The following is a 498,948-nucleotide window of genomic DNA, read 5'->3' on the forward strand; positions in this document are numbered from 1 at the left end:
CACACACACACACACACACACAGCAGGTGTCAGACTGGGGTTAAAGGAGCAGCGTAACCCGGGGTCACTGAGCCACACTGTCCCACCAAATGAGGTGGAAAATGAGGGGCGGAGAGACACACCCCTCTGTCCGTCCTCTCTCTCTCAAACACACACACACACACAAACACACACGCTTTGAATACAGCTGCTGCCACTCATGAATTTAGGATGGCACTTAAACAACCCAACGATCTGTCACACACACACACACACACACACACACACACACTTTCCCCCACTTGACCTGACTTTGTATTAGTCTTCCATTGAAGTCCAGTTTGCACAGACTCACTGAGTGTGTTGATGCTCTTAAGCTGCTTTAAACCCCTTAATCTCGTCTCGGTTAAGATTTAAATCGGGTTTTATAAACTCCTTCTTTCTTCTGTTGTTTTTTTTTCTTTCTGTCCTCAGGTTTTAAGGGTTTTGGTGGCAAAGAAACGCAAGTGAGGTTTAGAGAACAGATTTTACACTTTATATCAGAATCATCTGGCTGAACATAAAGTAACGAGACTTCAGAAACATCAGGACGCTTTTTGTTTTCCAACAGTGGACCCTCGAGGATCATCTGAGACCTCGTGCTGAGTACTTACCTTCTGTTTAAAAAGAAGTGTGCATTTTTAGAACTGAGGTTTTACAGTAAAACTTTGTCACACAAATCCTTCACGGAGTAAATATATAATATAATATAATATAATATAATATAATATAATATAATATAATATAATATAATATAATATAATATAATATAATATAATGTGATATAATATAATATAATATAATATAATGTGATATAATATAGTATAGTACAATAATACTGTAATATAATATGATATAATAAATATAATATAATATGATAAATATAATATATGATAAATATAATATAATATGATATCATTAATATAATATAATATAATACAATATACAGTAATATAATAAAATATAATAAATATATATATATATTAAATACCACAGGTGCTTGCTCGAATGTTTCTGTTGCCATAGTAACAGCTATGTACAGGTGCCCGAGGTGAAGCTGTAAGTCTCCCGGAATCTGTTGCATCTCAGAAACGGGAAATCAATTTGGGATGATGTCATTTCCTCCACATCTACAAAGATGGAAAAGACATTGTGGGGGAAAAAACACGCACACCTACTGTATATGTTTTTCTTGTCTAGACTGTCAGGAGTCAACAACAATGTTTATTACTTTAAAAAGCAAAGAAGGAATTCCTCAGAAATCCAGAGACATAATAACGAACATAATAAGCGCTTCTGAGCTCCTACTGTACTGTCCAGCTGTTAGGACGTTTTCCCAGCTGTTTCATGTTAAACATCGTAAAAGAGCTACATAAACATTATTTTTTTTTACTGATTTCATGAATTATTAGAAGTTTTTAGTTTTCCTGTAACAGCGCCTCTGGAAGGGGTTACGAATCATACGAATACAGAGTTGAAAAATAATCCGCCTTCTGGTTATATTATGGCTTCTGTTGTCCGCTCTGTCTCATCCGTGCTGTCCGTTCGGGGCTCCAGTCGCTGCTGTGCAGGTGTGGACGTGTTACATCAGTTCATTTGTTACAAGAGAGCTAAATGGACGCCGCGCTTTTGATTTGCACAAAAGCAGCAGCGATTCATGTATTTGTTTGTGGTCCGAGGGTGGACCTGGTGCCGAAACAACGCACAGAAGAGCAAAAACGAGAGCGTTTGGATATCTGCTAACAAACCGTGGTGCGATCCTCTAATGAGCGTGAACGTTTCTTAAAGAGAATCATTCCTGGTGACCAGACACGGATTCATCACTACGAGCCTGAGAGGAAACGGCAGAGTGTGGGACAGAAACATCCTCAATCACAGACCGAGAAAAAGTCCAAAAGTCGACCATCAGCTGGAAAATTCATCAACGCTTACAGTTTTCTGGGCCAGAAGTATTAGAACAGCATCAGGAAAAAGGTTTAACAGTCAACAGCGCTCGTTACAGGGAGACGCTTATCGAAGAGCTGAAGACTAAACTCGGATTAAACTCAGAGGACGGATACCCGAGGACGTCGTGATCTCATGTCGTGATGCACGTCCGCACACTTCTGCAGAAACTAGTGTTAAAGCGTCCTCACTATAGTCCTGATCTCGCGCCATCGTACCTTCACCTGTTTGGTCCCCTGAACGAACATCGCCTTCTTGATCAGTGGAATCTAGAATTCAGCAGCAAGTAAACAGGGCGAGTGATTACATACAGACGTGTAAAGTTGTGATTATTTATATTTTATTACATTTATAATGAATTATTGCGGTGAAAGCACTTCTCAGACTTCCCCTTTAGAGAGAGAGGCTACCTGTAAGAGTGTGTGTGTGTGTGTGTGTGTGTGTAGCAGAAGGCCAGGCAGTGGTGTCTGACATTGATTTGTAAAAGGAGACAATGCGGTTCATTGAGACTCGGAGCTCCACTGTCTGTTACACACACCTCGGCTGTCCCTCTCCAAGGCAGCCATGGGTCTTTAAACGGGACACCAGATTGCCCTGGGGCCACTGGGAGGGGCAGAGTGTGTGTGTATGTGTGTGTGGTAATGGGATACTTGTTGTTTGACAATGAGATTCCACCGTAAAAGGGGGCGAGACACAAGGTGGCACGTGAGCGACTTTTTTTCAGGAGTGAAAACAAAAGTCACAACACACACACACACACACACACACTATGGCCAACAATACTGTCATTCCCCGATCTGCCGCATTGTTCGCTCACATTACCCAAATCCCCTTCCATCTGTTGCTTTGCTGTGTTAAAGCTGTAAACTTTCTGTAATGATAAATTATTTACAGCCTCGCTCCAGTCCTCAGTCCAGTCCTCACACCAATCCTCAGTCCAGTCCTCAGTCCAGTCCTCACACCAATCCTCAGTCCAGTCCTCAGTCCAGTCCTCAGTCCAGTCCTCACACCAATCCTCAGTCCAGTCCTCACACCAATCCTCAGTCCAGTCCTCAGTCCAGTCCTCACACCAATCCTCAGTCCAGTCCTCAGTCCAGTCCTCACACCAATCCTCAGTCCAGTCCTCAGTCCAGTCCTCAGTCCAGTCCTCACACCAATCCTCAGTCCAGTCCTCAGTCCAGTCCTCAGTCCAGTCCTCACACCAATCCTCAGTCCAGTCCTCAGTCCAGTCCTCACACCAATCCTCAGTCCAGTCCTCAGTCCAGTCCTCAGTCCAGTCCTCACACCAATCGTCAGTCCAAATCTCAGTCCAGTCCTCAGTTCAGTCCTCAGTCCAGTCCTCACTCCGAACCTCACTCCAGTCCTCACACCAATCTTCAGTCCAGTCCTCACTCCAATCCTCAGTCCAGTCCTCAGTCCAACCCTCACTACAATCCTCACTTCAGGCATCACACCAATCCTCACACCAATCCTCAGTCCAAATCTCACTCCAGTCCTCACTCCAATCAGTCCAGTCCTCAGTCCAATCCTCACACCAATCCTCAGTCCAAATCTCACTCCAGTCCTCACTCCAGTCCTCGCTCATCCACGACTGATCCCTCAACATCTATGGTTCTCTTAGAAGCCTCAGCATCTTTCAAAGGTTCTGCACAGCATCCACACGAAATGGCTTTCAACAAGAACCCCTTCTGCAACTTCCACCATAAAGAAGCTTAGCCTTTCCAAGTACTCTTTAAGTAATCCTCAAGTAAGGTTCTTCGAGCAACCTTAAACTCAGTAGAAGAAGGAGAACCCTTTTAGAGATGGAGAACCCTTAATAAAATCCAATAATTCTGATAGAGAACCCATTCCACAAAGAAAAGTCAACCCATTCCCTCAAGAAAGCCAACTGAAGAACCCTTGAAAGTTCCATTTTTGATAAGAGTTTAGTTTTGTTTACGCACTCAGCTTAAAATGCAAATACAGTAGATTCTTGGTGAAAGTTTGTCCTTCAAGGTTTCTGTATTGATTGATCGTTTAGTTATCAGGTCCAGGTTAGAAGGTGGAGAGCCCGTGATTATCCAAACCTGTCCTAATGCCTGGAATGCACATGGCAAAGCATGTTGCTAACAGCCGAGGTTCTCAAACATCGTCTATACCACTTTATCCTGTGTTTAGGGGGTCCTGGAGCCTATCCCAGGAGACCCAGGGCCCGGGCGGGGTACACCCTGGACAGGGTGCCAATCCCTCGCAGGGCACACACTCACACCATCATTCACACGCTACAGGCAATTTGGGAACGCCAATTAGCCTAATCTGCATATCTCTGGGCAGTGGGAGGAAAGCCACCAAGCATGGGGAGAACAGAAGCTAAGAACTCTTCCAGTGAATGCTTTTGGAACCATTCAAGAACCCATTCCCATATTAAATTCCCCTTCTGGAGGGCAGCGGTAGCTCCGTGGTTAAGGCATTGGACTATGGTCTGGAAGGTCCCAGGTTTAAACCCCACCACCAGCACCACGTTCCGTTGTTGGGCCCTTGAGCAAGGCTTTCAACCCTCAACTGCTTAGATGTGTAATGAGATCTGTCACTCTGGATAAGGGCCTTTGCCAAATCTATGTAAATGGTGGAACACTAGAATTATTTTTTGTTAAGAAAACTTAACACACAACAGGAAAAGTTTATTATCTATTAGATAATTATATATTACAGTATATCCTTTGTGTAAAGTAAAACCTTTAATTAATCAACTAATCAAGCCTTGGAATCCAATTCAATAACTTTTTTTGAATTATTTTTGTTTATAAATATGTGCACTTTATTAGAAGTGTGTACTCACTTAGAATTGGTTCTCCATACAGTAATAACACCTTAGAACCATACCTTTTTCACGCCTTCCTTTTTAAGAATATACAGTATGTAATGCTTCTATTTAATCAAAGGGAGTATAGAAAAAAAAAATTTGATCTATGTAGATCTGTCTCAAATTTTTAAGGATCTATGTAGAAGGCTACAATTGAGTGTTCTCCTAAAAGAAAAGGGTTCTTAATCATTAAGGAGCTAAGAAACCTTAATTATGAAAACCCCCCTAAAGAACCCGTGTTTAGTGAGTTTTACTGCATTGTAGCTCTCATTTATCTTTCTTAGGGAACCCTTTAAGTTCAGATTCAGAGCTCGGTCCTAAAGAGACGAACTTCTGCCGAGTTCTAGATTTAAAATGTAAACCAGTGAAACAATGTTTCTCTTCAAGTTCTGAAAAAGGAACCCTCATGAACAAACTATTACTAAAGAAACAATAAAGTAACTTATTAGAATGAGTGCCTTTATCTCCGTCTACAAACCTTGAGGATTTTTCTAAAACTATTGGCACCCCACTGACATTTCCGTGCCTGTCCTCGGGTTCAACGTTCTCACCTTCCGCATCCATGGAACATTTACAGATTTACTGATACAGATTTATCTAAAAGGCAAAGATTTTCGATCGGCCCAGTGCTCTGTTCCAGATGAATAAAAGTTTCCCTGTGATGAAATATTCATGTGTAACCCGCAGCCGTCTTGTTCTCCGTGTCAACAAACATTGTCTCGCTTCATTACTCATTCCCATTGTCAGAGTTTGGAGATGACCTCCCTATTTTTTCTTGCTTTTCTTCTCTCAGTGTCAGAGACAAGCTGTTGCCTGGTCCCTCAGCGCCACTCCCTCCCTCTCTCTCTCTCTTTCTCTCTCCCTCCCTCCTTCTCTCTCTCTCTTCTCTCCACCTGTTGATGCCATTGTTATCTCAATGGCATTGTGCCGTCTCTCTCCTCACCGAGGGTATAAAAAGACAGCTTCACACACACACTTCACTTCACTTCACTTTACTTCACGCTGCAGACACAGCAGGGATGTCCATCTCTCTCTGGTGTGAGGAGGAATCGAACACATCCGGGATGTCAGTCCGAGCGTCCTTCGACCCCAATGCGTCAGGGCTCAGGGTCATCGAGAGGCTGCTGCACTCGGAGGAGAGATACGTCCCGTCTTCGCTCTACGTCTCCCTCGTCCAGAGAGAACCCAAACGCAGGGAGGAGCTCGCCAAGTGGACACTCGAGGTAGATGTCTTGAACTAGACTTATCCATAATAATAATAATAATAATAATAATATTAATAATATTAATAAGAGTGCATTCAAAGCTTTCTCAGTTTTTTCCTCTGTATTTGTTTGTTTGTTTATTCACACAGTAGCAAGAAAATGATTCAGAACTGAGCAAGTGTTTAGAAGTTAAAAGAAATAAATGTTAAAAAATATGTATTAAAATTGAGTTGAAAGCAACAGACAAACAAAAAAACACTCAAATTTTAAATAAAAATCAATGTTTAAATATAAAAATGTAATAGAAAGGCACACACACACATACTATGGGCAATTTGGAAAAAACCTAATCTGCATGTCTTTGGGAGGAAACCGGAGTACCCAGAGGAAACCCACCAAGCACAGGGAGAACATGCAAACTCCACGCACATAGAGATGGGAATCGAACCCGGACCCTGGAGGTGCAAGGCGACAGTGCTAACCACTACACCACCGTGCTGCCGGATGTTGTCTTAGACTAGCTTTATTATTTTCTCTATTGACTATTTAATTAATAAAAAGAATTAAAAGAACATACTATAACAGACATTGTACCTGGACATTGAGTACATGTAATAAACCATTTTAACTGATTAAAACATATATTAGTATTATTACTGCTAGATTGGCGAATAATGTACTAATTACAAAAAAGAGAGAAAAAAAAATATATATATATATATATATATATATAAATATATAATATAATATATATAAACACATTACTTCCTTTTCCTAATCTTTATGTTTAAAGTATTTGAAGCAATAAATCTTATCGCTGATCATCACATGACATCATTGAGATGTAAACTGCGGAAGAACTCAGCAGTGTGGCTTCTAGTTTTCCTGCTTTGTTAAATATTATTCACAATGAGTTTAAACTTTCTCTCTGTAGTGATTTATTTATAAAGAACCCTTTCCTCCCCTCGGCTCCGCAGGTCTGCTGTGATTGCGGCTGTGACGAGGCCGTGTTTCCTCTCGCCGTCTCTCTGCTCGATCGTTACTTGGCGTCCACACTGTCCCTGCCGGTGTCCCCGACGTGTCTCGCTGCCGCCTGCATCCTCGTGGCGTCCAAACTAACGGAGAGCGAGACGGTCGCGGCGGACGCCCTGTGTGCTTCAGCCGAGTACGAGTTCCTCTCGTCCAACCTGCGTGTGAGTCTCAGGAACATAACACGGAATCAAATAAAGTGAAGATGTAGACTCAGTGTACATACATACACACATTGTACACACATTGTACACTCACGTACACACCCTCCTACAAACTGTACAAACACACCAACACACACACCGACATAAACACACACATACTCACTGTACTACAGTTCTTTAAGGGCTCAACGAAAGGTTCTTAGGTTGTTATGTACGTGTGCATGTGTGTGTATCTGTGTGTGAGACGCTCTTGTCTTGTCTTGGACAGGAAATGGAGCGGGTCGTGTTGGGAACCCTGCGCTGGGACGTGGCCGGTGTCACCCCTCAGGACTTCATCCCTCACTTCCTGTGCTGTTTGGAGGAGCTGATGGGGGACAGCGAGGACGCCGCCGACTTCATCTCCACGCTCAGACGCCACGGGGACACGCTGGCCGCCATGTGTGTGTGTGACTCTCGCTTCCTGGGGACCCGGCCGTCCCTGGTGGCCGCCGCCGCCCTCAACTCCGCTCTCCGGGGCCTGGAGGCCAAGCGGAGGCTGGAGATGAGTCACATGACCTGGACGCTGGCTACGCTGTGTCGCAGTGACCCGGTGAGTGGGCGGGGTTTATTCTGTGTTTGTAGATGTAATTAAGATGAAGGACAGGTACCATGTCAGATTCTTGGCAAAAATCTGCTGAAGTGAAAGTAAAAAATAATCAACATTTAAAAAACCTGAAGTTCCTTTCAGAAGGAAACATTCCGTTAATCACAAACTTAGAATTCGACCCACTGCTTCTCTTAAGCATAAATAAATGTTAATAAATAAGTGCCAAGGCGCATTGGTGACACAATTAACATGCAACGAGCACATTAAATTAACAAGTTATTTTTTATCAACCGCTTTCTTATTTAACAAGCTAATTTAAAAAATATAAGAACTTAGGTCATTTAACAACATGATTTGTAAATCTTAAGTTACACAACTTTACATAACTTTTCAGGCTAGCCAACTTAATAAAGTCATTTACGTAAGTCTTTTTTTCAAAGCCATTTTTTTTATTTAACGAGCATTTTTACAAAACCTATCCAACTATACAATTTATGAAAAAACCTACCTAGCTAGCTAGCTGGCCTAACAAGCTTATTTTCAAAACTTCTATTTAAGTTACAGTAATTTAAAAAAGTCTATTTAAGCTAATTTAAGAAACTAAATAACCACGTTAAAGCATCCCGCTGTAACTGGAGTCTCCTTCCTCAGGCCGTGCTGCAGTGCTACAGCGAGCTGATCGACGACGCGCTCAGGGAACGACTGAGGAACAGCCGAGAGCAGGACGAGGCGGACGAGAAGAACGGAGGGATGGAGGACGAGAGATCGAGCACGCCGACTGACCTGAGAGAGATAGACTTTTAAAACTAAACAGAATCACAAAGCGCACGTCTGCAGTCTTCCTCATCTTCTTCCTCATCATCAGTAAAACTGATGTAAACTTCTGAATGCTGCATGAAAACATTTCTTATGATTTTAATTATTTATTTATTTATTTTATTAATTAATTATTTCTTAGTTCATTCCAGGTGTTCGCTTTCTGTTAAATGTATTTTTGCTGATTTGCTCCTTTTTGGTCTAACCTGATGTATTTTTTATTTATTGTTGTGTGCAATTTATCTCGCATGAGTTTATCTACCTAATATTATGTACCGTTAATTTATTAATTATCTTTATTGTTTAAGAGACTTTATTGTTTTATTTATTCTGTGTGGTATGTTTATTTTATTTATTATTTATTGGTATCTGTTTGTTTTTTTACTGTGTAGCACAATGTTGGGTAAAATATGTAAAAGGTATATTTTTAAAAAAAATAATTCTGCTGTATTTTATTAATGACAGTTTTAGGTTTGTTTTTAAAACAAAGTTAAATAGAAATGTTAATTATTGTGCATGGATTGTTGTGTTAACTTTTTGTGAAGCCTAAACCTATAAAATCTTATTTTTATAAAATTAAATAAACTTGTAATAAATCACAGAATTAGGATTTTTATTTTTAATCTAACAGTTCCTATATAACTACTATACAGTGCTTGGTGCAGTAAGTGGACCAATCAGATCCCGCCGCCTCATCCGGGTACTCCGTGTATAAACCCGTTAGCTTGATACCCCGGAAATGTTTTGAATTAATTAATTAATATATAATAGTTTTTTTAGTTAAATAATTTTACTAATATTTTCTATGACGCCATTTTAAATTATATATTGTTGAATTATATAAGTGCAAAATATTATTAAAATTCTTTTTTGCAGTGATTAGCGACATGCTAACGCTTGCTATGCTAAGTCGTAACAGGAACCTCGGATTATTCTAGATAATCAAACTTTAACCACGATCTTCCACACAATATACTGATGACCAAATTTAATTTTAAACATTTAAATCATTACAATTGGGTGAAAATATGGTTGTTATATTTATAATAATAGACGAAAAACGACGCGTCGCGTGATGATGACGCAATCAGTGTGGGCCCGTTATTTGTTTTTCAAGCACAATAAGTGCAGAGAGACGCGTGTGTTTGTTTCTGGAGGACAGGAGGATGTGTTAAAACGTGTTAAACACACCCATACACACACAGACAGAGGGTAAGTTAAACCAGGAAACGTGTTTAGACGATATTAAAGCTGTGGACTGTGACATTAGATCCCAGTGACGGTGATGTTTGTGGTTATTTTGGGAAGAGGATGAGGTTACAGATGTCTGGAGCTGTGTTTTAACAGCCTGATGTGTTTAGTGTTTAATATCTGCTCTGACTGATAGGTTTGTCTCAACAAATCCTTCCAGGAGATTCTATAGAAGAGGAGGAATCAGAGCTGACAGCGTTTTGATCAGGTTCACCTGCAGCACAGGTGAGTTCACCTCAGGGTTCAGTGTTTATTAAGATCCTGGTCGAGCTGGTGTTTGTCAGGAATTCTCACATGGATTAATATAAATAAATAAATAAAAGAGAGGAAAATCTTTGCAAATGCTTCAGTGTTGTTGTTGTTATTGTTCAACATGGAAAACCATCAGGGCCCATGTTTACTTAAGTGTCTTAAGTGTCTCCTACATGGCTAAGAATTCTCAGAGTGACGCAGCTTTGATCCTAATTTCAGGAGTAAGAGCAATGTATCAACATTCTGAAAATAATAAACCACTCCGATCTCCATCAAAACGTAGGAGAGACCTGCAGGTGTCCTAACTGATCAGGAGTAGTGATGGAAATCACCAGTCACCTCTGATACGATACCATCACCTCTGTGCTGATCCGATTAAAATTATGATTCTATAAATGTCATGATTTTATCAATTTTCCAATTTAATCGTTTTTCCACAGTTTTTTATAATTAGTAATTAAACGTAGCTCGCTCCTTATAGCATTGGTTTCGTTAGGTCACTTCTAAAGAATGTAATTTAAAACTTTTTTTTAAGCTGAATCTGAGCATGTGGTTCTAGTAGCGGTTCTGAGATTAATAATTTATTTCTTTGTTCATTCCAAGTGTTAACTTTTTTTTTTTTTTTTTTTGTTAAATTTATTTATGATTATTTGCTCTTTTTTGGTCTAACCTGATGCATTTTTTTTATTTTGTGTTGTGTAATTATGGGCCCGGGTGACTTTTTCATTTGTTTGATGTCTTTAATTTCATCACAAAAAAAATCTGCAGTTTTTCAAACAGTGGTGTGTAAACTTTTTCTATTCACTGTATATAAATATGGATAGTTATTAGGGACAGAACTCACCAGTCACCTCCCGATGTAATATAATACCTCGTGCTGATTTGAATTATAAAGTCGCACGGGCCTGGAGCCTATCCCAGGAGACTTATGCCACGAGGCGTATTCTGTTACACTTTTAAACCCTTAAACCTTAAAAAAAAAAAAAAAAAGTTTAATCATAACAGAAAAGTTGTAGACCTTAATTTTATTCAACACCTTTCAAACCTAAATTAAACAAGTAATTAAACGTAGCTTGTTCCTTATAACATTAGTTTTCTCACTTAAAAATCCAAACGCTGCATTTAAACTACAAACTGACTTCAAATACAAGAGTTTAACATTTAACTTTAAATTAAATTAAACACAAAGCTACACTGTTACTATGCACCATTTGTTTTTTCTCTATATCATTGTAGCCAGTGACACACACATTCTCATATTAATAATAATAATAATAATTATTATAATAATAATAGAGAAAAATCTATTGAGTGCTGAATAGACGTTTACACAAACATGCGAGTGTAAACCAGCGATATGTTTTCTTAAAACCTGACTGTCCTGGGTTGAGTTCTCCACTCGGCAGCTCTTCCTGAAGATGAATTAATAACCTCGTTGTTACAGGAGTATGGTGGGCGTCGGCGTCTGGCTGCTGCTCCTGTCCGTCTGTCCGCGGGCGTGGTCGGTGCCCATAGAGCGCGGCGGTCCTCCTGCACAGGACCCGAAAGCCGAGGAAAACCTGGTAGGAACGTTTCACACACAGATCTGCACTCGCTTTAGCACAGTGTGTTGTTTTTCCTGGAACTGACTAGGTGTTTGTGTGTGTGTGTGTGTGTGTGTGTGTGTGTGTGTGTGTGTGTGTTGTAGGACACAGGGCTGTATTATGATCGTTACCTGCGGGAGGTGATTGAGGTTCTGGAGACGGATCCTCACTTCAGAGAGAAACTGCAGAGCGCAAACTCCGAGGATATCAAAGTAACACACACACACACACACACACACACGCACACACACACACACACACGCACACAGTCTTTCTCTTACTTGTATCTTTCTGTTTCCTTATGTCTTGTTCCTTTATTACTTTTTCTCCTTCATTCTGTTTCTCTCTCTCTCTCTCTCTCTCTCTCTCTCTCTTTCTTTCTCCCTCTACGCCCCACCCACTTTGATTTGACCTAGTTGTGTCTTCACAAACCCGACGTCTGAAACACTGATCGCCTGGTCTGATGGATCGTGTGCTTAATCTTCACGCTGGGTTTTAATTGAAATTCTAATAAAGACTGAGAGAAAAAATTTATAAATAACACAACCTTAATCAACTAATCAGCATTTATCAAACATTTAAAGAAGCTGTTGTTCATGTTTATGGTAATGGTGATGTATGTGACGTGTGTGTGTGTGTGTGTGTGTGTGTGTGTGTCATGCCAGAACGGACGCCTCAGTAAGGAGCTGGATCTGGTGGGTCACCATGTCCGTACTCGGCTGGACGAGCTGAAGAGACAGGAAGTGTCTCGCCTCAGGATGCTGCTCAAGGCCAAACTGGACAGTACCAACATGCAGAGTAAGAGGCGTGTGTGTGTGTGTGTTACAGTATGTGTTTCTAATATTTTGTCCACACACCATGATGTTTGTTTCTGTTTCAGGTGTTCAGATGGATCACGCGTCATTACTGAAGCAGTTCGAGCATCTGGACCCCCACAATCAGAACACGTTCGAGGCCCGAGACCTGGAGCTGCTCATCGCTACGGTGAGCTCCGTCACGCCACCATGCGCTATTAAGCCCGGGTCGCTAAACCTTCACGATGCAAAACAGGGTTTTATTTCTACATATAATAAAACTGTAAAGTGGGCGTTTCTGTACATTAAAGATATTTGCCGAAAAAATTATTTGTAGTCAAATGTCCCGAACCCGAATTCCATTTATTTATAATTCCTCAGTTCTCATCCTTGATGAAGCTCGCTTATCCATTAATGTTCTGCTCAGGAACTTGAGTTAAACCCTCCTGTAGCGCCCAGGCTCAAACCACTGGTGTATCTTCTGAACTGGAGTGTCAGCTCTCTTTGATTGTCTTCTTGGTGTTCTACAGATTCTTCAGCCTCCCTTATCCTCTTCAACGCTCTGTTACATCCTGTTATCTCTCTATCTCTCTTGTCTTCTCATTCTCCATGCCTTCCATCACTGTCTCTCCTGGATCTTTTCCTGTTTCAGCCTCTGTTAAGTTTCTTTGAGCTTCTCAATGGTCTTGTGCTTTACCCTTAAGCTCCTTAACGGTTCTTTTCAGGTTCTCCATCTCTTCTGCCTTCTTGTCCAGCGACATTGACCTCGCCTCTGCAATTCATTTTGTTTCAACCGTCTCCTTTCTTGCCTTCATCACCAACCTCTCGTTATCATTCTGAAAATCTCTTCTCCTTCCTAGGAATTCTGACAGAGCCTTTTTATTTCTCTTCTTGAGCTTGTTTATCTCCTCCATGTTCTTCCTCTGTTCAACAAGCTCATCATCCTGTGCTCTTCAGCCTGAAAACTTCTCTCCAGTTCGTTCCTTTCCTCCTCCATATTCACAGCCTCGTTAAGATAGCGGTAGACCACCTGCTGCCGTCAGAGCGAGTGTAACGTTAGTTGCTGCCTTCACGCGCATCTCGGATGGTCTGTCATTTCCTGATGATTTGTGCTTTTAATTTTTTAATCTAATCTAATAAACTTTTAATCTACAAAAATAAAATGGACAGTAACATTACTGCAACAATGTTTTGGATTTGTAATATCAAAGCTTCTCAAGATTTTTCAAAATTTTCCAAAGGAAAAAATTAATTTTTCCGATCATTTCTGACACCCCATGAATGCAGTATTTAAATTTTACTAGTGATCATGTGTGTTGATGAATCTGATGCTTATTACAACTGAGTCATCATAGCCCCAGAGAACAAACATTTCAATCGACAGTTTAGGCACCGAAATGAGGCCCCGAAATTCGCGTTCTGTTTCGGTCTGGTACATACCGGTAAATAGGTACCGGTGGCGTATTGGCACCGGTTTTTCGTTACCCAACCCTAATTGTCTCTGCCCCTTTGAATCGCGAGGGAAATCTCTCACAAATATTTGTATCTGGTGCACTATAGTGTATTGTTTGTACAATACACGTGAGCTACTTCTGTGATCTGTTCGCATCTGTGGTAATTTATAACTCGAATGTTTATAAGTCGGGGACTACCTGTACTCTTACTTGAATGTGTGTGTTTGTGACAGGCTACTAAAGACCTGGAGAATTACGACGTGGAGCGCCACGAGGAGTTCAAGCGTTACGAGATGCTGAAGGAGCACGAGAGGAGGGAGTACCTGAAGAGCCTGGACCAGGAGAAGAGGGAGAGGGAGGAGAAGCGGCTGGAGGAGATGAAGGAGAAACACCGCCAGCATCCCAAAGTCAACGCTCCGGTCAGACCAGAGACGACACGCGTCTCCATTTATATTCTGCTCTTAGAAACGAGACCTTAAGAACCATATCTAATTTTAGACGTCAGCCTTAATGTAACTAACACGGCTAGGGTTCAGAGTCTCAGAAGATTATTGGCATCTTGGACAAGAAATCTTTACGGTGTTCAATATAAAACATGTGAGAGTGCAGATGTGAAACACAGTGAGGAATGTTTTAGACCTTCAGCTGTAGATGATCTGTGATGACGAGTGCCGTTATGTTCCTCCGTGTAGGGGAGCGTGGACCAGCTGAGAGAGGTGTGGGAGGAGACGGACGGCCTGGATCCTCAGGAGTTCAACCCCAAGACCTTCTTCAAACTCCACGGTAAACATCATTATATCATCGCTGGCGATTAGGGCGCGTAAACCCTCCAGTGAGTCATTGGTAACATTCTGAGGTCAATGATTTTTTATTTTTCCTCTTCAGACACGAACGGAGATGGCTTGCTGGACGAGCAGGAGCTGGAAGCGCTCTTCACAAAGGAGGTAAATAAATGAAAGACAGCCGTCAGCACGCGGATGCTAATTTCACCCAGATTATTTAGCATCGCTGTAAGTTAGCCGTGGTGAAAAAAAATACTACTCTTATCTAAAGAACTAGCTTTCTTCTACTACTTTTTCTTGAAGTGCATAAGTTCAGGTAGTGATGTCGCCACCTTTCAGCCAATCACGTTAGAGATGACACATGAGGGCACATGGTTAATGAGTCTCTTCATGGATGAACCTCCTTTAAGAACTTTTGCACATATTTGTTACTTTACATAGAGGTTTTTTTTTTAGTTGAAAAAAAAACAAGTAAAAATGGGCAGTTTTTGTTATGTTATGGTGAATTTATTTTCTTTTTTGTTGTTCCTGACACCAGCTGGAGAAGGTGTACGACCCGAAGAACGAGGAGGACGACATGATGGAGATGGAGGAGGAGAGGCTGCGGATGAGGGAACACGTCATGCAGAACGTCAGAAACGTTTCTCTTTTTGTCCCTTTTTTGTGTAAATGTGAGAGAGAGACAGGCCACTAAACCGGCATATTGTTATATTTGACCCCATGACCCCGGTGTATAGGAACAGCATTCGCCAGGTTTCACCCGATACGATATCACGACACCTCGATGCCAAATGATCCATACTGCAAAATTTCCTGATTCCGTATTAATTTGTACAAATATAAAAATGTTTGAATGTTTTTAATAATCTCCCTGCCAAGTGTGAACAGTTTAGAGCACCACCTGTAGGATCATAGAGGAACTGCAACATTTTAACACCATCGGCCAAAACACAGTATTGGTGCTGATTTTATTAATTTTTTATGTTATACATATAATACAGAAAATGTGTGTGCCACAGAAGCTACTTCTGAATTTTATGCAACATGAAAGTGACCGATCTTGCTTCACTTTTTTTTTTATTTCAAGCAAAATTTGCTAACTTTTTGGAGGATTGATTTTATAAGTTGCCCCAAAAACGGCCATTTTTTTTGTGTTTTACTGTCTCACTTCAAACAATGATCATTTAAAATGCTACTTCTTCATATTTATTTTAGTATTATATAAATTTGTATACTTAAATGGTGGTGTAAGTTTTTAGAAGCATGTGACTTGTAAAAATTGTTGCTTAAATTGATTAGAAGTAAAAGATCTGTAGTGTCCGTAACCATGTAAAAATTTATGTTGCGATATTGTGACAATTTTGCATTGTAGAATAATACACTTTTTCAGATTTATGCCTTTTCATGTTAAAGGTGAATCAGCCAAGTTTCATCTGAATGACATTTAAGATCATGTAAAGATTTAAATTGTAAAAAGTTACGGACACTAACGCCTGAAAGGGTGTGAAACATTTTTCTTTTTATCTAATTTAAAATATAAATGTGTATGTATATACACAACAAATGAAGCGTGGATTGGGAGATGAGAAGCATTAGGTGTTATGAGAAATGGGGTTTGTATGATCTTACCCGAAAATTCACTTGGATTTTTTTGGCCGTGTGATTGAGGCGATACAGAAAAGAATCATGATGCATCACTGAATCAAATTTTTTAAATTAATTTATTATACATTTTTTTAATTCCCCCTTCCCTTCCCCTTTTCCCTGATCTCTGTTATATCTACTTTTCTCAACCACACTCATTTATCTGCTCCTTCACTCTCTGTCTGTCTGTAGATGTTTCTCTATCTATTTAAATGTCTATCTGTATACTGTATGTATTTTATCTCAATAATTCTCTGTCTGTCTCTTTATTCTGTCCATCCAATTCATCTGCTTATTTATGTCTTTCTATTTCTGTCCCTTTTTTCATTTATCAGTCTCAGACTCTGCCATTATGTATTCAAGTCTGTCTACCTTCTTCCATCTGTCAATGCATTTATTTCTATCTCTTTAATTTAATTTTGTCTCTGTCTATCTTTCCACTTTCTTTAATCTTAAATCTTTGCATCTGTTTATCTTTTCTATACCTTTGTTTGTCTGTCTGTCTCATCTTTTTGTCTGTCATGTCTCTCTCTGTCTATTTTTAGTTGTCTAGTTCAGTGAATCTACCCATCTCTGTCTATTTGTCTGTCTCAGTCTTTATTGATCTATCTCACTATTTAATTTGATCAATTTTATTTAACTGTTTATTCATAAATAATCTGATAAAAGAATGAAATATTGTGTGTTGTTTATATAAACACACACCGAGTGATTTTTGTTTCTGCTTCCTCTCCGCAGGTCGACCTGAATCACGACCGGATGGTCAGCCTGGACGAGTTCCTCAAATCCACGGAGAAGAAAGAGTTCAACAGCCCGAAGGAGTGGGAGGTACGAGACCACCCCTAGATAGGGTTTTGACTCCTTATAGCACAGGCACAGGTTACTGCCAGGGGGTGGTCATGTGACCTGCTAACAATTACTCAAGGCCACGCCCCCTATTTCAAGCCCTTTGATTTTTCGAATAAAGGACACGTAATGTTAATTCATCTTTCAAGGCGTTAAGCCCGCAGGAATAACCATTTCGAACGTGTTTTAAATAGACGCTGGATGACCAGAAGCCCGTGTACACGGAGGAGGAGCTTCAGCGCTTTGAGGCGGAGCTTTGGGATAAACAGGTGGAGCTCAGCCGGAGGGCGGAGACCCTGAGACAAGAGCAGGAGCTTCTGAAAGAGAGAGGCAAAGCGCTAGAGGCCCAAAAGAAAGAGTACCAGCAGGTGAGGAGGGGGGGGCGCCTCGGCGTGGGGATTGTGGTCGCCATGGTAACGGTAGGACCACGGAACATCAGGTGCAAGGCGCTTACTTTATTATGACTTTTTAAAATCATGATTATTTTTATTTTAGCTTTGGTTGCCATGGTGACACTAAGTGTTCTTTAAGCTTGGTTAATAGTTAAGCCCTTCCCTGATCACATGACCAGAGCACATGACCTGATTTTTTTTTTTTTTCTTTTTTTGGTGTTTCTGTGTGTTTGTGTGTGTGTGTGTGTATATAAAAGGCGGTGATGGAGATGTCGCAGAGGCAGAAATCCCAGCAGGCAGCGCGCCAGCCGCCCCCATCAGGCCCGAACGGAGAACTGCGGTTCCAGCCGGACGTTCAGAACCTGGCTCAAGAACATGATCAAGGTGAGAAGGTCCGAGGGATCACTCCTCATCCAGCACCTAGTGCCCTAGATAGAGCATTAAAGCTTGATGTGAGGCGCTTGAGCTGTTTTGTATTTCACACACATTACATGTACACCGCACTTATTACAAAATTTAAGTCATTTATGCAGTTTTTAGATTAAATGTTGGTATAGTAAAGGAGGCGTGGCCTGTGCCTGTCTGCTCAGTTTCAGGAGGCGTGGCCTGTGCCTGTCTGCTATAGTCAGGAGGCGTGGCCATGTTGATGGGGATCGTAAAAGATCAATGCAATAAATGCTACTTAGTCTAATTAATTGTGTGTGTGTGTGTGTGTGTGTGTGTGTGTGTGTGTGTGTGTGTGTTCCAGTTGAAAAGGTGCCTGTTGATCAGAACGGAGACGTCCAGAGAGGCCCGCCTGGTGAACCGCCACAGAACTTTCCTCAACACACACCATAAACACATCTAACACACACACACACACACACACACACACACACACACAGTGCTGCTAAACACTCTCCTCATCGAAACCTCTAATTACAATCACCTTTTTTTTTTTTTTTTTGCAGTTTGTCTGTTAGCCGTTTTATTTCTCGCTCGATCTAAAGTGAACTCCTCCTCTCCCTCCTCCCTCCTCCCTCCTCCCCCTCCTGACCCGACGCCGATCTCTCACGCTAACGACGCTCGCCGCGCTCCGACTAGCCGAGTCGGTCCTCCCGTCGCCGTACGGTTGCAGTGCATTCTGGGTGCACTCTGGTTATCTTTTAATGTAAGTGTGTTAGAAGTGTTTTAGTGTGGAGGTGATGAGTTTACTGTGTTGGAATTTGCTTTTTTTTGGCAAATGTGCTAGATTTGGGTAAAAACCTTTCATTTCAAATATATATTAGCTTAGCTGAGTGTGTGTGTGTGTGTGTGTGTGTGTGTGTGTGTGCGCTACAAGTTGAATGTTGCTATCACCTGAAGTGATCTTTAGTGATGTCACACTCGTGGCATCGGCCATCTTGGACGTTCACAATCGCGTGGTGCAGGTTCCCCCGAGCGCCCGGTTCACTATGATGTCACTTCCTGCGCACGTGTTTTTGCTTGTTATTTTTTCCTTGTCGTAAACCGGAAATTCTGAGTTCTGACTTTTTTTCAAACGCAGCGTCAATCTTCAGTGCAATTTAGTGTGATGTATGACTCCGCCCCTATATTATTAAGCCACACCCCCTAAAGGTGAATTGTGAAAACGTTTATACAGTTGAAAGTGATGATGATGATAATCAAAAATCGACTTTAAACACCCCAAACACAGATGTTTTACAAATTAATTAAATAAATAAGAGTAAATAAACTAAGGTAACTTTATATTATTTAGGTTATTTGTGTTATTTATGGATTTTTAGCTGTTTCACCCTGTTATGCTGAAGAAATACGATTTGTAAAGACGTGCCAGCAATCATATACATCACACTCCCTCACACACACACACACACACACACACACACACACACACAGACACACACACTGATCAGGCAGTGTGATTCCTGTGGATGCTGTTTATTATTTTAACTTGTAATAAAGCTGAAATCAGATTCTACACTGAGATGTCGTTGGTGTGGTTTTACTCATCAGGTGTCGCCTTACGGACGCAAATTCTTTTCTTTCTCCTTCTTTTCAGAAACTCCACCCACCTGTCAATCAAAAAAAAAAAAAAAAACCAGCCAGTGAGAATTCACACAGAGCTCGCTTTACTGAATATACTCACCTCTAACGTGTAGAGTTAATTAGAGAAATAATTCATAAATAAAGTGCATTATTGCACACGCAGTACTACTGGAGAGAAAGTACTGTGTGTGTGTGTGTGGGGGGGGGGGTGGATTGTCTTTATTTAAAAATGACTGACTGTGTGTGATTCAATACCTCCCTCAGGTAACGATCATAATACAGCCATGTCCTACAACACACACACACACTGTTCTATTGCAGTAATACCAATTATTACACAATAACTGATTCTTAATAATAAAAAAAAAGAGGGGGTGTAAATTTTCGCACTAAAAGACACAACTTTTCCTTACGACAAACTTTCTTCTTTTTAACAACAAAACTTTTTTTATTTGTTATTTTATTACTTCCATCATATTTAATTTCATCATGGTGTTTTAAATGCAGTGCTGTGAAAAGTGTGTGTGTGTGTGTGTGTGTGTGTGTGTGTGTGTGAGTGTGTGATGTGAAACTCATCAGCATTTATTGTAAACTCTCGATAGCAGTTATTTGGTTCTAGTTCATAGGTTTAAGGGGGCAATTACTTTTTCACCCAGGGCCCGGTTGGTCTGGACAGTTTTTTCTTTTCATTAATAAATAAAATAAAATAAATAATAAATATGGAAATAAATGGAAATAAATGGAAATAATGGAAATAAATACGTAGCGAATGAAGACATTCGATGTGACGTGTTGCTTAATAACGATGATGTCGTTAATTCTGTTTAAATAAACACGACACATCACGTCCTGAGTGATCTGACAGCGGGATGTCCGGACCCGTTTCTGTGTGTGTGTGTGTGTGTGTGTGTGTGTGTGAGCGGTGGTAAATCTGCACTCAGGTGTCACAGGGGTGTGATGTTTAATGAGCGGGAGCTGAAAGCTGGTTGACCTTTGACCCTTAAGCCTAAGGGTTGGGATGTTTGTGATGTTTGTGTGACGGGTGCAGACGCGCTCACATCTGTAGCTCGGATTCTCTCATCTCTAGACTTTTATACATTTTATAGACTTTTATTGGATAAATTGTAAACTTTTATTAATGTTTTTACCCTTTATTGCATATTTTTGTAATAACTAATTAGGAAACAATTCTCTCTCTAACACACACACACACACACACACACACACGTATACACACACCAGTGAAGGCTGTGTGAGTGCTCTGTGTGTGTTTGTGCACGTGCGCGTGTCTCATGCTTCATTTAATTCCACATTCCAGCCTTAAATTCTTTCCCCCATTTCCTCAACCCTCATGACCCCTGAAGCCCCGCCCACCTGTCACCTGTCAATCAAACCCCTCCCCTTAACTCCAGTGAGATTTCCCAGGAAGCTTTTAACCTTCAACAACTGCCGAGGAACAGCCCGAGTGAAAATAATAAAAATAAATAAATAAATAAATAAATTATATTATTTCAGGGTTTTTTGTGGTTCAATTATTTTCAATGATTTTTTATACCAAAAGAAAATAGAAAAAGAAAATGTTGGAATGACAATAAAGTGTAAAATTCTAAATGTAAAATCACAAGAAGTAAAAAAGAACAAAGTGAGAGAGTTACATAATAATTCACACACACACACACACACACACACACACACACACACACACACACACACACACACAGAAATATGTCTATTTAAAAACACAAGTAAATACATAAATAAATGCATGAATCCAATGACATCATCGTTTGTTTGAACTCCTCAGGCTGAACTGATCCAAACTAAATTAGTTGTGTGATTCGGTTTCAATTCAATTTTAATTTAATTTTATTTAATTTTATTTTTTAACAGTGATCATTGTTGCAAACCAGCTTTTTTGTCCATTATTTGCTATCAATTAATTAACTATGATGTTTTCCTTGTTACAAAATTTACATAAATTTTTTTTTTCGTTTTTTATTTCTTTTTCTTATTTAATATAAATTGTGAAACATTTTAAAGCAACATAAAAACAAAAGAAAAAATGCAAAAGAAAAGAAGGAAAACAACATCCTTGGTGATATACATATATACAATATACATATATATTTTGTTTTATTAAAAAAGAAAAAAAAATTGATATTGTCACCCTTAGACAATTGTTGCTATGGTAACGGGGGGGGGGGGGGGGGGGGGGTGATGAGGTGTTGATCAGATGACGGGTAAGAAATGGGGCAACCTGGGGCAGGACTGCTGTTGGGTGGGTGTGTCCATCATCTGGATCCTCTCCTCCTCTATCATCCTTCTTTCCCATCCTCCTCCTCCTCCTCCTCCTCCTCCTCTCTCTCATCTTATTTCCCTGTACAGTCTCTCAATCCATCCTATCTCTTTCTATTCATCTCTTTCTCTCTCTCTCTCTCTCTCTCTCTCTCTCTTTCCTTGTCATCCTTCTTGTTCATCCTGCTGTCTCTCTCTCTCTTTCTCTCTTCCTCCACCATTCTTCGTCTCTCCCTCCATCATCATTTCATTCCATTCTATTCACTCTGTCCTTCCCTTCTTCCTTCTTCCATCCTTCTCTCTCTCTCTGTCCCTCCATCATCCCTCTTTTCCATCCCGCTCACTCTTTATCACCCTTTTATAAATCCCCATGCTCACTCGCTCCACATCATCTACACCAGTCTGATTCTTATCTTTCCCCTCTCCTCGTTTATCTCTCCGTCCTGTTTTTCAGTCTCTCACACTGGAACAACATTATACACATCTAACAAGGTATAAATATGAATATTCATGAGGAACTATATATAACGATGGTGTTGGTCATATGACATCACGCTGATTATTAAGAGAGAGAGAGAGAGAGAGAGAGGTCTTCATGTGGGACACGTCGCAGTAACGTGGATCACCAGGAAGAGGGCGCTGTCTACTTTCTCTCTCTCTCTCTCTCTCTCTCTCTCTCTCTCTCTCTCTCACACACACACACACAGCACATTCTGAGCTCTATACCGCAGCAGCATCACCATCCCCTCTTCTGTACACATCACATCCTGACGCTAAGGAGAATTAGTTTGTCCATCTAAACCTCTCGACCAGTTCACTCTCCGTCCCTCTATCTGTTTATCTGTCCATCCTTCTTCTGTCCTCTGTAGGTTTCTCCATCCACCTAAATCCATTCATTCATGGTTATTACTCTTCTATATTTGTCTGCTCATCCTCCATCCATCCATTATTCTACCTTTTATTTCTACTTTCTATCTCCCTCTCTCTCTTTCCATCATCCTTCCTTTTTTATCCAGTTTACTCTCTTTTTCTCTTCATTAAGTAAGTATGGACTCTTGTAAATGAAAAAGACATTTCTTACCTTTTTTTATTTTTAAAAAGCACATTTGTAAACATTATTATACAAAGGTTAGTCCTGAGCGAGAAATCTGATTGGACGAGAGGCGTTATTCCCTGAGTGCTGATAATAGACAGTAACAGCACTGAGACGTGTGGCTATACGTACGTATACGTTATGTCGTCTTAAACAACACGCCGTCTCTGCACTAATCACTTATAAGTCCTTCTGAATCGCTCCTAACCCGTCCGTGTCGTTCTGTTCACGGCTAACGCTTAGCTACAAAGCTAACTAGCGTCTAACACAAGGCTGAATCCCAAATCCCTCTCTAACCCCTCAATCAAGGGCACTACTCGGAGTGTGGAACAAGGGGGATTGTACACCCTACATAGTGCACTAGGTTTGCCTTTATTGCTATTCGGGATTCGACCCCAGAATCTGGAAGTTAATGTAAAGTGTAAATATAAAGTAAATCCTCATCTGTGCATGCAGCGTACCGCTAAGAGTTTAACCCCACTCTCACCTCCTGTTCATTACACTAACTGTCACTCAAGGATATGTGTGGGTGGAGCAAAATGCCTTTTTAAATAAAGAAACGGATCCTGAACTGTTGATAATAAAAGGTGTTTGTGGTGTTTATGGCTGCACTCTCCTGAAAGCCGTGCTGATATCCAGCACAACAGCACGCATACTTGTGTGATATTGCATGCTCACTGTCTTCTTTGTTTTTATTTAATATATTATTTTATAGTTTCAAAATGGAGTCCGGAGCCTTTTACTATATAATTTTCTTTTTAATTTAAATAATAATTATATAAAATTTTGTAAAAATTTTATCGATTAATTAATCACATTATCATTATTAAATAATGAGACACGACAGAGAGGCGCTGTAATTAAAAAAACATTGATCTCTGTTTTATTTCCTTACGATCCGCGAGACGTGTAACAGCCGCTGGCCGTGACCTCTGACCCCTGTCCTTTCCCTGACCCGTATAACGGGAGTAGGACGTTGCCGAGCGTGGACGTTCTCTCGGAGGGCTTCCCCCGTCATCTGCTGCTTCAGCTGCTGCCGGACGCCGGCGATGCCGCAAGCTCCAGACGAACGTGCCGGCTGTGCTGCCTCTGTTGCCATGGCAACCGAAAGCCGGCGCTGCTGGGTGGACGGTGAGTGGTTTATCTTCAGGGTTTACGATGCATGTGTGTGTGTGTGTACACTTTAGCAGTTTTCACTTATGAAATGTCCAGGGTTTCGGATCGATATCGCCGCGGCGACGCTCGGTATCGTAAAGTATCGTATCGGTGCGACCTTATTGAACGCACACAGAAAATAAAGGCGTGTGCATGTGGACGCAACCTGAATTTCCCAGAACATCATGAGATTCATCTGCAGAACTGATAGTAAACATGAGGAGAAGGAAAAAAAAAGCATAATGCACGAGAGCATCGATGCGGCGTCTTGATATTGTTTTATGTGTGTGTGTGTGTGTGTGTGTGTGTGTGTGTGTTGGGGGGGTTATGTGCCAATGTGACACCTGACACCTTTACATCTACTGGAATAAAGATGACTATGAAAAATCCTTTTTACTGCTAATTATAAACACTCCGCGAGAGTGAGGAGACGGAGGACGAGAGCGAGTGAGACGATCTCTGTGGCTTTAAATCCTTCCCCTGTGCACTAGGGATGACATCATCCTCTAAAAAACCCATTACGTCATCCCTTCAGGGAGCCTCCTCCCCTACCCCACCCTGCTCCCTCTCACCCCATTCCTTTTCCTCCTCCTCCTCATCCACCTCCTCCTCCTCCTCCCCCCTGATGCCTGATTGGATCGCATCAGTGTGAGGACCCGCCTCGCCTGGCCTCTGATTGGCGGAGAGAATCCGCTGGTGTCTTTGTGTTATTGGTCTGGTGCTCTCTGGGATGCTTAAACACACACACACACACACACATCATGCTCACAGCACCATTTTCATCTTCATGCACAAAGACAAACACACACATGCACACACATACAGACACAGTATCAGAGATACAGCATCACATTTAATGCAAGAATAGAGGTGTGTGTGTGTGTGTGTGTATAAAATAGTATAAGTAGGGGGAAAAAAATGCTTTAACACTAAACAAGTGTGTGTGTGTGTGTGAGAGAGAGAGAGAGAGAGAGAGAGAAAATGTAGTGTAAGGAATTGTAATACCACTGAGCATCGCTAGGGGGAGACAGGAATGAGGGTTGCCAGAGTGAGGATTTTACCTCCCAAATGGAACTCTCAATTAAAGTTCAGGGTTCAGTTTAACCAGGAATCAGGAAGTTTGACTTGAAGTTCGTCCTTTTAAAGACACAAATAGTAAATATTAATGTGTGTTGATTGATCTAAAGGCGGCACGGTGAGTTCTGTTCTGTGTAGTGGTTAGCACCGTCGCCTTGCACCTCCAGGGTCCTGGTTTGATTTTCACCCTGGAGTTTGTGTGTGTGTGTGTGTGTGTGTGTGGAGTTTGCATGTTCTCCCCATGCTTGGTGGGTTTCCTTCAGGTCCCCCCCCACAGTCTAAAGACATGCAGATCAGTCTAATTGGCGTTCCCAAATTGCCCGTAGTGACGACGGTCAGAAATATGGGAACAAATACAAAGGTCACTACTGGCCACCACGGTCCCTAGTGGGACATTTTCTTTAAAAAAATTTTTTTTACTTGTGAACTTAAGTCAAAAACTTAAAAAAACTAGCAACAACAGAGTAGTTGAAAAAAAGCAACAACAACAAAAAAACACTCTTTCTAGGATATAAATCTTGTTTTTAAGTGGTTTTAATTCCTCACGGTTGCCTAAACCTTCAACAATCCAGTGGTGTCAGCTCAACATGGCCACTCTCGGCATCAGCAGTAAAACAGCATCACGTCTTTATGATAGGAATCTCTTTATATTTGTCAGATTTAGCGTTTATTATAAATAATAAATGAAACTTTATTTCATATAGCAATAACTGCTTCCATAGAACAATGCTTTATGTGTTGTTATCATTTCTTTTTAGAGAAAATGAAAGTGCGGTTGTGAGGAGTTGGGAAACAGACATAGAGAAAATGGATAAATCTCACTTATCTGACTGTAAATAAGCACAAACAGGAATAACATGGCAAACTGTGATAGCTCATTGTGAAGAATGGAAAATGTTAAGTAGTGTTAAGATTTTGCGAACAATCAGTGAGTGATCCATCAGGAACGATAGTGATCATTGGTTCGTCATCAGAAACACCGGTTATAGGTGATAATTAACTGGCAGGAATGGTCCCAGTTATGGTTTTATTTGTATTGTTCATCTGGAAATGGGCAATAATCATATACTGTATATGTGTGTCCATATATGGGCATCTACGTTGAAATGTAAAGACTTGCTTTTATTTTCTTATGTAATAAAATGCATGTAGAATTAGTTTCAATACATTTAAATTTATATTAGAAATATGGACTTTATTACAAAATTCAATGCCTAATCACATTTCACCCACCCTGTGTATATATACACACTACCAGTCAAAACTTTGTACACCCCTTCTAACTTCACGGTCGTTTTTAATGTTTATTTCTCTCTACACTGTAAAACAATCCTGAAGGCGTTTATTATCCAAAACACACAATAATCTCCTCTGAACAGTTGATATTGAGATGTATATCTGCTCCTTCTGCTCTGTAAAGCTTCATAACGGCTCTAATCTGAGGTGCTGGTTGTTAATCTGTGATTTCTGAGGCTGGTGACTCTAAATGAACTTCTCCTCTGCAGCAGAGCTCAGTTTTGGTCTTCATGAGAGACAGTTTCATCATGATGGGTTTTACAAACGCACTCGACACGATACTGTTCCCGCGAGGACTTTCCCGAAACCTTCTGACCTTCATGCAGTAAAATACCAACTGACTGATGATGCCGTGTTGTTTCAGAGTTTTGAAATCCCAGTATTGTGGAAATTTACAACTGATCCCCCACTTTGTCTCGAATGTGTCTCTAACTGGAGAGAGTGTGATTAGATTATTTCTAAGGTTTGGATAATCCGGGCACTCGGGTGGGGATTTAAACCAGGGTTGAGAGGAGGCCCAATCTGGCAACCACAGATAGAGCGAGTGTGTGTGTATATGTGTGTGTGTGTGTGTGTGTGTGCGCGCGCGCGCTCTCGACTGATAGAGAGAGGGAGAGAGAGAAAGAGAGAGACTGGGATTGTCTGTGGTCGCTGTGTCCTTACATGTGTAAGGCTGGAGGGAATAAACCCTGGGATTTAAACCTCTCGGATGGATTCGGAGCGGATGATCCTGAGCCTGAGCCCGAGACTAAGCCCGAGCCTGAGCCTGAGCCTGAGCGCGCGCCGGTCATGACCAGGGTGAGAACCGACCGGCGGGTGACGGAGCGCGCGCAACCGTCTGTGTGTGTGTGTGTGAAGGAGTGTGTGTTATTTTCCTCCACTCCATATCTCTATGTGTGTGTGTGTGTGTGTGTGATGGGCCAGCTGTGAGGATGATGATGAGGTGGGGGAGGGGGAAGGATGCTGAGGGGGGGAATAACAGGGAGGACGGAGGAGTGATGCAATGGCTGCGACGTCGTCGGTGTAACGCGGGTTCCGTCTCCTCGGTCCAGTCGGTCCGGTGCCGAGTGTCTTCTCGCCTGTTTCCCGCCCCGGACGTGTGCGCGTGCTGCACTGCTGGACGAGACGCCGCCTGCCTCCGGAGCTCCTCCCTGGTGATGCTGGGATGGAGAGAAGGGACGCGCGCGTGATTTGCGTTTCCACGCCATTTTGGAGTGTGAGCTTTAAAAACTGTAGAGAATATAATAATAATAATAATAACACTGATAATACTCATCATTTATATAATAATTAAAATAAAACCCACGCATGCGTGTGAACATCTCCTCCCTGTCTGTCTGTCTGTATTCCTGTGTTTGTGCGCCTGTCTGTCCGTCTGTCTGCGCTCGCGCGCACACGCGGGCGCACGCTCACGCGCGCATCCTCGCATCTCGCCTCCATTACGCGTCTGATGTGCGTCTCCACGCGCGCTGCCGCTGGTGCACAGTGTCCACATTATTATTATTATTATTATTATAACCACAAAACAAAGCGCGCTGATTGAAACAGGGGGAAATATTTTGGAATCTTCGGAAATGATTTGACATTAGAGCAGAGGTGTGTGTGTGTGTGTGTGTTAGAGAGAGAGACTAAAATAGACAGGGGTTCGGGTTCTGGGTGATGAGGATGTTTTATCGCCTCCGCCTCGACTCGACTGCGGCCTGCTCACAGATCAGTGAGAGAGAGAGAGAGAGGGAGAGAGAGAGAGACAGAGAGAGAGAGAGAGAGAGAGAGAGAGGCCTAAATCTCCCTCAAGCATCCTGATCCACTGTAAGTGTGGGCTTTATCTCTCACACAATATTCTCTCTCTCTAATGTGTGCTGTTTTCATTTTATGCTCCCATGCATGTAGGTTTCACACATTTTTTTTACATGTATTTCATCATTTTTTAAATAATAATAATAATAGTCATAATAATCATGATTATTATTGTCATGGATTTTTCTTTTTCTGATATGATTCATTTACATCATTCCTTTATTCTTGATTGTTTCTTCATTGCTGATTTTTCACGATTCCACACATCGTTCTTTTCCTGCAAAATCATTTTCAAACGTGACTGATTTTCATCATTACATGATTCTGTGTTAACACGAGTTTATTTATTTAAATTCATGATTATTTTCATGATTCGTTAATTAATTCCTGATTCTTCTACTGTAAAATCTTTTTTTAATTTTTATTATTTTGTATTTTTTTAATAATTTATTATTGTATTTTTTACTATTATTTATTTTTATTTGACTATTTTTAGTTTATAATTCATGATTATTTTCAAAATTCATGATTGTTCTGCTGCAAAATCAACACTTGATTTTTTCATATAATGTTTTACACAATTCTATTTTAACATAAGTTTTCACAATATAATTTTTTTTTATTTTATATGATTTTTACTTTTCACACAGCTTCTCAAATGGTTTCTTATATGATTCATGCTTTTTCCACATGATTCTTTATTTTAAACATGATTCCTCACATGATTGATGTAAAGTGTTATTTTTTTTACAATTCTATTTCAACATGGGAGTTTCCCCCAAGACTTGAATCTTTTTACTTTTAAGTGAATCATTTTTTTCCATATCTCTCACCTTTTGTTACATGATCCAGTATCCTCCTGATCTTTTGATTTCCACATTATTTTTTACATTAGTTTTATACAAATACATTTTTTACATGATTCTGTTTTAGCATGCTTTCTCTTACAAAGCTTCTTTTTTTTACACAATTCTTGTTTTTTCACATATAATTTCTCACATAATTAATCATTTTTAATGATCACTTTTTTAAAACATGATTTTATTTTATAATAGTCTTAATATAAGCTTTTTTCTTTGATAAATACATTTATTTGTACGTCATCTCTCGCAATTGGTTTCTCATTATTTTTTTACACAATTCTTTTATTTTTACATTTGATTCATAACATGAATCAATTTCTGCCACATGATTTTTCTATTCCAACATGTGATTTCTTACATTATTAGTTATCCCTGAGATCTTTTCATTTCCACATGATTTTACACATAAATTTTCATAAAAGTCTATCTGAACTATCATGTGACTTTCACATGATTCTTTTTTCCCCTGTGATTTCACATGTGATCTCTCATCTGGTGATTTTTTTTACTCTATTCTTTCATTTCGCATGTAATTTCACAAAAACATTTTTACGAGTCATTGCACATGGTGACCTTTTTTATTGTGTGATTTCTCATTTGATTGATTTTCATTTTCTTTTTACATTTTTTACATAATTTTATTTCAATGAGTTCTTCATTTTGAGAATACATTTTTTCAAGATTCTTTTAATTTTTGTATGATTTCGTACATGCTTTATTTTCATACAATTTTATGTGATTCTTTTTTAACATAAACGTTTTCCCAAGATTCATTCTGTCACAAAATTCTTTCTTCATTTGGTTTTGTCATTGATATTATTTATTTTCACATGTGAGTCGTAACATGATTTACTTTCATGATTCATTTGTTTTTTAATGTAATTCTATTTTTACAATGTGGCTTTTCCCAGGATACATTTTTTCCCTCATGATTCTTTTATTTTCACGATTCCTTACATGAATCCTATTTTTTTACACAATTCTTCTTTGGCATGGAGTCATTTCTTACACGCCTCATCATTTGTGATCCTGTGTATCTCAGCCGTTTGATGTTTAAGCCTGCTCAAAACCCATTTTACACACCGATCATTTATTTTTTTGGTTTGATTTCATTCATGATTCATTAATGTTTCATGTGAAGTTTTCTGTCTTTTATTTCTAATATGTGTGGGGGTTTCGGGGCGTTTTATTGGGCACTTTTGATTTTTGACATTTTTGACTGACTTTTTCACGACATATGCGTTCTGAACATTTTGCACGTACACGTGATTTGTTCACATATTTTTACATGATTAATTCTTTACATTATTTCATCTCCCCACGGGTTTTGTTCAAAAGTAATTAATTTCACATTTACATTTATGCATTTGGCAGACGCTCTTATCCAGAGCGACTTACATTTTTTTTATCTCATTACACATCTGAGCAGTTGAGGGTTAAGGGCCTTGCTCAAGGGCCCAACAGTGGCAACTTGGTGGTTGTGGGGTTTGAACCTGGGATCTTCCAAACCGTAGTCCAATGCCTTAACCACTGAGCTACCCCTGACCCTGTTTTTCACTGACCCTGACCCTGAATTTCACCCTACTTACACTTGATTCATTTCTTTTCACACATGCTTTTACTTTTACATGTGATCTCCTTGTGTGTTCCTTCGCGGTTACTCACTGTTTCTGTGATATCGTGTGTGTTTTCCCGACTGATTTAGTGAACGTTTAGCACATAGCATGTATAAGAGTGCTATGTGATTGATTAATGATCAGATAACCATGTGACACAAACAGTGATGGCACACGTATGAACCCTCTGCACCCTCGTGAACAGTTTTACTTGTCTTTGGTCCTGGGCGGACTGGTGATCCGACTCGTCCACTCTGCACACCTCTTCAGTTCAGCGAGTGTGTTTATCGCCGGATCGTGCCGGACCACAGATGGTCAGATGCTCTAATGGCTGCGTCCGGCTCGTCAATACGCCCATAAACTGGACTCAGTGCTGCTTATCATGACGCGTAAATCAGGACGCGAGTGTTCGGCAGTAACACAGAGTTCTGCCCGATGTCATGATATGCAGTTTCTCGAATCTGAAGGTGTGGAATCATTTTCCCTCACAGCAGCTCGAGGAGTAGTCCTGGCTGTAAATGAAATCAAAGGTGTTTATTAATGTGCTCGTTTTAATATACTGTACATTAATAACCGACTGTTTAGTAGCATTCTTGGAAGGAGTCTCCGATTTCAAATTATGGGTGGGGTCAGGTCTTCATTATTATTATTAATATTTTTATTATTATTATTATTATTATCGGGTGTTTTTTGTAATTGAAAATTGTTCTTTTTTTGTCTCTTTTGTTTTTTAAGCTACATAGATTTTATTTTCTTTCCCAAATTACCATCAATAAACGTTAATGCTTTTTAACTTTTCAGATTGTGAAGATGGAAGGATTAAAACAAGATCAAAATGACAAAGTTAAAAGCATAAACAGTTAATTGAAAAAGGACTTAATTTGCTCGTTTCTGCGTTTTTTTTTTTGTTTGTTTGTTTGTATGTTTGTTTTAAATAACAGTTAACATGAGAGGACGAGAGGAACGTCCGAGGCGTTGATGCACGTCTGGGTCCCTTTTGGTGTCGGGTCGTGTTTATTGATCAGCTGCAGATGTTGAATCGCTTTAAAACACATTAAATCTGTTTATGTTGAGACCTGAAGTGTTTAGCGATTCTGATGCTAATTTGATGGCTAGTGCTGTATTTTTTCATTAACGATTACGTATCGCTCTGATCTCACATGGCTTTTATGAAGGACGTTTGTGGTACATATGAGGAGGTGAGAGAGGTGGACAGACTGAAGGGCTAAAGCGCCGCCGCGTCGCTCTCTTCAGATGGAAACATGAATATAGGGCAAAACCTTTGCACAGCTATTAGCAGGAAGTCGAACAGCATTATGGGTAATATACTAATAAGTAATATACAGTAAGACAACAAGTTTGAATTGTTTCAGAGTTTTCTTTTAAGTGTTTTGCGATATAAATGGAAATCATCCATAATACTTTTGACCTCCAGTTCAAAACTGAGGTTTCAAGGACGTGCCCATCGTTTTTTTCCCAGTTTATAGCCTGAGATGACTGTAAATGTTATAATAAATGGTGTAATTTCCCATCCAGTTAAGTCAAGCAGTATTATGAAAGAATTGGACAACGCACACTTTGACTTTGGTGTTTCACTGGCTTAGGATAGACGTTACACCCTGAGCTAACAGCGAAAATAACTCGCTCACTAGCTGTTTGTCATTGTGTGATGAAGTGAGGAATGTGATGAAGGTTATAGGTTTATTATATACTCGTGCACAGACAAATACTGATGATTAAACCGTTGATGATTTTTGTGAAGCTGAATCTGGGTTTCATGCCACATAGTTTGAGTTTAAGATTTAGATCGAGCGTGCTGCGGGATGATGCCAGCATTATCAAGTGCACGTCAATACACGTTTTTGCCGTGTAATAATGTAATGAGCTCTGGTGATGATACTAACGTATATCCACAGTTGATTTAAAAAAGTATTTACACCCCAGCAGGTTCATCTTGCTAGAATGTTTCAATGTGACGCAGCAACCACGACCATTTAAGTGAAAAATATTAATGGAATGGTTTTAGGGGACCAAACAATTATAAGATTAATCTGGTTGAGTACGTCTGTACTACACCCCTTTTTTATAACAGGCCATGTGACTGCTCAGAATTAACCAATCACATTCAAATCTCATGTTCAATAGTAATTATCACACAGCACGTCAAATGTCATCAATGAAGCCATTCCAATGAACCCCAAATAAAGAATCTGTGATTTTCTTGGTGAAGCATGGTGGTGGCAGGATTGTGCCAATGTCATGCTAATCTTCTGCTGGGACTGAGGCTCTAGTCAAGATGAATGATCATTGACCACTCAAATAACATTTTATGAAGGGAGTTCGAGTCAAACTGGGACTTTTGGTACAGAATAACAGACCACAGTCCTGAGAGTAAAAACTCTCTTTATTTCTCTATATAATCTCCTGATGACACTAATGCACTTATACCAGTGTGTCACTAGTGCTTGGACACTATTAAGATAGAAAGTTTTCTCAGTATGCCGGACTGTCTGTCTGATTCATGTCTGAAACTCTGGCCTCCCAGGAATTCCTTTAATGGCCCAAACATGTAGAAATGGCTTGGAGCGAGATCAGAACTGTGTGGCAACAACTCCCAGCCGAGTTCCTATAATGTGCAAGTGGTGTTGGTGAATGAGTGTGTGTAGATTTCTCATAGTCAGATGTGTCTCTTCTACCAGTTATCCACCGATTTTCAAGGATCAGGTGTTCCACTCACTAAATGTTCTCAGGAACGACTGCATTCAGCTCCGAGTCTCCTCGGCCTGAATCGACTTGATCGAATTTAAAGACGTACGGCCTACTTTAAAACGTTTGCACCATTCAAATGTTTTACTGCGGCTAAGAGTCCCATCTCTGTTCTGTGCTTGAAGTCTTTTTTAAGGTTCAATTATCTGTTTTACGCCTTTATTTACCAGAAATGTCATCATGAGTCCCACTTTAAACCCTGAAACCCTGTTAGACTGTGAAAAAATTAATCCGGCATGATAACAACCATCCGGTGTGATAACAATCCAAATCCAAGTCTACAAAGGAACATCTTTGATCTTCTTAGATTTCTTGGAATTAGAAACCAGGTATTACAAACAAACAGATGCTTTAAATAAGGCCTAATTGGGGGGGTGTGCATACTTTTTCTCCAGTTTAGTTTTGTAGACGGTATCAGGATATTTTGTGTCTCAGCGCACTAGCTAGATGCTAACAGCTAACAAGAAACTCATACCTTGTTTATATTGACGCTTTCTTTACGCTGTGAGGTGTTAATTGTTATTGAGGCATGAGAAGCCACGCCCACTTCCCTGTATCTGGCCCACAGTGACCACGCCTCTTTCTAAATGACTATCTATTATTTAGCTTCATTCTCTAACCCATTCTCTTTCTTTCTCTTCTCCACAGCTCTCTTGTAGCTGATCATTCCTAGAGGGTTTGACGGCCTTGGTTTATGCCCCGCCCACCTATCCTGCCCCTCCCCCTCAGCCCAACCGTCCTCTTACTGGTTTATCTGGAACACGCCAGCTTTCTCCGCCCCAAAACTTCACCCAAGCCGACGAGCTCAGGGGCGTTCGGGAAGCCGACCAATTAACCAGAAACGGCTACGAAACAAAATGGATGATCTGAAGAAAACAGGAGGACGCAAGCTACTCGTGAGCGTCTGTATTTAGAGGAGAAGAAAAAAATTGTGGACTGAAGGAGGACATTTTTTTTCGGTCGGAGAAGAGTGGACGTTCGCTGATATAAATATAAACATATTTATATATACTTCCTGTTTATGTAAAGCATCTTTTAAAAAGTACACAGCTCTACACTTTACACTGCACTCCAAAGGTTACACACACACACACACACACACACACAATCACATAACGCACTCCCACACGTCCCGGCCTCAGGATGATGTGCGAAGTGATGCCCACTATATCGGAGGACGGTCGTGGTGGAGGAGGGGGCGGGCCGTCCTCGCCCGCCGGGGGCGGGAGTGGCATGGGAGGGGGCATGGGGGGCATCGGGGGTGGCTATGAGGGCGGCAGCACGGGCAACTTGGAGTCTCTGATGGTGAACATGCTGACGGAGCGAGAACGGCTGCTGGAGAGCCTGAGAGAGACGCAGGAGAGTCTGGGCACGGCACAGCTCCGCCTCCGGGAACTGGGACACGAGAAAGACTCGCTCCAGAGACAGCTGTCCATCGCCCTGCCTCAGGTACACCAGTGGATCAGTGTGTGTACATGGTGTGTGTACATGGTGTGTGTGTGTGTGTGTGTGTGTGTGTGTGTGATACCAGTGAAATCTATCAATATGCTGGCTGGAGTTTCTCCACTTGGGGTGTATGGGTATGATGGACCAGGGGTGCACATACTTTTGGTCATATAGTGTATCTACAAGAAGGTTAAGAATGAAGAATAGAGCTGGCTGCCATTTCAGCTAGTCTGTTTATTATCCTAACCTTCCGATCGATCTCTCATCGAGAGAAATGAATGAATGAAGCTCGAGATTAAACTGCAGAAGATGAAAAAATTCGATGATGTAGAAAAAGAGGCTGAAGGATGACTAAACATCTTCAGAGGAGAGAGAGAGAGAGAGGAAGAGAGGGAGGAAGAGAAGACGATGACCTGCTTTCGCTCGTCTGGGCCTGTCCTCCTTCGACTCACACACACACACACACACACACACACACACTCACTGCACTGAGCAGCGTTGTTTTGGTTCAGGCTTTATTTCCCACAAAGCTCGCCTCCTTCGCAGTCTGTCCCAGATCCTGTGTGTGTTTTCTTCCTCTGGTCTCAATGAGAAAATAAAAATGGGACAGAAAAAGAAAAGAAGAGAGGCGATTTGCTCCTAACCTGATTGTACAGCGTCGTACTTAGCGGGAAATAAAATTAGAAATTATAAACTGTACAGAGATACAATATTGATATAGGTAGTAAGCGTGACCCTGGAGCTCGTCTGTCGTCGACAGACACGTGATCGGGTTTACTCCGGGAATTTAATATCACTTACACGCTGTGAGCTGCTTTGATTCGCTGTTTAAGCTAAATCTCGCGCACGTCGTGTCGGAGCGCTCGGAGTGAAACCTGTAAGATCCTGAAGCTCTGCGCCAGAGTGTGTACGGCAGGGACACCCGCGGCTACCATTAGTCTTTTCATCCGTTCAAGCTAATCGCTAGGCTCATTAGCTAAACACACAATCTAGCTAGCTGGGGTTGGAACAGCCGATACAAACAAACAACAAACAAACAAACAACAAACAGCACTACTGCACTAATGCAATACTGATTGTTAATAATTAAATAAATTTAATATTGAAAATTATTAAATACAAAATTCTTGAAGAAGGAAATTTAAAAACAATCTAGTATTAATCTAACAGTTAGATCTGATGGGAAGAAACACAAAAAAAAATTGTACAAAAAACAAGTATAAAAGAATTAATTCTGGTGGTTAGAGGTTAAAGAGGTTACAAAACAGGAATAGACAAATGAAAGGATGAAAGAATCAGTGTGATAATGATGAAAAGAAAGAAAGAATGAAAAAAAAGATTGAGAAAAAACTTAATCCAACTAGAATATTACAGAAGGATGGATAGAAACAAACACACAAGAAAAGAAGGAACAAAACTGCTGACGAACAAAAAGGAAACAGGAAAGAATTCATTTAGCAAATAGATGTGAAAGAAAAAGAAAGAAAGAAAGAAAGAAAGAAAGAACTGATGGCATTAATATATGGAAAGAAAGAAACATTGATGGGACCAGGATGTTATAGAACGTTAGTGAGTAAGTGAAGACAAATTAATGAAAGATGGAAGAAATAAAGAATGGGATTTAGATATAAAAAGAAAAGATAGAAAAGAGAGAAAGATTGATGGGATCAACTTGTTACAAGTGAACAAGTGAGTGAGAAAGAAAGATCAAAAGGATTAAGATATAAAAAAAAAGGAAATAAATGATGGTACAAAAATGTTAGATTAGAAAATATAGCACTAATAATTGACCTATTTATTCTGTTATGATAGAAAGACAGGAAGAAAACACACAAGATTAAAATAAGTAAAAAAAGAAGGGATTCAAAATTCAAAAGAATTATGTTACAGAAGAGAAGAAAGAAAAAAGCAAACGAACAAACACACACGTGATTAAATGGACGGGATTCATCAAGTCGGACTTAAACCTACTTGTGTATAAGTACATTATTTCAGGTCTCGGTTGTTATAAATGTTCCTGCTGTGCAACACCGAGTGTGAAGTTCATCTCCGGAGCGCGAGTACAGTGTAAGGCATCAGGGACGAATTCCACAACCCTCGACCCGCGCAGAAACTTATTCCAGAGTTCCGCTGAGACTTATATGAATTTTCTGAGCTAAACCGAGTGTGTATCTTTCACAGTTGCAGCGGTATTTTCTGTCCCAGGGAATTAGCTACGTGGCTAACTGGAATTAGCATCGGTGTTGTGAAATGCTGTCCGTTCACTTCATAATGATTAGTTTCAGAATTGTTCTGTTCATGGAAATGAAATCCGTCCTCGTTATTGCTGATCCCAGTGGAACGTCTCAGAGCAGCGCAAGTGTCGACCGGTTAGCTTTAAACGTCCGCGTCCACAACTTAATGCGTGAAATGTATAAAACTTATTATCGAATGATGTTTATTTGATTATATTCTATTCCTCCTAACTTTTCCTGGAGTGTGGAGGTTTTTTTGTAAGGAATAAGACAGTGTTGTGAAGTTATGGTAAATATTACAGCACAGAAGATACAGCACAGCTTACGGCACTACTGTTTTCATCACTACCATCCGGAGTGTTGGGGAGGAAAAAGTATTCGAATAAAAGAAAATAAAGTATAAACAGGAAATTCAGATAGATTTCAGTTTCCTCTACTGACTTAAAAAAACAAGACAAGGCAAACTGAGTACATGTTTCAGGTTTAAATAATGTACAGTGCTTCAGGGAAGTGTACTCAGACTTCAACCCCTGTGTGTGTGAGTGTGTGTGAGTTTGAGTGTGTGTAATGCATAGCTGTGCACTTCTTCACTTCCTGTCTGTGGTCAGATCTGGATGCTGTTAGATTCCATTAGCACTTTACATCAGCAGCGGATGAAAAGGTAATGAGTGATGGTAATAGGAACATTGTTGCGAGATGTATTGGGCGAGGTGTTTATGGATGGGTGATGGGAGACGTGTTGGGGAGGTGCTGGGATATGTTTGGGGGGGATTAGGAGATGTGTTGAGAGTTTGTTGAGAGTTGCGTTCTCAGATGTGTTGGGGATGAGACAGGGGTGGTGTTGGAAATATGTTAAGGAGACCTGTTGGGGACGGTGTTGGAAGATGTGTTGAGAGACGTATGATATGAGTGGAAAAAAAATTTTTTTTGGAATGAGTTGAGAAATGTGATTGGATTGTGTTGGGAGATGTGTTGGAGAAATGCGTTAAGAAATTGTTAAGCGAGGGAGATGTTCTCTTGAGGGATGTGTTTGGGGGTATTGGGAGTTTTGTTGGCAGAGTTGTTCTGGATATGTTTGAAGAAGTATTGGAGATATGTCTGAGGGTATTAAGAGATCTTTTGGGGATATGTTAGGAGTTGAGTTGGGAGAGGGATTTGGGATATGTTTTGGGTATTGAGAGATGTGTTGAATATTCTAGGAGAGGTGTTGGGGATATTTTGGGAGAGGTGAAAGAGATGTGCTGGGAAAGGTGTTGAAGATATGTTAACGCATTTCTCCAACACATCTCCCAAAAAGAGATTAAGAGATGTTATTGGGATATGTTAGGGGTAGTTGGGCAAGGTGTTGGGGATATGTTGGGGGGGTATTAAGAGATGTTATTGGGATATGTTAGGGGTCATTGGGAAAGGTGTTTAAGATATGTTGGGGGGGGTATTAAGAGTTGTTACTGGGATATGTTAGGGGTAGTTGGGCAAGGTGTTGGGGATATGTTGGGGGGGTATTAAGAGATGTTGTTGGGATATGTTAGGGGTCGTTGGGAAAGGTGTTTAAGATATGTTGGGGGGGGTATTAAGAGTTGTTACTGGGATATGTTAGGGGTAGTTGGGAAAGGTGTTGGGGATATGTTGGGGGGTATTAAGAGATGTTGTTGGGATATGTTAGGGGTCGTTGGGAAAGGTGTTTAAGATATGTTGGGGGGGGTATTAAGAGTTGTTACTGGGATATGTTAGGGGTAGTTGGGCAAGGTGTTGGGGATATGTTGGGGGGTATTAAGAGATGTTGTTGGGATATGTTAGGGGTAGTTGGGAAAGGTGTTGGGGATATGTTGGGGGCTATTAAGAGATGTTATTGGGATATGTTAGGGGTAGTTGGGAAAGGTGTTGGGGATATGTTGGGGGGGTATTAAGAAATGTTATTGGGATATGTTAGGGGTAGTTGGGAAAGGTGTTGGGGATATGTTGGGGTGGTATTAAGAGATGTTGTTGGGATATGTTAGGGGTAGTTGGGAAAGGTGTTGGGGATATGTTGGGGGGTATTAAGAGATGTTGTTGGGATATGTTAGGGGTAGTTGGGAAAGGTGTTGGGGATATGTTGGGGGGTATTAAGAGATGTTATTGGGATATGTTAGAGGAATAATTGGGAAAAGTGTTGGGGATATGTTGGGGGGGTATTAAGAGATGTTATTGGGATATGTTAGGGGTAGTTGGGCAAGGTGTTGGGGATATGTTGGGGGGTATTAAGAGATGTTATTGGGATATTTTAGGGGTAGTTGGGAAAGGTATTGGGGATATGTTGGGGTGGTATTAAGAGATGTTGTTGGGATATGTTAGGGGTAGTTGGGAAAGGTGTTGGGGATATGTTGGGGGGTATTAAGAGATGTTATTGGGATATGTTAGAGGAATAATTGGGAAAAGTGTTGGGGATATGTTGGGGGGGTATTAAGAGATGTTATTGGGATATGTTAGGGGTAGTTGGGCAAGGTGTTGGGGATATGTTGGGGGGTATTAAGAGATGTTATTGGGATATTTTAGGGGTAGTTGGGAAAGGTGTTGGGGATATGTTGGGGAAACATTTGGTAGACTTTTTGGGGCAATGTTGGGGAAGTATTGGGGATATGTTCAAGTAAGATTTGTCGCAAGGATGTGTTGGGAGACATGTCGGGGATGTGAGTTAGAGATGTATAGGATTTGGGGAGATGTATAAAGGATGTGTTGCGATCCGTGTTCGGGGTGTTGGGGCATGTTTTGGAATGAGTTGGGGAACGTTTTGGGGGATATAAATAAGTTGTTGAGTGTGTGTGGTTGCGGCGTTCTATGGAGGGATGTGTTTGGGGATTTGCTGTCTGACCTGTTAGTCCATCCTTAAGACCTGTGTTGCTCTATAGAGCTGTACATCACTGGCATTGCTGTCCAGGGCCTGACATGAGGGAGCAGGGGATTGTGGGAAATCGGTGCCAGGCAGAACTGCAGCCTGGTCTCAGTGAGGTCCACTTCCATAACATGAAGGTGCCATGAGCCTACTGAGAAGCCATCTGTATGTGTGTGTGTGTGTGTGTGTATGCCGTTCGCTCCTTTTTCTCACTGCAGTGTGTGTGTATCGGTCAAACTGGAATGTAAATCCAGTAGGAGAGGACGGAGAGTAAGAAATAATATGATCAGAGCCAGGGTGGTGTGAAGAGTGACTGTCATCATGTGGAGGTTGATTATTTCCCTTTAACAGCACAACTCCAAGTGTTTTTTTTTTTTGTTCCCTCAAGCCAATTCTCAATTATTATAATTTTCTATTGATTAAATAAACAATACATCAGACTGTTTATTCATTTACAATTAGATGTTATGAAACAAGTCGGTTCCTGATCACAGCAAAAAACAATTGTTTATATAAACAGCAAAATGATGAGCACCGAGGCCACGCCTCCTTCCCAGAGTCCCCAGACCAGGATCGAAACAGGTTCTTAAGATGAATGAATGAATGAATGAATGAATAAACACATAGCACACAGAGTGAATCGTGAGTGTGAGTGTGTGTGTGTGTGTGTGTGTGTGTGTGTTCGGATGGGCGGGGCGGAGATGGCGCGGCGTGAGCAGTACAGTAAGTGGCATATGGAGCCATATGCTGGTTTGCACAACCTGCCAGTGACAATGTGGCTGCTTGTAAATGGCTAATATCACCACACACACACACACACACACACACACACACACACACACACACACAAACACACCATGTATCAGAATAATGTGATAATTAGGACGTCAGGTATCAGATGAAGAGAGCGAAGCTGCTACATTCACAGTTGTAGCTTTAATAATGACGTATACGGTTATAAAGTCTTACGTCATGAGTTCTTCTGCTTTCTGGATTTGCTGGAAAAAGGGGCGTGTCTCAATGACGCGAGATTCTGCTCCTAGATTTAAGCATGTGATGTCCACTGGAGCGAGCCGCGCGATGTAACCGCTTCAGTGTGTCACGCGCTTCACTTTAATTACAGTCAGAATCACCGCGGGGGCAGAACACCAAACACACTGTTGAGTAATTAATCAGAGCGTTTCTGCATTTCACCCAGTCTTCCCATTCTGTCCTTCTGTCCTTTCTCTATTTCCTTTCCTTTTTTCTGTTTTCTTTCTTTTCTTTTTCTTTCTTTCTTTCCTGTTTCATTTCCCTCCTCCCATTTTTATCCGCTTCCTTTTTCTTTTTCCTTTCGGTCAGTTCATCCTTCAAACCTTCCGCACATTTTCAAGCTTCAGATGTGAACATAAGAGACTGAAGTTATTTTTTATTAATGTAAGGAATCAGACTCGTTCATTAACCTGTGATCAGATCCACTCCGTCCTGAGGACATGACCTCATCTCGCTGAGCTGGATTTAGCCTCTCGCCTTTATATGATGATTAGCTTTTAAATAGTTTTTAAATTAATGTGTGTGTGTGTGTGTGTGCAGGAGTTCGCCGTGTTGACCAAAGAGCTGAATGTGTGTCGGGAGCAGCTGCTGGAGAGAGAGGAGGAGATCGCAGAGCTCAAAGCTGAGAGGAACAACACAAGGGTCAGTACAGTGTGTGTGTTTATGTGTGTATATATGTGTGTGTTTGTGTGTGTGACGTTTACATACTGTAGACCCACCAGACTTCATGTTAACAAGCTATAATTTTGGTGAGTTTGGTAGAACATCTACAATACCTTCATGTAATTTTTCTGATGTAAACATTCAGATGCCTTTAAACAGCTTGGAAATGTTCATAAAATGACATCATTGCTTTAGAAGCTCCTGATAGCGTGTATGTTGGGACAAAAAGTACAAATCAAGCCAAAAGACTGTGTGAAGACACTGGAGGAAATAGGTACAAAAGTATCTGTATCCACAGTAAAGCGAGACCAACATCAACGTAACCTGAACGGCTGCACAGTGAGGAATAAGCCACTCCTCCAAAACTGGCAAAAAAAGGCCAGACTATGGTCTGATAAAGATCTGAAGACTTTTTATCCTCTGATCTGATGAAAGAAAAAAATGAACTGTTTGGCCATAATGATCATCAGGATGTCTGGAGATGAAAGGGTGCGGCTTTAACTGAAGAGCATCATCACAACCCTGAAGCATGGGGGTGGCGGCATCATGCTGTGCCATTGTGTATTTGCCACAGGAGGGACAGGTGCATCTCACAAAACAGAAGTCATCATGAAGAAGCAGGATTATGTGGATATTTGTTTAGCAACATCTCCAGAACAACATGTTTCATCAGCCAGGAAGGTAAAGCTTGGTTGTCAATGGGTCTCCTGGATAGACAACGACTCCAAGCGTACTCCTGTGGAATATTTATGGACAGAACTGAAAAGCTGTGTGTGTGTGTGTGTGTGTGTGTGTGTGTGTGTGTGTGTGAGGTCCCCCAATCCTGTCTCAGTTACAGGAAACTCCAGCAACTTATTGTAAGAAGCTTGTGGAAGCCGACCCGAAACATTAGTCCCAAGTTACACAATTTAAAGACTTATTCTTTACTTCACTAGGATTACTGATTCAGGAATTATGAAAAACTGAGATCGGATATATTTGGCTAAAGTGTACAGTATGTTGAAGCTTTCGTTCTTCTCTTCACTTAAATTTTCTTCCCTTATTCTCTTCTATTCCTTCCTGTCTCCCCTCCTTCTTTTGCTGTTTATCTTTCTCTTCTTCCTTAATTTGTTGTCCTCCCCTTCCTTCCTTCTTCCTCGTCTTTTCTTTCCCTTAACCTTCCTTTCCTTCGCTTTCATTTTCTCCCTTTTCTCCCTTCTGTCTCTCATTTCATTGTATTTTCTTTCCTTTTTTGTTTTACTTTTCTTTTCATTTCTTTTTTTGCTATCATGTCCCCCCTTATCTTTCCTTTCATACTTCCTCCTTTACTTCTGACTTCCTTCCATCACTTCTTCTCCCTGGATCTCCTTTTTTTTTCTTCTTTCCCTTTTTTCATTCCTGTCCCTTAATTTACATGGTCCTCATGTTTTTTCTACATTTCCATTTTTTCCTTCCTTCCTACCATTTGTTCTCCATATTTCCTTTCCTCTACTTTCCATTTCTTCTTGTCCTCCCTTCATTCCTTCTTCTTTCCCCCTTGTGTGTGTGTGCGTGTGTGTGTAGTTGTTGCTGGAGCATTTGGAGTGTCTGGTGTCTCGTCACGAGCGCTCTCTGAGGATGACGGTGGTGAAGAGACAGGCTCAGTCTCCGGCCGGCGTCTCCAGCGAGGTCGAGGTGCTCAAGGCTCTCAAGTCTCTGTTCGAGCACCACAAGGCTCTGGACGAGAAGGTGATTCACACAAACACACATACACATCCATCATGCTCGTTATTTCACTCACACACACACACACACAATGCTACAGCTGTCTCCCTGTCTGTGTGCAGGTGCGCGAGCGACTGCGCGTGGCTCTGGAGCGAGTCTCCGTCCTGGAGGAAGAGCTCGAGTCGTCTACCAACGAGGTCACACATCCTCACACATCCTCCTCCATCTCTCCATCTCATCTTCTTCACTTCTTCCTCACACACACGTCTTTCTGTTCTTCCTCGCAGGTCTTGACTCTGCGTGATCAGATCAAACGGCGTGAGCGTGGTCAGGACAACGGTAAAGAGGTGAGGCCCGACTCCTCCTACACCTCCTGCTCTTATCTTTCACTTTTCTCTGTTTCACTATTTTTTTTTTTTGTTCATTCGGTCCTCAGCGCCTCCCGAATGGCCCGTCCTCCATCTTGGACGACGGAGAGATCGACAGACAGAGGGAGGGAGAGATTGAGCGCCAAAGGGCGGAGCTTTCACAGCTCAAAGAGCGACTGGCTCTCATGTGCAGACAGGTGTGTGTGTGTGTGTGTGTGTGTGTGTCAGAGAGAAAGAGAGACCTTTTGCATTAGAAGCCTTCATAGGCTAAACTACATGGTTGCCATGGAGACGTGTTCAATAGTTTTCCCTGCCCTCTAGTGGCCGACTGCAGCGCTGCAATCCATCATTTATTCCAGTTACATCATACCTCTCTCCCTCTCTCTCTTTATCTCTCTCTCTCCCTCTCTCTCTCTCGATCTGATCAAGAGAACTTCACTGTCATGACAAAAAAAATCATGAAAAGGTTTCCATGGAGTGAACTTCCATCCCTTAAACTGGTCCTGCTTTTACAGACTCAGTTATGTGGCAAGAAAAAGTCACATCGACTCAACCAGGGAGCTAATAATTAATATTAATATTGGTGTGTGTGTGTGTGTGTGTGTGTGTGTGTAGGTTGGAGAGATTGAAGAGCAGCTCACAGCAGCCAGGAGGGAGGTGACTAAGACCGAGGAGGCCAATCAGAAGCTTCAGAGGGAGATTAAAGAGGTTTGAACGCACACACACACACACACACACACACACACCCTCATTCTTTCACCACAATGGCTGCTCTTGTCATGCTGTAGTGATTAATTGTGCAACAGCACACACTAAACACACACAACACACACCAAACACACACTGCCTGTCATTCATCTCTGATGTTCTGGATGATGTTGAGTCACTTTGTTTTGTGCTTCGGCTTGAACGTCTGCGATCTTGGCAGCCGTGAGCTTTCATGTCACGGCACCGACGTGTCTCGCTCCGGAATTTTCCTTTTGTGATGAAGATCTTTGTGATGCGGCGCGCGTTCAGCTCACTCTCACTTTCCAAACTGCTGATTCTAAGCAGGTGATTCAAAACAAGTAACTCAAAGCCTGTGATTAAAAGCAATTCAAAGGTGGCGCGGTGGCGTAGTGGTTAGAACTGTCACCTCACGCCTCCAGGGTCCGGGTTCGATTCCCGCCTCGGGTCTGTGTGTGTGGAGTTTTCGTGTTCTCCCAGTGCTTAGTGGGTTTCCTCTGGGTCCTCCGGTTTCCTCCCACAGTCCAAAGACATGCAGATTAGGCTAATTGCCGTTCCCAGATTGCCTGTAGTGTGTGAATGTTAATCACCATTGGACTACAGAGGGTCCTGGATGGATAGAGAGACGGAGAAGTGAGTCAAAGCGAGATATTTAAAATTAGCTGAATCAAAAAGCTGTCGGTTACAACCGATTTAAAACAAGCAATTCAAAGCAGTTGATTTAAATGAAAAATAATCATTCAAACCAAATGATTACATACTAGATAATTCATAATTCATTACTTCATGAACAAGATAGTTCGGTACACACTGATTCAGAGGAAGTGATTCTAAAATAAGAAATTTAACACAACTGCAAAACAAGACATATAATGACTTTAAACAAGATATAAAAAAACTGAAAAAAACAAAACAGAATTTAAACGACTCAGTGATTCATTTCAGTGATTTAACCCCAAAATAAATGTTTAAAAAAAATCAGACTTGAAAAAAATCTAGTGAATAATACAAAGGACGTAAAACTACTCGGTTTATTTAACGAATCAAATTAAAACCAGGTGTTTAAAAACAAACGCGAGAGTCAAACGCACTGATTCAAAACAAGTGATTCAATTCAAAGCAATTTGACACAATTTGATATTTAAAAACAACAGAATAAAAATCAACACTAATGCATAAAAAAGAATTCAGTTCAGCTTCGAAATCAACAATTAATTCACAGAACAAGCATTTTAATACATGAAATAATTAAAAGCAAAAAATCTACAAGGCGACACGATGACTCAGTGGTTAGCATGTTCGCCTCGCACCTCCAGGGGCTGGTTTCGATCCCCAGCCATGGTCGATTCCCGTCTCTGAGTTTGCATGTTCTCCCCGTGCTCGGTGGGTTTCCTCAGGGTACTCCGGTTTCCTCCCACAGTCCAAAGACATGCAGATTAGGCTAACTGCCGTCCCCAAATTGCCCGTAGTGTGTGAACGAGTGTGTCCAGGGTGTCCCCCGCCTCCTGCCCTAATCCTCCTGGGATAGGCTCCAGGCCCCCTGCGACCCTGAATACAGTATAGACGATGAGTGGGTGAGTGATCAAATCCACAAAGAACCAAATAATAAAAAAAAAAACCTGATAATTCAGAACAAAAATTTAATTGAGATCCAAAATAACTGATTAAAAACGAGCGAATGAAAGAAAATTTATAAAACACATTTAGACAGAAAGCACTCTATTTTTCGCTGCTCTCTCTCTCTCTCTCTCTCTCTCTCTCTATTGTGTAATTGTTGATCCCCCCAGCATGCAGGTAGCATTCCACGCTACTGTCTATTGATAATAACTAGAGCATGTTAGCGCTAGCCTGCTTTAGCCGTTGCGTGCGTGTTTCGCCTCCAGCTGCACTACACATCACCTGACCAACAGTTTGTTGTGATGAGAAAGTTTGTGATAATAATTTTTTAACAAAAAGCTACCAAACACCCATGTTTACACAATGTTTAATAACGTGTTAATAATTTCACTGAAAGCTTAGTAGGAATCTAAAAATAAAATATTCATATTTACACCTAAAACCCAACACAATAAATGTAAAGATATTTAAAGCTAGTCAGAACTGAATTAAATTGTGATTAGCGCTTGATGCTAACAGTAGGTCCTGTGTAGTTTTAATAATTTAAAGCCTTTTCCTAATATTTTTTTTAACACATCTGAGGTAAATGTGAACATTTTAAAGCATTTCCTCTCAGTTCCTGATGAGCCTTCTGCCTCCAAGTTGTTAAAATGTGCTAGCTAGTTACATCCTTATCCTCAGAAAACAGCCCGCTGCATCCATGTTTCTCAGTTGCCTAGCAACAGTTTTTGCTGTATTTTGAGTATTGTTTTGTGATATTTCTGCGAGACAGAATTAAAGCCTAATCTTCTGCAAAAACAATTTTAATTTAAACATTTTAAAAATATTTATATGCTGAACTGAAGAGTACTTTTTGTTTATTGGCATGATACTTGGCATTTTGTTACTCTGGACAATGTTTTGCTAACGTCTGAACACTTTTTCACAATTATTTGTTTTTATATAGCATGATTTTGATTTATTTCGTAATAAAGGTTAAATTGACAGGAAGCGTCAACATTGACGGCTACTGAGAGGTTGAGGGAGTAAATAGTTAGCATGCTAAGTTTTTAGCTTTATCTAGCGTTTGGTGCAAAATAACTTCTCTCTCTCTCTCTCTCTCTCTCTCTCTCTCTCTATTATAGGCTCTGTGTCAGAGAGAGGATATGGAGGAGAGAATAACCACCCTAGAACGCAGGTAAAGTTCTGTGTGTGTGTGTGTGTGTGTGTTTTAATCCCCTAGATATTAAACACATATTTTAAATGCAGAATATTATTTATTCAACTTGAAAACAAATTTATTATTAACAGTCATGAAGCAATGTACAAAATAATAGCAGCTGCTTCTTATTAAATATTGTTTTTAAAAAACAGAGGTAATTTTAACATGTACTGTTTATCTGCTTCATGTACGTAATGTTGTGGAACATTTAGAACTTAGTGGATGTTTCACTGTATTTCTGCACTTTCTGACTGATGCGGTCTCCAGATGGATGGAAATCACAGTCAGATTCAATCATTTCATTATCGAGTTCAGGATGAACTGCAGCCTTGAGAAAAAAAAAGTTAATAAAAATTTTGAAAGGTGGATTGTATCGCTTCTCCACGACTCTGTAGGTGGTTCGTGCCTCTTCGTTATGGATTCAAAAATATAAAATTCTTACTATTTATTGCTGTGTCGCCCTTAAAACTTGTTTTTCAGTTTTATTAATAAACATATACAGTGGTGTCCCGGCACACGAATCTTAAGAATTTTTGCCTTAAGAACAAGAAATCTGCCCCGTCACGTGAAGCATTTTCGAATGCCCGCTTGCTTCCAGTAAGAAGCAAGGACAAGAAGATTGCGCCTTAGGAACTCACCTCCAGAACAGATGAAATTCATATGCCACGGTTCTTTTTTAGCACAACCTAGGCAGTATGATGAACTGAATTTTTATTTTAACCAACTATACAAACATGACTGACCAAAAAAGTTTTAAATGGGTCACATAAGCAAAGAAATAGCACAATTACACACGATCACATGTTTTATGGTTGTTTTCAGTTATTTATATATTATTTATGTTGAGAGTTTTACATTTTTGTGACATCATTTCCATATTCGGTAGTGGTAAAAGTTACACATTATGAAAGTAATAATAACTTTGGTTCTACCTGACATATCCAAAAACCCCAAAACATAGTAAGATGTCTGAAGCCTTCTTGTTAAAACACAAGCGCAAGACTTCCACATAAGCACATATATTTTTTTTAGTCGTCATGGACCTATGCTGTGGCACGGATCTGTCCCGCTTGGGTTTTGGCTTGACCTCTCGTCAAACTGTCATGATTTCCACTCATCACTGAATAATGTTGTTTGGTTTTAGTGGGTAAGGGTTAGGGCGATTACATCATCATGGCGGTCGTAGTGTTAAATTTGGAGGATGAAGCGGCTCGATGCTCGGTCCTAGATTGTTTGCTAACTGCTTATTTTTTTGCTAGCTATGCTGAGATAGATGACCTGACATTTTGCACCGTCTGGGTTCAAACATTTATAAGATGTTTATAAGGTTTATAAGATTTATAATATGGTCGTAAGACAAACTACAAGGATCCGGGTCAGTGTTAGCAGGTTGAGTTGACAGGACAGAAAGGAAGACCTCTAAAAGACCTCTGATCTCCTTTATACGATAAAAATAAAAAGACACAGAAAGCCTTGACAAACCGCAGGTGGTCCGAGAGACATCGCAGCAGTTCTTGACGGTTGTGACGAGTCATAGTAGATTGTGAGGTGTCGTAGGTATATCGTGGGTAAATCTCCGAAAATGAGAAAGCAGCCCTGTAGGTGTCAGAAAATGTACAGCTTTACTTCTCTTCCCTCCTGCCTTATATATTATATAAACTGCTTGTGTCAAGAAAGTCATCAGTTTAACAAGCTTTCCACGACTGTTAATTAATAAATTATTGTTCGATTAGGTGGAGTATCTATATGAGTTACTGTGTATGAGCTGTTGCTATGGAAACTATATTCTGTCTAATTAAAGCAGATGAATATAAACCTAAATAACACACACTTTCTGACCAATCAGATTCAAGCATTCGGTTGCACTGCACTGTTAATGAAACTAATTATAAAATTCCTTGTAACGCTGCTGCTTTTCCCAAAAACTTCATTATTTAGGAGCGTGTTCTTTTCCTGCAGGTACCTGAGCGCCCAGCGGGAGGCGACGTCTCTTCATGACATCAAAGACAAGCTGGAGAACGAACTGGCCAGTAAAGAGTCTCTGTACAGACAGGTACGCACTCGGCCTTCTGCTTCCTTTTGGTCTAGCATCTGTTGGGGATATGGGCTATAAATATTGCCGTGTGTGTCTGTGAGTCTGTGTGTGTGTGTGTGTGTGTGTGTGTGTGTGTGTGTGTGAGAAAGAGAGAGAGTTTCTGTTTCACAACTTAGGTGTCATCTTTAAACACTGCAGTGCATTGTGGGTATTCTGACAGAGCTCTGTGTGAAGTAAATGCTTTGCTATGGTTGGATTTAGCAGTGCATTCTGGGAGGCTTTTATCACCATTTATAATTATATAAATAATAATATCAGTAATATTTTATTAATAAATAATAGAGAGATGGGGAAAATTGTTTCAGTTAGGTATCACGATTCTTTTGCATGACAATTCATGTATCGTATTGTATTATATACATTTTAATATAATAAATGATATTATTATTATTATTATTATTATTTTTACATTTGGTGTTGTAAATTGCTGCCATCCCTCTATAATTCTAGTCTAAACTATTCACACATTGGCAGGAAGCTCAGCCTCCCGCTGGGTAGCAGCAAATTATTTGCTAAGTTTGTTTAAAAAAAAATCTCAGTTCTATGAAAATATCTTTATCATACTAATAAAGTTAAAATTATCGAATGTTTCTTATTATAAGACGACAATAAAGCAGTGATATTCAAAAAAACTTTTTTTTACTAATTTCATCCTTGAAAGATAATACATTGTTCAAATTAAAAAGATGAAATAAACAAATACAATAAGAAAAATGAAGAGAAATTATTTAGGTTTCGGATTAGTGAAGTTACTTTTGTGGTAATCTTCTAACGGAAAATAATAAAAAGAGCTGTAGTTATTTAATTCCATTTTTATGTGATATACTGTAATATTCTGAATTATTTATTTATTTATTTATTTATTTATTTATAAATACTTATAATTAGTCAAATTAAATCTGCCAGAAGTCTTTTCCATGCTAAACGTCTGGCTTATATATTGTTTAAGTGTAATCTGGTCTAATGTTTTGAATATTTTCTAAAACCTTGAGGACTAATGAGACGGGACTCGTACGGTTCGGGACATGGACGATCCACAGGATGATAACATCTGACAGTTATTCGATGTTGTGCTCTGAGTGTCAGTGATCACCGCATTCAGACGTGGATTGTATTAGTTTCATGTTGTCGAGGCGAACTTTCTCAAGATTATATAATAATAATAATAATAATAATAATAACACGTTTCATTTACTGTATATGGTGCAAAAAACTGCATCTTAGTAAGTACAAATATTTTAAATCTAGTCAAATCTATCTGCTAATTCTTAATATAAGATGAGAAAATAAATATAGGATTTTCAGCCTATTTAGATTTTTTACATTTTTAGAAATAAGCAAAATTATCTGCCAACATTTTTAGCTTGAAGATATCTTAAAATAGGATATTTTTTATTGATTTTTTTTAAAGGATTTGTTATAATAAGAAATCTAGCTGTAATTTAGTCAGTACAGGGGTGTAGTGGTTCACACTCGCACCTCCAGGGTTGAGGGTTCGAGTTCCAGTTATAATATTCTATAATAATAAATACGAGATTCATGTAAATCGATTTAAGATACTTTTATTTGATGTCATTTAGATGTCGGGTTTTGCATCGTGCAACCAGAAAACACACAAAATGCAAAGTGAATCAAAATATAATCCAGTGATTTTGTATATCGAAAAAAAAGAGAGAGAGTTAAGGTTAATTTAAAAAAGACATTTCCTCTTTCTCCCATAAGTATGTTGACGTTAAACACCAACTTGTCAGAGATTACCGAGCATGCTCACGGGACATTTAGATTTAATCACACATAGAAAAGGGAAAAAAAAGAAACCTCTATATCAGGCAAAAAGAGCTGAAAAACACATAACGGGGGCGGAGGGATTATGAATTCATTTCCCGACGTTGAAGGCTTTCGCTAATATTATGCTGTAAGACGTAGAGTGTTCAGTCGAGCGTGTCGTTCTCATCTGCTCGCCTGTTCTCCTCATTCTCATCATTCTTTCCCCATCTCTGTGCAGAGCGAGGAGAAGAACAGGCAGCTGCAGGAACGTCTGGATGACGCAAAGCAGAAGCTCCAGCAGACGCTGCAGAGAGCCGAGACGCTGCCCGAGATCGAGGCTCAGCTCGCTCAGAGAGTGGCCGCTCTCAATAAGGTATCTCTCTCTCACACACACACACACACACACACACACACACACACACACACGGTGTAAAATCCCTACAGTGTTAATTATCACTATTTCCCCCCCTTGTCCCAGAAGGATTCGATCCGCTAAGACGTGTTCGGTGTCGTCGCTTTGCCTCCATTTTGCTCAGGAACTTCAGTACTTTGAGTACGGGGTGGATGTAATGTCAGTCTGTTTCACCCAAATATTTACCTTCCTGCAGAAATTCTGCCTCTGTCACCTTCCACAGACTCGCTAATGTGATTCAGGACTCAATCATGTCATAACCGACACAATTAGCAATTTGACAGGTCGCGCGAATAAAATTCAAAGGGAGGCAAAATAAAATAAAAAAGGAAAAAAGCGTGGAATTTATTTTTTACTTGTCAACACATTTGAAATGAAATACCAAGTGTCAAATCTTTCAGTTAATACACAAGAGTGTACGGGTTTGCACTGAAAAATACGTCAAATGTTTAATTATACGCTAATCAGCCATAACATTACCCAAAGCCAGCATCCCCACCAGCCCGTCCCCCCTCGCCCCCCTCCCCGCGGAGCCACGCCCCGAGGGGCCAGAGCCTCCCTGGTGACACACAGCGAACCCCAAACCACGCTGGTTTCACTGTTATGACTGATGGATGTATCACGTATAATGTAGTTTATGGAGTGTTTAAGGTTTTGTGACACAAAGTGTTCAGTGTGACATCCTGATCGTTTAATAATCGTAAATTTGCTTAGTTACAATTTTAAATTAAGTAATTGTAGGTACATTTGTGGGACTAAATTCAAAAGAGTTACATTTTTTACAGTGTAGTTTTTATATGTTAACGCGGTTTCTCATTAAAAACAAAAGGCCACGCCCACAACAATCAAACTACGTAACGTGTTTGTAAAGTTTTACAAGTTTACGAGCGACTTGTCACCTGCTTGTCAGTTAAAAATTGCGTAAAGGTCTCTCTTCTTTTGCTGAGTTTTAAAATCCAACACTATATATATATAGGCAGGTCTCACTGTCTTGTTTTTTCCTCTTTCTCTTGTCCGTCACGCTTGGTCTGGTTCCCTCCGTCCTTCTGTCGCAGGCGGAGGAACGCCATGGCAACTTCGAGGAGCGACTGCGACAGATGGAGGCACAACTGGAGGAGAAGAACCAGGAGCTGCAGAGAGTGAGTCACGATTTCTTCCCCCTTTTACATCTCTCTCTCTCTCTCTCTCTTGATTTCTCACTCTGTCGTTTTTCCCCTTGATGCTGGAGTTTAACCCTCAGAGCTCTAATAACGAAAAATCAGAACACTGTCTGTTTTAGACAAAGACACCGTAAAGTGTGTGTGTGTGTGTAATAATTGGAGCTCTGGGTGTCAGGAAGGCAAAGTAAAAAAAACAAAAAGTAGAAGTTATTATTAAAAAAAGTGAAAAGAAGTGGGAAGCAGGGAACTGCGGGGAACGCGCTGTCATCGTTTCTGGGACAGAATCATTTTTAGACTTTCCTTTCCACACGAGCGAAGAAAAGCGGAACGCACCTCGGACCAGACGGATACGGTGTCACATGATGCATAAACTCACAGGCAGGGTTTATTAATAGCTGAGAGATAAGTGAGAGGATCACATGGTGTAAAACGTTTTTTTTGTGTTTACGTGACTACCTGCTTTGAATCACGTCCCCGACTCGGCCGGAGCTCTAAGGTGGTCCAGTAAAGAGGTTGCGGAGGTGGCGAGTGCAGCTCCTCCGGTAGCGTACTAAAGTAGGTTTTCATGTATCTAAACTTTACTTGGGTATTTTTTGATAAGTATCTGAGATACTTTTTTCTTCTACTGACTTTTGCTCCGTCCAATCTAAACAGAGTCTCGTTACTTTTCAGATGATGATCACACAAAAGTGAATCGATTTTTAATCCTTAATATAAGCATCTACGCTGTCACTCACACCGTACCATGACTGAGCTCCACCCCATGTGGGAAGGACAACCTACTGGATTCCATCCGGAAAAAAAAGAAAAAGAAAATTCTAATGAAGAATAAAAAGTGACCTGGGGAGGCAGAAATCCACACCGAACTAACCGTTCTGTTATTTGTAACCACATTAGCATAGAAATTAAAGAAGCAAACCTTACAGGTTACTTTAATTTTGGTTAAAGTACTCTTTTAACTTAACTCCATCACCATGGAAACGTCTGTTAATTGACTTTTACAGTTGAGAAAATATGACAGGCTTTAGGACCTTGTGATGTTGTGCTTTGTAAAGTTACAGCTTTACATGTTTACAAAGCACTGGCACTGGAGGCTCCTTCCATCAATGCTGGGTAAACATCCGAGCATTGTCTATGACGTTTTTACATTTATTCCCATCGTTATGTGGAGCGTTTGCGTCCTGCTGTTACTATAGCAACGGTAAGGCATTGGAGCGATAATTTGGGGCATCTAAAAATTTACGGGAACTTATATAATAAACATATTTATTATTTTTAGTATTTCCCTTTTTTTTTACAGACACATCCCCGCAGTTCTCTTTTCGTCTTTCTCTTTTTTTGGATGTGTGTGTGTGTGGAATTTGTTGTACCATGTACATGTTCTTGCCACTGTGTGTGGGGGGGGCTTTGTTTTACATTTGCTCTCCTCTGCCCTGCTCTTCTCTCACTTTGCCAGACAAGCATTTTTTTTATCAGAGGACAACACGCTTCTTTTCCTCTCACTCACTTCCACCCTGTCTCTCACTGTCTCTCTCTGTCTCTTTCTGTATCTCTCTCTCCTCCTCTCAGGCGAGACAGAGGGAGAGGATGAACGACGAACATAACAAGCGTCTGTCCGACACGGTGGACAAGCTGCTGTCCGAGTCGAACGAGCGCCTGCAGCTCCACCTGAAGGAGCGCATGGCGGCTCTCGAGGAGAAGGTGAGCGCTCACACGGAATAAGACGCCATTCCTTTCTTAAACTGTTTCTCTAAACGTGAGCCGAGTAAGAGCGAGACTCGTTGTTGCCCCACAGAACGCACTGTCTGAGGAGCTCGCCAATATGAAGAAGATCCAAGACGATCTGCTGGCAAACAAGGTAGATTTACCTCTACACACACCTGCACAGAAAAAACACAACATGCAGAACATCAGAGGATCCTGACAGTATACAGTACTGCACTCATCATCACACTGATACATCACACACCTGAATGCGCCCATTAATACACACCTGCATACACATGTCCACAGATCAATACACACCTCCAGAGATCAATACACTCCTCCATAGATCAATACACACACCCAAGGATCAATACACACCTTCACAAATCAATACACATCTCCACAAATCAATACACACCTTTATAGATCAATACACACCTCTACAAATCAATACACACCCCCACAGATCAATACACACACCCAAGGATCAATACACACCTTCACAGATCAATACACACCTTCATAAATCAATATACACCTTCATAGATCAATACACACCTCCACAGATCAATACACACCTCCACACATCCATACACACGTCCACAGATCAATACACACCTCCACAGATTAATACACACCTCCACACATCAATACAATTCAATTCAATTTAGTTTGTATAGCGCTTTTAACAATTGTCATTCTCTCAAAGCAACTTTACACACTCAAAAGAATTATTTAAGTTTGTATGGAATTTAAATGTGTATGAATCAAAATGATCAGATTGTCCCTGGGGAATAAACCGAGGGCGACAGTGGCAAGGAAAAACTCCCTAAAAAATAGGAAGAACCCTTGAGAGGAACCAAACTCAACAGGGAACCCATCCTCATCTGGGTGATAACGGAGAGCAGGAACTGATCTGCATTTATACTTCATGTTAGTTGGCAGGCAGTTCAGCATAACAGTTGATGTTAATTGATGTTATTATGGAGTCCAGGTAGTTATTGGAGACTCAGGTAGACTCAGGAGACTCAGCTGCCAACACCAGTCGAGGCCAGAACCGTCTTCATGGTAGAGTGAAACCATCCCCAGACACCAGACACATCCCAAAGAGACACAGGGGACATCCATGTGACGAGATCTCCAACCAGAAGCGGGGCACCAGGATGGGTCAGACAGGTCCGGAGGGCAGAGGGAGTCTGGATCACTGGCAGCTCAGGAACGACATGTGTAGCTCGACAGAGAGAGAGAAGGAGAGAAAGGGGGGAGAGAGGTAAGAGAGAGCAGAAGAGGAGAGATAACAGTTAGGTATGGTCACAGTCAAATAATGTATAATGTGAATGTATATTAACTGTAGAGTGCAAGCAGAGACTCCGGCAGGACTAACTATGACATCATACCTAAAAGGGAGAGCCAGAAGGAAACACAAACATGAGGGCTTCCTGACATGTAAAGCAAACAATCACCTCACCGTCAGCAAACCTGAGTGATCAATGAGAGTGAGGAAGACAGCATCCAAACATACCAGTTCACCATAATACTCTACGTCCATGAGTCCCCCAGATCTGCTCCTTTACCTAAGGCTAATCTATTTATAAAAATGCTTGGCTAAATAAATAGGTTTTTAGCCTGGACTTAAACACTGAGACTGTGTCTGAGTCCCGAACACTATTTGGAAGACTATTCCATAACTTTGGGGCTTTGTAAGAAAAAGCTCCGCCCCCAGCTGTAGTTTTAATAATACGCGGTACTGACAAGCAGCCTGCATCCTTTGATCGAAGTAGTCGTGGCGGATCGTAAGACACTAGCAGTTCGCTCAGGTACTGCGGCGCGAGACCATTTAATGCTTTATATGTCAAGAGTAGTATTTCAAAATCAATGCGAAATTTTACAGGGAGTGAAGATAGGGTAGGGGTGATGTGCTCATATCTTCTGGTTCTAGTGAGGACTCTCGCTGCTGCATTCTGGACTAGCTGAAGCTTATTTATGCATCTAGCTGAACAACCAGACAGTAAGGCATTACAATAGTCCAACCTAGAGGTGATAAAAGCATGAACTAGTTTTTCTGCATTGTTTAGCGACAATAAATTTCTTATCCTGGCAATATTTCTGAGGTGAAAGAATGCTATCCTGGTAATATTATCTACATAAGCTTCAAATGAAAGGCTGGAATCTATAATCACACCAAGGTGTTTTACTGTTGCACTTGATGAAACAGAAAGGCCATCTAAAGTTACGGTGTGATCTAAAATCTTACTTTTAGCTGTATACGGTCCTGTGACTAGAACTTCTGTCTTATCTGGATTAAGCAGAAGGAAGTTAATAGGCATCCAATTTCTTATGTCCTGCACACATTGCTCAACTTTAGTAACCTGGTTCATCTCATCAGGTTTTGCTGAGACATATAACTGTGTATTATCAGCATAACAATGAAAACTAATACCATGCTTACGGATTATGTTGCCCAGAGGAAGCATGTAAAGGGAAAAAAGCAGTGGACCTAAAACTGAACCCTGTGGAACACCAAACTCCACTAGAGGACATACAGAATAATCACCATTTAAGTCTACATACTGAAAACGATGGGTCAGATAGGATCTGAGCCAGGAGAGGGCTGTAACCTTAATTCCTACTACATTTTCTAATCTGTGAAGAAGAATAGTATGATCAATGGTGTCAAAAGCTGCTCTGAGGTCGAGTAATACAAGTATAGTGACACAACCCTGATCAGAGGCCAATAGGAGGTCATTTACTACTTTAACGAGTGCTGTCTCTGTACTGTGATGAGGCCTAAATCCTGACTGATACAGTTCATGTATGCTATTTCTATGTAGATATGAGCATAGCTCATACACACCTTCACATATCCATACACAACTTTATAGATCAATAATTACATCCACAGATCAGTACACACCATCACACATCAATACACAACTCCACAGATCAGTATACACCTCCACAGATTATTACACACCTCCACAGATTAATACACACCTCCACAGATCAATACACACCTTCACAGATCAATACACACCATCACACATCAATGCACACCTCCACAGATCAATACACACCTGCGCTTGTCATTGTACACATGCATAATTCAATACACACCTGCCCAGTCTAAACACACCTACACAAATCAACGTACACCTACATATATCAATACACACCTGCATACATGAATAAACAACTGCAGACATAAATACACACTTAAATAGGACAGCACACATTTTCCCAAATCAATACACACCTGCACACAGCGATATACACATGCACAGATCAATACAAAATACAGACATGAATACACACCTGCACAAACCAGTACACACCTATCCAGATCAATACACACTACAACAGATCAATACACACGTACATACTTTAAATCACACACCTACATTACACTTATGTTTAGGACCATGGGTATTTATATATCAGGACAGATAAGAACACAGCTGTACACGGCAAATCCACATCTGCATATGTTAATTGACACCATCACAGGTCTTCACAACACAACCTACACACACCAGTACACACATACACGTGTTAACTCCCTGTCTATATGTATCAGCACTTACCTGCACACATCAATACACAGATGTACACACAAGTGAACTACTGTACATATGAGCGTACACCTGCATATACATTGTATTAATACACACCTGTACACTTCAGTACACATCTGCACGCATCAGAACTCACCCACGCACTTTAAAACACACTAGTACACGTCAGGAGACATTTGCACACACCTCTATATTTCCCTTTGGCTTCCCCACTCGTCTCATCTTTTATTTTCTCTTCTTTAAAATTTTTCATTCCCTATCCCTCCAATCCCTTTCCTTTCTTTCTTGTCTTTCCTTGCTTTTATTGCTTTTCCATCCCCTTTAATTAATTCTCTCTCTCTCTCTCAGGATCAGCTGATTGCAGAGTTGGAGAGGCTGCAGCTGGAACTGGATCAGTTGAGGGGCAGGTCTGGCTCCTCCTACTCCCGGTAAGCTACCGCCCCCCCCCCCCCCATCGGTCTTCCTCATTGGTGTTTTATATGAGCTAGGCCTAACATGACGTCTTGTGGACATGATAAGGATTTCACCACTACTCGCCTTTACAATGGAATGTTCTGGCTTATAGTTCTACTCAGCAAGTATAAATAAATATGATTATTAATTATGTGAAATAGGAAGCGTTTAAAATAGGAGAGTTACATTTACGCATGATGACTTGCCTGTGGAATGACACCTGTCAGGAACCTGTGAAGAAAATGTACTTTCGTGAGCTGTCGTTTAGTTCCTGAGTGCTGACGGTTCTCGGTTCCCCACGACAGCTCTCTTCCTGGCAGTGCTCTGGAGCTCAGGTACTCCCAGGGAGGCGGTTCTCTACCTGCTGGCTCCACCACTCACCTGGATCACTATGGAAGTACAGGCTCAGGGGGCGTGGTCAGGAGGACCCACCGTGGACGTTGGGGCGGAGCCAGAGAGGACGCCAGCAAGGTGAGAAGCTTCAGTTCGCTTTCATTACCTTGTGGCATTGTTTATCTGAGATCAGATCACTAAACCTCTCCTGTCTTTTGCAGTACGGCGAATGGGAGAGCGGCGCGTTGCTCGGGCCGGGTTTCGAGGGCGGAGTCGAGGGCGGATGCTCTGATGATGAAGAGGATCGTGAGACGCTCTTCGGCTCTGAGCTGCTTTCTCCCAGCGGACAGACGGACGTCCAGACGCTGGCCATCATGCTTCAGGAACAGCTGGAAGCCATCAACAAGGAGATCAAGTGAGCTTCAGATTCACTTACGCAAAACATGTTAAGCTTTATGGATTAGGGAAGGAGCTCAAACTGATTGAAACCAGGAACAGCTTTATAAACAGCTGGAAGAGCAACAACAACAGATCCATGAAGGTTCATCCTGGAGTTTTCACTAACTTGGTTTTGCATTGTTGAGATTTGATTTAAAACTGTTTAATTCAAAAAGGTAGCACATCATTACCCACTGTGTCTAAAGGATCAAATCAGAGTCCCTGTGGCTATTCTTCACCGACTCTGGGGTTCCTAAGTTCTATTCCTTACATGCTTTGCATATCTGAGATTTGCCAATGTACAATTAATCCCTTTTCTGTGTCTCAGGTTGATTCAGGAGGAGAAGGAGAACACGGAGCTGAGGGCTGAGGAGATCGAGAGCCGCGTGAGCAGCGTGGCTCTAGACGGACCACCGGTTCCGCCATCCTCTTTGGGAAGAGACGCCAGTGGCAGGACCTTTATTACCCCGTCTCTCACCTCCTCCACATTGGCGTCGCCCTCTCCACCCAGCTCGGGTCACTCCACCCCACGCCTGCCCCACTCTCCGGCACGCGAGACTGACAGACAGGTAGCAATGAAATTGTCAGTGAGAATAAGAGGTTAGCTTTGTACTCGAGAAATGAGTTGTAAGTTCTGGCTCAGGTCTGTGTTACAAATATATTTTTATTACAAATTAGGCAACAAAAATTTTAGGCTCAATATCAAGAGACTTACAGCGGCTTAGTATTTTAGATCTTAACGTATAATTACGGTGAAGCTAACAATCAGAAATTAGGCTACAGCACAAAGGGGCGCTGTAGTAACAAGTTACCTGATACTGTACATTACACAATGGCGTGAAAATCCTTAATTTGTTTTTATTTATTTATCCAACAGAATTGCCAAACTTAGCTATTAATTTGTGGTTTTATTTATAATTTATAGAAAATATGTTAAATGCTTGATCACTAATAAGGTGCTAGCTATATTGTAGATAACGTTCTGCTTAAATTATTAGAGATTAATTTTGTTTCTCAGAACAACAAGGAAGACGATAGGTCCCTGGCTCTGTTGGACTCCACCCCTCCACCAACCCCACGTGCTCTCCGATTGGACAGAATGAGCCACACCCACCCCGGAGCCATGCTGGACGACAGCCGCGAGTTCCGCAGGTCAGGGAGAGAAACGCTTTGATTAAAAACGTTATCTGTATTACATAGTCGTAGCTCCACTTGTATTCAAACACTAGTTAGTTTAGCATTAGCAAACATGTCTAGTTGAACTTGAGACTCATCCCCAATCCGCATATTATTTAAAAGAAGTCTCCTGTCTCTTGTCCCTGCAGTCTCTCGGCAGACGGAAGCAGCTCTAACAGCAGTCAGGATTCCCTCCACAAGGCCAGCAAAAAGAAAAGCATCAAGTCTTCCATCGGCCGCCTCTTTGGAAAGAAGGAGAAGGGACGCATGGGACAGCCTGGCCGCGAGTCCGCCTCTTTGGGTGAGTCAGGGACAGGACAGAGACAAGGGATATGAGATCAGGCTAAGATCAGGGTTGGGCAAAGTATACAAATCCTGCACTTAAGTAAAAGTAGACATTCAATAGTGCAAATTTCACTCAAGTAAAAGTAGAAGTCCTCCATTTACATGTGTACTTGCGTAAAAGTAAAAAAAGTACTCACCTTCAAATGAACTTATGTTTGAAAAAAACAGGGCTTATATTATCTTACAGTAGCCTTTTTCATAGTAAAAAATCTCTCTCTCTCCTTCCTGATTGTAAATGTGTTAGTTTCATCAGCATCTGCAACCAACTCTGCTTCTGATTATAAACACCTGTTAAGTCATTAGGCGTTTCTCAAAGGAATGGCGAGTCACGCAATTATGTATAATAGTCATTCATAATAGTCATCAGTTGGCAAAATTCCCGCTTCAAATACAAAGTAAAAGTACTGATGTTTGTTGTACTTTTGAGCGGAGTACAAGTAAAAAGTATCCCCTAATAAAACTACCCATGTAAAGTAGAGATACGTGAAATATGTACCAAAGTACAGTAACAAAGTAAATGTGCTCATTTACGTTTCACCTCTGGCTGAGATATAGGAGACACAAAGGACAGGGACACGATGGGCAGAGACCTAAGACAAGGGCATGGGGGACCAAACTATAAAGGGGTACATGGTACATAAAGGGTAGAGAATGAAAAACCATGAAAAGACAAATAGTGAGACATGAAAGACAGGGACATGGAGTACCTGTACATCAAGGGTAGAGACAGATATAGGGCAAAGACCTGACAGGCACTAAAAACAAGATAGTGCCTTAGGCAGAGATAAAAGGGATTGCTTTATGAAGTATGGAAACATTGGTGGACAAATATGAAAGCAGGACATCCATAACTGTTAAGTTATTCTATAGTCCAAATAACCCGAGTCCACTACTAACCACTTTTAACACCAAGTTAAATTTCACCTTGGTTTCTGTTCCAGCTTCCACTCCCTCTGATGATCTGGGCTCCGTTGATCCGCTCGGTCTCACCAAGATGGCCGGACCTGTGGACAAGGACCGCCGCAGCAAGAAGAAGTACACTTCCCTGTCTTCTCCTCCACAATGTTCTGTGTCTCAAATTACTCTGCATTCATACTTTATTATACACTTATAATACTCATAGTGGAGGTTTCTAGGGAAGTGATGTCGGAGCTGCAAAATGGTGACATTTTTTAATCCAAAAAAGACAGGAAAATGGGACACTCCAGCTAATTAGGGCTAGCTAGGCAGTAAAGAGAACTGTTGATTAGTTTTTTTCCTCTCTGTAGCGTATCTTTTTCTTGGTGTGGTTCATGCTCATGTCTCATTTCATTAAGCTCATTGTGTCTCCTTCATTCTTACAGACATGAGCTGTTGGAGGAGGCGTGTCGCCAGGGCCTTCCCTTCGCCTCCTGGGACGGCCCCACCGTGGTGTCCTGGCTGGAGGTTCGGTCTATTTTTATTTACATATAATTATACTTCACAACCTGTCTGTATAGGCTGCAGCGTCTGTACAACACCAGGGGGCGATGTGTAGCCATTCCGACATGGCCGAGCCACTAGGTGTCATTATAGAGAGCTAAGAACTCAACGTGCACCTCAACATAACCTGCGTCCTGAGTGTCCGAAGCTTTAAATGAATCGCTCTCAAATGCCACTTTGCAGAAGTGGATTTTTCTGGACCGGAAATGACATAGAAATTGAACTTGAGTTTGGACATTATTAAGCATTTCCTGTCCATTTTTCAACATGCAGCTCTTTCAACATGAAATTCTGATGAAGCAAAACAAGCAGAAAAATAGCAACTGATTATTGTGTCCATACAGTATTTAAGAGAGACCATTTAAAAAATGTATATCACTAACACAGGTGAATTAGAGGACGTCATGGTAATACAACACTCGTATATATCTACAGACGAACAATGGATCTGTTGCTACTAAAATGTAATACAAGCTACAGTTAGCAACGTTAGCCTCAGCTTCAGGATCCGCAATTGAGGATTCAAATCATTTTTAAAGAAATTAGCTGGCCATTGAGCCTTAGTGACAACCACAGTTCTACCATTCTCAGGAACATTGTGCACATCATGAGAGAAAAGCAAGATAATTTAAGTTTAAAGAAGAAACCAGGTGCCAACAAGGTGTAAAATTGATCAAAAAGTGAATTTTGTGTAATTGGTGCCAGGTATTATTTGTTACCATATTGTTCTGATGTTTCTTAACTTCCTTGCTGTCTTTTTCATCATCTTTCTCTCCCTCTTTGTCTCTGTCTCAGTTGTGGGTGGGCATGCCGGCATGGTACGTGGCAGCGTGTCGTGCCAACGTAAAGAGCGGCGCGATCATGGCTAATCTATCCGACACAGAGATCCAGCGTGAGATCGGCATCAGTAACCCGCTGCACCGCCTCAAACTGCGCCTCGCCATCCAGGAGATGGTGTCGCTCACCAGCCCCTCTGCCCCGGCCAGCACCCGCTCTGTAAGAAACACACACACACACATACATACACTATCACAACACAAACCTGCATATGTTTTAGTTTGGGTGTCGAATCCTAATTGGAGTGAAATTGATTCTTTTTATTAATCTGCTGTTTGTTTTTCTAAAGCACATAATTAAATAAACCAGAAAGCTAAATTCATCCAGAGTTGTCTGTTGGGCTCAAAATGTCATGTCTTTTTTTTTGTGTCTTTTCAGTCAACCAGTAACGTGTGGATGACACACGCTGAAATGGAGTCACTTACGGCCGCCACCAAACCAGTACGTACCTTTCAGAGACACAATCTACATGCAGGTGCAGCCTTATTATTATCTGTCTATCAGAGAGCGCCTTTAAAATATTATCAATTTAAGCTAAGATATGGTGGCACGGTGGCTAAGTGGATAGCACTGTCGTCTTGCACCTCCAGGGTACGGGTTCGATTCCCTGCCTGGGGGTCTGTGTGCATAAACTCCCCGTGCTTGATGGGTTTCCTCCAAATAGTCTGGTTTCCTTCCACAGTCCAAAGACATGAAGGTTAGGCTAATTAGCATTTCCAAATTGTCCGTAGAGTGTGAATGTTGACCGGAGGTCCTACCACGGTCAGAAAAATGGTAATAAATACAATGGTCCCCATTGGCCTCCATGTAGTCCTAGTTGGACTATGGAGGCTCCTAGATGGATGGATGGAAGCTAACATATACTGACTATTACTGAGCTAATATTTGTTCTTGAACATCCATCAGTTTTATACAAAATATATATATAATAAAACACATTACACTATCAGATCATGCCAGTGAATCATCGCTGTTCTCAACTCTCAGGATTTGGGGTCTCACAAAAGCTAACTAACTATCATTAATCAAAACACCAAATTAACCTCTGGCTTATTAGTTAAATATAATTATTTAAATACTAACTTGCAACACTGTTTTGCCCACAAAATACTTTAAAATGTTTTATAATCCCTGGCATGTTTGCTTATATCTCCTACTGTAGCTAGACCTAGCAGTAAAGCTTTATCTCAGTCAAGAGTTAGATTGTGCTAGCTAGCTACTTTGCTCCCAAAAATGTTTCCTCCTTCAAACCTGTTAAGTTTGGGGCCCTGTTAAGTGCTCACCCTGTCAACCGGAGATTTGAATCCCGGGTGATGCTGTAGCCTCTCGCAGCCGGGGGCCTAGAGAGAGCCGATTGGCCGAGGTCTCTCAGAGGGGTGGGAGGGGAAGCACTTAGCGCTTTCATGTCAGTCGCGGCTCTACACATGATAGTCTTCGGCCCTCCATGTCTTGTAGTAGTAGACTTGATGGGGGAGTGCCCTAATGGGAACTGGCTATGACTAAATTAAAAAATAAATATGAAAACTAAAACGAAAATCAAAGAAATGTAAAAAAAAAAATCATTACAAGTTTTAAAATCTTTTTTAAATCCTGTTAAATTAGCTTTTTTGCTCACTAAAGTACCTATGTTTTTTCAATCCGGTCAGATGCTAGTTGGCTTGAGTTAGCAGTGAAGACTATAGACATGAATTAGTGTAACCTTTTAAAATCTCCTCAGAAGTAATTTTGAGCTAGCTAGCTCATGCTAGTTTTTCTCAGTTGTTTTTCAGTCCAGTTTCTTTATGTTAGCTAGTTTAAGTCTATAATAACAAGATTTAAAATGATACCAGAAACCATTTTAAATTAGCATAGGCTTATTAATGACAGTTAGCGGTGATGATGATGAGCAGAGATCGTGGCCTTTTAGCTGCTAGTTAGATATCATGAATGTGTACCTGATGGGATTTAATGTGTTTCTTGTAGAATCTAATGATGTCATATTTTTTATGGTTCCTAAAAACATTTTGACTGGTGTCTATTTGTAACAGAAGGCCTACTTTTGTTTAATAATATTTAATTTTAATCAGAAATATCAGAAATATCTAATAGAATCCAACGGAAACCGTTAGTCTGAGTAAGGGACAGTATCCTGTATAATGGAAACCATTAGAGATATTAATACCTAACAGATTTTAATGCTTTTTTGGTGGATCCTAATGGTGTTTTGCTTCCGTAATGGACAATTTCACAAAACCATTAAGAAACTGTATTGTTACAGTGCATTACATCACAGAAAACACTGGTTACTCCTAGTGGTCCATAATGGATTTTAATGCATTTCTGGTGGTCTCTAGTGGTAGTTTAATAATATTTTGCATTCCTAGTGGTTTTTGTTGCCATTTTTAATTATATTCTAATAACACCAGGACAAAACTGTACGATAAGAGTGAGGTGGAATGTCATGTAGTCCATAAAGTCACTGATGGAAACCATTAAGATGAGCCTCATTGAAGTTCTGTTACAGAATACATTTAAATTAAAGTATTTAGTAATGTAAAATAAATACTTTAAAGTGTTTGAGACACCGTTAATGGATTTATTTAGTGCACTTTTCTTTGTTTGCTCTTAGAGAAATAGAGACCACCCTTAGTGAAGACATTAAAGCGAAATTGTTGGATTTGTGTTGATCTCTCTCTCTCTCTCTCTCTCTCTCTCTCTATGTATATATATTTCTCTCTATCTCTCTCTCTGTCCCTCTTTGTGTGTCCTCACTAGGCTTTAGTGTTAAGCATCTTCTGCTTTTCCCTCAGAGTTCTGTCGTAGCATACACACTGCTTCCACCTAATGACCCGGTCACTAACAAACTGTTCCTCCCTTTGTTCCCTTTCTTCCTGTCCTCCCTCGACATCCCTCCTTCTTCTTCTTCCCTTTCATCGGCGTGTCTCTCCCGCTGCTCCTGCCGCTTTCCCTCCTCTCCTCTCCCCGTGTCTCTCTTTAACTCCTCGACCTGTGCAGGAGCTGAAGGAGTTCAGCTGGGATCAGGTACGTCAGCGTTCACACAAACCTCACCTCATAAATGCTGTTTATGGGGCTTTAGACGAGTGTATAGAAAGGATAGACTCGAGCTCGTTTGGTTTGTATTGAGGAAAAAAACAATCCAGCCTTAGTGTGTGGTCCTTAAGTACCCTCTCTCGACCATTGTGTAGTTTTTTTTTTTTTTTTTTTTTTTTTAACGAATTCAACTTAATTTAAGAAATAAACCAGTGCATATTCCAAATAAAAAACTGTTCTTCCTTATAGTATAAAATAACACCCACAATGCATCACGTCATCTCGTCTGTTTATAATAAATTTTGATAATTAAGAAAATGTCCAAAATGTTAAAACCTGCTGTAATGTGCGGTGCATGGTCTCAGAAATCATTTGATTGAGGCTGTGCTACTCACTGTGCTTACGGCGATTTTCCCACTTCTGCGTTATAGCTATGTTAAAATGCTAAAGTGTGATATACACTGCCTGGCCAAACAATCAAAATATGAAGAAGTTGCACACTTTAAGATTTCTTTCAATGACCTTTAGATTTGATTGCAATGTGATGTCCAGTTCATGTGTGATGAGGTTCCTCATCCTCCCAGAACCCAGTGAGAATACTCTTCCACACAAAGAGTCCTGGAATATGGTGCGTGCCATCAGGGTAGAAACCCCTCCATAGATGTGATCCTCTGGTGATTCAGTACATTCAGGTGGTCAGCTGACTTCATTTTATTGCCCCATAACGTTACTGAGTCTAGACCTGAGTAACTAATCAACCCCAGATCATAACACTGTCTCCAGAGGCTTGTACAGTGGACACTATGCATGATGGGAGCATCGCTTCATGTCCTTCCCCTCTCACCCTGACACGCCCATCACTCTGGAATAGGCTCAGTCTGGATTCATCAGGTCACATGACCCTTTTCTATTTTTTTTGACCACATTTATTCCACAAGGTTGAGAGTTCAGCACTATCCCTCCAGGGTTTAATAATGTGTTGGACAGTTCTTAACCAAATCTGAGACATTTATCAATTTTCTTAGTTTTTTTTTTTTTAATAATTTAACCCTTTTGAAATAATGACCTTTTTGGCCAGGCAGGGTATCTATGATAGATTAGCATTGAACAAGCAGACATCATATTTTGGATGGCCCTTATTTACAAGGAGACCCATAATACTACTACTACTACTAATAATAATAATAATTATTATTATTATCAGAGAACATTTTTTGGAATTAGCGAATAAGATTCCATCTATGTAGAAAACTCTTTGTAACATGTGTGTGTGTGTGTGTGTGTGTTAGATTCTGGCCTATGGTGATATGAACCATGAGTGGGTGGGTAATGACTGGCTGCCCAGTCTGGGTCTGCCGCAGTACAGGAGCTACTTTATGGAGTCTCTGGTGGACGCCCGCATGCTGGACCACCTCACCAAGAAAGAGCTGCGTGGCCAACTTAAAATGGTGGACAGCTTTCACAGGTACCGTTAACACCATCAACCATCAAGTATAGAGACTTAAGTGGGACAAAATCCATTCTTGTAGATGTAAAGAAAAATCTTCCCTATTTGAAGAGTGTCCAAGAGGAACCAGTGGCGCTTCACCCTTAAAAAAGCTTTAGGAAAACATCAGAGGTCAGATGTGGCCATTAAGAATGATGCGTCTCGAGATAAGGCATCTGACAAGCTGCCGCGGCAGTGCGCGGGCAGCTGTGAAGTTCTCAGGCTCATGACGTACATTACCTGTAGAGGGCAGTCGTGTTTCAATCGCAGGTCCTGTAAGTTTAATAAGCTACTGATTACGTACCAACACGTCTGAGTTAAATGTTACTCCTGATTATTTTAGCGTTTTCACTTGGTCTGGTTTTATCATCTGCAAAAGTCATTCTGTATGGTTTCACACAAGCAATAAAGTATTTCAGAAGTGATTTTGTTACAGCGCTGCTGCTTCTCAGTATGATAAAATTGATGAATTCCGATTAGCAGATGATGTTAAGTAAATTCACGCGGCTGTTTAAGTCATAAAAACACACATTTTATTACACATCTGAGGGATGCATTTAATTTATGCTAGCTTAATTATTAGCTTTCATTATTAGCTACAAAATACACTCATTACACAGAGTCTAATCTTAATGTTTTTACTCTACAACTCAACATAAAGCAGCTTTACACACATTAATATTTTAATTCTACGGTGATTATTATCATGTGTTGCTTTTTTATGAGCATCAGTAACATATTCTCAGTACAGCAGAAACCTTGAAAATCTGAATGGAGATTCATGCTGAATACATACAGTATAAAGATATGGTAAAGATATCTCAGTAATTAACCAACACGTCCAAAAGTAAGTATTGATATTGTATAGTTTTCAATGGAATGAGTATAGCTGAACGAGATAAATTAACAGACTAGACGTACACAGTCTGGCGAAAAAAGATCACATGACCTTTTTCCATCGCTCCTTTATGCTCACTAACAAACTGAAATCTTTTTCCTGATGAGTCTCAATAACAAGTGGACACACAGCTGTTGAAGGGATCTAAACCAAGTTCCAACCATTTCAACTCTCCTTAGTTGTTTCCTTTGGTTCGTTCAGACCAATCATTTGCCGTCTTCTGTAATGGTGACTTTTTTCTTGCCAGGCAATGTAATAAGCAGTTTGTGTGTGTTCTGGTAGTGGTGCTGTACTTAACAATTCCTTCAGTCTTTCTCAGACTTTGATCGACCTTGTGTGACCTTTTGACCTCAGGGTGAGCCTGCACTACGGCATCATGTGCCTGAAGCGGCTGAACTACGACCGGAAGGAGTTGGAGAGGAAGAGAGACGAGAGCCAGCACCAGAATAAAGGTTATTTATCTATTTATCATATATAGACCAGACTGTGACCAGGCCAAAGATGAAATTTTGAGAATCGCTTTGACCGAAACCACAAAGAGCACTCGACAAGAGTGTGGAGGAGATGAAAGGTCATGACGTCTCCTCTAAAATGTCTTACGAGTATTTTAATTCCATTCATTTATTAATACAAGAATTGCCATGTACAAAACTCAAACATTCAAGAAGAAAATAGCCTTAATTTTTCTCTCCATGCTTTCGAACATAAAAGCATAACATTTAAAATTATTTTTTGTTCTGATTATCACATTAATCACGTCAAGTCATGACATTTTAATTGTGTATGTTTGAATATTTAATTTGCTTAATTAATTATTTTAATTTGTTGACATTTCGAAAATATTGAAACATATAAGTATTTATATAAGTAAATCCTGCATGCTCAAACACATTTCTGCGGTTTGCTAAATGCACATAATTTTGTCCCATTTTTTCACACTAATGGCCAATGTCTAATGATTATGAAGCCGTAAGTCATGGAAATCGGTTTAGAAACTTTTCCTGCAGCCTGATTAAGTCGGGAAATGTACAGTGGTTTCCGTTACACCCAAACGTAAACGTGATTTTTCATATGTACTATTGTCTAAAGGGTCTAATATAGAGCCGTTATCCGCCCGAGTCTCTGCATCGCTCAGGAAACTCTACAAAAGGACCACTTGAGAGACACAATTTAAAATCAAGTGTGTAGAGAGCGGAAGGGAGGTTACCCAGCATGCATTTAGTCATAATAACAAATAACATGCCATTAGCGGCAAAGAGTGTTGAAGCGGCTTAAGAGCGCCAGGTCAATCGCTGCTCACAAGCTTTATTAACATCATGGAGGTGATCCAAAATGTCATCATGGTACCGGAGCTCAGCTTAAAAAAATAATAATATAAAAATAAATCTGCCCAGAGCAAACAAGATGCGCAATTAGGAACTGGTTTTGATTAGCAGGAAAGGAATCAGGATGTCGAGCAAAACTAAACACATGCACAAATACACATAGAAATAGCTCTGGTTTATTGGGCTAATAAATACGGCTAATTTGGGGGTTGATCACAGGGACAGCACTTCATCGTGTTCTTGTACAGCTGTTACATCAGAGTGTGTAATGCTGCATAAGACAACATTATAGTTTGCATGTGATGGGACAGTAATAGATCAGTGTGTTAAGGCTCTGAGTTTTGCCTTCGATTTACAGTTATGAATAAGCAAAAAAAAATAAATACTGAAGTTTAACTTAACTAAAAAGATTTTAATTTTTTTTTCGATGCACAGATGTGATGGTGTGGTCAAATGAGCGTGTAATGTGCTGGGTCCAGTCCATCGGTTTGAAGGAATTTGCAGATAACCTGGCTGAAAGCGGAGTGCATGGAGCTCTACTCGCCCTGGACGACACCTTCGATTACACTGACCTGGCCCTGCTACTGCAGATACCCAACCAGAACACACAGGTCCGAGAGCACGGGATGAATTTCCAGGCTAATGCACGTCACTGAGCCTTGTTTTCCTCTTTCTTAGTCAATGTTATTTGCTCTTTTACTTTTATGAAGCCGCCTGTCTGGATACATGAACACCTCATTAGATGTGATTATTATGATTGTTTAAATTAGTCAGTCCAAAAAAAAAAAAAGTGCATACATACAATGAAGTTCAACAGTTCGTATCCAAGGATTTTCAGATCTGGTTAGTTACAGTAGCCTCATGGTTTCCTAACTGTTGTTTTTATGCAGCCTGTCTAATGCACTTCACATTTTGTTTTCTTTCTTCATGATCCAGTTAATCGGCTTAAAAAAAAAATTAGACAGACAAATGAAAGTAGAACATCTGGGTGAAAGCTGCTTATGATGTTTCTCTACATTCTCAGGCACGCCAACTCCTGGAGAAGGAGTACAACTCCCTGATTGCCATGGGAACTGAGAGGAGGCCAGATGAGGTGGGTGTCTGGATATTAATGACTAATAGATTATACTTTATGTATGACTGAGAGAAAAATCTGTAACAATGAAATCACAAAAATATTTCCTTTTCTTCAGGACAAGGTGAGAAAAAGAAGTTATAAATCTGTAAATAATTACACCAGTTACAGTGTGAGTTTGTGTGCAACGTACTCGCCGTTTTGAGCAGTTAAACGGTTAAAGATACTGGGGTTTATCAGAGACACTAGTGAATAACACTAAGTATGGACTGATTTTTCTGGCACTAAAATGGGTTGTTCATGTGGATATGGTGTGGACGAAAACAAGTTCTACAAAATAACAACATGGAAGACATGAAATTTTCATTGTTCTTTAGTTTTTAGGTGGATGTTTTCCTTGAATACATAAAAAAACTTAAAACAGTAACAAAAATAGCTACATTAAAACATACATCAAAGAGTGCAAAGCTAAGAAAACTTTACAACACAGAACAAATTGTTTAAAGCTGCATAACACAATAGACTTGAAACTGTATAATTCACATCAAACTGTGTAAAGCAACATAATAAAACTTATGAAAAAAATGATGATTTGAACAGTAGCTACAGAAGAAAACTTTACAAGTTACACAAAATTGTGTAAAACCACATAATTAAACTTTACAATGGACATAAAATTGTTTAAAGCTAAATAAGAACACTTTACAACACACACCATTTTATAAATGTACACAAGGAAACTACATCAGATTGTTTAAAGTCATATACAGTTAAAAAAAACTTTACAACAGTCATCAAATTGTATACAGCAACATAAAAAAACTTTAAATCTGCTCGAGTAAACTTGATAATATACATTACATTGTGTAAAGCTAAATTAAACAAATAAAACATACATCAAATTGTGCATAGCTAACCAAGAAAACTTTACAATAAACATAATACTTTGTAAAGCAACATAAGAAAACTTATGAAAAGAAACGATGAAAAAAAAACAGACTTGTATAAAGCAACATAAGAAAACTTTACAAGTTACACAGAACTGTGTAAAGCTACATGCGTAAACCTTACATATACATTAAGTTGTTAAAGCTGAATAAGAACACTTTACAATACACATGACATTTTATAAAGGTACATAAGGAAACTTTACATCAGATTGTATAAAGCTATATACAGTTAGAAAACTTTACAACAGTCATCAATTCGTATAAAGCAACATAACATATTACAATTTACACAAAATTGTTTGAATCTGCTTAAGTAAACTTGATAATATCCATTACATTGTGTAAAGCTAAATAAAAAATAACTTTACAAATATACATCAGTTTGGGTAAAGCTACATGTGGAAACTTTACAACACAAAGAGGTTATGGAATTATGGTTCTTTCTCAGGATGGCACCAAAACCTTCACTCGCTCCCCGTCCTGGAGGAAGATGTTCCGTGAGAAGGATCTTAGAGGAGTGACCTCAGACTCATCAGAGACGCTGCCTGCTAACTTCCGCGCCTCGGCCATCTCCACTCCATCCGTGACCCTGCGGAAGGTTCAGAGTGAAGGTACAAGACTCTGTTTCACCTCTTTTCACCTAAACAAAAATAAACCAGATTTGAAAAGAAGTACTATCAAGATAGCTTTGTTAGTGATAACGCTTTTAACCCAGTGTTAAACTGTGTGGGTTTCAAGGAGCTTCGATATGAAATAACTTTTTGGCATCATGACTTTGACATACTAAGCTTCTGCTTTCGACTGTGACTGATCGACATGTGAATTGTCTTTAACGGTGTATTTGTCTGCATTAAGACTAGGGACTTGGGAACAGATAGCAGTACAGTTGATCCCAAAATCCACTATGTTACCGTAATGTAGGAGTTTTCTCCAACATTTCTGTAATACAGTAGTAGTCATAATACAAAGGGTCAATGCAGTTTTACTCTTCTTCTTTGTGTTCAATGCTGGGTCACAAAAAAAAAACCCTAGGTGCATACTGCCACCTGCTGTTTTGGAGAGTGTAGATACGCTAGGGTACAGAAAGGTATTACTAGAGTGAACATGTGGCTAATTATATTTAAAACAAAAATGGCCTTTTTGAATATGAATGATGTCACAAATTGGATTTTTTTTACGTATAGACCCACTTAAAAGTACGTCCTGTGTATGTTCCAGTATGTTCCTTCATGAGTAAAGTTATCATGTACTTAATAAGCATGGCATTTACCTCTTTCTCTTTTGGCAGTGTCACCAAGGGGCGAGTCGGCATCAGTGAGGACCTACTCTTGCTGAAGGCCTCAAAAGGTGTGCAGTTAAAGCAACCACACATGCATACACACACACACACAGACACAGACACACACACAGAGATTTGAGCTCTGCATTTACAAGCGCAAGAGGAATGCTTTGATTGTATGCTTGGATTTTGTTTACGAGTGTTTAATAATGTAATGACCTAGGCTACAGTTTCCACATGTCTAAAGGGCGTCGCGTTCTAGAGCGGCTTCGCTGCATTCTCTATTCAGTGTTGTTAAATTATGCTCAAAGCTTTAGTGGCTTGTAAGAATTCTTGGTTCCAGGCGACACACTCGTGAATCGAATCCAGGTCACGCGAGTGCTGACGTTTGTCATTCTGTGTTTGTCCACAGGGGGCGCTGTGAGCACACGACTGGGAAACGTATGAAGAGAGGGGAAAAAAGCAATGATTATATACATTTTGAAAATATGAAAAAAAAATCCCACTGGTCTGAACCATTCTGCAATAACAGAAGACGGAGCTGTGGTAATCGGAAGAAGATATATAAAAAAAATGAACTTAAGGACTAAAGACGTGACGAATGTATGACATAGAGAGGACAATGAGGACACTCAGACTGGCGTGTGGGACTGGAGGAATCTTTTTATCTTTCGCTCTGTTGTTCTCTCGTCCCTTTATTTTGTCTGTGCCATGATGTCGCTCAGTCGTCGGTTTAATCAAAACTCCCGCATTCTCCACCTGCTCCTCCTTTCATTCGGACCAACCCTGTGCACTGGTGAGAGTTTCACAGGATTGTACCATGACAGATAAAAAAGGGGCCACTTTTCTCTTCTTCTTTTTTTTTTTTAAATCTCGCCTAGGGTTTCTTTAATGTTTTTCCACCCAGACAGGATGGAAGGTAGCACAGATAAAAGGCTTCATTAAAGCAGAGAGGGCGAGCCAGCGTTTAAGCGTGACGAAAGGTGGTGTCTCCGCTCCCACCGAGAGAGGAACCTCATGCTGAAAAGCATTATGGGATTTCCCTCAAGGCGAGGCTTTTATCTGCGCTTTTTAAAGGGAGAAAGGGTGTAAAAGAGCAGCATGGACGTCAAGTCGTAACTCGGTCGTGCATCTTTCAAGCAAAACTTTAGACTTTGGGAGGCAAGACAGATGCAGATAGTTAGGAGGAAAGAAAAAAAAGAAAAAAGGAGTGATTGAAAAGATAGAAAGAGAAAAAGAGAGGTAAGAAAATCCACAGCGTCCTCTTAGACCTGATCACGCAAGCCATATCAGAGGATGAAGAGCGAAGCGCTGAGGAATAAAAGAGAACAAAAACTATTATAAGAACCGAAAGTAAATCGTTTCTTCTGTGTTGCGATGCATGTCGAACCTCGAACAATGACTCAAACCTTTGGGGAATAAGACAACGTGACAATGTGAACTCAAAACCTAAAATAAGTGTACATTAACATACGACGACATCGAGAGCCTGGGGAACAATTTGTAAAATGTGTGTATTTTCATTTTTATTTTTTTTATTTTGTATGATAACTATATTTATTTTCTTTATGTACGTATCGAAACAACTGTATGTACATGTTCATTTATTACCTAATTCTGACTGTAAGTTTGATTTTATCTAGTTCAAAGCGTAAATATATAAAAAGGAAAAAAAACGTATGAAAAAAAAAAACATGGTCATATGAAATTATGCTACTTGTAACGTGTAAAATTTTGAGGACAAACTTGTGTTATGATTTCAAACGAATCGTCGCCGACCCCGAGGATGACGGCGACTCGGTTTCGAACACGCCACCTGTGAAATACAAAGTCATAAAGCCACTGACGATATATATATAACGGAGGATGTGAAAATAAAAATAAAGCGGTCCTGAACGGTACCTCAGGTCATCTCGGTGTGTTTGTGATCCGCTCAGAGGGACTCTAGAGCATGTATCGGGTTTCGTGTGTCGTGTGTGCGTACGTGAGTATGTGTTCCGCTGTGTAAATGACCGTTGTTGATTCGCTGCAACCCTAAGACTGAGGACATGTATGTATGTTTGCAAAAAAAAAAAAAGAAAAAAAGGTATTTGTACATGTGCAAATATATTCATTGAGAATTCATGCGGTGTCTTTGCATGCTTGTGTGTGGGAGAGAGAGAGAGAGAGAGAGAGAGAGTACACTGATGCTTTGCACCTAGCAGGTATGTACACAGCGTCTGGTTGCTAATATGATTTAGCTAGCTAGCACAGATCTTTTAAATCTGTGTAAAACGAGACCAAAGTTTCAGGAACGTTAATATTTCTCACAGATATGCTGGTAGATGCCTAAGAGGAAGTCTTTTTTTTAATGCTAAAATGTTTGCTATAAGCATGACTTACTGCCGTAGCTACATTAGCCTCATACCTCCAGGACAAAAACATCATTATTCTCCAGACAAAAAAGGCAAAATAGCTAACAGTTGGAAATGCATAGAAGTGTCAGGAATGTCGACATTTCTCTCAGATCTGTTGCAAAATAACTTGGCTACAATTAAACTTAGCATCAATAGCTAACACAAATGGCATGGGTTCTTTATCATTGTTAACAACTTTCCTTCAATTAAAGCAAACAAACAAAATATGGACTTGAATTTATTTTTAATTATCACACACTTGCTTAATGCTAAACTGGATGCTATAAGCGTATTTTATTTTTTAGCTGCATTAGCCTCAAAGCTCCGGCCCTAACTAAAGTCGTCTTCATACTCCAAGACTAAACACAAAAACGCTTATGTAAACTATACAGAAGTGTAAGAAACATCAACATTTCTCTCAGATATGTTGCTAAGAAAAGCCTCTATGTAGCTAGATTTGCATTGGAATCACACTTTTAAGCATGAAGAGCTAACCCAACTGTCATGAGTTCCTTCTTACTATATTAGTCACAGGTTACTTTCACTAAAAGTAGAAGATTTTGTATTTTCAGTTTATTTTAATCTCACACTTGCTTAATGCTAATCTGGATAAGATGAGCATATTTGACGTATTAGCTATGTTAGCCACACAGTTCTAGCACAAAACTAAAGAATCAATCTTTAGACTCCAAGCCAAAGTAAACGCACAGTTCTTGTGTAAAGTATACAGAAGTGTCAGGAACATCAACATTTCTTTTGGCTCTGTTGCATAATAACCTAGAAAAGACTTTGTATGGCTGTAATTAAACTTAGCATCACTAGCTAACATGGCTGTCATGTGTTTCTTATCATTATTAGCAACTTTCTTTTAATGAAAGCATAAATAAATAAATAAATAGTTTTTGGAGCATATTTAGAGAAAATATTTAGTAAACTTTACAGAAGTGTCTGGAACGTCAACATTTCTCTCAGATCTATTGCTAAATGACTAAAAAAGAAAAGAAGAAATTATAGCATTAAAAGCTAACAGTTTCTATTTAATTTGAGTTTATTTAATCACTTAAATCAAAATATTTTGTTTTCTCAATTTATTTTTAAATAATCTTAATTAACAATCCTAATCTAAATCTTAACTTAAATCTTAATAATCAGAACTAAAGTGAATCAAAACAGCAGTGTAAACTCTACTATACTTATCAAACACTCTGTATGGCTAAACCCCACACTAATAATTACACTTACCATCATGCTCTAATGCAGATTTTTTGGGTTCCAACATTTGGCCATAAGGCCCATGTACTGTAGATATAAAAACTTTAGTTTACTAAAGAACAAAACTTCAGACTTCACTGTACGGTAAAAGCAAAATGTCAGATTAATTGAGTGTCAGGAACGTCAACATTGCTCTCAGATGTGTTTCTGAATTAGTAAGAAAAGACTCTTTTTGGCTAAAAATTACACCCTAACTACATTTAGCATCAAGTGCTAATCCACATTCTGCTACATGGTGCCACCATATTAGGAAGAATCAGATTTCATAGGTTAAGAGAGAATTAAGAGTTTTTCTTTATCTAGTACTATTATATAAGCTAATTATCACAAATGAGCTTCATTAGAAGGTGATTAGCATCATTATGAATAGGAATAGATCCCAAATAAAATGGACAACTTAATCAGCTTAAATAGATTATTATGGTCTATGTCCACAATGAATTAAAAATAACTTTATAACAAATTTAACTTACCTAAAAAAAACAAAAACAAACCCACAGTAAATCTTTAAAAGAAGGATCACACATTCTTTTCAATTTTCACTTCATTGTTTATTAATGCCTTTATATATATTTTTACTTACATGATCTTTATTTTTGTCATAGTGACAAGATCTAAGACAGCTCTTTAAATCTCAGTAAACAAAGATTTTTTTCCTGTTACTCTGGAGGCACAAAGTGAAATTCTTCCTCACATATGCGTGCACACACGTGCACACACACACACACACTGGACTCCTGAGCACCAGACGCAAGTCGGTGCCTCTTGGAGGCCACAAGCGAGTGTTTTGTAATCCTATAAATATGTACATAGTTACATACTTACACAGATGCATGTGTTTCTCATACTGATCATTTACAAGGAAATATATTAATATCACAGGTACTCATGCTTATATACTAATAAAAAGTAATAACTTATATAACAGATACATAACAAATATATAGAATAAAAAAAACAGCATTTATGGATCTGGTATTGCAACAGGTACTGTACGTTTGTACGGGAAAAAGAGTCAGAAATTGAGGTTGTTGTTGTGTTTTATTGTGGTTTTGTGCTAAACAGACTGGCCTCAAGAGCAACAGCTGCTGTGGACGAGAGAGATGGAGGGAGACCGTGGGGCAAAAGCAAAAAGAGAGAACTCACCCACACTTTTTCTACACATAGAAGCAAGAGATGGCAAATACCCAAAACTTAGTTATCGAACACAGACGGATCACTGGCGCCGCAGCTTTAAAACCAAAAAAAAAAAAAACTATTAAGATGTAGTGTTCAATATCAAAATTTTTAAGTTCCAGGAAAAGCATAAACAAAATGCCAAATGATAATCGGCGAAGCAGAGCGAAGAGATGAGCGATGTTTAACTTCATGTAAGTGGGAGTGTGAAGCAATTTTCTAACTGCCAGTAGGAATGAAGGGTGGTGTCTTTAATAGAGAATCGATTCTTTTACAAATCATGATTCTTTTATGTGGCGTACATGTATCACTGCACTGACTCCAAAATCAATTTGTTTTTACATTTTAATTTTTTTTTTTTCCATTTTAAATGGTAAAATTCTGCCTCCTCTATAATCCTAAAGGTGCTGCGCTAAACTAATCACACATTAGCAGGCAGCGCAGCTTCCTGTGCGATAGAAGTGAATTATTTGCAAGTTTGGTTAGAATAAAAAAAAAAAAGACAGTAGCTCTGTTCTACAGAGCTGTGAATCATAGGAAGAATGTTGATTTTATTCAATTTGATTTTGGGCATTGCAATTTTTATTAAATTTGATTTAACAGCACTAATGTTTTATTTGTCTCAAGAAGCTATATTTCTTTTAAATTTGAAGGATTACAGACTAGTAACTAGTGATCTTTTTATCCTGCCTCCTTTTATCTTCTGTTTCACACTCCTGTCCAGTAGCTGGCAGTATAACACCTTTCTACCATGCGTAAGAAAAAAAAACTAAAGCAAGAGGAAGAGATATTCTTAAAAAAATTCAGAAGATGCAAGCGGTTTAAGTTTTCTGCAAAAGTTGTGATACACAGTAATTCCCCTACATACAAACGAGTTTCTTTCTGAGAGCTCATTCATAAGTCAAATTTGTGTGTAAGACCAACAAACATTGTCTAGGTACTAGGATACTAACACAATGGGCTAAACTCAGTATATTTACGCTTTTAAGTGTGGTTCCAGACATTCTGGGCTTGTACTAGACTCGCTGGGAATGCATGTTGGACGCATGTGACAATGTTTGCCGGACATGTGATCTAACTTCTGCAACTAAACATGTGCAAACTTCAAAAGTTCGTATGTAGGGGACTAAGTTTAATTTTAAGGCATTTGGCAATTTAAGCATACTTACCATTTTATATTATATAATTTAACTAAATAATTTATGTGTGTTCTTTAAGGAAAACTGACTCATCGATTTAATCATTGATTTTGTACTCTTGGTAGTAGACCCAATTCCTGGACCCTAGTGTTAAAATTCGGTACACTCCCAGTCAGTCAATAAGATTCTGATTTATCAAAAAAACTAAACATTGCTGGGGATGTCTCCATTCTAGTATTTTGATACATCAAACCCTTTCTGCTTTTAATATAACCAAACAAAGAATTTGACCAAAAGATTTTAGATTAATTCTTATATTATAGACTGATGTGGTGCATTTTACGCACAAGTTAATTGCTTTCTGATTTTCATTTTTAGCAGAACCCTTGTTTTATGTTTCCTCCAGCTAACATGTGTCAGTATTACACTACCTCAGGGCTGCAACTGAAACCATGACAGAAAAACCAAAAGACAGAAAACTAAAGATCAGCGTAGAGCAACAGATTTCAGCAAAGAGTCAAATGTCTGCCATGGTGTGAACGCTGCTTTAGGTACACATGCAAAACAAAGCTGCACTGTGGAGGTAAGTCTATTGGTAATCATGTACAGTGGCATAGTGGGGACCGTAAACGCAACAATGCGCAGGAGCATGTGACAATCATGTGGCGTATTAGGAGATAAAGAAATTTATGAAAACAGCCTTGTTAAAACACAAAAGTTGAAGCTGAATTCAATTAAATATTATAGCTTTTAATTCCTTCCTGATGTGGATGAACGACAGTGAGCAGTGAGCAGCATGGTCATTGAGAGAAACTGCTGCGTTTTTAAAGTCTTTTCAGTCTTTACGATAAAATGGCAAATATTATTGAAACAACATTCTGTTTTCATGATAATTTTCTCACCTGATTCACATTAAAGTACAGTATACAGCGAGAGTTTTGTACTTGACGTCTGCAAAATACCAACAAGAACAAAGATTGAAAAACTTAAAACAAAAACACAAATAACGTGCTCTTGTGCAAGATTGCGTATAAGGTTCCCACTGTGGTAGTGTGTCTGTATATGTGTTAATACATAATTACACACCACTAGTTTGTTGGTCATTATGATTAAGACCAAATCCCACTGTAGAGTGTGTGTTTATTGTCCTCCATCTTATACTGTGTTTAATAAATCAGCACTTAAGGGGGGTTTGATTCCTTAAAGTTAATTTAACCCCCCTAAAAATAATAACGACCCTGCTACAACTTATGCACTTGTACGTGTACCACACACTAGCATGTCAGTGCGACTGCTGTTCTGAGAATGAACCCAAATATCTCCCAAAAATCTGCTCTTTTGGTGATATCTATGCAGTGATGAGTGCGATGAGCTACAGTCAGTGTGACGGGCTATAAGGCACTTGACCCTGATAACAAGACCATAACCAGGCAATTATTTTTTCACCCATCTCACACTCATCTCATCCCCTGACGTGTGGTTAATCCCTTCTTTTGTGCCCTCGAGTACAACACGCAGACGCAGGACGTGTCGATGCGGATCCACCTCCATCCTGTTCCCCTGGCGTTGTCCGATGTGAACGCTCTCACGTATGACTGCTTGGTCTGACACTCGCTCACCCAGTGGCGCTTATCCACGCCAAGGCAGCCAGCTCCGGCCAGTCCATGCTCACCAGCTGGCACTCCGCGGTGATCCGGTCCACGACATCGTGTCTCATAAAAGTACTGCCTCATCATGCCCTTCCTGGTGGGAAATTTGTCCAGTACTGTGACATTCTGCATGTACGCATCAAATGCTGTTCGCCGATCCATCACCCATCCACTTGTGGCCTCACAAACTGACCGCTCGAAGCCTGTGTGTGGGATTTGGCGCTTTATACGCCGCAGCGATTGTGTTTCTTGCTCTGAAGAGTCTGATAAATCCAACAGGAGGTTCTTGTAGGGTTCCCCATCTTCGCTCTTATCCAACTTTGATTCCTTGTCGTCCATTTCATGTTCTTCTAGTTGCTCGGGCATGAGCCCCAATTCCAGCATTATCTGCAAAGGTGGATGTTTGGGAGGTGAAGGGGAAGTGGAAAACAGCACTCGAGGGTGTGTATCCAGCAGCAAAAGTTCATCATCCACCTGCAAGTGTCCCTCTAGACTTAATCCCAGGCGCTCAGGGGGCAATGCGGGCATTGTGGGCAATGAGGTTCCCTTCATTCCCTCTCTGCCCATGTCTTTCAGATCCTCCTTCTTTGTAGGTCCATCTGCAATGTGCAGGTTCCTTGGGTTCTGTGTAAAAGTCAATCGTTTCACAGACACCTGCTCAGTTTTCCTTTTTAGACCATTGTCACTAGTCTCGTCTCCATCAATATGAGGTCCTACCTTGTGATTTTTCTGAAAATGATCATCATTTGAGTTCCTATGTATGTGCTTCTCCTGGAATTTGTGGCGTTCTTGAACTTTGCTTGAACTTTGCAGCATGTGGTCCATACTGCCTGGCTTTGCCTTTTCATATTGTCTCGTCTTTTCAGGTGAAAAGTCCTCCTTCGTTAACGAAGGTGTGCCTTTAATCGTTGTGTCGCTCCGAACACGAACATCTGCTGTCTGGTGAGGTAATTTTTCCGCTGATTTTTTAGCACTTGACATGTATTCCGCATGAGATGAGTCGTTGGATTTGGGGATTGGATTTACCAGTGATCTGGTGCTGGAGTTGTTGCCAGGCTCCATTGTCGCTGCAACGAGCCTGGGCAGACCGGGACAGTAAGGGAAGATCAGGGCCGAGGCAATCACCATGGCAACCAGGGGAAGCCAGTGCATCACTCCCAGGACGTATCAACTGGAAGAGAAAGACATAACTTGTGAGTGACCTGGAAATTACAAATTCCAGGCATATCCTTAAAATTAACTGCAATGATAATAAAGTTAAAATGGCCTTAGCCCTACTGCTCTGCTACTAATGAAAGAAACCATCACAGAATCTGAAGATGTTTACCATTCTTTAGGTTTGAACTCAGATGCAGCTAGTCACTAGATAGTGATTTATGTCACTATGTCACAAGTGTACCTGAATTTGTAGTAATTTCTTGGTGATTTATGCAACAAGTTAACTTCAAACCATAAACAGCACGATACAACCAACAGTTTTTAGAAAATATTCACAGGGTCTTTTATGTTTCATTAACAGCTTTGTAGTTTGGCTCAAGATCAGCATGAGTGAGTGAATTTGTTAACTTGATTAAGCTGTGTCATGAAAAGCAAATGTCTTTATATAGATCAGACCCACTGTTTACCTTTTTGTTCATGGAATTGAGTCAGATCACAATCAGATTTGCATCCGTGCTGACTTGCCTCTCCAAAGAGTCAACTAATAAACGTCAACTGTGCCAACAATGGAGGAACCCTCAAGATGGCCATGAGAATCTCTCCAAGCCGAAACGATGAGATAAAATTGACAAAGTGTTGTTGAAAAAAAAATCATGAAATGAAACCAATTCCTCTGCCTTTGAAAGACGTTAATCCAACCACTACATCTTGTCATGCTAACGTGACAACCTGCCGGATTTGGTCTTGTGCAAATCTCATCGACACCACACAAAAACCAGCCGTCCTTCTGAACTGCCTTGACCTACGAGAGCCATCAAGTCACGTAGAGTCTTGATGGGACACTAACTAAGCTAGTCGCAAGCAAAGCAAAAGCAATGTCAAGCCTTGCACCTCCCTCGAATAAACTGAAACGATGTATGCCTCATTAGCTGTCATTCAGGTAAAGAATTCTATAACTATACTTCATCTTGGGTTGGACAAAAGAAGGAAACCAAAGAATGTGGAGAACGTAAGTAACTCAATATAGGTTCTGACAGTCAGTAGCTCGAGTAACTCACTGGCTATAAATCTACATTAGGGTTCGACTACACGCAATGTGTGTGTTCTGTAGGAATTGTGGGTTTCAAGAACAATAAAAAAATTCCTTAATTATAAATAGAATAAGTGATTGTACAGGTTAACTGCATTTTCTGGCATCAGTGAAACTGCTTTTTGGCAAATGCACACTGTTCCCATGCCAAAAAACATTTTTTTCTGCTCTAAACATTCCCTGTGATTAAGTAAAGGTTAAATAAATTAAAGGAAAAGACGCAAAAAATGTTATTAGATTTTTAATAGCCGTAACCCCCCTCTTTGGTTTGCACACAGAATGCATTCCGTATGTTTTCCCTAGAGCCTGTAATGAACAGCAGACTTAAAAGTGCTGAGTGAAATCCTGGGAGTTGGCACCATCCCTCCGACTGCCAGTTTTTCAGACGATGGTTTAACGGAGCCAGTGAATGAAGCAATAATTAGCGTGTGGGGGATTTTGCTTTCGGCACACTAGCACACGTCTGGCTCGACCACCAGGGGGCAAACAAAGCCACATCTTCGCACGTTTGCCGTGTACGTGTTTGTGGTCTTGCTCATGGCGAGGTTTGAGCAGTTGGCCTTTAATTTCTTGTGAATGCCAGGCGTCAATCATAAAGGCTGCTGCTGTTTGTGTTGCGTCAAATGGGACAGGAGTGAACGGCGGAGAAAGAGAGTGGAGGAATGCTCAGAATGTGAAGGATGTGGCTCCTCCTGGGTAACCCCAGGCACGACTGACTAGAGGCACATTCTGAGAAAGAGCGAGAGAGAGAACGAGAAAAAAAAGGGAGAAATGAAACACAGTCTGTTTTAATGCATTACAACCTGCACACTATAAAAATATGTAATAATAAAATTAACCGCTCCACCCTTGGCTAGTCCTCTCTTTCATAAATATATGTGCAGACAAATGGAAAAAAAAAAAATGAAGAAATAATGGTCACTAAGAACACCTGGCTTGACATGAAAGACCTTTAAATGATTGACAGGCCCTAATTTCCTGTTTACCACCTTAGCTTTCTGTTGCTGTCCTCCCACTTATAAATAACGTTATTATCGCTGTCCTGCCATCATCATAAATCCATCACTGCTAAGTGATCTCTATAAAGGGATGGGCATGACGCTTTGTTTCGCCTTAAAGGAGATGATAATGGCTGATGTCAGAGTTCTGAAAGGTACAGAACTTTTTGTTTTTCTTTTTTCCATCCTGTATGTTGAAGGTCTGCAAACGGGCGTAGAATTTCTTTTTTCCTTTCCTTTTAAACAACTTATTTCATAAAATACATACATTACGTCCCATTTCATGTACATATTAATATTTGTCTAACTTGACATAAGATTAGATTTCTGTATTGTAATATCCCCATGGAGACATCCAGATTCAGTAGCTGCTACCTGATTATGTTTACACACAGTGGAGAACTGAGAATTGAGAACCGAGCTGAGGCATGTCTGTTTTTTTTTGTTTTTTTTTCAGATTCTGTCCTTACTTCTGTGCTTAACTTGATTTCTCTTTGCTCGAATGCAAGGTGCATCGTTAAAGCCAGAGGCACCGAATGCCATTTGAGGCCAATATTGACTACATAATGACAAATGACATTATTAATTAGCAAATAGCATCAAGTATATCACTAGAGATAACATCTTACTGACACCGAGGGCAGAAAATAAATTGGAGAGAATGATGAGAAGCATAAAGCCAGATTTAAACCTTCTGACTTTCTTACATTCTACAAACGCTTGTGCAAAAAAGAGCATGTCTAAGTATTTATAGTACTGTATAAGCTGTCAGAGGATCAGACAATGAAGATGAAAACTATATTGTTTAATTAGGAGGATGAAAAACATTAGGTTCGGATCACATCATGGATTTGTCACAGATTGATCGTAAAAAAAAAAAAAAAAGGAAAATATGATGAAGTTTTTCTTTCTTTACTGATAAACCAAAAAAAAAACATTGCTCCAAAAAAAAGTTCAAGATGTTTGAATAATGCTTAAATTTAATATAAAAAAATGTTTAGTTGTCAAGTTTAAGTACAATAAGAGGAATAATTTATAATTTTTTCGTACTTTTACACATGTTTTATGTACAAGAAGTGTGCTAAATAAACCCGAGATTTCTGATTAATTTCCTGGTGAATGAAGGGATAAGAGTATTGAACAACATTTACAGAAGACTTAGCCATAGTAAAACATTTGAACGGTGCAAAAGTTTTAAAGAACGCTGTACGTCTGTATGGCCGAGGTGGCTCGGAGCCCACTGTAGTCGTTTCAGTGAACATTCAGCGAGTGGAACACTCGATACTTAAAAATCAACAGATAACTTGTTGCCAGCTTGCGTTCTGTGTGAACTGTACACACACTCATTCACCAACATCACTTGCATGTTACAGGAACTCGGCTGAGGGTTAGTGCCACATCCCCCATACAGTCCTGACCTCGCTCCCATTTCCACATGTTTGGGCCGAATAAGGAGTTCCTGGTAGGCCAGCGTTTCAGGCATAAACCAGGGTGTGTGATCATGGCGTGTGATCTTTCCACCTTGATGGTGTCCAAGCACTAGTGAGACGCTGGGATCAGTGCATTACTTTCAGAGGTTTTACTCTCAGAAATGTGTACTTTTATTCTTCACAATTAATAGTTCCACTTTAACTTGATCTCACTTGGTACTATTATAAATAAAAATAATAATATTAAGGATATTTTTAGTCATCTTGATCTGGTAAAATTTGTCTTCAGCAAGTAATAAAAAATTTGGTGAAACATATAGTTGATTATCAGTATGGGTTACTAGAATGAGTACTAATGTTACCTAGGTTTAAAAAAAAAGTTATCAGAGTGGGTGGGGTTACAGGCTTATTCAGGTGGGATTTTGTTAGTATGATCTGGCAACCCTGGCAAGACAGATGGCAAAAGAGAGAGTTTGGGTTTTGAGTTGTGAAAATATTATCTGTGCACATGCGAGAAGGAATGAGGCTCAAATATGTCCCAATAAGTGTCATTAAACCTGTATTTTACACTATTATGGTGAACTTCAACAACATACCTTATGTTTTATTTATTTCAAGGCTTGCTCATAACATTGTTACATCATTTAGAGATTGGAAGCAAAGAAAACAAATTCTATTCCCAGATTTTTGGGGGGGGTTAAAGAAAAGTTTTTAGTCTGATTTGTTGAGACCGATAGCCAATTAACCTCAGACACATCTGATTCAGTGGCAGTAAAGTTTCTACATGGGAACTCCAGAGTGGTGCAACAGAAAGGCTTTCACAATATCATCCAATCCCGGCTGGGTCCAGGGAGTCCATACTTTAAGAAGGGGAAAGGGTCAGGGCGCCAGCGAGATTATATTTCATAGTACACACAAAAAAACTGCCCGCCCACTTATGCTACCTTAAATGTCTAGGTCCAACACATGCACATACGACTACACGCCGAGTGAGTGAGCGAGTAAAAGCAAGAGTGACAGACTTCATATTTCAGGTGATACAGGCCACAATGGCACACAATCTCACATCAACCAAAGCAACAATATTTAATCTCGGCCAATCGCGGGCATCTGTGTCAATCGCATTTCCTTAATGGAAGAGAGATGGGATCGACTGGTGTCTGGTGTCATGTGTCAGTTTTTAATTACATGTTTTGTTATGAACATAAAGTTTTATCTATGAATTATCTATGAAAAAATTCAAGTTACAATAATATTTGTGCATTCTCTCCTTAGAAAGAAGGAAAATTAGCATTGACAGCTCAGACTTCAGAAAGCAGAATCGTCCAAGAACACTGCAATTGCGGCGTCTCTAAACCTTTTGGTTTAAAGGTAGGGGCTTGAGTTGAAAGCTGGAGGTCTAGAAAGCTAATGAAAGGTCACCTTTTGGATGCGTTTACTCAACTACATATCTGGCAGTTTCAGTAGTGTGATCAATGTGCACAGATGGTTATAATAATCTGTACAGGTTCAGGCCAGAAACTCAGCTTAAGCAGCTGCAAAAAAAAAACCAAATCTAGTCAGGCATAACTTTCCCCACTTAAATACGGTCTCAAACTACAAGCTCTGTGTTATTGCTGAAGAGCAGAACTCCAAAAACAATATCAATACCACGATCTGCTATTAATCCATTGGCTCTTCTATGAACTTTGATTAGGTGACTGATTTAGTCAGAATATGGCAAAATATATACTGTGTCCACACTGCCTGGCCCAAAAAAGTCACCACCTCGATGTAATTAACTAAATAACTAATAGTTAAGACTCTTCTTCGCCTTGCACCTCCAGGGTCCGGGTTCGATTCCCGGCCAGCTTCGATTCCCGTCTCTGTGTGCATGGAGTTTGCATGTTCTCCCCGTGCTTGGTGGGTTTCCTCTGGGTACTCCGGTTTCCTCCCACAGTCCAAAGACATGTAGGTCAGGCTTATTGGCGTTCCCAAACTGCCTGTAGAGTGTGAATGAGCGTGTGAGTGTATGTATGTATGTATGTGTGCGTGCCCTGCGATGGATTGGCACCCTGTCCAGGGTGTACCCCGCCTCGTGCCCTAAGCCTCCTGAGATAGGCTCCAGGTCCCCGCGTCCCTGAATACAGGATAAAGCGGTATAGAAGATGAGTGAGTGAGTGAGTGAGTGAGTGAGTGAGCTTTTTATTTCTTAAACAACCATATCAGAAGACAAAGCTTATAGTTGTGGCAAAGATGTTACTCTCTTTTAGAAGGGTCAAATTACTGACCTGCATGAAGCAAAGAAAACAACTAAGGAGATTGTTGAGACCTACTAAAATTGGTTTAAGGAAGTTAAGCATGAAAAATTTAAAGTAGGTGATAAAATCTTATTCTGTGCTTTAGATTTAGATTTAAGTTGACGATGATACATATCGCAAGACCAATTAATTCTTTGTTTTTGTATCATGATATAGTTAATTTACAGTAGATACATTTCCCATCCTTAATATTTAGACCTAACCTCAGTAGAAATACCTGCAACTAGGGCACAATCAAATCTGACATTCAGAACCTCTAATCTATGTTATCTTGCCTGTGTCATATATTTCTTATTTTAAAAATAGTAATAATACTTTCCTCGCTTTGTATTCTCATGTGCGGTACCTTTAAACAGACTATCGCATGTGTAGTCAAATTACTCTGCCTCATCCAGTCTTTTTTAATAGTTGAGCATATTTACAGTTCAGGCATTGTCAGTGAATTATGGACACTGGACAAACAAAAATAGACTGTGTCTGTAAATGGCTGAACTCAGGTCTTTCCCCAGTGAAGGAGAATCTTAATGCTTCGGGATGCCGAGACATCTTGGACAAGGCTACGCTTTCAACTTTGTGGCAACAGTTTGGGGAAGACCCTTTTCTGTTCCAGCATGACTGAGCCCCAATGCACAAAGCAAGGACTATAAAGACATGATTTGATGAGTTTGGTGTGGAAGAACTTGATCAACCCGAAAAACAGAGCCCTGACCTCAACCCCGTCAAGCACCTTTGGGATAAACTGGAACGCTCTACAGAATGAATGGGGACGAATTCCCACGGAAACACTCCAATATATTGTTGAGCCTTCCAAGAAGAGTGGAAGCTGTGATTACAATTTCATTTCAGGTTTGGCCAAATACTCAGAATATAGTAAATAAATAGATCAAATTAAACAAAAATACAGTTCAGTAATATTAATTTCGTTTAATTTCCTTAAAGCCAAAAAATAAATAAATAAACATCAGCACATAGACTCTGTGTCATTAATCTACTGGCAATGTAGTGTAAATACTTAAAAACAGGTTACAATTGAATTACTCTTACAGTACATTCTGTAATGCTGTATCCTACACATGATCAATACAACACAATGTGCGGTATATACTGGGGATACAAATACAAAGTCAAATATTCAAAAGGTTTTATAATTAATACACTTCTGTTCACTTTTCAAACAGCTCTTTAAATTTTTTTTATTTTTTTTTACTGCTCATCAAATTTTAGCGTCGCTCCATCATTCCTGAATACCCTTCCTGGAGTTGCAAGGAGTCCTGTTTGTTACAGGTCGACAATTAATAGAGTCGTGTTTACTTTTTGCAAATGTCATGCTCGCTCACTGATCAAACAAGACGAGGATCACGCTCAAATGATTCTCTTGCACGAAATTCCGTTTGTGTTATAAACAGTTATGGTAGAGTCTAGAGGCTGAGAGCTGGGCGCTTGTTTAATCTCACGTGGAGGACTTTGTGGATCTGTGCTAGACCTTGTGTTTGTAACGTGGGGCATTCATCTGTAAACTTGTGGATGTTATGGTGACAGTATTAGCTGGCTCAGATAGATAGATGGGGGGGGGAGAGCGAGAGAGAGAGAGAGAGCAAGATAAAAAGATTCTGAGTGTCGATTTCACATTCGTGTTAAAGGCTAGTGGTGAGATAGGACACAAAGAGCTTGTTTATATGTGCATGCATGCGGGTGTGCAGGGTTTAAGAGTAATGGACTCTGTGTGTGTCTGTGTTTGAGTATAAAGCACACAGAGTCAAGCTGTTTTGTTGTGCCTGGCTAGCAGACCCAGTCAAGCACAATATCGCAGCAAATGGAGCGTTATGGAGATAAAGTGCTACTGTTTGTCACTGACCTCCTCCCAATCCTTCACCTACATGTGTGGCCACGAAGTGCGCACACACACAGAGATACACATGTTTACACACAGTCATCAATTTTACTTTTAAAGATAACACTTTCTCTGCGGTTAACAACAAACATAAATCAGGTATGTCAGCCACAGCGACGACTCATTTTCCAATTACACAAATCACACTCGACTCGCTGCCACCTGTTAGGCATGCGGCTCATCTGACCTTCTACAAGAAATAGAACACTCCAGTCTGTATTTAACACTCCCAACAAAAAAGGAATTAAATCTTAGTTTAAATAACAAGGTGCGCTTTTAGTACGGGTAGAGAACACAAAGTTTTTAACCCAAAGTTGTGATGTGGAGCCTCCATGAATCTAACTTCCAGGACATCCCACAGACACTCGATTAGATTGAAATCAGGAGAATTTGGAGGCCCAGGTATCGCTAATTGCTTTTTGTCATGTTCCTCAAACTGTTCCTAAACAATACACAGTGCATCCGGAAAGTATTCACAGCACTTCACTTTTGACACATTTTGCTATGGTACAGCCTTATATCAAAATGGTTTAAATTCATTATTTTTCTCAAAACTCTACGAACAATATCCCATAATGACAACATGAAAGAATTTTTTTTTACAATTTTCGCAAATAAAAAAAATAATAAATCACATGTACATAAGTATTCACAGCCTTTGCATTGACACTCAAAATGGTGCTTCCTGTTTCCACTGTTCATCCTTGTGATATTTCCACTACTCGATTGGAATCCACTTGTGTTTCAGTTATACTCAGTTGATTGGACATGATTTGGAAAGACACACACCTGCCTATATAGAACGTTCCACAGTTAACAGTACATGTCAGGGCACAAACCAAGCCATGAAATCCAAGGAATTAGACCTCTCAGACAGGATTGTATTGGGGCATTCTTTGCATGATGCAGCCCAAAATTTGACTCTTCTGAAATGGTGATTTTTTTTTTTTGTCCAGGCAGTCTGGGGAAAGGTACAGAAAACCTTCTGCAGCATTGGAAGTCCAGATGATCACAGTGGCCTCCATCATCCATAAATGGAAGAAGTGTGGAACCACTACTGTAGGACTCTCCCTAGAGCGGGCCGTCTGGCCAAAGTGAGCGTTCGGGGAGAAGGGCCTTAGTCAGGGAGGTGACCAAGAACCCTATGGTTAGTCTGAAAGAACTCCAGTGTTTCTTTGTGGGGAGAGAAGGACCTTCCAGAAGAAAAACCATCTTGTAGCATCATACTCAAAAAGACCTGAGGGTGTAATTGGTGCCAAAGAAAAAAAATTGTTTCTCATGGTCTGAGAGTCGTTTAGGCGCTTGTCATGTGCTTTTTACTGAGGAGTGGCTTCCGTCTGGCCAGTCTACCATGCAGGCCTGATTGGTGGAGTGATAAACTACCTAAACCGCTTTCTTTCCATCCTGGTGCCATATCTTCCCCAGGTAATTGACGCACACAAACCCAGGGCTCTACAGGATGTAAAAAAAACCTGATCCATTAGACCAGGCCACCTTCTTGCATTGCTCTATGGTCCAGTTCTGATGCTCACATGCCTGCTGTACACCACAGGCTCTTTGGTGTAGGACGTAGGTCATCAAGTACAATCGCTACATGTCCATTCACATGTTCGAGGCCTGTTCTGTATAATAAATGTGGCAGAGTGTTTGAAGTAACTTCAACTCTGCTGACGTTCTGGATAAAAAAATCAAGATGGAATATCCTGAAATCGCCACAAAAGCACTAAAAATCTTGCCTCCATTTCCAACAACCTATCTATGTGAGACAAAGTAGTAATAACAACGAAAATGAAATTACAACAAACTGTGATACACTCCTTTCTATCAGATGTGGACACAAGGAATACACTTTAGCTGTCACTGTCCCCCATCACTTCTAAATGGGAATGTCTCATCACAGGGAAACAGGCTTAGTGCTCACACTGTTTTCTGTGATACAAAAAAGGTTGGAGACTACTGGTTTAGAGATCACAATCTGGTCCTTGTCAAAGTCACTTATATCCATATTCTAAGTTAACACATTAACTTTAGGGACAAAATGTTCAATGTTCACACTTATTTACTGCCTCGTCAAAAAAAAATAATTGCTAATTTACACACTTTTTAGCTTTGATCACAGCACACAATGTGGTATCCAGTTCATGTTGGAAAATGATGCTCTATACTAACAGAACCGATCTGTCAGCACCACCCTTCCAGGTATTAATAATGTGTTGAAGGGTTCCTAACCCAGTTTTAGTCATTCAAAATCTCCTTGTTTTCTTTGTATGATGCCTTTTTGATGTTTGGTACAGTGTATCCAGGTGGCTGTTACCAGGTGAGAAATTGTTAGGTGTCGTAGGTTCCTGTTACTTAGTGGTAACTGCGGTTTTGGGAAATTCCTAGACGACTAAAGACTAAAGACGGCTTTTTGGCAAATCATTTATACAAAACATCTGAGCGTCACAAACTTGGTGTGTAAAATTAAATAAAGTTAACTTGGTGTGTAATTCAAATAAAAGAGCTATTAAAACTTCATACAGCTTGGCGTGTATATAAATTCACAGTAACTTGTTGCCAATGAAACTATTTGAAGCAGATTAAACGATTAGCAAGTATCCTTTTTCTGAACTCAGTCGTGAAGCATGGGCCACAAATGTTTTTCCAACTAATCTTCATGAGCTCCTCATTTCTCATGGAAAAAGCTCCTGTGATCGTTTTGTGAATAAATTTCTTAATATCCGGCTCGATCTAGTAGGCCCAGTGTTTGTTGTCTCTCTTCTACAACACATCTGATAATTAGCATAAATTTAGCTTGAAGTTGCAAGATACAAAGTTGCAAACACAACCTGGGAAATACAATGTAACAACGTCATGATTAAACAAAGCCCTGATTAAACACTGACCCCTTGTTTAGTATCAGTTACAGCATCCCAGTCATCAACACACCCCGTGGAAAAAGACCAAATTCAACATTTTGAGCAAGATGGGGAAATTAAACAGCAAAGAAAAAAGAAAATTGGTTGCAGCAGCTTATCGATTCACAATCAGGGCAGGAATGTTGTTGCAACTCAGCGCACGTGTTTCTAATAGTCGGGATTTTCAGATCAAGTGCCAGAGCCACCTTGTAAAGCACTATAAGGAGTCGTCATGTAGCTTTTACAGGTTTAGGTGGCCCTGCTCTCTCTCTCTCTCTCTCTCTCTTTCTCTCCACCTCTCTTTTGACTTCTCCTGTCGAAAGGCAGAGAATGTCCAGACCCAGTGATGAGACCTGCTCTGGATAAAACTGACAGTGAGGTGAAGGAGTACACTTCCCATTAATGGCCTTCTTTCTCAAGCCTTCATTCTCATCTACTTTTACAACCTTTTTAACACCTGATATGTGATATAAGGTTAGGAAATGGCACACATGTAACATTAGATTTTTATTCCTTTCTGCAGCAGCTGCACAGGTTAGGACAGATCAAACAGTTGCCTGTGTATGTGTGTGTATGTGTGTGTCTGTTTTACGTTATGTGCTCCTTCAGTAGCCGATCCTCAGCTTTGGCAGCTACGCCCTGGAGATACATTTGTCCGGTGCCACCTCCCTGTATATCTGTTTTTTCCATAACATGTGCACTGTTATCCATAAATTTTAAATACAACTGCTCCGTCCACGATGGCGATTTTTACATCTGTACTTTCACTAAATGCAACGAGTGTTTAAATGGTAAACTTGAGAGGGAAAAAAGAAAGATTTATCATTGAGGGCTACTCCCTATATTCGCTGAAATTAGAAGGATAAAATAAGTTCATAGCCTAGCACGTCCTGACAATCTGTAGTGCCTGACAGACTGAGAGACTCTCATTGATTTGCTTAGTCATTTACAGGAATGCAGCTGCATTTTTACAGAATGTAGGCTACTTATAACTCAGTGTTTAAAACTCTGTCTTAGTCACTTTCAGGGTATGAGGTCACATCCTAGTATATCTATCCTGGGCCTTTGACTAAATACATTAACACTTCAGACTGGACTTAGTTGAACTTATATTATAAACCTGTTATATTTTACTGAAGTTAAATACATCCTACGTCTTCGCAAATATGACCAAAAGGTTGTAAGGTCAAATCCTTGCAAAACATCTGTGCAGCTCTAAAAACAATCTCCCATTATCTTTTACTATTTATGATAAAAGCATCTCACAATCTTAAACAAACTTTTATAATACTCTTGTATTTCCTGATCATTATATTGGGTTGATGTATAAATGTCCAAATATTATAATTCTAATTACATTTGAGGTCACTCTCTTTATCCTTTCAACAAACCCTTAGGACTTTATATAACCATGCTTAAATGTCACCTTTGCCATTAAATTAGTTAGTATATTTGTTGTCGTTGGTCTTTCGGTTGCTCCCACTGAGAGGTCACCACAGCAGACCAATCCAATCTTGGCACACAACTTGGCATGGGTTTTACGTCGGATGCCTTTCACGGTGCAACCCTCCCATTGGCAACTGCAGCATGGCAGTCGAGAAACCTACCACTGAACAACCAATGCCCAATGACCTTAGATGTATACAGTATATATTTTTACATTTTGTATGGTCTGGCACTAGTGACCAGAAGGTTGTGAGGTCAAATCCCAACATGCCTATTTGACCCCTGAACAAACTCTGTAATCCCTAGAGCAGTATTTGATCCTTTTATATTGTAAATTTGTGAATGCTAATTATATACATCTACAGGGACCTCCATTAACTTTAGGATTGTATATTGCTTTATGTGTCTCATCCCAGTGTGCCTCTGTTTTGCCCCTGAACAGATCCAATTACAGTAAATTGTAAACTTTTGTATGTTTCTATATGTACAGTAGGAATGTGTGTGTTAATGTAATTAATGCCCTGTAAACTAATGTGTTGTGATCGGACTGATGGTAAATAAACACTTGCTCACTGTGGCGAAAGAATGTAAATAATAGAAAATTTAGACGTTTGCGCCAACAGGTTTGTCATCATGTTCAGGCCTTTGACCCAAAGCCTTTCTCTCTTTTTCTTTCTCAATCTCTACTTTTTCTCGCTTTCTCTCCCTCACTCTTTCTCTTACTTTTCTGGAATCTACAAGCAGCTGGAAAATAAGTGCAAAACAAAAAGACTTTCCTCATTCTGCAGAGAAACAAAAAATCCATCCAGCAAAGAATTTAGAAAAATCAACAACACACAAGGGCTTAGACTTAGGGCATGATTTGTAAAAAGAGACACCCGCCTGAAGCTAAAACTCTCATTCAGTCGAGGCCAAATAGGACACTACATCCGGAGAAAGTAAATAACACATTTGAGAAAGTAATACACGTGAACGTTTTATTATTATTTTTGCACGTACAGTAGATGGCTGAATTTGCTAACAGGAAGCTATGGCATAAATCTGGCCAGCAGACTCGGGACTTGTTTTAGCCTGCAACTGAAATTTAGAATAAAGCAAAGCTAACCAAATATTAACACGGGAAAATTTCCAAAGCTGAACCAAAATGTTCAAATAAGCCTTACAGCCTCTTTAATTACAACCTACAGTGTTCGGACTGCATTCAACACTCCACTTGATCTTTCAGCACTTAGATGGTTTAGCCCTAGGTGCTAATTCAGCACAGTGTGTGTGTGTGTGTGTGTGTGTGATTATTCAGTATTGAGGACTTGGGCTATGTCGAAGAAATACAAACTTCAGATATTCTCAGGTGTCCTATGGACTTCACCTGAAGGACTTCTACAACCCAGCACAGGAGCTGAGTAAAAACACCAAACGGGTTCTGCTACTTAGAGTCAAATTATATAATTAGGCTGCAATGTTTGGAAGCCTGTCAAGCTTGGTGTACCTGGGAAAAAAAAAATATATATATATAACAAAACAAAAAAACAATAACAACAATCACAACAATCCCAAATGAAAACGTGGCGTTAGGACTTTTGAGGACTTGTATCTTTTTATCCAAGCAAGCAGATCATGTGGAAACCTTTAATTTTCGTTCAGCTCCAGTCATAAAACTAAAAGACTTATCCTGCTTACTGCATTACCTCATTAGCTTACCGTTGAGGTGAGTTTCGGACCGCACGTCCTTCCGACTGAAACCGCATTGATTCCCACGAGCAAGTTTCCACTTCTGAGAAAGCGTCAAAGTTGAAGAACACCTCAAAATGGTGAGGTTTCTTTGTTATTTTTAATTAATTGTTAAATATCCACGCTTCATCTTCGCGTCCCTTTCTGGAAAATTCCACACAGATTCCGTTAGATTCCGTTAATAATCCTGAGGCTTTTTTTTTTTTTAATATTTAAATTCCTCAGCTCGTGTGAGAGACAGAGACATCACGCGCCGCTCGCCTCGCACGAGACGTCTGTGCGCGCGCGACGTTTACAAGTCTCGCCCGAGCGATAGCTTCACCGCTACCGCTTTATTTTTAGCAGCTTAACGCTTTCTGTTCAAGTATAAAACCTGTCCAGATGTTACGTGCGAACGAAAATCTGACTGAAAACAACCGATTTCCGAACGAACTACGGACAAGACATTTCTCTCAACACGCGCCAAAGAGTCTCCCAGGAGTGTCCGTACGGAAAGGTGAGGGATTTCTGAAGCTTTCATATAGGACAAGACCCAGAAGGGGGCTGGTTTCAAGAGAAGGGGGGCATGAAGAAGAAGACAAGAAATACATGAGAGGGAAAACAGAGGAACAACATCTGCTGCCTGTGGGTGTAACGTTAATCAGCCAACATTTCAACTCATTGAAGAAAAAAACGACTTGAATCGTGACGAGGTTTCCTAGTTTCTGTTTGTCTGATTGCCCTGTGAACACCAAAGCATGCTTCTTCTGTGGAGAACACACGCATTCAACCCACTTATCCAAGACACATTCAAAATTACCATGTTTAAAGTGACATATCCTGAAATTATCTTGTGGAAATTTGCAACATTTCAGTACTGATAATAAGTACAAAATCAAGTGTTACTCTATATTCCCAAGAAGCTTCTTGATGAATGATAATCAATCACTTGTTGAAGTCCTGATTCATTTTGCTTATAGTAGGTACTGAAGTGAAATATTCATAGCTATACATTTACTATTTAACTGATTCCTAAATTGTGAAACTTGTTTGGATCATTTATGGGACATTATATGTGCCTATGTACACAGACACGCAAACCTCAAATATTTTAGATTCCCATAATTTTATGAGATAAAATTTTGAACCAAAATGTATTGCGTTTTTTTTTTTTTTTTTTTTAGATTGAAATAGAGCTATCTTTAAGCTCAAGCAGCACAGATCCGCGCCAGCACAGCATAGGTCAATGACAATAAAAAAATATATATATGCTTATAAGAAAGCTTTATCGGTGTGTGTTAACGGGAAGACTTCAGACGTCAAACTGTGCAGGTAGAATCAAAGTTATCATTATTTTGAATAATATATAAATTTTACCACTACAGGAATTTGGGAATGGCACAAAAAAAGTACAGTAGAACACTCAAAATTAGCATATTATTATTTTTGGTCATACAAACAACCAAAAACAGCCATAAAACCATGTGACCATCATGTGTATCTGTGCTATTTCTATGCCTATATGATTTTTTTTTTGTCTAGTCAAGTTTGTATAGTTGAATAGGTTAAAATGAAATAAAATTCAGTTCATCATATTGCTTAGGTTGTGCTGGGAAAAAGAATATGTCACTCTATAACGCACATTCCTAAGCCATATGTTTATTATTTTTTAAAAACAGCAAAACAGAAAAAATGGCTAAAATGCTCTGAGCTTTGAGGGCTATGTGTACCTAAAAGTGAAAAGGTAAAACAAAGAGTCACAAAAAATCAGTCTGACTGAGCATGTTCTGTCCTGGAAAAGAATAGCTTGAAATGAATTTTTCTACAATTTTTACAACAAACAAACAAACAAACAAACAAACAAACAGAATTAGAGTTTTAAACAAATTAAGGACAAGGGTCTGTTGCACCTGAGAACATAATAACAGTCACAAAGTATCACAAATCTGTAGCTTTTTCAATCAAATAATGCCACAAACCTAATAAATTTAGTTTTTACAATTAAAAAAGTTATTTCAATTGTAAAAACTATAGATTTCCAACTTCCCAAAGAACTTAAAAGTAAAACAAACCTGTAAATATAACAGAAACTGCTATTATATTTGTGGGAAATGTATAAAGTTTGTAGGATTATTACATTAAAATCTGTAGCTTTGTATTACATTTCTGGTTTATTATGTGTTACAGGGTAAGCATCAGGGACAACAGTGTCACGACCTGGTCAAACTGGACCTTCTAAAAGATGTCTTTGTCCTTTTCGAAGATCTGTTGAGAAGAGCAACGCTCTAATTTTATACCTGGGCCAGTTAAAGAAAGATGTTAAAGTCAACCAAGTGTTTATGATGTGTATATTAACTAATAAGCTAAACCTTACTTAACACATTCTGTCTTACACAGTATGTTAAATCATAAAACTATCAAGGTCTGTTTACTTTGCTAACCCATGTGTGTTGGCAGAGAAGCAAACCAAGTAAATGTTACAATGAAGATGAACGCTTAAACATGAATGGTGAATCTGTCGCTTTTGTAACCTAAGGTAAGTATTCCAGAAAAAAGAATCTTCATTGACAGAGAGTATGCGTGCACCAAGCTTTATCTCAGTCTCATGAATCATACAATACGAAAGTTAATGTTAACATTAATTCCTACGTTTATAATCTTAAGTGATTTAGGGATTTCCCCAGGCTATAATCTGTACAAACTTCAGATGTTTGCAGAAAGGCAGGTAAGGAATTATGTGTCAGCAGTTTGTAGATAAAATAAAACTGTGAATTCATCAATTCTGCAAAATCCACATTGTATAAAAGCATGTTATGATAAGATGTACCTTTATTCGTTCCACAGTGGGGAAATTCTAAAAATATTAATAATTATAATCAGCTATGTGCATGCTGAGAATTAGAATAAAAAAATATTTTTCAGTATTTAAAATAATCCTACAACACAAGCATACCTACTATATGTTGTAGCACCATCTTAACATACAGCCCTGATACTGTGCCTTGCACTGCGCACTGTGATCCATTAAAATAAGAGATTTTCATTCCATAGCTAGCAACTGTATTGGTAATCCTTTTCAATATGGCTTTACTCACTTTTATAAATATATTTAACACTTTTAATAGAGCCATATTCAGTTTTATGATACTGTTTATGATATTACAAACTATGTCGTTAGAGCCAAGCGTGTAATGTTTTTGGCATGCAGCTGCATGATACTAATTGCTGGTTAACTTCTTAGCTCCAGTGCAGATACAAAGACGTGAAATTTGGCATACCAGACATGTCTTGGCTGATCAGTGAGATCAGAGGTAGCCAAATAATGTAGATCAGATTTTGTTTTTAGTAAATCATTAGTATAGGTGTTGTGACCTAGTGGTAAATAAAGTATTGAATATATATATATATATATATATATATATATATATATATATATATTCAAAAGCATTTTTATTTTTATGTAAAATCAAACTGATTTGGGTTAAACTAACAATGCAAACAAAAAAAATCAGGATTTAAATGCAGAAAGTATTGCCTCGTTAACTTCTGTTCATGTAAACCAAATATTGTCAGCTGGCTATCTACAGTATAACTTCATGCTACTCCATTCCAGGGATAGACAAGCACTCCTGCAAGACCATTGTGTTGCCTTTGACAGATATCCATCTCTTCGACTCCTGTAACAACCAAAGACCTGTTGTCTTTGAAATTATCCTCATCAATGAGGTCATTGGGCACTGCTGGAAGTGAAATTTTTTTTCATTCAAAAACCTTTAAAAATCTGTTCAGCTAACCTACTGTCAGACTGCCATTACGTTTGTTTAGATTTAACCAGCACAGATCATGAATGCTATCAGCTCTTGTCAAAATACGTAAAGCCATTCTACATAATCCTGTTTTAAATCTCGCCCCAGAAGCCTTTTGGAAAAAGCTTGCAAATGGATCAGTATGCCTAAAGTAAACAGAAACTGTTCTCAAGCCAGTTGCACTAACAGGTCATAACTGAGGCGGTCTTTATGGCTAAACAGGTACCTAAAGCTGATTTATAGAAAGGAAATAACATCCATTGTACAAGTGAAGTTACACCCAGGCTTAAATAAGACTTAGCTGTGTGCATACTCATGACCTATCACAAACAGTGTTACTAAGCAATGAAGCCAGTAGCTCCAAATGACCACCAGCTACTGTAGCCCATACCCTACTTCACATACAGTATCTCACTTTCTTTAGTCAAAGAAAAATTAAGAAATGTTGTCTGATTTTGTGGAAATAATATTATTTAAATAACATTTAATTTAACATAATTTAACATTTAATATTTTTAACACTATACCCATTAGTTGACATGAAAAAAGTATTAAGATAATGTGTTGGTGCAGCTGGAACCATGGGAATTCTGTGAAATAATAAACAATAGTTACAATTATGCTAGACTTACAATGATGGATCAGTTCCTTAGTCTTGTCTTCAAGCGGAATTTGAAGTTAGTACATACATGCATAAGGTTTTTATTTAGCAGCAGTTGGTCAGAGGTTTGTCTTAGTACTCTATGTGCACGTAAAACACTTAAGAAACACTAAAACATGTCTTTAACACAACTTTGAGTAAATAATAATAATAATGATAATAATAATAATAATAACTTTTCCAATGACAGATGGTGTTTGAACTTTTTTCATTCTTGTTATTATTTTTCTTTTCATTGCTGGATCACCCGCACTCGCTTCTAATTTTACAATTTAGAGATGTGGTTACAGGGGTAACCAGAGAACCTTTTAAGCCAAATATTACATTACGCACTAAACACAGTGTTAACTGCAATGTGATCCAGCTAAAAGTGGCGGATGGCATGCCTTTGACATTATTAACCAGTGAATTTAACTCAATTTTCAAAATACTTTAGGTTTATGGCAGGCTGTTCATAAGTACGAATTGTCCATCAGTTGGAGGTACTTAACCCATTTTTTTTTTAAACTTCCTACATCTGCCTCAACTACAAACTACTTTTCCCCAAGCCCCATTTGCAAAAGATTATCTAATTTTCTTGCAAGTCACTGTTTCAAACCCAACCCTGGAATACTGCAGTAAAAGCTGTTTAATTCAGCGCCAATATCTATAATCTAAAACTTCTTTTGTCGTAAACAACCTGAAGCTAAGTGACCACAGTTTCGCCAACCAAAATACAGACTTCAGGAAGGTGATGGATCAATGAGACAAGAATGAGAATCTTTTTTTTTTTTCTCTTTTTTTCTTTCTTTTGCATGTCCCAACATAGGAGAGCAAATTCCTCTGGACAAGACTAATCTGGATTTCAAAGGTGGTGGTGGTAGTGAGATTTTTCTGCTTAAAAGTGAAGGACCCCTGGCTTGTCACAGTTCGTTGATTTTTGATAAAGAAGGTGGACTCGAATGACAAATTGCACTTTGTGGAAAGAGACAACAATTACTTGGAAAGAGGAGGAAGGGAGGACAAATATGTCGAGCTGGAGCAACCATCCCTGAATAGAAGGGGAGGACCAGAACTACCACTTATCTGTTTACGAGGATGTCCTAACATATATTTACTCTGGCTTTTTTTATCAAACCTGCAGACAATCATGTGACATTAACAAGTTTAATGACAACCTTAGTCGTTGAAGAAGGATTAAACGCCAGCGAATTTTCCCAGCATTCAGTACAATGTATTTATAATAGCCATTATTTTTGGCTTTTTGTACGTTTAATCTTTACTCCAGACAGCTCAGATTTTACATATTAAGCTACACCCCATTGCCTCAGTCTTTCACAAACTTTGACTGAGAAGTTTCTGTCCCATCAAAGAACCCCATTTCTCCAGAATGTTGAAAAAGATGAAAGGATAAGAACAAGAAAAGGGGACAAAAGAGAAAGAGGTGTTGAGTTACAAGCCTGCCCCACTGAGAGTGTCCATGAAAGAGTTTGGGCATGGGAGAGATGGATGAGACAGAGAGTGACAGAAAGACTTGCACAGATAGGCTAAACAGAATGAAAGGAAGAGTCAGATTGGTATCAACTCCAACACACATACATACAGAAACTTTCATCAGCTCTCATGGCTATAGCCTGAAAATACATTCTCCTAACACACCCACTGCAGAAAGTGGTCCTCCTCATGAGCTTTCTCTTCCTCCTCGTCCTCCCCGCAGTATTCCTCCCTTGTCGTTCCTTCGTAATCTCCGTCTCCCTCCCACCATTCTGCATCTCCAGCTGTGTCTCAACTTGCCTTGTGTGCACTTAAATATTTCAGCCCCAGGGTCTATCACTCAGATAAAGGGAGAGTACGAGAAGAGCGAGAGAAGAGAATTCAGAAAGGCGCTGCGGGATATACTCGAGTAGGGCGATGAAAGTTCATTTCACATATTCGTTCTCACATACTTTATGTTCTTATGCAAACACACTCATCCCATTTGCTCCATTGCTCACAAGGTTTCACAAACGTTCCTGCTCTTGGCCATTCACAGAAAGCCAAGGGCTTTGTCACGTCTCTGAACCAGCAATTCCCGTTTACGCAAGGAGATTTTTTACACCCTAAACCTCAGATGCATATGGAGGGCACTCCTCTTGCACATTTACACACATACAGTACACACACCTGAAACTGACAAAAGAACAAATATTTACAACCAGAGCTGGTTATTCTATTTCATCATCCAGATAAAGTGAAAGAGAACAATGAAAACCATTTCTAAAGGACATACTTTAATGTCAACAGGCTAAAGAAAATTATAAGTGTATAAAATTCAGAGGTGAGGAAATGACTCTGACCTACTTAAAGCTTTACTTCCTCCAGTGTTTTTTTTTTTTTTTCTTCTTTTTTTTCATAGTGACACTTTATGAATGTGACCAAGTCAGGTTGATTTCCCCAGACATGGAAATCCCAACCCTGTGCAATTACAATCTGTAACATAGCTATTATGGCAATTATTGAAAATAGAGCTGTCAGGGAAACTAACGCTCTGTTCACATGCCACTCACACTCTCACAAATCTCAGGCTTAGTTATGCCTGAGGTTAACCCTAAGGTCGATTACAAGCCTCTTTGCAATGCAGGGTCCTAGCCTTGTTAAATCCAATCCTTTTTTTTTCTTCTCAACTCTCTGTGTCATCCCATTTTCTCTCTTTTTTGCCAATCCTCAAAACCTCTCTTTTTTCCTCCACCCACATTCACCTCACCCTTTATCCTCCCCAGCCAACCCACTGCCACCTTCAAACCATTAAATCACCCCATGTGCACTCTTTCCTTCCCCATGTGTTTCCAATTTGAGCCACGCTGCTTGGCTCAACCTAATTGTCTTGGACCTGTACCACCAACAGCAATCCACCATGAAAGGCAACGTAGAGGTCAGTGGTCAAGGGATGCCAGCAGGTACAACCGAGTCCCTGATAAATGGACTGTTCATGCCTCTGGCTAGCAGCACATTAGGAACGTTTCTTTTTCACAACAAATCATTTAACACTGCAGCCAAACACCCAAACTCAATAAAGTTGCCAGAGCCTGAAATTGGATTTCAGAGGTCAGAGGTGACAAAGTGAGGTTACTTAGATTCCCATGCAACAGACAGACTACATGCTAATCTCTCAGAGAACACTTAAGTGAGCAAACAGATGTACAGATAACGTGGTGGACACATGCTATTATTTCAGCAATGCTTGGAAAGTTCAGTAAATAAGGTTGGCAGTGAGAGATTTATGAGGTGCAGGAGGAGGTTCTGAGGTTTGAGGAAGGCCTCCATTATGGGAACAGCAGGTTTTTCTTCGTTTTGTCTAGTGACGGATTAGAAGCAGGTTTAACTTTAAGGAAAAGTTAAAGGGGGTCAGGGTAATAGGGTGCAATGTTTTTGAGACAAGAGCAATTTAGAACTCTGTCACCATTACAGATTGGTGGCGAAATCTGGCTGATTTTTACAAGGCCAAGCCATAGCAGTATTTTGTCTGCTCAGCAGAAGTATCCAAAACCAACTATATAGTCAGTTGTGCTTGTATGTGTCATGATCTTCCAGAAGGACGGCTTGGTCTGACCACTGTTTATGTTTCTAATGAACATTTACCAGGAATTGGATAAAATGTGTGCTATGATTTCTTTTTTTAAGAGCGTTGTTTTTTTACTCAGCTTTGCTCAATTACTGCAAATAAAATGCAATAAAAGTGTTTAATTAAGCAGTATTAGAAATAGATTTTCCACTTAATTCAGTAAAATATTTGGAATGGATTTTCATGGGTCGTATGAAGGCTTTTGCGGGGGTGTTTTTTTTTTTTTTTTGCTTGTTTTTTTTTTTTTTTGGCTCCACCATTGCGTTACATCAGTTGTATGCACAATCCTTTAAATACGCTTGCCGTCCGTTTACAAGTTGTATCACGTTTAAAACCGTTTTATTTTCTTGTGGAAACGTCCCGTTCCAGACTTGAATACGTTGTTTAGTTTCGGTCGAGTGATTGGCAACAGCCAGAGCACATGGTCAAGATTCTTGCACGTCATGAAGACCATGCTCCAAAGCTTTTCTGTGAAAGATTGACTCATCTCACACAAGATTTTCCAGTCAGATCTCATTGTCCAAAGCAGGTAATGTTCAGTAAACACTCCCCAATCCACCCCCTTAGGAAACACTTAAAGCTTTGATGAGTCGGCTCAGTTCTCTTCACGTGAGCCCACACTACATTCGCTAAGTTCCTATATAAAACTTGAATTTTAAATGCTTAGAAGCTTACAGTGGTAAATTAAAGTTTTTAACATTTAAAACATTTTAAAATTTTAAATTAGATTTTTTATTCATTCTTCTAACAAAATAACACCAACTGATCAAGCTTTTCATTTTTTAACATTGTAATTATTAAAAGATGACTGTTAGTAACTGTTATTTAACTCAATTTTAAAATAAATTCCCAATTCACTGGACAGCTAATGATGCTAATAAACTAAATGTTATCTTTGTATTACCTCAAGCTAACATTGAAAAATATTTTCATTCATTCCACCCTGTTTTGTGCATGTTTGTTATGATTACTGTATATTATGTTTTTTGTTGGGTTTGGCTGCAGTTCTGACCTGCACATCCAACTGTGTTCATACAAGTGCTGGAGTGATTCGTGTTGCGATTTTGTAAGTATCATGATATTTCATAAACATCCAGATTCTATTTTTTTGAACAAACTTAGCAAATAATTTGATCCTGATGCACAGGACACTGTGCTGCCTGGTAATGTGTAAATAGTTTAGAGTGCACTTCCTGTATGATTATAAAGGAACTGCAACATTTTACCACCTCAAATATAAACATAAATATATTAAAATGTAATTTAAGAAAAAAGTGAAGAATCAAATATTAAAATTTAATAAATTATTTTTTATTATAATATAATTATTTAAAAATAATTTCTTCATCTCTTTTATGCAGTAAGAATGGTAAAAACACTTTAAATTAGATTTAAACTGTATGAAATAAATGAAAGTTCTCCGTGAAGCTGTTCAGGGAGATGTTTCTGGGCGTGTCCCCATCTGAGATGTACAGTATCTAAGATCTTATTGCCTCATTGTTCTCATTCTACAATGGCATGATGAACTTTCCCCTCCACTCAGCAAAGTGCATTGTAGGGTTAAAATCTGTAAAGTGCTGAAACATTTGTCTTCAGACAGTTTATAATCTTCTCTAAATTTACATTTAATTTTTACTAGATTTTTAAGGACTATGTAAATGCAACTATTGCCTCTGATTAGTTTTCTGCTATTGCCTCTGATTAATTACACTAGGAATGAGACAGGGTACACCCTTGACAAAGTGCCAATCCATCACAGGGCACATGTGCACATACATTACAGGCAATTTTGGAATGAAAATTAGCTTAATGTGAATGTCTTTAAACTGTGGGAGGAAGCACCAAGCATGGGAAGAACATGCATGAGGGGGAAATCGAACCTTCAAGCCTGGATGTGCAAGGCCACAGTGCCACCCAGAACTATATTATTTGACACAATTTAAAAAGTAAATGTGTAAAGTTACTCAGGCGTTAAAAAACAATTTATCATTTAAAACTAAGAACATTTGAAATGTTTGGAGACTTCAACCAAATCTAGTGTAAATCCATGCCTTTTTTCAAGACAGGGAACTTTTAGCCCAGGCGTGATAACAATCTTCTTCTCCTAAAGCACTTCAATCCTGCCGTATTTACTCAGAGAGAATGCTAGATCACAGATCTTTGTGGATATTCCCAAAATAGCAAGTGCTTGATGTATTATCTGGACCGTGTTTTAAAACATGCAGATCTGATTAATTCTATGGACATACAACCCTTCCTACACACACATTTTCTGTGTAACACATTGTAAACCTTTCCGACCGGCCGTATGGAGTTTCAGCGGGCGGCTTTGTGCTTAAACCACTCCGGCAATTAGTGACGGATAGACTTACAGCACATCCGTTGCACAAAAGAGAGAGAAAAAGAGAAAGAGAGTGAGGGCCTTCTTCAGCCTTTTCCATCTGGCCATCCTGTGGGACAGGGTGTGTGTGTGTGTGTGTGTGTGAGAGAGAGAGAGCGAGAGATGTGTGTACATGTTCTCTTGTTTTTGCATGTGTAGGATCACTTGTGAGTGACTGTTGAATGCACAAGTGTATACCACGTCACTGCACTCTTTGTTCATGCATATAATCGTAGTATTGCTTTTCATTCATGCGAGTTTGTGGTATGAGGAAGAAGTGAAGGTAAAGGGAAAGAGAGAGATCAGAAGATAGAGCGAGAGAGAGAGTGGGATAATTAAGGGATCTTCATGAACTCTACCTAAGCTTTGCGTCTTTAGGTGTAAGCTGACTGTACATTCACTGTAACTGCAACTAATCCTGTTTGCCATAATGATTTGACATTACAGGTCACTCTGATGGCAGACAAGCGATTTCTATAGGAACTGAGACACTAATTAAAGAAACAGTCCTTTAAAGCTTCTCTATATTCACTTTTTAATTTTTTTTAATTTTTGAGAAAAGAAAATGAAATATGGACCTCTGAAATCACTTACAATGGACGTTTGAGGGCAGTCGTTAACTTTCATCCATAAAACTTTAATGGCACAAGCCATTACGCTGGAACAAATAAAATCATACTAGGATGAGACAGATGTGTGTGAAAGTTCTTACTGATTTCCAGCACTGGACAAGCCCCAGGTACTCTAAACTTTCCTAAAGATTTTGCAGTACTCTTCTTAAAGTTAATATGGTTCATGATCTTTCAGACTCTGTGTTTACGTTTACTTAGTTTAATTAGTTACTGAATATTTTGTTAAAACACATTTATGACAGATTTACTATTTATCAATATATGTTTTTCCACAGTTTATTGTTTGCGTTCAAGCCCTGTCAGTACAGCTGGAGTATCTCTGCCTTTCTTGCAGTGGACCAGGGTTGGATTCCTCGACCAGGAGCCCTAGTCATAGGGTTGTAAAAGTCAGTGCATACCCAGTGCTGGTCCCAAACCCAGATAAAATAGGGAGGGTTCCGTCATGAAGGGTATCCGGATAAAACCTGTGCTAAATCAGATATCCAGATGGGATAATTCAATGTGGCAACCCCTATGGGGATCATCTAAAAAAGAACAAAAACATTACTGATGAGGTTATATGTATTTTCCCATTGATGGCCATTATAAGCGATTCAGTTATGGAATGCTTAATGATGCGAGGCAGAAGCACAGACATGAAAACTAAAAACTAAAATTGTTGGTGCATTGATGGCTCTTTATAGCTTACCTGCGTCTCCTGCATGGCAGGCAATTATTCTGGTTTGCTTTGCTAGGGTGAGTTTATTGCTCACATACAGGACTAGATGGGCTTTTTACTCAGATTATTGGTAAAGCACAGCCACCAGACTGGTCTCTGAGGCTTCTGTATGCACCAGAAAAGGGGTTCTGAAGGACCAGGAGCTCATGAGGACACCTGCTCTATGTCGAGCGTCCAATGCACCTGCTCTGGCTTTTGGCAGGTTGGAGCAACTATGGAAGAGAAGCTGGAAATGAACCACATGAAGTACCCTGCCAGCCCCAGGATGGCACACACCTGTTTCTTTGTTGTGGAATGAGGATAGTTTTGCAAAAAACTTTTCTTCTCCTGAAGCTTGTGGATGTCTTGGGCTTGCCAATACTACAGGTATTGTGTCCGGTTCAGCTCCAGGTGACAATTTTTGGGGTCTGTGAGCCCCACCTATTTCAGATTGGACAGCTCCCTCTTAACATGATGAAGATGATTGGCCTAGGAATACAATTGGATGACAGCATCTTCCAGGTAGTCGATGGCAAAGACATGGTGCCAGCACAGGACAATGTCCATCAAAAATTTATCTTCAATGATACCTATCCCAGGAAACTTCGGGCACAAACTTCGTGGGGGACACCCTAAACAAGGTGCTAATAGAATTTTAAAAAACATTGACTTTTGTTTTGCAGAATTTTTCTATGACCTAAGAGGTGCAAGAGGGCTGTGGCAGAATGTAATGCCATAAATTCTGGAGATTTGGAACATAAAAGGGAGATATACACTGGTGTGATGAATGTTTTAATCTAGGTATTTGTGTAAATGTGTATTCATTTATTTAGAGCTGGCTCTGTGATGTCTGTGCTCGAGTGACTTATGTCAAATAATTTTTATGTATTATAATTGTTATGGGTTTTCATGGTAAGGACTTGTATATCTATTTCCCTTGCATTTCTGATTAGTATCCTGTGGAAAACTACTGTATACCACACCAAACTGCAAAGGAAACAAAATAATCAATTTCACTTTGATTAGAGCTCATAGATGTAAATGTCATGATCATGAAGATTTCAGACTTTGATTTGCTTTAAAAATGTTGTTTTTTTGTCCCAGACTGTTCCAGAGTTTTCTTCAGCTAGTAGAACACCAGACGTCCCGGTGAGGAAGAATGATGAAAGAATATAGAAAAGAGAAAACCAGAGTAAGAGTGATTACAGACTGATGATTCAGCCTTTCTTTGCATATGTGAAAACGTCTTACAAACTAAGATTAACAGCAACCCACAAATGAACCATATGCAGACCACCTTCAAAGTCAGTCTGAGTTAGATTGCAGTTGGATTTTGTGGTCTGCTTGATTTGCGTGTTGAGAAAACAAAACAGCCTTGGTCCACTTCATGGTTCGCCTTTCCGCTTAATGAACCCTGAGGTTCACCATACATACTTATGTAATTACAACTGGTCTTCTTCTCATGAGCAAATATAAGAGAACCAGAAGGTCTGCACATGGATTTTTGTGTTATTACAAAGAGATAGCTGAATTTTTCAGTATCAAGGAAGATGAGGACCAGATTAAACACCAGCTGTTCTCAAAACACAAAGATATGAAATCTTTTACTTCAGCCTGTATTTTTTTTTAAAAGGGGGGAAAACAAAGGCTGGAGAAGAGCAGCACTGCAATAACACGTCAGAGTCAGCAAAAATACATGTTCTCTATACGATAAACCTCTGAAGCTTTTGTTGGAAATGAAACACATGTCTGGGATCCTGCCAGTGATAAAAGGACGAAAAAATAATATAAAAATAATATAAGTTCCACACCTTAAACACAGCACCATCAGTAACACAGCTTAAAAATGCACTATGAAAAAACACAAACATTCCAGAAGAGAGGAGTGTGCATACGAAGAACTGGAGTAAAAACTTCTCGAGCAAGTCTAGTCAACAGCTTGTTGACTTTGTTAAACATGACACCAGTGCTGAGAGGATAACCTGACCAGAATCAAAGCAATGAGACTAAGTGTACAGCCTGGGGCTCAAGCTACTTTCCAGCCATCCAACCTGTCAGTCAGGGCTACCGAATTGGCGTCAATAAATATTATTAACATTAAAACTTACAGATAGGTTTGTTAAGCTGATTAGTCAAGATGAATGCTTGTCTATATTCAATTAATTTTTATTTATATGGTGATTTCAACAATAGTCCATGTTGCAAAGCAACTTTACAGAATAAAAAAAAATATAGAAATTAGTTTGAAAGTTTGAGGAAAAATGTAAAAAATATAGTCATCAGATTTCCGCTGGTCAGCAAGCTGAGGGCGAAAGTGGCAAGGAAAAACCTGTGAGAAATCAGGGAACTATTAAATCAGAGCCATCAAAGAAAAGCTGTCTGCATTGGCCAAGTTTAAGATCATCTTCTTCGTCTATTGTTGAACTCAGAGTTAATGAGACTCACAAGTTTTAGAGCAAGAATTAATTAATTAAAGGCAGCACAGTGGCTTAGTGGTTAGCACTGTTGTCCTGCACCTCCAGGGTTGGGGGATCAATTTGATTGGTGTTTCCAAATTGCTCATAGTGTATGACTGGAGGAGCATTCTAGTGACTTGGTGGTTGGCACGGTATATGGAGTTTGGATGTTCTACCTTTGTTGGTAGTTTCCACCAGGTAAAACAGTTTCCTCGAACAGTTCAAAGACATGTGGTGTAGGTTGAATGGCATTTACAGTACAATCCCTTTGAATGGCAATTAACTATGCATGATTGAGTGTGTGTGTGTGTGTGTGTGTGTGTGTGTGTGTGTGTGTGTGCAAATGCCCTCCAATGGGTTGGCATCCCATCCTTGTTGTACCCTGCCTTGTGCCCTGAGTTCCCTGTGATGGGCCCCCTGTGAACCTACACATGATAGGAGGTGGAGACAATGGATGAAGGATCCTTACAGCTTCTTAAATATATATATTTTCTGAATGTTTTTGCAGTAATCATACACACTGTCCTGTGGGTTTATTGCACTTCTTATGCCGTGTGTGGAGGTTGTGTGTCATCCTGCATGCTGACTGATTCCTTCAGCATGCTATTTCATTTCATTTCCTGCATACATACGGATTCCAGTACAATAAATGTTTAATTGTCATAACAGTAAGATGAAACACCAACCATAAAATAACCCACAGGAACAACTCGTTCCACAAAATGGCCCAAAAGAAATCTGAAACATTTCGAGCAAACTATGCCAGACCCCGCTACATATGTTAGCATTTAGCATTTTTACAATTATTCTTCAGCCTCATTCTGTGTTAATAAAATATATCCCTCATTTGTACACATGAGATTATGGCCTTATTGAAAGATCAGAATAAAACATGCATGATGCAATCGGGCCACCGAGTTCAGCATCATTTATAATTTGTATTCTCTATTTTTATTTTTCTTCTCCACACAGAACATATGGATTTAATGGAAGGTGCGGAAATGTCTTTTTCAGAATAGGGACACCAACAATATGGTCCCATACTGTACATTCCGCTGTTAAAACAAATATCTAAACAATAATTGTGTTGATTAAAAATACCACAACGATGCTGCATCATGGACGCAATGAAACTGTCTGGAAAAGCCTTTAACATCATGATATTCTAAAATTTTGTAATAGTATGGTTCATATAGCAGGAAACACTGGTGCTTGTCCTCAACTGAATTAGACAAAATTGTGAAACAAAGATACAGAAACATATTGTAGCGTTTTTATGCCGGAAAGAATGCTGGAGAGACGAGTGAGCTTATTTGCTGCCCAATGCAATGGCTGGGAGTACTTTATTAGGCACACAGCATGTAAGGCATGAGCAGCACCTTCACTCAGGAACCTACATCCAATTCAGCTTCAGCCTGAACCAGAGCACATTTCACACGTCACACCACACACACAAACAGGGCCGAAGCCACTAACCCAAACACCTTTCCCCGACATGGTGAACACACCGACATCCCCGCAAGGCATGCTGGTCGTCAGCCGCCGCCCCGCCCACGCCACAATATATACAATTAATTTAAATTATGATGAAAAAAAATTGAAATGATTAATGAATTAAAAACAACAATGTTGTCACTATGGAAACCAAAAAAAAAAAAGATAGGTAGAAAATTTATGACCAGACTACCACCCAAATGTGGATGCGTTTCCTGTTCAGTCTGGTTCCTCACAAGGTTTCTTCTCAAGGAGTTTTGTTCTTGGCATCGTCACCACTCAGCTCGCTCATCAGGGACAATCTGATCATTCTGATTTATACACATTTCCTCATACTTTTCATACACATTTCTCTAATTTTCTTTTGACAATACCATCGTTAAAAGCGATATATAAATAAAATTCAATTAAATGGAATTAAAGTAGATGTTCTGGCATCAGTAATCATGACATAGTCATTTGAATTTTTGTTGTTCCCGGCTGGGTATAGCATGCCAAAAAAAATTCTAAGATAAGCTGTTGTCGCAGAAGTCGTCACACAACAAGATTCAATTCTGGTAATTATAGACCTGCTTGAAAATAACAGCTTATAGACTGGAAAAAAAAAGGAAAGGAAAACAGTCGATGTGGTTACCACATGGACGGTGAGTAATTTATTGCCATAAATTAGTCTATGAGAAGATTGCACATATATAAAGTAATTAAATAATTTTCATGTCATTTTGATGAAGTATTTACACATTTGCGTAAAAACTAAAGATGTCACACATTTTTTTTCATAATTTCATTTGTAATGTCTGGCTGTTTGCCAGAATTCAGCTACAGCTATTTATAATGAGTTGTTCAAGAATATTTTGCATCATCATAGACCTCGTCAGAGATAGAGCCAGAATCTGAAACTGAATATAAATATAAATATAAATATAAATAAGGATCCATCAGTAACCAGCTCAAGATGCTCCATGTGTATTAGCGTGCGTACCTTGTTAATGTTGATGCCAAAAACGACGTATAATAATTGGAGCGTGCTCATCTAGGGTTCCCTGGTGAGGTAGTTTCCAGCATTTTACCGCTGAGGCCTGGATTTGATTCCAGCAATTTGGGTTTGCGGTCTTAGTGCCGGATAAAACTTACAGAGGGTTGCATCAGAAAGGGCAAGCCAAAGGAAAAGAAAAGTAAGCTTTACATGTAACAAGTGTGTAACGCAATATATGAATACAACTGTTTTATGTCATAATTTACAAGACTAGTTCATGCATCAGTTACGGTCATGCTATGCAATTTTAGTCACTTTATATATATATATATCTTTAATATTTAACTCAATCATGTTCGCGAGCTGATGGAGTGGAGGCTGATAATTCCCACATTACTCTGCATTACCCACATGGAGACTAGTATGAAATGCGAGCCACCTGCCTAAAGAGGATCCGAGCTAAAAAATAACAAATGTTTTAGATGTATTAGATGATGCAAGGAATATTTAAATTCTGAGTGGATTTAAAATTAAAGTATTGGAAAAACTTATTTTACACCTCCTGACCAATCAGCGGGCACAATTTAGAAGCGCTGTCATATACGTACATTACATACATGAATATAAATTTTCGTTCTGTGTGCAGTCAGTCTGTTTAATGTTAACACCATAACACTGATTCGAGCTACAGTAATAAATCCCAGCTGCTCCCGATGACAATATTTGTCCTTTGTAATTATATTAAATAAGCAGGAAAAACAAATCAGTGTCAAATTTACTGTAACACACACTTTCAAAGCAAAATCGTGTTCTTTCATGACATGACAAGTTACATCCCTCTTACTCCTCTTGGCCCTTTATCATGAACCACTTTGTAGACTTCACACTTTCTACCGGACGGAACAGAGAGTCATCGCCCTCCAGTGGATCAAGAACAGAAGCACATCCATCCATCAGTCTATCCAACTATCCATCCATCCATCCATGTTGTGGATAAACCGTCGATCAGGATGAGAAGATGGAGCAGGTGGCCAGGGGCGTGTTTCCATGCACAGAAGGATCCTCGCACCTCGTTGTGTTTAATCTCCATGGGAATCTGAGTCCATGTTGCAGCTCATTTTGCTCTTGCTCTGCTTTTGGGTGAGTGACAGTTTCAGCATGTGTTCAGCACCTTAGCTGGAGAAAAGAGGAGAAGATAGAAACCAGATGGAGTGAAAATAGAGGGAAAGAATTGATTCGTTGCCCTCACTCACTAAATCTTATGCATGCTCTTTTATTCTTTATTTACTTCACATTTCATTCCACTTTTATTATACTCTATCTCATGTCCTAGTGTTTTTCCCCCCTATTGGTATCAATATTTTTTCTCTCAACTAACTTAACACAAGTATTATAGCCATCCATGCTTAATGAGGGAATATAAATAGTATTGATAACCTGTAAAAGATTTGTTATGTTACAGTCCATCCGTCCGTTCTCTCTATATCGCTTTTCTGTGAAGAGTCCCAGAGAACTCAGGGTACACACACACACACACACACACTAATACACACACACACTACTGCATGTCTCTGGACTGTGGGAGGAAACTGGAGTTGTATTTGGACATACACAACGCTTAGAAATCCGTATAATTCTTTTTTTTTTTTTTGCAGAGACTTGTGGACTGATGCTGCATGAGCGCCACTCAACCTTCAGGAATGCATGATGCGTGAAATGCAGAAATATTTATTACTTACTGTATGACTCACTACTTCCTAATGCTCCAGTGATAAAATACTCTCTCACATCGTATAGTTTCCACCTCTAGTGTTAGATCCGTGTGATTTAAAACAGGAAGAAATCACAGGAATAAAAGACTGTTTTATGCTTTAATAAGAAAGTCATCAGTAGCTACATTTAATCCTGATTCCTGTGTGACTGTTTACATGCATGTTGCTCTGATAGTATGTGTGTTTACAAGCTCAAAGCATTTTATAAGAGTAGAACATCTTTTTTTTTTCATATGCACTGTGAAGCGTTTAATTTGTGAGACTAGAAGTATGGAAGAAGAGTGAGACGAAGAAGATGATAAGATGAGATAAGATCATGCCAGGTAAGATAAATCTCAGCTTCTGCGTCTTTTTCTGATGATTGGTTAGATGCTTTACTTCACATTAAACGTGAGACAATCAGAGTTCCTTCCTCTGCCAGAATCCTTACTGTTTACTTTTTAGGAATGGAAGTAAAATTTCCAGCACAGAAACATGTCACGCTGCATAATGGTTCCCCAACATGGGACAAACGTGCTCAGAAAGTCTAACAGGGGGGTCAATGAAAAAATAATAATAAATTTTAACTAAACATACAAAATGATTGCAAAATATGTCAAATTTTTAAGAACAGGTTTATGAACAAATAAGATTTATTAAATCAAAACAAACACATGCACTTAAACATGCAATTGTCAAAACTATTATTTGATCCTTTCCATGTCTTTCATAAAAGTTTTACATAAAAATTTGTAATGAAATAATTTAATTTAATGGTACTGTAGTTTTGTATGACCACGCTTCAGTCTCTCTCTCTCTCTCTCTCTCTCACACACACACACACACACACACATATACGCGCACACAGATGCACACACCCATGCACAAAAATCATCAAATTACTATTATGGCATTTAAAATCTATTTTTGGCCCTTTTGCACCCAAGCCACAAAGTCTAATGAAAGAACAAAACCTCTTCTTTAAACCAAGTCCTTCATTTTTATTCTCTAGACCTCGTGTAGTTAAAAATAAAACATACTTTATCATGTTTCTAAAAAATTGCAAAATAAAAAAAAAAAGCGTATACATCCTCATTTAAAGAAATGTACGTAGGGATCACTTGACTGCTTAACTCATAACTTTTTAAAGTTGTAAGCACTTGTGTAAGCACAAGTGTATGTGTGTGTGTTTAATTTAATTTAAGAGAAAAAAAAAACTTTTTTATTTTTATAATTTTGTCATATATATGCTTGAACACATTAATGAAATTTCTCACCAGATATGACATCATTCCAGGCGAGATGAAAGGGGGGGGGGGTAGATTTCTAGATCTGATTGGCTAGAAATAACGCACTTGCACAAATGACTGCTGTGTGCTATTTCAGCAAACACATTAATAGACAACTTTTCTAAACTTGAGTATACAACTTTAAGAAACTTCCACCCAGAACAAACCTGTGATTTGCAGCTGCATTATTGTCAGAGCTGCGGTTATAGAACATGAATCAACACCTTCTGATCAATCAGAGAAAAAAAAAAAATCTACAGCGCTGTGGAATAACAGAACAAAACATCTGCCCAATCTTTATTCCACTCCTCTCAGTATTTAATACAAGTTCCACATTTCAGTTACACTTTCCAGTAATCATTAGCACGTAATCGTCTTTCTTCCTGCCGCCAGTCAAACGTTTAGCACGTACATGTCTCCAACATGTTCAGATTCTGGAACGTGTCCAAAGACAAGAACAAGACTTGAGCTGCCTGTGTTTGTTTCCATAATTGTAGACACTCCCAGGAAAAATGGAAGTCAGTGGGGCTTTGTAGTCTCACCGACAATGGACTCGCTTTACGTGATTTAGAATTTCCAGAAAAGAATTTCACAATTCTCTCCGGAGACTGTAGAATTCCAGGTCCTAGTGGTTATTAAGACTTCTAAGTCATGGTCAGTAAAGTTCATGTCGTGTTTCCAGACTTCACCTGAATGTAATCATTTACAAACGTAATTTGTAGTATGTGCACTTATTTTGATCATGGAGGGAATAAACATGTTCTTATTATATAGTTTATGTTTAAATCATTTATTTATTAAAGAGCTTCAAATTATTGCCATCCTTATATTATTTTTTAACATACAGCCCTGGAAATTTGGGTTATTTTGTTGTCTTGTGATGATGTCATTTCCTTTAAATATACGCTCTAAATAACAGTGGTTATATTTGAAATTTTGCTAATATTGTCAGCAGTTTCATCTTACCATTGCATGCATCTGTAAGAAAAAAAACATAAGAAACTAATAATTTTACAGTGGTCTCTTTTTTTCTTTCCAGAGCTGTAAATGTGCTAATTGTGATTAACTATAAGAAACAGAATTTGTTGGAAAAATATACAGTAGTAAACAATAATCATTATTATTGGAATTAACAATTGGTCTGTTTATATATATATATATATATATATATATTTGAAGGTGGACAATTTTTTTTATGTGTGTAATATCTTTTCTAATATTTTTTTAACCACAGTTTTGCAGTTTTACGAGTGAAACAGCTGTTAGTTTTTACTGAGCATGCTGGAGAATATGAGTTCTTCTGGTAACTTTATTACACTTGCTCCTTTCTATTATTTTGGAAATAGTGAATGGTTTTGTACATAATAATGCAAACATGATAAACATGTACAGTATACCAACATTTGCACTACAGATAATATGGTGCCTAAGACTTTTGCACAATACTATATATTCACTTTTTGGAGAAAAATATCTTACCCTAGACCCTATTAACTGGTGAGAAAGTCCTTGGTAAATTCAATTACTTTGATTTACAACATAAAAATTACAACAATTTAGCTTTAAAATTCTGAGAAAAAAAATACAAAAGTATTTTTGTAATTTTTATTTTCTAAGTATTTCATTATGGTTTCTCTTCAGTATAATATATAATTTATAAATTTATAAAAATATTTTAAAAACACAAATAAAGTTAATGGCAGAAACATAAAAATATTTTAAAATAATGCAGAAAATATGAAATAATACCCAATGTGTTTTTTTTTTTTTTTGCCTGAATAAGGGTTAAACGTTAAATGCTAAAGGGATTTTGGTACTGAGGTTGATGAAAAGCATTCTCAAAGATAAACCAAGTAATTTAGGCAGCGATAGAGAGAGAGAGAGAGAGAGAGAGAGAGAGAGATTTAGTGAGCGAGGCAGAGAATCAAGCTGTCTTTATTAATCTGTGAATTTCCCCAGATGACGCAAAGAATGTGACTCCATCCTCTCTCTCTCTCTCTGTCTCTCTCTCTCTCTCTCTATCTGTCTCATCTTTTCTCAGTGTGTCTTTCCTGATGCTGCTGTCCCTGTGGGTGAAAGACAACAACAGAACACAGGTAAGCCTCATTCCAAGCTCCTGCTCTTTCGAACCCTTTGCCTAATCTTTCTTATCTCTTCTTTTCCTCCTCCTGTGTGCTCTGATTCAGCCTTTACTCACAGTAACTCAAACAACTCAAGCGATTATGTCAGAAGTTTCGCCTGCATGTCGTCAGTGTTATAATGCATCTCCTGGCACGATTTAGCTCGCACAGGAGTGTGTGTAGTGTAATGATCCGTGCGCTTCCTGTGACTGATATCCCTGTGCTCTCGCGAAGGCCAAAGCCACTGTGAGTCAGCGTTGAGTTCATCAAGTGTACATTGACTGATAATGGATAACTTAAAGAGCCCAGATTAGGGCGTTATTAGATGGATGACTCAAAGAACAGCTATTCACACACACATTACTACATTACTACATCACTACATTACGACGAGTGTGTGATCTTGTGGACTGGTGGTATGTAGGAGTCAGAGTTTACCCAAGGTGCTTAAACTACATTATTTCATAAGTTTTTGGAAACCCAAGAAATTAATCCTCTTAATACTAATAATACTGTAGTTCTGTTAAAACCTGCTCGCCATACATTAAGTGAATAATTTTCTATAACTGAAGTTACTACAAATCACAGGTTTGTATTAATACACTCATTCTGACCTCAACCTCAAATAGCGGATTTAACTTTCCAAAATATTTATAATAATTAAAGGATTAAAATGGTGCCATTATTTAGCAAAAAAAAAAAAAAAAAAAACATCTACATTATACCAGTGAAGTTTTACGTTAGGAAATGTATATTTACGTTTATGGAAGAGTCTCTAGTGTCAGAGACTTGTAAAGTTGTACGTTTAACTTCTCTGAGACAGAAACATTTTTAAGACAAAGTGCTCTGAACTTAGCAAGGCATTGTGTTGTTGTTTTTTTTACTTTAAAAGAAAGAAAAAAAGAGAGGTTGGTAAGGAAGCGACTGTTTATAGCTGCTCTAACGGAAGTGAGAACAGGAACTTGTCTCAAGAATTCCCATTCCCAACATTAAATGTAACTATGAATAAATAAAAAGATGTGCTGTTCTTCAATAAATATTATGACTAATGATTGGTACGTTGCTGTGGTATAAGAGGAATAAAACACTTCGGTGTGTGTTGTTGGATTGGTCACACTACAAAATCACCTAATATTTTCATTATATTAATGAATTATTATATTCACATCTTGACACTTGGTTATTAAAAAGTTAACTGTATTAAAAGTTACCTCTATTGACCAGAGATTACAAGTTCTTCCCTGGTTGGTCGTTATCGTACGAGAGTGGGTCGGTGGGTGGAAATTGGACCAGGACTAATAGAATGGGGGGGGGGGGGTATCCCTATATCTGTAAGAACATCTTAAACTTTTCATATTTACTTAGAGCCCATTAGCCATTTAACATTTAACTAAACTCTTGTGTGCTTGCAACTACATATTTCTTAAGGATTTAATGAATAACTGAGCCCAGAACAATGCAGTAACCTTTAAGGGTTCTAAACTTTGATGTCTACATTTTCAGTATATACTGTACCAAGTTAAACACTTTCCTTTAATAGTTTAATGATCCAGGAAATAGCTGTATGTTTAGTTCCCGTTAGTCAAACAGTCTAGGAATATGGCTATTTCTGCAGAAAGAAAAAATTCAATTTGTACTCCAGTAAAACCTTCAAAGATACCCCAACTCAGTGGGACAGCCGAAGCTTCATATGAGTCTTAGCTTATCTGTAGAAACATTTTTTCTATGAGGGTTGTGGAATTTGATCGCGATTACTTACATTGAGCTCACACTCCAGGTGGACATAGCATATTGTATTGTAGTTATATGCACCACAATTTTGATTTAAGACAGACTTAAAAAAAAAAAAAAAATTAACTATCCCTAGATTACTTCTAGATTACTTACATTCATACCTTGATGGCCTAACAATATGCCATAACAGTCCGGTTTTCAGGCAGTGTATGTGGGAAGAAGAAAAAGGTGCACTATAAATAAAACCTAAATATGTTATAAAAGGAGAGAGCGATATTAGGTGAAAGAGAAAGAGAGAGAAAACCAGAGGGAATAGAGGATTATGGATAAATAAATAACCGAGATTTAGCAGGGTGCAGAGGGCAGATGTGATAAACAGTCTGTTCTTAAGAAGTTCAAACAACAGATGAATGGATTCCAGATTAAGTCAGATTATACAGAGAAAGATGACTAAACCAGAGAGGGTAGGGTGACACAAAGAGAGAGAGAAAGAGGAATAACATACTTTCAATAGTTACTCATTCAGACAGGAACACCTCGTAAAGGCCTTACTAAGGATAGCAATAATTATATTGATAATGGGAAAGAATTTAATTATTTGTTGTACCAACATAACTACATTATCTGCAAATAACAGGGATGTTACCTGGATGTTACTGTACCTGGTCAGCAAGATGGTTATTCCATTTATTAAAACCACAGTGTGAAGGCAAGACACAACCTAAACAAAGTATGACATTATCATTATGTGTCACCCTAAACTCAGATTGCTTGAAGTAGTCATCCTGATACCCTATAGTCCTTTAGGATCTCTTATGTGGAGGTCTATGATCATATGTGGTCTGTGGATTAGCATACTGTACTTCCATGACCACTAACGGAAATTGACAGCTCTGTGTCGTAGGTAAAATCTGCATTGTTCCTTCTGAATCCAAAGTTTAACTATTTCTGCTCCAAACACTGACAAATAGGAGCATGAGGAGTACCATTACACTATGCTTGTGATAAACATATGTCTCCTTTTTCAAAACCTACCGCAAAACTAATATGTTTGCCACCATCTCAGGTTGTTGGTCCAATGATCTCTGATATCCTACTGTATATCTCCATGCAAACAACAACACAGATTACCTCTAACCTTGTCTAGTTGGTTATAGTCCTGAAAGGTTTAAACCACTATAGTGATTTCGGCTTTAGAGACTCAAAACACCATAGATTTATGGCATGGCATATTAAGAGAGAGTATGTCCACTCAAGTGCTCCTCACACTTACCACTTAACAGTATACCTAGTGTAGACTAACACTTTTCCACACCTAAACAGGAGTGATTTCAAAGGAGCATTGGTTCCTGCGGTTTGCTTGAACATCCTTAAGGCTGTCCAGATGACTTTTTTATGCTGAATGACTTCTACAATTATCTTTCATGCCTAAGATTTTGCTTTGGCAACTGCATTCATTGGAGCCCATCTTGCTGTCCTAAACATCTCAGTTAAATCAGGAAAGCTCTAATGAGAATTACTCTGAAGTCTTCCTTCTCTTGAAGGTTTCTTCTTTTTGATTACTGCTCAGTCTTCACTGAACTTCTGCAAGACATTCTCAAGCATCTTGGAAGGCTTTATGCAAGCCTGTCTGGCAATGACATAGTCAGGTCTAAGAAACTGTACCCTCAATAAGGCAACTACATCATTCCCAACATAAGCTGCAAAGAACTATAGTGTTAGAATTCCACTTGAGAACCTGCTGACTTTCTTCAAGATGGTGATTGTGCTTCCAAACTACTTTTTGCTGCATATGCACAAACAAAGTTCTGATTTTTCCTTCGTTTTTGGAGGCATCACTCTTGTTAACTGATACAGTAAATATTCCAAAGGCAACATTCTCGGCTTGAGCCTGGTGAGTTTTTATCAACCTAAGGCTTATGTCCTGTCCCTAGAGAAATTGGGAAACCTCCCCTTAATGAGAAGCTGTACAGTGTAAACGCAAATACTGCACAAGGTCATCTTTATAAAGTCTATTCTTCCAATCTCATACTTTCCCTTCAAGCAAACACCCAATATATTCCCAATACAGGTTTTAATGGTAAGGTCTAGTCTATGTAAGAATGTACATCACAGATGGACTGGTCTTGCATCTGACACTTTTCCTTTACCTTAAAAGTGATACTGTAGGTCTACAAATTGGCTCCACATTTAAAGGAGTGGTAAAAGGGAGCTCATGGGTGGGGTTCACATCTGGACGATATCTTGGCCCTGCTACAGGGGTGAGTCTTTCTACCATGGTCAGTGTAGCCATTGTCTTGGAAAAGCATTTTGACCCTACCCTTCCCCTTACCCCTTACCAAAGGTGGACCTACTGAGAAAATCTTAGGCTCCCTGGGATATTGCCCTGAGATTTTTTTTTTTTTTTTTTTACCATAACAAAGAGATTAAAGTGAACTGAGTTGGTTTATGTCCCAGTTCCACAAAACAAGATAACTATATACAGTAGTTAACACTAGCTGTACAAAATCATTTCAAACCAGGACCAGCAGATTTTTATCCCACCCTCAGATGGAAAAATCATGTCCCAGTCATTCAGACAGGGTGTTCTCTGCTCGTGGTTAAAGGGAGGGGTTTTAATGGATTATAACTCTATCCTGTCACAAAGCTCACACAAAACAATCAACAGCAGAAAACAATAATCCTACTGCACACACATACACACACTGTTATTATAAGATATACACTTCAACATTAAAATCACTCACAGGTGACAAGAATAACTTTGATTATTTCGTTACACTGAATAGTACATTTTTTTAGTTGATGTGTTGGAAGCAAGAAAAACAGGGCAAGTGGAAGGATTTAAAGTGACGTTGTCTTGCGCCAAATTGTGACGCTAGACAAATGCTTCAAAATAGGTCCATTACAGCAGGTCTTGTGTGATGTTCCTAGTTTGCACAGGTCAGTACCTAAAAAGTGCTCAAGCAGACATGTGACCACAACAAAATAGTCCTACAATGGGCACGTGTGCATCTGAACTGGACCATGGAGAAGTAGAAGACGTTGGTCTGGTCTAATTAATCATGTTTTTATTTACATCATATTAATGGCTGATGTGTGTGTTGGGAAAAGATTGCACCAGGATAATATATTTATAAAATTAAATAAAATTGTATATAATGGTAAATCCTTGGATAAGCGGTTAAAGATGGATGGATGGATGGATGGATGGATGGTAAATCCATCTGGGAACCAACTAGTGGCGACCATGTACAGTAGTCCAACTAGGGACCATGAAGACCAATGAGGACCACTGTATTTACTCCAATTTTCCTCCAGTCAACATTCACACATGCATTCATGTAATGAGGACATCAATTAGCCTAATTTGCATGTCTTTGGACGGTGGGAGGAAACTGGAGTACCTGAAGAGAACCCACCAAGCACGAAGAAAACATGCAAACTCCACACACAGACCCCGAGGCGGAACACAAACCTAGACCCTGAAGGTGAAAGGTGACAGTTCTAATCACTACACCACCGTGCCGCCATAATGGGAAATACAGCACCATATTATACTAAAGAAGAATTTTGGGGGAGCATTAATTGTAAAACCTTTCGCATTAAAACGCACTGTAAAAGCTTTATGTTTAACCACGTTTGCTTTGTGTTTAAATAGGAGGTAAATTTTGTTAGTAATGTAAAACATTAGAAACACAGAAACACATGCACAGGCCTGATTGGTCATATCACACTCTGGTGTGCCATTAGTTTATAAACCTGTTCACGTTGACAGAACCAGAACAGCCAACGTGCACGTTTAAAACACTCATGCTTTTGGCAGCCTTGCTGTAACTAAATTCAACTGATGTGACATCTTTAAAAGATGCTGTGGTGCATTGTACAACATCAGAAAAACGAATAAAAGGACTTTGGACGTGGGTGTGCAAAACATTCCAGTGGATTCTACATTCCCTTTTAAACTGACTCCTCAGATTTTCCCCTACTATAAATCCCTCTTAGATCTTTTACAGCTTGTTTTAGCATGATGACAGGGTGCTTTTTTGTCATCTTGTTTTCCCCCCTAGGCTATTCCCAGCTCTCTCTCTCTCTCCCTTCTTTGGGATTTGGGTTTGACCACAGTGTTTTCTGCCAGAACATCTTCACTCCTGCTGGCATCAACATTAACACTCTGAGTTCTCAGGATAAACATCAGCAGGAGGTCTGCGTTAGCCAATTATTGGCACTTTTCTGCATTAGCCAGCTCTTAAACTGCTCATCTCTGCACACTGTCTGGACTCAAACGGTTGTTTGCGCTCAGCTTTGGTTTGCGATCTTGTATTTAGAACCATTGGCCTTTTTGTTTGGTTTACCCTCCATACAGGTCACGTTGTCCTCCGTTATTAGGTAAACCAATAGCCATTTATTGGCGCTAGTGGTCCTTTTGTTCAGATCCAGTTTGATAAATGAGGCCCGTTGAGGTTCACTGTTCACAAACCCCATGTTTATTCACCAACCATGTGCATGCTTCTTATCCCATTACAAGCTCTTCTAATGAAGAGGCTTGTTTTTGCTGACCGAACCTTACGTAAACTGTTGATCCACAGCTATAAGAGCATGTTCTCATGTGCCCGCTTGCCGTCTGTGATGTGCATCTCCACTTCAGGCCTATGCTCGGGATTCCACGTTGGCTTCTGCTTAAAGAGAGTTGGAGATAATTTCTCCTCTCAGTGTGGAGGGATTACGTATCTCAGCTATTCCTTAAGGCCCTCAGCACTCACACATGTGCATGCGTGCAATAATGGATATGCATAGCACAAGTCAAGAAAAAAGATTTGATCCTCCGATGCCCTCAAAAGTCTCTTTCTTGCCGTCTTTGTTCTATTTATTTTTGTGTCAAGCGGAGCAGATGACGAATGCTCGTTTGTTTCACGATCTGATCTCGCATGTTGTTGCTTGCAGAAATCTTGACAATAAGTCTCAGGCTTTTACTGCAATGAAGAGGTATTTACACATAAATTTGCCCAGCTCAAACTTGCAAAGCCTTTTCCTATAGATAATTATAGCTGACAAAATGAAAATATGCTTGTGTATTTACAAATGGCTGATTTATTTTCTTTAGCAATTAGTTTTGATGTATGAAACAATAGTCAAAATCTAAGCTCCACCCAGGCCTAGTTGGAATTATGGGAAACCAACATGTTTCTACTTATTTGGGTTTGACCACAGTGTTTTCTGCCAGAACATCTTCACCCCTGCTGGCATCAACATTAACACTCTGAGTTCTCAGGATAAACATCAGCAGGAGGTCTGCGTTAGCCAATTATTGGCACTTTTCTGCATTATCCAGCCAAGCCAAGCTTTACCCAGTTGTAGTACAGTATGAACACCAATAAAGCAAAATAATAATAATGATAATAATGATAATAATAATCATAGACAATTATTTTTATAATTTCCTTTAGATTTTATGAAGCTGCATTGGGACAATAACCATTGTTAAAAGTGCTATACAATACATTTAGATTGAATCGAATTTACAGTTAATCCACAAGATAACATAAATATAGTATAAAATGAAATAAAATTTAATAAAATAAAAGGAATCAGTGAATGATATATATGGAGTCAGTCCACTAACACAATAAATAAATGAATTAATGTTGCCCCTGTTGGTCCCTTTGAGCCAGGTCCTTAGCCCACGATTGCTTAGATGTCTACAGTATGAGTTTAAAAGAATTAATTCGCTTTGGATAAGGATGTCTGCCAAAGGCTGTAATGTACATATAGATGATATAATCATTATTCTTTTCAAAAACTTTTCCAGCTATCATCCTGAGGAATTCTTTGATTTGTCCATCTAAGTGGTACTTTATACAACACTAAATAACAAGCAGACTAAGGATTTAGAAATGGTTCCTCTTTAGCTCCTCAAAGATGTTTTAATAACTTCAGGAGAAGGTGATGAAAAGGATGAGATAACTTGTTTTGAAGCCATTCTGTTAGTAAACTGCTGTGGTGTAAGAGGAATAAAACACTTTCACAAGGTGGTGTTACAAAAAAATAATCAACTTGCTTGTAGTAACTGTAACTCTTTTTATGTCGAAGTAGCGTCCCAGTTTCAGATCTGAGATAAGCAGCACAGCAAGACAGAGCAGGACTGACTGAGATCCCTGGCCAAGCCAAGAGAAACAACAAATTACTCATTCTGCAATGCTGCTGCAATACTCTGCCGCTCATGCATATGGTTTATCACAGCAGAGACAGCTGTGTTATGAAGATGATGTCACTCTTGTTTGTGAGCTACAATGGACGGCGCAGCTCTCAAGCCTCGTGTGTGTGTTTGTGAGTGTGTGTTGTCTTACTGATTTTCATGCAGATGTTTGTAATTAATCTGTGGTAATTAGAAATGGTGTCTGTGTTTTACTGTAATTAACTGCGCCTTCTGATTTCGGAGTGGGTTCAGGACCAGGCATTGACACAGGATGCCACCTAGAGATCCATAACTTTACCATCATACCTCCTTGGTCTGGAGTCGAACTTGTTATAAGTTGAGATGTGTAAGCATGGTTAAAGATGGGCATGAGGTGGGATGGCTATGAAACAAAGCATGGATTAATGGATGAGTGTAGAGTTCATGGATTCGAAAGAGCACAGGATTAGACAGGCATGATCCGAATGAGTATGGAATAGGATGGAAATACAATTGGATGGGCATGGATCAATATTTACAGGAGGAGTGTGAAATAGGATGAGCATGAATTAGGATGAGAGTGGAATAAGATGGGCACAGATTGGGAGGGGCATGAATGTGCTTTGCAATAGGAATTAATTAGAATGGCATGATATACACCATGACAGCTAATTAGGATGTGTGTGGACTGGTTCGCGTGGTGGCTGCATTATGAACATACTGGTTTGAACCTGCTTTCAGTTAAAAAAAAGTCTTTATGGCGAAGACATGAAGACATGAACAACATTTCTTTTAACAGTTTGTTATAATGGATTTCATTACAAAGCAGCTTTACAGGAATCCAGATGTAACCAATCCAATAGTGAGGAAAACCTTTGTGAAGAAACCCTGTAAGGAAGCAGACATTTATCTCCTTCTGGATTAGATAGATAGATAGATTATAAATCATGGACCAAAAAATACATTATATAATTATATAGTCATAATTCTAAAGAGTGATGTGGAATGTGGTGTCTTCAGGCTGTAAATATGGATGCACTGGGGTGGGAAAGATCTCATAGTGGTTGGGATAGAGTGATTGGCATGTTGGGAGGGTAAAAGGCTTTTCTGTAGCCCTCCACATCTATACCCTTAAGGACCCCAATCCAATTTATTATGTTGAGCAATCTTTTGTGGAGCAGCTCAAGTTCCATGAAGACATGGTTGGAATGGAAGAACTCGAGTGTCCCACACAGAGCCCTGAGTGAACTCAGCCCTACTGAACCATCACTTTTGGGATGAACTGGGACTGGAGCCAGAACTCCACGACATCCAAACATCAGCGCTTGAGCTTGATAATGCCCTTGTAGAGTGTGTGAATTAACACAGATCCCCACAGCAGCGCTCCAAGATCAAGTGGAAAGCTTTCGCAAGAACTAAGAACATTATATGAGCATATTATATCAGGAACGGGGAATAAATCTGGAATGGGATCTTCAGCAAGGACATGTGGGTGTGATGATCACACATGCATAAACTTTTGGAAACACAAACTAATACAAAGATGAATTGCTGATTTAATTGGGCATAGAATCAAAACATTCTGGTGGAAAAAAACATGCAGTGTAGTAGATAGCACAGGATGGATAAATCTAAAAGATGCCAAAAGTCATCTTGTTTAGTTTTTAGTTCTTCCTGGGGATTTGACCTGCTTTTCTGCTGTGCTGGCAGCCGTTCACTTCTAAGCATCAGTTTATCCATCTCTAATCAAAACAGTGTCTGGGAAGATGGAGGTTCCTGCCTCACAAACAGCTGGAAGCCGTCCGGTATGCTTGTACTGTAAGCGTGTTTGTGCGACTTTAAGCCCTGGAACATGTTGGCTTTCTGATAGAGATCTCGCCGAGAATAAAGTGTGCCTCTTCTGTCCGACTCCGCCCAAGCTCCGAGCAGAACAAGAGCTATAAAATTACCTGCAGGAATGACAGCAACGCACTTAAACACCAGCATGTGTGCTCCAGGTATTCGTAATTGGGTGAGCTATTACGCAAAAATAATCTTTTTCTTTTAGAGTAAGAGCTGAGGCAAAGTGTGAGCAGAACCTAAGCAACCAAATCCAAACAAAAACAAAACAAACCTTTAGCTCCATCAGTTACAGTTAGTCATTACTTACCCTAAGTTGTGTGTCAAAACACCTGTGTGTTCACTTCCTGTCTCTTGGTTAAATGTAAAGGCTTATCTTTGTCACGCTTGATTTAGTTGATTAGAAGATCTCACGTAATTGTTTTAAAAGTTTCATATAGTTTTAATTGTGTTTTTCCAGAATTCAGCAGGTGTACATAATATGATGAAATTACCCCGTCTTGGTCTTGAGATGGGCTCAACAACAGCAGATTTATTTCATCATTCCAGCCATTTGTGGTTAAATAATTATTCAATGCTGGCCCCAAGTGTATACTGAGACACCTTAAGGTCTTGGACTTGTCTCTGCCTCAGGATACTCTGGTCTCAGATTAGTTGGTCTTGGGTACAAGTACATTTAAAATATTGGTAATGTAGGCTCATACTTCTGACGATCATGTTATTTATTTCTTTTAAATGCTTTCTAATATACAGTAAGTCCCAAATGTTCAGTACACTTCCAAAAGTTATACACACCGTATATTGCAGTGCATGAGCTTGAACTTGACCCACGTTCGAGTCCAACTCACCTCAACCCATGGACTCGCAACATTCACCGAGGTGGCCCATGAGCAATGATACTTATACAGAGTGTAACTCCCATTGAGATCCAAATCTCTTCTACCAAAATGGCAGCACATTTAATTTCACATAAAACACTTTTGCGAAGATACATATAGCCCTAAACACACACATCCACTAAAACTATACAAAACATGTACATATTTCCCTTATATAAAACTCAAAGAAATTTCAAAGAATATTTACAGAGGGAAGTACTTCTAACATCAAAGTGTTGTGCATTTCATTCCATAACCTAAGCGCATAAAAAGAGAAAGAGATTTTTCCAAACTCGGTAAATACTCTAGGTACATCTAAAAGTAATTTAGAAGAAAGACTTACTTGCTCGAAAGTGCTTATTAAAAAAGCTTGTTTTTGTAAATGTAACATCTGGTTCCCATGTGTTCTTTCTGTGTATCAGACCCATTACACTGGTGGCAATGCTGGCAAAAGAACCGAACCAGGCCCACAACAGTCCCCTGAGGAATACTTCAGATACCTGCTCGAAATGAGCATCCAGCAACAAGCGCTTCTCGAGCAGCTCTCGCAAATACTGCAGGCTACAGCTGCTGAGATTTCCCACCTCCAACACTACTCAGCAGATGAGGTTCCCCTCTCCACCCCCTGCCATGATACACAGCACCTGCTCACTAAGCTCACACCACATAATGACATTGAAGCATACTTGCACACCTTTAAAAAAATACCGAGCAGGAGGGGTTTGGCCATGAGTGGAGTGGTATTCTCATACCGCTGTTGTCAGGTGATGCTAAACATGCCTACTATATACTATCAGACGAGGATTCGCATGGACGAGCTACTTAAAGCTGAGATCCTGGCCCACTGTGGGCTTTCCAGCACACAAGCTGCTATGAAGTTTCATAAGTGATCCTATGATGCTCACAGGGAGCAACTGGACTGACTGAGTCAAATTGCGATCAGGTCAGAGTCTCTCATGCCATACAAGGTGGCAGAATGTGTGGTAATGGATTGTGCTCCAGTCCCTCTCAAAAGAGGAGCACATGCATGAGACACCCAGAGAACATGCGAGAGATGGTGAGTGTGATGGAATGTCTATTAATGGGACAAGACAAAAAAAATACAGTTGCTGAAACAGATGCTGAAACAGTTGTTATTTTGATAATCCTGCAGGCTAAGGTAGACAGTGTCATGCATCTGGCCATCTCAACTCCCTTTAAATGCCACCTTGCGATAAACATTTCAGATAACTTTCACTGGCTGGGAGTCAATGCAGAGGTGTGCAACTTTTGCCAGAGCTATCCTGTGTGTCAGGAACCTTCTGATTCCACTGCCCATCATCAGTGTGCTGTTGAAAGGATTGGAATGAACCTGATGGAACCAAGCGATCAAGCTACTCCATTTATGTCCAAATGAATGTGTTATGTGTGCCAGCTGTTGCAGATTAAGCAGATCCACACCTCTGTGTACCATCCCCAAACTGACAGACTCATAAAGTGGTTTAGTCTAACCCTCTGCTGAGGAGACTTGTGGATAAAAGCAGTCGCAACTGGGACCAGATGATCCTACATGTCCGCAAGACACTGCATGCTTTCACTGGCTGGGGCTGACCGAGAGTTAGTACCTTGGGTATCAGGTCGGACATGGCATGCTGAAGCCGCAAAAGCAGAGTGGAATCATCACTTCCGTCCAATATGAAAAAAGCAGGTACATGCCTTTTTGGGGCTAGCTAAGTACTGCCTAAAGTTTGTGCCCTTTATCTCCTCATTGGCAGCATTCTTCCACCACTCCTGAAAAAGGGGCTTCCGAGAAAATATGCTGGACTCAACAAGAAGAAAAGGTGTTCAATGATCTCAAAGCCCTCACCAAGTCACCCATCCTCCAGAACATTGATCTCGACCACCCATTCCTCGTCCAGACAGTCAGGCAGTTCCGTCTCAGGGGTCCGATGAAGAACACCCGATCCTGTATGTGAGTAGAAAGCTATCGTCTGCTGAACATAATTATACAACTATAGAACAGGAGGCTCTTACCATTAAGTGCCAGTAGAGGAGTTCAGATTCTATCCAGGAGGGCGGCACTTTACCCTGATCACAGATCATGCTCCTCTACAGTGGTTGGCAAGAGGTAAAAATACCAATTTCCATATAACTCGCTGGTTTCTCTCCATATACTGTGGGACTTCTCATTCACAGATCTGGCGAGCAACGCAGGAACGCAAATGCCCTATCACAACAACACACTATGGCTATGGAACTGTTTTTTCAGTCTGAGGGCCAGTGCTTTGCCTGTCTGAAAACAAAGAACTGAAATCAAGCACTGTCTCCGATCTAGCTTTGGAACTGCCTTGGTGGGAAAAGGGTATCTGTTTTGGTTACCAGGCCCTGTTCCTGTCTCTGGTTTCCTTGTCTTGCCCTTCCTGTCTTGTTTATTTTGTTGGTTGATCACTTGACCGTTGCTTGTTCTCTGGCTATGATGCTAAATTTCATTTTGTTTTATTTCCCAATATTAATAAAGTCCTGTTGACAATAACACTTTTAAGGCCACAAGAAGATCACAGTGTACTTGGGAGTGAGCTCAATGTGAAAAACAAATTATAATGAAAAACAGGACAACAGTTCTACAGTATATGTAATCATCTTAGCCATAAAAAGGTTCTTCCCTTAAAAACAAGCTATCAGGGAATTACTGACCTTGAACAATTACGAACTATTGAAAAAAAATTCAGTCTGGGCCTTACAGGGTCAGGAGCATCGGAACTTAGCATCCGACTATACTGTGTCACCCAGAAGAGGTTTTATTTGGAGCAGCATGAGGAAACACAAGGAAACGATATTCTCTGCATTTCCTCATGCAGCAGTGCCATCATGGATCGAAATCTACATCCATATTTGTGTCAAATAAATAAACATATAGTATGCAACTGAACTTAAGTGTACTCTTGAAGAAATATTATGGATGCATGACGATTAATAAAAAAAGGTGTTGATTCATTTTTTATAATGTTAGCTTTGGACCATTGCGTTGGTGTAAGAGGAATAAAACACTAGGGAATAATCAGCTTCACATAACTTTGATTCATCTTCCCTACAGCTCTGATTTTACAAATCAAGATGAGTCCTACAGTAAAAATGTGGCTTACTGTACCAGTGTGTGTCCAAGCTATGGATTTTTATAACCTTTTGGCCTGCAGTACATTTGTAGTATGATCAGAATCTCTGTCCTCGTAGGGCTGCTTTCAGGGGACCAAACAGGTCCAATGAAGCGAGATCAGGACTATATGGAGGATGCTTTAACACTTTCAAACCAAGCTTTTAGCTTCTAGGACATGCATTATCATGTGAGATCCTGATGCCCTTGGATATCAGTCATCAGTGTTTAATCTAATCAGTCTTCAGCTCTTCAATAAGTGTCTCACTGTAATGAACACTACTGATTGTTGAACCCTTTTTCTGATAATGTTTCGAACCGGCCCTTAGGAATCCCAGGAAACTGTAAGCGTTGATGAATTTTCCAACTGATGGTTGACTTTTGAACTTTTCCTTGGTAGGCGATTGAGGACGTTTCCATTCCATACTCTGATGTTTACTCTCAGACTTGGGGTTATGAATCCGTGTCTCATCACCAGTAATGATTCTCTTTAAGAAAATTTCCCTTCCCTTAAAGTAAGGAATGTTTATGCTCTTTTGTTTGTTCTTGCAGTACCTGGTACACCCTCAGACCAGAAAAAATCCAACCACTGCACGCTTCTCTTCTTTTCCTGGTGGACCATGATACAGTAGATGTTTGCGTTTGTGCAAGTGTGTGTGTAACTTGCATGCCTGTAGGCTGTGTGTGGAGTGGAGAGGTGTGTTTACAGCTGTGTGGGACGAATGACCTTTAGAGCAACACATGACTAAACCACACTCTGATCACTGAGGCACTGAGTCTCTAAACACACTGTGATTAGTGTGACAGTACGTGTGTTAATTCTCCATCTCTCTCCCGCTCTCTCTGTCTTTATGTCTCCCCCTCTCTCTTTTTTGGTTATCTGTCTCTATCTCTCACACTTTCTGTCTCTCAGCTCTCTCGCCCAAACTCTCTCTGTCTAGTCTTGTATCTTGTTCTGTCTCTCTTCCAGTCTTTCCTGCTCTGTTTTACTCTCCTTTTCACGTTCTTTTTTCTTGTCTTTCTTTTTCCGCATGTCTTTCTGTCTATCCGCCTGGATGTTTTCAGATTTTCTCACTGTATCTCACTTTTTGTATTTCAGTCTTTATTTTGTTCTGTTGTTCAACCTACCTATCTCTCTCTCTCTCTCTCTCTCTCTCTCTCTCTGTTTATCTGTTATTTTTTTCTCTTTGTCAATGTCTGTCTCTCTCACTCTGTCTTTCTTGCTCTCTCTCTTTCTCTTTCTCAGGCAGGATGACGAATCATCAGTTGGAGAAACAGATGGGCGGAGCCAGCTTGGTGGAAGAGGAAGGGAGGGCGGAGCCTAAAGCTGGCTATTTGCAACAACACTGTGGCTGGTTCACACGCAACCTCTTGCTTGCCCTCACCATTCTGGGTTTGTGTGTGTGTGTGTGTGTGTGTGTGTATGTGTGTGTGTATGTGTGTGTATGTATTTATTTAGATATACATCCAATTTGCACAAAAAGTAACACTAGAACTAAAGGTGACCCCTTGGTGGGTTTCGTTGTTGTCCTGTTAGTCTTGCCGTAGATGAAGCATTATATCTCAGATACCCGAGGTACCTCAGTCCAGGTTCTCAGTACAACCTTGCAAAGATGAAAACTGATATTCGTTTTATTTAAGGAAGAAATTGGTTCTGTGAGAGTGCATCAAGGAAAGAAAACATTAAAATAACTGGAAGTGGGTCACGTACTGTCCAAAACATCATTAAACCCTGGAAGGACAGTTCAGCTCTTAACTCTTAACTTTACATCAAAAACACATCTGAGATCAAACATCACAGAAACTCTTGGTGAAGTTGCATGGTAAAAAAAATAAAGGACAGTATGTCATGTGACCTGATGAGTCCAGACTGAGCCTAGTCCAGAGTGATGGGCGTGTCAGGGTGAGAAGGGAAGGACATGAAGCGATGCTCCCATCATGCATAGTGTCCACTGTACAAGCCTCTGGAGACAGTGTTATGATCTGGGGTTGATCAGTTACTCAGGTCGAGACTCAGTAACGTTATGGGGCAATAAAATGAAGTCAGCTGACCACCTGAATGTACTGAATCACCAGAGGATCACATCTATGGAGGTTTTCTTTTCTTCTGCAATATTCCCAAAGTGGTTCTGGGGAAATAATTTTCACATCTGAACTGAACAACACAGTTTGTGTGCAATCAAAGCCAAAGGCACTCAAATAAAATATTAGTACAACTTTATATATATGTCAGGTGATTATTTTTCCCATTGTGAAATAAGGGATGAATGAAGATAACATACACCAGTGACTGTATATAACGCTGATTAATCCAGCATCTCACGTTAGTGATGTTAGTGTTAGGTTCAGTGGTTACAGAAGCACTGGCATCTTTTTCCTTCTCACATCCTTATGATTCAGTAGCTATAAACCACTGTATTTCATTCTATGGTTTAAAGATCTCACTTATTCTCTCTCTCTCTCTCTCACACACACACACACACACACACACACAGGTGTGATTGGAGGCTCAGTCCTGGGCCTGCTCCTGCGTTATGTTTCCAGTCTGGACTCAGACACGCTGATGCTGGTCTCCTTCCCTGGAGACATCCTTATGAGGATGCTGAAGATGCTCATCCTCCCCCTCATCATCTCTAGTCTCATCTCAGGTGCCCCTCCGCCTCCAAGCACACGCAAACACAGAATGAAAAATATCCAGTTATCTATTTTAACTTTACCGTTAGATAGTAAGGAATGATGTGTTTGTGTGATCTGTGTTTTAGGTCTGGCAGGTCTGGACGCTCGCTCCAGTGGGAGGATGGGTACCAGAGCCATGGTGTACTACATGTCCACCACCATCATCGCGGCCGTCCTGGGTGTCATCCTGGTGCTCGGGATTCACCCAGGAAACCCCAAACTCAGGACGATTCAGTCCAGCACCGGACTGAGCAACCAGGAGGTCAGCAGCATGGACGCGTTTCTGGACCTGATCCGAAACCTGTTCCCTGAGAACCTGGTCCAGGCCTGCTTTCAACAGGTAGGTCCACCTCACACTGAGTGATATGACACAGCTGGGATACAGATGCTGTTACAGAATTAAACTTTAATAAAAATGTGTCAGTGCTTTGAGGGTTGCTGAGGTCACATGGTGTAAGATGTTTTTAAGGACATAAATTAATATATTGATGCCACGAGGTAATTGATGAAATTTGTTATCCCAATGCCAGGGAGTAAATATTCAGAAATTCACAGTATTACAGTATTTATTTTTTTTAAATGATTCGTTTTCCATTTGTTATATTTTTCCTTTTTTAATTTTCGACTAAACACATTAGTTTCAATAAAAGCTCGACAACAGGTCTTTAAACCAAACCTTCAACGATGCTCTAAATTTATACTTTGCAAAACTTTAATAAAAATGAAATGAACAATATGAATAAACAATTCTGACTAATCAGAATCCAGAACTGAAACGTGCTGGAGTCTTGGTTGGGTTCAAAGACCTGTTGTCTGGCTTTTATAAAAACAAATGTATTAAGGTTGGGGGTTCAAGCCCTACCACCACCAGAGTTGCCCATGTTGGGCTCTTGAGTAAGTGAACCCTATCTGCTCCAGGGGGGCTGTAACCTTGCTGACCCTGCACTCTGACCCCAGCTTCCGAACCTGGATATGCAAAAAATCTAGGACCGAGCATCGAGCCGCTTCATCCTCCGAATTTAACACTACGACCGTCATGATGATGTAATCGGCCTAACCCTTACCCACTAAAACCAAACAACATTATTCAGTGATGAGTGGAAATCATGACAGTTTTTTATGCTGTAAGGTACATGTGACATGTAATGGAATATTTTTACTTCTACTAATCCATGAGTGGCGGTGGTGGTAATTCATGATGTGAAGGTTCTGAGTTACTGATCGGAAGGTTGTCAGTTCAAGTCCCAGCTCCGCTATGTTGCAGCTGTTGGACCTTTAAGCAAGGCCTTGAAACCCTGCCTGCTCCAGAGGTTCTCCTGTGCTTCTACTAACCAGTAGCTAGGATTTCATGATGCAGTAATGTATGTGATAAATAAAGGGTTTGGGCTTAACTTAAGCGATTTTAAGTTGCACTGTGACCTTGCACCTTCAGGTTCGAGGGTTCATTTCCCGCCTCAGACATTATTCCGGTTTTCTCCCACAGTCCAAAGACATGGAGATTAGGCTAATTGGCGTTCCCAAATTGTCCGTAGTGAGTAAGGGGTGTTGGATTGGCACCCTGTCCAGGGTGTACCCCGCGTTGTGCCCAAAGCCTCCTGGGAGAGGCACCAGGCCCCCCGCGACCCTGAATACAGGATAAGCACTATTAAAGATAAATGCATTCATTTTTCTTCACAGGGTTCTTAGTCATGTGATCAGAGCTCATTATAATGCTTAAAACAGAAACACAGCCAGTGCAGAGCTGAAAAGAAATAAACACAAGCACACATGCACATATACACACACCTGTAATAAATAAGAGACGTAAAGCGGCTGTAAAGACTTTTAATCAGAGTGGAGTTCACACCGGGCAGCTGTTTTACCCACGCTGCGTAAATTTGTGTAAACAGCGCTAATGCCGCAGCTAATTCAAGTTTTTAAAAGAAACAAATTGTAAATTTTATTTGTATTGTATTTATTTAGTAGCTGTACAATCCCAAAAACATTTGACAGGTGAACACATAGACAGCGAGACAGGATACAATAAACACACCACATGAAATCAGTTGATGTAACGATATATGCAACATCTGAGAAAAGTATATTTTTGCGTAATTTATCATCCTGGCACAGTTACAGGAAGGAGAGAAAGAGAGAGAGAGAGAGAGAGAGACTGTTGGCCAGATGGTATACCCAGTTGAGTATAAAGAGATTACAGATAATCTGCCCAACTATTTAAACACACATACACACACATGCACATATACACACACCTATTCTCATACAACATCCCCCCTCCACACCCCCACACATACACATGCACATAAACCATAATGTCAGGACTCTAATCCCTGTGCCGCACTGACAGGTAGAGAACGGCATGAAGTTGTAATTCCGATCCTGCACGACCTCCTTCAATTCGGGCGAGCTCTAACCCAGATCTACAGCTGGAAACCATTCTCTCAAACATATCCTGTTTAAAGTGAAGGTTTTTTTTAGCATCTTAGCCATGACGAGACATATGTATCCGCTGGGACCCTGTTAAAAATTAAACAAGAGAAGCTTAACGTGAAATACACTCGGCCATCGTGTATACAGAGTTCTACCTTGACATATTCTCATAAAAAATATATACGGTACAATAAATTACGATGTGTAGTTTAATATAACAGCAGTGCGACTGTAGTGTAGCTGCAGGTTACAGGTTTACAGTGAAACCTCGGATTACGAGTAACGCAGTTTGCAAGTGTTCCGCAAGACGAGCGAAGATTTTTATAAAATTTTGACTTGGAAAACAAACAAGTCTTGGTTTACGAGCACCGCAGGCACTTCTTGTTTTGACGCCGAGCGTCACGTGATCACAACTGGTTTTTCTCTCTCTTGCGCTGCAGAATTGTGGGTAATCGTCTCCCCTGCTGGGTCTTAGTGCTCGTCTCTCACTGGTATAATCAACATCCGTGCACACGTGTACTGTTTACAATAACACTGTGACCACGTGTGTGTGTGTAAAACATATTTTATTTTGTGTTTGTATGCGTGTGTGTAGAGTGCCCATGTAAAGTCCATGTAAAGTCTCATTAGAGAGGTTAAATAACCATTTTCTCTCTCTGTATCAGCCTGCACTTTGTATCTGTGTGCGTGTCATTGGACACCGTCCTACACCTCCTACTTTCGCCTTCACACACACACACACACACACACACACGCACTCTTTCTCTCTGCTCTACACAGAAACACTGCTTTGTCGTGATTCTTTTCAAAGGTAAAGTGCAGGTTTATTTGTTTTATTTTTACTTTACAGCAGGGATGTCTTCTCTAGTGTTGATCAATTACGTGTCATTAGAGAGATTTCTTGTTTATTTGTCTGATAAAACAGTGTTTCTGTTGTGTGCGCGCGTGTGTGTGAAAAGAGTGGAAGAAGGGTAACAGTGTAAAACAAGAAGGGGGAGAGAGAAGCTTACTTTAGATTCACACACACACACACACACACACACACACACGCCCCTGTGCGCACAAACAGAAACACTTATCTGTCGGGATTTATTTTTACTTTCTTTAAAGGTAAAGTTCAGGTTAATTTGTTTTATTTTTAGTTTATATTTTGTATAAATCATTTTTATGTTTTTATTTTTTTGGGCTGTGGAACGAATAATTAGAATTTTTATTATTTCTTATGGGAAGATTTGATTTGGTTTATGAGTGTTTTGGAATACGAGCCTGCTTCTGAAACAAATTATGCTCGTAATCCAAGGTTTCACTGTATATTAATTAATTAGTTCTGATTGAAACGTTATCATTTCTACAGTAACAATGAGTGTAAATTATTCATATGTTGAAATTTTCTCCTAAGGAGATGCCTCGGCATCTAAGTTGCACGTTCGTCTGGGAGCCATTCAAAACTTGTCAGTGGAAAGCCAAGTGAGGCGAGATTAGTTTTTTTTTTTTATTTGGTGAAGACATAGCACCATGGCATCCCAAGGACGCTAGCAAAAAAAAAAGGGAGCCGCTTGCAGTTTGGATTTTAAAGCAGCCGGTTCAAAAAGGAATCATAAATTAAGGTTAAATAAGGTTTAATGTCTATTTATTTCATATTTTACTTAATTTACATGTTTTTTTTAATGTTCAAGTTTTTTTATATGAAAAATATGATTAGTGTTGAAAATTGGTGATATTGGTCATATTTTGGGTGGCTTGAACGGAATATCTGTATTTATATTATTCCCTATGGGACAAGGCAAAACTAATTTTAAACTAAAGAACTCGCCTCTGGAATGGATTAAATTCGTACAATAATTCGAATTAAATAAATAAAAGATTGTAATCGGTGACAATTATTTGTTGCTGTATAAGAGAAATAAAACATGTCAAGATGTGCAGTTACAGAAAAATAATCAGTGTCAGGGTTTTAATTGTAACTCCACCATTTATTCCACCAAATTCTTGTTGATTATGTTCCAGTACGAGCAGGACACAGAGTGGGTTATTCCTTACTTTTACTGCAACATGTTATATTACCTACATTCATAAAAAGAAATGAAAATACCTAAATTAAAAAGCCCTCTAGATAAACCGTGTTGCTTGTATTTACACACTGCACATGTAATAACGCTCAGCTATCAGACATTCAGCATTAATTTAGTCTTTTACAGGAACTATGCGCCAGCACCCAACATTCTGCTGTGTGTTCTCGATCCAGGTTCAGACGGTGGTGAAGAAAGTGTCCGTGCCCATCAGCAACCGGAGCGAGCCGGTTATGGTCAACACCAAGAAGCTGGAGTTCAAGTGGGGGATGAACGTTCTGGGTAGGAAACCTCACTTCTGCCTAAACATCACTAGCTGTGGACATTTAATCAGCCGGTGACGTGATCATGCTGATTTCTGTTTATGATTTTACCTGATGAATGGACACGCTTTGCTCCAGGTTCACGGATATTTTGGTAAGGGCATTTAAAGGGGACTGGTGTATTATTTATCTGTTCTGCATACCACTGAGCTGCAACTCTCAGGAACCTCTGGCACTGTAAAGATGATGTAATCCTTCATTTTTTGTTTTGACATGGCTGTTTATGTTGTGTCTAAAATTATGCACACCAGGTCAACAACATGCTCTCAAAGCATGCCAAACCAGCACGTGGTGATGTAACCCTTATCGTTAAGCAGCGCTGGCCAATCAGATGCCTTAAAGAAAGTTGTCAATGAGTTTGACACCGAGTGGGTTGTTCCTTACTCACCAAACGCTGGTGCAAGCTGTTACACTGAAAGTAAAAAAAGGGTTTGGGTTGTTTTCAGTGACTTAAAACAAAGGATGTAGAAATAAAAGGCACAGAAAAACCTCCTTGAGGTTAAAAAATGTCCTTGAGGACAAGGCCAGAATTCTGCGAATGCTACACACACATCAGTCTAACACAAAACGACTTGTTTAGACTTTGGACCTGTCCACACGTAGCTGGGTTTGGACTTTTATCCACATGCAAATGTAGTTTTGGTCGTTGAAAACTGAGATTATGGAAAACTCCATCCAAACTGACGATTTTGATGTGACGGATGTCCCCTTGATTTGACGTGTCTCCTAGCGTGAATAGGGTTTATGAGTCTTTTGTGTACAGACTTCATATAGATTTATTGAAACAACTCTGTAGTGGTTTGCATTTCAGTATGGTCCGACTGCGGCACAGTGATGAAAGCGATTCATATGCAGTTACGGATTACGGATTTTGTTTCTTTGCCATGTGAAATAATAATTTAACATGTTTTTATTTGTTTGTGTTCTTTAGATTATTAACAAATTAATCGATTCATTTAAACCATCTGGACTTTGATCAGGCGGTTAGTAAGGATGAATAAGTACATGGTGTGAGCGCGTGTTACACGCTGACTCATGCTCGTGTTAATCAGTCTGGTCTTGGCGTCAAATGGGACCATTTGTTTCCTATAGTGTAGTTTACTTCTTTCAGATAGACACTAAACTCATGGCTGGTGAAAAATCTTGTCCCCTTTTTCTCCTGTAGGTTTGATCGGATTCTTCATCACGTTCGGGATCTGCATGGGCAAAATGGGCGAGAGGGGCAAGCTCATGTCCGAGTTCTTCAACATCCTCAACGAGATCATTATGAAAATGGTGTCCATGATCATGTGGTCAGTGTGTGTGTGTGTGTGTGTGTGCGTGCCAGTACCAGACGCTTTATCTCTAAACTGTAGCAGATGGACAGATAACAATGTAGCAGCCGAGTTTCAAACACGACTCGGTGGTTTTCTTTCCCCGAATCCACTAAATCCTGGACAGCTGGTTTTAACAAATCTCATGTGGTCTTACCCCAGGTCATGAGTTTTATTCCTTTTGAAGAAAACTGTATGAAATTTTGGAAATTTTCAAGCATTCTTAAGCGTTGTGTGTGTATGCATAAACCCTCAACACATCAGACTTGGACTTTTATTTATGATTCATATAATGACAGGATTACACCGATTCCCTCGAGTGTTTTATTGTCATGAAAATCATCATAGGCAATCATCTGTGTGCGATCATCTAGCGTGCGTGGTTTTATAACGAAAAACAGGGGGAAAAAATGTTGTTTAATAAACTGGTATTATGTATGGGAGAGGGTTTGGTGTTGAATCCTGTCATTTTTAAATCGCAAATAAAGTGGAACTTTATAATGAAGAGTGTCATGAGGAATCCAGAAAGTGAGAAACAGAAGGTTAGTAGCAGTGAGAAAGAAAGAAAGAAAGAAAGAAAGAAAGAAAGAAAGAAAGAAAGGAGAGAAGGGATACGCTTAACAATGATATCCATGGTGAGAGTCAGGAGGTCAGGAGCCAGACAGCGCAGAGTGAAAAGTATGAAGGTGTTCCAGGACATAATCCACACGGCCTCGCTCGAACCTGGCCCTGACACACGGCCAAGCCGATCTGTGCCGACCCGAGACCTGGAACGGATAAACAACTGATAGCGATAAAGCCCGGAGAGCTGAACTCATGGGAACGTGGCGCTGCGGGGAGAGGAAACACACAACACACACTCCGAGCTCCAGAATCTCAAGCTCTAGAACCGAGAAAACCCAGATCGACCAGTTCCACTCCAGGTCCTTCTTGGAGAGTATACAGTACACTGTACAGCACGTGATACATCAGGAACATAAGACATAATACCCAGACGTGACCTTTGACCCGCGTGTTGGAAACGTCATGCGATGCAGATTCTGTTGATTGAATGCAGGCCTGCGCTGGGAATAATCCCACAGATACAAACAAGACTTCCTCATGCCATTTAAGGTTTCTGCACTTCAGTCCGCGTCCTTACGGGACGAGACGAGCTGCCGTATTGTGAATCGATGACTTTATCCCGTCTGATTCTCTACACGCCAACATCATACTTAGAAAGCAGACAATCTTTTAATTTCAAGGCCAAAATGTTTGTTTGAAAAATTTTAACATAATAAAAAAAACGGTGATTTTTGTCACAGCTTCAGTTTAGCTAAAGAGTAATTATCACAATTAACATGATGATGCCTCTAGTGGACAGAAAGAGGATTGCGACTTGAGAACCTTACAAGGATGCAAAAGTAACTGAATTAATAATTACCTCGTCATATATTTTTCCAAAACTAGACAAAGTTTATGACATTTTTATAATATGATCATATGATAAAAAAGTTTATGAAAGTTTATGATATAATCCAGTTAACAATAGCAGTGAAGTTATATCTAAAGTTTCATGAAAATGTATTTTGCACACCATATAGTATGTACAGTATAAACAGTAATAGTACAGCAACATCTTATGCTTTATCAGTGACGTTGTTGTAACCATGGAAACAGTATCTGATTAATTTTTTCCATTTAAACTGTTTACTAAGAAATGTAAAAAAAAAAAAAATAAAAAATTTCTAATTATGATTTAAAAGTAATAACGGGAATGAAGGTTAAAACCTAGTGTCACTTCCTGATGTCTCCGTGATGGATTTAGGTACTCTCCGGTCGGCATAGCCTCCCTGATCTGTGGAAAGATCGCCGCCATCGGTGACCTGGAGGCCGTGGCGCAGCAGCTGGGCATGTACATGGTGACGGTGATTGTTGGCCTGATCATCCACGGCGGAATCATCCTGCCCATCATATTCTTCTCCGTGACACGGAAAAATCCCTTCACCTTTTATTCCGGGATCTTCCAGGCCTGGATCACGGCACTCGGAACAGCCAGCAGGTGAACATCTCACACATTTTACCTGCATAACTCATGTTTAGGACATAATGGAAGGAATTCTGTATCTATACGAGGTATGAGCAGTCGCTAAGGGGCCTCCAGGCCAGCAGGGGGCCCTGTACAAATTTACAAACTAATACTTATAAATTCATTCATTTATCTTTTTTTCAAATGCTTCATCCAGATTCGGGTGTTGGTGGATCTGGAGTGGATTCAAGTTTAAGTGTGTTCAACTATTTTGTCACGTTTAATGCAAAAATATGGCAATTTGGCAAAGGCGATTTTGTCAAAACTTGTAAAGATAAAGTCTCTAGCGGTCATGACTTTCACTTTCAAGTACAAACAACTATTCATGTGATTGAAAGCTACAAGTTTCAACACTATAAACACGTTATTACAATCAGGGACAATCTGATAATTATGATTTATACATATTACTTCACACTTTTCAAAAAGTCGTTTGCGACAATGACCATTGACCAAAGTGCTCTGTAAATAAAACTAAATCGAATTGAATGTTAAAATGGTCATGAGTGGTTTTGCCGGTTTATTTTTCTTTGGAACGACAAAACATCCACACTTGATTTGTTAAGTAATGTTTGGTACGGAACGCTCTATAGAGATTCGTGTTTACTCTGGTTTTATCACAGAAGAATTATCTGGTTGCCCTGGGCGCTTGACAATTTCAGACATTTTTCTCTTTCTGAACAGACTCACACGGGGAGTGTATATAAAACACAGGCTCATATAAACACAAACGAGTGTCTGGACCATGACACAGATTCCCAAAAAAGATTTCCTCAGCCAAGTGATACACTCATGCTGAGACCATGTCTTTCATTTAAAAACATTCCGCATATTTTCCAGGTTATTTACGAGTAGTATGAAATTATATATATAAATATCAAATATATATAAAATATATAAAAGAAAAATAAACTTATGGCACCTTTAACCTGTTTCAGACCAATCCCAATTTATGATCAGGGATTGAGGCTGACCTTCGACTGGAGTCTAGAACCGAGTCCAACATGGACGAGCAGCAAAGGAAATAATGGGCTCTTAAATCTACCTCTTATAAATAACGTTGTTCTTTTTTTTTTCTTTTCTTTTTTTGCATTGGCTGGGAAATTACACTCAGACACAGATGTGACGCTGCTCTGCTCTTTCCATCAACTGAGTAGTTTGATGTAGCTTCCAGAGCTGAGAAGAAATTTAGAACATCTGGCTGTGTATATCTGGGACCTCTGATTATAAACTCTCTCTCTCTCTCTCTCTCTCTCTCTCTCTCTCTCTATGTTCTTCTCTGAATTTCCTACCAAGGTTCACCAATCATTGGATTTTATTTTTAACACTCCTAATGTACAAACCCTTAGCCCATGCTCCCTTTATACACTGCCTGGCCAAAACAAACTGGCTGTTTGGGTTTAAATCAGCAAATCATTAAGGAGCCTTAATTGGATAATTACTGCATTGATTAATGTGTTTCAGCTGCAACAAAACTTTTAAGCCTATGGGATCCAGTGAGGAGTTTCTCATTTCTTAAACAACCACATCAGAAGAAGGTATATTCCATGATCATGGAAAAGATGGTGCAGTTTTTAGAAGGTTCACATTATTGGCCCGCGTCAAGCACAGAAAACAACTAAGGAAATGTCTGAAATGGCTGAACCCCTGTAAGGATAGTCCTGAACCCTCAACGTTTATGGAAGAAACCACATGTTAGTGAGATCAGAAAAAAGGTTTCAGTTTGCTAGGGAGCGAAAAAGACTGGACTTTGGAGTGATGGATTAAGGTCATGTGACCTGAGGAGTCCAGACTGAGCCTATTCCAGAGTGATGGGCGTGTCAGAGTGAGAAGGGAAGGACATGAAGCGATGCTCCCATCATGCATAGTGTCCACTGTACAAGCCTCTGGAGACAGTGTTATGATCTGGGGTTGATCAGTTACTCAGGTCGAGACTCAGTAACGTTATGGGGCAATAAAATGAAGTCAGCTGACCACCTGAATGAACTGAATCACCGGGTTATCACATCTATGGAGGGTTTCATATTTCCTGATGGCCCTTTTTCCAGAATCAACACCAAAGCGTCCTGACCTGAACCCCACTGAAAGTCTTTCATACAGTATCTACTGGTGAGGTCATCAATACAAGTAATACAATAAACAAATGTTTTGACATGGCATAAGTGCGGGCCAAGTCAAAGCTAAAGGCGAACACTGATTGATCTGCTTCGAAGCGTACGATTGTTGATGGATTAAAGCAAATGTTATGGAACTTTAAACCAGAAGAAAGAGTTAGTGTGTGTTTGAGGTCTCGATGCTGCAAGACTTAGCACATGCTACATATAAGAGCAGCTTTTTACTGTTTATTCATCACCATCAAAGTTAGAGATGACTTTACACATGGGATCGCATGCTTATTTCTGACTCATCGAGATTTTAAAGAACGCGAATCTTTTGTAATTCTGGCACGAATCCTCATAAAAATGTTATAAATATTCATGATAACTTTATCACACCTGATTTGTTATTCAGCGGTTCTATTGGAAAAAAAAAATTGAACTCAAACGCTTTAACAGACAATTAATTCTTAAAAGGCTTTATATTATGTAAGTGTTGTGATTTCTGTGTGTGTGTGTGTGTGTTGCATCAGAATAAATCTGCAGCTCATCAACTGACAGGACCTCATCCAGCCAAATTCTTCCATCTGTTTTATATTTGATTGTTCTCATTTGGATAAGTGACACTTAATTTCCTCTCTTTCCCACTCTCACCTGTCTGTCCCGCTCGGGTCTTTCTCTCCCAGCGCCGGCACGTTGCCCGTTACCTTCCGCTGTCTGGAGGAGAACCTGAACATCGACAAGCGCGTCACCCGGTTTGTGTTGCCCATCGGCGCCACAATAAACATGGACGGCACGGCGCTTTACGAGGCCGTGGCTGCTATTTTCATTGCCCAGATGAACGGCATCGAGCTGGACGGAGGACAGATCGCCACCGTGAGGTTTGTATCAGCGAGAAGAAAACAAGATCACGCTGTTGTCTGGTTTGAGGAAAAAAACAGGCCTGCTACATAAAGTTTATATTCAGTTTATAGTCTATAAACACGTAGTAAAGCCCCTGAAGAGGATATTTTATGTTAAATTTAACGACGGCTGTTAAAACCTCTCGAGTGAAACACCTCATGAGCTTCTCTCATCCTTGAAGCATTTTAAGAGACTTCCAGAGTCTGGTTGAAACGCTATAACTCTCGGCTTTTATACAGTATTTATTTATTTAATCAGATATTTATTAGGATTTATCCATCACCTCGGTATCTACCAGGATTATGGAGCATCTTGTTCCTTATTTATTCCACAGTTCTGTTGTATTCTCAGTTCTGATTGGTCAGAAGGTGTTGATTTATTTTCTATAACCACATCTCTGACAGTAGCACTTTACATTCCTGCACTCGTTCTAAAACATAATCATTTCTATAGTAACAGCTCATTCTTATAAAGTCAGTCAAAACATGGTATCTGTGCTTTAAAGTGACAGAAAAAGTCAATCTTCAGATAACACCATTTTTCAAAATACTTTTTATGTACAGTATCTCCCGATCCACGCTTTGTTCCTTGTAAATACGCATACACATTTATATTTTTGTCAGGTAAAAAGAAACACATTTGCTAAATAAAATTTTATGCCCTGTAGTGTCTGTAACTTTTTTTCAATCCAAATTCAATGATCTTAACTGTCATTTAGATGAAACTTGGCCAATTTAGATTTTACATGAAAAGACATAAACCTAAAAAAGTGTATTTTTCTAAAACTCTTAATTGTGAAGATATTGCAACATGAGTTTGACATGGTTACGGACACTACATTTTCTTTTGTTGCTTTTTTAAGCTTTTACCAAAAAACAATTCAAGCAAAAAATTTTACAGGTCATACGCTTCTAGAATATATGAATAATTTTCATTTTAAATGATGATTGTTTGAAGTGAGACAGTATAACAGAAATATTGCCATTTTGGGGCCACATCTCTAAAATCATCTCTCCAAGACGACTGACGTTAGTAACTTGCGGCTAACCGGCGGCTCGGCGGTGTAGTGGTTAGCATTGTCGCCTTGCACCTCCAGGGTCCGGGTTTGATTCTCGGCCAGGCTTGATTCCCGTCTCTGTGTGCATGGAGTTTATCATGTTCTCCCTGTGGTTGGTTGGATTCCTCTCACAGTCCAAAGACCTGCAGATTTGGCTAATTGGCGTTCATAGATTGCCCGTAGTGTGTGAATGTGTGTGCCCTGTGTTGGGTTGGTACCCTGTCCAGTGTGTACCCCACCTTGTGCCCTAAGCCTCCTGGGAAAGGTTCCAGATAGGTTCCAGGCTCCCCATGAGTGAGATTGGTAACTTCTATGAATTTTTAGAAGTATCTTCTTTGGCCTCACACATTTTCTGTATTAAATGTATAAAATGAATCATTTATTCAATCAGCACCAACACTGTGGTTTGGCTGAGATTAAAGGGTTTCTCGTAAGGAGCTGTTTATGTAATATGTAGTCTCCAGTCTTCAGTGTCTTGATGCTACTCTCAATATTTGCCAATAAATAAATTACAACACAGCGAAGGCCTGGAGAAAGCTCGTTTAGTCATTATCGGTTAGCCACTAACTTTTAGCATCCTAACTATCCCTTTTTAAGACGTTAAGGTTGCTAGGTTAACTTTTAGTTAGTAGCCCCCCCCACCAGGTAACCCTAAAGCTAACCCTTAGTAGGAGCTAAAGAATATTGCCTGTATAATATTAGCTGTTAGCTGCTACTTGCAGGCCTTATAAAAGAGCTAGACAGTGTTGAGCACTGAACCAGGGTGTGTGTTCTCAGTAAATTAGGTCACATTGGGGGAGGGGGGGGGGGGGGTGTATGTTGTTAAAACCCCAGCCAGTACAAAACTGCAAGATTTTTTTTTTTTATGTAAAAAAACATTTAACAGTTTGCTCTCTGCACCATCTCTCTACCTCCCGTGACACAATGATGACATGGCGGCTCGGCGCAGCATGACGGCCACTCTGGCGAGCGTCGGTGCAGCCAGTATTCCCAGTGCTGGTCTGGTCACCATGCTCCTCATCCTCACCGCAGTGGGTCTCCCGACACAGGACATCAGCCTGCTGGTGGCCGTCGACTGGCTGCTGTGAGTTCTCATGCTTCCGTGTGTGTGCGTGCATGCGTGTGTTTCCTGAAGTAATCAGACATGCTTGTTTGCTGTTTTATTCTCTGTACTCAAGCACGCTGGAGCTGAAAGGGAACACTTAAGCACTCGAGTAAAGAGCGGGGTGTCAGCTCTAATTTGTGAGGATTTACACCAGACTTTATTACATGGCACAGGCCTGACCGCCACCCATTACGACATTTAAACAGATCTACAGTGTAATAAATCTCTCCGTGTTGTGCTGTTATTGGAAAACAATCAGTGAGGCGTTACAGAGATGAATACTTTCCCATAACGGCACGTCCTGGAAAGCGTCGCTCATCCCGCAGCATTGCAACGAACAGGCGCGGGACACTGTTTTTATTTATTTATTTGTATAGAAATGCACATCATGTTTTTCTTCTCCATTTATAATTCCGTAAACAAATTCCTTTTGTACCATAAACACTCGTTCCGTCACCAGCCTCCCGTGAAGGTAAAGAGAAAAAAAAACGCAGCTTATCATGATACGGAGAAAATGCAAAGAAAGTGTAAACTCCTCTCTTAAATCTTTTTACGCTATTCGTACTCAAGTGTGCTGTACGTAAATAACAATAACTCTTAATATCATAACCTCAGCTTTGTCGTTGCCCCATGGTGTGTGAAGTGTGTGTGCCTTTGTGTGTGTTTGCTTCAGTGACCGGATGCGAACCTCCATCAACGTCGTGGGCGATTCCTTCGGAGCAGGCATCGTCGATTTCCTGTCTCGGGCGGAGCTTACCGAGATCGATGCCAACATCCCCCTATCAGACGAGGAGTTTGTACCCCCTCCCCCCCTCCTGACTGATGTAGACCTGACTGATCCTCCAGAACTCCCCCCTCGCTTCCCTCGGGCCCAGAAACTCAACCACCACCACCTCCAGCAGCAGCAGCAGCTCCACTATCCTCCTCCTCCGGCGTCTCTGAGCCACTCTCGCTCTCAATCCACTCGCTCTGCTCGCTCTCACTCCCCTCGCTCCGTCCAATCGCCCTCACCTCTCTCTGTGTGTTCACACTCTCCACATCCTCCGCACCGCCCGCACTCGCCCCGCCTCCTGAACCGCCTCTCAGACCACGCCTACTGCCCTCTGCCCTCGCATGACCACCAGGTGAGGATGAAAAGGATCATCCAAAATCCCTCACTGATCACTTAACAGTATTAGTAGAAGTAAAAGTAAAAGTAGTAGAAGTAGTAGAGTAGTAGTCTTAATTACTGCCTTTATTAATTAAGTTCTACACAGTTATTGTACACTTTCGCTGTGTTATGAAAAGAGGAATAAGACACTTCAGAATAAGCCGTCCGAGGAAAATTTCTGACTCTGTTTCATCGATTAAAACATTATCAAAGCACAAATCCACGAGTTTAATTTCAATGCATTAAAAGCAAAATAGCTTTTAGCCTAGAATTGTGTTGAATATCTCGCTATTGCGATTGCATCATTAAAAACAAAATAAACAAAAATCTATTTATTTATACGATACGATCTATTAACTTTTTTTTTTTTACCATGCCCACCTTTGTCATTTCCTCAGGCGGCGACGCTGCCGCGGGACTTCAGGGAGAGACGGCGGGAGCGAGAGAGGGGCAGCGAGAGACTGCATAGACGAGAGAGAGGCCGAGAGAGCGAGACGGAGGAAGATGAAGAGAGAGAGAGGATGATGGACGAGGGCAGCGAGGGAGAAGAAAGCGACGACACCGCTTACGACAGAAGTCACGCCATCCCGCCGTGTGAGATCCCCTGAGGGCATCGCTCCATCACCTCCGCCATCCGCCACCCACTTTACCACACTTTTACTACAGTTCCTCACGCTTTACAGCACCTGGACACTTCATCGATCAAACTGTATACAAAAGAATATACTGTATATCTGTGAATAGTTCACAAGAGCATTAACACAAGAAATGTTGTGTCCTTTAGTTCCGAAAAACAATTTTAAAGTTTGTATGTATGAGAAGAGACACACAAAGAGTAACAAAAGTAATGGCACCCCATAACAGGATTTAGAACACAGTAAACTTAATAGGCAGTCTTTCATGTTTTAATTTACATTTTGTCCCTTTTTTTCATTTTCCTGGAAATTTTTATGGAGATTTGTGGGTGTGGCTAAAGTACCATGAGCATGGCTGATTTATTTACATTTACAAAGTTACCAAGCTGCATGGTAAAGTACAGACAGTAAAAATCTGAGCTATGTTTAATAGTGAAAGTTAGAGAATAAAATATTAAAATGACTTTATTTAATTAATATATATGTATAGGCCTATATATAATTTTTGAGTTTGATATTTTATTAATTCGACTATACAGTACTAACAAATAATTAGACCTATAGAAAAGGTACGAAGAGTCCAATCCATGTAATCCAAAGCTGTTTATTTAGATTTTTTTTTTTATATTATCTTTTAATTTTGCTTCCATTAATCATGACTTAGATTGCTTTATTTCTGTCTCAATTTATTTATTTATTTATTTATTTATTTATTTTTATTTATATCAGTACTGAATTGTGTGTGGTGTATGCAAAGATTTCTGCTTATTATCACTACTATATTTTCTCTCTTTTCCGTGTCAGTATGAGTGTTTGTCGTGGTACAGTAGCCCGTGTCTCTCGGCCAGGCTAAAATAATTTTTTTTTCCCTCGTCCCTTTTCAGATCAAGTGTGAAGTAATAAAATCTCAGAATCCCATCATTTCGTTGTTTTAAGGCTGAGGTGTTGTTAGGACCTTTACTGCTTTAATAATAATTCCTGGATAAAGGACTGGCTGAATCCTGAGACATCATTACACTTAATCTGCTTTAAGACAGAAAGGCAGCTGATGAAAGAGAAGAAGAAGAGAGAGAGAGAGAGAGAGAGAGAGAGAGAGTGAATTAAGGAGGAAAGTGACAGATGGCTGTAAAGACGCCGGTCTCCACGAGCCTTCTCTCCCAGCCGTCGGAGATGACGTTAGCGATCAGAGGACGTCAGAGAGGACAGAAGGGGACAGAAGCTTAAGTAAGTGGTGCATGAGGACAGACCTGTCTAATATAGTGTCGTTAACATGATGGAATGAAGGTTCTCAGAAATCAGACTGATATTAGCTAAGATGCTGTATGTAGTATTTTGCATGGATAGCCCACGGCGTGCAACAAGCCAAGCTAACACATTGAAATGGCGAAACACTGGAGTACCCTAATGGCTTGGCGTCCTGTCCGTGGCTACAAGATGCTAATCAATGGTTAAGCCTGCAATAAGCAGAAACTTTCTATATACACATCCCATATAAACTCTTGAGAGGAATTGGTGATGAGCGTGAGCAAAGTTAGCTCGCTAAGTGTGTTCATTATACGAAGCTTCTCAGCTGAAATGTGAACTGAAATGTGTACAATGTTTCTTTACATAGAATTATGTAATTATAGAATTACATTTACATTTGGTATGTTTAGTAACTTGCAAGAGAACTTGTTACATTTTTTGTTAGAACTTTACATACACGATAGTTGTAATTAGATAAGTGATAAGTTGTTGTAATCAATAATAAATGTTGAGGTATTTATTTTAAAGTAAATCGTAAATCGTAAAAAGTATTTAAAGAAAAGTATTGATAAAAAAAATTGTACATTCACTCATGTGTTACATTCATTTTAATCCTAATAATAATCCTTTTACTCGTGGGTAATGAATAACGATTTAAAATTTACCAATTTTACACTTGATTGTTTAAAAACAAATTTAGATTTAGATTTAGAAATACTTTTTATTTTAATTTTAGATAAATTTAACACCACCAGAATAATAAAACACCACAATAAATAAGTAAATAGTTGTTCATTGATCATTTTTATGTACTTTCTGGTCACTAGCAGTAAATTTATTATTAAATTAATTTTTTTTATTATGACCCCAGTGCCTCCTGTAGGTAGCTTTAGGACATTGCGTGCTGCTGAGCTTCTAACAAGCAAAAGTAAGCTTAAACTTATATACAGTGTGTTTTTTTTGGTTAATTTGTGAAGAGATTTTTCAGCCGTGGCAGTTTTTCCAGCATCCAGGATTGTGTGTAGAATTCTGGATTCTGATTAGTCAGACTGTTTTATAATTTTCTATAACAGCAGCTCTGTTACAGGTTTATATTAATGCACTGGTCGCTACAACTCATTTACAGGGACTTTTGTGCTTCAGATGAACAAAATAAACCAGATAAAAGATTCATATTCATAGCTCTGTAAGAAGATGTTTGGAAGGAGTCTCCAGTGTCAGTGCTTTTCATAACAATTAAAGGTTTTCTGACACTTTCCCACCTTCCTGAACTGTTCACGAGCACGCACTGTATTCTGCTTTAATTAAATTTAATTCTTGACAGTTGATTCTTGATGGCTCAACCCCCAACTTAATCAGTTACGACTTGTTACGCATTAGGCATGAAATTGTATCCTCATGATGTACTTAGCATTATGATGTAATCATACTCTCATGCTGAACCATCGCAGGCTGTCTATGAACTTACAGTACCGTCTATGATTTACTTACAGAAAGCATGATGTAGTAGTTTAGTGTCAGACTCAGGAGTGTGGCGAAAGACTTTCAACATGTTCAGTAAAACAGCTAAATAAAATTAATTTAGAAAGTTGAAGAAAGAGAAAAGTATCAAATTTCACTGATGAAAATACTCTTTATTAATTATTAAATACATTGTAAATAAGATTCACACTGGTTCTTAGGATAAATACAAGTTTTAAAAAGAATAAGCACACACACACACACACACACACTCATTCAGTCCCTCTCATACATACAGTACATGGACAAATAAATCACATTAGCCTAATTTTCCTTGATATAATGTTATATTACTGTATATGACATGTCCATCTTACTGCTCTCTCTACTGAGCTTCTTTCCTTTCTGCCACAACAATTAATTTAAGTGCAATTTCCACACAGAGCCAAGCATTACAACAACTTCATGAATAATAATAATAATAATAATAATAATAATAAAGAAATAGAAACATTGACACTAATATAGATAAATAGTTTAGAAGCGAATGAATATACTGGTCTTGGTTGTGATGTCATAGTTTTGTATGTGTGTAATGGTGGTGTTTAAAGGAAATGTTTGGAGGGGGAAAAGCAAATTTGTATAAGTATAAGAAATGATAGTCGATTAGTTTATTGTGAATGAAGTCTGTGTTTTATTCCTCTTACACCACAGCATTGTGTGTTTATTCGTTAAAGAATGACACACTCTTATTTATGGAAATGGAATCTGTTGGAAAAGTTACAGCTTTTGAGCACTAACACTGGAGACTCCTTCCATGAGCGTTTATAAATGAAGTAGATAGGATTACGTACCAGAACGAGCACATTAACAAACCCGTTGGAGCTGCTTTTACAGAAAATGAATCAACTCCTCCTCAGAAGAATTTGACAGTGCTGTGATGTAATGGGAAATAGTCAGGGTGAAATAGACACATGTTAGATACAGTACAAATAATCAAATGAAATCAAATTAAATGAAATTAAATAACGAAGAAACCATCTGGCTGATTAACTTTATTAAAAATAAAACAGTACATCTTTTTTTGACTTTTCCCCACACTGTTCCTTTAACGTGGCTTTGTGATGATGGTGTGAGTCCTGTAACGTCGTCTGGTTCCTGTTTCAGTTCAGGTTGTTTCTTGTCATTTTTTTAGTTTATCTCTTATAACTCCATCCAGGTTCCTCACATACAGCTGGACGAAGGAGTTTCTCTTCACTTTACACCCCCCCCTCCCTCTTTCTCTCTCTCTCTCTTCTACACCAGGTCTGTTTCCATCCAAATAATGTATTTAGCGACAAAAACTACTTAGGACTTGGGACTGTACCTACACAGAGGTAACCTATGCTCAAGTTATCCAAAGCGTTTAAATATTTAGTTTAGGGATGAATTATATATATTTTTTTATAAAATGTTTATATTTATAAATAGTTTATATTATGTTTCGGACAAGGATTGTTTTTTATTTATTACGTTGCCTCATCATCATTTCGATTTTCTTTTGCAAAGATACAGCAGCAAAATTAAACAGCAAAATGCTTCCTTTTGAGACATTCCCCTCCACATCATCTTGTATAAACCATGTAGATTTCAGCCACTCATACAGTAAATACTGTTACTGCTCCAAATAAAAAAATTGGTCTCTTTGGGCCGTTAAACCACCAGGGGGTGCCATAAGTTATTTAATAGATTAATACTAAAGCATACCTTCTCTCTTTTGGCAAATACAGCGGTACCTCAGCGTACAAATTTAACCTGTTCTGGAGGCGAGTTCTTGAAGTTAAATTTCATATTGTGAAACACATTGTCCCATAGGAAACAATGTGAATGCAGATAATCCGTTCCAGCCACTCGAAAATATTACTAACATTACCAATTTCCAACACTATAATTATATTTTTCGCATTTGAAAACAATCAAAACATTTTATAAAAACATGTAAATTAAGTAAACCTCACTTAACTTTAATTTATGATTCCTCTCGGCACCGGCTGCGTTAAAATCCAAACTGAAAGCGGCTCCCTTTTCTTCTTGCTTGCGGACTTGATAATATTCTTGGGACCCATGGTGCTTCACTATCTTGCTCAAAATGCAAAAAAACAAACATAAACTCGCTTTGCTTGGCTTTCCACTGGCGCTAACAAGTTTTGAACAGCTCTCGAACATTTGTGCAAATTAGCTGGCATTCGGTTCGGCTTGGTTTGTTCACTCGTGTGCTGAAAATGCTTTGTTTGCTGCAACAAAATGGGGCGTTTGTATGCCGAGGTACCACTATAAATGTTACATATATATAGACACTACTAGAAATAGTATGATTGGTGCACATGGAGGCACCTGAGCGAGATGTTGCTTAGGGGAACTTATTTCAAACCAGTCCGAATTTATCACTGGTATTTCGTTGCTCGTGGACGTGGCCTGTTTGGCATTTTGTCAAAATATATTACCTAAGGAATAAATTTAATGTACTGAAGTTGGATTTTAATTCGGTCCTGCTTGACAACTTGAAGTTGCTTTTACAAGTTTAAGTTGTGCATCAAACAGTAAGTCAGGACTGATTACAGGTAGGAATTAAAGCTGTTAGTGAGGAACAGAAGACGAGTTTGTTTGGATTGGATACTTAATGCATCAGGACTAGATTTAATAATGACTACAAAACTGAGAAAATCTCAAAACAATCATGCTAATGAAAATGTAGGATTAGAATTTGAACGAGTGGATGGAAACCCTGGTCTCTCTCTCTCTCTCTCTCTCTCTCACACTTGCGTGACGAGCGGTTCTCCTCGGTACACATTGCCCGTTCTCTGTTCCCCAGCACACAATCCGGCGAGTAGAGTCCCATTGAGTGGCGCACAGATCCCTCTACAGTCCACGCCTCCTTCCAAGGGTGCATAGTCGGGCTCTTCATCCCCATCCCCGTCCTCATCCTCGCTGTCCCCTTTCTCTTTCTCCCACAGCAACGTGTTGACATGTGTGTACTCCTGGCTGTCCTCACACTCCATCTCACGATGGTAGAAGTAGCTGAAGTTGGACACAATGACAGGGACAGGAAGTGAGATGGTCAGGACACCAGCGATGGCACACATGGAGCCCACTAACTTGCCCCCCACTGTCACCGGGTACATGTCGCCGTAGCCGACCGTTGTCATGGACACGACGGCCCACCAGAAGGCCTCGGGGATGCTGGTGAAGGAAGTGTCGGGGCTGTCGACCTCGGCAAAGTAGACGGCGCTGGAGAAGATCACCACACCGATGAAGAGGAAGAAGATCAGCAGCGCCAGTTCCCTCAGGCTGGCCTTCAGCGTCTGGCCCAGGATCTGCAGGCCTTTAGAGTGGCGTGACAGCTTGAAGATCCGGAAGACACGCACCAGACGGATGACACGGATGATGGCCAAGGACATGGCGGGCGTGCCACCTTTGGACCGAGCTAGCTCCGTGCCCAGTGTGACGAAATACGGGATGATGGCGAAGAAGTCAATGACGTTCATCAATTCCTTGAAAAAGGACATTTTGCTCGGCGAGGAGGCGAAGCGCATCAGCAGCTCGAAGGAGAACCAGCAGATGCACATGGTTTCCACGATGAAGAAGGGATCCTGGAACGGAGAGAAGTGGGGCACCGGGGCCGTGCTGTTCGCAGAGGAGTGGTGCGAGTGGAACGACGCTTGCTAAAATGGAAAAAAGAGGGGGAAAAATATTAGGTTTAGTAAAGTGTTTATAAAGGGCAGGGTCATGTGAAGGCAAACAGAAAAGGAGGCGTAGCAGAAAATCAGGACCCTAGAAGAACTGTAAGAGGAAGGAATGAAGGAGGAAAGGAAAGGTATTACGGATGGTGGTGAGTACAGATCAAGTAAGGAACGAATAAAGAAAGACATGAAGAAGGAAGAAAGGAAGGAAATGCCAGAGAGCAGAAGAACGGAACAAAAGAAGAAAGGATGGGTGGTATAGTGGTAAGAAAAGGAGAAGAAAAGGAAAAGAAAAAAGGGAAATTGTAGAAGTTAGTAACGAAGAAAGTAAGAAGAAACGATGGGAAACAACAAAAAAGCAAATGAAGAAGAAAAAAATTTCACAGTGAGTTAATTATTTTCCTCTAATTACACGTCCTGACATGGTGTATCGTTCTTATCAACGCCCTTCTCCCAAAAAATTTATATCTTAACGAATCTCCCACGTTACTGTTTATGCATTTATATTTACATTTAGCATCATGGAACGTCTGTGAGACGAGTGAGTTCCTTAGGAAAAGGGGCAGGACACAGAAGCCAGTAACGTCTGAGATTATTTTGGACTTGCCGTTAAACTCGATCCATGGAATTGTGATAAACTGGAAGAGGGAAGAGATGGGAACAGGGCGGGAAAACAGACTGAGTGTGAGAGATAGAGGGAGCGAGAGAGAGAGAGCAGAGTAGTGTACTGTATCAGTTTAGTTTCCGAACTGCTCTGCCAAATATCGATAAAGAGAGAGAGAGAGAGAGAGAGAGAGAGAGCATGGCCGAGCGAGCACAGTCTCTGGTTACATCTTAGGGATCTAAGGTTGCTAAATATAGAGCAAGGAAAACCCTCAAAGCACATCAACATAGAAATGAGAACTCTCTCTCTCTCTCTCTCTCTCTCTCTCTCTCTCTCTCTCTCTTTCTCTCTGTGTGTGAGCTTTATACACACTTTTAGATGCAAGATTAGTGTGAAGATTACGTCCATGAACTAATTAATTTTCGGGTGCAAATGGGGTTTTCTCTCCACAAAACATACAGCATGGATGCCAACACATGCATGCACACACACACACACACACACACACACACTCCTAGCCTGAAAACAGGGTATCATGTGAGCCGCCAAACTGTTTGAGATATGAGAAAGCAGTGATGTGAGATGTACAGAATGTGAACACACACACACACACACACAAACTTCATACTAAACTAAGTACTAACGTCTGTGTATGGAATATACGTTGACACGTACAGTTAGACATGTAAACTTTATACACTAGAGATGGAGAAGAAAAATGATCCAGTTATGTTTTTTGTGCAGCAGGTGAAGTATCGCTGCACTTTCAAAACCATTTTTTTAAATCATTATTCATTTTAAATTTATATACAGTATTTTGGCATTTGAGGGGATAGAACGTTGCAGTTTCTCTGTAATCCTCCAGGTGGCGTGTTCTAAACTTTCACACATTGATATGCAGGTATCTGATTGGTCGGAAGGTGTTGATTAATTCTAATTAACATTAGAAGAGATGTTTCTGTAACATGCATGGAAGGAGTCTCCAGTGTCAGCTGGAGCTTTAATATCATTTTCCAGATGAGTTCTTCGAGCTTCTTTGTTTCTCATAACATGAGCTGTTTTTGTCTTATTAACTTCTAGATAAAGTCTAATTCAATTCAATTTTATTTATTTATATAGCGAATTATAGATAACGATGACCATTGTCTCAAAGCAGCTTCACAAAGTGAAAAGTGATTTAAAAGAGGGAATGATGAGGCTGATGAGGGAATGAGTGTTTACAGCTGCTATACGAGAACTAATACACTTGGTAGTGTGCCTATAAAGGGATAAACAGGTTAGTGTATCTGTGTTTAATGAATGAAATCATTTCAATAATCAGTCTTGTGATATAAGAGGAGTAGTAGATGTAGACCGTGCTGTTTTAGGTAAGGAATTCTTTTTAGGGAGGTGACAGTCTCTCCGATTCATTAAATTCCCGTGTTGTTAATTCATTTACTACAGCAGAGAAACATGAGGACTTTTATTCTATATAAAAACTATATTAAGTCTTATTCTTTAAAATTAGTGCTAAGATTACATCTGTGAACTTATAATGAGAGCTGAAGTCACTAAAATTAAAACTTAATAAAAAAAAATCTAACCCAATAAATAACAATAATTAATTATAATAACTGCCAATATTACTTTGACAAAATGTGGGAGGACTGCAAAGGGGCATCATTTACCCAACATCAGCCTAAGTCAGAAATATTCATTAGCATAAGCTTTAAATTAAACGTTCCAACTTCTAAACAAAAAGGGATAAGTAAATGTGATAGCGGTTTTTATGACACGAATGCAATGGGAAAAACTTAAAACTAACTGGAACCAAGTGAAAAGAAATTCCTCACATCTTTCTCACAAGGAATTAATGAGGGACCTGTACAGACTAGACTTACACTGCATAAGTAGAAATGCAGAGTTTAAGAATCATTAATGTTTCTTAGAGGAATTTATGAAAGAGGCATTCTGTACTTATTTATGTAACATTAGCAAACGTTTATGATTACACTGGTGTTATGTTTATGGTGAAATGTTTACCCGGCACCCGGCTAAAAAAAATTTCTTGTGTTGAATTTATCTGAAATTTCTTGATATATGATTTCAACATACCAAATATAAGATAGTTAAGCTTATTTCTAGAAGAATTAAACTTTTTTGCATGTATACTGTATATAATTTTTTAGTTTCAGTTTTATTTTTTTTCTGAAAGTAGCACAAATTATCGTAGTGAATATTAGCATGGCACGGGGGTACAGTCCTAGTACAGAACATGTAACAGCCGTGCTAATATTCAGTACAACAGCACAACCTCGAGTGTGATATCGCTTTTATACAACAGTCCCACAAACACCATTTATTGTCAACAAATTATGATTTGTTTCTTTATTTTAACCAGTTATTTTGCTCCACCCAGACATCTTCTTCTGTGCCTGGCAGGACTAACTTACCAACTGGTGTAGGCTGACGACCGATAGTTATCGGAAGTTAGCATGATCAACAGTGTAATCATGTAGCCAAAAGGTGAGGGAGATAAACCAATGAGGTGGTGGACACTGAAAAACGTACGAGATTTACTTTATATTTCTACTTATTTTACTGTAGAATATCAGGTCAGGTAACTTTCAGGTTCTGGGGTCGAATCCCAAATAGTGTTAAATAGAAAGCTATTCTGCTATGTAGGGTGTACAATCACTTGTTCCACACACCAAGTAGTGCCTTTGATCAGGGGTTAGAGAGAAATTAGTTATTTAGCCTTGTGTTAGACGCGAGTTAGCTTTGTAGCTAAGTGTTAACCGTGAATAGAACGTCGCGGACGGTTTAGAGGCGATTCAGAGGGACTTAGAAGTGATTAGTGCAGAGACGGCGTGTTGTTTAAGACGCCATAACGTTATCAGATGTGTGTTCTTACTGAAAGTGCTTCTGTGACTGGGTGTGAATGTGGGTTTAGTCAGACAGCTGCTCTCTCCTCAGTACTGCGGACCGTACAGACCTACTCTCACCCACGCTGAGACACACAGTTAGTGTCATTAACCACTGGACAACACCTGGGACACGCCCACTCATACATAGAGTTACACATCACAGTGCTGTTACTGTCTGTTATCAGCCTCTCGTCTATTTAGATTACTCGATCAGAACTAACTGTTGTATAATTTAATTTTAAGAAACAGCCCATTAGCCTTTATGTTTGGAAAAACCAATAGCAGTGTTGCGAAACTGCAGAGTTCTGCAGTAAGTCTTTTGAGCCTTATTTATGGCTACATCAATTAATGTCTTGTTTACAAGCTCCTCCCTTTTCATGGTACATGATGGGATCTGACTGGTTCAGGAAATACAGTTCATCACATACACTTCTCTCTCCTCACCTCTCTCAATTCTTTCTCCAGCCTGAAGTCGGGCAGTGTCTCGAGACAGAAGATGACGATGGACACCACAATGACCATGACGCTAATGATGGCGATGATGCGGGCACCACCTGATGACTCGGGGTGCTCGAAGAGCATCCACAGCTTTCTCTGGACCTCATTCTGTGGCAGCGGCCTTGGCTCCTCTTTAGGGAAACCCTCATCTTCCCTGAAACGCATCATGACCTCTTCACCGAGCTCGTAGAAGCGCAGCTCGTCCATGAAGATGTCCAGAGGCACATTGGCAGGCCGGCGTAGACGGCCGCCTGACTGGTAGAAGTACAGGATGGCATCAAAGCAGAAGCGGTTGCGGTCCAGGAAGAGCTCGTTGCGGAGGGGGTCAAAATAGCGCAGGCGGCGCTGCGGATCACCGAGCAGTGAGTTGGGAAACTGTGCTAATGTGCGTAGTTGCGTCTCATACCTCATCCCTGAGACATTGATGGCCAGACGCTCGCTCAGCGCCCAGCCTCCTGACCTCCGACTCTCTCTCTTTACTTTGTCCTTCTTTCCTCCTTCACTTTCCTTTTCATCCTTTTCAGCCTTGTTGCGCTGTTCTTTGCTCCTCTTGTCGCTCTCGTTCTCTGCTGTCCTGCTGGCATCTCCTCCCCCACGCCTGTCCATCTTAACTCCTTTACCAGCGCCTCACAGTGTTGGTCCAGGCTGGATGTTTCTCACTGCAAGAGCAGAAATGTAATCATGTCACTTGAGCATGATACTCACAGGCCTCATGCCAAACAAGACAACCCCAGAGTGTGTGATCAGAGCATGCGGCAAACTCAAACACACACTGCAGATATTAAATCTAGCTTCACTTACTCTTACTCCTAAGTGCTTACTTTGGCTATTTCTGACTAGAACATACCTATGTACCTGCCTGCATTAGAGTTTGCTTTGACTTTACATTTGAAGTGAACATTTTCTTGAGTCCCTTGGACAGCCCTGGACACTACATGACACAGCCTCAGAAGCTGTGCTATGGTATCTGGCACCAAGACATTAGCAACAGATACTTTAAGTCTTTGGATCTGACCAGGCCTTGTGTGTCCAACACATCCCAGTCAGAATACCTATGATCTGAGAAATTTGGAGGTCAAGTCAACACCTTGAACTCTTTGTCGTCAAGAATCTTGGTCTGCAACCGTGTTTAGGTAGGCGGTACGTGTCAAAGTAAAACCCACATGAATGGCAGGACATTGTAGAACATTGTCCAGAGAATCACACTGCCTTTAAAGTAGTTTGTTCTTCAGTAGCTTTTTCAGGAGACGAGTAGCCTGCACTCCCCAAGCTCATTAATAAGCATTGGCCACCCATGACCCTGTCGCGGGTTCACCAGGAGCATTATTGGTAGAAAGTAACCAGTGCAGACCAGGAATCTCCCACAAGCCCTGCTGCTTTGGAGACACTCTGCACAACCGTCTAGACGTCACAATCTAACGTTTTTTAATGTCGCTCAGATCCTTACGCTTGCTAATATTTCCACGTTAACTTTGAGAACTGACTCTTTATTTGCTGCATAATATATCACACCCCTTTACAGTTGACAGTGTAAACAGATAATTAATATTATTCTTTACTTTTAACAGCTGATATACAGTATGAGAAAACTGATTATAATGGCTATAAAGTCTCTAAATTTCCTAATTAAGTAAAATGGCTTAGATGGAGGCAGATGATTTGCGGTGGCGACCCCTAAAAGGGAACAGCCGAAAGACGAAGAAGAAGAAGAAGTAAAATGGCTTAAAAAGTTCTTTTTGTCAAAATAAATTTCTTTTTGAATTCATGCATTTTATTTTATGCTTTAAATATAAAGATAAGATAATTTTATTAACTCACAGCTACTATGAGTTAGTGCAACTCTAATGCCACGGTTGTTGAGCAGCACAAGAAAACACACGGTGATATTGTGTAACTGCTGATAGTTAAAATTGTTAAATTGTTAAATTAAACAATTTTAAACAATTAAACAATAATAAAAAAAAACACTTATACACTTTGCCTGTAATATTAATTAGATGTCTGACCTTTAGATTTAAAAAGAATCTTAAAACTTATAGGCAACTTATTCCCAAAATGTGTAATAAATATAATATAAAATAAATGTAAAATATAACACTGAAAGACATTTTGGTCAAAAGTTAGTAGTAAAAGGCAGTAAAAGTAAAAGGTCTTTTGAAGGGCAAAGTTTTAAATTTGCATAAAATGAAAATATGCATTAAAAAAGGGACCATTAAACATTCACTAACATAATGCCTAGGAATGAAAAAAATGATTAAGGATATGCACAATATTTCAATAAAGTGTGTTATGACATACGTTATTTTATCATCTATCGTGATAAAATCATATTTTATCATGGTAGCAATTTAGCACCAATTGCTGCTTCTCTGTACGTTATTACTCTACACAAAAAATATAAACAACTGTAATTGTTAACATTTAAACATATCTTGTCATTTGCAAAAACTCACACACACACACTCACACACACACACACTGTCAGCTGTGTGAACTGTAAACACTATAATCCTCTGAAGCATGTCGACAGAACAGTGTCAAATGTTAAATGTTAGTGCACAGGTTACACACACACACACACACACGTTTCCATTTATGGAGTTTTAAAAGTATATATTTTTTAACAGAGACTGCTGTTGAAATCTTTTCCCATGATCAGGTGTTTGGTTAGAATGAGTTTTCGTAGCTGTACTCACAATGAGCTGATTAAAAAAGTGAAAGAGAAAAAAAAGCTTGAGGAAGCAATGTCTAGAGGCCGAGTGCCGGCACTGTACCAGTCTAGCGCCTGTATTAGATGTAGACTAAATCACGCGCTCTGTTTTCTTGACTACGTCCACAACAGCGCGAGCCGCGTGTCCCTGCACCTCCGTGTCCATCGGTCTGTCACCGTCCTACAGAGGGCGTCCTGTTTCCCTGCCTCAGCCCGGTGGCACACTCAGAGCCTGTTTAGTGGACACCACCTCTCATGTCTCTCGGGTCTCTCGTCTCTCGCTGCTCCTACGACTCGGGAATGCTGTCATGTCGAAATTCAATCCAGGTTCCATCACCGCGAGCTCCCCGTATACGCTAGGCCCAATTTAGAAGGTCACACTAGTTTTCTCTTCCTGCTGTGTCTTCCTTCTGCTGTTACTATTTCATAATCTTGATTCTTATTCTATTTGCACTGATCCAAAACCGGGGACAAATGATGGATCTGATATCTAAGAAAACTTAATAGACATACCAACATGAGATTGCAACTGTTGTTGGAAAAGAAACGTGCTTTTGGATGTGGAAACATTTTTTTTTTTACGTACATTTCAGTGTCATTGTCGTATCGATATCAGGAAAGAATCATGCCATCTCCAGTATTTATTATTCACTGTTATTCAGTGTATTATTTGATTCAGTTCTGTTTGATATGATACAAAACAAGGTGATACGATACGATACAATTCAATACAATATGAGGTAATACAAGGTAATATAGTAGAATATGATACAATATGATATTATACAATATGTTATAATACAATTTGATAAAATAGAATATAATGTGATATGATTACGATTCTATACGATACGATACAATACAATATGACATAATATAATATGACATGTTAAAAAAAAGAATTTGGTATGATACAATGACAAAATACAATACGATATGTTGTGATGTGACAAAATATATAATACAATATAATATAAAGTAACAATACAATACAATATGATGCAGTATGACACAATACAATGTAATACAATATAACAGAAAACAATATGATATGACAACATATAATACATATAATACGAGATTCTCTTAAGATAGGATAGAATACAATACAAATCAATGCAGGTCTAAGCTCCTCCCACTCAGGAACCACCATTGCTATGGTAACAGTCATTACTTGCGCCCGTGGTATAAGGTAGTTGAGGTGGTGTATCAGTATATGATATATATTTCACTTTGTCCAATCCTACAGCAGACACACTGTGCGACCTCAAAGGAGCTCGTTGTAGGTAACTTGAAGTTTGACGTGAACGTTTGTACTTCAATTAGCTTACGTGGGAGGAAACCAGAGTACCTGGAGGAAACCCAACAAAAACAAGGAGGACATGCAAACTTCACGCACACAGACCCGAGATGAGAATCGACCCCTGACCCTGGAGATGCGAGGTCACAATGTTAACCGCTACATCACCATGCCACTTATTTTAAATTAGACCAATTAGACGGAAATGTGTGAGACATGCTATCCATCATGTTGGACTTAAAAGATCAACAACTCCATTCCCCAAGACCCTCAATGCAGACAACCTACACAGCCAGTCACCTGACAGACTTGTCACGGGATCCAATGTGCCCCTTTCTTTCTTAGCCCCTCCCCATAACTTACCTGTTCATCTGTTAAAACTTCAAACCTCCAGGACAAACCTCGGTACACTGCGAGGTCTTGCCTCATCTTGTCTCATGCGTCTTCCAGTGCTGATTCCTTTAGCCCGAGTCATTAGATCCGATTGATATTTTTATTTCACAAGTTTAATCCTTGACTGTTTGACGATCGTCTGACTCTGAACTTGCCGTGTCCTTTTGGCTTGTCCCTACATTTGCATCCAAACCCTGTGCGATCCTGTGACGACCACAACATTTGAGTAATATCGCACAACATTGACACTGAATTGTATAAGATGTCAATTAAAGAGATACATTCGCTAATATACCTTCAGGAACCACTTTATACAACTCAGAGACGCGGTGTATCCAGAGCCAGAACCTGGAAGACTTATGGCAGGATATTACTTTAATTCTAATTATTAATTTTACTATAATTATAAATATTATATGATACTTTTATTTTCATTGCTAAGAAGTTATTACTTCAGATATCAGTCATTAGTTACGTTCTGTATTTATCAATCGAGCTAAGCTATATCGTCAGTTGTCATTACGCTAGCTGTCAGAATTAGCTGTAGTTCCTGTTCGTACAGTGCCTTGCAAAAGTATTCATACCCCTTAAACTTTCCCACATTTTGTCATGTTACAACCACCAATGTAAATGTATTTTATTGGGATTTTATGAGATGGACCTACACAAAGTGGCACATATTTGTGAAGTGGAAGGAAAATAATAAACGGTATCCAGGTTTTCTTTTATAAATAAATATCTGAAAAGTTTTTCGTGCATTTGTATTCCTCCCCCTTTACTCTGATACACCTAACTAAAATCCAGTGGAACCAGTTAGATTTAAAGTGACAAATGTAGAAAAGGTCAAGGGGTATGAATACTTTTGCAAGGCACTGTATTTATTTGGAGAAAGTCAACTTATTTGTTACCAACACAAGTGTGATTTGAAGCACAGATGACTTTTACACTTGTTATTTGTTGTATTTTTCTACTTAGAAATTGGTATAGATGGTACTTTCAACATGAGTAAAAAAAATTTGCTCTCAACGGACTAGCCTAATATAATAGTTAGCCTAGTGTTAGCTAACATTTGTTGTTGTTTTTTTTAACTTTGGTTTAGTCATTAGCACTGTCGCCTTGCACCTCCAGGGTCCTGGTTCGATTCCTGCCTTGGGGTCTGTGTGTGTTCTCCCCGTGCTTGGTGGGTTTCCTCCGGGTATTTCGGTTTCCTCTCACAGTCCAAAGACATGCAGATTAGGTTAATTGGCGTTCCCAAATTGCCCCTAGTGTGTGAGTGTGTGTGAGTCACTTTGAGTGAGTGTTTTGTAAGTTACTCTAGATAAAAGCATCAGCCAAATGCCTAAATGTAAATGTATGCGTGTGGATTGGCACCGTGATGGATTGGCATTTCATCCAGGGTGTACCCCGCCTCGTGCCCCAAGTCTCCTGGGATAGGCTCGAGCCCCCCCGTGACCCTGAATACAGGTTAAAGTCGATATAAGATGATGAGTAAATTATTTACACGATATGATGTGGTGGGAAGGTGGCATGGTAGTTAGCACTGTCACTTTGCACCTCCAGGGTTGGGGTTCAGATCTCACTTACAGTCCATGTTTGGGTATGATTGGGTATGTTGCATCTTCTCCATAAGCTTGTTGGGTGTACTGTGAGTTCCAAAAGGTTGCGGCCCTCAATAGACTTTGACGTGAAGTCATAGATCACCAGTAACATCTCTTTTATTGTTTCATTAATTTTTCAGTCTGTGACTCTGAAATTCATTGTGATGTATTAAGGCTTAAGTACCAAGTCTAAATTCCACAGTAATTTATAAATAATGACTGTTTTATTTAAAGTATCCATTTACAACCTTTAGATTTACTCGATCCCACTATATGAGTTGATGTTGTAAGAGGATCCAAAGTGCCTAAATGTCACTGAGGCCCTCTAGTGTTTGGCTGCAGTACAACTTTTACCGTGCCTGTATTCATGTTTGTGACTGGATAAGCCAACCTCACTCACTCACTCACTCATCGCCATTACCGCTTAATCCTGTATTCAGGGACCTGGAGCCTATCCCAGGAGACTTAGGGCACGAGGCAGGGTACACCCTGGACAGGGTGCCAATCCATCGCAGGGCACACACACACGCTCATTCACACACTATGGGCAATTTAAGAACACCAATTAACCTAACCAACATGTCTTTGGACTGTGGGAGGAAACCGGAGTGGATAAGCCAACCTGAAAATTTTATTTATATTCACATTTTTATGCGATTATTATCTTTTTTTTATTTTATATAAATTTAGTCCTGTCCATTTCTTTTTTCCCCCCGATTTTTTCCCCAATCTAGTCATGTCCAATTCCTTTCCCGTCACTAGGGGGGGCTCCAACATTAGGGCTACTTACCTCCATCCAGCCAGGAGGGGCCGGGGGCTGTCACGCGTTTCCTCCGAACCATGTGACACCAGCCGACCTCTTTTTTCGACCTGCTTGCTCACGCAACGTTGGGGGCGGCGTCACACGCTCGGAGGCCAGCGCTATCCGCTCCCTCCGCGTGCAAGACGCCCCGAATGGCTTAAAGCCGTGCAATCAATGTGGGAGCACTAATACCTCTCATCCCTCCCCGCTGACAGAGCTTTATACCCTCCCCGCTCTCTCGAGGCCTCCGGCTGTGAGAGGTTACAGCATCACCCGGGAACCGAACCAGCGATCCCCGGATGATAGGACGAGCACTTTACCACTGCGCCACTCGGAGGCCAGCATTGTATCTTTATTTAAATTTTCCTTTCCTATAAACTGTATATATAATCTCTGTTGAAGAACGTGTACAGCCAGGGCCACCTTGTGGAAAAAATATTTATACTGTATATGATGAGACGTAATCTGGAACATAACGGCATCACTTTTTACTGAGAATTTTGCTTTTCTTTATGGTTATGGAGACAGGTTTCAGGTCCTCCAATGTTTTAAATTGTTGTAAACGCTGTAAATGTGAAGATATCATTGAAAGAACAACCTTAAAAATCTTTAATCTATACAGATAAATCATTAATTATAATCAATAATTGTTTTGTTTTTTAGAGTTTTAGTGTCTATAAAAGTGTTTATTTTATAAGATATTGTGGTTAATGTGAATCAGATTTATTTCATGAAAGTAAGATTTAGATGGATAGACTCTGCTCCCAGCACTTTCCAGAATGTTCTGGAGAAGGATCGATTTATTGCTTTTGTCTCCCTCTGGCGGCGGCTCTGTGTAACTGCACAGTGTGTGTCTTTTGCGGAAGAGACTTTAGTAAATCACCTGACTGTTCTGCGCGCGCGTGCGTGTGTGTGTGTGTGTGTGTGTGTGTGTGTGTATTTCGGTTTCTGGTTGTGCGGAAACACAGCTGCAGAGACATGGCGAGTGGACAGAGATACCGAGACAAGGTGGTGATTGTGACCGGGGGGTCGAAAGGCATCGGCAGGGGCGTCGTTAAAGTGTTCGGTAAGTGTGTGTGTGTGTGTGTGTGTGTGTCCAGACGGAGAGGAAACGAGTTCATAATCAACTCTTAATAAACAAGAACTCTGCTGCTTTGTTTTCTCAGTGCAGAACGGAGCTAAAGTGGTTTTCTGTGCCAGAGGAGGTGAGAAATCCTTCTGTATCTCTTTATTTACTTGTGTTTGTTTATTATTACTTTGTTTCATTATTGACTCTTGTTTATTTAAGGGGTTGTCATTGTTGAGCCTGATTTTATACCCGACTGCACCAGATTCATACGATGGCCATTTTTGTACGAGGTGAAATTTCGTCTTGTGGAACACGTGTTCCCATAGGAAGTAATGTAAATGTGGATAATCCGTTCCGGCCACCCAAATATATTACTAAGATTACCAATTTACAACACTTTAATCATATTTCTGTATATGAAAACACTCGAAACATCTAGAAAAGACGTGTGAATGAAGTACAATATGAAATAAATACACATTAATCCTCACTTTTTTTTCTCGATTTTCTCCCTAATTTAGTCGTGGCCAATTCCTCCCCGTCACTAGGGGGCTCCCACATTAAGGCTACTACTACCACTCAGTCAGGAGGGTCGAAGACTATCACGTGTTTCCTCCGCACCGCGTGACGCCAGCCGCCCGCCCGCATCTTTTTCCGAACTGCTCACTCACGCACCGCTGTGGGCGGCGTAACACACTCGGAGGACAGCGCTATCCGCTCCTTCCGCTTGCCTGTGCTCGCAGACGCCCCTGATTGCCTGTAGAGCCGTGATTGATGTGTGAGCACCAAGTACCTCTCAATCCTCCCCTCTGAGAGAGCTCGGCCAATCAGCTCCCTCTAGACCTCCGGCTGCGAGAGGTTGCAGCGTGATGCAAAAAAAAAACAAAATAAATCAGTAAACTAGCTTCACTCGGCTTTCCACTGGGGTGACCAAGTTTTGAACGGCTTCCGGACGTACGCGCAACTTCACGTTTGGTTCGACTCAGTTCAGTTGCTTGTATGCCTGAAATGCTTTGTTTGCCGTGGCCAAATTTTCAGTTCTTCAGGTTTTCACATGCCATGATTATAGTGCGGGTTCTTTTTCCACCCATCGCTTAAATCCTAAACACTGGATGCTGTGTTGTATCAGCAAAGGCATACAGCGTGAGTTGTGTGTATAGATTGTATGGTCGAAAGACTAACAACAATAACCGTGCACTATGTAGGTGAACTATGTAGGATGTATACTCTTATGGAGGAAAAAAGCTTTTTTTTAAAACACTGTGCAGTGTGTAAGCATAGAAGTCTAGAATAGTGTAGTGCACTATGTAGGGTACAGTTATAGCTAATATGAGGCTGTAGTGCACTTGTGCGTAGGGAAAACAGATCTGTTTATTGCATGGGACAAAGTTCCCTAAAGTCACACATTGTGGTTATTTACACAGGAACACTCGAACTTCACACGCGCAAAATCACATGATGATATGAAAGTGTTTTTTTTTTTTTTTTTTTTCATTTTATACGCAATTCATTTTTCACATTTAATCCACATTTTACATTTATTTAAATTCTATTTATATTTTTCTATCTGTAGGACGTTGTTTGATTAAATTAACTCTATGGGGTCTTTTTATATTTATGTAAATTTGTCCTTAATTGACTTTGCCAATGTAGTAGCTAAGACATTTTGTATTATTTCTATAGAGCACAAACTGAACTTTCATAATACGCCTGATGTAAATATATCACAATCACGTGCAGCTCTTACACTTATGCCAAAATACACAAATACACTGTCCAGCGGAGAAGACGTCCTTGTTATTACAAACGGTGCACTAATGTACTGGGTTGAAATCATAATGTTCGCTATCTAGTGAGAGATCGGAGATGAATTTAAGATCATGCATCAAAACTCACACTTGTTTTTATGTGTAGACGTCATGGTTTTCTACACACGCTGCTTTAGGATGTTAAGAATAATTGTGTAGGATGTAGAAATCATTACAATAACTTCAATAACTTCAATAACTACCTGGACTCCATATTAACATCAATTAACATCAGCTATTATAGCTGAACTGCCTCCCACCCTACACACTGTATAAATGCAGATCATTTACTGCTTTTTGTTTCACCCAAATGAGGATGGGTTCCCTGTTGAGTCTGGTTCCTCTCAAGGTTTCTTCCTCTTACCATCTCAGGGAGTTTTTCCTTGCCACTGTCACCCTCGGCTTGCTCACCAGGGACAAACTGACCATTTTGATTCATACAAATTCACATTTCATACAAACCTAAATAATTCTTTTGACTATGTAAAGCTGCTTTGCGGCAATGAAAATTGCTAAAAGCGCTATACAAATAAAATTGAATTGAATTGAATTACTACCCTTCTGTAGTGCCCTTGTAGTGAGTGAATGGAGATGAATTTGAGACGTATGTCATAATACATGTACAATGTAAGAAGATGCATTTTTATAACTCAAGCAGAAAAAACATGAAAATGTAGGAAAAAAAGTTTTTATTTGGGGTGAAGTGACTGATGTGTCTAACGTTTTTATAGCACAGAATCCATTTCACTGACTTCCCGGGACTCCCACTGATGTTTCACCTGTTAACACCTACACACTCAGGTTCCCAACACAAAAACAAGATTCACTGCGGCCAGGGAGAGAAACTATAAAACCCAGCATGCTTTCCTTGCCTCCATGCATAGTTTGTGCACAAATAATAATAATATTAATAATACAGCAAAAAATATTTGTTTAATGTATTTCAATGTATGTCACGTTCACCGACATCTCGTTTAAGTCACATGTCTCACACAAATATCACACACATATTAACACACATCACAAAAGATGCAAACACATTTACTTGTCACACACAGACTGACACACACACACACACACTAACGCACTTAACAAATATTTAGGGCCCAAACATTGAGCCCTGTATAGTGTGTGACGTGTGCAGGTTGTGTGTTGCACCCGGAAGGTGATGGGACAGGGTGCTTGGTCCCGCTCATCGTTGCTCGCTACTATATATTTTTCTTCTTCTTCTTGTACATCAGCTCAAGCTGGTAAACAGCTGGAGGAAGAGCTTAATAAAGCGGGGCCAGGGTCGTGTCTCTTCCTGTCCTGTGACATCTCTAAAGAAGAGGACATTAAGGTGCGTCTCACACGCCGAAAGTGTAACAAAGTCTTGAGTTTTGTTCTAGAGTTTTATTACAGTTGAGTGTTTGTGTTTATTCCTCAGACGCTGATCTCCACAACCGTCGAGCGCTTCGGACAGATCGACTGTCTGGTGAATAACGCAGGCTGGCGTAAGCGTCCTTTCTGAGCTCATTGGGGTTAATTAGGGTTAATAATTAACAATGATGAACAAGAAAAGATTTCTCAGTTAAAGTTTTATCTAAAAAAACAGGACAATTAGTGACGTGAGACAAACTAATGAAGCACGAGTAGGCTATGATCACTTTATAAGCCATATTGCTCGATTCAGATTTTTTCGGTTCGATCGTATTTACAGGTCATGATGGTTCCAATTCATAATTACAAGTGACTTTTTTCTGACTCGAATGTGGACACGTCTGTCCTCTGATGCGGCATGTCGAGCGCTCATTCACTTCAAACAGTGGGTAAGATTTTAGCAGAAACATGCTTGTGGTTTTGCTCAGAAGACGGCGAGCGGTTAGTCAGCTGTATTTACTGAGCTTCAGATGAAGACAGAAAGCCAGACGCCCCGCTTTAGCTGTTTTAGCAGCTGTTGCTGGCACTGCAATGAAATTCCAGAGCTGCCAGTGCTGACTGATGACGTCAGCGAGTGCCCCAACCACATAACATATCAGTATCATGTACGTATCCGATCCGATCACCACATCTGCACGTGATCTCATTCTGCAAGACTTGAGATTTGTGCATTCAGACAGCTCTGGATAAAAGGAGATCTGTGTCACATTAGGGTGAACAGCCAGAATTCAGTCACTTCAGGCTGGTAACTTGAACATTGTTGTAGTTGAAACAGAATAATAAAAATAAATAAAAAACATTAAAGCTGTCATTTCTCTGCCCTGATATGAAGGTTGCTAAAAATACACTATCAAACATTGCGCACCTGCTGAACTGCCAGTGCGCCCTCTTGTGGTGTACAATTTAATAGGCATGTGAACTACAGAAAAATATGATGCAAAACAAACATTATCGATTAATGCCGTAAATTCTTAGCAACAATTAATCTATTAATGATTAATTATCGCTAATGTTTATTCAAATATTTCATCTTTTTATATATATATTAATATAATAACAGTCTGTTTACAGGGATACGTATAGCTAAAGGATCTTGGGAGAGTCAGCAGTAAAGCAAAAACATTTTCTTTACAGTTTCTTAGGAACATGACAACCTGATGGTTATCTTTTTTCTTTGCATTAACTTTAAGACAGAGAGTGAGGTTTAGAGCTGCTATAACGTAAGTAAGAACAGGAACTCACTTGTTTTTAACTAAACGAAATGTACAACATTTTGGTCTTAACTCAGGAATTGTAATTGTTGGCAAATCGCTGCGGTGTAAGAGCAATAGAACACTCCCGCGAGTGTTGTTACAGGAAGATAATAACTTTTAAAGTGGTAACAGTAATAACCTTACTTCATGACACCGCCCTGTAGACGGTCATTGCACCCTAACAACATGATGCCGGGTGTTTTCTTTTTTTAATTCTGAGCTCGGGAAATGCTTTTCAATGTTTAAGCAGAATGCTGTGCTTTGTGTGAGTAATAACGTGGGCGTGTTCTGTGCTCAGATCCTCCTCACAAACCCACAGATGAGACCAGCGCCGAGGAGTTTCGAGATTTACTCAACCTGAATCTAATCAACTATTTCCTTGCGTCCAAGGTGAGAGGTCAGACTGATCCGGTTTCTCGACCTTCTAAACCGGTTTTTATTATCTAGCGCTCACATCTAAACTGGGTGAGTGTTAAATTGTACTTACTGTGTAAGTTAAAATTGCATGGGGCGTTCAGATCATACCAGGAGTTGTGATGAAATTTCTAGTTAATAAAGGCGTTTAAGTGATTTACTCATTTACAGCCCAATGCAGTTGTTCCCGTGAACATTCAGCGAGTAGAACGCCAGATCCTTGAAAATTGACAAATAACTCAAAAAATCACCAACCAGTTGGGAGTTATTGCCACGTCCCCCATATGTACAGTCCTGGCCTCACTCCAAGACATTTCCACATGTTTGGGGCATCAATGGAGTTCCTGGGAGGCCGGCGTTTCAGACGCGAAGCAGGCAGTCTGATCATGGCTCCGGCATACTAAAAAAACTAGGCAAACACAAGAATAAGTACGTTAGTGTAGCAGAGGATTATATGGAGAAATAAAGGGATTTTTTACTCTGTACAATCAAAAGTCCTGGTTTGACTCAAACACCCTTCGGTGTTCAGCTCAGTTTGTGCAAAGATAAAGCACAGTTTTCTAAAATAAGCATAAGTAATATAGAATCCAACTATAGTTTGAATGAATTAAATGATAAATTTGATAAATCACTCGTAATCACATGAGCTGCGATCATACAGTGCTGTGAAGAAGAATTCTTTTTTTATTTTAATTGTCATGCTTAATTGTTTAAAAAAAAAAAAACCTGATTGAGGATCGTGGAGTTCATGAAAAGCATCACTAACCAGAAGGAATACAAAACCTATTCTCACATTTGGAAAACACCTTGAGGAACACCAGGCATGTTGGGCCAATGGAATATGATGCCTCTGGAAAACGCGAGCTCTGTTATGGGCTCTAAACCCGAAAATCCTGAAGGAGAGCATGTCCAGAAGAAACATGATGTGAATGAATTGAATCGTTCTGTAAAGAACCGTGGGATATGATTCATCCACAGGGATGTGAACGATCGATCTTCGGTTAATAGAAGCGTTTGGTTCAGCCAGTTAAGTTTAGGAGTTTTTATTATTAGATGATTACGAATCATAAAGAGAATCAAATGAAAATAAATGAATAATAAAAGGAATCACATGATAATAAATGAATCATAAACAGAATCAAATGATAATGAATGAATCATAAAAGGAATCACATGATAATAAATAAATCATGAATTAAAGAGTCATGATGTAGAGTTCTGTATCTAAAAACCATGTGTATAAGTTATGTGAATCTTATTATTATTAACATTTAACGTTTGTATTTTAAAGTCCCTGGGCTAATAGTAGTCAGTTTTCATTTCTTATTTCTTCTTTCCCGGTCAGTATGCGCTTCCACACCTGCGGAAAACACAAGGCAACATCATCAACGTCTCCAGCCTGGTGGCGACTATCGGACAGAAACACGCCGCTCCATACGTAGCCACCAAGGTAGGAATTTTACTACGGAAATAAATTCAAGTAAATGTCTCCTTACAGAAGACTTCCCCAAAAAAATGTATTAACACCATTTGACCAATCAGAATCCAGGATTGAACAGCCCTGTATCACACTGTGTGTTATAAACAACTCCGTCATCAGGGCGTGGATACGAGAGGAAATGTAGTCCGATTGAAAAACTCTGGGAAGGAGAATGAATTTACAATTCTAATGAGAGTTTTATCATGATTGACACATGGAGCTTCTTGCTGAATATGTTGGATGTTGCTTGCGTTTGTCCATTAGGGGGCGATCATCTCCATGACCAAAGCTATGGCTGTAGATGAAAGTCGCTACAATGTGAGAGTTAACTGGTGAGTTCTGATTCTGATAATATTTTGGTCTTTCATTTAATTTAAATCTTTTTTTCATTTCTTTAATTAGAACGTGTGTCGCGTGTCACACACACCGCTTGGTGTCAAATTAAAATTCTAAGCTCTAGACTATCATGTGATAGATGTGGAGAATCGCGTCCTGAACGTTCTGTCATCTCACATCAAGTCTGAAGTCCTTTTGTGTTTATTATCGATTGTTTTATTTATTTCTCATCATTAATATGTTGTAGCATTTCTCCGGGTAACGTGATGACGCCTCTGTGGGAGGAGCTCGCAGACCAAACACCTGACGCAGCCGCCGCCATTAAAGAGGGAGAGAACGCACAGGTAATAGAGAGAGAGAGATGAATGGGAGAAGGAAAATAAAGAACATTCAGAACATTCTCCAACACACAGTCTCTGTACTTTAACACTCCTTTACGTGATCAGGTTTCTTTCCAAACAACTGAATAATGTTTGTTTACAGAGAACATAGTGTGTGTGTGTTTTGGTGGTAACTGTCAGGTCAGGTTACTGTTAGCACCCTATTTTTTATAAAGAACACTAGGTGTTTTACTTCTCGTACACCTCAGCTACTTGCCACATATTTCACGAGGGTGTTACATCATTGTGTTACATCATTTTATTAGTAACTGTGATGCAAAAATGGATTCCTTGCTTCTAATTTGCACAAAAAATAGCAGCGTGCAGTCATTCATGTAATTGTCTGTGGTCTGAGGGTGTATCAGGTGCCGAAACAACTCGTACAAAAGCATAAACGGGAGCGTTGGATTTCTGCAAACAACAGTTGTAGTGATAATCTAAGGAAGGTGAAAGTTTCTTAAAGAGAATTATTACTGGTGAAGAGACACAGATTCGTCACTACGAGCCTGAGAGTAAACGGCAGAGTGCGGAACGTTGATTAAAATAAATTCTACAATGCAGCTAATTTGTGACCTCTTTTTTTTTTTTATATCCATGTATAGTTCCATTTATTATTGTGAAGCACCTACAGTAAGTAACAGATCAGGTCCTAGTAACAGTTATGTATTCACAGCCCTTCACCAGCCTCTCTTTATCCCATAGAAGACCAAAAAGATCAAGAAACCATAAATGGAAACTGCCATGAAGTCATCAGAAAACGTCTAATACAGCTTCACCTCCGACTGTTAGAAAGCACTGGTGCTGGTTATATTGTAATGACTCCTACCATAAATGTTTAATAAATCATCAGAAATTGACTATAATGCCATAATGTGGAGCCGTTACCATGGCAATGAAAATGAATGCAGAGCTTCTGATCAATCAGCGAAAGGTGCTTTAGTGTTTCTGAACGTCTCGGGCCTCTCACTCGTAAAATATAAATCTGTGTGAGTGTGTGTGTGTGTTGTAGTTGCTAGGGCGTATGGGCACCGAGGAGGAAAGTGGACTGATGGCTCTCTTCCTGGCGGCTGACGCCACTTTCTGCACCGGAATAGACCTGCTGCTGAGCGGAGGAGCCGAGCTCAACTACGGCTTCAAAAGTCAGATTCCTTAAAAAATAAAACATTTACCTCGTGTGAGCCGATACGTCTGTCTCTGTCACACATCAAGGCTGATGATTAAAAGAGATGATTGTTTACTTTTTTTACTAACGATTCTATAATTATTTCCCTCTTCAGACAGAACGGCACATAATACCACATGTGACACAATACCACTGATTTGTAGCTGTTTTTCTAATGAATTTTTAAATACACTTGATTTTACAGTAAAGTTATTTACTAATGCAGAAACACATTCTTGCACATTCCTGATTTTTTACTAATTTTCCTCATATCAGAAATTAAAAGTTTTATTAAAAAGGTGAAATTTTAATACGAACCTGGTGTGATCTGACTCTGGTTTGTTTTTTTCTTCCAGCAAATCATCTCATAATCATATGACATTAAAAAAAGCAAGATCTTTAATTATTTAAACTCTATTTGCTTAAATGTTTCCTGAACAATATTTATTACAACAATTATATGAACAAATCTCTCACAGTAATGTCAATAATTTAAAAAGAAAACATTTGTATAGCAGCAATTTTACAGCCTGTTGTTTTAGCCGTGTGAGATAAACGACATAAGAAAATGATACAAATAAAATAAATAATAGTTTTAATAATAGTTTATTATAATTTCAAATTAAATTTTATTTGTCCCATACACAGCAGTGAAATGCTTTTGTGACTGTTCGTGACCTGAAAAGAGAGAACGATAGGACAGAACAGAAAGAGAGAAAGAAAGAAGGATTTTACTGCAATCAGAAAAATGAGAAAAGCTAAATTAAATAAAATTTACATTTCAAATATAAAATTTTGTTAAAATGTACAAATATACAATTTACAGTTATAATTTTATTATAATTTTTTTATTATTTAGAATAATATTTTAACATTAGACAATTGTACATGAGTGAAAAAACAGGTTTATAATATTATACATAAATACATAAAAAATCTTTTGAAAGTAATTATTAAAAATAATATTAACTATTTTACCAGAAAACAGTGAGTTTTATTTTCTGCATTAAAATTAAACTCAAACTGATTTTTATTTATGTATTTTTTTTTTATAATTTTTAATTAGCTCATGATAAGAAACCATTAAAATTAAATTTATATAAATTAAACGTAATATTAGCTAAACAATTGTATTTATTTATTAGATGTTTTTATGAAGGATTGTAGTTTTCCTCAAGCATTATTTTGCCACTCAATCTTAAACAAACCCTTAAAAACACTTTAGCAGCACACAGGCTCTATTTCTGGGTTTTTGTTTGTTTGTTTTCACGAGATTAATTTTAGCGCACCAAATGCGCAAACTCTGCGTAAATCAAGCGCAGCCTGACGCAACCTGTTTCGTCCAATCAGCGAGGCGCAAAGGTCCGCCGCCCCCTGCTCTCGACCAATCGGAAGACGCGGTGATGAACTCATTTGAACCAACTTTCCCTCGCGCCAACCGTCGCTCGTTTTATCCAATCAGAGCTCGGGAAATCTCCACACCTCCCAGATATTAATAAGGAGATCACACTTACAACTTTATCATTTATTAATTATTAATTTATATCTTTATGTAAACACAAATATATTCACCAAACATACATTTAAAACTATGAACACTGCTGTGCGTCAGGCGTTTAAGATATTTTTATTTTATTTTATTTTTTTATTAACACACACACACACACACACACACACACACACACACACACACATCGGGTGTGTCTCAAATCGACTCCTTGTTCTGTGCTCTCCAGCTTAGAGCGGGAAACTTTTTTATGTTTATTTTACATTTTTTGGAGTCTATTAATTAATCAATTATCCAATCAGATTAGTTCGTGTGCGCATCGTCTTGGCCACAGACTTGAACAAAGCAGCCTAGAATAGAAAAATGTATAAAATTAGTCTCATTGTATGATTTATGTAAGAAAAACCAAGCTAAAATCTTTCCTCAAGTTTACCAGTTCCTGATCCAGCCCACTGGCATGTAGCCACACCCACAAAACTCCATAAAAGGTAACGTTCACAGACACAAACTAACATGAATGTTTTGGAGTAAAGAATGAACAGGAAAAGTTTTCCTGGTGGTGTAGTGGTTAGGGCTGTGACGTCACACCTCCAGGGTTCTGGTTCTATTCCAGCCTCCTGTGTGCATGGAGTTTGCATGTTCACCACGTGCTTGGTGGGTTTTCTCCGGGTACTCCGGATTTCTCCCCCAGACATGCAGGAATTGGCATTCCCAAATTGCCTGTAGTGCGAAGGATTGATGCCCTGCCCAGGGTGTACCCCGCCGATGCACGATGCACAGGTATAGACGGTGATGAGACGATGAGCCTTTATATCTTAATCATGATCTTAAAAAAAAACAAGTTTATTGATGAGTAAAACACAAAAATTTATTTCAAAGTAGGAAACGTATACATGATTACAAGGCATTATCACATTCCTAATCTGAGGCCTGAGTGAGTAAAGGGAGCACTAGTGATGGGTCGTTCATGAACTATTCACTGTTTTTTAATGAATCTTTAACATGACTCAGATGAACGAGTATCTCGGAGAGAGTGATTCGTTCATTTTCTATTGAACTGTTCTCAGTTCCCATCTCAAAGCTTTAGTTCCTCCCCAGTCACTCAGATTTACTCGTCCAGACATGGAGGAAAAATTAGCTTTATTTCATCTATTAAACGTTCAGAATAAAGTCTGTGATGTTGGAGTTTTCTGACTTGAGAGTATTTAATAAAGACTGAAAGGATGTGTGAAGTAGCGTGTTCCTGATTTGTTTAAACATCACCTCTCCGGTCCAGTAGGTGGCGGTGTTGCACAAACTGCACAGAAATCCAAAAGAAGAAAAGTTATAATTACGTTACGAAACAAGAGTATTCCCGAATCGTTCGTTCTTTTGTCACGTGACTCCCAAATGCGGTGCAATAGATTCAAAAGGATGAATGACTCGGACTAGAAGATATGTGATTGTGAGCTACTCATTCTGTTTATTATTATATGATCCTTAGTTGCATTGTAATATTTTTGTAACTGGAACTATAGCCAGAATTTGTGTATGTAGACGTATTGGGGGTCTTTTTTATTAAAAAATGTATTAGAAATGAACTAAATGACAAAAAAAAAACATCCTTTCATTTTGATGAACGAGTTTGAAAGAACCGATTCACTAAAATGATTCACTAGTGAGCACTGAGAGACCCCTCCCTCTGTCGCGATTTGAGACGCACCCCTTTTCCCGACCACGTCTACACAGGTCCGGAACGCTCAGCGCAGTTGTTTGTTTCCAGCCGGTCAGAGTCCGGGTCTGTGTGTTTGTGTGTGTGTGCGCGCGTGCTGCGGTGTTGTGATGGCGGCGCTGCGGACGGTGAGTTCATTCAGTCCCGCTCTATCTGTGTCGCGCGCCTCCTCGGCTCGTGCGCGTCAATAATTAACCTTTCTGCGTTAAAGCGCGCTCGAGACCTCGAGATCAGGGTTTAAACCCGCGAGTTTTAAAACCAAACGCTGAAACTTGAGAGACTCCTGCATGCAAAATCTAATAAATTAATTAAATTAACGAGTAAACAGATAAAAAAAATATTACAGTCGAACTAAGGAGTGTGCATTTTTACATTTATGAACTGCATGAATGAGTTGCACGTGGCAAAGTGAGCTTTGTGTGTGTGTGTGTGTGTGTGTGTTTATTTGTGCTTAAAACAAAGTGTGTGTGTGTTTATGTGCGTCACCTTGTGACGTTAATGTAAGCTTGGAAAAACCTGCTATTCGAGACCTGAGTCAGCCTGGTCTGATACAATCTGATCCTAAAGTCGTTTTTATAATAAATTTTAATTATATTTTTGTTAAACTCCCAGAATTATGAGGCTTGTGAACTCACATGACCTTCTCAAGGAGAAAATGAGGACATGAAAACATGTCCCAGGTTGTTTGCATTAATTAGGGCTGGATGATCAGATAGGGGAAATAAAATCTCACAAATTGTAATTTAATCTGCGATAATAAATAAACACCATTATTATATTGCATTGATGCAAACACAGAATAAAGGCACAAACAATCTCGTTAAGTGAGCATGCTCGCCAATATTTATTTATTTATTTATCTATAAACTCAAAAGTATTTAAAAAAAATTATACCTGAATTTTTGACAAACTACAAACACACACACACACACACACACGCACTCTCCCGAATACATGGGTCATGTAATAAATCACAGCCTTTTGTGATTGAATAATTGCTCGGGTTTGTGATTCGATCTTTGTCAGGATTAATATTAACACACATTTTTAAATATGATTGTTTTATTATTATTCAATGTTTTTTCTTTAAAATCTGGTTTTTGCTGTTTTACTGCTTTAAGTTTTGTTGATTATTTAGTTTTTGTGTAAAAGCTGCTAATGCTGCTCAAAAATAAAAATAAAAACAAATAAAATAAACTTTGTAATGTTCTATATAAACCACACACTGATTTTGATTGCAAAGTTCAAGCACAATACTCTCATTTTACATGATTATGATTATCACACCGAATGAAGGCTAGAGTGATCTCATTAAGAGCATGTTTACTGATATTTATTTGTTTATAAACAAAAAGCAACAAATACTTAAATGTCTAAAAAAACTACAAATATAAAAAAATTCCTGATTATGTGTCTATATTTATTTATAATCTTTGTCTTTTGTGAATAAATAATCGTGCTGGTCCGCATTGCAACTTCGATTTTTATTTACTTTTCAGGGGAAAAGCTGCAAATTTGTGCTCAGAAATAAAGTAAATTAATAAATTAAAAGTTTAATACACTATATAAACCACTCGCATCTTTTGCAGGATAATTATATCTCCTCTTCTTTTGAATTTCTGTCCAGTTCACAAAGTGTCAGTTACTTTGTTAAAGAAAACACTCGCTTGTTTTTAAAGATACCACAAACGTTACATTTTAATTCCTTTGAAAGGCTTTTGTTCTAAAGGAATGTTACATTTAACCCGCTCAGATCTTCACAGTTCTTAGCGAGAAGTGAGTCTCTTGTGGGCGTGGCCGAAGTGTACGCACGACAGTTAATTATAGGTTTTTTACACATCGCATGAGCAAAGCAAACTCGATTCTATGTTTTAGTAAAAATTTCTTTAAAGAATGCAGAAGAAAGTGTTAAGTAAAATGCATGTGGAATTCTAGGAAGTGCCATGTGAGCACTAATGCCCGACCCTTGTGCCATGTCTTTAACACCAGCCGCGCGTCACTCACTCATGCCTCCTACTGTACATGAATGATCTGAATGATGTTGTATCTAACACTCTCTCTCTCTCTCTCTCTCTCTCAGGTATTATGTGGGCGTGTCCTGAGGCCCCTCCCCGTCTGCTCGGGGTCACTGCGCTTCGCCAGCTCGTCTTTCAAGGTAACTCTCTCAGTGAACGTGAAGAACGGAGGTGTAACTCGATCCCTGAGCTCGGGTGTTAGTCACCGGTGGAATGTGCGCTCCGGCGCCCTCGGCAGGGTTTACGATCCGAGCCGGCGCTGTTAAACTGTCCTCACTGTGGGGTTTAGACTGGGTGGGGTTTCTGTTTTATTGGTGGCGTGTTCTCACTTTTATTGTTCTCTGTGTTTTTTTTTTGTTTTTTTTTTCTTGTTGTGTTTCCTCTGTCCTTTCGTGTTCCTCTCTTCCCTTTCTCCTCACTCAGTGCACGTAATCTGATTAAGAAAAATAATAAAAAATAAATCAATGAGTGTGTTTTTGTGTCTAATGCATGCATGATCAATTAGACACTGTGAATTAAAAAACAAAAATCTGTCTGTCCTTCCACATATCTGCTTTCACTCCCACCTCCCCGCCTTGTCGTCTCTCTCTCTCTCTCTCTCTCTCTCTCTCTCTCTCTCTCTCTCTCTCAGGCTGCAGATCTCACCATCGAGAAAGCGAAGGCGCCGAACCCGAAGCCCGACCCGTCCAGCCTGGGTTTCGGGAAGTTTTTCTCCGATCACATGCTGACCGTGGGCTGGACGGAGAGAGGAGGATGGGAAGCTCCTCAGATTAAACCCTTCCAAAACCTGTCGCTCCACCCGGCGTCCTCCGCCCTGCACTACTCCGTCGAGGTGCCGTTACTTATTCACGACCCTCTTTCACTGGTTTTTAAAGTCGCAAAAGGCCGATGGTTGAAAGTTTATACGAGACGTGATGTTTACACAAATCAGGAACACGCTACTTCACACATCCTTTCAGTCTTTATTAAATACTCTCAAGTCCGAAACATCACAGACTTTATTCTGAACGTTTAATAGATGAAATAAAGTTAATTTTCCCTTCATGTCTGGACGAGTAAATCTGAGTGAAGCTGTGAGGAGGGAGCTGGCACTCGACAGATCACATGTACAGGAAATGAAAGACGGCCCGGTTTTATTCCCGTCAGATTCTGTAACGAGACGCGACGAGACTTCTGATTAATAATTACAGTGTAGACTGGGTTTAATCAAATGAATTACATGACATCATCTTACATCTCGTGTGTGTGTGTGTGTGTGTGTGTGTGTGTGTGTACTGTACATGTCCACTGTTTTCAGCTGTTCGAGGGGATGAAGGCGTTCCGCGGAGTGGATAATCAGATCCGTTTGTTTCGGCCCATGCTGAACATGGAGCGCATGTATCGCAGCGCACACCGCTGCTGCCTGCCTGTGAGTCACACACACACTCGCACGCACACACTCACTCACACACTCACGCACACACTCACGCACTCGCACACACACACTCACTCACACACTCACTCACACACTCGCGCACACACTCACGCACTCACTCACACACACACACTTAATTGTAAAATAGATGAAATTTAATAGATTTAAGAGTGAAAGTGAATAATTAACACATTTATAAATAAATTAATAAATAAATAGCTGAAAAAGCGAAAAGGTAATACGATTAAATAAAGAAATTAATTTTAAAAATCTAAAAACTTACACAAAAATAACAATTGGATGAAATGTTTTTAAAATAGATTAATGTAGATCAGATCTACTTTAAAATAGAAATGCATTGAGAACTTTAATGAAATTGAAAAGTACAATAAATACAATATAATATAAAATAGTACAAAATAGAATAAAAATAGTTGTGTGTTTGTTTCTTTATTTTGTTTAAGTTTTTTGGTAATTCTTGTGGAATAAGATTATCAAATGATCCAGTATCCACCCCAGCTGGTGTAGATTTTGGTGTGTTGTGTGTCGATCAGGTGTCGGGTTCGACCCAGAGAGTTCAGTAGTTAATTCAAATCTCTGTAGCTAGTTTATAATTAGGACCTCTGGCGGCCCCTGCTGGGTACACGTGGTTACGCGAGGCTGTAAGTGAAGCATCATATCCACTACACTGGAGCTCGGCCGGTGCTGGACTGGGAACCACCGAGAACCGGCCCACATTTCCACTAGACACTGCATGATATGTCACAGGCCACGCCCACTAAACAGAAACGACCATGACCAAAGTCAGTTTACTGGTTATTCTCTATAAAAATTTCTTTCTTCAGTTTTTTTAGCTTATACACTATTTGGTCGGTTGTTCGTGTGAAGCCTGCGACTATTAGTTCTTCTCTTATTCCCTCATACACTTTTTTTTTTTCTTAAAAGCACTTTCCAATTTCTGCTGAATCTCGGCGGATGTTCAAATTGCTAAAAGCGCTTTCGTTTCGTCCGCGCTCCACATTAATGGAAAAGTTGAAAAAGGGGTCTTTGTTCTCCAGCTACAAGTTCTCCATTACAGCTCGTTTTGTGTGTGTGTGTGTTTTCACTTTTTAATGGTTCTCTTGCTCTCTCTCTCTCTCTCTCTCTCTCTCTCTGTAGTTGTTTGATAAGCACGAGCTGCTGGAGTGCATTAAGAAGCTGATCCAGCTGGACCACGAGTGGGTTCCGTACTCCACCGACGCCAGCCTTTACATCAGACCCACCCTGATCGGGGTCGAGGTGAGGGATCCAACGTCGCAGCTAAGCTTTTAGCAGGATTACAAACGCGTCGTCATCGGAGAAGATAAACACATCACGATATTGTCCAGTGATGTGATATCGTGATATAATCATGTTCTGACAGTATCATCCCAAACCATACATAACAATGTTATATCATCACTAAATCGTCCCAAAAACATCATGATATCATATTATATATATTATGATATACATCACATCACCATGATATTGTCCAGTAGTATCAATATATCATGATCTAACAATAAAATCTTGATATTTAGTTGAAGTTTAAGCCTTTATTTGTCGTGTATTTAGTTTCAATTCTCTCGTCTCTGATTGGCTCAGCCTTCTTTGGGCGTGTCCAAAGCAGGCCACGCCCTCCTGTTTGTCATCGTGGGTCCGGTGGGGCCGTACTTCGCCACAGGAGCCTTCAACCCCGTGTCCCTGCTGGCGGATCCTCGCTACGTGCGGGCCTGCAGGGGCGGAGTCGGCGCCTACAAGATGGGCAGGTCAGAATTGCGGTCACGTTCTCTTTCCACTGCATGAGAATAATGATAAAGCTCTCGCGGGAACACGGCAGGACACGTAGAAGTGTTTATAGTTCACATCAGAGTAAACGCAGGGTCAAACTTTCCTCTTTGTGCGTGTGCGTGTGTGTGTATATATAGTCCTAGCGGACTGCTGTGGGTAAACGTGTCATGTGTTCAGCAAGGGCAACGCGATCAAACTCCGGTCAGCGTTCCACACACTGCGTGCTCTGAGTGGCGCGGCGGGATTTAAACCCCACATCATGTTTATGTAAACAGATCGCGCAGCGGCGCTTCATGCTTTCGGTCCAGAGCCTCTCGTTATTCAGGACTTCTGTGATCGTGTGTGAGGAGCGGCGTCGCTGTCTGAGCGTTTCGTGTACACAAAGTACATCACGCTGACGTTTATGTGTCAACTCTAAACACACTGTAGAATGTTATTCAGGAGTGATATTAACCTGTCGAATATGAACACACACACACACACACACACACACACACACTGTCCCTCCCTCACTCACTCACTCAGTCTCTACAAAATGCTTTGTACAGGGGCGTGGGGGGGCTGGAGCCTATCCCAGGAGAATTGGGGCATGAGGGGGGGTACACCATGGGCAGGGTGGCAATCTATCGCATGCACACGCGCACACACGTTCATTCACACACTACGGCCAATTTGGAAACATCATGTAGCCTAACCTGCATGTCTTTGGACTGTGATGAGCGAGGTTACGGTTTTAGGCCACATGATGGCAGTGTGGGGGGAGGGGACAGATTTAGTCGAGTGGATTCTTATACTTTACGTTGTATATTCGTGTCAAAGGCGTACAAGACTCACTTTGTCTGACTTTAGAACAAATCCGACTTACGAACATGCTCCCGGAACAGAACTGGTTTGTAAATCTGGGACTGTCTGTGTTAGGGATCTTTATTTAAGCAAGCGTTATAGTGTCTCGGATTAATGTTTATTTTTATGAATGTCTGTTTATTTTTTGCATTAGAGCAAATTAAATTAACAAGTAAACATTAAACACATCAGAAGCCTGATTAAATGTGACTTTTTTCTTAAACTTTTATGGTTTCATCATATGAACTTAAGAAATGCAGTTTAAATGTAATATCACTTTTGCTTGTGTGTGTGTGTGTGTGTGTGTGTGTGTGTTGCAGTAACTACGGGCCCACTATAGCCATCCAGATGGAGGCGGTGAAGCAGGGCTGTCAGCAGGTGCTGTGGCTGTACGGAGACCAGGAGGAGATCACCGAGGTCGGCACCATGAACCTCTTCATCTACTGGACCAACGAGAAAGGAGGTGAGCTCTCGGGAGGACTGTAGAACTCGTGCACAGGAGAGACGGCTCTGCATTCTTCAGGGGTCTGGAACACAGTCTGTGTGGTCACATGATCCATCATCAGTTACTCTCTGTCTCTGTGTGAGATTCAGCAGATCACCTCGATCAGCCAGTGACCTTTAAAGGGCAAAAGATTTACATTAGTTTCTTCTTCTTCTTCTTTCTCGTCCTTGTTGCTTAGCGACGGAGAGACGCACGGATGTCTATAACGTGAACTTTGTACACAAGTTGTCATTTAAAGCTCACTGGATCATTAGAAAGGAAGAGACGAGGCTGAATCTCATACTTTTATTGACTGGCACTTAAACAAGCTGATTAGATTCCCCCCCCCCCAATTGTGACCTCATATAAGAGAGGCCCCTCCCCCCGCCTTGTTTTTCCACTCTGCTGTTCTCTGGAGGGGGCGTGGCCCAGCAGTAGCTCATTTACATAGACATTGAAATGGTGCGTTTGGAAGAGGAGTGAAACTGAGAGAGGTTATTATTAGGGATGCACCGAAATTTTGGCCGCCGAAAATTTTTGGCCGAAATAGCATTATCGGTTTCGGCCGAAACGTAAGAAAGCGGCGAAAATAAAAGCCGAAATTGTCGCCACGCCTCTCCCATCCTTCCGTCTCGTTCGCGCTGTCATTACGCATCAAACACGGAGTATGTCGGCGGTTTGGAAGCACTTCAAAGTTTCAGATGAGGACAGCAAAGTTGCAATATGCAACATTTTTTTAATACAAACAAAAAGAAAATATTTTAAACATGTTTTTTAATGAAGCCATTTTCGGTTTCGGTATCGGTTTTCGGCCAAGTGCATCCAAAAATTTCGGTTTCGTTTTCGGCCCAGAATTTTCATTTCGGTGCATCCCTAGTTATTATAACACACATTGTTTTTTTTATATATATATATATATATATATATATATATATATATATATATATATCTATATCACACACACACACACACACACACACCCTTTATCACTGGAATGAACAAAGCACAAGGTGACTCGTGTGTAAGATAAAATAGGAGATAAGATTACACTATTGAACTCCGGGTGGAAAGTTTTAGTGTGTGTATGTATTTGTATATATAGCAATTAGTTTGCTGTTGATGACACACACACACACACACACACACTAATGGACTTAATGGATCACAAATAACACTAACGATCTGAGATCACACACTAATAGCAGGAAATCACTCGCTAAAAGCCAGAGCACGGCGCATCACCGCCCGCGCGACTTAATCAAACCCAGACGTTTACGCAGACGCGTGCTGAGGTCGCTCCCGTTACCAGGAGACGCAACAAAAACACAAGAGCTTTTAACCCACCTGTCTCGCGTCTCTTTGCCTCAACACCCTGCTGTTAGGTTCTGCTCTTTGATTGGTCGGCTGGTGTTGATTAAACACTTGGAAATTAATTTCTTTACATACTGTACCTTGTTCTTTATTTTATTCTTAATCCTTAATTTATTAACAGTAATAGAAACGTGTCTCTCATAAGTAGAATAAAAGGCACAGTTTAGTTCATGTGCAAAAATAAGTACACCTGTGAAATGTCTACAAGTTCTCCTTAAATACAGATTGTGAAAGGAGTTTGTTTGTGTTTTGTTCGCCTGTAGAGCGAGAGCTGGTCACTCCTCCACTAGATGGCATCATTCTCCCCGGGGTCACCAGGCAGTCACTACTGGATCTGGCCAGGGAGTGGGTGAGTGTGTGTGTGTGTGTGAGTGTGTGTGTCATACTCATGTTATCATTCATTTCTTTTGCTATCTGGATGTATCTATTAGAGATAAATGTTGTTTGGTAACCCTGGTAACCACTACACCACCGTGCCGCCAAAATAATAAACTGATCTTTTAATAATTTAGTGTAAGTATGTAATTATGACCTTAGTCTTAAAATGTGCGAATCTGACTCCAGCGATCTCACCGCTCAGAGCAGACTAGTCCTCCTCTACACCCGGTTGATCTTTGGCGCCCCCTTGAGGGAGAGTGGACCTGAGGTTGGGAAGCGTGGGTTTATTATACTGTACGGACATTTTAGATCAAACGTAGAGTTCACTAGTGAATAATCTTCATGATTGTCAGTTTCAAATCTAAATCTGTCTGTATAGCGTATATATTATTATTATTTTTATTATTATTATAAAAAATCTCACACAAACACAATAAAAAATTATATATAAAATTCTATATTTCCTCAATTTATTTATTTATATTTTTACATTAGATAATTTTTAATTTTATTGTTACAAAGTTCTTTAATCTTTTTCTTTTAATTTATTTTATTTTATTAAATTTTTTTTATTCCCATTACAGCCCATCTGTGTATCCTATATTTTACACCATCTTTTATTTTATTATTATTATTAATAATAATTTTAAACATTGTGCGCCTTAAACACTCATGTTTGAAAGAAAGTCATGTTTGTTTCTTAGTTTATCTCACGTTCTTGATGAGTTTATGTGAATGTGCTCGCTGGTGATTCTCCAGATTAATTAATATAAATTAACGATTGTGATTGTAGTGGTTAATTAAACTAGTAAAAAAAAGATTAATACATCTTTTTAAAAGTAATTTATTAATTTAATAGTTAATTATTATAATTTATTTTTGAATACTTTCTTGGTGTGTGTGTGTGTGTGTGTGTGTGTGTGTGTGTGTGGTGTTTCAGGGTGAGTTTAAGGTGACGGAGCGGACGCTGCCGATGAAGGAGCTGATGGAGGCTCTGAAGGCCGGCCGGGTGTTGGAGGTGTTTGGCTCGGGGACGGCGTGTGTGGTGTGTCCCGTCGGCAGCCTGCTGTATAAAGGACAGGTAACTGCTCACGGCTTTAACGTTAACACTCAACACACACGCGTCAGAAATCAGGACGGGTGTTACAGTACGTGATTAACTTTTTTGTAAAATTATTTATTTATTTTCTCTCTCTTTTTTTGGGGGGGGTTTATTAATTCTTGACGCTTCTTTTTATATAGGAAAAGTTTTATTTTTAAAATAAATGTTTTTACAAGAAAATATTCGAATAAAAATTAAACGGTTAAAGATCAGTTATGGTTATGATTTACCGCCAGGTTAATAAAATAAATAATCATCCGACCAGAAAATTCACTAAATCATCCATAAAATCAACCCATAATCATTAGACTAATTGAAAAATAACCAACATCTTAAAATAAAATAGTTTTTTTTGTCCTTGGGTCTTTTTTAAAATCCTTTTTTAAACCAGCCTTCACTTTGCCTCTCTTCTATAAAGCTCAGTTTTGTGGAGGTTCAGACCGCCTAAGTTTATCTTAGCTGATGATCCGTCCTAAAGAATTGATATTAATGAATGATTGTAATTTTGGTGTTAATTAGTTAATTACTAATATTTATTAAGTTATTTAATAATTACCATGATTACTTCATTATATATCTGTCTATATGGTATTTAGTTCTAATCTTATCTCGAGCTCTTTGAGTCAGCCCCGCCCTCCTGCGTGTCCTCAGACTCCTCCCCCTCTCTGTATTTATGTAACACGTATCCATTCATCTTTTGATCAGCACTTTGAAATCCCGACCATGAAGAACGGTCCTGAGCTCGCCACCAGGTTCTACAAGGAGCTCACCGACATCCAGGTAGGTCACCACACACACACACACACACACACACACACACACACACACACACTCCTGCTCCTGATACGAGGATTAGCTTTTGTTTTTCAGTCTGTGTTTCCGTCCTGCAATGTTTGTTTGATCTTTATTTTTCCCCCTTTTCTTCTCCCTCCCAGTACGGACGCAAGAGGAGAGACTGGGCGCCGCTCATCACCGTCTGATCGCGTGCCTTTCCTCCGCTCAGCTCTGGCGGGAAACGCAGTTCCTCCACACTCCGTTGCTTTGTTTCGTCTTGTCTTATTTGTAGGGACTAAAGCTTTATTGCTCTAAAGTAACCGCATGAGGGAACAGTCCATCGTTACTGTTCAGCTCGTAAGAAAAGCAGCAACCGCCATCATCATCACTACCGTGACACCTCTAACACACTCGCACGTGTATAGAAATGTATTTGTGTTTTTAATAATGCACGCGTCCAGCCTGGCTAGTGCACGGTGCGCGATGTGCAGCAACAGAGCAAACAATGCAAATAACGTCTGTAGGGATATCGTACGGTGCAATAACGTTCAGATCGTCTCGGTGTAGAGTTACTGATTTTAACTATCGATTTTTATTTTCACATTAGATAACCGGTGAGCTAACTTTAGCCTCTAGCTTAACCAGTACTGTGTGTTCTTCCAGAAAATTAGTTTTTAGAGTCTTTTAATCTAAAGACGTTCCAGAAATTCTTCTTCTTTTATTACTGTTATTAATATTAACATAGGTTTAAAATCAGGTTGTGATATTTTGTGAAAGAGTAAGTACGTGTTCAGGTATTTAACATAGTAGTTGCAGCATGCTGTGTGCTCCAGAAATATTGGCACCCTTTACCAGACTGTGTGTACTCTACTTTACTGTATCTATAGAAATGATGGTACATAATGAAGTAAGTCATGTTCAAGTCCAAACATGACGCGACTTTACGTCTGGGTGGGGAACATGTTAATAGGAATCAGGGAAGAAAGAGAGTTCTTAAGGTGAAATTTCATATTGCGAAGCGCATTCTCCCATAGGAAATAATGTAAATGCAGATAATCCGTTCCAGTCGCCCAAAAACATTACCAATATTACCAATTTCCAATTTGCTTTGTATGCTGAGGAATGTTTCTTGCAAAATTTCAGTTGGCCAATCATAAAAGGTGCCAATAGTTATTCTGGAGTTCACTTCATTAATAATGTAGCCAATAAAACAAATGTTCATGTTTCACAATCGTATATCAGCGGAACAGTTTCCTGAACAAAGAGGCGGAGTCGAGTGTTTTGCATTTTAAAAAGTGTTGTGTGTGTGTCTAGATCATCACTATTGCTTTAATGTTACCTATACCATTTATTTAAAGACGCACAATATGGATTATAAAGTTACATGAAATGTACATGAGGTCAATGTTGCTGTAATGATATTTATGTAACAAATTGATGGACTGATTGTGCAGACTTGAAGCTTTGAAAACACTCCCTGCACTAAAACTTGATGATGATGAATGTCACTGCACTAGCTTACTGTACGTGTTACAACTTGATTTGACCTTTTTTTCTGTCTGTTTTCGTTTTATCAGTTCAAGGTACAAAGACTTTTTTTTCTTTTTCTTTTCCTAAGCCATCTTATCTTTCTTTCTCCCAAGTGCCTGATGGACGGTTTTGTTCATGTCACATGTGGTCATGCATTAAGAGCTTTTTAATTTTATCAGTGTGTGTGTGTGTGTGTGTGTGTTTACTGAGCGATACGGGGTGGTCAGCTGTTATACTTTATCTCGCTATTAATGTGTTTTAACAATAAAAGAACATAAAAAGGATGAAGTTGTTTATTGTACTGTAAATATTTCAGCTTTTTTTTTTTTTTTTTTTTTAAATACGTTACAAGTGGAACTTATTCATAATGGGTATGTTGGATCAAGAAGAAATCCAGTATAAGAAACCCAGTCGTCTAGCTAATGATGGAAAAAAAATCTCACTAATGGTAAAACCTCGGATTAATTTAAATTCTTTCCCCGGAATAATCTTCCTAAAATTATATATCTGTAAATATATGATTGTGTGCAGAATAAAATGCTGTATTGTGCTGTTTAGGTTAAATAATCAACAGCGGGGTTGGCTTCCTGTCAGCGTGTCATCTGTTTCCTCTCCACCGTCAACTAAACTAAATATGTATTTAACTCCATTCATTTATACTCAAATTGTATTTTTGTAAAGCAGCTTATGTAGCGATGTCTACTATTAAAAGCACTATACTGCTAAAATGTAACCTAATTGAATTAGCATTATTAAAATGTGTTAATATCAGGAGGTAATATTTAATCTAATCCCATTAAATTGAGCAAAACTTTCGGTGGAATGTTTTAAAGCTATGAAAGACGTTGTCATTATGATTCGAGTAATCGGCTCGCTAAACTTAGTCTGCTAGCTAGTTACTTCAGATCTGTTAGCTTGCTCTGGTTCGAAGCTATCCCTTGTTAAAATGTTCTAATCGATTAATAACTCAACCAGAAACATTAACAACACAGTGATGTCCATGTTGGAACAAGCTAACATGGCTAGGAACATACCTAGCAAACTAGCAAGTTGTGCCAGCTGTCGGGAGCGTAGCTGTTAACACACACTTATTCTCACCATTACAAGATAAAATATTTACTGAATATTGTCTAGTTTATTTTATTGGAACAATGCTGCAAAATGGTTTTTAAACTATTGGTTATTTAGTCTCCAGAAAGAATTTCATGAAACTAGAGAGCTAGGGAACGTCTTCATCTTTTTCAGGTTTCCTTTATGTTCTTATAGACCAGGGGAACATATGGCATGTGATGAGGACCACAGGACCCTGGGAACATTGAGATTCACATTTGGGAGATTTTATTATTTAAGTTTGAAGCCCACGTCCATGTCTGTGTGTCTCTCTGTACAGCAGAACTCTCTGTCTAACTTATTAATACAAAGAAATCCCATTCTGTAAGGTTGAGTATCTTACGCCTTGTTTACACTAAGTTGTCCTTCTTTGGTGCTCAGACAAATACACTCCCTGTTCGGTAATCGGAGAGTGAATCACAGATGAGAAATGGAAAAAGTAGATCAAAGGATAAAGATGAAGTTTTGTCTTAAAACCACTCCAGCGTGTTAAAATTCACTTATACCACTTCAGCGCTGTTATTTCAGCCAAAGTGAAAATATGAACTAATCCCAGTAAAAATATTCACTTTATCTTTTCTAATTAATATCTATTGGTGCAGGTGTTTGTTTACATTAAGACAGTTGCGCATTAGTAGATTATTTTAAATGAGATATCCAATGATATCTAAGTACTGCAAAAGTTTCATTAAATTCTGTCCAGCGGTCGGTTTAAGACGCGTCTACAGTTTGACGCATGTGCAGTACGCTGTCAAAGCTTGCAGTTTATAATCTGACACATAACTGCTCATAACTCTTCATAGCTTTTGATTTTGTTTATGGTGCAGGTTAAAGTTCTGGCAAAGTTTCATTAAATTTATTTTTAGACAGTTTTGCGTGATGCTGTGACAAATCTGGCAGGACAGCACTGGTTTCTGGTCCTCCAGTGTATAAAATGTAAAGACATCATTAAAACAGTGAGTTCTGACCAATGTACGGATACAACTTTATTCATATAGATATACATTTTCATTTCTTTCAACATTCTTCTTACCCGACTATATTCATCCCCCAAAATGAAGTCACATTATCTTGAGCTGAATTTTCTGAAAATCACAACAAGCAGAAGATACCTCTCATGAAGTCCTCCCTTTCCCCTTCATTATCAGGGACGTATTGACTGATGAGGTTTTCAAAGCACTTATCCAATGCATAGATTGACAATAAATGAATAATCCATTGCGCCATTATTTAGATGTCCTTAATGTCTTCGTTCTACTAGCATGGATGCTATACGAGTCATACGTACTTCAAACATTATTCAATCCTGTTACTTTAAACCTTAAGCAATAAACACAGCCTGTAAACACTAAACTTTTAAGTAAATTATTTACAATTTAAATTTACTCCAACCCAGGATCATTTCTTTATGAAGCTAATACGGTTAACTCATCCAGCGTGCTTCAGATGATATCATCCTGAGTGCAGCGTTAACAAGGTCTGATCAAGATGCTGTCGGCTATAGATACGGCTATAGAAAAATATACTGTAATTTAACATCATTAAATATTACTATCATAGCTCTAATCATAAACCAGGTAAGTATCATAAATGGCACGAGTTATAGATGCAAGACCTCGAGGAAAGTCCTTTACGATAATCAGCATTAAATTTGGCAGCTCAGTCCACTTTACCACTCCTACTCAGGTTTGGAAACGTCCTCTTCGAACACAGCGATGGTCCTCTCGCCCATTGGGTTGTAGACGATGGCGTCCACTTCTCCTCCGCTGTTGGCAGATTTCTGGAAGTGGATCTCCAGCAGGTCCTGCAGGTTGTCCTTCTCCATGACGGCGGGGATTCCTGTCAGCAGCACGGTCTTAGAGCAGGTCGTTTTACACGTCTGGGGACGGAATTACAGGAAACGTGAGACTTTTTTTATTTTTTAAATGGGTCCGGTGATGCAAAAATCACTTTTTAGTCATGTTTAGATATGCATATGGGTCTGCAGTGTTTAGAGATGGTAATGGAGGTCTATCTGCTTAAAAAAAAATCACCTCGATGAGGTTTATGGTGCCATTTAATTCCGTACCATCCTTCAGGCCACAATCTCACAAATCTTACAAAGCTGAAGGTGAGTATAGAGCTGTAAATCATAAGTAGATTGTAGATTCGAATTCAATTGATTTTTGGCCATTGCGAATGTGTATAAATGTTAAATCTACTCTAATCTACTGTAACAGCGATAATCTTTTTTCTTCAAATCGTCTGCTTCACACTCCCATCCAGTAAGTGGCAGTATTGCCAGTAGTCCTGGAAAAAGCTTTTTAAGTTAATACATTTTAGAGTATTTAATGTTTTTAAGTTTACCATTTTTTTAAGTGAATCAGTTCTAAATCAAAAACTGACTTATCAGTCAAATTGATACATTGTACATTGCCAATTGTCCACACCCCACTTCCCAGCATGCACTTCACCACTCACATGGTGCTGATTACATTCAGCTTCACCTTGTTTCTCTCTATAGTTTGTCTAACTAATGTCCGTGTTTTAGTTTGGGGGAGGTGGCACATTGACTTAGTGGTTAGTACTATCGCCTTGCACATCCAGGGTCTGGGTTCTCCTGGGATAGGCTCCAGGCCCCCACCACCCAGTATACAGGAAAAAGCGGTATAGATTACGACGACGACAGTGAGTGAGTTTTAGTTTTAGTTTGGTCTTGTCATGCATCTTGTTATTCCGTTTAGTTTACTGTTATCTCTGCTCTCTTATTTGTGTTGTTGTTAGCATTAGGTTAAGCATTAGCATTAGTCTATAGTTCCTAGCCATAGTCATAGATTTATCGTTGATTGGGAAAGGTTTGTTGCAGATCCCCTAAATTAATCATGTAGCATGCATTTAGTATAGAGTTTCTCTCACCCTTAGCAGTGTGATCTCGCCGTTGAGAAAGGGCGTGACCTTCACCTTGCATCTCTTTCCTCGGTCCAGGTCAACCTCATGAATCTGTTTATCTGTAAGACCTTTGGCAACTATGGGGAAGAGAAACGTCCACCAAATCCAAAGTTAATGTTAGCATATTTTACTTCAAAGCAAAATTTATAACAAAGTAAACGTTAGAAGGTAAACTTTACAGCACAGTGAAAGTCTGTTGTTAGCATATCCCAGCTTGTATTATTCTTCCATATAATATCATATAGTTTGCATGTAACTCTGTGTATGAGTGGGCGTGTCCCAGGTGTTGTCCAGTGGTTAATGACACTAACTGTGTGTCTCAGCGTGGGTGAGAGTAGGTCTGTACGGTCCGCAGTACTGAGGAGAGAGCAGCTGTCTGACTAAACCCACATTCACACCCAGTCACAGAAGCACTTTCAGTAAGAACACACATCTGATAACGTTATGGCGTCTTAAACGACACGCCGTCTCTGCACTCATCACTTTTAAGTCCTTCTGAATCACGTCTGTGTTGTTCTATTTACGACTACCACAAGCTACAAAGCTAACTAGCTTCTAACACAAGGCTGAATCCCAAATCCATCTCTATCTCCTGATCAAGGGCACTACTCACTAATGCTCTAACTTTCCATTTAACTCTATTTAGGATTTAACCCCAGAACCCAGAAATTCTATTCAATTCAATTTTATTTGTATAGCACTTTTAACAATTGTCATTGTCGCAAAGCAGCTTTACAGAATCAAAATAATTATTTAAGTTTGTATGAAATGTGAATGTGTATGAATCGAATTAAATAAACGGGGCTAATGTTCTAAGGTGCTGTTGTTGGTCTTTCAGTTGCTCCCGGCAAGAGGTCACCACAGCGGAATACCCGGTCCGCACTACAACTTGGCACAGGTTTTACGCCGGATGCCTTTCCTGGTGCAATTCTCTTATTTTTTCCTGGTCTTGGGACCGGCACTGCATCCAGTGGCTGGAGTTTGGGCACTGGCTGGGAATCGAACCCGGGCCTTCCGCATGGCAGGCAAAACTCCTACCACTGAGCCACCGGTGCCCTAGCTGATGTTCTAAGGTGTAATAAGTGAAAATGTAAAGTAAATCCTTTAAGTTTCTCAGGACTTTCTCAGGAGTTTCTCCCCACCTCCATGGTTTATTCTCCTCACCTTTTGGCTACAGAGTACCGCTAGGAATGTAAAACTACTTTCACCTCCTGTTAATTACACTAATGGTGTGGAAGGATATTTGTGGGTGGAGCAAAATAACTGATTAAATAAAAAAAACAAATAATAATCTGTTGATAATAAATGGTATAATATAAAATAAAAAAAAATAATCTACACACTTCTGTTGTCGTAGAAGGTGATGACCACGTTGCCAGAATCTTCCAGCATGACTACCTCCTCCACCTCGCCTCCTCCATTTCTTGTCTTGGAGAAATGAATCTCCAGCTTGTCCAGGATGCGATCCACGCTCTCTTTCTTGGGGATGTTAGAGACAAGGATGCGGCGAGGACAAACCTGAGTGTCCATCTAAAGCATAAAAAGTTTAATGAGCATTTGAAACAAATCTGATTTCTACCTTGACCTCAAAGGTAGTCGATCAAGCAAGATGTTCTGTGCTGGAGCTATAACTCTAATGTAGCTAGCAAAACCAGTAATGGAAGTCACCTAAAATGTCACCAACAATCTTTTCTATAAATGTGTGTCCTAGTCTGTGGTGTACTTGCTTCAAAATAACGGCACACAAATCCATTTTGGAATTATTATTTTTTTACTTGTGAAATAGCCGCTGTAGTCGCCAACAATTCAAATTTGCACCACAATTCGAGCAGGAAATATTGGGAGGCGGAGCCTATGTGGTTCAGGGTGATAAATTGCAGCATTGATCTCTAATTCGGTTCACATGTTCTTTGCTTTATTCTGGATTTAAACCTGAAGTAGGCGTGAAGTCATTTTGTTTTTTTATCTACCTGGAATACCTTCTAAATTTAAGTTAATATAAGTTTTATGCGGATTTTAACAAACTAAAGCCTAATTTCAAGCACCATGACCCTGACCGAAGTAGGTACATGAATGTTTTAAATGCATCATGCTGTGCTGTTAATGTTAACAACGTTCATCAACACGTGTCTTCGCTTGGCCTTCATGCTTCATACGTGACCGCTTGAAACCTCACGCTTATGTGACTTTAGCTGCTTTCTACTGGATCCTAGGCGTAACCACCAGTGTGTCTGAATGCCGCTTGTTCTAGTCCAGTGTGTTTTTGTATGAGTTAAATCTGAATTTTTGGTTACATCTTTAACGACGATAGATGACAATAAATCAATATCAGCATGGTGTCAGTGCAGATCTCTATGAAGAACAGAAGAAGTTCATTTGAAGTTCATTTAAAGTTCATTTGCAGTGCCCAAATTTTATGTTATAACCACAAACGTAAAAGTAACATATAATAAATAATGTATATTAGTGGGATTTTATGTAAAAGACCAACACAAAGTGGCACATAATTTTGAAGTAGAAGGAAAAAGATAAAAAATTTTATGAATAAAAATCTGGAAAGTGTCCCAAGCATTTGTAGTCACCCTTTTTAATCTGATCCGCCTAACCAAAATCTAGTGGAACTAATCCCCTTCAGAAGTCTCTAATTAGAAAATAGGTCCATCTCTGTGTAATTTAATCTCAGTATAAATACAGCTGTTCCGTGAGGCCCTCAGTTGTTTGTTAGAGAACATTAGTGAACAAACAGCATCATGAAACCCAAGAAACACACCAGACTACAGAGTTCTGTAGATAAACTTTCATTAACCGGAAAAGTTAAGAAGGAAGCAAACCTTAGACAGCAGAGATCGACAATTTGTGAGTTTGAAACTTGTGATGTACCTCGACACTGTCCGGAACGAGGAACTTCACCGGCTCGGCCTGCACGGTGATGCTGCATTCCCCGAGCTTCACCTCGTGCTCCTTCAGAGCCAAGATCTTTTCAGTAACTGAGGAAGAAACCGAACAAGACAAAATAATACAACAGTTATTAAGTTTTATTTTAATATCCTGTTACAGTTATTGACGTGACCTCTACATACGATACCTTCTTCTTCCTCAAAGGTAATGAATGCCATGCCTCCCTCCATAGGGTACGCAATGTGCGGTTTCACGTCAAAGCTCAGAGCATCGCCTCCTTCAGTCGTCTCGCCGTTAAACACTACCTTCTTCTCCGGCACTGCGGTGGACACCTAAACAGCGAGCGTTCCTCATGAACTGACTTACGGCAAAAGAAATATACATTCTCTTATTATCATTAGCTCAGAAGCATTCCCAAACCTCAGTCTGCTGTTTCAGGCTCTGGTGGGTTTCATCCATTTTTTCCAAATCCTGCTGGATTTTCTGAATCTTTATGCTGAGTTTGTCCTTCTCCTTTTTTAGCTCATATAGTTTTTCCTACATAAAGAGCGGAACAAAGGAACAAAAGGAACGTTAGAAGGTGTTAAAGGTCAATACACATCATTACATCAGTTCATAATGTTTTAAAATTAAAAGCTATTCTCTTTTTAGAAATTCCACATTTGATTCACTTGAGAAAAAGTGACAAAGAATCAAATCACTGATCCTGATTCTCCTCACTGTTGTAAAATAAAATTCACATAATCCTGAAAGGATGATATTTTCTGCGAGTTCAGTGGAGGTTTTTCTGACCTGCTCCTTCCTTATTTGTTGGTCCTGGCGCATCTTCTCCTCCTCCAGACGCTTTCTCGCACCATCAGCTCGCTGCAGGAACTCCTGAGTATACTTGATGTTATTGGTTCTGGTGTCAATATACATCTGATGGTCCTGCTTCAGGGCACTGTGTTCTGCCTGTAGAGATTTAAGGACAGATTCACGTGAGCTCGTGTTTAAGATGATGGAACTACACTGTGTATAAAGATGATTTCTGAAAGAGCTGCACCTTCAGCTTTTCGATTTCTTTATGAAGTGTTTTAAGTTTCGCTGCAGGGTCGTCATCAGCGATCAGAGAGAAATCCTGAAATGACACGTTCAACTTAAGCATAAAAATTTACAGACACAATGTTCAATCTTATTGTTCTTTAATAATCTTACCTCTGCTTCTAAAGACATCCTGGACAAATGACTCTGTAAGGAAACAGCAGGAGTTCAGGAACATGCTTAATCATACACAGCAAGCTTTTCTAAATAACATCCAACAAGGAAGTCTGAAAATCCAGTTTGCTCCATCTGCTTAAAAGTGTTTTTGTAAACAGCTTGCATGCAAAACTCTCAAACAACTAACAAAGTTATGATGTCCTGTTACCCTCACAAACGTTCTTATTTATATTTGACAACTTTTTTTTGCTTAAAAACCACAATCTAATTAATAAATTATCTATTGAGCTTATTCTGGGCCTGGAGTGTATCCCATGAGACTTCAGGTACTAAGAAGGGTACACCAATCACACACACTCTCATTCACACACTACAGGCATTTTGAGCTTTGCATTTCTTTGGACTGTGGGAGGAAACCAGAGAACCTGGGGGAAACCCACCAATGACGGGGAGAACACGCAAACTGCATGCACCCCGACCCTGGGGCGAGAATTAAACCCAGACCATGGAGGTGCAAGGCGACGATGCTAACAAATACATCACTGTGCCACAATCTATGTAATTGTATATTGGTAATTATATATTGTATTTAATTTTAGTATAATATACTAAAAGAGTTCAAGCTGTTTAAAAATTAAACAAAAAATATTGGTGTGTTTATATGCAAATAATTCAATCACATTCTATAATATTTTCTTTAAAAAAATAAAATGCATAATCAATATAAATATATTGCTACTATTATTATTATTATTATTATTATTATTATTGTTGTTGTTGTAATTAAGCGTATGATTACACTGGAAACACAGCATCACAAATTCTGTGATAGTTTTTTTTTTAAAGATGCTCAAGTCACCTAAATTCATAAAAACAAACAGAAAGTAAGTATGTGTGGAGAGAAATCTGGGTAATTTTATCAGGAAAAAACTCTTTAAATTATTTTTTGTATTGTACATTTAAATTTTTGGACATAAGTATATATTTTAGTTATCCCAAGTTATTTCATTTGGATGTTTTTATTGATAATTGTTATAATTTACTGTCCTTAACTTAACATTTAATAGAAAAATGAAAAGTTTATGAAAAGCCTTAATTGTATTGTGTCTTTTATTACACATAATATTAGATAAGAATATGATGGAAATTAAAAAAATTCTAATACTAGTACACTATTAATTAATAAAAGCTCTGAAGCTGTAGAATTTTATTCTATTTATTTCATTATATTTAACAATGATCATTGTTGCAAAGCAGCTTAACAGAAAGAAATTAAGAGAGAAGGTACAGTATGTATACATAAAAATGATCAGATTGATTATGATCAGAATGTGTAATCAGGAAAAATTCTATTTACTTTACTTACATTAACATAAATCATAAATGGTGGTTTCTTTTCTTGTATCATTATATATCATTTATTTTTTAGAATGTTTTTAATATTATGTAATTTCATTTGATGTTATAGCTACTAAGAACAGTAATTAACCTGTAATTATTATTATTATTATTATTATTCCAGTATTATATAGTGAACATTATACTGTGGAGGAAGCTCGTGCCAGATAATCAGGATGTAAACAGGAAATGGCAGGAATCTGGGCCTAGGGTTAATCTATTTACATAAAGAAAAAAAACTTAACACACATTAAAGTCGAGTATAATAACTTATTAGACAATAATTGTAAGTAAGTTTTTAAGTAAACGTGTTTTCTTCCTTTTTTCCCCTTTACATTTACACTTTCACTTCTGAGAGTTTCTTCTTTCCCAGGTCTCAGGTGTTATTAGTCAGATAATTATCTACAGTCATTTACATCCTGGTTAAATACTTCATTATTCTGTTTGTCATGTAGATATATTACTTTATATATTCCTTTATAAATATAAGTAGAGATATAAGATACCTGCAGTCTCGCGCTGTAACTCCGCAGTCAAACCGCTTTCACTTTCGTTTCTTCAGCGCGCGTGGCGGTGGGGGTGAGGGGGAGGGCGGGGTTTGTGGTGACGTCACTGCGCTGTTATTTTTTTATTGAAAAATTACTGTGATTTATATCTTTAGAGAATTTTAAATGAAAAAATATCGTATTATGTTACTCCAATAAAGAATTATTCCGTTACACACGGAACAAAAAACGCATGAAATAAATTAAAATTAATAACAATACGAAAGTGCCTTGTAAGTTCGTACTTCCGGTCTCAAATAAATACATTGTTTACTGTTTGTACTGTTACAAGACCCGGGTTTCATGATTAACTACGGGGAAAAAATGTATAAACTTTTAGTTTTTCCTTGCATTTATTTCTAAAGACTGATTCGAGGTGAAACAGCCTCAGGCTCATAAACACATTATTATGGGGCGGAAAGGAGTCACGTGACTTAACAACTAACTTGTTTTAAATTTTAGTTTCATTCAGTTAAATTAACATTTTGGGTCTTTAAAAATATATCTTATGGTTAAGTCGGTTTTTTTTTTTGCATCATTCATGTACCAAATCCATTTTTTGTAACAGCTTATATTTTTAGAAACATTTCCTTGTATTTTTCCTTGATATTTTATTTCTTTATTTAAATCACTATTTGTACCTTAGATGGTCTATTTCTATAAACTGAAATGGACTGATGCAAAATTATATTACATACCAATATAGAAAATTAATTTTATCTTTTTTCCCTCAAAATTCTAAGTTTCTTAAGTTTTATAAGTTAGATAACTGTTTTTTTTTTTTTTTTTAGAAACAATAGTTTAAAATGTTGGAGAAAGGAAAAGTAGACTGCAGTGTTAAATAAATATATATATATATTTTTTTTTTTCTTAATATTTTTATACATACATTTACAAATTACAAATACATTTTTTCATCTGATTGATTAAAAAGGAATTAGAAATATTATTGATTAAAAAATCTATATATATATATATATATATATATATATATATATATATATATATATATTTAAGATAATACACCATTTATAGATCATTTTTATATTTTCTTATTTATATTTATCTTTAATCTCCAAGGGATCTTTTTTTCTTGAGTTTTGCCCCTTTATCCATAGGGGGCGCCACATCAAAAGATTTGATCCACAGGACCTGGTACAGTTTTTAATCCCTAATGCCCTTTCTGCTGCAACACTCCTATTTCCATCTGAGCTTGTATCCAGTGTAAGAACATTTACCTGACAAAAACTTAAGAGCACTTTTGTAACTCGTTCTGCCAAATGCATACGGTTAAGAGTCTTGACCAAAACCCAACAGTGGTGACCCAGTGCTGGAATGGTTTAAATCCATGACTCTCTGATTAGCAACCCAGAGCCTCAAGCACCTGAGCCATCATTGCCTCTTTCTTTCTGGAAACAGACTTTGTTATATAATAAATAAATAAAGCGAATTTGTGCCCAGTGGTGTAGTGGTTAGCTTTGCAGCTCCAGGGTCCGGGGTTGATTCACGCCCCGGGTCTGAGATAGGCTCCAGGCCCCCCACGACTCTGTATACAGGATAAAACGGATGTAAGTGAGTGAGCAAATCTGACTCTCGTGCAATAGCCACTTAATAGCAATGCGTGTGTTCATGGCTCATGGCTTTAAACCAATATGTAGTATGTAGTATATACCGTATACACTAGGTGAAAAATTTATATTTAAATAGATAATAACAAAGTAACATATTTAAATTAAAAGGCACAACAGTTGTATAACTAATAATAATGATGATAAACTTGAGCTTGTTTATTTGATCTAGTTATTTATCAAGCTGTTTATCACGTGTTGACAATAAACAATAAAAACAATAAACACACACATATATGCTGTATATTCATATGTCTGTGTGTAAGTGTCAGTGTCTTATGCTTTACTTTAAAATTAATAAAATCAATATTGGATACATTAAAATAATATATAAAAAAAAAATATATATATATATATATATATATATATATATATATATATATCCACAATTTTTTTTTTATAACAAGAATAACAATTATAAAAATGAAAGCAAGCTTGAAAATCTAATTAAACATGTAAATAAACTAACTAAATACAAAAAATCACAATGTTTCATTGATAAATACATATAGCCACATATGTGTCGATACTTTGTGTCATTTTGCGACGTCACCACGCTCTTCTCTCTGATTGGTCGAGCTTGTTTGTATGGATTGTGGGTAATGTAGTTCAAAAGCTAAAAGTCAGAAATAAAAGTGTAATCAGTGAAATAGGAATGAGCTGTTTTTATTTTTATTAAAAACTATTTTTTTTAGATGAGTGTTTAACTAAGTTAAAAGATAATAAATGAGTGAAACTCAAGTGCGTATTAAGAATGACATGTTATTTTGTAGTCCACTTCCGGGTTCAGCTCCGGCTTGAGGAAGATGTGTAAAAGTGGGCGGAGTTTGGGGAGAAAGCGAAATAATAAAGCCTGTGTGTGAATGAGAGCAGAGTGTGTGTGCAGGACTGTCAGGTGAGTGGAACTTGCTCAACTTAAACACACACACACACACATACACACACACACACACCTTTTTTTTATTAATTCTTTTGTCCTTTAATCGGGTTTATATCGAGTGTAATAGATTATTTAATTGAGTATTAAATAATAAAGAAAGAGCTGTGCATCATTTGTTACTATGCAGATTAGGATCTGTCTCACACCAGAGACACAGCTTCAGGTCTAATGAAGGGGAAAGTGATACATGTCACGTGACCTTGAAATGGCTAAGAAATAGCCATAGAGATTAAAGAGTTTATACACAATGTTTAATATACAGCATTGATCTGAAACAGAAAGTCAAAAACAAAGTTCAAATTCATGATATAATAAATATTAATGTTTATACACAAACACAAAGCAACAGCGGGAAAACAGTTTCTTGGGATTTTTAAGTTCATCTTTACTTGTTATAAAAAATTATGTTTTATTATAAAGTAATATTTAGCTTTTACAACCAGAGAGACAGACATACAAGTGACAAGAGATTTCTTCCCCTCAATAATAAATTATATAATATATTTGTTATTTTAATGTGAAAATTATTGTTTATATATATTTTTTTTCCTGCTTCAGATATTTTATTAATGAATGTGTCTTATTTTATTGATTATTATATTATATTATATTATATTATATTATATTATATTATATTATATTATATTATATTATATTATTGTTTAAATTTTCCTTCATATGCTAATGTTATATCTGTAGAAATATTCAAATTAGTTTTTTTTCTGCATCGAACCGGCCGCACATCATCTCACACTCACACATTGAACTGGATGTAACTTATTTATTATTTATTTATGTATTTTTAAAATAATATTGCTTGTTTTTTTATGACAGATGTGTTTAGCTGATCGAATGACAAATCTTTTAAAAAATTGTACAGTGTAACGTTACTTTCTCTCATTGAATGAGTTCATAACCGAGGGTATTTTAACATTCAGGTTTGCTATTTGAAGCATTTCTGGTTTTGGTTTAAGTATATGCTCCCCTAACCATCGCACCAACATGACCCTGTTGAACGCCCTGTTCCAGGTTTATTCCCCCCGTGTTTAGGGTTTTAACGCACTTCGCTCTTATCGTCTCTGCTGTTAAGGCTGCACACTAGATGCTGAAGCGTGTTAAGTTCATCCACACACTCTACAAAAGCATTACGCTCAAGCGCTGATGTCTGGATGTCGAGGAGTTCCTGCTCCAGTCCCAGTTCTTGCCAAAGCTGCTAGTTCAGTAGGGTTTAATTAAATAATCTTTTAATAAAAAAGAGTCAGACCTCTGTACAGGACACTCGAGGTCAACCTTAACCTAACGCTCTTCATGTTCCTGCACTGTTAGCTTCAGTGAAGGGGAACTACAGTATGTGATAAGAGACATTCTGTTTAACTCTGCATAACCCCTTGTCTGGGTGTGATGGTCAGGTGTTCACATAGTTTTGGTCCCGCCCACTTCTTGATGAAAAAAAAGGACATTATTTCCTGGATTCCAGTTAAACCACAGGTCCACAACAACTCACTGCACATGAAACTAAACAGCGGAGCAGAAGCTATCAGGTGCTACAGTAGGTTAGTCTTTTATCTGTGTGACTGAAGCAGCAGGAAATCCTGTAGGTCCTCACGTGATCATCAGGTGATTATTCGGTTGTTTTTTGGCCTCTGAAATACACCACGAAAACACATACAGTAGAAGCCTGGTGTCAGTTAACCGTACTTTACTTCACGACTGATGTCATGCTGGTCACGTGACTGCAGAAGATCAGTGGTGGATGTTTTTATAATATTAGTTGGTGTAAGTACATCATGTGGGGATGTAATCGATTGGCTGTGAGCTTCTTTAACAGAGATTTAATCACAAATTGATGGTAACGGTAAAAATTTTGCAATTTCAATGGTAGCGTCAATGACCTTTTCATGCACATATATATAGAGAGAATACATCTAGTGTAAACGTATTAATACTTTTATCAGTCCGGTAACAAAATCAGTGTAAAACCAGTTTTGTTTTTCTTTTTGTTTTGTTTTTTATTGATGAACTTTAAGATTTCCCACAAACTTTGACTTTAGTTAAATTTGTTTTACATCTTTTGGTTTTTGCTTCGACTTCGACAAAATTGTTAAAAATTCAAAACATTGATTCTAAATCTAAATTTAATACCTATTTTTATTTTTGATTTCCCAATTTTTTTCTTCACTTTTTCACTTCTACCTGCAAGATTTGCCTGCGAGGCGCATCAACGGTCGCAACCGCGTGTGTTTTGTGTTGACAATCGAGGTCAAAACATTCACAGGAAGCTAAAATCAAAACAAAGTCAGGAAGTGAAAGCAGTGAAAATGCATTTTCCAAAAGCAAGCATCCTGTAATATTTTTTTTGCAGCACGTAATAACGTGCACTTTTATCCAGGACAGGATGAAGGACAATGAATATATAGAGGAGTAAAACACGTAAAGTTGTGCTTTTATGGAAAATGAATCAATAACATGAAGGTGAAGAAGCAGAGTTACTGTTGCCACCGTGAGCGATGAATAGTTTCCTATAACAGCACGCGCTCATGTTTTTTATTCATGTTATACTACTGAGGTATACCAACAATTACATTCATTTTTTGAATGAAAAAAATGTTGAATAAATAGATGTCTCCTTACAGAGAGCTTCAATATTTTAAGATTCAATTATTTGTCACATGTACCGTACAGCAAAGTGAAAAGATTTTTTCGCACATCCCAGTTAGAAAGCTGGGGTCAGAGGGGATAGAGCGCCCCCTGGAGCACATAGGGTTAAGAACCTTGCTCAAGGGCTCAACAGTGGCACCTTGGTGGTCCTGGGGCTCAAACCCCCGATCTTCTGATCAGTAACCCAGAGCTTTAACTGTTCGAGTCACCCCTGCCCCGTATAAATGATCGTATATTAACATAAACCTGAGGTTTGGTTTGCAGCTGGTAAATAAACAGCAGTGTTGTTTGAGGACCACTTAGGATTTGCAACTCTTACTGCAGATGTTTATACAGGCTATATAACACACAAGGCTCATCCATGCCCACGGGCCCGAAGGCCAACCTGTCTGGCCCAATCCAAAGTCCACTAAAGAAAGGCACCAAAACATTCAGTGCACCACAGTCTCAAGCAACGAGCCCCAGACCACTGACCCGGTCTCCAAACCCCCCAGGTCTCAATCCGATTACGTCTCATGTGTGCCAGACACCACAGCACCCCTCCCCCAGAGGTCTTGTGAAGCCACGACCCAATGGGACAGAGCTGCCCAGAGCTGCCCAGGTGGCACAATGAGAACCTACACAATACTGAGCTCAATATGTTTGTGTTATATTCTCTATGACTTATCCAAAATGTTTAAATAACAGACCTGACACACACACACACACACACACACACAGGTGCTGACCTGTCCTCTCTTGTAGACGGAGACCAGGAGCTCAGGGAAGAGACGGTGCTGTTCCAGAGCTCTCGGGGTTCGAGAATGACTCGTTTAAAGGTGAGCGGCATCACGGTGTGTGTTACTGCAGGTTTAAAAGCCGGCAAGTTAATTACGTACCACGGCTGTCCTCACTGTAATGTAAGTTTGATTTGCCGTCACTTTGCTGTTCCTCTCTGTGCTTATATCATCAGTCATTTTTAAACTTATTTGTCTCTACTTCTTCTTTTTAATTTGTTTCACAGTTCTTTATCAGTTTCATGTTGAGCTGTTGTGACCAGGTGTAGAAGAAATACGTCATATAAAATATTATTATTAGTTTTAGTAGTGGTGGTCAAAGTGTAGTAGTAGCAGTAGTGTAGTAGTATTCTGATATCATTTGATTTTCAGTTTTTTTCCCAAAAGTTTCATAAATGCTGTGTATCAGTCGTGAGCACTTCCTCATGCCATATTGCTCTTCAACTGTCCTACTTCTTTACCTTCACACTCAAACCTCACAGAGCTCAGTTAGGGAATTTCCTGGTTGTTTCAGTAATGAAGCAATAAAACATCACAGCGTTTTATCTCCTCATGTTCCACTCAAACCGCTCCCGTCATACCTACTGTACCTGCCATATCGTCCTTTATTGCACATTCTGCACACCATGTTTAATTTGTACATTTTATATTTTTCTAAATCTTTCCAGCTTTCTGTCCCTCTGTTCTACCCCACCTTTTTTGTTTAGGCCTTTCGTGTAAGCCTTTCACTGCGTATCATACTGTGTACGGTTGTGAATGTGACAAATAAAGTTTGAGTTTGAATTTTTAATAAAGCTGCTTTAATTTAGAAGGTAAAGGTCTCAAAGCAGAAGTGTTGAAGTGCGGTAGAAAGATAATGTGCAGTTCATCTGTGTGTGTGTGTGCTGTCCCCATGACTGTCTATTTTATGATAAAAAAGAGGAAGTGGAACTGTCCTATAAATAAAAGTCAAGGCAGTTATGACAGCGGCTGGGTTTCTTTTCATAAATGTCATGTCATTAACTCTGCGCGTTTTCTTGTTATTGAAACAAGGGCTTGATTTGTCTGAAATTTACCTATACCTGTATTAAACTATAATAATTAAGGCATTGTCCGTGTACATCGGAGCTGTGCGACTGGTGCTATTCTGACCACTGGAGCCATTCTGCACGTTGGAACAGAGAGCAGACGTGACATTCTGCCACAGAGCCGTTTGACTTGATTCAGCAGTTTTACAGTAATGAGGCAACGAGTTGTCATTCGAGGTGTTTTGAGTGGCATGCTCGCTTGGAGCAGGAGGAATATCACTGGAAAATGACAAGAGATCAAAAAGACCTTCAACGAGCTCAACCCCATGAAAATGACAAAAGCATTTGGAACTTGTGCATGATGATCAGCGGAGAACAATCCACAACATTGCTGCTATTGTCTGTGAGGCGTACGGTGCAGTGCAGACGATCCTCACGTGTGATTTCAACATGCACCACTTTGCTACCAATGATTAAAGCTTTCCTTAAGTAACGCATGAAAGCAGACGGCGGTTTGTGCTGTAATCCCAGGGTGATTACCTCGGGAGTGTGTGGGACATGGTGCAATTCTCATGCAGCTTTCTAAAGCTCACATTCCCACTCAGTCAGATCTGACCACTCGCTTTCCTGCCCAGCCCAACTTTAGCGGTTTTTATGAACCCTCCCTATAAAAAAAAAGAAGAGAATCCAATAAATGCAGAAGCTGGTGTCAGTTTCGACGTTCCCTGCATGTGGAATTCACTTCCACCTAAACTCAGTCAGCCGCAGCAGAGTCAATCAGACTAGGGTTTGACTTTTTCCCCTGGTTTTAAATAATGTCTTATTATTTAAAGCTTTTGTCATTTTTTTAAAAAAAATTTATTTTGGGGAATTGATTTCTCTCTCTTTTTTTTTCTTGGTTTTATGCAGATGTTAAGGCTGACAGCTGGCGTGCTCTTGTTGAGCCTGGTGGCCGGTTCGAGGTGTCCTGATCAGCAGCGCTGTGGGGATGAGCAGACATGTTGCCAGATTCAGTCTGGAGAATTCAACTGCTGTCCTTTCCATCAGGTGAGCAGATGAGAACACAGGCCACGCCTCCTTTACTGACGGACAAATAAGCTCCGGCTTCTTTAGCAGAACTGACAGATTGTGTACAGTATATGATTGTGAATGTGATTGTGTATGTAATGGTTTGTGTGCAGGCTGAGTGCTGTGAAGACCACTTACACTGCTGCCCCGAGGGCATGTTGTGCGAGGTGAAAGAATCCCGGTGCACAAACGCTACACACTCGCTCCCATGGGCCGAGAGATTTCCTTCAGGAAACTCCAACCTCGACAAAGTGAGAAACCAACCTGCGGCCAATACCACAACTTAACCACTTGCGCACATACACCATCACGCCTTCTACTTCCTCATGAGAGGGGTTTCACTTCACAATGTATCACCTGATTCATTCCAAAAAGCAGAATTTGCAGTTTGTACTTGACCAGCTGAAACAATGCCTGAGAAGTAGCTCGATCCTTCAAAAAGTACAGCCATGTGACTTGCCACATGACACACACCCAAAAAAAAATTATGTGGTTTTGTAATTAAAGCTTTGATATGAAATTAAAGTTCACTAACATACACGTGACCTTAACACTAGCGCTTTTACAAACACTTTAGCCAATAAGCTATTCTGATTAACAACTGCTAATTCGTAGATCTTTTGGAGAGCTTATTGTGATAATTATGAGCTTTAGATTTGTTAGACTAACTTTAGATTTGTTGCAAAATTTTTATTTTAGCTAGGTTAGCAGTAGCACTAACTCAGTTGCACAACATAATGGCTGTTTTGGTAATAATAACGTTAAATAATTAACTGTATTGTGAAAACAAATAGACACACATATGAGAAATACAGGCTAGATTGCTAGCAGGTGACTGAGCTAGCAAAGTTAGCTAATGTTAATGTCTTAGCAGAAGGGTGCGGAGGCAGTTTGAAATCGTATAATATTGCGATTTATAAAAGTACTGTGCTATAAACATATTTAAAAATGTATAGTAGATTATTTAAAATTAGCACATTTAAGTGTAAAATTTAAATTTAATAAACTGTATGTTTAATAATGAACGAATGCGAAAAGTATGCTTTTAAAAACATATATATATATATATATATATATATATATATATATATATATATAATGTAATATAATAGATTAGTATTAACATTAGCTACCTTATAAACTCTTTAGCCAGCTAAGTAACTAGCCCAGATGTCAATTTCTTACACTAAATATTATGTAATTATGTGATTAGATTAGATAGATAGATAGATAGATAGATAGATAGATAGATAGATAGATAGATTATCGAAGAAGGAAATTACAGACCTTATTTGATATTTATCTCAACAACAAAACTCGTATGAAAGCTGACATTAAGTTCTTGCTCATGCTAATGCTAAAGCTGAGGACTTTTCTGATCTGAGTTCAGTCTTTGTCCAGGACAGGGTTTGATTTGTGAACCTGCAGTTACATATTACTTGTGTAAATTCACAGTAGTACATGTCACAAGTGTGTCTTGTCACTTTTCCAGTCATTCAGAATGATCAGCTCCTCTGATGCTAACAATATGTACGACACCATCTGCCCGGATAACTCGTTCTGCCCGGCGGACTTCTCCTGCCTGAAGGTGTCGAACACGTACGGCTGTTGTCCTCTAGCGCAGGTACGTTGCCACGGAGACTCAGAGGGAAGGAGATGATAATGAGTATTGAGAATGAGTGTTTGTAACGTAATAGCTCACGGTCATTGTAAACGGAGAAAAATACATAATGTTATGGTAATAAAACAGCAGGGCATAAAAGTTGGTTTGTGTTTCTCAGGGAATCGTGTGCTCGGACGGGAAACACTGCTGTCCAAATGACCGAGAGTGCACCGCCGACAGCACTTCCTGTGTGAAGAAGACGGGTACGGGATACAGTTTTGACAAATCCTAACCTGAAAAAATACTGAAGAAATGATCTTGTAGATTATTATCAGAGACAACTTTGACTTGCGTGCTTCATCGCCCTTGTAATCTCTCACTATCTCACTCTCTCAATGTACATATGCTCTTGCATGCCAAAGTTCTGAACTTCTCTTCTTTTTTTACTGACAGAACCGGTCCTGGCGGTTGTGTGTGCTGATGGCATGTCTGAGTGCCCTGTGGAGACATCATGCTGTGAGACTGCAGATGGCGGATGGGGTTGTTGCCCAATGCCCAGGGTATGATATGATTTAATGCTACCTGAAAGTTAAGACCGGTTTTCTGAAACAGGTTCTGTACTGTCACAGACATCACAAAGGAATTCCTCAGTCAAACGTTGCTAATTTGCTTAAAATTGTGTGAAACCCAGGGAAGCGCTAGCTCCTACCTCACTGATCCGATTTAACTTGTTACTGTAACAGTGTCTGGTATAAATTAATACCTTCTTTATTTCAGAGCATGAAAACGACACCCTGCATTATTACTGTTACTCTGATACTGATCAGAGCTCCGATCATGCTTACTGAATACTAGCGTCTAAACTGCCGACTCTATTGTCTATAGTGTTATGTGGTACAAAGAGACATGTTAAAACATGGCTAGCTAAACCTGCTTCTAGACATCACACACACTTACCTGGTTAATCATAGCCTCTTAAATATTAGCCTCATCCCAAAACAAATCAAGTCCATCTTTAAGGAACCTCGTGATCCATGTTTTCATATACTTGTAGAAAATTAAATGACATAACTGTGTAAAATCCTACAGGACTAATTGATTGGTTTCCTTCGCAGGCTGTGTGCTGTGATGATAAAGTGCACTGCTGTCCCGAGGACAGCGTTTGTGATGTAAAAAGTGCCAAGTGTCTTTCTTCTACCAATCAGGAATTTCCAATGTGGGCCAAGTTTCCTGCTCGACAGAGGGCTGCCTGGGAGGACCACACATGTAAGGCCCTGGCACACAATGCACCGTCACTCCTAAGTTGCACAACAAAAACAATTTACCTCATTATCAAAAACGGAACTTAACAATGTTACGGCTTATGAGAATAAGAGATCATGTGCTGTCGATGTCCTTCCAGTCATAGCGAGAGAACCGGCTGCTGGAAGGGAATTATCCCTTATTATAATATATTTGAGGTGAAAATGTGGAAAAGCTCATTCCTTATATACTTTTCTGTCTTTTCTAAATGAATTGTCCTAAATTTTTTCCCAGCTGGAGTCCTAGCTGTTACTCTAAGAATGATCTCCAATGTTGATATCTTGGAAACTTTATTTAGCAATGGCAGTGTTGCTCAACTACATTCCTTTGAAACTAATGTTACAAATTGAAAGTATCATAAATTTAAAAAAAAACTTCCTCTTGTTGTGGGTTTGGATTTTGTCGGTCCCTGTATAACCAATCTGGCCTGTTCAATTTTTACTACCATAGTGCTCGGACCCCTAAATTGGTGTTTGCTGTTTTATTTGCAGCCTAATAAATAATCAGGTATCTTCAACCTAATAGAATGGACGTAGAGATTCTCGAGATGAAGTTATAAATATTAAGCCGCAAGCATCTTTATGTTCCATCTCACTCACTCACTCACTCACTCATCGTCTATACCGCTCAACCTGTATACAGGGGGGGGCTGGAGGGTATGAGTATGGCGTCAGATTTATGTCAAAAGTCACGAGCGCGTAAGACATGCTCACGAGCACATTATGTTATTTCACACGCGCAAAAATGAACCTTCAGGTGGCATGATAAAAGTACTCGCGCACAAATTCAACAACCGGGAGGTGTACAGGCAGCTGCGCGCGAGCGCCTGGCATATTCTCATAGGTTAACTCTGCTCGCGCAGTGGAATCCTGCTCGCGCGCAGCGGCCTTCTGCTCGCGGAGCCCTGTTTTGCTCGCGCAGTGGATTTCTCCTCGCTCAGCTGATTTCTGCTCGCTCGAGTCTAGATGACTTTTGACAATTTGGGGGCGGAAACCAAGGAGGGCACTGACTCTCTTATGAATGGTCACTTTCATCGTAATCACACCCACAGGGACATCCTTGTACCTTGATTGACAGCTCTCATTACAGGAAGGCACGGAGTTGGGTTAAGTTACCACCGAAGAAGAGTGGGAATTAATTTTCTAATATACATAAACTGTCTATCCACGTATAAAATGCTGCGCAGATCATAGTTAAATCAATTACCATATTTTTGAGCAATAAGTAACGTAACTAGCTAGCCTATTCGTTCTGTAGCTAACGCCTTAGCCAACACTTGTGATGCTGATCGCCCGACACTCATTTTAAAACTTGTAATCTTTAAAAACTGCATCTTAGACAACTAACATTAGGCTAACTGAATCATAACACAATTGTTTTCACATGTACAAGTGCTATTCTTACTGACGCTGATTTAATGCATTTGATTTTGCAGGCTAACACCTTGTCCCTTATTGTATTTTTGTGTGGCTCCAGCTCATCTTGCCGTTTATAGATGTAAGAGAAAATATGGTAATTGATTTAACTATGATCTGCGCAGCATTTTATACGTGGATAGACAGTTTATGTATATTAGAAAATTAATTCCCACTCTTCTTCGGTGGTAACTTAACCCAACTCCGTGCCTTCCTGTAATGAGAGCTGTCAATCAAGGTACAAGGATGTCCCTGTGGGTGTGATTACGATGAAAGTGACCATTCATAAGAGAGTCAGTGCCCTCCTTGGTTTCCGCCCCCAAATTGTCAAAAGTCATCTAGACTCGAGCGAGCAGAAATCAGCTGAGCGAGGAGAAATCCACTGCGCGAGCAAAACAGCGCTCTGCGAGCAGAAGCCCGCTGCGCGCGAGCAGGATTCCACTGCGCGAGCAGAGTTAACCTATGAGAGTATGCCAGGCGCTCGCGCGCAGGTGCCTGTACACCTCCCGGTTGTTGAATTTGTGCGCGAGTACTTTTATCATGCCACCTGAAGGTTCATTTTTGCGCGTGTGAAATAACATAATGTGCTCGTGAGCATGTCTTACGCGCTCGTGACTTTTGACATAAATCTGACGCCATACACTGGAGCCTATCCCTGGATGGGGTGCCAATCCATCGTATGGCACACACACATACATACACTCACACCTTCATTCACACACTATGGGCAATTTATGGGGCCAGGGGTAGCTCAGTGGTTAAGGCATTGGACTACGGTTCGGAAGATCCCAGGTTCAAACCCCACAACCACCAAGTTGCCACTGATGGGCCATTGAGCAAGGCCCTCAACCCTCAACTGCTCAGATGTGTAATAAGATAAATAAAAAAAAATAAAAAGGGTGGAAGTCGCTCTGGATAAGAGCATCTGCTAAATGTAAATGTTTTGAATGAATAAATCTGCATGTCTTTGAACTGTGGGAGGAAACCGGAGTACCTGGAGGAAACCCACAAAGCACAGAAAGAACATGCAAATTGCCACATCCCTTGTATAGTCCTGACCTCGCGCCGAGCCATTTATACATGTTTGAGCCCTTAAGGGAGTTCCTGGGAGGCCGGCGTTTCAGACGTGAAGAAGGAAGTGCGATCATGGTTCGGGCGTACTGAGAAACCTTTCTACCTTGATAGGGTCCAAGCACTAGTGAAATACTGGGATAAGTGCATTAGTGTAGCAGGAGACTATACAGAGAAATAAAGGGAGGTTTTACGCCTAGAACTGTGTCTGGTTGCAATTAAAAGTCCCACCTCGCATTATTTGCTTTGTTTAAAAGGTACAGAAACATATCATGTCTCCCATGTTACATGTTGTGTGTTTAGACTCTGAAGTTCCCTGTGACGACACTATGACTTGTCCGGAGGGAAACACATGCTGTAAGGATGGAAAGGGAGGATGGGGCTGCTGCCCTCTGCTTCAGGTAAAATTCCTTTTAGTACACTGTGTTGGAGTAGAAGCAAATACATATTATTTGGCTCAGACAGTGTAGAGTGGCTTACAAAAGTATTCAAAATCCCCTGAAATGTATGAGATTTGTCTGAATAACAAGTGATAATTAAAACTTTGACTTTGATTTTTGCTATAAACTTTGCTTAAAATTAAGTTGTAGTCCTTGAATTTTTCAGGGAAAATTAAAAACTGTAAAAAAAAAACAAATTTGTATAAATAATCAACACATACTCCCAGTAAAAAAAAATAGATAGATAGATACCTTATTGATAAGAGACATAATAGAGAAAAAAAACATATAAGAAAAAAAAACTTGTGTTATGTAACTGAATGAATTCACCCTCAACCATGATTGGTTAGAAACGTAGAGGATGAAGGGAGGCTTAAATTGTTGTATTTTTAGCACCATTTAGCTCTATATTTGTTTATTATTAAATCTCAGCAACAGTCTAAACCATATTTACAATTAATTTATAACTCATAAGAGGATAAAAAGAATGAAAAAAGAATGATTGCGAAATTGTTAACCAGTTTTTTTTGTTTTGTTTTGTTGTTTTTTTTTAGCAAATTTGTGCCGGGTTAAATCTCACCTACCGTAGATGTTATGATTGGCTAAAAGATTTTGGTCTCATTTATTATTGGATAGATGAAACAATGAAGGTGATACTTAAATCATGTTTTTTTACTTTTTTGCTCAGTTAAAACGTGCTCAGGTGAACTGTCAGAGAAGAGAATGTAAGTCTGAGGGAAAGGAGTTCAAATGAAGCCTAAGTATGGAAGTATATTAGTGCCAAAATTCCTCAAAGCAAAATAACAGGTTTAACTAAAAAAAAAAAAAAACCTGTTGCAATAAAAATCTTTGAATTTTTCTGCATTGCAATTTGATCTGAATTGAAAAAAAATCCATAGAGCATTTACAATGTTTGAAATTTTTGCCACTGCAATTTATTGTGGTTGTATATTTCAAGTAAAAATGTAATCCAAGCATTTAAAATTCAATGAAAAAAAATTTAAGTTACTAAATTGCAGTCCAAAAATATTTTCTAGTGTTAAAAATACAATCTTCATTATTTTTCAATCTTACAAATTCAGGTAATAAAATTCAAGTCGCTAAAATTCAGGTCTTCACATCCGGGATATCACAGGAAGAGCAGTGGAGAGCCGATTGCTGCTGTCCGTGCCGCAGTGTACTTTAAAGTGTGCTTCCTGCTCCCTGTGCAGTCTACTTCTCAGAAACTGCTTACAGATCGGAACGCAGCCCTCTTAACTAACATTATTAACTTATATTGCCAGTTGCACAATAAACTGGCCATATAAGTTATTATACACAGTTTGTTCCATTGTCCAGCCTCATAGGTGTGTTGTTTATATTGCTAATCAATGTAAGTTTAAAGTTATATGCTGTTGTCTGGTTACATTTTTCTGATTGTACCTGTACATAGAAAAGGGTTTATACGGTAAACAGTGTGTGTGATCAAGAAGACTCATCTGAGTACTGATTCTGAACAAGTCAAATATATGTTAAACATCTATGGGGACTGAGCCCCCCTTAACTAAAAATCCTAGAAACGCTTCTGTTTATAAGCAATATAAATTTAACAAAGTGTAAACAGCATGCATGTTGTTGCTGCTGCTGAGAAACCCATCGCTCTCGCGTGTAAATGAAAGAGTGCCGGCTTTGCTTTTAATATAGCGTTTACGGCAGAGGGGTAATTTAAAAATATTTTTGAACTGCAATTTAGTAACTTGAATATTTTTGCATTGAATTTTAAATGCTTAAATTACATTTTCACTTGAAATATACAAGCACAATAAATTGCAGTGGCAAAAATTTCAAACATTGTAAATGCTCTAAGGATTTTTTTCAATTTAGATCAAATTGCAATGCAGAAAAATTCAAACATTTTTATTGCAACACGTTTTTGTCAGTTCATGTAATTCAACCTGTTATTTTGCCTTGAGAAATTTTGCCACTATTATACTTCCATACCTAAGGAACATTCAAAGGAAGTCAAAGATCAAGTAATACAAGAAGCAAATCTGTCACAAAGAATTGTGAAACTCGCAAACAATGGTGTGTACGGAAATATACACCAACATGTAGTTTTGAGTATTTTTTATTGATTAATATAATAATAAATTCATTATCCAATATCGGGCATACATATCGGGATGTGTCATTTGTAATCCAGACGAATCTGGTGACTTTTAAGGGGGGTTGAATACTTTTGCTAGGTGCTGAAGAGTCTGAATTCAGTTCAGTACAAAACAAGACAGACCTAGGTGATTTTTGGTTAGGTCAGATGAGTGTGAGTTGATATTTTAGAAAACAATATTGGTCCTAAAAAGTTCTAAAAGTCCGAAATCATATGCAGTATTAGTTAATATTAATAGGTATAGTAGATTTCAAGGTTTATTAAAGGGTTCCAATTCAAACCATCCAAAGGGATCAGATACGACAAGACAACATAACCCCAGATTAAATACAATAAAGATAAACTACTACAAAGCAAGTAAGGCAGGATGACACAAGACAAAATAATACATTGCATGGTGGTGTAGTGGTTAGCACTGTGGCCTTGCACTTTTCATGGGCTGAGGGTTTGACTCTCGCCACTCATGTTCTTGGGTTTGGTGGCTTTCCTGTAGGTACTCTGGTTTCCTGCCACAGTTGAAATACATGCATATTAGATTAAATAGTATTTCCATATTGCCCATAGTAAGAGTGTGTGTGCCCTGCAAAGGATTGGCACCTTGACCAGGGTGTGCTTGCCTTGTGCCCCAAATACCCTGGTATGGGTACCAGGCCACCCATGACTTGGTACAGGATAAGAGGTATAGAGAATGTGTAAATGATACAAGACAGTGCATGAAAATAAAAATAAGATAAAATCATTGAAAATAAGAAAGCACCAATACTGGCTGGTTGTTTCTTTACAGGCGGTGTGTTGTGAGGACCATGTCCACTGCTGTCCTAATGGTAAAAAGTGTAACCTCGCCGCTCAAACATGTGAAGACCCGTCAGGTTCAGTGCCCTGGCTGAAGAAGGAGCCGAGCCGACCGATCAGAGGACAGGGTTCCCAAAAGGTTCCAGAAACTGAAGGTACTTCATCAAATATCATTATAATTAAATCAGTTTTTAAAACTAAAATATAACCCTCTTGCTGTGTGTGTTCAGGTTCTGATGTTCCCTGTGACGACACTGTGGCTTGTCCTGATGAAACCACATGCTGTAAGAATGAAGAGGGAGGGTGGGGCTGCTGTCCGATGCCTAAGGTAAAAACCCTTTCCGTGGAACATAAGATATTATCAAATGGAATACCATTTAGTAAAAGACAGACACTGATTTTGGGTCATTTTAGATGGGTCTTATGGATATAGGTTGCCAGCCTGATATACTTGAGGCTGACTGGGAAAGGAAGCATATTGTCCTCAAAGTTGCCAGGTGGTGGAAACAGGATTTTTTTAAAGCTGTTTTTGAGCTTCCCTTTTGACCTTAAATCTCTGTATGGTTAGCCTTTTCCTGGACTTCGACCTAAAAAATTGTGGGGAGGATATAAATATCACAGACTGGGGTGTCACTGGGGAAAAAGGAGCTTTGCCCATACCCAGGGAACAGGAAAAGCATAAATCCACTCCTGCTTATTAGGTTTAGGATCTGCCAAGCACCTCATACAACCTGAACTGTAGGAAAAATCTTTCGCATAGAAACTCCATGCCATTATATGGTACTGGCATCAGCCACTTTTTTATGGTGAGTAGTAATAGGTATGCAGACCGTATAAAAGTTGTTTCTTTACAGGCGGTGTGTTGTGAGGACCATGTCCACTGCTGTCCTAATGGTAAAAAGTGTAACCTCGCCGCTCAAACATGTGAAGACCCGTCAGGTTCAGTTCCCTGGCTAAAGAAGGAGCCGAGCCGACCGATCAGAGGACAGAAAGTTCCAGAAACTAAGGGTACTTCATCAAATATCATTAACAATTTTCTGTAAAACTGACAGAATAAATATCCATATTTACAAATGATAAAAATCTATTTACTTGCTGCGTATGTTCAGGTTCTGATGTTCCCTGTGACGACACTGTGGCTTGTCCTGATGAAACTACATGCTGTAAGAATGAAGAGGGAGGGTGGGGCTGCTGTCCGATGCCTAAGGTAAAAACCCTTTCAGTGGAACATAACAAGCTATTAACAAACGGCTTACGTCTTAGTAAAAGACGGACACTGATTTTAGTTGGGTCATATGGAGATGGGTTTCCAGCCTGATATCCTTGAAGCTGACTGGCAAACTAGCATGTTGTCATCAAAGTTGGCAGGTGGTCCTAACAGGATGTTTTTGAAGCTAGGGGGAGTTGTAGAGCATGACTTTGGCAGAACAGGGCATATCTCATGAAGAGAATAGCATTATTGAAGCAAAGCTCAGCTTGATTCAGGCATAGTATGACATAATTCAGATTAAACAGGGATTGATATTACCTGGCATGGGAGGCAGTCTCATCAACCTGTGCCACAAAAGGTCTCGGTTTAACTGATGGGGCTTTAGGTGAAGTGGTGGATATCACCATGTTGACCTCCAGAGTGTGCCTGGCAGGGAGCGTGGTTTGACACAGAGCTGTGCTGTCAGTCTTTTGTTGAAGCTCTTTACTATTGGCCTCCTCTTGGAGATCCGTGAAGAGAACTGCCCTTTTGACCCTGGAGCTCTGTATGGTTAGCCTTTTCCCAGACTCTGAACTAAAAAAATGTGTGGAGGAAGTAAAAATCACAGGAAACTCATACTCCACTAGTCAAATAAACTCCCTTAGATTTTCCAGAGTGAGGTGTCACTGGGCAACAAAGAGCTTTGCCCATAGATCTCTTGACTCAGGGAACAGGAAAAGCATAAATCCTTTCCTGCTTATTTGGCTTTGGATCTGCGAAGCACCCAATACAACCTAAACTGAATCTTCTTGCCATTATATGGCACTGGTATTACTTATTTTATGGTAAAAGTTTACAGTGTGAAACACATTCTCTCTCTGTATAGGTCTTGTGTTCTGTCTGGGATAGATAGAAGGAGGGATTTAAATGTAGATGTGCATTTATTTAAGAAGTTAATGACAATACACAAGAGTTAAAACCTGACATAAAAACATGAATTAGGACTTAAACTCAGCATTGGCATAAGCACAAGGTTGTAATGATACTCTAAATAGAACTGGAAAACTTATCAGACTAAACACTGACTATAAAGAGACTGACTAATTAGACATCAAAATGTGCAGGTGTTACAGACGTGAACGTTAGACTGTATATGTGGCAGGAGGTATGTGAGTCTGGAAAAATGTCAACATGAGTCCCACAATACAAAAGTCCAAAAACACTGGGAAAAACATGAGAATGTGAATGTAAAGTCCATGTGCAGATCATATAAAAGTTGTTTCCTACAGGCGGTGTGTTGTGAGGACCATGTTCACTGCTGTCCTAATGGTAAAAAGTGTAACCTCGCTGCTCAAACATGTGAAGACCCGTCAGGTTCAGTGCCCTGGCTGAAGAAGGAGCCGAGCCGACCGATCAGAGGACGGAAGGTTCTAGAAACTAAGGGTACTTCATCAAATATCATTAACAATTTGTTGTAAAACTATAAGCATAAACATCCATTTTTTTAACTAATTAAAATATAACCCTCTTGCTGTGTGTTCAGGTTCTGATGTTCCCTGTGACGACACTGTGGCTTGTCCTGATGAAACCACATGCTGTAAGAATGAAGAGGGAGGGTGGGGCTGCTGTCCGATGCCTAAGGTAAAAACCCTTTCAGTGGAACATAACAAGCTATTAAGAAACGGCATACGTCTTAGTAAAAGACAATGATTTTATTTGGGTCATATGGAGGTGGGTTTCCAGCCTGATATACCTGTAGCTTACTGGCAAAGGAAGCATGTTGTCATCATGTTGACCACGCGGGAAAAACTGCTTGACCTCCTGTGCCACCTTAACACCCCTGCAAAACCTGCCTTTGCGTCTCCGCCACTGAAGAGGAAAAGGCTGCTAGAAGGATTGCTTTAGGGCCCCTGATCCTGGCTGGGAAAGCTGCCCAGCCGACGGACATCAGGAAAGGACTCCCGTCTGTGGCTGTGCCCAAAAAGCGCTGGGAGGGGCCGGTTTTGGCTCATGTCAGCGGGAGCGGTTGTCATCATGGCCACATCCATCGCCACCTTTTGGCAGCCGTGTGACCACATGCCAGTTGGGCACTGCCACTGGAACTGCACGTGCACACCTTCACTTCTTTTCTCCCTTTTCTTTCCATCCTTCCTCTTTTAAACCCTTTCCTACCATAGTTTTCCTTAATAAAATTACCATTTTTCCTGTAAGACCTCGCCTCGTGTCTGTGTGTCTGTGGTGCCAACCCATTCCAGACTGTATATGTGGAAGGAGGTATGTGAGTTCGGAACAAAAATCAACATGAGTCCCACAACACAAAAGTCCAAAAACACTGGGAAAAACATGAGGTTATAAAACTGAATTATTTTAAAAGATGTGTATAGAATGACCAGGAGCGCCCGATCATCCTTTACTATTCATATTGTGCTTTTAACGATAGACTTTGTCACAGTGTAAATGTAAGGTCAATGTGCAGATCATATAAAAACGGTTTCTTTACAGGCGGTGTGTTGTGAGGACCATGTCCACTGCTGTCCAAATGGTAAAAAGTGTAACCTCGCCGCTCAAACATGTGAAGACCTGTCAGGTTCAGTGCCCTGGCTAAAGAAGGAGCCGAGCCGACCGATCAGAGGACAGAAGGTTCCAGAAACTAAGGGTACTCCATCAAATATCATTAACAGCTAGTTGTAAAATTTGGAGAATAAACATCCATGTTTTTAACTAATGTGTGTTGTGTGTTTAGGTTCTGATGTTCCCTGTGATGACACTGTGGCTTGTCCTGATGAAACCACGTGCTGTAAGAATGAAGAGGGAGGGTGGGGCTGCTGCCCGATGCCTCAGGTGAAACCCCTTTCCGTGGAGCCTGACCAATTAACAAATGGCATACGATTAAGTAAAAGACAGACACTGATTTTATTTGGGTCATATGGATGTGGGTTGCCAGCCCGATATACCTCAAGCTGACTGGAAAAGGAATCATGTTGTTCTCAAAGTTAGCAGGTGGTGCAAACAGGATGCTTTTGAAGAACAGGGTATATCTTGAGCAGAACAGGGCATATCTCATGTAGAGAATACCATAACTAAAGGGAAGCTCAGCTTGATTCTCGCATAGTTTGAACTGACATGATTCAGACAGAACAGTGCTTGATTCTTACCCGGCATGGAAAGCAGTCTCATCAACCTGTGCAACAAAAGGGCTAGGTTTAGACAACCTGGCTTTGAGAGAAGTGGTGGAGATCCCCATGTTGACCTCCAGAGTGTGCCTGGCAGGGAGCATGTTTTGGCACAGAGCTGTGTTGTCAGTCTTTTGTTAAAGCACTTTGCTATTGGCCTCCTCTTGGAGCTCCATGCAGGGAGCTACCCTATCGGCTTTACCCTGGAGCTTTGTATGGTTAGCCTTTTCCTGGACTCTGACCTAAAAAATTGTGGGAAAGAACTAAAAATCACAGGTAACTCATACTCCACTAGTCAGATGAACTCCTCTAGATTTTCCAGACATGATTTTAGACATGTTGTCATCAAAGTTGGCAGGTGGTGCAAACAGTTTGTTTTTAAAGCTAGGGGCAGTTGCAGAGCATGATTTTGGCAGAAGAGGAAATATATTAAACAAAACAGGGCATATCTCAATTAGAACAGGGCATATTTCATGTAGAGCATGGCATGATTCAGACAAAGATCTGCTTGATTCAGGCATAGTATGACATGATTCAAACAGAACAGGGATTGATTATTACCTGGCATGGGAGGCAACCTTATCAACCTGTGCAACAAAAGGGCTCGGTTTAGATGACGGGGAGAATGGTTTCACGCAGAACTGTGCTATCAGTTTTTTATTAAATTGCGTCGCTATTGGCCTCCTCTTGGAGTCTTGTGCAGGGAACTGACTTGTTGGCTTACCCTTGAGCTCTGTATGGTTAGCCTTTTCCTGGACTAGGACTCCTTCCGTATACTCATATGACCCAAGGATGTAATGATACAGTGAATAGACCTAGAAAACTAAACAGAAACAAGGGGCGACGTGTGTGGCGCGAGCCTTGCGGGAATGCAGAAGCACGCAAAGTTGGCGTGGGAAGGGTGAACTTTGTGATGGGACCCGATGTGGACAAACCGAGCTTGAGTCAGTTAGTGAATGATGCTGGTGCATTCAGCGAGGAGTTAGGGTTACTCGTGGTCATAGATTAGGCTGGGTTGAAGCCGGAGAGACAATAGGGGATCCTTGGTCCAAGCTTGTAGTCGATAACAGATTAGAGGTTGGTAACATGGATCGATATCTTTGAATGCGAGAGTCTGAGACGAGAGAAGAAGGCGTGGTCGGTAAAGCAAAACGTCGTCGAGATCAGGCAGGCAAAGATAAGAAAAAAATGGTGAAATATTGGGCTAGTACTGCAGACAATAATCTGGTGAAGGAGTGTTGTCGGAACGTGGTTTAAATAGGCAGCAGCGATGATCAGAGATAGCGCACAAGCGTGCGCAGAGTGAGTCGGTGAGATGTAAGGAATGGTTAGGAACATAGAACAGGAGTGCACAGGTGATCATGGCGGGGCTGTGGCTTGGTGTCTTGTGACATATTGTGCTTTTAACCATAAACTTTGTCACAGTGTGAATTTAAAGTCAATGTGAAGTTGATACAAAAGTTGTTTCTTTACAGGCGGTGTGTTGTGAGGACCATGTTCACTGCTGTCCTAATGGTAAAAAGTGTAACCTCGCCGCTCAAACATGTGAAGACCCGTCAGGTTCAGTGCCCTGGCTGAAGAAGGAGCCAAGCCGACCGATCAGAGGACAGAAGGTTCCAGAAACTAAGGGTACTTCATCAAATATCATTAACAGCTTGTTGTAAAATTTGAAGAATAAACATCCATGTTTTTAACTAATTTAAATATAACCTTCTCGCTGTGTGTGTTCAGGTTCTGATGTTCCCTGTGACGACACTGTGGCTTGTCCTGATGAAACCACATGCTGTAAGAATGAAGAGGGAGGGTGGGGCTGCTGTCCAATGCCTAAGGTAAAAACTCTTTCAGTGGAACATAATAAGCTATTAACAAACAGCTTACGATTCAGTAAAAGACGGACACTGATTTTAGTTGGGTCATATGGAGATGGGTTTCCAGCCTGATATCCTTGAAGCTGACTGGCAAACGAAGCATGTTGGCCTCAAAGTTGGCAGGTGGTCCTAACAGGAACAGGGCATATCACATGAAGAAAATAGCATAATTGAAGCAAAGCTCAGCTTGATTCAGGCATAGTATGACATAATTCAGATTGAACAGGGATTGATATTACCTGGCATGGGAGGCAGTCTCATCATCCTGTGCCACAAAAGGTCTCGGTTTAACTGATGGGGCTTTAGGTGAAGTGGTGGATATCACCATGTTGACCTCCAGAGTGTGCCTGGCAGGGAGCGTGGTTTGACACAGAGCTGTGCTGTCAGTCTTTTGTTGAAGCTCTTTACTATTGGCCTCCTCTTGGAGATCCGTGAAGAGAACTGCCCTTTTGACCCTGGAGCTCTGTATGGTTAGCCTTTTCCCAGACTCTGAACTAAAAAATTGTGTGGAGGAAGTAAAAATCACAGGAAACTCATACTCCACTTGTCAAATAAACTCCCTTAGATTTTCCAGAGTGAGGTGTCACTGGGCAACAAAGAGCTTTGCCCATAGATCTCTTGACTTAGGGAACCGGAAAAGCATAAATCCATTCCTGCTTATTTGGATTTAGATCTGCGAAACACCCAATACTACCTAAACTGAATCTTCTTGCCATTATATGGCACTGGCATTACTTATTTTATGGTAAAAGTTTACAGTGTGAAACACATTCTCTCTCTGTATAGGTCTTGTGTTCTGTCTGGGATAGATAGAAGGAGGAATTTAAATGTAGATGTGCATTTATTTAAGAAGTTAATGACAATACACAAGAGTTTAAACTTGACATAAAAACATGAATTAGGACTTAAACTCAGCATTGGCATAAGCACAAGAGTATGGAGTTAATTATATGCCAAAATTTAACAAACAAACACAATCTGGTTTGCAAAGAAAAAAAATCGACTTTCTTACAAATGCGCCCAACCTATTTTCTCACAAATGCAATGGAGCAATTTCCTCTTCCAAAACAGCAGATGGCGCTATCGGTCAATGTACTCTATTCTCCCGAGACCTCAAACAACGTGTTTATATGGTTTACCCTTATGTCCCAGAGGAATATGAGTGGGGAACAGTTTTGAGGTCTCCATTATATATCCAGACAGCCAGACATATTAACACTCCACTATCTTTAGGATAGAGCCCTGTAGGGGAATACAGTTATATCAAACCACAGTTGCATTTTAATTAACTATTGAATTATTAACTATAATTAGTGATCATATCTACATTTAAATAATCTGTTTCTGTAGTACAATCATACATTGTACACAGCTGTTGCAGCGCGAGGTGTAGATACAGTAAGATGCAAGAATCATTGTATTAGACTGCATGAAATTTATGAAACTTTTTACAATCTGGTTTGTAATAGAATTCTGTCTGTAATTCAGTATGTTTACTGTTCATCTATAGCTTTTTACCCCTTATAACTTTATAACTTATAAAATTATTTAAATGTAGACATGTCGCATACGTCCGGTGTGGATATAAAAATCCAATGGTAGTTCTTTCAGCCTTCAATAGTTAATTAAAATGCAGCTGTGGTTTGATATAACTGTATCCCACTACAGGGCTCTATCCTAAAGATAGTGGATTGTTAATATGTCTGGCTGTCTGGATATATAATAGACACCTCAAAACTGTTCCACACTCATATTCCTCTGGGACATAAGGGTAACCCATATAAACACGTTGTTTGAGGTCTCGGGAGAATAGAGTAAATTGACTGATAGCGCCATCTGCTGTTTTGGAAGAGGAAGTTGCTTCATTAATTTGACATCACAATGTGCAGGTGTTACAGACGTGAACGTTAGACTGTATATGTGGCAGGAGGTATGTGAGTCTGGAAAAATGTCAACATGAGTCCCACAACACAAAAGTCCAAAAACATTGGGAAAAACATTAGAATGTGAATGTAAAGTCCATGTGCAGATCATATAAAAGTTGTTTCCTACAGGCGGTGTGTTGTGAGGACCATGTTCACTGCTGTCCTAATGGTAAAAAGTGTAACCTCGCTGCTCAAACATGTGAAGACCCGTCAGGTTCAGTGCCCTGGCTGAAGAAGGAGCCAAGCCGACCGATCAGAGGACAGAAGGTTCCAGAAACTAAGGGTACTTCATCAAATATCATTAACAATTTGTTGTAAAACTATAAGCATAAACATCCATTTTTTTAACTAATTAAAATATAACCCTCTTGCTGCTTATGTTCAGGTTCTGATGTTCCCTGTGACGACACTGTGGCTTGTCCTGATGAAACCACATGCTGTAAGAATGAAGAGGGAGGGTGGGGCTGCTGTCCGATGCCTAAGGTAAAAACCCTTTCAGTGGAACATAATAAGCTATTAACAAACAGCTTACGATTCAGTAAAAGACAGACACTGATTTTAGTTGGGTCATATGGAGATGGGTTTCCAAACTGATATACTTAATGCCGACTGGCAAAGGAAGCATGTTGTCATCAAAGTTGGCAGGTTGTGCTAATATGATGTTTTTGAAGCTACAGGGGTGTTATAGAGCATGACTCTGGCAGAACAGGGCATATCTCATTAAGAGCATGGCATGATTCAGACAAAGCTCAGCTTGATTCAGGCATAGTATGACATAATTTAGATTGAACAGTGCTTGATTCTTACCTGGATGGCAGACAGTCTCATCAACCTGTGCAACTTTTCCAAAGTGGTGGAAAGTCCCATGTTGACCTTCAGAGTGTGCCTGGCAGCAAGCGTGGTTTGGCGCACAGCTGTGCTGTCAGTTTCTTGTTAAATCTCTTTGCTATTGACCTCCTATTGGAGCTTCGTGCAGGGAGCTGCCCTTTCGGCTTCACCCTGGAGCTTTGTACGGTTACCCTTTTCCTGGACTAGGATTTCATTAGAGTAAGCACAAGTGCCAAGGTTGTACTGATACACTGAACAGAACTGGAAAACTAAACAGACACAAGACAAAGAACAACAGAAACACTCACTATAAAGAGACAGACTAACCAGACATCACAAGGTGCAGGTGTTACAGACGTGAACGTGTGGCTGTATATGTGGCGGGAGGTATGCGAGTCCTGAACTAAAGTCAGCAAGAATCCCACAACACAAAAGTCCAAAAAACAATAAAAAACATAGGGAACAACTTGAAATGAAGACAAGACATGATAAAGACATGAAGCAAGACAAGACAATACAAGTTAACATAACACAAGAAGGGGTTAAGAAAATGAATTATTTTAAATGATGTGTATAGTATGAACAGGAGCGCCTGATCAACCTGCACTATTCTGTGCTTTTAACCACAGACTTGGTCACAGTCTGAATGTAAAGTTCATGTGCAGATCATATAAAAGTTGTTTCTTTACAGGCGGTGTGTTGTGAGGACCATGTCCACTGCTGTCCTAATGGTAAAAAGTGTAACCTCGCTGCTCAAACATGTGAAGACCCGTCAGGTTCAGTGCCCTGGCTGAAGAAGGAGCCGAGCCGACCGATCAGAGGACAGAAGGTTCCAGAAACTAAGGGTACTTCATCAAATATCATTAACAGCTTGTTGTAAAATTTGGAGAATAAACATCCATGTTTTTAACTAATTTAAATATAACCTTCTCGCTGTGTGTGTTCAGGTTCTGATGTTCCCTGTGACGACACTGTGGCTTGTCCTGATGAAACCACATGCTGTAAGAATGAAGAGGGAGGGTGGGGCTGCTGTCCAATGCCTAAGGTAAAAACTCTTTCAGTGGAACATAATAAGCTATTAACAAACAGCTTACGATTCAGTAAAAGACGGACACTGATTTTAGTTGGGTCATATGGAGATGGGTTTCCAGCCTGATATCCTTGAAGCTGACTGGCAAACGAAGCATGTTGGCCTCAAAGTTGGCAGGTGGTCCTAACAGGAACAGGGCATATCACATGAAGAGAATAGCATAATTGAAGCAAAGCTCAGCTTGATTCAGGCATAGTATGACATAATTCAGATTGAACAGGGATTGATATTACCTGGCATGGGAGGCAGTCTCATCATCCTGTGCCACAAAAGGTCTCGGTTTAACTGATGGGGCTTTAGGTGAAGTGGTGGATATCACCATGTTGACCTCCAGAGTGTGCCTGGCAGGGAGCGTGGTTTGACACAGAGCTGTGCTGTCAGTCTTTTGTTGAAGCTCTTTACTATTGGCCTCCTCTTGGAGATCCGTGAAGAGAACTGCCCTTTTGACCCTGGAGCTCTGTATGGTTAGCCTTTTCCCAGACTCTGAACTAAAAAATTGTGTGGAGGAAGTAAAAATCACAGGAAACTCATACTCCACTTGTCAAATAAACTCCCTTAGATTTTCCAGAGTGAGGTGTCACTGGGCAACAAAGAGCTTTGCCCATAGATCTCTTGACTTAGGATACAGGAAAAGCATAAATCCATTCCTGCTTATTTGGATTTAGATCCGCGAAGCACCCAATACTACCTAAACTGAATCTTCTTGCCATTATATGGCACTGGCATTACTTTTTTTATGGCAAAAGTTTACAGTGTGAAACACATTCTCTCTCTGTATAGGTCTTGTGTTCTGTCTGGGATAGATAGAAGGAGGGATTTAAATGTAGATGTGCATTTATTTAAGAAGTTAATGACAATACACAAGAGTTTAAACTTGACATAAAAACATGAATTAGGACTTAAACTCAGCATTGGCATAAGCACAAGAGTATGGAGTTAATTATATGCCAAAATTTAACAAACAAACACAATCTGGTTTGCAAAGAAAAAAAATCGACTTTCTTACAAATGCGCCCAACCTATTTTCTCACAAATGCAATGGAGCAATTTCCTCTTCCAAAACAGCAGATGGCGCTATCGGTCAATGTACTCTATTCTCCCGAGACCTCAAACAACGTGTTTATATGGTTTACCCTTATGTCCCAGAGGAATATGAGTGGGGAACAGTTTTGAGGTCTCCATTATATATCCAGACAGCCAGACATATTAACACTCCACTATCTTTAGGATAGAGCCCTGTAGGGGAATACAGTTATATTAAACCACAGTTGCATTATAATTAACTATTGAATTATTAACTATAATTAGTGATCATATCTACATTTAAATAATCTGTTTCTGTAGTACAATCATACATTGTACACAGCTGTTGCAGCGCGAGGTGTAGATACAGTAAGATGCAAGAATCATTGTATTAGACTGCATGAAATTTATGAAACTTTTTACAATCTGGTTTGTAATAGAATTCTGTCTGTAATTCAGTATGTTTACTGTTCATCTATAGCTTTTTACCCCTTATAACTTTGTTAAAAATTATTTAAATGTAGACATGTCGCATACGTCCGGTGTGGATATAAAAAGCCAATGGCAGTTCTTTCAGCCTTCAATAGTTAATTAAAATGCAGCTGTGGTTTGATATAACTGTATCCCACTACAGGGCTCTATCCTAAAGATAGTGGATTGTTAATATGTCTGGCTGTCTGGATATATAATAGACACCTCAAAACTGTTCCACACTCATATTCCTCTGGGACATAAGGGTAACCCATATAAACACGTTGTTTGAGGTCTCGGGAGAATAAAGTAAATTGACTGATAGCGCCATCTGCTGTTTTGAAAGAGGAAGTTGCTCCATTAATTTGACATCACAATGTGCAGGTGTTACAGACGTGAACGTTAGACTGTATATGTGGCAGGAGGTATGTGAGTTTGGAAAAATGTCAACATGAGTCCCACAACACAAAAGTCCAAAAACACTGGGAAAAACATTAGAATGTGAATGTAAAGTTCATGTGCAGATCATATAAAAGTTGTTTCCTACAGGCGGTGTGTTGTGAGGACCATGTTCACTGCTGTCCTAATGGTAAAAAGTGTAACCTCGCTGCTCAAACATGTGAAGACCCGTCAGGTTCAGTGCCCTGGCTGAAGAAGGAGCCGAGCCGACCGATCAGAGGACAGAAGGTTCCAGAAACTAAGGGTACTTTAACAAATATCATTAACAATTTTTTGTAAAACTAAAAAAATAAATATCCATATTTACAAATGATAAAAATCTATTTACTTGTTGTATGTGTTCAGGTTCTGATGTTCCCTGTGACGACACTGTGGCTTGTGCTGATGAAACCACATGCTGTAAGAATGAAGAGGGAGGGTGGGGCTGCTGTCCGATGCCTAAGGTAAAAACCCTTTCAGTGGAACATAACAAGCTATTAAGAAACGGCATACGTCTTAGTAAAAGACAATGATTTTATTTGGGTCATATGGAGGTGGGTTGCCAGCCTGATATACCTGTAGCTTACTGGCAAAGGAAGCATGTTGTCATCATGTTGACAACGCGGGAAAAACTGCTTGACCTCCCGTGCCACACCTTCACTTCTTTTCTCCCTTTTCTTTCCATCCTTCCTCTTTTAAACCCTTTCCTACCATAGTTTCCCTTAATAAAGTTACCATTTTTCCTGTAAGACCTCACCTCGTGTCTGTGTGTCTGTGGTGCCAACCCGTTCCAGACTGTATATGTGGAAGGAGGTATGTGAGTTCCGAACAAAAATCAACATGAGTCCCACAACACAAAAGTCCAAAAACACTGGAAAAAACATGAGGTTATGAAACTGAATAATTTTAAAAGATGTGTATAGAATGACCAGGAGCGCCCGATCATCCTGCACTATTCATATTATGCTTTTAACGATAGACTTTGTCACAGTGTAAATGTAAGGTCAATGTGCAGATCATATAAAAACGGTTTCTTTACAGGCGGTGTGTTGTGAGGACCATGTCCACTGCTGTCCAAATGGTAAAAAGTGTAACCTCGCCGCTCAAACATGTGAAGACCTGTCAGGTTCAGTGCCCTGGCTAAAGAAGGAGCCGAGCCAACCGATCAGAGGACAGAAGGTTCCAGAAACTAAGGGTACTCCATCAAATATCATTAACAGCTTGTTGTAAAATTTGGAGAATAAACATCCATGTTTTTAACTAATGTGTGTTGTGTGTTTAGGTTCTGATGTTCCCTGTGATGACACTGTGGCTTGTCCTGATGAAACCACGTGCTGTAAGAATGAAGAGGGAGGGTGGGGCTGCTGCCCGATGCCTCAGGTGAAACCCCTTTCCGTGGAGCCTGACCCATTAACAAATGGCATACGATTTAGTAAAAGACAGACACTGATTTTATTTGGGTCATATGGATGTGGGTTGCCAGCCCGATATACCTCAAGCTGACTGGAAAAGGAATCATGTTGTTCTCAAAGTTAGCAGGTGGTGCAAACAGGATGCTTTTGAAGAACAGGGTATATCTTGAACAGAACAGGGCATATCTTATGTAGAGAATACCATAACTAAAGGGAAGCTCAGCTTGATTCTCGCATAGTTTGAACTGACATGATTCAGAAAGAACAGTGCTTGATTCTTACCCGGCATGGAAAGCAGTCTCATCAACCTGTGCAACAAAAGGGCTAGGTTTAGACAACCTGGCTTTGAGAGAAGTGGTGGAGATCCCCATGTTGACCTCCAGAGTGTGCCTGGCAGGGAGCATGTTTTGGCACTGTGTTGTCAGTCTTTTGTTAAAGCACTTTGCTATTGGCCTCCTCTTGGAGCTCCATGCAGGGAGCTACCCTATCGGCTTTACCCTGGAGCTTTGTATGATTAGCCTTTTCCTGGACTCTGACCTAAAAAATTGTGGGAAAGAACTAAAAATCACAGGTAACTCATACTCCACTAGTCAGATGAACTCCTCTAGATTTTCCAGACATGATTTTAGACATGTTGTCATCAAAGTTGGCAGGTGGTGCAAACAGTTTGTTTTTAAAGCTAGGGGCAGTTGCAGAGCATGATTTTGGCGGAAGAGGGAATATATTAAACAAAACAGGGCATATCTCAATTAGAACAGGGCATATTTCATGTAGAGCATGGCATGATTCAGACAAAGATCTGCTTGATTCAGGCATAGTATGACATGATTCAAACAGAACAGGGATTGATTATTACCTGGCATGGGAGGCAACCTTATCAACCTGTGCAACAAAAGGGCTCGGTTTAGTTGACTGGGAGAATGGTTTCACGCAGAACTGTGCTATCAGTTTTTTATTAAATTGCGTCGCTATTGGCCTCCTCTTGGAGTCTTGTGCAGGGAACTGACTTGTTGGCTTACCCTTGAGCTCTGTATGGTTAGCCTTTTCCTGGACTAGGACTCCTTCCGTATACTCATATGACCCAAGGATGTAATGATACAGTGAATAGACCTAGAAAACTAAACAGAAACAAGGGGCGACGTGTGTGGCGCGAGCCTTGCGGGAATGCAGAAGCACGCAAAGTTGGCGTGGGAAGGGTGAACTTTGTGATGGGACCCGATGTGGACAAACCGAGCTTGAGTCAGTTAGTGAATGATGCCGGTGCGTTCAGCGAGGAGTTAGGGTTACTCGTGGTCATAGATTAGGCTGGGATCGAAGCTGGAGAGACAATATGGGGTTCTTAGTCCAAGCTTGTAGTCGATAACAAATCAAAGGTCGGTAACATGGATCGATATCTTTGAATGCGAGAGTCTGAGACGAGAGAAAAAGGCGTGGTCGGTAAAGCAAAACGTCATCGAGATCAGGCAGGCAAAGATAAGAAAAAAATGGTGAAATATTGGGCTAGTACTGCACACAATAATCTGGTGAAGGAGTGTTGTCGGAACGTGGTTTAAATAGGCAGCAGCGATGATCAGAGATAGCGCACAAGCGAGTGAGTCGGTGAGATGTAAGGAATGGTTGGGAACATAGAACAGGAGTGCGCAGGTGATCATGGCGGGGCTGTGGCTTGGTGTCTTGTGACATATTGTGCTTTTACCCAAAAACTTTGTCACAGTGTGAATTTAAAGTCAATGTGAAGTTGATACAAAAGTTGTTTCTTTACAGGCGGTGTGTTGTGAGGACCATGTTCACTGCTGTCCTAATGGTAAAAAGTGTAACCTCGCCGCTCAAACATGTGAAGACCCGTCAGGTTCAGTGCCCTGGCTGAAGAAGGAGCCAAGCCGACCGATCAGAGGACAGAAGGTTCCAGAAACTAAGGGTACTTCATCAAATATCATTAACAGCTTGTTGTAAAATTTGGAGAATAAACATCCATGTTTTTAACTAATTTAAATATAACCTTCTCGCTGTGTGTGTTCAGGTTCTGATGTTCCCTGTGACGACACTGTGGCTTGTCCTGATGAAACCACATGCTGTAAGAATGAAGAGGGAGGGTGGGGCTGCTGTCCAATGCCTAAGGTAAAAACTCTTTCAGTGGAACATAATAAGCTATTAACAAACAGCTTACGATTCAGTAAAAGACGGACACTGATTTTAGTTGGGTCATATGGAGATGGGTTTCCAGCCTGATATCCTTGAAGCTGACTGGCAAACGAAGCATGTTGGCCTCAAAGTTGGCAGGTGGTCCTAACAGGAACAGGGCATATCACATGAAGAGAATAGCATAATTGAAGCAAAGCTCAGCTTGATTCAGGCATAGTATGACATAATTCAGATTGAACAGGGATTGATATTACCTGGCATGGGAGGCAGTCTCATCATCCTGTGCCACAAAAGGTCTCGGTTTAACTGATGGGGCTTTAGGTGAAGTGGTGGATATCACCATGTTGACCTCCAGAGTGTGCCTGGCAGGGAGCGTGGTTTGACACAGAGCTGTGCTGTCAGTCTTTTGTTGAAGCTCTTTACTATTGGCCTCCTCTTGGAGATCCGTGAAGAGAACTGCCCTTTTGACCCTGGAGCTCTGTATGGTTAGCCTTTTCCCAGACTCTGAACTAAAAAATTGTGTGGAGGAAGTAAAAATCACAGGAAACTCATACTCCACTTGTCAAATAAACTCCCTTAGATTTTTCAGTGAGGTGTCACTGGGCAACAAAAAGCTTTGCCCATAGATCTCTTGACTTAGGGAACAGGAAAAGCATAAATCCATTCCTGCTTATTTGGATTTAGATCTGCGAAACACCCAATACTACCTAAACTGAATCTTCTTGCCATTATATGGCACTGGCATTACTTCTTTTATGGTAAAAGTTTACAGTGTGAAACACATTCTCTCTCTGTATAGGTCTTGTGTTCTGTCTGGGATAGATAGAAGGAGGAATTTAAATGTAGATGTGCATTTATTTAAGAAGTTAATGACAATACACAAGAGTTAAAATCTGACATAAAAACATGAATTAGGACTTAAACTCAGCATTGGCATAAGCACAAGGTTGTAATGATACTCTAAATAGAACTGGAAAACTTATCAGACTAAACACTGACTATAAAGAGACTGACTAATTAGACATCACAATGTGCAGGTGTTACAGACGTGAACGTGAGACTGTATATGTGGCAGGAGGTATGTAAGTTTGGAAAAATGTCAACATAAGTCCCACAATACAAAAGTCCAAAAACACTGGGAAAAACATGAGAATGTGAATGTAAAGTTCATGTGCAGATCATATAAAAGTTGTTTCTTTACAGGCGGTGTGTTGTGAGGACCATGTTCACTGCTGTCCTAATGGTAAAAAGTGTAACCTCGCTGCTCAAACATGTGAAGACCCGTCAGGTTCAGTGCCCTGGCTGAAGACGGAGTCGAGCCGACCGATCAGAGGACAGAAGGTTCCAGAAACTAAAGGTACTTCATCAAATATCATTAACAATTTTTGGTAAAACAAAACAAAAAAAAATCCATATTTACAAATAATAAACATCTATTTATTTGTTGTGTGTGTTCAGGTTCTGATGTTCCCTGTGACGACACTGTGGCTTGTCCTGATGAAACCACATGCTGTAAGAATGAAGAGGGAGGGTGGGGCTGCTGCCCGATGCCTCAGGTGAAACCCCTTTCCGTGGAGCCTGACCCATTAACAAATGGCATACAATTTAGTAAAAGACAGACACTGATTTTATTTGGGTCATATGGAGGTGGGTTTGCCAGCCTGATATACCTCAAGCTGACTGAAAAAGAAATCATGTTGATCTCAAAGTTGGCAGGTGGTGCAAACAGGATGTTTTTAAAGCTAGGGAGAATTGTGGAGCATGATTTTCGCAGAAGAGAGATTATCTCATATTCAATTCAATTCAATTTTATTTGTACAGCGCTTTTAACAATTGCCATTGTCCCAAAGCAGCTTTACGCAATCAAAATAATTATTTAAGTTTGTATGGAATTTGAATGTGTATGAATCAAAATTTTTAGATTGTCCCCGGTAAGCAAGCCTCGGCCGACAGTGGCAAGGAAAAACTCCTGAGATGGTAATAGGAAGAAACCTTGAGAGGAACCAGACTCAACAGGGAACCCATCCTCATTTGGGTGAAACAGAAAGCAGAAAATAATCTGCATTTATACTGTGTGTTAGGTGGCAGGCAGTTCAGCTATAACAGTTAATGTTAATTGATGTAAATATGGAGTCCAGATAGTTATTGGAGACAATTGCAATCTTAAACTATCGAGCAACCGTAGGCAAGTCAAGTCCTCAGAGAAAAAGCTGCCAACACCAATCGAGGACAGAACCGTCTTTATGGTAACGTGAAACTATCCCCAGACACCAGACGCATTCCAAAGAGACACCTGGTCCATGCGACGAGCTCTCCAACCAGAAGCAGGGTGGGTCAGACAGGTCCGGAGGGCAGAGGGAGTCTGGATCACTGGCAGCTCAGGAACAACATGTGTAGCTCGACAGAGAGAGGGAAGAGAAAGAGGGGGAGAGAGAACAGAAGAGGGGAGAGCAGAAGAGGAGACATAACAGTTAGGTATGGTCATAGTCACATAATGTACAATGTTAATGTATATTTAGTGTAGAGTGCAAGCAGAGACTCCGGCAGGACTAACTATAACAGCATAACTAAAAGAGGAGAGCCAGAAGGAAACACAGACATGAAGGGGAACTGAGATGTAAAGCAAACAATCACCTCACCGTCAACAAACCTGAGTGATCAATGAGAGTGAGGAGAACAGCATCCAAACATACCAGTTCACTATAATACTCTACGACCATGAGTCCCCTAGATCTGCCCCTTTACCCAAGACAAATCTATTTATAAAAATGCTCAATTAAATAAATAGGTTTTTAGCCAGGACTTAAACACTGAGACTGTGTCTGAGTCCCGAAACATTATTTGGAAGACTATTCCATAATTTTGGGGCTTTGTAAGAAAAAGCTCTGCCCCCAGCTGTAGTTTTCATAATACGCGGTACTGATATGCAGTCTGCATCCTTTGATCGAAGTAGGCGTGACGGATCTTAAAACACTAGCAGGTCGCTCGGATACTGCGGCGCGAGACCATTTAATGCTTTATATGTCAAAAGTAGTATTTTTAAATAAATGCGAAAATTCACAGGGAGCCAATGAAGTGAAGATAAGGTAGGTGTGATGTGCTCGTATCTTCTGGTTCTAGTGAGAACTCTAGTGCTGCATTCTGGACTAGCTGAAGCTTGTTAATGCATCTACCAGACAGTAAGGCATTACAATAGTCCAACCTAGAGGTGATAAAAGCATGAACTAGTTTTTCTGCATCATTTAGCGACAGTATATTCCTTATCTTGGCAATATTTCTAAGGTGAAAGAATACTATCCTGGTAATATTATCTACATGAGCTTCAAATGAAAAGCTGGAATCTATAATCACACCGAGGTGTTTTACTGTTGCACTTGATGGAACAAAAAGGCCATCTAAAGTTACAGATTGATCTAGAATCTTACTTCTAGCTGTATGCGGTCCTATGACTAGAACTTCTGTCTTATCTGGATTAAGCAGAAGGAAGTTAATTAGCATCCAATTTCTTATGTCGTGCACACATTGCTCAACTTTAGTAAGCTGGTTTATCTCATCAGGTTTTGCTGTGACATATAACTGTGTGTCGTCAGCATAACAGTGAAAACTAATACCATGCTTACGGATTATGTTGCCCAGAGGAAGCATGTAAAGGGAAAAAAGCAGTGGGCCTAAAACTGAACCCAGTGGAACACCAAACTCCACTAGAGAACATGCAGAATAATCACCATTTAAGTCCACATACTGATACCGATCTGTCAAATAGGATCTGAGCCAGGAGAGCTTAATTCCTACTACATTTTCTAATCCGTGAGGAAGAATACTACATTATCTAAGGTATAACGGAATGTCAACTCTAAATATTCAGTCGCCCAATCAAGTTCTGTGGGGTCAGACGGTAATCCAATTAAAGTTGTTAACTCTGGGAGATTACTGATAAAGCTCCGTGTGGTATTTGATGTGAATGTACGTTTAGTATGGTAGCGTGGTGCTCTGCATACATTATCACTATAACACACTTTTTTTGGGGGGGGTAGCCAATTCCTTCCCGTCACTAGGGGGCTCCCACATTAAGGCTACTACTACCACTCAGTCGGGAGGGCGAAGACTATCCCGTGTTTTCTCCAAACCGCGTGACGTCAGCCGACCGCATGTTTTTCGAACTGCTTGCTCATGCACCATTAGGGGCAGAGTAACACACTCGGAGGAAAGCGCTCGCCGCTCCATCCGCGTGCGCAAGCTCACAGACGCCCCTAAATGGCTGTAGAGCCGTGATTAATGTGGGAGCGCAAGTACCTCTCATCCCTCCCCCCTGAGAGAGCTCGGCCAATCAGCTCTCTCTGTGCCTCCAGCTGTGGGAGGAAAACAGCATCACCCGAGGTTCGAACCAGCGCTCCCTAGATGATCACTATAACACACTTTAATTGAGACAAGATAGTGATCTGATATAACTTCAGACAGTGGGGTTGTGAATAAATTTCTTATGCTTATTCCGAAAGATATTATTAAATCTAAAGTGTGACCTGCTTTATAAGTGGGTCCTACTACACATTGATTTACTCCTACTGAGTCCAGTATGGACATAAATGCTCTACGCACAGGGTCTTCTGGATTCTTAAAAATGAATATTAAAATCTCCAGCAATTAACACTTTGTCTACAGAAACAACTAGGTTTGAGGATATCGCAAGCAGAACAGGGCATATCTTATTTAGCGCATGGCATTATGCGGGAATGCCTTGCGGGAATGCAGAAGCACGGAGAGTTGGCGCAGGAAGAGAAAACTCTGTGATGGACAAACGGAGTTTAAGTCAGTTAGTGAATAATGCTGGTGCATTCAGCGAGGAGTGAGGGTTACTCGTGGTCATAGATTAGGCTGGGTTGAAGCCGGAGAGACAATAGGGGATCCTTGGTCCAAGCTTGTAGTCGATAACAGATCAGAGGTCGGTAACATGGATCGATATCTTTGAATGCGAGAGTCCGAGACGAGAGAAGAAGGCGTGGTCGGTAAAGCAAAACGTGGTTGAGATCAGGCAGGCAGAGACGAGAAGAAAACGCTGGAATATTGGGCTAGTACTGCACACAATAATCTGACGAAGGAGTGTTGTCGGAACCTGGTTTAAATAGGCAGCAGCGATGATCAGTGATAGCGCAAAGGTGTGCGCAGAGTGAGTCAGTGAGACGTAAGGAATGGTTAGGAACATAAAACAGGTGTCATGATGTGGTTGTACAAGGGTCAGACGCAGAATCAGGTGCAATCACAAGTGATCTTTATTTCTTATTATAAAAACAAAAACAAACGAAACTTAAGGAAGAACCCAATGCAAAGTCTCTTTAGTACTGTTCTCTTGCCGAGTAGTCAAACTGGGTTCAAGACCTGCACTTAGGGTCTCTCAGTCCTGGGAAACAGGCAAACACACTCACTTGTGATTTTGAGGAGAAACAAACACATATGGTAACACAATGGTGGACGGACAGAGAGCTACGGGGTGGGCTGGTTTAAGTAGGGTAGCACACAAGGGGAACACAAGTGAAACTACTTTCGTGATATTAGTGAGACATACACACGCAGACACACTAGGGGGAGACAAAGTGGCGGGCTCAGTAGACCGGGCAACCAGATCTTGTTCCCTAAGGCCGCGGTGGCACAGGTGTTACAACAGGAGTGCGTAGGTGATCATGGCGGGGCTGTGGCTTCGTGTTTTGTGACATATTGTGCTTTTAACCATAGACTTTGTCACAGTGTGAATGTTAAGTCCATGTGAAATTGATACAAAAGTTGTTTCTTCACAGGCGGTGTGTTGTGAGGACCATATTCACTGCTGTCCTGATGGTAAAAAGTGTAACCTCGCTGCTCAAACATGTGAAGACCCATCAGGTTCAGTGCCCTGGCTGATGAAGGAGCCGAGCCGACCAATCAAAGGACGAAAGATTCCTGAAACTGAGGGTACTCCATCAAATATCATCAACAGCTTGTTGTAAAATTTGGAGAATGAACATCCATGTTTTTAACTAATTCAAATATAACCCTCTTGCTGTGTGTGTTCAGGTTCTGATGTTCCCTGTGATGACACTGTGGCTTGTCCTGACGAAACCACATGCTGTAAGAATGAAGAGGGAGGGTGGGGCTGCTGCCCAATGCCTCAGGTAAAACCCCTTTCCGTGGAGCCTGACCCATTAACAAATGCCATATGTTACAGTAAAAGACAGACACTGATTTAGTTGGGTCATATGGATATCGGGTGCCAGTCTGATATACTTGAAACTGACAAATAAAAACAAATATTTTACATGAAACGCATGCTTCACTAGTTCAGTAAACTCTAGTAACTTTTCCAGACTGACAAAATAAAACATACTTAACACACTGATTAATTCGACATCACTGGGTGCAGGTGTTACAGACGTGATCGTGTGACTTGTCAGGGAGTGTGGCTGTAATGGGCGTCCACCTCAATTTGTTATCGCTCCTCGCTCACTCCGCCGGCTCCCTACGTAGGCGACTCACCCTTCTGCAGGTGCATGAAGGGGCAGGGCTACCAAGTCAGGATTGCTGGTGATAGTTAACATTAATGGACCTCGGGCTTTCTCTGTGTTTTAAAAGCCCCAGTTACATGCCCCAGAGAATTTAAAAGAGACTGGAATGCTGCCCCTTTGATCTCCGCGATGAGGACAATGGGGAAAAACTGCTTGACCTTCTACGCCACCTTTACTCCCACGCAAAGCCTGCCTTTGTTTCCCCGCCACCAAAGAGGAAAAGGCCGCTAGGAGGATCGCTTTAGGGCCCCTGATCCTGGCCGCCCAGTTGACAGACATCAAGAAAGTACTCCCGTCTGTGGCTGTGCCCAAAGAGAGCTGGGAGGGGCCGGTTTTGGCTCATGTCAGCGGGAAAGGTTGTCATCATGGCCACATCCATCTTGCCACTCTGCCCATCGCCACCTTTTGACAGCCGTGTGCCCACATGCCAGTTGGGCACTGCCACTGGATCTGCACGTGCACACCTTCACTTCTTTCCTCCCCTTTCTTTCCATCCTCCCTCCTTTAAACCCTTTCCTACCATAGTTTTCCTTAATAAAATTACCATTTTTCCCGTAAGACCTCGCCTCGTGTCCGTGTGTCTGTGCTGCCACCCGTGCAAAAAGTGTTGGACACGTTACAGACTGTATATGTGCCAGGAGGTATGTGAGTTCAGAACAAAAATCAACATAAGTCCCACAACACAAAAGTCCAAAAACCCTGGGAAAAACATGAGGTTATGAAACTGATTTTTTTTTAATGATGTGTACAGTATGAACAGGAGCACCTGATCAACCTGCACTATTCATATTGTGCTTTTAACCACAGACTTTGTCACAGTCTGAATGTAAAATCCATGTGCAGATCATATAAACCCTGAAGTGCAGGTCTCGAACCCAGTTTGACTAATCGGCAAGAAAACAGTACTAAAGAGACTTTGCATTGGGTTTTTTCTTAAGTTTCGTTTGTTTTTGTTTTTGTTAATAAAGAACACTTGTGATTGCACCTGCATTTGCGTCCGACCCTTGTATTGTGCTTTTAACCATAGACATTGTCACAGTGTGAATGTAAAGTCCATGTGCAGTTGATACAAAAGTTGTTTCTTTACAGGCGGTGTGTTGTGAGGACCATATTCACTGCTGTCCTAATGGTAAAAAGTGTAACCTTGCTGCTCAAACATGTGAAGACCCGTCAGGTTCAGTGCCCTGGCTGAAGAAGGAGCCGAGCCGACCAATCAAAGGACGGAAGATTTCTGAAACTAAGGGTACTCCATCAAATATCATTAACAGCTTGTTGTAAAATTTGGAGAATAAACATCCATGTTTTTAACTAATTGAAATATAACCCTCTTGCTGTGTGTGTTCAGTTTCTGATGTTCCCTGTGATGACACTGTGGCTTGTCCTGATGAAACCACATGCTGTAAGAATGAAGAGGGAGGGTGGGGCTGCTGCCCGATGCCTCAGGTAAAACCCCTTTCCGTGGAGCCTGACCCATTAACAAATGCCATACGATTAAGTAAAAGACAGACCCTGATTTTATTTGTCTGATATACCTGAAGCTAACTGGCAAAGGAAGCATGTTGTCTTCAAAGTTGGCAGGTGGTGCAAACAGGATGTTTTTGAAGAACATGGCATATCTTGAACAGAACAGGGCATATCTCATGTAGAGAATAGCATAATTAAGGCAAATCTCAGCTTGATTCAGGCATAGTCTCACGGGATAACCGGAGACGACAACAGAAGACTTAGCAGTTAGCCCGTGTAGCGTGGATGATAAACCCAAACGCGGAAGCAGCGCGAACAAGCAGGATAACCAGGCGAATTATTATTCGAGAGCAAATGAGTTTACACAAATAAACCTGCGTTCTAACAACACACACTCGGTCAGGAAGATTAACCCAGAAATAGTGAGTACTCACGGTTCGGCAGGTAAACGTCGGAATCAGCATGGGCAACTCAATGACTGAGCGATGTGAAGCGCCATCTTGTCTCCTTTTATGCTTCCTGTTTTACGACCGTACTACTTCCGGGTCCTAGTGCCGGTCGCGGAGCAAGGGGGTTTAACCATGGGAGAGGTGGTGAAGGGTTTCAGTTGTGAGGTGTGGAATACCGGGTGGTCCGGAGCGCCGCAAGCAGCTGGAGCCGGTAGGTCACAGGGATGATTCGGAGGGTGATGCGGTAAGGGCCGATGAACCTGGGTAAAGGTTTCCTTGATTCTGTGTGGAAATGCAGATTTTTTTTGTTGACAGCCACACTTTGTCACCTACGTTGTACAATCGTCCCGGGGGGTGTCGTCCGCGATGTGACATAGCGGTGTTGGCGTGCTGAATGGCTATATTTGCTTGGTCCCATATCCGCCGAAAACCGGACCAACTGTTGGGCCGACGGTACATCAACCTCCGGTTCTTGGTGGTCGTATATCAAGGCCTGGAAACCGTGGCATACCTAAAATGGGCTTAAGTTGGTGGCGGATGAGATTTGGAGATTGTGGGACAGCTTAGCCCAGATGAGGTAGCGGGCCCGGGAGCACTGGCGTTCGACGATGAATTATCTCAGATAGAGCTCCAGTTGTTGGTTGGTCCGCTCCGTCTGACTGTTAGTCTGGGGGTGGTATCCGGATGACAGAATACAGGTGGAATTGATCAGACGGCAGAAGGCGTTCCAGAACCGGGCGGTGAACTGGGGCCACCTGTCCGAGATGATGTCTTTTTTCGGAACCCATGCAAGCGTTCTAGTACTAGCTCGGCTGTGCTTAGCTGACGGGAGTCTGGTGAGGGCCACCAGGTGCACGGCTTTGGAGAAACGATCCACGATGGTCATTATGGTGTTCTTTCCTTCCGAGGCCGGTAGGCCAGTGATGAAGTTGATGGCAATGGCGTCCAGGGCCGGCGGGGAACAGGAAGCGGCTGGAGTTCCCCGGTGTTGGCTGGTTGGTATCCTTTGCCCTGGTGCACACTGGGCACGAGGGTTCGCCATTCAATTGACATGTTGAATGTGTTCTTCGACTGTACGTGGGTATATGAGGATGTCATCTAGGTATACAAATGCCCACCAGCCTGATATGTAATCAATGAACTGTTGGAAGGCTGCGGGGGCATTGCTGAGTCCGAACAGGATGATCAGGCTTTAGTATTGTCCTGTGGGTGTGATGAAGGCTGTCTTCCACTCATCGCCCTCTCTGATACCAAGTTTTAGGCGCTCCAGAGGTCCAACTTTGTAAAAATGGTTGCACCAGAGAGGGCGTCTAGGGCTGAGTTGGTAAGAGGCAGTGGGTGTCAGTTCTTAATGTTGATGTTGTTGAGCCCCCTGATACTCGACACACGGGTGAAGTTTGCCGCCCTTTTTTTTCACAAAGAAGAACCCTGCGGCAGCAGGTAAGGAGGAGGGCCGGATGGGTTAGATACATACTCCTTCTTCGCCTGCGTCTCGGTAGTGGAGAGGGAGTAGAAATGGCCGCAGGGAGGAATGGAACCCGGCTTAGGGTCTATCGCCAGGTCGTAGGCCGATGAGGAGGAAGATGGGTGGTACGTTTTTTGCAAAACACTTTAGCCAGGTCCAGGTAGACGGTGGGGATGGTGTTGGTGTTGATGTCGGGCGCCTTAGACTCCCTAGAACACGTCCCAGCCGGTGCCCGCAGGCAAAGTTCGGTGCAGGTCGGTCCTCGCTGCAGAATCCGATTTTGGGTCCAGGAGATGAGAGGGTCATGTGGAAGCAGCCAGGAGTGCCCGAGGATGATGGGTGAAAACGATATGGTGGTGAGGTGAAATTGAATCTGTTCTTGGTGTTGATCGATGGTGAGGGTGACAGGTTGGGTCTGGGTGGTGATGGGACTGAATGAAAGGGGGCCGACCGTCAACAGATGTGATCCATACAGGCTGGGATAACGTGCATGACACATAGTTTGAACTAACATAATTCAGACAGAACAGTGCTTGATTCTTACCTGGCATGGAATGCAGTCTCATCAACCTGTGCAACAAAAGGGCTAGGTTTAGTTAACGTGGCTTTGAGAGAAGTGGTTGATATCACCATGTTGACCTCATCAACCTGTGCAACAAAAGGGCTCCGTTTAGACGACGGCAGCATGGTTTCACACAGAGCTGTGCTATCAGTTTCTTGTTAAATCGCATCGCTATTGGCCTCCTCTTGAAGCTTTGTGCAGGGAACTGCCTTGTTGGCTTCACCCTGGAGCTCTGTATGGTTAGCCTTTCCTGGACTAGGACTCCTTCAGTATAATCATATGACCCAAGGTTGTAAAGATACAGTGAATAGAACTAGAAAACTAAACAAAGATAAGGGACGATGTGTGTGGCGTGAGCCGTGCAGGAATGCAGAAGCACGCAAAGTTGGCGGGGGAAGGGAGAACTCCGTGATGGAAACCGATGAGGACAAACCGAGCTTGAGTCAGTTAGTGAATGATGCCGGTGCATTCAGCGAGGAGTGAGGGTTACTTGTGGTCATAGATTAGGCTGGGATCGAAGCCGGAGAGACAATAGGGGATCCTTGGTCCAAGCTTGTAGTCGATAACTGATCAGAGGTCGGTAGCATGGATCGATATCCTTGAATACGAGAGTCCAACACGAGAGAAGATGGCGTGGTCAGTAAAGCAAAGCGTGGTCGAGATCAGGCAGGCAGAGACGAGAAGAAAATGGGCACTGTAAAATGTGAAATATTAGACTAGTACTGCACACAATAATCTGGTGAAGGAGTGTTGTCGGAACGTAGTTTAAATAGGCAGCAGCGATAATCAGTGATAGCGCACAAGTGTGCGCAGAGTGAGTCGGTGAGATGCAAGGAATGGTTAGAAACAAAGAACAGGAGTGCACAGGTAAGCATGGCGGGGCTGTGGATGTGTGTTGTGATATATTGTGCTTTTAACCATAAACTTTGTCACAGTGTGAATTTAAAGTCAATGTGAAGTTGATACAAAAGTTGTTTCTTTACAGGCGGTGTGTTGTGAGGACCATGTTCACTGCTGTCCTAATGGTAAAAAGTGTAACCTCGCTGCTCAAACATGTGAAGACCTGTCAGGTTCAGTTCCCTGGCTGAAGAAGGAGCCGAGCCGACCGATCAGAGGACGGATGGTTCCAGAAACTAAGGGTACTTTATCAAATATCGTTGTTATATTGTTGTAAAAGTAAAAAAAAATAACATCCATGTTTTTAACTAATTAAAATATAACCTTCTTGCTGTTTGTGTTCAGGTTCTGATGTTCCCTGTGACGACACTGTGGCTTGTCCTGATGAAACCACATGCTGTAAGAATGAAGAGGGAGGGTGGGGCTGCTGTCCGATGCCTCAGGTAAAACCTCTTTTCGTGAAACATAAAAAGCTATTAACAAATGGCATATAATTCAGTAAAAGACACTGATTTTAGTTGGGTCATATGGAGGTGGGTTGCCAGCCCAATATCCTTGAAGCTGACTGACAAAGGAAGAATGTTTTCGTCATAGTTGGCAGGTGCCTAACAGGATGTTTTTTTAAGCTAGGGGAAGTTGTAGAGCATGACGCTGCCAGAACAAGGCATATGTCATGTAGCGAATAGAATAATTGAGGGAAAGCTCAGCCTGATTCAGGCATAGTATAACATGATTCAGATTGAACAGTGCTTGATTATTACCTGGCATGGCAGGCAATCTTATCAACCTGTGCAACACAAGGGCTAGATTTAGACAACAGGACTTTGAGCGAAGTGGTGGAAAGTCCCATGTTGACCTCCAGACTGTGCCTTGCAGGGAGCATGGTTAGACACAGAGCTGTGCTGTCAGTCTTTTGTTGAAGCTCTTTGCTATTGGCCTCCTCTTGGAGCTCTGTGAAGGGAGCTGCCCTTTTGACCTTGGAGCTCTGTATAGTAGAGTGAGGTGTCACTGGGCAACAAGGAGCTTTGCCCATAGATCTTTTGACCTAGGGAACTGGAAAAGCATAAATCCATTCCTGCTCATTTGGCTTTGGATCTGCCGAGCACCCAATACAACCTGAACTGTAGTAAAAAACTCTCGCATAGAAACTCCATGCCATTATATGGCACTGGCATTACTTTTTTATGGTGAGAAGAAACAAATATTCTCTGTGTGTCTGCTACATCCCAATGGTGTAGGTGTTGTGTTCTGTCAGGGATAGATAGGAGGCAGGATAGATGTGTATATATTAATGAAGTAGGAGTTTTAGGACTTAAACTTAGCATTGGCATAAACACAAGAGCCAAGGTTGTAATGACACTCTGAATAAAACTGGAAAACTAAACAGACTGAACACTGACTATGAAGAGACTGACTTATTAGACATCACAATGTGCAGGTGTTAGAGACAACACAAAAGTCCAAAAACACTGGGAAAAACATGAGAATGTGAATGTAAAGTCCATGTGCAGTTCATATAAAAGTTGTTCCTTTCAGGCGGTGTGTTGTGAGGACCATGTTCACTGCTGTCCTAATGGTAAAAAGTGTAACCTCGCCGCTCAAACATGTGAAGACGCGTCAGGTTCAGTGCCCTGGCTAAAGAAGGAGCCGAGCCGACCGATCAGAGGACAGAAGGTTCCAGAAACTAAGGGTACTTCATCAAATATATTTAATAATTTGTTGTAAAACTGTAAGAATAACCATCTATATTTTTAACTAATTAAAATATAACCCTCTTGCTGCTTATGTTCAGGTTCTGACGTTCCCTGTGACGACACTGTGGCTTGTCCTGATGAAACCACATGCTGTAAGAATGAAGAGGGAGGGTGGGGCTGCTGTCCAATGCCTAAGGTAAAAACCCTTTCTGTGGAATATAACAAGTTTATAATAATTGTCTGAATTTGCTTTTGATACCACGATGTCATAATATGAGACAGTGCAACACAAGACAAGATACAAACTAAAATTATAAGAAAGGAAAGGAAAAGCTTACACAAGACACAGTAAGAAAGAACATAAAAGAAAATACATCCATCATGCAAAATAAGCTAAATAGGATAAAACATGACAAGGCAAGACAGGAAACACAAAATACGATAATGTGTTAAGCTTGTCAAAGTACTGTAAGTGTAAATAGGCACTAATCAATTGCCATAAACAGGCAGGGTGTCAGGTGATCTGTAAATCTAGCAAGACTAAACCTTACTTAAGTGAAGGTTGGTAAAATGTAATTTTTTTTAGTAATGTCTCCTTACAGGCGGTGTGTTGTGAGGACCATGTCCACTGCTGTCCTAATGGTAAAAAGTGTAACCTCGCTGCTCAAACATGTGAAGACTCGTTAGGTTCAGTGCCCTGGCTGAAGAAGGAGCCGAGCCGACCGATCAGAGGATGGAAGGTTCCAAAAGGTATGTCATAAAGTACATTGTCATGTTTTTTTGTTGGTGTTTTTTGCAAAAGTTGTAAATAATTAAAAGACAAAATTTATAACTTGTTTTTCCAGTGTTTGAATAAAAGTATGACCTTTAAACCTAGTTACAAATCCTCTTGTTTTCTTGTTTCGTGATGTTTAGATTTCCTGTTCGCTGTTCCCTGTAATGACACAGTGGCCTGTGATGATGGGAAAACGTGCTGCAAGAACCAACAGGGAGAATGGAGTTGCTGTCCACTTCCCCAGGTAATATCCCTGCTGAGTTATTACCATAAAATACACCAATGGTTTGAATACATTTTAGATAAAGCACATTAACTACATGCCATTGTTTATTGTGATTATCTACTACATCACCTTAGATTGGAAATGTTTCATTTATCCACTGAATGAGACATTAGACTTATTCCGGGTTATACAACAAAGCATGCAAATCGCCCTTCTCAGAATTTCTCCCAGTGCAAACCAGTACAAACGAGTACAGCCTGTTTACACAATTTGATCTGACAGGTTTAGTAGCAGATTTAAGGAAACAAAACAACAATGAAGACGAATAGACATGTCCTGGGAATTTAGACAAGAATTACATACCACAACTAAAATTATTAAGTATTGTTTACAATTAAGTTTTTAAGTGTCCCAGGTGTTTGAGGGCTTGTCCGCACAGCAACAGGGTGACCGCTACCAGTTCAACTTAAGTATAAAGCAAGGTACAGTGCAGTAAGGGCATTAGATTTCTTCTTGATTCTTGCATTAGAATTCATTTGGTATTAAATGAAATTATTGTATAACCTTGTTAGGCAGTACCCCCTTTTTTTTCCTGTACTAGCAATAATTTACATTTCATTGTTGTGTCTTGTCAGGCGGTGTGTTGTGAAGACTTTGTCCATTGCTGTCCTCATGGGAAACAGTGCAACCTTGCTTCTCGGTCATGTGACAAGCCATCAGAATCTGTGCCCTGGTGGAAGAAGGAACCGAGCCATCCGACCAGTGATAAGAGTGTTCCTAAGACCAAAGGTTTGTAAAGAGACACCAATAAACATCTATACAGTATAATTACAGTACTCTGTAATACCAGTAAATACGAAAACTCTAACTCATTTAAACACATCTCAAACAATACATGCAAATATCATGAAAGGGCTTTAAGACTTCCTTATTGACTTGTCTAGGAATTGCTTTCATTTGTGATTAGATGTGTATTGGACTTGGGTATTTGTGTCACTAAATATAAAAATAATAATGTAAGTGTTTTCTTTTGGACGCACATGTTTGCTTATTGACTTGACTTGATGTTGGCTAGTCCTATTCTTGGACTTTTTATGGGGGTCTTGACTATAGCTCTAGTATACTACCCTTAGCAATGTTCTCTCTCTTATAGTTATGTCTGCAATTCATATGCACAAAATAGGTTAACTTTACAACATGTAGCACCAAAATCACTTTGATCCTTCATTCTGCAGTTGAGTGTCTCAGCTAAGATGCAACGTAAAATATGAGTACCTAAGGAAAAGTAATGGGCAGTAATAGCCTAGTGTGTTAAAGCTCTGGGTTACTGATCAAAAGGTCAGCGGTTCAAGCCCACCAATTCCACCAAGTTGCTGCTGTTGGGCCCTTGTGCTCAAGGGGTGCTGTATCATGGTTGATGCTTCACTCTGACCCCAGCCTCCTAACAAAGCTTGGATATGTGAAAAATGAAGACTGTGCAGTAATGTATATGTGAAGTCAACAATTGTAGAAGCCATGTGTGTTTGTTATGATAGAGATGGGAAAAAAAGATGGGGCCAAGCACTGAACCTTGTGGGACCCCATACAGATCATCTGTATGTAGCAGGTCTATATACAACCTTTGTATCTTGATATGAGTGCAGCGTTAAGTGTTGGACTGCTGATCCCAGGTCCCAGGTTCAAACCCAATCACCAATTTGCCACTTTTGGGCCCTTGAGAAAAGCCCTTAACTCTCAACCACCCAGATGTATAATGAGACAAAAATGGTAAAGGTTCAAAGCTTAAGGACGGACAAAAGAAAGTGATGGGTGACCATGTGAAAGGCTGTGTAAAGGTCAGCTAGGATCAGGACCAATGATAGTTCAGCTACGTCACACTGTTCTGGATAAGCAGTGACTCAGAGAGAAGAGAATGGTGACAGTGTCTGCTGTTTCCATGAAGCATGCTGCCTTAAAAAAGGACTGTTTGGACTTATGGAGGGCTTTCTGTGTGAGAAAAAGTGACATTTAATATCAGATTTCTGAAGAAATTCAGAAAGGAAAGAGAAAAGTAAAACAGGTCAGTTGTAGTTTATTTCTGTGGTGTAAGAATGAGTATTTTCTGGTCTTTGGTACATGACATGGATGAAATGAGTTTGTATAGGCCTTGGGGAAGGTATGGAATCTAATGAGACAAAGATACAGCAGATTCTTATACTAATATAGAAGTGGAGCTAAATGTGTAAGTATTTTCATCTTTTTTTTTCTTCTAAACAATACAAGGCCAATATTCTTGCTGTGTGTTCAGGTTCTGATGTTCCCTGTGATGATACTATGTCCTGTCCTGATGGAAACACATGCTGTAAGACCGAACAGGGAGAGTGGGCCTGCTGCCCGATGCCTCAGGTAAAATACTTTTTTCACTCACAGGTAAAACATTCGATCCACACATTACTATTACTCTGTGTAAAGTCCATGTGAAGTTTAATATATCACTGTGACTTGGCAGGCTGTATGCTGCGAGGATTTCCTTCACTGCTGTCCTCATGGGAAAAAGTGTAACCTTGCTGCTCAGTCATGTGACGACCTGGCGGGGTCGGTGCCATGGATGAAGAAGGAGCCGAGCCAACCGACTGCATCGACAGCTCGAAATACTTCAGTAAATGTGAGCTATCGATAAAACCATTATGCACCTGTGCTTCATCTGCCTTGTTTAAAAAAAAAAAGATTTAATCATTAAATACCTGAGTACTTGCGTGGTTATAATCTCTCAAAATTAAAATCTTATTTTCTTTCCAAATATTTAACATAATGTGCTCTGTAAAATAATAATCACGTAGAGAGTATTTATAATATATTACTTAAGTATATATGTATTATACACTTAAATATAATATAAATTATATAGTATTTACTATTACTAATATTTATTTTTTTTTCCCCAAAAAATAATTTTAAGAGATTTCAATCTGATTTATTTAAGGTTGTAGTTCAGTGTGACACTAAGACGTCCTGTCCTGACCACACCACCTGCTGCTTAATGGACAAGAGCAAGAAATATGGCTGCTGTCCTCTGGATCATGTGAGTGAAATAAAGTATTTTCTCTGTTTGTCTCTCTCACAAATGCCCACAAATCATTCTATGGGCATAAATTTCCCTGTTCTAAAGTCTTTCCTGTGACTCTTACAAAAGCACTAACACTGGAGAGTCCTTCCTGAGACACTTATATAAATGATCCTAATGCGAGCTTAGTAACTTCTTCAAAAAATAATAACTATTATTAATAATTATAAGTGTGTATAAGGTGTACTAAACTGGAAGCTTAGAAAGGGAACTGACAACTGGGAAATTGGCGCAGGGGATGCAAGCAAAAGCAAACAAAGTCTTAGCCATATCCGTAGCAAAACAGGAACAAGGAGACCAAACAATGAAGTAACAACATACAACAGAGACTTACTATATCTCTGTAGCTCATAACTAAATACAGGTCTGCATAATCAGGAGTCAGATGTTTAAAACCAGGAAGTGGTGGTGGCTGACGGGAGTCACAGGCCAGCCATTTCGAGAGAGTGTGATTATGTTGTGTTCAAGAATAACACGATTCACATCACTTGAGTAATGACATGGACAGTGTTCTCTGTAGTAAACTTGCCAGTGGTCTGTTTTTTGGGGGGGGTTTTATCCCAGGCTACATGCTGTCCCGGAGGAGAGAACTGCTGTCCAAGAGGCTACAACTGCCGTGAAGAGTGGTGTGTGAAAACCTCCTGGAACAAGTTCGAGTCTGTGGCTTTAGTCTCCGTCATGGACACAGCGATCCCGCAGGCCCAAACTGACATCGGCTGCGGAGACGGGTTCACCTGTAACGACTCGGAAACCTGCTGCAGGACGTCTGAGAGCTCCTGGGGCTGCTGCCCGTATCAGAAGGTAACGCCACGGAGATCAGATTTACTGTCTTTAACTTTAAACTAATAAAAAACGGTCCATAATTACACAATAATTAACTGTTGTAGTATCGTTTAGAAAACATGAAATTAGCTGGCTGTGGTGCTGTCGACTGAGAGGCACTTTGGGGCAAATGTTTTAAGTGTGTTATACAAATATAATCATTTGACTTGACATGGCACAAGCCACACCTCCTTAATGTGACTCACACACACAGACCACACCTCCTTTAGTGGGACTTTCTTTCTTTCTTCACTCTAAACTTCATCATCATTTCCTGTTTTTTCAGTCTCTGTTTTATGCTAATTTATTTCTTTTTATCACTTTTTTTTCCTTTCTCTTTGGCAAAATATGTCTTATTGTAATATATAATAAGTCTTTCTTATTTCTATATATATATTTTTTCCGTTTCTTATTTTAGTGGAACTGACAAAAAGAAAATCAACTTTATATTTTATTTGCACAGTTTCCTTTTCCCCTCATTCTGTTTTTATTTATATTCTTTCTTATGAATTTATTGTGAAGTAAATAAACACATGTCTGTATTTCTGTGTGTGTGTGTGTGTGTGTGTGTGTGTGTGTGTGTGTGTGTGTAGGCTGTATGTTGCAGTGATATGCAGCATTGCTGTCCTAGCGGGTACACCTGTGACCAGTCTGGCTCCTGCACTGCAGAGATGGGCTTTAACTGGGATGTGTTGTTCTCCAGGAAGAAACGAGCTCCTGCTGTATAAACACACACATGCTCGCATGTGCACACACACACACACACACACAAACCAAACTCATCCTACTGAGAAAAATCACACTCCAATCCAGAATAACAGTCACACACACACCTTTCACTAATCAGGTTATATGTTGGTGATGAATATTGATTATATGTTGAATGGGAAATGAAGGGGAAGAAAATCAGTAGGGCGGAATCTCATCCTGTTTACACTAATTCCTCAAACTCCAATCCTGAGTGTCTATCAGCCACGTGCAGCACGACTAGAAAGGACTTTTTATTTCCAGAAGCTGACCAGCTTTAGTGATGCCCTTGAAAATCTGTGTAGTTTATCTGCTTTTTACTATCCAGCCAGTCTACTACAACCAGCTAGCAAATAACTAGCAATAAAAAAGAGAGAAAGAAAGAAAGGAAAGAAGGAAAAATTGGCATCCTTATTTACAGCAATGATCAGCAGGATGGACATTAAACGTTTCATTCTTCCACTTTTACTGTTGTAGACATGAAATAATCTTATATTTATGACCATTTTTTAAAATACAGGATTAACATCATGCTTTGCTAACATCAGGCTAACGTCTGCAGTCTCACACACTCTAGTTTCAAAAAAGCACGCTAGTCTAACTAACATAAATACTGACATATTTGTTCTGAAACATTTTTAAATGGAAGACGTCAGCGCGGTGATTTAGCATGCCTCCTGGAGATAGTTATGCAGTCTGCTATCTAAGAAAATGTATTCAAGCTGATGAAATATGATAATGTGACCATAAGAATGCGCCAGGGATCCATTTAGAGGATGACGTTAGCCAGGAAGTACAGTGGAAATCAGTGCTGTTGTTTAAATCAGTTTCAACATTAAACGTACTGTCTGTGTTATGAGGAGATTTTCTGAACACTGATATTTAAACTTAATATTAAATAAACACTTCTAATTGTATTCCTTGATTTTTAACTGCACTTTCTTTAGTCCAACAATCCAACATCTGTATTGTTTTTTGCTTTTTTTTTACATTTTGAGATATTACGTGACTGTGTTTAAACATCAGGAGTAAGTCTGGTAATTTAGCACTTTTTTATGTTGTGTGAATTGTCATGTAAACTTCAACGGTTGTGTGAAAAAAAAAAACTTGCTTTATAAAGTGAATAAAAGTGATGTTCCTAAAAGATGTGGAGTCACCAGTCACTTTTTTTTAATTTACTTATTAAATAAAAATAAATAAATAAAGTGTCTGTAACTAGCGTATCTGGTCGGTGGATGTGACTGCAAACAGATTTTTGCTTTGAAACTAGATCAAGAAAGTAGGAAACAAGAAAGTTAGAAGTTGGGAATAAGAAAACCAAAAAGCTGCAGTAATCTGGTTTCTGTTGTATATTTTCAAGGGGTAACGAAAAATTGTTTCCTTATCATAAAACAGGAGATTTTCTGATTTTTGTTTTTTCTCATTTGAAAAAAACCTGTATTTAAGTTTGCTTTTTATTTTTCCTTTCTTTCTAAATTACCAGTAAAATAAGCATGTTTTTCTTGTCTTTTTATTTTATATTAAAAACGATAACGTCTCGAAAGAGACTTGTTTCCTGATTGTGATTGTCTTAATTTAAAATTAAAATCTGTTGGCAGTCACGGAAACGTCCCATACCCTCTGTGCTATTTAAATTAAAATTCTAATAATTCTTACTTAAGAAAGCATATAATTAGAGTCTTTAGGTGTTTCCCGTATCACCATAGCAACAGGTCAATACCAAATCTCTGCTATAATGCAGCATCATGTAAAATCCTATCATGTCATCTGATATAAACTTCCACACTTGTTCTGGTCAGGCTCTTTCCTCTTAAATGTAAAATGTCACTGAAATACACAGAGTCCTCTCATCTAATACGTCTTCATTTCTAACTAGTTTATGTTTAACATACAGATTGTGTTTGTCTTTCTGTAAAGCGTCGCCACGGCTTCTTTGTAAAAAGATCTGATAAAAGCTGAAAGCGTTTCTGGCTCGTGTACAGAGCGGCTCCGCCCAGGCCGCGGCATTCGCACACACACCTACTGATGGAAATGTAAACATAGGCAGAACAGTGCTGTGTGACTCCCACTGCCTCCCCACTAAACACAATTGGGTGCCAATAGTTTATAAATTTAGTCAAACTGACAAATAAAGGCCCATTTGTATCTATTCCCTCAATTATAATGACTTTTTTCTTTCTTCTCTCTCTTCTTTCTTTTTCCGTTTTTCTTACATTCTGCCTTTTTATTCTATTCCTTTCTTTTTTCCAACTTTCTGCTCATTTTCTTTGCTTTTTCCTTCTTATGTTCTTTCTTTCTTTCCCCCTTCCTTTTGACTGTAGCTTTCTATTTTTTCTTTATAATGTTTTAAGTTTTTTTTACTTTAATTTCTTTTTCCTTTTTATTCCTTCTCTTTCTGTTGCTTTATCAAGTTATTTCTAGCTTTCTTTTCTATTAGTTAACAAACCTGGGTGCCAACACTTTTAATCGTGGGTGAAGTGACGTCACAGCGTGAGAACATTATGCAGTTTGGGCACAAAACTGACTAACTAAATAAATAAATAAATTCCACGAGTGAAGATAGAACATAAACACACTTCATATAATGTACTTCATATATACACTGAAAGTTAAGAATTATTATTATTGTTGTTATTATTATTATTATTATTATTATTAGAGTGACAAAAATGAACACGATCAGAAAGAAGCATATTAGAGGAACAGTGCAGGGAGGCCGGGTTGGGGATAGAGACTGGGGGTCAGAGAGTAAGATGGTTTGGACATGTGCGGATGAGGGGATGAGGTGTGTATCAGGAGGAGATGAGGAGGGTTTAGAGCCTAACAACTTTAGAGATGGTGATGCCAGACAGGAAGAGATGAGGAAGGGCCCAAGAGCAGGGTTATGGATGTAGTGACGGAGGACATGCAGGAGGCTGAAGTGACAAGGGAAGACGTGGCAGACAGAGCTAGATGGAGACAGATGGTCTGCTGTGTAATTATTGTTATTTATTTATTTATTTATTTTTACCACAATGAACGTTGCGACCACATTAGGTTTCTGCGCACCTGACGTCGACGAGCTGACGTCCAATCCTAGGCCGCCATTTTTATTTACGTCATCACGCTCTGGCCCAATCCTAGGCAGGAGCGCTTTGGCAGCCATTTTCCTCTGATTTGCAAAGCATGTGTGTTACCTCCTTGTGGACGCGCATGATTTGAGGGTCCGTCGTTTCCTTAGTCACGACGTCGGGGACGCTGAGCGCGCGTCGCGTCAACAGCTGATCTCACAACATGGCGACTGCACCTGCGTGATCTCGGATAGAACGAAAACATTACAGGATATAAGGGGTACCGAGAAACGCGCTTAATACGTGACTGAGATTATTAATTAAAAAAAAAAAATAATAATAATAATACTATTAATAAGCCAGCGCCGGAATGTTGACGGAGGAGGCGGCGGCGGCCTCGGACAGCGAGGCTGCGGTGGCCGGTGCCGGGGAGCGCTGGGCTCCGGTCGGTGCTGTCGCTAACCCCGAGGACGAGCGCGGAGGTCAGAGCCCGGCCGCGGAGGAAGCGCAGATGGCCACGCGACTGCGGCGGCTCGAGGAAGAGCACGGGCAGCTGCACTCGTCCCTGCTCGCGCTCACGTCGCACTTCGCGCAGGTGCAGTTCCGCCTGAAGCAGATCGTCCACGGGCAGGGCGAGGAGCAGGACAGGGACAGCATGCTGCGCGAGCTCGAGGAGTTCGCCTTCAGAGGGTGTCCTCACGTCCTGGGCTGCCGAGCGCAGCACGCGCTCCACAACTCGGTGAGGATCCACACACAGCCTGAGATCCACCTGAGGATCTGTGTAGGGTTTACACAGGAGGGTCTCCACCTGATCAAGACCTTACTGTGGGGGTCTTCAGAGGACCTTCAAACATCTGGACACTTTAACGGTTCTAGATATATGGACAGGTTGTTAGGATCAGCCAGGGGAACACATTGTGGTTAGGTTCTACACAGAACCAGATTATTGGGTCCACCTACACCCAGGGTCTAGAGAAACAAGCCCTTCAAAGGTTACCAAAGGGTTGAGTATATACAGCCAGGTTCCACAAGTGTTCCTCATGCAATAGTGAAAATCTCTGGTGTTGGGTTCCACATTGGATCAGCCTGCACCAAGGGTTCCTCATGGAACAGGTTGTTGGGTTCTAAACAAAACCTTTTATGGTTATTTGGTCCGTCCCCACACCAAGGATGTCTCCTGCAGGGGCTTAGGGGGATCTTATTGGGATCCTCCAATTAATAATTACTATTAATATTTGTATTAATTAATTAATATAATTAACCTGTAAACACAAATATAATTAAGACCTGAGAAAGTATCATACATTATTTATTTTAGGGCAACATATTCTGTTCTCTTATTATTTCATGCAGATTATAAAGAAACTGAAACCAGTAGAAAAGTCTTCGCTCAACTAAAGAGCAAACATTTTCCTTTCCTTAACTTGAGCCAAACGTCTTTGTCTCACACGCCGAAATGCTTATCTAAAGCACGACTGTCCTGCTATAGTCACTCGTTATCACATGCAGCACATCGAACAAGGCTACGTCAATGATAAACAAATGGAACATCTGCATTGAACAATTTTAAATAAACTCACACATCAGTCGAGTCAGTATCTGTCGAGCTGATTATGGCGACTCATCAGTAAGCAGCGAGTGCAGGAGTTTCTTTATAAATATCTGAATTTCTCTCATTGTCAGACCACATGCATGGAGCGGTGAGGTGCCAGAGCTGGGAACCGCTTGTTTTTTGTTTATTTTTTTCATTTATTATTATTATTTAAATTTTTTTTCTTTATTTTTAATTTTTCCTGATTTTCTCCCCTATTTAGTCAGGTCCAATGCGTTTCCTCCGAGCCATGTGACGCCAGGCATTATTTTAGCAAATAACGTCTGTGTGGTTGAGGTGTTACCCTGTGTGGTATTCTAAAAAAAAATATATGTAACGTCTTTTAAAGAGACTTGGTAATATTCCCAGACTGGTGATGGCATGGCGTAGCGTGACGAGTGTTTTACATCATCACGATAGTCTAAGTTTATGTGGTCAACCAGTTAAGAGACAACCGTTCTGTAAAAATGAACTGATTATCAGACGGATCAATCAGATGGTTATCGGTCGATTGGATGGCGAAAGGAAGAAGAAATAAATGAAGAAATGACGTCCTAATTTTAATTCAAAAGGCTTCTACGCGTGTTATAACTCGTTCTTTGCGTTATTTGTAGAGAACCCGTGTCAGCTGGGATTCACTTTTGCTCTATGTTTAAAATATATTTTTTTTCTTTTAGTTCTAATCATCATCATTTGCAGATTGTACTTTTAGGCTTAGTTTAGTCAGAAACCACTTGTAATATCCTATTAAAGCTTCTTTATTATATTTTATCGACCAGCGTGTTCCCTCTTCCTGAGCTGTAGTCGCCTTTCAACTTTTTTCAGGGGTTAACATTTTAACTCAACCCTTAAAGGGTTTCCAGAGAGTGTTTCCAGTTTTAACCTGCTGAATGGAAGCCTCTTTACATTGCGCACGTCTTGTCCTGTAGCCAGTTCTTAGTGCAAAAAGTTTTGCCACCTTGTTTTTGCCTGTGGGGAGAATTATTTTTTTTTATGGCACTAACGCATCTCGTTTTGTTTTACATATGAACCTGATCCTTTGCTTAAAGTTTAATCCTAAGATTTTTTTTCTTCTTCCTTATTCCTTTCTTGCATGCTTTCTCGACAGGAAGAGATGGTGAGTATTCAAAAACATGAATAGCGTCCGGCTATTAAAGTCTAAGATCGCAGTGGGAGTCATATATATTTGTGTGTGTGTGTGTGTGTGTGTGTGTGTGTGTGTGTGTGTGTGTAGAGCGAGAGGGAAAAGATGGAGCGTCTGGAGGCTCAGCGAGAGAAGCAGAAGGAGCTGATTATCCAGCTGAAGACGCAGCTGGACGATTTGGAGCGTTTCGCCTACCAGGAGGGCAGCTACGACTCGCTTCCCCAGTCTGTTGTCATGGAGAGGCAGAGGGTACTCACCATCCCATAATATACGTCTTGTTTGTTCGTCAAGCTGAGTTCCGTTAGCATCTGTAGAAATCTGGTTTTTTTTTTACTTGCCATGAGATCCATGAATCCAGGCACGGTTTTGACCCGAGGCTTCTCCCCATGCAGGTGATCATCGACGAGCTGATCAAGAAGCTGGACGTGAACCTGAACGAGGACATCGGGAACCTGACGCCGGAGGAGCTGAGACAGCGCGTAGACACCGCCATCGCGCAGATTGTCAACCCCGTGCGTGTCAAGGAGCAGCTGGTGGAGCAGCTCAAAACCCAGATCAGAGATTTGGAGATGTTTATTAACTTCATACAAGGTGAGGAGGTGAAGAAAGGTCACAGCTTAGTAGGACATTAAGGTTAAACCCCGCATGGTTCTTTAGTTGTTAAGTTGGTTTTTTCATCCTGGTGGTTCTCCTCACAGATGAGGTGGGGAACCCGCTGCTGTCCGACAAAGGAAGTGGTCAGGAGAGTCGATCCGCCGGACCTAAACCTCGAGGACATGGCGGCGTGAAGCAAGGTGCGTGTCAGATTCAGATTCATTTTTTTGTTTAAGGTTGTGTTTTAAGCATCCAGAATGTGACGTGTTGATGTGACGTGTTTTCCTCGCAGTGGACTCGGAGCGGGCGGAGCAGCTGAGAGCCAACGGGCTGCGTCTAGTCCAGCGCGCTTTAGCCGTGCTGCAGATTTTCGCTCTGAGCCAGCTAGGCTGTTCTGCAAGCACCATGGCCTCGAAGGCATGGCCCCCTGCCGACGGAGCTCCCGACTACGGCCCCCTGCTGAACAACCTCGAGGGCGCCGTTGAGCGTGTACGCCTGCTCGCCTCCCGCCTCCAACCCGCAGGTCAGGACGAGCCCGTAGTGAGCTACGCATCCTCGGCAACGCCCCCAGCCGCCCCTTCAGGACCTCGACACGAGCTCATCGTCGTCGTCAGGAAAGACCTCTCCCTGGCGTTGCGAGACCTCTTCGCTCACGGCCTCTACGCCCCCTCCGAAGGCATGAGCCTGGTCCTGGCACCCATTTCCTGCCTCCTGCCGTTCTCCGGATCCTCGCAGCAGGACTCGCTGCACCCCTGGGATCTATTCGTTAAATATTATCACGCTAAAAACGGCCCCGCTTTCGCGGAATCGCCAGCTCGGCAGCTCTCGCAGTCCTTCAGCCTGCCTGTAGGAGGCACCTCGGCGGTCGTGACGCCGAAAAACTCGCTCCTGTGGGCCGTGCATAGCGTCCTGAAGGAGCACGGGCGATACAAGCGCAGCGCGGACTCCGAGTTCAAGGCGCTGGTATGTATGGCACTGAACGAGCAGAGGCTAGTGTCGTGGGTCAACCTGCTGTGCAAAGCGGGGACTCTGATACACACTCACTACCAGCCCTGGAGCTACATGGCGCAGACAGGCTTTGAGGGGGCGCTAAGGATTCTGGGACGTCTCAGCCACCTGAAATTCGACCTGCCCGTTGATCTGGCAGTGCGACAACTCAAAAACATCCAGGACGCCTTCTGACTCCGGCGGAACAGGACCGGGTCTGGTTGTCTGATCTTGAAAACTGAGGACCGTCTGTGTTTCATCAGCACCCTGGGGTTTTAGTCTTAATCATTTCAAGATTATAATGAAAGGAGCAGTTTGTGATTTTTATAAGTGTTTAAGACTTACCCGTGAGGCATATTGCTGTTTCATACGAGGGGGCGGAGTCTGTTCTTAAATAAGAAATTCCTATTGTATTACAAACTGCTCCTTTACATTTTTTTTAGGTATACGAAAGATTGTAACATGATGAAAATCTGTGATCTAGAGGTTTTTAGTTTGGACCTGCGTGTATGTTTGTGGTCCGACACGAGGGTGAGTCAAAAATGATCCGCAATCTGGCTGTACATAACTTTTAGAAAAGACCAATACATCATTTTCATTTTCAACATGATCTCTTTGCATTTTTGATACATTTTGTCCGTCTTTTGACAAGATTTCAATTTTCATTAAAAAAATATTTACGGCTGAGCTGCGAGTCACGAATGCGCCTCCGTCTTTACTTCCTCATCAGAAGTGACTCTTCGTCCTCGTAGTTCTGCTTTCAGGGGACCGAACAGGTGAAAGTCTGATGGAGTGAGATCAGGACTAAAGTGAGGACGCTTTAACTCCTCAGAATGTCGACAGCCATGACCGGGGGTGACAGGAGCCTCGAAAGGACAGCGCTGATGAGACGTGCAGGCGAGAGAAGCTGTAATATACCCCGAGTGCGGATCATTTTTCACTCACCCTCGTTTTAATAAACTGCACTACATTTCAGAATGTCTCGTGAGTGCCTTTAATATATTGTCCCTACACTACAGGTTTTTATTTTGTGTGCAATAGAGAGGATATTTTTTTACATGCGCGAGGAGCAGAACCGAGTACGAAGCTGCCCCGTGAACTTTGTGCTTCAGGGTTTGGGTTTCTTAGAGCTGGTGCTGGTTGTTCTACGGAGAGCATGTTCTTCTTCTCGCTAATCGGTTCTTAAACGCTGTGTGTGATGGAAAATACGCAGATAGACTCTACTCTTGTGGGCGTGTACTGACCACTTCTGCTGTGTTCGTTGTGGGCGTGGCCATCTTTTGACCTGCCTTCCTAGTTTCATTTTTTTTCTTTATATGTATACACTATATAAAAACATCAAGTATGTGTGTCTGTGTGTATTTGACGAAGAAACGGTGAATCATTTGTTTGCTTCGTTATGAAACTCGAACCTGCTTACTCGTTTATGTTCAATACCAAGATCAGTCCGAACGTTGGACTAAACACTTAACTCTAGCAAACGAGGAAACACACCAAGTACGGGGACCAAACGCACAGACACACGCACGCACACAGACCCGAGGTACAAATGCTAATCACTACGTCACCCCGCCGCCTCGAGTTTGTGTTTTCTTATTCTTCTATTTAAATAGGACTACAGAAAGATTATGGAGCTTTATTTATAATAATACTGTGGTATTGTTGTAGAGCAGGTAGTGTGTGTGTGTGTGTGTGTGTGTGTGTGTACTTTATCGGGCTGGAACAGTGTAAATGCTAAGCTGCCATTTGAACCAGGGGCACGCGCTGCATGTCAACGTTACGTTACAGAGGAACAGAACTTTATGGCTGAGTGAGATGATGGAGTTACTTCAGGCAGAGTGTGTGTGTGTGTGTGTGTGTGTGTGTGAGTGTAAGAGAGAGAGGGGCGGGGCGGCGTCTCTTTAATGCTGGTTTGTTCTGGTATATACTGAATAGAGCTCTGAGGAGCAGCAGAGCTTTACAGTTTTGACGTGATCAAAAACATCTTCCAACTTCTCTGTGTCTGGGTGTGTGTATGTTTGGGTGTGTCTGTCTAAATGTAATGTCTGTGTGTGTGACTGTGTCTGCCCGTGTGTGTGTGATCTGATAATTTGCTGCTACTGAACGTCCTTCTCAGCAGGTTGATCTGATCAGCTCCATATAAACCTGTTAGTGTGTAATCTGTTGTGTGAGCGGGTGTGTGTTGTGTACACTGTTTTTGTGTGTACAGTAAGTGTGTGTGTGTGTTTATCCTAACATTTCAGACTTGAGCTGTACTCAGTCGACTCTCCTGCTGTGGTCTCGTTCCCCTTCCTGTTTTTGTTCCCCTCTGGTCTCGATAAAGTTTTTTCCGTCAGGTTCTAATGAGGATCAGTGGGCGTGGCTCTCACACACCAGGGTCTATTTATTCCGATTGCGTTGTGATTCTTTTCCCCACCGACTGCACACCGCACGACATTCCCTCCTTGTTTTTCCCGCCTTTTTGTTTTTTTCTTCATGTCTCTTGGGTTTACGTGCTGATTTAAAAATGATTTCCAAAATGTAACTTACCCTTACATATAATTTTCTTTAGGAGTACTCTTATTCATTATTTTTATTTTATTTGTTTTATCTTATCTTGTGTTTCTGTGTGTGTGTAAAAAAATTGTGTATAGTACTTGAAATTTGATTCAGGTTGATTCAGTATTTGCTGTATTAATAAAAAAAATCATGAAGGGGCTCATGGTGAGATGAAGCTTTGTGTCTGTTTTATCAATTTAATTTACTATTTTAGTATTTTTGTTGTTGAAAAAAGCACAATTGACTGACTTACCTCCATGTTAAGATTTTTTCAATTATGACTGTTTTTGTTTTATTTATTCATTTAATTAATTTTGTGCTGTCTAAATAAATAAAAATAGCAGTGTTGGGATATTTTTAAAAATATGTAAATATATAATATTTACCATATATTTTCAGTAATAAGTCATTATTTCTAAACCAAGGCTCTCTCCAGCACCTTATATAACAATAGTAGATACTTTAAATATAAAAATGCAAAGTAATTGTTTTTATTATTTTATTTTAATTAAGTTTTAATGTAATTGTTGTGGATGTTTCAACAGTTCACCAAAAAATAAAATAGTGAAAAATTACAACAGGACAAATACAAGAATTTCTTCTATCTAAGCAACACAAACTTCGAAATTCGTTTTCTTTCTTTTTTTTTTATTCAATTTTTTGTTTTTCAATTTTCAATTTGTATAGCGTTTTTAACAATTGTCATGGTCAAAAAGCAGTTTTACACAATTAAAGAATTATTTAAGTCTGTATGGAATGTGAGTGTGTATGAATCAAAATGAGCAGATTGTCCCTGGTGAGCAAGCCGAGGGCGACAGTGGCAAGGAAAAACTCCCTGAGATGGTAATAGGAAGAAACCTTGAGAGGAACCAGACTCAACAGGAAACCCATCCTCATCTGGGTGAAACGGAAAGCAGGAATTGATCTGCATTTATACAATGTGTTAGGTGGGAGGCAGTTCAGCTATAATAGCTGATGTTAATTGATGTTAATATGGAGTCCAGGTAGTTATCGAAAACTCAGGTAGACTTGTATGAAGGTTCAGTCCTGAACTATCGAACACTATCGAACGATCAAGGGTAGCTCAGTGGTTAAGGCATTGGACTACAGTTCGGAAGATCTCAGGTTCAAAACCTACAACCACCAAGTTGCCGCTGTTGGGCTCTTGAGCAAGCCCCCTTAACCCTCAACTACTCTGATGTGTAATAAAAAAAAAATTTAAAAAGTAAGTTGCTCTGGATAAAAGTGTCTGTCAAATGCCCAAATGTATATTTAGTGTAGAGTGCAAGCAGAGACTTCGGCAGAACTAAGTATAACAGCATAACTAAAAGGGGAGAGCCAGAAGGAAACACAGACATGAGGGGGAACTGAGATGTAAAGCAAACAATCACCTCACCGTCAACGATGAATGAGAGTGGGGAGGACAGCATCTAAACATACCAGTTTACCATAATACTTTATGTCCATGAGTCCCCCAGATCTGCTCCTTTACCTAAGGCTGTTCATAAAAATGCTTGATTGATTAAATAAATAGGTTTTTAGCCCGGACTTAAACACTAGGACTGTATCTGAGTCCCGCACACTATTTGAAAGGCTATTTTATAACTATGCGGCTTTGTAAGAAAACGCTCTGCCCCCAGCTGTAGTTTCATAATACGCGGTACTGACAAGCAGCCTGCATCCTTTGCTCGAAGTAGGCGTGGCATATCGTAAGACACTAGCAGTTCGCTCAGATACTGCGGCGTGAGACCATTTAATGCTTTATATGTCAAAAATAGTACAAAATTTCACGGGGAGCCAATGAAGTGAAGATAGGGTAGGTGTGATGTGCTCGTATCTTCTGGTTCTAGTGAGGACTCTCGCTGCTGCATTCTAGACTAGCTGAAGCTTGTTTATGCACCTAGTTGAACAACCAGACAGTAAGGCATTACAATAGTCCAACCTAGAGGTGATAAAAGCATGAACTAGTTTTTCTGCAACATTTAGACAGTATATTTCTTATCTTGGCAATATTTCAGAGGTGAAAGAATGCTATCTTGGTAATATCATCTACATGAGCTTCAAATGAAAGGCTGGAATCTATAATCACACCGAGGACTTTCACTGTTGCACTTGATGGAACAGAAAGGCCATCTAAAGTTACAGTGTGATCTAAAATTTTACTTCCAGCTGTATGCGGTCCTATGACTAGAACTTCTGTCTTATCCGGATTAAGCAGAAGGAAGTTAATTAGCATCCAATCTCTTATGTCCTGCACATATTGCTCAACTTTAGTAAGCTGTTTTTTCTTATCTGGTTTGCTGAGACATATAACTGTGTATTATCAGCATAACAATAAAAAATAATACCATGCGTACAGATCATGTTGCCCAGAGGAAGCATGTAAAGTGATAAAAAGCAGTGGGACTAAAACTGAACCCTGTGGAACACCAAACTCCACTAGAGAACATACAGAATAATCACCATTTAAATCTACATTCAATTCAATTTAATTTCATTTATATAGAGCTTTTAACAATGGTCATTGTCTCAAAGCAGCTTCACAAAAATGAAAGAATTTTTCAGAAAAGAAAATATTTGGAAGTGTGTATGTGTGAGAAAAATGTGTCTAGATAATAATGAGATGAATGAATGAAATGTCTCTGATGAGCAAGCCAAGGGTGACGGCGACAGTGGCAAGAAAAAACTCCCTGAGATGGCAATAGGAAGAAACCTTGAGAGGAACCAGATTCAATCAGGGAACCCATCCTCATCTGGGTGATAACAGCGTACATACTGATAATGATCAGTCAAATAGGATCTGAGCCAGGAGAGGGCTGTACCCTTAATTCCAACTACATTTTCTAATCTGTGAAGGAGAATACTATGATCAATGGTGTCAAAAGCTGCACTGAGGTCGAGTAACACAAGTATAGTGACGCAACCCTGATCAGAGACCAATAGGAGGTCATTTACTACTTTAACGAGTGCTGTCTCTGTGCTGTGATGAGGCCTAAATCCTGACTGATACAGTTCATGTATGCTATTTTTATGTAGATATGAGCGAAGTACAAATACTTCGTTACCTTACTTAAGTATTTGGGGTATCTATACTTTACTGGAGTAATTATTTTTTAGCCGACTTTTTATTTCTACTCCTTACATTTTCACGCAATTATCTGTACTTTCTACTCCTTACATTTTAAAAATAGCCTAATTACTCCTATTTTATTTCAGCTTGTCATTCAAAAAACAAACAAACAAAAAAAAAACATCCGGATAAATCGGGATGAAGCGAATTTGATTGTGGTTGGATGAGAAGTATAAACATACCATTCCGACACCCTATTGGTTGGTACGCGATCCATCGCACCTGCACATGACGTCACGTCACACATTCCAGCAAGGACGTTTGAATAAAATATGATAAGGTTGTAATAAGTAGACGAAGATGTCCGTTAAAGACTCAAGATTCGAGCGAAATGTCACAACCAAGCACCAGCGAGGAAGGTAACAGCGCCAGGAAGGGAACAGGAATGATATATATATATATATATATATATATATATATATGTATATATAATTTTTTTATTTATTACTTGGATTAATCCTTCATTCTGACAGCACTAATGTTTTTTGTAGACAACCATACAAGGGTAATTGTTCCTAAGCCTGCCCTGGGTGCATTAATTTTCCTGTATGTTGCCCTCACAGATTCCTGCAGCTAAGCTTGGATGTACATTTACATTCCAATAAAGGATACCGATGACACGCCTCTGAAGTTTGACTTTTTGCACCATAAAAATACTTATAGGTAACTAGTTATCATATCTTCTTCTCCACGTGAGCCTGATCACCAACAACGATGAGACGGCCTACCTGGAGGAGGTTGGAAATCTGGAGAACTGGTGCCAGAGAAACAATCTCCTCCTGAACGTCAGCAAGACAAAGGAGCTGATAGTGGACTTCAGTACAAAGCAGGTGAGGAACTACTAGACCCCCATCATCAACAGGAGCCCAGTGGAGAGAGTGGACAGCTTCAGCTTTCCTCGGTGTTCACATCACGCAGGACCTGACATGGTCCTGTCACATCAACACCGTGGTAAAAAAGGCCCGGCAGCGTCTGTACCACCTCAGACGCTTGAGAGACTTTAGACTGCCCTCCAAGGTGCTCAGGAATTTCTACTCCTGCACCATAGAGAGCATCCTGACTGGAAACATCACGACCTGGTTCGGGAACAGCACCATGCAGGACAGACGAGCTCTACAGAGGGTGGTGCGATCAGCTGAGCGTATCATCCGCATCGAGCTCCCTGACCTGCACTCAATCTACACCAAGCGGTGCTGGACCAAGGCCAGGAAGGTCGTGAAGGACCTCAGCCATCCCAACAATGGACTGTTTACTCTGTTGCGGTCTGGGAAGCGATTTCGCTCCCTGAGGGCCAACACAGAGAGACTGAGGAGGAGCTTCTTCTCGCAGGCGATAAGGTCTCTCAACCACACCACCAGGCAAAACTAACACAATATTTTCACAATTCTCACAATCAATCAATCAATCTTTATACATCCATGGACACTATGGACAACTCCACGCACATCACATCTACACTACATGTTCACGTTTACATTCTGGACCATTGCACAAAGTCACTTTTCTATGCATACTTGCACACCATTATAGTTCTATGTGTACAGTATATTTCTATTTTCAGGTTCTATTTTTTTCTAGTTAAATTTTTATTTAAATTTTCTATCATATTTCTTCTATTGATATTTATTACTTATAAGTTTTAATTCTCTTTTTAAGGTCACTGGCGGTCGTGTAAGCATTTCACTACATTTCGTACTGTGTATGTGACAAATAAAATTTGAATTTGAATTTGATTTTTGATTTGATTTGATGAAACATGTTAATGCTCAGTAGTACACATATATGGTTTTTTAATGTATTTGCATTGTACTAAAATGCATTATTTTTCGATTGCCATAAACAGTATCCCAAATCACTATGTCTGTTAAAAAAACGACAACAAAACAACAACACATTTTTTTAAGTGCAGTATATAGGCCCGTGGCACAGCCTAAGCTTTTATCCTTAATGCTTTTTTCCCCCTCACGTTACTTTTACTTTTATACTTTGCAGTTTTTACATTTTTAAAAAGTAAAAAGCTTGAGTTGATACTTTAACTTCTAAAGAAGTCTTTTTAAACCCTAGTATCTATACTTCTACCCAAGTAATGAATGTAAATACGTTTGACACCACTGGATATGAGCGTAGCTGCTCCGCTACTATCTTTTCGAGAATCTTAGAGATGAAGGGGAGGTTTAATATTGGACTAAGATACTTAACCTTACAGAATGTGATTTCTTTGTATTAATAAGTTAGACAGAGAGGTCTGCTGTACAGAGAGACACACAGACATGTACGTGGGCTTCAACCTCAAATAATAATACCTATTAAATTACCAGCATTTACATACTTCCTTATGAGAAAATATGAATTTCCGCTTTAAGAACTCGCTTCTGGAACGGATTAAATTCGTACGCTGAGGTATTTTGTTTAAATTTAATTAATTTTCCATTTGTATAGCTCAGCATCTGTTGCAAACGCGACTTCTTAGTCGGCAGATGGCGCTGCTCCGTTCGGGTGAGAAACTCTAAGCGGAAGTACGTCACTTTCCTCTGGTGTCAAAGGTCACGCGCGCTCTGCCTGCTTCCTTTCCTGTTCCCGTCGGCTGCTGAGAGCCATCAGTAAGTCTTATACCGCTTCATAATCCCTTTCCATCAACGAATAAACGCGCAGTTTTCTTCACATTTGTGTGCTATTTCCTTATTTAAGATGTTAATCTTGAGTTCTGGATTGTTATTTGTGTACATAGTGATTCTATAATTAAAAAAAAGTATTAATAACTGAGATGCCTCTCGCGCTTCTCAGAGTTGGAAATAAACATGGCGGCTGGAGTGATGTTCTGTTCTGCTGTAATGTGTGTAAACCGTTTGTTCGCTTTATAAGCAACTGAGGAGACTTTAAACTATGTAGAACTAGGTATATTTTATCCCACGAAGTATTTGAGCTTGGTGTAGTGTTGGCTAGCTCAAGCAGCTTAGCATGCATTTAATACAGCGCGTGAGGTTGAGTCTGCCTCTTTAACGCTCGTGCATGATGTATACTTAGTGTTTTTATGTTATTAATAAGTTAATTCATGAACAGACAGTTGTGTTTGAGGAGTAAAGGGCAGTGTATGGGAAACAATCTGTTGCAACAATAAATCTATGCACGATCTATCTCGTTATACACACACGTTGGGGTACACAATGTGTGTATATATTGCGGGAAGATATTTAAATATGGTTGGTCTCTAATATATAATTTTTTTTTTTTTCCAGACATGGGCAAATTCATGAAACCCGGTAAAGTGGTGATGGTCCTGGCTGGACGTTACGCCGGACGCAAAGCTGTCATCGTCAAGGTATTCGCAAACATCTGGGGGTTATTTTTTTAATACCTTTTTATTTTTCGGTTTGTCTTTACACCACGTCACTCTGATGTTGCGTTCCGTTTAGTCAGAAGAAGCAGATCATAGGGTTTGGACTAGTTATCGCTTCTGTAGTGACAGTTCATTCACTTAAACAGGTTTAAAAAGTTGATGTGGTGGAGGGTTTTCTTTGATGTTGAGACTCCAAAAAAGCTTTACATGGAAGGAGTCTGCAGTTTTAGAAGGGAAGCTGTAACTGAGTTTTGGGGTATCTTTAGGATGGCAGGGTTTATGCAGTTTGTACCGTTTCTTGTAGTGCTCAATTGCATACAAATGTTATTGTTTAATCAAAAATGTTGATTAATCAGTCTGTTATTGTTTAATCAAAAAAGTGTACAGTTTACTACATTTATAATTTAAGTGAGCAGTAAATCTAATTAGGCATCCTCGACGAGATGTCTTTTATTGCTTTTGTCTTTATAAATGTTTCAATACAAAATGCTGTTTGTCTTCTTTTTAAATCTTATTAAACTCTGGGAAGAAGACGCTTGTGGTCAGGAAATGCCTGTTTCTAGCTGCTATAATGTTTCACAGCCTTTTCACGTTCATAACTATAACCGGATAAAAGAGATGTTCAATCAAAATGAATGTGATTCCTGGCATATTACTGTGGTATAAAAGAAATCTAACGCTTTGGTGTTTAAACAGTATCAGAACAGTTTTATTTCTTGCACGGTTTTACTATGTCTAGATCATTTTGAAGATGTGGTGTATGAATAATAATAAAATAAATCTAATTGTGGCTAAGGGTCAACAATTATCTATTACCGCTGATGTTGGATTAGCAATTCTCTAATGTAATCCCATAAGTAGTAAATATAAGATTATAGTAAACAGTAATTCCTTATTATGTATCTCATTCACGGTCTGTAATACTTTTTTCTTTTTAACAGAATATTGACGATGGCACCGGCGACCGCCCTTACAGCCATGCCCTGGTCTCGGGTATTGACCGTTACCCCCGCAAAGTCACCGCCACCATGGGCAAGAAGAAGGTGGCCAAGAGATCCAAGATCAAGGCCTTCGTTAAAGTGTTCAACTACAACCACCTGATGCCAACCAGGTACCTGAAGCCATGACGTCACACAGTCTCGTCTCGGTATTAAGTCCAAAGTGTGTCCCCCATGTTGGGGATGTCCAGCTAGAGCTTTAGCTTTTATCTGATCAGGGACAGGGTCACCAATGTGTATCAGCCTGTCAGAGTATGCTTTGCTCTTTATTGGGATTCAAGACATTCCCTCTGGAAGTGCGAATTGAAATCATGTAAGCTCCACCCCTTTTTCTGTGTTTTGCCTAAGAGCAGTTTGCTGATTTTCTTGTGAATGTCGATAGAGATGTTTAGGGATGGTTTATTTGCCAGGACACAGAGTAAAATGTTTCTTCTACTAATTACGAGCATGTGGTCGTCCAGTGACTCGGCTGCGTCTCGGAGATACTGTTGTCAGTGAATCTCTACTTTGGATTATTCACATGTATCTGTAGTGTGATCATGATTGCTTTGTCTGTGATGCCTGCTAGCAAGTTTAGTTTAAGTTTGTAGCTCGTTTGAGGACGGTTGATGAATGTAATTGCTACAATGGCTATTAATTTATACTATTTAAACGTCTGTCGGAAAACGATGTCTGCAGCTTAAAGATCAACAGGAATAAAAAGTTTGAAAAAAGTTTCTGTTTTTCAGACATTAGATGTGGGGCATAGGTGTTGGAAGACCCTCATGGCTTCGCCACTGTCTATTTCTCTCTAGTGCACAAACTTTCTTTTCCTCTCAGTTACGGATTTAAGATGTTTGTCTGTGTTTCATGTTCATATAGGCCTATTGTTACAAAAATAATATGGCATGATATTTGTTGAGATGAAGCATGAGGATCTCCATTTAAATACTCCACAAATACAAATGCCATATTTTGTTTGTTCTGTCTTCAAAATGGTTTGTACGGGGTTTAGATTTAAACGTTGTCGAGAAATGAACACTTTCCCCTCACTTCCTAGCGAAGCTGATGGATAACAGCGGTTCCTTTTATGTTGGTCATTTCCTTTAGTTTACATTTAGGCATTTGGCAGACGCTCTTATCCAGAGCGACTTACATTTTTACCTTATTATATCTGAGCAGTTGGGGGTTAAGGGCCTCGCTCAAGGGCCCAACAGTGGCAACTAGGTGGTTGTCGGGTTTGAACCTGGGATCTTCCGAACCGTAGTCCAATGCCTTAACCACTAAGCTACCCCTGGCCCCTTTAGTTTATTAATTGCCTTGAGGATTGTCAAATGTGTAACATTTAAAGATTGCGTTCTGTAGTCCAGCTCGCTCATGTAGTATAAATAGGATGTTGCTTTTAGCCGTCGTTTTCTTTAGCCTATTCCTAGGCTACTTGCAGTATGTGCCTGCTAATGCATGAGAGTAAAAAGAAAATAGAAACCTGGAAAAGTGAGTTGACTGCCAGTGACAATTATTTAATTTTTTTTTTAAAGGCCAAAATCACGTTACCGGTAAGTGCGTAAACGTCGCTCCCCTTAAACCTGCTTTGAGTTTCTACTCGCAGAGTGCACAACAGTATATCCACCACAGAGCCCTCTAATTGAACAGCCTATACTGAACTTTTGGACAGAAGCTTAACACCAACTCCAGTCTCCTTCCGATACGATATCGCAATACTTTGGCCAATTCGATTTAATGTTCAGTAAATATCACGATTTTATAAATATCACGATTTATTACCTTAATTTTGTTACATTTTCAACCCATGAACCTTTATAAAAAAAAAAGTTATTATTTTTTTTTTTAATTTTAACACTTTACCATCATTTAAAAGCTTAACACCTGAATTGAACCTGCACAATAAAATGTGGCGCGTTCCTTATAACATTTAGTTTGGTTCTTAAGAGAAAAAGAGTGTTTAAACAAAACGTTTAACATTTAGCTTTAAATTTAATTAAACACAAAGCTACGTTGTTACTAAGCAGCGCGCATCTGTCATTAGCCGTAATTATTTCTAAACAAACAGGATTCCAGTGTGTGGATAGAACGCCACCTGTTGGATCATAAAGCAACAGCAATTGAGACTAATAATTCCTCGTCGTGTTTTGAGACTGGTGTAAGCACATTTAATGACTAGGTTCGGAAAAAAAGTTCAATCTGAGGATTTTTTTTTTGATAATTAGTCGAATTATATTCAACGTGATTGGTCACATCTGATCAAACTGAAACCCAGCGTGTTATAAATTTAATAAATCGTTACTTTTATTTTGGAGCCGTTGTGGGAAAACGCATGTACACAGGTTATTTAGTTTTTTTGTTTTTGTTTTCTTTCTTTTCCCCTCCCATGATTTTTCCAGGATTTTCATAACCATATATGAACCCTGTTGACTTTTTTTTTTATTATTATTATTTATAATCGAGTATGGTCTACACTCCACCCTACATTTAACCCAACTTTATTTATTTATTTTTAAGTGTGCTGCTTATTAAAAAGCAGGTTGTGTGGCTAGCATCCAACGCCTTGTATCCTGTTTGAATTCTCTGATCCTAGCAACAACAACACAAAAAAAAAACTATTGTTTAGATACGTCTGAGCTTCCTGCGGTCCTGCTGCCGAGCAGATAGAGCCGTGCGCATCCTCAGTCACGTAACATTCGTGCGGCTTAAAATGAGAGAGGGCGTGTTTATCAAAGCGGCTTTGCTATGTACACATTTCTCTGCAGTTTACCACAGACATGCATGTGTTACCAGTATTACCAGTATCAGTTTATGCAATGATTACCACTTGATGGCTAGACTGCGAAAGAATCGATTCGATCAGTAGTGAGTTGAAGCGTATCCGAGGCAGGGCTAGTTCTGTAGATGAGGTGTTGGTGTTGGACTACTGATCGAAAGGTCCCAGGTCCAAACCGCACCATTACCACCAAGCTGCCACTGTTGGGCCCTTGAGCAAGGCCCTTAACTCTTAACTGCTTGTCTGTGATAAGATCAAAACGTCAAGCTGGATAAGGATGTCTGCCTAATGTTGTAAGTAGGGATGCACCGAAATGAAAATTCTGGGCCAAAAACGAAACCGAAATTTTTGGATGCATTTGGCCGAAAACCGATACCGAAACCGAAAATGGCTTCATTAAAAAAAACGTTTAAAATATTTTCTTTTTGTTTGTATTAAAAAAATGTTGCATATTGCAACTTTGCTGTCCTCATCTGAAACTTTGAAGTGCTTCCAAACCGCTGACATACTCCATGTTTCATGCGTAATGACAGCGCGAACGAGACGGGAGAATGGGAGAGGCGTGGCGACAATTTCGGCTTTTATTTTCGGCTCTTTCTTACGTTTCGGCCGAAACCGATAAAGCTATTTCGGCCGAAAATTTTCGGCGGCCGAAAATTCGGTGCATCCCTAGTTGTAAGTGTAAATATTAAGTCCTTAGTTGTGTAACTCTACGTATTACGTACTATAGAGATCAATTGTTTGATCATAAAAAAAATCACATTGTGATTATTTTAAAAACCTATTGCGATTTAAAATGTCATACATCACTATTAAACGTCAAACGTATTTGAGGCTAACAACAAACAGCGCTAATCTAGTTAGGAGAATGTTTGCTAATATTTATCAACCACCTCAAAAGTATTTAGGGTAAATGCTTAAATTGTGATTAATTGTGCAGTGCTAATATACTGTGTATTGAGATGCACTTTGCTTATTATGATATTATAATACATGTTTCTTTTGCTCTCTTGATTTCTTTTCAGGTACTCAGTTGACATTCCTCTGGACAAAACCGTCGTCAACAAGGACGTGTTCAGGGACCCCGCTCTGAAGCGCAAAGCCAGGAGGGAGGCCAAGGTCAAGTTTGAGGAGAGGTGCGTGGTTTAATCTCTGCTTCTGCTGTATAACATGGTGTTCGGTAGATTTGCTGCACTTGATGATTTTGTTCTTAAATTGTTTTTCTATTTCTCTTTTGTACAGATACAAGACCGGCAAGAACAAGTGGTTCTTCCAGAAGCTCCGATTCTAAATGTTCAATGGTTTCTCTAATAAAGCTGTAAAAATCCCCCCGGTGGTGGTTTTGTCTTTTGTGCTTGTACAGTGTGTTCTTGTACTGTACCTGTAGTGTATATGTAGGAGTTTATATTAAATGCTCAATCTTAAGACTTAAGTCTAGGAATAAAACGTTACAAATGGATTTGTAGGTATAAATGTTGAACAACTATTACACATAATTAAACATGATTATATTATTTATATATAAACATTATTGGTCCAGTATTTAAACATTATAGTTTTACATGGAACTAACTATGTATATGAAATCAAGGGTAAACTTCAGTTCCTTAATACAGAACTTGAAGGGTTCGCCATCTTGAAAGGAAGAAGCTTGAGTTTATTATTTATTCTTTTTCAACTTCAGAATTTTTTCCTGCCTAATTTTTAGCTCATGATAAAGTGCAGTGGTTCAAAATGCCATTCGATGTTGAAGCTGCAGAAATAAAAGTGTAGCATCATTTGTATGTTGGTTTATGTGGACACCTACTTACAATTTGAGCCATAAGTGATTCTCACTTCTACACTGTGATTCCCATCACAGTTTAGAAGTGAAGACTTTATGGACTTCTTTAATGAAATCGATAAAAATTAATAGTATCAGGAAGAAAATAATGGCATCAACCTCGAATAGCATCGTATGATTCAGTTAAGCCTAAAGCTTCACATTTAGATTTTCAGTGTTTTACAGGTATAGGACAGGAAGAGCTGTATAAACTTATCACCTCAGCTAAATCAACAACGTGCCTGTTAGACCCAATCCCAACCAGATTTGTAAAATAAGTCATGCATACAGTTGGAGACAAATTTTTTAATTAAACATTAATTCCTCATGATATCTAGGTCACGTCCCTAAACCTTTCAAGTTGCCAGTTATTAAGCCGCTTCTTAAAAAATATAATTTAGACATGAATTAAATAAATTACAGACCGATTTCAAACCTTTATATCAAAAATATTAGAAAAAGTAGTATCAGCTCAAATATGCACATTCTTGCAGGAAAACAACATCCTTGAAGAATTTCAGTCAGGTTTCAGGCCCCATCATAGTACAGAAACTGCACTAGTTAAGATTGCAAGTGACTTGTTTTTAGCTTTGGACCAAGGCTGCATCTCAATACTAGTCTTACTTGATCTTAGTGCTGTATCCGACCTTATAGATCATAATATTCTCATAGATCGCTTACAAAATCACATAGGTATTCAGAGACAGGCATTAAAATGGATCATACCTGTCTGATCGATACCATTTTGTAGATCTAAATGGAGAACCGTCTGATGTAATGCCAGTGAAATATGGGGTCCCACAAGGGTCAGTTTTAGGACCTTTGCTGTTCTCAATATACATGCTTCCGCTGGCTAACATCATTAGAAGACATGGAATTAGTTTCCATTGTTATGCTGATGATGCCCAATTATATATCTCAACAAAACCAGACGAAATACCCAAGGTGTCCAGTACATAAAAGATTGGATGACCAATAACTTTCTTTTACTAAATTCAGTAAAAAAAGACGGATATATTACTTATCCACCCAAAAACCAGGACACAACAGCTTTCACAATTCAGCCTGCATTTAGAAGGATGTACTGTTACTACCAGCTCAACAGTAAAAGACCTGGGTGTAATATTAGACAGTAACTTGTCCTTGGAAAATCATATTTCCAATATCACAAAAACAGCCTTTTTTCACCCTAGAAATATTGCCAAACTTAGGAGCATCTTATCCGTATCTGATGCAGAAAAGCTAGTTCATGCATTCATGACCTCCAGACTGGACTATTGTAATGCATTACTAGGTGGTTGTCCTGCATCCTCAATAAACAAGCTTCAGTTAGTCCAAAATGCAGCCGCCAGGGTTATCACTAGATCCAGAAAATATGATCATATAACCCCAATATTATCATCCCTGCACTGGCTACCTGTTCAGTTTAGAATTAATTACAAAATAGTATTACTTACATACAAGGCTTTAAATGGTTTAGCTCCCACATACCTAACCAGTCTTCTGATACGCTATAATTCACCACACTCCTTAAGATCACAAAACTCCGGACTTCTGGTAGTTCCCAGAATTACAAAATCTACAAAAGGGGGCAGGGCATTCTCATATTTAGCTCCAAAGCTTTGGAATAGCCTTCCAGACAGTGTTTGGGGCTCAGACACAGTTTCCCAGTTTAAATAGACTCAAGACACATCTCTTTAATCTGGCATACGCGTAACTCATCCCATAACCTCATACTCTAGTACACCTATCCTGAATGGCAACTACGCTAATTCTCTCCATCCCGAGGCATCTGGAGATTGTACCAGCTTCAGTAGACAAAGGCCAACCCTGCAAGGTTCCTGAGGCCTCCAGAGAAGGACTAGCTTGAGCTGGATTCTGCTTTATGATGGCTGGAGCTACACATGCTGCTCCTGTGCTCCCAGTGATCCAGACCCCTCTGCATTTTGCACCTACTGACTCATCCCTATGCTGAACTGGACTTCATGTTAATTTAAAGAATTTGTTATATTGAACTTTCAGCTGCATAACACACAGGATGTCATATAATTTCTATCTGCTATCACCCAAATGAGGATGGGTTCCCTGTTGAGTCTCAAGGTTTCTTCTATTGCCATCTCAGGGAGTTTTTCCTTGCCACTGTCGCCGTCACCCTTGGCTTGCTCATCAGAGAAATTTCATTCATTCATCTCGTTATTATCTAGACACATTTTTCTCACACATACACACTTCCAAAAAGTTTCTTTAAAAAAAAAAAAAAGACCATTGTTAAAAGCATTATATAAATAAAATTGAATTGAATTGAATTGAAAATTTGGACAAGGACATGATTTCCCATAATTCTGCCTCTGTATGCTGCTACAACCACACTTTTAATGAAGCAACCAATGTGTGATTAAAGTGTAGACTCTTAGCTTCAATTCAACAGCTTTAACAAGACATAGCACGTTGACTTAAGATTAGATTGTTAAAAGATGTCCCTGTTATAGTACATATAAACTGTACTTGTTCCAAAACTTATTACAAAGTGGGACAAACACTTCACCATAAATAAATTAACTTTTTGTTTGTCTATGTAGAGCAGAATTAAAATATTTCCTAGGTCATATCTGAATGCAAGAGTGACAAACCAGACTTTCTGGAACCGCTGGCACAAACAGGCTGAACAATAGCTTCTTCCCTGTGGCTATTTCTGAATTTACCAGCTGATTCCTGTTCAATAACCACTGCAGTGTGACTTTACAAACAGTGGCTTGCAAAAGTATTCAGCCCCCTTGAACTTTTCCTCATTTTGTCACATTACAGCCACATACATGAATCAATTTTATTGGAATTCGACATGAAAGACCAATACAAAGTGGTGTACACGTGAGAAGTGGAACGAAAATCATACATGATTCCAAATTTTTTTTACAAATAAATAACTGAAAAGTGGGGTGTGTGTAATTCAGCCCCCTGAGTCAATACTTTGTAGAACCACCTTTTGCTGCAATTCCAGCTGCCAGTCTTTTAGGGTACGTCTCTACCAGCTTTGCACATCTAGAGACTGAAATCCTTGCCCATTCTTCTTTGCAAAACAGCTCCAGCTCAGTCAGATTAGATGGACAGCGTTTGTGAACAGCAGTTTTCAGAACTTGCCACAGATTCTCGATTAGATTTAGATTTGGACTTTGACTGGGCCATTCTAACACATGGATGTGTTTTGTTTTAAACCATTCCATTGTTGCCCTGGCTTTATCTTTAGGGTCGTTGTCCTGCTAGAAGGTGAACCTCCGCCCCAGTCTCAAGTCTTTTGCAGACTCCAAGAGGTTTTCTTCCAAGATTGCCCTGTATTTGGCTCCATCCATCTTTCCATCAACTCTGACCAGCTTCCCTGTCCCTGCTGAAGAGAAGCACCCCCAGAGCATGATGCTACCACCACCATATTTGACAGTGGGGATGGTGTGTTCAGAGTGATGTGCAGTGTTAGTTTTCCGCCACACATAGCGTTTTGCATTTTGGCCAAAAAGTTTCATTTTGGTCTCATCTGACCAGAGCACCTTCTTCCACATGTTTGCTGTGTCCCCCACATGGCTTGTGGCAAACGGCAAACGGGACTTCTTATGGTTTTCTGTTAACAATGGCTTTCTTCTTGCCACTCTTCCATAAAGGCCAACTTTGTGCCTTGCACGACTAATAGTTGTCCTATGGACAGATTCCCCCACCTGAGCTGTAGATCTCTGCAGCTCATCCAGAGTCACCATGGGCCTCTTGGCTGCATTTCTGATCAGCGCTCTCCTTGTTCGGAGAAAATCATTATTAGCTTTAACATTTTAACTCTTTCTACAAACTCTTTAACCGTCATGATGCGTACTATAACACTTGCGTGGCAATTAAACGAAGTCAGCTGATGAATGACCAGGTTATCACATTTATGTTGTTTTTTGGATGGAACAGAAGATGTACTTCATCTCATAGTGTGTGAGAGATGTTCTGGAGAAGACTTTACACAGTGATATTAATATACGATCTTATACAAAACAGATATTAATGTGATTCTGGAGGGAAATATACATGTTGTGACGTAATCAAAGAGTTTTTTATTAGTGGTATAAATAAATATGTGATTCTTTGGATTTCAGGTCAACATGACCTCAAGTCCTACTGAATGCTAATCCTCATTAGCAGAGCTCTGAATGCTGCAGTTGGAGAGGAGGTCACTTCCGGTTCCGGCCTGCAGGGGGCGCGCTGGGTCGTGTACACGGTGTGCTTTTCAGGAGCCGAGAGATAAAAAACAACAGTAACAATGGGTGTGAAGTGGAAGAGCTGAAATAACCGCGGTGTGTATGTGTGTGTGTGTTGGAGAAAGGGAGAGACGGAGGTACCGGAGGATCCCAGACCGACGGAGAGAGCTGGATGTGAGCGCGGATTAACGCCATGATCACCGCCTGAGCGCGCGCGCACTCACACACACAGGTCAGTGGCACGCGCTGCAGCAGGGCTCGTGGGGCCAGTTCGAGCACGCGGCGTGTTTACCGAGCGAAAAACATCGACACAGTACATGCGCGTGACTGCTTTAAATACCGAATTTAATATACACACACGAGCTATAAAACGTGTAATAATACACACGGATCAGATAGAACACAGACCTAATGCAAAAACGCGGGCAAATTATTCACAAATTACACAGCGAGGGGTCAAAAAAACTACCTCAGAGTACACGGTGATGAGGGGGACTGAGTTACACTACAACACTCTGTTTACTCAACTGGGTTAACAAACATACTGTTAACTCAACTAGACCAGCTGACATACTGAATTAACTAACCTTGACTAGCAATCCTACTGAATAAACTAACCTTAACTAGCAATCATACTGATTTAACTAACCCTTGACTAGCAGTCATACTGAATTAAATAGCCTGGGTTAGCTGACATACTGAATTAACTAACCTTGACTAGCAATCCTACTGAATAAACTAACCTTAACTAGCAATCATACTGATTTAACTAACCCTTGACTAGCAGTCATACTGAATTAAATAGCCTGGGTTAGCTGACATACTGAATTAACTAATCTTGACTAGCAATCATACTGAATTAACCAACCTTTGACTAGCAATCATACTGAATTAACTAACCTGGGTTAGCTGACATACTGAATTAACTAACCTGGGTTAGCTGACATACTGAATTAACCAACCCTTGACTAGCAATCATACTGAATTAACTAACCTGGGTTAGCTGACATACTGAATTAACTAACCTGGGTTAGCTGACATACTGAATTAACTAACCTGGGTTAGCTGACATACTGAGCTAACTAACCTAGACTAGCAATCATACTGAATTAACTTACCTAGACTAGCAATCATACTGAATTAACTAACCTGGGTTAGCTGACATACTGAATTAACTAACCTGGGTTAGCTGACATACTGAATTAACCAACCCTTGACTGGCAATCATACTAAATTAACTAACCTGGGTTAGCTGACATACTGAATTAACTAACCTGGGTTAGCTGACATACTGAATTAACTAACCTGGGTTAGCTGACATACTGAGCTAACTAACCTAGACTAGCAATCATACTGAATTAACTAACCTAGACTAGCAATCATACTGAATTAACTAACCTAGACTAGCAATCATACTGAATTAACTAATCTTGACTAGCAATCATACTGAATTAACTAACCTTGAATAGCAATTATACTGAATTAACTAACCTGGGTTAGCTGACATACTGTGAATTAACTTTACTGGAATAAGACACATACCGTATTAACTAATCTGTGTTGGCTGACATTCATGTTAAATAGAGCTGAGTGATTTGACCAAACCTACAGATTTTTTTTCTTTATTTCTTTAGCAGGAATTCATTGTAAATTCTTACCTTTTCAGTTGTCTGAAACAGTTTTGGTGAATGTGTTAAAATACAAAAATGGCAAGAGGTACCTCATCTAGTTGAGCTGATGTACTGAATTAACTTGTAGGGATTAACAATCATAACTGAATTGAATTAACTCCCCTTGATTAGCAAATACACTGAATTAACTTTTAAGTTTAGCGAACGTACTGAATCAGCACACCTGGACTAGCAAACATACCAAAGTAGCTCATCTGGGCTAGAATAAAAACTGTAGATTCATTTGCCTGTAATTGTTGAAATACCGACTTAACCAGTCTGGTTTACTTGAATAGTTTTGGTGAACATGTTAAGACACACAAATGTGTCAAAACTGCTGTATTTATTTTAATATATTAGAATATTTTCGTGTGTGTGTGTCAGACTGATAAAAGTGGAAACTTGATCAGGTCGCCATGTTGACCTTGACCCTCATGTAACATACTGGAGTCACTGTGTGTCAGACACACACACACTGCATTCTAATGCAGTTTGTAAATGATAATTTCTTCTGTAAAGGTGGTAAAGCTGTCCAAACCTGCCTGGTCCTATGTGAGAAATAATTGCCCCTGTTGTAATATTCAAATTAGTTTGATCTCAATCGTGTATGTGTGACAAATATGCAAAAAAAATTTTAATTCAGGACTATACACGGTATAACTCATGATCAATTGATCGTAATTTTTATAATTTCTTTTATGTGTTTTTTTTTATTCACTCAATATTTACTGTTTTTATGAAAAAAGATCCGACATTGCTATACCTAAAAATATTGTAACATATCATTTTAAATAATAAATACATTGTTAAATAAAAAAAAATCATAAATATCCCAGAAAAATATAGAAAATGTATAGTTTCAAGTTTAATTCATTTATTTATGCTCATTTTATTGCTTATTGTTTATTTCAGCAATATTAGGTTTCCTTATTAAAAATATATATAATTAATCAATCAATATAAAATAAAGCCATAAATATTAAGATAAAAAATAAAGATGAAAAAGAAATTTCATTCAGAAATTGAATGCAGTTATTTCTGCACATTTTGTTGCTTACTGATTTAAAACATTTTTTTTTTAGGAATATTATGTTTCCTTAATACTTAAAATACTTGGTCAATAAATACACACACACATATATGTTGTCTTTAAAAAAAATAAAATCTGGTGTAACTTTAAAGTGCTCTAAGCATAAATTTATAATTTTTATTTATTATTATTATTATTATTTATTATTTATTAAGACTGAGACACTAATCGCGGTGTGAATGAAGCTTGTCTCACACGTTCCTGAAGAGCGTGAGAATCGGACCGCACGCTGATTTACTGAACTTGTTCAGACAAATTTTGCGCGGGATCACAGACGCTGTCGCTCTCGGGAGTGCTGTATTGACCCGTGCGTGTTGTGTAACGTCCTGTTTAGTGTGTGTGAGTGTGTGTGAGTGTGTGGAGGGTGGAGGAGGGTGGACACACAGTGCGTCCTACAGATAAGGTATCAGTGTGCGGGGTGTTCCATTCAGTACAGCGCCCTCAGTAACACAGCGGGCCACGAGAATGTTCAGGTTTATCTCACACACACTTTCACACACTGTCTCTCTCTGTCTCTTTATAAAGGAATCAGACTGATGAACATGTGACTCCCTCACTTTAACCCGTGTTATATTTCGCATGAACTTTTCTGAGTTTCTGTTAGGGGAGTTTATTTCCTCGCTGTTTGAACTTATTATTTGTTTTTCACACACACACACACACACACACACACTCAGGAACATTTCAACACCTAATATGTCAGAGTTGAACGTCTCTAAGATTAAACCGGATTAAACATTAAACCAACACCCAGAGACCAAGCATGTCCAAAATTTTTGGCGCCCTTCACCTGATCTATTAAAAACCGACCTTACACGCTCCAACTCCATTTACACTGACATCTCTTCAATCTAATTAAAATCTGTCTGATTAAAGACTCTTGACTTTACTTAACGTGATTGGTCTCGTCTGTGATTGGTCGGATGCTTTACTCCGTGTGAAATGCCGAACCAATCAGAGCTCCTTCCTCATCCAGAGACTCTGTGGATGAACCTAAAGACACGAGAGCGGTGTTTGTGTTTACTGAGATTACAGATCAGGAACGGAAGTCAAAGTTCCTTCCTGGAAATTCGTCCTGTCTTTGTGTGTGTGTGTTTGTGTAAACCTTTGATAATCTGTTCAGTAGGTAAATATTAGCCATGTAAACACTCGATCAGACCGTCTCTCCCTCTTGTTAGAGTAAACTCCTCTGCTCCTCATTCTGCCCCAGGTAGGGGGAACGATCAGGAACGATTCGGGAACTAAAGAGCCGCGCTGCTTCTCTTTCAGATGTTCATCTGTTAAATCCCTCCATCAGCAGGGGGAAATGGGTGAAGCCTGTCCGGGTTCGAGGGCGCGGGTGGGGATTGTATGGTCTGAATTTATTTTTAAGGTCTGGTTGTTCTTATATCCGGCTGCTCCTGAGGTAGAACCCTGTGCCTCCTTCTGTCTCACCCACCCAGTCCCTCTCTGTCTCTCTCTGTCTCTCTCTCAGGTGGACAGGATGGGTGAGACTCCTGCAGGAGCTCCGCCTCCCTCCATCACGCCGCTGCAGCAGATGGTGGCCTCGAGCGCCGGAGCGTTACTGACCGCTCTCTTTGGTGAGGAGGAAGAACATCAATGTTACAAAGAGCATTACATCATCTCTCTCTCCCTTTGTATAGATGGAAAGGTGAGTATGTTGCCATAGTGATGTCTGTGTTTTGTCGTCCCATAGTGACGCCTTTAGACGTGGTGAAGATCAGGTTGCAGTCCCAGCAGGCACCGCTCTACAAAGGTGTGTGTGTGTGTGTGTGTGTGTGTGTGTAATGGGGAGGTGAAGTGGTGTAAGAAGGGAGGAAGCTAAAGTGTTCTTGTTGTTGTCGTGTTTGTGTAGTTTATCAGGATGAGCTGTGGAACACACACACACACACACACATGCACACACACTAGTGCTTCAGCTTCTGCTTATAATGCCATAATTCTGTCTCTCTCTCTCTCTTTCTACCTCTAAAATTCTTTCCCTTTGGTTCCATCTGTGTCTCCTTCCTCTGCTTTGTCTCTTCGTCTCTGTCCTTCTCCTTTTCTCTCTGTCCATCTCTCTCTGTCTCTTTTCACTTTATTTCTCATTGACTCTACCTGTTTCTTTTTCTCCTCCTTTGTTTCTCTCTCTCTCTCTCTCTCTCTCTCTCTCTCTCTCACAGCTCTCCCAGCGGATTGTCGTGTATGGAAGAGAAAGTCTCGTCTCCCAAAGTGTGAGTAAACACACGCGCTGCCTCGCCGCTTTTGTCTTTAACATCGTCTGCTCTCACACTGACATTAACACTTTACCACACAAACCAAAACACCCTCAACTACCTCATTCTCATCCTCATCCTCACCTTCATCCTCACCCTCATCCTCACTCTCATTTCCTCTCATCCTTTTAAATCTCCCTCATTATTAATGTCTGTTAGTTGTAACTTCACTCCGTCCACTTGTCTGTCTGTCCGTTCGAGACGCAACACGAACTTAACGTAAAATCTAAACGACTCAAGACTGGAGAGTGAGAACGTTTGTGCTCTTGATAAATGTTTTTGTGCCGTGATTCAGCAGAAAAATGAACACACACACACACACACACTGGGGTTCAGCACGCTGGGGTTCAGGGTTTAACCTTAAACTGCTCCAGATTGAGCTGATAAACAGCGATATTGTTATTTACTGGCGCAGCAGCTCAGTGTGTGTGAGATTATTTATAGCTCTGCTTATCTCCGTTCGGGTCACTGCTCTCGTTTCTCAGCATCTGATCCGTTCCTGAGAAACACCGGTCAGGGACAAACTCACCAATACAGTAACACGGTTAATAACTTACACACTGCAAACTAAATGTTAGATATTTTTATTTTTAAATAACCGATAACTGAATAACTGCTAATTATTTTATGAATAAAAAAATACAGAAAACTAAATTATTTCAAATGAAGGAGGCGTGGCCTATGTTGTTTCCAATAAACCAGGTGTGGCCTCTATTTAAATTCCAGTAATGGAGGTGTGTGAATTCTGATAGAGGAGGTGTGGCCTCTGGATTCCTTTAATAGAGGAAGCGTGGCCTGGGTGAATTCTAATGAGTACAGACTGTGTGTAAAATCCAAAAGGGCTGGTTGTGTTGTCTGCTGAATTCCACTAATAGAGGAGGCGTGGCCCCTGTGTGAAATCCAGGGGTGGAGGTGTGGCCCCTGTGTAATATCCAGGGGTGGAGGCGTGGCACCTGTGTAATATCCAGTAGAGGAGGCGTGGCCCCTGTGTAATATCCAGTAGAGGAGGCGTGGCCCCTGTGTAATATCCAGTAGAGGAGGCGTGGCCCCTGTGTGATATCCAGTAGAGGAGGCGTGGCCCCTGTGTGATATCCAGTAGAGGAGGCGTGGCCCCTGTGTGATATCCAGTAGAGGAGGCGTGGCCCCTGTGTAATATCCAGTAGAGGAGGCGTGGCCCCTGTGTGATATCCAGTAGAGGAGGCGTGGCCCCTGTGTGATATCCAGTAGAGGAGGCGTGGCCCCTGTGTGATATCCAGTAGAGGAGGCGTGGCCCCTGTTATAATGAAATCCAGTAGAGGAGGCGTGGCCCCTGGTATAATGAAATCCAGTAGAGGAGGCGTGGCCCCTGTTATAATGAAATCCAGTAGAGGAGGCGTGGCCCCTGTTATAATGAAATCCAGTAGAGGAGGCGTGGCCCCTGTTATAATGAAATCCAGTAGAGGAGGCGTGGCCCCTGTTATAATGAAATCCAGTAGAGGAGGCGTGGCCCCTGTTATAATGAAATCCAGTAGAGGAGGCGTGGCCCCTGTTATAATGAAATCCAGTAGAGGAGGCGTGGCCCCTGTTATAATGAAATCCAGTAGAGGAGGCGTGGCCCCTGTTATAATGAAATCCAGTAGAGGAGGCGTGGCCCCTGTTATAATGAAATCCAGTAGAGGAGGCGTGGCCCCTGTTATAATGAAATCCAGTAGAGGAGGCGTGGCCCCTGTTATAATGAAATCCAGTAGAGGAGGCGTGGCCCCTGTGTAATATCCAGTAGAGGAGGCGTGGCCCCTGTTATAATGAAATCCAGTAGAGGAGGCGTGGCCCCTGTTATAATGAAATCCAGTAGAGGAGGCGTGGCCCCTGTGTAATATCCAGTAGAGGAGGCGTGGCCCCTGTTATAATGAAATCCAGTAGAGGAGGCGTGGCCCCTGTTATAATGAAATCCAGTAGAGGAGGCGTGGCCCCTGTTATAATGAAATCCAGTAGAGGAGGCGTGGCCCCTGTTATAATGAAATCCAGTAGAGGAGGCGTGGCCCCTGTTATAATGAAATCCAGTAGAGGAGGCGTGGCCCCTGTTATAATGAAATCCAGTAGAGGAGGCGTGGCCCCTGTGTAATATCCAGTAGAGGAGGCGTGGCCCCTGTTATAATGAAATCCAGTAGAGGAGGCGTGGCCCCTGTTATAATGAAATCCAGTAGAGGAGGCGTGGCCCCTGTGTAATATCCAGTAGAGGAGGCGTGGCCCCTGTGTAATATCCAGTAGAGGAGGCGTGAATTTGAGAAAAAGAGGTGTGGCCCCTGATTTCCAGTAAAGGAGGCGTGGCCTCTCAATATTTTCCTGTAGTTGTGTGGACGTCACTGTGCTGAATCAAATCCGGTTCCACAGCTCACGTGTCGACGTGTGACGTGTGATGTTTACAGGACGTGTCGGTTTAACGCCGTGATTTCGTCCTGATTTTCAGGGAAGTGTTTTCTCTACTGTAACGGACTGATGGACCACATCTACGTCTGCCAGAACACGACGGCCTGCGGCATCTGGAACAAAACACCCACACACTTCAGTGGGACACTGGTAATTCTCACACACGCACACACACACACACACACACACACACACACACACACACACACTTACACACCTTATTCCAATCATGTGTTTCTTACTGAAAATGGACTCTTTGACTTGTTTTCAGGACGCGTTTGTGAAGATCTCGCGCTCTGAGGGTCTGCGCTCCCTGTGGAGTGGACTTCCTCCTACACTGTGAGTCACGCTGCAGAGACACACCTGAGACACCTGCAGGACGCTGTAGAGACCTCAGGGTCATGCTCTTAGAGGAGTGTAATCAACCCCGAGCGCTTTTAGTCACAGCGGTTCATCCCTTTATTAAAGAACATGACGTTCGGCTGTTTAAACATTAACACTGATGCACAGTGCTGAGACTTGAGACTCATTCCTTACATATTGAATAAACATCTCCTTACACTGTGTGTGTGTGTGTGTGTGTTGGGTAGTGTGATGGCGGTTCCCACCACCGTCATCTACTTCACCTGCTACGACCAGCTCAAGGACTTCCTGACTTACGGCCTCGGTTACCATAGCAACTACGTCTCTATGGTCGCCGGCGGTCTGGCGAGACGTGAGTCTGCTTTTCTGTTACTGCTTTTTTTTTTCACCCAGTTCCTTTCTTCTTTGTCTTTCTGAAGTTGTTGAACGTCAGGTCGATACAGGATATTCGGTTTTAGTGCGTTAAAAAAACAAATTATTTAGACCTAGATGGAATTTGGTGTCATCATAACCAGTCAAATAAGTGTGTGTGTGTGTGTGTGTAAGCATTGTAACTGTTCACACATCCTTATTTGTATGGTTTGCTACGGGATGTTCAGTTGAGAGTGTGTTGTGATCTGAGTGAATGCGATTAAACTTCAATCAAACTTACATTAATTTATTGTACTAATATTTTAACAAAAGTTTAAGAAATGTTCTAATTGAGATTACATAATGTCTGACAAACGCAGCAGTCGTCACCTGATCGTCTCCTCCTACAGCTCGCGCTACAGGGTCACCGCGGGTGTGTAGCTCATCTGTATAGAAGGCGTGGTACACCGCGGACTGGATGGCAATCACACACACACACACACACACACACACACACACACACACACTACGGGCAATTTGGAAATGCCAGTTAGTCTAATCTGCATGTCTTTGAACTCCACATACACACACACAGACCTGAGGCATGACTCGAACCCTCGTCCCTGCGGCCGCGGGGTTTAACCACTACACCACTGTACAACAAAGAACAATATTCAAATATCACTTCAGAGACGTGGCATTTATCCAGGTTTAAAGAATAAAATTACAATAAATATAATTCTTGCAGATTTGCGTTTAAAAAACTGACGGTGGGAAACTGAAGGTCCGCGTGTTGTTAGCCGCGCGCTAGGCAGTGTTTTAGATTTAATGAACCAACCTGTGTGTACGTTTCTGATTATAAAGCTAACGCTTGTGTATAGACAGTGCAGCTCGTCACTGAGATACGAACCGGACGCGTCTGTGAGGAGGAGAACATCATCGTCTGGGATATTTAAATAAAATCCCTTAAATGTGACTTGTTTAAAAGAGCGTCGTTTGCAGTATATGCTGTAGGTAGCGCTGTTACTGGGGCACGACACACCCACTCATAAACCCGAACCATTTTTTACTCATCGGATTTTTATTATCTGAGAGAGAAGAAAGAAAGGAGCTCTGTGATGCAAGTTAATACATGTGCAGTACATCCCCATCTGACCTGTGTGTGTGTGTGTGTGTGTGTGTGTGTGGTGCAGTGGGTGCGGTCACAGGGATCACCCCGCTGGAACTGGTGCGCACTAAGATGCAGTCGCGGCGTGTGTCGTACAGCGAGCTGCGGGTGTGTATCCGGTCGGCCGTGGCGCAGAACGGCGTGCTGTCGCTGTGGAGGGGGTGGGGCCCTACCGTGCTGAGGGACGTCCCCTTCTCTGGTCAGTCCACACACACACAATAAAAATATATTGTATTTATAAAATAAAAAAAACTTAGTCAGGACTTTAATGACTGTGTGTGTGTGTGTGTGTGTGTGTTTCAGCTATGTACTGGTTTAACTATGAGCTGATAAAAGCAGAGCTGTGTGAGAGATACAGAACACCGCAGGCTTCCTTCACCATCAGCTTTGCAGCAGGAGCCGTTTCTGGAGCTGTGAGTATCGCGGGAATAAAACACTCCGACACACACACACACACACACACACACACACCGGTGATAGTGTATGATGTCGTGCCAATGACTTGATGACGTAAACGAACATGAATACAATCAGGTGTTTGATTTAACTGAAACCTCGGGTGAAGGTTAAAGTAATACCACGAGGTCACGACACTTTGCTCACGAGTCGAGGTGCGGTGCGTAATCACACTGTTATTAAAGCCGTAGTGCAGATATTAAAATGTTAATAACCGTCATAACGTTAATGATAAATCGCTCTTTATTAATATTAGACTGACTGGATCATTCATTTAACACGGGTGCCAAAATATATGCACACGTATGTGTTTGTGTGTGGGTGGGAGGGGTTGTGCACCGTCTCAAACCATAATATATGCAATTAACCATGTACAACATTTCTTTCTTTCCATTGCATGTTTGCTGAAAGTTTTGGCACCCCATGCGTCTTTATCTGTGAAGCAAAGCACTACTATTGTTATCTCACAGCCTTATTATTATTAATATTATTATTATTATTATTTTTATTTTCGGGAATGGGGTGCTATGACTTTTCTAAGGGGTGGGTGATTAATTGTCCCCGCCCTTCCCCAAAAAGTCCCATAGACTTAACATTGAGACCAACATCAGCTATGACATCATAGGTTTGACATCATAGCTATGTCTATGATGCCACAGCAAGCACCGTTCACAGTTTGCTTTGTTTTGCAGTGTGCGTCTGCTGACGTTAATGAATCTCACACACACACACACACGCGCACACACAGTGAAGCAGAATCTTTAGGATCCGCGGTGTGTAGATGAGATTCTGATGTTTCATCTGAGAATAAAATACGCGCTCACTGGAGTTACTGTTAACGAGTGAGAACATATCTGTTAATTAAACTCGTTATACAACAGTAAAGACGGGAATCACCAGGGATCGGCCGAAACGATATTCTCACAGTAACCTGGGGGCGATTCGATCTGTCTCGCGATTTTTTTTTTGTTTTTTTTGTTTTGTAATATACTCCAACCACACAAGACACTGGGCTCCCTATCAGAGTGTGTATAGTGCACCACCTGCAGGATCACAGAGGAACTGCACATATTTACCACCTTAAATTTAAACAATCTAAAAAATACCATAAAATGTGCCCACAATTTAATACGTGTGGAATTTAATTGCACACTCATAAGTGTGTTTAAAAAAAAAGTTCTATGGGTTGAATTTTGAGAAGAAGTAATGAGGGTCGATTACTTTTTCTAATATACAGGTGTTTTCCTTTTAAATTTCAAAGTAGCGTTTATTCTCTTCCCGTGGGTCGACTGCGATGAAACAAAGTCTGTGTGTTAACTCAAGCTCGGCCAAACACGGTTAAACTCTGTGATGTGTGCACGAAGTGTGTTTTATTACTCATCTTACGTCACCAAAATGTAAGACGTTATATTTTCGCAAATATCTTCAATGTACAGACACGCCCACTTTACAGAACCATTATATAAATAGAAGAAAATAAACGAAATAGAAGGACAGTCCTGGTGCCAGTGTGGTGAGACATGAATCCGACCAGAGTGCATAATTATTGTAGTTCCTGACTGTAGGACGTAGGGGTCGCTAGTAAGTCTGTGCCTCCTCAGGGCGACACATGGCACATCGGATTGGACAAATTCTAGCTTTAGTGTCTTAGGGGATTATATAGAGACATGAAGGGAGTTTTTGTTATTCAGTACAAACAAAAGTTCAGCTTTGACTTGTTTTTTGTTTTCCCTTTCTGTAGATCGCTGCGATCACGACGCTGCCGTTTGACGTGGTGAAAACACGCAGACAGATCGAGCTGGGAGAAATGGAGATGCTCGGAGGTAACGGTGTCACGGGGAACGTTTTCAGTCAAATCCACGCTGAATTCAGACAAAATCAGCTAGCGAGTTGTGTTTATTTCATAAAGTTTAATCGTATGTTTTGGGGATTTTCGCAGCTCCTCTGAAGAAGCCTTCGTCCACGTGGCTCATAATGAAGAACATCTGGACTGAGACGGGTTACAGAGGACTGTTTGCAGGTAAAGTCCCCAAATCCGATATCTTGATATCAGCAGTTGGTTATTGATTAAAAACTGCAAGTCACTTCTGGATAAAGGTGTCTTCCAAACATCATAAATGTAAATCAGTTATTAAACGCCGTCGTTTCTATAGCAACAGGGACTTGGACATGATTGGACACATAACTGGATTAGAAAACCTTAAATCACTGAAGTTTCTCTGCTTATAGAAGAAGTCTCCAGTGTCGGTGCTTTGTAACAGTCTGATGTAAAGCTGCAACTTTTCCTAAAGCGTCTGTTTTGAGCATTACGAATGTTTCTCTTTAAGAAAAGAAATTATATTGTACATATTGGAAACTTTCTTAAGTAAAAGAGTAATAAAGCACCTGAGCTCTGAGCTGGAAAAAACCCTCAACTTTGAATTTTAAAAGTACCTGACTTCTTCTTCTTCTCCTTTCCCTTTAAGGTTTCATGCCTCGTGTGATTAAAGTGGCTCCGGCGTGCGCCATCATGATCAGCACGTACGAATTCGGGAAGGCGTTCTTCCGCCAGCGCAACGAAGAGCAGCGAGGTGGCTGAGACGTCCCGAGCAACGCGGCAGAGCTGCATGAACGTTTTCACCCCGAACCGACCCGCCTTTAGCTCCACCTTGGCATGCGTCCTGTTCTTGTCTCCCCAAAACGCCCGGGGAGCGTGGCCGACACTCGCGGGTTTAATCTAATAACGCCGTGTATGCGTTATTTATTAATTTATTTTTCCTGACACGGGATGATGTACTTGCATTGCTGTAAAACTGCAGCACGGTGGAGCTGCACCCAAGCATGCTGGGTAAACTGGTATTCCTGCATTTATCTGCATGCACGGGAGCTTTGAGGGGAATTTTATTATTCAGCGATTGGATTGATCCTGACCGTGAAATGGTTCCTAATTCCATGTTCCATGAGGTCTTAGTTTATGTCGTATTTGGTGTACGAGTGGACAGTGTTTATACACTGACCCCTAGTGGTCATAGCAAGCACTGCAACTTTAACGGAGGTTAATCAGAACTTTGTTAGAGAAATATGGTTGAAATATTAAAGCACAGTCGCATTGCTCCGTCTCATCTGTCAGCTCTCACCTAAAGCACACAGCTGGAGCATTATATATCTTATATGGATAAATAACCTCTAAAATTAAGAAACATATACAGTTTGCTATGATTTGTTCATTATTGCCCCGTCAGGCTTTGACTGACTGCAATGATTTCTGGGTAATCTGCATTGCCAAATTCAAGACTTGAGCCCTTATTCAAACTTCCTGTTTCAGTTTTTGGAAACCTTTTGGATAAGAAAATTCTAATTCAAAAGGAAAATGTAAGAAAATGCATTATGGAAAATCTTGAAGGAAGTCAGTCTGGATGTGTCTAAAGCTCCAGCATCACTTTACCACTCATGATGAGTCCAAAAGATCCGTAAATAAGAAGGGAAACGAGCAAACGATGCAGTGTCAATTAACTGCTTCATACACTGGATTTTAAATTTTTTATTGGTAACGCTTCTCAGCAGCAGCAGTGCCAATTTCCACTAAGAATACAAATAACTTGTATAATAATTAATATTTAAATTATAATTTACTTGTGTAATGAATGATAAACACAGCCAAACTTTCAACCCTTTATCTTTGATTAAACTTAATGGTCTGTTTAAGCTGAACTAATATTAAAACCTGTTTTTTTTGTAATGAAGATGCAGGTGTTTGTTTGAACTGTTTGGCAGCCTTTCGACTGCAGTGTAGTTTTGTTATAATTTCTTTCTATACACTTGGGAAAGGAAAATTTTTTTTTTTGTATTGTGTGTCTGTTCATTGACGATGTTATGCTAGATCTGACTAGCTACGTTTAAGTCACGGCGCCATGACGCTAACCGAAGGCACTGTGACAAGTGAAATAAATACTTGCAAAGGTAGCGTTGTTGAATAAACCTAATGAAGAATGTCGTATGACATGTGATCACTTCATCTGCGTGTATTTAGCTGTTGCAAAACAGATTTTTTTTTCTCCCACCTAATGTGCATTTCGAAAGCAAATAAAGCAAGTATGCATAATAATATAAGCTTTCAGGTGTCTTTTTTTGTGTACACATGACTAGTTTAAAATTAAAATTTAATAAAAAAAAGATTAAGTAAGCTTTAATTTTTCAGTTATAGTGGAACCTTGGATTAGGAGCATAATTCGTAAACGGATTCGTAAAAGTGAATTTTCACATAAGAAATAACGGAAACTTAAATCATTTATTCCACAGCCCAAAAAAATAAATACATAAAAATAAGTAACAAAAAATGTAAAGTAAAAATAAAACAAATTAACCTGCACTTTACCTTTAAAAAAAAAAGTAAAAAATAAATCCTGACTGATGTTTTTGTTTATGCACGCAGGTGCTGTGTGTGTGTGTTTGTGTGTGAAGGGGCACGGTGTCAAATGTGCAGGCTGATAAAGAGAAAATGGATCTTAACCTCTCTTATGAGACTTACTTTTGCTTTACTCGCGCGCATACTCGGTACTCGTAAACCAAGACTTTTGTTTTCCAAGTCAAAATTTATTAAAAGTCTTCGCTCATCTTGCGGAACACTCGTCGACTGCGTTACTCGCTATACGAGGTTCCTCTGTGTTGGTGTTGCGTTGTTTTCACCAAGACAGTTGTGATCCTTAATGAAACTTTGATTTCCCTTTTTTAGAGCAACACATGTAAAGGTGCATTTAATTTAGAACAGTTTTTTTCTTTAGGATAGATCACTTTCACTTTTGACTTTAAAAGTTCTCTAATTGCCGCAAGTGAAAAACATTTACAAAAACCATTCCTAGCTCCAACTTGGATTGCAATTTAAACTATATTGAATTTTATGGTCCAACACATTCATTCTGCTATTTCATTCTAACATTTATGTAGAATTTGGATTTCTGTTTCCAAGATTTAGCTAATAAATGTGTGCCTAACCTTTTTTTCCCCCCATAAAGTGTACCACAGGACAACTGACCATAAGCCATAAGGTTTGAGGTAAAAATCATCTGCAGTATAAGAAAATTTTCTAGTCAGTGCTGTTAAGAATGCCTGAAATGTGCATCACATTAAACATATACGTTTTTGGTAGATGGTACACAAACATTACATTTTCTACCTTTCGGTTATTCTTTTCTACATTTCAAGATAAATGTTCAACACCCTAGGTAATTTTTTTTCCTTTTTTTTTTTTTTTTTAAACAGTGTTGAACTATGTGTAAACTAATGCCCCTGTCAAACTCTGTAAAGTTCCCACAGCGTCCTAAAAATATCAAAGAACGCAGTGGAAACGGGGGTCAAAATGGAAAACAGTGTGTTTAAAGTTCATACTCCTTCCTAGCCACATCCCTATTAGTTTGTCAGTGTGTCTATCATGCTGTCACTAATTTCTTATTTTCCACCAGATGACCCAAGAGATCAAACCATCAAATCACATCTTCCCTATGGAAATATAAAAGTGCCAAAATTCCTCAAAGCCAAATAGCAAGTAGTTTTAAGCTAAGATTGGAGATCTTTGAGAGAATTCTAAAAAGCTGTGAATACAGGCCCAGGTCTTTAAACAAGATAAAGGGACTAGAAGAAAATGTTTAAAAGATTTAAGGAACCTAGAGGTAGAATAAAGGGTTAGCAAGTGAGCGATGTACTGACCAGCTTTATTAAGCTAAAAGTTAAATTTAATTACGTATTTAATTAAAGTACAGTAGCTAGCATATAGCCAGTACACAATTACAAGCGTGAACAACTATGCATTCCTGTTTAATATTTTAAGCACAGTGTTAAGTTTACAAATGAAATAAAGGAAAAATTATAGCTTCATGTGGTTGTCAAAACTCAATACATGAATTATGTGTCTGAAGTTATGTTTATTATCAGGAAAGTTCATGTTTAAGCTTTTGGCTAAGTGTCCTTTACATGAAAATAACAAAAGTCTTAACAATTAAGTCATAAAGAGGCTCGAAGACAGATTGACGATGAAAAACACCATCAGTTAGACAAAAGGGTTCCTGCAGATACGAGCTATTATACAGTGAAAATATGACCAATTAAGCAATAATATCAACACTTTACTCAGATACAGTATGTTAGTAAGTTATTTAAAAATGTACCAGTGTCTGCTAAATGGGCTTAGCAATGACAAACTGTTGATTAAAGTAGCTAGCATATAGCCACTAAATCATAATAAATGAAAATATGAGAAAAGTTTCAGAAATATAATTTTCTTCAGATTAGTATTTTCATTACATTGGTAATACAAATGTGACAAAACCCTCAGGAACATCAGCATTCCTGAGGTATGATAGCAACCATTGCTAGTCTTTCCATAGTAGTTTGTAAACTAAAAGTTAAGCTAGTTTTTATATCGCCAACACATGATTTTTGTACAACATTGTAAACCCAAAGGGGTGATGAAAATACAACAAAAAGAATGAGGAATATTAACTTTTTGCTCAGAGATGTTAGTAAATTACTACAAAACATCTTGCAGTGCTTAGAAATATTAGCAATGACAAACTGTTGGTTAAAATAGCTAGCGCAAAGCCACTACACTTGTACTACATGTTTGTAATTTACTATCTATATATAGCAGACATTAGTAAAAATACTATGAAACGTTTAGCAGTGGTTGCTAACTAGGCCTAAAAATATTAGCAATGACAAACTGTTGAGTAGCTAGCATAAAGTCACAACATAATTATTACATTTTTTTTCCTATATAGCCACTACATCATTTCTATTCATTTATTTTTTCATTAACAGTATTATAGGCTCACAGTGACAAGGACATTAAGAAGAAAAAACACAGGAATATAAACTGTTCTCTCATTGATATCTCAGATTACTAAGAGAAGAATTGTAATGGTTGGGAGGATGTGAAACATTTCACTGCACTAATGCTTTTACATTTCTGAATTTTCTGGAACAAACCAGGAAAAAAAAAGTTTGGTTAGCGGTTAATTACCGTTTAATTACAGTGCAACATTAGCCAAATAAAACCTTTGCTTAGACATTTACCAGAAAATCCGAAGAAAATGTTGCCAATACAGATATTTTTGTAATTTCTTTTCTTTTTTTTTGGCTTGGTAGCCTTGATGTTGTCTGCGTTCAGTTGTTTAGCATCAGTGAGATACTGCAGTGCTGTGGTGTAGATAACATCCTTCCTTATATAAGCAAGTAATTAGTCACGGAGGAGCGTGTGTGTAGTGATGGATGTGTTTATAGCTGAGTGTATGAAAAGCCCACTCCCCCCCCCCCCCAACCCCCTACATTAATTATTTCATTTTCCAATTTTATCTCTGTGACATATTTCCTGTTTTGAACTGTTACACATTTTAAATATAAAACTGAGACGATAAAGAAATAAAGAGTCAGAATAATTAATAGAAGAAAAGATTCCTCTTCTGTGTTTTTGATCTGGAATAAATAAGTAAATAAATAAATAATAAAGCGTAGTGCTCATTGCATGTCCTGAAGGCTTTCCTGAAATGCCAGTGATAAAATCACGCGACATATTGTTTTCATAATGATGCCTTTGAGAATTGTTATATAGTATTTTTGTCGCATTTTCCATTGCCTGTTTTAATCCTCATTCAATGATTATCATATTCAGTGTTAAAGTTCCCGAGATGAATCTGTAAAAATCCACATTTTGCGACAAGAACCTGATCTTGTTAACCAGTAGACAACGAAATGCTATGAGAAAAAGAAATGTCATGATGATGTTCCAATTCATCAGCATGTGACTTCACTCTCCAGATGGACGCCTTCTCCAGCCATCCTGCCTGCAATCTTATTTTTCTCACTGTATAGTAAATTAAATGTGTTGAAGTTGATAATGATAGGATGTTTCGCTTGTGGATAAACAAATACAAAGAGGACAAAGATTCACGTATATAGTTTACTTGGATTTCTGCTGATGAGGATAGAAGAGGGAAGTGGATTATTGCAGGAATAAAACAAGGAAAGGAATCTAACTTGAAGTTGGGAAGGACTGTAATGCAAAGTAGAGTCCAGGAGGGAAAGAAACATACAGTACAGGAAAGGTACAGTAAAGTACAAAGAAGTAAAGTGTAGTAAAGTAAGTTACTGTGGTTACGTAGGGGAAGTACAGTAAAGTGAGATGCAGTAAAGTATTGTACAGTAGACTACAGTAATGTACAGTAACGTAAGGGACACTAAAGTAGAGTAGTACAGTAAATTACAAAAAACAAGGTACAGTAAAGTAATATACAGTGTAGTACAGTGCAATAAGGTATAATAAAGTGGAGTACAATAAAGGAAAGAAAAGTTAGGTACAGTAAAGTACAAAGAAGTATAGTAAATTAAGGTATGTTAATATAATATACAGTAAAATAGGTTACAGTAGAGTACAGTAAAGTAGGGTACATTAAAGTACAACAAAGTACAGTAAAGTTAAATGTTAAGTGTTTTATTCACACGTTTAGTAATAAAGTACAGAATTATATTACACAAATACACAATTAGTATTAATATATATGATACATTGTAACATGTTCTAAAATATTATTTTACATAGCTTTTTAGGAAACAAGGTGATCATCCCTCACAGTGTCTCAAGGCAGCGGATTTTTCTGTATAATGACCAACTGTAAATTAGTCTTAATTGGACTGCCTTGTGATGCCCTTTGGTAATATATATGTTTTTATTTACATTTTACTATCCAGCTACATTTGTTGGATGTTAATGACAGTCATTGCTTTTTTATGAAAGGGTCCAGATTACATCCAATATGGAGTTCATCTGGATTCTATTCACATGTTTACAAGATATGAAATGTTATTTTAATTTAAACTAATTTAAAAAAGTTTGTAAAAAAAAAAACGAAAAATGTTGACACAGTGGTGGAAATAATTTTACACACAGGAAGAAACAAAAAAATGTAGTAAAGTAGTAAAATACATACATCTATAAATAAAAAACACCAAGCTTGTTGTGCTTTGAGGTTAAGGCTGATGTGGTCAATTTTCCAATAAAACGTCCTTCACGAGTCTCCTGTAGCAGTCAGAGGTAAATCTGTAAGTATCACACCAGCTGTCTGCCTACACTTTTCCTGCAGTCGTAATACGAGGGCGAGTCAAAAATTATCCACACCCTGGCTGTAGAATTTATTTTAATTAACTGTTAGAAAATAAAATACATAATCTTCTTGCTTTGCAATACACTGCGTCAATCTGTCAACAAGCCTTTGTATTCCCTCGTTTTTTATTCGTGGCTGAGTTGCGAGCCACAAATGCACCGCTGTCTTCAGTTCTTCATCAGAAGTGAGTCTTCGTCCTCGTGTTTCTGCCTCCAGGGGACCAAACAGATGAACGTCTGATGTAGTGAGATCAGGACTATAGTGAGGACGCTTTAACACCTCAGAGTCCTGACAGTGTGGACAGGAGTGTGTCGACGTGTATAGTCACTTATGATCATGACGTCCTCGGATATCAGTCCTCTGCGCTTAATCCTCAGTTTAGTCTTCAGCCCTTTAATAAGCGTCTCACTGTAAACGCTGTGAATGAACATTCTCAAGCTGATCAACATTCCTGATGATGTTCCAATACTTCTAGAATTGAAAACTGTAAGCATTGATGGATTGGTCGACCTTTGAACCTTTTCTCGGGGGGCGATTGAGGATGTTTCCCTTCCACACTCTCAGGCTCACCAATATTCACCACTAATGATTCTCTTTAAGAAACTTTCACCTTACTTATAATATCCAAATTTTGTTTGCAGATATCCAAACACTTCTGTTGAGTTGTTATGGCTGCACGCTTCTCTTCTTCCATGTCACAAGCAGGGCGTCCATTTTTGCTCGCACTGCAGGTCCAAATGAACACATTTTTTTACTTAAATCTTTTACTTATTTTTTTGATTCAACCTCGAATAAATCCTTTTTTTTTTTTTTTTCTTCGTGCTAGACCCTGAAACCTTTGCTGTTGTGTGCATTTAGGAAGTTCCTGACCAGATGGAGACAGCGTGGAGGGCATTCAGGGTGCAGAGTAAACAGTATCAGTATCTAAGTGTTAAGAGCTTTGTAGCCGTGGAAAAAAAATAAACCTTGATAGATTGTACTCGGGGCAGCAGGACTCGGATCAACACTCAGAGTAATCGCCTTATTTAGCATGAGTGCCTGAGCTGTTTACAGTGCGGCTGCTGTGGCTTCAGCGGCTCAGCAGCTGATTTATTTAAAAAAAAAAAAAAAAAAAAAAGGGACATGCATCCTTTGTGAACTCCAGTTGATAAAATAAACAGAGGTTCAGAATCAGGAGAAACACAGGAAGTCGTCCTGCCAGGCTTGAGGTCGCTCTGTCTCACGCTCTCTGCTCACATGCAGGTTCACTTACACGCATCTCTCTTCTCCAGCTGTTTCATTATGGCCATTTATGAGCGTTACTGTTCACTGGGGCGGCTGGTTCCTGGTGCAGCCTCCATCAGTGGATGAGTGCCTATCAATTTCTGTATTGTAAATCCTTTTTGTGATTGATCTTAGAAAGCGTCCGGATTTTTTGAGATATCGTAAGCCATAATTATGAATCATGAAATTACAACAAAAATAGGACTCATGGAGTATATGAGTTTCACTTTTATAAAAAAATAACCATGGAGGTCAATGGAGACCATTGTGTTCCCATCCCACGCGTTCAATCCTCAGTTTAGTCTTCAGCTCTTCAATAAGCGTCTCACTGTAAGCGCTGTAAATGAACATTCGCAAGCGGATGAACATTCCTGATGATGTTCCAATACTTCTGGAATTGAAAACTGTAAGCATTGATTAATTTTCCAGCTGATGGTCGACTTTCAAACTTTTTCTCGGTGGGCGATTGAGGATGTTTTTTCGTTCCATACGCTGCCGATTACCCATCTGGTAGGAGCTTCGGTCAACATCTACATACTACGGGCAGTTTGGGAATGCCAATTAGACTAATCTGCATGTTTTTGAACTGTGGGAGGAAACCGGAAACCCAACAAGCACATGCAAACTCCATGCACACAGACTCGATGTGGGAATTGAACCCAAGACCTGGAGGTGCACAAGTTAAACTTAAAAGAAGAAAAAAAATCTAAGACATAAAATGCTGTTATAAAGTCTTATAAAGCCACCCTGAAATGAGTTCCTCCTGAATTTTCTCACATGAAAATAAAATCCATCTGAATATTCCTTTTTTTTTTTTATTGCAAAAATGTCCCGTTACTTAAATCTAATAACCATGAACAAAACATCTGTTAGTAGTTAAGCAGTAGTGTAATGCTACATGGACGGCTGTCTCAGCTTGTGTTTGTTGGAACAAGTTGTTTTTATTGTGCAGCACAGCTGCTTGTTGAAAACGTTTACATTCGAATTCTCTACGGAAATTTACCACGTTATTTATTTAAAAGTGACGTTGCAGGGGTTAGGGACATAGTGTGCATTTCTTTAAGTGTGTACATACTGCATAATGAAAGATTGTTTGTTAGAAGCGTTTCCATTGCTTAGCAGTTTCAGTGCAGATGTTTTGGATTTCGTTCCTGAATTGTGGAACCTGATTGGTCAAGAGGTGTTAATTAATGGCAGCAGAGCAGCTACACATCACAAGTTTATTTTATTCGCTCTTTCGAATACATTAGTGTTTCTATAGTAAAAGTGTGTAATTATTAATCAAAGTTAAAGTTTTCTCCAAGGAGATAATGTCTATGGAAGGAGTCTCCAGTGTCAGGGCTTTGTACACATGGCTGTTTTTCAGAGGCTGGTGAGGGATAAAAAATAAACTGTAAGTAATATCTACAAACTCACTCACTTACTCATCGTCTATACCGCTTTATCCTGTATTTAGGGTCGCGGGAACCTGGAGCCTATACCAGGAGACTTAGGGCACGAGGCGGGGTACACCCTGGACAGGGTGGCAATCCACTGCAGAGCACACACATACACACACTACGATTAATTTGGGAATGCCAATCAGCCTAACCTACATGTCTTTGGACTGTGGGAGGAAACCCACCAAGCACGGGGAGAACATGCAAACTCCATGCACACAGAGACAGGAATCGAGCCTGGCCAGGAATCGAACCCGAACCCTGGAGGTGCAAGGCGACAGTGCTAACCAATACACCACCAGCCTGTATCTACAAACTATAAAAATGAAAATATTATCATACTGTAGTGTGGGAAAAAGGGCGAGGGACTAAGCAGAATAGAGAACAGTTCAGAACGTTCTGTTGCAGAAACTCTGCTGTTGATTATTTTTACATAACACTCCAAAGTTGGAATCTTGTTGGAGAAATCTCTGGTGGTCAAATACTTAAGTACTTGGTGCTACGCCCCAGTTCCTGGATCCAACCGTGCATAACGGGTTGCACACAATTACATCCTGCAAAAGTCACAGACCCCCTTCTCACACTCCCAGCATGTTCTTCATGCCCTTTTTTATCTGAAATGGGAGCTGTTCCTATGAGAATGTTGAGATAGTGAAGAAAATGAGTGCACATGACCTCCATATGGCTCCCCCAGTGTTTTGAAAGCTGGGCCTGGGCCTGGACCTGGAGACCTACAGGAATTTCTAGGAACCTCCCCCCTCTCTGAGATGGCTGCAATTTTTCATCCTCTGCATTTCTTGGGCAAGAATCATTTACACCGAGCTTATTATTCCCGTCGGCTTGCAGGGAAAACATGTTTTTATAATGTACTGTTGGAAAGCGATGCACAGCTGGAAAACACACACATAACAGCATAACAAAAACCAGCTTGAAGCTAGGGAATGATGGATCATGTTTTAAAAGCAACCGGAGCAGATTATTATGTCTTTTGGATCATGAGAAATCATGTACTGTAAAACTGGCTCGATTAAACACCTAAAAATATTTTAAGTAAATCTGGCACATAACTGTTTATAACATCGCTTTTAGTCAATAACTTTAGTGCATAACTCTGGGCTCTCAGTTTGGATATTTTATCTCAGACTGCTGTGGATGTGTTTGCTCTAACGACCCGTGTCTTATCTTATGGTGACGCAATACACAATTATTCATAAATACACAAATATTTCATGCTTGCTTTCTCAAATTAGTTACCATTTTCAACTCAAGAAGTGTGCAGAATGTATTTATTATTGAACATATTAAACTGAGTACAGAAAAGACAGGAGGCAGAGTTGGAGGTAGCAGAGCTGAAGATGTTGAGGTTCTCTTTGAGAGTGACGAGGATGGATAGGATCAAGAATGAGTTCATCAGAGGGACAACCCACGTTAGATGTTTTGGAGATAAAGTCAGAGAGGCCAGATTGAGGTGGTTTGGACATGTTCAAAGGAGAGATGGTGAATATATCGGTAGAAGGATGCTGAGGTTGGAACTGCCAGGCAGGAGGTCTAGAGGAAGACCAAAGAGGAGATTTATGGATGCAGTGAGAGAGGACATGAAGTTAGTTGGTGTGAGAGAAGAGGATGCAGAGGATAGGGTTAGATGGAGGCAGATGATTCGCCCCTGAAAGGGAACAGCCCAAAGACAAAGAAGAAGAAGAAGATTAAACTGAATAAGCATTGCATCATGGTAGATTTTTAAACATGCTTCTAAAAATATTTCCCATAATTACATGATCAGATGTTATCAACCTTTAAAAAAAAAAAAAACAATAACTTCCTAATACAGCAGAGTTTATAGTTAGAAATTCACATTTAAAGGGGAACTTTATCTTCAACATCACTTCTAGCTTCCCGCTGCAATTCATCACACAAACTTTCGCAGACGGACACTAAGGGAATACAGATTATTTTGTTTGGCCATGATGTCCGCCCTCATAACTCCTACAGTAAGTGCTTGGCTCTATGGGAATTTTTAGTTTGTGTTTTTAGATGACGGGACGTCTTAAAACTGTGTCCTAAACCATACAAGCATGTTAAAGTGTTGTTGGTTTGTTGAATATGATTCGAGGCAGAAAGTTAGAGGAAAGAAATATATTTTGGTGACCTTGTCTGAGTTAGGGTTGAACATGAAAAAACAACAACAACAACAACAAACATCACTGAGATTTTAGCTTATCAAGAAAAAATATACAGTATGATATCATGGAAAACAAACATTCCTTTTGTGAAGATGGACCGATTTAGAAAAACACATCAAAATATTGACTGTACAACCCATTAGCTGCTACGATAGCAATGTGTTTGACTTGCTAATCCTCCCTCTGGAGATGTCTCTCAGTCTGCTTTTTCTCACCATTTTCTATTTCATCACTCCGACAGGTCGCTTTGAAGCAACTCCAAAACTGTCACAAACACCAGAGGTGCTGCCATACATAGCCCTGCAGCTAACCCCAGCTCCAAATACAGCCATCCCGTGTGATCTCTAGGAATACAGCCTTTACTTTTATTGCTCGCAAATCATTTTCTGAGTGACACTTAACTGAGAGCTGAGGACAAACAAGGTGATGGTATTCTCCTTTATTGTTACCTAGGAGTGCTGAAACACTACATTTGCATTTTTTTTGGCAGACGCTATTACCCAGAGCGACTTACAAAAGTGCTTTGAAGTTTCCGTCATTAGATAGATACTTACACTGGGTAAGGATCCCAAGTGGTACAACCTAGACGAGAGTATGTACTGTAGCACTTGGGCTCATGGAGTGTTCAAAAACCTCGCAGAGTTCCTGAGGCCTAATCGCTGAGCCAGTGCGGCTCACCGGGTGCCAAGGGTGTACAGTAAACTGAACGACTTGCAAGGGTCTGATGGTGCTCAGTGGAAGACCCGACGAGACCAGAGTTGCACGAGGTTAATCTTAAGATGACAAAGAAACTTATCAGGCACCTGAGTGGACAGAAACGGAGAAATCCCACTGTTGTTGCAAAGCAGAAACCTGGATGGCAAAGTCCGGTTAGCGGTGTGGGGTGAGAAGGATCGTCCATTAGTATACCACGATTGTGTCAGGAGAAACTGCAAGTCCTCCAGGAAGTTTAAAGCTTGTGACACAGGGACAGATACCTTGGGATATATTATACAGTAGCATCGTTTGTGGGATCATCCATGTCTAAAGGTCTTGATCTCACCGCCTGCTGTTACAAATAAATGTTTATTTAACAAACCATTAAAAACAAACATGGTTATAAAATCTTGGAACTCTATTTGATAGGGTTCTGTGTTTTAGCTCTTTTTTCAAAAATCTCCAATAAAATGTTCAGAAATAATATTTTGGCTAGGTTATTTGTTTTCTAGGCTGCACGGTGGCGTAGCGGTTAGCACTATCGTCTCGTGCCTCCAAGGTTAAAGGTTAAATTCCCTTCGAGTCTATGTCGTGGAGTTTGCATGATCTCCTTGTGCTCGATGGGTCACAATCAGGTACTCTGGTTCTCTTTAAGACATATATGGTTGGCTAACTGTTATTTCTAAATTGCCTGTAGTGCGTGTTTGCTCTTATGTTCCCTGTAAAGAACACAGTCATGTCACAGTCAAGTTAGTGCCCCCCTGTTACTTCTCTGTTTTTTCTTGTAAATAAACTCAATTAAAATAATCTGATTCTAGCGGGTTTTGGTATCAGACAACTTCCACTGAATAACAACATACAACTTTTTTTTTTACTGAACTGTTAATTATTAAACAAAAATGAAGCATTAAGGAAAAAATCATGAGGGCAATACTAAGTACCCCCTTACTACTGTACTACTGCACACCAATCTGGAAAGGGTTATAAAACAATGTCCAAACAATCTGGAGTAAAATTCTACCGTGAACAAGATTATTCACAAGCGAAAAGCATTCAAGACAGTTGCTGAAATTCCTAGGAGTCGATGTCCCAGTGCGTTCACCCCAACATCACACCGTGTTAGGGAAAAAAACCCCGAAAAAGACTGAACAGTTTGTTCGGAAGGGTAGCCAGGAGGAATGGAAGCGAACTCAGTGAACTGAAGCAATGTTGGCCAAAAACAATGTGAATACTAAAGACTGATAAAATCATACTGGAAACCGTGACTTCAAGTTATTGCTGCTAAAAGTGGACCTACAAGCTACTGAATCAGAGGCTACTTACTCCTGCGCACATGAAGCTTCCTATCTGGTCCGATTCATGCAAAATAATTAATGACATGGTGAAAAACGTTTGTCTTGTTCGTTTAAGGTACCAAGACCCGCTATGATCAGATTATTTTTTAAAATGTTTTTACACAAAAAACTTTTTTAAAGTTAAAAAGGGGCACTAACTTTTACACATGACTGTCAGTGTCAGTAATTTCTTTTTGCATAAAACTTCAAAGGTTCTGTGTAAAACCCGACAGCACAGTGATTCTCTGATCCTCCATGTTTTTACAAAATAAACCTTTTTTATAAACAAACATTTGAAGAGACTTTTTATACATTTTAAGAAACCTTTAATCCGTTTATGTACTATAAACCTATTTATGTATTTATTTATTGTATTTACTACTTCTCAATAAACAAATTTGTGTGTGTATGTGTGTGTTTGAATAAACCGGAGAGCACTAGTGAAAAAACAGCCATTAATCCTTTATCTTTCTCCTGGCCAACATTGTGACAAAATGGACACACACACACACACACACACACACACACACACACACACACACACTGCACTGGAATTCCATTTCCATTTATTTTTACTTTATGTTTTGCTTTTCATACTGTAGAACATCATAAATGACAAGTTCATATAGATGCATATAGATTATAAAATGTACATGAAATTATGTAAAAAAAAAATAAAAATAAAAAAAACTTTAAACCGTCCTGTACAGGGAAAACTGAAAATCTCAAAGTCGTGACTTGTTATAGCTTTTTTTTTTTTCAGTTTTAATAATTTCTTAGCTTATTATAAAATGTATTTTCACATGTTTGGGAACAAAAAAGGTAAAAGTCTGATAATTAGCAATTTCCATGAAAAAAAATGTTTGTACTTGGCTGGTAAATGCTGTTTAATAGACAACTTCAAACTACTGTAAATAATAATAATACTAAACAAACAAAATGTATACTATCAGAAAAGCAGTGCAAGAGTTACAAGCTGTAGGATCAGTAGTTTCATGAACATTAACCCTTTGGTGACCTGAACATCCTCATGTTTCTCCCATGTCTAAGTATATCTTTAAACAATCCTCATATGAGTGCTGTTTAATCCGATTCTAATGCCAAACTTCTCCTTGTTTGAAAGCATCGATTAGGTTCATAGTTATCCGCTGATAATTAAATGTAACACGGAGGAGAAAATGAAATGTACACAACAGTAATGTCCTGGTCTCAGGAGGTTAAGATCCTCTGTTTAATGATCACGCGGTGATAAGCTTTACTTTTTTTCCGCTGCTGATGCTTTATAAACCTGCACATTACATTAGTCTTGGTTAAAATGAGGTAGGCTGAAAATGAGCGCTAATGTAGGACCCGACTGAGACTGTACAATCTCACTGTATACGCATATACAGTCCCAAAAATTCCCCAAACCAGAGAGACAGTGCTGTGAAATAGTGTGAAAAACATTAGCATAAGTAAATCTGGGGCACTTAATAAATATTTGAAACTTCCTTAAAATAAATTTAGATTAGCACAATATGTAACGTTTACATCATAGCTCTGTTTAATTTTGGATTTTAATTGGTGCAGATTATATTATTTATTGATTATTCATTGAGTTATTGTTTCCATAGTAACAACAGCTGGATACAGCTGGATGCTCCATAGGAATGGATATAGCATTGTTGAAATGGTAATGTTTTCTATGCTATGGAAGGAGTCTCCAGTGTCGGTTCTTTGTGTTAGTGAAAAGATAAAAGAAATTGTAGCTGCTATGACGTACACGAGAAAAAGAACTAACTTGTTTCCTGGACGTTCAACAATAAACAAATTAAAAGTATGATGTAGCTCTCTCTAGGCTCCCAGCTGCGAAAGGCTACAACATGACCAAAGATTCTAACTCGCGGTCTTCGGATAACAGGGCGAGCACTTTACCGCTGCACCACACCACACGGGCTATGATGGGATCTCCTTTAACCAGAAAAATCTGTATTTGGTTAATCAAGCTGTTGTGATTTATTATGAATATTTGGGACATGCTGTTATAGAAAAATACTCAAGGTGGTAGAAGTAGCTCTTTCTTTGTAATGTCTTTGTTATTGCCTAAACTGTGTATAAAAAAAGACCTTAAACGAAAAGAGAGAAAATAAATACACACGACTTCTACAGAATTTCTGAGTGGCTTCAATTTAGTTTCGATTAAAAAGTGAGTAAAAATCAATTCGTCCTATAGACGTTCATGTTGCTAAAATAAAAGAAGATACAGAAGACGTATAATCATACAATTCTAAGCGTGAAAATGTAAATATAGTTGTGAACAGAGGAATTGAAATAGAAAACAGCAAACATCTACATTATAATACGTTGTGTTTAATAGTCAAATTTCATGACGCCCTCGAACCCATCGAACGTAAACGGCTCCAGTGACGGGCTACACAGTTGTTTGTCTAAACACGCCATCTTGTTGTATTCGCAGTCTTTTTCCGATCCTGGGCTGATGTAGACGCCATCAGCCGAGTGGATGGATGGATCTTCGTCGAAGTAATTATGCGGACGGATGAGGACGGCGCCTCCGTTTCCAACCGTGACCGTGTTGGGGATGTCCTCAGCGTGAGGGATGTGGAGGAAGCCCGCCGTTACCCAGGCAACCAGATCCTGAACAAGTAAAGATCAATATAATCAGCTAATAATATGCATATTCTTATTATTTACAGTATAATCATGATTCTAATTCCCTTTTGATTTTGAAAATTCTTTTGATAAATCCTCTACCCCCACTATGCTGATGTCCTCAGAAAACTTACTTCTAACTCTTTCAACAAATGTTTTAATCAAAAGATTTTCTTAATTAAATAAGGTAGAATAGACACCTCTATGTAATCATCTTTTGAGTAATAATAAATAAAGGCTTTATTAATTTGCTAACCGCTTTCTGAGCCTTACCTCGTTCTTAATGTTCTCGTTGTCCTTGATATAATTGCTGAAGTCGACCACTGGGTTCCACATGTCGTTCTGACTGTACAGACTGCTGCAGGTCTGTTCTGTGTCTTTATGTTTTGTTATGGCAACTTTGTACCTAAGAGAATGAAAAGAAGGAAAGAAATATGATAGAAAGTGTTATGGTAGAACTGTTTAGTGTGTATATTACTTATTTCAGTCATATTTAAAATTCCATATTCATTCACAGCTGGCTGTGTCTTAGAGAACAGCACAACAAGGTGTCTTTGAGTGGAATTTAAAGTCCATCGAAGAGAATTATGGATGTCTGTGTCTTCAAATGGGATGGATGGTCAAGTCTTTGGGAAGGGCAGATGGGTGGGTCAAATGGGAATTATAGGTGTTTTATTGGAGTGGAGTCATAGTATTATGAACATACCATAATGGACATATGGACATTGGGTGAGGTGGAAGTGAGATCGGTTTTAAAATCCGGGAAATAGGTATGTTTTTGAGCAGGACAGATAGACGAGTCAAGTGGGATGAATGGTTGTATTATTTGAGGGGAGTAAGAGTTATATGTTTTTAAATGGTACATATGGGCGTGTCTTTGAGTGGGACAGATGGGTATTCCAGTGGGAGAGGTGTGCACATCTTTGACTTCAAAACCAACCTGACTAGGCTCCACTACATTCTACATTTATACCTTGAATACAATAACCAGAATGAATGTGACTAGAGTTTAGACATTCATCTTTAAATGTCCAATGCTGCTTAGTTTTATTAGCTTTGTGCAAATCAAAAAAAGAGAATTTTTCACAATACGTATACATCTTAAATATCTGTAAATATATAAGAGATTTGTTTTTAGACCAAACTTCCAAGAAATAAAGATAAGTGTCTCCTCACCGTGCCCAGGACATGCTCTTCTCCTCTGGCTCGCTCTCTGGGAGGTGATCTCCTGCCAAACTTATCACCTGCACCTTGTATGAGCGTTGGTGGCCCCAGCGGTTCTTGCTATTGCTGGCCACATGAAGGTAACGAGGAATTTTAGTACCGTGACGAAGCGCTGCCTCCTGTTCAGTCCTGATCTCATTCTCCACCAATTTTGGGATTTTGGCTTTGCGCTCGGGCATCCAGGGCAAAGACACCTCCTCATACTCCATGTCTTTGGTCTGGAACGAGTTCCTCACACCTTCAGGTTTAGAAATTCACACATTATTTATTAATAGGATCCTACAGGACACACAGTGAGCTGCTGAACTGCTGTGCTCAGGAAAAGTGTTTCCCCTGACAGGTGGCATCTATCTAAAAATTATAGAATATTAACAATAATTACGAGAACAACCAAATCAGAAAATTTCAGAAATTAGCCATTCTGAAAATTATCTTCAATTTAAAAAACTGTTTTATTGTACAGTTTTATTGTCAACTGTTAACAAATTAAGTCTCCATGTTAGAGAAACAACATGGTTTAATAAATTGCTAGCTCAGCGGTACATCACTAGCTTAGCTTTCACATTGCTTTTTATATGCTAGCTAAGCTTTCGTTTGCCTCTTTAATTGTTTCTGTTTAAATACATTACTTTTTTTAGCCTAGTTGTCTAGAGTAGCACTAGAGTAGCTTTTGTTTGCTAATTTGCGTTCACATACTAGCTTCATTGTTTTTCTTGCTAGTTGTCTTTCACATTTCTTTGCTAAACTTCATTCTGTAGATTTTGCATGCTAGTCTTCTTTTGCATGCTAGATTAGCTTGCACTCACAAGGATAGCTTTTTTCTTGCTAGTTAGTGATTATGTTTAAAGAAATCATTTGCTGGAAATTATTTTTATTAGCTCTGTTTTCGTAGATTAGCTTTAGCTTGCTAGTTAGATTTCACATACTATGGTCATTTTTATTTGCTTTTTTTTTTTTTTACCAAGTAGATTTCACTAGGTTCACTTTTGCGACTTTTGCTCGCTAGGTAACTTTCACACGGCTAATGTTTAAAGAGACCATTCAAGAGATATATGTGCATATTCTTGTCTCTACTGTCTTAAATCTCTCTTCAAAAAGTGACGTTTGCTTATCTTTGCTAATGCTAACATATCTTGACAGATTGACGATGTCTGGAATAGGGAAAAAAAAATGTTTATGTTTTATGTTTGGGCCGAAATGTTCATCAATCCTTTTTTCCCCTAAAGGTCTTGAACTTGCATACATCCAACATGTTCATGTCCCTGTAGAATCACACAGTGGGATCTAAAACAGAGCACTTGTGAAAATGCTCCTCCTTCTTCTTTCGAGATGATTACAACAATTTTTATTAGACGTTGTATTGCCCACAACAACTTGACAGAAATGTAGAACGTTTCAACTATTTTGAGTCCTAAAACCTTATGATATATTTTAGATCAAATCCATTAAGTTGTCATCTGATTATATACTTAACATGGTGGGAATCCCAAGTTTTCTTATATTTAAAAAGGGCAGAATCTTGAATGCGAAATATTTTAAAGAGTTTGAACGTTTACTTTTTTGGTTTAAATATTTCATGTTTAAAATAATTTTGTTCAAGAAAAAAAAAAAAAGAAATCGCATATTTATACTGTGGTCTTCATGCAAATTCACTTGATTTTAAAACTAAGCATGATGTTTTAAAAAAAGTAATGAAATTTGAGGAATAATTTAGGGATTATTTTAAGATTTGGTTTAATAGGTAGGCCTATTTTGGGGTTTGCACTGGATTAGTTGAATGATGAAATGCTCAAAATCCACTCATAGCAACACTTACAACTACATTCATGTATTATAATGAAAATAAATAAGTATTTGACTGATGTTAATTTTTCTGCAGGCTCAAATTTTTTTTATTTTTGACACATGGCACTTATAAAATGTTTGTTAAAAACAACAAAAAACGCAACATATGTACAAAATATGCTTGTTGTTGCAATATACCAGGAATTTTTCAGAATAAACAGGAAATCATGTGCCATATCTACACACAGTGGCATTTTATATTGACTAAATCTTCTTCAATATTTTTGCATGTGCTCTGTTGAAAAACATTTGCATAAAAATGTGTAACTTTGCATTTTAAGTTGGAACCTTTGATAATACTTATTTAAATCAATTTATTTGACTATTGTTCTCATGAGAAAAGTTGCCATGAACTTTAAATTTGTTTAAACAAAACATCTAATTAAAATATAATAATAATTTAAAAAATCTGGAAAAATTAATTTGCATCAATATAAGTATAGCTTTAAACATGTAAGATCCCATATACAGGAAGAATATTGTATTTATAATTGGGATTTTTTTGCTTTAACTTTAAGGAAAATTACATTAAAATCATAGAGTGGGTTTTTATCTGATTTCCTTTATAAAATGGAATCTAACATGCACATCATACGGACACATAAACTGATGAATAAATCAGGAATGAAGCTTTTTGCCGCTATTCGGCATGATGTGACAGACATAGATCAATTCTCTGGCCAGTTCAATTCAAAATTTATTTAAATTTTAATTGCTAGAATTTAGGAGTAGATGCATTATTAATTCCACTTAGATATTTAATAAAATTTTTAATTTATCATCTCCAGCTTTAAAACGAAAAAAAAAAAATGTCTCAACTCAAATATGTATGTAATATGGGTATTAATCACAACAATCACTTACCTAAAATATCCAGATCCACTTTGAAGTTAACGAAGTGTGTATGGATGTTTCCAAGCACATTTTCCGCGACCTGGTGGCCGTACTTGAGACTGCCAGGTACTTTATAAGAGGATGAAATATAACCTGTTGCGTGGACTCTGGCCTCCACTGTGCCGCTCTGGTAGAAGATGAAGTCCCAGATGTAGTCATAGTTACCGATGGCTGTGATGGTGCGGATGTACAGGGCGCTGTTAGTCAGGCCTCCATAGCTGTTCTGAAAGAAATCTGAAAAGTGACGGCGTAGCGGCCGTCCCACATCGTGCTCGAAAACGCAGATGGCGTTCCTGAAAAGCTGAGTCTCATTGACATCGATGTAGCGGTAAACATCGACGTAAGTGGCTGAGTACGGACAATCGACGCCTCGGACCAATTCGTGTGCGAAGCGGCCAACGCCGATGCTTGTGTCCAAAAATTTGGTGAGCATCATGCCTGGAGTTATGGAGCCGTACACGGACATGGCCTCCTGGACGCTGAGCTCGTAGATTATCCTTTCTCCTTTGAAACGAACGTCAAACACTCGCATGCCGGTCAGTGAACTTAGACCAAATGCAAATCTCCAATTCTGGTAAATTACCTGGTTGTTCTTCACGCTGAAGCGCTTGCCTTGGAGGTAATACTGATGCGGTCCCAGTCCCGTAGGTTTGTTCTTTGGTTTTAAAGAGCCAAAATTGGACACTTCTTTAAAGACAATCTTTTCCAAAGTACCTGCTGCATAGCTTTTTTTAAAACTATCAATACTGTCAAAATACTTGCCATTATAATAGAGCTTTTCAATGGTCCAGTCCGAAGAGTTTTTACTTTCATGATGGACTAAAATTTCAAAGCCAACTGGATGGATGTACATGCCACTGAAATCACGAAAAAATCCTATCCATGTCTTTCGATCGCCTGATTTTACTCCTCTGGGCATCCCTTCGAAAATACTCAGATTTGGGTTCTCTGGGTCATAGCCAAAGCTCTCCTTCAGTTCTGTCTTCATCTGGTAAAAGACTTTACCATAGATCAATTTGAAAATCTGCACATACTCTCCAATGGTCACAGGTCGAGCTGTGAACTTTAGGCCCTCAACCTTGTACTTCTCCCTTGTGACATCCTGATGGGTGAGAGGACCAGGCAGAGGTCCCACAATGTACTCTTTGAGGTAGTTTGATTCTCCAAAAAACACCACAACACTGGCTTGACGTACGGGTTTGTGTCCCTGAGAATCCAAGTAACTCAGCGCTTCTGCTTTTTTTGGAAGCACAAGGTCAATTAAGAAGATGAAGTTCTCAGACGGTTTTGCAAAGGCCGAGTGAGAAATCTTCAAGTCCTTCTGCTCCCACATGTAATCGCGGACCATCTTGTACTCCTCGGGGGTGAGGTCAGCGAATATTAAGCTGTGGTCTGTGTGGTTGGCTGCCACATTTCCTTGTGATTGCATCTGGCATTTTGGAAGCCTGTTTGAATTCAGGCATATCAGAACGATATTCACGATTATTGAGACAAGGCCGAGGATTATCAGCAGGCACTTGACAAGGGAGTTGGTCACTTGAGAAACCATGGCTCCGGAGAAATGAAGGACTGCAGCTTGGTGTGTCTTTGCTGGAGGAGATGAGATGTGAGCAAGACTGCACCGTGTGGCCAGTTAAATGCATGAGAGTCAAACCACACCCATTCTCTCACCCACCCCCTCAGTCAGCACGGTCTACACTTATCATCTCACTGGTTGGGAAACATGTCCTTCCACTTTTTAAGAGAATGGTAAAGTCAAGCGATCCAAGAAAACAAAACCACAGTATTGTTTTTTTATTTTTATTTTGCACAAGCACTGTTCTCTTCTTTGAAAAATCTTTTTTGATATCTAAAACTGCAACAAACAAAAAAAAGCTGAAATTCATAAACTCTACTCGAGACAAAAGAATCAGGAGTTTTGGGAGGTTGGCAGGATTTAGGGATATGAGTTTCAAAAAATGTTTTGCAAATAAAGGAAAAAAACCTCAAATAAATTCTCAATTAATTGCAGAAATCTTAGGAACGCTCTAAAAAATAAATACAGACACAGCTACATTCCCAAGGATCTCAAAGGCGTTCCATGCAAAAGATATCAGTGAGGAGTAATTTGTGCTTACTTTCTTGCCCACGTGATTTAGTGGTTAAATGGATTCCGGAAACCTTCATACGTTTATGTGTTCAAGTCATAAATCCACCAGCAGTGCCTGTGTACACAGGCATGCAAGCTTTCTACAACTCTTGCAGGAATGAAAATACAGTCTGAATCGAACAGAAGACATGAATTCTCTTTAGGATAAATCTGATCCTCAACATCCGAGCTAACAAAAATTCATTGCGGCCGTCTTGACTTATTTCTCTTTGTTTGCGTTTCCAAAGGGAATGTCTGCTAATAATTTGCTCCGAGCTTCACCATGGAGACTGTGCTCGCTGACGAAATCCAGATGTGCCTCCCATTTACACATCTGCTCCAGCGACGGTTAGCGACCAAAGATCTAGCAGCTTTTAAAGATTTTTTGAATAGCGACAAAATGTAGAACTGCTGTCTTATGGTTATGCTAGCAAGGTGTTTTCTCGAGCAGTCAATAATGTGTTTTTATAAAACGTAATTTAAGAACATCTGGAGTAAGAGATGATAGATCTGGGATGTACTTTAGTGCTAAATGATGTTGGAAGACTTTCTGCACAGCTGACAAAGCACTTCTTAAGTGCAGGTTTCTCCTGAAACCACAGCATTGGTGATTCCTGGATTCTGATTGATTCAAGCAGGACATGTTGATTAATTTGCTGTAGCAGCACCTCTGCTAGTAGTGCAGTAAACACTTACTAGTGAAATTTCTATGGCAAGCTTTTATCTTTTACTCGAAATTGTTAAATACTTAACGAGGTACAGATTACAGGTAGCAAAAAGCAAGATAGTAGAATTGAGCTCTAAAGATCTAAAATGTTTTCAGGCCAAATCATCATAAAGGAATTGCAAAAAAAAAAAAAAGCCATTTTCTTAATCCCATGAAATTTTTCTCATAATGTTCCTCTAATTTGGATTTATATACATTACACAATTTGCTGAAACTAATCCTCCTGAATGTGAGAAACTTCCTAAATAATATGCACAAGTCAATTCTAAGTCAATTATTTGACAATCAGATGGCTCTTCAGTGTGTGTATGTGTGTGTGTGTATGTGTGTGTGTGTGTGCATGCAATAAAATACATATGTATAAATAAATAAATAAGCGTTTCCCATTTTTGCATTGACCTACAGTATGGATTAAACATTTTACATAGACACTGAAACAGCATGTTTGGGGAAGCAGCGAAGTAAAGGGAGTTTTCAGCATCACCATTATGCTAATCACTGCCCTAAAGTGGATAGAATTTATATATTTGATATTTGTCTTTTATCTTCATGGTGCTGTTTGTGTAGATATTTTCTCTGACAAACTCCATGAGGTGGTTAGCACTTTGGCCTTGCACTTCCTGGGTCAAGAGTTTGAGTCCCTCGGGTCTGTGTGCGTGGAGTTTGCATGTTCTCCCCGTATATGGTCGGCTTCCTTTGGATACTCCAGTTTCCTCATACGTACAGTCCAAAGACATGCAGATAAGGCTAATCTGTGTTTCCAAATTGAGTGAGTGAGTGTGTGTGATGAATTGGCACCCCGCCCAGGGTGTACCCTGCCTAGTCCCCTGGGATAAACTCCAGGCATCCAATGACCCTGTACAGGATAAATGCTACAGTGAATGAGTGAATGAATGAGGGATGGTGACCAGAACTAATTTAAGGATTTCTTAAGAACAAATGGTTTTAAAAAGGAAAAACTTATGTTTACACCCTTTCATTTAAAGAATTTTACAAAATCAGTTCATTATTATGTTATCTATTGTAAGACACTGCATTCAAAAGGGTGTGAATACTTGAAAGCCATAATATAGCAACAGGACCAAAGGGTGAACCACATAAACACAGCTCTCTCTCTCTCTCTCTCTCTCTGTGTTTGACCCCCTTTCGCTTTCAGAACTGCCTTAATTCTATGTGGCATTGATTCAACAAGGTGCTGAAAGCATTCTTTAGAAATGTTGGCCCTTATCGATAGGATAGCATCTTGCAGTTGATGGAGATTTGTGGGATGCACATCCAGGGCACGAAGCTCCCGTTCCACCACATCCCAAGGATGCTCTATTGGGTTGAGATCTGGTGACTGTGGGGGCCATTTTAGTACAGTGAACTCATTGTCATGTTCAAGAAACCAATTTGAAATGATTCGAGCTTTGAGACATGGTGCATTATCCTGCTGGAAGTAGCCATCAGAGGATGGGGACATGGTGGTCATAAAGGGATGGACATGGTCCATGATTTTGTTTTGTTGGTCTCAACAAAACAAAAACAAAACAAAACAGATTAATAAAGTTGAGGAATGGGTGAAGGATTAGAGACTGGATGTTAATTAACTTCCTTCTGCTTAATCCTGATACAACAGAATGTTAATTTTAGATCACACCGTAACTTTAGATGGCCTTTCTGTTTTATCAAGGGCAACAGTGAAAGACCTCGGTGTGATTATTGATTCCAGCCTTTCATTTGAAGCTCATGTAGATAATATTACCAGGATAGCATTCTTTTACCTCAGAAATATTGCCAGGATAAGAAATTTATTGTCGCAAAACGATGCAGAAAAACTAGTTCATGCTTTTATCACCTCTAGGTTGGACTATTGTAATGCCTTACTGTCTGGTTGTTCAGCTAGATGCATAAATAAGCTTCAGCTAGTCCAGAATGCAGCAGCGAGAGTCCTCACCAGAACCAGAAGATATGAGCACATCACCCCTATCTTATCTTCACTGCATTGGCTCCCTGTGAAATTTCGCATTGATTTTAAAATACTACTCTTGACATATAAAGCATTAAATGGTCTCGCGCCGCAGTACCTGAGCGAACTGCTAGTGTCTTATGAACCGCCACGCCTACTTCGATCAAAGGATGCAGGCTGCTTGTCAGTACCGCGTATTATGAAAACTACAGCAGGGGGCAGAGCTTTTTCTTACAAAGCCCCAAAGTTATGGAATAGTCTTCCAAATAGTGTTCAGGACTCAGACACAGTCTCAGTGTTTAAGTCCAGGCTAAAAACCTATTTATTTAGCCAAACCTTTTATGAACAGTGCATAACAATTTAAAATCTTAAATTCTTCATTCTCTTCATTCCTTGTTCCTCAACTCTTGACCACATTTAAATAACAGAAATGTACAGTATGTCATGCATTGACAGATTTTTAGGCTAAAGCATGAGACATCACTTTCCCTGCTGAGAGGCTGGTTTAAGTTGAATGTTCATATGTTGCCTTTGGCCTTCTTCCGCTTGGAACTGTTTCCAAATGTCCTGTAATAGCAGGCTCTTTAATTTCAAGCTAACACTTCCCAGAGGCGCCCAGCTTCGTGTGCACAGGAAGCACACTGACCCCAAATTGAACCAAGTGGGAATAAATACACTTCAAAAGTGGTGCAATTAGAAATGAGGCCAACCGAGAACTTATCATACAGAAAAACAGAAAAAAAAATTCTGGACCAATGTTGCTTATAAACTGTGGGGGAAAAAAAGAGGAAGCAATTAAAAAATGTAGATATAAATGGTGCATGCTGTATACAGTCTAGGCTATGTCAGGCAGTCATGATGACATCAGCACACATAGCCAGTTTAATAGCGTTTTAGCGTTTTACTTCCAAAATGTCTGTTTGTAGATCTGAAACTAATCAGTGATTTCGCTAGCTTTTTAATTTCCTCCTCTTATTGCAGTTAATCACCTCCACCCTGTTCATCAATCTGTTGCGATGGCTTTCTGTCATTCAGGGTCGGGTCACTTTTACATAACTGCTGCTCACTTCTTTACTCAGACATCCCTATGACCGTGATAGAAACAGTGCACGTGTGAAATTTGACGTAGTTGAAGTGACATATAATGTATAAAGCCAGACCCTTTCTGAAATATATTGGACACCATTGTCCTACACTGTCATGATTGTTTGTCCCATTATACAGAGTGTTGTGGCAGGATTGCATCCATTGCGGAGCATCCAGTGTAAAACCAGTGCAAAGTTGTTGTACGTATCAGGTAGTCCGCTGAAAGCCAAAAGACCAAGAAGAACTCCGGGGTACCCCCCTAAAGTCCAAAGACGTGTAGATTAAGCTAGTTGACATTTCCATTTCCAAATTGCCTGTAGTGTGTGAATGTTGGCCAGAGGTTCTACCATTCTCACTAGTTAGACTACAGAGGTTCCTGGATGGATGGATGCATGGATGTATTTTTGGGGCGGTGCTGGCTCTGATCGGCAGGTCGGTCGGTGGTTCGAGCCCCTGCTCTGCTAGGTTACCACTGTTGGGCTCCAGGGGTGCCATAAAATGGCTGACCTTGTGCTCTAAAAAAAAGCTGGGATATGAGAGGGAAAAAGAATTACACTGTGCACTAATGTATATGTGACGAATAAAGGCTGAACTTAACTGATAGAATTATCAGGATTAGTATTTTAAACTCCTAAAGCAACACCCTCGAAAATGTTTTCACTGCCCTCTTGTGGTGATAGAGTGCAATAACACACACACACACACACAATAGAGTCATCCCATGTTTATTTCATGTATTTTGGTACATTTCCTTCTCCAACACACACACACACACACACACACACACACACACACACACATTTCATAATATTTTTCTATTTATATACATTAACTATTTAATATATTGATATATTCTATATTATGTATGAAATAGTATACAGTATATTATACAGTATATAACACATAATAAGTATAATATTTTATAATATAACATACACAGAATATACAATTAATATATAGTAGCAAACTAGTATGATATAAAACTATTTAACTTTTCCTGAAGTGTTTATAATTTTTTTTAGCTGACACCTTTCGAGGTAAATAAGAACGGAGACTGTGAGCAAGGCCTTCTTATTCAACATCTGTGTCTGTCCTGACAAATGTGCTTCTGGAAGAATGGTCAAAAAATCCAATAAACACACTCCTAAACTCTTCCCAATGAGTTTAAGCTGTTATATTAAACCCTATGGATTAAGAATTGGATGTTACTCAAGTTTGAATGTGAGGCATATAAGGCAGATGAGCGAATAGTTTTGGAAAAAATAGTATTGTATTTTTTTTTGTATAGAATCTATCTAAACATTGGATTATAATTTTATGAATTGCACACAATGTAATATATATTAATATATAAATTAATTAACATATTACAGTGTCATATATAATACCAGTATCTAAAATATATTTTGTATGTATTTAATATGATATTATATATTATTATATTTATGTACTGTATTTTTTTTTTAACTGGTATAATATAATATAGTATATTATATATTATATATAATACCAGTATCTAAAATAGTTTTTAAAAATATATTACATATTTAGATATTATATATTATATTTAGTTATATATTATAATATTATTATAATTATGTATTGTATATTGTTTTTAAACTGGTATGATATATTATATTATATTATATTATATTATATTATATTATTTGCAATATAATATAATATAATATAATATAATATAATATAATATAATATAATCATTAAATAACATATTATATTATCATATATAATACCAGTATCTAAAATTATTTATTACATATATTATATATTTAAATATTATATGTTATATGTATTTATATTTGTTTTGATATTTATTATACTGTATATTTCTTCCTCAGACTTCAGCTTGAGATGACGTCATTGCCGGACGCGTCCCGGTCACGTGACTCCCCCAGTGGGCGTGTTTACGAGCGCTGATGTAAACAGACACAGAGAGACAGGACGGGTATTTTTCCGGAGCGTTGTCTGCGTGGTGTTTTTTATTTTATGTTATTTTGTATTAACGCGTGTTTAATCGCGTGTATCTGATCTATGCAGCGGCTCGGACGCCGATACTGAAGCCGCCATGGAGCTGTACATCAACCTGAAGGTGAATTTTCGGGGCAACACGAAGAGCTTCCTGCTGTCCGGCTCCGAGACGAAGAGCTGGGAGTCGATGGAGGCCACGGTGAGCGGTCGGGTCCCAGAGCTCGGGGGGGGGGGGGGGGGGTTTGTGTTACGGAATAGGATATAAACGCGTTAACGGGTCTCAATAAGCAGCACGGAGCGGTGACGTGTTTAGTGTCGGGGGCCTTTTATTACAGCTTTAATCCGGTGTTAAAGGGATATGTGCGCGCGACAACAACACCGCAACCACCACCATTTTGCTCGTTGCGCTGTTTAATATAATTTAATATGCATAATCGTTTCTTATTAGTATTATTATTATTATTATCATTGTATATGTTTTCTTGGCCACGTTCCAGCGCGTTAATTCTCATGCCTTGACTCACACGCACGCCTGACTCAGCTAATTGACCCTGGTTGGTGTCACGTGATCAAAGTGGGCGTGTCCGTGTGGGTTACTCCAGGTCAGGGAAACATTTAACGCATTAAGCGCATTTTTTTTAACTTTATACTATAATTTTTTAAAGTATGATGTTATAATTATATTCCTATCTGTAGATTCTGTGGAATGCAGTAAACATTGACTGGAAGGAATCCGAGACTGACTGTATAATGATGATGATGACGTCATCACAATTGACTTGGGTCGGACTGTCCCTAAAACAAACAAACAATTAAAATTTTTTTTAACAGTTATTCAAATTTTTTGATTGTCTACACAGCTGGGGAACAGGGATGCCAAATTATTCCTAATGCGTCCTTCTCCGATCAGCTGTAAATTACAGGTTTATAGGAAAATACGTCATCGTTTCTATAGAAACCGTTCATTCATAGTAGGGCTGAAACGATTCATCGAGTTAATCGATTATAAAAAATAATCGAGGCAAAATCTTCTGCCTTGAAACTTCTTTTAATTAATTTTAAAAGCTTGCATAATGTTTTTGCGCAATTGTTTGTTGACAGCGCGCTTTTAACAAAGTGCGCTTCCGGATGCAGGCCGCTAGTAAACACCAACGAAGAAGAAGCGCTTACGTCATCCAAAAGGCGGAAGGAGACGCAAACAGTTAGCTGTGTAATGATTTGATGGAGCGTTCTGTTGCGGGTTATAAAATGCAAGGGAGCAATAAAAATATCAGCGAGCCAAGAGGTGACGAAACCAGGAAGAGAGAACAATAGGAATTGTCAGTTAAGGCTAATATGTTATACCTGAGCTGTAGATTTTGAAACTTTTAGTTCTGAAAGTTTAGTTGTGCAACTTAGTGTTTTTGTACAATTATTAATTTCAATGTGTGCCTTAGTTTTTTTGATCCTTGAAATCATTTAAAATACCTTTTTTTTTTCTTTTTAGTTTTTGCATCCGAGAAAAGGCTTTAAATAAGAATGCATGACACTGTAATGCACTTAATTCATCTCGGTCAACTTTAATACCCCTAATCTCACCTACGCAGTTTCGCGCGGTGGCCGGAAGTACAATGCATCATGATTTACCGCGAGTTTTGGCGCTGCGATTACGTTTCCATCTTTCCGCGCGAAAAAACACATTTTGTATTTAAAAAGTAAAAGTAGATTTTTCTAAAAAGAAAACCAATTAATCTTTGTTTCTCTTATGGATTTTACATTGCTGTTTAATTAAGCAAAAATACATTTTATCCTATTACCTGATTAATCGATTTATGTATTGGTAGAATACTTGATTATTAAAATATTCGATAGCCACAGCCCTAATTCATAGAGTCCTGTAATTTCGGAGTACATTTCACATTCCTTCACATATCTGCTGATTGCGAAGCCTAAAGGTTAACACTTCTGATTTCTCTCATTATCTACACTATTTGGGAACAGACATGACACATTTCTTATAGTGATCATAATTTCAGCGGTAGGACTCGCCCAGCTGAGCGTTCCCCTTCTTCTTCTTCTTCTTCTTCTTTTTCTTCTTCTTCTTCTTCTTCTTCATCGTCTTTGTTGTTGTTTATTGGTGGTTGGAATCCAAAAGGTTACATCACTGCCAACTGCATGTCTCGTTCCCCCTTCGTCTTAAAGCAGATCGTACAGTCCGGTCTTCCTCAAATACGTTAAACAACTTCTTCCCTGATCAGCTGTAAATCTCAGGTTTATACGAGCGCACGTCATCGTTTCTATAGAAACCCCTCATTCACAGGGTTTTGTGAGTTATTCTGTAATCTGTGGTACTTTTCACATTAGTTCAGTACTGTAACATAACTGCTGGTTACGAAGGTTCAACATAATCAGAAAGATCTTTCTTTTTTTTCCGGGACTTCCACACACACTTTCTTTTTGAAACGTTTTTTAATTTTCATGGACTTCATATTTGGACAAATAATTTTGTTCTTGTACCGGTACGCTATTTGTAAACCGTGTAAGTACTACAGTTACTATAGATGTAACATACAGTAGTTGAGAGTCAGTTTGTATACTCCGTGACAACGAGCTATTTTTATAAATAATATATTAATAAAAGATGAGAGAGCTCAGTGTGTGTGTGTGTGTGTGTGTGTGTAGAATGTACACCAGAGAGGAAGAAGAATGAGAACATGTGATGTGGGTCAGCTGGCACCGGGACAAATCATTTCTGTTAGTGACTTATTTTATAGAACTGGCCTAAGTGGCCTATTTACAGTAAATATCAATGGTTACCCATGTGTGTGTGTGTGTGTGTGTGCAGGGATTTCAGTCACAGGTGAATGTAATAGTAGGCGTCACCCTCGTGTCTGTTGTCACTGCAGACGACGCTGCTAACGTACTGCTACGTCTGGTGAGAAACGCCCGCGACACACTCACAGTCTGACATAAGAGCGTAAACATAAGAGCGCCTGTGACACGCCCGTGACCGGACTTCCTGTGCAAACACTGGCGACCGGCCAAACAAATGTGTACACACTTATTGTACTATTTTTATTATATTTTTATATACATAACATTAATATAATATTAATATAATGTAAATCCTACTATTTTTCTTTTCTGAAGTGTGTAAATAGTATAATGTAAATGATATTAAAATACATGAAATAATATTATAATATAATGTATAGCAATAAATTTAGTACTTTTTCTTTTCCTGTAGTGTGTATACATTTTATATATATATATATATATATATATGGAAAACAAATAAGAGAACACTGCAAAATAATCCTTTTTTACAATCATTCATAAATATAATTATCATCAATCATCATCATATCAATGCAAGCAAGTCCCTGTGAATGAGCCGTTGCTATAGAAACAACAAAACCGCATCGTAACGTGAACCTGCGATTTGCTGCTGCTCGTCTGTCAGCGCTACTTTTAGACAAAACTAAAACATGACCCGTAAGGCGTGATGTGGGGAGGACAGACGCCGAGAGACACCCGCGTGACAGGTCTGTGACGTCACCGTGGACCCAAACCTGTTTTTCTACCCTCAGGTCAAAAGATCTTTCGGCTTGTGCAGTCTGCAGCTGACGTACTTCGACGAGGAGAACGAAGAGGTGAGCGTGTTATCACGGAGAAGGATGGGGACGCGTTGCCAAGTCTGTGATATTTATTATTACTGTTGTTATTTGTTTTTCATCTGTTTAGGTCTACATCAACAGCCAGCGTGAGTAACAAATCCACCAGGTCCCATTTTTATATAAAATTATAATAATAATGTGGTGTTTTAATTACTATCTTTAACTTGTTTTTATTTTCAGTGGAGTATGACGAGGCTCTGAAGGTAAAGCATATTTTCCAGTATTTGTAATCGAACAGGTTTACTGGAAACGTCTCACAAATTGGACATATTTGCATGATATAAGTCTCATTCCAGACTCACAAACCCACTACAGCCGACTAAAGCACAGATGTTTTCTCTCCACAGAGCGCAGCGCGGCAGGGCAACAGGCTGCAGATGAACGTGTACGAGAGCAGAGGGACGACCGGGCGTGTCCCCGGTCCCGTCCCAGGCCCCGGTCTTTCCCAGGTGAAATCCGGAAGCCTGACGGAGCCGAAGAGAGGATTCCGTCCCCCTCAGCACTGCCCGAGCCTGGCACAGGCGGTGAGCCGAAAAGTTGAGGCTGCTGTGACCGAGGAGGGTTTAGTAAGAATTCCTAATCAGCCGATCTTCCTTAAACGCCGCACGCACAGATGTCGAGAGCACCGTTTCCATGGAAACCGGGTCTCTAAGACGCAAAGTCGTTTTTACCGGTCTTAGAGTTTTCAAATTTTATGTTGACAAAAGATGTAAAGAAAACTTTTCTGTGTTTATGAAAAACAAAGAAGGAAATAACAATATTATAGGTATATGTGTATGTTCATATCGAATGCATACTCGCCGGCCACTTTATTAGGTACACCGAGTGTGTGCCACAAATCTAATCAGTCAATCACATGCCAACAACTCGGTGCATTTAGGTGTGTAGGCCTGGTCCAGGAGATCTGCTGAAGATCACACCGAGCATCAGAGAGAGGAACGAAGGTGATTTAAGTGACTCTGAACATGGCAGGGTTGTTGGTGTCAGATAGGACGGTCTGATCTCTGAACCGTCTCTAGTGTTTATAGAGAACGTTGTGAAAAAGAGGAAATCCCCAGTGAAGGCAGGTCTCTGGGGGGAAATACCTTGTTGATGCCAGAAGTCCGAGGAGAACGGCCAGGCGGGTCGAAGAAAGGCAACAGGAACTCAAATGATCTCTCGTTACGACCGCGTCTCTGAACACACCACACCGGGTGTCGCTCCTGTCAGTGAGAACAGGAAACTGAGGCCGCAGGTCACATGGGCTCACCAAAATAAAACAATAATAGATTGGAAAGACGCTGCCTGGACTGATAAGACTCGACTTCTGGAAAGAATGTGGTGTAAACATCAAGCCATGCAGTATATGCACATAGAGGACATATATACAGAAAAATGTATACAACTGCATATATAAAAAATGTATACACACCTTAGGAAAAGAAAAATAGTATGTAGTAGTATAATTTAATATTATTATTATATTGTTTTCATAATATCACCATATATATCAATATATAATGTAAAGCAATACGAAGTCATACAGTATATCTATCTATTTATATATATATATATATATATATATAGCCTTTTTATAAAAACTTGAAAGATTATGGCTTACAGCCCAAAATAAATCTTTTTTGATTATTTAAAACAACACACTCATACAGTGTTGCTCAGATAATTGTACATTTCTCAAACTATAAATATTCGACTCCAATCAGAACAATGTTTTCTGGAAGAATTGTTTAGATTTTTGTTTCTTTAATTATTTTATAATTTAAATGCTGTACTATTGTAATATTTTTTTCTTCTGCTGTGGTCGTGACACCATGCTGATGTGTAGTTTTATTTTTTCCCCTGTAAAGGTGACCCTGAATGAGCTCAAGGGCGGTAAAGCAGAAGATAAGACGCCTCCGGCCTGGTTCACCTCCTACATGGAGAAGGTAGATGAACCTCAGTGGAACCTCGGATTGCGAGTAACCCGGTTTACGAGCGTTCCGCAAGACGAGCCACATTTTAAAATAAATTTTGACTTGAAAAACGAATGTGCCTTGATTTACGCATGCACTTCTTGTTTTGATGCTGAGCGTCACATGATCACACCTGAACCAATGGATCTTCTGTCTCTCTTTAAATAAACAAAACAAAACAAAAATGAGGTCTTATTTCAGGTCAAAACATTAAAACAATATCTTAAAGGGAAAGTAAATTGTAAGATTTTGAGGAATTTTAAAAGTAGGATTTGTTTTGCATCGTGTGTGAGGAAACTTGAAATCTGGATGGTTTTATTTTTATCTCGCTTATGATTTATTATTAAATGTGAGATGTATAAGATTATATAATCATAAATATATTTTTTTGTTTTTTATTGTAATTATCAAATAAAATAATAATATGTAAGTATAAATTCTGATTTTGTTCAGTTTAAGGATCAGGTGGTCCGTGAGGCAGTGGAGAAGATCTGCAGGGAGTTTTCAGGCCAGTGCTGCATCCACAAACCCCTGGGAGCCGAGGCTCAGGTCTCCGAGGTTTCCTCCTCCACGCTGCCCGGGGCTCCGAGCTCGGCTCCGGCCTGCAGCAGCTGCAGAGGACAGACGGCGGGCGGAGGATACCAGTGCAGGTCAGACCGCTGGAGAGACGACTCTCGTGATCTTGTGAGCCGAGGTTGATTTACTAACGGTGTGTGTTGATGTGGTTTCTGCTTGCGCAGCGTGTGCACGTCCTGCACCCTGTGTGAGCCGTGCAGCTTCTCACATGACCCGAGTCACAACCTGGTGAGAGCCAGGACGCCTCTGTCCATCCCCGAGCGCGGATCTCCAGCTCCGGATCAGAGCAGGTGAGCACGTCATACATCACACTACTGACTGTCAGGTGGATAAAATGCTGCTATAACTATGTTTTAAAACACAAAAAACTATTCTGTTTGATATCTTATTCCCTGTTTGTCTTTAGGTTCTACAGACGGGGAGATCGGAGCTTCCGCAAGGCCGAGAAACAGCGCCTGAAGGCGGAGAAACGTCAGCTGAAGGCGGAGGTGAAGGAGATCAGGAAGCAGCTGAGGATGGAGAGGAGGAGTCTGCAGTGGGGCTGCGCGGGAGACGGGACCTCTTCACCGGTGCTGCTACAGCCGCGAGCCACGCAGGCCAACAGCCCCGAGTGTGTGACGTTACACACTCTACATTATAATGTCTGATTACAGATGTGTAAAAAAAAAATCTAATCTAATTCCTTTCTGATCGAATCGCTCTTAGTCTGCATTATTACAAAAAAAATCTGATCCATAACGAATGTCTCCTTATCTAATTATGTCTGATCATTAAATGATATATAATAATTAAATGTGTAGCATGTAGTAATGTCTAATATTGTCATATTATTGCACAAATTGTCATATTGTAATGATAATTTGTGCAGTAACTTGGCTATAAAAACATTTAAGCGCGTATAACTAGCCCAAATAGTTATCATAATACTCAATATTAGCTCTGACACAGTCTTTTATTTATTTATTTATTTAAGTGAAGACAAGCAAGTTTGGTAAAATTCTTAAATCAGTCCAATCAATATCTAATATTTTTTTGTGATTTGCATAAAAAAAAAAACACAAGTGTGTGAGGGCTGAATACTGACCTGTGGTTGTGCTCGGACGTTTCTGTGTCCTCAGGCGTCCTAAGCGTCCATGTCCTTTAGCTGTCCCCGCGATGACGGCGCTGCTGCTGGACGAAAATCTCCCGGACGGATCACGGCTGAGGCCTGGGACCAAATTCATTAAATACTGGAAGATGAAGAACAGCGGCACGATGAGCTGGAACTCGGACACCAAGGTACAGGAACATGCATTCAACACACACACACACACACACACACACGAGAAAGTTATTTCCAACAGTAGCTGTAATTCATTCAATTCTATCGAGTTCGTAACTGAAACAGTAACACATCATTCACACAAAGAAGTCATTCACGTCAAAGGATTTAAACACGTGTAGTCTTTAACCTGGTGAAGGTGTTTGTTAGATTTATTGAATGTTTACTTTGTAACACTGAGCAGTAAAACTGTAACAGTTTCTCAGTAACATGAAAAGTTGCTTGGTGAAATGCTGTGCTGTTAGAGGAATAAAATGCTCTCTGATTTCATTATTTTTGGAGAATAATTGTCTGTTTTTCGTTTTTTTAGCTGAAGTTCATGTGGGGGAATCTGGCCGTGGGTTCGGGGGAGAGGTGGAGGGAGGTGTCCGTGCCCACGCTGCAGCCGGGTCAGGTGTGTATCTGAAAACACTCAAGCTCATACATGGTTTTCTCACGAATTCTTCCTCATGTCTCATCCTGGTTGTTTTTTGAGATCTCTGTCTAAATCTTGATTTTTGTAAAGTATTGTTACTTTATTGTTGAAATAAACGATGGAATATGGACAGTAGAAGAGAAGACACGTATTATACTGACACTGAACTTGTGTGTTTCAGGTGGGTTTAGTGAGCGTGGCTCTGTGCGCCCCCACCCTGGAGGGCACCTACACCTCACACTGGCGCCTGGCGCACGGAGGAGAGCAGTTCGGGCCGCGGGTCTGGTGCAGCATCGTCGTGGATCCCGAAGCTCCGACTGCTATCTCGGCCGACGGCCTGCTGGTGTCCCCGTGCGTCACTCCTCAGGTACATCACTACGGACTTCCTGTCTGTTCATCTCACACTACTGCAGTGTTTGTCAGCTGTGATCTAAATTCATTTTAATAAAGAATTGAAGAACTTTGTTAATGCTTGGTTTGGGACAGTGTCTGTAGACAAGGGGACACAAATGGAGAGGAGGGTGCCAAAAGTTTGTGCTATTGTAGTACAGAGTGCCGAATGCAAAATTAAGAAGATTTGGTAATAATTGGTGTGTGTGTGTGTGTGTATATATATATATATATATATATATATATATATATATATATTTTATGTAAGAGAAGCAGTGGGTCTGTACAAGTAAGGCTGTGAAATCATTAAGAACTTCTAAATAATGAATTTTTTTAAGCATTATTTATTTCAGAATACAGGTTGTCCCCTACTTACGAACAAGTTAGTTCCTGGGAGCACGTTTGCAAGTCGGATTTGTTCTTAAGTCGTACAGAGTGAGTCTTGTATGCCTTTGACATTTTCCCCACACTGCCATCATGTGACTGTAATTTTCCAGCGAAATGCAACAGTGTTGTCTTTGCACCTTTAAATCGCGAGGGGAATCCCAGACGCCATTTTGTCTCAGAGCTGTTTTCCACTGTATTGGACTGTGAACACTGTTTTGTTGAGGATTTTCTGAAATAAGGATTATTCACCATCAGGACAGATTTACAGGACAGACATTTTCTATTATTGTGCTCCCGGACTGATTTATTGAAACCGGTGAGGCCAACTCATTTCGCACACACACACACACACACACACACACACACACACACACACACACACACACACAATGTCAGACTTTAGACATTTTATACACCCTTTTATATTTTTATACACTCTGAAAATATTGTATATAATTGTAAATATTTGTATCCGGTGCACTGCCGTGTCTATTGTTTATACAGTACACATGAGCTACTTCTGTGATTCGTTCGCATCAATGAATATTCGTAGAACCGCTGTTCGTTCGTATCTGCAGAAATTCCTAACTCGAATGTTCGTAAGCCGGGGACTACCTTTAATCAAAATCAAAATAAATTGCTAATAAAGGGATTTGCTAGAATTGTTTTATGTTGTTTGTTGCATGAGTCTATCTTATAAGAAACGCACCTTCGTCTCGCTGACGGTCTCGGTTCCTCCCTCCTTGTCCTATCCAGGAGAAATCCACTCGGACTTTAGAGAGGGAGGAGAAGAACCGCACGGTGTGCCGGGAGCCGCTGCTGATCACCGTGGATCAGGACTGTGATCAGGAGTTTTACATCCCGTCCGTGGATCTGCTGACGGCGCAGGTACGTACGGAGATCTCTCTCTGCTTTATACACACTGCGCAGAGGACGAGGTAATGCATGAAGTGAAGTGTAAGAAAACAAACAAAGTTTTGTATCATTGTTTACACGCTCGTGTACAACAACCAGTTAATGTTTTAAATTTGTAACAGTCTAGAATAGCACATGCGATTTATTTATTTTTTATTTATATTTACAATGTGGACATAGTGCTCTACTGCCCCCTGCTGTTCACATTGGAATTGCACCACATGGACGTATAGGGTTAACATCTGAGCACGTGCACAAGCGACGCTCCAAAGCGCAGCAGCCATTTTATTCATTATTTTTATTTTTTCAGTTTATTTTCTTTTTACACTAACTTTTTTTAAAACAAAAACAACCTTTTTTGGTTGTATCCGTTCATCCTTCTCTTATACCGTATATATCCTCGTCTGGGTTTGGGTCACAGTGCCAGCAGGTTCAGTAGGCTTTGCTCCTGATGTTCCTCTTCTCAGGAACATTTTTCAGCACCTCCGCACCACGGGGCTTTCCCAGGATAGATAAGATGTACAATTTCTCCAGCGTGTTCTGGGACTACCAGAACTGTTCCAGGTCTGGATCCAGGAGGAGGCCTCTGTGTTCCTGATCCTGTTGAAGTAACACAGCTCAGAACAGTCTGATCCATTGAGACATTTGTGGTTTTATTTATTAATCGTTTAAAAAAAAAATTATTGTCATTCCTTTAGTTTTTTTCTTTCTCATAAAGCTTGATGATCACAAAACATTTTTTGGTTAAAAAAAAAGTGCTGCATAATCTAAACAACTATTTATTATTTATAATAATAAAAATAATAATAATGTTTATTATTATTATATATGTATATATCTGACTTTTCTGCTTTCTATCCATCCAAAAAACTCTGCTCTATTAAAATACCTTTATTTTCACTATGACACATAAATTATTTTTTATCTGATTTTAAAACCTCGATACATGAACAGAATCGAATTCTTTTTAAATGTATTTATTTATTAGGACTTGCTGTCGTTTGAGCTCCTGGACATCAACATAGTGCAAGAGTTGGAGAGCGTCCCCAACAACACGCCCGCAGGTAACAGACTCTCACGTAACACTCTCACGTGACGCTCTCACGTGACGGTTCTCACTCAGGTCTGGATCATGTGAAGCTCCTGCTGTGTGACTGACTGTAGTATGTGTAGAGTTTATTCTAATGTCCTGTCCTGTCCTGTCCTCTGTGTCCAGACATCACTCCGTGCATTTCTCCTCTGCCCCATGATGCTCTGCTGCAGGACAAAACTCCTCCGGGGCTCATTCAGGAGGAAGCTGGGGACGAAGCCCAGGCAGTCAATAGCATTCTGGGTAAAAACCAAAAAATAATAAATAAATAATTAATGATAAAATAATGATAAATTTACACCTGACCCCTGATCCCTCTTCCCTTCTTCTCCTTTTTCTTACTTTTTTTGTCCCTTCTCTTCTTATTTATCTAATTTTTCCTTTTTGTTTTTGCCTTTTCTCCTTATTCATCCAATTTTTATTTTTTTATATTTAGTTTTTTCCTGCCTTATTAGTTATCAAAAAGTGTAATATATATATATATATTTTACTTTTTCTGTTGTTGCTGTCCTTTTATTCACCTTGTCCTTTTATTTTGGAAAGATTTTTTAATCTTGGTCCGTTTCCCTTCCTCCTTCTTTTTTTTTTTAAAATCCTATTTATTTTTTTCTTTTTCCTTTTTAATTAGTTTATAGATCTTTTTTTGTTTGTATCAGATACGTCTATATAATTAAAAAATATACCATTTTGTTATGAACATGACTTTAAGTATGATTTGCTCCAATTGAGAATTTAACAGCATTAACAACATGATGCTAATGACATTAATATCAATTATTTTTCGAAACTTATTTTTACAGGTGAAATGAGTATAGACACATAATCATTTATAGGATGACTCCATAATGACATTTAAATCACCTGTAAAAGCTCTTTAACACACAGTGATTTAATAATCCATAATGTACAGATTAAATAAAGATCTATAGCGTTACAGAGACTGGGTTTCATGAAGGGTTAAAACACAATGTTTTTATTATTTTAATATTTCGTTTCACGCTGTGATGTCATAGCTGTGATGTCATCGCTGTAATAACTCTTATGCAGTGTGTTAGTGAGCTAAACCTCTTTCCTCTTCCCCACCTGCCCCCTTTCCTCAGATGTTCCCCCAGCCCCGGAGTCGGGCGGAGTCCCCGCTCAGGAGAAAGGTGAGGAGGACGTGATTGGCCGTCAGTTCGTGAGCGAGTCAGTGATCCGTTCCCTCACGCTGGGCGGAGTTTTAGATCACGGCGTCCTGCACGGGAGAGTCGCCACCACGGGTGAGTACGCAGCAAAGCGGCTCGTTTTAATCACTCCTATATTGAACACACACAAAACGGTGTGTGCGTGTTGTCAGTGTTGCGTCCAGCACCGCAGGGCTCGGTGTCTCTGTGTGAGAGGAGGATGGACAGGATGGACAGGATGTCCGAAAGCGCCGGCGTCCCGCTCTCAGATCCGCCCAGAGTCGAGCCTGAGGAGCTTCCGGATCCTTCTCCTCTCGTCTCCATCCCTGCTGACCTCGGCGCTGCAGGTGCATCTGTGACATCATCACGCCGACCGATTTTATCCACGTTTTTATTCACGTCACGCATCCGTTATCTCTTAGGAGGACATTTCCGTTTCATTCTTGCATTTTTAAGTGTTTTCATCACCAGTTCATGCAGAATTGTTGCTCATGTTTCGTTTTCCTTCTCATTCATCCATTTTTTTTGTTCTCTTCTGTCTTTTGTTTTTATTTCCATTTTCTTCATCCAGTTTTCTTTTTTGGTTTTAATTTTAAAATTTACAATAAATTGTGTTTGTCTTTCCCTGTTATTTACGCAGACGTTTTTCTTATTCTCCTTTGTTGTTTTTTTTCCTCCTCAGTTTCGTCTGTCCATTTTATATTTTATTTTATTTCTATAATTTTTTTCTTTCTTTCCTTTTGTGCTTGTGTACGTCAGTAGCCCAGTGGGCCGCTGCTGTCCTGCCTGATTAACTCTGTACATGTTCGCGTCTCGTGCGCTTGTTTAGACGAAGGGAACGAGTCGGACATTGAGCGGATCGTGGTGGACCCGGCCGCTGGAGGTGAGCGCTCCGAGGAGGAACAGGACTCCGAGGGGACGAGGACGAAGTCCACGAAGGAGGTGGAAAAAGAGGAGAAGAAAGCGAAAGAGGCAGAAGAGGGTAAAGAGAGTCGCAGCAGGACGTCGTCCGCTTCCTCTGAGGATTACATCATCATCCTGCCGGACTGTTTCGACACGACGCGTCCTCTGGGAGAGTCCATGTACAGCTCGGCTGTGTCTCAGCAGGGAGACGAGAGTCTGGAACGGGTCAGCGCCGACGCTAACGACATGCTGTGCGCGTCTCAGACGCTGGACTCGGTGCCGCTCACTCCTGTGATCGTAGCCGCGCCCAGACCTTTAGCCAAGTCCAGGTGTGTGTGTGTGTGTGAGGTTTTTACAGCCATTAGTTAAAGGATTGTTTTCACAGAGCTGTACATGAGACCAGTGGTGTGACTGACACACTTTCTCACTAAACAAACAACTGTGCAGAATTTTTACCCGTGGTTTTCGCTTTTTTTGTTTTTACTGAACTGCAGCTCAGAGACGGAGGAGCAGCTTGAAGCAGCAGAGACGCCGCAGGAGGAGGAGCTTAATCAGCCCAGAGACACAGAGGAGAAGGAGCCAGAAGATCATGGTATACACACACACACACACACACACACAGTCAAGGCCTGTAGTGTCTATTTTTTATTTCATTTAAATACAGTGGAACCTTGGACTACGAGCATGATTAGTTCCGGAAGTGTATTCCAAAACATTTGTAAATCAAATTTTTCCATAAGAAATAATAGAAACTCAAATTATTTGTTCCACAGCCCAAAACAATAAATACATTAAAATAATGAACACAAAAAAATATAAAGTAAAAATAAAACAAATTAACCTGTGCTTTACCTTAAAAAATGTAAAAATAAATCCTGACAGATAAGTGTTTCCGTTTGTGTGTGTGTGTGTGTTTGTTTGAAGCTTAAGTAAGGAGCCCCTCCCCCCCTCCCCGGGTTTGGGTAACTGTGTAAAACTTCCTTCACTCTTTTCACACACGCGCGCACTCAAGGGAAATGCTGTTTTATCGGAAAAAAATAAACAAAAAATCTCTCTAATGACACTCGATTGAGCGACACACTAACGGAATCACTGCTGTAAAGTAAAATAAAACTAATGTACCTGTACTTTACCTTTGAAAAGAATCGCGACAGAGCAGTGTTTCTGTGTAGAGCAGAGAGACAGAGCAGCTGATACAGAGAGAGAAAATGGATCTTTAACCTCTTTAATGAGACTTGCTTTTGCTTTACACGCACGCTGTACACACATACAGACACTAAATAAAATATATTTTACACACAAACGTGGTCACAGTGTTATAGTAAACAGTACACGCTCATGGATGTTGATTATACCAGTAAGAAACGAGCACTAAGACCCAGCAGGGAAGACGATTACCCACAATTCCGCAGCACAAGAGAGAGAAAAAACGTTTCAGTTGTGATCACATGACGCACGGCGTCAAAACAAGAAGTGCATGCGTGAGACATGATACTCTGTATTTGTAAACCAAGACTTGCTCGTTTTCCAAGTCAAAATTTATTTAAAATCTTTGCTCGTCTTGCGTAACACTCGCAAACCGCGTTACTCGCAATCCGAGGTTTCACTGTATAATATTTATTGTATAGGTATACTTTTAATCTATTTTTACTGCCATAAAGATTTTAAATCGTTGATATTACTATTTTCAACATTCTAAAATAATTATATATTATTAAATATATAATTCAACAAATTTAACTTATTTAAATTGTCGAATTTTTACTTATTATTATTATTGTTGTTATTATTATATTAGAATGTAAGATGTAACTCATTGCGAGTTAAAAAAATTCCCACCAGTTGTTTTCCAGTTTTTAAATAGTTACTGTGACAAGGAGAGTAACTAGATCGATAGAGCGATACTTTATTGATCCTGAAGAAAATTATTTAACGGTTAAACAGCTGGCTGGGAAAAAAATGTTAAACTTGCAATGAGGTACATCTTAAAGTCTAATATAAACTCTTTTTCCCCTTTTTGCTTTTCTTTTTTTAAAACAGATTTTCATTCTTTCTCTCCTTTCATTTTTTCTCGTTTATTTTTTTAAATTTGTTTTTGCTTTTGTTTATTTATTATTTCAAACTACAGTAATATAACATTATGCTGTTTGAGTTGGCACTGAATCAGGATGTTCAATATATACCGTATTTCTCTTCTCGCCGTAGACGCCGCATGCAGTCCGTCTGACGCGGTGAACTCTTGTACAGCCGCTGACTCTGAGATCCAGGAGCTCAAGTACGACAGAAAGCTTCTTCTCCACTTTGTTTGAGTGATGAGATCTGAGTATGTTACAGTAGGAGTGATGAGTGATGGTGTGGTGTTGTGTCTTGTCCTGCCCTCAGAGCGAACAGTATAACGGGAGGTCTGGTGAAGGGCGCTCTGTCTGTCGCAGCGTCTGCGTATAAAGCTCTGTTCACGGGACAGTCCGGCCCTAAACAGGTCAGCGCACGCCTCCCACTTTATTTCCCCAGTGCTGTTCTAAATATAACATCTGGTTGTGAGTGACGCCTTCTCTTTGTTCCGTAGCTTCCTGAAGAAGCGGCCACTCAGGATGCCATGATGGCCGTCCTGGTGGAGATGGGGTTCGCCGACCGCGCACTGAATCAGCGTCTGCTGCAGAAACACGGCCCCAACCTCCTGGACGTCGTTAATGAACTCGTGCACATGCAGGACAACGACTGGTACAACACCCGCTACTGACACACTCTTATCTCCCTTCTGCCTGGAGAATGTGTGTGTGTGTGTGTGTGTGTGTGTGAGAGAGAGAGAGATGCAGCGTGTGTCCCCTGATTAGAGAATTAGAGAACTCACAATGATTTCTTTTCAGCATTCCCTGTGTGTGTGTGTGTGTGTGTGTGTGTGTCTGAGAAAGATGCGATGAAGTGCGTTTGCGTTCGTGACATTACAGGAATGGTTCAAAAGTTTATGGACACCTTACGTTTGATTTTCAGCGACCCCTGAACCTGTTCCAGAGCTGCAGGTAGAGACGTGAAACAAAGCTTCATATAGAGAACGTGGAGTGTGTTTAGGAAGACACGGTGGACCTGCTCTGCTTGTGCTGTTATAATTGTACATGTTCCACCAGCTTCAATAAAATATATATTCGCTTCAGCCAGAGGAGGACAAATAATAAAGATGTTAGTGAGCTCGTTGTACATGGACAGGGTTGGGGAATGTTTCCAGAAAAGCTTCCAAATCTAACGAAAGCCGCACTAACGCACAGCACAGTTTAGTGAGAAAATTTTTTTTCTTCTGTCTTTTTTCCTTTTAAATGAATTTGTAACTTTAATTCATGCCATGTATTTAAAAACAAACAAACAAACAAACAAACAAAAAACACTCTGATAGAAATCCTTTAGAGTTCCACAAAAAAAAGAAAAATCCAATTTTTTCGGTAAATAAGTCTGTTTGGATCTCAAAAAAGTCAATGATTTTTTTTTTTTTCTTCTGGAGAACTAAAAATACTGTAGTTTAATAAAAATAGGGGGGGAAAAGATGTTCCGGAACAAAATAATTAAATAAAAAATAGCTTAAAACTCTAATAGTTTAAATATTCTGAAACATTCACCAAAAGGGATTTCAAAAATAATTTACAAAAAGGTAAAAAAAAAAAAAAAAATCCTGTTAAGAATCTGCACTAAAGGCCCTTATAAAAATCTTTGGAATTTAAAATACCTCAAAGGTTTTGATCTTAAAAAAAAAAAAATCTAGAACAAAAAAAGGAAAAAAAAAATACTTTTGAAGAAATCCTGAAAAATCCTTAATTTTTAATTTAATTTGTTATTTGTTTTAATACAGCACACAAGCTCGGTGTCCTGAAACTTTTGCTGGTCTCTGTGTGTGTGTGGTCACTTTTTTCTTCATCAGAAGAAAACCATAATGCAAAAAAAAAAAGAATAAAATAAAAAATGTAATCATGACAATGCATGACAGTGAAACATTTTACAGAGAAAATGGCGACTCGTTAAGTTTAGCGTGTTACTACTGACTTACAGTAATTTATAAATAGTTGTAGTGTTTCTGCTTGTAGCTTTTTTGCGTGTGAATTGCAGAGCGCGAGAGAACATGGAGTTCGATGTGCAATAGATCCATTCGGCCGTGTGTGAAGTGTGTGGCTTTAACTTTAGCGAAGGCTGTGGATTTCTAAGTTTAAGAATGTGAGGAACGCAATTTTTTTTCTTTTCTTTCGACTGGGATGCAGCGATACCGTTAATTTCAGTGTGAGTGCATGTTTTTTGCTACTCCTCAGTACTGATACTGAACTTTGGTATTAATCAGTCATGATCTTCACTGGATTAGCTCCATGATAAGCGCGCGTGTGGTCGTGTGTTTGTGCACTTAGGCTACTAGACTTGTTCTTTATAACGCCAAGGAGTTGAGTTTCATAAAGAGTTAAGTGTGTTCGCTAGCTACATTAGTTAGCTTGGGCGGAGTCGGGTTAAATACTGTAGCAGCTTTTCTTTCACTTCTGTACAGCTGGAAGTAGAAAGTCAGAATAATTCTGTATCGTTCTACTTTCCTTTTCATTTCTTTCCTGTTAGTGTTAAAGTCCTTCAGAGTTGTTTTATGCTTAAGAAGTTCTTTTTAATCACTTGTGCATAAAGAAGACACGTCCTTCTATCTCTTGAGGGTTTTTTCTGAGCATTAACTGTAAATTACGTCCTGATCTCAGTCATTATACATCGTCTAGTTATTAATAGCATTTTCAAATTTTTATTTTCAAGTTGTAAATCTCGGTATACGAGTGTTGGTATCGGTGCATCCCTGATTTTTTTCGTTGTTGTTCATAGATGAAAGAAAAATGCACTTGAAGATCAGCTGATCGTCAATCAAAACTCTTTACAACTAAAAACTAAGGAAGGTTAACTACTGTATCATGCTGTGAACCATTTTTGCATTATATAATTAATATATATGAAAATTGATTAACGACTCGAGTGGCAATCATAAAGTATCAACACTTGATATTAAACATCGTACAAATGCTTCTAGTTAAAAAGCGGAACAAAAGTCTTGTGGGAATGATCTATATTTTGATGATTCACTTTCCCTTGGACTTGATAACGTGTAAAATCTAAATGCACCTTAATGATTTTTTTATTTTATTTTACTTTCTTTAGCGTGAACTGAATCCGAGAAGCATTCCACATTAATGCTGTGTTTCGTTATTTCCTTTTTTTTTTGCTGAGGTACCGAAGAACCTCATGTTTGTCGGAAAGGGTGTAAATACTTTTCATTTCACGTTCTACATGTACACACAGTGTACTCTTACATTTACGGTCTGCCTCGCTCTGATTCTTAGGACTTTCCTTTTTTTTTTTTCCCTGTAAATGCATCTCGTGATTTCTTCCATCGGCTCGGCACGTCCCTCGGTGCTTTCGGGAATCATTAGAAATGTAAAAAAGACCAAAAAGACCCTGTGGGGACCATGTGCTTTATTTATTAGAGTGGAAATGTTTTGTCTGTTTGCATTGTGACGAGCGGAAAGTGGCGCTGTCAATCACCTCATGCTGTTCTTTATGTAACACGACACACCTGATGTATGAATCTGTCTGTAATAAATGCTCATAAATAAATCTGTCTCAGTTCTTGTTCAGCATCTCAGGAGCAAAACAGAAAATTAATTCATTTGTTTAATTAATTATTAACCAGGACCATCTTCCCTGGCAATTTGCATGAATTTACTTTATGTCTGATTTAAAAAAATATATATACAGTTATGGCCAAAATTGTTGGCACCCCTGAAATTTTTCCAGAAAATTAAGTATTTCTCACCGTAAAAATGTGTTGCATTGACACACGTTTTGCTATACACATGTTTATTCTCTTTGTGTCTATTGGAACAAAACAAAAAAGCAAATTTTACATAATGTCACACAAAACTCCCAAAAGTAGGCAAATTTATTGGCACCCGTAACTTAATATTTGGTTGCACACACTTTGTAAAAAATAAATAAAATCTGTTGCTTCCTATAACCATCAATAAACTTCTTACATCTCTCAACCGGAATTTTGTATCACTCTTCCTTTGCAAACTGCTCCAGATCTCTCATATTGGAAGGGCGCCTTTTCCCTACAGCAATTTTAAGATCTCTCCACAGGTGTTCAATGGGATTTAGATTTGGACTCATTGCTGGCCACTTCCGAACTCTCCAGTGCTTTGTTGCCATCCATTTCTGAGTGCTTTAGAAAGTATGTTTGCGGTCATTGTCCTGCTGGAAAAAAACAATATCGCAGACACAAACGCAGCTTTCTGACACTGGCCCCTACAATGCGATCCTTTGGTAATCCTCAGATTTCATGATGCCTTTTAACCAAATACCAAAATGCTGTCCACGAAACAGCAAAGCAATGTAACAGTGGAAGTCCTTCGTGTACAGTGTCATTTTCTGATAGCTGTAAAGTCGTGTATGGACATGCTAATATTTTCACATCAGACTGCTGAATCAGTGATGGACAGGTAAACACTAAATTCTCCTCAAGTCTGAAATGCAGAAGTGGATCGACTCAGACTGACCATGGCTCAACTTCAGATTGCAAAGTTCCATGTAAGTTATTTCACTTCTTGTTTATCAGCTTAGCCTGTTCACCTTGGCCATTAGCGGCGCAGTACAGCGTACCTCAGCATACAAATTTTACCTGTTCTGGAGGTGAGTTCTTAAGGTGAAATTTTACTAATTTTCAACACATTAATCATATTTTTATGATTAATAAACATTAAACCTCCCTTAACCGTAATTTATGATTTATCTTGGCACCTACTGCTTTATAAACCAAACCGAAAGTGGCTCAGTTTTCTTCTTGATAATACTCTTGGGACCCATGGCGCTGTGTCTTCACTAAATCCTGCACAAAATGCACACAAAAAATTAAATTTGTGCAAAATTTCTGTTCCTTTAGGTAAAAATTCATCAGTCGAAGTACGGCGGTCATGCATTTCAGCTAATGGTAGCTTGTATTGCGTGATGATTGGGATAAATCTCCAGGCTAGTGATTTTGCGAAACAATCAGAATCTACCAGAGAAATTGTGTGAAACGCTATTGGCCATTTTAACCAGGGTCATAGATTGGATGGTGTTTATCTAGCATTGCTATAACTGACACTTATGGTACCTTTTATGTTTTTATTTTGATGAGATAAATTATTGGAAATTGTTCCTCAAATGTAACACAAACCCCAAATGGTTTATTTCTATAAGATAAAAAAAACTAAAGAATATCTAATTCTTTTTTTTTTAATAGTCAGGTTCAATGTTTTGGAATTTCCTTGAAACTTGATAGTTTCTTCAAAAACTTTCATTTTAATGTGTAATGATTTCCTGGATTGTGTTCATCGTCCAATCTCCTTCTCCTGTAAGACTTCAGCACCTGCCGAATGATACAGGGACACATTCACCTGACACACCTAGATTTACCTAACATTCATCATTTAGAATTAATTGCCAATTCTTCGAACCCAGTTCATATTATTATATGTATCTCTAACTGTGTTCAGACACATCCAAAACAATTTTTTCTGATGAGATAATGTGCAATATTTCATTCAGCTCAGACTCTTCCTCATTCTTCTTAGTCATCTGATATTTGGTTGTTTAATGGAGCTTTAAAAAGGGAATGATGAGTTGCAGGAACATGAGGAGACGTCCTGCAGTCACTGTGGAGCCCTTGAGAGTCAGTGAATCTGAAAGAGAGAGATTTAAAAAAAAAACTCTTACTCTGACACTAGGTGGCGCTGATGGAGTGTGATATGACCACATTTATTTGTAAATCAATTGAATAAATAATTTTTGAGAAAAGAAATTTGGTATTCGTGAAACTGATGTACATTTAAACAAACAACAAAAGAGGTATCTATTTGTTTCCCTAAGCAAATATACACATCTTTACACATTACGCATAAGGACACTGATTAACATAAACCTCGGTTTACTCTACATCAGCTCATAAAATTCACGCTCCACTGTTTTATCTGGAATATCTTTATACCCAATCAAGTGGTCTCTGAATGAAAATGACACGATCTTCTCGACGAGAAGTGTGGGTTCTGGGGAACCTACTTGTCCTGCTGGGACGTTTGCTGCTGGATACACGATGGACGGTTGGGAGAAGTGGCGCATTGTGTGCCTGGCCGCACTGTCTCTGGAGGATGTTGAAGATATCTACCTATTCGGAACTTTGATAACAGGGATTCTGCTGATTGGATTAGGTGGGATACTTGGATATCGAAAAATCTTAAAAGCAGTCAGTCTCAACCCCAGGAGACTGGCTGGCTGGGAAATAGTGGTGACGAGAGCTGTCAGTAATCAGACTGTGGTTCTGGACCGCAAATTGGATAACATCTTGGTGAGACTAGCAGCTATGCAACGTGATTTGGACAAACCTGGAGACCAGTGATGGACATTAAATATCTGTGAAATTGGCAGATATTGACCGAAACCTGGAAAATATGATTTTCTTTTCGGCTGCCCCTTTTCTTTCCAGCTACTGCATTTCAAGGCCGTGGCTGGAGACATAACAAACTCCCCGAAGACCAAGATAACGAGACGCTCTGGAATTCTACTTCCCTTCCCCCCTTCAAGGACACCTGGCGCAGACTATGACGGGATGTTACAGGCTTACAACTGACACGCACGCACTCACGCACACACATAACAGCTACAGATAGACACTCTACCTTCGCCATATCCAACGCCTTCGTGTGCTTATTCCCTTCAGTGTGGGTAGGCGGAATCGGGACCAGCGCTCTCTAGCTGGAGGGACTGGAGCTGTTTGCCTACATTGGACATTTCCTATCCCCTGTACCCTCATCGTTGCAATGTTTATGTCTTGTGTTTACATGTTTTTATGTGCTCGTTGCTGAGGTTTTTTTGTACCCCTGATCGCACACTGCCCTTTTCGAAGGACAGTCTGGGAGGGGATTTTTTACCCTCGTTATCCTAATGTATCTATTCCTTATCTTCTATGATGGCGCCGGTTAGGTGGCTGCCGTCGCGACTCTGTGGTCGCACAAAATCATTTCACTGCATATTGTACTCTGTATGATTGTGTATGTGACAAATAAGAATTTGAATTTGTACCCACAGCTTTATCAGCACAACTTGCCATGGATATTATATGCAATAATCTCTGCAGCACATGTACTGTACACCTGTCCAGGTGATCAACTTTATATCAATCAGACATAAAGCTGTAATATTATTTATTCATTAATAAAGGAAATCATATCAGCCAACTTCCAGGTTCCAGAGTTGAATCTCAAATAGTGTGAAATGGTCCCACACACCAAGTAGTGCCCTTGATGAGGGGTTAGAAAGGGATTTGGGATTTAGCCTTGTGTTAAAAGCTAAGTTAGCTTTGTAGCTCGCATTAGCAATGAACAGAACAATGTGGGCGATTCAGAACGAAGTGTTGTTTAGCAGATTAACTTTATCAGATGTGTGTTTTTTTTTTATCAGGAGGGCGAGTTTTACTGAAAGTGCTTCTGTGACTGGTTGTGAATGTGGGTGTTTGCAGGCAGCTGCTCTCTCCTCAGTACTGCGGATCACTGTGACTGACATTTAGTGTAATTAAGCACTGTAGAACATTTGGGACTCAGAACAATACATATAGTTAACCATCCCTGTGCTGTTATGCTCTGTATCAGCACTTTCGTAGAATCCTCTTCTGTTTAATAAGACTTGTTACAGTATGTGAACAGTCGAGGAGGTGAGAGTAGGAGGGAGAGTCATTAGAGAGTTAAAAGGACACAGTAATAGAACAAAATTAGGGGGAGTTGTTAAGGTGTAACAAACACATTAGAGCAAGAGTAAGTTCATAAGTGTGGCTTTCCTGGTGGACCTGTGAAGAGGTCTTGATCTTCTTGGGGTTGGATGAAGACAGTGCTCAAGACCTGCAGGTATCCTAAGTGGTCTTTCAACAAAGTAGCTTCCAGAGAGCGCTGAGACACGGACAAATGGAAAAATCTTATCATCCCGTATCTGGCTAGAGTGTCTGGCTTTTAGTCCCCATGGGAATGGGTAAACCTCAGCCCCCATGGTCCGTCACCTGATTGTTAACTTTGACACCAACAAATTTACCTTATGGAGGATGTTCGTGGTCTGGCCATCTGTTGTGAACATTTTTGTATTTAGTTATTTTTACCAGAGAAACAATTCTCTTTTTTTTCTGCCAACCATCACAGTTTTTTTTCAACAGTCTTCCAGGCTTTTAAGTGTTCCTGAGCTCACCAGTGCATTCTTAGTTTTTACGAATGTAATATGTAATAACTTCATCTCTTGAATGGCTTGTGTTACTTGTTCACCTTGTACAAATAAATCAGCCTGCATTATTGTTTGTGCCAATAAAATGTTTAACTAAAACTATCAAGTCTGTGCTTTGGTTGTGTTTTTGTAGTGAGCCACTAGAAATTGAACAAATAAAATTTGCATATAAAGGCGTTTCAACCCAATTTTTGAAAATCATGAGAATTAATAAGATCAATAAAACATACATTGTTAAAGTTACAACTTTATCAAAAAGAACATGTAGCAATGAATTACAATAATGAATTAAAAATAATAATTAGAATAATAGTCATGCTTTCGAATATCATAATCATAATAACAGCATAAACTCACATGATTTTATGTAAAACATTTAAACACATTCTTACAAAGGTAGAATAAAGATTTTACTGGTGTACAATCCCTGGTGCACAATTTTCAGAAATAGAACAATTATGGTAAAAAAGAAGTTTAATACTGTAATAAAATTCAATTCAACAAGCATGTCAAATATCACTTAGACAACTGGGTAGCAATAAAACCTGTTAACTAATGAACTTAGTTTTAACTACTTTCAATAGTTTAAATGTTTACATCTTAAAAATATTTAAATATTACTAACTAATTATAATCCAAATAAAACTTCTTATGCTTTGTAGACTATAAATAATAGCATAATTGTTTAGTTTACACTAACAGTTTGCATAAATTTCTTTGTTCTCGTAGTCATTATCTAGATCACATGGTTGTTTATAATCAGAGACATCAACGTAGTCGTTATCCGAGCCATCTGAATCGTCCTCCTGGTGGAAAGTAGTTTCTACGTTTTCATAATCAGACTCGTTGTCGGCTTCGTTCTCTCTTTGGGAATATTGATATGTATTTTTGGCACCTATAAAATGATTGTGTCAAAATACAGGTTATTTACAGTATATGTCATGATCTCTGAAAAATGATAGATGTAAGCTAAAGAGCACTTCAAGTTGTTAAAAAGAAAAGTGGTGTGATGAAATTTAATTAATATACTTATTAAATCACAGAAGCATTTTTAAAAATAATTACATTTAAAAGTATTATTTATAGCTTTTATTTTCTTATGGTAAAATGTAAGGTCTCATAGTTACATAACTTGTTTATGTTATAACAGCTCTAAAAAGGAACTTTTTCAAACTATTATGATTTTTTAAAAATTCTTTTGAATGTTAAACGACCAGAAAAAGACATTGCATGTTATTGAGAAATCAGTCAGCTTAAGTTTCTTGGTCCTAAAGACTTCCCTGTTTATGAAAATTTTAGTTGCACCTTTAACTTTCCTCTGTTCCACTCCTGCAAAGTGCTGACACTGGAGACTCCTTCCAAAAAAGGTACAGTAAATGTCCTCACAAGAACATGTCAGCCAATCAACATAATCCTCATACATTTCCCTTGTCATATAAATCATATTATATTATAGATAAAATATTATAATGAGCATATACTTTATAGTCTATAATTCCGCAATATCACACTAGAGGGAGTGCTGTTGTACTGAATATCAGCATGACTGTGATGCAGCTGCTGGATTGAGAGCACAGCTTTACTCTGTACAGTTTACAGATTTATACGTTTTATCTGCTTCAGTCTTGCGACAAAATGGTGTTGTGTCTGGGTAGCACATATGAAAGGACTTTAAAAAGCTTATTTTTGTTACTGAAAGTAAGATTTATTCTATTTAACAATTCTAATGATTTAATAACATATTTTATATTTCTGTATGGGTGTTCTGGCTGCATTTCTTGAACAAGTTGATACAGTATAAAACAATTTACGAAAATATTGTTGACATATATCGCAATTGTCATGGAAAATGCCATCAGTAAGAGTGCCTATGCTTATGTTAGAACACATATAGGCAAATGTCCTTGTGCTGTTATGTTCTACATATCGTCACTCATGCGATGCCTCTCATCCAATCAGATTACTCGGTCAGAGCTAACTGTTGTAAAATACCCTAATGTGTAAAGGTTATTTAACCCACTTGGACAGGAAATCAGCTGTGCTGTGGCATAAAACAATTTAGTTACTCCAGTCTTAAACTTTTAAATAAGTTTTCAACTCACATTGTGGATCCTTTTTCTTATCAACCTGATGTTCTTGTTGTTTCCGTTTTTGCTTCAGAAAAATTTTCAGAAATTTCAGAAAGCAAATGGTGACTGGAACTAACATGAAAAGCAGTCCTGCTGTCCCTTTAAAACCAATGATAAGAGCCAGAGATGCTGAAACTGACATCATCATCATCATCATCATCAACATTGTCAAGATTTTTCTTCATTAAACTGTAGAACAAAAATAGACAGAACTAGTTTATTCTACTATACCTTTCACAGTGATGAACAGAGGTTCAGTGGGAGGGGAGGTAAAGGTTTGTGAAGACACATTTACTTCATAAGTACAGCTGTAGTTTCCCTGATGGACAAAATCTGCCTCAGGAAAAAAGAAGACAGCTGAGTGGTTAACAGCTGACTGAGTCCTGGTGATGTTGGATCCACTGAGCTCCAAGTGGAACAAACCTCCTGGATACTGAGGTTCAGTAGAGCAGATGATGGAGAAGGTATCACCCCTGGTCACTTCTGCTCCATCAGACCCTGTGGAGAACCATCCATCAGGAGTGAAGGAGATGTTGGGCTGCTGCAACTTTACTAAAAAACAAACAAACAAACAAAATTTTATACATAAGTACAATTAAAATAAAAAGAAATTATGGGTTTTGAAAATGCTGCGATTGTGTTGTGAACACCTGTTACCTACTTTGCTCAAGATCATTTTCTTATATAAGTTCCTTTACATAAAGCCATGTTTTAATGAGAGTTGATGTGAAAAAATGACACGGAAACCACAATTTACTACAAAAGAGCTTGCAGTTCTTTTGGAGGAGGTGGAAAACAATCCAACCTTGCTTTTCTTCAAATAAAAAAAAACAGTTACAAATTCTGACAAAAAAAAAAAAAAAAAAACATGAAATGAAATGAAATCGCACAAAAAATTAATGCTTCTGGAAATGGGTATGAGAGAAGCCCAGAGGAAGTCAGAAACAGGTGGAGGGACTTTGCAAGTGTGAGCAAACAAGCAAGTTCAGTGGTGGCCTGAAACTGCACCCCTCCAAAAGCTGCTATGTAATTGTTCGCTTGAACTATGGTTTCGAGAAACACCGAATTGTTGAACTATGTTGGTAACGACGGAACTTGCGACCATAGTTGGCTAACTATGCTTTTGGGAAACGCACCCCAGAACGGGCCGGTCTAAGTATTTCACAATCTAGCAGGATAATGCACCATGTCACAAAGCTCGAATCATTTTAAATTGTTTTCTTGAACATGACAATGAGTTCACTGTACTAAAATGGCCCCCACAGTCACCAGATCTCAACCCAATAGAGCATCTTTGGGATGTGGTGGAACGGGAGCTTCGTGCCCTGGATGTGCATCCCACAAATCTCCATCAACTGCAAGATGCTATCCTATCAATATATACCAACATTTCTAAAAAAAAAAAAAATGCTTTCAGCACCTTGTTGAATCAATGCCATATAGAATTAAGGCAGTTCTGAAGGCGAAAGGGGGTCAAACACCATATTAGTATGGTGTTCCTAATAATCCTTTAGGTGAGTGTATGTAGCCTATGTGTGTGTACTGTATGTGTATATATATGTGTGTATATATATATATATATATATATATATATATATATTACAGTGCATCCGGAAAGTATTCACAGCGCATCACTTTTTCCACATTTTGTGGAATGTCTCAAACTTTTCTAAAATGGATTAAATTTCTGTTTCAAGAGTGGCACAAAGATGTATGACTGTGTTTAGGTGTGTGTGTGTGGTCTGTTGACCACCTTCCACTGACCACTGGGCTGCAAAGATAATCAGTGTCCCTCTCTCCTCCTTGATGCCCTGAATATCTCTTCTGGACCACTACATAAAGCTTGCACACAACACATGTATTTATGTACAACACCATGTGAGCCAGTAGGTTGTGCATGGGTGAGTGAGTGGGCTTTTACAAACCATCTGCCTTCTGTAATACACTCATACTTTTATCTCTCCTTGTGTATACTAAACACAATTAGTTTTCATTGCATTGTCTCTGTTCACTCTGTTTTTGAGTCTTTGAGTCTTCTCACATTGTTTCTTTAGGCTGCCTCACACTCCCTATTCAGTGTTTTTTTTTTTTTGGATCTGATTTTAGCTAATTTTTTTCTTCAAAACTTACCATCCACGCATACATTTTTTTGTTTCTAAAAAACGCAAGCATGTATACATCCATCTTTCTCATATATATATATATATATATATATATATATATATATATATATATATATATATGAATGAACAAAACTACTTTTTATTGCAACTTTATTCCCATACCCTGAGTTATGAAGGTCACCACACTTATTTGGTTTCTGTGTTATTTTTACTTTTCCATGTTAATGGATGACTAAATGGATTTGGTCTCTGTGCCACCACCTCAATGGGTTGGGTGATGAGTTTATATTAAGTAACAACAAGTTTTATCTGAAAGACCAGAAAATAAGATAAATGTCACTGATTACAGTTTGAGCACAACAGTTTCTAATTTTCTCTTGTTTTGACTGTTTCACTAAATTATATTATAAATTTCTTAAACAAGAAAAGAACATGAATACATGTCACACATTTCAAAATAAGATAACAGTTTTACAAACTTGTGTTCTTTTGATATCAATAATAAAACATAATTTGATGTTTTATTAACAACAAATTTGCTAACAATAAAAACACAGACCTATTTTCTTTATACATACATATCTATAGTTTTTATTACAAATATTAGCAAATGTTTATGGAAAGATGATTCATGACTTTTTATAAATTACATTACATTATACATACAATTATAAAAACATTTATGACTGTTTATGTCTTTGCAAAATGTCTTCACAGTAAAATAAATATTTTCATTGTAATGTCCCACACTAGGACTTTTAGTTTTATTTTAGGCCAATGCTTTTAAATTTAATTAAACACAATGTATTTGCAAAAATAAGGGAATAAAAAAATACTGTAAAAAAATGTTATGTGTTTCTTAAAAATCCTTATTCTTAATATTTATCTTAATCCAAATGAATTCATAAAAGGTTGAATTTAACAAGCAGTAACTTGAAAGAAAATCTCACCCTCCTTGAACTTTTTCCATTTGGTGTTAATCGCAGAATGAAACTGGTCTTTTCTCATGGCTCTGAGCAGGTTAAGTTTTTTTGACAACACTTGAGTGTCTAGTCTAAGTTTACTATAATGAATTATAATGGGAAAAAGTAAAAGTGAGATAAAGCAATATTTGTGAGTATAAAATTACAGTATAAAATATGACTTGGGAATTTATATACATCCTTCATGCCAAGAAAGGTTTGTTAATGAACTGGACTATATTATTGGAACCAGAAAATACCTACTGTATAACACTCTTTTCAGCATTAATAAGGGAAGCATAAAAAACATGTTTTGCTGTGCTTGAGGTTCACTGTTTTGCTGTGCTTTCAGTTTAAGAAACCACACTGATTAGAAAAACGTTAGATCTCACAGAGGTGTCAAAAGTGTCAAAAAGTTCCCCTCATCACTTCAGTTTCTCTACCGTGGTCTCTAAACACTTTATAGAAATGTGAGAAAATAGTCTGTTAATAAGTTGTTGGGCCTTTTGGACTTTTCTGCAATTGTGCTGGAGGCACTTAAAAAAAATGTTGCCAAAATGGTGCAAATTATAAGTTCAAAAAAATCACAAAAGGTTTTCATTGTGAGTTACAAGTAAATCAGAGTTCTTTAACACAAATAACGAACTACAATTTAATGAGTAATATTAGTTATTGAAAAAAAATCAAACCAACAACATTGAAAACCTATTTTTTGCACTTGGTATAAGTTTATATAAAACACTGATCATTTTACCCATGATGCATTTTAATATTTTATATTAAAATAATTGTATGTACTCTAAACTACTGTAATTTTAATGACATTAGGATAAATGATCAATAAACCAGTAAGAAATAAAATCAAGACTTTTAATACACACCAATTAGCCATCAGCCAACATTAATATCAACACCAGGTGAACTGAACAACATTGATCACCATTTATGAACCAGTAAACTAGTAACCTGCTTGTAATGCTACACAAATCACAAAAAAAAAGAAAAAAAAAAGTAAATGCTGGCCATGATAAAAAGGCACCAGAATGTCCAGTGCAACACAGTCCAGGGTTCAGAGGCAAATAAAAAATAAAGCACAACTGTGACCCTGCTTTTTTGTATAATTTATCTTGAATGGTAAATTAATGGTAAGTGATTCCTGAGATAGCCTACATACAGTATACTGTACCAAGTAGAAGTGCTTTAATCATACAGTATGCAGTCTGTTTTGCCTTTATTACCCCTACTTTCACTCTAACTGCAGCGAGGGAATGACAAACACCACGACAGTTGTAAATCGTCTGAGACCCACCTTGTACATGGTGACCCAGTATTTGGGAATATGTCTAAACAACATAATATAAAGCAGTAGGAAGACTTTAGGTGGTGTGTACATCTAAGGTAAATTTAAATTTATATAGGCTTGAAACAAGTAGACTTGTCGCAAATATTAATACACAATAATATAAAAAAGGTAAGTATGTATAATAGGGCTGTAAAGACAGACCAGTATGAGAAAGACAGAGCAAAAAGTTAAATACTGTAAATAAATAACCTGTTAATATGCCATTTAATTACAATTGTAAAGACTAAAGAGAAACTGTAAAGAACACAATCTAAAGCTGCTGTAAGGTTTTAAAATCAATCTGCATTAATACAAATTTATTGAATCAATAATTCATTTTAATGGAAATGAATGGGCAGTGAATTATTTTACGATTCTGTGAATGTTCTTAACTTTTTTTTCTGATAATTGATATTTAATAATATATAGAATTTAAGTGTTTAAGTGTTTTTAAATATTGTTATCAATAATTATGTGCTTTTTACTTAGAGTTTAAATAGTCTATATTTTTCTGTACAGTATGTACAGTGTATACACCGTAATAAAATATTATATAGACATAAGGCCTTTGTTCAGAGTAAACATTTTTGTTTAGTTTTCTTTGTTTTATATATAATAAAAATAATCAAATACATACTCCATGAAGTGGGTCGTAGGCTGTTAGAGAATAATAACTTTCCAAAATTAGCAAAAATCCAAAAATTGTGTTTTGTGGTGTTTCGCTGTCAAACTGTTTATTTGTAATTTAATTGCAATTGTAAAGACTAAAGTGAAAGTGAAAAGAACACAATCTAAAATTGCTAAAATATACAGTATGTAAATGCAAACACCTATGATATGAATAATAGTACATTAATTATTATTAGGTCAAGAACCACATTTGTTAACTTGGGGGAATCATATACAAACCTAATATTTTTGTTTTTTCCATATTTGTATGGCTAAATGTGTTACTTATTGGTAGACATATTAACCTTTTAATACTGCAAAAGAATTTAATTTTTCAGACTACTGTACACAACTTCTGTAAATTCATAGCCATTGTCCATGTAATTTATTTTTTCCCAAAGCTCATAATTTAAATACTCATTATCACAGTCACCTAAATCATCCTTCAGGAGGAAAATTGCTACAGTGTTGTCACAATCTTGTTTGCTGTCTGTTTCCTCTTTTGATTGGATAATCTCATATCGCTTTGTGACCCCTATAAAAAATTAGTTTAAATACATTTTTAATGTTATTTGTATGTCAAGGAACTGTGTGTTTGACTCAGCAAGAATAATAAAAAGGATTGAATAAAACAAACATTCATATGCCAAAGTTGAAAATGAATAAATAAAGCACATATCTATAATTAAAGATTATTTTTCTACCACCATGCCCTGGTGTATTTATGGCTCTTATATCACAGTATTTTTTCATTAATTGCATTTTCTTGTTTATTAAAGAACACCACAATAATCTTTATGGATTTATAGTTGTATTGAGTATTGTGGACCAGCTATTTATTCCCTTATCATGTTTTTTAATGTTTAGAAGAAGGAAAAAAGAATGCAACTTTTGAAAAAGTGAAACTATTAATGGAAAACAAAATGCTACCTTCAAACTTACACAGTTTACTTTTTCTTACCCATCTGGAGTTTCCATTTCTTCTGAATCTTCACAAAGCAAATGAATGGAACTAAGATGAGAAGCAGTCCTGCTGTGATTCCAACACCAATGTAGGGAGTCAAAGATGCTAAGAGAGAAATCACCATTATTATCATCATCATCATCATCATCATCATCGTCATCATCAGATTTAGATTTTCAAACTGTAACTGAAAAACACAAGTTATATCCGAGTACCTCATTAATGCATTCAGCGTATACCAGAACAGGTGATTTGGGATTCCCACAATAATTATGCTTCATTAGGCTATTACACATCAACACTACCAAACTGTTTTTTTTGTTTGTTTGTTTGTTTGTTTGTTTTGAACTTCGTTTCCCAGTATGCACTTCGGTCAGGTGATAGGTTCACTCACCTGAACCGAGGTGACTGGCTTAGCTGGCTATCAAAAGTCAGGATTTTAAGTTCAATCTTACATCAGTTTTGCATCTGTGTTGATAAACTGTTATACTGTCAGAAAACTTGTTTTGGAAATGGTTTCGCCTTGTTTTGGTGTTGGTTTCGCCTGTTTATGGATTTGTTCCCCTCAGTCTCTTTTTATTGCTTGTGTTTATTTATGTTTGTTTTCTTTATTAAAAACATCTTTGAAATCTTAACCTCCTGCGCTTATGCCTCGCTTGCAATCCCACTATTTCCATGACAGTTATACCTATATAAACAGAGGCATCATATAACAATATGCTGTTCAACTAACAAAGCAGAACAAGATACTGTCTGATGATACTGCTGAACACAGTATGTCTTAAAAGCAAATACAATTTTGTTGTAAAGTTTTGTTCTAAACACAAAAAAAAAGCAGGACAAATTTATCCTATTATACCTATTACAGTGATGAACAGGGGGTCAGTGGGAGGGGAGGTAAAGGAGCGTGAAGACACTTTAACTTCATAAGTACAGCTGTAGTTTCCTTGATGAACAAAATCTGCCTTAGGAAAAAGGAAGACAGCTGAGTGGTTAACAGCTGACTGAGTCCTTGTGATGTTGGATCCACTGAGCTTCAAATAAAAGAAACCTCCTGAGAACTGAGGTTCAGTAGAGCAGATGATGGAGAAGGTATCACCCCTGGTCACTTCTGCTCCATCAGACCCTGTGGAGAACCATCCATCAGGAGTGAAGGAGATGTTGGGCTGCTGCAACTTTACTAAAAAACAAACAAACAAACAAACAAAAGAAAAAATGTTTGGCACAAATTTCGATCTGCAAATTAATAATCTATGCCCAATCTGACACATTCATCCAACTTCATTTGGCTATTTAAGATTAAAGATCTGTTCTGCATTTGTAAAAAAAAACAACATAAAACATATCAATTTTTCTAACTTGATGTAGTATACAACTATGGGGTCGGGGGTTTTGGGTTGCTCTCTGCAGTGTTACCCAGAGGGGGGCGGAGTCTGGTTAATGAGTGACATTCAACTCAACTCAAGTCAACTCAGTTTATACATATAAAAATTAGTTTTTAACAAAGATTTAAAGTTAGCCAAACTTGAGCCTGACCTACACTAAGGGGTTTCTTTTCTATACTCACTGTAGGAAGAGAAAATCATTAAACAAAAAATATTAAATTAGGTCATACGTTTTGACTGGTGCTGTATATTAAAATGCTATTTATTCCACAGCCTTGGAGCAGCTACAGCAAAAGCCTGATCACCTCTGTTCTTGTACTTAGTCCTTGGTATTCATAAAAGAAGCTGCTGGGAGGATCTAAGTAAATGTGCTGACAAATCAGGTTGCAATAAATCAACAAGGTATTCGGGAGCTGAATTATTAAAGCTTTAAAGAGAAACATAAGAACTTTTAAAATCAACTCTTGGAAGTCAGTGCAGCAATGCCAAAACAGTGGGTTCATGTTCTCGTCTCCGTGAAGTTGGCAAAAGACGAGGAGCAGCATTTTAAACCAACTGTCACCTGTTTAAAGCATTGTAATAATCATTCATACCTGGAGCAAATAAGTGTATAGCCTTTTAAAAATAGGAGAAAATCATTCTCAGAAACATTTCTGTCTATCTGCATCACACAAAACAGACAAGACTTTACCTTGGAAAGTTTTCCTGAAAGAGCGGGAAGAATTTTTTTTGCCTGGAGTTTGATGCCTCGAATTCTCAAAGGTAAGGTTGCCATCAAATATTACTCCCAAATTCCTTACAAAGGGTTTTATGGACGGAGCCAAAAGACATGTTACTTTTTCAGCGTGCGCTACGAGTGACATATTATATTCCCTACAAACATGGTCTTTTATTCTACCCAATTGTTACATCGATTAACACAATAAAAAAAATATTACATACCATGCAAACTCGTCACATCGATAACAGGCTCTGAGCAGGTAACACCAACATCTTCACTATGGTCACAGTTGTGAGTTCCAAATCCATTATGAGAGCACTGTGTGATGATGCTTTCTCTACCAGAACACTGAACATCATCCAGCCATATTGGAACACTTTCATCATCAAAGTCGGCACTGTGAGTGTAGTTAATGGCGTTACCACATCCAAGCTGTCGACACACCACGTCTGCATTGTTCATGTCCCAGTGATCACCACACACGGTTCCCCACTGGCCATCATGTAGGATCTCCAGTCTGCCTGAACAGGAGTCGATGCCACCAGTGAGTCGTATGTTACCTTTCTTACCTTACAACACAAACAGTTTAATACAACATGTGCATTCAATTATGACAGTAATTCTTTGAAATAAATTTGCCGAACACTTAAACTAATGTGACTCAATTTCTGCTACTCTTTTATATTTCTCAAACATGATATCAGGACTTTTACATAATCAACAATGAATATAATACCTTTTTAAATAATCCTTCATTTGTAGTGGCTGAATGCAGTTTAAAAAAAAGAAAAAAAAACTGGATACAATAAAAAATCAGATTTAGATTTAGTTTTTAACTTTGCTTTTGCTACTTTCTGCAAAAGTCAGCCTGCAAATGTGAATAAATCATTGATTTTCCCCCCCAGTGTGTAAGTGTACAATAATAATTTAGGTGAAAAAAAAGAAAGAAAAAAAGGAAGAATAAATTCCTCAAGCAATTTGCATGTCATGGGTAAAAAAAACAGACTGATGAGGGTGATGTGGTAAGCAGTGTGGCTTTCACTGGAACTGAAGTGGATATTTTTGCAACTTAATTTCTTGGGCAATCATTTTATTTCTTTTCTTTTTAACCTAATTAGGCGTCTATTTATCTATTATTCTGTCCAATCTCATAAAAAGACAATACAGTGGAACCTCGGATTACGAGTAACACGGTTTACAAGTGTTCTGCAAGACGAGCAAAGATTTTTAATAAATTTTGACTTGAAAAACGAACAAGTCTTGGTTTACGAGTACTGAGTATCATGTATCATGAAGCATGCGCTTTTTGTTTTGACGCCGAGCGTCACGTAATCACAACTGAGCCAACGGTTTTTCTCTCGTTTGTGCTGCGGAATTGTGGGTAATCGTCTCCTCTGCTGGGTCTTAGTGCTTGTCTCTCACTGGTATAATCAACATCCGTGTGCGCGTGTGCGTGCGTGTAATTTGACACCGTGCTCTTACACACACACACACACACACACACACACACTCTCGCCTTAACAGACCCCCTCCCACCCCCTCCTCCGCTCAGCTCTGCACACACATAGACACACACTCTCTGCTATACACAGAAACTTCGCTCTGTTGCGATTCTTTTCAAAGGTAAAGTTCCAGTTCATTTGTTTTGTTTTTTTTACTTTACTGCAGTGATTCCGTACTAATTTTTCCGATAAAACAGTCTCTCCATTAATGTGTGTGTGTGCATGCACATTAGACACACACACACAAACACACACGCACACACAGCGCCTGCGTGCACAAACGGAAACACTTATCTGTCGGGATTTATTTTTATTTTTTTTAAAGGTAAAGTGCAGGTAAATTTGTTTTATTTTTACTTTATATTTGGTATTAATTATTTTTATGTATTTATTTTTTGGGCTGTTGTAGGGAATATTTGATTTTTAGTGCGTTTCATTATATTCTGTGTTCATTATATGTCCTGTCCTGGTATTTTCACACTCCTTATCATCCACAGTCTATAGGTATAGTAGAAAGAACAAATAGGACACTGAAAGAAAAATTGACTAAAGCAATGCAAACCATGGGGAGTAAAAACTGGGTTGATCTATTACCTGCTGTTCTAGCTGTAATGAGAATGACACCAAGAAAAGACGTGCACAAGTCCCCACATAAAATTATATTCGGCAGACCCTTTCCCGTGCCATGGAGGAAAGGTAAACCCGCGATAGGAACAACTAATCTTGATGTACATATTGCTGAATATTCTGCTGCTCTGATAGATACTCTAACTAAACATTATGAACAAATTGCTGATGTGACTCCAATACCCCCAACAAAACCCACACATCCTCTTAATGTGGGAGATACTGTTCTGGTAAAATCTTTGACCCCCAGAAAACTGGGAGATTGTAAATATGACGGACCAGCAGAAATAATCGCAATTACTCGTACTGCTGTCTTAACTGATCTTTTTCCACAGTGGATCCATGCTACTAGGCTGAAGAGATGTCCTGTCGGCGTGAGACCAAAAGATGAATAAATGCGTGTGTATTATTATCTTTCTGTCTCTGTGATTTTTGTTTTCTAGACTAAAGACGTGCTGCAGTGATGTCCAACCTGTGACGTGACACAGAGGGATCGTCTGGGGTTGCCACTGAACGACTTTACTTCTGCTATTAGTGTAGCATTTCTGGTGGTGTCTTACCGCCTCGTAAGGTGGGACGAGTGCAGATTGAGCGTGCCCGCACTCTGAGCACTGTATCGTCAAGAAAGGCAATAGTTCACCACTAGTAGTTATTTATGAGTTTGCACTCAACCTGTTATATTTCTGTGTATTCTTTTCGTCACACTCCATCCTGTAGAGTTTGTAGAACAGCACTAGGAGTAGAGTGGAAACCTCTCCTGCCTTAGGATGAAGTTTCTTTTTGTCCTCCTAATCTTGAACAAGGAATTGTTGTACAACGATACACAGTTATATGTCTCAGCAAAACCTGATGAGAAAAAACAGCTTACTAAAATTGAGCAATGTGTGCAGGACATAAGAAATTGGATGCTAATTAACTTCCTTCTGCTAAATCCGGATAAGACAGAAGTTCTAGTCATAGGACCGCATACAGCTAGGAGTAAAATTTTAGATCACACCGTAACTTTAGATGGCCTTTCTGTTCCATCAAATGCAACAGTGAAAGACCTTGGTGTGATTATTGATTCCAGCCTTTCATTTGAAGCACATGTAGATAATATTACCAGGATAGCATTCTTTCACCTCAGAAATATTGCCAAGATAAGAAATATATTGTCGCTAAACGACGCAGAAAAACTAGTTCATGCTTTTATCACCTCTAGGTTGGACTATTGTAATGCCTTACTGTCTGGTTGTTCAGCTAGATGCATAAATAAGCTTCAGCTAGTCCAGAATGCAGCAGCGAGAGTCCTCACCAGAACCAGAAGATATGAGCACATCACCCCTATCTTATCTTCACTCCATTGGCTCCCTGTGAAATTTCGCATTGATTTTAAAATACTACTCTTGACATATAAAGCATTAAATGGTCTCGAACCGCAGTACCTGAGCGAAATGCTAGTGTCTTACGATCCGCCACGCCTACTTCGATCAAAGGATGCAGGCTGCTTGTCAGTACCGCGTATTATGAAAAATACAGCTGGGGGCAGAGCTTTTTCTTATAAAGCCCCAAAGTTATGGAATCGTCTTCCAAATAGTGTTCGGGACTCAGACACAGTCTCAGTGTTTAAGTCCAGGCTAAAAACCTATTTATTTAGCCAAGCATTTTTATAAATAGATTTGCCATAGGTAAAGGAGCAGATCTGGGGGACTCATGGACGTAGAGTATTATGGTGAACTTTTATGTTTGGATGCTGTCTTCCTCACTCTCATTGATCACTCAGGTTTGCTGACGGTGAGGTGATTGTTTGCTTTACATCTCAGTTCCCCCTCATGTTTGTGTTTCCTTCTGGCTCTCCCTTTTAGTTATGCTGTCATAGTTAGTCCTGCCGGAGTCTCTGCTTGCACTCTACAGTTAATATACATTCACATTATACATTGTGTGACTGTGACCATACCTAACTGCCATCTCTCCTCTTCTTCTCTTTCCCCCCTCTTTCTTTTTCCTCTCTCCTCCTGTCCCCCCCTTTCACTCTTTCTCTCTCTCTCTGTCGAGCTACACATGTCGTTCCTGAGCTGCCAGTGATCCAGACTCCCTCTGCCCTCCGGACCTGTCTGACCCATCCTGGTGCCCCGCTTCTGGCTGAAGATCTCGTCACATGGATGCCCCGTGTGTCTCTCTGGGATGCGTCTGGTGTCTGGGAATGATTCTCTCTACCTAGAAAATAGTTCTGGCCTTGACTGGTGTTGGCAACTGTTTCTCTGGGGACTTGACAGTTCGATAGTTCAGGACAGGAACTTCTTACAAGTCTACCTGGGTCTTCAATAACTACCTGGACTCCATATTAACATCAATTAACGTCAGCTATTATAGCTGAACTGCCTCCCACCCTACACACTGTATAAATGCAGATCATTTACTGCTTTTTGTTTCACCCAAATGAGGATGGGTTCCCTGTTGAGTCTGGTTCCTCTCAAGGTTTCTTCCTATTACCATCTCAGGGAGTTTTTCCTTGCCACTGTCGCCCTCGGCTTGCTCACCAGGGACAAACTGACCATTTTGATTCATACAAATTCACATTTCATACAAACTTAAATAATTCTTTTGACTATGTAAAGCTGCTTTGCGGCAATGAAAATTGCTAAAAGCGCTATACAAATAAAATTGAATTGAATTGAATTGTACATAGTGCAACCTCATCCACATGATAATGTTTTTTGGAGATTCGCTAATTGGACCGCTAAGCAATATACCAATGAGTCTTGTTATGTGTGCCAACATTTCCCTTCGCTGTAGGACAGACGTCACTGAGACCCCTACCTGGTAATGAATCAGCTCTCTTAGTAGCTGCACGAGTTTGTATTAGTTCCTACTGTCGAAATGGTACTCAGTATATTAACTCTAACCTGACACATAGCTTATTTTTTAATCAAACAGGGTCTGACTGGTGGTGCAGACTGATGCACTACGATCATAATTTCTCAAACCCTTGTGACTATTCACTTACCGCTTTAGATATTAGCCTCCTCCGCTTCAGCACGAGGAAAAGAGCTCTCGTCACTGCTTTCTAGGTCTTCACCTTGCCCAATTTTAAATATCCTTACTGCTTTATAGGAAATGGCTCTGTATTTCTTGGAAACACGCATCTAGATATGTGTAGTGAAGCATATTTTCCCTATTCTCCAGATGGTTCTTGTCCTGAAGGTGATTGCTCATTAATCCACCCTGGCCCACGTGGGACCATTAATCACTATTCAGATTGGTATTGGGTTTGTGATAAGGCTGTTTACATTTTCCTCCCTGCTAACTGGGCTGGAATTTGTGCCCCTTCTCAATTTAGAGGCTCTGGTCACACGAAACCCACGTGGAACCCAACATCATGCTCGCCTTAAGCGAGATAGTGATCCATTCCCTCCCCCTGATCATCAGTTACAGATTAAGGCAGTTAAATTTTGGCATGCTTTTTTCCCTCAGTATGGTTTGACTCAGTTATGGAATCAGATTGAGGTAACACATTACAGGTTAGCTACTTTTGTTAATGCCACTAATATTGCTGTAGAAGGTATTAAAGGTGAATTAACTGCTCTTCGACTAACCACGGTACAGAATAGAATGGCCCTCGATTTAATCCTCGCAGAGAAGGGGGGTGTTTGTGCTATGGTAGGTGATAGTTGTTGTACATACATTCCAGCTAATGATGATGAACATGGAAAGATTTCTACTGCTTTGGAAAAGATGTGCGAGGTTGCTTCTCGCGAGGATGATGAAAAGGGTCAAGTAGGTTGGAGAGTTTGGTATACTTTGTTTGGTCAATGGGCTCCTTATCTCTCCCTTGTCGTACCGGTTTTGTTTATTTTATTGTTGTTGTGTCTTTAAGGTCCATGCATTTTTCGCTGTGTGCAAAATCTTTTGCATAAGTATGTTTCAGGTTATGTTCATGCGCCGCGTCCGATGACCTATTATCCGCCGGCGACTTCTTGAAAGCTCTGAGTTTTATTCAACGATATTTCTTATGAATAAAAGGGGGGAATTGTAGGGAATATTTGATTTTTAGTGTGTTTCATTATATTCTGTGTGCATGAGAGTGATTTTCTTCCTTTTCTTACGACACAAGCTGTACTTTCAATATTCCGCTTCCGGGATAAATTGTGCTTGTAACTCGAGGTTCCACTGTATCAGATTAGCGGAACCATATGCAAGGGGAAAAAAAATCTCAGCAATTAAAAAGGCTTTCCAAATGATCAACCCTTCAACTGAGTGTTCTAGAGGGGAAGAAGTTAGTAGTAATTTAGGTCATACAGTCAGTCGATTTGTATTTTTGGACCATTTTCAGTATTGTTTTTTATTTCTTCATGTTCTCTTCCCCTAAATCTTTTAGGCTTCATCAGAATAACAATCAAATACATGATTGGGCGCCTCATACAAAGTGAATAGTTCACTTATCTGCTGCTCATGCTCATTTAAAAAAATTTTTTTTTAACAAAGCATGAATGTGATAACAGGGCCAAGATATGAAATAATTTTTCTGTACCTGAGCAAATAACAGCAGCATCTTCACTATGGCCACAGTCGTGAGATCCAAATCCATTATGAGAGCACTGTGTGATTTCGCTTTCGCTTCCAGAACACTGAACATCATCCAGCCATATTGGAACACTTTCTGAATCAAAGTTGGCCCTTTGGATGTTGCTGAGTACAGCCAAATCATCCGGCCATAATGACATGCCTTCCAAATCAAATCGCGCCATTTGATGAAGGCTGATGGCTTTACCACATCCGAGCTGCCTACACACCACGTCTGCATCGTTCATGTCCCAGTTGTCATCACACACGGTTCCCCACTGGCCATCGTAGAAGATCTCCACTGTGCCAGAGCAGGAGTCATTGCCATCAGCGAGTCGTATGTTACCTTGTAACACAAACAGCAAAGTTCATGTGCTTTAAATTACGACAGTAGACAATCATTTATTTTTTTTACAAACAGACCAAAAAATATGACTAAATTTATGCTCTTCTCATGTCTTTCTGAAATATGATGTCATGAGTCGTATGGTACCTTACAACTCAAATAGCGAAAAAATAGAAGAAGCAGTTTATTTTTTAAGAACTAATTTAATACCCATTGCAGTTGAATTCTGGTAACAGATAAAAAACAAGAAAAGGTTTTATTTTGACCAGAAATATTACTTACTGCCCGAAACCCACAAGAAAACGTTTCGATTGATTGATTGAGTTTTTCGCTTTTTATTCCCCGAATTTAGCAGTGACCCCTTTTCACCCGCTTTATGAAGGCACTTCTAAGCACCTAAAGGACATTAGGAACCACAAATGGTCCCTTTTTTTCTTCTCACATCATACACGTTTAGTTTTTGTACCTGAGCATTTAACAGCAGCATCTTCACTATGGTCACAGTCGTGAGATTTAAATCTATTATGAGTGCACTGTGTGATTTCACTTTCAGTTCCAAAACACTGAACATCATCCAGCCATATTGGGGTACTTTCCAAATCAACTTGGGCGATTTGAATAAGGCTGACAGCATTACCACATCCAAGCTGTCTACACACCACCTCTGCGTCATTCATGTCCCAGTCATCATCACACACTGTTCCCCACTGGCCATCGTAGAGGATCTCCACTCGACCAGAGCAGGAGTCACTGCCATCAGAGAGTCGTATATCAACACCATCTACTGTAAGACAAACAGCAAAATGCATGTTGATGTCAGTTGATTGATTAATTGATTCATTTTTTTTTTTTTTACAATAGTTAAACATTTGCACAAATATTATTACATTTTTGTATTATTATTTAGTCCTCAAAAATATTCCCAGGACATTTATATAATTTATGAAGAACTTTACATAATTTATTTATTTATTTATTTGTCCACTTGAATCTTCTCTTGGAGATTTTATGTCGCGTTTCATAAGCTATGAATGCTAAAAGAGGTAAGAAGATACAGGAAAAAATTATAAATAAATAAATAATGAAATGTTTTTTTAAAGAAAAAAGAGGAAATGTTTCAAAATTATAAAAAGTAAACAATACACAGTAGAAACGTTTAAAAAAATATATGAAAGTGAAAAGAAAGAGAAATAAAATAAAGTCAAATAAAATAATAAAAAACTGTATCAAAAATAAACCAAGCAGTTTACAAAATAAACCAAGCATTGGATACATTAAACATTAGAAGAAAAAGAATTCTGTAAAGAGGAAAATTCCTGTCTATAGGATTTCTTTTTTTTACCGCAATGAAAACAGACCTACCAGATAGCAAGGAAGCACTGAAGATTCTGGCTATGGAGAGAAAGTAACGAGAAGGAATTAAAAAATAAAAGCAAAACGCAAGATTTTCTTTACATTTGGTAAAAAAAGTTTATTTTAAAGTTTTATATGTTGATCATATCTGCATTAGTATGTACAAGTCATTTACTATTTCCAAACATACATTAAACATCAATAAATACATTTGTTACATTTAAATTACAGATCAGTTTTTAGATGGAAACAAACAAACAAACAAACAAACAACAACAAAAAAAACCCTAATCTAGGCTTTTGGATTTTGCATGAAAATAGAAAGGAGCGAAAGTTGCAAAGTTACCAGAAGAACTCTATATTCTCCAGCACGCTCAGTAAAACCTAACGCTTGTTTTTAAACTACACAAATCTGTATGTAACACTGCTGATTATTTTCTGGCAAAGAGTTTTTACACCAAATACTAACTGTGCTTATTTAACCACACTTTAGTGCTCGTTACAGAAGTTTCATTTATGTAGAAATGTTTTCAAAGGCATCTTTGTTTATCGTATTTTTTATATGTCCGAACCATTGTGCACAGTACTGTAAATAAAACAGGTTCTTCAGGGCATCAGAGCAGTGCTGTGTGGAGGAACTAGAACAACAGTGAAAACTGGTCATTTCGTGTTATCATGTCATCAGGACGTGTTATTTTATAACAGATCCTCCACTCTGAAAAAGTTGGCATGTTTAGTTAAATGAATAAAAAACAAAATGCAATGATTTACAAAATCCTTTTTGAATCCAGGACTTTAGTTTAAACTGGTCAACTTTTCGAATGATTATACATATGATGGCTGCAACATGTTTTAAAAAATGTTAAACTGAAAGTTAAACTGACAAACATTTTACTGGTAAACAGGTTAATTGGTAACAGGTGATAGTCATGATGAGGCATTTTTTGCAGTGTTGCCAACTTAGCGACTTTGTCGCTATATTTAGCGACTTTTTAAATCCCTCTAGCGACATTTTTTTTAAAAAGCGACTAGCGACAAATCTGGCGACTTTTTCTTGTGTTACTGGAGACTTTTGGAGACTCTGATGTGTCTGTACTGACTCTTCTCAACTTGCCACAGCAGCTACCGCCGCCGGCCCCTCCCCCGTCCCAAAGCACTCACAGACAGGCCTGTCCTCTCGCAGGAGTCCCCCCCCGCTGCAGTTACAGCAGAAGATGCTCACTCCTACGAGTCTCGACTGCAAATGAATTGCCCATGCACGAATCCGCCGTTAAGTGATCCCGCCCTGGCTTGTAAGCGGGATGTAAATTAAAAATATCCTGTTCCGATGCATATTAAAAAAAAAATTTTGTCTAAAATAAATTGCTGCACAAGAATAAATCGCTGCATTTGACTCAAACAGCCTCATTACTTACCTCATCCACTGTGTGTGTGCTTCTCTGTGACTTTAGCATAAACATATAGCTCGCTAGTTCATCATGTCTCAGTCAAAACTATACTCTCAGAAATTCAGAAAGGAGTGGGAATCAAATCCTGAATTCAACGGATGGTTGAAGCCTTTTATTGGAGATAATACACGGGCATACTGCCTGTATTGCAAGACTGATTTTTATGCCAAACTTTGCGATATAAAAAAACACATGTCACCTCAGAAACATACACAAAAGGCAAAGCCTTACAATAGTTTCACACAAAACAAACTGCCATTTATGGTAAAAAAAAAAAAAAAAGACTCTTCAAAAAAAGCTGAAGCCACCATGGCATTAGTTATCGCTGAACACTGTTCTCTGCTGGCATGTGATCACATTGGAGAAGCATGTAAAGCTGCTTTTTCACACTGTGCAGCGTGCATTATGCAAATTACGCGATGACGTCATCTAGCGACTTCTAGCAACTTCTACGACAGCCAATAGCTACTTTCCTTACTGACGAGTTGGCAACACTGATTTTTTGAAAGGCTCAATCCTTCAGAAGAAAGGATGGGAAGAGGTTTGCAACTATGCACATACTCTGTGGGAAAAGCGTCAAACATTTTAAGAATAAGGACTAAAGCTACTGTACACTCTAAAAAACGCTGGGTTGTTTTTTCTACCCAAACGCTGGGTTGCCGCTGTTGGGTCATTTTTCTGGGTTATTTTCAGAAAGTTGGGTAGTTTTGTGTAACCCAGCTGTTGGGTTAAAGTTTGCTTGGCTCCTCCCCCAAAGTTCACCGGTGTATTTAGCGGCTGTCAGTCGTGTTTTCTCCAGTGAGCGTTGATGACGGTTCATCCTCCTCCGGCATTACCGCGGTGAAGTTGGTTTTATATTGGACATTCGCCACACATTCAAGATTATCTCATCTGTTTATAAAGAAATAAATACCCAAAAACGACAATTCGCATATTTTCTTACTTTCTTAGTAGACAGAGAAGCTATTACAAATAAATGTATTTTTAGATTTTCTCCTGTTACAGCCTGCTGGACCTAAATCTTTCAGAAACGCTGCTTACCGCCGCTTTATAGCCATGGAGTCACTAAGGGACCGTCTAAAAAGTGCATAACCAAGACCCAACCGTACAAAGGAATACACAAAATTCACAGAAATACCTCACAGGACATCAAACATATTACACTATTAGGCTATAGTATGGATTATTTGTTTATTTATTTATTTGTTTGTTTAATTGATTAATAATTATTTTAAGGTACATTATGAAACAAATGATTATACAGACAATTCCTGTGCCAAAAAAGAGATTTTGTTAAATGAGAGTCGGGTGTGTTTTATTATAAAAATAATAATAATAATAATTGGAAAGGTATGTATGAAAATGAATGCACTTTGGTACAGTCTAATATGAGTTGCAAAAAATGACAAATGAAAAATAACAATAACTTTTTTGCTATAAAAATTTCACATGTAAAACCAATTGTACTATAATCCACCCTATCATTGCTAATAACTACAACCATCCCCTTTGCAATATTCAGTTTGATAATTTTTTTTATTAATTTTTAACATAAAAAATATAAATTTTCAATAGCTTTTTCGTTAAGTGGATTACACATGTAAAACCAGTTGTACTATAATTCACCCTATCAATGCTAATAACTACAACCATCCCCTTTGCAATATTCAGTTTGATAATTTTTTTATTAATTTTTTACAAAAAAATTATGAATTTTCAATAGCTTTTTCGTTAAGTGGATTACACATGTAAAACCAGTTGTACTATAATCCATCCTATCAATGCTAATAAATAACTACAACCATCCCCTTTGCAATATTCAGTTTAATATTTTTTTATTAATTTTTTATAATGTATATTAATTTTTTATTTTTAAAATTTCTTAATTTTCAATAGCTTTTTCGTTATGTGGATTACACATGTAAAACCAGTTGTACTTTAATCCACTCCATCATTGCCAATAACTACAACCATTCGTTTTACAATATTGAGTTTAATATTTTTTTAATTAATTTTTTATTTAAAAAACTATGAATTTTCAATAGCTTTTTCATTATGTTGATTACACATGTAAAACCAATTGTATTATAATCCAGCCTATCATTGCTAATAACTACAACCATTGATTTTACATGTGTAATCCACATAACGAAAAAGCTATTGAAAATTTATATTTTTTATGTAAAAAATAATTAAAAAATTATCAAACTGAATATTGCAAAGTGAATGGTTGTAGTTATTAGAAATGACAGAGTGGATTACAGTACAGTTATAAAAACAGCCCGACTCTTATTTAAAAACTTATGTGTTTTATTGGCACAAGAATTGTCTGTTTAATAATTTATTTTATAATGTACATTAAAATAATTATTAATAAATTAAACAAACAAGCACATAAATAAATAATCCATACTGTAGCCTAACAGTGTAATATGTTTGATGTCCTGTGAGGTATTTCTCTGTAATCTTGTGTATTCTTCAGTAAACAAACGTTTGGGTCTTGGTCATGCACTTTTTAGACGCTCCCTTAGGACTCCATCGCTATAAAGCGGCCGTAAGCTGCGTTTCTGAAAGATTTAGGTCCAGCAGGCTGTAACAGGAGAAGATATAAAAATATATTTATTTGTAATAGTTCGTCTGTCCAGTTCAGAGTGAGAAACTATGCGAATTTTCGTTTTTGGGTATCTATTTCTTTATAAACAGATGAAATAATCTTGAATGTGTGGCGAATGTCCAATATAAAACCAACTTCACCGCGGTGCCACAGAACCCCACCTGTGTATGAAAGAAACGGCTAAGATGTCTGAGCTTTTTAGCTTTCTCTGTAGAATGTTTGCAGGGTGACGAAGATGCTGAAGTTATGAATGAACGCTAAACTGTAACTGTAGTATAGCAACTACATTAACATTAGAACTTTATTAATCTCACTGCTTGAGAGAATAAAATGCTGGCGTGTTCCATAACACTGACCCACTCACAAATATACACACCCGCTAACCTCCCGTTTTTCACTAGCTAGTAATAAGTCCGCGGTCAGAATTCTCCCGAGTTAACAATAGCAATATTTTACACCTTTCACCCTTTGGCAAGTATGCAAATATATCACCAGTAACTGCTGCATGTAAGCTAACCAGGTAGCCCTCTTTAACCAAACCCGCTTGTGACTCAGGCTAAATTAACTATCAGTCAACACGCTGTACAGATAACTATTAGATGAAGTATTAATATTTGGGTGATTGTAATGTACCAGTATGACCCCAGCTATGACATTTTTTTCGGTAATTAGCTTAAAATCAACGCAGACCACAAGATCAACTAGTCTGACATAAACAAAAATTATAATATTTAGGAGCTTTATCCTAAAAGCCATGCTTATTTTGCTGTTTTATTTTTGGTAGTAGCTGTCTCCATGTTTTTGTTTCAGGTTACCTATACCCAAGCTTTGTCAATTTTTATTTAGTATAAATCCTATTACATACTAAATTGATGGTCTTATTCAGTTTAATCTTTGCTTTTCAACAAAAATTTCATTTCTTTCTTTCTAAGGAGCCAACATGGTGGAATACCTCCAGCAGGATGAAGTGTCAAGGCCGTACCCCTACTCTACATCCTGACGTTGGGAGATAATGACCAGCGCTGCTCTCAGGCATTCGTCATTCTGGTGGGACAGGCTCTGGAGCAATGCACACTACTTGGGGCGGTTGATGTGTGCTTCAAGGCTTTTAAAATTTTTGACACACTATTAAAAGTAGTGTGCTCCTGTATAGGACTTTTTGTAATGTTTCTATGAAATAGCGAGGCCTACCTGAAAAGTCATAGACAGTGTTTGTATGTTAAAACGGAACCAGGGCTGGATAGTTTTGTTCTGCAGAAAAGATATCTAATGTCACAGAGAGATCCTGCTCTGTAGAAGCTGCCTCAGCCTATTTGTGTTATTACTCCATTCTGCCCTTATGAGTAATAGTATAGTAATGATGTCGCTGTTGATTATCTGTTCTTGATCAACATCTGATCGGATGTTGTTTATTGCATATATGTATGGTTTGCAAAACTTGCAAGTTTTTTTGTAATAGACCAGTATATCAAGGTAATTTAACTGTTTAATAGACATGTTTTTTTTTTTTTTTTTTTTTTTTTTACAGATTTACTGTAAAACATGAAAATAATAATAACCTATTTGTGAGGTAAAATTAACCCAACATTCCAGTTAAAATGAACCAACATCTGGGTAGAACATTTGACCACTTTATATGGTAGAATTAACCCAGCATTATAGTTAAATATGACCCAGCATTTGGGTTGTTTTTAACCCAGTATTTTTTAGGGTGTAGCAACAAACGAGTGTGATTTTCAATCCCTCGAGCAGCATTGCATTAAAAACAGACATCAGACAAAGGATATAACAACATGGGCTTGGGAATACTTCAGGAAACCTTTTTTTGGTAAACACATCTTTTAAAGCAAGCTAATACTCTACAAAAAAAAAAACACAAGCCATCCCCCAGAAATCTGAACAACCTTTCATAGCAGTTTAAGACATCCACCAGAACCCAGAAGTTCAATATTTTCCTGTAACTGCATGACACATATAGCTTCATTTCTTTTTAAACGTTGTTCCTCTATTGCTTACTACAAAACACTGCCCGGAGAACACTTTATGCTCCTTTATACACTCAGATTTGTGCATGTGGACATCGTCATAAATTTTAATCAAATGTTTGCAGTGGGATTTAAATGTGGTGACTTTATTACATAAATCAACTTTGTTTCATCAATTTAAACATTACTTTTTTTCTGTTATTTTAAAAAAATGTTTGTTTGATCTGCTTTTTAAAAGTGCTGTCTATTACAGTCTGAACCTAATAAGGAACCAATCAGTTGTGGCAATCAGTATTGTATAAAATCATATTAAAAAAATAATTAATAGAATAGAAAACAATTAAATAAATTCTGTCAGTAATTCAGAAGAGAACTGTCTGTATATTACCTTCTTTTTTGCATGTGCTGCAGAGAAGAATTAGCTCACAAAGTCAATAAATTACAGAAATTAATTAAACCAATTGCTAAGGGATTTTCTTTAGTCCTAACTTTATTTACTGAAATCAACAATTCTTGAAACAGGAAGTGTAAAAGTAAAAAACAACAACAACACCAACCTTAAAAAAAGATTATAATTATGCCACAGTCCTGAGTTATTGGATTATTAATAGTGCAGTACACATTATAAAGTATATTTTATATAGACACATTTGTAAAGATATTTATTTTATTAAACATATTTGCAAAGTGTAGAAATGCTACTACTACAAATAATAATGAACAGATTGAATTTACCAAGCATTAAAGTGAGATGTAGTTTTAGCATCCTAGTCCCGGAGATATTTTGTAGTTTCCTGTTGAAGGTTTTAATCTCACGGTTGTCTATGAAACTAGAGAGGAGGGGTTTCTGTTGTTCAGATTTCCTGTTCATGCACAAAAAACTTTCTAAAACTAACTATGAAACCACAATTAGACATTTTAGGTCAAAGAGTAAATTCCACTTCTGGACTCATAAATGCGAGTCTGTAACTATGTTTAATAATCACTTTGTTGTCCTTGTGAGTGTAAAAAATATAACTAAGAAACTGACAAACATCTGTCATGCCATAACTTTACTGCCGACATTTTCCTAAAAGCTCCTTTTTTGGTCTGGTACTGCATGTTTTCATTTTTTTTTTCATCTTCTGTTGTGGATTTCTTTTGCTGTCAATGACCAGTATACCATAGAAGCAGAATCGATATTATTATACAGCTGGATACAGATGTTTTCTTACACTACATAGAACATAAATCACTTTATGTGCTCCACACTTCTTAGAAAAACCTGAGACAGACTACAGACTGTCTAAAATGTTAGAAGTACTCACTTCCCCTTGTTACTTCCTCTCATCTAGTGTCCTTTTAGATGAGTGAAAAAAAAAGGTGTCAGTACCACATGTTAACAGATTGGGGGCACCCTTAAATTAATACTAGAGGGCATTCGAGTCAAACTGGGATTCATGATATCACATCTTCATTTTGTAGAAAACACAATCATTAAAAATAGAGAACAGCAATCACTACAGCATAGAAACTAAAATTTCTGAAGATTATAACAGGCATCAATTCGTAGGGCACGTACAGACCCTTGCTTTGAATGACATCCGCACATCTGCTGCCACAGGACATCACTCGTCTCTCACACTGCTCTGGTGTGATTCTGGTTCACTTTTCCTCCAGTCTCTTCCACAGTTTGGTGACTGTAATGGGTTTCTTGGCCACAGCTTTGTCGCCAAGAATTTTCCAGAGGTTTTTTCTATTGGGATTGAATTAGGCTGGCCATTTCATTCAGTGTTTTCAGGTTTAAGGAACTGCTTTACCTATTTTGCTGTGTAACAAGGGCGATTGTTGTGCATGAAAATTGATTGGGTGATGACAGAAGGGAAGGAACCGTATGTTGTCAGAAAAGGCTCTGATAAACATTTTCATTCTCTCTGTCATATCATCCCCCCAAACAATGACGCTTCCCTTTCACCTTTAACTGACCTCTTTACACACTTTGGGTTCAGTCACTCCTCAGTTTGATGATGAACATAATGTTTTCCATTTGACCCAAATAAATTAAACTTGCTTTCATCACTAAAGTAAACTTTGGACCAGACCACATGCCACACAACATGCTCCTCAGCTAAGGATAGTCTAGCATGTTGATTCTTTCTGCTAATGAGAGGTTTGGGAACTGCAGAGTGACCTTTAAGTGCAAATTCTCTTAAACTGTATGACGAGACAGATCCTTAGACTTTTCAGTGCTGAACTAGTGAGAAATCCCAGCTACAGTGTTGAACCGATTGCCCCGTGAGATTCTTGTGAATGACCAGCCTTCTTGGGGGACTTGATTGAGTTTGTGATGTTGCAATATTCCAGAAATCACAGTTTTGAAACAACTAACTTCTCTTACTATGGTTGAAAGAGTATTTTCTTTGGCCTTCATCTGATACCCAGGGGCCAGAGGGTTTTAGTCACTTTGGAACAGCTCACGACCTTGCAAAGTAAATTAAATGGAAATTTTGGCTGCCAGTTAAATAGGGTTTGTCAGCTAATTAAAAAAAATAGCACCAGGTGGCAGATTAACAACAATAACTGGGAGTTATCAGAAAGTGTTTGCTACTTTTGATCGGTGTTCTTCTTTAAACCTCATTGAAGTTTTTTATTATTATTTTTACTCCTCCTCATTTAGATCATTTCAAATAGGACTTAGCAGTGACCTTTATTATAGGTTGCTTTTATAAAGTGATTAATGAATATAGTAAAATACTATCCATAAATACATGAACATGTTAACAGTTTTGCAATATTATTGGAATACACAATCTCACTTACAGTATAAGCTGATTTTCTTTGTTGCGCATATCATGTGAAGACATGCATTATGTGGGATTTGTTCATTGGCCTGTGTTTGCTAATGGTGCTCAGTCAACAATGTAGATTTTCTTTCTAGATTATTCTTAAACAAGTTAAGCCTTTATATAGGATCCATGTAAACAATGTGTGTGACGTCATGTGACCGTGGGAAAATTTGGGAGTGTCATTAATTATGTCAGAATTAAAGCACCTGTGGGTGGGGGAAGGAAAGGAAGGAAGGAAGGGGGGTGAGCGCGGGGAGCACGTATTTGTTTGTTGACCGTAAATTCATCCATTTTTGCCTTGATTCAAGAAGAATTTTTTAAGGTTTTGTCATTAAATAAATTTCAAGATGCAAGATGATTGACGCGTCACAAGTTATTCCCACACTCAGCTCCTGCGGCTTTGGTTGGATTTTAGCCGCTACACTTTTTTTGTCCCATTTACATTACAGCACAGTGAAAGTCCTTCTTCGCATATCCCAGTGTAACTGGGGTCAGAGCGCATAATACAGCGCCCCTGGAGCAGATAGGGTTAAGGGCCTTGCTCAAGAGCCCAACAGTGGCAACTTGGCAGAGCTGGGGATCGAACTGCATATCTTCCGATCAGTAACTCAGTGCCTTAGCCCTCTGAGCCACCACTGCCACCAAACAAACAAAGCTGATTTTAACTTATGCACACATTACTCTAACTAATGGACCTTCACTTGGAGCAGGACCAGAAGTGGAGCAGGACCAGAATGTTTTTGTTCTTGCTTAATAAAAAGAAAATATTTTACTTCCTAACAGGGGTAGAGCACAGATGAGCCATGACATTAAAACTATTAATTAATAATAATAATAATAATTAATTAAAATTAACTAGGTTTTGGGTGCTTTGGGTTGCTGGTTTGGGCCTCTATGGATTGAACTTGTTTGTCCAGTACCTTGTCCATGGGTACTCATTGGGGTCTCTTTTAGGAAGCTCTTTCATACCTACCAAGAAACCTACCACTGAGCCACCAATTCCCACCAGTTTATTGAAGTATAATTGATAAAATTGATAAAATAATTGACTACATTTTGACTTGGAAAACGAACAAGTCTTGGTTTACGAGCACTGAGTATCATGTATCACGCATGCGCTTCTTGTTTTAATGCCGAGCGTCCCGTGATCACAACTAAGCCAACGTTTTTTCTTTCTCCTGCGCTGCGGAATTGTGGGTAATTCCCTGCTGGGTCTTAGTGCGCGTCTCTCACTGGTACAGTATAATCAACATCTGTGCACGCATATTGTGTAAGTTTTACTATGTAAGATGAGAAGAGGGAGGGGGAAGGGTCTAATTCTTTCTCTCGTCTTACTTTAGCTTCACGCACAAAACAAACACATACATACAAACATGCGCGCGCACACACACACACAGCGCCTGCAATCATATATTTTTTTTGGTTAATCACTAGCAGTTTTGTTTGTGGAACTTTTCCATATACGGATATATGTCGAAAAGATATACAGTACAGTAAGTATAATATAAAAGAAGTACTTGAATAAGCAAAGGAAAATATAGAGACATATGACCATACATGACTTAAGATAGCCCATACATATTGCACATACAAATATACAGTACATACCATATGTATTTAGCATTTAGTAACAAATCTAAATACTGCTTAGATGTTATAAATGATCATGTAGATGACTGCTGAAACTACTAAAAATGTAAAGTACTATAGTATAATACAGGCAATAAAACTTTTAAACACTGAATATAAATTAAGAACAAACTCATTTTCAAATATGCAACTTACAATTAAACATTTAAAATAAGTCAACTGTAATTAAAATAAGAGTGTAATAACATTGGGAAATGTATATTGTGTGGATATTAGGCTATATTGCAGTTTTTCACACTAGTTCAGTTTTAGTTCATCATTTACTTTACTTTCATTAAAGTCACTGTCCACTTTCCTTCTGGTGGAAAACTGTTTCGCCGAATTCACAGTAAGGTTTGGCATGTGTACTGTTCTCCTCTTTGAGACTTACACATGTGTTTTTATCATCTGTTTAAAATGTACACAAAAATAGATTGAGGTTAGTTCAATTTTACTGCACATTCAATTCAAAGCAAAAAAGAAATAAAACAATCACATTTTATAATTTTCCTATATAAATGTTGAAACTGTTAAATTCTATTTTCTTAGTAGGTGATTTATTTACTTTTAAAACGACAGGTGTCCTCGTTTGAAGTCAGAATGTGGCACATAGACACCCCACTCTTTTTAGGGTATTTAATTCATTCTAATTGTGTAGTATCGGCTAAAAGAGTAGAGAAGTCTCTAGCACAACTGTAGAGCCAAGCGGAAATTACGAGCTGATACGTGATCGTGTTATCCGCAGTGTTGGATATGAATAGAATCAGCTCACCATATGACAGCAGCATGACTTTGATACATGTGTGAATGACTAATAGCTTCAGAATAGCTTAAGAAAGTGTCTTAGTGTTAAAACTCAGAAATAATATTTATGTTAGCATTAGCTTGTTGTCCTTGGCTATCATTAAGTTATTTTATTTGAAAATTGTATCAAAATTATATGGAATTTTGCTCCTTCATAAAGAAAAAGAAAAAGTCTGACACCGCTTGCCCCAGTAATCGTGAATTACACTAACTGTTGGTCACCAGCTCTGCCAGTCACAGAAATACGCATGTTGACAGGGCAAAATATCTGGTTAAATAAACAAACAAATCATAATCTGTTGATAATAAATCAATATATTCTACAACATATTGCACATCTCAGTTTACTGTAGTCTATCCAGTACTATTTATCCTCATTTAGTGATAGTTGCACAAATGAATTTCATTCTTTTTATAGATTTATACCGTATATACAGTATATATAGAGTCAGTCTATCTATCTATCTATCCATCTATCTATCTATCTATCTATCTATCTATCTATCTAAATGGTGTTTGTAGAACATTTATCAGCAATATAACACTTAAGGCCGTGCTGTAGTGGTGAATATCAGCACGCCCTTTCATGTAATATTGATTAATTGGCAGCTTAATAAAATAACCTTGCTGTGGTATGAAACAGTTTAGCAATTAAAAAATATGGAGTTAAATAACTTACACTTACACTGTGCATCCTTCTTTTTTCCATGACATTTTTGGTTTTTCAGTTTCTTAACACCCCAAAAGATGACTGGCAGTAACATGGTAAGCAGTCCTGCTGTTGCTCCCAAACCAATGTATATGTCTAGAGATACTGAGAGAGAAATGCTACATGTTTCCACATAAAACTACAATAAAAAAAAAAAAAAAAACTCTGAGATGTTGTAAATGTAGCATTATTAAATCTGTGTAATCAACAATAAATAATCAAGTTTGTACGTTTACATAAATATATCTAAGTTAGAAATTAATCTGCATTTGTTAAGAACACAAGACAATGTGCATTTTTTCGTTAACATATTTTTTACGTAATCCCTGATAATCTTTTTAAGTGGACACACACAACAATTAATAATCTTGTTCATTTTACTCTGTTTAAATAAAACTGCCTCCCCATGGAAAAAGCATGGGAAACCCCGTATCAAATTAAAAGTGTACTGAAGCCTCATCGCGGTAGGAAACAACTGTGGATTCAGGACCAAGTGCACTTTAAAGGAACTGTGGATGTTCAGGAGTGTATGCACGGGTTGTTTTTTCTACTCAAGCGCTGGGTTTCCTCTGTTGGGTCATTTTTCTGGGTTATTTACAGAGAGTTGGGTAGTTTTTGTGCAAATTTGCTTGGCCCTGCCCCCAAAGTTCACCGGTGGATTCAGCGGCTGTCAGTCAGAGCTTCGTGTCTCTCTTGAGCTCCCACACCGCTGATGACGGTTCATTTAAGGGAAAATGACGTTAAATACAAGGTCTGTATACACATGTTCACTCACCTAAGTCACATATGACTGAAAAATTATTACTATATGTGAGATTTATTACTGTTACCGTGTTAAGGTTACACTTAAACTTTCAGGCTGGTCTGAGGTAAGATAATTTAGCTGACAATAGCTGCTATAGTTAGCCAAAGAACCCCACCTGTGTGTGAAGGAAACAGATAAGATGTCTGAGCTTTTTATCTTTCTCTGTAGAATGTTTGCAGAGTGACGAAGATGGTGAAGTGATGAATGAACGCTAAACTGTAACTGTAGTATTAGCATGACACAGGCATTTAGTTAGGTTGCTAGCATTAGCAAACACATTAACATTAGAACTTTATTAATCTCACTGCTAGAGAGAATAAAATGCTGGGTGTTACAAAACACTGATCGTCTCAAAAGTCTCCCGCGTTTCTCCTGAGTTATAACAATATTTTACACCTTTCCCCCTTTGGCAAGTATGTAAGTGTATTACCAGTAATTGCATGTAAGTTAACCAGGTAGCCCTCTTTACCCAAAGTTGCTTGTGACTCAGGCTAAATTAACTAGTCAACGCGCCAACTACAGGAGAAAGTACCACAGCTGAACAGATAACTACTAGATGGAAGTATTAATATTTGGGTGATTGTAGTGTACCAGTATGACCCCAGCTACAGTATGAGATTTCTTTGGTAATTAGCTTAAAATAAACGCAGACCACAAGATCAACTAGTCTGACATTAAGAGCTTTATCCTAAAAGCCATGCTTATTTTGCTGTTTTATTTTTAGTAGTACTGTAGCTGTCTCCATGTTTTTGTTTCAGGTTACCTATACCCTATCTTAATGAACAGCTGGATACAGTAGTTTTGTTCTGCAGAAAAGATATCTAATGTCACAAAGAGATCCTGCTCTGTAGAAGCTGCCTCAGTCTATTTGTGTTATTACTCCATTCTGCCCTTGTGAGTAATAGTATAGTAATGATGTCGCTGTTGATTATCTGCTCTTGTGCTTTTAAAAAATAAACGTTTTTTCTATGAACATTTAATAGGATGTTGTTTATTGCATATATGTATGGTTTGCAAAACTTGGAAGTTTTTTTGTAATAGACCAGTATATCGAAGTAATTTAACTGTTTAATAGACGTGGGTAATTTTATTATTATTATTATTATTTTTACAGATTGGGTTGTTTTTAACTCAGTATTTTTTAGGGTGGTTCTTACCTTAAGTTTTGTGCTGGATGAAGTTGCATTTCAAAGTACACAACTGGTATTTTAACTATAATATATAAGAAATGCCTAACTAGATAATGTCAGTATATGTAACTTTAAAATGAAACTAGGACATTTAATAAAACAAAGTAGGCCCCACTCCAAGTAATATGAAAAAAATAGTTAAATTTTAATTACAAATACATATTTGAAATTCTTAAAGTTAAGTAGAGCATGTAAGGAATACACATGAACAGCAACAGAATACACAGATACAAATATTCAGCCTGATCTACTTAAAAAAAATTAAGGTAACTTTTTGCATCAGATTATTATGTAGTTCAAACAAGACTATTCTTTGTATTTACTACTTACATTTCTTTATGTATAAAAATATTTTTTGATAGTTAAGTCTACTTAATTTTTCTAGTTAAGTCTATTTAATTTCGCAAGTAAACCCTACTTAATTTAATAATTTCCCTAGTCATTCTTGTGTCCATGCTCTACTTAACTTTAAGAGTTTCAAATATGTATTTTTAATTAAAATTATAATTTTTTTAATTTCCATATTACTTGGAGTGGGGCCTACTTTGTTTTATTAAATGTCCTAGTCTCATTTTAAAGTTACATATACTCACATTATCTAGTTAGGCATTTCTTATATATTATAGTTAAAATACCAGTTGTGTAATTTTGTACTTTGAAATACAACTTCATCCACCACAAAACTTAAAGTAAGAACACTTTTTATTATGTATACACTCCTGAACATCCACAGTTCCTTCAAAGTGCACTTGGTCCTGAATCCACAGGTCATCTTCTGCTTGTTAAAACGTTTTGCACACGAGGTGAACAGAACGCTCCAAAGAGTTGTTTCCTACCGCAATGAGGCTTTGGTACACTTATAATTTGATACGGGGCTTCCCATGCTTTTCCCATGAGGAGGCAGTTTTATTTAAACGGAGTAAAATGAACAAGATTATTGCTTGTTGTGTGTGTGCACTTAAAATATTGTCAGGGATTATGTAAAAAAAAATATGTTAAGGAAAAAATGCATATTGTCTTGTATTCTTAACAAATGCAGATTAATTACTAACTTAGATATATTTAAGTAAACGTACAAACTTGATTATTTATTGTTGATTACACAGATTATATAATGCTACATTCACAACATCTTAGAGTTATTTTTTTCAGTGTACAATGTATTAAATAATACCTTTCACAGTGATGAACAGCGGTTCAGTGGCAGTGGAGGTGAAGGAGCGTGAAGACACGGTAACTTTATAAGTACAGCTGTAGTTTCCCTGATGCACGAAATCTGCCTCAGGAAAAAGAAAGACAGCTGAGTGGTTAACAGTTGACTGAGTCCTGGTGATGTTGGAGCCACTGAGCTCCAAGTGGAAGGAACCTCCTGGATACTGAGGTTCAGTGGAGCAGATGATGGAGAAGCTGTAGCCCTTTGTCACTTCTGGTCCATCACCATCACTGAAGGAGATACTGGGCTGCTGCAAGTTCACTAGAAAGCAACAAGCAAGTTTCTCTTTTCAGGAACTTAAGAAAGAAACAATCAAACAGACAAACAAACCAAAAAAAAAAAAATTAAATCACATCAGCAGATAAACACAGTAGCTCCAAGAACACATTTATACAGATGATTCATTTTTCTTTCTTAATGAGCCACAGGAACTCATCAGCACAATAATGCAAGGGTGCAACAGGACAAGGGAAACAACACAACAGACAAGACTCATTAATTTCACCAATAATAGGACTGGGAAGATTTTATTGTACTACTTGTCTACAACACAGGTCATTATTACATAACTTGTGCTGGCAGGAAGATGGATTAAAAAAAAAAATCTATATATCATTGTTATTGTATTAAAGTTTTCTAAAAGGAAAAGCTGATTTTCCAACTGGTAGCATGTTGTAGCCATCTCCCATATATACCAACTGCTGCAAATTGTTTCACAATATTAACTATAACTCTAAACACACAAAAAGCAGGTAGGTTCATCCAATTAATAATAATAATAATAATAATAATAATAATAATAATGATAAATTGCTGGCAGATTGCTGTGCTGTAAGAGGAATTAAATTTTGTGTATAATTATATAATTTTTTAAATACATTTTTATTTAAGTTTCAGGGGCAAAAGTAACCAAATATTAGATTTTTTTTCATAATATCAAATGCAAGTTACTGATAAGTAGTATGATGGCCATCCTGTCATGTACTTTATCTGATGCACATGCAGAAATATTTCATAAACAAAAATATAAGTTGAAACACAAACATAAAAAGTATAAGAAAGAATATCCTCTACTCTGCTCTTACCCACAGTGATGGTAATGGAGCTGCTCCTGGATGATCTAGAGTTACTTTCCCTGTATGTGTAGTCACAGGTGTACTGGCCCTGATGTGATTCATCTACAGTCAGAGTGAATGTTGTTGCAGTCTCTGCAGTTTGCTTCTTTATTAATGTCCCAGTTTTATACAAACTGAAGTCTACAGAGATGCATGTTGGGCTGGGTGTGGAACATCTGAACTGAAGGACTTCTCCAGGTGAGACCACAGAGTTTGAGGAGATCTGAGTCAGTGTGGGAGTCTGCAAATCTTATGATATACAAAATTATTACATATAATAAAATATTTTATTATTTAATTTGAGTGGTTTTCTTATTCCCCAACAAAAATAAATAGCAACTTGCCTGAGCACACAACTCCAGCATCTTCACCATGTCCACAGTTCTCATTTCCAAATCCTCTGTGTGAGCACTGATCCATGTAGCTCTCAGTTCCATTACACTGAACATCATCCAGCCAGGTTGGTTCACTTCCCTGACCAAAGTGGGCATTACGAGGAGCGCTGACTGCTTTACCACATCCAAGCTGTCGACACACCACCTCTGCGTCCTTTACGTCCCAGGAATGATCACACACTGTTCCCCACTGGGCTTTGTGCTGGATCTCCACTCGACCACAGCAGTTACTCGTACCATTCACCAGTCTGATCTCATTATGAACTGATTTATTACATAAAAAAGTTAATTATATTTTGGCAGTTATGCTCATGAGAAGAAAAGTAAAATAATCTTAAAACTTAAACTATAAACAGGGTGAAGTCAAGTGTAACAATGTAGAGTAATTGATATTAGAGTTACTGATATTTTCACTATATTGCCAAAAGTATCTGCTCTTCTGCCTTCACATGCATGTGAACTTAAGTTCAATTCAATTCAATTTTATTTGTATAGCGCTTTTAATAATTGGCATTGTCCCAAAGCAGCTTTACACCATCAAAAGAATTATTAAAGTTTGTATGGAATTTGAATGTGTACGAATCAAAATGGTCAGATAGTCCCTGGTGAGCAAGCCGAGGGCGACAAGTAACATCCAAATTTTTATCCATAGGGCTTAATATGGCCATCCCTTTGCAGCTTCAACAGCTTTAACTCTTCTGGGAAGGTTTTTCACAAGGTTTAGGAGTGTGTTATGGGAATTTTTGAACCATCCTTACGGAAGGCATCTGTCAGGTCAGAAACTGATGTTCGACGAGAAGACCTGGCTTGAAGACTCTGCTCTAAATCATCCCAAAGTTTTTCTATCAGGTTAAGGTCAGGACTCTGTGCAGGCCAGTCACGTTATTCCACACCAAACTCGCTCATCCATGTCTTTATAGACCTTGCATCGTGCACTGATGTGCAGTCATGTTTGAACAGGAAGGGGCCGTCCCCAAATGTTCACACAAAGCAGCTACTCGGCCATGGGAACACATTCCATAAACCCTCTACACACTGTTCTTAAGCTAATCTGAAGGCCACATGAAGTTTGGAGGTCTGTAGCTATTGACTCTGCAGAATTTTGGCAACTTCTGTGCACTATTCTTTTCTAAGTTATTCTAATCTCCCTTATCCTATTTATTACACTTTTATTACTCTTTTAAACCGACGGAAAGCAACTGTAAGTAAGACAAAGCAATTTCCTTCTGGGATTAATAAGGTCCTTTGAATCTTAAATCTATGCGTGTCAGCATCTGCTGACCCTGCTCTGTGATTTTACCTGGCCTACAACATCATGGCTAAATTTCTGTCATTTACAATCGTTTCCACTTTGTTATAATAGCACTAAGAGTTGACTGTGGAATATTTATTAGTATGGAAATTTTATGACTCAACTTATTGCACAGGTGGCATCCTAACACGGTACCACACTGGAATTCACTGAGCTCCTGAGAGTGACCCATTCTTTCACAAATGTTTGTAGAATCAGTCTGAATGCCTAAGTGCTTCTTTTTATACACCTGTAACCATGAAAGTGATTGGAGCACTTGAATTCAATGATTTGGATTGGTGAGTGATTTTTTTTGTTGGCAATTTAGTTTTAGTAGAACAACATTTTAACCCACTTATACACCCATCACTGAGTAACAGCATTAATGTCTTTGTCTATATAATAAAGCTATTTTCATGATATATGAATTATAGATAATAACTGGCAGCTATTCAAACAGCTTAAATAAATAGTTAATTAGCCAGCCAGAATAATATTCTCTCTGCTCTTACCCACATCTGTGGGATCGGACCAGACAAACTAGGTTTTCACTTAATACATATGTATCAGTGAGCCTGGCCGCCCATGACCCTGACACCAGTTTACAGAAAGGAGTTCATTTATTTTTGCCCTGAAATGGTTCAATGTAGTATCCTCTTTGCTCTTACCCACAGTGATGGTAATGGAGCTGCTCCTGTATGATGTGGAGTTACTTTCCCTGTATGTGTAGTCACAGGTGTACTGGCCCTGAAGTGATTCATCTACAGTCAGATTAAATGTTGTTGTAGTCTCTGCAGTTTGCTTCTTTATTAATGTCCCAGTTTTATACAAACTGAAGTCTACAGAGATGCATGTTGGGCTGGGTGTGGAACATCTGAACTGAAGGACTTCTCCAGGTGAGACCACAGAGTTTGGGGAGATCTGAGTCAGTGTAGGAGTCTGCAAATCTTATGATATACAAAATTATTACATATAATTAAATATTTTATTAAATTCGAGTGGTTTTCTTATTTCCCAACAAAAATAAATAACAACTTGCCTGAGCACACAACTCCAGCATCTTCACCATGTCCACAGTTCTCTACTCCAAATCCTCTGTGTGAGCACTGATCTATGTAGCTCTCAGTTCCAGTACACTGAACATCATCCAGCCAGGTTGGTTCACTTCCCTGACCAAAGTGGGCATTACGAGGAGCGCTGACTGCTTTACCACATCCACGCTGTCTACACACCACCTCTGCATCCTTTAAGTCCCAGGAATGATCACACACTGTTCCCCACTGGGCGTTGTGCTGGATCTCCACTCGACCACAACAGTTACTCGTACCATTCACCAGCCTAATTTCATTATGAACTGATTCATTACATAAAAAAGGAAATTATAATTTGGCAGTTTTGCTTATGAGTTGTAAAGTAAAATAATCTTAAAACCTAAACTATAAACAGGGTGTAGACAAGTTCAACAGAACAACATAGAGTTACTGATATTCTCACTATATTGCCAAAAGTATCAGCTCTTCTGCCTTTACATGCATGTGAATTTAAGTAGAATTTAATTCTTAATCCAGAGGGTTCAATATGATTTTGGTCATCCCTTTGCAGCTTCAACAGCTTCAAGTCTTTTGGGAAGGCTTTTCACAAGATTTAGAAGTCTGTTCATGGGAATTTTTTAACCATTCTTTCTAAAGGCATTTGTGAGGTCAGAAAATGATGTTGGATAAGAAGATCTGGCTTGAAATCTCTACTTAAAATTATCCCAAAGGTTTTCTATCAGGTTGAGGTCAGGAGTCTAAGCAGACCAGTCAAGTTCTTCTACACCAAACTCACTCATCCATGTCTTTATAGACCTTGCATTGTGCAATGATGTGCAGTCATGTTTGAACAGGAAGGGGCCATCCCCAAATGTTCACATAAAGTAAACAGTGTCATGAAAATGTCCAAAGTGTCTTGTTATGTAGAAGCATTAAGAGGTTCTTTTATTGGAACTGAGGGTCCGAGCCCAACTCCTGAAAAATAACCCCACATCATAATCCCCCCTCCACACTTGGCAAAAAGCAGTCAGACAAGTACTGTTCACCTGGCAACCCCAAACCCAGACTTGTCCATTGGACTGCCAGACAATGAAATGTGATGCGTCATTCCAGAGAACACCTCTCCACTGCTCTAGAGTCTAGTGGTAGCATGTGTTACACCACTGCATCCGATACTTTGCATTGCACTTGGTGATGTAAGGCTTGGATGCAGCTACTCGGCCATGGAAACCCATTCCATAAAGCCCTCTACACACTGTTCTGAAGATAATCTGAAGGCCACATGAAGTTTGGAGGGCTGTAGCTATTGACTCTACAGAATTTTGGCAACCTCTGTGCACCATTATTTTCTAAATTATTCTAATTTCCCTTATCTGATTTATTACACTTTTATTGCTCTTTTAAACCGACGGAAAGCAACTGTAAGTAAGACAAAGCAATTTCCTTCTGGGATTAATAAGGTCCTTTGAATCTTAAATCTATGCGTGTCAGCATCTGCTGACCCTGCTCTGTGATTTTACCTGGCCTACAACATCATGGCTAAATTTCTGTCATTTACAATCGTTTCCACTTTGTTATAATAGCACTAACAGTTGACTGTGGAATATTTAATAGTGAGGAAATTTTATGATGCAAGTTATTGCACAGGTGGCATCCTAACACAGTACCACACTGGAATTCCCTGAGCTCCTGAGAGTGACCCATTCTTTCACAAATGTTTGTAGAAGCAGTCTGAATGCCTAAGTGCTTGTTTTTATACACCTGTAACCATGGAAGTGATTGGGGCACTTGAATTAAATGATTTGGATCGGTAAATGATTTTTTTTTTGTTGGCAATATAGTGTTGGTAGAACATTTTAACCAACTTATACACCCATCACTGAGTAACAGCATTAATGTCTATGTCTATATAATAAAGCTATTTACATGATATATGAATTATAGATAATAACTGGCAGCTATTCAAACAGCTTAAATAAATAGTTAATTAGCCAGCCAGAATAACATCCTCTCTGCTCTTACCCACAGTGATGGTAATTGAGCTGCTCCTGGATGATGTGGAGTTACTTTCCCTGTATGTGTAGTCACAGGTGTACTGGCCCTGATGTGATTCATCTACAGTCAGAGTAAATGTTGTTGTAGTCTCTGCAGTTTGCTTTTTTATTAATGTCCCAGTTTTATACAAACTGAAGTCTACAGAGATGCATGTTGGGCTGGGTGTGGAACATCTGAACTGAAGGACTTCTCCAGGTGAGACCACAGAGTTTGAGGAGATCTGAGTCAGTGTTGGAGTCTGCAAATCTTATGATATACAAAATTATTACATATAATTAAATATTTTATTAAACTCGAGTGGTTTTCTTATTCCCCAACAAAAGTAAATAACAACTTGCCTGAGCACACAACTCCAGCATCTTTATGATGTTCACAGTTCTCTACTCCAAATCCTCTGTGTGAGCACTGATCTATGTAGCTCTCAGTTCCAGTACACTGAACATCATCCAGCCAGGTTGGTTCACTTCCCTGACCAAAGTGGGCATTATGAGGAGCGCTGACTGCTTTACCACATCCACGCTGTCTACACACCACCTCTGCATCCTTTAAGTCCCAGGAATGATCACACACTGTTCCCCACTGGGCGTTGTGCTGGATCTCCACTCGACCACAACAGTTACTCGTACTATTCACCAGTCTGATTTCATTATGAACTGATTTATTACATAAAAAAAGGAAATTATAATTTGGCAGTTTTTGCTCATGAGTTGTAAAGTAAAATAATCTTAAAACTTAAGCTATAAACAGGGTGTAGACAAGTTCAATAGAACAACATAGAGTTACTGATATTCTTACTATATTGCCAAAAGTATCAGCTCTTCTGCCTTCACATGCATGTGAACTTAAGTAAAATCCAATTCCTAATCCATAGGGTTTAATATCATTTTGGCCATCTCTTTGCAGCTTTAACAGCTTCAAATCTTCTGGGAAGGCTTTTCACGAGATTTAGAAGTCTGTTCATGGGAATTTTTCAACCATTCTTTCAGAAGGCATAAAAACTGCAGCTGTCACACCAGTCTTAAACAAACCTGGCCTTGACCCTGCTGATATGGGAAACTCCCGACCAATTTCAAATCTTTCGCTACTCTCAAAAATACTTAAAAAAATTGTTGCTGTTTAACTACAGTCCTATTTGTCATCTCATAATTTGTATGAATGTTTTCAATCCGGTTTTCGCCCTCACCACAGTACCGAGACAGCACTTCTTAAGGTTGTCAATGACCTTCTTATGGCCTCTGATGCTGGCTCTGTTAGCATTTTGATCTTTTAGATCTTTCTTCTGCATTTGATACTATCTCTCACAGTATTTACATTTCACGACTCTCTGCTCTTGGTATTTCTGGAACTGCCTTATCCTGGTTTACTTCTTATCTGTCTGACCGTCAACACTATATTACTTTCCGCCATGCTAAATCCTCTATCGCTCCTGTTTCTCATGGTGTTCCGCAAGGTTCTCTTCTTGACCCACTACCGTTCATTATCTACATGCTTCCTCTAGGTAAAATCATCCGTCATCATGGTTTATATTTTCACTGTTATGCAGACTACACTCAACTCTATATCAGTTTTCGACACTACCATCCCTTTCCCACTACCTTCATCTCAGCTTGTGTTGATGACATAAATGCTTGGATGACCAGTAACCTTCTCAAGCTCAATACTGATAAAACAGATTTTTTTACTTGTTGGTTCACCTAAAACTGTTGCTTCTTTCTGTACTGATACTGTTAACATTTCCGGGACCTTAGTTAGACCTTCCACCATCGTAGAAAATCTGGGTAGAAAAAAGCGTAGAAAAACCAAACTCACTCATCCATGTCTTTATAGACCTTGCATTGTGCACTGATGTGCAGTCATGTTTGAACAGGAAGGGGCCGTCCCCAAATGTTTACATTAAGTGAACAGTGTCATAAAAAATGTCCAAAGTGTCTTGTTATGTGGAAGCATTAAGAGGTTCTTTCATTGGCACTAAGGGTCCGAGCCCAACTCCTGAAAAATAACCCCACATCATAATCCCCCCTCCACACTTGGCAAAAAGCAGTCAGACAAGTACTGTTCACCTGGCAGCCCCAAACCCAGACTCGTCCATTGAACTGCCAGACAGAGAAATGTGATGCGTCATTCCAGAGAACACCTTTCAACTGCTCTAGGGTCTAGTGGTAGCATGTGTTACACCACTGAATCCGATACTTTGCATTGCACTTGGTGATGTAAGGCTTGGATGCAGGTACTTGGCCATGGAAACCCATTCCATAAAGCCCTCTATACACTGTTCTTAAGCCATCCGCTGACCCTGCTCTGTGATTTTACCTGGCCTACCACTTTATAACTCATTTGCTCATTTGAATGAGAGCTCAGTTGCTGTCATTTACAATCGTTTCCACTTTGTTATAATAGCACTAACAGTTGACTTTTGAAATTTTATGAAGTAACGTACTGTATTGCACAGGTGGCATCCTAACACGGTACCACACTGGAATTCACTGAGCTCCTGAGAGTGACCCATTCTTTCACAAATGTTTGTAGAAGCAGTCTGAATGCCTAAGTGCTTGTTTTAATACATCTGTAACCATGAAAGTGATTGAAGCACTTGAATTCAATGATTTAAATTGGTTAGCAATTTTTTTTGGCAATATAGTGTTGGTAGAACAACACTTCAACCCACTTATTCACCCATCACTGAGTAACAGCATTAATGTCTATGTCTATATAATAAAGCTATTTACATAATATATAAATTGTAGATAATAACTATGGAGGCAGATGATTCGCTGTGGCGACCCCTGAAAGGAAACAGCCGAAAGACAGCTTCAAATCTTCTGGCAAGGCTATTTACCAGATTTGGGTAAGAGATGCTATCTGGGAAGGTTTTCCACAAGGTTTAGGAGTGGGTACTAAGGAGTGGGTACTAAGGACTGTAGAGAAAGGTTACAGGATCCAGTTTGCACATCGCCCTCCGCGTTTCAACGGCGTGGTCTCCACTTCCGTGAAACCGGAAAGGGCGCATCTGCTGACCTTCGAATTGCAGATGTTGCTGGGAAAAGGGGCCATAGAACTTGTTCCCCTACGAGACAGAGAGTCAGGCTACTACAGTTGGTATTTCTTGGTTCCCAAGAGAGACGGGGGGCTGCGTCCAATTTTTCAATCCTCTCAGGCTGAACCGCTATCTCAAAAGGTCCAGGTTCAAAATGTTGACTGTCAAAATCATTGTTTCGCAAATCCAACCAAGGGATTGGTTTGTGACAATAGATCTGAAGGACGCATATTTTCACATAGAAATTTTGCCACAACACAGGAGGTTCCTGAGGTTTGCTTTTGGGGCAAAGCTTACCAGTATCGGGTTCTTCCATTTGGTGTAGCTCTTTCACCGCGCTCAAGGGCCAATCCCCGAAGGCAAATAAGGGTTACGCGCCAGGGGCCTCGTACCCTTTCTATGTGGTTCAGACCCCGGTTTCTGACTTTGGGTCCCACTCTAGGTCTATCTCGTCGTCGCAAAATGCTAACGACAAACGCTTCCCTTACGGGCTGGGGTGCGGTCTTAGATGGCCTTCCAGCCCAAGGGAGCTGGAGAGGCCATCTTCTTGCATGGCACATCAATTGCCTCGAAATTATGGCTCTATTTTTGGCCCTGAAGCACTTCCTCCAGCAGTTGAGAGGCTACCATATCCCAGTGCGGGGGGACAACACTGCAGTAGTCTCATACATAAATTGCCAGACGGACTGTGCTCGCGCCGCTTAAACAAGCTAGTGCACCAGGTTCTGCTTTGGGCACAGGATAAGTTCCTGTCCCTCAGGGCGATTCACATTCCAGGGCATATAAATGTGGGAGCAGACTTGCTATCCAGACAAGCTGTGACACACAGGGAATGGAGACTCCACCCCGAAGTAGTCTGTCAAATCTGGGAAAGATTTTATGTAGCATAGGTGGTCCTCTTTGCCTCAGGAGGGACAGCACAATGTCCCCTCTACTACTCTCTGACTTCTCCAGCTCCCCTGGGTCTGGACGTGATGGACCATACATAGCCCAAATTACGCCTTTACGCGTTTCCTCCGATACCTCTGCTCCCCTAAACTACTGTTCCTTCTTGGGACTTATCTATTGTGCTCAAAGGTCTGATTGATACCCCTTTTGAACCACTAGAGCCAGCGCTTGTCAGGTTTCAGACTCTCAAGATGGTTTTTCTCATGGCCGTTACTTCTCTGAAGAAAATTAAAGATCTGCAGGCTTTGTCAGTCTCTCTATCCTGCCTAGACTTTGCCCCTGGGCTAGTCAAAGCTATTCTGCATCCTCATCCGAACTATCTCCTGAAAGTTCCATTCTCAACCATGCACCCAGTTGTTTTCGAAGCATTCTGTCCTCTGCCTTTTACAACTCCGGAGCAGGAAAGACTTCACCTACTCTGTCCAGCACGTGCTCTTCAGATTTACGTCCACCATACTAGCCAGTGGCGTAAGTCAGAGCAGCTTTTCCAGCTACGGGGGCCGCAACCGGGGGGGCGGCCGCCACCAAACGTTGTCACATTGGGTAAAAGATGCTATTGCCCTAGCCTATGAGGCGCATGGTCTCATTTTGCCTCTAGGAATCAGGGCTCATTCGACCAGGGGGATTGCCTCATCTATTGCGCTGGCAAGAGGTGTCCCCCTGCAGCAAGTGTGTCATGCGGCAGGTTGGTCCTCTCCGCATACATTTGTCAGATTTTATAGTCTGGATGTTCATGCTACTCCGGGCTCATGGGTCCCTGAGTCAGCCTCTCAGAGCTAGCTCTGAGACCTCCTTGGCCTTTGTGCACACACGCTACACAACCCTGGGGTCCAGACAGTTGCAGTGTGGTGGTGTTGGTATTCTCATTCCCATAGCGTTTTCACGCAGCAGTGTAGCTTTTTGAAAGCGAACATCTCGGGTTTCATCGCTGTAACCCTGTTTCCTGAAAAAGCAGGAACGAGATGCTGCGCTTCAATGCTGCACTGCTTGCGTGACTGGACGTCCTTTCAGACAAAATTGATCTGATTTCTAACTTCTATTTATAACCTGCAGGTGCGCTTCATCAGATAACGTCACCTGACCGAGGGTATATATGTCAAAATTTGGTGTGGTTGATATGCTTCACAACCGTCAACACAGAAGGATGTTCCCATAGCGTTTTCACGCAGCATCTCGTTCCCCCTTTTTCAAGGAACAGGGTTACAGCAAAGTAACCCGAGACGTTCACCTGGCAACCTCAAACCCAGACTCGTCCATCGGACTGCCAGACAGAGAAATGTGATTCGTCACTCTAGAAAGCACCTCTCCGCTGCTCTAGAGTCCAGTGGTAGCATGTGTTACACCACTGCATCCGATACTTTGCATTGCACTTTGGTGATGTAAGGCTTGGATGCAGCTACTCGGCCATTGAAACGCATTCCATTATAGAGCCCTCTACACACTGTTCTTAAGCTAATCTGAAGGCCACATGAAGTTTGGAGGTCTGTAGCTATTGACTCTGCAGAAAGTTGGCAACCTCTGTGCACCATTCAAATGTAAGTAAGACCAAGCAATTTCCCTCTGGGATTAATAAAGTCCTTTGAATCTTGAATCCATGCGTGTCAGCATTCGCTGACCCTGCTCTGTGATTTTACGTGGACTACCACTTCATGACTGAGTTGCTGTCATTCACAATCGTTTCCACTTTGTTATAATAGCACTAACAGTTGACTGTGGAATATTTCGTGGTAAGGAAATATAATAACTTATTGCACAGGTGGCATCCTAACACGGTACCACACTAGAATTCACTGAGCTCCTGAGAGTGACCAATTCTTTCACAAATGTTTGTAGAAGCAGTCTGAATGCCTAAGTGCTTGTTTTTATACACCTGTAACCATGAAAGTGATTGGAGCACTTAAACTCAATGATTTGGATCGGTGAGTGATTTTTTTTTGGCAATATAGTGTTGGTAGAACAATATTTTAACCCACTTATTCACCCAGCACTGAGTAACAGCATTAATGTCTATGTCTATATAATAAAGCTATTTACATGATGTATGAATTATAGATAATAACTGGCAGCTATTTGAATAGCTTAAATAAGTTAATTAGCCAGTCAGAATAATATTCTCTTTGCTCTTACCTACAGTGATGGTAATGGAGCTGCTCCTGGATGATGTGGAGTTACTTTCCCTGTATGTGTAGTCACAGGTGTACTGGCCCTGATGTGATTCATCTACAGTCAGAGTAAATGTTGTTGTAGTCTCTGCAGTTTGCTTCTTTATTGATGTCCCATTTTTATACAAGCTGAAGTCTACAGAGATGCATGTTGGGCTGGGTGTGGAACATCTGAACTGAAGGACTTCTCCAGGTGAGACCACAGAGTTTGGAGAGGTCCGAGTCAGTGTGGGAATCTGCAAATCTGATGATAGAAAAACTATATTTCATATTTTTAAAAGTATATTTACTTTAAGTGTTTTTTTTATTCTTCAACCAAAACAAAACAAAACAAAACGAAAACAAAAAGAAAACAAAAAAAGCTTACTTAAGCACACAACTCCAGCATCTTCATGATGTCCACAGTTCTCTACTCCAAATCCTTTGTGGGAGCAAATATTTAGCATTCTCTCAGTTCCAGTACACTGAACATTATCCAGCCAGGTTGGTTCACTTCCCTGACCAAAGTGGGCATTACGAGGAGCGCTGACTGCTTTAGCACATCCAAGCTGTCTACACACCACCTCTGCGTCCTTTAAGTCCCAGGAATGATCACACACTGTTCCCCACTGGGCTTTGTGCCGGATCTCCACTCGACCACAACAGTTACTTGTACTATTCACTAGTCTGATCTCATTGCCTAAATTATTATATGAAAAGACAAAAGGGTTTTTGCTAATCAATGACTATTATTATCAATGATAATTGCATGTTTGCTTATCTATTATCAACTCTGTATTGGGTAAAAATTGTTCATTCAACCAAAATATAAAGATCTCTAGAGAGACTAAAAGTTAAGCTAAGAGGAAACAAACAAACAAAAAAATAGCATAATGTGATATGTTTTAGCCATACATGTGGCAGCAGCTCACAGATAAAAATCTAATACAGATCAAGAGGTGATGATAATGTTTAAATCAAACATTAAAATCAAGGGGAAATGGGATCCCTTTAACTTTAACGGGGACATGATTGTTGGTGCCGGATTGGCTGGTTGGGCATTTTATAAACTTCTTGGCTCTTGGAATTTTGTTCAGCAGTCTTTGTGAGAAGAGGATCTTCAGGCAGAAATTTCTTTTTGATGGGAGAGATCAAAGGAGAATGACAGATATGTTACAGCTGAAAGAAATTCAACAGAAACTCATTATGTAAAAGAAATAAGTCACATTCCTCCACTGCCGATGCTCATGTGCCAATTTTAAGAGGTTTTGGTAATACATATCAAAGGAAGGCGAAGAGGACAAAGGCAGAGCAGAGGACAAAGTGGTGGAAGCTGAGAAAGGAAGAATGTTGTGAAGTCTTTAGGGAGGAGTTGAGACAGGCTATAGGTGGTCAGGAGGTGCTTTCAGTTGACTGGACAACTACAGCCAATGTGATCAGGGAGACAGGTAGGAGGGTACTTGGTGTATCATCAGGTAAGGGGAAAGTGGACAAGGAGACTTGGTGGTGGAATGAGGAAGTCCAGGAGTGTATACAGGGAAAAAGGCTAGCTAAGAAGAAGTGGGACACTGAGAGGACTGAAGAGAGTAGACAGGAGCAGGGGGATGCAGAGTAAGGTGAAGGTAGAGGTGGCAAAGGCCATACAAAGAGCATATGAGGACTTGTATGCTAGGCTAGACAGTAAGGAGGGAGAGGGGGATCTGTACAGGTTGGCAGGGCAGAAAGATAGAGATGGGAAGGATGTGCAGCAGGTTAGAGTGATTAAAGATAGAGATGTAAATGTACTGACAGATGCCAGGAGGGTGATGGGAAGATGGAAGGAGTACTTTAAGGAGTTGATGAATGAGAAAAAACGAAAGAGAACAAAGGGTAGAAGAGGTGACTGTTGTGGAACAGGAAGTAGCAAATATTGGTAGAAGTGAGGTGAGAAGGGCGTTGAAGAGGATGAAGAGTGGAAAGGCTGTTGGTCCTGATGACATACCTGTGGAGGTATGGAAGTGCTTAGGAGAGGTGGCAGTAGAGTTTTTGACAAGTTTGTTTAACAAGATCTTGGAGAGTGAGAGGATTCCAGAGGAATGGAGGAGAAGTGTATTGGTGCCAATTTTTAAGAACAAGGGAGATGTGCAAAGCTGTGGCAATTATAGAGGTATAAAGCTAATGAGCCAGACAATGAAGCTGTGGGAAAGAGTAGTGGAAGCTAGGTTAAGGGCAGAGGTGAGCATTTGTGAGCAGCAATATGGTTTTATGCCTAGAAAGAGTACATCAGATGCAGTATTTGCTTTGAGGATGCTGGCGGAGAAGTACAGAGAAGGTAACAGGGAGTTGCATTGTGTCTTTTTAGATTTAGAGAAAGCGTATGACAGGGTGCCAAGAGAGGAGCTGTGGTATTGTATGAGGAAGTCTGGAGTGGCAGAGAAGTATGTTAGAGTGGTGCAGGACATGTATGAGAGCTGTAAGACAGTGGTAAGATGTGCTGTAGGTGTGACAGAAGAGTTCAAGGTGGAGGTGGGTCTGCATCAAGGATCGGCTCTAAGCCCCTTTTTGTTTGCTCTGGTGATGGACAGGTTGACAGATGAGGTAAGACAGGAGTCCCCATGGACTATGATGTTTGCAGATGACATTGTGCTTTGTAGCGAGAGCAGGGAACAGGTGGAGGAAAATTTGGAGAGGTGGAGGTATGCTCTGGAAAGCAGAGGAATGAAGGTTAGCCGCAGCAAGACGGAATACATGTGTGTAAATGAGAGGAACCCAGGAGGATCGGTGAGGCTACAGGGAGCAGAGGTAAAGAAGGTGCAGGATTTTAAGTACTTGGGGTCAACGGTCCAGAGCAACGGAGAGTGTGGAAAGGAGGTGAAGAGGCAGGTACAGGCAGGTTGGAATGGGTGGAGAAAAGTGTCAGGTGTGTTGTGCGATAAAAGAGTATCAGCAAGAATGAAAGGAAAGGTGTACAGGACAGTGGTGAGACCAGCGATGCTCTACGGCTTAGAGACAGTGGCGCTGAAGAAAAGACAGGAGGCAGAGTTGGAGGTAGCAGAGCTGAAGATGTTGAGGTTCTCTTTGGGAGTGACAAGGATGGATAGGATTTAGAATGAGTTTATCAGAGGGACAACCCACGTTAGATGCTTTGGAGATAAAGTCAGAGAGGCCAGATTGAGGTGGTTTGGACATGTTCAGAGGAGAGATTGTGAATATATCGGTAGAAGGATGCTGAGGTTGGAACTGCCAGGCAGGAGGTCTAGAGGAAGACCAAGGAGGAGATTTATGGATACAGTGAGAGAGGACATGAAGTTAGTTGGTGTGAGAGAAGAGGATGCAGAGGATAGGGTTAGATGGAGGCAGATGATTCGCTGTGGCGACCCCTGAAAGGGAACAGCCGAAAGACAAAGAAGAGTAATACATATCAACTATTTCAATACATAGCAAGCTGCAATGTAATGTGTTTTCTGACACGTTTCTATCAAAGCCAGCATTTACTGTTTCAACAATTCGTCCAATTGAAACTCATCTGTGGGATCGGACCAGACAAACTAAGTTTTCACTTAATACATATGTATCAGTGAGCCTGGCCACCCATGACCCTGACACCAGTTCACAAAAGGGAGTTCATTTATTTTTGCCTTAAAATGGTTTAATGTAGTATCCTCTCTGCTCTTACCCACAGTAATGGTAATGGAGCTGCTCCTGGATGATGTGGAGTTACTTTCCCTGTATGTGTAGTCACAGGTGTACTGGCCCTGATGTGATTCATCTACAGTCAGAGTAAATGTTGTTGTAGTTTCTGCAGTTTGCTTCTTTAATAATGTCCCAGTTTTATACAAACTAAAGTCCACAGAGATGCATGTTGGGCTGGGTGTGAAACATCTGAACTGAAGGACTTCTCCAGGTGAGACCACAGAGTTTGGGGAGATCCGAGTCAGTGTGGGACTCTGCAAATCTTATACAGTAGTATTAAGAGTATATATTTAATAATTTTGTAAATATATTTATTTAAATGCTTTTAATTTTTTTTTATTTAAAAACAGACAAAGTCAAAAAAGCTTACTTGAGCACACAACTCCAGCATCTTCATGATGTCTACAGTTCTTGACCCCTAATCCCTTGTAGGAGCAAACATCTAGTATCCTCTCCGTTCCAGAACACTGAACATCATCCATCCAGGTTGCTTCACTTCCTTGACCAAAGCGGGCATTATGAGGAGCGCTGACTGCTTTACCACATCCAAGCTGTCGACACACCACCTCTGCATCCTTTAAGTCCCAGGAATGATCACACACTGTTCCCCACTGGGCGTTGTGTTGGATCTCTACTCGACCACAACAGTTCCTCGTACCATTGACAAGCCTGATCTCTTTACCTATTTCATAAAAAGACAAAATGGTTTTACTTATCAATGGTTTTGTGTCACTTCTGTCTTTGAGCAGAAAAAATTAAATAATAGTACAAACTATGCCAGATTGCTAAATTCAAACTGGGGCAATTGATGGCGTACTGGTATTTGAAAATGATTGATATATACAGTAGATAGATTAATAGATCGATAGATAGACAGACATTTAAAAATATATTCCATTTGATGGCATGTTCCAACATGTCCACTCCTTTCTTAGAACATAAAGTATAGTGACAATCCCAAAAAAAAGTCATCTCCATGCAGTGAAACCTTGGATTACAAGCATAATTTGTTCCGAAAGTGGGCTTGTATCCCAAAACACGAAATTTTAAAATAAAGTTTAAAATAATTTAAACTCAATTTATGCATTCCACGGCCCCCAAAAATAAATACATAAAAATAATGAACACAAAATATAAAATAAAAATAAACCAACGGGAGACGATTACCCACAAAAAAACGAAAAAACGTTGGCTCAGTTGTGATCACATGATGCTTGGTGTCAAAACAAGAAGTGCATGCGTGATACATGACACTCAGTACTCGTAAACCAAGACTTGCTCGTCAAAATTTATTACAAATCATTGCTCGTCTTGCGGAACACTTGCAAACCGCGTTACTCACAATCTGAGGTTTCACTGAAGAGGCAGAATGTAAAGCTGCAAAAAGCTGAAAAAAAATAATGTGACTTGTTTGGTTATTAGTTATCTAGCAATTTGAACTCTTCTGTGGGATCAAATCAGACATGTTTTTCTCCATATGTGCATCAATGAGCTTTGGGAGCCCATGACCTTTTGCTGGTTCACCAGTTGTCCTTCCTTGGAGCACTTTTTTGTAAGTACTGACCATACTAGGAATACAAGAGCTGCTATTTTGGAGATGCTCTAAACTAGTCTTTTAGACATCCTAATGTAGCGGTTAACTGTTGAAAATGGCTCAAATCCTCATGCTTGCACATTTTTTCTGCTGCCAACATATCAATTTAAAAAACTGACTCTTCACTAGCTGCCTAATATTTTCCACCTCTTGACAGGTACCATTGTAATCAATGTTCATGTAATTTGTCAATAGTTTTAATGTTATGGCTGATTATTATATTTCAAGGTAAAGTGTAGATATAGTTTCCTTATCACCTATAGTTTGTTAAAGGTAATTTACCCACATTTGTAAGTACTTGCCCTTCTAGTCGTACTAGGAGGGCTCCTCCTTTTACTGGACAGTCCTTAAGCAGATTACCAAACTTTCCACAGTAAAAACAGGCTCATTCCACCCGTTGGCATCACTGCTTCCAAGAGGGGATGTGACTTCTGTCCACCTGCATTGGTTCCCCCTGCTCACTTTGTCATGGTGGAAAAGATACATGAGTTCTCCTGAGTGGCGCCTTACTGGTTGGTCTCCGGAGACAAATGTACGAGTCACCAGGTGGACCTGATGAATGCAGATAGTTGAGACTGTGAATCCAGTCTGTGTTGTGGTCAAGAAAACGGGAGTGTTTGATCAATGTTGTGAATCCAGTCAGCGTTGTAACAGAGACAAATTTTGACACAAGGTTGTGGCCGAAGAGCAGAAGTGTTTGATCAGTGGCGTGAAATCTGATAGAGTAGTGCCAAATCCAAAACATGAGATGCAAGGGGAAAACAAGGGACAAAAGCAAACTTGGTCAATGAACGTGAAAACCAATCAGTGAAAAACATGAAAGAAGTGTGCAGAGAGCATGCAATAATCCGGCAGCAAGAATGCACGCTGAGCTTCCTTAAACAGTGGAAGAAATCAGCTGTGAATCTGAGCTGTGAGTTTCAGGTGTGTGAAGAGGAAAAAAGAAGCATGACAGCATGGGAAAAGAAAGGTCAAAGGGCCAGGGTCATGACAATTCCAGAGTGATGGGCGTGTCAGGGTGAGAAGGGAAGGACATGAAGCGATGCTCCCATCATGCATAGTGTCCACTGTACAAGCCTCAGGAGACAGTGATATGATCTGGGGTTGATCAGTTACTCAGGTCTAGACTCAGTAACGTTATGGGGCAATAAAATGAAGTCAGCTGACCACCTGAATGTACTGAATCACCAGAGGATCACATCTATGGAGGGTTTCTTCCCCGATGGCACGGAACATATTCCAGGACTCCGAGTGTGAAAGAATGCTTCTGTGTGCACGAGGAAGCATTTTCTCTTTAATTTTTTTGGAAAGCCAAAGGTGGTCAGTGAAGTCTTGGTGTGTGTCTGATTTTTTTGTGTGTGTATCTGTTATGAATATTAATTAATTATTTTTAAATAAAAAATTAATTGTAAGACCAAAATTAAAACAATATTTTGTCCCCTTGCTGAACTGGAAATCATGCTTTTAAGTTTATTAAGGTGTTGTATTCCAGGGGTTAAAGTTACTGAAGCCAGTGTACCAAATCCTCTAGTTTTAGTATCACTTTGACTTTGTATTTGTCTGCTAATAAAATAAAAAAAATGCTACAGTATCGAACATACAGCATTACAGTATGAAAGATGTGTTCTGTACCTGAGCAAAAGACGCCTACGTCTTCATTGTGGTCACAGTTCCCTGAGTCAGATCCAGCATGAGAGCATTGTGTGATTTCACTTTCATTTCCAGAGCACCGAACATCATCCAGCCATATCGGGCCACTTCCCTTACCAAAGCGTGCAGTGAGAGAGTGGTTAATGGCCTTACCACATTCAGCCTGTCTACAAACCACCTGTGTAGCAGTAATTTCCCAGAAGTCATCACACACTGTTCCCCACTGGCCATTGTGCAGGATCTCCACTCTGCCGATACAGGAGTCACTGCCTGCAGCTAAGCGAATGTTAGAGCCATCTGAGACAAACAGTAAAATGTATATTAACATTATGATAATGAACTTTATTTCAAGAAACTGAACCAGAAATCAGGTCAGCACATTTATTATATTTATGAAGATCAAATCATTTGCGCTTTACTCTATGCTAATATCTTTAATTTCAGAAACAAATATAACAATAACAATAGAAAGACTTTTTAAAACATTAAAGGTTAAAAACAAAGAAAGAGTAACAATATATACTTTATGATAAAGAGTTTAAATAGCGATAAAAAGTTTTTAGAAATAAATTCTATTTTTTTTTCAAATGAAAACACACTCACCCCCCAGCAGAGGAGCAGTAAGAACACTGGCTATAAAGAGAAAAATAAATAATTTATTTAAACCAGAGATAAAAAAAATCCAAACTAAGTTTAAAAAAACCTGACCTATATTTGTGGTATAGTGATCCTGCCAGCCACAACTAACATACATGCTGCAAGGGGTGTTCAGGCCAAACTGGGACTTTTCATTGTGCAGAATAACAGAATACAGTTTTGAGAGTTAATTTTTTTCTCCATTTTTCCTTTATTTCTCTAAATGATCTCCTGATACACTTATGTACTCATACCGGCTTGGAAACCATCAAAGTAGTACATTTTCTCAGTATACCAGAATGATGATTGGACTGCCTGCTTCACATCTGAAATAATTTTTAAAAATAGATTTTATGCTGTCATTTTGGTTTGAATAAAAAAAACAACACAAAATACTGAAAAAAACAAAAAACAAAAATACAGCCCCTTGGTATAATAATCACAAATGCACTTAAACATTAGAGCCTATTGGCATGAAACTAAATTGCTAATAGTTGAAAATGCATTGAAAGAGAAGTTCTTGGGCTAAAGAAAAGGTTTTAGTGCTGTCAGATTAGGTAATCTCTTCACGCTAATAGTTTATTTAACACTTTTAGCAAAGTTAATTAGGAATTATAACAAAAAAACATGTACACCATCAATACATTTTGCTTTTATTGTTTGCTATTATTATTATTAATATTATTATTATTATTATTATTATTTGAATAAAAAATTACATTTTACTAGAAAAATAAATGGATCAGAATGAAATGCCATGTAAAACATCTACACCCTTTTATCTCTCACCTTTATCCATCATGCAGTGGCAGCAGCAGTGACACTAATAGCAATGACATAAGGGTAAGATACATGAAGAGGAAACCACAACTTCTACATCACTGACTTTCGTTCTGTAGCACTGAACTCATGTAAGATGAAGTGCTTTAAAAGGCTGCTCTAAGACTTCTTCCTCTTATCTTACCCAACACACTGGAACCACTACAATTTGCATACCATCAAAGTCACACAACAGATGACATCTGCACTTCTACACCTGCACCACTGAGAGCATGGAGGATGTGCTGATCAGCTGAGCTCATCATCTGTACTGAGCTCCCTGACTTGCACTCTAGCTACAGCAAACGGTAGCTGCACCAAGGCCGGGTCAGTATAGTGAAGGACCTACAGCCAGAACATAACAATGGTCTCATTTTTCTTATGTCAGGGACGTGCTGCTTTTTCCTGAAGGTCAACACAGCGAGAATGAGCTTTTTCTCACCGGCCAATCGGCCCTCAACAAGAGCAACAAGAATTACAAACTCAATGATTATATTTTTATTATATAATTATATCTTTTAAATTACTTGTTTTTTTTCCAGGGTAAATTTACATTCGTATTATCCTATTTTGTGTGTGTGTAATTTAGAGAAGTTGTTCAGGTTTAGATCTTGGACACGTGTATAAGCGTCTGTGTGTCTGCTGTACTGTGTATATTCAAGTGAGAAATTTCTTGAACTGTTTTAAACTTTCCTCAGTGAAAGTGGAATTTCCTGTTATATAATTGAACTCTCAGCCTCATGACTCACAAATATAACAGGGACTGATTTATGGTCACACTATCTTGTAGCCCAAATGAGGGCACGTTCCCTGTTGAGACTGGCTCTTCTTTAGGTTCCTTCCTCTTGAGTTTTTCCTTACCATCATTAGGGACAAACTAATAATTATAACTTATATTCTATTTTTTCCTTCTTTTCATAATTTTTATTTCTGTAAAGCCGCTTTATGACTTTTTCCACTTTAATACAAAAAAATATATATTTTATTGAATTGACAGTTTGAATTTGAATTTTGAGAGATCATATTACATTCTGCAGAATAAATCTATTGTCGGATTCTATACAAAGGCTGATCAAAATGCATTTGCTGCATACAGTATCTGAAAATAACCCAGTTATAAGGCAAGTAATTGGCTTGAAGGTGAATAAAACAAAACAAGGTACTTCCTTTTGGGATTCAGTCTCCAATATAAATGGCCTGGAGGAAAAAAAAAAAACCCACAGGGTAGTGGTTGGACCTTAACACAATAGAAAGTGCGTTTGCCAATAAAAAGCACAGATTTGATAATCTTCAGGATGCACAGACAAATATTTGGTTTACTAGTGAATATGGGTGTTAAACTGAACAGAGACGATCAGAGAGATGTGACTGCTGCTGGAATTTGATGAAAAAAAAAATAGAAATGGCTTGATATTTGTTTTGGTGGTAAGTTTATTTTTAGTTTGTTAATATTAATATCTATGTAAATTAGTAAAGTTTAGATAGAAGAGAGAAATATACTTTTAAATCCACACAGTTGAAGCATTTTAGTTGAAATCCAGGTTTATTTGAAATTTCTTTAAATTGTACATTAGTACTTGTTAATGCAACAGAAAATAATATTAAGATTTTTCCTGGAGGAGAAAATTACTACTGTAGCATATTATATATTATACATTATATTAACAAAATAACAAAAAAAATAATTATGGTGATTAAAGCAAATCTTATTTATAAAGCTCTACTTAAGCAGATTAATAAAATATTGGTAGATAATTTCATGTGAGTAATAAATTATTAAAATGAGTAAAGCAGTATACTACAAAAGTGTAGCTTGTTTGTTTGTATTGGGGTTTATTGCCATATCAGCTTCATATCAGCATTACATGCCAGATACATATTAAACATTCAACCAATTTATATAACCAATGTACTGCAATATTAAGTTATAGATATAATGCAAAGGATTTAAAAGGTAGTAAAATAAATAAATAAATAATGAAAAAAACATCAATAAATATTGAATACATAATAATATAAATATATGGCCTTGGCCAGAAGAACAAGATTTTATACAAGGTTCTTTAGATGTACTTTTGTAGGTGTTTTTTTAAAAAGTGTAAAATTACAAAATAAGATCCTGTCAATCCTGAAATATCTTGATATTGGTACTTATATATATTGGTATACATATATATAGAGGTCATAAACTGCTGATTAAAAAAATATCTATCTAATCTAATCCTATCTATCATATGGAAACAATATAATATTATATTTTTAAAATAGGCCAAACTACCAAATTATAAACATATTATATTTACCAAGCATTAAAGTGAGATAAGGCATCCTGGTCCGTGATGTGTCACTCAGTTTGGTGTAAATCTCGGTGTACACTGCTGCTGTGGATCAGAGCAGAGATCAGGTCATCATCAAGGCTTTTTATTTGTGAATCTGAGGAGGTGGAGTTTCCTTTTTAACTTTTACTGTTTGTTAAAAAAAAAGCTAGATTGAAATAACAATAAATAGCTCTTCTAGATCATCACAAACCTCTCTACACTCTCTCTCTCTTTCTCTGTATATAGAAACACATACATATATACACATTAATCAACCATAACATTATGACCACCCTAATATTGTGAACTGAACTGTCAAGGCCCGGACTCCACCCCAACTGTGTTTCTCAAACCACTGGGTGTATGTTGGTCACCAGCAATGTTCGTGTTACGTGGTACTGTAACTTAATTTCTACATCCTACTTTTAAATGTATTATTCTTGACTGCATGGTTCAGTTTTTTGTTTGTTATCCATGCTCTGTTAATTTTATGGCACAATGAGCTTTTAGTGCATTAGAAACTACACTTACTGTAACTAGCAAAAAAGGAAGTAATTTAGCAAAAAAACTGAAATGTTTATTTTTACATTTGCTGTTCAGCGGGGTCATGCATCACATGAGGCAAAAATATCTTCACCTGTTTCCTGTCAATAATTCAAGTTTAAAGAACAGCACAACCCACATTCATTAAAGAAAATAAGTCAAGCCCAAAGAATAGCTAAAATGTCAAAAATAGCGTCCAGGTATCTTACAGATTGTGTGAAATTAAAATGGAAGTTAGAAGGAAAAAAATGTTTAAGATCAATCTGTAATAGCAATAAAAGCAGTTTTTTTGTATCAGTACTGGAGGGATAAATATAATTCGTTCCAATTTATTATAGAACAAATTTATTATGGAAAAAGCAGCACTCTATATAATGTGGTGGCTGAATATTGACCATTAATCCAACACTACCAAAAACAGTGATGATAAAAAACAGCACTCATCTGATCCCAGAACAGCTGAGAAGAATGCTTAGGGTTTGCCAAGTCCCGTGTTAGGAACAGAATCATCTTATTGTGTTCACCTTCTGGAAAATAACCATGATAAATAGTTATTTTTTCCCAACAGGACAAATAGTTCAATAGTTCAATAGTTAAACCATGCTTTACTGTATCATTCACTATCCTTCCTGTTCCAAAGACACCCCAGTCTGACTATCACCCGGTAGCTTTGACCTCAGTTGTAATAAAGTGCTTTGAAAGGCTGGTCAAACCTTTATCACCTCTTTTTAACCGGACACCCTGGAGGCAATACAAAAATAATAAAACTGTCCCTATTGCTCTACTGATAATGCCATCATTTACCTCCTACCCACAGTCCTGAGCCATCTGAACACCAGGAAAGGGAAATTACATTAAAATGATGTTCGTTTTTCTACTCAGCATTTAACACTTGTGTACTGTACCTGAGGCCAAGCCTGTCCCTGTTTTAGTGGATATCCAACTTCCTAACAAGCAGACCACAAGCCGTATGGATGGGCAAAGACGTTTGAGCACCTCCCCTACAGCAGTAGATGCCCACTTAGTGTTGTGGCCTGCTGTCCTCATTGTACACATATGAATGTATGTACAGTAAGACTCCGTCTCCAATTTGACCACCATTATCTTGATATACTCTGCTCTTGGTCCTGACTTGGTCTCAGTCTTGAAAGACACTGGATTTTGGCCATGACAGGTAGAGTGGACTTGACTACAAGGTGCTAAGAAACTGCTGCATCGAAAGCATTCTGAAGGGAAGCATCATAGCTTAGTTTCAAAACAGGACAGAGTAGGATAAGCCGCTTTCCAAAGGGTGGTGTGATACGCGAACCGTACTGTCCATACTCAACTCCTGGACATGCAGCAAGCGGCCAAGGAGATAGCGAAGATAGTGAATGCAAACAATGCATTGGCTTTTACTCCCTGAAGGCCAGAACAAAATAAGGAGGAGCTTCTTCTCACATGCCATTTGGCCCCTTAACCAGGACAACAGCCAGGACTAAAGCTCGAACTTGTTTGCACAACAACCACACCCCTATGTTCTTGGTAATATACACACATTATTACAGATTACTGAATATTTCTGATATTCTATGTCAATTTCACTTCCTCAGCTTGATGTGTAATGCAGAACTAAGATTGCAGTGTGCCCAACTGCGCTGTATTCCAAATGTAATAAGATTGGCGCTGCCACCTACTTGTTATGTCCCGTACATTCTTATTTTTAATATAACAATAAAACAGCCACATTTCTCATGCATGATAAGTTTGTAGTGTTTATACATGATATTAACAAATTATAAGACAATTTGGTCTATTACATTTCTGCTGTGAAAACGTCCAGACCAACTACAAAACAACAACGAAAACTGATAGTCATGTTCCTTTCTAAGGTTAATGGGTTATTTCTCCTCTATCATTTCGATCATTGATCAAAAATCATGAAAATGATAATTTTTTTATTTTAATGATGATTTCACTTATCATTTGTTCTTGATGATTGTCTTATTATTTGTTCATATCATGTGTAAACACCACAAACTTATCATTTCACTTTTTACTTATCTGGATCAATACATAACATATAGCAATATATTTAATATTAAATATTTATATAAATTTTTCATTTTCTGAAGTTAGTATAAGTTTTTTGGCTGATCCTGTATACATACATTTGCCATTGATTAACTTTACATTCAGTAAAGAATGCAATAGATAATTTTGACCTATTTATACTTACTTTTTCGAGATCTTCAACACAAACTCGTTCCGGTTCCGGTATACTATAAACAGCCAAGATCTCTTTTTTTCCTCAAGTAACAAAGAAATTACAAAGTGTTCGTCTGCAAACTGCTCTGTCCTGAATACTTTCCATTGTTGAAAAAGTGACCTCTGACTTTTTAAAAAGTGCTGATTCTAGAGACTCAATTCAGTGAAAGGAGAAAAATTTCCTTGCAGAAACTGTGACATTTTTTCCAGTACAAGATAAGAAGCAGGTCACAGTGATGTTTTAACTTTAAACTGCAGAAAACAAACACAGAAAAAATTATTCACTTGTCATACTATACCTTTCACAGTGATGAACAGGGGTTATGGCTGAGTCCTGGAGATGGATCCACTGATGGAGCAGATGATTGAGAAGCTGTAGCACTTTGTTACTTCTGGTCCACTAGCAGCACTAAAGGAGATATTTCTGCAAATTCACTATAAAACAACAGGCAGAGTTTGTCAGAAACAAATATACCAAAACTTTAAAATACCTTGGCTGGATGTTTTTTAAAACCAACAACACAACCCAAATTGTATGTGCTGATTTTTAATGAATAAACGGACTGAACACTTGAACACGTAAAATGAATGCATTCAAGTTAAGACAATTAAATTTTATTTCATTGGAGAATGTATTTTTTCTGTTTACTTAATCTGCTACAATGTCATAAGAATATACAACCTAACCACAGACACACATACTGTATATGAAATTGCAATAAATATAAAATTAATGTTCAAGTGTTCAAAATACATGTACAAATGAGAAAAGTGCAGGATATAAGAGACTGGATGCTAATTAACTTCCTTCTGCTTAATCCTGATAAGACAAAAGTTCTAGTCATAGGACCGCATACAGCTACACTCAAAAAAATAACTTGTTGAATAAACATAATTAAATCATGCAAAGAATTTTCACATGATTTAATGGCTTTCTTTCAGCATTAAGCTATTTTGTTGGCCCAACTTAATGTTCTTAGGTACAGTCAAATTAATTTTATAATGTTCCTTTAACTTATTAACTACAGCTGCGTCCAACATAATTTAATTTTTACTGTTAACATAAATGAATAGTGTTGATACAACAAATTTTTCAGATGTAAATTAATTTGATCCAAATTAAGTAAATTTAAATTTCAGGCCATGGTCAACAGAAGGTAGGAAGCATAAGACAAATGGGATAGAATGAAGACTTTTATTTTATATTTAATAAAAACCCTGTTTTACACCAGCAGCAACTTACAAATGAGGTCTCAATTTAAAAAGATGTACAAAACATAAAACACCACAAATAAGTATTAATCATAGAAATAAAAATTAAATACCAACAGAAAGGTTTTTTGTACTTTAACTGTACGTTATGACTTTTACAGTAGGCCTTGTTCACATGGGCGTTAAGTTTTTGGATAAAAGAAACTTACTCTGAACGTTATGTTGTGTTTTGTAGCGGCGCTTGATTGACTTCTACATCGGCGTTCGTTTGTCTCTGTCTAACGTCAGCCTGCAGCCCAAATTGTAGTTCGTGTGAACCTGTGGGGGCAGTGTGTCGGGAACTGGATATGAAAGCCCGCCGCTACCGGGTTCACTCTCTGACTGCACAACGTCGGATTAAAGGAAGTTTTTTTTTTGTGGTTTATGAAGAAATGCAATCATTTCAGCGTAATTTTTTCAACAATAATTTTTTTTTATTTTGCCCGCATTTTCCTATGTATAGCATGTAGGATCATGGGATATATCCGGTCCTCCGAAGCGTAAAATAAACATGAAGAAAACGAAGAAAACCTTGCGTTTGTTGGGTTTTGAACACCAACAAAAAGCTGCATGCAACGTTTTTTTAATGCCGTATAAACGCACAGCCAGACAAATGCACGGCACCAAAGCCCGTGTGAACACTCTCATTGACTTCTACATGTAGAAAACACTCGCCACTTGATCCGCGCTCACCGGGCGCTACGAACGCAAGAAAAAGGCTCGATTTTAACGCCCGTGTGAACAGGGCCTTAAATATAACAGTTAGATACAGTTGGTCAGGAAACTCCTAAAGTCAGATGCAGACAGGACACTTTTCACTCAAAAACTGCTGTGAAAAAATACAGAGATAGATTCAATTAAAATTCATGATACTAAATTTAGCAAATGAATAATATTTATACTTTGTTTCTCTCGCTTCACAACGCATGAGAACAGACCGAAACCAGAACCGAACCGCAGATTAAGCACGCGCATATAACCGTCGGTATTTTAAGTGTGATTTAAAATACAAGAAATAGCTTAAACCAAAATAACGTGACTAAACATCGCTAAACAGCAGGTGACATTTATGTTCAGTATTTCGTTTCTATTTAGAAAGATGGGAATTAATTCCTGCTTATCTTTTCCACACGCCCGCCAAACGTTTGTCTTTTCAACAAACTGTTCTCTTCTTGCGATATCTTCTCACGATGTTTGCTTTGATATTTCCGGTTTTCATAGTGACAAGATCTCTTCGGTTTATCTCAACATGATTGAATCTAATACGTGTTAAGTTGTTGAATTTCATGCAAATACAACATCATTTATTCAAGTTCATCTTGGAAACATAAAATTATGTACAAAACAAATTATATTTTAGTACAAGTAATAGGTAGCCAACTTCCTTTTTTGAGTGTACAATATATATTTTGTATTAATTATATTTATGTATTTATTGTTTTGGGCTGTAGACCGAATAATTTGGTTTCCATTATTTCTTATGGGAAAATTCGCTTTGGTTTACGAGTGTTTTGAAATATGAGCCCGCTAATCCAAGGTTGCACTGTAATCCAGGTTTTACTGTATTTATGTTTTGGTTAGTCAGTGATTTTTCTTTTGTTTTGTTTATTACAGTAGGTTAGATTGAATGCCGCGCATATGGTAGAAGGTGTTTTGTTTCATTTTTTTCTTTGCTTTAAGCTCAGCTCCCATCATTAAATGTGCTTTTTAGTCCTTTTTGTATATTTTTTTGTAACTATTATTTCTCTCTCTGTGTGATCTCTTTGTGATCCACTGTAAATATTGAGCCATTGGGTGTGCTTTTTGTGCTTCAATTACTAAAGTTTGCTGAAGCTCATTGCTAGGGTTGAGTTTGCCTCGTTCTTGTTCTTGTTTATTTTCTTATGTTGGCCTTCTATCTCCCCTAGACATCAAGAGCAAGCATAACAACTGCATAGGAAACCATAACAGTGACCAATACAGCCACCATTCTTTTTAATAACAGTATTGTTTTCCTTTACTATAAAGTAAGTAGGGCTCACAAGTTCTTAATAGGGTTTTGGTCAGGTGAGGATGAGGGCCATGTCATTATTCTGTTATCTTTAAGGTTTTCACTGGCTAGCCATGCAGTGAAGTACTTCAATGCATGTGATGGAGCATTGTCCTGCATAAATATTATGGTCTTCTTGAAAGATGCAGACTTTTTACTGTACCACTGCTTGAAGTGTCTTTTAAAAACTCCTTGCATTGGAAGAAATACACATTCAAAACACTGATGCTTGCCTACAAAGCTAAAACAGCCCAGCACCCACTTACCTCTCAGATCTAATTACACCCCTGACCACACCATGTTGCCTTCAATCCTAAAGCACTTCTCGACTGATCCCACCATTTCTCAAAGATTAAGGGAGATGCATATAAACTGTTTTCTGTTGTGCCACCTAGGTGGTGGAATGAACTTACCGTAAACACTTTAAATCTTTTCCTTTAATATTTGGGTTAAATGATAAACTATTTAGGTTAAATGATAACTATTAAATGATAAACAGCCAGCCCAATGTTTATCTGCTTTGCAAACATTAGAGGAAAATCCAAATGCACAGACTGAACTTGATCATGGAGTGAAGATTCAGCACAAGGCACGAGCGCTTTATCTCAAGGTGCGTATGTGCCTGTTGTCTTGCGTATTGTCTTGTGTATTGTCCGATACCTTTTGCTAGTCAGCAAACACTCATGCTTGCACTCATGCATTTTATGTAGATTAAGGTTAATTAGCTTGTTTCATTTATTTATTTATTTACTTAAGTTATTGTTTTATGTAGTACCATGGTTCTGAGGAACTGGGTAAAAACAGGCTAGAGCCCACAGAGTGTCTAATATATCCACAAATGGATATATTAACAAATGGAAAAAGAAAAAAAAAACAGCCACATATGGGCTGCCATATTCATGATGAGTCTAGAAAAGCTTCTCTTGAACTGTAAAGGACGGATCAACCCTATCATTCCAAAAGTGGTATTTTAATGATGGTGGTGGAGAGTGGAGTCTAATATACAAGTGAACATTTTCTCTAAGCAATTTAAAGGAGACATGCTATGCAAAATTCACTTTTTAGTGACTTCACATAGATCTCCAAGTAAAAATGTGGGAAAAAATCCTGCTTTTCAATTTTTTTATAGGTCAAAGCTTAAATAAGACTCCTAGATTTTGCCCCAGTGTGACTTCATATAAGAAGATCCCTTCCCCTGGCTTAAAATTATTTATTATTATAATTTACAACTACTATAACTACACATTATAAAATTTTAAAAGCACTTTCCATCTCTGCCTCTGTCTGTGTTCTGCCATAATACACATCCCTACACATGGCTAACATTTTATAATCAATTAGTAAGGATCTATATTAAAGAAGATATATCACAAGATTTGAAATATGCCTTAGTGTATAAAACATTACTGGTTTTAAGTAGGCCCAGTTCAGACAAAAATTTATCATGACAGTTGTAGATATAAAATCCCTAATTTTCACATAACATACAGATGTTACAACATGCCTACCAAGAGCAATTTATTGCTATAAGCAGCCCTGTTACTGATTAATGTGGCAGTAAGGGGCTACAGATCAGGTAAGGTGAGGCATTGCTTAAGGTCCTGCACATTCCTTGTTTCCTGCCATCCTTAACTATGGGTATGGAGTTTACTCATGCTATCTTGTTTCTCAGTATCTTGCATTTTGCTGAATCAGGGGAACTTGGATGTTTTTGTGATAAAGGGTTTCTGTCCTGCCTTTCACAGCCCAGGCATGTGAATATGGGAAATATTTTCTTTCATGCAGGAAGTGACCAGTACTTGCCAGACTCAGCTTCATTAGTGTTGTTATAGATTTCTTGGCAGTCTACCTGTTCTGGTTCTTTTATTAATCTTGAAAATATTTTTTCCCACTTGCTGTATAGACTGTAGCTCCAGCAGTCAGATGAAACTAAAGTCTTATGTCACTGATCTGATTTTATTGTTTTTTTTGAAAGCGATCAGACCAGATTTTGCTCTGTCACTAGCAGCACAAAACTTACAGCATTGGTTGCTGTGGTAACAATGCCGGATGATCACATACAGCTTGTTATTTCCTCATATAAAAGTTGTCATCCTGTTTCTGTACATTCTGTACCCTCTGGCTGTGCCTATACTGATGCATGTTTCCAAAGTGCTTTCAGACATTGAGATATATCACCTCTACAGGAACCGTTATTCCTAAGCCAGCTGCCCTTTCTGAAAACACAGTTAATTCAAGTTCAAGTAGGCTTTACTGCCACTTCATCCATATACAGTTAGTACACAGTGAAACGACGTTCCTCCAGGACCAAGGTGCTACATGCAACGTAAACTTACAACATAAATTAACAGAGAAGCTAAACTAGGTAACTAAGAGGCCTAGTTAGCTGGCTAGCAGAGATAAGACAGATAGTCCTAACATAAATTACAACATAAATTAACAAAAACTAACTAACTAAGGAAGACTATCTACAGGTTTTACAGACAACAGACAACAAAGTGCACGTGCAAATGTGCAAACGAGCAACAACAAAGAGACAGTGTGACAATTGACATATCAGAACATAAAGAACATAAAATATGGTGTTGAGGTAGTAAACATAGCAGCAGGAATTGAGGAACTACTGCAAAAAGTAATGAATATTGTGCAAAAGAGATAAACCGTGAAGCATTTACAGATTTGTGTGTACGATAGTTTGGTGGTGTAGGTCAGTGTGTCTGCGCTTGTGTTGATTAGTCAGTCCAGTCCCAATGTTTTGATGTATTGATGTTTTGATGTAGTTGAGTTATGCTAAGTGATAATGTTTGTGTGTGTGTGTATGTGTGTGTGTATATCAGTTCAGTCTCTTTTTGTTGAGGAGACGAATGGCTTGTGGAAAAAAGCTGTTGCACAGTCTGGATGTGTGTGCCCGAATGCTTCGGTACCTTTTTCCAGATGGCAGGAGTGCGAAGTGTGTGTGAGAGGGGTGTGTCCGATCAGCCACAATGCTGGTGGCTTTGCGGATGCAGCGTGTGGTGTAGATGTCTTCAATAGAGGGAAGGGAGACCCCGATGATCTTTTCCGCTGTCTTTACTATCCGCTGTAGGGTTTTGCGGTCCGATATGGCACAATTCCCAAACCAGACAGTGATGCAGCCGCTCAGGATGCTCTCGATAGTCCTTCTATAGAAGGTCGTCAGGATCGGTGGTGGAAGCTGGGCCTTTCTCAGTCTTCTCAGAAAGAAGAGACGCTGTTGGGCTTTCTTGTGCAGGGAGCTGGTGTTGAGGGACCAGTTGAGGTCCTTCTCCAGGTGGACACCCAGGAACTTTGGTGTTTTCGACAATCTCCACAGAGGAGCCGTTGATGCTTAGCGGAAAATGGTCGCCTCGTGTCCTCCTGAAGTCAACAACCATCTCCTTTGTCTTGTCAACATTCAGAGACAGGTTGTTGTTGTTGTTATACCAGTCCGTTAGCCTCTGCACGCTGACTCGTCGTTCTGGCTAATGAGACCCACCACGGTCGTGTCATCAACGAACTTAATGATGTGATTCGAACTGTGTGTTGCTACACAGTCGTGAGTCAGCAGTGTGAACAGCAGGGGACTGAGCACACAGCCTTGAGAGGCCCCATAATGCTCAGTGTGGTGGTGCTGGAGGTGCAGTTCCCGATCCGTACTGACTGAGGCCTTCCGGTCAGAAAGCCTAAGATCCAGTTGCAGAGGGAGGTGTTCAGGCCCAACAGGCTCAACTTCCCGATCAGTTGTTGGGGAATGATAGTGTTGAATGCTGAGCTGAAATCTATGTACAGCATTCGAACGTGTGTGTCCTTCTTGTCCAAGTGTGTGAGGGCAAGATGGAGTGTAGTGGAGATGGCATCGTCCGTTGAGCGGTTAGGACGGTACGCAAATTGCAGTGGGTCCAGTGAGGGGGGCAGCAGGGTCTTGATGTGTCTCATGACGAGCCGCTCGAAGCACTTTATGATGGTGGATGTAAGTGCAACGGGACGGTAGTCATTGAGACAGGACACAGTAGACTTCTTGGGCATGGGGACGATGGTGGTGGCTTTGAAGCACGTGGGAACGATGGCGCTGCTCAGAGAGATGTTGAAAATGTCGGTAAGAACATCTGCCAGCTGTTCAGCACATTCTCTGAGCACTCTGCCTGGGATGTTGTCTGGTCCAGCAGCTTTACGTGGGTTGACTCAGCGTAGAGTTTTCCTCACCTCAGCTGTAGTGAGACACAGCACCTGGTCATTCGGAGAAGGGGTGGTCTTCCTCACCGCCACGTCGTTCTGTCTGTCGAACCGAGCGTAGAAGTTGTTCAGCGCATCTGGGAGGGAGCCGTCACTGTTACAGGCAGGTGATGTTGTCCTGTAGTGAGTGATGGCTTGTAAGCCCTGCCACATGCGCCGTGTGTCGCTGCTGTCTATAAAGTGGTTGTGGATTCTCTGGGCGTGTGCGCGCTTCGCCTCTCTGATGGCCCGAGAAAGTTTGGCCCTTGCTCTTCTAAGGGCCACCTTGTCTCCCGCTCTGAAGGCAGAGTCTCGGGTCCTCAGAAGTGCACGCACCCCGCAGTAATCCATGGTTTCTGATTGGAACGTGAGATGATGTTCTTGGAGACAATGACATCATCGGTGCACTTGTTAATGTAGCTGGTCACTGATGATGTGTACTCCTCCAAGTCAGTGAAGTCAACGTAAGTTGTAGCCTCCCTAGACATGTTTCAGTCAGTGTTCTTGAAACAGTCCTGAAGAGCAGAGATGGCTCCTGCTGGCCAGGTTTTCACTTGGTTCAGAACCGGTTTTGAACGCCTGACGAGTGGTCTGTATGCTGGAATTAGCATAACAGAGATGTGGTCTGAGGGGGCGGGGCTCTTCCCGATATGCGCCGGGGATGTTTGTGTATACAAGATCCAGCGTGTTTTCCCCTCTCGTTGCAAAGTCCACATACTGATGGAATCTAGGAAGCACTGACTTGAGATTTGCATGGTTGAAATCTCCAGCAACAATAAACAGTCCATCCGGGTGTGTATTTTGCAGTTCACTGATCTTTGTATACAGTTCCCTTAGCATTAGCGCTAGGTGGAATGGACACTCTGATAATGAAAACAGTGGTGAATTCCCGTGGTAAATAAAAAGGTCTGCATCTAAAAGTCACAAACTCCACTAGCAATGAGCAATAACTAGAAACTAGCACAGAGTTCTTGCACCATTTCGTGTTGATGTAAACACATAAGCTGCCACTGCGAGTCGTACCGCACAGAGCTGCATTTCTGTCGGCGCGAAACGAGGCTAGTCCGTCTAGCTGAATAGCGGCGTTCGGTACTCTGTGGCTGAGCCATGTTTCAAAAACTAAGACACAGCAGTCTCTAACCTCACGCTGTGTAGCCTGCTGTAGTCGGATGTAGTCCAGTTTATTGTCCAGGGAGCAGACGTTGGACAGACTCCCGCCCGCTTGCCACGCCTCCGCTTCCTCGCTCACCGCTTCCGATGTCCCCTTCTTCGTCTGCCGGCAGTAAGCAACGCCGAGGCCTAAAGCATAGCAACTTAACTACGAAAATATAACTTTTACTTTCATCTGCATTTCTCCTATCACCTTATTTCTTGTTTTGCATTGCTCTCCAAAGATCCGTGTCCCATACCACATGATTGGGTGCACCTACTGTATATGGACAGTATGAGATCTGACTTGAGTGGGCAGAGCATCCAGACTCAGACAAATCATTAGGACTCTGATCTAACTTGATTTTAAACAATCTCTGGATGTGGTTTGTAGCAGATTTTCCAAAATCAGATTCAATGTTTTTCATTTTTTACTGTTTAGACTACGTGGAAGCAATCTGTTTCTAAAATGATTTCAATATTGGCATGCAAAATATCTGATTTGGACTGGGTGTCGAACTAAGGCCTTGGAATGTCATACAGAAACACTTAACTTGAACAGCCTCATTGATAATAGGTGTGTGATAATTAAATTTGTAACCAGGTTACTGAATGTTTTTTTTTCTGTGCATATCCAGAGCTACATTTGAGCAGTTAAAAAGGTTAAAGGCTTTGCTCAAGGGCCAAACAGTGGTGGTGCTGAGGTTTGAACCTGCGACCGATAATATAATAATTAAAAAGTTATATTGCAAAAAAAGGTGAGAGAATAATATAGCAAAGTATAAATTTTTTCTACTATATTTGTCATGATTGGGGTGTTGTGGCAGGTGTTGAACGCCGTGGGCGGAAGGAGCAGGCATAGAGGCAGAGGGGTGGTGTTAACCAAAAAAGAGTTTTTTAATAAAGGTTACACAAAGTATAAATAAAGAGACAAACAAAGGAACAAACAAACTCAAACCATACTTAACTTTGTGCTAACAGGGGCTCTCTGGCGAGACACAGGCAGGAGGAGACACGAAACACGTCCTGTGGCGAGACACAGGCAGGAGGAGACACGAAACACGTCCTGTGGCGAGACACAGGCAGGAGGAGACACGAAACACGCCCTGTGGCGAGACACAGGCAGGAGGAGACACGAAACACGCCCTGTGGCGAGACACAGGCAGGAGGAGACACGAAACACGCCCTGTGGCGAGACACAGGCAAAGGGAGACACGTAACACGTCCTGGGGTGAGACACAGGCAGGGGGACAAACACCTAACAGGACACAAACGAGGGGTGGAGCTGAAACTGGACACTAGAGAGGAACGGGAGACACTAGAGAGGAACGGGAGACACTAGAGAGGAACGGGAGACACTAGAGAGGAACGGGAGACACTAGAGAGGAACGGGAGACACTAGAGAGGAACGGGAGACACTAGAGAGGAACGGGAGACACTAGAGACTAGAGAGGGACGGGACGAGGGCTAAAGACATGGCAATCAGCTAGGCATGGCTTTTAGCTAAACATGGTTAAGCTAAGCTTAACCATGGCAGTCAGCTACACATACACCTAGCTAAGCATGTCTTTAGCCCCAACATGCACTAAGCTACACTTACCTAATAGCTTAAACACACTAGGGAATAGGGGCACAGAAACACAGACAAGGGATACCCAGTGGCTAGGCTAGGGGACACTCAAAGGCTAGGCTAGGGGACACTCAAAGGCTAGGCTAGGGGACACTCAAAGGCTAGGCTAGGGGACACTCAAAGGCTAGGCTCACTGGGCAACTAGGGAGGTAGGAAACACAGGACAGCTAGAGACACAGAGGGGCTATGGATAGAAGCATGCAAGTACTGTAACTGTACTATAACTCAACATAGAATTTAGCTAATCATGCTCCTAGCCACACACACACCTAACTGCTTACCTGCTCTAGCTAACCACAAGAACACAGGAGGACAGGACTGAATCAGCTCCACAAACACAGACACACAAAACATACACAGAGACATTGCCAATAAGAGAGTCCAAGTCAACACAACTAAAATCAAAGTACAAATTAAACAGATAACAAAACAAACCAAAATGCCCACATAACTGACAGTGGTATTACCAAAAATGCTCGACCCAGTTTCCCAGTCTAAACAGCTATTTATAGATTGATTGATGGCTACCTCGGTTCAGGTGTGCACTGCATCACCTGACCGAGGTGCCTGCTGGGAAACTGAGTCGGCCAACAAAAACCACAAAATAAAAACAGTGACCTCTAGTGGAGGACCCTTACAGTACCCCCCCCCCCTTAAACCGCTCCTCCGGAGCGCTATTGGTGGTCCCAAGGCACCTCCCTGGTGTCCCTTCACCCGACCACGACGGGCTAGCTTCCGTAGTCAACTGTGTGGCGGAGGCAGCACCGGATCGCTGTTGTAGGCCGGGCGGAGGGGGCAGCACTGTATTGCTCTGAGAAGTAGAGCCCCTGAAGACAGTGCTGTGTTGTCCCCCAATCCGGGCGGCCGATGCAGTACTGGCTTTTCCTCCGCCGTGCAGCGGTGGGTGCCCGACATCGAAGCCGGGTGCTGGACGCTGTGCTGGGGTGTCGCTCCGAAGGCAGCGAGCCTTGAATAAGGGCTACTGGACGAAGGTGGGGACCTCCACATGAGGCCTGCTGGTGTTGCTGGGACCTCCTCGAGGCGCTCGGCGGCTGCTGCTGCTGGGACCTCCTCGTGAGGCGCTCGGCGGCTGCTGCTGCAGCGGTGGCCTCCACGTGAGGCGCGAAGGGTGCTGCAGCGGTGGCCTCCACGTGAGGCGCGAAGGGTGCTGCAGCGGTGGCCTCCACGTGAGGCGCGAAGGGTGCTGCAGCGGTGGCCTCCACGTGAGGCGCGAAGGGTGCTGCAGCGGTGGCCTCCACGTGAGGCGCGAAGGGTGCTGCAGCGGTGGCCTCCACGTGAGGCGCGAAGGGTGCTGCAGCGGTGGCCTCCACGTGAGGCGCGAAGGGTGCTGCAGCGGTGGCCTCCACGTGAGGCGCGAAGGGTGCTGCAGCGGTGGCCTCCACGTGAGGCGCGAAGGGTGCTGCAGCGGTGGCCTCCACGTGAGGCGCGAAGGGTGCTGCAGCGGTGGCCTCCACGTGAGGCGCGAAGGGTGCTGCAGCGGTGGCCTCCACGTGAGGCGCGAAGGGTGCTGCAGCGGTGGCCTCCACGTGAGGCGCGAAGGGTGCTGCAGCGGTGGCCTCCACGTGAGGCGCGAAGGGTGCTGCAGCGGTGGCCTCCACGTGAGGCGCGAAGGGTGCTGCAGCGGTGGCCTCCACGTGAGGCGCGAAGGGTGCTGCAGCGGTGGCCTCCACGTGAGGCGCGAAGGGTGCTGCAGCGGTGGCCTCCACGTGAGGCGCGAAGGGTGCTGCAGCGGTGGCCTCCACGTGAGGCGCGAAGGGTGCTGCAGCGGTGGCCTCCACGTGAGGCGCGAAGGGTGCTGCAGCGGTGGCCTCCACGTGAGGCGCGAAGGGTGCTGCAGCGGTGGCCTCCACGTGAGGCGCGAAGGGTGCTGCAGCGGTGGCCTCCACGTGAGGCTGCCGCTTTAAAGTCCCAGCCCCCTCTGCTATGCCTTGGTGGGTCGAGCATTCTGTCATGATTGGGGTGTTGTGGCAGGTGTTGAACGCCGTGGGCGGAAGGAGCAGGCATAGAGGCAAAGGGGTGGTGTTAACCAAAAAAAAGAGTCTTTTAATAAAGGTTACACAAAGTATAAATAAAGAGACAAACAAAGGAACAAACAAACTCAAACCATACTTAACTTTGTGCTAACAGGGGCTCTCTGGCGAGACACAGGCAGGAGGAGACACAAAACACGTCCTGTGGCGAGCCACAGGCAGGAGGAGACACAAAACACGTCCTGTGGCGAGACACAGGCAGGAGGAGACACAAAACACGTCCTGTGGCGAGACACAGGCAAAGGGAGACACGAAACACGCCCTGTGGCGAGACACAGGCAAAGGGAGACACGTAACACGTCCTGGGGCGAGACACAGGCAGGGGGACAAACACCTAACAGGACACAAACGAGGCGTGGAGCTGAAACTGGACACTAGAGAGGAACGGGAGACACTAGAGAGAAACGGGAGACACTAGAGAGGAACGGGAGACACTAGAGAGGAACGGGAGACACTAGAGAGGAACGGGAGACACTAGAGACTAGAGACGGGAGACCAAGAGAGGGACGGGACGTGGGCTAAAGACATGGCAATCAGCTAGGCATGGCTTTTAGCTAAACATGGTTAAGCTAAGCTTAACCATGGCAGTCAGCTACACATACACCTAGCTAAGCATGTCTTTAGCCCCAACATGCACTAAGCTACACTTACCTAATAGCTTAAACACACTAGGGAATAGGGGCACAGAAACACAGACAAGGGATACCCAGTGGCTAGGCTAGGGGACACTCAAAGGCTAGGCTAGGGGACACTCAAAGGCTAGGCTAGGGGACACTCAAAGGCTAGGCTAGGGGACACTCAAAGGCTAGGCTAGGGGACACTCAAAGGCTAGGCTAGGGGACACTCAAAGGCTAGGCTCACTGGGCAACTAGGGAGGTAGGAAACACAGGACAGCTAGAGACACAGAGGGGCTATGGCTAGAAGCATGCTAGTACTGTAACTGTACTATAACTCAACATAGAATTTAGCTAATCATGCTCCTAGCCACACACACACCTAACTGCTTACCTGCTCTAGCTAACCACAAGAACACAGGAGGACAGGACTGAATCAGCTCCACAAACACAGACACACAAAACATACACAGAGACATTGCCAAATAAGAGAGCCCAAGTTAACACAACTAAAATCAAAGTACAAATTAAACAGATAACAAAACAAACCAAAATGCCCACATAACTGACAGTGGTATTACCAAAAATGCTCGACCCAGTTTCCCAGTCTAAACAGCTATTTATAGATTGATTGATGGCTACCTCGGTTCAGGTGTGCACTGCATCACCTGACCGAGGTGCCTGCTGGGAAACTGAGTCGGCCAACAAAAACCACAAAATAAAAACAGTGACCTCTAGTGGAGGCCCCTTACAATATTTAACGTACACACCCAGCATTCATTCATTCATTCACTTACTTATCTTTAATAACTGCTTTACACTGAATAATAATAATTGCATATTACTACTGCTACTATTTATAATAACTATTATCACATTTCTATAATAAATAAATATTCATATACTTATTTGTCAATTTTTTTCATTACAACAGTCCATTAAATCTCAATGTAATATTCATAAGATTGATAAAATATTGCAGAATGATAGGAATATAGATTGGTAAAAAGTTGCTCAATAAACAATATATAATTGTAATTCTAAATTACACCCTGCAAATAAGTTTCAATGAAAACCATTTAAAAAAATCTAAATTAAATTTTTACAAAAGATTGACTTATCTACATTTTGCATTCTATATTTAAATCTTTTCTATTTTTCACTTGTCATTATTTTACGTAAAACCCTGACTATTATACTAAAATGAATACAAAATAATACATTTTTATGTACTCTCTAAACTATTGTAATGCCAATTATTAGTATGATAACTAATAAAAAGAAATTAATAAAAATTAAAGCTTTAATATAGTTTAACTGTAAAGACTGATGAGTAAACAACATTTTTTCTGAAGTCTGCGTAATTTATAATTCTATAATTAAAATTGGTGACATTCGCTTAGTTCTCTACACCATACTGCACAATTTGCATAAATATCCCCATCATCATAGTCATTGTCCATGGCATGTCTTAGCTCATTAGCGTCACCATTAATGTAGTCATTATCTGAGTCCTTTGAATTCTCCTTATGTTAACGAATAGTTTCTGTTTTCATAATTGGCTTTATTATCTGTACTATTTCTCCTTGGGGACTCTCATGTAAGGTGTCAAGAACTAACCTTAGGTGACCATAAGACGTAGCTTTAGCGGTTAGCCCTTTGTTGCGTGAATGGTAAACCCAAACGCGGAAGAACACAAATAGGCAGGATAACACGCTGTTTAATCTAAGGACTCTCACAAATGGGGAGCAAGGGAAAGACACAATCTAACCCATGTCCTATAAACACACACTCAATCAGAAAGCAAGGCCAGGAAAGTGAGTACTCACGATTTGACGAACAATTCCGACGTGGCATGGGCAAAACTCAATGACTGAGCGATGTACTGTGGTTTGTTTACTCCTTTTACGCTTCCTGGTTCGTGACCGCATTACTTCCGGGTCCTAGTGCCGGTCGCAGACCGAGTGTGCATGACATAAGGTTCCTGCAACTACAAATTAATTGTGTCAAAATACACACAACCAATATAACCAGAATAATAGTAATAAATAAAGTTATAAATACATCTCCTGTCTGTTGTGTTGAAAAAAATTATCATCAAGAGAAAATAATCATCATTATCGTCAGGTAAATCTCTTCTTTTTTATTTTGGCCCATTTTGCCTGAGGAGAAAAAGCTGCCTAATAATTACACACAGCTTGACATAGGGTGTTGATCTCCTAAGGTCAGAAGGATCAATCCAATAGATGGCATACAGAGCTAGAGTGTCTGCCTGGTCTGTCTTAAGTTGCTGGGACTGTCAAAGGATGTTAGGAGAACAACAGGCTCCAGGTTTACTGTCATAAAATTCAAGGTTGAGAAAATGAGGTTCATGTCAAACTGGGTGTGCCATGGATGAAGGAAGGGTTATGAGCAGATGCCGCAGCTGAAGAAAACATCAGATTCACCTGGTGCAGACTTTGCTGATAAGTGCCCAGCTTGGTGATGGGCTGAATGAACTGGTCTATATCTGCAGGAATGTTTGTGTCACAGTACACTATTCCATGAAAAACTGGCAGAGGTGGTGGTATGGTTGTGCTGTTGTCTAAGAGATGGTATCAGTTTTTCATAATTTGATTTTTCATTTTAAGGTAGCCTCTCTCATTGACCTTGACAAATTGGACATGTGTCTTTGTCTTTTTCCTTCTGATAACACTCCTCTCACACTGTTCTCAAAATTTTTAACCTACCCTCTGACAAACTCCAGTCCTTCTTTCTGCTTCCTCTTCTTAACTTATTCTCATTAACGTTAAGCAGCTGCCTACCTATACACAAGAGACGGAATTCCCTTGACCTGGATTTCTGCCACCTTTCCCCAGACACAGATATCACTACTATCCATAAATCTGACCATTACATGGTAACCTTCACCGTCACCCTTTCTATCCTTCCTAAAGCCAATTACCAACATTTCTCATTTATCCGCAGAAACCTTTACTTTATTTCCCCTTCCCCTGTGTCTTCCTGAATCCTATTATCCTTCCCAGACCCAGACTCCATTTCCATTATACCACTGGAGAGGCCAATAGCATCTCTCACCCAGTGTAGTGGCGGCCGCCCCCCTGGTTACAGCCCCAAAACATGTAAAAGCTGCTCTGACTTACACCACTGGCTGATGCGTTGGACGTAAATTTGAAGAGCACGTACTGAACACAGTAACTCTCTCCTGCTCCGAAGCTGTAAAAGGCGGTGGACAGAAGGCTTCAAAAACAATAGGGTACATGTTAAGAATGGAACTTTCAGAAGATAGTTCAGTGAGGATGCAAAATGGCCCTGACTAGCCCAGGGGCAAAGTCTAGGCAGGATGGGGAGACTGAGAGATTTCCAATCCTCTCAGGGAGGTAACGGCCCTTAGAAAAAAACATCTTAAAGGTCAGAAACCTGAGTCGCTGACTCTAGTGGTTAAAAAAAGGGTGTCAATTGGCTTCTCGAGCACGATAGATAAAACCCACATAAGGGACCGCAAAAGAAGGGTGCTTAACACAGCAGAACCTCCTCAACCTACCTCGGAGCTGTCAGCTGCTCAGGTAGCTCTACTAGCCACTGTGGTGGACTCCGGAAAGTCCCAGAACCAGGGGGTCTCCTTCGAACACCACCAGGGGGGCTACACCGTAGAGTCCATAGGAAGAAAGGAGGAGCACTCCAACTGGTGATCCCATCATTAAAGGTCCTCTCCTTACATGCCGGAAGCTGGGGGGGGGGGGGTCTATGTAGCGCAGCCAGATAAGGGGTTAGTTTATTTAGGTAAATATAAAGTGGTAAATAAAAAGTAAAACCACCAGGCCTTTTTAACCTACCCTAAACGGTTATTTTGTTCCCCAAAAAGGCTGTTTTGGTTCCGGGGTTAAGCTCTCGCGCTCTCCAATTTAAACACCTACATTTACATATTTTTGTATACTTGAAGCTCTTCTAATAACATTGAACGTCTATAGTGCGATTTTTCTATAATTTTGGTCAGCATTTATTAATTTACAAAAACCTTAGTAACAATAAGTGCGAATGAACTCCTAACTAACTTCTGCGCCATTACCCCGGTGAAAAGGTTTACCGTACGAATTACAGTAGCGCTAATCGATAGACTCTACTATCGATTTGTGCTATGGTAGCATTTTTAGACAAGGCAGCAAAAATCGACAGAACACCGGAACCGGCATAATACTCGGGGTGGAGAGATGAGACAGCGCGCTGCATTGTTGGATGAGAGAGAGCGTTTGTTTGGATTTACCGTGGATTAATTTTTATAGGACTCACAACAATACCCATCTCATTCCGTTTTCTCGTGCTCCCAGATTTACCATCTTAAACTGGTGAGACCGAGCCATCTCTCCTGTTCACCATTACACACACAACAATAACACGGACTTGGACTTTCATACATACACACTCACACACACGCATACATTTCTTATTTGTTTATAGTTATATATATTTTGTATATATTGGTTTTCGGTGCACCTTATTTGTTTGTTTGTCTTTTTTACTTTAATACACTTTGGGTTTGTTTAGTAGTTGTTGTCGTGTGTCTTTCCTTGCGCCGCGAAGATTGCGCAACACCGGAAGTATGTAATATTAGCCTGTATTTAGATTCAAGACCCCGTATTAATGTAATTAGCTTAAAAATAAAACCTGAGCGTTACATGTTAATTGGTCATTTTTCAGGCTGATAAGAGTTATGTGAAAATGAACTTCTCGTCTGTGGCAGAGGTAGGTTTTGGTCTCGCCCTTCTGGGACGGCCTTCATGAGAGCCAGTTTCATTATGGTGCTTGACGGATTTTGCAAATGCACTTGACAATACTGTTCTTGCAAGAACTATTACAGAAAGGCTGACCTCTGTGTCTTAAAATAACAACTAACTGTAGTTTTTGTTGTTGTTACGTAATTACCTAATTCCATATGTGTTATTTTATAGTTTTGAAATCCTCAGTATTGTTGTAGAATGTAGAAGATAAATCACTTAACAAAAAAAAAAGAAATTTGCAAGTAACCCCAAACTTTTAAACGATATATATATATATATATATATATATATATATATATATATATATATATATATATCACACACACACACAGATTGCCTTTTTCTTCTCTAAAATATTAGTATTTATTTTTCTCTTACATTTTGTTGATAAACAAAAAAAGTAAAAAACAAACAAACATGGTAAATGAAATATCTGAATAGCCTTTTACTTTTACTATAAAACAAATAATGAGATAATTAAACCAAATTATCTATAAAGTATAGATAAAATTAATACAGACAATGTACTATGTGCATTTTTATAATAAAAAAGATACAAGCAACTCATGCTCATTTATTTATTCATTCATTTTCACCAACAAAGGTGCAAATAATTTATTTAAAAAAAACATGCAATAATCATTTTTAACTAACATTTTAAGAAAATACGATATAAGAAATAGTTTTAGTAAAAATACACAAAATTCCAATAAGATAATCAACGTATAAAATATTGTAGAAAAGATATGAAAGAATATACTGTATGTGCAATAACAATTTCGACCCTTGCGCGCAGGTGGCACCACAGACACACACAGACACAAGGCGAGATCTTCTGGCGGTGGTGGGCAGGGTGGCAGACTGAAGGACGCAGAGGTAGCGCTCCTGCACTCTTCCATGACGACGACCTCTTCCGCTGAATGCGAGCTAAGACCAGCCCTTCCTAGCTTTCTCTGGGTGCGGCTGTGGGTGGGAGTCTCTCCTGGAGAGCTGGCCGGCTTTCCCTGTTCAGATCTGGGACCTTAACGCAGTCCTCTTTGCAGGAAAGCCGCACAACCGACGGCTGTACAGGAAAAATTTACTTTTTTTCCTGTAAGACCTTGTCTCATGTTCGTGTGTTTGTGGTGCCACACGTTCACAAGGGTCGAACCAGTTACAGTACATAAATTAAACATGCTTAATTAATAACATTTAAAAAATCTAAATTCTAAACAAAACAAAAGTTTCATAAATAAAAAAAATTACATTTAAATAAACATTTCTAAAGATTTCCTAATTTAGATAAAAGATATCAACAGATTAAATGAGATGTTTTTCACGTGTCATCATTTTATGCAAACTATGGATTCTAAACTACAGTGGAACCTCAGATTACGAGCATAATTCGTTCCAGAAGTGGCTCGTATTCCAAAACACTTGTAAGCCAAATTTAATTTTCCCATAAGAAATAATGGAAACTTAAATTATTTGTTCTACAGCCCAAAAAAATAAATACATAAAAATAATTAATATAAAATATTAAGTAAAAATAAAACAAATGAACCTACACTTTACCTTTCAAAAAAGTAAAAAATAAATCCCGGCAGATAAGTGTTTCCCTTTGTGCATGTGTATGTTTGTGTGTGTGAGTGTGTGTGTGAGGCTAGAGTAAGTGGAGACACACATTAACAGAAAGACTGTTGTTCTCCTCTAAATTATTAAAGCTTCTCCGCTTTTTTTTAAATGTTGCTCATGACAGCGTAACAGCTTGTTAATTTATGCTCGTGTAATGATGAGATGGACAAACTGGTCGATGCCCGTTCTTTTATTTTCTGCATTGTCAGGTTATAGTACAAACTTTCGGGTGGATCCTGCACATAAATCCAACTAAAAAAAACTACTGAAGAACAAAACTCAGGCTCTATATCCTAACTTACATCTCGCATTCGCGTTCACACACACCGGACTGCATTACCCACAATGCATCTCCCGCACTGGACTACACTTCCGTAAACAGAGGTCATAAATCAACGTCTCTCTCCCGCTACCCTGTTTTATCTGAAAATAGCAATAAACATCGCTAATGACACTCATGTGAGCGCAAACTAACAGAATCACTGCTGTAAAGTAAAACAAACAAACAAATGACGAGCACCTCACCTCTGAAAAGATCTGCGACAGAGTTTCTTCGGGGAGCAGAGTGTGTGTCTCTCGCCTTCATTTCTGTGCACGTGTGTGTGTTTGTAAATGGGGGTTACACACACACACACACACACACACACACACATAGCCGGCACAGTGCCAAATTACACACACACAGCGATGAGAAAGAAAATAGATTTTTAACCTCTGTATTTAGAATTTCTTTTACTTTACTCGCGCGTACACATGTGTTATAAGAAACAGTACACGCGCTGTACACACACGCTTCCGAAATCAAAATAAAATGTTTTACACACACACACGGGGTCACAGTGTTATAGTAAACAGTACACGAGTGCATGGATGTTGATTATACTAGTAAGAGACGAGCACTAAGACACAGCAGGGTAAACGATTTCACGGCACAAGAGAGAGAAAAACCGTTGGCTCAGTTGTGACCATGAGGCGCTCGGCATCAAAACAAGTAGCGCATGCGTGATACATGATACTCGGTACTCGTTAACCAAGACTTGTTCGTTTTTCAAGTCAAAATTTATTAAAAATCTTTGCTTGTCTTGCGGAACACTTGTAAACCGCGTTACTCGTAATCTGAGGTTCCACTGTATTGTACATTCAATTAGTAGTATGATAAGTTTGTATGAAACCAATGATAAGATAAAAAAAATAAAGGCTTTAATATAGTTACTACTAAAAAAGACTAAAGAATAAAGAACAGAAATGCTTCTGAAATCCATGTAATTTAATTAAACTATAATTGATAATGATATTACTCAAAAAATGGAAAACCTACCAATTTAACCATGTTATTGTTTCTGAGCTCTTGATATTGGATAATGGTTTAGTTCTCTACACTACACTGCATAGTTTGCATAAATTCCATCGCCCTCATAGTCATTGTCCACTGCATATCTTTTTATATTGGCATCAAGATTAATGTAGTCATTATCCGAGTCGTCTGAATCCTTCCTCTGTTGGTGAATGGTTTCGGCGTTTTCATAATCAGCTTCGTCATCTGTCTCAGATTCTCCTTGGGGATCCTCGTGTTTGGTTCTGCCACCTATAAATAAATTGTATCACAATATACACAACCTTGTTGATTATTGTTTTCTGTAGAGAAATAAATTGTACATATATAACATCCTAAATGTTTTAGTCAATTTGTCATTAATTAAATTTTTATTTAGGAAAGATTGTAATAGATAATTTTTTTTATTTATAAATAATACCAGTCACAGAAGCACTTTTAGTAGGAAAACACATCCAATACCATTATCTTAAACAACACTTTGTCTACATAGTAATTGATTTAAAATTGTTCTAAATTACCTCTGAACCCCGTGTTGTTCTGTTCATGACTAACATGAGCTACAAAACTAACTGGTTACAGCTACATCACAGTAATATTCAGCACAATCAGTCTGACCTTAAGGGTGATAAATTAATTGTATAGCAACTATTACTATAGCTTTAGCTTAAAGTTAAGAGAAAAAAGCTCAAACACCTCTGTTCTAAAGAGTTTCTATTGTTGAAGTGGTAGCTGTACCCCAGACATTTAAAAGTGTTCACACTGGAGACTTTTACCATATCTGTGGCGTGTCCCCTGTACAGGTCTCTGTTAAGGTTGTTACTACAGAATCAATGCAACAATGATAAAATGAAACATATGATATTTGTGTCTGCACTGCTGAAAGAAACGCTGTTAAAGAAAATTACTCAGCTGTAAAAATCCAACAGTCCTGTGGTTTAAAACAAAATTACATTAGTTCCATTTCGCAGGGATTTTTTTTAACAATACATTTTTTAAATGATTTTTTTTAAACTCACATTGTGTATCCTTAATTTTATCCTCTTGATAGTTTTGTCTTTTCTGTGTCTTCACAAAGTAAATGATGACTGCCACTAAGATGAGAAGCAGTCCTGCTGTCACTCCAACACCAATGTAAGGAGCCAGAGATGCTGAGAGAGAAATCTCATTATCACCATCATCATCATCATCATCGTCATCGTCATCATTATTATTACGCTTTGTAAAATGTAAACTGCAAAACCCACACACAAAACAGAAGAAACATATTTCCTATACCTTTCACAGTGATGAACAGGGGATCAGTAGCAGTGGAATTAAAGGAGCGTGAAGACACTTTAACTTCATAAGTACAGCTGTAGTTTCCCTGATGTACAAAATCTGCCTCAGGAAAGAGGAATAGAGCTAAATGATTAACAGCTGACTGAGTCCTGATGATGTTGGATCCACTGAGTGCCAAGTGGAAGGAACCTCCTGGATACTGAGGTTCAGTGGAGCAGATGATGGAGAAGCTATAGCCCCTTGTTACTTCAAGTCTATCAGCATCACTGAAGGAGATACTGGGCTGCTGCAAGTTCACTGGAAAACAAGAGGCATAGTTTGCCAGGAACTTAAAAACTTAAAAAGGGGTCAATGTAAATCATATTGGTAATGATGAAAGTAACAGTACAACAACTGTACAAATCAGAGTACAAACAGAGCTGCTAATATTATTTTATTCTGACAAAAAAATCCAGAAAATGTCTCTTACCCACAGTAATGGTAATGGAGCTGCTCCTGGATGATATGGAGTTACTTTCCCTGTATGTGTAGTCACAGGTGTACTGGCCCTGATGTGATTCATCTACAGTCAGAGTAAATGTTGTTGTAGTCTCTGCAGTTTGCTTCTTTATTAATGTCCCATTTTTATACAAACTGAAGTCTACAGAGATGCATGTTGTGCTGGGTGTGGAACATCTGAACTGAAGGACTTCTCCAGGTGAGACCACAGAGTTTGGGGAGATCCGGGTCAGTGTGGGACTCTGCAAATCTTATGATATACAAAATTATTACATATAATTACATATTTTATTATTAATTTGAGTGGTTTTCTTATTCCCCAACAAAAATAAATAACAACTTGAGCACTCAACTCCAGCATCTTCATGTTGTTCACAGTTCTCATTTCCAAATCCTCTGTGTGAGCACTGATCTACAGATGTGGCCATTAAGACTGCGTTTGTTTTTCCGCGAGATGCCGCAATTTAGCGCGCGGCGTGCTGCGACTTGCCGTAAGCAACATTCGGGAATTTAAATAAATGTGTTATGCTTCACTGAATATCCGCCAGATGGCGCATGGAAGGACTTTATCTAAAAGCCGGACCAAGTACTGTACAACGAAGAATTGTATATAATTACTTAGTCTAAAACAATATTGTTCCCAATGCTGAAGCAACCATAAATTTTATTTTGTTTTACAACAGATCTTTCATGATGAATGTGTGTATATGTGCTTCATATAATTTTTCACAATGATGAAATGAGATGCCCAAATTCGTGCTTTAAAAGTTTCTTATATAGTATTTGTCATGTCTTAACAGGGACAAAACAGTGAAAGACATGGCAATGCCTTGGTTTAAATGGTGTTGAAATTAATTTAATTTCCTGATAGTAGGCTATCTGATAGTGTTAACTATGCGAATGTCCTGATTCGTGAATATGCCAACATATCTTATTTAAAACATAAAAATGTGTCGACATCATCAGAAGACATAAATGAACAATATATATATATATATATATATATATATATATATATATATATATATATATTATCATAGTAAGTAAATATTATTTTATGAACACAAAGTTATTCGGGCTTTTTATAATAATTATCATATTTGCTGTTTGTGTTCAGCATTGAATAATTATTTCATACATTATTTAACCACGACTGGAAATAATAATAATGTGATGTAATTGTGAATTCATGACTGAAATAAAGCAGTTTGTCTTTTTGTACTCACTTCTCACCTTTTATGTAGGTCTGCTCGGACTTATTAATTCGTTTTAAACCCCTCAAAAATGTGTGTGTATACAGCCCAAAACCTCCATCAGTTATTAACAATAGCATCTATTTAGAAAAAATGCCCCAGTGATTTCGGAGCTTCAGGAAATCTCCCGGCGCTCTGCGCATAACACCGGACCAACTCATGTCGGAAAGAATTTATAAACGGTTTCTGACCGTGGGCTATTGTTTTTGTACTTATAATATTATTTAATTTAATTTAAATGAGGTTTGGGCTCAGGACTTCGACTCAGGCATCGTGATTCTCCTCTTTAATTTACTCCATAGTTTTAATCAGCGCTCAGCCGCACGCATAGTGTTTTCCAGAGCGCACCGGCAGAAGTAGACTAATGATTATAAACGCGTCGGGAAAACAGCAAGCAGACTGACTCTAACCATTTAAAAAAACGTTTGCGTTTATTTTCTGACGCGCTCAAGATCACCAAAAACAATACAGAGCAGCGCAGCTTATTTGCTTTTAAACATTTACAAAATCAAAATGTTTTTTCGTTACTGTGAGTGCGCTTAAATAACAGTTGAGTCTTATAAAGGCATGTAGTCTTATATAGTTTTATTATATAGTTTTTGCACATTAATCTGAGTCCTCATCTGTTACGTTTTTGAGGACAATAGTTTTTTCAGCCTGTCACGGCGTGCGCCCAAATCAATATCGCTCCTCATGAATTCTTGCTCCTCAATTTTGTACATGAATTTAACTTAAACAGCATTTTTCTATAAACATTAGTAACTTACTCGAGCACACGACTCCAGCATCATCACCATGTCCAGTCCTCTTTTCCAAATCCTCTGTGTGAGCACTGATCTATGTAGCTCTCAGTTCCAGTACACTGAACATCATCCAGCCAGGTTGGTTCACTTCCCTGACCAAAGCGGGCATTATGAGGAGCACTGACTGCTTTACTACACCCAAGCTGTCTACACACCACCTCTGCATTCTTTAAGTCCCAGGAATGATCACACACTGTTCCGCACAGGGCTTTGTGCCGAATCTCCACTCGACCACAACAGTTACTCGTACCATTCACCAGTCTGATCTCATTATAAACTGATTTATTACATAAAAAAGTTAATTATATTTTGGCAGTTTTGCTTATGAGAAGAAAAGTAAAATAATCTTAAAAGTTAAACTATAAACAGGGTGTAGTCAAGTGTAACAATGTAGAGTAACTGATATTTTCACTATATTGCCAAAAGTATCTGCTCTTCTGCCTTCACATGTATGTGAACTTAAGTTCAATTCAATTCAATTTTATTTGTATAGCGCTTTTAACAATTGCCATTGTCCAAAAGCAGCTTTACCATCAAAATAATTATTTAAGTTTGTATGGAATTTTAATGTGTATGAATCAAAATGGTCAGATAGTCCCTGGTGAGCAAGCCGAGGGCGACAAGTAACATCCAATTTTTAATCCATAGGGCTTAATATGGCCATCCCTTTGCAGCTTCAACAGCTTTAACTCTTCTGAAAAAGTTTTTCACAAGGTTTAGGAGTGTGTTCATGGGAATTTTTCAACCTTTTTTTCAGAAGGCATTTGTGAGGTCAGAAACTGATGTTGGACGAGAAGACCTGGCTTGAAGTCTCTGCTCTAAATAATCCCAAAGATTTTCTACCAGGTTGAGGTCAGGACTCTGAGCAGGCCAGTCACGTTATTCCACACCAAACTCGCTCATCCATATCTTTATAGACCTTGCATTGTGCATGGATGTGCAGTCATGTTTGAACAGGAAGGGGCCGTCCCCAAATGTTCACACAAAGCAGCTACTCGGCCATGGAAACCCATTCCATAAAGCCCTCTACACACTGTTCTTAAGTTAATCTGAAGGCCACATAAGGTTGGGGGGCTGTAGCTATTGACTCTGCAGAAAGTTGGCAACTTCTCTGCACTATTTTTTTCTAAGGTATTCTAATTTCCCTCATCTAATTTATTACACTTTTATTACTCTTTTAAAACGACGAAAAGCAACTGTAGGTAAGACAAAGCAATTTCCCTCTAGGATTAATAAAGTCCTTTGAATCTTAATTCTATGCGTGTTAGCATCCGCTGACCCTGCTCTGTGATTTTACCTGGCCTACCACTTCATGGCTGAGTTGCTGCCATTTACACTTGTTTCCACTTTGTTATAATAGCACTAACAGTTGACTGTGTAATATTTAGTAGTGAGGAAATTTTATGACTCAACTTATTGCACAGGTGGCATTCTAACACGGTACCACACTGGAATTCACTGAGCTCCTGAGAGTGACGCATTCTTTCACAAATGTTTGTAGAAGCAGTCTGAATGCCTAAGTGCTTGTTTTTATACACCTGTAACCATGAAAGTGATTGGAGCACTTGAATTCAATGATTTGGATCGGTGAGTGATTTTTTTTTTTTGGCAATTTAGTTTTAGTAGAACAACATTTTAACCCACTTATTCACCCATCACTGAGTAACAGCATTAATGTTCATGTCTATATAAAGCTATTTACAGTGGTGTGAAAAACTGTTTGCCCCCTTCCTGATTTCTTATTCTTTTGCATGTTTGTCACACTTACAGTAAATGTTTCTGCTCATCAAAAACCGTTAACTATTAGTCAAAGATAACATAATTGAACACAAAAGGCAGTTTTTAAATGAAGGTTTACGTTATTAAGGGAGAAAAAACTCCAAACCTACATGGCCCTGTGTGAAAAAGTGATTGCCCCCCTTGTTAAAAAATAACTTAACTGTGGTTTATCACACCTGAGTTCAATTTCTGTGATCACCCCCAGGCCTGATTACTGCCACACCTGTTTCAATCAAGAAATCACTTAAATAGGAGCTACCTGACACAGAGAAGTAGAACAAAATCACCTCAAAAGCTAGACATCATGCCAAGATCCAAAGAAATTCAGGAACATATGAAAACGAAAGTAATTGAGATCTATCAGTCTGGTAAAGGTTATAAAGCCATTTCTAAAGCTTTGGGACTCCAGCGAACCACAGTGAGAGCCATTATCCACAAATGGCAAAAACATGGAACAGTGGTGAACCTTTCCAGGAGTGGCCGGCCGACCAAAATTACCCCAAGAGCGCAGAGACAACTCATCCGAGAGGCCACAAAAGACCCCAGGACAACATCTAAAGAACTGCAGGCCTCACTTGCCTCAATTAAGGTCAGCGTTCACGACTCCACCATAAGAAAGAAAACTGGGCAAAAACGGCCTGCATGGCAGATTTCCAAGGAAAACATTTTTAAGCAAAAAGAACATTAAGGCTCGTCTCAATTTTGCTAAAAATAAAAAAACATCTCAATGATTGCCAAGACTTTGGGGAAAATACCTTGTGGACCGACGAGACAAAAGTTTAACTTTTTGGAAGGTACAACACGTTACATCTGGAGTGAAAGTAACACAGCATTTCAGAAAAAAAACATCATACCAACAGTAAAATATGGTGGTGGTAGTGTGATGGTCTGGGGTTGTTTTGCTGCTTCAGGACCTGGAAGGCTTGCTGTGATAGATGGAACCATGAATTCTACTGTCTACCAAAAAATCCTGAAGGAGAATGTCCGGCTATCTGTTCGTCAACTCCAGCTGAAGCGATCTTGGGTGCTGCAGCAGGACAATGACCCAAAACACACCAGCAAATCCACCTCTGAATGGCTAAAGATAAACAAAATGAAGACTTTGGAGTGGCCTAGTCAAAGTCCTGACCTGAATCCTATTGAGATGTTGTGGCATGACCTTAAAAAGGCGGTTCATGCTAGAAAACCCTCAAATAAAGCTGAATTACAACAATTCTGCAAAGATGAGTGGGCCAAAATTCCTCCAGAGCGCTGTAAAAGACTTGTTGCAAGTTATCGCAAACGCTTAATTGCAGTTATTGCTGCTAAGGGTGGCCCAACCAGTTATTAGGTTCAGGGGGCAATTACTTTTTCACACAGGGCCATGTAGGTTTGGATTTTTTTCTCCCTAAATAATAAAAACCATCATTTAAAATCTGCATTTTGTGTTTACTTGTGTTATCTTTGACTAATAGTTAAATGTGTTTGATGATCAGAAACATTTTGTGTGACAAACATGCAAAAGAATAAAAAATCAGGAAGGGGGCAAATAGTTTTTCACACCACTGTACATGATATATGAATTATAGATAATAACTGGCAGCTATTCAAACAGCTTAAATAAATAGTTAGTTAGCCAGCCAGAATAATATCCTCTCTGCTCTTACCCACAGTGATGGTAATGGAGCTGCTCCTGGATGATGTGGAGGCACTTTCCCTGTGTGTGTAGTCACAAGTGTACTGGCCCTGAAATGATTCATCTACACTCAGACTAAATGTTGTTTTAGTCTCTGCAGTTTGCTTCTTTATTAATGTCCCAGTTTTATATAAACTAAAGTCTACAGAGATGCATGTTGGTCTGGGTGTGGAACATCTGAACTGAAGGACTTCTCCAGGTGAGACCACAGAGTTTGAGGATATCCGAGTCAGTGTGGGAGTCTGTAAATCTTATAATAAATAAATGTATTTATTAATTTTGTACATAAATTAAACTTAAATAGCATTTTGCTATAAACATTGGTAACTTACTTAAGCACACGACTCCAGCATCTTCATGATGTTCACAGTTCTCTATTCCAAATCCTCTGTGTGAGCACTGATCTATGTAGCTCTCAGTTCCAGTACACTGAACATCATCCAGCCAGGTTGGTTCACTTCCCTGACCAAAGCGGGCATTATGAGGAGCGCTGACTGCTTTACCACATCCAAGCTGTCTACACACCACCTCTGCATCCTTTAAGTCCCAGTCATCATCACACACTGTTCCCCACTGTGCGTTGTTCTGGATCTCCACTCGACCACAACAGTTACTCGCACCATTCACCAGCCTGATCTCTTTATAAGAATCTAAATATGAAAACAGTTGAAAAAACACTCAAATAATAATTAATTAAATACATTAAATAATTAATTTATATATCAAAGCTATATACAACCTAGAATTTTTTCTGCAGATATACAGTACATGAAATAAGACAAAATCCTTTTTGGGTCATTGCACAGAACCAAAAATTTTGCCAAAAATTATATGTTGCACCCTTGAGCAATTCTATGCAAATATGTCCATGAAATACATTGATACAACTCAATTTGTGTATTATTTGTTCACTTGTTTTTTCAATATAAATCGAAATATAAAAAAATAGAAAACCATTTTCTTTTTTTTTTGTTTCCTAAACCAAAATAGAAAAAAAGGTATAATAGCTTGTTTTTTGATTTTCAATTTTATACACAAATCAAAAATACCAAACACTTTCCATTTGATTTTTTTTCATTGGACACAAAAAGCATGACTCAATCATGACATAAGTTTTTACTTGTTTAGTTTAACTGTCATTTTTATTTATTTTTTTTGGATAAGATTAAAGGATATTTAAAGAAGGCAAATGTTTAAACCTCTGATGAGCTCCACACAATCATAGCAATATGACAAAATATTCATGTTAAATAAATAACATAAGAATGCATGATTTCCTAATATTCATGATTATGTAGGCTAAATGTTTTATGATATTTATTTTTACTATTATTATTATTATTATTATTATTATTATTATTATTATTATGTGGATCTAAAAAATATTTAATTTAAGAGTGTCCTCTGTCTAATGCCCTAAGCTGTGTACTGTTCACAATACAGGGAAACCTTGGATTATGAACATAATTCGTTCCGGAAGCAGGCTCATATTTCAAAACACTCGTAAATCAAAGCAAATTTTCCCATAAGAAATAATGGAAACTCATGGAAAAATACATAAAAATAATCAATATAAAATATAAAGAAAAAAATAAACCTTTGCACTATACCTTTAAAAAAAAGGTAAAATAAATCCTGTGTTTCCATTTATGTGCACAGTCGCTCTGTGTGTGTGTGTGTGTGTGTGTGTGTGTGTGAGAGACTAAAGTAAGAGGAGAGGAGAAAAATCCCCTCTCCCAATTCTCATTTTACACAGTAAATCTTTCTCCTCTCTTTTTTGGAATCACTGCGTGAAGTAAAAAAAAAAAAAAAACCTGCACTTTACCTTTGAAAAGTATTGTGACAGAGCAGTGTTTCTGTATAGAGCAGAGAGAGTGTGTGTGTGTGAGAAGGTAAGAGGAGGAGGGGTGTATGTAGGGGGGCAGGGTGTCCAATGACGCACACAGACACACAACAACAGGCTGAAACAGAGAGAGAGAAAATGTATTTTTAATCTCTCTAATGAAACTTGCTTTTGATTTATTTATCACGCGCGCTGTACACACCTACATACAAACACAAAATAAAATAAAAGATTAGATTAGATTAGATTAGATTCAACTTTATTGTCATTACACATGTACAAGTACAAGGCAGAAATGCAGTTTAGGTCTAACCAGAAGTGCAATTAGCAGAAAGTGCAGGATAAAGGTGTAACTTCTAAGTACACTTAAAAGGGATATGTGCAGGGAGAAGCTATGGGTAACTATTACAGAAGGATATTATACAGATTGCTGGTAACTATACTTATAAATTAAACAGTGGATGAGCCGTATACACAAGTTGTTATTAACTGTAGAAAGAAATTTACAAATAGATATGAACATAATATACAGGTTGTTATTCTCTATAGACAGGAATTTACAAGTAGACATGTACAGGTATATATGAACATAATGTACAGGAATTTACAAGTAGACATGTTCGAGTATATACTCAGTCAGAAGTTTAAAAATATATGGTGCATGGATATTTGTATTTTCAAACAGGTATGTACAGTGTAGTGCAGTCCATATTAAATAGTGTAAAGTGTAAATAGTGTAATGGGAAGAGTATAGCTGTGTGTGAAGGGTGGGCAGGTGTCAGTGGGGAGCAGAGTTCAATAAGAAAACAGCTCTGGGAAAAATAGCTGTTCCTCAGTCTGCTGGTTCTTGACCTGGCACACCTAAAGCGCCTACCAGAAGGCAGGAGAGAAAACAGTTTGTGGGCAGGGTGAGAGTAATCCTTAAGAATACTGCATGCTCAACGCACACAGTGTTTCCTTTGAATGTCCTCAATGGCTGGAAGTGGAGTCCTTATAATACGCTGGGCAGTTTTCACCACCTGCTGCAGTGCCTTATGCACAGCAACAGAGCAGCTTCCGTACCAAACTGTGACACAGCTGGTTAGGATGCTTTCTATTGGGCAGCAATAGAAGATTACCAGAGTAGTTGAGGACAGCTGGTTCTTCTTAAGTGTTCTCAAAAGGAATAGGCGCTGGTAAGCCTTCTTGACCAGGCTAGAGGTGTTATTGGACCAGGATAGGTTCTCCGAAATGTGGGTCCCCAGGAACTTAAAGGATGAGACAACCATCTCGTTGATGTGAATGGGTTCATGTGATGTGGGTTCATCAACCTCTTCTTCCTTTCCTGAAGTCCACAATGAGCTCCTTAGTCCTTGGTGTTAAGGAGCAGATTATTGTTCGTGCACCAAGTGGCCAGGTGCTTGAACTCCTCTCTGTAGGCAGACTCATCGTTGTTGCTGATCAGGCCGATCAACGTAGTATCGTCTGCAAACTTGATGATGTTGTTAGATCCATACACAGGTTTGCAGTCGTGGGTGAAGAGGAAGTAAAGGAAGGGGCTTAGCACACAGCCCTGTGGTACGCCAGTGTTGAGCGTGATGGTAGGGGAGCAGAGTTGGCCTGACCTAACATGCTGGGGTCTGTTGGTCAAAAAGTCCGTAATCCAATTACAAAGTGAGGTGTTAATGTCCAGATCTCTAAGTTTGGTAATTAACTTAGAGGTTAAAACAGTATTAAAAGCTGAGCTAAAGTTAACAAACAACAGTCGTGCATAGGTGTTTATATTGTCCAAATGTATAAGTACAAAGTGCAGCGCTATGGAGACTGCATCATCTGTGCTCCTGTTGACACGGTAAGCCAACTGGTGTGGGTCTAGTGAGGATTGAAAAGGGTCCTTCAGGTGTGTCAGGGCCAACCTTCAAGATGTTTTACACACACAGATTTGGTCACAGTGTTATAGTTAACAGTACACACATGCACAGATGTTGATTATACCAGTGAGAGACGAGCACTAAGACCCAGCAGGGGGGACAATTACTCACAATTCTGCAGTGCAAGAGAGAAAATCCGTTGGCTCAGTTGTGATCACGTGACGCTCGGCGTCAAAACAAGAAGCGCATGCATGACACATAATACTCAGTACTCGTAAACCAAGGCTTGTTCTTTTTCAAGTCAAAATCTATTAAAAATCTTTTCTCGTTACTCGTAATCCGAGGTTCCACTGTAATCTATTGTAGCGTTTTTACGCCGGAAAGAATGCTGGAGAGACGAGTGAGCTTATTTGCTGCCCAATGCAATGGCTGGGAGTACTTTATTTGGCACACAGCAGGTATGGCATGAGCAGCACCTTCACTCAGAAACCTCATCCAATTCAGCTTCAGCCTGAACCAGAGCACATTTCACACGTCACACCCCCACACACACAAACAGGGCCAAAGCCACTAACCCAAACACCTTTCCCCATCATGGTGAACACACCGACATCCCCGCAAGGCATGCTGGTCGCCAGCCGCCGCCCCGCCCACACCACACTGCCCCTCACCCGAGCTGTGACCGTCCCCGGTCACCACGACGAACTTTGTTTTGGAGGCGTGGCGGCGGTCGGCGCTGGCGGCGGTCGGCGCTGGCGGTGGGAACCCCGGCGTCCTTTGGCAGGTGAGGGATGAACGCGAACAAAGTCCTGAGGCGGTCCGGCCTCCACAGAGTTCGATGTTTCCCCGGCGTGCGGTCCCGGTGGAGCAAAACTCGTGCCCGCCCTGCCAACCGCACCCGGTAGATGACATCGGAAAGCTGAGCTATTACCGTACAGGGGCCCACCCAGTGAGACACACGCCCGGCCGAGAGCCCCCTCCTCCTCCTTCCGGAGGAACACACCCACATAGCCCCATAGGTGCCCCCACCCGAAAGTCTTGCAGCGGTGCCCGCGAGCGCTGGGTGGGGCTCTTCTGCCTGGCGATGAGCGGTTCACAGTTCAGCTGTGAGACCGGCAGAGCGACTGCGGGTGACGCTCTGGGTGACGCAGTAACACGGCTGCACGCTGGCTCGGACGGCTGATCACCACCGGAGGGCCTGGAGGACTGCACGGGGGGAACGTCCTGCGTCGAGGGTTCTACGTCGACACGGCGCTCCACTCAAATTCAAATTCAAATTTTATTTGTCACATACACAGTCATACACAGTACGAAATGTAGTGAAATGCTTACACGACCGCCAGTGACCTTAAAAAGAGAATTAAAACTTAAGTAATAAATATCAATAGAAGAAATATGATAAAAAAATTTAAATAAAAATTTAACTAGAAAAAATAGAACCTGAAAATAGAAATATATTGTATACATAGAACTATAATTTTGTGCAAGTATGCATAGGAAAAGTGACTGTGCAATGGTTATTAAAGTGACTTTGTGTAATGGTCCAGAATGTAAACGTGAACATGTAGTGTAGATGTGATGTGCGTGGAGTTGTCCATAGTGTCCATGGATGTATAAAGATTGATTGATTGATTTTGAGAATTGTGAAAATATTGTGTTAGTTTTGCCTAGTGGTGTGGTTGAGAGACCTTATCGCCTGCGGGAAGAAGCTCCTCCTCAGTCTCTCTGTGTTGGCCCTCAGGGAGCGGAATCGCTTCCCAGACTGCAACAGAGTAAACAGTCCATTGTTGGGATGGCTGAGGTCCTTCACGACCTTCCTGGCCTTGGTCCAGCACCGCTTGGTGTAGATTGAGTGCAGGTCAGGGAGCTCGATGCGGATGATGCGCTCAGCTGATCGCACCACCCTCTGTAGAGCTCGTCTGTCCTGCATGGTGCTGTTCCCGAACCAGGTCGTGATGTTTCCCGTCAGGATGCTGTCTATGGTGCAGGAGTAGAAATTCCTGAGCACCTTGGAGGGCAGTCTAAAGTCTCTCAAGCGTCTGAGGTGGTACAGACGCTGCCGGGCCTTTTTTACCACGGTGTTGATGTGACAGGACCATGTCAGGTCCTGCGTGATGTGAACACCGAGGTATCTGAAGCTATCCACTCTCTCCACTGGGCTCCTGCTGATGATGGGGGTCTGGTAGTTCCTCTCCTGCTTTGTACTGAAGTCCACTATCAGCTCCTTTGTCTTGCTGACGTTCAGGAGGAGATTGTTTCTCTGGCACCAGTTCTCCAGATTTCCAACCTCCTCCAGGTAGGCCGTCTCATCGTTGTTGGTGATCAGGCCCACCACGACAGTGTCGTCAGCAAACTTGATGACGGTGGTGGAGTTGGTAGTGGCCACGCAGTCAGAGGTGTACAGAGAGTACAGCAGGGGGCTCAGAACACAACCCTGGGGGGCTCCAGTACTGAGAGTGATAGAGGCTGATCCCATCCTTACTGCCTGTGGTCTGCCAGTCAGAAAATTGGAGATCCACTGACACATGGATGAGCTAAGTCCCAGGTGCTCCAGCTTGGTGGTGAGTGTGGAGGGAATTATGGTATTAAATGCAGAGCTGTAGTCGATGAAGAGCATTTTCACATAATTCCCCCTCCGAGTGTCCAGGTGAGTGAGAGATGTGTGGAGGAGATGTGAGATTGCATCATCCGTGGAACGGTTTGGACGGTATGCAAACTGTAGTGGGTCCAGTGTGTCTGGTAGTGAAGAAATGATGAAGTCTCTGACCAGGCGTTCAAAGCACTTCATCACTACTGAAGTGAGGGCTACAGGGCGATAATCATTGAGGGGAGCAGGATGAGGTTTCTTTGGGACTGGAACAATAATGGACTCTTTGAAGCATGTGGGGATCACCGACTGAGATAAAGAGATGTTGAATATCTCAGTGAACACAGGTGCTAGCTGGTCTGCGCAGGCTCTGAGAATACGGCCTGAGATGCCGTCTGGTCCTGCTGCTTTCCTGGTGTTCACTCTCTTGAAGGCTCTTCTCACGTCATGCTCGGTGATGATGAACGCGCTTCCGGTGCTGGCAGTGACTTCCTGTCTGCAGCCGTTAGCGCCGCTAGCATTAGCATCGCTAGCGTCTTTAGCTGCAGCCTCGAAGCGAGCATAGAAAGTGTTCAGCTCGTCTGCCAGAGACACGTCTGCGTTTATCATACCGGATGTTGGTGCTTTATAATCCGTTATTGTCCTTAATCCCTGCCACAGGCTCCTAGAGTCACTCTGTTGGAGTTGTGACTCTAGTTTCCTCCCGTAGCGCTGCTTCGCCTCTTTCACCGCCTTCCGGACGCTGTATGACGCAGCCTTGTATGGTTCCATGTCCCCCGACGCGAGCCCCGTGTTGTAGGCAGCGGTGCGAGATTTCAGAGCGTCGCGGATGGTTTTATCCACCCACGGCTTCTGGTTGGGAATCGTTTTAATAGTCTTTTTCTCCACGGTATCATCCGCTAGTTTCTCAATGAATCCCACAACCGCTTCCGTAAACATGCTGACGTCACCATCGGAGCTGTTTCTGAACATGTCCCAGTCTGCGTCATCGAGTGCGTCCTGTAACGCGGCCACCGATTGGTCCGTCCAGCGCGCGACCTCCCTCTGAACCGGAACTTCCTGTTTCAGCCTTTGTTTGTATTTTGGCATGAGGAAGCTGGCGGCGTGGTCGGATTTACCAAACGGAGGGCGAGATTGTGCCTTGTAGCCGTCCTTGACTGTGGTGTAGCAATGATCCAGTGTCCTTTCGCCCCTGGTGGGGCAGGTGATATGCTGATAAAAGTTTGGCGCTGCACGTTTGAGGTTGGCACTGTTAAAGTCCCCCGCCACAATAAGCGCAGCGTCCCGGTGTTGTGTTTGTTGCTGTGTGAGTGCCTCATGCAGCTCGCATAAGGCAGTGTCCGTGTCCGCTTGTGGTGGAATATAAACGGCGCTGATTATGACCGATGTAAACTCCCGAGGAAGGTAAAAAGGACGACACATGATGGACAGTAGCTCCAGATTTGGTGTGCAGGAGCGTGTGAGAGGAATAACGCTCGCGCTGTTGCACCAGCTGCTGTTCACCATTAAACACACGCCGCCTCCCCTTGATTTCCCCGAGTCCCGCGTCCTGTCCATGCGGTGAACCGAGAAGAACTCGGCCGGCTGGATGGCGTGGTCCGGCACCGCTGGGTTCAGCCATGTTTCGGTGAAGCAGAGGAGATTGCAGTCCCGTATGTCTCTCTGGAACTTTATCCTGGCCCTGAGGTCATCGAGCTTGTTTTCCAGTGACTGGACGTTGGCGAGCAGGATGCTAGGCAGAGGTGTGCGGTGTGCACGAGCTCTCAGCCTGTTCCTGACGCCGGCTCGTTTTCCTCGAGGCCGCCGCTTCGCGTCGCGTCCTTTGTTTTCCCTCAGGATCTCACTCGGCCAGCTCGGATCCGGAGTTAAAAACGTCGAATTGTGAGTACATTGTATACCAATAGAAACAAGAGTGTCTCTATCATAACTAATGTACTCCATGGTGGTAATTTGACTGGTTTTAAAACGGTAAAAACTAACTTAAAGAACAAAAATAAAGAAAATCTGGTCGGAGCAGTCGTGACGGCAGCCGACCTCACCGGCGCCATCTTGGTACTCGCTCGCAGTACCGGCTCGGTCTGCTACTGGAAGTTCCGCCCCCCGGGTGTGTGCTGCTAACCTGTCCGGATGTGGTTTGGGTCCAAGCAACCTGGCTACCCTGAAGTTACCACGCAGAGTTCCGCTGGACAGGTTTAGCACCGCACCCCATCTACCCAAAATGTCCAACCCCAAAACGCAGTCCTCCTTGACATTCCCCACAACGAACCCGTGGGAATAAGTCCGTCCACCCACCTGGACTCGCGCTGTGTGACACGCCCTTACCTTCACGTAGCCCCCAGCAACGGTGCAGATGTTGAAGGCAGGATCAGGCTGTCCGAAAACACGCTTGCTTTGCTCCAGTAATCCAGAGCGCAGCAGCAAAACAGTGGAGCCGGTGTCCACGAGCGCCCGCAGTAAGACGCCATCCAGCACACACCAGTTGACGTGGTGTGCTCGCGCTACCTCCGTCAGGAAAGCGCTTCTTCTGCGCGAGTAGTCGCTCCGCTACTCGGCGGCCCGCTTGGATTTTCAGAAGGTCCTCCGTTGTGCGCTCGAACCCGTTACTCTCCATCCCACTTCTGACACCAATGTAGCGTTTTTACGCCGGAAAGAATGCTGGAGAGACGAGTGAGCTTATTTGCTGCCCAATGCAATGGCTGGGAGTACTTTATTAGGCACACAGCAGGTATGGCATGAGCAGCACCTTCACTCAGGAACCTACATCCAATTCAGCTTCAGCCTGAACCAGAGCACATTTCACACGTCACACCCCCCCCCACACAAACAGGGCCGAAGCCACTAACCCAAACACCTTTCCCCTATATGGTGAACACACCAACATCCCCGCAAGGCATGCTGGTCGCCAGCCGCCGCCCCGCCCACGCCACACTATTTTGTATTGCCACAATTGGTTATAGGCAATGGAATCAATATTTAAACAAGGTATTTTGGTGTAATATTTTTCATTTATTTACTTCATTAGGAATAAGACTTTAATTGTAATGACAAAGAAAAAAAAGAAAGAAATAGAAAGAAAAGCAAAGACAGATAAGTGCACAGAAAGAGTACAGCAGAGTAAAGAAAACAGCAGCTTCACAAAAAAAAAAAATTAATAATGGAAGTCTATATAAGCGAGAAAAAAATGTGTTTAGATGATAATGAGATTGTCCCTGTGGAGCGAGCCAAGGGTGTTGGCGGTGGTGGCAAGAGAAAACTCTGATCTGACCAAGAAACCTTAAAGAGGAACCAGACTATGCAACTAGCATTTAATGCTAGATGTTAGACTGTTCTTGCTACACAGATTTGAATCCCATAATTGCGGATAAGTCTTTCAAACTGCTGTGCTATTAGAACTTTGATTAAAAGTCTTCAGTGACACTTAACATCGTTTCTTTGCAGAATCCTTTTGCACCCCTTCAATAAAGACGCCCAGTCACTCGACTAAGTGCACCTTTCATAAATACATACATATATATATACACTTACTGGCGTAATGTGCAATCAATGAAGCTTGGCCACCAGGCTGGCCAAATTAAGCCATGTGCCTCCAACACTAAATTGTGTTTAGCACAAACAATTTACAGCTCATTTTGCGGGTTCTTGCCCTCTCTGGTGTGAATTACAGCATTATTCAAGATCATTCACGCCTCTTCACATATGGCCTTTCTAAACAAATGTGTCTCAGAAAATTTAAATGAAGATATTGTTTTCTGTGAATATATGAGCAGGAATGTTTAAAATATCTTTTGTGGCTTTATTTATATATATTTATTTTTTAAAGAGTTAAGCATAACTGTTATTTTCTTTAAAACACAAACTATTACATATATGTTGCTCACATGTTGTAGCAGGTGCTGAATACAGTGTAATGAGACATTAGCTCAGGGGCCCCAAAACACGCTCAGACCCCAGAGTGTTTTAAGGTAATCGGATTTAAGTGTGTATTTTGACTTGGCCACTCCAAAACCTTAATTTTGCTTTTATAGCCATTTAGATGTGGACTGTTTTGGATCATTGTCCTCCTGCATAACCCAAGTGCCCTCGAGGTCACGAAAAGATGGCCAGACACACTTCTTTAGGAATTTTGGTTAGAATGCAAAGTTTATGGTTTCACCAATATGGCAATTCGTCCAGGTGCTGAAGCTGCAAAGCACACTACCATGTGTGACTGTTGGTTTGATGTTCTTTTTATGAAGCACTGTGTAAGTTTTACACCCGATGTAACAAGATGCACACCTTCCAAATGTTCATCTTTTTTCTTATCAATCCACCTAATATTTTCCCAAATGTTTTGGGAATAAACAAGATATTTATTTGCAAATGTGAAACAAGCATTTGTGTTTTTGTTCAGCAGTGGCTTTCACCTTGGATGCCATTTTTGCCACCAGTTTCTTTCTTCTTGTTGATTCATGAACACTGACCTTGACTGAGGCGGGTGAGGCCTGCAGTTCTTTAGATGTTAGATGTTGTTCCCTTTCCAAGCTACACTCAATGCTACGAGAAAGCGCTATGGGAAACGTTTCGTCATGACCGATTGTGAAGCACGTGTGTGCCAAACATGCAAAAAATTTTGGCATATACAACCTCGGTCACCTGGAGATAAATAGGCATGAACCGAAAACATTCTCAGATCTTTTCGTCTTCAGGATCCGCTTTGTGAGTGTGCGTGTGTGCAAGCACGTTTTTAAAAAGGAAAGCGAAAATAGGAAGTGTTTTATTACTCACCAGAAAGATGGCAGAGTTAGAAACGAGTCCGTCCCTCCATGTAGAAGAATATCTCGCAGAGGGCGATCTCCACGCTTTCTGTTTTCATGTTTGGGGGAAGAGCATGCTATCTTGGGCTTGAGGGAGCAGGTACTGTAAGTATTGTGACTTTCTCCCAATTAAAGTTCCTCGCACTCAATGATGGCCCCTCCCCCTGGTGGCGACCTCCATGAGTTAACTCTTTCATGGAATAAGCTGTATTTATCTCGTGTTTTTGTGCTATTGACATAGATTTGTTCCAATGTCATTTATGAAAGCGCGGTCCTTTATGATGGTGTCCCAGATCAGAGAGACGCTTGCGGGCTGGGAGCTCATCCTCCCGGAAAAAATCCCCACTCCCCACCAAGCGTGTAGGCTAACATCTTCACTGGTGGGAGGAGAGCCTGCTGCTGTCCTGCACACAAGGGCTTTGCAGGCATACCAGACTGACCTACTGAGAGCTGAGCACTAGCAGGAGGCCGTGGTTCAATCTCCGCCACCACTGATGTTTCAGGGAGCAGCAGTCTCCAGCGAAATATTAGGAAGCTCATCCTCCCGAAAAAAATCCACACTCCCCACCAAGCGTGTAGACTAACATCTTCATTGGTGGGAGGAGAGCCTGCTGCCGCCTGCACACAAGGGCTTTGCAGGCATACCAGACTGACCTACTGAGAGCTGAGCACTAGCAGGAGGCCGTGGTTTAATCTCCGCCACCACTGATGCGAAATATTAGGTGTTCGGTCCCTTCCTCCCATGTTCAGGATGCTGAACATCTAACACACCCACCTAGCCGAAGTGTCAAAATTTCAATGGGTTGGGGGGGGGGGATATCTGCTAATATAACAACCAGTTTACTTCAATACATTGTGGAGTGTAGTTCCATGGTTATAGTTGTGTCTTCCAAATCCCCTATGAGAGCACTGTGTGATGCTGCTTTCACTTCCAGAACACTGAACATTATCCAACCATATTGAACCACTTCCCTGACCAAAGGGAGATTTGATTTGCACCGACAGAATTACCACATCCAAGCTGTCTACACACCACCTGTGCATGACTCATGTCCCAGCCATCATCACACACTGTTCCCCACTGGTTATTATAATAGACTTCCACTCTACAGAAAAAAATTATTATTCCTATGATCTGGATTGTCATTATGTAAAAATGAATAGCCATCACTGTATTGTACAACCATTTAAACCACACAGGAGCACTAGCAGAAATGAATATTAGCAATAAATTCATTGAAACATTTACCTCAAAAGTTTGGCAGTAAACTAAATAGAATGTAAATGGCATTACCCATAAAAAAGCCTCAACTAAACTATCCATAAACAGAAGTAGCTTAAAAACTATGCAGTGATAAAGCGCTCACCCTTTCATCCGGAGATCGCTGGTTCGATCCCCAGGTGATGCTGTTACCTCTCATAGCCGGAGGTCTAGAGAGAACTGATTGGCCGAGCTTTCTCAGAGGGGAGGGATGAGAGGCACTTGCGCTCCCACATTAATCACGGCTCTATAGCCAATCAGGGCTGTGAGCTTGCGCACGCGGAAGGAGCGGCTAGCGCTTTCCTCCAAGTGTGTTACTCCGCTCCTAACAGTGCGTGAGCGAGCAGTTCGAAAAGATGCGGTCGGCTGGCGTCATGTGGTTTGGAGAAAACAAGTGATAGTCTTCGGCCCTCCTGGCTGAATGGTAGTAGTAGCCTTAATGTGGGAACCCCCTAGTGACGGGGAGAAATTGGATACGACTAAATTAGGGAAAAATTTGAAAAAAAAAAAAAGAATGCAAAGCCATCGGCATAAGTAAAAACAACTACATATCATTAGAATATAACTTTTGCTATGAGCTTAGGCAATCCAGGGTTACAGGAAGCCTTGAGACTATCCAGGTAGACCAAGTATGATACACCCTGGACAGGGTGGTAGTCCATTAAAGGGCACAAGCATACACAGTCACTGACATGCTATGAGCACTTTGGAAATGGCAATTAGCCTAACATGTCTTTGGACTTTGGAAGGCTAATGGAGTACCCAGAGAAAAACCATCAAGCACAGGGAGAACATGCAAACTGAAAGCACACACACAAGAAGTGGAAATTTAATCCTCGACTCTGAATATACGAGGCCACAGTACCGACCCCTATGCCACCAGGTGATCCAATCTTTTTAAATTACACTTTTCTCTGCACTATAATAATTTTTTTTTGGAAATATTCAAGCGAGTCAGGACACTTTAACAAATGTAAGACATTATTAAACTTTCTGTTCACTCATTTGCTGATTACTAATGCATTATTTTATAAAAAGCAAATGTAATCCCTGGACACAATCCTGCAACAGCAATTTCAGTTAACATTTTGGACAACTATTACAGTATTATTATGATGCAAGATACAATACCCTAAAGTGTTGCATCACAAAACTTCAGACTGTGTCAAGAGAATAGATAAAGATGTCCACTTTTGCCATCTCTTGTGTGTCCTTGAAAACACCAATCAGATGTTTCAAAATTCTAGGAGTAGTGCTTTCTGTAAAAGGGAGTTCATTCAAAGATTGTTAATCCTACCTACTTTACTCTCAATATTGGCCAATTGTGATTAATCCTTCCTAATATTCCTTTAATAGCTGTAGTTTTGTCACACCTGTACCTCCACAGTCTGGAGGATTAAGATCTGGGTCCCCGGACTACTGAGACGCAGCTTTGTCCCCCCCCCTAGTGTGTCTATGTTGGTATGTCTCCCCAGCACTAATTATGTTTACCTGTGTCTCTCCCCTGTGTTTCTATTTAAGCCAGTCGAACCCGGAAAATCACGTCCGTTCACTGTTGTCGTTATGTTTTTTCGTCAAGTTCAAGGTCGAAACGCCAGACAGCGGGCCTGGAAGCCCTTGTGATTGTCATTTTCCGTTTAAAACTAATCCCTTGTGTTTATGCCTGTATCCGCCTGCAGACCCAGCCTGAGGAGGCTCGGAAGAAGCACGTTTTGGTTGTTTTAGTTCATCTTTTGTGTGTTTTTTGTTAATAAGAAAGAGACATTCTAAAAATAAACAAAAGGCTGTATATTCACCATTCCTGCATTTGCATACTTTGAATCTACAACCAGAACATAAGTTTGTGGCACCTCAGAGGTTTAAAAAAAGAAGTGCTCTTGAGGTTTGGATGAAGTTTAAGCAAGATATGCCTGATCTGTAGAGTAAATTTTTATTATTTTTTTTTTTATGGAAAATTCACTCACCAGCAAACAGAGAAGCTCCAAAAACACTGACTATGGAGAGAAAATAAAGAGGAGGGAATTCATTAAACCAGTTTTGTTTTGTATCAATCTTACATTTAAAATATATTATATTGTTCTGGCAACACAGTCACAACTGAAACAATAGTGTTTCTTTAACTTTTGAAGTTTTGGGCAAAACCTTTGTGCTTCTGCTACACAATGCTCTCAAAACTATAATGTATTTTTAATGAATATGTTGGAAATGTGCAGCCTGGATAATATTTACTATTCACTGTACTTATTGTTCCAGTGCTTTACAAATTTCCTATATGAATATAAATAATGAAAATTACAGGAATCTTTTTTTAAAGCCCCACTTTTTTCTGTACTGTATTGGGTGGTAACAGTAACTGGCTTTATAATGTCATAGATCATTGAATAGCAGTGAGGACAGAACACAGGAAGTCGCTAAGGACAGTGTGAAAAAGTAATGCAATAATATTTTAAGTTATTATGAGTCCAGTATTTACACACACACTATATATATATATATATATATATATATATATCTCAATGTTAAATAGGAGAAATTTGTTACAAATAATTAAAAAGGCAAACAGCAAGGACAAAATAATTACACACACTTCACAATTATAAACAATATCAAGTTAAAGAAAAATGTATTGATAAAAATGTTGAATTTACCTAGCATTAAACAGAGACAAAGTCTTAGCATCCTGGTCCTTAAAGCAGTATTCAGTCTGGTGTCACTCACTGAGTCTACTCCTGCTGTCTACTCAGAATGAAACTCATGAGAACATGTGCGTGATGCTCTTTTTCTATACATTAAAAGAGGCAGAGTTGTTTTGGGGGCCAGTTCCTGTTTCTGTGATCTGTGAAAATGTAATGTTATCATAACTATAGAATAACAAACAAACAATTGTCCAGACTATATTTCCTAAAATTATTAATAATTAAAGCAACATTGGTGAGTATATAATTATATATTATAACAAAGAGACTGATCTGCACCCAGTTTAATGGTTTACTAACAAGAGCAATTATATTGCTGTGGACACAGAAAGTACTTTTATGCTCTTTGTTCAGCCAAAACAACAACAACAAACTGTCAAGTACAGTACATAGCCATGTTTATGCTAAATTTAAGGAACCACACCCCTCGTCTTGGTACTTTAGTCCATCTACCATGGTATCTTAACAGTACACAGAAAGGTGACAAACCAAAACTAACAAAGTTTACTAAGCAGTTATTATGAGCTGATTTAGCACAAGTTGCTTCATCTGCATGTTTTCAATCAGTCAGAAGAACATGCACAGAAACTCTGCACAGACACTAACCAATGCTCAGGATATACTGTAACTAGGAACCCTGGAGTAGTGGATCAGTAATGCAATGATTCACATACAAAAATAGATGGATATATGGCGGAACACCAAGTGTATCATTACCTAATGAGTTTCACCAGGGAATCTATATACAGTATACACTTTCTTTTTTTCACTTTCAAATTTCATTATTATTATTTTTTTTTTGTTTAGTGATTTATTTTCTACATTTTACAACAATACTGGGGATTTCAAAACTATAAAATAACACATATGGAATTAGGTAATTATGTAACAACAAGAAAAACAACAGTTGGTTGTTATTTTAAGACACAGAGGTCAGCCGTTCTGTAATAGTTCTTGCAAGAACAGTATTGTCAAGAGCATTTGCAAAATCCGTCAAACACCATAATAAAACTGGCTTTTACGAAGGCCATTCCAGGAGGGCGAGACCAAAAGCTACCTCTGTAGCAGATGAGAAGTTTATTTAGAGTTAAAGTATCAGCCTGAAAAATGACCAATTAACAGCACCTCAGATTAGAGGCATTATGAAGTCTTTACAGAGCAGAAGTAGCAGAAACATCTCACCATTAACTGTTCAAAGGAGATTAATGCATTTTTGGATGCCTTCAGCATTCATTTACAATGTAGAAAGAAATAAAAATCAGGAACGATCATGGAGTTAGAAAGTGTTCTAAAACTTTTGAACGGTAGTTTATATATACACTGTATATACACTCACCTAAATGCAATTATCTAATCAACCAATCACATGGCAGTTGCTTCAATGCATTTAGAGGTGTGGTCCTGGTCAAGACAATCTTCTGAACTCCAAACTGAATGTCAGAATGGGAAAGAAAGGTGATTTAAGCAATTTTGAGCCTGCCATGGTTGTTGGTGCCAGACGGGCCGGTCTGAGTATTTCACAATCTGATCTGATTTTCACGCACAACCATTTCTAGGGTTTACAAAGAATGGTGTAAAAAGGGAAAAACGTCCAGTATGCGGGTGGGCTAAAATGCCTTGGGCATGCTAGAGGTCAGAGGAGAATGGGCCGACTAATTCAAGCTGATAGAAGAGCAACTTTGACTAAAATAACCACGCGTTACAACCGAGGTATGCAGCAAAGCATTTGTGAAGCCACAACATGCACAACCTTGAGGTGGATGTGCTACAACAGCAGAAAACCCCACCAGGTACCACTCATCTCCACTACAAATTGGAAAAAGAGGCTACAATTTGCAGGAGCTCACCAAAATTGGACAGTTGAAGACTGGAAAAATGTTGCCTGGTCTGATGAGTCTCGATTTCTGTTGAGACATTCAAATGGTAAAGTCAGAATTTGGCGTAAACAGAATGAGAACATATATCCATCATGCCTTGTTATCACTGTGCAGGCTGGTGGTGGTGGTGTAATGGTGTGGGAGATGTTTTCTTGGCACACTTTAGGCCCCTTAGTGCCAATTGGGCATCGTTTAAATGCCATGGGCTACCTGAGCATTGTTCCTGACCTTGTCCATCCCTTTATGACCACCATGTACCCATCCCCAATGGCTACTTTCAGCAGGATAATGCACCATGTCACAAAGCTTAATTTCAAATTGCTTTCTTGAACATGACAATGAGTTCACTGTACTAAAATGGCCCCACAGATCTCAACCCAATAGAGCATCTTTGGGATGTGGTGGAACGGAAGCTTCGTGCCCTGGATGTGCATCCCACAAATCTCCATCAAAATGCTATCCTATCAATATGGGCCAACATTTCTAAAGAATGCTTTCAGCACCTTGTTGAATAATGATGATTAAGGCAGTTCTATAGGCGAAAGGGGGTCAAACACCATATTAGTATGGTGTTCCTAATAATCCTTAAGGTGAGTGTATGTTGTCTTTATATGAGAAACACTAGTTCATTCTCAGTGGCTCAGAGATGCGAATATGAATACATTGCAACATACATAAAACAAATCCCAAAAGCTAGAAAGAAACAAAAACAACAATCACACACTAACACATACGACTCAATCATCATCAACGACTCACAGTAACTCTTACCTGTAGAAAGGTAATCTCGAACACATGCAAACAACACGACTTCATTTAACGTTGTTATGGAATGTGCTAATGTTTTAAGGTGTTCTATGTCCCAGCTCACTATGGGAAATTTAATGTGAAGCTGAAAATGTTCTAGACATCAAAGCAGGGCGAGTCGCAGCTCAACGAGAACAAAGGTGTCTTAAGAAGATGCGCAAAGTTCGGGCGAGAGGAAAAGCTGCAAAATCTGTGGAAAGAGAATCAGCTGACATTTGCAAGGCTGCAGGCAGCAAGGCTAATGTCATTAGCAATGTTCTTCACACCTAAGATGTACTATGTGATGTAATGTCTGTGGTTAACACACTTTTTGAGAGATTGTCAGGCAGTTAGCAAGACAAGCATACTGTATGTATTCTGCTGATTATGTTAAATCTTTTTAGAAGCAGTAGAGAGCAGCTTAGTTCATCAGTATTTACCTTATAAGGTTAGAGCCTGCTAAGTGGTTAGTAGGGTAAGGCTTTTATACCTTAAGTCCTTGGACCAAGGTATAAAAGAGTTCTGTTGTACTTCAGTAATGTTCTTAGGCAGTGTTACCAGGCATTGTTAATTTAAGTTCACAAGGCTTTGTGTTCTTTTATTTTACTTTGAACACTTTGCTTAGTCATACTTATTTACCATATATTGCTTTTCTTTGCTGAAGTTGTAGTTGAAGTTGAGTTCTTTGTGCTCGGGAACAGACGATTCCGGGGACTACATTTCCAAGGACACTTTCTAAGGTGGGTCTTGTGCTGACCTTTACAGAATTTGACACTGGTAATGATTTATCCTTTGCAGATAGATATTTCCTATTTGGGTTTGGGATTAGAAAATGTTTATCAAATGCAACGTGATAACAGGCCGTTCTATAAGAAGACACGCTATCATTAGCTGCAGTATACCATAAGCAACCTAGCCAACATCCTCTACATACCTGGATGACATATGAGTGATGCAATTTGCCAACAAACATATATTCCCCTATTGCCCCATGATAGGACAACCAATTAACCTACTAGCCAATCAAACGTAAGCATAAAACAAATCTAAAAAGCCGAAAAGAAACAAAAACAACAATCACACACTAACACATACGACTCAATCATCAACGACTCGCAGTAACTCTTACCTGTAGAAAGGCAATCTCGAACACATGCAAACAACATGACTTCAATAAACGTTGTTATGGAATGTGCTAATGTTTTAAGGTGTTCTATGTCCCAGCTTACTATGAGAAATGTAATGTGAAGCTGAAAATGCTCTAGACATTAAAGCAGGGCGAGTCGCAGCTCAACAAGAACAAAGGAGATGCGCAAAGTTCGGGCGAGAGGAACTGCTGCAAAATCCTGACATTGCTGCAAAATCTGTGAAAAGAAAATCAGCTGACATTTGCAAGGCTGCAGGCAGCGAAGCTTATGTTTTCAGCGACATTCTTCACACCTAAGATGTACTACTGTATGTGATGTAATGTCTGTGGTTAACGCACTTCTTGAGATATTGTCTGGCAGTTAGCAAGACAAGCATATGTATTCTGCTAATTATGTTAAATCTTTTTAGAAGCAGTGGAGAGCAGCTTAGTTCATCAGTATTTACCTTATAAGGTTAGAGCCTGCTAAGTGGTTAGTAGGGTAAGGCTTTTATACCTTGAGTTCTTGGACCAAGGTATAAAAGAGTTCTGTTGTACTTCAGTAATGTTCTAAGGCAGTGTTACCAGGCATTGTTAATTTAAGTTCACAAGGCTTGTGCTCTTTTATTTTCATTTGAACCCTTTGCTTAGTGATAGATATTTCCTATATGGGTTTGTGATCAGGAAATGTTTATCAAATGAAACGCGATAACGGGCCATTCTATAAGAAGACACGCTATCATAAGCTGCAGTTTACCATAAGCAACCCAGCCAACAAACTCGCCCTCCTGGGATGGCCTACATGAGAGCCAGTTTCATTATGGTGCTTGACGGATTTTGCAAATGCACTTGACAATAGGTCATGTTTTCCCAGACTGCCATGCTTTTCCCCCGCCCCAGGGCCGCCCCTCCCGCTGTCACGGGTGCTATGTGTGGGCTAAAGGTATATAGGCAGAGGTGATCTTGTGGGAAAAGTCTTTAATAAAGAAAAAACGAACATAAATAGAACATAATACATCTACATAAGGGAACTAAGAAACAGCAACACGGGGCATAAGATAAACCAAAAGCTACACAAAACAGGATCTAAACTAACGAGGGCTTCATTAAATAAGAGCTAACCTAAACAATTGCTAAACTAAACTAGGGTTAAGCTAAACAAGGAGGTACACTAAACAAGGAGATGCACTAAACAAGGCTAGACCTGACAGGGAGCTAACACATGGCTAGGAGATACACATGGCTAGGAGCTAACACATGACTAGGAGATACACAAGAAAAAGGCATGACACCAAGAACATGGAAACATAACATCCACTTAACTTAAACAGCATGTTAACACAACAGATGCCAGACAAGGAAACTCAACTGAGACAAACTATTTATAACTAAACTTAATTAGCTAATCTCGGTTCAGGTGTGCTCAGAGGTACACTCTGGGAAATGAAGTTTAAAGGAAAACAAAGGAAACACAGGAAACACAAAATGGAGTCCGAGAGCATGGCGCCCTCTGGTGTTTAACTGTGACATTACCCCCCCTCCAAAGGTGCTACACCGGAGTGCAAAAAAGAAAAAAGAAAAAAGAAAAAAAAAGGAAGGCCAGGGCCAGGACACCGCCCCAAGGTCCTATATCGGCCCTTCCAATAGCGAGGCCGTAAAATGGCCGGATGGTCGCCGGGGCCGGGAGGCGGAGCAGACACTGGGCAGGCGAATCGGGTGGGTAAAGTGAGCATTTGATTGCTGTTGAAGCCCGGCGGCGGAGCAAGAATCACTGAAGTGGAGTCGTCGCCGACTCCGGGCGGCGGATCGAGAAGCACCGGAGCTGGGTCGTCGCCGAGCCCGGGCGGCGGAGTGAAGGAGCACAGGAGCTGGGTCGTTGCTGGGTCCTGGCGGTGGAGCGAGAAGCACTGGCGATGGATCATCGGCGAATCCAGGGCGGCGGAGCGAGGAGCACTGGCGCTGGGATGTCGAAGCAGGGCAGAAGCGGGAGCTCAGCGTTGTTGACGAAGCAGTGCAGATACAAGAGTTTGATGTCGTCAATGTCGACGAAGCAGGGCAGATACAAGAGTTTGATGTCGTCAATGTCGACGAAGCAGGGCAGAGGCAGAAACTCAACGTCGTCGAGGTCAACGCAGATGGGCAGAGGCGGCAGCTCACCGTCAACATCAGGCTGAGGTTCGCCGTCGTCGAGGTCGGCGAAGTAAGGCAGAGGCGGAAGCACGACGTCGTCAACGAGGCAAGGCGGAGGCGGAAGCACGTCGACGCAGAGCAGAGGCTTGCCGTGTTCGAGATTGGTGAAGTAGGGCAGAGGTGGAAGCTCGCCGTCATCGAAATAGCAGTGCGGAGATTGCAGCTCGACGAAGCTGGGCAGAGGCGGATCTGGCTCATGCCTGTCGGGGGGTTCTCGGGGAGATCAGAGCCCTCCACTGGGTTCTCTGGGAGATCAGAGCCTCCTCTGAGCCAGACTGGAGATTTTGGGCCTCCTTTGTCGAGCTGATCGAGCTGGTCCTGGAGGCGTGCACCCAACTCCAGCAGGGTTTGCATGCCCTCCTGATCGTCGATTGCCCAGCACGCATTGATCTGCTGGATAGGCTCTCCAGCCAGCTGTTGGTGCACTCGCCTCTGCTGTTGATGCTTCGCGCTAACACATGACTAGGAGATACACATGGCTAGGAGCTAACACATGACTAGGAGATACACAAGAAAAAGGCATTACACCCACTTAACTTAAACAGCATGCTAACACAACAGATGCCAGACAAAGAAACTCAACTGAGACAAACGATTTATAACTAAACATAATTAGCTAATCTCGGTTTAGGTGTGCTCCCGTCACCTGACTGAGGTACACTCTGGGAAATGAAGTTTAAAGGAAACACAGGAAACACAGGAAACACAAAAGAACACAAAATGGATTCCAGGAGCATGGCGCCCTCTGGTGTTTAACCGTGACACCCGCACACCTGCCTCCAATTCACAACTAATTTCTCCTGGGATTTAAAGAAGTGCAGCACGCCCTTTCGCTGCCGGGTAATTGTGCGCTCTTTAGTCCAGTTCTACACTCAAAAAAAGAAGTTGTTAAATGCACATAATTAAATTATGGAGAAAATTTTCGGCTTTAAAATTAATGGCTTTCTTTCAGCGTTAAGTAATTTTGTTGGCCCAACTTTATGTTCTTAATTTCAGTCAAATAAATTTTATTAGGTTCATTTAACTTATTTACTACAGCTGCGTTTAAAATAATTTAATACTTTTACCATAAATGAATAGCGTTAGTACAACAAATTAAGTTGATCCAACTCAAGTAAATTTAAATTTTAAGCCCTGGTCACCAGAATTCTGTAAAGGAAGGAAACAGAAGGAACGGGATAAAACAAAGATTTTTATTTCACACCAGCAGCAACTTACAAATGAGGTCTCAATTTAAAAAGATGTACAAAACATAAAACACCACAAATAAGTATTAATCATAAAAAAATAATAATTATTCACCAACAGAAATGTTTTGTACTTTATAACTGTAGGTTATGACTTTTAAATATGACCGTAAGATACGGTTGGTCAGGAAACTCCTGAAGTCAGATGCAGACAAGACACTTTCACTCACAAACTGCTGTGAAAAAATACAGAGATAGATTCAATTAAAATTCATGATACTCAATTTAGCAAATAAACAATATTTATACCTTGTTCCTCTCGCTTCACAACTTATGAGAACAGACCGAAAAAAAAAAATATATATATATATATATACAGTGGTGTGAAAAACTATTTGCCCCCTTCCTGATTTCTTATTCTTTTGCATGTTTGTCACACAAAATGTTTCTGATCATCAAACACATTCATCAAAGTGAAGTGGTCGCGAACCAGGAAGTATAAAAGGAGTAAACAAACCATAGCATCTTGCTCAGTCATTGAGTTCAGCCCATGTCGGTTTTGGCTTTCCATCCATCAATTCGTGAGTACTCACTTTATTGGGTTTTGCTTTCTGATTTTGAGTGTGTGTTTATAGGACGCGGGTTAAATTTGTGTTTTTCCCTTGCTCCCCTTTTGTGAGAGTCCTTAAACTAAATCGCGTGGTTATCCTGCCTATTCGCTTTCATCCGCGTTTGGGTTCACCATCCACGCTACATTGGGCTAATCGCTAAAGCTAAGTCATCTGGTCGCCCAGGTTAGTTTACCCTGACAGAATGACTGAGCCTAAAGCGGTGAACCCAGCGGATTACGCGCACCTCTGCGACGTGGTTGACCAGCATGCCGGGCTAATCAATAAGCTAACCGGGGAGATTGCTATTCTGCGAATGGGCCTCCAAGACGTCGCGGCCTTGCGGCGCGAGGTGGTGGAGCTCAGGCAGGAGAACGCGGATCTCCGGGCGGCTGTTGCTAGCGCGGCGAGCCGGCCTCCCGCTGCGGCGGTCGCGGCGCCGCATCACCCCGCCACCCCCCCCCCCCATTCTTCTGATGTTTTTCTCTCACTACCAGAGAAATGTAATGGCACGGACGGGAAGTGTAGTGTGTTCCTAACAGTGCTCGATCTGGTGTTTGAGTTTAATTCCACCAAATACTCCACCGATCAGCTACACATTGCTCTCCTCGTCTCGTTGCTATCTGGGCAGTACTGAAATCAGACTCGGACACCGCCCATTCATACAGCGAGTTTACACGTCAACTCAGACTCACCTACGAACACCCCGCGGGCGAGGTGGAGACCGACACCAAGTTGTATCACCTGCGGCAGGGTGTATTGTCCGGGAGTTTAGGACCCTCGCCGTGCAGACATTTTCGGGAGATGCCGCGCTCCGGACATCCTATTACGAGGGGCTGACGTCACGTATAAAAGACGAACTTGCCGGATCAATCAACGTCTCCTCTCTCGTCCGAAGCCAGCCCCGAGGACCCTGCCGCCTGCTCCCACCTATCATTTGAGGCGTTATCCCAGCCCGTTCGGATCACATCTGTCGACGGTCGCCCCCTATCCACCAGTCCAATCACTTCCCAGACGGAACCTATCATTCTCTCCATTGATCAACACCAAGAACAACTCCGTTTCCACGTCACCTCCCTTTCCTCACCTCCCATCATCCTCGGACACCCCTGGCTGCAACAAAATGACCCTCTCATCTCCTGGAAACAACATCGGGTTCTACAGTGGGGCGCGACCTGCACCGAACTATGCCTAAAGGCGACGGCTAGGACGTGCTCTCGGGAGTCCGAGGCCTCCGACGTCGACACCAACGCCATCCCCGAGGCATATCGGGACTTAGCCGAGGTCTTCTGTAAGAAGAGAGCTACTCACCTTCCTCCACGTCGCCCGTACGACCTCGCCATTGACCTCCAACCTGGCACGATTCCACCCCGCGGCCATCTCTACTCGCTGACACCCACAGAGACGCAGGCGATGGAGGAGTATGTCACCAACGCTCTTCGCCAAGGTACCATCAGGCCCTTCTCCTCACCTGCCGCCGCGGGGTTTTTCTTCGTGAAGAACTTCGCCCATGTGTCGACTGTCGGGGGCTAAACAACATAACCATTAAAAACCGACATCCACTGCCTCTTACCAACTCAGCCCTGGACGCCCTCTCTGGTGCCACCATCTTTACCAAGTTGGACCTCCGGAGCGCCTACAACTTGGTGCACATCAGAGAGGGCGATGAGTGGAAGACGGCCTTCATCACTCCAACTGGAAACTACGAGAGTCTCGTTATCCCGTTCGGACTATGTAATGCCCCCGCCGCATTTTAACATCTGATTAACGACGTTCTCCGTGACATGCTTGGCCGGTGGGCATTCGCCTATCTCGACGACATCCTCATTTACTCACACACCGCTAAAGAACATATCCAGCACGTCAGGGCAGTTCTAAAGAGACTACTCGCCCACCAACTGTACTGTAAGTTGGAAAAGTGCGCCTTTCACGAGCGCTCCACCACGTTCCTGGGTTTTGTCATCTCGTTCCAGGGTGTGGCCATGGACCCGCAAAAGCTGGAGGTTGTGTGTCATTGGCCCCTACCCAAGACCCTTAAGCAACTCCAACGGTTTCTCGGGTTTGCGAATTTCTATCGTCGCTTTATCCGGGACTACAGTACAGTTGCTGCCCCCCTAACCGCTCTGACTCGGCCCTCATCTCTCCCTTTCCACTTCAACCCTACTGCTATCGCCGCCTTCAAGAATCTCTGCCACCGTTTCACCACCGCTCCTATTCTTCTTCACCCTGATGTCAGTAAACCATTCGTTGTGGAGGTGGACGCTTCAGATGTGAGCGCTGGAGCAGTTCTCTCCGAACGGGGCCCAGATCAGAAACTACACCCATGTAGTTTCTTCTCCAAAAAATTTGACTCCACTCAGTAGTGATACGGGGTAGGGGACCGCGAGCTGCTGGCCATAAAGTGGGCTTTGGAGGAATGGCGTCACTGGCTTCAGGGCGCCATTCATTATCTGGACAGACCATCAAAACCTCATCTCCATCAGAAATCTAAAACAGTTGAACCCACGACAGGCGCGGTGGGCATTGTTTTTCGAGAACTATGACCTCCACCTCTCCTACCGCCCGGGGTCCAAGAACACCAAGGCAGACGCTCTCTCCCGGCAATTGGAGCTGGATTCTCCCCGGGCGGACCCCGCGCCTGTCCTCCCACTTTCCAAGATAATTGCTCCACTTCAATTGGACTTGGAAACGAGAGTTCGCCAGGCGCAGACCACAGAGACCGAACCGGCAGGTGTGCCGCCTGGACGACTCTACGTTCCCGGGACTATGAGATCTGAGGTTTTACAATGGGGTCACTCATCTCCCATATCTGGACACCCGGGCACGCGACGGACCCGTCTCTTCATCGAACGAGACTTCTGGTGGCCATCTCTCGCGAAGGACGTCAAAGAGTTCGTTCAGGCGTGCCCAGTGTGCGCCAGGGCCAAGGATCAAATCAACCTACATCGGGAGACCTTCAACCGCTTCCGGTTCCCCGGAGGCCCTGGACGCACATTGCCGTCGACTTTGTCGAGGGCCTGCCGGTCTCCGAAGGAAAAGACGTCATAATGACCATCGTCGATCAGTTCTCTAAGGCCGTGCACCTGGTGGCTCTCGCTGGACTCCCGTCAGCCAAAAGGACAGCTGAGCTGATACTAGAGCATGTAGTCCGCCTGCATGGGTTCCCCAAGGACATCGTCTCAGACAGAGGGCCCCAGTTTACTGCCAAATTCTGGAAAGCCTTCTGCCGTCTGATCGACTCCACCTAAAGCCTTTCATCCGGATATCACCCACAAACTAACGGTCAGACGGAGCGGACCAACCAACAACTGGAGTGCTACCTGAGATGCTTCGTCGCCGATCGTCAGCGCTCCTGGGCTCGCTACCTCATCTGGGCAGAACTATCCCACAATCTTCACACCTCCTCAGCCACGAAGTTCAGCCCATTTGAGGTATGCTACGGCTTTCAACCCTCTATGTTCAACCACCCCGAACTGGAGGTTGATGTGCCGTCAGCCCAACAGTTGGTCCGCCGGTGTCGGCGGCTGTGGAACCAGGCCAACAGATCCATCCGGCAGGCCAACACCCGCTACATCACCCAGCCACGCCGTCGACACCCCCTGGGACGATTTTACCACGTAGGTGACAGGGTATGGCTTTTTACAAAAAATCTTCATCTTCGCACCGAATCACGCAAACTCTCACCTAGGTTCATTGGTCCATATCGCATCACTCTACCGATAAACCCCGTCACCTACCGGCTCCAGCTGCCTGCGGCGCTCTGGATCCATCCAGTATTCCACATTTCTCAGCTGAAACACTTCACCACATCTCCTATGATGGGACCCACCCCCCCACATCTCCTATGATTGGGACCCACCCCCCCACATCTCCTATGATGGGACCCACCCCCCCTGCTCCTCCTCCCCGGGTCATCGACGGTGGTCCCGCCTACACGGTACGCCGGATCCTTGACTCGCGTCCTCGGGGCAGAGGTATCCAATACCTGGTCGACTGGGAGGGCTACGGCCCCAAGGAGCGGTCTTGGATTCCGCCCCGTTTCATTCTCGACCAGGAACTAATCCGAGACTACCATCGTCGGGTATCCTCCACCTCAGGACCGTATGGAGCCGGTCCTGGACAGGGGGGTACTGTCATGCACACTCGAAACGCGACCGGCACTAGGACCTGCAAGTGAAGCGGTCGCGAACCAGGAAGTATAAAAGGAGTAAACAAACCATAGCATCTTGCTCAGTCATTGAGTTCAGCCCATGACGGTTCTGGCTTTCCATCCATCAATTCGTAAGTACTCACTTTATTGGGTTTTGCTTTCTGATTTTGAGTGTGTGTTTATAGGACGCGGGTTAAATTTGTGTTTTTCCCTTGCTCCCCTTTTGTGAGAGTCCTTAAACTAAATCGCGTGATTATCCTGCCTATTCGCTTTCATCAGCGTTTGGGTTCACCATCCACGCTACATTGGGCTAATCGCTAAAGCTAAGTCATCTGGTCGCCCAGGTTAGTTCACCCTGACAGATAACACAAGTAAACACAAAATGCAGTTTTTAAATGATGTTTTTTTATTATTTAGGGAGAAAAAAAATCCAAACCTACATGGCCCTGTGTAAAAAAGTAATTGCCCCCTGAACCTAATAACTGGTTGGGCCACCCTTAGCAGCAATAACTGCAATCAAGCGTTTGCAATAACTTGCAACGAGTCTTTTACAGCGCTCTGGAGGAATTTTGGCCCACTCATCTTTGCAGAATTGTTGTAATTCAGCTTCATTTGAGGGTTTTTTAGCATGAACCACCTTTTTAAGGTCATGCCACAACATCTCAATAGGATTCAGGTCAGGACTTTGACTAGGCCACTCCAAAGTCTTTATTTTGTTTTTCTTCAGCCATTCAGAGGTGGATTTGCTGGTGTGTTTTGGGTCATTGTCCTGCTGCAGCACCCAAGATCGCTTCAGCTTGAGTTGACGAACAGATGGCCGGACATTCTCCTTCAGGATTTTTTGGTAGACAGTAGAATTCATGGTTCCATCTATCACAGCAAGCCTTCCAGGTCCTGAAGCAGCAAAACAACCCCAGACCATCACACTACCACCACCATATTTTACTGTTGGTATGATGTTCTTTTTCTGAAATGCTGTGTTACTTTTACGCCAGATGTAACTGGACACGCACCTTCCAAAAAGTTCAACTTTTGTCTCGTCAGTCCACAAGGTATTTTCCCAAAAGTCTTGGCAATCATTGAGATGTTTTTTAGCAAAATTGAGACGAGCCTTAATGTTCTTTTTGCTTAAAAGTGGTTTGCGCCTTTGAAATCTTCCATGCAGGCTGTTTTTGCCCAGTCTCTTTCTTATGGTGGAGTCGTGATCACTGACCTTCACTTGCCATTTGTGGATAATGGCTCTCACTGTGGTTCGCTGGAGTCCCAAAGCTTTAGAAATGGCCTTATAACCTTTTACCAGACTAATAGATCTCAATTACTTTTGTTCTCATTTGTTCCTGAATTTCTTTGGATCTTGGCATGATGTCTAGCTTTTGAGGTGCTTTTGGTCTACTTCCCTGTGTCAGGTAGCTCCTATTTAAGTGATTTCTTGATTGAAACAGGTGTGGCAGTAATCAGGCCTGGGGGTGACTACAGAAATTGAACTCAGGTGTGATAAACCAAAGTTAAGTTATTTTTTAACAAGGGGGGCAATCACTTTTTCACACAGGGCCATGTAGGTTTGGAGTTTTTTTCTCCCTTAATAACGTAAACCTTCATTTAAAAACTGCATTTTGTGTTCAATTATGTTATCTTTGACTAATAGTTACGGTTTTTGATGAGCAGAAACATTTAAATGTGACAAACATGCAAAAGAATAAGAAATCAGGAAGGGGGCAAATAGTTTTTCACACCACTGTGTGTATATATATATATATATATATATATATATATATATATATATATATATAAGCATGCGCATATAACCGTCTTTATTTTAAGTGTGATTAAAAATACAAGAAATAGCTTAAACCAAAATAACGTGACTAAACATCGCTAAATAGCAGGTGACATTTATGTTCAGTATTTCGTTTCTATTTAGAAAGATGGGAATTAATTCCTGCTTACCTTTTCCACACGCCCGCCAAACGTTGTCTTCTTAACAAACTGCTCTCTTCTCGCGATATCTTCTCGCGATGTTTGATTTGATATTTCCGGTTTTCATAGTGACAAGATCCCTTTGGTTTATCTCAACATGATTGAATCTAATACGTTAAGTTGTTGAATTTTATGCAAATACAACAAAATTTATTCAAGTTCATCCTGGAAACGTGAAATTATTATGTACAAAACACATATTACATTTTAGTACATGTAACAGGTAGCCATGTTAATTTTTTTGAGTGTATCGTGGTTTCTTCTGCTTATGATTGATGTGTGTATCGACCTTGTTTTCTCTGTTATGGTGTTATTTTATAGTTTTAAAATCCCCAGTATTGTTGTAGAATGTAGAAAATAAATTACTAAATAAAAACAAAGAAAATTGCAAGTGACCCCAAACTTTTGAACGGTAGTGTATGTATACAGTACATTTGTGACGAAGTTTCAGAGTGGGTTGCACTTTTTATATACATTTGCAGCATTTGCCAGAGGACTTTATTTAGATAAATGTGCAGAAGGACTTTAAAGCTTGTGTCCCTTATCCTCAGACTGGCACAATAGGCCAGGGATTAAGAGTACCATTAGATATCATACTATTTTAATAAAGTGCCAATTTAAGCACTTATAAAAGGTACATCTAATCATAACGGAAGTCCAACCCCCTGGCTGTCAGGACAGAGAAGACCCATGTGAGCTCTAGGGGTGTTGTGGTGTATTAATTCAGACACACTCAAGTTCAAGATTAGTTTAAAAGAGCGGCCTGTGACTAGAAGAGGAATCTTGTCAGTCACTAGTTCAATTTATGACCCCTTAGGCTTCCTTGCACCAGTCATACTGCCAGCTATGATCTTAATGCAGGAGTTATGTAAAGAGAGACTCGCTTGGGACGATGACATTCCCGAACAATTTATAAAAAGATGGAGGGCCTGGCTACACGAGTTGCATCAATTGTCTGAGTTTAGCGTAGCAAGATGCGTAAAACCAGTTGACTTTGAAGTTACAACTACAGCACAACTTCACCACTTCTCCGATGCAAGTGAAATGGGATATGGAGTTGTCTCATATATTAGGTTAGTAAATGCTGATGGACTTGCACACTGTGCATTCATGATGGGGAATTCTCGCGTAGCGCCCTTGAAACAAACTACTATCCCCCGAATGGAATTGACAGCGGCAGTGGTCGCCGTAAACAACGACAAAATGTTGAAAGGTCAACTGAAAATGGAACTGCTGGACTCTGTGTTTTGGACCGACAGCACAACTGTCTTGAGATACATCGTTAATGAAAAACTTCGCTTTAAAACCTTTGTCGCTAACAGAATCTCCATCATACGAGAGTCAACCAAGCCACAGCAGTGGAGGTACGTCAACACTTTAAAAAACCCAGCTGACGCCGCTTCCAGAGGAGTCTCCTGTGAAAAATTCATGAAAAACAACAATTGGATCCATGGTCCGCCCTTTCTTAAAACACCAGAGAGTTAATGGCCTGAAAACATTCACGATCTGTCGACAAAAGAGGATGACATTGAGATTAAACACTCAGCCTCAGTGAATCTCGTAAAAACTACAGAGAGCACAGATGCCGTGAGTAAACTGATTAACTATCACTCCGACTGGTATAAGTTAAAAAGATCCGTTGCCTGGATTCTTTGCGTTAAAGACACGCGTCAGAACTTGTGAATAACATGCACCTACATTAAAGTCAAAAGCTTGGCTCCGCCGAAGAAATGAAGATAAGTGATTTAAGATTGTAAAGAGCGCGCGTGCGACTTCAAAAACGCGCATCAACCGAAAGCGAGAAGAGAACTTGCCTGCCTTAAACTTCACCATGTCACACGGCGAGGACAACGCCGCTATCGCCGAATCTGAGCAGGTGATGGTGCTCGACGAACTGAAGAGCGCCAGAGAAGGCAAGTGGAGTCAGTTGACTGTATTATACAATGAACTAGAGGCGCTTATGGACAATGCTTGTAATTTGCATGACGTTAAAGCCAAGCACCGCCAATACAAAGCGCTGCTAAATGACTTTATTGAAAGTAATGTAACAGTCCGATCGTGCGCAAAGGACGAAGAGCGTGAAACCGATCAGCACCACTGGTTTCACCCTAGATTAACGCGCTGCTCAGAATTCATGGTAAGAGTGGAGTCGTGGATCGCGGACACTAGTAATCGCTTTAAGTTGCCTCAAACAGGTGACGATGGAATTTCGCCAAACGACAGTGTGTCAATGGTGGAGCGCAAGACGCCCGCCCCCCAAAGGCACGGAAGCGTAACGTCAGCGGCATCCAAGAGGTCCTTAACGTCAGCAGCATCCGAGGCTCGACTAAAAAAGGCAGAAGCCAACAGAGCAGCTTTGCTGGCTAAAGCAGCAACTTTGAGAGATCGGCAGGCGCTGGAGCTGGAGGAAGCACGATTAAAGGCTGAGGAAGAGCAATTGAAAGCACGATTAAAGGTTGAGGAAGAGCAATTGAAAGCACAACTAAAGGCTAAACAAGCACAATTAAAGGCACAAAAGGAAAGGCTGGAAATGGAAACGGCGCTTGCAATGGCCGATGCTGAACTAAATTCTTACCAGAACCGCAAAAAACAACATCCTGCCAGACGGAGCGTGGTCGTCGAAACGAGTGGTGCATGCCCCCCGGAACCAGAGCAAAACGACCACTGCAACCACAGTTCGGCAACGGAATACCTCGAGCTGCCATCACGCCTCCGAGCAACCCACTTAAGCATGCCAGTGAGTGCCAAACCCATAATGTCAAAACACCCTGTCATTATACCCAAAGACTCACACAAGCTTTTGACTTTAATGTAGGTGCATGTTATTCACAAGTTCTGACGCGTGTCTTCACTAAACCTTGTGCATCCTGTGACCAAGATCATACCCTAGACGAATGCCACAAGTTTAACAATGAGACATATAAGGTCAAATTGGACTTTCTAAAAAAGAATGGATTCTGCTTTGGCTGTTTAGTAAAAGGACATTTAAGCAAAGACTGCACGAAGAAAATTACGTGTCAGTTGTGTTCAAAGAAACATCCTCGCATGCTGCACATTGCAGCAAAAGACACAGCTCAAGCGATCGTAAAGGCTGACGAAACCGAACCAGTTCAAACATTGCCTGTTACAGCGAGTCACGAAACGAGTGCGTGTATCGGGGCTGGAGATGACTGTATTCTCTCCATAGTACCTGTTAAAATAAAGTCCAAAAAAGGCAACAAGACAGTAAAAGTATACGCCTTTATGGACCCAGGTAGCTCTGCTACCTTTTGTACAGAGTCATTAGCAAGGCGATTAAACGTACAAGGTAAAAAAATTGACATCATGTTAAGCACCATGAACGCGAGGAAACAAGTAGAAAGTTACGTGCTTACTGACCTAGAGGTTAGCAGTCTGGAAGAAAACACCTTTATTGAACTCCCCAAAGTGTTCACACAAAAGAGTATCCCAGTCTCAGTGGAAAATATTCCACAACAGCACGACATTGATAAGTGGCCATACCTCAGCGAAGTAAAACTGCCTTACATTAATGCTGGAGTTGAAATTCTCATAGGTAACAAAGAGCACAGGCTCCTAGAACCATGGCGAGTAATTAACAGCAGGCACAATGGGCCATATGCAGTAAAGACTGCTCTCGGATGGACCATAAATGGACCTCTTCGAGAGTCGGTCGAGGAAGGCACATGTGACAATGAGCAAGTGAGCGTTGCAGTCAACAGAGTCTCCATCGAAAGTGTGGAACAAATGCTGATACAACAGTACAACCATGATTCTCCTGAACGGAACTGTGATGACAAAGATGAGTTGTCACAAGAGGACTATCCGTTTTTAGACTCTGTAACTAACTCCCTGCAATTTACCGACAATCACTTCTACATTGGCCTACCACTTAAGAAAGCAGCTATTCAAATGCCCAATAACCGAAGCGCAGCCATGCAGCGCACACTGAACCTCAAACGGAAGTTTAAGCATAACCGCTCCTTTCACAAAGAGTATCTAAACTTCATGAACGACATGTTTGAAAAGGGTCACGCAGTCAAGGTCCCCACACCCCACCTAAGTCGACGGGCAAGTGTGGTACATACCTCACCATGGTGTGTACCATCCTCAAAAGAAAAGGCTAAGGGTAGTCTTTGACTGTGCTGCCAGCTATCAGGGAATATCATTAAATAGCGAGCTTCTGCAGGGACCCGACCTGACAAACCCACTCATTGGAGTGCTTACACGCTTTAGACAAGAGGAAGTTGCCATGATGGCAGATGTGGAAGCCATGTACTATCAGGTCAGAGTTCCGGAAAAGGACACAGACTTGTTGCGTTTCCTGTGGTGGCCGAATGGAGACATGAGCCAGGACTTGGTTGAGCCTCAGGGTAGGATGCCACTTCAGGCAGATCTTACAGAAATGTTTGCGAAGAGTCAGAGGCAACATTCCTTACCTCCGCGCAACGTTCCTCCATTCTATGGGGACCCTCTTGAGTTCACGTCCTTCGTAAGAGCTTTTAAACATGCCATCGAAACCAAAACTGATAGCAATCATGAAAGGCTGTTCTTTCTCGAGCAGTATACTGAAGGACAGCCTAAGGATCTAGTGAGAAGCTGCCAGCTCATGCCAGAACATCGTGGTTACGCAGAGGCTATGAAACTGTTACATGACAATTTCGGAAATAGACAAATAATCGCTACAACGCTGATGCAAAAGGCAAAAGGACGGAAAGTCGCTAAAAACTTTCTCCCTGTTCCTAGTAAAATGTTACAATACCATGTCAAGCATCGATTACATGGATGAGCTAGACAATGCTACCAACTTGAGAGGTGTTGCCTCAAAACTGCTCTACAAATTGCGTGAAAAATGGAGAAGCCACGTATACGAGTACGAAGAGCGCAATGAAGAAAGAGCTAAGTTCGTGCAGCTGATGAAATTCGTAGAACGAGAAGCAAAGGTAATGTCTAACCCACTTTTTGGAGACCTGAACGTTTCGACTAGTGGTACAACGACTAGTGGTAAAAAACACAGCAACAAATCCCCTTCAGGATTCAAGCAAAAAATGGAAGAAAAGAGAGGTAGCAGCTTTGCGACCGGCGTAAAACAGGTTGGTAAAAATCATAAAGACTCAATCACAGTAAAGAGTAGTGGTGCATTAGTTATTAGTGCCTTCACTAAACCTTGTGCATCCTGTGAAAAGTCATTTTATCAAAGTAAAACAAAAAAATACTGACAGATATACGGGAAAGATGCTTTGCCCTTCTGTGCCACCGTAAAGTCCTTTAAATCCTCTCTCTGGTGAAAAATTATCTATGTGATTTCTCTTCTTGGGGACTCTCATATGAGTTTCTGGCACCTGCAAATTAATTTGTTTTATAATACACACCATAAACAGTACGGTGCAAAAGTCTTAGGCCCCATATTATATGCTGTACCAATTTTGTTATAAATGTTTATCATGTCTGCATAATTATGTACAAAATCATTCAGTATTTCTATATATAACTTAAAAATTCATAAATAAATAACATTAAATTCAAGGTTTTTTATTTAAATTTTATTTGTCACATTACAGAAGAATATATGCATGGCTATAAAGAAAAAAAGATAGTACAAGACAAAAATGTACGCTCCTGGTATTTGCATAAAAATAGAAGGAGCGAGTGTGACAAAGTTATAGCAACACCGAACGAAATGAGGCATAATCGTGGTGGTTGCTTCGGTTATGACATACCATAGTTTTTTATCTGCTGTGGTAGATAAAAGATTTATTCAAACACAATAATAAAGCTTTATATCCTCAGCAGGGGTCATTACCTAAAAAAACATCTGAGAAGTTCAGAAGCAACTGCATATATGGAATGAAACCTGAGATAATTACATATACACACTGAATGACGCATAGCTAGTATGTGCGATCCCTTGCGCCATCTGCTGAGAGAAATGAGAATCGCAAGTTGGAAAAGGCAGGAAACGTCATGCCTCCGCACAGCTGTCAGCAAAATAGCTTTTTACTGGCTTTTACTGGTGCGATTTTGAAAATGTAAGCATGCAGGGTGATTAGGCTTACAGAACTAGGAAATGTTATAAAAGTGGAAAGTATGTTAGGTCCTGGAATTTGATTGAGTGTGAATTTTTTTTTTTCCCCCATTGCAGTCAAATGACCAGTGCTTGGCGCTTCTAGTGTTATACACCGGAAGCTGGGGGGTCTATGTAGCACTGCCACGTAAGTAAGTCGGCCTAAAGATAAGGAAGCTGCAGCACTTTATTGATTATGCCCACAAAGGTTTGTTTGTGCCTATGTATTTTATGTGTATTGGTTCCCGCTCCCACTCTCGTGACCCTGCGTTGCCGGTCGGCACGGGCAGATAATGACGCACGTGGCCACATGAACCGGACATAAAAGCCGGCCCGAGAAAGCACTCGAGGAGGAAGTTATGAGTTTTAGCGCGCTGTTTATATGTTTATCAATTCAGAGTTTTCTACGAGACCGAAGGAGACTATGCCTTGCAGGATTTTCCTATCATCCGGATATACACCAACTGGACTGCCTCAATACGGTTCTCTCAGTCCGTCATTGGCCTCATGGTTGTTTACCATCATTTCCAGTGAGACCGATCCATCTCCTTCGTACACTCATACAATAATCTGGACTTTGGACATTATACACATTCACACACATCCCGCTTTCGTTTGTATATATTTTGTAAATATTATTTTCTTTGTCGTTTTCTTGGCTGGTGCACCTTTTTGTTTCATTTTTTTGTATAATACACTTTTGATTGGTTTAAATTGGTCTTGGTTGTGTTACTCTTGCTCACTGGTTTTTAAAGCACTCAGACAAAAGATAAAAATCTCTCTTTTAGTGTAACATTAGTTAAATATATTTATATATATTTAAAACTGCAAACCAGTTTTAGGACATTTAGCTACAGTATATGTATCGCTCAGAGTCTCCGGTTAATTACACTAACTTTTAATCACATTATAGGTGAAAGTAGTTCGGTACAGTCCACACCACTTAGGAGAGAGCAGCTGCCTGACAAAGCCCACATTCACAACCAGCCACAGAAGCACTTTCAGCAAGAGCACACATAATATCATCTGATAATATCATCCTAAACAACACTGTCATTCTAAAGAACCATCTGTGTTACTAATGTAATGAGGACATACTGTGAGTCTGACATGATCGTCTGTAACACTGGAGACCCACAGGGAATGGCTCCCTGGCTCCATTCCTCTTCACCATCTACACTGAGAACATGTTCAGCTCAGCAATCTGTCGCCTGCAGAAGTTCTCTGACGACTCTGCCATTGTTGGCTTGATCATGAAGGATGATGACAGGGAGTACAGAGAGTGACTGATTCAGAACTTTGTGGACTGGTGCCAAAGAACCTGCCTCCAGATAAATGCGGGGAAGACCAAAGAACTGGGGGTGGATTTCCACAGGCACAAACATACTCCACTCATCACAAAGTGAACATTCAGGGAAAGGACAGTGAGAAAGTGGACTCCTATAAATACCTGGGTGTTCATCTAAACAGCACACTGGATTGGTCAGACAACATGGATGCAATTTATAGAAGAGGACAAAGCAGATACTTTCTGCTGAGGAGACTAAGGGTTTTTTAAGTGCAGGGAGCATTATTGAAGTCCTTTTTTGATTCCACTCTGTGAAAGAAGGATGGTAAGCTCATCATTGCTGGAAAATGACTTTCATGCTCTCTATGAAACAATTTCATCACTGAGCAGCTCCTTCAGTGACAGACTGTTACATCTTAAGGAGCGATATCGAAGGTCTTTTCTCCCTGCTGCTTTTAGACTTTACAATCAGAGCTGCTCCTAGTAAACCACTCACCGCATAATATTGTGGCGTGGGCGGGGCGGCGACTGACGACCAGCATGCCTTGCGGGGATGTCGGTGTGTTCACCATGTTGGGAAAAGGTGTTTGGGTTAGTGGCTTCGGCCCTGTTTGTGTGTGGTGTGTGTGTGACGTGTGGAATGTGCTCCGGTTCATGCTTAGGCTGAATTGGAGGTAGGCTTCGGGTGAATGTGCTGTTCATGCTTTTGTTTGACTGTGGGTATAAAATAAAGTACTCCCAGCCATTGCATTGGGCAGCAAGAAAGCTCACTCGTCTCTTCAACATCCTTCTCGGCGGTAAAACGCTACAATATCATTATTTCTGTGATTTACTGTTGGTGCAATAATACTGTTGTTAAATACCTTAAATCTTTACACAATAGTTACACTATCCTAAATATAGCTACATTATCTAATGGTATAGTTACAATATCTTAAATCTTTTTGCAATAGTAACTGTACAATAATCATTTTTTTAAAAACTGTGCAGTATTATATTACCTATTGCATTTTAATTTTAAAATGTGTGTTTTAAGTGTAAATACTGTATAGTTTTCCCTTTCTTTTGTATTTATAAACTGTACTGGGTATAAATATTTGTTTTTGATAATGTTTATTTTTCTCTTTCCTTTTACTTACAGTATACATGAAACTGTCACTACTTGCAGATTGTTCTTTGCTGCTTTAGCGTAGAAATTTCTCCGCTGTGGAGAATAAAGCTATACCTTATCTTTCTTATCTTAATCTTACTGCTTGCTCACGACTGTTGGGGGGGAAGTAATACTAGGACAGCACTATTTGCTCCGTTTGCTTGCATGAACTCACAGATGCCCCTGATTGGCTGTAGAGCTATGATTAATGTGGAAGCATTAAGTACCTCTCATCCCTCCCGTCTGAGAGAGCTCGGCCAATCAGCTCTCTCTAGACCTCCTCTATGGTGTTACCCAGGACAAAAAATGATGCTTTTAAACATGCTACTGTTGTGCCGCTTTTTTAGAAACCTCAGATTGACCCCAGTGTACTTGGCAAATGTGAAACTGGTCTAAATTTACAAAGTTTTAGAGAAAGTTGTTTTGCATCAGTTGCAACAGTTTATTAATATTTTTTTTAATCATATTTGTGATAAGTTTAGTCTGGGTTCAGGTCCTGGCACAGCACAGAATCTGCACTGCTAAACTATATAATGATATAATGATAGCATAAGATTCTAACGGTCCTGTGGCTCTGGTGGTCCTCGATCTTGAAAATTTAGCATTAAGTGACCTTTTAATAATAAACCTTTTAAACCTTTTAATAATAATAAAAAGAAGAAATAAGTTTGCAGGAATTTTTAGGAATGTGTATGGGGATGTTCGTGATCTATTGCTTTTCTATGTAGCAGTTATTTTCTCTACAGCTATGTGTTCTGTAAGAAGATTAATCCAGTGACTGATATGTATTAAGTTTTTAGTTTCTCAGAAGAAGAATGATTTTGGTTATAGTTAGAGAAATGTAGATGTGAAGATTTTGCAGCTCAGGATGGTGGAGGGTTTCTCTGGTACAACCACCCAGACGGAGTGAACTGGTTTGTATTCCCAAAAGATTGATATGCCTATTAAGACATTTAGCATCATGAAATAAACAGCTAATAATTAAAACAATCTACTTCCATTCTTTAAATTTAGACCAAAAAAGGTCGATCCCAAAGCACTGTTGAGTTTTCACAAATAGTTCAATAGCTTTACAGCAATATCCCTGTTGTCATGTTAGCATTTCTATGGTAACAGTGTATACATAAACCCTCGACATCAACAACTTAAAATATGTCATTTTTAGAAACACACTATTTTGATATGACAATACATTATATTTAAAATTAGTTTTTAGTCAAAAATCCTTGACAAATGGTTAAAGTATTTCTTTTTTATTAACGTCAAATATTAAGCTCTCGTGTGTAATTTCTCTGGTTGCTAAAATGATATAGTACAAAATGCCATAGTACAATATGTAGCGGCGAGTTCCAGAGATCTGTATTTGATCAAGTTGATTAAGACTTACTAAAATAATCACATTTATTACAATGCTATATGAGTTTTCTGTACCTAAGCAAGTAACACCAGCATCTTCACCATGTTTACAGTCAAGTGATCCAAGTCCATTATGAGTGCACTGTGTGTTGGTGCTTTCATTTCCAGAACATCATCCATCCTGATTGGGCCACTTCCCTGACCAAAGGTGGCACATCCAAACTGTCTACGTACACACAACCTTTGCGTCATTCATGCCCCAGTAATCATTACAGTCTGTTCTCTACTGGTTATCATGATAGACTTCCACTCTTCCGGAGCAGGAGTTACCTTCAGCAAGTCGTATGTTAGCGCCACCTAAAAACACAATTTAAGTTTATATTAATCAGCAATAATGAATTTTGTTACAATTTTATAATATTTAAACAATTTAGTATGAATGTATTTCTGTATTTCCTAATACTTTTTAAAAGAAGATGTCAGGATTTGTACACATGTAATAATCCACCCTATATGCATTATAAAATGAATCTTATATTGTATGCAATTTCTTACTGTTAACACACCATATACCATCTGTTTAGAGTTTGTGTCACTTAACATCTTTATTTATTTATTCTATTTCTCAGCTCTCCTTCAAAAACAAAGAAAAAAATGCATCTTAAAATGGCTTCATATTACACTGGTGGAAAAAAAACATATTTAGACATCATATACAGTGGATTATTGGATTGTGAGTAACTCAGTCTGTGAGGAGCATTTTGCAAAATTATAAAAAAAAATTAAAACAAATTGTCACACCTGAGCCACCTTAGCCCTGCGAAATAAGATCTGGATCACTGGATTACTGAGCCCCCGCTTTGTCTCCCCCTAGTGTGTCTACACGTGTAATTGTTCCCCATTAATTTCTTTTAGCACGAAATCAAGTTCATCTGTGTCTACCCTGTGTATCTCACTATTTATTCCTGTACCCGTACCACTCCGTCTGTTCACTGTTGTGCACTTTACCGAAAGATTTACATTAAGTTAACTTAAAAACTATCTGTTTCTATACAAAAAAGAGACAACAAAAAACAACAGACAACAAGTGAACGTGCAATGTGCAAACAAGAGCTACGGATCTAAGTAACATGACACCAGAGTACTGCAGTCTTTTTGATTATTCAAAGCCAGATACTGCAGGTTTTGAGGAATAACGGACTTCATTTTTAAATATTGTTGTCACAAGGGCAGAGAACGTCGGGCAGGCTGATAGGACCCAAAAGCAGATGATATGATATTATTAAAAACTTTAATCATCAAAGTGCAGGAGAAAGGATGAGCAGTGCTTAGTGTCACTAAGCTCGTGATACACCTGTATAGTAAAACACGGGACTCTAATGGGCATGGAGGGCAGAGGTGCAACTCTGAGTTAAAGCTCTGGGGCCTTATGTACAAAGACTTGCGTTGAATTCATACTAAAACATTGCGTACGGACAAAGCTCTAAATGTGCGTACGCAGTAAAAAAAATCTGATGTATAAAACACTGCGTACGCGGAATCCCACGCATATTCTCTTTGTACATCCGAATTAACGTGAAATTGAGCGCACATGCACGAGCGCAAAACCGCTCCCTGCCTCCTCGTCTGTATAAATATGTTAATGACTCCACTTTGGCAAAACCAAACGAAAAAGCAATGGCAAAAGCAAGCAAGAAGAGAAACTTCACAGAATGTGAATTGGAGGTGCTCCTATCGGAGGTAGACCGGAGAAAAACTGTTATTTGCAAGTTTGTCCTCCGGAATTAATAACAAAATAAAAAAAAATTAGCTGGAATAATATCTTTAAATACATCAGTCACCAAAAAGCCACCCATCGGGCACCCTGCCACCCTGGAGCAGTGGCGGCTGGTGAAAATTTTTCCTGGTGGGGCTGATGTGACAAAATATTTCTTTGCTTAGTCCAATATAAGAATTAAAATCAACAGTCAGACGATGATTACAATTAACAGTAATGATTTAATCTCCTCCTCAAAATCACCAGTTTCACAGATAAAGTAAATGAACAAATTTCCATTGTATAATACGCCATGCATGCTTAAGAGAGTATCAAATACAATAATCAACATCAAAGGGTATGATCAGCTGGATCACCTTTCAAGCAAAGTTGCATCTCAAAGTGGTTCACACAAAGAAAAACAGTTTTAAAAATGCAATTTAACACAACAGTCTAAAACGGGTATATTAATAAGGATCTCACCGAATTTGGTGGAAACTGCTCTTCGCTCGTTAAGTTCGCCATCATTACTCTGATTGACCGCGCCTCTCTCTCGCCTCAAAAGAAAAAAAACTTAAATCTCGCGGTATTTTCTGCTGCTTGGGGCAGAATTTTCAGCGCCCCAAGACCATAAAATTCTGAGAAACTGATTGGCCGCATATTTATTAATTTACCCTAGCAACAGTACATGACGGGCTATTTGGCTGCACTCAGGGGCGCTTTTTCTCAGCGCCCCATGACAGAAACGATACAAGTCTGTCTGTGGAAATTCACTGGTGAATGAATGTCACTAGGTGGGAAATGTTGTATATGTTATTCATATCACATGTAGGCACATACTGGTGGGTAAATCGAATTTAAAAACTTAATTTGTAAAAATATATTTTACATTTTTAGCCCCTCTTATCAGGGAGGACGGTGCCCCAGCGCCCCCTATGGGCCGGCCGCCACTGCCCTGGAGCCTCATCCCAACCATGCTGTTTGTGAGGATGAATGAATCATGGGTTGACCCAGGCCACCTTGCCACAATATTTGTTAGGCGCATTTAAGCATCACATATTATTTGCAAATTCATTAAATGGAAATGTTTTCGATTCACGTATGCAAGCCTTTATAGCAGTGTGCGTGCAGTCGATCGCTCCAATTACATTAGGGAAACTGGCGATCGCTGCAAATTGCGCTTTAATGTTTGGCTGGTCAACTGCATGGTATGGAAACCTTATATACCTGCTAGACATGCGGATGATCCCGTCCCATACAGCTGGCATTGCACGGCTCAAAGACGACTGGTTTAACCCCAAGCGGTCTGCCAGTTCCCTTTGGAAAGAACCAGTTGCCAGGAAACCCAGCGTTGTCAGCACCTGTAAGGGAACGGGTAATGCGTGGCTCCTCGCTGTCTCTCTTTCCAAATTTGGACCCAACTCAGTACAGAGCTCCAAGAGGATAGCTCTTGGAAATCTGAAATGGCTATATGCGTTCCCTGCGGATTCGGCCACGAAAAAATGCTTTTATATGTTCTAAATCACATAATTGGTAGAAAAATATTGTCACTTAACCCATTTTATCAATTATATATATTAATAGCGATGTTTTTCATGTGTTGGTGCGATACTTTGTAGTGTGCAATTTAACATAATTGCCTCTAGGAGTCGCCAACGGAAATAAAACAAAAACACACAAGAAATACACGTACGCCAGACATGAAGTTGGCGTGGAAGAACACACATTCTTACGTTAATTTCACTGTTAGTAAATCCGACCATGAGCGTGAAAACCGGCGTAAGCAAAGTTTTTGTGCGTACGCAGCGTTGATACATGAGGCCCCTGATGTTTTAATGCAGCGAGATCCAACAGGTAACCTTGATGTGAGCGGACGCCGCTGAGCGCCGTTATACCCCTATCTCACCTATGTGGTTTGACTTACGGTGAGATGCGGAGTTAGGCACCCTGAGTCGCCGCGATTGCCCGCTGACGCTCCACGAAGTTCTGTAAGGACCGCAAGCTTCCGTTTGTTTAATTTTTCATGTTTAATTTTTCGCGCGGAAAGATGGAAACGTACTCACAGCGCCAAAAACTCGCGGTGAATCATGATGAACCGTACTTATGGTCACCTCGCGAAACCGCGTAGGTGAGAGTATTAGGCAATAAAAAAAGCAAACAAAAGTGGATTCAAATAAACACGGCTCTGTGATAGTGAACAGCAGAGTCCGTTCACCTGTTGATGTCTTGAAGTGTATGGAATCCGGAAGTGACAAACTATAAGGAATCAATCAATACCAGGTCAAACAAATCCGAAGTGACGAACGATAAGTGAAATCCACTAAACAAAATACTTGGTCGAGGTACACATGAATTATAGAAAATAAACGGGAGAAAACTGGGCTGTGGAGCACGCAATAATCTGGCAGCAAGGAAGTGTGCTGCGCTTCCCTAAATGCCGGGAGAAATTATTTGTGAATGGGGAACCGGTGTGTGGGAGCGGTGGTAAAGCGGCGTCTTGGTTATGTAAAAATAATAATAAATATATAGGTATTTCATGATTGAAATATAACACTGAAATATTTACCTTAACATGTACGCCAATTAAATAAATTTACATAAATAGAATGTATAAGGCATTACTTATTTTTGATTACCATCAAAATACAAGCATTAAATCAACTTGAAAAGCTACAAAGAAGAAACTAAACTATCCACAAAAACAAGTAGCTTAAAAATAATAACTTCAATTAAATTATTATGTATCACAACTGATGTGATTGAGAATGCAAAGTAAAAAACAACTACAACATATTAGAATATAACTTTTTCCATAAGCTCAGGCAATCCAACCCCACTCACTGTCATTCATTCTCTACAGCATTTATTCTGTACTGGGTCTCAGGAGGCCTGGAGTGTATCTAAGGGGACTCAGAGGACTAGGTGTGATACACACTGCACAGGGTGGTCGTCCATTAGAGGGCACAAGCAGACAGTCACTGACACAAGACGGGCACTTAATAAGAAAGGCAGTTAATAAGCATGTCTTTGTATTATGGGAGGAAATTGGTCTACCCAGAGGAAGCTCATCAAGCATGGGAGAACAAGTCAAGTTAGTCAAGGAGGCTTTTATTGTCATATACAGTTTCGTACACAATAAAACGAAACAATATTCCTGCAGGACCAAGGTGCACAAATTTACAACATAAATTAACAAAAAACGAATAGCTAACTAACTAAGAAATCTAATTAGCTATCTAGCTGAGACAAACCAGATTTAACATTATACAGTATATTAACAGAAACTATTCTAAATCCTATACAGAAAAAGACAACATAAAGTGCACATGCAAATGTGCAAACAAGAGTGACAACACAACACAACAACATAATACGTTTACAACACTCTGTGGTAACAATTTGAGGTAGTGGAATGAGAAACAGTAAACATTTACTTGTAGATAGCAGCAGAGATAGAATTTTTTTTGTGCAAATAACAAATATTGTGCAAAAGAGCAGTTTCAGGTTGGTACAGTATGTACAATTGTTAGATGGTTGTTGTTCAGTGTGTTTGTGCATGTGTGTTTATCAGTTCAGTCCCAATGTTATTAAGGTGAGTGATTGATTGTGTGTGTGTGTGTGTGTGTGTGTGTGTGTGTGTGTGTGTGTGTGTGTGTGTTTATTAGTGCAGTCCCTTTGTGTTGAGAAGTCGGATGGCTTGTGGGTAAAAACTGTTACATAGTCTGGATGTGAGGCCCGAATACTTCGGTACTTTTTCCAGATGGCAGGAGGGAAGAGTGAGTGTGAGGGGTGTGTCTGGTCAGCCACAATGCTGGTGGCTTTGTGGATGCAGCTTGTGGTGTACTGTAGATGTCTTCGATAGAGGCGAGAGAGACCCCGTTGACCTTTTTAGCTGTCCTCACTATCTGCTGTAAGGTCTTGCAGTCTGATGTGGCACAGTCCCCAAAAAAGACAGTGATGCAGCTGCTCAGGATGCTCTCAGTAGTTTCTTTAGAAGAGGTGGTGAGGATTGGTGGTGGAAGCTGGGCCTTCCTTAGCCTTTTCAGGAAGATAAGACATTGTTGGACTTTCTTGTGCAGAGAGCTGGTGTTAAGGGACCAGGTGAGGTTCTCCTCCAGGTGAATTTTGTGCTCTTGATGATCTCCACGAGAGAGCCGTCGATGATGAGCAGAGAGTAATCGCTCCGTGTCCTCCTGAAGTCAACAACCATCTCTTTTGTCCTATTGATGTTTAGAAGCAGGTCGTTGTCTTTACACCGGTCCGTTAGCCTCTGCACTTCTTTCTGTATGCTGACTCCTTGTTCTTGCTGATGAGACCCACTACGGTTGTGTCATCAGCAAACTTGATAATATGATTGGAGCTGTGTCTCGCTACACAATCATGAGTCAGCAGTGGACTGAGCACACAGCCTTGGGGGACCGCAGTGCTCAGTGTGGTGGTGCTGCAGGTATAGTTCCCAATCCGCACTGCCTGAGGTAATCTGATCAGAAAGTCCAGGGAGGTGCTCAGGTCCAATAGGCTCAGTCTGATAAGCTGGGGGATAATTGTATTGGATTGCCTCTCTGATGGCCCGGGACAGTTTGGCCCTTGCTGTTCTTAGGGCCACCTTGTCCCCTGCTCTGAAGGCAGAGTCTCAAGTCCTCAGAAGTGCACGCACCTCCGCAGTAATCCACGTGTTCTGGTTGGGTCGTGGGATGATGCTCTTGGAGACAGTGATGTCATCGGTGCACTTGTTGATGTAGCTGGTTACTGATGACGTGTACTTCTCCAAGTCTCCTCCAAAATGCAATTCACTCAAATGGAAAATTCACTTACCAGCAATCAGAGAAGTTCCAAAAACACTGGTTATGGAGAAAAAATAAAGAGGAGGAACTTCATTAAATCACATTAGATATTTAAATGCAAATAATCACAATAATTATAGGCATTTATTTTAAAACATCACTTTCTTTCTGTACTGTCTACTTTATATAAACGTGTGTAGGTTTGATAGACAAGACTTGATATTTTCATGCCATGTAGCCACCCAACTGGAGGTCCATCTTAAAAGAACAATAGCAACACAATCATGTTTTATTATCCATACACTCCCTCACTATTACCCTCACTTATTCTATATTTTCTTTGGGGACTTGGGGCACTAAATGATGTACTCCCTCAGGGCAGTCTCTCTCATTCTCTCTCTCTCTCTCTCTCTCTCTCTCTCTCTCTCCTTCTTTTATACACACACTATGAGTAATTTGAAAATGCTACTTAACTTACACGGCATGTTTTTGAACTGTGGGAGAAAACCAGACTGCCTGGAGGAGACCAACCAAGCACAAGGGGAAAATGCAAACTCCATGCACACAGACCCATAATAGGAATCTAACCACAACTGCATCCTGCTGCATTTTTTATACAATTAATGTAAATTATTCTTTAACTTATGCATTGTAACAGGAGTTAGTAGTCTTAAATTGTATACTGAGAGTCAGATACTGTCCCAGTACCCCCCCTGACCACGGAGTTCTTTTTAATACAGATTTTAATACATTCGGTTTATACTGTATGTCATTGTTACTATAGTAACAGCTTATTCACAGAAACTTGTATGGCTTATATGTCACAGAAAACAGGGATAATAAAGTTTCACAGATAATCTATAAATTTAACTGTAATATATAAATAGAAAAAAAAAATAAAGTGTTTGTTTGAATATACTTTCAGAATGATAATTATGAACATGATGTTACTGGAAAATAATCAGCATTAGGGTGTCACAGTAACTTCACTTCATAACGTCATAGATCACTGAACAGCAGTGGGGACAGAACACAGGAAGTGGCTGAGTCAACAGTGTGAAAAGCAAGACATACATACATACAAAAAAAAAAATCCTTCCTAACTGTGTGTGACTGATAAAACTTAGTTAGTAACCTACAGTAGTAACCCAGTGTAAGTACTGTATCTATCCAATGATAAAAACTTCAAAGAACTTTTGTAAGTCGCTTTGGATAAGAGTGTCTGCCAAATACCTAAATGCATTACTATACCATACATTTCCATCTGTTTCTTCTTTGTAAATTTTATTTACAAAGACTAGAACTTTCTTTCTACAGTAGGACTTTAACTAGAACTATATTGTGTTAATGTATGCATATTTAATTAAAAAACAAACAAACAAGCACTAGCCATCAACTGGCAAAGAAAAACCTGTGATTATTGTTTTAAAACTCTGTCCCTAATATTAAATACAAGAAAAATGTATTGATAAAAATGTTGAATTTACCAAGCATTAAATAGAAACAAAGTCTCAGCATTCTGGTCCTTAGGAGGGCATTCAGTTTGGTGTCACTTACTATGTCCCTTTCTGCTGTCTTCTCAAAATGACTCTCATTAAACTGATGGCCTTTTTCTATACAGTTAAAGAGGTTTTTGTGTGTGTGTGTGTGTCTGTGTTTCTGATTCTGTAACTGATAAAAACTTTTAACACAAAAAATGTATTCTAACACAAACACTATCCTTGTGAAACTATATTTCTTAAAATTAGCAATAATTGAATTAACATTTGTAAGTAGAACATAAGAAAAGAAATGATCTGCACCCAGTTTAATGGTTTATTAATGAGATCAATTATATTGCTGGACCCAGAAAAGAGCTTTTATGTTCTCAGTTCAGCCAAGAAAAAACATTGAACATTAAAGGGGTCATACAGGCCTACATGCACTTTTTTAAGCTGTTTGGACTGAACTGTGTGTTAGGAGAGTGCATACACAACCACTCTACGATGATAAAGAGACGCCCAGTGATTTTCTTTTCATTTATTACGATAACATGCCCCTTCTGAAATCAGGCCAATCACAAATGCCTGTCGATGTGACGCCACACCACAAAAGGCCGCTCCTACACTAGTTGATTGACACTGGTGTTTTAGCAAAGACCCGCCCCGAGTGAGAAGAAGCTGTCGGCCATTGTTTTTCGCCGCTGGAGCAAAATGGCACCTAAGCGAGTGTTGTGTACAGTTGTTGGGTGTAATAGCGAACACAGCAGTCGTCATTTACTACCTAGGGTTAGTGACCTAGGGTACCTACCTAGGGTTAGGTATCTGAGCCACTGAGGACGCAGTGGCTGAATTTAGTTTTTAAAGCTAACGTCCCCGCCGATTTACCTAAATGCGTTCATGTTTGCGATAATCATTTTTCACCAGACTGCTTTATAAACGAGGGTCAATATAAAGCAGGTTTTACTAGAAAGCTGCTCCTAAAAATGGATCTGTACTAACGCTTCGTGTTCCTGCTTCATCTTCACCAGGCTCGGTGAGTGTGATTTATTTTACTATGACTCTTTGCAGATCGCCTTTACTAATAATCACGATGAATGCGGAGTGTAAGTTTACTTATACTCTCATACAACATGGTTATGTCGTCTTCTCTATGTACATCTGTCTCTATATAATCCCTAATCGCCCGTTTATAATAAACAATGCATTAAGGTGATTGTCTAGTTGCAAACTGTGTACGTAGTCGGAAAACTATATTATGCTTACCTTTGTTACGTTAGATGGTTTATAACGATGTCTGTCGAAGATTAAGAAGTCATGTAAACACATCAGTAAACACATCGCGTCTGTATCTCTCTCGGTAAGCTTGTCCGGTTTTTGTTGTTGTTGCTCTCGGCAGCGCAACAGCCCGTTAATTCATACCCATGCAGTGATGAGAAAGACAAATCGAGTCGATGCATGTCCATTCTTTTAATTTCTGCGTTGTCAGGCGATATTACAAACTTCCGCGTAGGTTCCGTACTTAAATCAAACCAAAAACGACTGAAGAAAACAGGCTCGGGCTCCATAATCCAGCATTTTCCAGTTTGGACTGCATTACCCACAAGGCACTGCGTTGTGGGCAATGCTTTGTGGGTAATGCAGTCCAAAGCATTGCCCGCACTGGACTACACTTCCGTGGCTATACCCCACGTGTGTTGTGAAGACACGCCCCACAGAACTGGGGGGGGCGGGCTCAGCAGAGGTCATGAGCATTTAAATTAGCATGTACTGAAACAGGTTGCTGAGAACAGAGCTAGTTTTTACCAGGTAAAAGTAGTGTTTTTTTTACACAATAATTTTTAATTTTTAATTAACGTATAATACAAACTTTTCATTAGGACCCTAAAGATCATATTAACATTTAATGAAAAATGGGATGTGTAGCAGCAAAACAACCCCAGACCATCACACTACCACCACCATATTTTACTGTTGGTATGATGTTCTTTTTCTGAAATGCTGTGTTACTTTTACGCCAGATGTAACAGGACACGCACCTTCCAAAAAGTTCAACTTTTGTCTCGTCTGTCCACAAGGTATTTTCCCAAAAGTCTTGGCAATCATTGAGATGTTTTTTAGCAAAATTGAGACGAGCCTTAATGTTCTTTTTGCTTGAAAGTGATTTGCGCCTTGGAAATCTGCCATGCCAGCTGTTTTTGCCCAGTCTCTTTCTTATGGTGGAGTCGTGAACACTGACCTTAATTGAGGCAAGTGAGGCCTGCAGTTCTTTAGATGTTGTCCTGGGGTCTTTTGTGGCCTCTCGGATGAGTTGTCTCTGCGCTCTTGGGGTAATTTTGGTCGGCCGGCAACTCCTGGGAAGGTTCACCACTGTTCCATGTTTTTGCCATTTGTGGATAATGGCTCTCACTGTGGTTTGCTGAAGTCCCAAAGCTTTAGAAATGGCTTTATAACCTTTTACCAGACTGATAGATCTCAATTACTTTTGTTCTCATTTGTTCCTGAATTTCTGTGAATCTTGGCATTATGTCTAGCTTTTGAGGTGCTTTTGGTCTACTTCTCTGTGTCAGGTAGCTCCTATTTAAGTGATTTCTTGATTGAAACAGGTGTGGCAGTAATCAGGCCTGGGGGTGACTACAGAAATTGAACTCAGGTGTGATAAACCACAGTTAAGTTATTTTTTAACAAGGGGGGCAATCACTTTTTCACACAGGTCCATGTAGATTTGGAGTTTTTTTTCTCCCTTAATAACGTAAACCTTCATTTAAAAACTGCATTTTGTGTTCAATTATGTTATCTTTGACTAATAGTTAACGGTTTTTGATGAGCAGAAACATTTAAGTGTGACAAACATGCAAAAGAATAAGAAATCAGGAAGGAGCAAATAGTTTTTCACACCACTGTATATATATATGGGGCCAGGGGTAGCTCAGTGGTTAAGGCATTGGACTACAGTTTGGAAGATCCCAGGTTTAAACCCCACAACCACCAAGTTGCCACTGTTGGGCCCTTGAGCAAAGCCCTTAACCCTCAACTGCTCAGATGTGTAATGAGATAAAAATGTAAGTCGCTTTGGATGAGAGCATCTGCCAAAATGCCCAAATGTAAATATATATATATATATATATATATATATATATATATATATATATGCATTGCTGCTCCAGAATTTGCAGTCTGCCCAGATAGCAGAACAACATTGAATCAACATTAAAGCATCAACCAACTTAAATCACTTATTTTACATTGAATCAACATTGAAGCAATTATAGTTTAGTCTTGCTTTATGTACAGCAAGATTCTATGACAGTAAATCATGTCCGTTTTGATTTATTTAGAGACCATGTAGGGCTGAAAATCTTTTTTTTTTTAAACAAAAAGTCAGTAACTCAACATCCTTCAGTTTACATTTAAACGTATTTATTTATTTATGCTCCATACCCATTTAAACAGGAAGTAACATCACAATTAAAATAAAACAACTATATAATAAAACACACTACAACTTACATACAAATTATTATAAAATGGATGACAAAATGACTTTAACTATTAGAAGAGATTGTTTATAACTGCCAAGAGAAGAGACTGGAAAACCATAACAGCATATAAAAATTGCAACCTGCCTCAGCAAAATTCAGTCAAATGCAAATAGAAACAATCAAGACAGAAACACAACAGATGACTGAAACATTATTAGTACAGTTGAAATGTATTTACCTAGCAAAACAGATAAGACATGCAGTAATTCTGAACTTATGGTTTTCCACCACAAACAATTCCCCCAGCCGTTCTGGGGCATAACGAAGCCATTTCTGAACTGTTGAAGCAAAGACAAACTCTGAGGCCTCATTTTTTCAGCTATCAGCTGTTGTTGTAGGGCATTTAAAGAATGAAAAACAAACCAAAAGTTAGAACTGCAGAATGCTCTAAATACTTGAAGTGGTAGTTGTTTATGAATGACAGAAGGTGGGTCCTAAATTTTTGGAAATGTGACTTTTACAAATGTACAGATATACAGGCCCTTCTCAAAAAATTTGCTTATTGTGATAAAGTTAATTATTTTCTGTAATGTACTGATAAACATTAGACTTTCATATATTTCAGATTCATTACACACAACTGAAGTAGTTCAAGCCTTTTAATTGTTTTAATATTGATGATTTTGGCATACAGCTCATGAAAACCCAAAATTCCTATCTAAAAAAATTAGCATATTTCATCCGACCAATAAAAGAAAAGTGTTTTTAATACAAAAAAAGTCAACCTTTAAATAATTATGTTCAGTTATGCACTCAATACTTGGTCGGGAATCCTTTTGCAGAAATGACTGCTTCAATGCGGCGTGGCATGGAGGCCATCAGCCTGTGGCACTGCTGAGATGTTATGGAGGCCCATGATGCTTCGATAGCGGCCTTAAGCTCATCCAGAGTGTTGGGTCTTGCGTCTCTCAACTTTCTCCTCACAATATCCCACAGATTCTCTATGGGGTTCAGGTCAGGAGAGTTGGCAGGCCAATTGAGCACAGTAATACCATGGTCAGTAAACCATTTACCAGTGGTTTTGGCACTGTGAGCAGGTGCCAGGTCGTGCTGAAAAATGAAATCTTCATTTCCATAAAACTTTTCAGCAGATGGAAGCATAAAGTGCTCCAAAATCTCCTGATAGCTAGCTGCATTGACCCTGCCCTTGATAAAACACAGTGGACCAACAGCAGCAGCTGACATGGCACCCCAGACCATCACTGACTGTGGGTACTTGACACTGGACTTCAGGCATTTTGGCATTTCCCTCTCCCCAGTCTTCCTCCAGAGTCTGGCACCTTGATTTCCGAATGACATGCAAAATTTGCTTTCATTCAAAAAAGAAAAAGTACTTTGGACCACTGAGCAACAGTCCAGTGCTGCTTCTCTGTAGCCCAGGTCAGGCGCTTCTGCCGCTGTTTCTGGTTCAAAAGTGGCCTGACCTGGGGAATGCAGCACCTGTAGCCCATTTCCTGCACACGCCTGTACACAGTGGCTCTAGATGTTCCCTTTCTACACTCGATGCTGCGTGTGTGTCTAACCAGCAAAAATAAGTGTTTAACTCACCGATAATGGCAGAGTTTAAACGAGATGTCCCTCCGTGTGTATAATCCATATCGGAGGGCAATCTCTACACTTTACTGCCTCGCATTCCAAGCCGCCGCGCATTCCTGGGGCTTAAACTCGTGCATCCGGCAGAGCAGTGAGAAACGGATTTAAAACTCCTTTCTTTCGCGTTCTCATCGGATCGGGAAATCCCTCTGTCCGCTCTCAAGCGCGCGCTGCGCTTCTTGTGAATGGGCAAGGATAAACATCCTCTCTTGCTTCCGCGGAGATGGTAATAGCCTCTAAGCACTTAAAAATAAATAAATAAAAACATAGACGGCAGGTTCTGTAGGGTGGCCGGGGGCGGAGCCTCAACGACGCTCTCTCCCCTTTTCTTAGCAATCTCCATACGAGTTAACCCTTTCATGGAGTAAGCTGTATTCATCCCGTGTTTTCCTGCCATCAACTTATTTATTTATTTAAATATAATTGAGGTAGAAACGCGGAGTTATATGATGACACCCAGATAGAAGAGACGCTTCCAGGCTATCTCTCTTCTGAGACATCATCCTTCCTGAAAAGCTATTACTTACTTTCAAGCTGTGTAGACTTTTTATCTTCCCTGGAGGGAAAAGCTTTTTAGGCAGCAGGTCAGGTTGGCGCATTGCACACCATGGCGGTTTTGCACGCCTACCAGGCTGACCTGCTGAGAGACTTGAGTACTGGCGGGGCTCTGCAAGGTAAGGCGTATTGGATTTACGCCGGGCCACAGACTTGTCTCTTCGTGCAACAAAGCAGACGGCTTGTGCTATTGGCCGTTTTATGGCTGCTATGGTCTCCGCGGAGAGGCACTTGTGGTTGAATCTCAGGGGCATTAAGGAGAAGGTTCGTGTATTCCTCCTCGATGCCCCATCTCGCCTCCCGGCCTACTTGGCGATATCGTTAACTCGGTCGCCACTAGGTTCATGAGGCGAAGTTATATAACAAGCCTTCGGGAAATTCCTTCCCCACCTTGCTCAAGAGTCGGGACTCTCGACCGGGTCTGACTGTTGCGAGGCATGAAACACACAAGGAGAGTGTTTTTGAGCTGGGCACCCCCTCGCAAGATTGGGGTGCGTCACTCAATCCGCCTCAAAAGAGGTCAGACTGGCATATTGTCTTCACAAAGAAGCCCTGAGGTTCATGTGCCCAGGACCGTGGGGGGTGGCCCCCCAATGGGGAGAGGCACGCAGGATTCCTTTTAAAGAATGAAGTGTTCTCCCTGCCACCCCCAGGAGGTTGGTGTTCTTGCTCCGCCACCACTGGTGTTTCGGGCAACTCCAGTCTCCAATAAAATGTTAGTTCTTCGGGTTTTTCCTGCCGTGTTTCAGGATGCCGAACATCTAACATCCCCCCCGTTTAACCAAGCCGCTGAGCTTTGCCCCTTTCTGAGAAACTGGCAGCGTGGAAGCTACTGCCAAGTATATCTCCTTGGGTACTAAGCACTGTACAGAGAAATGTCTCGGGTTACTTTGCTGTAACCCTGTTCCCTGAAAAAGCGGGAACGAGATGCTGCGCGAAAGCGCTATGGGAAACGATTCCTCGTGACCGGTTGTGAAGCACGTGTGTGTCAAACACGCCAAATATTTTGGCATGTATAACCTCAGGCAGGTGACGTCAACCGATGAGGTGCATCTGGAGGTTATAAATAGGCATGAACCGGAAACACCCTCAGGTCAATTTTGTCTGAGGGATGTCCAGTCACGCATGCAGTGCGGCATTGGAGCGCAGCATCTCGTTTCCGCTTTTTTAGGGAACAGGGTTACAGCAAAGTAACCCGAGACGTTCCCTTTCAAAAGCTATACTCGATGCTGCGCGAAAGCGCTATGGGAACGAGAATACCCACTCCGCCGCACTGCAAGTGTCCGGCCCGCCGCACTGCAAGTGTCGTGTGCGCACAGTACCCCCAAGGAGTCCTAGACCCCGCGAGCCTGGCATCCAACCATGACGCCTGACCGATGTCTTGCGGAAAGGCAAATGCCGCATGCCATATTTGGAAGCCCCTCTTGCCGGAGCAATAGATGAGGCAAGCTTCCTGGTCGAACGGCCCTAATCACTAGAGGCGAAGTATGCCACGCGCCTCATAGGCTAGAGCACTAGCATCTTTAACTCGACTCGTCTAATGGCGGCGGCCCCACCACATATAAAACCCTGCTCTAATTTACGGCCCTGGCTTAATGCAGAGGTGCGCTGTAAATTGAAGAACATGAGCTGGACACAGCGAATGTAGACTTACTGCTCCGGAGCTAACGGCGGAGGACAGAAGGCTTAGACTGTGGAAGATAGTTGGGCTAGAATGAAAGAGATCCCGAGGGACAGAATTTCTCCTGTCCTCCTAGGCTAGGCGCTAGCATCTCTAACCCGACTCGTCTAATGGCGGCTGCCCTTCGGCTGTGGCCCCAAGACATATGAAATCTGCTCTGATTTATGCCACTGGCTAGTGCGGTGGTGTACTGTAAATCCTAAGGAGCATGAACTAGACACAGTTAATGAAGTCTTACTGCCCCGTAGCTGTAACGGCGGAGAACAGAAGCTTCGAAGACAACTGCAGAAGATAGTTGGGTGAGGATGCAGAATAGCTCTAGCTAGCCAATGGCAAAGCCTAAGCACAATAGAAAGGCTGATGAGGCCCGTGAATAAGCCTGCAACTAAGGGGTGCTTTCCACCAGCCCCCTCAGTCAGGACGTAGGCGAGGGGCGGCTACAGATGTTCTGAGTGCACTAGGGCAAAAGCCTGAGGTCAACTTTCTTTCAGAAGCTCCAGCACTGAAGCGATTCGGCAGTGGACTGGGTCTGCATGTTTCACCATGTCCTAGTGTAGTTTTCCATGCTAGGACATGTTAACCTCCTGACTGCTGGAGGGAGTATTTCAGGGCCAGAAATAGAGTCATTGTTTCGGGGCAATTGATGTGCCACACGAGCAGATGACCTCTCCAGATCCCTTGGGCTGGGCGGCCATCTAAGGCCGCACTCCGGCCCCTAAGGGAAAAACGTCTGCCGTTAGCAACTTGCGACGACAGGACGGACCTAGAGTGGGACCCAGGGTCAAGGACGAGGGTCTGAACCACATAAAAAGGGTACGAAGCTCCCTGCGTGTAACCCTTATTACCTCTGGGGATTGGCCCTTGGATGAAATCCCCAGGCACTAAGCCACCACTGAAACCACTCTGGGAGCGGTGACGTTACCACCTCGCCTAGCTTATACTCCTTTAGAGTATGCTTTAATGAATTTGGCGCGCGCAGGAGACAGCTGTGCCCGCGTTGCGCTCGGATTCCACATGACACTTAACCTCCTACCTCGTGTAGGAAGGAGAACGCTTTATGGCGTTAGGGCTCCACCCTAAGAAGTGAGATGAGCTAGGGTGACGTATTGACACCGACGGAGGGGTGATGGTGGTGGCTGTTAGGTGTTCGGTGTCCTGAAACACGGTAGGAGGAACCCGAGCAACTAACACTTTGTCCTGAGGATACTGGTTTTCCACAGTGCTTAAGGAGACATAGCTGACAGTAGGTTCCCCGCTGCCAGCTTCTCTAAAGGTGCACAAACTTTAACACCTCGGCTAGATGGGTGTGTCACTGGAGACCGCTGCTCTCCGAAACACCAGTGGTGGCGGAGATTGAACCACGGCCTCCTAAGGATGCTGTTCCTCTTCATAGCTTCGTACCTAAAGAGACATAGCTGGCAGTAGGTTCCCCGCTGCCAGCCTCTCTAAAAGGTGCAGCTCTCAGTAGGTCAGTCTGGTATGCCTGCAAAGCCATTGTGTGCAGGGCTGCACCAGGCTGACCCGCTGCCTGAAAAATCTTCCCCCACCAACGAAGATGTTAGTCTACACGCTTGGTGGGGAGTGTGGATTTTCCCAAGAGGATGAGCTCCCAGGAGAGAGATAGCCCGTGAGCGTCTCTCTGATCTGGGACATCATCATAAAGGACCGCACTTTCATCCATGACATTGGAACAAATCAAATGTCAATAGCACAAAAACACAGGATAAATATGGCTTATTCCATGAAAGAGTAAACTCATGGAGGTCGCCAGGAGGGGAGGGGCCATCATTGAGGCCCCTCCTCCTCCGGCCACCCGACAGACACCTGTCGGCTGACCGTGAGCATTTGGGGGATTTATTTTATTTATTTATTTTTACCGCGAATCGAGGTGTATGCGTTGGACCGCGTGTTACCACCTCTAACACAAACTAACACACCGGCTCATCACTAGAGGAGCGCTCTGGAGTGATAGTTTCCATCTTCGCGGAAGCGAGAAAGAAAGTTCTTCCCCCCTTCACAAGAAGCGCCGAAGCGCGCTGGAGAAGTGGAAGGTAAAAGACTCATAATCCGGCGAGAGAGCAAGAGAAAAGGAAAATCCTGTTTCGTGCGCCTCGGCCAGATTGCACGCCAGAAATGTGCTGCGGGTGGCGGATTCACTTTAAGACGGCGAACACGAGCGCCCGGGACTTTAATAGGGAGAAAATTGCAATACTTACAGATCTGGCCTTTAAAAACGCACGTTTTCGGAAAAGGGATCCCACGGCTGTGAAAATGCCCTTCAATACCTGTAGGGGGCAGTCGTGTTTCAGTCTAAAGTATTGTGTGTCTACTGAAGCCAAAAAATGTCTCTTAGGCGCCCATTGACGGCAAGCGACAGAGCTCATAAACGTGTCAAGATCAAACTGTTATGTGTTTATTCATCATTTTCATTCAGAATTATTATTATTAGTAGTAGTAGTTCTCCGAATTTATTATTATTATTGTAACGCACCCGCGCGTGTGCAAAAGGACTACAAAGATGTATGACGTTGGCCTATAACAGTATTGTTTTATTGTTTTTATGCGCTTTAAACGCAGACGGGTACTGGTGGCTCAGTGGTAGGTGATTCGTCCGCCATGCGGGAGACCCGGGATCGATTCCCAGCCAGTGCTCAAAATGCCGGTGCTATTCGCTAAAATGCCATAGATGTAGCCATGACATTATCAAGTTAGGCTTCAGTACTAAATGCATGTTTGCAATTTAGAATTTCTTTTTGCTTAAGCTATGAAACACATTAGCACTCACCTCACAGTTGCTATAATTTAATGATTATCATAAGCAAAAAGTGTAAAACAAAGGATTCACATTTATTACATTTTCACGCAGAGCGGGATTCGAACCAGGGTCTGGACGATTTTATAGCATATACGGATATTATACGGATATTATTTTAGCAACGCCACACCACGTGAAAAGCGGCAAAAATGCTTCAATTTCATTGGCTGTCACTGAGTGTCAGCTATTCACGACTGGCCCCCCGCGGAACGCAGAATCCCCGGGCTTTGACTGCGCTTTCTCCATTCGTTATTACAGGGGCGGACTGGGACCAAAAAGTGGCCCTGGACTTCCTGGCCCACAGCAGCCCACACCATAATACATTGGGTAATTAATGTAGAGATACATTTTTAACACCAGTTACTAGTATAAAAATATAACACAATACAGAAAGCAATGCTATTTAAACATGTTATTTGAAGTATCACTGAACATATATTGGGTCAAAGAAACGAAAAAAAAGAACATCAAGACAAACAACATATAAATCTATAAAGACAATATTTTAAAAGGAATGGCAATAAAACTGAACAGGTAAGCTGAAATAAAATCAGTAGCAGCAGTAGCTCACGCTAGGAAACTAGTTACTTATTTTAATTATTATGGTAGTCAATATTAACACGAAATATAATAACCACCATCATAATAACTAGCACAAGTTAATGCTGCTACTAATTGTATTCTGTTTGATTGCCATTCTTTTTAAAATATTGTCTTTATAGAGACGTGTTGGTCATCATCAGCAAGTATTATGATGTGGGATGTGGTGCGCTGCTGAGTCCAGCCTCACTGTCCCTGACCTGTTATAGGCAGAATCTGTTCATTTGAAGCATTTCACAGCATTTACCTCTAAAGCTTTTTCTTATTTTCGCGTAACCTTTTCTTCTTCCTCCTTTTCATTCATGGAAATTATTATTAATTTGCTCAGAAAATTCGCTGCATTGAGAAAGGATCAATATTTAAAAATTTAAAGATGCCCACGTGTGTGGACAAAGAATACAAAAGTGTATAATCTTTAATAAAGTTAGCCTAATACAATATTGTTTCCAATGCTGAAGCAAACATGATTTTGTTTTAGTCTATTCATTGAATACAACGCGACATCGCGCTCCGAGGTGAAGCGCACCCACAGTTACTGTAATCCCCCATCTCACCTTTACGACAGGTGTGAAGTCATCAAACCGGTTTCGCTGCTGGGGGAATTCACATTCCGCTGACGGGGGGGGGGGGGGGGGGGGGAGTCTCGCCCGCGGAGCAATTCAAGTTATACATATCAGTGTATAGTAAGTGTGATTTGAAAAGTGCTATAACTCCACCTGCCACAGTTTCAGCCCAGTGGAACAATCTGACTACATGTGAAGTGCCATGAAAAAGTATTTGCCCCTTCCTATTTTTTTTCTTTGCATATTTGTCACACTTGTATAGGTGAAATTTCACCTAAACACTTTAGGTGAGAACGTATAGGTTAATATGTATAGGTGAGAACAGCTGATTCACACTTGGGGAGAGTGAATAATTTGCAGTTGAATGTTGTCTGGCATTGTAAGCGCACACAGTGACACTAAAAGAACAATAGGATTAATAGGAATAGGAGGCACCAAAGAGGAGGATTTTAATTTAGACTATAAAAAAAATAACCTGCGTCTATTTTTAGGCGTGCCAGCTCCCACTATTTAGTCTTATAATGCCCACATGACATGCTGGTACAGAGCTGGACATAGCTCATCCATGCCAATGATCCCGGGTTTGCACCCTGCGCTATAAAATACGAGTACGGCGGCCATCCGCGGACAGCAGCTCCTGCCTCCGTCCGCTCACGCTTGCTCTTCTTTGAAGTCCCTGGGGCGCGTTCCATTTGCCCCGTTTGCATGCCGCACTTCCGCGTTGTGTGCGCGCGTCTCACTCACACCGCGTAGTAAAATCCACTGTAAACCAACAAACCCCGAGTATTTTATAGCGCGGATTGGAAGCCCGGAAATATTAGCAAGGAGAGCTCTTCTTCACTATTCGTGCCTAATTCCGAAGCTCCGCTTCTTCGCATATCTGAAGGAGAGGCCGCCTAACTAGTGAGCGAGGAGCGATATTGATTTGGGCGCACGCCATGACAGGCTGAAAAAAAACTATTGTCCTCAAAAATGTAACAGATGAGGACTCATCTGTGCAAAAACTATATAATAAAACTATATAGACATGCCTTTATAAGACTCAACTTTTATTTAAGCGCACTCACAACAACGAAAAAACTTGATTTTATAAATGTTTGAAAGCAAATAAGCTGCGCTGTTCTGTATTGTTTTTGGTGAACTCGAGCGCGTCAGAAAATGAACGCAAACGTTTTTTTTAAATGGACAGAGTCAGTCTGCTTGCTGTTTTCCCGACGCGTTCATAATCATTCTGCCGGTGCGCTCTGGAAAACTTTATGCATGCGGCTGAGCGCTGATTAAAACTATGGAGTAAATTAAAGAGGAGAATCACGATGTCGAATCGAAGTCCTGAGCCCAAACCTCATTTAAATTAAATTAACAAATACTATAAGTAAAAAAAACAATAGCCCACGTTTAGAAAACGTTTATAAATTCCTTCCGACATGAGTTGGCCCGGTGTTATGCGCAGAGCGCCGGGAGATTTCCTGAAGCTCCGAAATCACTGGGGCATTTTTTCTAAATAGATGCTATCTTTAATAACTGATGGAGGTTTTGAGCTGTATACACACACATTTTTGAGGGGTTTAAAACGAATTAGTCCGAGCAGACCTACATGGAAGGTGAGAAGTGAGTAACTGCGCGCGCTGTCGCGGTGTATATACTGTACAACACACGTTTATTAACCTTTTGAAAAAACGCTGCCTTTTGTAAAGTGAAAGTACTTTACAAAAGACAAACTGCTTTATTTCGGTCATGAATTCACAATCACATCACATTCCAGCTATTATTTCCAGCCGTGGTTAAATAATGTATGAAATAATTATTAAATGCTGGACACAAACAGCAAATACGATGATTATTATAAAAAGCCAGAAGAAGTTCGTGTTTATAAAATAATATTTACTTAATAATATAATATATATAGTTCATTCATGTCTTCTGATGATGTCGACACATTTTTTACGTTTTAAATAAGATATGTTGGCATATTCACGAATCAGAACATTCGCATAGTTAAGACTATCAGATAGCCTACTATCAGGAAATTAAATTAATTTCAACACCATGTAAACCGAGACATTGCCATGTCTTTCACTGTTTTGTCCCTGTTAAAACATTACAAAAAATATATAAGAAACTTACTAAGAATTTTAAAGCACGAATTTGGGCATCTCATTTCATTATTATGAAAAAAATATGAAGCACATATACACACATTTATCATGAAAGATCTGTTGTAAAGCAAAATAAAATTTATGTTTGCTTCAGCATTGGAAAAAATATTGTTTTAGACTAAGTAATTATACACAATTCTTCGTTGTACAGTACTTGGTCCGGCGTTTAAATAAAGTCCTTCCATGCGCCATCTGGCGGATATTCAGTGAAGCACAACACATTTATTTAAATTCCCAAATGTTGCTTACGGCAAGTCGCGGCGCGCTAAATTGAGGCATCCTGCGGGAAAACACGCGCAGTCTTAATGGCCACATCTGTACCTGCTCCCTGAAGCCCGAGATAGCGTGCTCTTCCCCCAATCACTCAAACAGAAATGCGAAGATCGCCCTCAGCGAGATATTCTTCTACACAGAGGGACGGACTCGTGTCTAACTCGGCCATTTTTCTGGTGAGTACACTGAGAAAGACACTTTCTATTTTCGCTTTCTGTTAAAAAAATGCTTGCACACACGCACACACACAACATGGATCCTAAAGAGAAAATGATCTGAGCGTGTTTCCGGTTAATGTCTATTTATAACCTCCAGGTGCACCTCATCGGTTGACGTCACCTGCCTGAGGTTATACATGGCAAAATATTTGGTGTGTTTGACACACATGTTCTTCACAACCGGTCACGAGGAATCGTTTCCCATAGCTATTTCGCGGAGCATCGAGTGTAGCTTTTGAAAGGGAACTACAGGAATCAGTTCTCACATCACCCTCCGCGTTTCAATGGCGTGGTCTCCACTTCTATGAAACCAGAAAGTGCAAGAGGAAGGGGGGGCTGCAACCAATTTTTCTGATTTTGCGGGCTTTACCGCTATCTTAAAATAAATCAATGGAAATATTGCCACAACACAGGAGGTTCCTGAGGTTCGCTTTCGGGGGCGAAGCTTACCAGTATCGGGTCCTTCCATTTGGTCTAGCTTTTTCACCCGCACATACACAAAATACATGGATGAAGTTCTGGTTCTTACTACTCCAGAGCATCCGTATTGAATTACATGACTGGCTGGCCCAGTCTCAGTAGCTAGCGCTTCGACATCAGCATGTCGTTCTAGCTAATCCTCGTTTCCTAGGATTGAGATCCTATGCCATGAAAGCATGCTCTTTCCTGTTTAGAGGACAACATTTTTGGGTGTCACATGGAATTTGAGCGTAAGCGGGCACAGCTGTCTCCCGCTCGTGTCGAATCCATTCTCAAGAAAATCAAGCTAGACCAGAAAGTGACCATAACTTTCAGAGATCTAAGCTTTCATGGCAGCTGTTCAGCATTTCAGTTGTGGCTAAGAACCAGGGGATTTTACTCTAGGGCCAATCCGCAATAAGTGCTACGCACCAGGTGCTTCGTACCCTTCCTATGTGGTTCAGACCCTGGTTTCTGACTCTGGGTCTCACTCTAAGTTCGTCTTGTCGTCGCAGATGCTAACGACAGACGCTTCCCTCATGGGCTGGGGTGCGGTCTTAAATGACCATCCAGCCCAAGGGAGCTGGAGAGGCCATCTTTTTGCGCGGCACATCAATTGCCTCAAAATCATGACTCTATTTCAGGCCCCAAAGCACTTCCTCCAGCAGTTGAGATTACCATGTCCTAGTGCGGGTGGACAACACTATGGCAGTCTCATATATTAATCGCCAGGGCGGACTGTGCTCGCGCCGCTAAATAGCTAGCGCACCAGATTCCTGTCCCTCAGGGCGATTTACATTCTGGGAAAATTTCATGTAGCGGAGGTGGACCTCTTTGCCTCGCAAGATCAGCAAATGTCCCCTTTACTACTCTCTGACTCTAAGTCAAGCTGGTCTTCCAGCCAGCGTAATTAAGACTATTCTAAGTACTAGGACTGCCTCCCCTCAAATAGAATGTATTTGAAAGTTGGTGCATGATGAAGCAGGTAGACCTAGTCCACTGCCGAATTGTTTCAGTGCTGGAGTTTCTGCAGAAAAAATTTGTTCTCTGGCTTGTGCCCCTTGTTGAACCACTAGAGTCAGCGCCTCAGGTTTCTGACCCTTAAGATGGTTTTTCTAAATAGTGTTACCTCTCAAAGAGGATCGGACATCCCTATTGTTTTTGAAGCCTTCTGCCCCCCGCCTTTACAGCTTCGGAGCAGGAGAGACTTCTCACTGTGTCCAGTACGTGCTCTTCAGATTTACGTCCACCGCATCAGCCAGTGGCATAAGTCAGAGCAGTTTTTACATGTTTCGGGGCCACAAGCTGCGTGAGAGATGCTATTGCCCTCTCCTATGAGGCGCGTGGGCTCACTTCGCCTCTAGGAATCAGGGCTCATTCAACCAGGGGAATCGCCTCATCAGTTGCACTAGCAAGAGGTATTCCCTTGCAGCAAGTATGTGACGCGGAGGGTTGGTCCTCTCCGCACACATTTGCCAACATACATCCTATTGTTTTGAAGCCTTCTGTCCTCCGCCTTTACAGCTTCGGAGCAGGAGAGACTTCACTTACTGCGTCCTGTACGTGCTCTTCAGATTTACGTCCACCACATTAGCCAGTGGCGTAAGTCAGAGCAGCTTTTACATGTTTTGAAGCCGCAAGCTACGTGAGAGATGCTATTGCCCTCTCCTATGAGGCGCGTGGGTTCACTTCGCCTCTAGGAATCAGGGTTCATTCAACCAGGGGAATCGCCTCATCAGTTGCACTAGCAAGAGGTATTCCTTTGCAGCAAGTCTGTGATGCGGAGGGTTAGTCCTCTCTTTGCCAATATGCATCCTATTGTTTTGAAGCCTTCTTCAAGTTCTGAGACCTTCTCGGCCTTGTGCGCACACGCTACACAACCTTGGAGTCAAGACACTTGCAGTGCGGCGGCGTTGGTACTCTCGTTCCCATAGCGTTTTCACGTAGCATCGAGTGTAGCCTTTGAAAGGGAACATCTCGGGTTACTTTGCTGTAACCCTGTTCCCTGAAAAGGCGGGAACGAGATGCTACGTGAACAGCAAAGTAACCCGAGACGTTTCTACTCCAGACTCAGTCCACTGCTTCCGCAGGTCCCCCTGGAATCGGTCCTTCTCCACAATCTTCCTCAGGGTCTGGTCACCTCTTCTCGTTGTGCTGCATTTTCTGCCACACTTTTTCCTTCCCACAGACTTCCCACTAAGGTGCCTTGATACAGCACTCTGGGAACAGCCTATTCATTCAGAAATTTCTTTCTGTGTCTTACCCTCTTGCTTGAGGGTGTCAATGTTGGCCTTCTGGACAGCAGTCAGGTCGGCAGTCTTACCTATGATTGCGGTTTGGAGTAATGAACCAGGCTGGGAGTTTTTAAAAGCCTTAGGAATCTTTTGCAAGTGTTTAGAGTTAATTAGTTGATTCAGATGATTAGGTTAATAGCTAGTTTAGAGAACCTTTTCATGATATGCTAATTTATTTAGATATGTATGCCAAAATCATCAATATTAAAATAATTAAACTACTAATTGAACTACTTCAGTTGTGTGTAATGAATCTAAAATATATTGAATTTGAATTTGAAAGTCTAATGTTTATCAGTACATTACAGAAAATAATGAACTTTATCACAATATGCAAATTTTTTGAGAAGGACCTGTACAACATATGTTTTGAAATTTCCTACAATCTTCCATAGATACAATGCACACATTTGATTTTTTTATATACGTATTATTTCACAATCTGCAAATGTTGTCCTACAATGTACATATTCAATGCTATGAAAACAAATATACTTAATGTAACAATGTAGTCTGTTATATTATGTGCAAAAAATAAATAAAAAATCTATAGGACAAAAAAAATAATAATAAAAAAAAAATCTATCCGTGGCGACGGTTTTGCATTTTGTCCCCTTAGATATAGACCGCACTCACAAATACTTAAACTGTTACCTCAGTTTAACAAATCGTGGCCACGGATTAACAAACTCTACCCACAAATTTCCGATCCGTATGCTCAGATACCGTACTGCTTGCGTATTTATTCTTACCATGAAAACTTATTTTTATGATTTTATTATAAACTTTTTTACTCAGAGTTAGATGCATGCTGCACTATTATTACATTGCATTTAGTTTGAGAGCAAAGGAATGACAACATAAACTGTACATTATTTGTTTTGTATTGCTTTTTACCTTCTCCTCTCCAAACTCACACTGCATGATTTTCAAAGTCATCAGATCTGTGGTGCACTAACTGTCCGTTTTGGAGCTCCAGGACACTGTGGGAGAAAAAAAAGAGACTTATTTAAATAAAAACATATTTATCACCTGAACAAAATACTTTTTAAAAACTTTTTTAAACAACACTCATATACATTTGTAAAATATAAATTAACTGCATAAATAAAAGAATAAATTAGTGCAAACATGGACGGTTGGGAGAAGTGGCGCATTGTGTGCCTGGCCGCACTGTCTCTGGAGGACGTTGAAGATATCTACCTATTCGGAACTTTGATGACAGGGATTCTGCTGATTGGATTAGGTGGGATACTTGGATATCGAAAAATCTTAAAAGCAGTCAGTCTCAACCCCAAGAGACTGTCTGGCTGGGAAATAGTTGTGACGAGAGCTGTCAGTAATCAGACTGTGGTTTTGGACCGCAAATTGGATATGTTATCCAATTTGGATATGTTATCCTTGGTGAGACTAGCAGCTATGCAACGTGATTTGGACAGACCTGGAGACCAGTGATGGACATTAAATATCTGTGAAATTGGCAGATACTGACCGAAACCTGGAAATATGCTTTTCTTTTCGGCTGCCCCTTTTCTTTTCAGCTACTGCATTTCAAGGCCGTGGCTGGAGACATAACTAACTCCCCGAAGACCAAGATAACGAGACGCTCTGGAATCTTACTCCCCCCCCCCTTCAAGGACACCTGGCGCAGACTATTACGGGATGTTACAGGCTTACAAACTGATACGCACGCACTCACGCACACACATAACAGCTACAGATAGACACTTTACCTTCCCCATATCCAACGCCTTCGTGTGCTTATTCCCTTCAGTGTGGGTAGGCGGAATCGGGACCAGCGCTCTCTAGCTGCAGGGACTGGAGCTGTTTGCCTACATTGGACATTTCCTATCCCCTGTACCCTAATCGTTGCAATGTTTATGTCTTGTGTTTACATGTTTTTATGTGCTTGTTGCTAAGGTATTTTTGTACCCCTGATCGCACACTGCCCTTTTCGAAGGACAGTCTGGGAGGGGATTTTTTACCCTCGTTATCCTAATGTATCTATTTCTTATCTTCTATGATGGCGCCGGTTAGGTGGCTGCCGTCGCGACTCTGTGGTCGCACAAAATCATTTCACTGCATATTGTACTCTGTATGATTGTGTATGTGAGAAATAAAATTTAAATTTAAATTTGATTTATAAATCAGAATAGGTGTGAACTTTTTGCACCTGTTCTACAGTCTAACATACAGTAAAGGGCACATAAAGTTGGTGGCTTTGCTAATAATTGTGTTTAACATTAATAATAAACCCATTACACTTGAAGCCATGACCACTAAAATCTGACACGGTTTTTCTCTAAAACCCCTTTGTCTCTGACCTTATGCAAATCCTCTCAGTTCCTGTTCTTCTTGTTTGTTTTGTCCGTCAAAAACTTGTGTTTGCAGGCGAAATCCGTTTTGGAGCTCCAGGACACTGTAGGAGAAAAAAAGGAGACTCATTCAAATAAAAACATATTTATTACCTGAACGCAATGTACCTTTTGGAAAACAAACATCAAAAAGAAAATATATACATAATAATAAAATAAAACTAAGCTATTTCACGATTACACCAATCTTGTATCATTCAAAGAAAATTGCATGGGTAATAAGTCTTAGAATTACTACATTAATAATATACCCATGACACTTGAAGCCATGACCACTAAAATCTGACACGGTTTTTACAACTTACTTCAAAACTAAAATATTCACAAAGCAACCCATAAAAAATAACTTAGCCATAGCTAGCTACCAAACGATTTGTTCTCTCATTATGCTGAATTAATTACTAAGGCCTATTAATAGTTTTGCACTAAAAGTACCTTCATAAACCTCTAAAACATAATTTAGCATTAATAAACCTACACTAAGTAAACAACAAACTAATAAATACTACCACAACATTAACAATAATGATTAATATGGCAATGTAAAACTACGATTAACAGATGATGTGATGTGATTAAGTGATGATGTGATGTGATTAAGTGATGATGAGCTAAGCATGTTAGTCAACTAGACAGCAAGAAAAATACACAAAACTTCCCGTCAAATAATATTTTTTCTCTAAAACCCCTCTGTCTCTGACCCTCTCAGTTTCTGTTTTCCTTGTTTGTTCTGTCCATCAAAATCTTGTGTTTGAAGGCGAATTCCATTTTGGAGCTCCAGGACACTGTTGGAGAAAAAAAAGAGAATCATTTAAATGAAAACATATTTATCACCTGAACACAATATATCTTCGGGAAAACCAACATCAAAAAGGAATAAATATATAATAATAAAATAAGTAAATTTAAAAAAGAAGTTGCTTAGGTTTCTTTTTGGACCAATATGACAGCCAAAAACAAAAATCTAAAGCTAAAATATATACTGTTTTGCTTTTGATGCCAGCTGCCATTTCCATTTCAAATAGCACTGTAAATAGTAAGCACTGAAGACATTTTAAATAAAACACATTTTTGCCTTGAGGTTTAAAAAACAGGTTTCTTCACAATTATACCAATCTTGTATCAATGAAAAATTAGCATATTCATCAAGTCTGGTAAATTAATTATTTAACAACACTCATATAAATTTGTGAAATATGAATTAACCGTGCGACGAATCCCTACCAAAATTCATAGCGGTATAACATACGTGGGGGTTGTCACAAAGCTGTGGGGCGTGGAACGGTCTAAACTTTTTCGTCGAAGAATAATTATTATATAGGCACACTTAATAATAATAATAATAATAATAATAATAATAAGAAGAAGAAGAAGAAAAAGCAGAAGAAGAAGAAAAAATACAGATGAATTTGAAAAAAATTCCTTTGGGAATTTTGTGAAAACCGTGCAACAAAACCCTACCAAAATTTATTCCATAGCAGTCCCGATCGAGCCACACGAAACGGTGTAGGAGCAGCTAAAAATAGTAACTAATTCTATTCACCTCAGGCAGTAGCTCAAAATATGAACCAATGCTATTCACCTCAGGTAGCAGTTAAAAATATACACTAATTCTACTCACTTTATGTAGCAGTTAAAAATATACACTAATTCTACTCACCTCAGGTAGAAATTAAAAATATACACTAATTCTACTCACCTCAGGTAGCAGCTAAAAATATGAATTAATGCTACCCACCTCAGGGAACAGTTAAAAATATTAACTAATATGCTACTCACCTCACGTAGCAGTTTAAAATATAAACTAATGCCACTCACCTCAGGAAAATTCTGGAAAGTGCAGACTTCTGTGCAGTGTCACAATATTGCTGAGGTAATCAGAAGCACAAAAACTTGAGGTACACAACCAATAGTTATGCAGCCGTATTTTTTTTTTTTTTTTTTTGTGTTTTGTTGATATATGGGAAGGGAAGTCTACAGAGTTTTGCACATTACAATTAATTTTAAAAATTTTGTTTTTACAGGTAGCAAGTAAAAATATTAACCAATGTTACTCACCTTAGGAGAATTCTGGAAAATGCAGGCCATCTCCAGGCTGTGTCACAATATTGCTCAGTGCAATCTTCAGTTACACAATCAATAGTCACGCAGCCTTTCTCTTTTGTTGATAATTGTGAAGGGTGCTCTAAATGGTTGCTAGGGGTGTGGCTTATTAGCATCATGATGAACGCGAAAGACAGTAAAGTGCTGAGTTTTAAACTTTAAGTGAGAAAAAGAAAGACTGTTTATCAATAAACAGCTGTGAAGACTTGTTACTATAGTAACGCCTGTCAGTGGCGGAGGGGAGTGGGGGGGCACGCACACTGCTCTGGGTCAGACACAGACAACAGCAAACAGGAACTAAGCTCTTAAACAAATGCTTCCCAACAGAGAACCGTAGGGCCGATCGCTAAAATTCTTTCACTGTGAGTGGCAGGAACTTCCAGACTACAACATATTAATTTCTCATGCCTGTCGTGGCGACAGTGTAAAAACACCCTCCGACACCCTCTGATGTTAAATGCGAGCCAAAATTTAAGTACTTTTGAACGGCAAACAGGAATTAAGCTCTCAAGTGAGTAAACTGGACAGCAAGATAAATACACAAAACTAACCGTCAAATTATAATTTTTTCCTCAATAACAAGTGTATATATATATATATATATATATTGTAGCGTTTTTACGCCGGAAGGAATGCTGGAGAGACGAGTGAGCTTATTTGCTACCCAATGCAATGGCTGGGAGTACTTTATTAAGCACACAGCATGTAAGGCATGAGCAGCACCTTCACTCAGGAGCCTACATCCAATTCAGCACTAGCTTGAACTGGAGCACATTTCACACGTCACACCCTACACACACAAACAGGGCCGAAGCCACCAACCCAAACACCTTTCCCCATCATGGTGAACACACACCGACATCCCCGCAAGGCATGCTGGTCGTCAGCCGCCGCCCCGCCCACGCCACACTGCCCCCACCCGAGCTGTGACCGTCCCTGGTCACCATGACGAACTCCGTTTCGGAGGCGTGGAGGCGGTCGGCGCTGGGAACGCCGGCGTCCTTTGGCAGGTGACGGGTGAACGCGAATGTAGTCCTGAGGCGGTCCGGGTTCCAGAGTTCGATTGTTCCCCGGCGTGCGGCTGGTGAGGCGCAAGACGGTCCCGGTGGGGCAAAACTCATGCCCGCCCTGCCAACCGCACCCGGTAGATGACATCGGAGAGCCGAGCTGGCTGTGAGTGTCCACGCCCATTTGCCCCATAGGTGCCCCCACCCAAAAGTCTTGCAGCGGTGCCCGCGAGCGCTGGGTGGGGCCCTTCTGCCTGGCGATGAGCGGTTCACAGTTTTACAACCCGTGGGAAACAGTGGAGCCGGTGTCCACGAGCGCCCGCAGTAAGACGCTGTCCGGCACACAGTCGATGTAAAGCCCCGCGGGGCTCCCCAACCGTCCACCCGGCGCTAGGTTAGCGGCTGCTGGTGTACGCTGTCCCTCAGGCCTGAGAACCTTAAAGCGGTAGTCCGGCTGTCCCTCAGGCCTGAGAACGTTGCAGTGGTAGCCCGGCGGTCCCTGGCCTCGGCGTCGTCGCGGAATCTCGGAAGCGGTGTCGAGGCCTAGCCGCTTGCGCAGCGCCAGTCTCCGCCCCGAGATCCAGCGCCGGGATTTTCTGCTTCCCGCTCCGCGTTGGTTGACGTGGTGTGCTTGTGCTAGCTCCGCCAGGAAAGCGCTTCTTCTGCGCGAGTAGTCGCTCCGCTACTCGGCGGCCTATTCTGTTCATGTTAGTAAACTAGACAGCAAGAAAAATACACAAAACTTCCCGTCAAATAATATTTTTTCTCTAAAACCCCTCTGTCTCTGACCCTCTCAGTTTCTGTTTTCCTTGTTTGTTCTGTCCATCAAAATCTTGTGTTTGAAGGCGAATTCCATTTTGGAGCTCCAGGACACTGTTGGAGAAAAAAAAGAGAATCATTTAAATGAAAACATATTTATCACCTGAACACAATATATCTTTGGGAAAACCAACATCAAAAAGGAATAAATATATAATAATAAAATAAGTAAATTTAAAAAAGAAGTTGCTTAGGTTTTTTTTTGGACCAATATGACAGCCAAAAACAAAAATCTAAAGCTAAAATATATACTGTTTTGCTTTTGATGCCAGCTGCCATTTCCATTTCAAATAGCACTGTAAATAGTAAGCACTGAAGACATT

The 498,948-nt window shown here is 40.0% G+C and overlaps 15 protein-coding genes and 1 pseudogene across 23 annotated transcripts; 11 read left to right on the forward strand and 5 right to left on the reverse strand.

The window, feature by feature from the left end:
- Positions 1 to 5,810: 5,810 nt before the first annotated feature.
- ccndx (cyclin Dx) lies at positions 5,811 to 8,647 on the forward strand. Its single transcript, XM_053515390.1, has 4 exons — positions 5,811 to 6,027; positions 6,987 to 7,202; positions 7,471 to 7,791; positions 8,440 to 8,647. The coding sequence occupies exons 1-4, from the start codon at positions 5,824 to 5,826 to the stop codon at positions 8,590 to 8,592; spliced, it is 894 nt and encodes a 297-aa protein (XP_053371365.1). The 5' UTR covers positions 5,811 to 5,823; the 3' UTR covers positions 8,593 to 8,647.
- A 1,044-nt stretch (positions 8,648 to 9,691) lies between these two features.
- Positions 9,692 to 19,568, forward strand: nucb1 (nucleobindin 1). The gene is made up of 14 exons (XM_053514948.1): positions 9,692 to 9,816; positions 9,992 to 10,080; positions 11,552 to 11,669; positions 11,795 to 11,902; positions 12,356 to 12,488; positions 12,571 to 12,674; positions 14,172 to 14,357; positions 14,631 to 14,721; positions 14,824 to 14,882; positions 15,259 to 15,351; positions 17,103 to 17,192; positions 17,405 to 17,578; positions 17,860 to 17,986; positions 18,351 to 19,568. Exons 3-14 carry the CDS (start codon positions 11,556 to 11,558, stop codon positions 18,437 to 18,439), a joined length of 1,368 nt encoding a protein of 455 aa, XP_053370923.1. The 5' UTR covers positions 9,692 to 9,816; positions 9,992 to 10,080; positions 11,552 to 11,555; the 3' UTR covers positions 18,440 to 19,568.
- A 7,609-nt stretch (positions 19,569 to 27,177) lies between these two features.
- ppfia3 (PTPRF interacting protein alpha 3) lies at positions 27,178 to 75,774 on the forward strand. 4 transcript variants are annotated; one of them, XM_053514850.1, is made up of 32 exons: positions 27,178 to 27,344; positions 34,237 to 35,037; positions 41,710 to 41,811; positions 43,375 to 43,539; positions 43,638 to 43,712; positions 43,803 to 43,862; positions 43,952 to 44,080; positions 44,499 to 44,591; positions 47,351 to 47,403; positions 49,387 to 49,480; positions 51,528 to 51,662; positions 52,757 to 52,840; positions 54,431 to 54,562; positions 54,657 to 54,719; positions 58,489 to 58,568; positions 58,899 to 59,064; positions 59,148 to 59,341; positions 59,693 to 59,933; positions 60,383 to 60,516; positions 60,690 to 60,841; positions 61,827 to 61,920; positions 62,229 to 62,310; positions 63,142 to 63,342; positions 63,562 to 63,624; positions 66,178 to 66,204; positions 67,503 to 67,678; positions 68,952 to 69,049; positions 70,358 to 70,533; positions 70,947 to 71,015; positions 72,396 to 72,558; positions 73,236 to 73,294; positions 73,639 to 75,774. In XM_053514850.1, exons 2-31 carry the CDS (start codon positions 34,732 to 34,734, stop codon positions 73,280 to 73,282), a joined length of 3,654 nt encoding a protein of 1,217 aa, XP_053370825.1. In that variant the 5' UTR covers positions 27,178 to 27,344; positions 34,237 to 34,731; the 3' UTR covers positions 73,283 to 73,294; positions 73,639 to 75,774. The 4 variants fall into 4 exon arrangements, with proteins under 4 accessions (XP_053370825.1, XP_053370828.1, XP_053370826.1 ...); XM_053514851.1 differs by lacking the exon at positions 27,178 to 27,344 and adding an exon at positions 27,565 to 27,762; XM_053514852.1 differs by lacking the exon at positions 27,178 to 27,344 and adding an exon at positions 28,307 to 28,355.
- A 2,684-nt stretch (positions 75,775 to 78,458) lies between these two features.
- Positions 78,459 to 96,319, reverse strand: LOC128544203 (uncharacterized). The gene is made up of 2 exons (XM_053514239.1): positions 95,767 to 96,319; positions 78,459 to 82,029 (listed from the first exon to the last, which is right to left on the reverse strand). The coding sequence occupies exon 2, from the start codon at positions 82,008 to 82,010 to the stop codon at positions 80,667 to 80,669; it is 1,344 nt and encodes a 447-aa protein (XP_053370214.1). The 5' UTR covers positions 82,011 to 82,029; positions 95,767 to 96,319; the 3' UTR covers positions 78,459 to 80,666.
- An 18,143-nt stretch (positions 96,320 to 114,462) lies between these two features.
- On the forward strand, positions 114,463 to 149,912 carry slc1a9 (solute carrier family 1 member 9). The gene is made up of 12 exons (XM_053514625.1): positions 114,463 to 114,552; positions 117,539 to 117,593; positions 132,620 to 132,766; positions 133,869 to 134,021; positions 134,136 to 134,389; positions 138,725 to 138,830; positions 140,037 to 140,163; positions 141,992 to 142,225; positions 145,035 to 145,229; positions 147,258 to 147,392; positions 148,087 to 148,537; positions 148,962 to 149,912. The coding sequence occupies exons 3-12, from the start codon at positions 132,625 to 132,627 to the stop codon at positions 149,169 to 149,171; spliced, it is 2,007 nt and encodes a 668-aa protein (XP_053370600.1). The 5' UTR covers positions 114,463 to 114,552; positions 117,539 to 117,593; positions 132,620 to 132,624; the 3' UTR covers positions 149,172 to 149,912.
- Positions 149,913 to 153,396: 3,484 nt separating this feature from the next.
- Positions 153,397 to 162,597, reverse strand: LOC128545111 (potassium voltage-gated channel subfamily A member 7-like). Its single transcript, XM_053515480.1, has 3 exons — positions 162,328 to 162,597; positions 159,578 to 160,290; positions 153,397 to 155,605 (listed from the first exon to the last, which is right to left on the reverse strand). The coding sequence occupies exons 2-3, from the start codon at positions 160,235 to 160,237 to the stop codon at positions 154,697 to 154,699; spliced, it is 1,569 nt and encodes a 522-aa protein (XP_053371455.1). The 5' UTR covers positions 160,238 to 160,290; positions 162,328 to 162,597; the 3' UTR covers positions 153,397 to 154,696.
- A 4,744-nt stretch (positions 162,598 to 167,341) lies between these two features.
- Positions 167,342 to 176,072, forward strand: hsd17b14 (hydroxysteroid (17-beta) dehydrogenase 14). Its single transcript, XM_053515464.1, has 9 exons — positions 167,342 to 167,500; positions 167,601 to 167,639; positions 170,553 to 170,650; positions 170,738 to 170,804; positions 172,282 to 172,373; positions 173,743 to 173,847; positions 174,142 to 174,209; positions 174,461 to 174,557; positions 175,603 to 176,072. The coding sequence occupies exons 1-9, from the start codon at positions 167,413 to 167,415 to the stop codon at positions 175,744 to 175,746; spliced, it is 798 nt and encodes a 265-aa protein (XP_053371439.1). The 5' UTR covers positions 167,342 to 167,412; the 3' UTR covers positions 175,747 to 176,072.
- A 2,908-nt stretch (positions 176,073 to 178,980) lies between these two features.
- bcat2 (branched chain amino-acid transaminase 2, mitochondrial) lies at positions 178,981 to 190,980 on the forward strand. The gene is made up of 11 exons (XM_053514055.1): positions 178,981 to 179,101; positions 181,054 to 181,128; positions 181,620 to 181,820; positions 182,286 to 182,396; positions 183,561 to 183,680; positions 184,029 to 184,192; positions 185,378 to 185,520; positions 187,176 to 187,261; positions 188,231 to 188,371; positions 189,098 to 189,172; positions 189,328 to 190,980. Exons 1-11 carry the CDS (start codon positions 179,084 to 179,086, stop codon positions 189,370 to 189,372), a joined length of 1,179 nt encoding a protein of 392 aa, XP_053370030.1. The 5' UTR covers positions 178,981 to 179,083; the 3' UTR covers positions 189,373 to 190,980.
- On the forward strand, positions 185,426 to 253,060 carry grna (granulin a). The gene is made up of 47 exons (XM_053514058.1): positions 185,426 to 185,430; positions 206,741 to 206,816; positions 208,691 to 208,828; positions 208,963 to 209,100; positions 210,342 to 210,473; positions 210,631 to 210,715; positions 210,906 to 211,012; positions 211,568 to 211,718; positions 214,544 to 214,641; positions 217,611 to 217,773; positions 217,849 to 217,946; positions 218,473 to 218,626; positions 218,728 to 218,825; positions 220,097 to 220,250; positions 220,351 to 220,448; positions 221,310 to 221,463; positions 221,551 to 221,648; positions 223,456 to 223,609; positions 223,712 to 223,809; positions 225,903 to 226,056; positions 226,159 to 226,256; positions 227,293 to 227,446; positions 227,549 to 227,646; positions 229,735 to 229,888; positions 229,990 to 230,087; positions 230,665 to 230,818; positions 230,906 to 231,003; positions 232,800 to 232,953; positions 233,056 to 233,153; positions 234,381 to 234,534; positions 234,636 to 234,733; positions 238,967 to 239,120; positions 239,223 to 239,320; positions 240,800 to 240,953; positions 241,056 to 241,153; positions 244,636 to 244,789; positions 244,893 to 244,990; positions 246,084 to 246,237; positions 246,340 to 246,437; positions 246,844 to 246,991; positions 247,157 to 247,260; positions 247,878 to 248,031; positions 249,530 to 249,627; positions 249,731 to 249,886; positions 250,205 to 250,303; positions 250,910 to 251,146; positions 251,761 to 253,060. Exons 2-47 carry the CDS (start codon positions 206,802 to 206,804, stop codon positions 251,893 to 251,895), a joined length of 5,784 nt encoding a protein of 1,927 aa, XP_053370033.1. The 5' UTR covers positions 185,426 to 185,430; positions 206,741 to 206,801; the 3' UTR covers positions 251,896 to 253,060.
- Positions 192,768 to 200,821, reverse strand: ifi35 (interferon-induced protein 35). The gene is made up of 10 exons (XM_053514057.1): positions 200,734 to 200,821; positions 198,827 to 198,859; positions 198,675 to 198,749; positions 198,425 to 198,583; positions 198,053 to 198,169; positions 197,820 to 197,964; positions 197,615 to 197,721; positions 196,078 to 196,264; positions 194,702 to 194,811; positions 192,768 to 193,685 (listed from the first exon to the last, which is right to left on the reverse strand). The coding sequence occupies exons 2-10, from the start codon at positions 198,842 to 198,844 to the stop codon at positions 193,485 to 193,487; spliced, it is 1,119 nt and encodes a 372-aa protein (XP_053370032.1). The 5' UTR covers positions 198,845 to 198,859; positions 200,734 to 200,821; the 3' UTR covers positions 192,768 to 193,484.
- Positions 253,061 to 255,061: 2,001 nt separating the features above from the next.
- Positions 255,062 to 261,989, forward strand: rundc1 (RUN domain containing 1). The gene is made up of 5 exons (XM_053515398.1): positions 255,062 to 255,703; positions 257,790 to 257,948; positions 258,092 to 258,290; positions 258,398 to 258,493; positions 258,586 to 261,989. The coding sequence occupies exons 1-5, from the start codon at positions 255,335 to 255,337 to the stop codon at positions 259,473 to 259,475; spliced, it is 1,713 nt and encodes a 570-aa protein (XP_053371373.1). The 5' UTR covers positions 255,062 to 255,334; the 3' UTR covers positions 259,476 to 261,989.
- A 5,466-nt stretch (positions 261,990 to 267,455) lies between these two features.
- Positions 267,456 to 273,369, forward strand: rpl27 (ribosomal protein L27). The gene is made up of 5 exons (XM_053514007.1): positions 267,456 to 267,548; positions 268,185 to 268,267; positions 269,227 to 269,396; positions 273,067 to 273,177; positions 273,284 to 273,369. The coding sequence occupies exons 2-5, from the start codon at positions 268,187 to 268,189 to the stop codon at positions 273,330 to 273,332; spliced, it is 411 nt and encodes a 136-aa protein (XP_053369982.1). The 5' UTR covers positions 267,456 to 267,548; positions 268,185 to 268,186; the 3' UTR covers positions 273,333 to 273,369.
- Positions 273,370 to 278,073: 4,704 nt separating this feature from the next.
- On the forward strand, positions 278,074 to 291,934 carry slc25a39 (solute carrier family 25 member 39). 3 transcript variants are annotated; one of them, XM_053515365.1, is made up of 12 exons: positions 278,074 to 278,318; positions 282,321 to 282,426; positions 282,543 to 282,602; positions 283,009 to 283,059; positions 285,548 to 285,657; positions 285,779 to 285,846; positions 286,098 to 286,222; positions 287,415 to 287,588; positions 287,693 to 287,802; positions 289,587 to 289,668; positions 289,785 to 289,865; positions 290,311 to 291,934. In XM_053515365.1, exons 2-12 carry the CDS (start codon positions 282,330 to 282,332, stop codon positions 290,421 to 290,423), a joined length of 1,071 nt encoding a protein of 356 aa, XP_053371340.1. In that variant the 5' UTR covers positions 278,074 to 278,318; positions 282,321 to 282,329; the 3' UTR covers positions 290,424 to 291,934. The 3 variants fall into 3 exon arrangements, with proteins under 3 accessions (XP_053371340.1, XP_053371342.1, XP_053371343.1); XM_053515367.1 differs by having other exon boundaries at positions 278,074 to 278,313; positions 282,318 to 282,426; XM_053515368.1 differs by lacking the exon at positions 283,009 to 283,059 and having other exon boundaries at positions 278,075 to 278,318.
- A 12,503-nt stretch (positions 291,935 to 304,437) lies between these two features.
- On the reverse strand, positions 304,438 to 312,112 carry aoc2 (amine oxidase copper containing 2). Its single transcript, XM_053515173.1, has 4 exons — positions 310,471 to 312,112; positions 307,714 to 307,999; positions 306,811 to 306,943; positions 304,438 to 306,522 (listed from the first exon to the last, which is right to left on the reverse strand). Exons 1-4 carry the CDS (start codon positions 312,047 to 312,049, stop codon positions 306,238 to 306,240), a joined length of 2,283 nt encoding a protein of 760 aa, XP_053371148.1. The 5' UTR covers positions 312,050 to 312,112; the 3' UTR covers positions 304,438 to 306,237.
- A 6,215-nt stretch (positions 312,113 to 318,327) lies between these two features.
- Positions 318,328 to 336,762, forward strand: nbr1b (NBR1 autophagy cargo receptor b). 4 transcript variants are annotated; one of them, XM_053514472.1, is made up of 23 exons: positions 318,328 to 318,577; positions 321,948 to 322,010; positions 322,102 to 322,120; positions 322,215 to 322,237; positions 322,382 to 322,600; positions 323,882 to 323,959; positions 324,440 to 324,636; positions 324,727 to 324,852; positions 324,969 to 325,172; positions 325,681 to 325,840; positions 326,194 to 326,277; positions 326,480 to 326,665; positions 327,832 to 327,963; positions 328,979 to 329,054; positions 329,207 to 329,323; positions 330,181 to 330,339; positions 330,417 to 330,590; positions 331,073 to 331,475; positions 331,641 to 331,738; positions 333,352 to 333,421; positions 333,529 to 333,625; positions 333,713 to 333,867; positions 334,138 to 336,762. In XM_053514472.1, exons 1-23 carry the CDS (start codon positions 318,476 to 318,478, stop codon positions 334,145 to 334,147), a joined length of 2,952 nt encoding a protein of 983 aa, XP_053370447.1. In that variant the 5' UTR covers positions 318,328 to 318,475; the 3' UTR covers positions 334,148 to 336,762. The 4 variants fall into 4 exon arrangements, with proteins under 4 accessions (XP_053370447.1, XP_053370446.1, XP_053370448.1 ...); XM_053514471.1 differs by having other exon boundaries at positions 333,713 to 336,762; XM_053514473.1 differs by having other exon boundaries at positions 322,382 to 322,558; positions 333,713 to 336,762.
- A 13,717-nt stretch (positions 336,763 to 350,479) lies between these two features.
- On the reverse strand, positions 350,480 to 449,509 carry LOC128544917 (deleted in malignant brain tumors 1 protein-like; annotated as a pseudogene).
- Positions 449,510 to 498,948: the final 49,439 nt, after the last annotated feature.

The sequence above is a fragment of the Clarias gariepinus genome, chromosome 16, assembly GCF_024256425.1.
Source record: "Clarias gariepinus isolate MV-2021 ecotype Netherlands chromosome 16, CGAR_prim_01v2, whole genome shotgun sequence".
Taxonomy (NCBI): domain Eukaryota; kingdom Metazoa; phylum Chordata; class Actinopteri; order Siluriformes; family Clariidae; genus Clarias; species Clarias gariepinus.

Excerpts from the sequence above, each read along its gene's own strand:
- ccndx (XM_053515390.1), top strand. The coding sequence starts at position 5,824 with ATGTCCATCTCTCTCTGGTGTGAGGAGGAATCGAACACATCCGGGATG. Across the intron at positions 6,028-6,986 it reads TCGCCAAGTGGACACTCGAG|GTCTGCTGTGATTGCGGCTG; the intron begins GTAGATGTCTTG and ends TCGGCTCCGCAG. Across the intron at positions 7,203-7,470 it reads TCCTCTCGTCCAACCTGCGT|GAAATGGAGCGGGTCGTGTT; the intron begins GTGAGTCTCAGG and ends TGTCTTGGACAG.
- nucb1 (XM_053514948.1), top strand. The coding sequence starts at position 11,556 with ATGGTGGGCGTCGGCGTCTGGCTGCTGCTCCTGTCCGTCTGTCCGCGG. Across the intron at positions 15,352-17,102 it reads GGGAACACGTCATGCAGAAC|GTCGACCTGAATCACGACCG; the intron begins GTCAGAAACGTT and ends TCCTCTCCGCAG. Across the intron at positions 17,193-17,404 it reads ACAGCCCGAAGGAGTGGGAG|ACGCTGGATGACCAGAAGCC; the intron begins GTACGAGACCAC and ends TGTTTTAAATAG.
- ppfia3 (XM_053514850.1), top strand. The coding sequence starts at position 34,732 with ATGATGTGCGAAGTGATGCCCACTATATCGGAGGACGGTCGTGGTGGA. Across the intron at positions 44,592-47,350 it reads TTCAGAGGGAGATTAAAGAG|GCTCTGTGTCAGAGAGAGGA; the intron begins GTTTGAACGCAC and ends TCTCTATTATAG. Across the intron at positions 59,065-59,147 it reads CCAGAGAGGACGCCAGCAAG|TACGGCGAATGGGAGAGCGG; the intron begins GTGAGAAGCTTC and ends TGTCTTTTGCAG.
- LOC128544203 (XM_053514239.1), bottom strand. The coding sequence starts at position 82,010 with ATGCACTGGCTTCCCCTGGTTGCCATGGTGATTGCCTCGGCCCTGATC.
- slc1a9 (XM_053514625.1), top strand. The coding sequence starts at position 132,625 with ATGACGAATCATCAGTTGGAGAAACAGATGGGCGGAGCCAGCTTGGTG. Across the intron at positions 132,767-133,868 it reads GCTTGCCCTCACCATTCTGG|GTGTGATTGGAGGCTCAGTC; the intron begins GTTTGTGTGTGT and ends ACACACACACAG. Across the intron at positions 134,022-134,135 it reads CATCTCTAGTCTCATCTCAG|GTCTGGCAGGTCTGGACGCT; the intron begins GTGCCCCTCCGC and ends TCTGTGTTTTAG.
- LOC128545111 (XM_053515480.1), bottom strand. The coding sequence starts at position 160,237 with ATGGACAGGCGTGGGGGAGGAGATGCCAGCAGGACAGCAGAGAACGAG. Across the intron at positions 155,606-159,577 it reads TGGAGAAAGAATTGAGAGAG|CAAGCGTCGTTCCACTCGCA; the intron begins GTGAGGAGAGAG and ends TTTCCATTTTAG.
- hsd17b14 (XM_053515464.1), top strand. The coding sequence starts at position 167,413 with ATGGCGAGTGGACAGAGATACCGAGACAAGGTGGTGATTGTGACCGGG. Across the intron at positions 170,651-170,737 it reads CTAAAGAAGAGGACATTAAG|ACGCTGATCTCCACAACCGT; the intron begins GTGCGTCTCACA and ends TTTATTCCTCAG. Across the intron at positions 174,210-174,460 it reads TACAATGTGAGAGTTAACTG|CATTTCTCCGGGTAACGTGA; the intron begins GTGAGTTCTGAT and ends AATATGTTGTAG.
- bcat2 (XM_053514055.1), top strand. Across the intron at positions 183,681-184,028 it reads CCACCCTGATCGGGGTCGAG|CCTTCTTTGGGCGTGTCCAA; the intron begins GTGAGGGATCCA and ends TGATTGGCTCAG. Across the intron at positions 185,521-187,175 it reads CTGGACCAACGAGAAAGGAG|AGCGAGAGCTGGTCACTCCT; the intron begins GTGAGCTCTCGG and ends GTTCGCCTGTAG.
- ifi35 (XM_053514057.1), bottom strand. Across the intron at positions 198,170-198,424 it reads AACAAATAAGGAAGGAGCAG|GAAAAACTATATGAGCTAAA; the intron begins GTCAGAAAAACC and ends CTCTTTATGTAG. Across the intron at positions 196,265-197,614 it reads TCGTTCCGGACAGTGTCGAG|ATGGACACTCAGGTTTGTCC; the intron begins GTACATCACAAG and ends TTTATGCTTTAG.
- grna (XM_053514058.1), top strand. Across the intron at positions 221,649-223,455 it reads GCTGCTGCCCGATGCCTCAG|GCGGTGTGTTGTGAGGACCA; the intron begins GTGAAACCCCTT and ends GTTTCTTTACAG. Across the intron at positions 244,790-244,892 it reads GATGGTTCCAGAAACTAAGG|GTTCTGATGTTCCCTGTGAC; the intron begins GTACTTTATCAA and ends GTTTGTGTTCAG.
- rundc1 (XM_053515398.1), top strand. The coding sequence starts at position 255,335 with ATGTTGACGGAGGAGGCGGCGGCGGCCTCGGACAGCGAGGCTGCGGTG. Across the intron at positions 257,949-258,091 it reads TTGTCATGGAGAGGCAGAGG|GTGATCATCGACGAGCTGAT; the intron begins GTACTCACCATC and ends CTCCCCATGCAG. Across the intron at positions 258,291-258,397 it reads GTTTATTAACTTCATACAAG|ATGAGGTGGGGAACCCGCTG; the intron begins GTGAGGAGGTGA and ends TTCTCCTCACAG.
- rpl27 (XM_053514007.1), top strand. The coding sequence starts at position 268,187 with ATGGGCAAATTCATGAAACCCGGTAAAGTGGTGATGGTCCTGGCTGGA. Across the intron at positions 268,268-269,226 it reads GCAAAGCTGTCATCGTCAAG|AATATTGACGATGGCACCGG; the intron begins GTATTCGCAAAC and ends TCTTTTTAACAG. Across the intron at positions 273,178-273,283 it reads AAGGTCAAGTTTGAGGAGAG|ATACAAGACCGGCAAGAACA; the intron begins GTGCGTGGTTTA and ends TCTTTTGTACAG.
- slc25a39 (XM_053515365.1), top strand. The coding sequence starts at position 282,330 with ATGGGTGAGACTCCTGCAGGAGCTCCGCCTCCCTCCATCACGCCGCTG. Across the intron at positions 285,847-286,097 it reads AGTGGACTTCCTCCTACACT|TGTGATGGCGGTTCCCACCA; the intron begins GTGAGTCACGCT and ends TGTGTTGGGTAG. Across the intron at positions 286,223-287,414 it reads CGCCGGCGGTCTGGCGAGAC|TGGGTGCGGTCACAGGGATC; the intron begins GTGAGTCTGCTT and ends TGTGTGGTGCAG.
- aoc2 (XM_053515173.1), bottom strand. The coding sequence starts at position 312,049 with ATGGTTTCTCAAGTGACCAACTCCCTTGTCAAGTGCCTGCTGATAATC. Across the intron at positions 308,000-310,470 it reads AGTGGATCTGGATATTTTAG|GTGTGAGGAACTCGTTCCAG; the intron begins GTAAGTGATTGT and ends CTAAACCTGAAG. Across the intron at positions 306,944-307,713 it reads AAGAGCATGTCCTGGGCACG|GTACAAAGTTGCCATAACAA; the intron begins GTGAGGAGACAC and ends TCATTCTCTTAG.
- nbr1b (XM_053514471.1), top strand. The coding sequence starts at position 318,476 with ATGGAGCTGTACATCAACCTGAAGGTGAATTTTCGGGGCAACACGAAG. Across the intron at positions 324,637-324,726 it reads GGCGGAGGATACCAGTGCAG|CGTGTGCACGTCCTGCACCC; the intron begins GTCAGACCGCTG and ends CTGCTTGCGCAG. Across the intron at positions 326,666-327,831 it reads CCCCGTGCGTCACTCCTCAG|GAGAAATCCACTCGGACTTT; the intron begins GTACATCACTAC and ends TGTCCTATCCAG.